The 576,716-nt window shown below is 43.8% G+C and overlaps 5 protein-coding genes and 2 pseudogenes across 31 annotated transcripts; 2 read left to right on the top strand and 5 right to left on the bottom strand.

Moving 5' to 3' along the window:
• Positions 1–1,067: 1,067 nt before the first annotated feature.
• Positions 1,068–11,167, top strand: LOC117307519 (pyruvate dehydrogenase E1 component subunit alpha, somatic form, mitochondrial-like). Its single transcript, XM_033849340.2, has 10 exons — positions 1,068–1,179; positions 1,751–1,924; positions 2,717–2,843; positions 3,544–3,635; positions 4,466–4,558; positions 5,374–5,529; positions 5,787–5,858; positions 8,126–8,193; positions 9,344–9,452; positions 9,977–11,167. Exons 2-10 carry the CDS (start codon positions 1,832–1,834, stop codon positions 10,139–10,141), a joined length of 975 nt encoding a protein of 324 aa, XP_033705231.2. The 5' UTR covers positions 1,068–1,179; positions 1,751–1,831; the 3' UTR covers positions 10,142–11,167.
• A 13,817-nt stretch (positions 11,168–24,984) lies between these two features.
• PDHA1 (pyruvate dehydrogenase E1 subunit alpha 1) lies at positions 24,985–50,831 on the top strand. 2 transcript variants are annotated; one of them, XM_033849044.2, is made up of 11 exons: positions 24,985–25,045; positions 40,829–40,888; positions 41,461–41,634; positions 42,428–42,554; positions 43,254–43,345; positions 44,176–44,268; positions 45,084–45,239; positions 45,497–45,568; positions 47,835–47,902; positions 49,054–49,162; positions 49,671–50,831. In XM_033849044.2, exons 1-11 carry the CDS (start codon positions 25,037–25,039, stop codon positions 49,833–49,835), a joined length of 1,125 nt encoding a protein of 374 aa, XP_033704935.1. In that variant the 5' UTR covers positions 24,985–25,036; the 3' UTR covers positions 49,836–50,831. The 2 variants fall into 2 exon arrangements, with proteins under 2 accessions (XP_033704935.1, XP_033704934.1); XM_033849043.2 differs by lacking the exon at positions 24,985–25,045 and adding an exon at positions 28,693–28,852.
• Positions 50,629–77,095, bottom strand: LOC117310110 (mitogen-activated protein kinase kinase kinase 15-like). Of its 16 annotated transcripts, XM_073799211.1 has the most exons (15): positions 77,078–77,095; positions 74,968–75,098; positions 74,647–74,752; positions 62,804–62,960; positions 59,165–59,348; positions 58,333–58,495; positions 57,726–57,900; positions 56,779–56,964; positions 56,039–56,144; positions 54,871–55,095; positions 53,655–53,873; positions 53,066–53,178; positions 52,055–52,164; positions 51,897–51,973; positions 50,629–51,017 (listed from the first exon to the last, which is right to left on the bottom strand). In XM_073799211.1, exons 3-10 carry the CDS (start codon positions 74,664–74,666, stop codon positions 54,908–54,910), a joined length of 1,179 nt encoding a protein of 392 aa, XP_073655312.1. In that variant the 5' UTR covers positions 74,667–74,752; positions 74,968–75,098; positions 77,078–77,095; the 3' UTR covers positions 50,629–51,017; positions 51,897–51,973; positions 52,055–52,164; positions 53,066–53,178; positions 53,655–53,873; positions 54,871–54,907. The 16 variants fall into 16 exon arrangements, with proteins under 16 accessions (XP_073655312.1, XP_073655306.1, XP_073655310.1 ...); XM_073799205.1 differs by adding an exon at positions 54,511–54,620 and having other exon boundaries at positions 50,629–52,164; positions 53,655–53,876; XM_073799209.1 differs by having other exon boundaries at positions 51,897–52,164.
• Positions 77,096–97,141: 20,046 nt separating this feature from the next.
• Positions 97,142–197,865, bottom strand: LOC101315670 (mitogen-activated protein kinase kinase kinase 15). 4 transcript variants are annotated; one of them, XM_073799220.1, is made up of 10 exons: positions 197,333–197,865; positions 188,204–188,260; positions 166,341–166,480; positions 164,064–164,087; positions 148,294–148,487; positions 147,156–147,287; positions 144,634–144,802; positions 143,760–143,908; positions 142,534–142,640; positions 97,142–97,249 (listed from the first exon to the last, which is right to left on the bottom strand). In XM_073799220.1, coding segments are annotated over exons 1-6 (756 nt in total). In that variant the 5' UTR covers positions 197,673–197,865; the 3' UTR covers positions 97,142–97,249; positions 142,534–142,640; positions 143,760–143,908; positions 144,634–144,802; positions 147,156–147,286. The 4 variants fall into 4 exon arrangements, with proteins under 4 accessions (XP_073655321.1, XP_073655320.1, XP_073655322.1 ...); XM_073799219.1 differs by lacking the exon at positions 143,760–143,908 and adding an exon at positions 101,801–101,960; XM_073799221.1 differs by lacking the exons at positions 97,142–97,249; positions 143,760–143,908; positions 164,064–164,087.
• A 21,508-nt stretch (positions 197,866–219,373) lies between these two features.
• On the bottom strand, positions 219,374–563,084 carry SH3KBP1 (SH3 domain containing kinase binding protein 1). Of its 8 annotated transcripts, none has more exons than XM_019927681.3 (18): positions 562,951–563,084; positions 514,568–514,725; positions 426,645–426,768; positions 383,057–383,160; positions 370,735–370,864; positions 358,504–358,709; positions 324,103–324,178; positions 309,657–309,751; positions 289,286–289,393; positions 275,330–275,381; positions 272,522–272,602; positions 269,812–269,971; positions 253,611–253,696; positions 232,088–232,197; positions 228,501–228,629; positions 224,026–224,294; positions 220,950–221,013; positions 219,374–219,758 (listed from the first exon to the last, which is right to left on the bottom strand). In XM_019927681.3, the coding sequence occupies exons 1-18, from the start codon at positions 562,952–562,954 to the stop codon at positions 219,717–219,719; spliced, it is 1,998 nt and encodes a 665-aa protein (XP_019783240.2). In that variant the 5' UTR covers positions 562,955–563,084; the 3' UTR covers positions 219,374–219,716. The 8 variants fall into 8 exon arrangements, with proteins under 8 accessions (XP_019783240.2, XP_073655299.1, XP_073655296.1 ...); XM_073799198.1 differs by lacking the exon at positions 562,951–563,084 and adding an exon at positions 362,443–362,517 and having other exon boundaries at positions 514,568–514,698; XM_073799195.1 differs by lacking the exon at positions 514,568–514,725 and having other exon boundaries at positions 562,951–563,072.
• LOC101328201 (broad substrate specificity ATP-binding cassette transporter ABCG2 pseudogene) lies at positions 292,924–296,212 on the bottom strand (annotated as a pseudogene).
• On the bottom strand, positions 492,385–512,686 carry LOC109548717 (emerin pseudogene; annotated as a pseudogene).
• Positions 563,085–576,716: the final 13,632 nt, after the last annotated feature.

Genomic DNA, 576,716 nt, shown 5'->3' with positions numbered 1-576,716 from the left:
CTTTTCGTTCTTTTTTCTTTAGTCTGTTCCGCAGCCGTGAATTCCACCATTCTGTCTTCCAGGTCACTTATCCGTTCTTCTGCCTCAGTTATTCTGCTATTGATTCTTTCTAGTGTTGTCTTCATTTCAGTTATTGTATTGTTTATCTCTGTTTGTTTGTTCTGTAATACTTCTAGGTCTTTGTTAAACACTTCTTGCATCTTCTCTATGTTCGCCTGCATTCTTTTCCCGAGGTCCTGGATCATCTTCACTATCATTATTCTGAATTCTTTTTCTGGAAGGTTGCCTATCTCCACTTCATGTAGTTGTTTTTCTGGGGTTTTATGTTGTTTCTTCATCTGGCATATAGCCCTCTGCCTTTTCATCTTGTCTTTCTTTCTGTGGATGTGGTTTTTGTTCCACAGGCTGCAGGATTGTAGTTGTTCTTGCTTCTGCTGTCTGACCTCTCGAGAAGCATTTATTATTTCAAAAAAAAAAAAAAAAAAGGAAGGGAGTTGTAGAGAACATCTTCCTTCTGGTGCTCTTCGAATCATAAAACATCCCTCAAATCTTTTGTTTTTTTTAAGTCAGGGAATGCTAAGTATCTTTTCTTTTGTCTTGTACATTTCTCACTAAGGTGTCTATCTCATGCTTTGTGTAGTTTAAAATATTTTTCTTATAGTACCGTTTCATAGAGAAGTGATTTGCCTGAAATAGGAGTTGAATCATAGTTTTATTTGAAGAACTATTCTGAAAGTAAAGCATTAGCTTGCTCAACGTATGTGGTTATGACTAAGAATAGCATAAACATACCCCACAGATTATCTGGTCTCTTCGATTTGGCCATTAACTTCATTACATTTTCACTGTAATTTCTTTGAAAACAAAGTGACTATATAGACGGGTTTCTGCAGTTTGCCTTTCGATGGGGGTACCATCATGTTTCTTTGGCCAAAGCATGGATTCCTTTTGGAGGACAAGATCCCAACACAGTGAACAGAATGGAAGATAAGCCCATGAATGTGTTAGGGCTCTTAGAGTTCTAGGACTGCATCCTGATAACTGATTAATAAGAATAATAACTCAAAATAACCGACAATAAAAAGCACTGATATACTTGTATATTTTGATCTTTCAAAGGCAAGCAGAGTGCTGGTGGCATCCCGTAATTTTGCAAATGATGCTACATTTGAAATTAAGGTAAGAGGTGTTTTGCTTCGTGTTAAATTTTTTTCCACAGGTACACTTTGATATATAGTTTTACCTCTGCAGTACAGCATTTTGATATTCATGTTTTTCACCATTTTATTCCAAATGTTCTAGAATCGAAGATTCAGAGAAGTTAGCAAAAATTAGAATTTACTCCTTTTATGTAGCAGGTTTTTGGTAGTTTGGAGCAGGAGAGCAAGCTAAAAAGATTGAAGACCTACTCTAAGACTTGAAATGTGGTTTGGTAACATGTTTGAATAAGAAGATTCTTAGAATGCTTGTTTGAAAGTTTGTCTTTCAACCTGTAACTCAGTTGACTTCTAGGGGTTTTCAGTGAAAGTCGTCTTAGAAAGACTTCCTTTCTCCAAGACCCCATCTCATTGCACAGTCAGTTTTATGAAGGAATCAGAAGCAATATGCAGCATTTCTGATGTGCTCGCCTGCTGGTTTCAAGTTCAGTATTTGCTGGTTTTCGATTTAAATATTTCGAGTTAGATCTTAGAGTGGGTTGGCAGTGTTTACATTGTAGTGACTGAGAGATAACTGTCTGATTCCATTTCAGAAATGTGATCTTCACCGGCTGGAAGAGGGCCCTCCTGTCACTACGGTGCTCACCAGGGAGGATGGGCTCAAATACTACAGGATGATGCAGACTGTTCGTCGAATGGAGTTAAAAGCAGATCAGCTATATAAACAGAAAATTATTCGTGGTTTCTGTCACTTGTGTGATGGTCAGGTGGGTGGTAGTTTTGTAGTAAAACTGTGTTACTTAGGAATTGAAGTATGGTGTGTGTTTATCAGCTTTTACCCTGCTTTATCTGTCTGAAGGATTTGAGGCTGGTATTTTAGAATAAACATGAGAATGCTGAGACCTGCTAGGAAGCTTATGCTAAAGAATTGACTCATGTATCATATTGCTGACTTCCTGTGCCTTTATAGCATTATGATCACCTGTACTGAGTATACTTTTGGGGGACGGGTTTTCGTTTTGTTTTTTGTTTTGTAGGTTTAGGCCAAGGTTTGTGAAATCAAATGCCTACCAGGGACCAGTTAGGTAGAATACATGAGTGAAGGCTGCCAGCTGTATGAAGTATCGAGAAAGGTGACAGGGACTAGTGGTGAAGTGGAACAGACGGGGCCCACCCGCAGGGGTAGTCATAACTGGCTGGTAGTCCAGCCAGTTGGTGCCATGTGGAAATACGGGGCTAATGCTTCCTGTTGCTGATGTCTTCGAGAGAAGACAGACGTCTCTATTTTCATGTGAAATTCCCCAATATTTTAATGTTCACATTTGATTCAGAATTTTTTCACATCACCATACAGGCTTAAAAGAAATGTATCTATGCATTGCCAGTTTATGGCTCTGGCTTGGGCCTTACCTCTACTCTGTTTCTGGTGTAAAGTAGAGGTACTTGCTGTTATTAATGAAGAGTTCTACTGGGCCAAATATTTCATAATAGTGTAGGAAACCTTTTAACTAGAAATGGTGTACTGTACTGACTCATTGCCACTTCTTCCTTGAATGCAGGAAGCTTGTTGTGTGGGCCTGGAGGCCGGCATAAACCCCACAGACCATCTGATCACAGCATATCGGGCTCACGGCTTTACGTTTACTCGTGGGCTTTCTGTCCGAGCAATTCTCGCAGAGCTTACAGGTTTGCTATTAATTTACAAAAAGGGGAAATTAAGTTTTCAGATCTCCTATTAAGATGCTAACCGTTTATAAGTTACATTGAAACCTTTTTGAGGGTTAAAAAAAAAAAAGCTGAAACCAAAAAAACCTCTCCCTTTTGGTGCTCTGGTACCTCTATTGTGCTTTTGAGTAAACTGACCATTTTTTGAGGTTGTCTGGCCTCTCAGGTAAAGGTCAGCTCTATAAAATCAGAATAGTGTTTATCACTCAAGCATGCCAATAGAAATCTAGCAAAGAAAGTAAATTGAGTATAAGTATTTCATTGGGTAGAAATTCATTGGGTAGAATCTTCTCAACAGTCCCTTTGTCCCCCTTGACTCTTATGCGAGTGTAGGAGAAATCAGATGTTTGTCACTGGCCAAAAAAAAAAAAAAAAAAAAAGTCTAGGGGACCACACTAACATCTGAAGAAAACTCAGTGATTAGAGAGCTGAAAAAGTTGGAAAGGTCAAGGACATGGGACTGGCCTGACCTTCATTATAAAAGGGCCAGGAGACAAGGAGGACTTGTCTAGGTATTTGCATAGAGGGACAGGTGCTTATGTAGTTGAATCGGTTTCTGAGTTCTAATGGTTGAGCCTCTACGTAAATACTCTGGGTGTGTTTTTGTTTGTTTTATATATTTGGTTTTTGATGTGTCATGTTTGTGTGGTGCCACTTCTAGGACGAAGAGGAGGTTGTGCTAAAGGAAAAGGAGGATCGATGCATATGTACGCCAAGAACTTCTACGGGGGCAATGGCATCGTGGGAGCTCAGGTAGTAGAGGACTAGCATTGTATGATTTTCTGGATTTGGCCCTGGCCCACATCTGTGCAATATTCTGTACCCCAGACAACTTCCCTCTGAAGTACTTCAGTACTTGGGGGGCACGGTGTGCTTTAAATGACCTCTTGCGTCATACCCTATCATTTAATAAATAGATTTGTACAGTGATTTAAAATGTTTCCTTTTAGGTACTTGTTATGTTTTATAAGTAAGCAAGAGCCTCTAGCAGTAGAACTATACCTTTGCCGTTTAATTGATATTTAATTGCTTTGTCACATCCTCTTGGCCACACCTCTCTCCCTGCTGTAGACAGTGCTGGCACTGGTACCAGACCAGGAGAAGCAGGTGGTCAGGATCTTAAGGGCCTAGTTTGAATCTAAAGCCAGCTTCTGTGGTTATGCCGTCCTCCTTGTTCTCATCAGTTAGTAAATAATGGACAAGGAACAGCAGAAGATCGTATCTAGATTGTTCGGTTTACTTTCTAATATATTACGGTTCTAGCATCTGGGTTTTTTGGTTTGTTTTTGGTATTTTTTTTAATCCTTGGTTTCTTTTTCTTTTTTTGGCTTTTCAGGATTAGCAGTTGAATCTCTGAATGCATAAATGTTATTGCTAAATGGTTGACATAGAATACGATAGTAGTTATTCGTGTTACTTTGCTAGTTTGTTTATAATATTGGGGGTAGGGTAAGCAGAGACAGGGTTGGGGTAGGGACAGTGTCATTTCTATCTCACATTCTGGTCAGGAGTTAACATTCAGAGCATTAACTTCTTCCCTCACGGATTTCTGTGGTTCCTTTCTTGGTTGTCCTTAATATTAGGTGCCCCTGGGAGCTGGGATTGCTCTGGCCTGTAAGTATAACGGAAAAGATGAAATCTGTTTGACTTTGTATGGTGATGGCGCTGCTAATCAGGTGAGTATGTGTCTCTTAACATTGCAATAATGATTACAGTGTTATGTCCAAAGTGTTGAATATTCATAGTTCAGTTTGTGGTGAAGTAGTATATTGCTTACTAGTTGAAATGGCCGTTTATCTGGCAAGCTAGAATTTGGTTTTGTGGCCACATTAGAGATTTACATCCTGGCATTGTTTCACAAGCGCTTTATATAGGTGTACTCCTAAGAGTACGCTCACCTTTGCTCTACCTCAGTGCTCCACAGACTCTGTGGGGAAGGACTGATTTACATTTTAATCCTTGGCAAACCAGTTCTTAAACCAGTACCGTAATGTACAGACTCATTCCCCTGAATGCCAAGGCGCTGTCAGACTCCTCTCGCTCTTCTGTCGTGGTCTGAGTAATCACCGGTCCGTGGCTGACACCCTGCCAGGCCCTGCTCTGGATGCCGATTCTCAGACACCGGTTCACTCTGGTCATCCAGAGGGTCTCATAGAATTTATAATGAAGCACACAACTAGGCAGCCGTAGTACATTCTTACATGTCCATCTTTTCCCGTTGTATTCTCCGCTGCTGCCTTGGCCCTACAGAAGCAAGTAGTAGTACTTGGTTTGTCACTTCCTTAGCGGCAAAAGAGGTGATGGTTTGCTGCGCTGTGCCCCGCTCCCCCCCAAGCGCACACACTCCTTTGCTTCAGAAGCTTAGTTGTGGGTGAGGCGTTTCATCCTATGGAAGCTTTCTCTGCTGGGTAGAGCAGCAGCTGTTGTGGATGATGAAGTCTAGAGAAAAACAGCAAAATGAAACCACTTGAACTTTTATACATACTTCCAGGGTCAGATATTCGAAGCTTACAATATGGCGGCTTTGTGGAAATTGCCTTGTATTTTCATCTGTGAGAATAACCGCTATGGGATGGGAACATCTGTGGAGAGAGCAGCAGCCAGCACTGATTACTACAAGAGAGGCGACTTCATTCCTGGGCTGAGGGTAAGGACACCTGTTGTAGAGCTGGAGCTACACCCTCAGGGCCTGCGGGGCCCAGGTACTCTGTCAAGTGCCCTTGAAGATCTCAGAGAGATCAAAGAGTTCTGTTTTCTTAGTGGATGAACAGGTCATGTAAGATGAAAATGGTTTTAGGCAGTTGGATTTATGCTCTGCCCCTTTCCTTTTTATTTTTAAAATTTTATTGAAGTATAGTTGATTTACAATGTTGTGTTTATTTAATCTTTCCCATTTATTAATAGGTAGATGGAATGGATATCCTGTGTGTCCGGGAGGCCACAAGGTTTGCAGCTGCCTATTGTAGAGCTGGAAAGGTAAGATTTTTCTTGTAGGCCTCTAGGCTAGAGATTTCTAATGACATTTATCTGTCTTAAAGTTAAAAGAATGCCCCCTGTGTCTATTGTAGCAATGTAGGAGTAGCTGCTAATTGAGGTGTAAAAGATAGAAGCTGGGTCCAGTTAAGCGAATCGGGTCCCTTCATATAAATAACATGGTCTTGATAGCTCACGTCTTGGGAAACATTCCATGTTTGCCCCATTTGGGGTAAATCTTTCCTTGCAGTGCTCCCTCAGCATTCTGCCTCTGTCTTCATTGTGACAATCTGTTTTGCCTTTTGGTTTGGTTAATTATGTGCTTCTAACTCTTCCACCCCCCTGCCCCCCGCCATCAATCATAAGCCCCTTGAGTGAACAGACTGGGGACTCCTGCAGTGCCCTGCACAGAACTTTGCTTATGTAAAATAGGCATCCAGTATAAGTTTGTCTTTTGTAAATCAAATAATACGTTTAAATTATGTAGTCTTAGTCTTGCTGTTTCAGTCCTAAGAACCTTGACCCTTCCAGTTATAGCAGCGGAGGGAGAAGGGAACAGTGAGATTGGCCTAAAAAGAGGCTTACATGCCATCTGAGCTGGTGGAAAGATGTTCTTCTCCCTAAATCAGTGTTTCACAGCCCAGAAAGCAGGCCCCTGAGGTTTACCCTTCAGTGACTTCCCTCACGTACGTGTTTGGGCAGTAGTGCAAATAAGATTGGGCTGGCAGTGATGAAAATGGAAGAGAGGGTGAAGAGGGGAGGGAGCTGTAGAACGGTTGAACAAGAAAAAAATGAGATGACTGAGATGGCAGGTTGGTGGCAGTGGGCTCACTGGTCTGTATCAGGACTCTGAGACTAGGGGTCCACGCCCTGGGTGGTGGGTATCATCATCCCCCCTCCCAGTTCCTGAAAGAATATGTGGCATCCAACAGTATGTGGAAACAGGATCAGTAGTTTGTAGTGTGTTGACTTTCTCAGCCTGACCAAAGCCTGATCTTGGAATTAGGGGAGGGTCTGGAAAAACCCCTTTATCACCATCCCCTTAGCCTAACCAGCCGTGCTTCCAAATGGCTACGGGATGATTAACAATCAATAGGTGACAGTTATTGAGAGATGATAGGTCAGGCAATGTGCTAAGCACTTAGGTATTACCTTTTTTAATCGGCGCACCTCTGAGCTGGGTTAATTACTGTTTTGTAGATGAAGAAACTGAGGTATGTAGCTACTATAGAGTACAGCCAGAACTGGAACCCAAGCACTTGGATTCCATCTCCCGCCCTCTTTTAACTACTACACCAAACTGCCCAAGGATCCTAGATCCACCCCATCCCCTCTGTTCAAAGTTGTTTTCTAAAAGGGGGCTGGTGTAGCATGAGCAAGCTACCTCGTGGTAGCCGGGCTCTCCCAGTCGCAGGATCAGCACCTGCCAACTTTCTGTTACACAGTAGCTAGATCTCTGTGAAGCAGGACTGGTTGCTGTCCCCTACGAAACACTGCATGAAGTGGGTGTGACGTAGAAAGTCACCTATCCAGCCTCTCTTCATGTGTGCTGGGAAGTGGAGAAGGACGAGAGGACTAGAGGTTTGCTTTTCATCTTACGTTGTTAAGGTTTATGTTAGTGTTTTTCTCTAGCCTTGATCAGAATGCTTATAGATGATTTCCCCTGTGACTGGGGGGGAGGGGGGTGGGCAGAAAGACTAGCATATTAACCGTGAAGATAAATGCCATCCCCGCTTTCTGATAGGCTTTTCTTAATTAAATCTATCCTGTGCTTAAAGAATTATATATCAAATGCAATTCTGGTGAAATAGAACCCATTGACATTACATAAAGAATTGTCTGCCTTTTTGATTCAAAATATGCTGCGGGGGGGTGGCTTTTATTAATAAGTTCCTGTTAAAAATAAGGAGGATGGGGCTTCCCTGGTGGCACAGTGGTTGAGAGTCCACTTGCCGGTGCAGGGGACGCAGGTTCGTGCCCCGGTCCGGGAGGATCCCACATGCCGCGGAGCGGCTGGGCCTGTGAGCCATGGCCGCTGAGCCTGTGCTCTGCAACGGGATGAGGCCACAGCAGTGAGAGGCCCGAGTACCGCAAAAAAAAAAAAAAAAAAAAAAATGAGAATGAAACATGCAATAAATAGGTAATAGAAATGAGAATCAACTAAGAAGAAATTCTTAACTCAGATCTGATGAAGGTATTTGATCCTGAAAGGACGTACATTTGAGGCTGTGGCCATTGTTTCACCTTACCTCCACTGGGTTCTGTTTTAGGGGCCCATACTGATGGAGCTGCAGACTTACCGTTACCATGGGCACAGCATGAGTGATCCTGGAGTCAGGTATGGTCATGGGAAAACTGAGTGTGGTGTCCGAAGTGGATGGGCTTTGAATGGTGCTACTTAGATGAAAAAGCAAAGCATTTCAGTGTGTGTTTGCTTTTGAAGCCAGACACCAGTTGGCTTCATGCATTGATTTAGTAGTTAGTCTGAGCCTGAAAGCCGTGCCTTCCAATAAATTGGTTCCAATATAGAAAGCATTCTGAAAATTCCTCTAGTGTGTACATGCTAGTTAGCATGAGCACCAATAAGAAAACAATTGCAGAGAGGAATTGTTGCATAAAACAGGACTGATGGTAGAGTAGGATACTTGGGGGCATTTACCTTTTGTAGGCATTACCCCAGATTCTCATGGCGTATTCCTCTTCTGGCTGGAATGGAGCAAGACCAAGTAGCACGTGGGATATTCCATATGTTGAAATAAATCAGTCAAAAAAAAAGGAGTTTTGTCACCTGGCAACTCTGGCATGTAATGCTGCAGTCCCGGAGTGTGGCATAATTAAGAGTAGATTTAGTCAAAGTAAGCCGTAATAAGTCTTTGAGCATAGAATGAAGGCCTAAGGGAAAATGTTATGAAGAGCAGCTTACATGGAAGAAAGCACTTGGTGTAATTCTGTTCTTAAAAAAATGGTAGAGTCTTTCTTTGCTTTTAGTGTTATTTCAAGTGCTGTAGGACAAGGGTCAGTTGTACAATCAAGAATCGGAAAACCTCCTCTCCAAATTCTTGCCAGCCACACTGCTCTGTGGTCTTAAGGGAGGAAAGGCAAGGCACATTTTTTTTGTGCTTAGCCTTCTGCTGCCTCAAAGGTTATAGCTATCACCACAGAAAACCATCTCCCCTGCCTCCACCACTACCTTCACGCCCGACCTCTAGATCAAGTAGCAAATAGAAACTTGGCGCCTGTTGTCAGAATGCCAGAGAAGCCAGGTGAATTGCCATTGTAGAGTTTTCTATAAAGACAGAGCAGCTCTTCCTTACAGAATATTAGGATGAGTTCTTGTATTTTGCAAGTATATAATTCTGCCCTTCTTACGGTGACGTGAGTACTGATGTGCTCCTTCGTCTCAGAAACAGACTGCTGTGTTTCCCAGACTGTCTCTGCTGTGCCGGCACTGTTCTTATCTACTTGTAACTCTGTTTCCCTCCCTCTAGTTACCGTACACGAGAAGAAATTCAGGAAGTTAGAAGTAAGAGTGACCCTATCATGCTTCTCAAGGATAGGATGGTGAACAGCAATCTGGCCAGTGTTGAAGAACTAAAGGTACAGTGACTCTTGATGGTTTAAAAGTAAGTCTGCCTTTGAAGGTTGACTCTCCTTTTTGAGCAGTTTTTCTCTACACAAGAAGCTGCCACTCGGTAAACTAGGTAAGTAAGTGGGAAAGTACATATTGTATTCGGTTGGCCAAAAATTTTCCGAGCCATGTTGTGGGAAAACCCCGATGTTGTGGGAAAACCCCGAAGAACTTTTTGGCCAATGCAATATTTTTCACAGGACATTAACCTCCTCCACCATCCGTTCTTCTTTCCTAAAAATATACTGTAGATTTTTAATTCATAAATGTTCCCTCGCCAGGGTATATGTCTTAATGTTGGTATCTGTCCTCCAGAATCCCCCTTCGTGGATTGTTGTGTCATGGTTAACCTAACATTTTCAATAATAATAGGTATACTGCCAGTACTAGTAGAGAGTTAACAACTAGCAAGAGGTTCCCAGTAGAACAAGTTGGTACCTAAGCTGCTGTCTATTCAAAACATCTCTTGAACTGTAATCTGATTGATTTTTAGGAAATTGATGTTGACGTGAGAAAAGAAATTGAGGATGCTGCCCAGTTTGCTACAGCTGACCCTGAACCACCTTTGGAAGAACTCGGCTATCACATCTACTGCAGCGATCCGCCTTTTGAAGTCCGGGGTGCAAACCAGTGGATCAAGTTTAAGTCCATCAGTTAATGCAAGATGGTACACCTTTAGTTGGGTATTCAGCAGCAACTGTAAGGAATGCTTTGGGTTCTCTACTTTGTTAAGGAGGAAAAAACCCATAGAAAGAAAGTGTAGATTTAGTTAGATAGATAGATAGATAGTGTAATTGCATGTGGTTTGTACAGTGTTGCATTAAAAGATACAACGTCTTTTAATGTTATATCTTAAGGATAGTATGGATCTTATTATAAAGATTATTTTAGTTATATAGGTCTAAAATAGGTAATAAGAGTTTGCTTAACCCTCCTTCAAATTACTTCCTTAAAATAGTTCTATTTGGTTTAGTTGTATACTCGTTTAACAAATACTTTTTTAGTTACTAAAAGGAGAAACAATTCCTTATATGCCTGTCCAACTCTGCCACCTTTTTGTGGGGCGATCATTGTCCTGTCCCTCCCAGTGCCCAGCAGCTTACCTGGTGTACCCTAACGTGCACACATGCCCCCATTTGTGTGCATGTCGGTGCTGAAGCCTGTTCACACTGAACCATCATTTCTCCTTAATAAAACACAGTATTTATTATAACCAGGCAGGGGTGGAAGGACAATTCGATTTTTAAATAAGACTACTTCATTTTAAAGGCCAAATAAGTTAGTTTTCTCCATTTATACATTAAGTATAAATATGAAGCTATTTTCTTAATAGTTTTCTATTTACAGTCATATCAAACATTAAATACAAGGCATTAAATACAAGGCATATTCTTATCAATTTTATCTTTTTTGAATTTTAAGTGCAATTCCAGTTAATAGTAATGTATGGAATGTGTGATCTAAAACAGTGATTCCCAGCCTTTTTGTTATTTTAAACACCTGTTGTTTCACCTTTCCAGCAGATATTTTTCCATTGAAGTAAATTAAAATTCATTTTTAAGGATTCCCTAATACTCTGGGATGTCAAGACCAGGTTTTACAATCATTGTTTTCACAATACATACAAGTTCTACTCACCTTGAAAACATGTTGATAAATAAAAGGTTAAAAATTTTTTCCATCATTCTTTAAAACTTCAAGTTCTTAAATTGTTCATTGAACAAGCGGTGTTTTCCTTGCGTAAGTGCAGCAGAATTCGTGTGTATGTTGTCAGCTCTTTGCTCCCTGTGTCCCCTGGCTTAGCTGATTGATTAAGCCTCATCTTGGGTTGCCGGGGCCCCCTGAGCCTGTCTTCTGTACTGGGAGACTGCAGTCCAGAGCCTGCAGAGGAGACCACCACTACGAAACAAACAGGAGTCGTCTTTAGAGAGTCGTAAGAGAAGACAACTTCAAAGCAACACAGCAGAATACTTCTTTAGGAGCCCTTATGGCAAAAGCTATAGTATATCCTTCCAGACTTGTCTAGATTTGTTGTCTAGTCTTAAAAATGCAGTCCCTAACTTGAAAACTTACTTAACTAAAACAGGAATATGTTCTCTTCACATATGGAGGTGACACTTGTGCCTTAGCAGGAGTGGGACATGGCCTGAGAGGTACTGTACAGGAGTGCTGCTGCATCTGTGCAGAGCAGACTATTTAAGATGACGTGGGGATGAGAAGGCAGGGTGCAAGTTAAAGAAAGAAGGCTTTGGGTGTAGTAGCCCACTAGCATCTCATGTCTCGCTTCACTCCACTCCCAGCCAGGCCTGTCTCTTGACTTTTTCTACTGGGCCTTTAGCTTCTGCCCCCTCTCAGCTTTTCCCCAACTTTAACCTTGAAAAACTCCAGAGTTTGGAGTGAGGTTGGTAGTTTTTTTCCTGACTGAGCTATAGAAAAGGGAGTTAATGAAGGGGGGAAAGTTACGTTACCACCACTTTGTTTTCTACTGCTTTACTTAAAAGCCTAATTACAGGGGCTTCCCTGGTGACACAGTGGTTGAGAGTCCGCCTGCTGATGCGGGGGACACAGGTTCGTGCCCTGGTCCGGGAAGATCCCACATGCCGCGGAGCAGCTGGGCCCGTGAGCCACAACTACTGAGCCTGCGTGTCTAGAGCCTGAGCTCCACAACAAGAGAGGCCGCGATAGTGAGAGGCCCACGCACCGCGATGAAGAGTGGCCCCCGCTTGCCACAACTAGAGAAAGCCCTCACACGGAAACAAAGACCCAACACAGCCAAAAATAAATAAATTTATGAAAAAAGAAAAAGAAGTCAGATGGGACAGAAGATTTGTTCTGGGTTAGAAATAGCCTTAGCGCTGTGGCACTGAAAGTCCTGACGGTGACGGTGACGGCTGCATGAGCCGGTTTGGATGGGGTGAGGGGAGCTCAGAGAGGAGGAAGCCGTCATTAAGGCCTGAAAGAGTTGGCGGGAGGGCAGGAAGGCAAATATGGCCACATTTCCTGAGGCCGCTCTGGATTTCTGTGTCTGATCAGCAGTTTGGAAGGCCCTTACCTCTTCCTCCCATGGCTGCTGATCCGGCACAGACTTGGGGCAAAGCAGGAAGTGCTCTCAGGAGGGTGAATCCTGAGGGGACCCTAACAGGAAGCTTTCCCAAGCTCCTCTGGGTGAATAACGCCAACACTTAATTCAAAAACCAACTTCCAGAGCATTTACATGACTGAAATAGTTTCGACAGCTATTGAAAACTCAATCAAAACCATTTTGATAGACTGTTAGCCTATTTAAAAATAAAGTTTTCTCACTGAATTTTATCCAAGTAATCTTTGCTGATTTTTCTTCTCTTTTAATTCACTAACTTAAAAAAAACTCTCACCCTTGGAAGGCATTAAAATGAACATCATTTCTGTCATTTCTGTCTCAATTACATTTTCTTCTACATTTCACTCTACCTGTCCAACTGCAGGATGAAGAAGCCCTGGGAATAGAGCTCAAAGAATCTAGATTTTTATTCTATTTATGTTTTCTTCCCTCCTTGTTCCCTGGCCTCTCAGTTTGATTCAGTCTTTCATTTAATAAATATTTATTGAATTCCTATTACGCACCAGCTACTGTAGGAGAGGCTGGAAAGGTAGAAAAGTTAGATATTTGGTCTCTGCCCTTGAGGACCTACTAACGGTGGGAAGAAGGTACAAACAAGTAATTAAAAAGCAAAAAACAAGCACTATAATTAAGATATGCCCAAAGCACTTGAAAAGATATGTACTAAATTTTTATTTACACTTTAATTTACTAAGTAAATAAATCCTATGTTTATTGTCACCTATGTCATAATCTTGTTTGCTTAAAAGACAAAAGAATTCCGTTCACCGGAAAGCCAATTTTATCTATTTGTTGTGTTAGAGTGCCATCTAGTGGAAAATTTCTGAAATTACAACGCCAGCTCTTTTTTTCTATTTCTTATGTTAGAGTGCCATCGTGTGGAGATTTTATGTAATTGCAGAATGAATTTTTATTTTTATGTTACAGCGCTACCCAGTGGTTTTATCATGTATTTGCAGAGGATATACTTTTCTTATTACTCAGTTAAGAGTGTCAGCACGTAGAGTTTTTATGTAATTGCACACAGATATGTTCTTCTTATTATTCTGGTGAGAATGTCACTGGGTGGAATTTTCCTGCGGTTGCAGATAAATTTTTCATATTTCTCAGGTAAGAGTGCCACCGAGTGGAATTATCGTGCAATTGCAGAACATGTTTTTCTTACTGCAGGTATCTTCCGCTTTCTGAAAGTTATTCTTACACCACTTTGCTTTTATGAAAGACCTACATTAGTACATAATTTTCAGTAAGCAAAAGAAACCTGAAGAGGATTTTGGCTTTTACCCACACACACAAAAAAGGCATTACTGACTGTACTAATGTTGGTCTTTTGTTAAAGTGGCATAACTCTAACTTTTAGAAAGTGGGGATTGTCTTTGCTTTTCCCCATTTCTGCTTACAAAATGTTTCATAGGAACTTTACCTTCAGATAGCGGGGTGAACCTGTAATAGGGAAAAAAAAGAAATACGTGTTCTGCACTTACATGATAATTCCACCAGGTGGCACCCCAGAACGCCATCTGGTGGAAATACCATGTAATTGCAAAACAGTTTTATTGCTGAAGTTAGGGTGCCGCCCAGTAGAATTTTCCTGCAATTGCAGAACAGATACGTTTTCAATTTCTCATGTTAAAGTGTTATCTGGCAGGATTATCCAGCAGCTGCAGGAAAAAAAAAGCTTTTATATTCTTGTGAAAGAGTGCCACCTAGTGGAATTTGTTCTTTGTTACAAAGTAGGGCAGTGGTCCTCCAACTTGGCATCCGAATCACCTGGAGAACTTTTTAAAACAAAAATTTCATGTCCCCATGCTCAGAGTTTCTTATTCAGGAGGTTTGGGATAGGGTGTGGGGATTTGCATTTCTAACAAGTTTCCCAGTTTATGTTGATGCTATTTATCTGGGACTGCACTTTGAGAACCACTGAAATACCCACTCCTTAAATGTTAGTTTCACACATAACTGGGATTTTTTTTTCCTGTATAATTTCTAGAATTGTTTCAGTTCTGAAGATCTGTAGGGATTGGAAACCTTTGCTCTCCTGAGTCTTTCCAAAGAACTCAGGATACCTGTTGACTAAATCTACCAGTTGCTTTTGATACCAGTTTTTGCAAACTTATCTAAGCCACTTTACAATGTGGGATGAATTCTGTCTGTTTTCTGTATACCCCAATCCTAATAGAATAGGCTCTCCCTACATATCTGTTGGATGAATGAATGAATTTAGGCCTTCAGCATTGCCAGGTTGTTAGGATAAATGTGGCAGCTTCCCACAAGTGAAGTAGGAAGACGGTTTGTCAATTTCCTTCTCCACAACTTCACTATTATATTACAATGAAAGAAGCTGCAGACAGAAATCTGTCAAAATCATTTATTCATATGCAGGCACAAATCCTGCCCTACAGCCTGTTCCTAGAAGCAGGCAAGGGCCTGCTCTGGTTTTTTTTTTGTTTTTTTTTTTTGCTGTACGCGGGCCTCTCACTGCTGTGGCCTCTCTCATCGCGGAGCACAGGCTCCGGACGCGCAGGCTCAGTGGCCATGGCTCACGGGCCCAGCCGTTCCGCGGCATGTGGGATCCTCCCGGACCGGGGCACGAACCCGTGTCCCCTGCATCGGCAGGTGGACTCCCAACCACTGCGCCACCAGGGAAGCCCCCTGCTCTGTTTTTTAGGCACTATAACAAGCTCCTTCCTGACGTGTTGATCCATGGCAGAGCCAATGAGACAACAGAGTCTCCGTAAGAGGCGAACACAGGACCGCTAGTCCAAAGGTGTTAGCCCTCTGGCTTTTCAGACGCTTATCCTCTGTTCATGCAAGGGGTGGGTTCCTCATCATTTTAGCTAATCACATGTTTTGAACACCACTCATTTCACCAATTAAAAAGTATTCCTTACACTTTTTAGGTGAATTATTAAGCTCTGGTGCAGATGGAGATAGGATATTTGCAGGTCCTCTAAAACATGGAATCCTTATCAGGGTCCTTCGAATGTTAATCACCTAACCTGCAGCGTGGCTCCCTGATTAGGGTGATTCACAGGTTAACTGACTGCCCCTCTGGTAGAGGAGACTAAAGTTAATTTACAGACACACTTATAGCACTTCATTTATGCAGAATTCTGTGAAAGTAAATTGCAGACAGTATAAATCCAGGAAACCTGAGGTTTTCTTCATGCATGTATTCACTTGCTCTTTATTAAAAGTCTAACATGTGGGATTTTAGGCTAAAAGTCAGGAATTCTGAGTTCTGGTCTCAGCTCTGCCACCAACTAGCTGTGTGATCTCAGACAAATTACTTAACCTCTCTGGGCTTTAGTTTGTTCATTTGCGAACAAGAAACCTGAACTAGCCATTACTAAAGCTACCTCCAGCTCTAAAATGTCATGATTCCATTCTTTCAGAAAATGCTAGGACGCATTTGCAATTCCAGTTACCCTCCAGCCTTGCTTGGCCTCCGTGAGGATGAAACCCTGATATCCCAAAGCATCCATTGTATGTAATGAATTAACTTCTCTCTTATACTCCTAGAATAGGAGTTATGTACTCTCTCTGGCAGAATGGAGAAGATAGTCACTCCCATCATGTTCTGTGTTCTGTGGTCCAGATGAGGAACCTGGGGTGAGAATGACTTGCAAAGTCCTCTAAAGGTCATCCAGCACAGAACACCCAATGGGGTGCCACAGATGAGCTACAGGGATGCCAAGATACCAATCTGCTTGCCTTCAGTGGAGGCTGGAAGTCCCGTGGAGGCCCAGGTTGGTGTAAGAGCCGCCTGGCCCATTGATTCCACCGAGCTGCATAAGCAGCACTGTTTTCTCCCTGTGGTGCGACATGAAAAGTGTGGTAATCACGCCTCTGTCGTACAGTGCTCGGAAATGTGCAGTTTAGGCCACGGGAATCATGGTCCTGACCCTTAATGATGCCCGGCGGAGATATAAAACAGAGGTTGCCAAGCTGCTGAGGGGGAGGGCGGGCAAGTCAAGGGGACCTCTCCTCGCTCACTGGGGTGCCGTGTTCCCAATCTTTTCTCACTGTAGCAGACATCTGTCCTGTTTCTGTACAAAACTTGGTGGCTCAACACAGCAAACCTTTATTACTTCCCAGTTTCTGTGGCTTAGGAATCCAGAAGCAGCTGAGCCGGGGGTTTGGGGCTCAGGGTCTCTGGTGAGACTGTGGGCTGGGCTGCAGTCATCTGAGACGGGAGGAGCCGTTCCCAGCTCCCTGGCTTGGCTGCGGGCTCCACGTGGGCCTCCCCACAGGGCTGCTCGCCTGCGGCAGCCGGCTTCTCCCAGAGCCACTGTGACCCAACAGACGGGAAAAAGCCTAGTGCCTTTATGACCCAGTCTCAGCAGTGACAGACCACGGCTTCCGCTGTGTGCTGACGGTCATACAGACCAACCCTGGGCCAGTATGCGGGAGCAGGGCTCGAGAGTGTGGCTGCCAGAAGGCTACGCCACTGGGCCAGCCTGGGGGCCACCGCACCTGCCTCTGCAGACTCGGGTGCTGCAGCCGCCAGGGGAGCCACGTGCGCATCACGGTTGAGAAGCACGTCCTGCCCACTAGGCGTATACCATCCTCTTGCGGGGAGGGAAATCTTGTTGCCCGCTGCTTTCTCCAATTCCTCTCACTTGCCCCTCTTTCAATATTCTTCTCTCCAGAGAAGTCACCACATTCTCCCCTTTCCAGCCAGACCTCCCAACCCAGGCGCCCCTGTCCCTCACTTCTCTCTCTTCCTTTTTTTAATCTTCCCTCCACTTTCTTTTTCTTTCTCTTTCTCTCTTGTTTATTCATTTTCCAGAAAGCCCAGGAGGATTTAATTTTCGAAATGATTACCAGGAAGGAGCCCAAGAGAAATGATGAAAACAAAAGTACTGTGGCCCTTTGAGACTCGCGTTCTTCTCTCTGAAAATACACTCTTCTTTTAGAGCAGAGGCCTCAAAGCAGCCCAGACGAGCAAATAGCTTTTCCCAGTGAAATATTTTATTTAAGGCATGGAGGCTCATTTGGGGGAAATGCTGAGATGCGGGAAACTTGCGTCGCCGTGGCGAGTAAGCACAGCTGATTACGTTCCCCGCCCGCCTCCAGGAAAGGATTCACAGGCACCCTTCTATGAGGTAGTCCCCCACTGCGCTCTGTTGCCTTTAGAAAAGTGCAAAATTCCTTTAAATCCAGGCACTCTGGAAAATTCGCAAAGCTGAGACTGATAAATACTGCTCAGGCACAGGATTGAAAGCAGAGTTTGAGCTGCTCCCCTATCAAGCCGCATCAGCATCACCTGGGAGCTCTTAGGAGAGGCAAAGTCGGCCCGGCCCAGGAGACCCGGATGTGAAACCCGGGGGGCGGGACTACCAAGTCCATTGCAAGGAGCCCGCGAGGGAGTTTGGCGCGCGCTAAATTGGTAGAAGCACTGGTTTGAGAAAAGCATGGGACCCTGCCATTAATGGAGGGGAAAAGCGGGGAGACACCAGCAGGTAAGACATAAAAAATAATGGGATGTGACATGCTTAAATTTTCTAGGTATGAAAAGATACATGGGGCTGGCGTTCCCTTGCCTCGGACCGCCCCCCCCCGCCCCCGCTTTCCGCTCCATCCCCCCTGCTCAGGCACCAGCACAGTAACGGGAACCAGTCCAGGTTGAGCCTGGGGGGTTGGGGGAGGAAGGGGTTATTTCGTTACCACATTTTGGAGCCAACAAGCTTTTAAACCAGAGAGCCGCTGGCTGTGAAGCAATGCTCGAGTGCGCCACTAGGGGTCGCCAGCAAGTTGCCTATTACAGCCCAATGCCAGCTGCTTTTTTTTTTTAGTAGATCTTTATTGGAGTATAATTGCTTCACAATACTGTGTTTCTGTTGTACACCAAAGTGAATCAGCCATATGCATACATATGTCCCCATATCCCCTCCCTCTTGAGCCTCCCTCCCACCCTCCCTATCCCACCCCTCTAGGTCTTCGCAAAGCACCGAGCTGATCTCCCTGTGCTATGCGGCTGCTTCCCACTGGCTATTTTACATTCCGTAGTGTATATATGTTGATGCTACTCTCACTTCGCCCCAGCTTCCCCCTACCACCCCGTGTCCTCAAGTCCATTCTCTATGTCTGCATCTTTATTCCTGCCCTGCAACTAGGTTCATCAGTACCATTTTTTAAAATTTAGATTCCATATATATGCGTTAGCATATCGTATTTGTTTTTCTCTTTCTGACTTACTTCACTCTGTATGACAGACTCTAGGTCCATCCACCTCACTACAAATAACTCAATTTCGTTTCTTTTTATGGCTAATATTGCCTTGTATATATGTGCATCTTCTTTATCCATTCATCTGTTGATGGACACTTAGGTTGCTTCCGTGTCCTGACTATTGTAAATAGTGCTGCAGTGAACATTGTGGTACATGACTCTTTTTGAATTATGGTTTTCTCAGGATATATCTCAGGGGTTGCTGGGTCGTATGGTAGTTCTATTTTTAGTTTTTTAAGGAATCTCCATACTGTTCCCCATAGTGGCTGTATCAATTTACATTCCCACCAACAGTGCAAAAGGGTTCCCTTTTCTCCACACCCTCTCCAGCACTTATTGTTTGTAGATTTTTTGATGATGACCATTCTGACCGGTGTGAGGTGATGCCTCCTTGTAGTTTTGATTTGCATTTCTCTAATAATTGGTGATGCTGAGCATCTTTTCATGTGCCTCTTGGCCACCTGTTCGTCTTCCTTGGTGAAATGTCTACTTAGGTCTTCCGCCCATTTTTTAACTGGATTGTTTGCTTTTTTGATATTGAGCTCCGTGAGCTGTTTGTATATTTTGGAGATTAATCCTTTGTCTGTTGTTTCATTTGCAAATATTTTCTCCTATTCTGAGGGTTGTCTTTTGGTCTTGTTTATGGTTTCCTTTGCTGTGCAAAGGCAAAGGGAAGCCCTCTATGAGTTTTTTTATAGTGTTTGGTCTTACATTTAAGTGTGTAATCCATTTGGAGTTTACCTTTGTGTATGATGTTAGGTAACGTTCTAATTTCATTCTTTTACAATGCCAGCTTTTTATAACAAATAGTTTTAAACACACTCTTTAAAATCCTGAAATGCAATTCATAGATAATAATAGTACCTAACTACACACATAATTTTTAGACTTTTTAAAAGACTATAATATAACGCAGAAATAAAAGCAAAGTAATGTGTTACAAACTAAGATGTATGCTTGGACGACTACATTAGAGCCACAGTGAAGTGGTTGGATGCTTGCACCTGAACGTAGAATCACTGTGACTGTGGCAGCTGCGGGTGTAGACTGAAGTGGGGTGTTAAATCACTCACTTGAATACCAGTAGCAGCATTGCCACTGGCGATACGAGTTTTCTGTAGTTGTAAACAAGTCTTGAAAAACCTGGAACAAAACAAATTATTGACACAGTCTTTCCTCGGTTTACTTACTAAATATCTATGTATTACTGGAAGATTCATTCAAAAGCTGTTTTTTATTTCTCTGTAGAATGGAGGTAGGATCTAGGTCCAGATATTATATACAGGTTTTAGATGCAGGATTTCACCTACATAAATGTCCAGAGGAACGTTTGAAAGTCATGTGAGAAATAGAAAATGTTTCCATCGCACAGGGTGTCGGGAATCTAGGTTCAAGGGTATTCCCCCCCATCATTGTGACAACAGACCCCCAGCCGCGGAAGTGTCCATTGTAAGCCATAGGGAACAGCTCGGCTCCCATTGAGAATCACTTTGAAGGGAGGAGCAAAGGCAAGAGAGGAGAGACTAAGGAAGGCACATCTAGGCTCAGGATGGGCCAAGGACCATAGCCATGTGGTAGATGCAGCGACCTGGGGGCCCACTTGGGCAAGGGTGCGCAGTGCTCTGTTGGCAGTGTGCCAGGGAAACGGCATTCACTTTTTGTCCAAGTCTCACTTTTTAGCCCCTCTGCCACCACCCTTGGAGTCAACAAAATATTTAAACGTCTGGAAATCCTTTTTAAAAATAGATATAATGTTCTCTTTGGGCCCCAGGGGGATTCCTGAAAATGGATTTAACGCTTCCTAAGGGGCAAAGAGTATTATGAATCACATCCCTGAAATGTTTGCATATTGTTGGACCCAGCAATTTCACCTCGAGGAATTTGTCCTAAAAGAAATAATAATAACTTGGATGAGGTGATAGCTACAAATATACTCAAGCATAGTTTATGATTGTAAAAATGGAAAGCCATCTAATTGTGCAACAATGACGGATTAGTGGAATAAATTATAGCTACAGTGGAATATTAGGAATTAAAAATCAGGTTGTTAAAAATACTTACCCGTGGGCAGGGGTTACAAACTATTAGGTACCTTCTGACCTCATTCCTATAAATTTTTTAAATGTGTAAATGTGTAGCAAAAGTATATTGCTTGGGGGTGATATACTGACACTAACAGCACTTTGTGTGGCCTTGTATGGTTGTAGAATATTTTTATTTTTTTTGTTTTTGATTTATCTGTAGTTTCCAGAATTTCTACATGGAACACCTTTCTTTTGTAATAAGAAAAATGCTAGTTATAAAATGATGAGAAACTACTTTAAGAAAGAATCCTATTATAGCTATTTGGTAAAGTCCCTAATTGCCCCTCCCTTGTGTGTGGTAAATCCCGATTTTCGTTTCTTAAAGGTTGGCAAGTTTCTTAAGATTGGCAAGCTTTATCGATGGTTAAGCCAGTTGTGCAGACAGTTGGTGAGGCCTGGTGGATTTTTTTAAAATTAATTTTTATTATTGGAGTATAGTTGATTTACAGTGTTGGGTTCGTTTCTGCTGTACAGCATAGTGAATCAGTTATACATATATCCACTCGTTTTTTAGATTATTTTCCCATATAGGCCATTACAGAGTATTGAGTAGTTCTGTGCTGTACAGTAGGTTCTTAATAGTTATCTATTTTATATATGGTAGCGTGTGTATGTCGATCTCAGTCTCCCAATTTATCCCCCCCTTCCCCCCTTGATAACCATAAGTTTGTTTTCTACATCTGTGACTCTATTTCTGTTTTGTAAATAGGTTCATTTGTACCATGGTTTTAGATTCCACATATAGGCGATATCATATGCTATTTGTCTTTCTCTGTCTGACTTACTTCACTCAGTATGACACTCTCTAGGTCCATCCATGTGGCTGCAAATGGCATTATTTCGTTCTTTTTTTTTTTTTTTTTTTTGCGGTACGCAGGCCTCTCACTGCTGTGGCCTCTCCCGTTGCGGAGCACAGGCTCCAGGCGCACAGCCCCAGCGGCCATGGCTCCCGGGCCCAGCCGCTCCGCGGCACGTGGGATCTTCCCGGACCGGGGCACGAACCCGTGTCCCCTGCGTCGGCAGGCGGACTCTCAACCACTGTGCCACCAGGGAAGCCTCGTGGCCTCTCCCTTTTTTATGGTTGAGAAATATTCCATTGTGTATATGTACCACATCTTCTTTATCCATTCTTCTGTCGATGGACATTTAGGTTGCTTCCGTGTCCTGGCTATTGTAAATTGTACTACAGTGAACATAGGGGTGCATGTATCTTTTCGAATTATGGTTTTCTCTGGGTATATGCCCTAGAGTGGGATTGCTGGATCATATGGTAGTGCTAGTTTTAGTTTTTTAAGGAACCTCCGTACTGTTCTCCATAGTGGCTGCACCAATTTACATTCCCACCAACAGTGTAGCAGGGTACCCTTTTCTCCACACCCTCTCCACCATTTATTGTTTGTAGATTTTTTAATGATGGCCATTCTGACCGGTGTGAGGTGATACCTCATTGTAGTTTTGATTTGCATTTCTCTAATAATAAGTGGTGTTGAGCATCTTTCCATGTGCCCGTTGGCCATCTGTATGTCTTCTTTGGAGAAGTGTCTGTTTACATGTTCTACCCATTTTTTTTTTTTAAGATTTTTTTGATGAGGACCATTTTTAAAGTCTTAATTCAGTTTGTTACAATATTGCTTCTGTTTTATGTTTTTGTTTTTTTGGCTGCAAGGCATGTGGGATCTTAGCTCCCTGACCAGGCATCAGACCCCTCACCCCCTGCATTGGAGGCGAAGTCTTAACCACTGGACCGCCAGGGAAGTCCCCCGCCCACTTTTTGTTTCGGTTGTTTGTTTTTTTTTTTAAATTTGAGGTGCATGAGCTGTTTGTATTTTGGAGATTAATCCCTTGTCAGTTGCTTCATTTGCAAATATTTTCTCCCATTCTGTGGGTTGTTTTTTCATTTTGTTTATGGTTTCCTTTGCTGTACAAAAGCTTTTAAGTTTAATTAGATCTCATTTGAGGCCTGGTGGATTTTCATGAGTGGAGAACCTGACCCAGAAAGAAGCTTTGAGCTGCAGGATGAGTTCAGAGGCCGCTGAGCACCCCGATCACACCTGCCGTTGGACATCTGCCTTTGTTTTGCCGCGTTGTTCAATTAATGACCTTTGGCTAAGTACTACACTGACAGAGGTTCTTTCTGTTTATGTAGTAGCTCTTGTTGGTGGCCCTAAACAGTAGTTAACTATTGACTATAAAGATAGCAGTCACCTCTTAAACCTGCTGAGTACCCAACCAAATTCTAGTAATAGTGCTTGTTATGGGTCAGGCACTGTTGCGAGTGCTTGACAAATACGAATAAGCTTCATAACAGCCCAATGAGATGAATATTGTCATTCCGTTCTTTTTAAAGATGAGCATGTCCAGGCACTGAGAGATTAGGCAACTTGCCCCAGGTCACACAGCTAGTAAGTGGTTGAGTCAGGATTTGAGACCAGATAGATTCCAGAGTCCAGATGCTATGCTGCCTCTCCACAAGCCTGTTATTAGGTTTCCAAAGGCTGCTTCCGTTTGGTATCAGCCACAGAAAATGACTGACAATAACTTAAGGCCACAGTAATCAGCCACGGTCTGCATGATGGGAGAACAAGGCCAGACTTAGAAGAATGTGCCCTGTGATGCAGTCTGTGGTTTAGTGAAAGCCAACCCAGGGCGACGCAACCACAGATGGAAGAAAAGGTTTGCCCTGCTCTTGTCAGGCCATGCAGAATAGATCAAAGGCAGCACCACAGTTGAACTGCAGATCTGGTGGTCCCAGCATTTCATGCTGAAATTCTCTTCACCTTGAGCACACCCACATTTCAGTAGGGAAGAGTTGAGAATCCTTTTTTTTTTTTTTTTTTTTTTTACATTTCTACATTGGCTATTAGAACGAAATGATCATACCTACCATTATTCACACATCTTACCATGTTTCAGGAAACCCATGCTTCCAAGAAAACACTCTGGCGCCTCTTTTAATGAATTTCCCTTGGGGTCCTGTCATGGGTAGGTACATCTTATCTTCCATATGTACAAAATGCAAAGCTAAAGTTAAAATCCTTCTTTGGCTTCTCACTGTTCTTAGGACAAATGTCTAAATCCTCAGTGAGCCTAAAACGAGCAGGATGATCTACTGTCAATCTTGTTTCCATTTCTCAAAAGCACCTTTGACCTGGGAGTGCGCCGGGCATGCCCTCTTCCTGCCTCAGCTCAGCTGGTTACTCAGTGCAGCTCGGTTAGCAGATCACATCTGAAAGGCTTTTCCTCAGCCTTTCCCGATCACCCCCAGTCCTCCATAACACTCTTTATAATGCAGATGTGCACTATGTGTGTAATTTATCCATTCAATATCCATCCCCTTCTCCCCCAGACCCTAAGTCCATGACAGCCATCATGTCCCTGTCACCTACAACTCCAGTGTCTGCTTTACAGGTGTTCAATATGTATTGTGAACTGAACGAGTATTCATAAATGTTTGCAATTGCCTGACATAAGCAAGCCCTTCTGTAGCTTCTATGCCCTGTAGCAAATACCAAAAGGTGAAACGTGGATTTTCTTAAAACAGCTAGAGAGAATTGTTCGACATGTAATCCCTGATGTCTGGCATCTATACTGCTCTTTTTGTAAGGAGTAGAGGGAAGAGTCCAAGGAACCCCTGTTCAGGCACCACCAGGTTAAACAATTATCAGCTCATGGGCCATCTTGTTTCCGCCAGTGTGGCCACCACTGTCACTGGTTTATTTTAAAGCTACTCCCAAGCATCATATCATCTCGACTGTAAAAACTTGAGTGTGTATCTGTGACTCTTTATAAAATTACTTTAATAACATTTGCATGCCTAAGCAATTCTTTAATATCATTACATCCAGTCAGTGTTGAAATTGTCCAAGCTGTCTGATAATAAGCTGTTTTTTTCCAGTTGCTTTTTCTGGAATGCATCCGGGATCCACAGGTTGCATTTGGCTGATAAGTCTCTAAGTCTCGTAACATGTGACAATTCCTGCATCCACTTATTTTTTCTTTTATCTTGCCATTTAAAGACACTAGGCCATCTCTTCCGTAATACTTCTTGCCTTTTTTGATTTTACAGATTCCATCCTGTAAGCTGGTAGGAAGCCTGAAGGCTTGATGGGATTCCAGTGTGATAGGAGGCAAGAACATGCCTCAGGTGAGGAGGCACCTGAGCGTCTCTTGGGGCAGGAGCGTGGGCTGCTGGTTGACCAGATGTTCTCAATTTGATCCTACTTTATAAAGTTCCCCAATGGCTAGATCCATCATCTCCTTGAGGGTTGCAAGATGGGGATATTAAAACTCTAGGATTCCTTCTTAATTGGTGAAAACTTTTCTATAAAGAACTTTCCGGGGGTGGGGGTGGGGGTGGGGAAGGATGGGGAGAAGGGATAGTCGGGGAGTTTGGGATTGACATGCACACACTGCTGTATTTAAAATGGATAACCAGTGGACCTACTATATAGCACAGGGGACGCTGCTCAATGTTATGTGGCAGGCTGGATGGGAGGGGAGTTTGGGGGAGAATGGATACATGCATATGTATGGCCGAGTCCCTTTGCTGTGCATCTGAACCTATCACAACATTGTTAATCGGCTATACTCCAATATAAACTAAAAAGTTAAAAAACAAACTTTCCCCTATCAGCTATTGGTTTACCTTGAAATTCAGTCTGTATAGGAGAGGGAGGATAAATCCTCAATTCTTTCCCTTTACCAGTTTTCAGAGTAATTACTATTGGGTGGCTCTTCGCTTCTAGGTCTTTCCAGTGGAGAGAGTTAGGATGTATATTTTTTAAGGGGAAAATAGTCATGAGTTTATACTGTTATTTCCAATTCAAAATCAGTACCACTAAGCTTCTTTTGCTTTCATTTTATTTTTGTGTCTCTTTTGTCTCATGTTGAAAATCTTGGTTCCTAATGACGTCAACATAATTATATATTCATTTTATCGGGGTGTGTGTGTGTGTGTGTGTGTGTGTGTGTGTGTGGTCTCCAATAACAATGACACTGATAACTGAAAACAATTTAAGCCTTTTTTGGGCAGTTCTTTTTTGCTGGCTTTATTACTGTGTTGTTCAGGTCATTCCCTGGGGGGTTAGGTCCACAACTTCGTATGGTTAAATTCATTTGTTGCATTTTGTCTCCATTTGTATTCCATTTTGTGTTATGGTTATGGAAAACATTTCTGTGGCTCGGAAGTCAGAAGAACCCCTAGCCATAATCCTTCCAACAGGGAATTCCCTGGTGGTCTAGCGGTTAGGACTCTGCGCTTTCACTGCTGAGGGCCTGGATTCGATCCCTGTTCAGGGAACTAAGATTCCACAAGCCACGCAGCACGGCCAAAAAAATAAAAAAATAATCCTTCCCACAGCATGGAGCCTAGCACATCAAAAACACTCAAATATTCATTGACTTTTATGACCTGTATATATGATTTTTCTAAGTCATCCACTGGGGCGATGGCTCCCACCAAGAAAGCCCAAGGCATGGTAAGGACCATGGTTTGCTCTAAAGTTCAGCTTGATTGAGAGTTTTTAGGGTGCTTTGTAAAGGAAAGGTCAAAAGGCATATTTCAAGATCCCTAATCTAAATCCTCCGGCTTCACCCAGAGAAGCCGGTCATAAACTGGCCAGGCCGGAGTGCTGGAGAGAGGAGTCCCTCATCTCGTTTTACCCAAGCTCTGAAACCCTCCTCTCTTCTTTTCCTTCTTTTTTTTTTTTACATTATTATAGAGACTGTCAAAGTTTATTTTCCTTTAAGAAATGAAATGGATCTTTTTTTATTGAGGTATAATTGACATATTATATTAGTTATAGGTGTACAACATAATGATTCAATATTTGTAGATATTGTGAAATTATCACAATAAGTCTAGTTAACATCCACGACTATACATAATTACACATTTTTTGTCGTGATAACAACTTTTTAAGAGATCTATTCTCTTAGCAACTTTCACATATGCTCTATATTACATCCCCATGACATTTATTTTATAATGAGGAAAAAATTAATCAATAGTCAACCTAAGAAAGAAATGGAAAATTTCATTTGAGCCAACCTGAGGATTATAATCTGGGAGACAGCCTCTCAGAGAGCTCAGAACTGTTCTGAAGAGGTTAGGGGGCAGGGAGGCCAGTATGTCTGTGATTTTAGAGAAGGGGTATGTGCAGTCAAACACACATCTTGGTAGAAGGTTACTGATGTTCATGAGGGAAGAGAGGTCTTAGTTAATGGTTTTAGTGCTTTTCCAAGCATGGGAAGATGCAAGAAACTGGGTTCATAAAATTTTCTCCTGAAAATATCTAACTACCTGAGGGCCAGTTCTGCCAGTTTTCCCAGAGCACAAAAATGCCTCATCTTGTTCTTCACCATGAATTCCTTTTAGGGTATATTTTAGGTCAGTGACTGCAGCGGCTCACAACTTGATTCTTGTAGAACTGGATGGTGGGCAACATTCTTTATTTTACAAACCCTTCCCTTTCGGTCTTAATTTAGACCAAGGTTTGGGAGGCATTTCATGACCAATTTGGCCCACAACACTAGGAATGCTCATTCCCAGGTAAGGCCAGGATTTCATTGATAGGACTCTCCATGTGCTGTTAGTGGATTAGGCCCTGTTGACAGTAGCCCAAAGCCTCTGGACCGCCTGTCTTACTGGTCTGTTATGGTTCAGGAAACGGTTCCCTCTTGTTGCTTCTTCCCATAGCTAGAGTTACGCTATTACCATCATTGATCTTAAGAGAACTATATATCAATATTTGGTGAATCATTTCAAGTCACTTAGTCATTGTTATTTTTATCACAGGCTCAGTCACACATCTGGTAATGCAAGAAACAATCATTTTGTAAAATAGGCAGGATATAAACAATATAGCTAGTGACATTAATAAGGTTATATGTAAGTATTTAAGCTAAGAACTTCCATTAGCTGTGGCCCCGTATCTCCCCAGGTCATGTGATCTGGTCTGTTCTGTACCCGTCGCTATCTTTAAGGGAAATGGTACATTGGCATTGTACATAAAATTCACCAAAGATGTATGCACATCCAAGGTGAGTGGTGGGTCATCGTGATCCCTTACAGGATTGAGAAAGGAATGTTATCTTCAAAGGGGTTACATGGCTGGCGCTAGAAAAAGAACAATTCATGTTGGTGGTTGAGCAGGTATTTCTGCCATTAGGGAGTTCAGGTTAATGCATAAATGCAGATGCACAATGCACACGAGAGGGGAGGCAGGAGGCCCAAACGGGCAGAGTAAAAACAGTTTGTTTAAATTTTTCTTGTCTTGCCTTAAAATATGAATTTTATTTCATCAAATCCTAGCTCACAGCAGATAGGGAAGACTTACAACTGTCACATGATCTCTAAAAGAAAAGTTAGCGGCAGAACCATTTATAGAAACCAGGTGTTCTGTCTTTCGGCCTCCCCCAGGGATATTAATCTTCACCATCTTGTGTATTGAGCAAAGGCTTCAAAGTTGCGGCACCGGCAGGGCTGGACGCTCAGTAGGATTGGCCTTGCACGATCGTGCGTGGCTCAGCTGGGGTGCAAAATCCAAGCAGGTTCTTTTCCCGCGGGGCCTGGAGGTGTGGCCTCACTTTCCCACGCAGGCACCCTCAGGTCTCCGGCGCCTCACCTGCCGGCTGCTTGCTGACGGAAAGATCCCTCAGCCTCGCCCTCTGGCTCTGACACCCAATGGGCGGCCGCGGGCCTCAGGTGGGCGGGGCACGCCCTGGGAGCCGTTCTGGTTGGCCCGCGGCCCGGCGAGGCGCGTGACGTTTCCGTCGCGCCGTGCTGGCGTGAAGTGGTAGCGTCCGCTCCGAGAACCTGAAGGAGACTTGGAGGCACCTGGGCCGCGCTGCTTGGGCCGTTGGGAGTCGCCGCTGCCGCCACTGCCCGCACTCCATGAGGAAGATGCTCGCCGCCGTCTCCCGCGTGTTGTTGGGCGTCGCCCAGAAGCCGGTGAGGTGGCGTGAGCGACCCGGGGTGGGGCGCGAGTGGGCCCGAGGCCGGAGGACGCCAGAGGGCAGGACGAGCGGGCTGAGTGGGCCGGGCGGGCCGGGCCTTGTGGAGCCGCGGGCCTTTGTCCTGCGTCCACGTCGTGCGCTCCGCTCCTGGCCGCGAGGGGAGCGGTGGCTCGGCCCTCGGGCGCCGACTGAGGGAGGGGGAGCTTTACAAGGTCCGTGTGGAGGTCAGGCGCGGCTCCCGGTGCCGGCCTGGTCGGTGCGCTCTGGAAGGGCCCGTTCGTTTACCTCAGAGAAGGGGACTTTGGGATTCCTCGAGTCTCGAGTTGACCGCCTCTTCCCAGCCCACTCATTTTAAATCTTCCTCTTGACCGGGAACCCGGAGACAGAGTGGCTCCATTCACACTTCAGTTTCACCAGTTACTAGCCCTGTGACCTTGAGTAAGAGGTTTTTGTTTTTTCTTCAAAATCCCCGTGCTCAGTTTGCTCATCTCTAACATGGAGATGAGAGTACTTACCCGTGGGGTTGTTTTTTTTTTTTTTTTTTTAAATGAGGATGAGGGACGGTGAGGCTTAAACGAGTGACAAATATGTAAACCTTTCCCGGTAGCGCGTGGTACATAGTAGGTGCTACCTGTGTTAAACATTGTTATTATCATTTAGGATCTCTGTTGCCTTATTGATTCTCTGTATGGAAGTTCTGTCCATTGATGTGAGTGGGGTGTTAAAGGCTCCTACCAGTACTGTATTCCGGTCAATTTCTCCTTTTATGTCTGTTAGTATTTGTTTTATGTATTTGGGTGCTCCTATATTAGGTTCATATATGTTGACGGGTGTAAAATCATTATATAGTGTTCTTTATCTTTCTTTATGCTATTTGTTTTAAAGTCTATTTTGTCTGATATGAGTATTGCAACCCCTGCTTTCTTGTCATTTCCGTTTGCATTCCCTCACTTTCAATCTTTGTGTGTCCTTTGCCCTAAAGTGGGTGTCTTGTAGGCAGCATATTTTAGGCTCTTGGTTTTTTTTTAATCCAGTCTGCCACTCTGTGTCTTTTGATTGGAGCATTACTGACATTTAAGGTAATTATTGATACGTATGTATTCATTGCCATTTTAAACCTTGTTTTCCAGTTTATTCTATGTTTCCTCTTTGTTCCTTTCTTTTTGTGGTTTGAGGATTTCCTTTTATTTTATGCTTGTGTTTTCTTTCTGGTTTTTGTGAATCTATTGTATGTTTTTGACTTGCAGTTGCCCTGTTTTTCAAATATGTGAACCCCTTCCTGTATCTGTTTGCTTTAGACTGGTAGTCATATAGGCTCAAATGCATTCTAAAAAAACAAATGCACATTTTGTCACTCTCCTTCCCCACATCTTATGATTTTGATGTCTTTTTTTTTTTTTTTTTTTTTGCGGTACGCGGGCCTCTCACTGCTGTGGCCTCTCCCGTTGCGGAGCACAGGCTCCGGACGCGCAGGCTCAGCGGCCATGGCTCACGGGCCCAGCCGCTCCGCGGCATGTGGGATCTTCCCGGACCGGGGCACGAACCCGTGTCCCCTGCATCGGCAGGCGGACTCTCAACCACTGCGCCACCAGGGAAGCCCCCCTCCCCTTTTTTTTTTTTTTTTCCCCCATACGTGGGCCCCTCACTGTTGTGGCCTCTCCCGCTGCGGAGCACAGGCTCCGGACGCGCAGGCTCAGCGGCCATGGCTCACGGGCCTAGCCGCTCCGCGGCATGTGGGATCTTCCCGGACCGGGGCACGAACCCGCGTCCCCTGCATCGGCAGGCGGACTCTCAACCACTGCGCCACCAGGGAAGCCCTTGATGTCCTTTTGATTACATCTTCATGTTTATCCTTCTGCTGTTCCTTGTGTTTATCATCACTTTCACAAATAGGTTTTTTTGTTTTTGTTTTGATCTGTATAGTGGCTAATTTAAGTGATTTACTTTCCAGTTGTGACTCCCTCCTTCCTATATCTTCTTTTCTATATAGAGAAGAACTTGGAGTATTTCTTTTAGGGTAGGTTTAGTATTGCTGAATTCTTTTAGTTTTTGCGTGTCTGAGAAATTCTTTATTTCTTCTCCTATTCTAAATGATCATCTTGCTGGGTAGCGTATTCTAGGTTGCAGATGTTTCCCTTTCAAGGCTTGAATATATTTTGCCACTCCCTTCTGGCCTGCAGCATTTCTGTAGAGAAATCAGCCGATAGCCTTATGGGGATTCCCTTGTAACTAACACGTTGTTTTTCACTTGCTGCCTTTAAAATCCTCTCTTTAACTTTTATTATATTTTATTATAATTTTTATTATATTTTATTTTAATGAAATTTTATTATATTTAATGAAATTTTATTATAATGAAATGTCTTGGTGTAGGTCTGTTTGGTTCATCTTGTTGGGACCCTCTGTGCTTCCTGTATCTGGATATCTGATTCCTTCTTTAGGCTTGGGAAGTTTTCAGTCATAATTTCTTCAAGTACATTTTCAGTCCCCTTTTCTCTTTCTTCTCCTTCTGGAATCCCTATTATGTGTAGATTGGCACACTTTATATTATCCCATAGGTCTCTTATATTGCTTTCATTTTTTTTCACTTGCCTTTCTGTCTGCTGTTTTGATTGGGTAATTTCCACTCTTCGACTTTCGAGGTCACTTATTCTTTCTTCTGCATTATTCATTCTGCTATTCATTGCCTTTAGCTCAGCTTTCGTCTCAGCAAATGAAGTTTCTAATTTTTCTTGGCTCCTCTTTCTAGTTTCTAGTTTCTTTTTACAGTACTCTGCATTTCTGTCGATAGCCTTTCTTAAGTCCTTCAGTATTTTCATTATCTCCTTTTTGAACTTGGTATCTACTAGACTGAAACCCTAGTTTCATTGTTTGTTCCTTCAGGGGAATTTTCTTGGTCTTTTAACTGAGAGTAGTTCCTCTGCTTCTTCATTTTGCTTATATTTTTTTTACTCTCTGAATTTAGGAGAAACAGTTATCTACTGTAGTCTTGGAGGGCTACTTAAATGCAGGTGCCTCCCTGCGTAGTTTGTGTGGGTTGAATATTTTTTTGGCATGAGGGCTGTTTTTGGTTTGGATTCTTGCCGTCTCTTTCCTCTGCGTGTGCTGGTCGTTATCCCCTTGATAGGGGATGTGCAGGTGCGTGGCCCGCGTGTGCTCCCGGGGAGGGTGGGGGCAGTGGTGGGTGCCCAGTCACGGGACCCTTGGCAGCTGCAGTGGTCTGCATCCGCCTCTGGAGTCGGAGATGGCAGTGGCGGCTCGAGTCCGCCCCCCGGAGCTCGTGTAGGTGGTGCCCTGCTGCCTGAGAGTGCGCGCACGGAGAAAGAAGCTCCTATGGCGGTCCCACCTCTCTCTTCGTGCACCCCCCAACAATGGCCCCTTGCCTTTCTGAAGGGCCCAAGCTTCTTCCCGTATTCCCTCAGTTATAGTGCACCACACTCCAGCCCCCGCAGGCTGTCGTCTCCACGTAGCCAACTCCAGTCCTCTCCCTGGGTCTGACCTCCGAAGCCCAAACCTCAGCACCCAGCCCTTGCCCAGCCCAGTGGAGGAGCTTCTCAAGCTGGGGAGTGCAAGGTCGTGGTACCAACCGTCTGTGTAGGTCTCTCTCTGCTTTGCTTTCCGCAGACCAGTTGCTGCACGCTCCTCCGAGGTTCCGAAGCTCCACCTCTGTCCTGGGTGATATCTCCACCAGTGAGGGGACTTCTCAGGGTGTGGAAACGTTTTCTTTTTCACAGCTCCCTCCCAGGGGCGCAGGTCCCGTCCTGATTGCCTTCTCTCTTTTTTTTTCTTTTTTCTTTTGTCCTGCCCAGTTATGTGGAGATTTTCTTGCCCTCTTGGGTGTCTGAGGTCTTCTGGCAGAGCTCAGTAGATGTTCTGTGAGAACCCTTCCACACGTAGATGTATTTTTGGTGTATTGATACTTGTGGGAGAAGGTGAGCTCCACGTCCTACTCCTCCACCATCTTGATCCAAATCTCCCTCACACTTCTTTTTTTTTGTTTTGTTTTGTTTTATTTTTATTTATTTTATTTGTTTATTACTTTTGGCTGCGTTGGGTCTTCGTTGCTGCGCGTGGGCTTTCTCCAGTTGCAGCGAGCGGGGGCTACTCTTCGTTGTGGTGCGCGGGCTTCTCACTGCGGTGGCTTCTCTTGTTGCGGAGCACGGGCTCTAGGCGCACGGGCTTCAGTAGTTGTGGCACACGGGCTCAGTAGTTGTGGCTCGTGGGCTCTAGAGCACAGGCTCAGTAGTTGTGGCGCATGGGCTTAGTTTCCCGTGGCATGTGGGATCTTCCCGGGCCAGGGCTCGAACCCGTGTCCCCTGCACTGGCAGGCAGATTCCTAACCACTGTACCACCGGGGAAGCCCCGAAGCTCAGGTTCTTGATGTCTCATCGCAGAAAGAATTCAGTGAGAGACAAAGTGATAGGTAAGAAGTGGATTTATTTAGAGAGAAACAGACTCCACAGAGTGTGGGCCATCTCAGAAGGTGAGAAAGGCCCCCCCCCCCCCAACTTCTGATATGACTTTTAGCTTAACTTTCGCTTAATGTGGCTCCTTTCACCCATTGTATCAGTGAATCTTACTGTTTTTGAGATTCATAGTAATGAAATGGGAGAAAGTATCTAAGTAGCTTTCTGACAGTCAAAATCTTTGACCTTACCTTCTTGCTCTTTATTATGTAGAACTGTCATTGTTTCTTGTTAGGAATTTAGGATGGAGAAAGAGAATTTTTCCTTTTCTTGGTTACTGTTGCTTGACTGGTTTGGTCGTTAGTTTTCAGTCTCCAAAATGCAGTTTCTGTAGTTGTATCTGGAGATATATTTTTCAAGATAAGATATATATATTTCTAGCCCCCCAAAACCATTTAACTGTCAAAAATAACATATCCATTTCATGATTGCCGAACATAACGTTTTGTTTGTCACCTCATACTTCTCAACTTTTCTTCTTCCCAAATTTCTCAATTTTTTTCACTTATTCTTAGATGTATTGGACTCTCTCAATCTCTAACTTAACTGAAGCATTTGTCTCTAGCAGTTCAACTTTTTTTCTCCAGCAATGTCATGGTTTTTGTTGGCTTTATTGGATAATGGTATATTGATGGGTGAAGAGATCACTAGATAATAGCTTTCTGCCTGTTGGCTTGTACCCTTAGCAGATCAACCTTACCCCTTCTCACCAAGATCAAGACCATTGCTACAGGTTGGATGGTAAGGTAACACACTGTATGAACATATCAAAAGTACTTTTTGTGGGGTCTGAAGAATGCTCTTCAAGTCTGCATGAGAAGAAGTCATATTGGTTTACGTATGCGTGACGTGGCAGAATGTGGCTAAAGTAGTACAGTCCTCCTAACTGATTAAATGTTTGTGGTCTAACCTGGACCTTAGCCATCACACAGAGTACTATTGCTGTGAGCAGAGTGAAAAGGAAACATTTCTGGCAGCTCTTTACCCGCGCCCCTTCCCCCCACCAAACAGTGACAGCCACCTGAACATCAACAAGGGAGCACTGGGGATTTCCATGGCGGTTCAATGGTTAAGATTCTGCGCTTCCAATGCAGGGGGCGCAGGTTTGATCCCTGGTTGGGGAACTAAGATCCCACATGCTGTGCGGCGTGGCCAAAAAAAAAAAAAAAGGGAGCACTGGGATTCTTCGGCGGCCGTGCGGGTTTGAGGAGGCAGCTCGTGGGGGTGAGGTGCTTAAGGTGAGGTGACACAGACCTTGGAGCCAGATTTGCTGGGTTTGTACCCCAGCCCCAACAGTTAAGTGCTCTATGGTATGGGCAACTCAGGTAGCATGAATCTCATCAGCACCGAGAGAAAAGCTTCACTGAAAACTCATTGCAGGTCCCACCCCCTCAACTCAGATGGCAACAGTGCAGTCAGAGGCCTGCCCCTCTAAGCCTCAGAATAGGAATTCTGTAGCAATAGGAATTGAGGTTAAAACACAGATGCCACCAATCTGCACACCAAATGGCATGAGTCAATGACACCAGCTCCGAGATCTGTTTTGAGCCCAAGCAATGGTCCAAGTTGCACATAGGTCACCTTGCTTGATCTAACAACAGATCAACCTCAGAGGCATTTTTGTCAGAATTTCACCCACTGAAAAAACAGCTGGCTAATCTGGTTTTTTCCCAGTAATAAATGAGAAGCTTTTATTTTATTTTTTAAAAATTTTGAATTTTATTTATACAGCAGGTTCTTAATTAGTCATCAGTTTTATACACATCAGTGTATACCTGTGAATCCCAATCACCCAATTCATCACACCACCATCCCCACCCCACCGCGGCTTTCCCCCCTTGGTGTCCATACGTTTGTTCTCTACATCTGTGTCTCAACTTCTGCCCTGCAAACCGGTTCATCTGTACCATTTTTCTAGGTTCCACATAACATGTGTTAATGTACAATACTTGTTTTTCTCTTTCTGACTTACTTCACTCTGTATGACAGTCTCTAGATCCATCCACGTCTCAACAAATGACCCAATTTCATTCCTTTTTATGGCTGAGTAATACTCCGTTGTATATATGTATCACAACTTCTTTATCCATTCGTCTGTTGATGGGCATTTAGGTTGCTTCCATGACCTGGCTATTGTAAATAGTGCTGCAATGAACACTGGGGTGCATGTGTGTTTCAGAATTATGGTTTCCTCTGGGTATACGCCCAGTACTGGCATTGCTGGATCATATGGTAATTCTATTTTGAGTTTTTTTTTTTTGCGGTACGCGGGCCTCTCACTGTTGTGGCCTCTCCCGTTGCGGAGCACAGGCTCCGGACGCGCAGGCTCAGCGGCCATGGCTCACGGGCCCAGCCGCTCCGTGGCATGTGGGATCTTCCCAGACCAGGGCACGAACCTGCGTCCCCTGCATCGGCAGGCAGACTCTCAACCACTGCACCACCAGGGAAGCCCTATTTTTAGTTTTTTAAGGATCCTGCATACTTTTCTCCATAGTGGCTGTATCAATTTACATTCCCACCAACAGTGCAAGAGAGTTCCCTTTTCTCCACACCCTCTCCAGCATTTGTTGTTTGTAGATTTTCTGATGATGCCCATTCTAACTGGTGTGAGGTGATACCTCATTGTAGTTCTGATTTGCCTTTCTCTAATAATTAGTGAGGTTGAGCAGCTTTTCATGTGCTTCTTGGCCATGTGTATGTCTTCTTTGGAGAAATGTCTATTTAGGTTTTCTGTCCATTTTTGGGTTGGGTTGTTTGTTTCTTTAATATTGAGCTGCATGAGCTTTTTATATATTTTGGAGATTAATCCTTTGTTGATTCATTTGCAAATATTTTCTCCCATTCTGCGGGTTGTCTTTTCATCTTGTTTGTGGTTTCTTTTGCTGTGCAAAAGCTTTGAGGTTTCATTAGGTCCCATTTGTTTATTTTTGTTTTTATTTCCATTACTCTAGGAGGTGGATCAAAAACGATCTTGCTGTGATTTATGTCAGAGAGTGTTCTTCCTATGTTTTCCTCTAAGAGTTTTATAGTGTCCAGCCTTACATTTAGGTCTCTAATCCATTTTGAGTTTTTTTTTTGTGTATGGTGTTAGGGAGTGTTCTGATTTCATTCTTTTACATGTAGCAGTCCAGTTTTCCCAGCACCACTTATCGAAGAGACTATCTTTTCTCCATTGTATATCCTTGCCTCCTTTGTTGTAGATTAATTGACCATAGGTGTGTGGGTTTATCTCTGGGCTTTCTATCTTGTTCCATTGATCTCTGTTTCTGTTTTTGTGCCAGTACCATATTGTCTTGATTACTGTAGCTTTGTAGTATAGTCTGAAGTCAGGGAGTCTGATTCCGCCAGCTCCGTTTTTTTCCCTCAAGACTGCTTTGGCTATTTGGGGTCTTTAGTGTCTCCATACAAATTTTAAGATTTTTTGTTCTAGCCCTGTAAAAAATGCCATTGGTAATTTGATAGGGATTGCATTGAATCTGTAGATTGCTTTGGGTAGTATAGTCATTTTCACAATATTGATTCTTCCAATCCAAGAACATGGTATATCTCTCCATCTGTTGGTGTCATTTTTAATTTCTTTCATCAGTGTCTTATAATTTTCTGCATACAGGTCTTTTGTCTGCCTAGGTAGGTTTATTCTTAGGTATTTTCGTCCTTTTGTTGCAATGGTAAATGGGAGTGTTTCCTTAATTTCTCTTTCATATTTTTCATCATTAGTGTATAGGAATGCAAGAGATTGCTGTGCATTAATTTTGTATCCTGCTACTTTACCAGATTCATTGATTAGCTCTAGTAGTTTTCTGGTAGCATCTTTAGGATTCTCTATGTATAGTATCATGTCATCTGCAGACAGTGACAGTTTTACTTCTTCTTTTCCAATTTGTATTTGTTTTCTTTCTTTTTCTTTTCTGATTGCTGTGGCTAGGACTTCCAAAACTATGTGAATAATGGTGGTGAGAGTGGACATCCTTGTCTTGTTCCTGATCTTAGAGGAAATGCTTTCAGTTTTTCACCACTGAGAATGATGTTTGCTGTAGGTTTGTCATATATGGCCTTTATTATGTTGAGGTAGGTTCCCTCTATGCCTACTTTCTGGAGAGTTTTTTGTTTTTTTTTTTTTTGTTGTTGCTGTGTATGATCCTTTTAATGTGTTGTTGGATCCTATTTGCTAGTATTTTGTTGAGGATCTTTGCATCTATATTCATCAGTGATATTGGTCAGTAATTTTCTTTTTTTGTAGTATCCCTGTCTGGTTTTGGTATCAGGGTGATGGTGGCCTCATAGAATGAGTTTGGGAGTGTTCCTTCCTCGGCAATGCTTTCGAAGAGTTTGAGAAGGATGGGTGTTAGCTCTTCTCTGAATGTTTGATAGAATGCACCTGTAAAGCCATCTGGTCCTGGACTTTTGTTTGTTGGAAGATTTTTAATCACAGTTTCAATTTCATTACTTGTGATTGGTCTGTTCATATTTTCTATTCCTTCCTGGTTCAGTCTTGGAAGGTTATACCTTTCTAAGAATTTGTCCATTTCTTCCAGGTTGTCCATTTTATTGGCATAGAGTTGCTTGTAGTAGTCTCTTAGGATGCTTTGTATTTCTGCAGTGTCTGTTGTAACTTCTCCTTTTTCATTTCTAGTTTTATTGATTTGAGTCCTCTCCCTCTTTTTCTTGATGAGTCTGGCTAATGGTTTATCAGTGTTGTTTATCTTCTCAAAGAACCAGCTTTTAGTTTTATTGATCTTTGCAATTGTTTTCTTTGTTTCTATTTTATTTATTTCTGCTCTGATCTTTATGATTTCTTTCCTTCTGCTAACTTTGGGTTTTGTTTGTTCCTCTTTCTCTAGTTCCTATAGGTGTACGGTTAGATTGTTTATTTGAGATTTTTTCTTGTTTCTTGAGGTAGGCTTGTATAGCTATAAACTTCCCTTTTAGAAATGCTTTTGCTGCATCCCATAGGTTTTGGATCACCGTGTTTTTCATTGTCATTTGTCTCTAGGTATTTTTTGATTTCCTGTTTGATTTCTTCAGTGATCTCTTGGTTTTTTAGTAACGTCTTGTTTAGCCTCCATGTGTTTGTGTTTCTTACGTTTTTTTCCCTGGAATTCATTTCTAGTCTCATAGTGTTGTGGTCAGAAAAGATACTTGATATGATTTCAGTTTTCTTAAATCTGCTGAGGCTGGACTTGTGACCCAAGATGTGATCTGTCCTGGAGAATGTTCCTTGCGCACTTGAGAAGAAAGTGTAATCTGCTATTTTTGGATGGAATGTCCTATAAATATCAATTAAATCTATCTGGTGTATTGTGTCATTTAAAGCTGTTTCCTTATTTATTTTCATTTTGGATGATCTGTCCATTGGTGTGAGGTGTTAAAGTCCCCCACTGTTGTGTTCCTGTCGATTTCCTCTTTTATAGCTGTTAGCAGTTGCCTTATGTATTGAGGTGCTCCTATGTTGGGTGCATGTATATTTATAATTGTTATATATTTTTCTTGGATTGATCCCTTGATCATTATGTAGTGTCCTTCCTTGTCTCTTGTAATATTATTTTAAAGTCTATTTTGTCTGATATGAGAATTGCTACTCCAGCTTTCTTTTGGTTTCCATTTGCATGGAATATCTTTTTCCATCCTGTCACTTTCAGTCTGTATGTGTCCCTAGGTGTGAAGTGAGTCTCTTGTAGCCAGCACATATATGGGTCTTGTTTTTGTATCCATTCAGCAAGCCTGTGTCTCTTGGTGGGAGCATTTAATCCATTCATGTTTAAGGTAATTATGGATATGTATGTGCCTATGACCATTTTCTTAATTGTTTTGGGTTTGTTTTTGTAGGTCCTTTTCTTCCCGTGTGTTTCCCACTTAGAGAAGTTCCTTTAGCATGTGTTGTAGAGCTTTTTGGTGGTGCTGAATTCTCTTAGCTTTTGCTTGTCTGTAAAGCTTTTGATTTCTCCACCGAATCTGAATGAGATCCTTGCCGGGTAGAGTAATCTTGGTTGTAGGTTCTTCCCTTTCATCACTTTAAATACGTCATTGCACTCCTTCTGGCTTGTAGAGCTTCTGCTGAGAAATCAGCTGTTAACCTTACGGGAGTTCCCTTGTATGTTATTTGTTGTTTTTCCCTTGCTGCTTTCAGTAATTTTTCTTTGTCTTTAATTTTTGCCAATTTGATTAGTATGTGTCTCGGCGTGTTTCTCCTTGGTTTTATCCTGTATGGGACTGTCTGCGATTCCTGGACTTGGGTGGCTATTTCCTTTCCCATGTTAGGGAAGTTTTCAACTATAATCTCTTCAAATATTTTCTCTGGTTCTTTCTCTCTCTTCTCCTTCTGGGACCCTTATAATGTGAATGTTGTCATGTTTCATGTTGTCCCAGAGGTCTGTTAGGCTGTCTTCATTTCTTTTCGTTCTTTTTTCTTTAGTCTGTTCCGCAGCCGTGAATTCCACCATTCTGTCTTCCAGGTCACTTATCCGTTCTTCTGCCTCAGTTATTCTGCTATTGATTCTTTCTAGTGTTGTCTTCATTTCAGTTATTGTATTGTTTATCTCTGTTTGTTTGTTCTGTAATACTTCTAGGTCTTTGTTAAACACTTCTTGCATCTTCTCTATGTTCGCCTGCATTCTTTTCCCGAGGTCCTGGATCATCTTCACTATCATTATTCTGAATTCTTTTTCTGGAAGGTTGCCTATCTCCACTTCATGTAGTTGTTTTTCTGGGGTTTTATGTTGTTTCTTCATCTGGCATATAGCCCTCTGCCTTTTCATCTTGTCTTTCTTTCTGTGGATGTGGTTTTTGTTCCACAGGCTGCAGGATTGTAGTTGTTCTTGCTTCTGCTGTCTGACCTCTCGAGAAGCATTTATTATTTCAAAAAAAAAAAAAAAAAGGAAGGGAGTTGTAGAGAACATCTTCCTTCTGGTGCTCTTCGAATCATAAAACATCCCTCAAATCTTTTGTTTTTTTTAAGTCAGGGAATGCTAAGTATCTTTTCTTTTGTCTTGTACATTTCTCACTAAGGTGTCTATCTCATGCTTTGTGTAGTTTAAAATATTTTTCTTATAGTACCGTTTCATAGAGAAGTGATTTGCCTGAAATAGGAGTTGAATCATAGTTTTATTTGAAGAACTATTCTGAAAGTAAAGCATTAGCTTGCTCAACGTATGTGGTTATGACTAAGAATAGCATAAACATACCCCACAGATTATCTGGTCTCTTCGATTTGGCCATTAACTTCATTACATTTTCACTGTAATTTCTTTGAAAACAAAGTGACTATATAGACGGGTTTCTGCAGTTTGCCTTTCGATGGGGGTACCATGTTTCTTTGGCCAAAGCATGGATTCCTTTTGGAGGACAAGATCCCAACACAGTGAACAGAATGGAAGATAAGCCCATGAATGTGTTAGGGCTCTTAGAGTTCTAGGACTGCATCCTGATAACTGATTAATAAGAATAATAACTCAAAAATAACCGACAATAAAAAGCACTGATATACTTGTATATTTTGATCTTTCAAGGCAAGCAGAGTGCTGGTGGCATCCCGTAATTTTGCAAATGATGCTACATTTGAAATTAAGGTAAGAGGTGTTTTGCTTCGTGTTAAATTTTTTTCCACAGGTACACTTTGATATATAGTTTTACCTCTGCAGTACAGCATTTTGATATTCATGTTTTTCACCATTTTATTCCAAATGTTCTAGAATCGAAGATTCAGAGAAGTTAGCAAAAATTAGAATTTACTCCTTTTATGTAGCAGGTTTTTGGTAGTTTGGAGCAGGAGAGCAAGCTAAAAAGATTGAAGACCTACTCTAAGACTTGAAATGTGGTTTGGTAACATGTTTGAATAAGAAGATTCTTAGAATGCTTGTTTGAAAGTTTGTCTTTCAACCTGTAACTCAGTTGACTTCTAGGGGTTTTCAGTGAAAGTCGTCTTAGAAAGACTTCCTTTCTCCAAGACCCCATCTCATTGCACAGTCAGTTTTATGAAGGAATCAGAAGCAATATGCAGCATTTCTGATGTGCTCGCCTGCTGGTTTTCAAGTTCAGTATTTGCTGGTTTTCGATTTAAATATTTCGAGTTAGATCTTAGAGTGGGTTGGCAGTGTTTACATTGTAGTGACTGAGAGATAACTGTCTGATTCCATTTCAGAAATGTGATCTTCACCGGCTGGAAGAGGGCCCTCCTGTCACTACGGTGCTCACCAGGGAGGATGGGCTCAAATACTACAGGATGATGCAGACTGTTCGTCGAATGGAGTTAAAAGCAGATCAGCTATATAAACAGAAAATTATTCGTGGTTTCTGTCACTTGTGTGATGGTCAGGTGGGTGGTAGTTTTGTAGTAAAACTGTGTTACTTAGGAATTGAAGTATGGTGTGTGTTTATCAGCTTTTACCCTGCTTTATCTGTCTGAAGGATTTGAGGCTGGTATTTTAGAATAAACATGAGAATGCTGAGACCTGCTAGGAAGCTTATGCTAAAGAATTGACTCATGTATCATATTGCTGACTTCCTGTGCCTTTATAGCATTATGATCACCTGTACTGAGTATACTTTTGGGGGACGGGTTTTCGTTTTGTTTTTTGTTTTGTAGGTTTAGGCCAAGGTTTGTGAAATCAAATGCCTACCAGGGACCAGTTAGGTAGAATACATGAGTGAAGGCTGCCAGCTGTATGAAGTATCGAGAAAGGTGACAGGGACTAGTGGTGAAGTGGAACAGACGGGGCCCACCCGCAGGGGTAGTCATAACTGGCTGGTAGTCCAGCCAGTTGGTGCCATGTGGAAATACGGGGCTAATGCTTCCTGTTGCTGATGTCTTCGAGAGAAGACAGACGTCTCTATTTTCATGTGAAATTCCCCAATATTTTAATGTTCACATTTGATTCAGAATTTTTTCACATCACCATACAGGCTTAAAAGAAACGTATCTATGCATTGCCAGTTTATGGCTCTGGCTTGGGCCTTACCCTCTACTCTGTTTCTGGTGTAAAGTAGAGGTACTTGCTGTTATTAATGAAGAGTTCTACTGGGCCAAATATTTCATAATAGTGTAGGAAACCTTTTAACTAGAAATGGTGTACTGTACTGACTCATTGCCACTTCTTCCTTGAATGCAGGAAGCTTGTTGTGTGGGCCTGGAGGCCGGCATAAACCCCACAGACCATCTGATCACAGCATATCGGGCTCACGGCTTTACGTTTACTCGTGGGCTTTCTGTCCGAGCAATTCTCGCAGAGCTTACAGGTTTGCTATTAATTTACAAAAAGGGGAAACTAAGTTTTCAGATCTCCTATTAAGATGCTAACCGTTTATAAGTTAACATTGAAACCTTTTTGAGGGTTAAAAAAAAAAAGCTGAAACCAAAAAAACCTCTCCCTTTTGGTGCTCTGGTACCTCTATTGTGCTTTTGAGTAAACTGACCATTTTTTGAGGTTGTCTGGCCTCTCAGGTAAAGGTCAGCTCTATAAAATCAGAATAGTGTTTATCACTCAAGCATGCCAATAGAAATCTAGCAAAGAAAGTAAATTGAGTATAAGTATTTCATTGGGTAGAAATTCATTGGGTAGAATCTTCTCAACAGTCCCTTTGTCCCCCTTGACTCTTATGCGAGTGTAGGAGAAATCAGATGTTTGTCACTGGCCAAAAAAAAAAAAAAAAAAAAGTCTAGGGGACCACACTAACATCTGAAGAAAACTCAGTGATTAGAGAGCTGAAAAAGTTGGAAAGGTCAAGGACATGGGACTGGCCTGACCTTCATTATAAAAGGGCCAGGAGACAAGGAGGACTTGTCTAGGTATTTGCATAGAGGGACAGGTGCTTATGTAGTTGAATCGGTTTCTGAGTTCTAATGGTTGAGCCTCTACGTAAATACTCTGGGTGTGTTTTTGTTTGTTTTATATATTTGGTTTTTGATGTGTCATGTTTGTGTGGTGCCACTTCTAGGACGAAGAGGAGGTTGTGCTAAAGGAAAAGGAGGATCGATGCATATGTACGCCAAGAACTTCTACGGGGGCAATGGCATCGTGGGAGCTCAGGTAGTAGAGGACTAGCATTGTATGATTTTCTGGATTTGGCCCTGGCCCACATCTGTGCAATATTCTGTACCCCAGACAACTTCCCTCTGAAGTACTTCAGTACTTGGGGGGCACGGTGTGCTTTAAATGACCTCTTGCGTCATACCCTATCATTTAATAAATAGATTTGTACAGTGATTTAAAATGTTTCCTTTTAGGTACTTGTTATGTTTTATAAGTAAGCAAGAGCCTCTAGCAGTAGAACTATACCTTTGCCGTTTAATTGATATTTAATTGCTTTGTCACATCCTCTTGGCCACACCTCTCTCCCTGCTGTAGACAGTGCTGGCACTGGTACCAGACCAGGAGAAGCAGGTGGTCAGGATCTTAAGGGCCTAGTTTGAATCTAAAGCCAGCTTCTGTGGTTATGCCGTCCTCCTTGTTCTCATCAGTTAGTAAATAATGGACAAGGAACAGCAGAAGATCGTATCTAGATTGTTCGGTTTACTTTCTAATATATTACGGTTCTAGCATCTGGGTTTTTTGGTTTGTTTTTGGTATTTTTTTTAATCCTTGGTTTCTTTTTCTTTTTTTGGCTTTTCAGGATTAGCAGTTGAATCTCTGAATGCATAAATGTTATTGCTAAATGGTTGACATAGAATACGATAGTAGTTATTCGTGTTACTTTGCTAGTTTGTTTATAATATTGGGGGTAGGGTAAGCAGAGACAGGGTTGGGGTAGGGACAGTGTCATTTCTATCTCACATTCTGGTCAGGAGTTAACATTCAGAGCATTAACTTCTTCCCTCACGGATTTCTGTGGTTCCTTTCTTGGTTGTCCTTAATATTAGGTGCCCCTGGGAGCTGGGATTGCTCTGGCCTGTAAGTATAACGGAAAAGATGAAATCTGTTTGACTTTGTATGGTGATGGCGCTGCTAATCAGGTGAGTATGTGTCTCTTAACATTGCAATAATGATTACAGTGTTATGTCCAAAGTGTTGAATATTCATAGTTCAGTTTGTGGTGAAGTAGTATATTGCTTACTAGTTGAAATGGCCGTTTATCTGGCAAGCTAGAATTTGGTTTTGTGGCCACATTAGAGATTTACATCCTGGCATTGTTTCACAAGCGCTTTATATAGGTGTACTCCTAAGAGTACGCTCACCTTTGCTCTACCTCAGTGCTCCACAGACTCTGTGGGGAAGGACTGATTTACATTTTAATCCTTGGCAAACCAGTTCTTAAACCAGTACCGTAATGTACAGACTCATTCCCCTGAATGCCAAGGCGCTGTCAGACTCCTCTCGCTCTTCTGTCGTGGTCTGAGTAATCACCGGTCCGTGGCTGACACCCTGCCAGGCCCTGCTCTGGATGCCGATTCTCAGACACCGGTTCACTCTGGTCATCCAGAGGGTCTCATAGAATTTATAATGAAGCACACAACTAGGCAGCCGTAGTACATTCTTACATGTCCATCTTTTCCCGTTGTATTCTCCGCTGCTGCCTTGGCCCTACAGAAGCAAGTAGTAGTACTTGGTTTGTCACTTCCTTAGCGGCAAAAGAGGTGATGGTTTGCTGCGCTGTGCCCCGCTCCCCCCCAAGCGCACACACTCCTTTGCTTCAGAAGCTTAGTTGTGGGTGAGGCGTTTCATCCTATGGAAGCTTTCTCTGCTGGGTAGAGCAGCAGCTGTTGTGGATGATGAAGTCTAGAGAAAAACAGCAAAATGAAACCACTTGAACTTTTATACATACTTCCAGGGTCAGATATTCGAAGCTTACAATATGGCGGCTTTGTGGAAATTGCCTTGTATTTTCATCTGTGAGAATAACCGCTATGGGATGGGAACATCTGTGGAGAGAGCAGCAGCCAGCACTGATTACTACAAGAGAGGCGACTTCATTCCTGGGCTGAGGGTAAGGACACCTGTTGTAGAGCTGGAGCTACACCCTCAGGGCCTGCGGGGCCCAGGTACTCTGTCAAGTGCCCTTGAAGATCTCAGAGAGATCAAAGAGTTCTGTTTTCTTAGTGGATGAACAGGTCATGTAAGATGAAAATGGTTTTAGGCAGTTGGATTTATGCTCTGCCCCTTTCCTTTTTATTTTTAAAATTTTATTGAAGTATAGTTGATTTACAATGTTGTGTTTATTTAATCTTTCCCATTTATTAATAGGTAGATGGAATGGATATCCTGTGTGTCCGGGAGGCCACAAGGTTTGCAGCTGCCTATTGTAGAGCTGGAAAGGTAAGATTTTTCTTGTAGGCCTCTAGGCTAGAGATTTCTAATGACATTTATCTGTCTTAAAGTTAAAAGAATGCCCCCTGTGTCTATTGTAGCAATGTAGGAGTAGCTGCTAATTGAGGTGTAAAAGATAGAAGCTGGGTCCAGTTAAGCGAATCGGGTCCCTTCATATAAATAACATGGTCTTGATAGCTCACGTCTTGGGAAACATTCCATGTTTGCCCCATTTGGGGTAAATCTTTCCTTGCAGTGCTCCCTCAGCATTCTGCCTCTGTCTTCATTGTGACAATCTGTTTTGCCTTTTGGTTTGGTTAATTATGTGCTTCTAACTCTTCCACCCCCCTGCCCCCCGCCATCAATCATAAGCCCCTTGAGTGAACAGACTGGGGACTCCTGCAGTGCCCTGCACAGAACTTTGCTTATGTAAAATAGGCATCCAGTATAAGTTTGTCTTTTGTAAATCAAATAATACGTTTAAATTATGTAGTCTTAGTCTTGCTGTTTCAGTCCTAAGAACCTTGACCCTTCCAGTTATAGCAGCGGAGGGAGAAGGGAACAGTGAGATTGGCCTAAAAAGAGGCTTACATGCCATCTGAGCTGGTGGAAAGATGTTCTTCTCCCTAAATCAGTGTTTCACAGCCCAGAAAGCAGGCCCCTGAGGTTTACCCTTCAGTGACTTCCCTCACGTACGTGTTTGGGCAGTAGTGCAAATAAGATTGGGCTGGCAGTGATGAAAATGGAAGAGAGGGTGAAGAGGGGAGGGAGCTGTAGAACGGTTGAACCGAACAAGAAAAAGATGACTGAGATGGCAGGTTGGTGGCAGTGGGCTCACTGGTCTGTATCAGGACTCTGAGACTAGGGGTCCACGCCCTGGGTGGTGGGTATCATCATCCCCCCCTCTCCCAGTTCCTGAAAGAATATGTGGCATCCAACAGTATGTGGAAACAGGATCAGTAGTTTGTAGTGTGTTGACTTTCTCAGCCTGACCAAAGCCTGATCTTGGAATTAGGGGAGGGTCTGGAAAAACCCCTTTATCACCATCCCCTTAGCCTAACCAGCCGTGCTTCCAAATGGCTACGGGATGATTAACAATCAATAGGTGACAGTTATTGAGAGATGATAGGTCAGGCAATGTGCTAAGCACTTAGGTATTACCTTTTTTAATCGGCGCACCTCTGAGCTGGGTTAATTACTGTTTTGTAGATGAAGAAACTGAGGTATGTAGCTACTATAGAGTACAGCCAGAACTGGAACCCAAGCACTTGGATTCCATCTCCCGCCCTCTTTTAACTACTACACCAAACTGCCCAAGGATCCTAGATCCACCCCATCCCCTCTGTTCAAAGTTGTTTTCTAAAAGGGGGCTGGCGTAGCATGAGCAAGCTACCTCGTGGTAGCCGGGCTCTCCCAGTCGCAGGATCAGCACCTACCAACTTTCTGTTACACAGTAGCTAGATCTCTGTGAAGCAGGATTGGTTGCTGTCCCCTACGAAACACTGCATGAAGTGGGTGTGACGTAGAAAGTCACCTATCCAGCCTCTCTTCATGTGTGCTGGGAAGTGGAGAAGGACGAGAGGACTAGAGGTTTGCTTTTCATCTTACGTTGTTAAGGTTTATGTTAGTGTTTTTCTCTAGCCTTGATCAGAATGCTTATAGATGATTTCCCCTGTGACTGGGGGGGAGGGGGGTGGGCAGAAAGACTAGCATATTAACCGTGAAGATAAATGCCATCCCCGCTTTCTGATAGGCTTTTCTTAATTAAATCTATGCTGTGCTTAAAGAATTATATATCAAATGCAATTCTGGTGAAATAGAACCCATTGACATTACATAAAGAATTGTCTGCCTTTTTGATTCAAAATATGCTGCGGGGGGGTGGCTTTTATTAATAAGTTCCTGTTAAAAATAAGGAGGATGGGGCTTCCCTGGTGGCACAGTGGTTGAGAGTCCACTTGCCGGTGCAGGGGACGCAGGTTCGTGCCCCGGTCCGGGAGGATCCCACATGCCGCGGAGCAGCTGGGCCTGTGAGCCATGGCCGCTGAGCCTGTGCTCTGCAACGGGATGAGGCCACAGCAGTGAGAGGCCCGAGTACCGCAAAAAAAAAAAAAAAAAAATGAGAATGAAACATGCAATAAATAGGTAATAGAAATGAGAATCAACTAAGAAGAAATTCTTAACTCAGATCTGATGAAGGTATTTGATCCTGAAAGGACGTACATTTGAGGCTGTGGCCATTGTTTCACCTTACCTCCACTGGGTTCTGTTTTAGGGGCCCATACTGATGGAGCTGCAGACTTACCGTTACCATGGGCACAGCATGAGTGATCCTGGAGTCAGGTATGGTCATGGGAAAACTGAGTGTGGTGTCCGAAGTGGATGGGCTTTGAATGGTGCTACTTAGATGAAAAAGCAAAGCATTTCAGTGTGTGTTTGCTTTTGAAGCCAGACACCAGTTGGCTTCATGCATTGATTTAGTAGTTAGACTGAGCCTGAAAGGTGTGCCTTCCAATAAATTGGTTCCAATATAGAAAGCATTCTGAAAATTCCTCTAGTGTGTACATGCTAGTTAGCATGAGCACCAATAAGAAAACAATTGCAGAGAGGAATTGTTGCATAAAACAGGACTGATGGTAGAGTAGGATACTTGGGGGCATTTACCTTTTGTAGGCATTACCCCAGATTCTCATGGCGTATTCCTCTTCTGGCTGGAATGGAGCAAGACCAAGTAGCACGTGGGGTATTCCATATGTTGAAATAAATCAGTCAAAAAAAAAGGAGTTTTGTCACCTGGCAACTCTGGCATGTAATGCTGCAGTCCCGGAGTGTGGCATAATTAAGAGTAGATTTAGTCAAAGTAAGCCGTAATAAGTCTTTGAGTATAGAATGAAGGCCTAAGGGAAAATGTTATGAAGAGCAGCTTACATGGAAGAAAGCACTTGGTGTAATTCTGTTCTTAAAAAAATGGTAGAGCCTTTCTTTGCTTTTAGTGTTATTTCAAGTGCTGTAGGACAAGGGTCAGTTGTACAGTCAAGAATCGGAAAACCTCCTCTCCAAGTTCTTGCCAGCCACACTGCTCTGTGGTCTTAAGGGAGGAAAGGCAAGGCACATTTTTTTTTGTGCTTAGCCTTCTGCTGCCTCAAAGGTTATAGCTATCACCACAGAAAACCATCTCCCCTGCCTCCACCACTACCTTCACGCCCGACCTCTAGATCAAGTAGCAAATAGAAACTTGGCGCCTGTTGTCAGAATGCCAGAGAAGCCAGGTGAATTGCCATTGTAGAGTTTTCTATAAAGACAGAGCAGCTCTTCCTTACAGAATATTAGGATGAGTTCTTGTATTTTGCAAGTATATAATTCTGCCCTTCTTACGGTGACGTGAGTACTGATGTGCTCCTTCGTCTCAGAAACAGACTGCTGTGTTTCCCAGACTGTCTCTGCTGTGCCGGCACTGTTCTTATCTACTTGTAACTCTGTTTCCCTCCCTCTAGTTACCGTACACGAGAAGAAATTCAGGAAGTTAGAAGTAAGAGTGACCCTATCATGCTTCTCAAGGATAGGATGGTGAACAGCAATCTGGCCAGTGTTGAAGAACTAAAGGTACAGGGACTCTTGATGGTTTAAAAGTAAGTCTGCCTTTGAAGGTTGGCTCTCCTTTTTGAGCAGTTTTTCTCTACACAAGAAGCTGCCACTCGGTAAACTAGGTAAGTAAGTGGGAAAGTACATATTGTATTCGGTTGGCCAAAAATTTTCCGAGCCATGTTGTGGGAAAACCCCGATGTAGAACTTTTTGGCCAACGCAATATTTTTCACAGGACATTAACCTCCTCCACCATCCGTTCTGCTTTCCTAAAAATATACTGTAGATTTTTAATTCATAAATGTTCCCTCGCCAGGGTATATGTCTTAATGTTGGTATCTGTCCTCCAGAATCCCCCTTCGTGGATCGTTGTGTCATGGTTAAACTAACATTTTCAATAATAATAGGTATACTGCCAGTACTAGTAGAGAGTTAACAACTAGCAAGAGGTTCCCAGTAGAACAAGTTGGTACCTAAGCTGCTGTCTATTCAAAACATCTCTTGAACTGTAATCTGATTGATTTTTAGGAAATTGATGTTGACGTGAGAAAAGAAATTGAGGATGCTGCCCAGTTTGCTACAGCTGACCCTGAACCACCTTTGGAAGAACTCGGCTATCACATCTACTGCAGCGATCCGCCTTTTGAAGTCCGGGGTGCAAACCAGTGGATCAAGTTTAAGTCCATCAGTTAATGCAAGATGGTACACCTTCAGTTGGGTATTCAGCAGCAACTGTAAGGAATGCTTTGGGTTCTCTACTTTGTTAAGGAGGAAAAAACCCATAGAAAGAAAGTGTAGATTTAGATAGATAGATAGATAGATAGATAGTGTAATTGCATGTGGTTTGTACAGTGTTGCATTAAAAGATACAACGTCTTTTAATGTTATATCTTAAGGATAGTATGGATCTTATTATAAAGGTTATTTTAGTTATATAGGTCTAAAATAGGTAATAAGAGTTTGCTTAACCCTCCTTCAAATTACTTCCTTAAAATAGTTCTATTTGGTTTAGTTGTATACTCGTTTAACAAATACTTTTTTAGTTACTAAAAGGAGAAACAATTCCTTATATGCCTGTCCAACTCTGCCACCTTTTTGTGGGGCGATCATTGTCCTGTCCCTCCCAGTGCCCAGCAGCTTACCTGGTGTACCCTAACGTGCACACACGCCCCCATTTGTGTGCATGTCGGTGCTGAAGCCTGTTCACACTGAACCATCATTTCTCCTTAATAAAACACAGTATTTATTATAACCAGGCAGGGGTGGAAGGACAATTCGATTTTTAAATAAGACTACTTCATTTTAAAGGCCAAATAAGTTAGTTTTCTCCATTTCATTAAGTATAAATATGAAGCTATTTTCTTAATAGTTTTCTATTTACAGTCATATCAAACATTAAATACAAGGCATATTCTTATCAATTTTAAGTGCAATTCCAGTTAATAGTAATGTATGGAATGTGTGATCTGAAACAGTGATTCCCAGCCTTTTTGTTATTTTAAACACCTGTTGTTTCACCTTTCCAGCAGATATTTTTCCATTGAAGTAAATTAAAATTCATTTTTAAGGATTCCCTAATACTCTGGGATGTCAAGACCAGGTTTTACAATCACTGTTTTCACAATACATACAAGTTCTACTCACCTTGAAAACATGTTGATAAATAAAAGGTAAAAATTTTTTCCATCATTCTTTAAAACTTCAAGTTCTTAAATTGTTCATTGAACAAGCGGTGTTTTCCTTGCGTAAGTGCAGCAGAATTCGTGTGTATGTTGTCCGCTCTTTGATTAAGCCTCATCTTGGGTTGCCGGGGCCCCCTGAGCCTGTCTTCTGTACTGGGAGACTGCAGTCCAGAGCCTGCAGAGGAGACCACCACTACGAAACAAACAGGAGTCGTCTTTAGAGAGTCGTAAGAGAAGACAACTTCAAAGCAACACAGCAGAATACTTCTTTAGGAGCCCTTATGGCAAAAGCTATAGTATATCCTTCCAGACTTGTCTAGATTTGTTGTCTAGTCTTAAAAATGCAGTCCCTAACTTGAAAACTTACTTAACTAAAACAGGAATATGTTCTCTTCACATATGGAGGTGACACTTGTGCCTTAGCAGGAGTGGGACATGGCCTGAGAGGTACTGTACAGGAGTGCTGCTGCATCTGTGCAGAGCAGACTATTTAAGATGACGTGGGGATGAGAAGGCAGGGTGCAAGTTAAAGAAAGAAGGCTTTGGGTGTAGTAGCCCACTAGCATCTCATGTCTTGCTTCACTCCACTCCCAGCCAGGCCTGTCTCTTGACTTTTTCTACTGGGCCTTTAGCTTCTGCCCCCTCTCAGCTTTTCCCCAACTTTAACCTTGAAAAACTCCAGAGTTTGGAGTGAGGTTGGTAGTGTTTTTCCTGACTGAGCCATAGAAAAGGGAGTTAACGTTAATGAAGGGGGGAAAGTTACATTACCAGCACTTTGTTTTCTACTGCTTTACTTAAAAGCCTAATTACAGGGGCTTCCCTGGTGGCACAGTGGTTGAGAGTCCGCCTGCTGATGCGGGGGACAGGGGTTCGTGCCCCGCTCCGGGAAGATCCCACATGCCGCGGAGCGGCTGGGCCCGTGAGCCATGGCCGCTGAGCCTGCGCGTCCGGAGCCTGTGCTCCGCAACGGGAGAGGCCACAGCAGTGAGAGGCCAGCGTACCGCAAAAAAAAGCCTAATTACACCAAAAAAGTCATTTTCTGTTCCACGAAGTGTTTTGAGGCTATTCTTACCGTAGTGTAAGGTACCTTAGGTCTTCCTTAGTGATATAATTAAGAATATCAGAAAGTGTATAACCTTCTTCAAGAATCTGAAACAAAGATCAAATACATTAAGAGCTAAGCAGCTCTGTAATGATAGCACAGGAATGGTTTGTTGGTTGTAAGTTTACCTTTTCAATTGTTTTCGTATCCGCTCCTTGCAGTTGCAACCAGTCGACAAGCTCTTCTTCTGTTCTCTGCCCATAAGACCGAGGAGGGGAGGCTGAGTTCTCTGTAATCTCTGTAAGGATTAGAAAGTTATGTTGTATACTGATGTGTAACAGCAAAATTCTTCAAGTAACAAGTTGGATCAAATAAACTATTATTCCAGAATGTGATGTGAAAAGGAAATGGATTAAACCTGGCTCAGCTGCTCTGCTACACACTGTGCAACAGTCCATAGTCCTTGGAGTCACTTTCCAGAGATTAAAAATGTTCCTTACCTGTGATACTTCAAACTAATTATCTCCTACTTTAAATGTGTATTCCCATCTTTAAAATGCCTTTTCTAAGAAATCATATCCGTAACTGCACTGGAATTCAAATGAGGAAATAGGTTTTAATACTGAGATTTTTGGCCTCACAGCTTATCCATTCCCCACTCCATATCCATTCCCCACTCCAAGAGGCACCTGTAGCCCTTTTGGGCACCAAATGCATAAGGCTGGTTGACTGAGGTATAATTTATGCCGTAAACCACCCTTTTTAGGTATGCAGTGCTAAGAACTTTGACAAGCAGAGTCACATAGCCACCACCACAATCAAGGTAGAGATATTTCTATCACGCCAGAACGTTCTCGTGGCCTTTTATCATCAATTCCACCCCCCCACCCAGTTCTATTTTCTGTCCCTGTAGTTTTGCCTTTAATAGAATTTCCTATAAACGTTCTACATTTACGGAATCATAATATGTAGCCTTTTGAATCTGGCTTCTCTCACTTGCATAATGCATTTGCGATTCATCTGCTTTTGAATGTACTGATAGTTCCTTTTTATTATTGACCAGTATTCCGGAATCTTACTGGAGTACTTACTGGTCTGATCGAGAATAACCTCAACTGTTTCAAGGCTGACTAGAGTACTAGCCAGATTTTGAATGGTCTCACACACACATAAGTCAGAGCAAGTGGAAAATCACTCACCATTAGATTTGAATTGTAACTACAGGTGATACAATTCTTGAGTTTTCTGTTCTAGGGTTTGCCGTAGAAGATTCTGGTACTCTCTCTCTTTTTGAACTAGGTGTTCCAAAAGTCTGGTTTAAAAAAAAAAAAGCCATCCTCCAGAGAGAGCGTAATACCATTCAATTCAATTCAAACATTTGTTGAACAATTCAGAGGTTTAAAAAAAATAAAAAAGGCACAATCCCATCGGTCAGTCTAGTTTCTTCAAAGTTGTGTGATCAGGTTTCAGCCTGTACATGAGCACCTTTCTTGTGCTCCCTCCCCTTGTAAACAAAGACCAACGCTCAGGGCGTGGGTATATTTTGCCTCAGAATATGTATCATGAACCAAAAGATAACCTGATGGTGATCAGTAGAACTCAGCCAACTTGTCTCCCTAAGTCAGGTCAAGTCGCTGAAACTAGTGGTCAGGCCCTTCCCTCCTCACCAGAGAGTAAGCCAAGGAGATAGAAGCCCTGCTGCTGTTGGAACAGCTAGGGGGAAGTAGGAACTGCAGGAAAGACTCTTGCTGCTTGGAAGGTGAGAGGGACACTACTGCGAACACTTACCCAAGACTGCGCTAAACGCTTCACGGGGCTTGGTCTCACAGTCACTACTCAGGACAGATGTGTTACCCTCGTCAGCATCACTCAGGGCCAAAGGTGCCTTCCTGCTGTGCCCAGCAACAGCTAAGGCATCTCCATCCTACAAGGGCAGGCGTGTCTGTAGGAGCTGTGTGTCTGTCAGCCATTCGCAGTCAGGTGCTGGCTGCTGTCTCATTACTAATTCTACTGAGATGGAAGATAACAATATTGACCCTGGAAAGGAATAACCTTTGAACCCATATATAACATTTTATGAATCTGGTGATTATAAACCTTACCAGAAACACATTTTAAAGAAGGGCTAAGTACTACTATCAACTTTCACATTTGTCATTTTTTCAAAACTTAAAAAGAGTTTTGCCACCACTACCAGTTAATTAAAACTGGGCCTTTCTAAAAAGAAATGATTAGATCTGCCTAAAATTAAACTTCAGAGATCCCTAGGGGTGTGTACAACTTTTCTTCCGAAATAGGTATGCCTGACACTGTTTGTCCCCGTTAAATTTTAGCATTCCCAATGACCACTGGGCAACAAGGCATCATTTGGAACCAGTACCAACTAGTTTGCTAAGCCCACTGATGACGTGGTTCCCCAGCGCAAATGGGAATCTTTTTGTTCATTTAACAAATACGTTTTGAACACCTATGTGCCTGGAAATAAACAAAAGGGCCCAACTCTTGTGGGAACCTCACGGCAGTGCCAGGGTCCGCTGTCGGGGAAGGTGGTTCACTAATGCCTGCCTAGGGATCATGACAAAACACAAGGGAGAGATTCAAAGAGGACAGGGCAGACTTCCTTGGGGTCAGGGTTATGGGATACCTGTCCATCAACGCAGTGCTAACTGACCCCCAACTCAGCTACTTCGGCAGGGGCAGGCCGCAGATGTCCCCCCGAGTTGCTGGACCCACACACCATGTCAGGGAACCCACCTCGGTAAAGAGACAGAGAAAACTCTGAGGTGCTGCTGCCTTTAGTACGGCTTGTGGCAAGGCACTCTACGTCTCTGACTCCTAGCATTAAAAAAAAAAGGGGGGGCATCCTTCTAGTCCCCCAGTTGAAGCTGAGAATATCTCCTTGCGCAGTTCCTTGGGGGGTAAAGATGCTTTTCTGAGACCTGGGTGAGGCACTCGACCACTGAGTTGACGGGCTAGTCCAGGTCATTGTCCCACCCCTGCCCACCTGTTGGTCTCCTGCCTGAGCTTGCTCAGCTGGAGGCTCAGATGCTGCTGGTGGAGCTGCTGGGGCTGGGCCTCCTGGGCAACTGCTGAAACGGGCTTGCTCCACCCACACGCCACCTGCGCCTCGCTCCCGCGTGGGTCTGCCGGGGCATAGTCTCTTCTGCCTCATCCGTGTCCTTATCCACCCCTTTGGTCCCTGAGCCAGCCTCAAAGTGGGCTTGGAGCTCTGTGGAATCACGGAAGAAAAGGACCACGGTTCAACAAGGCCAGGGCTTGGTGTAGCTTATGTCCCGGGCCAGCAAACGTGGCTGTTCAGAGGCCGGCCAGGCCAATGCGATGCTCCATCAGGGGACTGCTGACTTTATAAAATGGAGGGGAGACTATTTCACTTAGCTCTGCAGTGAAAAGATGGTCCCCACCACTTCACAGATAAGGAAACAGACTTCAAGGTGTTTAGTTAGCCAAGGGCAGTTTTAAAAAGGGACAAGCGGGCTTCCACCCAGGCCTGTGTTTTTACTACAAACACTTTCCTGCTTGGACTGGGGAATAATGAAGTCCTGGGGTTTAACAAGCCACTCCCAGAAGCTGAGCGTGGGCAGAGTGCATTCAGGGGAGCAGGCAGAGGACAGGGAGGGAGCAAAGTAATGAGAGGAAGGGGCAGTGTTAACCGAAGCGCCACATAGCCTCCCTTCCTAGGAAGAAGGCACCGCGGAAGGAGAATCAACTTGGGTATTAAGCTGCTCTAACATTTCAAAAATAGAGCCTATAAAAAGCCAAAGATTTCTGTAGCTGCCACATGATGATTCTGAGAGAGGAGACTGAGCCGTTAAATCGTCAACCAACTAGGAGGCGTTGCTGAGCACACAAGATGACGCACTGTAGGAGCCAGGCCGTCAGGCTCAGTGCTCCTTTGAGATCCTGAGTTTAGTCTACCTGCGGTGCGTGCTCCTCAGTTATGCCTAGGGGCATGTAAAAATACATCACCAGGAGATGTTCTCAGAATCACAGAATCTCGGCCCTAAAGGGGTCTGTGACATCATTTACTTAATTGCAGAGACGTACATAGCCAAGATGGGAAAGGGAAAGCAACGATTGGTGAGTACAGAGGACCTGTCTGACCTTTTCCATAGCCACCTGAAGTTGACCTTGACCAAAAAGAGGGCCCTTACCTGGGATGAGGATGGTGACTGCAGCCTGCACCGCTCGACGGATGATGTTGTCCATCGCAAACATCCAGTGGGGCCTAATTAAGTGGTTCCTCAAAATTTTATTTACCTACAAATCACAAAAATCCAGATTTCTGGTCCATTGTACTTTTAAGAAATAGTTCTTACTAATTCGAATTTGCTTCTACTCTGAGATAAAGGGTTAACCGTGCTGCCCTGAGTTTCTGCCTGATTTATGTTTCTTCTGGACTGAGTCTTCCTTTAAGCTGACCCCAAGTCACACGGGGGTCTAGGGGACAGGTACAGAGATCGGAGCTACTGCACGGGCCTCTTCATTGTTTATTCAACGAACATTTATGAAGCATCTATGAAACCTCAGGCTCTGTGTTGGGGACTTGAGACACAAAGCTAAGCCAGACACGACCTTGGGCCTGGAGCAACTCACACCTGTTCGGGCAGACACACAAGCTTAAACCCCACACCTACCCAGCTGGCAGACGCCACTCGTTCCCAAATCCTATACTCCTGCTCTCCGTGGCCATAATGCAATCAGACCAGTCACTTGTATACACATATTCAGTGTTTAGAAAACTGCTGACACTCGGGATTCAGGCGTAAACAGGTGAGAAGAGATGGAGACTACGGGAGATGATGGTAATCGAACTCCATGGTCTTGGCTGTGAGCCACTTCAGTGGGCTTCCTACCTTCTGGCATGTTCTCTAGGGCCAAATGGAGCACTTACAGCATCCTGAAATCCAAAGAGTACCAGATGAATCTGATTGATGGACGAGCTGTCAAAGTCCAGGTCCACCTTTAGCTTTGATATCGTGGATGCCATCACCCTGTGGTCTGGGCAGCGGATGAAGTCTCTCAGGATCGCAATTATTTGCTTGATGTGGCCGACTGAGAGATGCAACTCTTCCGAACTCTGATCACCAACCCCCAACCCAAAAAAATCAGTCACTGAGTAATTCAGAGAGGGGGAGGGAAAATCCAAGAAGTACTTTGGGCAACTAGATTAACCAGACTGTCCATTTGCTAATGGAACTGGGGATTTTCCAGGCGAGACACGGGCTCTGGTCCTGGAATTTCCTCCATATCCTTCCTGTTAGAGGGTTATGTGGCCCCCTTCTCCTCTCTGGCCCGCAAACAACAGAACTAAGCCCCTCAAGGAATGGTCTGCCATCCTGTTTAACCCCTTGTAAACCACCCTCCACCCCCAACAGGCCTTGTCACAAGGCACAGTTCATAGGGGGCAGTGGCCTCTTGCTAGAAGGACCTTTTCCCATCCAAAATGAGTTAAAACTCAAACATTTCCATCCGTAACCTTTCTTCCTAAAGCGGCTGTTCTCCCAGCTTCTGAGGGCAACTGGTGCAGCTGGGGGTTAACTGGGCTTTGTGCTGTCATTTGGCTTGTTTTCCACCAGGAGGCAGCACTGCCCCATCAGTGCCTGGTTTCACTGCAGTGTTCCGCAAACGCAAAATCAGGCTTCAATGGAGTCTTTTTTTTTTTTTGTATTTTCTTTTGTTTTGTTGGAAAAGGGAAGGACGTTGGGAAATACTTAGGGTGGTTCTTGTAACTGTGCAAATGTTCTAGGGTAGCAGGAACACCAGTCCCATTTGGACCTCTTCTGGGACCTGGCCTTGGGCGGAGGGCGTGGGATTGCAGCTCCCGCACTCGGCCTGTACCTGGGCCACGCACTCCTGCAGGTTGGAAGCCACCTGGTTCTGCTCCTCCCAGAGGATTCTGTAGAGGATGGCACGGCGCTCGCTGTCCTTGCGCAGCAGGAAGAGGCCCAGGTCGCTGTCCTCCAGGGACGAGGCTGCGCTCCGGTCCTCTGAGGCCGAGCTCTCATCAGGAACACTGCGGACAAACGCAGGCGACAATCCCCCGCCTCCCAGGGACACCGTGGGGGAGGGGCTGAGAGGTGGCTCCGCCGCAGCCCCACCCTCAGGAAGATGCACCAGTGTTAGGGGCGAGGGGAAAGATGGGGAAAGGAGGGAGGGGGAAGGAGGGGGTAAGAGGGAGAGAATAAGGGGTGACAGGGGAGGAGGAGGAAACAGGAGGGAAGGGGAAGGGGAAGCGACGAGGGGGAGGGGAAGAAGAGGAGAGGGGGAGGGGAGGAAGAGGAGGGGGGAGGGGAAGGGACAGAGAGTGACCTCACTGCCCTCCTCTCTCTGTCAGTGGCCGCCCCGGCTGCCCTGCTGATCGTGCAGAAAGGAAGCAAAAGCCCTTCGCGGCCATCTGGTTTACACCTGGGAGGGACTCTGTCCTCCGAGTGGGGGGTGGCCGTACCTGAGCAGGTGGCTGAGCCGATGCGTGGGCGTCTGGGACTTCTGGAAGAACACGTCGGGCTGGGCATCGGAGTGTGGGGAGACCGAGCCATGCTCACTGCTGCTGCTGCCGCCCATCAGCTCTCCCGCCAGGGGCAGGGGCAGCGTGGCGCCCCTGGGACCCTCTGTGCGGGGCAGCCGGGGGTGGGGACAGTGAGCCCCAGGCAGCCCCTTGGGCCACGTGACGCACCCAGGGGCCTAAGCCCGCGCTGCTCTAACTGGGGGTGCAAGCGATCACCCAGGGATCCTGGGGAGATGGAGGTTCTGCTTCAGCAGGTCCGGGATGGGCCCGAGACTCCGCATTTCTAACCAGCCCTTCGGACACGCTGAGACAGCGAGTCGCTCTCTGGGTGCAAGATGCTGAGGCACCCTGTCCCAGCTCCCGCCCCATCCACACCGGGACCACTCGTATATCACTGCCCGGTAGGACCTACTGCCCCAGAAGGTGTTGCTTGCTTCGGTGGCCTGCAGGACAGACACCCTTTAACCAAGGTCGGGAGCAGCACAGGGTGACAGGCCAGGCTCCAAAGATGAAGCGCCAGGTTCTGCACCTGGGGAAGACACAAAACCCCAGCCAGGGTACCTCCCACCTCCCTCCCTGGCACAATCCCAAAGGAAAGGCTTTAACGGAGCATTGGGTATGTGAGGTTCATCGCTGTCACCTATGGGGCTCCCTGTGTCTCCGCGTCCCACACCTAATGCACCAGCCCCACCGCTCTTCACAAACACGGGCACCATGTGGGAAGCTCAGCGCTCGGCAGAGCCGTCACCTCTGCCATCCCAGCAGGCCTCACCTGCCGGCTTAAAAGCAATTCGGTTCTTCTGGCCCTTGTTCACCTGCCTTAAGAAACCCTCTTGGAGCAGTCCAGCAGCAGTGACACGTTTGTGGGGGTCAGGCTCAAAACAGGATAAAACGAAGGCTCTAGCTTCCGCTGAAAGGGTTTCTGGAATCTCAGGGTGAATCTTACACACGCCCACCTGCAATGAAGGCAGAGGTGACCGATGAGACAGTGTGGTCTCGGGCAAATCCAGGTGTACATACCTTCCACACAAAGCTCCTGTATCTGCCATCCTAGGAGGGGCTGATGATGGATTCCAACAATGGCCTCCATGACTGCTATCCATGTCCTAGCCCCGGCTGGCCTCTGGGGACTTTGCTTTGCCCAGTAGATTGTGGGGGAAGTGATACTGGTGGGGGGTTCAGAGCCTAGGCCTTAAGAGGCCTTGGGGCTTCTGCTCTAGTCCTCTCGGAGCTCTGAGATCACTACGCAGGGAGGACGCCCAGGATGAAAGGCCACGTGTGAGAGGCCCTCTGAGAGCATCGCGCCCTGGCCTCTCAGTCTCTACGCCTTCACAGCCCAAACCTCCAACTTCCAGCTGTAAACCACAGGCAGAGCAAACCTGGAGGCTGGTAACTCAGGGCCCAAGCCCTCATTCCCACGGGGTGCAACTGGCTGAGGGAGGCGGCGCTGCCCTTTCCTGTTCAGGCTCCTGCTGCAATTTCTGCTTCAGCTCCACTGCTGGCTAGCTCATCATCGTCCTGCCGCAGGCTCTCTGTCCCTGCGCCCTGTGGGGGAAGAGTTTGGGCTGAGTCGTCACATCTCACTGTGACACGGGAATGCTTCCACGAGTCCGGCTCATCCATCCTGCGTGACCGTTCCCATCAGGGACGGCTCTCCATTCATCTGAGGAGTTGTCATCTTTAAAGTTCACGGTCTTCTCCTCATCGTCTCCAAGCCCACCCAATGAGCCAGGAGTGGAAGCCATTCTGTCCTCCAGATGCACCCCATTCCCAGCTCCTCGGCAACCATGGGGCTGGCGCGGCCTCCCCTGCCCGCTCAGTGAGACCGGGGCGCTGCCGAGAGCAAACCGCCAGCCTCCGACTTCACAGCCTGAAGTCCCTGCACCAGGGGCGCACCAACCGCTTCTCACACGCTGCTCCTCATGGGCAGGATGGAGAGTTTGGCATTGAGGGGAGGGGGAAATGGGGCATTACTATCCACTGGGCACACATGGCACTTAGATGAATAATTTCTAGCGATCTGCTGTACAGTGCTGGACCTTGACTCAAAAATACTGTTAAGAGGGTAAATCTCATGTTGTGTTCTTACCACAATAACACAACATTTTCAAAAAACGAGTTTTGGATTTTGAGAACACTAAACACTGGATAGAATTCAACCCGCAAGATGTGAAATGCAGGGCACATTCCAGCTGGCACCCCTCGCCTGAGGGGTGGGGATCTAAGGGCACTAGGGGGGTCCAGAGACAAAAACTCAGGACAAGAACTCAGAGAGGAAGGGAGTAGCTTCTCCCCAGGCTCTCAAGAAGAAAAGTGCAAACATGGGCACTACGGTTTTTTTTGTTTTTTTTAAAAATAAATTTATTTATTTTTGGCTGTGTTGGGTCTTCGTTGCTGTGCGTGGCTTTCTCTAGTTGCAGCGAGCGGGGGCTACTCTTCGTTGTGGTGCGCGGGCTTCTCACTGCGGTGGCTTCTCTTGTTGCAGAGCACGGGTTCTAGGCACGCGGGCCTCAGTAGTTGTGGTTCGCGGGCTCTAGAGCACAGGCTCAGTAGTTGTGGCACGCGGGCTTCAGTAGTTGTGGCACGTGGGCTCTAGAGAGCAGGCTCAGTGGTTGTGGCGCACGGGCTTAGTTGCTCCGCGGCATGTGGGATCCTCCCGGACCAGGACTCGAACCCATGTCCCTTGCATTGGCAGGCAGATTCTTAACCATTGCGCCACCAGGGAAGCCCACCAGCTGCTATTTATTCCGAGGCCTGTAACTGAAGCTGCAGGAAGATCTTTGCCAGCCCCAGGTGGCTCCATCCTGGACAGGCATGGAAAGGCTGGAAGGTCACTGCTGCCTGCCAGCCGCGGTGTTCAGGGTCTTGTTGGGATTGCAGGTGCCAGGAGACACTCGTCAACTTGAGATCTTGGCTTTAGGGCTATCTCACAGCTGCTGGGAGGGTGGGAAGCTCAGAGAACCTTCTGCTGGGGCTGGGCTGAGGAGTGCACCAAGGCATCAGAGCACAGGGCGTTCAGAACCCGCTGAGCAGGCTGCACCCAGCTCATGGGCAGAGCCCTGCACTCGGGCCTTTGAGTTCCTTCTGCCGAAGAGACTGAGCCAGAGGGCCTGGCAAGGATGCAGGCGGGGAGGCTGTGGGGCTGACAGGCCTGGGAGGCCACCAGGCTTGGTAGAGAAGCAGGAAGAAAGGCCTCTGGAATCACGTTCCATCAGGCTGCTTCCATGTACTGTGACCTTGTCATCCGTAAGCAGTGGCCACTTAGCCTTCTGGGACCCTGCTCTCTTCCTTCTTATCTTTGGGGCAAACAAAAGTGCTCCGCGGAAGGTCAGTGCTGGTAACGACCTCTGAAGGCTACAGCTGCTCTTCAACTTCTCCAAGCGTCCACGGAGCCAGAAGCCGCAGACCTGACCTCGGATACACTGGCTGTCCTCGCATCAGCTTCCCTTGGGCTCGCAAGCAACCACGTCCCTTCCCAAGGGAGCATGTCCAGTGTAAAGCCCCACCCATAGGGCCAGTCAGTACCACGTGGGCCTCAACACACGGGTCACCCTTCCTGTCAGCTCTGGGAAGGCTTTTAGAAGGACAAAGGAGACAGCATCTGATACCCAAAGATCCTCCTCTCCAAATCTAGACAGAAAGCTGTCCTCCAAAGACACACCCAACGCGGCCCTTGAGCCTTACCCAGTGTAAGAGCGCGTACAGATTAACTAAGAAGCTTAACTCCCTCAGTTGGAAAGAAAGAGATACCCCCCACCTTTCTTAGAGCATTCACTTTAGAAAACCTGTCATTCTAAGTTCTGTGTCTCTCTTCGAGATATATGTAAACCTTTTTAAAAGCCAAATAAGCCTCTTGCCAGAAATACCTTTCTCAAGGACCTGGGAGCCATCTCTTTGGAATGCCACCACCGAGGAAGGTAGCGCTCCAATTTCCAGGTTTCTGTGGGAAAGCAGGAGCCTAACTTCAGTGGAGCCTTTTGCTCCAGAACTACGTCCCGTCCTAAAGGTTTGAGAAGTTGATCTTTCCTTTGGGTAAAGCCAATTAGCTAACACAAGTGGTCACTCTAGTTGTCAGGGGAACCTCGGGTGAACTCCTGTGACCAGTGGTGCTGTCTAGTCCTTGCACCTGAGGACTAGTCAGCATTTCTCTTCAGAACACGGATGTAAAGGGCTGCATCTGCTTGGCTAGAGGAAAGGCTGAGTTCCGCTTTCCAGTCTCTTAGCGCTCCACTCTCTTGTGCCTGTGACGCACATCACATTCTGATTTTATGCTTATTCAAAAACAAAACAAAACAAAACAACCTGTATGCTTTCTCTTCCACCTTTGTGGAGAGGTTTCTGGATTGGGAGATTTTTGATTTGAATTCTCTCTCTCCAACACCAGCAACCTAAACCATCCAACATATCTTACTTTGAACATGGCTGCCTGCGGTTCACCGAGCTCATGGAACGGAGGCCTGCTGGTGGCCATCTCAATGACGGTGCAGCCCAGGGCCCAGATATCAGCCGGGGCACCATACCCACGAGGTCCTCGATCAATAATCTCGGCGCCATGTACTGCAGAGTGCCTATTGGGAAAAAATACAACAAAGATGGTGGGTACCATATTGTTTAAAAACTAAGTGGACCATTAGTAAACGAGTGTGTGAACTTTAACTCTCGTATTAATGACACACGGGGGCCGGTCTCATGCGTAAATGATGTCACTGCATCTCTTCTTTGACCAGACACATGCAAATGCCTTTCTTTAACACTAGTCAACGTTGACAGAGGATCACTCAGCCCCTCGAAGGATAAATGGGCCCAATCTAATTCAATCAACACATATTAGTGCATGGCAGATACAGGAGGACCAGAATGTAAGAAATGTGGTGCCTGACCTTTAGACACTGCCCAGTGGAGGAGACGTGGTGACGAGGAGGGTGGCGACAAGGAGGGTGGTGACGAGGAGGGTGGCGACAAGGAGGGTGGTGACGAGGAGGGTGGTGACGAGGAGGGTGGCGACAAGGAGGGTGGTGACGAGGAGGGTGGTGACGAGGAGGGTGGCAGTGGTGATGGTGAATGTAGGAAGTGCTCTAACAGGTATACCCAGAAGGCGCTGAGAACATGGATGGAAAAGTGCTTGATTCTGCCTGGTTTGAGTCAGGGGAAGCTCTAGCTGTGTCAATTTGGGTCTCTGAGAAATAATACCAAGTCAGAATTAGACATACAAGAGATTTACTGTGAGAAGGGGTATGACGGATAAAGGGGGAGGGAGCAGGCTGGGCAGGGGGAGCTGTCAGACTGCAGTGCAGGTCTGACCCCTGCGAAAGGAGCGGGAAGGAAGCATCTTGATGGCAGAGCACCTCTGAGACAGCTTTGGCCAGGCCACCGGGGAGGCCCTGACCCAAAGCTGCCCACTGGAAGAGCGCCACACTGTTTCTAGTACCCTCACCATGCTCGGTCATTGGCCAGGAGCAGGCAGGGCAAAGCATGACCTTGCCATGAACATGGTGGCCAATCCAAACGGGTGGTGGCTGGGCCGCCAGTGAAGTAGACTCCCGCCATGAGGCTCGAAGAGGTGGACAAAGGAACAGGAGAACTTCTGGGCAAGGTGAAGAGCTCGAGCCAAAGCCCGTGGGCGTGAAGTATAGAGTGGACCCAGGAGCGCTGTGTGTTCTGAAGGTTCTGGCTTTGGACTTTCTCCTGTGGATCACGAGCCACCAGGGGCTGCCACAGGGAAGGTGGTGATCAGGGAGGGGAAGGGGTTGCTGAAGAGATGGGGCAGGGAGGTCAATCAAGGGCGCTAAGAGTAAAATCTTTGGTTTCCCTTGAAACTAATCCTGAGGCAAGAGGCAAGGGGAATGTGGAAGCAACAGCAGCAGATGCTACGTGCTGGCAAAGAGGTTTATAATAAACAGCGAACTCAGAAATGATACTGGCCATGGTGTGAACAGAGAACACTGAGGCACAGAAAAATTCCAGTCTCTGCCTCAAGATCACAAAACCAAAGTAGGTTTCCTGAGTCTTGATCAATGCAAATAAAGGGCTCATTGGTTAAAATAAGCTTGGAGATGCTACCTACTACATCCTCCTCCTCTTGAACATCCAATGTCTTAGCAGCTTGTTTCTTTCCCATGAGCATTTTAAAGGCTCTAGGACAGCTCCGACCAATAGGATGTTCTGCAATAATGGAAATGTTCTATTCTGTGCAGTTCAGTATGGTAGCCACTAGCCACGTAGCACTGCTGGGCTCTTGAAATGTGGCCGGTGACACTGAAGAAATGAATTTAAATTAAAAAATTTTTAAATTTTATTTCATTCTTCCTAATTTAAAGTTAAATATACATTAGGTTGTATCAGTGAGTGCAAGAAATCAGCAGGGCAAAAATGATGGCTTTGGTCTCCCGAGCTGAAAGCCTGGTGGGCAAGTGTTCGGTTGGCTGCAGGGTTGGGCGAGATGGAGGCTCGTAGCACTTGTTGCAGTGTCAGGAAATCTCAGAGCCCCAGGAAGGGAACTTTCAGTGACACCACATCCCCTACAGGCTCCTACTACAGTGAACAACAGAGAGAGAGGCCTTGGCAGGGAATGTGCCTTCTAACTAACCCATAATTCATTAACTTAGGAAAGACGTGACGCTGTGCTGTTTATTAGGCTGTTATCTCTCAGCTCTGCTATGCTGGGTCTGGGACTGTGCAAACCACATTTCTGCCTTGTCTGCTGCTCCCTGGTGGGTTGGGAGGGGTTGGAGGGAGAGAGCATGCCTGTGCACAAGCGACAGGAAGGAGAGGTTGGTTAGCAAGCGTCACTTTGGACCCTCAGGTGGTTCCAGTAGCAGCGCTTGGCTCATTCCCAGCTTTTTTGTCCCCCCCCCCCCACTTCCAGAACCGGCCCCCTCAGAGTTACGTGCTCCAGCCCAGTGGCATCCCCCACTGAAAGGTTTGAATCCCACCCTCCCCTTTGCTCCCTCAGGCCCTAGGGATGTAGGCTGCTTTCTGATAACTCAGTCCCAGGAAACAGTTCTTTCAACTAAATTCTCTCTGTAAAAATAACTGGGGTGATTTCAATTTTCCTGCCTGGATCCTAATATAATCTCTAAAAGTTAATGCTTAAAAGAGAAAATAAACTTAGAAAATTATGCAGCAGTAGAAAATAGCACTAAACCAAACTGCAATGGCTTATTGACCCTGACTGAATAACTGTCCTTAGTACAACTGTTTCACAATTGGAGGATTAGTCTGCTTAATGCTAAATTTGGAGATTTTCTTTATATGGAACCATAGTGAACATCACTCTTTCTAAAGGTAGGGACTTAGCAATGACATCCATATTAGTTATTTACTGCTATATAATAAATCACCCCAAAGAAAAATGGAGCTGGATGAATCAGGCTCCCTGACTTGAGACTATACTACAAAGCTACAGTAATCAAGACAGTATGGTACTGGCACAAAAACAGAAACATAGATCAAGGGAACAGGATAGAAAGCCCAGAGATAAACCCACGCACCTATGGTCAACTAATCTATGACAAAGGAGGCGAGGAAATACAATGGAGAAAAGACAGTCTCTTCAATAAGTGGTGCTGGGAAAACTGGACAGCTACATGTAAAAGAATGAAATTAGAACACTCCCTAACACCATCCACCAAAAAAAACTCAAAACGTATTAAAGACTTAAATGCAAGGTCAGACACAATAAAACTCTTAGAGGAAAGCATAGGCAGAACACTCTTTGACATAAATCGCAACAAGATCTTTTTTGACCCATATCGTAATGAAAATAAAAACAAAAATAAACAAATGGGGTCTAACTAAACTTAAAAGCTTTTGCACAACAAAGGAAACCATAAACAAAACAAAAAGACAACCCTCAGAATGGGAGAAAATATTTGCAGATGAAGCGACCAACAAGGGATTAATCTCCAAAATATACAAACAGCTCATGCAGCTCAATATCAAAAAAACAAACAACCCAATCAAAAAATGGGCATAAGATCTAAATTGACATTTCTCCAAAGAAGACACACAAATGGCCAACAAACACATGAAAAGATGCTCAACATCACTAATCATTAGAGAAATGCAAATCAAAACTACAATGAGGTATAACCTCACACCGGTCAGAATGGCCATCATCAAGAAGTCTACAAACAATAAATGCTGGAGAGGGTGTGGAGAAAAGGGAACCCTTTTGCACTGTTGGTAGGAATGTACATTGGTATAGCCACTATAGAGAACAGTATGGAGATTCCTTAAAAAACTAACAATAGAACTACCGTATGACCTAGCAATCCCACTCCAGGGCATATACCCAGAGAAAACCATAATTCGAAAAGATACATGCACCCCAATGTTCACTGCAGCACTATTTACAATAGCCAGGACATGGAAGTAACCTAAATGTCCATCAACAGAGGAATGGATAAAGAATATTTGGTACATATATACAATGGAATATTACTCAGCCATAAAAAAGAACAAAATAATGCCATTTGCAGCAACATGATGGGCATAGAGATTGTCATACTGAGTAAAGTTAAGCCAGACAGAGAAAGACAAATATCATATGATATTGCTTATATGCAGAGTTTAAAATAAGGGTACAAATGAACCAAAACAGAAGTAGAGTCACAGATGTAGAAAACAAACTTATGGTTGCCAGGGGATAAGGGGGAGAGGAATAAATTGGGAGATTGGGATCGACATATACACGCTACAATATATAAAACAGATAACTAATAAGGACCTACTGTACAGCACAGGGAACTCTATTCAGTACTCTGTAATGGCCTATATGGGAAAAGAATCTAAAAAAAGAGTGGATATATGTATAACTGATTCACTTTGCTGTACAGGTGGAACTAACACAACATTGTAAATAAACTATACTCCAATAAAAAAAAAAGTAACTTATTGCATGCTAGGAAAAAAAGAAATTACCCCAAACGTTAGCAGTTTAAAACAACAGTTATGATCTCACACAGTTTCTAATGATTGGAATGTAGGGCTGGTTATGTAACAGCTGGGCCGGGTAGATCTGGCCCAGGGTCTTTCATCAGACTGCAGCCAAGGTGTTGGCTGGGGCTGCAGTCATCTGAAGGCTAGACTGGGGCTGGAGGATTCACTTCCAAGCTCACAGGGGTGTTGGGAAGAGCCTTTGTTTTCTCGCCACATGGGATCCTCCATAAGGCTGCTTAAAATACGGCTTCCCCCAGAGTGTGTAATCCAAGAGAAAGCACGAGGAAAGCCACACTGCCTTTTCTGACCTAGCCTCCAGGTCACACACCACCACTCTGTCCTCATCTATTCATTAGAAGCAAGTCACTAAGTCCGGGCAGTGTTCAACGGGAAGGGAATACAAACAAGGCTGTGAATACCAGGAGGTGAGGGTCACTGGGGGCCATCTTGGAGGCTTCTGGCCACAACATGTGACTTTCAATTGGCACTCAATGGCTTACAAAGCAGCTCCACGTAGCACTGTCCATCTGACTCTCACAACTCCATAAGCACGGGCAGAAGAGGTATGATGTACTGTTGCTCCCATTTTACATATGGGGAAACCAAGGCTCAGAGAAGCTAGGGAATTCATTCAAGCTAAAGCCCAGGTCTTCTGTCTTCAAAGTTGGAGCTACACACCATGACATCCCTGATCTAAGTAATGGATCCAGGAGAAGCACAACTGAAGAAAAAGCTGCCTGATTAAGAGCAGCTGATGCAAGAACTTCCAAAGCCATAATGTGACTTCTTTCCATGTAACTTTCTTTCCGTATTAGGCCCAGGGCAGTAATAGCGAACTGGGTGCTCCATTTTATTTACTACTGTATTCATAGGGAAACCATCCAGTCACAGCAAGCAGCCAACGATGAGAGACAGATCCCCACAACTATTTCCAAGAGTCAAGGGGCCAACCCGGGGCAGCGTGCACGTTGTGGGTGTACATCAGCTGTACCAAAGACTGGCTTCTGTGGAGAAAACCAAGTGAAGATGCCATGGAGGTGGGGGAGCAAATGAATGGAGAGATCCTGGAAATGTTGCTCGCCTTAAATCTGGCTCTCTTAGGGGTTTCCTATGGTCCCTCAGGTATCTACACGGGTGCAGTGGTGCAGAGTTCAGGACAAGGTGATCAGGAGACCCACAGGCGTCAACCCAGTCCCCTTGGGACATGAAATCCATTGGGGGCTCCTGGACAACGGCCCAAGAAGGATTTTCAAATTATCAGCAAAGAAAAGACATGACACGGGACGATAATTTAGGAGTTTCGACTGAGGGGCCAAGATATGATCTGGATACCAAGACAAGGGGTGAGAGAGGGACCACAGACGCATGTTTCTACGGCGGTCTCAGATAACTGGTTACACAAGCCGTGGGCCCCCAGCCCAGGGGCCTCCCACCCAGATCAAGGGTTAAAAGGGGTGAGAGAGCAGAGCCTGCGCTGGGAGGTGTACCCTCTCTCATTACAGGTGTTGGGGAGGAGCTGTCCCCAGAAGCGTGTGGGCCCATGGCGACTCAAGCAACTCAACATCCACCCAGGATAACTGCACTTTTGAAAGGAGGCCACACATGTTTGCACCTTCTACAGTCCCCTTGAGACAGTGTTAGAGCCCAAAGTTTCCACATTTAATAAAGTAGCAAAAAGAGAAGTAAGGTGCAGCTTTCCATGCCCCCGGGGTCACCCCAGTTGTCCTGCCCAAGGGATGGGTCTGGAGGGAGGGGCCACCACTTCCTCCCAACCCAGAGCCTGTGAGGGCTCCTCACTGGGCCCACTCAGAGCTCCATATGTATGTGTCCCCTGCAAAGAAGCTGCACAGAGGACTGGTTCCCATGGGAGCAAAAGCAGCTGACAGCAGCAGAGTGGGGACCATATGGTCTGGGAATATCACCGCACCCTCTTGACAGCGGGTAAAAAAGGGACACCAGATGCAAAACCCGTTGCAGAAATATTGCTTTAGGCTCTTGTTTGTTTTTTGGGTTTTTTTGGCCATGCGGCTTGCGGGATCTTAGTTCTCCAACCAGGGATTGAACCCGGGCCCTTGGCAGTGAAAGTGCAGAGTCCTAACCACTGGACCACCAGAGAGTTCCCTGCTTTAGGGTCAGTCTGCCTGCCCGTCTGTCTATCTATCTATTTATTTATTTTTGGCTGGGTTGGGTCTTTGTTGCTGCGTCCGGGCTTTCTCTAGTTGCGGCGAGAGGGGGGAATACTCTTCGTTGAGGTGTGCGGGCTTCTCACTGCGGTGGCTTCTCTTGGTGCAGAGCACGGGCTCCAGGTGCGCGGGCTTCAGTAGTTGTGGCACGCGGGCTCAGTAGTTGTGGCTCACGGGCTCTAGAGCGCAGGCTCAGTAGTTGTGGCGCACGGGCTTAGTTGCTCTGCGGCATGTAGGATCTTCCCAGACCAGGGCTCGAACCCGTGTCCCCTGCATTGGCAGGCGGATTCTTAACCAGTACGCCACAGGGTCTTTTTTAAAAGGAATCCTGCCCAAAGACAGCCTTCCAGGCCTGGTTCCCTCAGTAGAAAAAGATGGAGGGGTAGTTATAATGTGCAGGGTAAGAGACCAGGGTGAGGAAGCAAGGTGTAGTCAGCCAAAGGAGAGGCCCCTGTCCCGGACACGGGAGTTATATTCAGAGGGGTCCGGCAGCAAAGAGTTAATAGCAACCATCGGCCAGACCCAGAGCACAGGAAGCCAGCTTAGAACAGTGCTAGTCAGGTGACAACTTTCTGCCCCTCTCCTCTCCTGTCCACATCTGGTGAGGAGGGAAAGAGGTGAGGGAGGGAGCAAAGACCGACACCCCGACCAGTGGGGACGGGGAGAGGAGTCCACCCTTTAAATGAGGACGAGCGTGTGGATGAGTACAGGCAGAGCCCGGAGATACTGCAGGTTCGGTTCTAGACCACCATAATAAAGCGAATATGGCAATAAAATGAGTCTGGAGTTTTCCGGTTTCCTAGTGCATGTAAAAGTTATGTTCACACTATACTGTGGTCTATTAAGTGTGCAGTAGCATTATACCTAAAAAAACAACATACAGACCTAAATTAAATAATACTTTATTTCTAGGGACTTCCCTGGTGGCGCAGTGGATAAGCCTCTGTGTTCCCAATGCAGGGGGCCTGGGTTCGATCCCTAGTCAGGGAACTAGATCCCACGTGCATGCCGCAACTAAGAATTCACATGCCACAACTAAGGAGTCTGCGCGCCACAACGAAGGAGCTGGCAAGCCACAACTGAGCTGATGAGCTGCAACTAAGGAGCCCGTGAGCCGCAATGAGGGAGCCCGCCTGCCACAACTAAGAGCCAGTACAACTAAATAAATAATACTTTATTGCTAAAAAGATGCTCACCATCATCTAACAATGCAGGATTGCCACAAACCAATTTGTAAAAAAAAAAAAAAAAAAGCACTATCTGCGAAGCGCAACAAAGCAAAGCGCAATTAAACAAGGCACGCCTGTATATCTGCCGGAACCCTTTCAATGACTGGATTCAGACTTCGTTTGCTTCTCAAAGTGCCATTAAGACTTTCCCTTTGTTTCTCCAAAGACGACATACAGATGGCCAACAAACACATGAAAAGATGCTCAACATCACTAATCATTAGAGAAATGCAAATCAAAACTACAGTGAGGTATCACCTCACACCGGTCAGAATGGCCATCATCAAAAAATCTACAAACAATAAATGCTGGAGAGGGTGTGGAGAAAAGGGAACCCTTTTCACTGTTGGTAGGAATGTAAATTGATACAGCCACTATGGAGAACAGTATGGAGGTTCCTTAAAAAACTAAAACTAGAACTACCATATGACCCAGCAATTCCACTACTAGGCATATACCCAGAGAAAACCATAATTCAAAAAGACACATGCACCCCAATGTTCATTGCAGCACTATTTACGGTAGCCAGGTCATGGAAGCAACCTAAATGTCCACTGACGGAGGAATGGATAAAGATTTGGTACATATATACAATGCAATATTACTCAGCCAGAAGAAGGAACAAAACTGTGCCACTTGCAGAGACATGGATGGAGCTAGAGACTGTCATACAGAGTGAAGTAAGTCAGAAAGAGAAAAACAAATATCGTATATTAAAGCATATATGAGGAATCTGAAAAAATTGGTATAGACAATCTTATTTACAAAGCAGAAATAGAGACACAGACACAGAGAACAAACGTAATGATACCAAGGGGGAAAGGGGCGGGGTGGGATGAATTAGGAGATTGGGATTGACATATATACACTATTGATACTATGTATAAAATAGATAACTAATGAGAATCTACTGTATAGCACAGGGAACTCGATTCAGTTCTCTGTGGTGACCTAAATGAGAAGGAAATCCGAAAAAGCGGGATATATGTATATATATATAGCTGATTCACTTTGCTGTACAGTACAAACGAATGCAACATTGTAAAGCAACTATAATCCAATAAAAATTTTAAAAAAAGAAATAGGGATTGATAAAATTAAAAAAAAATTCCCTTTGTTATCTAAGTGTGGCTGGAAGAGTCACGGGAAAGGACCATTGCCCTGAGCAGGCGTGGGAGACAAAAATAAAAATCAAAATTACACCTTTTGAGTCTGACAGGCTCAACATGTTAGTTATGCACATAAACTCGATTCTCTCAAAGGCTCCTGCCAGCTTGAATGACCAGTGCAAATTAGTATTTAGTTCACTAATGCAGACTTCAGTTGCACTTGCTATGAGCCAGGTACTGGTTAAAGCACTTCATCAATATTAACTAGTTTAATCCACATAAAAACCCTCTGAAGTGGGTATTATGAGCATCTCTGTTTTATATACTTATGAAGAAACGGAGACGCAGCGAGCTTAAGTGATATGCCCAAGGCCACACGGCTAGCAAGTGGTTGAGCCAGAATTTGAACCAAAGCTGTTCACAGCCACAGATCAGAACAGAGTTCCTGTCCCGAGTTCCATTCCTGGGTATCTACCGGAGAGGGATGGAAACATATCTCCACACAGAAGCTTGTATGTGAATGTTCACGGCGTTATCATTCACTATAGTCAAAAAGGGGAAACAATCCAAATGACCATTAACTGGTAGATGGATAAACAAAATGTGGTCTACCCATACAATGGAATACTATTCAGCCAGAAAAGGAATGAAGTACCGATATACACTATATATAGCACAGGTGAACCTCGGAAAGACTATGTGAAGTGTGGGAAGCTGGATACAAGGGACCACACATTGTATCATTCCGTTTATAAGAAATCTCCAGAGCAGGAATATCTATACAGACAGTGGGTCGCTGGTTGCCTGGGGCTGGGGGTGGGCATGGGGTTGACTGCAAGGTGGCACCTTTTGGGGGTGACAGAAATGTTCAAAAATTGGATTGTGGCGAGAGCTGCACAACTTGGAAAATTGACCAGATACCATTGAAATGTGCACTTTAAATGGGTACATGTTACGATATGTGAGTTAAACCTCAATAAAGCTGTTGCAAAACCAAAAGCAAAGGGGGCTGACCCTGGCCGTAATGGCCCTTCCTCCTGTTCTAGCTGGTTTCCACCTATGGTGAAAAGCCTTCAGAGGAACACAGGAGGGGAGGACTTCGGGCCAGGAAGTTGTCTGAAGCCTTTGTCTGTCCTTCCAGGCTCCAAAAGCCTCCGGGCATTTGCGTGGAAACGCCCCACTGTGTCCACCCGCACCCAGTCGGAGTGTGGCACCAGCAGCTGAGATTTCTTTACAGAACCGCTCTGTTTTGCAAAGAGTAATTATATGCAGGGGAATTTCCTACCCCAAATGACACCCCTTCTTTATTATCCCCCAAACACCCCTGCATTATTTTGCAATGCAAAATTCATGCCTCCTCAAGCCAATTACTTGGGAAAATGTGATACGCAATGATGAATTATACATGCGTTTTCTTTATGATTTTTTTTTCTCCTTGGGGATGGTAATTATGAGATAAATTGTTGGGGGTTTTATGTCTTGAAATAACTCCTTACCATATCAGAGCCCCTCTTGCTACATATTGCTAAGCTAATTGGTGGCTTCCAAAGAGAAGGACAGAAGTCATTTTTAATTAGGCTAGTAAAAAAATATGCCAGTCATACATACACACTCACCGACACACACATGTTGAGATATATATATTTATATCAGAAACAATGAATGAACATTCAATACACTCTTGGGGAGATCCCGGTGGGGTCCTTGGTGTAATAGTTCCCCATTTTGAGGTGCATGTACCTCCTCTGGTGTTACAACTGAGAAGTCATTTCTGATGCATCAAAGTTCTCTTTAGATAGAGAACGAGTCTCTACTGTGGGTGTCCAGTGGCTGACATAACAACTGTCTTGTTGAAGAAAAGTCTTTCAAAGCTGAGACATTATTCACCAAAAGTAAAGGCAAGTCTGTCCACTCTCTAGTTTGGTGTTATAGGGATAGAAAACAATCATCTGTCTTTTATAACTTACATCGGAGCTATAATATGATAAGCGCTGTTTCATAATTCCATCAGGCAAGATCTTTGTGATGCTTTCATTACACCCTAGGGGGAGCACAAACCTTTACTTAATCAAAATCAGTACTTCTCTCCGAGGATCAAAGTTTCTGTTTTGCTTTTAAATGGGAATTACAAAAAGCCATAGGGGGCTTCTGAGCATAATTCTACTCGTTGGTGGTGTACATGGAAAGCTAGCTGGCAATTTTATTCCACTCTCTGAATCCAGTCCCTCTCAACACATAAATGATTCCATCACTGACACATGGAAAAGAAAATTCAATTGCTCAAACCCACTTAGAATACCAAACCCATCTTAGAACACCCTAAAAGAATCAGCCTCTCTTGGAAACATAATCATATTAAAGCACGAGGTACCAGAACGCCCTAAAGTAACAGGCTATTTTTATAAAAGACCAATAAAATGTTCTAATAAGTTGCCTGAGGGATACTGTTATTCAGAATTACCCACGATTCTGAATAATGTGCTACTAACTTAGAAGAGATGCTGCCACTTTGCTGACTGGTTAGAAACCCTCGGAAAACCTCAAGCAGAGCACAACACCTACTCGACCTTGGAAGACAAGGAAGAAAGTAAGGCAATCTCGTTGCCACAAATAGCTAAGTGCATCATTATGACAGAGTTCAAACACTTTGAAGTTGGGGACAATACACCGTCCACTTCAACTACCAGTTGTCCAGCGTGCACACAGGTGCTTGGTGAGTAACTTCCAAAGGACTGCAGTTGCAGCAAGCCTAACCCCAGGACGGCGACCCCACGCCAAGCTCTGTCTGCTTACCGGCAAAAGTTTCTGTACATGGATTCACTCCTGCAAGACGTTTAGAGGTGCCGAAATCGGAGATTTTCACCACTCCGCTATAGGTATTCACCAGAACGTTATCACCCTTCAGAAAAGGAAGAACATCAAATGCTTAAAGAAAGATTTAAACAAATTAATGTAAAATAGACTTGGACCTTAAGAAATGGTCATGTGTCTCTAGGAAGACTAGACTCTGCTCAATCCTCTCCCCTCCGTGAGCCCGTCCACCTGCAGACACTCCAGCAGCTCATGTGATCTGAGATGCAAAGTAAAATCTCATTGGCTCAGACAAGCAAGTACCTTTACGTCTCTGTGCACAATCTGGCTTTCGCGGAGATACTTGAGGCCTTCCAGGATTTGCTTGGTGTAGAACTTGATGGTGGGCTCCTTCATCAGCCCCCATTTTGATCGCAAAAGAGCCGAAAGGCTTCCTGGAAATGGACACAGTAAAAAAAAAAAAAAAAAAAAAACTCATCAGGGCGATGAAGAGTCAATTATAAGGGTTCAGGGAAATAAAGTGAAGTGACGTTTCTAACCTAATGTAAGCACTCGCGCCCACATCACTGTATCTGGGCTAAATGCAGCATCCTTCCTCCCTCTCTGTTGCCTGTTTCCCAGATGCGCAAGCAGCGTAGTCAGAGAAGGGACGGGGCGTGAACCAGCACATCAGCCTGACCAGAGATGCAGGGTGGAAAGGAACCCCTTGTGACCCCCGAAACTCAGCCAGGCCACCTTCGGGCTCAGCTCTGTTCAGCTGCACAGAATCAGGAAGAGAGCGCAACAGTGCTCTCTGAACTCTGAAGGGCTGGCCTGACACTGCACGTGCGGCACAAGCGCCTCAGCCATTGGGCTTGGGTCAAAGCCACGCTTTCTACCTCACCCTGAAATCAGAGGTGGACGGGAACAGAGTGAGGGGCCCTTAAGGGAGACAGGGACCCGAATCGGAGGAGGTTGCGGCTCTCTGTCCTCACTGTGAGAAGCTCCTAATGCCAGGTCCCAGGGTCAGGACGGTCTTAACACCCACCCCGCCCCGACCCCAATTATACTATTAAACATTGAACTTTGGGGCCAGAGAAAATCTCCCTTCACTGCCTTCTGACCCTGTGTTTCAGAGATTATTGTCCAGGCCCTCAGCATCAGCTAGTCGCCCTTACACAGGACCCTGCTATGCCTCAGTTTCCCCATCTGTAAAAGGGGAGGTGCACATCTATCTCCAGCTCTGTGGTCATCCTCAAGACCTCACGTCTAACACAAATCAGTATTTTCTGCTAGACTATGAGCAGTCTGAGGGAAGAAGACACTGTACGTCATCATAAATGTAACCCTCAAAATCTAGCGCATTGCCTGACTCTTAAGACATATAGTTAGGTTTTTAATGTAATGGCAGGCTCTTAGTAACTATGAGTTGAAAGAATGAATGAATACAGATTTCTAACTTAAGTTTTTATATTTGCATTCAGATTACTATTAATTTTATCATTATTTTCTTAAAATGAGCACTTACTGAGTTCTTGCTCTCTGCCTGGCACCGTTTTGAGAGCTTTACAAACATTATCTCACCCCATCCAATAAGCCACTGAGATAGTGTCATTATGACTCCAATAATTATTACTATTCCAACTATGACAGTATTTATTAATAATCTAATTTTAAAATTCATTTATTCAGTCAGAAAACTGAGGTCACACAGCTTGCAGATGGAGGGACCAGCTCAAACTAGATGGCTGGGGTCTTCCCTAGTGGCACAGTGGTTAAAGACTCTGCGCTCCCAATGCAGGGGGCCCGGGTTTGATCTCTGGTCGGGGAACTAGATCCCACATGCATGCCTCAACTAAGAGTACGCATGCCACAACTAAGGAGCCTGCCTGCCGCAACTAAGACCCAGCACAGCCAAATAAATAAATATTAAAAACAAACAAACAAACAAACAAACACCAAACTAGATGGCTGGCTCCAGACCTGAGGAACTCCCACCCTCACACTCTACTGTCTGCCTTTGGGGATCTTGTGGATAAAGCACTGGTGTTCAATTTCACTGTCAACGTGTTATTTTGCAATGTCATTTAAAAACACCTCCGTTTCCTCTTCTCCAAAGCATATTTCAACTCCTAAACTGTGAAGGCCTCAAGGCCAGAGACTATGCTTTATTCATTTCTATGTCTCTAGTGCTCGGCCCAGCAGCTGGCACTCAGTAGATCCTCAATGAATATTTGATGATTGAATTACCAGACCAGGAATAGACTGTTTATGTGACACTGGAAAATCTGTATCCAACTCCTCTGGGAAACAAATAGTCTCCCACACCTCAAATGTCTGTCATTTTTTAACGGCAGGATGAATAACGATGCTCATATTATATTTTCATCAGTGATTTTCAGGGTATGAGACCAGAAGACCAGTGACTACTCACCCCCAGGCACCTGCTCCATAAATATCTTAATGTAGCCGCCCTCGAAACAGAGCCCAGCTACTGAACAATATTGCGGTGCTTGAGGTTCTTGTGCAGGGCGATCTCCTCATGCAGAGGCTGAGAGTAACTGGTGAGAAAAACAAAGCCAGTGTCACCTGCCAAATCCCTGGAGCTTGGGGTCCATACAGCGCACCTCACCAGTACCTGCCCTGCTGCTGGCCATCCCTTCTTTGTGGGAATGTTCTCTCCCCCGGCTCCCATGAGACTATTCAGCTTCCCATCTGTACAACAGGGGATAATAATACGAAGCACTCAGGGCTGCCGGGGGCCAAAGTGTGTCAAGTTTCTCAGGCACCCAGTGGAGTGCCTGGTGTGTGGCAAGTACCCAGTGAATGGCTGCTGCTGTTACTATGGTTATCGATAGGGCTTGAACTCTCCAACCACCCTTTGTCTCTCTCAACAGCCTCTCTTCCTCTGCTCCCCCATGAAGGGAGCTGTTCCAGAAGGTTCTGTCCTCAGCTGCCTTCTAGTCTCATTCCGCAGACTCATTCCAGACTACAGCAACAGCCACCTAATGGACCTCCCAGCCTCAGCCTCTGGCCTCTTCAGCCTATTCTCCCCTGGCCACCCTATTTCCCCTTCCTAAAACACACACCCCATCACATCACTTCCCATCCTAAAGTCCACATAAAGACCACATTGTTTAACATGGCACACAAGGACTTTCAAACTCAGGTCATACTACATCTTGAAAAATGTTTGCCTCATCTCAAGAGCCCCCCCCCCCGCCCTACATCCTACAGTCGAGTCACAACAGACAATTTTTTCTTCTCTCAGTACACTCTGTGCTTAACAGCTCTGCTTCCCCTCAGCATAGAATGCTCTGGCCTCCTTTTCTGCCAGACGAACTCCTACTCATCCCTCAAAGGCCGGCTCAAAGATGATTTATTTTCTCAAACTTGCCACAACTCAACCAAGAAGAGCAATTCATTCCACTCCTATGCTCTACAAACACTCTGTGAACCTCTGTATTATGGCACCTGTCACTTTGCTCTACCAAACTGGGCACACCCTAACATTAGGACAGTATCCTACTCCCCTTTCAGTCTCCAGTGCCAGCCCAGAATCTGGCACAGAGAAGGTACCCAATATCCTAACTTCAGCCTGTAAATTTAGGGAATGGGACAAAACAGTCTCTAAGGTCCCTTCCAGCTCTAAAATCCCAGGAACGACCATGAGCAGTGAAGAGCTGGAACGACTAACACAACCGATTGAAGGAGGTGGTTCAAGCCAGCAATTTTCCCCCAATAAACAACTGCAACGCCTTATCCATCATGAGAATAAGAGACAGAATACTGGAAGAGGAACTCAAGAGACTGGATCCCAGCCTTGTTTCTTGATGTCCTCGGAGAAGTCATTTAACCTTCTTAGCCTTGGAAGAAGTTGGATGAGTTCATTTCAGACCCTGCTTTATAATTCAAATATCATAACACACAATCCCATTAAAAATGAATAGATGAACAAGTGAACGAATGAATGACAAAGGGTCTTACAGCTGCTAGAAATCACTTGTAATCCATCCTTAATAATTCACTGACCACCTGGATGGAGGGCCATTTGCACACAGCCATCAGTGTCCAGCACTGAAGGCAACGCTGCAGATGTGGTCTGAGCACGCCGGTGGAGCACAGAGCTATTATTTCTTATACTGTGGCCATTACTGTACATGTAGCTTCTCTACAAAAACACTTGACAGTCAACACGTTCTTGTTTAGAATTAGGAGGGGCATGAATTCAAAAAGGAATAAACCTTTAGTTAGACTCTTAAAAAGTGTAGGAGAAATAAATTGGCAGTACTTGTGGTTTAAAAAAACAATAGTCCAAAATCTATGGGTGAGGTTGAAGGGTAGGGTATTAATAAAATAGTCTGTATAGCAAAAAACTAAAATTTTTCCTTATCACATTTAATTTTCTGTAACGATACATCTGAATAAGTAATAGCCATTTCAAATTGTTACAATGTGAATTAAAACACTGAGTCATATTTTTAAATATTTGCAAACAAACACCTATGTAAAAATGTAAAACTTTATTTCCTCCTGACGGGTGGAAATAAAACTACAGTCTTCTTTTAAAACGTGACTCTGCAATCCACATGCCTCTAAGTGAAGTTGTTCCATTTTCTCCATCTATTTATAATATGCAGAGCACAAAAGCAGATCACCCTTATTAGAAGAGAATTACAATTTTTTTGATGACATAATGCTTTCATTATGCACCATCAGTGGTGGGCACGGGAGTTGGGGTATGGAGGTGGCAACTGTAGAAGGTGGAAGGCCCGCCCTGACTTGCCTGCTGTCTCTCTCTGGAATTTCTTTGATGGCTCTTCGCACTTGACTGCTCAGATCTCTGCGGGCATACACGATCCCATATGTGCCCTTCCCCAGCACCACTCTCTCACCATTCGCATCGTGGTCATACTCATACTAAGGAAAAGCAACAAGATAAAAAAGCACAGAGCTTGTGGTGGAGAAACCCCATAAAAGCCCAAACATTGTCCTGCAATTTTTAAAAAATTTATGAATAACATTATTTGAGTACCAGGCAGGTCACATTTCTTGGGTTATATACTTTTCATTAAATAATTGCTTTTAAGGGGTAGAGTTGTCAGTTACTCATATAGTCATAACATGATTTTATGAAATAGAATGCAAGAAATTTACAAATACGGCTCATATGTAACTTAGCGGGCTCACCTTTTGGAGAAATCCCCTCACTTTGATGCTGCAATTTAAAACTGCTTCTAAGCATGTCAAGTACCCCAAATAGGTGCCCTCTTACATGATCCCTTATCAACTCGCCAGGAAAGCAACCACCTTCTACAGCCCAGAAAAGAACTGAAGGTAAATAAAACTAAAATTGTCTTAATAGAAAGTACACATGCTGCCCCACTCCTGCTTTTAGAGGTACAGACCTAGCATTAAACACATACTGCAAAGTTCCCCCAATCTTATCATCAAAAATTGTACAGCTGCATTCCAGTTGGTTCTTCTCAATGATTAAAAGAAATGTAACTCTAGACTGAGCAATATTTATTTAAAGCAGAGGCAGCAAGGGATTCTTTCTGTTATTTTCTATGCCCCCTATACCTGCTTACAGAAGTGCACAGAACGCGTGTGCATGTGGACGTGTCCCTTCCCATCCACTTCTAGGGATGCTCACGACAATTAAGGTTACTAGTGGGTCTCATCACTGTCTGATTTAACCAGACATCCGCCTGCTTCATAACAGGCTTTTATCTCCCACCTTCAAAGTGCATCACTCAGTTCGTTTCTACAACAAACTTTGATTCTAAGCTAAGAATTCGAGTACCTGACTCAATTATTAAAATGAATCCCTTTGATATTTTCTGTAAGAAATCTCAAAGAATTAATTTCAGCCCACTTGAAAGTATAGCAAAATCTCACTAAATTACAAGGACCTGAATTAGTGGCAAGTCATAATAACTGTGCAAGATTTAAACACGTGCGTAGTGGTGTAGTCATCTGTGGACTACCACTGTGCTGTCCAAAAGAGCTTACGATGACCCTTTCTTAATATTAAGAAATTAATATTAATTTCTTCATATTACCATATTTAATGTATTAAATGCAAGTAGATATAACTAAAGTCATTTTAGGCATAAATGAAAAAGTCTGCTTCTATTTGCCCAACTCTTTCTCTTGTAGTTTCACAAACGTTATTAATTAGCATAGAAAAAGCTTTTCCATCAGTTGTACACAAAAGGGAATTCTAGTCTAGTCCATGTCAAATTTTTCTTACACATTCTGGTTGATAGGATGCCAAAGTAATGAGATTTTTCTATAGAGATGCATTAAATTTAATCTCTGACAGTCATGAATAGTGATGGCTAGCTCGTTCATTAATGAGTATTTTAAAATATACACATAAAGAACTTTCACACAAAAAATGGGACATTTTCTTAAAGCATCAAAGACACAATAAATAACTTTTTCCATGTTCTAGGTCTTCTGTGACTCACCTCTAAGGTATCCCCATCGGTCTCTCCCTCCAGCTCCACTGTACTGCCCACTCCATTGGCTGTCATCTCTTTGACCAAAGAGCAAAACCTAGAACACCAAATGTCACAAAGATGCCGCTGATTATGATCACTCCTATTCCTTTCCTCTAACTTGGCCTTACTACATTAAACTGTGATTAAATAAACCAAGCTTTTACAAGTTATGGAACAATCACTCCACTCCTTGATTTGACATGGTAGTGTACTGGTTATCTAATCTAGTTCAAATACCCATATGATACTTGAATCCCCTCTATACAATATCATCACCAACTGGCTGGCTAATTGATGCGTGAACACCCCCAGTGACAGAGAACTCATTACCTCACAAGGCAGCTCATTCTTTGGCGAACTCAATGACAAATGCTTCACTTATATTGAACTAAGACTTCTTTTATGTGGGTCTCATCCATAGACTGCTTAGAATTAGTCCCTTTCTACATAACTGCCCATTAGAAATGTACATAATTTTATTATATCCCTATAAGTCTTTCCTTCTTGTTCCCTCAACGCTTCCCCCAGGACTTGTTTGTGAGTCACTTCACTACCTTGTAATTCTTCAAAGGTGTCCCTGTATTATTCTTCAAGTCTGGTCCCGGGACCAGCGTTCCAGGGGTGATTTAATTAGTGCTAAGGATAGCGGGATCATCACCTCCCAAGTTGCCAGCACGCTAGCTCTTAGTGAGAAATAAGGTCTTGTATAAGGGGAGAGGTGAGAAGGAAATGTGTAAGACGGCCTCATCGTTCTGTTGACATAGACTAAGCTTAATATCAACTATAACCCATAAATATTTCTCACAAATGCTGCTGGGACACATCAGCCACTCCCTAGACTTGTGTAGTTATTTATTTGCATACAAATGACTTGACTCAGAAGATTTGTATTCAGTGTTCTCTCTTAAGGTGGCAGGGAAGAATACTGCATACTTTAAGATAATTTCCAAAAAACACTAGGATGTTCTTTTCTCTAACCCATCCCACCTCTGCTTCTTCTAATTTTTGAAAGCTGGGACATGCAACAGTCAAGCGTCTTAGGAGACATGTGGTATGGATGCAACAGAATAACTAAAATTTAAAAGACAGTATCAATTGTTGTTCAGAATGCGGAGCAACTGGAACTCTCATATGTTGCTGTTGGAAGTGTAAATTGATACAACTACTTTAGTATCAACCAAAGCTGAATAGAAACCTATCCCACAACCTACTAACTCCATTCCTAGGTACATACAGTGCAGAAATCAATGCATACGTTCACCAAAAGGCATGCACAAGAGGGTTCATAGCAGTTTTATTCATAATGGCCCCAAACTGGAAACAATCCAAATGTTTGATACAACAGATAAATTGTCATATACATTCACACAATGGAACACTACACAGCGAAAAAAAGCATGAACTAATACAACACGGCTGAATCTCATAGATATTATTTTAAGAGAAACAAGTGAGAAATAAAAGAGTACATACTTGATGAGTCTATTTATTTGAAGTTTAAGAACAGGCAAAACTAACCACTGGTGATAGAAATCAAAATAGTTACATTAGGAGCGGGTTGAACGACTGGGAAGGGGCACAAGGCACCTTCTGGGGTGCTGATATACTTAACACACTCATCTGTATATTACACCTCAATTAAAAACTTATTTAAATGTATGGCAAGAAAAGGCACTGAGGACGGAATGAGAGTCAGAAGGTAAACTCTGTAGTAAAGGGATGTTCTGCTTCATATCTGGCAGCATTTCCCAACTCTAAAATTGAAGATTGTGGCCCAAGGGTGCCCTGGTCTGATATTTAGTCTCATTTCTAAATACGTTGTGATAATGATTGTCTGAGACGCACTGAATTAAACTGTTCTCAAATTACATGATACAAACTCTCTCAACAAACTACGAATAAAGGAATCTTCCTCGACCTGATAAAGGTTATCTATGAAAAACCTACCAGTAACATCATGCTTAATGGTGTAAAACTAGACGCTTTCCTCCTAAGATCAGGAACAAGACAAGGATGTCTGCTCTCGCCACTTCTACTCAACATTATACTGCAGTCTAGTCAGGACAATTAGGCAAGAAAAAGAAAGAAAGACATCCAGTTTGGAAAGGAAGAACTACACCTATCTCTATCTGCAGATGACATGATCTTGTATACAGAACATCCTAAGGAATTCAGTAAAAACTGTTAGAACTAATAAATGAGTGCCAGTTTGCAGGATCAATATACAAAAATCGAGTGTATTTCTACACACCAGCAATGAACAATCTGAAAATGAAATTAAGAAAACAACTCCACTTAGAATAGCAACCAAAAGAATAAAACACATACATATTTAACAAAAAAGTATAAGACTTGTACATTGAAACTCCAAAAATTGTTGAAAGACATTAAAGAAGACCTAAACAAATAGAAAGATATGTTCATGGGACGGAAGACTTAACATGGTTAGGATGGCAAAGCCTCTCAAATTGATCTGCAAATACAAAGCAATCCCTGCCAAAACCCTAGCGGGCTTTTTTGAAGAAACTGACTAGCTGATCCTAAGATTCACGTGGACATGGAAGCACCTGCAATAGTCAAAACAATTATGAAAAACAAGAACCCAGTCGGAAGACTCACATTTCCTGATTTGACAGCTTAGTACAATACTACAGTTATCAAGAAAATGTGGTAATAGCATAAAGGATGGACATAGCGATCAATGGAATAGAAGTGAAAGTCCAGAAATAAATGCTTACATTTATGGTCAACTGATTTTCTAAAAAAGTGCCACGACCATTCAATGGGAGAAGAAATAGTCTTTTCAACAAATGGTGCTGAGACAACCACATATCCACATGCAGAAGAATGAAGTTGGACCCCCTACCTCAGACCATTAAAAAAAAACAAAACTCAAAATGGATCAGAGACCTAAATATAAGAGCTAAAACTATAAAACTTTGAAGAAAATAACACCAGCGAAAATCTTGGGTTAGGCAAAGCCTTCTTAGATATGACATCAAAAGCATAAGTGAGGGCTTCCCTGGTGGCGCAGTGGTTGAGAGTCCGCCTGCCGATGCAGGGGACACGGGTTCGTGCCCCGGTCTGGGAAGATCCCACATGCCGCGGAGCGGCTGGGCCCGTGAGCCATGGCTGCTGAGCCTGCGCGTCCGGAGCCCGTGCTCCTCAATGGGAGAGGCAACAACAGTGAGAGGCCCACGTACCGCAAAAAAAAAAAAAAAAAAAAAAGCACAAGTGACAAAAGGAAAAACAGATAAACTGGACTGCCACAAAATTTAAAACTTCTGTACTGTAAATGATACCATCAACACAGTAAAAAGATAACCCATAGAATGGGAGGAAGCACTTGCAAATCACACATCTGACAAGGGCCTTGTATCCAAAATATATAAAGAACTCTTAAAACTTATTAACAAAAATACCAATGACCCAATTAAAAATGGGCAAAGTTCGGAGAAACTTGGCAAACATCACTTTTGCCAGGTAAGCCAAGTTAATATCACCATTAATGAGACAAAGATATTGTACGTCTCCCAATGTGATGTACTGAGGACAGGGCATCACTTCTATGGTACTCCTACCCTAAATGCATAACATTAATATAATCATGAGGGAACAGCAAACCAACCCAAATTGAAGGATTATACAAGATAAACTGCCTGTACTCTTTAAAAGCATTAAGTCAAGAAAGACAAAGACTGATGAAGAAATGTTCCAGATAAAAGGGGGCTATACAGACGTGATGGCTAAATGTTAGTATGTAATCCTGGTTTAGATCATGAACCAGAGGAAAAATATCTTTTGTTTCACTGTAAAGGACATTAGTGGGACAATAAGTAAAATTTGGCTAAGGTTTGTAAATTATAGAACCATATCAATCTTAGTTTCCTGATCAGATAACGGTACTGTGATTACATAAGTGAATGTTCTTGTATTTAGGGAAACACGTACTGAAATACCGAGAGGTAATGTAGCATTATGTCTACAACTTACTCTTCAACAGTTCAGAACAAAATAGTCATCTGCATATAGAGAGAATGTAAAACAAATGTGGTAAATGGTTAACAGTAGGGAGTTCTGAGTGAACTTTCTTGTAGGTGTGAATATTTTCCAAAATAAAAAGTTAAAAAAAATGTTTTAATTGGGCAAAGGATTTGAGTAGATAGTTCTCCAAAGAAGATATATAAATGGCCAATAAGATCATGAAAAGATCCTCAGTATCTTTAGTCATTAGGGAAATGCAAAACACAACCACAATGAGATTCCACCTAACACCCACTAGGATGACTACAATCAAAAGGACGGACAGGGCTTCCCTGGTGGCGCAGTGGTTGAGAGTCCGCCTGCCGATGCAGGGGACATGGGTTCGTGCCCTGGTCTGGGAAGCTCCCACATGCCGCGGAGCGGCTGGGCCCGTGAGCCATGGCCGCTGAGCCTGCGCGTCCGGAAGCCTGTGCTCCGCAACGGGAGAGGCCACAACAGTGAGAGGCCCGCGTACGGCAAAAAAAAAAAAAAAAAAAAAGGACGGACGGTAACAAGTATTGCGAGGACGTGGAGAAACTGGAACCCTCATACATGGCTGATGGGAATGTAAATTGGGAAAACACTCTGGCCGTTCCTCAAAGTTAAATAAAGAATTATCATAAGACCCAGTTATTTGGCTCCAAGAGAAATTAAAACATAAGTTCATACAAAAACTTGCATGTGAATGTTTATGGCAGCATTATTCACAATAGCCAGAAAGTGAAAACAAACCAAGTGCCTTTCAAATGATGGACAAATCAAATATATCCATACAATGGAATACTATTCAGCCACAAAAAGGAATGAAATTCTGATACATGTTACAACATGGATGACACTTGAAAACATTATGATAAATGGAGGAAACGAGTCACAAAAGACCATATATTGTATGATTCTCTATATATGAAATGTCAAGAATAGGCAAATTCGTAAAGACAGAGAGTAGATTCAGTGGTTGCAGAGGACTGGGATTGCGGGGGTGGGGTTAGGTTGAGAGAAAATGGGGAGTGACTGTTAACGGATACTGTGTTTCTTTTGGGAGTGATGAAAATAATCTAAAATTACATTGTGGTGATGGCTGCAAAACTGTGACTATACTAAAAACAAAAAGATTGAATTCTATACTTTAAAATGAGCAAATTGCATGACATGTGAGTTATATCTCAATAAACCTGGAAAAATTTTCCATAAGTTAAAACTTCAGGAAACGCAGTATAGCAATTAAATATTTTTCACAACAAAGACCCTTTAAAAGTGATTCACCATAATTAGACTGAATGTACCTGAATCAGATTAAAACTCACCTACTGCACTGGTCTTCAGTGGAAAAGTAGATTTGAAAGTCATCAGAATTATCATGGATGTAAAGAAAACAACACCGTTCATCAAACTTGGATATGCTGCAAAATTTCAAAACATAAGAATGCCTATTATATATAAATTTGGATATCAATTTAATTTTTTTGAGAAAAATCTAGGAACAGCTTTTCTTCCATCTTACAAATTTGAAAGTTTCATTAATGTTTTAACAAATACCCCCCGCCCACCAAAGTGACTTCTATTTCTCTATGAAATTTAAATAGGAGGGGCATTTATCTTGCTGATGTTTGAGTTTGTATTCATCAACAGACTTTAATATGTATCAAGAACTTACTATATATTCAATGTTAAGCAAAGTGTATGGGCAGCAGGAATGGGAATAAAATATGGTTTCTGTCTTCAAGAGTTTATAAGGTCATTAAAAAGGTATTTGTGAAATAATTGATTGTGATATCAAAGGAATTTCTAGACTTGAAAAATATTAGGACACAGTATTTGTGGCCACACAAGGGAAGTGGAAATAAACATGGCATTTTAGCTCAAGAAAGGCCTTTAAATGTTATCTGATCCATCCCCACCAAAGGCCTGGATCTGACTCTACAGCTCCTTGAACAGGCAATATTCAGTTTGCCTGGAATATCCAGTGACAGAAAATCATCAGATTCCATCTCCTGATGGATTTCACTGCTGCAAAGTTCTTTACCTGCACTGTGCCAAAGCCTATGCAATGGCCCTCATTTTGCCAGGTACCACTATGCAAAAGGCTAGATTCTATGATTAGCCCTTCAAACAAAGGAAGCCTCTTTATCTTGCCCTTTCTAAGTCGTCTCTTCCTGAGATTACAGCTTCTTTGACCATTCCTTACATGTTATGGATTACATGACAAATTACGAGTTGAAACAGCAGAAGTACAGGGTGATTTAAAATGAATTAAAACTAGCTTATACATGAGTAACTTTTCAAAACCAATCTTTAAAGGAACTACCACAGTTAGTTGGATAGCCTTGGGAATGTTCAACACATGCTCTTCATGTCACATTGGTTCCAGGGTCTGATTCACCCCAGGCCCTTTGCACATCCCTGTTGATGACTAAAATGGCAGCAAGAGGTATCTCTATGAGAAGGTACAAACAGAAGGTTCTTGACTACATGTTACCATACAACTTAGTTTCTGGGTAGTACATGTTTGAAAATGTTTAACACCTTTTGAATTATATTTTCTGAGCAGTATTATTCAAATATGCTACTCCGTTCTTAAATGATTTCTCTCCCTTTAAAAGTGATGTAAACATTACTCCAATTTAAACACTGATGTGTCTAGGAAAGGATCATGCTGCATCTGGGGGTAACAGGGATTCATTCATTGGCCTGTGGTCTGAGAATCAGAGAAAAGACATGGAGTTCTAGTCCAAGCCCTTAATATGATGGAAACCATGAAGATACTGAGACCTGGAGAGGTTGAATGATTTGCTCAAGGTCAAACAGCAAAAGAGGGATTAGAACTCATATCTGCTCCAGAGTTCCTCCCACCCTTGGGTGTGCTGGCAGGGTCGGACTCAGAGAGCAGCCACACAATTCAGGCCCAAATGGTCAGCGCTCCTGAACCAAATAGCAAGTGGCAGACCTCTCCTGGGAATACACCACCTTACTCACCTGCCAATGCCCTCGGCTCCATTACTCTGCCCAGGAGATCCCAGCCAAGTATCATTACCAAGTAACTCCCAGCTTCAGTTCTGGGGGTCCCTGAGCACCTGAACATCATTGGCTCAAAGAAGAAACACTTTCTCTTTCTACACACATAACTTCTTGTTTTAAAAAAGTTTGACGGGGCTTCCCTGGAGGCGCAGTGGTTGAGAGTCCGCCTGCCGATGCAGGGGTCACGGGTTCGTGCCCCGGTCCGGGAAGCTCCCACATGCCGCGGAGCGGCTGGGCCCGTGAGCCATGGCCGCTGGGCTTGTGCGTCCGGAGCCTGTGCTCCGAAACGGGAGAGGCCACAACAGTGAGAGGCCCGCGTACAGCAAAAAAAAAAAAAAAAAAAAAAAAAAAAAAAAGTTTGAGACAAGAGAGTTTCGTCTGTTGGATACAAAAACAGCTACTCTGCTATAACAAGCCGAAAAGCCTTACTAGCAGCACATGATGAACAAGCTCGGGCAGGGCAACAAGAGAGAAAATAGTCTGTTTTGGATTCTGTTAAAAATGAGAACACCACGTATTATAAATAAGTACAAACAAAGTGATAAAAACAACATCATTATTTGTATTAAAACAATAATTACATCTTCTCTTATGTTCTTACCTTATTCCTCTAATGGAAGAGGCTGTAAAATTCCATTCATGAATTTGTTTCTGCAGGTATCAAGGACAAAAGTCAGTGGTTTGATGTTTTCCATGCAAAGAATCATTTTTGCTTTCATTCTATGGTCAATCGCTTCTGCTATTTTTTACTTTCAATAGAATTTAGCAGTTAAAGCAAGATATTTCGCATAACTTGGAACACCAGAAACATTTTCTAACCTACTGTAAAAATTCATTTGTATCTCTTATCCAGTTTAGAACAAATGATCTAAATATGAAATAGAAACAACAGGCATACAGTACATACACAGTGAGCAGCCTTTCATCTTCTGTCAACGTATCAGGAAAACTCTAAGATGAGTTTGGGAACAGCCCACCCAACTTGAATGACCCACAAAAATGTTTGGAGAGGCAAGAATGTGGCAGACACCAGTCAGTGTTCACCAATCTTCATTTCTTTTTCTCCCTGGGCACATAACTAGACTACATTTCCCAGCCTCCCGTGCAGTTAGGTGGGGTCATTCGATGGAGTTCTGACCAATGGGATGTGAACAAGAGTGATGTGCTCCACCTGTGGGCTTGGCTCATTAGAAACCTCCACAGCAATCCTCTCCTCTACATTCTCTTTCCCCATCCACTACCAGATGGAATGCGGACCCTGCCAACCTGGACATGACATGAGACATAGATGAACTTTTATCATCATAGATAAACTGATATTTGGGGGTTGTTTGTTTTAGCGTCTAGTCTACCATGACTAATACAAAGACTAACTGGGATTTCAATCTGTACAAGATGCACTTAAAAAATACATATATAACTCTGTCCTCTCCCTCCACCACCATCCCTTGCCCTTAAACTATGAACAAAGCTAAGCCTCACAAGGAGTGTCTGAATTCCCAGTTTTAGAAGAGCCATAGGCTACAATACCAATACATTACAACAACAGAGAATAATTTTAAATAAGCAAATACATTAGGTTAGCCTGAGGAATGCCATAAATGACCAGCTAAGCCTCCCAGAGAAGTGTGAGAGCCAAATAACTGAGCGTATGGCTCAGAACAGCCACAAGCGATCGGGTGACAAGTTTCCTGCCATCCTGGAGCAATGACAACAGGCACAGTTGGGAGGATCGTTCCCAATGGGAGAGGATCCATCCAGACATGTTGATGAAACACCTATTATGCACTAGGCAACATACCAGCAGGGACATGGCAGAGAATGACAAAACCCCTGCCCTCATGGGGCTTACAATCGAGTGAGGGAAGATAGGTAATAAATCAAATAGTAAGTGAAGAGCATGGTGGAGGGTGAAAAGTGCTATGAACACAAATAACACAGCAAAGAGCATTAGGTGGGGCAGGAAGTCATGAGTTTTCAAGCAGAAAGCTAAAGGGGGTGAGGGAGTGAGCCATGCAGATAGCTGGGGGACCAGTTCCAGGCAGAGGAAACAGCAAGTGCAAAGGCCCTGAGGCAGCAGTGTGCTTTGCATGTTTGGGGACCAGCAAGGAGGGGAGTGAGATGGGAGTGGAGTGAGTGAAGGGGGAGTGGGAGAGAAGGTTAGGGAGATCATGCAGGCCTTTGGAGGCCATCATCAGGACTTTAAGCCTCCCCTCTGTGTGAGAATCACTGAGAGCTGTGAAAGATGAAAGTGGATGAAAACATGAAAGCTATCACATCAGACCCATCTTTATAGAAAGACTGAGTATATTTCAGAGGAGGGATGTGTTCCAAGTCACTGAAAGAGGGTAGTGGTGGAGAACAGGAGTCTGCTTTGGATTCAGGTACAGAAATATCAATGAGGGCAGATTCGAGAGAGCCTGAAAGAGGCTGTATGTATATAGAAAGCTCAACCACACAAGTTTTCAAGTAGGTTTACTCTAGGGTACCTTTAGGGAACTTCTCGATTTGGGAGGAAGCTTTACTGGTTAAGAAGTAAACCACACGGAGGGACTTCCCTGGCAGTCCAGTGGTTAAGACTCTGCACTTCCACTGCAGGGGGCACGGGTTTGATCCTTGGTTAGGGAACTAAGATCCTACATGCTGTGTGGTGAGGCCAAAAAAATTAATAAAATTAAATCTAAAAAAATTTTTTAAAAAAGAAGTAAACCACACGGAGCTCCCCTCCGCTTTCCCTTTACATCATAATCAATAGGCATTGGGTGGGGGGTTCCTGCTTCATAGGTCCTACAGATATACAAATATAGAAGTTGTGCATGGGCTTGCAGAGAAGCTGGGGAGACACTTTGGAAAACGGATAAATAAGCGATAGGATGTACTTTGCACATGATGCAGACAAGTGGGTAGCGAACAGACATTCAATGGAAGGACAGAAGGCGGGAAAGGGTGGTTAGAGATACCTCTGCAAAAGTTAGGACTTGGGTAATTGGAAGAACGAATTCCAGGGAGGGAGAAGGATGAGAACAGAAGTGCAGACGTGAACTCCTGCAGGGCCAGCTCAGGGGACTGTGAGATGACAGATGAAGGTCTGGCTGGGGCTGAGGGTCGGGGAGCAAGAGGAGAAGGAGGGAGGAGAAGGAGGACAGGGTTATATTGGGGCTCGATACTTAATAAAAGACTTTGAGTTTTATCTGCAAAGTCACAGGATCCAATAATGATTGGGGAATATCAAGAGGGCCACTACAAGTGTTTTTTAAATCATTACTAAACTTTTAAGCTGAAATTCGGCATGCATTCAGAAAAGGCTACAGTGATCATCTCAATCAATTTCCACAAAATGAAAAGCCACTGTAACCAGCATCTAAACCAAGAGACAGAACGTTAGCAGCAGCCCAGAAGATTCGCTCAGATCCCCTGTTCCCAGCCACTCCTGTCGACCCAAAGGCAACTGCTATTCTGACGTGTCCCACTGTGGAGAGTGTTGCCTGTTCTGGAATATTATACAAATGGAACCGCGAAGTCTGTGCTCTCCTGTGTCTGCAAGGGGAGTTTTTCATGAGCTATCTGGTGGTGTCCGGGCGGGTCAATCAGGAAAGCTGTGACTGTTCTCCTCCTGTCCCGAGCCTCCTGTAAGGCAGCATTCTAATCTTTCCTGAGAGGGGATATTTCACCAAATCACGGTGAGGAAACAGATTCAAGATTTTAGCTTTCCACAGTGCCAGAAGCCCCCAGTAACAGTGCATTGGAAGCAGAGCCGGGGTGGGCTCTGGAGAAATGGGCCGGGAAGTCAGAGGGAGGGGACTCCTTCAGGATCCCCTAGGTGCTGACTCAGCCTCTGCCCTCCTACCCCCAGGATGCAGACTTTCAGGGAGGGGGGATTTTTGTGTTAAAAACATAGACTTTTTTTTTTGGTTGTTGTTAAAAGCATAGACTTTTTGTGTGAGATGTTCCAGTCGCTAATATAAGCATAAAAGGCACCTCCCAAAGAGCTTTCCAAAACCAGCAGCCCTACCCGTATGGATAGCAATGGTGGCCACAGTGCACCTGTTGGTGACTTTGGGGCCCACGAGAAGCTGAGGGAGAAACACTGCATTTGCGCCTGCTCTGTGCAGCCTCTCCGCATCGCTGTGCTGGGCGAGCTCGCACCAGCTTGGGAGGCCAGTTGTGCACATCTCTTCCTAACCCTGTGCTCGGTGACCTGATGTTGCTTGCGTGAAACTGGCCATGACGGGAGTATTTACACCACAGAAATCAGTAAACGCTACATATCGGCCCTCTGCTCCCATATCCCCTGGAGAGCTGGTGGTTAAACACTGACCAGCGTACGTTTCTGAATCCCCGGCTGATGAAGCAGACCTTAATCTAATGTTACAGCGGCGCTGTCTGCAGGTGAACGTGTGCCTGTGTGATTGCTTCCCACCACCACAGCACACCGGGAAGAACTGCAAGTCTGTGCAGAGAAGTTATCATTTCACTCCAGGCTAATCTGCTTGCTTCCACAACCTGCAGAATTTTTAAAATGTAAATGAAGGCAAAAGCAAAGCCTTCCTCTCAAAGAAAAAAAGGCAATTTATATTTCTCTCAGACACTTGCTCTGACAACTACCAAGCACTGTGCAAAACATTTCCTCAGTCAAGGAAAACTAGCATTTGCTGCTTATAGAGTTCTTTCTATTTCTTATTACAGACTACATACACAAAGTAACACATTTACAACTAGTGAGATACTATATGTACCGATGGAAATTCCCATTAAAGACCTGCAACCATTATAGATTTGTAGAATTCCATGAGAACAAAACCATTTTGCTCTAAAAGTATGAAGAGTCACTTTAGTAGGATTAGTTTCTTCCACAACTACTTGTCAAAATATGAGGTGTTCACACCAGTCAGAATGGCCATCATCAAAAAATCTAGAAACAATAAATGCTGGAGAGGGTGTGGAGAAAAGGGAACACTCTTGCACTGCTGGTGGGAATGTGAATTGATACAGCCACTATGGAGAACAGTATGGAGGTTCCTTTAAAAACTAAAACTAGAACTACCATACGACCCAGCAATCCCACTACTGGGCATATACCCTGAGAAAACCATAATTCAAAAAAACACATGCACCCCAATGTTCACTGCAGCACTATTTACGATAGCCAGGACATGGAAGCAACCTAAATGTCCATCAACAGAGTAATAGATAAAGAAGATTTGGTACATATATACAATGGAATATTACTCAGCCGTAAAATGAACAAAATAATGCCATTTGCAGCAACATGGATGGACCTAGAGGTTGTCATACTGAGTGAAGTAAGTCAGACACAGAAAGACAAATATATGATATCGCTTACATGTGGAATCTAAAAAAAAAAAGAAAAAGGCTACAAATGAACTTATCTACAAAACAGAAATAGAGTTACAGATGTAAAAAATAAACTTATGGTTACTGGGGGGTAACGGGGGGAGGGATACATTGGGAGATTGGGATTGACACATACCCACTACTATATATAAAATGGATAACTAATAAGGACCTACTATATAGCACAGGGAACTCTACTCAATACTTTATAATGGCCTATATGGGAAAAGAATCTAAAAAAGAGTGGATATATGTATAACAGATTCACTTTGCTGTACACCTGAAACTAACACAACATTGTAAACCAACTATACCCCAATAAAAATTAAAAAACAATGGGGCTTCCCTGGTGGCACAGTGGTTGAGAGTCTGCCTGCCAATGCAGGGAACACGGGTTCGAGCCCTGGTCTGGGAAGATCCCACATGCCGCGGAGCAACTGGGCCCTTGAGCCACAACTACTGAGCCTGCGCGTCTGGAGCCTGTGCTCCGCAACAAGAGAGGCCGAGATAGTGAGAGGCCCGCGCACCGCGATGAGGAGTGGCCCCCACTCACCGCAACTAGAGAAAGCCCTTGCGCAGAAACGAAGAACCAACACAGCGAAAAAAAAAAAAAAATAAATTTTTAAAAATAAAGAAATATGAAAAAATTGAGATGACATAGATCAATTTAAAAAAAATTAAAAATGAGGTGTTTCGTTACATCTATCAATGGAATAGTGAGGTTACAGAATAGAATTTTGAAAATTCTCTTGCATCACAGTGGCATCAATGACACAAAAAATGTAAGCAAGGTTGGCCTCTACTACAAGAATCCCAACACTGAGGACAGGGTGCTTCATGGCAGTGGTACCTGGAGGGGGGAACATAAGTAGGGCTTTGGGGGGTGGGGGCCTGCTAATGTTCCCTTCCCTGGGTTGCACTGGTTACTTACGTTGTGTTCACTTGATACAAAATCCATCAAACTGTACATTTATGAGTTATGCACTTTTCTGTGTTACACTTAAAAGGTTAAAAAAGAAACCAAAGAGGCAAATTTAATAGAAGATACATGCATTCTTCAAATGAGATATATCTGTATGAACACCATGTATGTATCTTATTCTAGCTTCTTCTCTTTTGCTCAAATATTTAAAGCACACAGTGCAGGAAAAATATCCCAGCACATTACGGCAGCTCATCTTCACTAATGGCTATTGACTCTCTTATCAATGAGGAGAAGGTTGCTTCGCTGTTAAATATTAGACAAGGTTACTGGCTTACATTTGTGTTATAGACTTAATGTTTGTGTCTCCACAAATTCATATGTTGGAGCCCTAACCCCCAGTGTGATGGTATTTGGAGATGGTGGCCTTTGACAGGTGATTAGGTCACCAGGGTGGAGCCCTCGTGATGGGATTAGTACCCTATATAAGAAGAGACAGGAGAGAGTTCTCTATCTCTTTCTATTATGTGAGAAGAGGGCAAGAAGACCACCATCTGCAAACCAGGAAGAGGGTTCTCACCAGAACCTGACCATGCAGGCACCCTGATCTCAGACTTTCCAGCCTCCAGGACTGTGAGAAATAAATTTCTGTTGTTTGAGCCAGGGGTCCCCAAACCCTGGGCTGCAGACCAGTACCCGTCTGCGGACCAGTACCAGTCTGCGGCCTGTTAGGAATCCAGCTGCACAGCAGGAGATGAGCCGAGAGTGGGCGAGTGGGCGGGCGGGTGGGTGAGCGACCGAAGCTTCATCTGCTGCTCCCCATCGCTCACATTACCGCCTGAATCATCCCCCCCGCCCCCCAGGTCTGTGGAAAAACTGTCTTCCACAAAACCGGTCCCTGGTGCCAAAAAGGTTGGGGACCGCTGGTTTAAGCCACGCAGTCTGTGGTATTCTGTTACAGCAGCTCAAGCAGACTAAGGCAACTGGAAATATCATTCATGACTATATATTTTTCATATGTACCTTTATTGAAGTATAACTGATATAGAAAGAACTGCACCTATTTAATGTGCATCATTTGATGAGTTTGGACATACGCCAGCACTTGTGATACCATCACCACAATCAAGGTACTAGATATATCCAGCACCTTCCAAAGTGTCCTTGTGTCCCTTGGGTTTTGTTTTTATTTGTGTGTGTGGTAAGAACAAATATGGTATTTACCCTCTTAACAAATGTGAAGTGCAAAATCCCATATTGGTAACTATAGGCACTGTGCTGTACAGTAGCTCTCTATGACCTATTTATCTAGCATAACTGAAACGTTATACCCATCGAACAATGGAAAGTTGTTGTATCATGACTATTTCTGATAAAGATTTTCCAGTATGATTCTGAGCCTCTCCTTATTCTCTGATGTTGTATTTTATTTTTGAAGATATTGCTTATTTTTACCTGATTAAGACATAATTGCTCACACTCGTTTCCAGGGGGAAAAAAATCCTTCTTTGCCAAGTTGATGGCCGAACTCTCCCCACACTCCATGAAAACACAGACATAGCAAATAGAGCTAATGTACTTGTCAAAGGTGCTACCTATTTTTATTACTACAAAATATTTTATTAAAGAAAAAATCTGATGAAGTACTTTAGACAAATACAGATGAAAATATAGCTGTTACCACAAAACGGGAGGCCCGGCCCAGCAATTGCGTAATATCTTTAATGGGCAATGAAAATGTTTCCACTCCTATATTGCTGGTGTGAGTATAAATTAGAATGGTACGAATTTGACAGTAGCTATCGAATTTTAAACATATGTAGTCTTGAAGCCAGCAGGTCCAATTCTGGGACTCTTTGCTCCTGAAACATCTACACGCGCGTGGTATGGTGTAACCACCAGGATGTGCACTGGCGTGTTTACCATCAGCTAGAATGCAAAACTGCAACCTAAATGTGCATTAGCAGGACAGTGGTAAAATAAATTATGGCTCATCCATACCCAGAAATGCACCACCATGATATGGGAATACAGGGAACATCGCATTTTAAAAATCCGGTGGGTCAGTGTGTGCTACGTGAAAAACTGTCCACGATGTATGGATCGTTTACAAAGAGTAAGTTGCAAAATAACAAATCTCACCATATGATCTCACGTTAATGAAAATGCTTCTTCCCCCTATACATAAGTATATTATATATATATAATGGATACATGTATACACACATTATACATATATAACTGAGCTTAGAGAAAGGTATAGATGGACATCCATCAAATCACTGGTGATGGGAATACATACCAAGTTTGGGGGATTTGGAGGGACTTGCACTTTATTCCTTATCCACCTTCCTTCATGGTTTAACTCATTTTTTTCCACAAGTTTATATTCATTCGTATATAAATACATACATATACACACACGTATATATACACATATGTATATACACACATAGCTATACATATAATACAAATATATATATTTGGAAAACCCTGCTTCCTTTCCTCCATCTGTGATTACACTCTCTCATATAGTCCTGTAACTCAGAAGTTAGGCATGGGTGCCTGTTCTTTCAAGTACTACAATATAGTTGACTCTCCTACTTCAAAACTGAATTTTTCATTAAATAATACAGAATAAAGAGAGAGCTGTTTATGATTGTTTTCTTACCATTTCCATGGGTGAGACGTGCCACAGAGAAACTGTCCTCTCCTCAGCTTCACTGTTTATAGAGACATACGAAGGCTGGAAGACTTTGGTTGGTTCCATCACCAGAACCTAAAAGAACAGATTTCTGTAATGCGTGGGAACATGCAACATAGGTTATCTTGCCCAGTGAGGACGTGGGAAGCTCTGGACTCCGCAGATCCTCTACGTGTACCTACTATGCAGCAACCCTGCTCTAGGACCGGTGGATACGGCGGCCCACAATCCCTTCCCTATGGGAGGTCTATGCTCTGATGGGGCAGATAGTATAACTAACAGATAAGGATATGCAGTAAGGTAATATACAGACCTCTGAAGAAAATAAGGCAGAATAATGGTGAGGAAGGGGTGGGGGACACTTCTTTAGACAGAGGGGCCAAGAAAGGCTTGCCTGAGGACGTCACAGAGAAGAAAGAGGAAGGCTACACTTTTTGAGAGAAATTAGGAAGTAAACTTGAGGATCCACAGGTAGGTACCCAAGTCTGCAAAAAATGCAAGAGGATGAAGAGTGAGGTGACAGTCCATCAGTCATATTTTATTTTGCTGGGGGAGAGGGAGGGAAGGAAGGAAGGAGAGAAGGACGGAGAGATGAAGAGGAACGGGGTGAAAAAGGGGGAGAGAGAGAGAGGGAGAATGAATTTCCAAAGCAAATAAAGCAACATGTTTATTGCTAAGCTGGGTAGAGATAACATGAGGGTCTGTTCCATTATTTTTTTTGTACCTTTCAGTAGGTTTGAAATATTTCATAATTCACAGAAGATTTAAAAACTTATTGCCCAGGCACAAAATCATTATCATAATCGTTTCAAACAACATAATCTTTTATTCGATGTTTCATGAAATTCTGAACACTGAATGTTCACAAAATCTTATGACATAAACACGAAACACAATTATCTGAAGTTCAGCTTCTGGGATGCTTAGATGTCTTACTCATGACTCCTTATAAGATGATCATAAAATTGAAACAAAAACTCAATGAAAAGCTAAAAGCGATTTTGCTTTTCAATGACGTTTTAAAAAGTAATTAGTGGCATTGGAGGCAAACCAAAGCTCAACAGGAAACAGCTGTGAATTCGAAAATTTTACTATTAGTGTTGCATTGTTGTGGAACCAAGTTTCTCCTTCTCAGCAGTATGCACATTTTGGGGCTGGATAATTTTGTGTTGGGGGCAGGAGACTGTCCTGTGCATTGTGGGAGGTTTAGTGGCATCCTTGGCCTCCACCCCACTAGATGCCAGTAGCAACACCTTTCCCACAGTTGTGACAACCAAAATGTCTCCAGACGTTGCCAAACGGCCTCTGGGGGACAAAAATCACTCCTAGTTGAGAACCACTATTTTAGAGGATATAGCCAGCTTTTTCTAGTGAGTTGATCGCTCGCTGGCTGATTCTACGTAAGACTGATGGATCTCTTAACATTTTCAATTACTCTAAGGGTTTCTTCCTTTCAGAGTATTCAATAATTAGATAGTACCAACCCCAGTTTCTTTTTTTTTAATCTTAAAAAAATGGATTTAGCATCTCTTACTGGAAATCTGAGTCCATTAGTAACTTCATTTGTTGCCTCAAAAATTATATCTAACCAGAAGTTCAGCCGTTCTTGCCTGGGTGAATGTTCAATAATGGGTTTCTTGAAGCGCTGAATTAATAACAAGTTCTGAACCAATGATCACAGGTACCTGGAAAAATCATGAGCACCAATAAATTAATTCCCAAAGAAACGGAATTCAATTCTACTTCCTTTAAAAGAAGGTTCCCAAAAGCCTTATTTCTTAAATTCATAGTGTGTAGCAAGTGCTTCTTAATAATTTGGCAGCCACATACTTAATTAAAAGAAACCCAAAGGGGGCAAAATAAGCTTGTCCAACAAACATACAACAAGGCTTTTACGAACATTGGGCTAAACCTCAGTTTTGGTACATTGTGTTCAAAGAGGCTGGCAAGCATTTGCTATCTTAATTAACAAGAGCAAGTGGTTTGAAGTTCAAAGCAACTGCAAAATGAAAAAATTTCAAACTCAGTGTCTTCTTTTCTAACTACCCTTTTTATTTTGAGGTAATTATAGATTTACATAGTTATAAGAAACAATACAGAGAGATCCCACGTGCCCTTGGTTTATCGCAATGGTAACATTATGTAAAATTCTAGAATAATATCACAATCAGGATACTGACATTGATACAGTCAAGAGAGAAAATACTTCCATCCACAAGGATCCCTCAGGTTTCCCTTCTATAGCTACACCAACTTCCTTCGCATCCCCATCCCCTCTTTGACCTCTGGCAATCACTAATATTAAACTCAATGTACTTTCTGTTTAAAAAAATTAGATCTGACCTGGTAGATTTTGAATTTATAAGGTCTTCAATCTCACCACACCTTTACTATCTTTAGGCAAACTGAACTCTTTGAAAACACAGTTGCCAGGCAGTGGTGGTCACATCCTCTCTGGTAGTGAATGGGGTTGGTGGGGAGGTGTTTCTGCTGATAGTATCAGAGTATTATTTTGCCCTTTGAGGATAAGGTCTGGAGCTATCCTGGGAAGGCAGATCAGCTAGGCTCTGACTGACTTGCTTGGGTACTGTGTAGTAAAGGATTAATTCAGCAGGACTGGGTTGCCCAAGTATACATTCCAAAGAAAGGTCTGGCCCTTGAGTGGCTTCTGAGAGATCACTTCTAAGCCCTTGGGATATCCTGCCTGATAAGAGTCTCTGTCTACCTGGGGCCTTGCGCCAGGCCAGCTAGTTTACGCTAACAGTATGATTCATGGTGGGGACCCTGGGCCATGCTGTATCAGTGTGATCTCCAGAGAGGCTGGGGACTCAGTGACTAAGGTCGGCTACATGGGTGCTTCATGCCTACATAATTGACCCCCAATAAAAACCCTGGACACCAAGGCTTGGTGAGCTTCCCTGGGTGACAATAATTTGCACATGTTGTCATATATCATTGCTGGGAGAATTAAGCACTGTCCATGACTCCACTGGGAGAGGACAACTGGAAGCTTATGCCTGGTCTCTCCTGAGTTCTGCCCTATGTGCCTTTTGCCTTTGCTGCTTTTAATCTATATACTCTCACTGCAATAAACCATAACCATGAGTAGAACAGCTTTTCTGAGTTCTGTGAGTTCTTCTAGCAAATCGTGAACCTCAGGGTGGTCTTGAACCCACAACAATAGGTACCAACACTGTAAGTCACTCCAGGTTCTGATGTAATAGGAATGTATTCAAGCCTCAGGTCTCCTCTCCAGAGTCAGCTCTGTCTGGCTCAGATGCAACAATGCACCTTAAAATTAGAATTCTGCAAACAGCAGCCACTCCAGGAGGGCTGGAAGCTCAGCCTGCCTCTGTGTTCTCTCAGCCTCAGAAAACTTTCAAGAGGTTAATAGGGTTTTGGGGTCAAATTTATGTCCTCCAGATGGGAAAGAAATACAATCAAACTAGATAGGAATGCTGAGATGCCTACCCCTGAGAGTCCAGATTGGCCCACTGAGCTGAGAAATAGAAGGGGACAGACGAATACGGATCGTTAAAAGTAAAAAATCTTAAATTATGTAAGTAATCCAGATGCATTTTATACAAATCAGAAAATAAGGGTTAAAAAAGCAGGTTACAAACTTCTTAATCTGCTACCTCCCTGAGACAGCCACTGTCAATATGTTGGAGCAAATCCATGACTCATCATTTTTTCATTATACAAATATCTACTGAGAATCTATTACGAAACTATAGCAATCAATAATATAACCACAACTCTAATGGAGCTTAACGTCTATTGGGAAGTCAGCTATTGCCCAACCCTCCCAGACCCTCCTCTGAGTCACATATGAAACAGAGGTTTTTAATTAAAATGAGTCCATATAAAGCAGTAGCTCTCAAAGTGTGGTCCCCAGACTAAGGTCAGCTTGTAATTTCTAAATGCAAATTCTCAGGCCCCACCCTAGACCCTTTGAACCAGAAATCTGAAGGGTTAGGCCCAGCAATCTGTGTTTTAATCAACACAGGTGGTTCTGATAATGTCCAAGTCCGAGCACTGATATAGAAAAATATACCCTGCCTCTGGCTTTTCTTATTCAATGATAAACCATGAACACATTTCCATGTCTCCAAGTATTCCTTCTTGTACATTTTAATGGCTGTATAATGTGCTAACCTAGGGCCACTGCTGGGCCACCATTTTCTCGACCATATCTATAATTGGTGTTTCAGTTCCAGTTTTCATTTGTGATGAAAATCATTTTCTTGGTGTACTTTTAGCTTTACTATCTGCTTTCTCACAAATGCACAATATGTACTGATACCCAAGAACGTTCTGCTCTTGAGGACCTATGTGGTCTGAAAAGATTAATAGGGCTGAGAGTTTTGCCTTGGAGACAGCACGTAGGGATACATTGTGTGTGTGGGTGTCTGCCTGTCTGTCTTTCCCTCCCGTCACATAAAACCAAGCAAGGCCTCAAGAGTTGCTCTTTCTGCCCTAACTTTGCTTTAATGAAGAAGTCAGAAGGAAAAACGTAGCAATCGTTATTATTTTTGGCATTCACACCTTTTCCTCCTGGGGGAAACCTTTCAGAACAAGATCAGATATTGACATGGGTGATGAAAACACATAGACCTGACTCACCAGACTGGAGGTTTCAGTTTGAACAACCTCTCTGCTGCCTGGACAGCTTTCCCAACATCACTGGCCAACATGCTGACGTTGAAGATATGACCCACATCCCAGTAATCGTTCATTTTCTCCCAGCTCCCTTTTCTTCCCAACAACCTGTTCAGCCGGACACCTTAAGAATTGGAATTTTAGATAAAGTTATGAAAAGTCTTCCTAGTTTCCACCATATTATGGAAGCCTTTAGAGGAGAAAATGGGCATTTTACTTGGGCTACTGCCTCAGGTGTGCTATCATACAGTAACTGTTCCTTTTGAAATATAATGTTGGTCATTTGGACATAATTTTCAATGCTGAACTTGTGTTACCAAAGCATATCAACATCTGCAGTCATAAACAGCTTTACCTATCTTCCTAAGCTCCATGGAAGTTTCAAATTGCTGTCCAGCAACTATCAGCAAAACTGCAAGGTTGATTCCTGAATAAAGAGATGGCTGGAGCTCAAACCCTTTGCAATACTTGTAATTACAGAACCATCAAATTCCTATTATATCATTTTATTATGGTAGAGGGAAAAAGTGCAAATACTAGCACAAACCAACCTTCTCATGAAAATTTGTACTACTCTAATTTATTGTTTCACAGCTCTCCTCCAGCCGCCCACGTTTACTAACAGCCACATGTAGCAGTCAGATAGCTTCTTAAAAATGTCATAATAGGGACTTCCCTGGTGGTCTAGTGGGTAAGACTCCACGCTCCCAATGCAGGGGGCCCGGGTGTGATCCCTGGTTGGGGAACTAGATCCCGCATGCTGCAACTAAGAAGCCCGCATCCCGCAACTAAAGATCTGGCGTGCCGCAACGAAGATACAGCACAGCCAAAATAAATAAATACATACATAAATATTTTTTAAAATGTCATAACAGCAACACAGAAACTAACACTACAGAGTCTTAAAATCTTTCTTCAGAGGGTTTAGAGTTTTAAAATAAAAGCCATGATCATCGTATAAAGTAAGGGAACTATATTAAAGGGTACAAAAGAAATTTAAAACCTATTATAATTCTACTCCCAAAAGTAGAACACAATTTGATGTCCACATATCATTTTTAAAGTTATACTCCATTTGCACATTGAGCATTTTTTATTTCATGGAAATCACAACAGGTATAGGCTTTTTCTCTGCAGGCAGTCTGTTTGCTTATATCATGAAATGGAATTATTTTTTCATGTATGAAGCAGTACTGCCAAGATCCTGGATTGCAAAGAGCAGTGGCATATAAAGTGAGAGAAGGGGGCTTCCCTGGTGGCGCAATGGTTAAGAATCCACCAGCCAATACAGAGGACACAGGTTCGAGCCCTGGTCTGGGAAGATCCCACATGCCACAAAGCAACTAAGCCCGTGCACCACAACTACTGAGCCTGTGCTCTAGAGGCCGTGAGCCACAACTACTGAAGCCCGCGCACCACAACTACTGAAGCCCACGTGCCTAGAACCCATTCTCTGCAACAAGAGAAGCCACCGCAATGAGAAGCCCGCGCACCGCAACGAAGAGTAGCCCCCGCTTGCCACAACTAGAGAAAGCCCGTGTGCAACGAAGACCCAATGCAGCCAAAAATAAAATAAAATAAATAAATTTATTAAAAAAATAATAAAGTGAGAGAAGGGGCAGGGATCTATTACATTAGGATAAAAAACAAGATCCAAAACTGTGAATACCATTTTTATACCAAAAGGTTAACCATGCCATTTTTTAATTCTCTTATTTATTCTTTTTTCTACGCATAAAAATTTTCTTTCTCTTCCATGAGTGAGTATGAACATCATGATCAGGAAAAAAAGAATTTGATCAATGAAGTAATGATGTAAAAATTTCTTTTTGTACACCAGGCCTGATTTTATCAGTCGTGTGACAACGGGAGGATCAAACACCAACAAAACATAAAATTGTGGAAGGGAGAACTTATCAGTTAAATCTGACCATAAATCATAAACGCAATTAAAATCTGATTTTATGAGCTTTGGGGCATGATACAAGTACCCTCAGAGGGACTAGAGGATATCAAGAAAGTCACTCCAACCCTAGTCAACAGAATTCCAATAAAATTGAAACCTCTCCCCCACTCCCCCGGGTATATCTTGGGGATTTTAAATTCCATATCCTACTGTATTTGATTTTTCTTTTACTATGAAAAGTTATCTGGGAAGAGGGCAGAGAGGGTGACTTCTCTGTGCTTCTTATTCACAAATGAAACAGGCCCAGCTTGGGGACAGACAAGTCTTGAACTCAGAGTCGGGACTGCAGTCGCAGGTTTGTGTCTGACCAGCCCCGCGACCTTGAACCAGCCCCTGCCTCTCTGAGCTGCATGTTGCACATCTCTGAGAGCAAGGTGACCCTCACGGTCTCACCGGAGCCATCATGCCCTGACCAGAAGACTCCGCTTTATCTGCTCCTGTATCCACTGCCACGACCTTCTCAAGTGCATGCAAAAGGCTCCTCTGACTTCCTTGAAGGAGCCACTGGCAGTAATTTCCTGACCTGGAGGTTCAATTCTTGGCCACGACGCTGGGAACACAGCTTCCTATTTTGGCTGTACCAAACTTTAATTTCCCTTCCTTTCCCTTCCCTTCAACACCCTGAGTGATTTCTCTTGAGCATACAGTGCACGGGTGCTACTGGGGATTAACTAAGAGTAAAACAAGGTCCCCGCCCTCTAAGAACCTATACCATGATGGAAGTGATAATATCTACACACAATTAGTGAAAATACTCATTTTTCACGAGTGTGGTAACCTAAAACCACACAAACCCAAGTCTAGAGGGACTCACAGAAGACAGAGAGGCTTGAGATGTGGCATGAAGATGGACAGAATTGTAACAATAGTGATTTAGAAAGGGAACCCCAGGCACAGAAAATGGCAGGAGAAGAGATGGGAGTTTGGGGAGCTCCTAAGGAACTTCAGTTTACTTGGACATATATCAGATAGTGGGAAACAGGGCTAGGGGCAGGTTGGAGAAAGTCTGCAAAGCGCCTAGAATGGGGATCTAAGAGTTTGAAGTTTTATTTAATAAGGAGTGGAGAGCCATTTTGGATCTTAGAGCTTTAGGAGGAGTAAGCTGTTAATCTATGAAGGACAGATTTTAGAGACACCAAGCAGAGAGCCTACTTGGGATACCGTTAGAACATTCCTGGCAAGAGACTAAAAAAAAAAAAAAATGGCGCCGATTTGGGGTGGTGGTGATGGGAAAGGATGGGTAGGGAGTGAGGGAAGGCTCACAGAAGGACTGGAATTGGGAACTGACTGTATGTGGAGATAAGTGAGTGAAAGTTATCAAACATTAACCAAAAGTGTATGCTTAGAAGGCTAAAGAATGGTTGTAAGAAAGCAAGACAATGGAAGCCATCCCTTGTGGAGAAGAGGAAACGACTTCAGCCTTAGACATGTTGAGTCTTAAATACCAGCACCATCTTGAGGTAGAACAGGTGGGCAAAGAGAGGGGTGATGTGGGGCCAAAGCTTAGGATAGAGGGTGGACTGGAGATCAACTAAAGGTTCCAAGGTGTGGGAGTGACTGGGATCACCAGGGGAAAGTAGAGATGGAGAGAAGAGGGAAGAGGACAAAGTCCAACGTGTATGGAAGGAAAACAAAGACGAGGCGGGAGAGGGGGAGAGGAAGCAGTTAGAATTAAATGAGAATTAAATGAAATGAATTAAATGCAGCAGCGATACCACGAGTTCTGGTGATGGAGAGGGATGGTGTAGGCTGCTGGCTCTACCTTTACAATATATCCAGGTTCTGACACCTCATCATTTTCATCACTACTACCTGGTTCAAGTCCCCATCAGCTCTTCTCTGAATTTCTGCAGTAGTCTCCTACCTGTTCCCTGCTTCTGCCCTCACCCATGTGATAGATTATTTAATAACCACAAAGCCCTCCCATCCCACTATGCACACACATTTGCCATGTCTCCCACCTACAGGCTGGAGTCTATTTCTCCACCCCTTTGAATCTGGGCTGACCATGTGATTCGCTCTGACCAAGAACATGTGGCAGAACTGACCCTGTGTGAGTTCCTGAGCCTTCAGAGGCTTTCTGGCTTCCACATCCACTCTCTGAGAATGCTTCCCACCAGGCAAGAAAGCTGGTCTACCAGGATTAGAACTACCCGTTAGAGAATGGAGGCTCACCACCAACAGCCAGCACCAGCTGTCAAGTGTGTATGAGGCCATTTTAGACCTTCCAGCCCTGCTGATTCTCCAGATGACTACAACTTTAGGAGTGAGCACAGCACTTACGGAGTGGAACCACCAGAGGAACTGCCTGGGCAATCCACAGAATCATGAGAGATCATAAATCATTGTTTTAAGCCACTAAGTTTTGGAGATGCTTGGGGTTTTTTTTTTTTTTTTTGGTTTGTTTTTTTGGCCAAGCTGTGTGGCTTGCAGGATCTTAGTTACCCGACCAGGGACTGAACCCGGGGCTTTGGTAGTGAGAGTGCACTCTGTGAAAGGCTGGTGCTTTAGCAGGAAAAAGATCTAAATTATATTTCATTTTTCATATTTAAATGAAAGAACTGCTTAAGATCCACACCAGTAAGTCTCATTCAGTCATACTCTGTCCTACCTGATCCTTCCTCTTTAAATTAGACCTAGACTGTAGATAAAAGCATATGCAGACCAATGTATTTGGAAAGACAGAAAAAAAATAATATGGCAGCCTCCTGTCATTGGATGGGAGAGTAAGGATTTCAGAAGCTAAGCCTGAATCATGAGGATGAGACAGTTTGACACAAGGTTCTTTTGGAAAAGCGGCAGGTCCCCAAATTCAGAAAGACAAGATGAATTTAGAAATGTATCCTGGCATTTCTTGACCTGAAATGCCTTGTCATCTTCAAACGGGGAAGGACTCTAGTAATTCCTGTTATACCCATCGGAATACAAAATTATTTATATATTCATAAATCACAGTCTTCTTTATTATTTCATTATATGGTAAAATTTTCATTTTATGTACAGGAAATGGATTCCTTAGACAGTTGTTAAAAGAATTTTTTGCCACAAAATAACTTGAGTTTGCGGCTGTGAAATATTAACAGTGTTCCTGTGAAGGTTTGGAAGCACAGGTCCATCAGAAGTGAGGACTGATTAAATCAACTATGGCTAATGATATTCAATATTCATATTATAATATAAAATATTAAACATTATAAAAAGAAATGAAACAACATCTATGTAATACTGCTGTGGAGAGATCTCCAGAATATCCTGTTAAGACAAGAAAGCAAGACGTTGAAAACTGTGCACAGAATGCTACCTTTTTATTAAGAAAAGGGGGGGATGTGAATAAACATATGCATCTGCTTTCATTCTTTCAAAATGGAAGATAAAACAAAAGGTAACAAAAATGGCTACTGATAGGTGGAGGGAAAAAACATGATGAAGGGGACAGGGACAGATAGAGGTTACACTTCTTGGAATTTGAAACTATTGATACATAAGATTTTTACATAATTATAAAAGAAAATGAAATAATTTTTAAAATGTTGCCTAAAGACACTGTTTGCCAATGAACATACCGTCTGAATTTGCAGCTGGGGCAAAACAAAACAAATGAACCTGTGCATCCGGTTGATGGCTTTACCCACAAAAGAGAGAAACTAATTTATCACATGGCTTAAAAACACAGCAATTCGACTGTATTTTCCTAAGAGGATATAACCTAAGGAAAAAAATATAAATGCAAAGAAATCTTAAAGTTTCCAGTAATCATACTGTTAGTGATAATACTAATACTGGTATTTTGAAAATGCTATATATTTACAGTATAGAATACAACAAACAATGATGTTAACTTAATATCATGAGGAACCAGATTTTTCAGCATAAGAGATACAAATACAAAATCACAGAAGTAAAAATCCTGTAGTCCTCAATTTGAATTGGGACATCAGTATGAATTCATGAGGTGGTTTCCCCAGCACTGTCTACCAAAAAGGCCAACTCAGTAGCAATGACAACCTCCAAGCCCTGACTGGGGTCTGTAAACATTATCTCTCACTAAAGAAACCAGGACTCCTTGAAAGAATCATTGATTCCAGATATGTCTAAGATGATCCTGGTACATCTTAACACACAAAGAAGCAAAGAAGCTACTAAACTCATATCAAAGACTCAGGAGCCAACCGGAATCAGTTTTTGGCCAAAGACGGGACAATTTGAGCGTTAAGAAGAACAATAACTATAAAGCATTGAAACACATCAACTATCACTAAAATTATGAGTTCATAATGATCTTATAAAACCTCACTGGTCACTCTTGGAGGATGCTAACAAATGAATTCATTGTTTTTGAAAACTGATCAAGGCAAAATTAAGCATATAGCTTCCTTTTCCCATACAAACTGTACACCAGGGTAACCAAGTCACTGATGAGTGAAAATTTCTCTTTATAAAGTATTTGTGCTAATAACTCAGGAATTAATTATAAAATTCAAATATCACTATTTTACAACCCCTAATGAAATAACGGATCTAGGCAATGATCGCAAGGGCCACTAACATCACAAAAAGAGAAAAAACAGATAAAGTATACAATCAACTATTAAGTATTCTTTAAAAACAAATCAAACCGATCTAAATAGATATTTCTCCAAAGACATATGGATGGCCAAAAAGCACAGGAAAAGATGCTCAACATCACTAATTATTAGAGAAATGCGAATCAAAACTACAATGAGGTATCACCTCACACGTGTCAGAATGGCCATCATCAAGAAGTCTACAAACAAATGCTGGAGAGGGTGTGGAGAAAAGGGAACCCTCTTACACTGTTGGTGGGAATGTAAATTGGTATAGCCACTATGGAGAACAGTATGCAGGTTCCTTAAAAAACTAAAAATAGAGTTATCCTATGATCCTGCAATCCCACTCCTGGGCATATATCCGGAGAAAGCCGTAATTCAAAAAGATACATGCACCCCAATGTTCATTGCAGCACTATTTACAATAGCCAAGATGTGGAAGCAACCTAAATGTCCACTGACAGAGGAATGGATAAAGAAGATGTGGTACATATATATGATGGAATATTACTCAGCCAGAAAAAGAAATAATGCCATTTGCAGCAACATGGATGGACCTAGAGATTATCATACTAAGTGAAATAAGTCGGACAGAGAAAGACAAATATATGATATCGCTCATATGTGGAATATAATTTTAAAAAATGATACAAACGAACTTATTTACAAAACAGAAGCAGACTTACAGATCTTGAAATCAACCTTATGGTTACCAAAGGGGAAACATGGGGCAGGGAGGGATAAATAAGCATTTGGGATTAACAAACACACACTACTATATATAAGATACATAACCAACAAGGACTACTGTATAGCACAGGGAACTCTGCTCAATATTCTGTAGTAACCTATATGGGAAAAGAATCTGAAAAAGAATGGATATATGTATAACTGAATCACTTTGCTGTACACCTGAAACTAACACAATATTGTAAATCAACTATACTCCAATATAAAATAAAAATTAAATTAAAAAAATCAAACCAGAATCTGAAATAAGCCTCCAGATTTAACTACCAACTTACGGGGATTGGTGGCGGGGGGAGGGATTTACTAAATTACACCACAGGGATATGATCAGCAAAATCCAGAGATTTGGAAATTCTACAGGACAAATGGCTTCCCTAACAAATAAATTATAAGGAAAAGAAAAAATAAGAGAAGGAGAAAAGTTGATATGACTTAAGAGTCATATCAACCAAACACAATGTGTAGACTTTGCCTGGATAATGTCAAACCAAGCCACTGTTAAGAAAAAAAAGAGAGAGAGAGAGACAGACACACACACACACACAATTTGGAAAATCTGAACACTGATATTAAGGAATTATTGTCAATTTTTAGGAATGATAACATAATCATGATTATGGTTTTGTGTGTGTGTGTGTGTGTGTTTTTTTTTTACGGCACGCGGGCCTCTCACCGCTGCGGCCTCTCCCGTTGCGGAGCACAGGCTCCGGACGCGCAGGCCCAGCGGCCATGGCTCACGGGCCCAGCCGCTCCGCGGCATGTGGGATCCTCCCGGACCAGGGCACGAACCCGCATCCCCCGCATCGGCAGGTGGACTTCCAACCACTGCGCCACCAGGGAAGCCCATGATTATGTTTTACAAAAGTCCTTAACCTTTAGGGACACATACCGAAATATCTAGAGTTGAAATGGCATGTCTTTGTTTCATAATTAACCCAGTGTTGCAGTAGAGGGAGTGGGTGCGAGTGAGCGGGAAACAAAACTGGCTTGTGATGATAATTACTGAAGTGGATATGGGATAAACGGGGGTTTGTTATATTATTCCTTACTTTTGAATGTATTTGAAATTTATATAATAAAAAAAAGAAAAGGTACTCATCCTGACTCAACAATTCTACTTCTGGAATCTATAATATAGAAATAATTATACACACACACACACACACACTCTCTCTCTCTCTCTCTCTCTCAAGAATTTTTGAACAAATGTTTATCATGGCATTGTTCAGAACTGAAAAACTGGAGACGATCCAAATGTCCATTAACGTAAGAGTGGTAAAATATATTTTGTAACAACCGAACTATGGAATATCATGCAACCCTTGCAAAGAGGCAAATCTTTTTTTTTTTTTTTTTCTAGGTCTTGAAACAGTTTAAAGAGGCAAATCTGTATGAAATTATATAGAAGAACGTCCATAATAGTTCATGGGAAAAATAATTGAACTAAATGAATAGCATGATCCCACCCTTTGCAGTAAACTCTATTTACATATCAGTTTATGTGCAGAGACAAAAGTCTGGAAGGATACACATTAAGTTGTTCAAAAAATCATTGTTGAGATTTGTACAAGGTGTTCTTGTGTTTATTTTACTAATAACTAGTCTAATAAAGGGATTATTCTTTTTAATTTCTTGGCAATTGTACAACAGGCTCTTTTTTGCTTTCTGTCCTGAGGACCTGTACCTGAAAAGACTACTACGTCATCCAAGAAGACAGATTAGTACCTGAAACAGCCTTTCTCAACTGGGGTCCTGCTAGAGAATCAAGCCCTAGAGAAAACTGATTATTTGAGTGACTATTTTCTCCATTCTCCCAAGGATGGTACACAGCTAGCCCCATTAAGGATGAATAAGAGAGCTCATTCAATTGATACAATGAAGGCCTTAGGGCATTAGGGCTTAATTCTCTTGCAGAACCCAACCTGGGCTGAGAAGGGCTAATCCAGACACTCGGCATCCTTCTGGAAGCCTGCAATAATTAAGCCTCTATTTCAACTCAGACTTTTTCTATTTTCTACCTTGGTCTTGTTCTAATACATTGGATCCTTCCTCTCTTTGGCCACAGAATCCAACTTTACGAGCCTACGAACAACACCTGTTGATAAACAGCTCACCCATGATGTTCTTTAATTTTTAAAAGTCAACAGCTACCAACTCAGCTCAAATTTACTAAAGCATTTAAATAATTTCTAGAGTCTGTGGCGAGAAAATGAAGAAGATTAAAACTTTAATGAGGTACAAAATTTCTATACCTGTTATGAGCCAACTTTTGAGGTGCGAAATATTCAGAATTCTGAAAAGATGTACTTAACTCTTTTAAATGCTTAATTATTGATCTGAGTTCAGGTTTGTTTGATTTTCTTTAGACCAATTACATCAAGATTTCCCCTGAATTTTTTCATTAACTTGAAACTTACCCTTGTTACTCAAAATAAAAGGTCTTTTGAGGATAAACAAAACAAAAAATCAAACATTTGCAAAGAGTGAAAAGCAAAGGATTTTCAGCTTAATAGCCACTTTGAGACAGGTGCTAAATAGCTAATCCCTTTAGTGGTTAATAATCAGTTTTCAGATCTGCTTATAATTTTCAGATCCCAAAGTATCCAAGAACAAGCCTATAGATAAATACTCCTGTGTGTAATTACTCCAGCCACATCCGTTTCTGATAATAAGGGCATTTCACAATTTAAGAGAGGAAGTTAACTAAGACAGTGGGGTCTCAACCTTGCCTGCGTATTAGAATGACCTGGGGAGCTTTAAAAACCTTGGTGTCCAGGCTGTACCTCAGACCAATTAAATTAATCTCCAGAGATGGGATTCAGGCATCAGTGTCTAATCCTGGACATTCTGATTCAGTAGGTCTGCATCATTGCTAAAACCACTGATCAATTCTCAGCCCTTCTCTTCTCTGACCTAGCAACAGCATTCGACAGTTGAGCACTCCATCCTCCTTGGACCACCTCCTTTATTCAGCTTGCAGGATACCATACTTTCCTGGTTTTCCTTCTACTTCAGTCTAATTTCCTGGTTCCTAGCCACCCCTCTGATCTTTCAACACTGGAGTGTCCCCAGACACAAGGCTTGGACTTTTCCTCTTCATGAGAAACTACATCAGATCCCTTGGTAATATCATCCAGTATCATGATTTTTCAAACCATCTATATTCTGATGACACCCGCATTTCTATCTGCAGCCTAGAGTGCTCCCCTAAACTCCAGACTTACATATCCACTGCCTTCTTGGCATCTCGCTTGCATGTCTAATACCTCGAACTTAACATGTCCAAAATGAAACTCTTGACTGTCCTGTCAAACCTATTCTTCTCACAGTCTTTTCCATCTTATTAATAATGGCCAATCCATTCTTCCCATTATTCATGCCAAAAACTTTGGAGTCATGCTTCATTCCTCTAACACCCTTTGTTCAATCAACAAAACCTGTTGGCTTTTATTTTAAACCATATCCAAAACTGGCCTATTCCTCATGAAATCCACAAGGACCACCCTGGTCCAAGTCACCACCATTTTCTGCGTCCACCCTTGCCCTTCTATAATCTATTTTCAACACAGCAGTCCAAGTGATCCTGCTAAACTCTAAGTCAGATCATGTCTCTCAAAACTCTCCACACAAATCATATATGTGATAAGAGGTTAACATCCCAAATATATAAAGAACCCATACAACTCAACAGCAAGAAAAAAGAACCTCAAAATCTGATTTAAAAATGGGCGGAGGATCTAACAAACATTTTTCCAAAGAAGGCATGCAGATAGCTAACAGGTACATGAAAAGATGCTCAACATCATTAGTCATCAGGGAAATACAAAAACAATGTGATATTACCTCACACCTGTTAGAATGCCTATCATCAAAAAGACAAGAGACAACAAGTATTAATGAGGATATGGAGAAGAGGGAAATCTTGTGTACTGTTGGTGGGAATATAAATTGGTACAGCCATTATGGAAAACAGTATGGAGGTTCCCCCAAAATTAAAAATAGAACTACCCTATGATCCAACAATTCCACTTCTGGGCATTTATCCAAAGGAAACAAAAATACTAATTCAAAAAGATATCCACACCCCCATGTTCATTGCAGCATTATTTACAATAGCCAAGACATGGAAAAACCTAAGTGTCCATAGATAGATAAATTGGATAAAGAAAATGCAGTGTGTGTGTGTGTGTGTGTGTGTACACACACACACACATGTTCACAATGAACTATTATTCAGCTATAAAAAAGAAAGGAATCTTGTCATTTGCAACAACATGGATGGACCTTGAGGGCATTATGCTAAGTGAAGTAAGCCGGATAGAATAGAGAAAGGAAAATACTGTATAATCTCACTTATATGTGGAAGCTGAAAACAAAAACAAAACTGAATTCACAGGTATAAAGAAAAGACTGGTGTGCCAGAGGGAGGGGGTGGGAGGTGGGCAAAATGGGTGAAGTGGGTCAAGAGTACAAACTTCCAATTATAAAATAAATAAGTCTTGGGGACGAAATGTACAGCATGATGATTATAATTAATAATACTGTATTTGTACATTTGCAAATTGTTGAGAGATCGTAAAAGTTCTCATGAGAAAAAATTTTTTCAACTATGTGAGGTAATGTATGCTAACTAGAATTACAATATATACATATACTGAATCATTATGCTGGACACCTGAAACTAATATTAAATATTATATGCCAATTACACCTCAAAAAAAAATCCCTCCAGTGGCTTCCATCTCAGAGCAAATGCCAGTTCTCTTATAATGCACTACAAGGTTCAAGGTTCTATAAGATACGGTTTCCAGTTATTTCTCCAACCTCATCTCTTCTTTTTTTTTTTTTTTTTTTTTTTGCGGTACGCGGGCCTCTCACTGCTGTGGTCTCTCCCGTTGCGGAGCACAGGCTCCGGACGCGCAGGCTCAGCGGCCATGGCTCACGGGCCCAGCCGCTCCGTGGCATGTGGGATCTTCCCGGACCGGGGAACGAACCCGTGCCCCCTGCATCGGCAGGCAGACCCTCAACTACTGCGCCACCAGGGAAGCCCCCAACCTCATCTCTTAACATCCACCCCTCTCCCCGCACCATCAGCTACTCTGCTCCAGCTGCACAAGCCGCTCTGATGTTTCACGTGCTGATCCCTCTACCTGGAATGCTCTTCCCCCACGTTTACATGGTATGTTCCTTCATCTCTTTTTGATCTTTTCTCCAAGTTACTCTCTAGTAAGTGAGGTCATTTCTGAGCATTCAACTTATAATCGCAATCTCCCTGTCCCACTAGCCTTCCTTATCACCCTAACCCGTTTTAATAATTTTACTTATTTTTAAATTATCTCTCCGCATTTGAGAATATAAGCTCTAAGATGGAAGGATTTTGTTGTCTGGTCTGTTTTCTGCTGTGCCCCAGTGCTTAGAACTGGATCTGCTCAAAAAAAAGAAGTCTATTAAATGAATGACAAACTGAACAGGACTAAATGTACTGACATGGAAAGATCTCCAAGCACTGATTGCTAAGTGAACAAAGAAAATAACAAAACATATCCTGTATGGTCTTGTATTTGAAAAACCCTGCAGTATGACATAGTTTAATAGTACGTAAACGCATACATAATTGTCTGAAAGGACATACACCAAACTGACAAGAGAGGTTACTTCTGGAATATGAGTGGGATCAGAGATTAGAGTTACAAGGCACAACTACTTCAAATGTCTTTTTCTTCAATTTTTCACGAGAATATATAAACATATTCATATATTATTTACACAATAAAATGCACAGAGTAAAAACAGAATACTGGACTGGGAATCATATAAAGCTAGATTCTGGTTTTCACACAGGTACTACCCATCTGAATTCGGAGCAAGTTACTTGCCCTTTCTGTGCCCCAGTTCTTAACTTGGAAAGTATGTTTGACTTTGCTTACCTCACAAGGTTACTGTGAGCTACAGGTCTGCCAGAGCACTGATTTGTCACTAACCATCCTGTCTGTCTATCCATCTTTTCTATACTGTGTGTCTATGAGAGAAAGTTCATAGGGTGGGAGAGAGAGTTCCAAAAAAAACCTTTCTTCTAAGCCAGCCCTAAGAATTAACAAGCAAAAGGTCTCATTAGGCCAGTGTCCTTCCTAAAACAAACTGTTTCTTAGGTTGCCCATCAAAAACCTTTTAAGAGACTTCCGCTTCCGATTAGGATGAAGAAGAATGTGAAAGGCCTTCAACTCCTTTGGTAACAATAAAAATCCAGACAATACAAAAATTATACTGAATGGAAGGAAGAACTTCCTTGATTAAATGAATTCTAGAGAAAAATGGTGAGCAGAGAGCCGCGATAGTTTCCATATTTGGGTGCCTTGTCTAGGTACTAATGAATGGAAGAGAGAGCCTTTCATAGAGAAACTTCACAAGGACAAGGAGAAAACCAGCCAAGCTTTGAACAATATTATGGGTTGATGGGACGGAATGGGATCTGGAAGGGTCCTCAAGCAAACACAGATCACTTAGTATAATAATTCTCTTGCCTCACACCCACCCCCTGAATTTTGCCAAGGAAACCACAGTGAAGGAAAGGCTCAGAAGTAGAAGGATACAACACAAATTGTCACAGAACTCAGATTTGGGGCCCTGCGAAAACTGAACCTAAAGATTTCAGAAATATCAGCAAAAACCTCCTCTGCTCAAATATTGACAGGATCAAAAAGGCAGCAGAGGGGCAAGAGGTTGGGGTTTGGGCTAATCACAAGTAAACTAAGTCTAACTAAAAGGAGGGCCCAGGAGGATCTTCAAGACTGCGGAGGAGTAAGACGTGGAGATCACCTTCCTCCCCACAAATACTCAGAAACACATCGACATGTGGAACAACTCCTACAGAACACCTACTGAACGCTGGCGGAAGACCTCAGACCTCCCAAAAGGCAAGAAACTCCCCACGTACCTGGGTAGGGCAAAAGAAAAACGAATAAACAGAGACAGAAGAATAGGGCCGGTACCTGCACCAGTGGGAGGGAGCTGTGAAGGAGGAAAAGTTTCCACACACTAGGAAGCCCCTTCGCGGGCAGAGACTGCGGGTGGCGGAGTGGGGGAGCTTCGGTGCCGCGGAGGACTGCACAGCAACAGGGGTGCGGAGGGCAAAGCAGGGAGATTCCGGCACAGAGCGTCGGTGCCGACCAGCACTCACCAGCCCGAGAGGCTTGTCTGCTCACCCGCCGGGGCGGGCGGGGGCTGGGAGCTGAGGCTCGGGCTTCGGTCGGAGCGCAGGGAGAGGACTGGGGTAGGCGGCGAGAACACAGCCTGCAGGGGGTTAGTGCGCCACGGCTGGCCGGGAGGGAGTCCGGGAAAAAGTCTGGAGCTGCCGAAGAGGCCAGAGACTTTTTCTTGCCTCTTTGTTTCCTGGTGCGTGAGGAGAGGGGATTCAGAGCGCCGCTTAAAGGAGCTCCAGAGACGGGCGCGAGCCACGGCTGCCAGCACGGACCCCAGAGACGGGCTTGAGACGCTAAGGCTGCTGCTGCCGCCACCAAGAAGCCTGTGTGCGAGCACAGGTCGCTCTCCACACCTCCCCTCCCGGGAGCCTGTGCAGCCCGCCACTGCCAGGGTCCCATGATCCAGGGACAACTTCCCTGGGAGAACGCACGGCGCGCCTCAGGCTGGTGCAACGTCACGTCGGCCTCTGCCGCCGCAGGCTCGCCCCGCATCCGTACCCCTCCCTCCCCCCAGCCTGAGTGAGCCAGAGCCCCCGAATCCACTGCTGCTTTAACGCCGTCCTGTTTGAGCGAAGAACAGACGCCCTCAGGCGACCTACACGCAGAGGCGGGTCCAAATCCAAAGCTGAACCCCGGGAGCTGTGAGAACAAAGAAGAGAAAGGGAAATCTCCCCCAGCAGCCTCAGAAGCAGCGGATTAAAGCTCCACAATCAACTTGATGTACCTGCATCTGTGGAATACCTGAATAGACAACGAATCATCCCAAACTGAGGAGGTGGACTTTGGGAGCAACGATATATATATATTTTTCCCTTTTTCTCTTTTTGTGAGTGTGTATGTGTATGATTCTGTGTGTGATTTTGTCTGTATAGCTTTGCTTTTACCATCTGTCCTAGGGTTCTGTCTTTTTTTTCACTTAAAAATTTTTTTCTTAATAATTATTTTTTATTTTAATAACTTTATTTTATCTTCTTCTTTCTTCCTTTTTTTTCTCCCTTTAATTCTGAGCCGTGTGGAGGACAGGCTCTTGGTGCTCCAGACAAGTGTCAGGGCTGTGCCACTGAGGTGGGAGAGCTGAGTTCAGGACACTGGTCCACAAGAGACCTCCCAGCTCCATGTAATATCAAACGGTGAAAATCTCCCAGAGATTTCCATCTAAACACCAAGACCCAGCTTCACACAACGAACAGCAAGCTACAGTGCTGGACACCCTATGCCAAACAACTAGCAAGACAGGAACACAACCCCATCCATTAGCAGAGAGGCTGCCTAAAATCATAATAAGGCCACAGACACCCCAAAACACACCACCAGATGTGGACCTGCCCAGCAGAAAGACAAGATCCAGCCTCATCCACCAGAACACAGGCACTAGTCCCCTCCACCACGAAGCCTACACAACCCACTGAACCAACCTTAGCCACTGGGGACAGTCACCAAAAACAATGGGAACTATGAACCTGCAGACTGCGAAAAGGAGACCCCAAACACAGCAGTGAAGCAAAATGAGAAGACAGAGAAACACACAGCAGATGAAGGAGCAACGCAAAAATCCAGCAGACCTAACAAATGAAGAGGAAATAGGCAGTCTACCTGAAAAAGAAATCAGAATAATGAGTGTAAAGATGATCCAAAATCTTGGAAACAGAATGGAGAAAATACAAGAAACGTTTAACAAGGATCTAGAAAAATGAAAAAGCAAACAAACAGTGATGAACAACACAATAAATGAAATTAAAAATTCTCTAGAAGGGATCAATAGTAGAATAACTGAGGCAGAAGAACGGATAAGTGACCTTGTAGATAAAATAGTGGAAATAACTACTGCAGAGCAGAATAAAGAAAAAAGAATGAAAAGAACTGAGGACAGTCTCAGAGACCTCTGGGACAACATTAAACGCACCAACATTCGAATTATAGGGGTCCCAGAAGAAGAAGAGAAAAAGAAAGGGACTGAGAAAATATTTGAAGAGATTATAGTTGAAAACTTCCCTAATACGGGAAAGGAAATAGTTAATCAAGTCCAGGAAGCACAGAGTCCCATAGAAGATAAATCCAAGGAGAAACATGCCAAGACACATATTAATCAAACTATCAAAAATTAAATACAAAGAAAAAATATTAAAAGCAGCAAGGGAAAATCAACAACACATAAGGGAATCCCCATAAGATTAACAGCTGATCTTTCAGCAGAAACTCTGCAAGCCAGAAGGAGTGGCAGGACATATTTAAAGTGATGAAGGAGAAAAACCTGCAACCAAGATTACTCTACCCAGCAATGATCTCATTCAGATTTGATGGAGAAATTAAAACCTTTACAGACAAGCAAAAGCTGAGAGAGTTCAGCACCACCAAACCAGCTTTACAACTAATGCTAAAGGATCTTCTCTAGGCAAGAAACACAAGAGAAGGAAAAGACCTACAACAACATACCCAAAACAATTAAGGAAATGGGAATAGGAACATACATATCAATAATTACTGTAAATGTAAATGGATTAAATGCCCCAACCAAAAGACATAGATTGGCTGAATGGATACAAAAACAAGACCCATATTTATGCTGTCTACAAGAGACCCACTTCAAACCCCAAAGTTAGCAGAAGTAAAGAAATCATAAAGATCAGATCAGAAATAAATGAAAAACAAATGAAGGAAATGATAGCAAAGATTAATAAAACTAAAAGCTGGTTCTTTGAGACGATAAACAAAATTGATAAACCATTAGCCAGACTTATCAAAAAAAAGGGGAAGACTCAAATCAACAGAATTAGAAATGAAAAAGGAGAAGTAACAACTGACACTGTAGAAATACAAAGGATCATGAGAGATTACTACAAGCAGCTATACGCCAATAAAATGGACAACCTGGAAGAAATGGACAAATTCTTAGAAATGCGCAATGTTCCAAGGCTGAACCAGGAATAAATAGAAAATATGAACAGACCAATCACAAGCACTGAAATTGAAACTGTGGTTAAAAATCTTCCAACAAACAAAAGCCCAGGACCTGACGGCTTCACAGGCGAATTCTATGAAACATTTAGAGAAGAGCTAACACCTATCCTTCTCAAACTCTTTTAGAATACAGCAGAGGGAGGAACACTCCCAAACTCATTCTACCAGGCCACCATCACTCTGATACCAAAACCAGACAAAGATGTCACAAACAAAGAAAACTACAGGCCAATATCACTGATGAACATAGATGCAAAAATCCTCAACAAAATACTAGCAAACAGAACCCAACAGCACATTAAAAGGATCATACACTATGATCAAGTGGGGTTTATCCCAGAAATGCAAGGATTCTTCAACATATGCAAATCAAACAATGTGATACACCATATTAACAAACTGAAGGAGAAAAACCATATGATCATCTCAATAGATGCAGAGAAAGCTTTTGACAAAATTCAGCACCCATTTATGATAAAAACCCTTCAGAAAGTAGGCACAGAGGGAACTTTCCTCAACATAATAAAGGCCATATATGACAAACCCATCGTCCTCAATGGTGAAAAACTGAAACCATTTCCACTAACATCAGGAACAAGACAAGGTTACCCACTCTCACCAGTATTATTCAACATAGTTTTGCAAGTTTTAGCCACAGCAATCAGAGAAGAAAAAGAAATAAAAGGAATTCAAATTGGAAAAGAAGAAGTAAAGCTGTCACTGTTTGCAGATGACACGATACTACACATAGAGAATCCTAAAAATGCTACTAGAAAACTACTAGAGCTAATCAATGAATTTGGTAAAGTAGCAGGATACAAAGTTAATGCACAGAAATCTCTGGCATTCCTACACACTAATGATGAGAAATCTGAAAGTGAAATTAAGAAAACACTCCCATTTACCACTGCAACAAAAAGAATAAAGTATCTAGGAATAAACTTACCTAAGGAGACAAAAGACCTGTATGCAGAAAATTATGACACTGATGAAAGAAATTAAAGATGATACAAATAGATGGAGAGATATACCATGTTCTTGGATTGGAAGAATCAACACTGTGAAAATGACTCTACTACCCAAAACAATCTACAGATTCAATGCAATCCCTGTCAAACTACCAATGGCATTTTTCACAGAACTAGAACAAAAAAAATTCACAATTTGTATGGAAACACAAAAGACCCTGAATAGCCAAAGCAATCTTGAGAAAGAAAAACAGAGCTGGAGGAATCTGGCTCCCTGACTTCAGACTATACTACAGAGCTACAGTAATGAAGACAGCATGATACTGGCACAGAAACAGAAATATACATCAATGGAACAGGATAGAAAGCCCAGAGATAAACCCACGCACATATGGTCACCTTACCTTTGATAAAGGAGGCAAGAATATACAATGGAGAAAAGACAGCCTCTTCAATAAGTGGTGCTGGGAAAACTGGACAGCTACATGTAAAAGAATGAAATCAGAACACTCCCTAACACCATGCACAAAAGTAAACTCAAAATGGATTAAAGACCTAAATGTAAGGCCAGACACCATCAAACTCTTAGAGGAAAACATAGGCAGAACACTATGACATAAATCACAGCAAGATCCTTTTGACCCACCTCCTAGAGAAATGGAAATAAAACCAAAAATAAACAAATGGGCCCTAATGAAACTTGAAAGCTTTTACACAGCAAAGGAAACCATAAACAAGACCAAAAGACAACCCTCAGAATGGGAGAAAATATTTGCAAATGAAGCAACTGACAAAGGATTAATCTCCAAAATTTACAAGCAGCTCATGGAGCTCAATATCAAAAAAACAACCCAATCCAAAAATGGGCAGAAGACCTAAATAGACATTTCTCCAAAGAAGATATACAGCTCTCCTACAGACACATGAAAGAATGCTCAACATCATTAATCATTAGAGAAATGCAAATCAAAACAACAATGAGATATCCTCTCACACTGGTCAGAATGGCCATCATCAAAAAAATCTACAAACAATAAATGCTGGAGAGGGTGTGGAGAAAAGGGAACCCTCTTGCACTGTTGGTGGGAATGTAAATTGATATAGTCACCATGGAGACCAGTATGGAGGTTCCTTAAGAAACTAAAAATAGAACTACCATACGACCCAGCAATCCCACTACTGGGCATATACCCTGAGAAAACCATAATTCAAAAAGAGTCATGTACCACAATGTTCATTGCAGCTCTATTTACAATAGTCAGGACATGGAAGCAACCTAAATGTCCATCAACAGATGAATGGATAAAGAAGATGTGGCACATATATACAATGGAATATTACTCAGCCATAAAAGGGAATGAAACTGGGTTATTTGTAGTGAGGTGGATGGACCTAGAGTCTGTCCTACAGAGTGAAGTAAGTCAGAAAGAGAAAAACAAATACCGTATGCTAACACATATATATGGAACCTAAGGAAAAAAATGGTCATGAAGAACTTAGGGGCAAGACGGGAATAAAGACGCAGACCTACTAGAGAATGGACTTGAGCATATGGGGAGAGGGAAGGGTAAGCTGGGACAAAGTGAGTGGCATGGACATATATACACTACCAAACGTAAAATAGCTAGCTAGTGGGAAGCAGCCGCATAGCACAGGGAGGTCAGCTTGGTCTTTGTGACCACCTAGAGGGGTGGGATAGGGAGGGTAGGAGGGAGGGAGGCACAAGAGGGAAGAGATATGGGGACATATGATATATGTATAACTGATTCACTTTTTTATAAAGCAGAAACTAACACACCATTGTAAAGCAATTATACTCCAATAAAGATGTTTAAAAAAAAGAAAAAAGGAGGGTCCATTCCCAACCCAGCTATCCTTTAGCAGAAATATGAAAAAAATCAGTCATACATGCTCATTACCATACCTAAGAAAGGGCTCAGATATTCAGGATAACAAACAAAACAAATTGAAATTATACTTCAGTCTCCACTGTTCTTGGAGATAAAATGTCCAGAATACAGTAAAATTTTGAGATATGCATAGAGGCAAGAAAATGTGGCCCATGATCAACATAAAACAAGCAGAAGAACCAGATTCAGAAATGACTATTACTGAATTTAGCAGACAAGAACTTTAAAACTATTGTAAATATACTGTTTCTATAAATATAATGTATGTTTATGTGTATTTTGTAAGAGAAATGCAAACTCTCAAAAAACAAATGAAGTCCTAGAACTGAAAAATTCAAAAATACAAAAAAAAATCACTGAGTGGGCATAACATCAGATTTGGACACTACAAAAGAAGGGATCAGTGAACTGAAATACAGGACAATCGAAATTATCCAAATGGGGCTGGTTGGTGAGGCAAAGTGACTAAGAAAGGGCAAAAGAGAACTTCTGGAGATAAACCATTCTATATCTTGATTGTGGTGGTGTAACTTGGGTATATCTATTTGGCCAAAGTCATAAAATTGCGCACTTCAAATGGGTGCATTTTATTGTATGCATCAATAAGTTATACCTTAATAAAGATGACTTAAAAATACATAGAGGGGCTTCCCTGGTGGCACAGTGGTTGAGAGTCCACATGCCAACGCAGGGGTGACGGGTTCGAATACTGGGCTGGGAAGATCCCACATGCCGCGGAGCAACTAAGCCCGCGTGCCACAACTACTGAGCCTGAGCTCTAGAGCCCATGAGCCACAACTACTGAAGCCCGTGTGCCTAGAGCCTGTGTTCCACAACAAGAGAAGCCACTGCAATGAGAAGCCCGCAAAGTCTGCGCACTGCAGAGAAGAGTGGCCCCCCCACTCGCTGCAATTAGAGACAGCAAAGATGCAGCAACAAAGACCCAGTGCAGCCAAAAATAAATAAATAAAATAAATTTATATAAAAAATACATAGAAACTGAGTAGTGTTTCTGAAAGTTGTGTCCTGCAGGCCAATCACTGGTCTGTTTGCCCTGAGATACACTCCTCTTTACCCTGCTCTGCTCTCCATCACAGGGGTGCTGACTCCTCTAGGCTGCTTCCCAGGCTCCCAAGTCAGCTGATTACCAGCAATGAGCAGCCAGTAGGAGGCACTGGTGGATGAGTAGCTGGAGGAAGGGAGGAAGCCGGGGCACTTTCTCCCTCTTCTTGTGTTCTGTATGGTGGTTTTAGCAACCAGCTGCATCTCTTCTTTACACCTAGCTCCCAGCATGCTGACTCACAATAGTTCCAGGTGATCCTGGTCCCTGGGTTCTGGTAAAATCACCTCTCTCCTGTGTCCCTCCAGCCAAGGGACAGATGGTAGCTGCTTCCTGCTGATGCTAATTTCTGAGCCACCTCAGTTCCCTGTTTGCCTTCACAGCTCTTCCATCACTTGTGTAACCAGTTTCCTGTATTATGTTTCCTCTATTTTAAATACTTAGAGTAGTTTCTGTTTCCTGATTGGATATTGACAGATACACACTTGCTGCAAGAAAGCAGATGCCCTACTCCAGCCAGATGCCTCATATTTACATAAGGAGAAGGAACGGTTAGAGGCAATCTGTGTTTTAGTGTGAGCAACGCCCAGAGCCAGAGAAACATATGAACCAGAAGGGTTGTTTTCATGCCCTACAAATAGGACCTAGTTATGTATCAGGGCAGAATCACTATTAAATCATCCCACCCTTGCTCCCACCATCCCAACCTTTCTCAGTTTCCTGGGACCACAAAATGGTATCTGTGAAGATTACTCTCCATAGTGTGGGCTGGCAGGCCCTGATGTGGAGCTGGGCATTTCTCAGGCTGGCTTTCCCATTCTCACAAAGGCAACAGGAGCCGAAGAGTGTTCCTGCCCGAACTTTGGTTCTGCTCTCTGATACGCTCCCAGGGATCTCCACACAGATGGAGCCAGTTAAACTCTATTCCTAATTTGCAAGTTGTAGTAGAGACGAGGATGTGTTCACTGAACCCCATCTACATTTTTCCCCCCGGGCACTCAGCCAGAGCCATTTCCCAACTTCCTTTGCAGGTAGGTTGGGCCATGAGACTGGATTTTGGTCAATGAAATGTGCTAAGGAGTAACAAACATCACTTCCTGACCAGACTCATACAAATCTCCCTGGTACAGTCAAAAAGTGGAAACAACCCAAATGTCCATCAACTGATGAATGAATAAATAAAATGTGGTCCATCGGGACAATGGAATATTATTCAGCCATAAAAAAGGAAGAAGTACTGACACATGCTACAACATGGATGAACCTTGAAAACATTTTGCTAAGTGAAAGAAGCCAGTCACAGAAGATCACATATTATATGAAGTGTCCAAAATAGGCAAATTCAGAGGCAGAAAATAGATGAGTGGTTTCCTAGGGCTAAGGAGTGAGGTGGGGGAACAGGGAGCAACTGCTAATGGATTGCCAAAATAGATTAGGGGCTTTTTAGGGCTGGGGAGAGAGGTTAGTGGAAAATGGGGGGGAGGGGTGGCTGGTAATAGGTTCACGGTTTTGGGGGCAGGGATGATGGAAATGCTCTAAAATTGATTATTGTGATGCTTATACAACTTTGAGAATATATTAAAAACCACTGATTTGTACACTTTAAATGGGTGAATTGTATGGTATGTGAATTATATCTCAATAAAGCTGTTACAAAACACACAAAACACCCCTGGCAATTCACCACGCTCTCTCTTGTCGTTTGTCTGAAAGGAGATCTCAGGAACTAAGAGAGGGAAGAACGTGAAGATGCAAAGAGACTAGATTATCAAGCAATCACCTCAAGAAGAGACTGCCCAACGAGGATACACCCACCTTGGAATGCTGCGTAAGTGGAAAAAAACCAACTTTATGTTAAGTCGCTGAAACTGTGACGCCATTTGTTATAGCAGTTACCCTACCCTGACTAATACCAAGTCAACAACACTAAGAAGGCACGGGTTTCCTCAGTGAGAAAGATCAACTCCCCACTGACTCTGCATCCAAACTTGCTTGACAGACACCTGGGATCCCCCACTACGAAGACTTCCATCACCACTGACCCTGACCTAGAGTATGCAGCCCTACAGTTTTCTGAATTCCCTGCTTTGGGCCCTGCCTTACTTCAGTGGTTATCTTTGAATGGTGGTATTACCAGTAATTGTGTTTTTATATTTATCTGTATACACTGAATATGTATGATTTAGTTGTCTTTGTTTTTACGCATACAGAGAAAAAATACAGTAGATCTGCTTTCTACTACCAAACCCTTAACTGTAGCACCCAGGTACTCATTATATGGCTCTCCTCCAACTATATGCCACAGCTGTGATCATTTAGCCATTTATTCTTTCATCCACTCAATAAAACTTACTGAGCACCTACTATGTGGTATGGGGTAGACAATGGCCTAGTATACCATGGCCCCTGCTCCCCTCTGGCTCACAATCTAGGGGGAGGGAATGGTAAATATTAAACATGTAAACACAGATAAGTGAGTGCTACGAAGGAAAAGAGCAAGTGCTGTGAGAATGAATAATAGCACCGTTTTTAGATGTGGTATTCTTTGCAATATCAACCTCTGTCAGAAAGGGACATTTAAACTAGGCCTTGAAGTGCCATTTGGGACAACGTGGATAGACCTAGAGGGTATTATGATAAGTAAAAGAAGTCAGAGAAAGACAAATCCTGTATGATTTCACTTGTATGTGGAATCTAAGAAAACAAATCAACAAACATAACCAAACAGATAGAGACTCACAGATACAGAGAACAAACAGGTGGTTTCCAGCGGGGAGGGGACGAGTGAACTAGGTGAGGGAGATTAAGAGGTACAAACTTCCAGTTCCAAAATAAACGAGTCATGGGGATGAAATGTACAGCATGGGGAAGAGTCAATAACTCTGTAATATCTTTGTACGGTGACAGATGGTAACTAGATTTATCATGCTGACCATTTTGTAACATAGAGAAATACTGAATCACTATGTTGTGCACCTGAAACTAACAGTGTTGTAGGGTCAGTTATACTTCAATTTAAAAAACATGTAGACACGGTGGAAACGCATCAAAATGCTAATGGAGGTTATCTCTGGGGGCTGGGGATTATGGGTGATTGCTATTCTTTATGCTTTTATGCATTTCTAGTTGTCTGCAATGCACATGTATTGCCTGTAAAAGTAGAAAGAAGACAATAAATGTAAAAAATAAATAAAAGATAAAGGTCAATAAGCAAACAAACAAGACGCTGAAGAATACACAGACTCAGTTAGGTAACAATGAGCATTCCAGACCGAGGAAACAGCTTGTGCAAACACGCACAGGGGAGAACAGTGTGCTGCTCTTAAGAGCGGAAGGCAGGTGAGGATGGCTCTAGGGCAGTGAACTAGGAGGTGCAGGACGGGAGGCAAGGCAGGGCCAGGCCTCCCCGTCAAGGGACTTCTACCCAGCAGAACTGAGAAGTCAGTCACTAAGTTCCACGTGTTACTCCAAATGACTTTCCAGATCCTAGCTCTTCCCAAGAAGCCTTCCCCAAATACCATCACTGAAGATGACACAACACTGGGGGCTGGGATTCTCTGCTGGGAAATAGAAGGGAAATTAACATTTATCCAGCATCTCCTATGTCCCAGGAACTGTGATAAGTTTTTTTTTACTTATGATATTCTTATTTAATTCTTAAACCATCTCATTAATTCCCATTAACCTCATTTCTTCCACAGTGGTTCAGTCCATGGTTTTGTGGGCTGTAAACAGCAGAATCGTTTTGAAATATTTCTCAAACCACTCCAAAGTTAAATGCTCTCTAGACAACCAACTCCTAGTCAGCTAAGAGCTATGGGCAACATATATACAATGGAATATTACTCAGCCAAAACAAAGAAAACAGAAACAGACTCAGATTTCGAAAACAAAATGCAGGGGGAGGGATAAATTAGGAGTTTGCGATTAACACACACACACTACTATATATAAAATAGATAACCAATAGGGACCTACTGTATAGGACAGACAGGGAATTCTACTCAATATTCTGTGATAACCTATATAAGAATCTGAAAAAGAATGAATATATGTATATGTATAACTGAATCACTTTGCTGTACACCTGAAACTAATACGACATCGTAAATCAACTATACTCCAATACCACTTTGAAAAAAGAGCTATGGGCAACTTTTTGGCTAAATTACGAGTAGTTTTTCTTATTTACTTTAAATAGCCATAATTTCTACAGACTAAGCCAGTAAGTCACCTCACATCTGCTATGTTGACTCCTCTGCAATCTTCCCCCACTCCAGGAGTTATGATGTGATGATCTGATATATGTATGCATTGTGAAATGATTACCACAAGTTAGTTAACACATCCATCATCTCACATGGTTACTTTTTTGTGTGGTGGGAACACTTAAGATCTACTCTCTTAGCAAATTTCAAGTATACAATACAGTATTACCAACTGTATAGTCACCATGCCGTACATTACTTTCCCAGAACTCATTCATCTTATAACTAAAGTTTGTACCCTTTGACCAACATCTCCCCATTTTTCCCTATCCACCAGCCCCTGGCAATCCCCATTCTACAATCTGGTTCTATAAGCTTGAAAATTTTAGATTCTGCATATAAATGAGATCATACAATATTTGTCTTCCTTTGTCTGGCTTATTTTACTTGGCATAATGTCCTCCAGGTACATCCATGGTTTTGCAAATGGCAGGATTTCCTTCTTTTTTACAGCTGAATAATATTTCATTGCATACACACACACACACACACACACCACATTTTCTTTAGCCATCTGTTGACCGACACTTTGGTTGTCTCCATACCTTGGCTATTGTGAATAATGCTGCAATGAACAGGGGAGTGCAGATATCTCTTCGAGATACTGATTTCATTTCCTTTGGATATATACCCAGAAGTGGGGTTGCTGGACCATATGGTAGTTCTATTTTTAATTTTTTGAAAAACCTCCACACTGTTTTTCATAATGGCTGAACCAATTTACATTCCCACCAACAGTGTACAAGTGTTCCCCTTTCTCCACACTCTCACCAACACTTACCTGTGAGTTCTTTATATATTTTGAATATGAACTGCTTATCAGGTATCTGATTTGCAAATATTTTCTCCCACTCAGTAGGCTGCCTTTTCATTTTGTTGATGGTTCTTTTGCTGTACAGAAGCATTTGAATCTGATGTAGTCCCAACTGTTTATTTTGCTTTTATTGTTTATGTTGCTTTTGTTGCCTGTGCTTTTGATGTCACAGCCAAAAAAAATCAGTGTCGAGGACAATGTCAATGAGTTTTTCCCTATGTTTTCTTCTAGAAGTTTTATGGTTTAACGTCTTAGATATAAATCTATAATCTATTTCAAGTTAATTTTTGCATATGGTATAAGATAGGATCCAATTTTATTCTTTTGCATGTGAATATCCAGTTTTGCCAACACCATTTATTGAAAAGACTATCTTTTCTCCGTTATGTATTCCTGGTGCCTTGTCAAAGATTAGTTGACTGTGTGTGTGTGGACTTATCTCTGGGCTCTCTATTCTTTCCACTGGTCTATGTGTCTGTATCATTTTGCCAGTATCATATCGTTTTGATTACTATAGCTTTGTAATACATATAGTTTGAAATCAGGAAGTATGATACAGCTTTGTTCTTCTTTCTCAAGATTGCTTTGGCTATTTGGGGGTCTTGTGAGGTTCTACACGAATTTTAGGATTTTTTTTCCTATTTCTGTGGAAAATGCACAGAATTTTGATAGACATTCTGTAATCTTTTTATATCACACTAGGTAACCTCCCCATTTGAATTAAGAAGTAAAAGGAGGGGATAAATGAAGAAGGAACCGAACTTTTATTAACAGCCATCTAGCTGCCAGGGGCTGTGCAGGCCACCTGCATGTGGTGTATCTCATTTAATCCACACCATAGGGATCTCCAACCTGGTTTACAGATGAGCAAACTCAGGCTTAAGGAGTTTAATTACCTTGTCAACATCATATTGCTGGTAAGTGATTCAAACATCAAAGCATATGCTCTGTTCACAACCAGAATGACTCCCTATAAAGCAGTGGTCTCACGCAAGGCTGATTGTGTCCCTAGGGGACACCTGGCCATGTCTGTAGACACTTCTGGTTGTCACAACTTGGGGGTCGGGTTGCTACTGGCGCCTAGGGCGGAAAGACTGGGAGGTTGCTAAACTTCCTACAATACATAAGATGGAGAATTACGCAGCTCCAGTTGGCACTAGTGCAAAGTTGAAAAACCTGTTATAATCAACTCTGAATTTTACTAAACACTATTCTTTTTTCTACAAATATTGTTTCTACTCAAACAAACCCTGTCTCATTCAAAATCATCACCTCAGAGGACCATTACTCATCCCAGCGATGTTCTCGTGCTAACAGCACTTTTATCAACATTGCTTTATGAAACTTCTTCCTGTAAACTATCTTCCTTGGCGGCACATCTCTGTACTTTCCTGGTAGTTTTGATATGTGGAAATGGTCAAAAGTTTTCTCTTAAACTTGGTAAAAATACGGGTAACCAAGCTACACAGTAATAGTCACAGCCTCAGCCACAGCCAGACACCTGCTTCCTGCCAGGATTACTCCCTGGAAAGCTTACTGCAAGGTAGGTGTTAGTATCCCATTTCACGTATGAGGAAGGTATGGCTTCAGGAGATTTAGTGGCTTGGCCATGGCCATAAGACTTAAGTATAGGAGCTGGAATTCAAACCCAAGTCTGTTTGCCTTCAAAGCCCACAGTAATGATACTGATTTCCCATATACCGTGTTAGCTGACTCTTAAAGCAATCCCGAAAGGAAAAAATCCCCCCCAATGATACAATGATATTCTGAATAATGGCAGCATTGTCCAAGGCAGAGCACTGCAGCATGATTAATATGGAGAGAACAAGTTCACCTGTCTGTATAAGTTCAAGTATGTAATACATACACACGTGACTACATTTTGAAATCACACGTTAACTTGAGTCACGCCTAACGAGCTCTCTCCTTTAGCACAAAGCCCTTCCACTGACAAACAACTAAGTCAGTAAATGAAGGAAGGACAAAAGAAAGGGAACTGAAGTAGGAATTTGGCAGAAAAGGTAGATAACATAGGCTCAAAGAGGCCAGCGGGGAGGAAGGAGGACAGATGTAAGTTCTTTGGATAAATATGTTTCAAAAGGAAAATATGTATTATTGGCCAGGCCACTGCTCAGAAGATAATAAGATGGTCCACTTCTCAAAAAAAAAAAGCAACTGGTCTTTTGGTATAAAAAGTGTTTATTATGAAAGTGGCTTCAATATTCAGCTACTGTCTGATGCTCTCAACATACATGAAAAAGTAGGACATACAACAGTATGGCCCTACAATTCCAAGAGGCCCATGGCGTATTTTAGTTGCCCATTGGGCAAACAAAATATAAGCTAAAGCTTTCTGGGAAGAGTTTCACTGATTATGCCATGATATGATTAAATTAGTGTATGTAGAGCACTGTGCTAAAATTGGGGAGCTCTGGTCCCAGAGCTCTTATTGACCAGCTATTTTATTTTGGGCCTTTGCCTTTCTTTCTTCCCCCTCTCTAAAATAAAGGATTTAGACTACATCAGGAGTCCCCAACCCCCAGGCCGTGGACCAGTGCCGGTCCTTGGCCTGGTAGGAACCGGGCCACACAGCAGGAGGTGAGCGGTGGACGAGTGACTGGAGTTTCATCTGCCGCTCCCCACCGCTCACATTACCGCCTGAACCGCCACCCTTCCCCACCGCCTCCCTGGTTCATTGAAAAACTGTCTTCCATGAAACCGGTCCCTGGTGCCAAAAAGGGTGAGGACCGCTGGACTACATGATTCCTTGTAAATTCACAGATTTTGTGCTTCTCCTCACTGCCAGGAAAACAATCACCACAAATATGTATCCTTCTTTTGCAACATGGTTTTAGGTAGCTGAAGGCAAATAAACTATAAAAGTAGGGCTATGTAAACCAGACAAAGTATCACATTATACTGCTTCTATGTGGAATCTAAAAAAATGATACAAATCAACTTATTTACAAAACACAAATAGACCCACAGACACAGAAAACAAATTTATGGTTACCACAGGGAAAAGGTGGGGAGGGATAAATTAGGAGTTTGGGATTAACAGATACACAGTACTATATATAAATTAGATAAACAACAAGGACCTACTGAATAGCACAGGGAACTATACTCAATATTTTATCATAACCCATAATGGAAAAGAATCTGAAAAAGAATATATATATGGATATACATATACATATATACATGTATATACACATAGATATGTGTGTGTATATATACATATATATGTATGTAAAATCACTATGCTGTACACCTGAAACTGACACAACATTGTAAACCAACTATACTTCAATTAAAAAAAATAGAAAAAAAGTAGGGTGATGTCATCATTTTCCTACTCTTTACAAACATGTAATAAAAAATGGCTATTTAGATAAATATATGGCGAGATCACACAGTGAATATAAACAAAAGAAACCAAAACAAAAGGAGGCTGGTGGTTACTGCAGAGACAACAAGCTCTCACCGTCCCTCCACCTGAGCAATGACCTGGCTGGGCACCCCAGAGGCCAAGGATGAGCTGACTGCTGTAGGTTCTGTAACAAGCCTGCAGACCCTTTGGTGTGGGCTGGATTCAGTAACTTTCATCTAATATTCCCCCCCCACACACGTTTCCAGGGCCCACAGAGTATCTTCCTCTCTCCATCACTCCCCTTAACTCACTTACAGAGAGACACATCATATTCCAATAAATGTGTCACACATTCAGTTTCCCTTCCATTGCTGAGTAATTCAATGAGTTCAATTTTGCCAGGGCTGGCAGTCTGGACCCAAAGATGCAGGGAGTAGAATATGAGTACACTCCTGCTTTGAGACAGGTGAGTTTTGTTATTTTTAAACCCAGGACTTTGATTCTGTTATTCTTCTTCCAGGCCATGCCTCTGCCTGCTGCCTGGATCCCTGGTCAGGATCTTCTGGCTGCATTAGCATATCTAATAAAATCCTGTCTGTAAAAGTAACAGCAACTAAAAACTGTTCATAAAGGTTCCATGCCATTGGGAGGCAAGCAATTTAACAGCTCAGTGGAAACTTGAAGTAGCTTTGAATGGGCTTCTAAGGCAGTGAAAGGGAACCTACCAGGAAAAGATGCCGACTCAAGGCAGCTTTCCTAATACAGGGAGCCCTTGCCTAATACAGGAAGGGTCAAATCATTCATTACTGTCAACTTTTAGTAACACTGATGGCCATCATTTGTTCCACTTCCTAAGAGTTAATGGTCAACTGTAATGCAGGAAAATTCATTATTTGCCCATCACTATATTCCCTTTACAGAATCACGGTATCTCCATAAACTTTCTCAAAACTGCACCTAATGTGAAATCCTGTGACTCTGCTGACAGCTGGCCAAATTATACCTAAAGCAAAGATGTGAAATTCAGGATCAGATTCCATGTATAAGTGAAGCAAATATTTCAATTCTACTGAAAATCCCTCGTTGGTTGGAGAAAATGAGGTTCTTGGCACTGAGGAGGCCAACTTCAATATACATATTTGTGGTGACTGTTCTCCTGGCAGTGAAGAGAAGGACTGTCTAATAGGGAGCCAGCAGACTAGAAGGAAAACACCCATCATCAGAAAGGTGTCTATCTGGCAAGCAATCCCAGCCATTCTGCTTCCAAATGGGAAACATGTACCCTCTAGGAATCACTTCATCCTGCCACACCCGGTTCTCTTAGATACTGATTTTCCATTTCAAAATATGTTTTATTCTTTCATTACTTTGAGTGGATGGTAATCAGATAATTTTGTTCTGCTTGACAACCATTATCTCTGCTTGGTCCGGGAAAAGACTTGGTGATGAGCACTTTAAAAAGCCCTCTTAGTTTTAATTTAATGAACCATTTTTTAAAATAGCACTTAAAGTGTGCCAGGCATTCTTCCAGAAACTTCACCAGTGATAAGTCATTAATCCTTGTTAAGTCAAGGACCGACCAAGTATAACTTAAGTATAAATAAAAGCAGAACCCACTACTCTGGGGGAAGAGAGTTACAAAACTTTTTTTTTTCAGGCTTAAGGAAGATGCCCTTCCGAATGTTCCCTGCCTTGAGATGCTGAGTTTAAAGACTGCTGGGGAGAGAGAAAGCACATTTTCATAGAGACCATGAACCCCTCCGCCAAAAAGAATCCAAATCCCGAGTACCACTATTTGCCAGTATCTAGTACAGCAGGACACAAGCACGTGCTACGTACCCAACAGAAATGTGTCCGTATGTGTGCAAACATCATGCACAAGAATGCTCACAGCAGGACTGTTCTTAGTATCCCCAAACTGGAAACAACCTACAGGTCTATCAGCAGTAAAATGGATAAATCACTTGTGGCATATCCACACAATGAAATATTCCACAGCAAGGAGAAAGAATGAACTAGTGACACATCCAACAGCACGGACGAATCTCACAAACACAATGCTGAGTGAAGGAAGCCAGACACAAAACAGTACGTACTGTGTGATTGCATTTATACGAAGTTGAAGGACAGGAAAAACTCATCTATGGAGACAGAGGTTACAATATATGAATAACGGCTGCCTATGGAGGGGTGGGGACTACCTGCAGAGGGGCACAAAGGTACTTTCTGGGGGGGGTTGGAAATGTTGTATATTTTGATAGGGGTGTTGTTTACATGTGTAGATCTATTAAAACTCATCAATTTGTATAAAGATCTACGCATTTCACTGTCTGTGCATTTTACACACTTCAATACAAAAGAGAGATGTAACCTCATATGCATCACAAGAAACCCGAAGCCATGGGCTTCTGTGTTGCTGCTGCCGGGCAGGTGCTGCCAGTGGCAGGTCCACAATCTATAGCTTAACCCAGCTGCTGAAGCAAAGAAAAGCCTCTGAGAAATCAGACCCAAAAGTCCTCTAACTCGGGTTACCATCGACCCTCACTATATTCATTCCCTGAGGAAGATGTTGGCCATGGAAGGTTGATAAGAAGGTGCCGGAACTCTTTGGTTCTCAAGCCGTGTTTGAATATCCTCCCAGAGTTTTTTGCCATGTGATTCAAATATGACCAATTCCTAGCCCCAGCAGAGGACAGGCCCAGTGGGAAGTGTATTTGGGCGTGGTTCTCACCATGTTCCCCTAATGCCACCCCTCCTCCTGTATCTTACTGGGGAGGAAGAGTGACTGTAGGACTAAGACATTTAGGCAGCTCAGATTTTGTGAAATTGGATGTGTCAGACTCCTAGTTATCCTCCAAGTCCATAGTAGCCGAGTTTGAACGGGCACATGGCCACCCAGCTAGCGACTACATTTCCCAGCTTCCCTTACAGCTAGATAGGGATCATGTGACTATGTTCTCACCAATACAATGTCAGTGGAAGTGGCATGTGCCAATTCTACTTGCTTTAAAGGAAACTGCTTGCCCTGGGCTTCTACTCCTTACTCCTTTCATTAGGCTGGAACACAGAGTAGCAGTGACCTAGCTTCAACTGGAAGAGGACAACACTCCTGGGAATGAAAGAGCTACAAAATGGTCAGAAGCTAGGTCCCTGAACAACTCCTGGGGCAGTACTATGCCACTAGCCTGGCCCACTCACCTCTAGACTGCTATGTAAAAGAGAAATTTCAATCTGATTTACATCACTGCATCTGGGGGCTCTTTACTACAGCATCTTAGCTGACACCCCTAGCAATAAGCTTTTGAGGTTCATGGTCTCCAGGCAGGAATTTCCAAGTCTCACATACCCTACCTGGCCCAGTAATTTGTACTCCAAAGTTCAGATTATACTAGTACATAAAGACAGCACCCTCTTTCCCCATCACACAACGTTAATCCTATTGTTAAACCTGCCCCCACCCACCCAGCCTACAAGACACTCTCAGCTCCTTACTTGTGTACACAAGGTCCTTTCAAGACACGGTCCCACCCTCCACACTCTGCTCACTGCAGACATTTACTTCACCTACATCTCATGTTCTGGATGTTCCCAGAAGGCAAAATGCACATGAAGAACTATCTGCTTACACTTCTGGCCAAGTGGAACGGCCTTTGCACCACTCCCATCCCACATTCTATCCCGCCCATGAGGCAATTTTTTACTAAATCATAAAAACCCAGCCCCAGGGCTCCCCTGGTGGCACAGTGGTTAAGAGTCCTCCTGCCTATGCAGGGGACACGGGTTCGATCCCTGGCCCGGGAAGATCCCACATGCCATGGAGCAACTAAGCTCGTGCGCCACAACTACTGAGCCTGTGCGCCTAGAGCCCGCAAGCCACAACTACTGAAGCCCGTGTGCCCAGAGCCTGTGCTCTGCAACAGGAGAAGCCACTGCAATAAGAAGCCCATGCACCACAATGAAGAGTGGCCCCCGTTCACCACAACGAGAGAAGGCCCACACACAGCAACGAAGAGCCAGTACAGCCAAAAATTTTAAAAACCAAATAAATTAATTAATTAAAAAAAAACCAAGCCAGCCCCACCCAGGTGTCCGCTCCTCTGATGAGATGGGGCTGGGAGATGCTCTCCTCAGCTCCTTGCCTGGGTGGGCAAGTCAGGCTCTAGGGCCAACAGAAATCCTCGTTTAAGGGTCCCACCGAGTCCCCCGGTCAGAGTGCGGCAGCTGAGCAGAGCGGCTGCTTGGGACTACTGCTCGGGCGCTGCAGAAAGCCTTCTTGGAATGTGACATGTTATCACTTTGGGACCGTTAGCTAGCTGCTCCTGACGTGGCCACATGAAGGCTCAGACTGTCCTAGTCTCTGAACTGAAGAGAACCAACACTGTTAGCATATCTCTCATCACCATGAATGCAAGGTATTTCAATGAAGAGTATCAGGAGGACATCTACAAATCCCAGACCAGCATGTGCAAGCTCTGAGGAATGCTGGAATAACCCAATGTATGTGGGTGACCGTTGGAGACAGCTGAGACAGAGCTACAAAAGGGCAGTGGCTGACACCCAACTCACAGCCCACGTTCTCCAGCCGTGTGGCTGACAGGGTCTTGGTGCTTCGGCCGGCTGTCAGGCCTGAGCTTCTGAGGTGGGAGAGCCGAATTCAGGACATTGGTCCACCAGAGACCTCCCGGCCCCATCTAATATCAATCAGAAAGAGCTCTCACCAACTTCCCCATCTCAACCCTAAGACCCAGCTCCACTCAATGACCAGGGAGCTACAGTGCTGGACACCCCATGCCAAACAACTAGCAAGATAGGAACACAACCCCACTGATTAGCAGAGAGGCTGCCTAAAATCACAGTAAGTTCACAGACACCCCAAAACACACCACCAGACGTGGTCCTGCCCACCAGAAAGACAAGATCCAACCTCATCCACCAGAACACAGGCACCAGTCCCCTCCACCAGGAAGCCTACACAACCCACTGAACCTACCTTACGCACTGGGGGCAGACATCAAAAACAAGGGTAACTACGAACCTGCAGCCTGCAAAACGGAGACCCCAAACACAGTAAGTTAAGCAAAACGAGAAGACAGAGAAATACACAGCAGATGAAGGAGCAAGGCAAAAACCCACCAGACCTAACAAATGAAGAGGAAATAGGCAGTCTACCTGAAAAAGAATTCAGAATAATGATAGTAAAGATGATCCAAAATCTTGGAAATAGAATGGAGAAAATACAAGAAACGTTTAACAAGGATCTAGAAGAACTAAAGAGCACACAGTGATGAACAACACAATAAATGAAATTAAAAATTCTCTAGAAGGGATCAACAGCAGAATAACTGAGGCAGAAGAATGGATAAGTGACCTGGAAGATAAAATAGTGGAAAAAACTACTGCAGAGCAGAATAAAGAGAAAAGAATGAAAAGAATTGAGGACAGTCTCAGAGACCTCTGGGACAACATGAAACTCACCAACATTTGAATTACAGGGGTCCCAGAAGAAGAAAAGAAAAAGAAAGGGTCTGAGAAAATATTTGAGGAGATTATACTTGAATACTTCCCTAATACGGGAAAGGAAACAGTCAATCAAGTCCAGGAAGCACAGAGTCCCATACAGTATAAATCCAAGGAGAAACTCGCCAAGACACATTAATCAACTATAAAAAATTAAATACAGGACTTCCCTGGTGGTGCAGTGGTTAAGAATCTGCCTGCCAATGCAGGGGACACGGGTTCGAGCCCTGGTCCGGGAAGATCCCACATGCCGCAGAGCAACTAACCCCCATGTGCCACAACTACTGAGCCTGTGCTCTAGACCCTGCAAGCCAAAACTACTGAGCCAGTGTGCTGCAACTACTGAAGCCCGCGTGCCTAGAGCCCGTGCTCCACAACAAGAGAAGCCACAACAATGAGAAGCCCGCGCACAGCAACGAAGTGTAGCCCCTGCTTGGCGCAACTAGAGAAAGCCTGCATGCAGCAATGAAGACCCAACGCAGCCAAAAATAAATTTTAAATAATAATAATTAAATAAAAAGAAAAAATATTAAAAGCAGCAACAAAAAGCAACAAATAACATACAGGGGAATCCCCATAATGTTAACAGCTGATCTTTCAACAGAAACTCTGCAAGCCAGAAGGGAGTGACAGAACATTCTTAAAGTGATGAAAGGGAAAAACCTACAACCAAGATAACTCTACCCAGCAAGGATCTCATTCAGATTTGACAGAGAAATTAAAACCTTTACAGACAAGCGAAAGTTTAGAGAATTCATCCCCACTAAACCAGCTTTACAACAAATGCTAAAGGAAGTTCTCTAGGCAGGAAACACAAGAGAAGGAAAAGACCTACAATAACAAACCCAAAACAATTAAGAAAATGGTCATAGGAACATATCGACAATTACCTTAAATGTAAAAGGATTAAATGCTCTAACCAAAAGACACAGACTGGCTGAATGGATACAAAAACAAGACCCATATATGTGCTGTCTACAAGAGACCCACTTCAGACCTAGGGACACATACAGACTGAAAGTGAGGGGATGGAAAAAGATATTCCATGCAAATGAAAATCAAAAGAAAGCTGGAGTAGCAATTCTCATATCAGACAAAACAGACTTTAAAGACTACTACAAGAGACAAAGAAGGACACTACATAATGATCAAGGGATCAATCCAAGAAGAAGATATAACAATTGTAAATATTGATGCACCCAACATAGGAGCACCTCAATACTTAAGGCAAATGCTAACAGCCATAAAAGTGGAAATCGACAGGAACACAGTAATAGTAGGGGACTCTAACACCCCACTTCCACCAATGGACAGATCATCCAAAATGAAAATAAATAAGGAAACACAAGCTTTAAATGATACATTAAACAAGATGGACTTAATTGATATTTATAGGACATTCCATCCAAAAACAACAGAATACACTTTCTTCTCAACTACTCATGGAACATTCTCCAGGACAGACCATATCCTGGGTCACAAATCAAGCCTTGGTAAATTTAAGAAAATTGAAATCATATCAAGTATCTTTTCCAACCACAATGCTGTAAGACTAGATATCAACTACAGGAAAAAAAGTGTAAAAAAACACAAACATATGGAGGCTAAAAACTACGCTACTAAATGAACAAGAGATCACTGAAGAAATCAAAAAGGAAATCAAAAAATGCCTAGAAACAAATGACAATGAAAACACGATGACCCAAAACCTATGGGAGGCAGCAAAAGCAATTCTAAGAGGGAAGTTTATAGCAATACAATCCTACCTTAAGAAACAAGAAACATCTCAAATAAACAAGTAACCTTACACCTAAAAAAAACAGAGAAAGAAGAACAAAAGAAACACAAAGTTAGCAGAAGGAAAGAAATCATAAAGATTAGATCAGAAATAAATGAAAAACAAATGAAGGAAACGATGGCAAAGATCAATAAAATTAAAAGCTGGTTCTTTGAGAAAATAAACAAAATTAATAAACCATTAGCCAGACTCATCAAGAAAAAAAGGGAGAAAACTCAAATCAATAGAATTAGAAATGAAAAAGGAGAAGTAACAACTGACACTGCAAAAATACAAAGGATCATGAGAGATTACTACAAGCAACTATATGCCAATAAAATGGACTACCTGGAAAAAATGGACAAACTCTTAGAAAAGCACAACCTTCCGAGACTGAACCAGGAAGAATCAGAAAATACGAACAGACCAATCAGAAGCATTGAAATTGAAACTGTGATTAAAAACCTTCCAACAAACAAAACCCCAGGATCCGATGGCTTCAAAGGCGAATTCTATGAAACATTTAGAGAAGAGCTAACACCTATCCTTCTCAAAGTCTTCCAAAATATAGCAGAGGGAGGAACACTGCCAAACTCATTCTACGAGGCCACCATCACCCTCATACCAAAACCAGACAATGATGTCACAAAAAATGAAAACTACAGGCCAATATCACTGAGGAACATAGATGCAAATATCCTCAACAAAATACTAGCGAACAGAATCCAACAGCACATTAAAAGGATCATACACCATGATTAAGTGGGTTTTACCCCAGGAATGCAAGGATTCTTCAATAAACGCAAATCCATCAATGTGATAAACCATGTTAACAAACTGAAGGAGAAAAACCGTATGATCATCTCAATAGATGCAGAGAAAGCTTTTGACAAAATTCAACACCCACATATGATAAAACCCTCCAGAAAGCAGGCATAGAGGGAACTTACCTCAACATAATAAAGGCCATATATGACAAACCCACAGCCAACATCGTTCTCAATGGTGAAAAACTGAAACCATTTCCACTGAGATCAGGAACAAGACAAGGTTGCCCACTCTCACCACTATTATTCAACATAGTTTTGGAAGTTTTGGCCACAGCAATCAGAGAAGAAAAAGAAATAAAAGGAATCCAAATTGGAAAAGAAGAAGTAAAACTGTCACTGTTTGCAGATGACCTGATATGATACACAGAGAATCCTAAAGATGCTACCAGAAAACGACTAGAGCTAATCAATGAATTTGGTAGACTAGCAGGATAAAAAATTAATGCACAGAAATCTCTTGCATTCTATACACTAATGATGAAAAATCTGAAAGAGAAATTAAGGCAACACTCCCATTTACCATTGCAAAAAATAAAATACCTAGGAATAAACGTACCTAAGGAGACAAAAGACCTGTGGGGAGAAAATTATAAGAAACTGATGAAAGAAATTAAAGATGATACAAATAGATGGAGAGATATACCATGTTCTTGGATTGGAATTACCAACATTGTGAAAATGACTTCACTACCCAAAGCAATCTACAGATTCAATGCAATCCCTATCAAACTACCAATGGCATTTTTCACAGAACTAGAACAAAAAATTTCACAATTTGTATGGAAACACAAAAGACCCCGAATAGTCAAAGCAATCTTGAGAAGGAAAAATGGAGCTGGAGGAACCAGGCTCCTGGACTTCAGACTATACTACAAAGCTACAGTAATCAAGACAGTATGATACTGGCACAGAAACAGAAATACAGATCCACGGAACAGGACAGAAAGCCCAGAGATAAACCCACGCACATATGGTCACCTTATCTTTGACAAAGGAGGCAAGAATATACAAAGGAGAAAAGACAGCCTCTTCAATAAGTGGTGTTGGGAAAACTGGACAGCTACATGTAAAAGACTGAAATTAGAACACTTACTAACACCATCCACAAAAATAAATTCAAAACGGATTAAAGGCCTAAATGTAAGACCGGACACTATAAAACTCTTAGAGGAAAACATAGGCAGAACACTCTATGACATAAATCACAGCTAGATCCTTTTCGACCCACCTCCTAGAGAAAGGGAAATAAAAACAAAAATAAACACATGGGACCTAATGAAACTTCAAAGCTTTCTGCACAGCAAAGGGAACCATAAACAAGACGAAAAGACAACCCTCAGAATGGGAGAAAATATTTGCAAATGAAGCAACTGACAAAGGATTAATCTCCAAAATATACAAGCAGCACATGCAGCTCAATATCAAAAAAATAAACCACCCAATCCCCAAATGGGCAGAAGACCTAAATAGACATTTCTCCAGAGAAGATATACAGATTGCCAACAAACACATGAAAGGATGTTCAACATCACTAATCATTAGAGAAATGCTAATCAAAACTACAATGAGGTATCACCTCACACCAGTCAGAATGGCCATTATCAAAACGTCTACAAACAATAAATGCTGGAGAGAGTGTGGAGAAAAGGCAACCCTCTTGCACTGTTGGTGGGATGTAAACTGATACAGCCACTATGGAGAACAGTATGGAGGTTCGTTAAAAAACAAAAAATAGAACTACCATATGACCCAGCAATCCCACTACTGGGCCTTTACCCTGAGAAAACCATAATTCAAAAAGAGTCATGTACCACTATGTTCATTGCAGCACTATTTACAATAGGCAGGACATGGAAGCAACCTAAGTGTCCACTGACTGATGAATGGATAAAGAAGATGTGGCACATATATACAATGGAATATTACTCAGCCATAAAAGGAAACGAAATTGAGTTATTTGTAGTGAGGTGGATGGACCTAGAATCTGTCCTACAGAGTGAAGTAAGTCAGAAAGAGAAAAACAAATACCGTATGCTAACACATATATATGGAATCTAAAAAAAATGGTTCTGAAGAACCTAGGAGCAGGACACGAATAAAGACGCAGACGTGGAGACTGGACTTGAGGACACGGGGAGGGGGAAGGGTAAGCTGGGACAAGGTGAGAGAGTGGCATGAAGTTATATACACTACCAAATGTAGAATGCATGGCTGGTGGGAAGCAGCTGCATAGCACAGGGAGATCAGCTAGGTGCTTTGTGACCACCTAGAGGGATGGGATAGGGTGGGTGGGAGGGAGACGCAAGAGGGAGGAGATATGGGGATATGTGTGTAACTATGGCTGATTCACTTTGTTATACAGCAGAAGCTCACGCACCACTGTAGAGCAATTATACTCCAATAAAGATGTTGGGGGAAAAAAACCCAGCCCCAAAGACCCCAGAGAAGCTTCTTTAAAACCCCAAAGCAAAATGCCTTCCTCCCTCTATTATGCTTTGATATTCATTAAGATATTTATCATTCTGAGCTGTATGGATTTAGTTACATGTCTGATCTCAGAGCTAGAATATATGTTCCAAAGAGAAAGTCCCTGAAGGTTAAGATCATGCCTTGTCCATTTTCTTAACTTTAGCACTCAGCTCATGATCTGGCTCATACTCAATGAGGGCTGAATGAAAGAAGGAGACAATTTAACAGCTGGCATATTTCAAAACTCTATACGCACATTATCACTCTTACCTATTCAGTGCAAATGCATAGTGGAACTTAATGTTATGCTGGTCAGCCAAATCACACGTCGGCAGCATTTCCAGTGTTTCTACCAGCTTCACCATTGCATCATAGTCCTGTTGGCAAGAGGTCTCAAGGTGAGAAAGGCAGGAAACACAGCTCTTTGCAGGTTTTTCTGAACAGTTACGAACATGAGACCGCCTCAGCATTTAAATACAAGCCTTTCCCTACAGGCAACATTTAGTGACGTTAAAGCCCTTAAAAGAATAGCAGTGAGATTAAAAACAACAAGGTGGATGAGAGAGAAGACAGAGAAAGAATCCCTGCTATCAGAGGTCACAAAAGGACCGAGGAAAGGAAGTTAGATTCAAAGACGATAAAACAAAACAAATGAGCCCAGCAGCCAGGAAAAGCTACCACGTTTTGAGTGGAGGAGAGTTAACACCAGCAGGGCTGTGGGTTAAAATGAACGGGACATAAACATGTACGAAATCTTACAGTTATTTGCCATGCAAAGGGGGGGAACACCCCAATCCTTCCTATTTTGTCAGAAACAATCACATTCATCTAAACCAGAATTTCTCAACCTTGGCACTACTGACATTTGGGGGCTGGATCATTCTTTATGGTGGGGGCTCTGCTGTGTATCGTGGGATGTTAAGTGGCATCTATGGCCTTGACCCACTAGATGCCAGGAGCACTTCCCCCTCCCTCCTCGAGTTGTGACAACCAAGTATGTCTCCAGATACTGCCACATGTCCCCCGCTTGAGAACCACAGCTCTAAACTGCGATAATTACCCAGGGAGAAATTGCTACTGTGTTTGTCTGAGCTGTGTCCCCTCTGAGCAGTGCCATCTGCTACCATTTCAGTCGGGCTTACAATCGTTCCGGGCCAACTCGCTGACAGCCAGCCACAGTTAGCAGATGAGGACTTCCCACTGAAATCTCACGTCTGTTTTGTGGCTTTACACCTCAGCGCTGCTACCCAGGGATAGGGAAGGCAGAGTATTGCAAGAAGCTTCTAGCTCACCCTTGAGCCCAAGAGTCCCACCAACGGAAGGTTATAAAGAGGAGAGATGCGTGAAAGCAAGGGCAGAAGGAAGCCAGCAACTCAACAGAAGAAAAACTTCAAAAAAGGTCATTCCCATTCTCTTGTTCCATGGGGCATAATTTAACCATCATAATTCCTAATAGCATCTGCTATTAAAATCAATTAGATGCATCTGTTTATCACCAGGGGCACGAGTTCCTTAAGTGGTTGACTCTGTTCTTGGTTCAGGTTGTAAATGGAAGCCTCTCTCGTTCAGATTTGAAGACCCGTGGCCAACAACCTCCAATATGGCTTTGTAGAGTTCTGCAGATTACGTACATCGCCCTGTGTTCCTCCAAAGGAAAGGAAGGCAAGACATCCTTAGAAATGGCTCCACAGCATTAAACTTGGAGGGAGGAAACGACTGATTTCCTCCATGGTACCATATTCTACAAACCCTGTCTCAAGAACTCTCCAGAAGCCTCTGTCACCTGTCTTAGAAAAAACCCCGGCATTCCCTGGGTCCTGGACTTGCCTCTCCTACTCCTGCTGTCCCTTCCACTAATAGGTAGTGGTAAACAAAGAATGAAGTGACAAAGGCCTAAAGGAAGTAGCAGAGGAGTTAAGAGCAAAGAGGACAGAGCCGGTTGCCTCAGTTTGAACCTTGACTTTGCCAACTGCTGTGTGACCTTAGGCAAGTTACTTAACTTCTCTGTACTTCATGTTCCTCATTTGTAAAATGGAGATAATCCAAGTGTATACCCCATAGGCTTATGAAGAGAATTAAGTGAATTAGGACTTGCAAAGGGCTTGGAACAACGCCTAACACAAAGTGCATATAAACTGTTCAGTTCTAATTCCTTTTATTAAGCAGTACTGTTTCTGAGATCTTGCTGGAGTGGCCTTCTTCAATATTTCCACCACAACAGATATGCGAGGTGACCTATGACCTAGCCACATCCCTATTTTGTCTGTAAAACAGTTACCTAACCATACACCTAGTGTAAGAGTACTTCATATGAGAAATTCCTCATGTCAAGGAAGAAGTGTGATAGCCTCAGACAAGCGTATTTCATACCTGGATATCACGATAGGACAGCAGTAAATTAATGACGATGTCTGAGGTCAGAACCTCGGTATTGTCCCTGCGGAGCTTGATGCGAGCCAGCTCCTTAGCCAGTGCGTCACCCCGGTATTTCTCTCTGGCTCTCCGGATGTCATTTAACAAGGTTTCTTTGTAATAAGCACTGGAGAGGAAAACAAGAAAACCTCCAGTCGCATCGATGTGCATCCAGGACTGTGCTGCCCTTAGCAGCTCAAACAAACTTGGTTCTCGTTGACAGGACTTAGGCTAACACATGGGGGTCTCGCCCAGACCTCAGACTCCCTGCATCCCCAAACAGGAGACACGTCCTACTTGTGAGTGACATTCTGCAAAAACTCACCACTAAACAGTAACAAAGAAATATCAGTTCATTATGACCTTGAAAATATTTTCAAACTTGACCCCATATGTATCTGGATGACCCACAGGACTTGCTACCCACCCCAGCCCATCCCCCTCTCTCTGGTATTTTCAAACACAAAAAAGACAAGAAAGTACCTTACTTGAATAGTAATTTCCCCCACGATTAAGAGATTTTTCACAAAGCTGAACAAAACTCCAAAGCCACGAAACAGAGTAAAATGAGAACTTCTTTAAAATGTATCTATCAGGTGTCCCCAGCTAGTAATCACAAAGCTTTTTGCAGCTGGTCGAGAGCCAGAACCTGGATGTGTCCACGAGCAATCCAAGAAGCCGTGCCTGGACGCTTACGAGCAACCTCGGCCTTTTACCCCCTACTCCCCTTGTCATTTTTGACAGCCAGAGTCTTTTCTGTAAGCAAATATAAGATGTAAAACTTCCTTCATGTGGGTGTCTAGATAATAATAGGGATGTATGACAACATTTCGAGCAGTTTAATTCCACACTGGAATGTCTCACCATAGCCCCTCAAAGAACCAATGCTAGTATCTGGTATTTGGTTTAAAATCTTTAAAAATGACCGAATTTGGTATACAGAGGCCAACTTACAATGACCATAGATTGACTTAAATATGTTGTCTACACTCCAAGTAATTTTTTTTTATGGAGACTGGGCATTGCCAAGCTGTAATACTGTCAACCCATTAAGCAGCTGAAATGTTTTAACTGGAGACAGTAAAATTAGGCTGTTTATTAAAAAGAATAGGTTCAGTAAGTAACACTCTTCAGAGAATGAAAAACAACACCTAACAAATGTCACTTTTAATAGTTATAAAACTATGTCAAAAAAAGTGTTTACCGTACACAGCCTGGTCCAATGCTTATAATAAGATCTCAATGAACATTTCAGGAATTAAGTGATGTCCCACAGAAAGTGCTCTGATAAAATTATCAGTGCATTGCTTTAATTTTTATTTCCTTATTTGTCTATTGCTTGTTACCCCAATGATAAGCAAATTAGCAGATTCTACTAATGTTTAAAATTCTATGATTAATCAAATGAGTCAGTAAGTTGGGTGACAGCCATTGTCCATTTGCTGGACTATAAAGCCATCAAAGCTGTTAAAGTATTATTAGTTCAGCCTGACAAGTAAAAATTTATACTTTAGTTTAGACTTGTTTTCAAGGGTAATTCTGAAAAATAGTTTTAATAAACTAAGAAACCTAATAAGAATGGTAACTTGTAAGTAAATGAACAAAACACTGAATTAAGTATGGCTTGGAGACATCATATATGTAATAAATTTGCAGCCATTTCTGCCTCTGGTAACCAGGGAAGATGCTGCTCATCAATGTGGACTTAGAAATGGCTTCAGGGACTTCCCTGGTGGTGCAGTGGTTAATAATCTGCCTGCCAATGCAGGGGACACGGGTTCGAGCCCTGGTCTTGGAAGATCCCACATGCCACGGATCAACTAAGCCTGCCCACCACAACTACTGAGCCCTCACACCACAACTACTGAAGCCCGCGTGCCTAGAGCCCATGCTCCACAACAAGAGAAGCCACTGCAATGAGAAGCCCGCACACTGCAATGAAAAGTAGCCCCCGCTCGCCGCGACAAGAGAAAGCCCGTGCACAGCAACAAAGACCCAATGCAGCCAAAAATAAATAACTAAATTAATTAATTTTTAAAAAGATTAAAAAAAAAAGAAATAGTTTCAAACCCCTTTTCCTCACAGGGCTCTGGGTAGCCTTCATCAATCTATCAAAGTTGGCATTTGAGCTGAAAATTTATCTGCCATCCCTGTTACAGATGTTTTAAACCATAAGCACCATTTACCCTCTCACTAACCCTTGCCAGGTATCTGGTAGTTCAAGGAGTGGAATCAACTAAAAGGTATTTCAAGTTCTCTGAAATTAAACCAAATCAAAAGAGTTGTTTTCCTCCTGAAACATACACGAAGTGAATGAGAAACAAACTTGAATAGCCTTCTTGCAAAGACCTTGCTCACCTAGGAGACTCAAGCTAGCCTACTTCCTTGTCAGACCTGAAAAGATGATACTGAGAGAGTTCTCTCCCTGAGCTTCACTAAAATGTTCACTGTGCAATAAGACAATAGTTACCAATAGTTACCAAGGGGGGACTGAAAGAGGCTTTCCAGGGATGTGCTGCAAAAGGTCTCCCATTTGCTTTCTATGTTGGCATGTGGTCACATATGTCTGGGTTTCCAGTCTTCTTTTCCCGTTACAATCTGTAGCAGAAACTCTGTGTCCAGAGGAGAGGTGACAGGATAGAAAAAGAGAACAGACTGTTAACAAGTGTGCACCTCACACCAACCCTACAGCAGTAACGTTCCACAGTTTGGGGAGCCACAATGCAAGCCACAGGGACGTGTGGTCCCTTACATTTCAAGTCAGTCCTGCCAGTGCTTCGGATTTTCATTTGTTTTGGAAGGACAAATCCTTCTTGAGATGTAACTTTCAGGAATAAATCCTTTAAATTGGCCACAGGCAAGAAAAAAAACCCCAAAACTGGATCCTTTGGTTAAGTAGAATAATTTTTCTGCCTTCACGTTTTAGAACAGGGATGTTTTAAGGACTGGTTTCTTGAGCACTGAGGCTCAAAGAGGTGAGCTAACTGTTCCAAGGCTACACTGTGAAGAATCGCCTGGGCTAGGATTCAAACCCAAACCTGTCAACTCTTGAATCACTACTCCACACTTTCTCCGACATAAATCTACCAAGAACACGTCACAGGACACGCTGAGGTCAGGATGGCTTCAGCTTGACTCAGTACATCCCTCCCCACTTTTACAGCACAAGGACTTATGGTTGGAATGACTTTGCTGACGCATTTTAACAACCTTAACAGCTGATGGGTAGTAGGGAGGAAATCACGTTCAGAAATGACCTTGAAACACAGAATCTCAGAGCTGAAAGAGCATGAAAGAAAATCAGTGACTTAAGTTCCTTATTTTCTAGATGAGAAAACAGCTACAGAAAAGTTATTTGTCAAGGTCACACTGGGAGTTGGAGCCAAACACAAGCTCAACCCTGACCTCATCTCCAGTTTTATTCTCTTTCGGTTACACCTCAACGGCCCAACTTAGTGAGACAGTAAGGAACACTGGATTCAGGGATGACTTCAAAATAATTGGTCGGGGTTCCCCACTCTCTGGGCACTAAGGTCTCTTGAAGTTACATCACCTCCATGGACGTGAAAGGAAAATTTTGGCAAAGCTCCCAGCGTTTTGACGGTTGATGGGAATTACCATGAGGTCACATGGATGTCCTTGAGGAGGCTAGTAAACCTGTCCACCAGGGGCACACACAGCGGACCCAGGATGGTGTCCCAGTTGGGCTGCATGTACTCCGAGGCACGTCTCTGGGCGTCACTCTCGCAGCAAAAATAATCAGCGCATGGTGTCATGATGTACGGGATGAAATAATAATTTCCACTAGATGCCTGGGAAAAAGAAACAAAAATGTTTCACGAAATAATTGATGCAGAAGCACAGCTGTGGACTTGGGCAGGTGGAACCTTGGTGGGACAGGAAAGGAGAAAATGTCTGACGATGAACGACTTGCACAATATGACTACGAATCTATCATATGCAAAACAGGAAACCACTCAATTTCACAAGCTCTAACACGTGGACATACGACAAAAATTTGGTTTCAAATGCTGAACTGATCTGTATATGTTTCTGAACTTCATCAGCAAAGATTTTAGGGTTTTAAGTCTCAGAAATTACATCATTTCATTACATCTCCCCCCAAATCAGAGGGAACTTCAGCCCAATGATAACCAAGGATTACAATGTAAAGGCTTATTTTCTTTCTTTCAGCATAGGTGGAAAAGCCTTGTTATTTGATAATTTAACCACAGGTGAACTATTTATAAACTTCGTTGAGTAAAAACTGTTTTGCTGGAAGCAGATATTACTAAATATGATTAGTCTCAGAGATGTTTTGAAAAAAGAGGATCTGTTTAAAAATTTTTATATTGTCAAACAATACTCAAGTAAAACAGTATGTTTTTTCTATGGAATAATCATGCTTCATAGTCAAATTGTAATCCTTTGTAAAGCATAAACACCACCTTTAAATAGCATTAAGCCCATGCTCAGTTTTTAGCAGATTTGGTGGACTAAAATATGTTTTTATATGACATTCTTCTATCATAGTCAATATTTTGTCTATACTGTCATAAAAAGCAACTAGGTTAAAATTTCAGACTCTCTAATTCCTTTATCTTCACTAAGTTTTAAAGAACTTACACAGTGCCAGAAATAATTCATCTGACTTCTTCCCTTTAATTTTTTCAACTAAGGGAGTTACCTAGGAATTTTGGCATAATGCAGACATAACCTTGGGAAGTACACTTTCACCAAGAATGAGAAGTCAAAGAAGCAACACAGTTTCATCTAAATTAAAAAGAAATTCGTTCATCACAGAGACAACTGTCAGAATGCTACAACCTCAGATCAAACAGAAGTCTTGGGAAAACTTTCCACATTGGGGAACTAGCTTGGAACAAATATGTGACAGACATTTTAAAGTTTTCCTTTTGAATAAGATTTGCTTACACAAGGACAGGTGGCATTCTTATTTCTATCTAAATTCAAAATACAAATAATTGTCCTGCAATTATCTCCCTCTTTTGTACCTTCTAGAGCATCTGTAGTCCTGTCACGACATGTCTTTAGGCCCTAAAATAATTCGTTAAGCAAAAATGACTAGTGATGCCCCACTCAACCATATTTGAGACGGTCAGCAAACTTTTTCTGTTAAAGGCCAGATGGTAAATATTTCTGGTTTTGTGGGCCATATAATTTCTACTGCAACTACTCGACTCTGCTGTTACAGCATGAAAGCAGCTGCAGACAACATGTAAACACGAGCATGGCTGTGTCCCAATAAAACTTTTATTTATGGGCACAAATTTGAATTTCATATTTTCATATGTCCTGAAGTATTCATCTTCTGATTTTTTCCAAGCACTTAAAACTGTAAAAGCCAATGTGAGCTCACAGGTCATCCCAAAACAGGTGGTGGGCCAACCCTTGTCTAACACTAAGCTTCCTGATGTTTCATGATTCCTGATAATAGGTTTGATGAGAGTACTTACCCTGCTACAAAACAGCAGCTGGATGCTGTCCCCGTGGACACTAAATATTGGGGTTAAACACCTCAAACTACAAATGTCAGTCTGTTACAAAGAGAAGTAGCAAAATTTTTGGTGTGTTGGTGATAAGTGGGGAATGGGAGGAACAAAGACCCTTCCCCCTCTAGTAATATCTTCAAATTCTCAAAGACAGGTTCAAATTGCCCAGCAAAGTAAGGTTTTGGTAGGTTAGAGACGAATTTCTCCATCATCTATAACAAGAAAGCCATGTTGCTAAAGTTAATTAAATTAAATGCCATTTATACACTCAGAAGTTAAATTGCTTGTTCTTCTACCTGAAATTGGTCGAGTTACGGTAAAAGATTTCCTAGTTCAGACTAAGAGGGAGAAAAGAGCTGTGTGAATCAGTGAAGTCCAGAAGGTAAAAAAAAAAAAAAAAAAATCCTTGAAGAAATAGAGTTTGCTATTTTCAAAAAGTTAGAGCTAGGGGGCTTCCCTGGTGGCGCAGTGGTTGGGAGTCCGCCTGCTGATGCAGGGGACACGGGTTCGTGCCCCAGTCCGGGAGGATCCCACATGCCGCGGAGCAGCTGGGCCCGTGGGCCATGGCCGCTGGGCCTGCGCGTCCGGAGCCTGTGCTCCGTGATGGGAGAGGCCACAGCAGTGAGAGGCCCGCGTACCGCAAAAAAAAAAAAAAAAAAAAAAAAAAAAAGATAAAAAAAGTTAGAGCTAGCCTCAGGTGTGTTGAGCTCCTCAGATCCCCTCCCCAGAAAAACAAACATAACTGGTAACACATATTTTTTAAAAACCATTTAAAGTCTCTATAAGTTGCCTTAAGAACATACAGCAAATGGAGAAACGTTTACTCGAGAAAATCGAGTAAATCTTGATAAGAAGACTGAGACTCTAGTATTTGAGCTATAACCTGCTCTTCCCCTACCCTCGAGCCCAGAGTAACAATTCTACTCTGGATGGGTATAGCCAAGAAGATGGGACCCCCTCCCACCCTCAGCTTCAAGTCTCGGGTGGCAGTTTCCCCCTGGGAAGGCTAGGCCACCAGCATCCTCATTCACCACAGCCCTGTCCTGTAGAAGCTCTATCCCAGGCAAGCATGGCCAAGAGGACCAGGGCTCCATTTCTCCACCGCGTTCCCACTTGTATGGCAGAAGCTCTGTCTTAGGTGAAACAGGCCAAGAATACTGGGCCCTGATCATCTATGTCCCAGCTCACATAGGGTAAAGGTTCCATGCCAAGAGAGGCAAGCTGAGAAGATCAGGGACTGCTACCCTTGCCCAGCACCCCACTCATAGCAGGGTATCACTCTGAGAGGGGCAGGCTGCTACTCCCCGCTCCCCAGCTCTGGAGCAGTGGTGCAGAGGCTCTGCCTAGGGTAGAGGCATGCTGTAAGAACAGAGAGCTTTGCAGCTCTCCCTAAGGGGACTGACTTTATGTGAAACATAGCATGGAGAAGTTCAAACCTACAGGCACTGTCAAAGACAATGGAGATTTTTATGGCAAGAAATTAAGAGGAGGCTGGTAGCTCCATGATAGCAATGGGTGAAAGGTAGACAAGCTAGAAGTTTAACAAAGAGAAACAGGGGAAGAGAGAGTTATGAAAGGCTTCCTGCGGTCAGAGTGAATCTTAAAGACCAGCTTTAAAAACTACCCCTGCAAAGAAGCCCAATGTTAATGATATTAGACTGTGGAACATTTATGTCTCCGGTGATTGGCAAAAACAATAAAGCAGTCAGCTAACAATTAGGGGAGACTAACAACTGGATGTAATATCAATAGAGGAAGATCAGTCAGAAACTTAACAGGGAAACTGGGGAAAGATATAGTCAAAGAGAGCCCAGCTATAACCACTGTCATCCCCAGGTGGGGATAGGAGGGTGAGGGTAGCTGTGTGCATGTTCAAGGCTGCACCTTCTGAAGAGTGACATCAGAGGCTGCACACTGGAGGAAATAGGCTTCACTGAACTAGTCCAGCAAAGTCACTGAACAAATAAACCAGCAAACAGGAACAAGTTCCAGAGGCAGGAGGGAGAAAAGTCAGTATCCAGAGTTGCTACATTATCTAAAATGTCTAGTTTTCAGCAACAAAAAATACAAAACATGCAAAGAAACAGGACAGTGTGATCTGTATACAGGAGAAACAGCAGGCACCAAGTAACTGCCTTTGAAAGGACCCCCTGGGTCCTTTTGGACTTTGGAGACAAAGACTTGAAAACTGCTATCATAGATATGTTCAAAGAACTAAGGGAAACCACACTTAACAAATTAAAGGTATAACTACCATGCATCATCAAATACAGAATATCAATGAAGAATCAGGAATTACCAAAGAAGAAGCAAATGGAAATTCTGGACTTAAAAAGCATAATAACCAAAATTAAAAATCCACTGAAGGGGCCCCCAACAGGAAATTTAAGTGGAAGAAACAATCAGTAAACTTGTAGACAGATCAATAGGGATTATGCAAACTGAAGAACAGAGAGAAAAAAGAATGAAGAAAAGTGAACAGAGCCTCAAAGAAATGTGGGACACCATCAAGTGCACCAACAAACACAACTCACAATGGGAGTCCTGAAAGGAGAGGAAAGCAGCAGAAAAATACTGAAAGAAATCATTGCTGAAAACTTCACAAATTTGATTAAATGAATCTACATATCCAAGAAGTTAAATAAATTCCAAGTAGGATAAACTCAAAGAGATCCACACCCAGATACACTGTAGTCAAAATTGTGAAAGACAAAGTCTTGAAAACAGCAAGAGAAACAAGTGTCTTACCGTGTACAAGGGCAATCCAATAAAAAACATCTGACTTTTCATCAGAAACAGTGAACGCTAGAAGGCAGTAGGACGACATATTCAAAGTGATGAGAGAAAAAAAAGTGAACTAAAAATCTTATATCTAGCAAAACTATCTTTTAAAAATGAAGACGAGGGACTTCCCTGGCGGTCCAGTGGTTAAGACTCCGCACTCCCACTGCAAGGGGCACGGGTTTGATCCCTGGTTGGGGAAATAAGATCCTGCACGCCGTGCGGCGCACCCTTAAAAAAAAATCAATCTAAAAATAAAGGTGACTCTAACGTCACTCAAAGTATACAAAGTCTCTAGAGAAAATTTCAACACCCTAATAAAGGATCTGAAAGAAAATCTGAGGGGAAATAAAGACATTTTCAGGTAAACAAAAACTGAGATAATTTGTTCCTAGCAGACCTGTCTTACAAAAAATATTAAAGGAAGCTATTCAGGCTGAAAGCAAGTGACACCAGACAGTAATTTTAATTCACATGATAAAAACAAAGTATGCAGTATAGTTAGTTATACAGGTAATTGTAAGAGACAACATAGTTGCTAATTTCTTCTTTCTTAACTGGTTTGAAAGACAATTGCATAAGATGATGTATATAATCATATGTTGGGGCCTGTAACATATAGATATGTAATATATTTGACACTTAGAAGTACAAAAGATGTAGGTGGAAACAAAGCTGTATTGGAATAAGGAAATAGCACCATTTGGTAACTTGAATCCACAGAAACAAATGAAAAGAATCAGAAATGGTAAACAAACAGGTTAGTGTAACTATAAGTACTTATTTTCCTTTCTTCTCTCAGCTTTGTTAAAAGATATTATACAGAGTAATAATTCTAACAAAAATACATACAAAGACTACAGCTAAATAAACCTGAGTATCCATAAGAAGTAGGTAAGTTGAAGGTGCAGGAATCCAACCTATTTGGATAGAATTGTTACAGGTTTTAAAACTATTTCCAAAACAAATATTTCTGCTGAAATCTTGACAGTCTTCCTTTAGCAAACCTATTCTACCCAAATAGCACAAAAGTTACCTTTGCCCCAGTCCTGCTCTAATCCTCAATAATGAGGTGTGAAAAAATAAGATTTTGACAAATATATGCTCTGTGCTGTCACAGGTTATGGCTCAAGTGGGCAGAGCAGCAGTGGTGGAGGCTGGTGAAAGCCTGCCCACAGCTGGAGCGGATCTGATCCTCTGAGCAAACATTTAGTCTCAGTTTGAGAAAATAAGGAGAAAGAAAGGGAACGCATGAACTCTAAAAACAACTGAACAAGTTTAACGAACAGGACTGAGGAGACAGCAGGTATCTGGAGCCTTGGGAAAGTAAAAATACTTCCTTTGAGAAAATCTTTCATAAAGTGTATATAGAAGTTTAAGAAATTTTACAGAAGGAAATTGGGGCTCATGATTACATTTTAAAAAGCAATTCATAAACTTCCAAATGAAAGCACAGGCTCTTGAGTGCAGTACTTTTGTTCTTACAAAGAATAGGCCCAGACACCTTCAAATGATGGAACACATTCAGACTTTTGTTGGTGGGGGAGACGCAATATTAAAAAGAAAAACATTGATTAGCATAACACATGCTCAATAGCAAACCAGGCTTGGATATTTGTAATTGTTACATTTATAAATGGAAACATCTAAGAATCCAGCTCATTAAAACAAATTTAACAAAGGCAGCTCAGTTTCCTACATAAAGGGGCATTAGAACCAGTATGCTAGGCACATAACTATGTAAACCCTTATTCCAAACACCCTTCAAGTATTTCCAAAAGGATGATTCTGATACAGTAAGCGAAGTCAGAGAGCAGAGTAAAAGCCACTGGTCTCTGACACTATGAGGGTAGGGAGTAGAGGAACCTGTCCTCTGAAGTTTTTAGTTCTAAACTTAGCAACTGAGATTTCCCAAACTACTACCATCTACAAATATCACCACAATGAACAGTTCATCCCGTAGCAGCACTAGGTTAAATAATAGGTATCTTTAAAAAAGCTCTCATTACAAAAGTATGGTTATAAAAATGCCTAATAGACCAACTGGTGAATAATGTACTTCATCATTCTATCATTTAACTTTGTTTTGAAATTTTTCTTACTATACACTGAGATGAACACCTTTGCATATGGTATAGGTGCATATTTACACTGTGGTCTTTTCCTAAGAATAGCTTCCCAGGAGTGAGACGACTAGAGCAAGTTTAAGGTTCCTGATATGTGTGGCCAAGTTGCTGCCAAAAAGGATGGAGCAGCTTATACTCCCACTGGTAGTACACGAAGGCACTTCAATTTCACCACTGTCTCAGGAGAGCTGGGTAGTGGGGTTTTTTTTTTCACATTTGCTAAGTTAGGTAAAAAAGAAGTAACTTATGATTATTGAAATAGGAAGTCAGTATCATATCAGCTCAAGCGTAGCAAGATAGTGGACAATTTGTATAGCCAAAGATTGAATCCCAACTCTGCTCCATACTAGATGATGACCTTGGAAAATGTACTTATCCACCTAAACTTCAGTTTTCTCATGTTTAAAATGAAGACAATAATACTGTCAATTTCTTTAAGTGATAGAGGCTTAAAGACGGTCATGGCACATAGTGGACATCCAATAAAAGTACTAGCTATGTTAGATAGTTCTAGACCAGACCAGACCGGGAATTCTGAACCCGGAGCCCATTAATTCTTGGGGGTCTGTGAACTTGAATGAGAAAAAAAAATTCCACCTCTGTCATCATTTGCCTTTAATTAAAATGCAACACAGTCTTCGATCAGGAATGTAGGTAACCCATTCTTGTTTTAGCAGGACATGGGACTTTGTTACTAATAGAAGTCACAGAATTTTTCATGTCATATTACAGTTCCTACAGAGATCTCAAAATAACTTTTATACTTATCACTACTCCAAAATTATGACAGTTTTTAGACTTGCTGCTTCATTTTATTATTTGAGACATCAGTAAAGGAGGACATAGATTACAATATACAACTTTAAAAATATTTTTGATAACCATATTTCAGTATAAATATAGTCATACTGAAATATAGTTGGTCTCCTTTGTATTTATTTAAGCACTTTAAGATACATTCTGAGAAGGGGTCCATAGGCTCCTCCAGACTGACAAAGGAGTCCCAGGCCCCCAAAATTTAAAAAACCCTGTTCTGGACTCCAAGCAGATGTTTCACATAGAACAGCCTACCTGTAGCCCTAAAACATCAGAGATTCTTCAGTGGGCTTCATATACGAACATTTCCATGATAATAGTGTGAGACCCATCCATAAACAACTGTCTGGATTCTCCAGGACAGCCCAGGAGAGCAGAGCATGTTGGGGTCCCAACCTAATTGCCCATCAGGTTCAACCATGGCCACTAAACAAGAACACATGGGACGCACCCCCCAGCAGGCTCCTCTGCAGGCACCCTGTGCAGGAAGGCCAGCGGCCCAGGAAGGCCAGCACAGAAACACAAGTGAAGGGGCCTCATTACACCAGCACTTAGTTTTGTTTATGGCTAGCAGCAGCTCACATAGTTGGTCAAAAACAGCACAAGTTTTATAAATTAATTCTTTGGAGCAAATAAAATGTGTACGAATTTATCCCAACCAACTCATGATGAGACTTTCAGCTTGACCTTCCAGGGAACATTTTAAAAGTAATGATACAAACATTTAATCAGTCAACAAATGGCTTACTCAAAAGAAGGGGGAAAAATCTAAGGCAGATGGAAGGTGGTTTAATACTACCCATGAGGTAAGCTGATTTCTGAGCACTTATGGAAGAATGCATACCTTGATTGCTGGCAGATTCAAGCTTTGGAGCTTAAATCTTGTAATACAAATGGACTGCAAATCCTTAGTGAAAACTAGAATTTAAACAGCATAGAAAATTGTTCCCAAGAAAACTTAGGGAGCAAATGCGCAAACCTAAGACAATTAAAAAATTATTTAACGTAACCATGTCTGACAAAGTCAATTTATTAAGGAAGAAAATCTAGGTCAGGTATCACTCTAAAACAAAATGATTACAAGGTACAATTCTTTGTCTAGTCAGTTAAAGGAGAATTTTTAAAAATCAGCATGCTTGCATATCAGGGAAATGCATTTTTTTTAAGATCAATGCAAATAGCATTCTACATTGTTATCTTTCTATACTGGCCTGGTCATAAGAGGAACAAATGCATATACAGAAGCTGAGTAACAATTTCAGTTGGATAATCAGACTACTGTGCCACTGAAAGGTGAATGAAGATACCCCTGCTGGAAACATACCATGTAGCACCAACTGAGCTATTCCAAGAGTCCACCTGCTTTGTTCAAATAACAGAATAGCTATCATAAAGTCAGAGAATTATTTCAGAGCTGGCACAAATCACAGTAATCACCTTATTAATAACCATCTCATTTTATAAGGGAGGAAACCGATTCCCAGCAAGGTTAACCAACTGGCCCACAGATGACCACAGAGCCAGGCAAATCTCATGTCCTCCCCCTCCCTTCCTAGACTTCTTGTCACTGTCATTCCAGCTTAATTCTGAAATATCCTTAAATAGACACGGACATGACATACAAAACAAAATGCCCAACACCAACAGATGAGTGAATGGAGAAGTTTATGGTATGTGAATTACGTCTTAAAGAAAATAAATGGGTATCATGGGACACTAAAGACTTATTCAGTTAGTAGGCAGAATTAAATATTTCTATCTCAGTTCTGACATTGGCCCTGTGAAATGTGACATTACTCCTGTGATATTCAAGAGGTACAGAGAAAGTTTTATGGTTCACACCTCCAGAGTACTCCAACTTATTTATTTATTCAGAGTACTCCAATTTAAAAGAGAACACAGACCACAGGCATGAAGGGGAAAAAAAGACAAAAGACTTGAACAGAGAACTTAAGATGAGGTAGAAATAAAAAACAGCTATACAAATGAAATAAATATTCAAAGGGCAGAAATTTTTACATAAATCACATTCAGTGCGTAAAATAAAATTCTCCATCTACTATGAGAGCTAGCCTTCTTGTTTGAAATTGAGTCTTCATAATAAAAGTGGTAGAAATTCTGATTCTGAATTCAGAAAACCCAAAGGATATGGAAAGTAGAAAAGAAATTTAATTGCCTTTTTACCAAAGTGTCCCTAAGCAATCGACATCATCCTTGGTAATTCTGGATCCCAAGCCAAAAAAACCTGAAGAACTGAGGAAGGCAAGAGGGAAGGACCAGGAGAAATTCTGTTATTCTAAACTTGAGGCCTCAGTGTGCTTGTAAGCCAGGTAAAAGACTTCCAGTATTGTAGACAATACCCCCAATACTGCCAATGTCTGTTTCTCAAAGAATTTTCACTTCACTGGGATCATAGAGGTAACTATTTTGATGGGAACAATGAGCTTCTTTCAAATCTCACTGGCTTTCCAGAGGAAAAAATAATCACCTAGTCCAGAGGTCAAGAACCAGATTAGTTTTTTAATAAGGTGTTTTTTAGTAACATGATCCTAGCTTGGAAATTTAACTCTGCTTTTAAAAAACCATCTCTGATCTCTAGCTTTAGGACATGACAAATGAAAGTAAGGTCTAGTTTACTTTGAACAATTTCTTCTAGAAGTATTGGGTGGAAAACCTCGTCTTCTGCTAGTAATTTTCCTGGGGAACAAGAAAGGTTTATGTTCCCATGCTTCCTCTCTGGTGAGGCTACGCACAGCTTCCAAATAATTTCCCACCAATTCAAAGGAAAAAATTATTTCTGTGCATCTCAGCTTTCGAGGTACATGCTTAGTCTTGGGGTATATATGATTTACATATTTCTCAAGTAAAATGGTTATAAGCTGGTGGACACTCAGGCGTACACCCACATCCCCCCTTCAAGGAAGGACGTGCTGCCCCAGCTACCAGGAGCATTGCAGCTCTCACCCCTGCTGTCAGCCCCTTCTGGAACTGCCTCAGCTGCAGAGAGCACTTCACTCAATGTCACTCTCCTTCCAGTGAGGGATGGATACAGGAGAATAAAAGCTTGGCCATCCCATCCCAACTCAGAACTACTCCAAAAGGTCATTCCAGCTCAGAGCTCCCCAGGGGGGATCAGCCAAGGCTGCCACTGAGCCTGCATCCCAGATGGATTTCTCTCTCTTCCCAGTCCTGCTTCCTGCTCTCCTCTCCCTCAGAGGTGATCCCAAGGGCACTCCTCAATAAATCTGTTCACTAAACTAAGTCTCAGAGTCTACTTCCTGGAGGGAATCAACCTGCAAAATATAACGTAACTTTGAAAGTATGGTTATATTTACAAAGGAAAATTAAAACAAACAAAGAATACCTGTGGACTATGTACAATAATAACAAACTACCAGGAAGTTCCAAGGTTTAATAGATAAAGTAGTCTCTTGGGGTTGGCTACATTTTCACTCGTTTTCATAAAGGCTATATTTTCACTCTTGTTTTTGATTGTTCATCATATAAATATGTTTTCTGAAGTGATAAAATGCTGATAGGGTCTATCTTTGTTATCTCTAAAGCAGTAGAAGATAGCCTAAGAATGAAAATGGATGAAAATAATATACGAAGTCATTTTTATGGATCTCTGATCAAAAACTGAATTACATTTTAACTCAAATACTGAATTACAAAGCAAAATATGATGTGTTAAAGATTTCTGTGAAAGGTATTTCTTTTTAAAGTTTTTTAAAAAATATTTACTTATTAATTTATTTATTTTGGTTGTGCTGGGTCTTAGTTGCAGCAGGTGGGCTCCTTAGTTGCAACACATGGACTCCTTAGTTGCGGTATGTGAACTCTTAGTTGCAGCATGCATGTGGGATCTAGTTCCCTGACCAGGGATCGAACCTGGGCCCCCTGAATTGGGAGCGTGGAATCTTAACCACTGCGCCACGAGGGAAGTCCCGAAAGGTATTTTTTAAAAACAAATCTTGAAAAGGAAATTAAGAAAACAGTTTCATTTACAAGAATATCCAAAAGAATAAAATATCCAGGAATAAATTTAACTGAGAAGGTAAAAGACTTGTACACAGAAAGCTATAAAACACTGCTGAAAGAAATTAAAGGGGACCTAAATAAATGGAAAGACACCCTGTGTTTTTGGATTGGAAGACTTAATATTGTTAAGTCTTAAAGTGATAAACAGATACAACGCAATCCCTATCAAAATTCCAATGGCCTGTTTTGTAGAAATGGAAAAGTTGATTCTCAAATTCATATGGAACTGCAAGTGGCCCCAGATGGCCAAAACTGTGTTGAAAAAGAAGAACAAAGTTGGGGGAATCAGATTTCCTAATTTCAAAATGTACTATAAAGGTACAGTAGTCAAAACAGCGTGGTACTGGCATAAAGGTAAACATACAAGTCAATGGAATAGAATTTCAAGTCCAGAAACAAACCCTTACATTTATGATCAGTTGGTTCTGACAAAGGTGCCAAGAAAATTCAATGGGGAAGGAATAGTCTTTTTTTTTTTTTTTGTGGTATGCGGGCCTCTCACTGCTGTGGCCTCTCCCGTTGCAGAGCACAGGCTCTGGACGCGCAGGTTCAGCGGCCATGGCTCACGGGCCCAGCCGCTCCGCAGCATGTGGGATCTTCCCAGGCCGGGGCACCAACCCATGCCCCCTGCATCGGCAGGCAGACTCTCAACCACTGCACCACCAGGGAAGCCCAGGAATAGTCTTTTTAAGAAATGGTGCTGGGACACCTGGATAGCCACATGCAAAAGAAAGAAGCTGGACCCCTACCTCACACCAGACACAAAAATTACCTCAAAATGGGTCAGAGAAATAAATGTAAGAGCCAAAACTATAGAACTTTAAAAGGAAACATAAGAGTAAATTCTTCATGACCTTGGGTTAGGCTAAGAGTTCTTAAATACAACACCAAAAGCATGAGCCATAAAAGAAGTAATTGATAAAGTCTCTGATAAGAGCCTTGCTTCCAGAATACACAAAGAACTCTACAGCTCCACAGTAAGACTAAAAAATCCAACTAAAAATAAGCAAAAGACTTGAATAGACATTTCACCAAAAAAAGACTAAGAATGGCTAATACGCACATGAGAAGATGCTCAACATCATTACCCACTAGGGAAATACAAAACGACAATAGGATACCACTCCATACTCACTAAAATTGATATAATAAAAAGACAGACAATACCAAGTATTGATGATGATGTGAAGAAGCCAGACCTCTCATTGCTGATGGAAATGTAAAACGGTACAGCCACCTTGAACATTATTTTCATAGTTTCTTACAAAGTCAAACATATATTTACTATATGATCCAGCAATTCCATTCCTAGGTATCTACCCAAGAGGAATGAAGACATATTTGCAACACAAAGACTTGTACTTGAATGTTTATAGCAACATTATGAATAATAACCAAAAAGTGGAGACAATCCAAATGTCCATCAACTGGGGAATATATAAATACAACGTGTAATATCCATACACTAGAGTACTTTTCAGCAATAAAAAAGAACTACTGATACTTGCTACATCATGGGTGAACCTCACAAACATCATGCTAAGTGAAAGAAAGTAGATGCAAAAGACCACATTATTGTATCCTTCCATTTCTATGAAAAGTCCTGAAAAGGTAAATCTATAACACATAAAGCAAATTAGTGGTTTCTTGGGGCTGGGATGGGAACAGGCATTGTCTGGAAACAAGTATATTTTGGGGTGATGAAAATGCTCTAAAACTGGGTTGTAGTGATGGCTGCACAACTCTTAAAAATCACTGACTTGTGTGTACACAGGTGCATTTTACGGTATGTCAATTATACCTAAATAAAGAGTTTAAAAAACCCCCCTGGAACACGAGGCTATGAGCATCAGCTGAAAAAGAGGTGAGCACAAAAGGTGATACTGCATTGCCGAAGAAGAGAAGGGCCGAGAAGGGCTGCAGGTCTGGTCCAGCCCAAAGCCTAGAGATTGGCTTCCCATACTTTACATCCCTGCAAAGCAACTGCTCCTAGAAATGGCAGCAAATGTAGCTATCTGTGATGGCTACTTTTGTGTGTCAACTTGACCGGCCACAGGGTGCCCAGATTAAACATTATTTCTGGGTGTGTCTGGGAGGGTGCCTCTGAATGAGATTAGCATCTGGGTCAGTGGGCTCAGTCAAGTAGACCGCCCTCCCCACTGTGGGTGGGCACCACCCAACCCACCGAGGCCTGACCAGGACACAAGCCAGAGGAAGGAGGAATTTGCCCTCTTTCTCTTGCCTAACTGCTTGATCTGGGACACCTCATCTCATCTTCTCTGATCTATCTACACCATTGGCTCCCCTGGTTCTCAGGCCTTTGGACTTAAACCGAATTACACCACTGGCTTTCCTGGGTCTGCAGCCTGTGGATGGTAGACTGTTGGGCTTCTCAGCCTCCATAATTACATGAGGTAATTCCTCATAATAAATATCTCTATCTCCCTCTTTCTATATCTCCAATTGGCTCTGTTTCTCTAGAGCAGGGGTCCCCAACCCCTGGGCCGCGGACCGGTACCAGTCCATGGCCTGTTAGGAACCAGGCAGCCACGCAGGTGAGCGGCAGGCAAGCGAGTGAAGCTTCGTCTGCCGCTCCCCACCGCTCCCCATCGCTCGCATTACTGCCTGAACCATTACTCACATTACCACCTGAACCACCACCCCTGCCCCGGTCTGTGGAAAAACTGTCTTCCACGAAACCGGTCCCTGGTGCCAAAAAGGTTGGGGAACTGCTACTCTATAGAACCCTGGCTAATACACTATCCCTCTACCAAATGAAGCCGAGTTCCATTCATTTTACTGCCGAGGGCACTGAGGACTGGGGTGGGGGATGGAATGACTGCCTGAAGTTACTAAGAGACAGAGCCGGGACTACACCCTGTGCCTCTCAGCCTCAGGCCCAATCTCCTTTGACTGGATTCCTGTCTCCAAGAAGGAGGTAATTTAAGAAATCAAGATCTAGAAAGAACAGGAAAGAGCCCATAAGTGGGCAGTATTAGCATGTAAATGGGACAAAATGAAGTGACAAATCTTCCCATTTCTTTTCCCAAGAAAACCACCTTGATGCCTTATTTTCAGGTCTGCTTATTAAACCCACACTCCAGTGGTAATGACATAAACTGTATTTGTTTTCTTCCTAGAATTTCATCCTCGGGCTTGAGGGAGGAGAGTCAAGGCTTCCACCTCCAACAGGGAGCCCTGCCTGGGTCCTGGAGAAGCCTGGACCCCCGCGGCTGCAGGATGGGACCTTCTGTGGAGGAGGGGCGTCACGCCACGCTCCGGCTCCCCTGCGGAGGGCGCCTTTGGGAGACCTCTACCTCCTGGGCCCTTTTCTCCCTCTCCCTCTGGGAACTCCAACTGGAAAGAGGCAAGAGGCTCTGCCCTTCTAGAAGGGTCAGTGGCTGAGGGCCAAAGGAAAGGGAAGAAAGAACTGTCCTTAGTCTAGGTCACAATTTCTCGGAGGATGGGCAGTTTTTTTTGGGGGGGGGCATTCAAAGGTACAGGATAACCGTGGCACTATTTCCAAGGACATGATCTTATTTGAATGTTTTTAGGGTGGGGGAGGGTTTCATAATACAAGTCAAACCAAAACGGTGTTATCACTATGTCACTGCAGGAACTTTTAAGTCAAATCAGGAGACTCAAGAACATAAATGGAAAGAAGTGGAATTCCATCCGCTTCTTTTCAGCTCGTGGCAGGGAACTCTGGGCTAGGCTCCAAACTTAACTCCGGTATAAGTTCATGTCTCTTTGTTGTGAGGAAAACTTTGGTGGGAAGTATGGAGGCACTGGCTCCAGCAGAAAGAACCCTGGTGGTCCATAGGAACACCGACCCAGCTCAGAAGACAGCCGGGTGGTTGCAGGCTCAAAGTCCTAGTGTGTAACGAAGAAAAAGTACACCTGCCTGACCTTGCCCTCTGCCCTGCACCCTGGGCAGCTGAGTGGGGTTGATCCAGCTGGCAGCTTGAGGGGTAGGGGTTTCTAGGTGCCCCCCTTAGAAACACAACCAACAGGTACAATTAGACATCACTTGGCTATCTGTGGGATTTTCAGGCAAGCATTTTATATGCTTACATTCACAAAGTTAAAGATCTGAAAATACAATACTTACTGTGTTTTTTTGAGTTACTATATCCTGAAAAGAAAAGATAGGATCAATATAGCTTTTTTCCAAAACAGTTAATTTCCATAAGCACTAGTAAGCACTCTGTCCCCATGCCATCAACTGGCACCCATTTTAGAGCAAGAGTTAATCATTGGAAACCTCCCCCTGTAAAAAGCTTCAAAAAGAATGGGTCTCTAAGAAATGTAAAATTCATGTTCTAAGGAAAATTTATCATGATTGGTTAGCTTTGGAATTCCTGGGGGACATATATGGTTATAAGGATTTTCCCATAGCAATGGCAATGCTTCTGTCCAAAGATATTTTGAGATTCAAGTTCAGGGCTCTGAATGCCCTGCACCTCGCCTTCTCAGTGACAGCAGTGAAGCGCATGGGCAGCCCATGGTAACGTTGGGCCTGGAGCCATTTCTTGAGTCATCAGTGTGAAGGCTGCAGGCCACACCCCGCCCAAGTCAGTCTTCCTACAGAAGGGGTGTTGCTGATAGGATTCCTGACACCTCACTATAGGTATTATGTTTATATATATTCACTATAGGAATTTTCAAACTCAAACTCAATGACAACAATTTTAGTCGGTTAACTTAGCATAATGGTTATGCAGCCCTTGACTGTATCATTTATGCGCTGCAAGCCATTTGCTGAAAAAGGAAAACATAATTAAACAGCTGTCCCCGTAAAATGTGTTTTACGTGTTCTGAGATTTCTATTTTCTGACAAGTGCAGATCGCTTCTTCTGGTGTCAGATATAACTGAGTACCCATTTCTGTTTTAGGAAGTATTCTTCCATATCATTAAAAATTAAAACTTATCTAGGTCATGGGACTTTCCAGAGGAGTTCACTAACACACAAATGAGAAAAGAAATTTATTGAATTGGGAAAAAATACATTCTAGTTTCATGTTTCTCATCAAAATACAGCTTAATAATCTACCCTTTCACATCTTCTAATTCTAAATATTTCTAAGCATAACCACTTTAGTGAATATCAGTAAAAGAAAAAAATCTAAATATCTAAAGTAATTTAGATTGGTTTATAGCCTTTTGGGAAACTATTTTACAACGTAAAGTATAATAGCAAAACAGTTTCTTCTTCCACTGTCACACGAATGACTCTTAAAATACAGCACTGTGCTAGGATGAGAGAGGACACACCTATATAAGGTGTATGTGATATATTAACACATAAAGGTTACACATCTGAGATAGGTAGTATTTCTACCAGGAAATAATCCCCAATTGTTACAGAACCCAGAAACATCTGGTTAATATCAGACCTTGAGAAACACAAACAAAAACGTCCAATTTGCCATCACAAAATTGTGTCATCTATATACTAGTGACTTTTAATGCTAAGGCAGCTGAACATTTAGAAATGACGTCCATGAAAGCTAACTCTGAACCACTGGTTCTCACCTCTGGCTGCACATTTGGGAGGTTAAAAAAAATCCCCTAGAGATTGTGACATAATTGATCTTGGTGTGGCCTGGGTACTGGGATATTTACAAACCCCCCAAATGATTCTAAAGTGCAGTCAAGGTTGAGTAACACTGCTGTAAACAAACTAATCTTTTATTCCTGAAATGATTTAACATAGACCAGGATTTCCTGACTAATGTTAAGATATTAAGCAATATTAATATTAGCTAAATTTTGTAACAACTCACATCTGACCTTCACATTTTACAAACATGAGCATTTTAAAAAGTACTGTTATCCAAAAAAGCTCGTATCAAATTTGCAAAATACATTTAAAAATTCTCAATAAGTACTGAGCTGTGTATGAACACACAAGTTTTCAGTTTTGCTTGGCTTTAAACTGGGGAGAAAAAATGACAGATTAAATACTGATTACATTTGTGCTAAACGTTTCTACCCATGTTGGTAACTGTTAAGCATCTTCCTATTATTATCCAAGTTGAGATTTTTTTTTTTAATGTGCAGATTTGGATCAAATTGCCCAATAGAGGATTCAAAGTGCTGTGTTTGCTTCAACAGAAACTAACAGGAGTTTTTGCCTTCACCTCCCCACTGAGCTTAGAAATATTCAAGTTGCCTGCAAACGCACATCTCTAGCACATACGCTCACACAGAAGCCAGGAAGTCACCTGTGTGAGCTAGAACCTGGGGGTGGGAAGGAAGGAACTGCACGAGCAAATCTTTCTTGTTTTTCTCCAACCTCCTCTGCTACAGGTACATTTCAAATGAACACACAATACTGCTTTCCCAAAACAAAGTATTCAGGAGAAGGTGAACAATACTCTTTACCTTCAATGAAAGAGCAGTGTCAGCATCGGTGTGGTGGTACAGGATCACATTATTGGCCATGTCAAAGCTTTCACGGACTCCAAGATGGTAGAAGAGGGAAGGCTGTCCGGAGACATCGCTCATGTCCACCACGGCAACATCTTAGATGAACAAGGAGGGGACAAGGTCGGGGGAGAGAGAGGTCATCTACTTAATCTACTTTGTGATGATCGCCAACGGGGAGCTGCTGCAATTTGTATTTCTATCATCAGCCTTTCAGGTAAAGCAGAAGTAAGGAATGATTTGATTAAAATTACCCCCACGAACTGCAGAAGAAAAGCTGAACAGGAATAAAAACTAAAAACCAAAAAACTCTTCCTTCTTCAAAGTGCTGAGAACCTACTCTCACTTAAAAATTGCTGGTGGATTTGTTTTAAATGTTATTTTTATTAGGAAATTTAACTTATCCAAAGAATGTATTTAGCTTATATATAAAGTATTAAGTATAATGAAATAAAAAACCATGCACCCACCATGCAGCCCAAGACACAAAGCGCTATCTGTACTGTCAGAGCTCCATACGCCTCCTCGTAATCATATCTCTCCCTCCTGCCCAGAGAACACCTCCATCCTGATCTCTGCATTTATCAGTTCCCTGCATATATCTGTATATGCATATTATATATTATTATAATTATGAATTCCTAAACAGCATATTGTTTAGTTTTGTATGTCTCTGAACTTTATATAAATAGTATCATACTATATATATTCTCTGACTTGCTGGGTTTTGGTGTGAAACAACCAACTTGTATGTCTAGCTCTAAGTTCATGCATTTTCACTTCAGCACATGACTTCTTCTTTTCCTATTTCAAACTGTTGTAATGAACATTCCCACACCACGCTCCTGGTTCATATGTCACCATCAACTGGACGGCACAGATCACATGCCCGTGGAGTTGTGTCCTAGAGAGACTTTAATCAAAGAGGGGTGGGATAGGGAGGGTGGGAGGGAGGGAGACGCAAGAGGGAAGAGATATGCGAACATATGGATATGTATAACTGAGTCATTTTGTTATAAAGCAGAAACTAACACACCATTGTAAAGCAATTATACTCCAATGAAGATGTAAAAAACAAAACAAAACAGAGGGGCAACACAGAACATCAATAAAGAACAAACTTAAATTTGCCTAGTAGCATTGGACACCATTTCAAGTCTAGTTATTTTCAAGAGAGTATCAGAGCTCCAAGTTTGACTGGACTTTGTCCACGATGTACAGCAGAAATTTGGGGAAATAGTGCCCAAACTTATGCTTGTGCTGCTCTGACCTCACAGGAAGTTACTGAAAATCCCAATGAAACAGAACAGAGGTGAGGTGAATAGGGACGTGAAGACACAAAAAGGCAGAGAGATGCTACCTCGGCACCAGGCACCACTGGGAGACCTGAGACCGAGCCCTGGCAAGTCCTGGGTGGGCCTTTTTATTCCCTAATTTATGGGTTGTCTGCTCCACGCCAGGCACTGTGCTTGGTGCCAGGGACAGAAGTGTGAACAAGGCATAATCCCTTTCCTCAAAACCATGCTTGATACAATGGAGGCGACGGGAAGGAAGCAGTGCTTAGAATCAGGGTAAGGAAAGCTAAGATGAGGGGAACAGTGACAGAGGCACCCCTGGGGGGGGCACCGAACCCACACTCGGCTGGAGGGCAGTCAGGGAAGGCTGAAAGCATGTGACCTGTCTGGAGCCTGAGCTGAGGGTCCATGTGAGGCAGGAAAACTGGGGAGAGGATGGGCAGATGGAAAGGGAGGGAAAAAGCATTGTAGGAAGAGAAGGCAGCAAGTGCAAGCCAGCGGTCAGGGGCGTGTACATGTTGGGGCCACTGCAAATCATTTCACAGGACCAGGACACCTAAGAAGATGAACCTGGAAGGGTTAGTAGGTGCCAGACAGGTGAAGGCGTCTGAAGGCCATGTTAGGGGGGCTGGACACTAGCTTGAGACAATGGGAAACCTATGGAAGGGTGTGGGGTTTCTTTTGGTTTTTTTATTTTCATTATGGAAAATTACAAACATATATGTAAAAGTAAACAGAATAGTATAATGGAACCCCTGTAGCCTCCACTTCCCTCAACAATTATCAACTCAGCCAGCCTTGTTTCATCTCTACTGCCAACCACACCATCCCCTTCAATATAATTTTGAGACAAATCCCCGGTATCCTATAATTTCATCTCCAAATACTTCAGTATGTTTCGTTAAAAGAACTCAAAGAAAAAAAAAAACAAATAACCATAGCATCAATGTCTCATCATTATTTAAAAAAAAATAATCATGAAGGGCTTAAACAGCAGACTATCATATCCAAATTCACCCTTTAGAGGTTATTGCTCAAGAAAGGACAAATGTATATACTGAGAAAATGCTTTTTACAACCCAGCCTGGTAAATTTATCTCAAATGGATACCTGGTCCCCGGAGACATCTGCTCAGCTTCGAAACCACACTGCAGCTGAATAAATGAGACTTTCTGCCCACATGAGTTTTCCCTGGACTCTATTACCTTCTCAAATGAAAAAGAATGTGTTTCCTACTGATGTTATTAGGAAATGGCAACACAGATGCTAATTCCAAGGCCGTGGGGACTTCTATAATTAGTTAACAAAGGACAGGAAGCAAATGGAGGAAGACAAAGGAGAGTGCTGGGAAGGGGCAGAGCAGGGATGAAGGACCACAGCCCCCAATCATACAGACCATTTTCACAGGAAACCTGCAACTTGGTGGAGTAGCTTGTAGCCAAGTAGATTAAATTTTAATCTGGTGACATGAGTTCCTGCTTTCCTCTGCCCTCGCAATGTTCTGTGCTGAGACCTGTACGCTTGCCTCACCACGTCCGCTAAGGAGCCCCTCCGTGGCTCCACCAAGGGTCGGGATGGAGATTTTTCTTGGTGCCTCATTAAAACAGGACAGACTGAAGCAAGATGGCTACTGAGTGACTCAGGGGGAAATGCTGGACGCGTGCTGGATTCCAGCCCTGAGGAGGACAGCACAGGACTTTATCACGCTACCTCAGAAAGGAAATCCTATTCAAAAGGCATGGGTGGGCAAAGCTTTGGCACAGTGACCTGCTACGGAAAAAAGGGCAGAAACAAAGACATGTTTGCTGGAAAATGGGCAAGATAGTTTCACGTCATCTTACTTAATCTTTGCAACGACACTCTGAGTACTCCCCAATCCCGGAGCGCGCAAGGGCCGCTGTGCCTGCACGCCCAGACCAGGGGGATGATGGCCAGCACACGCTGAGGGAAGAGGCAGCAAGCATCCAAGCTAGTAACAGCCACTCAGTTCCGGAAAGAGGGTGGAGGAGCCCGACTTGAGCTCGTCTTCTCTCACAACAACACCAAAACCACAAGTAACTGCTGAACAACCATTGACAAAAAAGACTGGAAGCTACCAAAAAAGACTTTTTACACTCAAAGACAAAAAAGAAGCCACAGTGAGATGGTAGGAGGGCGCTTTCGGAAAATAATCAAATCCCATACCCACCAGATGGACAACCCACAAACTGGAAGATAATTATATCGCAGAGGTCCTCCCATAAGAGTGAGAGTCCTGAGCCTCTGAGTGAGGTCTCAGAGACCTCTGGGACAACACTAAATGCACCAACATTTGCATCATAGGTGTCCCAGAAGGAATAGAGAGAAAGGGCCTGAGAAAATATATGAAGAGATTATAGCCGAAAACTTCCCTAACATGAGAAAGAAAACATTCAACTTAAGTCCAGGAAGTGGAGAGAGTCCCATACAAGACAAACCAAGGAGGAACACACCGACACACACATTAATCAAACTGACAAAAATTAAAGACAAAGAAAAAATATTAAAAGCAAGAAGGGAAAAGTGGGCTTCCCTGGTGGCGCAGTGGTTGAGAGTCCGCCTGCCGATGCAGGGGACATAGGTTCGTGCCCTGGTCTGGGAAGATCCCACATGCCATGGAGCGGCTGGGCCCATGAGCCATGCCCGCATACAGCAAAAAAAAAAAAAAAAAAAAAAAAAAAAAAAGAAGGAAAAAGTGACAAGTAACATACAAGGGAATCCCCATAAGGGTATCAGCTGATTTTTCAGCAGAAACTCTGCAGGCCAGAAGGGAATGGCACGATATATTTAAAGTGATGAAAGGGAAGAACCTACAACCAAGAATATTCTACCCAGCAAGGCTCTCATTCAGATTCAACGGAGAAATCAAAAGTTTTACAGACAAGCAAAAGCTAAGAGAATTCAGCACCACCAAACTAGCTTTACAACAAATCCTAAAGGAACTTCTCTAGGTGGAAAAAAAAGGCCAAAACGAGAATCAAGAAAATTACAAATGGGGCTTCCCTGGTGGCACAGTGGTTGAGAGTTCACCTGCCGATGCAGGGGACGCGGGTTCGCGCCCCGGTCCGGGAGGATCCCGCGTGCAGTGGAGCGGCTGGGCCTGTGAGCCATGGCTGCTGGGCCTGTGACTCCGGAGCCTGTGCTCTGCAACGGGAGAGGCCACGACAGTGAGAGGCCTGCATACCGCAAAAAAAAAAAAAAAAAAAGAAAATTACAAATGGTAAAGCTCACCAATAAAGGCAAACATAAAGTAAAGGTAGGAAATCATCCCCACACAAATATGATATCAAAACCAGCAATCATAAGAAGAGGAGAGTACAAATGCAGGATATTGGAAGTGCACTTGAAATTAAGAGACCAGCAACTTAAAACGATCTTGTACATATACACACTGCTATATCAAAACCTCATGGGAGGGACTTCCCTGGTGGTCCAGTTGGTAAGACTCCACACTCCCAATGCAGGGGGCCAGGCCTTGATCCCTGGTCGGGGAACTAGATCCCACAGGCATGATGCAACGAAGAGTCCACATACCGCAACTAAAGACCCTGCATGCCACAAATAAGACCTGGTGCGGCCTAAATAAATAAATATTAAAAAAAATAAACCTCGTGGGAACCACAAACCAAAAATCTACAATAGGTACACGTACAAAAAAAAAGCAATCAAAACACAACACTAAAGACAGACATCAAATCACAAGAGAACAAAAGATGAAGGGAAGAAAAAAAAGACCTTGAAAAACAAATCCAAAACAATGAACAAAATGGCAGTAAGAACATTCCTATTGATAATTACCTTAACCATAAATGGATTAAATGCTCCAACCAAAAGACACAGACTGGCTGAATGGATACAAAAACAAGACCCGTATATATGCTGTCTACAAGAGATCCACTTCAGATCTAGGGACACATACAGACTGAAACTGAGGGGACGGAAAAAGGTATTCCATGCAAATGGAAATCAAAAGAAAGCTGGAGTAGCAATACTCATATCAGATGAAATAGACTTTAAAATAAAGAATGCTACAAGAGACAAAGAAAGATGCTAAACAATGATCAAGGGATCAATCCAGGAAGATAACAACTGTAAATATATATGCACCCAACACAGGAGTACCTCAGTATGTAAGGCAAATGCTAACAGCCATAAAGGAGAAACCAACAGTAACACAATGGTGGGGGACTTTAACACCTCACTTTCATCAATGGACAGATCATCCAGACAGAAAATCAACAAGGAAGCACAGGCCTTAAATGATATGTTAGACCAGATGGATTTAATTGATATTTATAGAGCATTCCATCCAAAAGCAGGAGTATACACTTTTTTCTCAAGTACACATGGAATATTCTCCAGGACAGATCACATGCTGGGCCACAAATCAAGCCTCAGTAAATTTAAGGAAACAGAAATCATATCAAGTATCTTTTCCGAGCACAATGCTTTGAAATTAGAAATCAATTACAGGACAAAAACTGTAAAAATACAACACATGGAGCCTAAACAATAAGCCACTAAACAACCAATGGATCACTGAACAAAGAGGAATTCGAAAACTACCTAGAGACAAATGACAACGAGAACACAACAGTCCAAAACCTATGGGATGCAGCAAAAGCAGTTCTAAGAGGGAAGTTTACAGCGATACAAGCCTACCTTAGGAAACAAGAAAAATCTCAAATAAACGACCTAACCTTACACATAAAGCAACTAAAGAAAGAAGAAAAAACAAAACCCAAAGTTAGTAGAAGGAAAGAAATCATAAAGATCAGAGCAGAAGTAAATGAAATAGAGATGAAGAATACAATAGAAAAGATCAATGAAACTAAAATCTGGTTCTTTGAGAAGACAAACAAAATTGACAAACCTTTAGCCAGACTCATCAAGAAAAAAAGAGAACTCAAATCAATAAAATTAGAAATGAAAAAGGAGAAGTTACAACTGACACCACAGAAATACAAAGGATCATAAGAGACTACTACAAACAACTATATGCCAATAAAATGGGTAACCTAGAAGAAACTGACAAATTCCTAGAAAGATACAACCTTCCAAGACTGAACCAGGAAGAAATAGAAAATATGAACAGACCAATCACAAGTACTGAAATTTAAACAGTGATTTAAAAGCTTCCAAAAGGGACTTCCCTGGTGGTCCAGTGGTATAGAATCCTCCTTCCAATGCAGGGCACGGGGATTTGATCCCTGGTCGGGGAACTAAGATCCCACATGCCGCAGGGCTACTAAGCCTGGGCACCACAACTACTGAGCTAGCGCGCCTCAACAACACACCCCACGTGCTGCAAACTACAACAGCCCACGCGCCCTGCAGCCGGCGTGCCGCAACGAGAGAGAAAACCTGCACTCCACAACTAGAGAGAAGCCCGCACGCCACAATGAAGAGCACACGCCACAACGAAAGATCCCGTATGCCTCAACTAAGACCCGATGCAGCCAAAAATAATAAGAAAATAAAACAAACAAAAAAAATAAAAGCTTCCAACAAACAAAAGTCCAAGACCAGATGGCATCACAGGTGAATTCTATCAAACATTTAGAGAAGAGTTAACAGCTATCCTTGCGAAACTCTTCCAAAAAACTGCAGAGAAAGAAACTCTGCTCATTCTATGAGGCAAACATCACCTGGATACCAAAACCAGACAAAGATACCACAAGAAAAAAAAAATTACAGGCCAATATCACTGATGAACACAGATGCAGAAATACTCAACAAAATACTACCAAACCAAATCCAACAATACATTAAAAGGATCATACACTATGACCAAGTGGGATTAATCCCAGGGATGCAAGGATTCCTCAATATCCTCAAATCAATCAGTGTGATACACCACATTAACAAACTGAAGAATATACGGCTTCAAGATGGCAGAAGAGTAAGACGCGGAGATCACTGTCCTCCCCACAAATACATCAGAAATACATCTATGTGTGGAACAACTCCTACAGAACACCTACTGAACACTGGCAGAAGACCTCAGACCTCCCAAAAGGCAAGAAACTCCCCACGTACCTGGGTAGGGCAAAAGAAAAAAGAAAAAACAGAGAAAAAAGAATAGGGATGGGACCTGCACCAGTGGGAGGGAGCTGTGAAGGGGGAAAGGTTTCCACACACTAGGAAGGCCCTTCGTGGGTGGTAACTGTGGGTGGCGGAGGGGTAAGCTTTGGAGCCACGGAGGAGAGCACAGCAACAGGGGTGCGGAGGGCAAAACAGGGAGATTCCCGCACAGAGGATCGGTGCCGACCGGCACTCACCAGCCCTGCTCACCCGCTGGGGCGGGCAGGGAGCTGAGCCTCGGGCTTCGGAGGTCGGATCCCAGGGAGAGGACTGGGGTTGGCGGCGTGAACACATCCTGAAGGGGGCTAGTGCGCCACAGCTAGCCGGGAGGGAGTCCGGGAAAAAGTCTGGAGCTGCCAAAGAGGCAAGAGACTTTTTCTTGCCTCTTTGTTTCCTGGTGCGCGAGGAGAGGGGATTCAGAGCGCAGCTTAAAGGAGCGCCAGAGACGGGCGCGAGCCGCAGCTATGAGCACCGACCCCAGAGACGGGCATGAGACGCTAAGGCTGCTGCTGCCGCCACCAAGAAGCCTGTGTGCGAGCACAGGTCGCTCTCCACACCTCCCCTCCCGGGAGCCTGTGCAGCCCGCCACTGCCAGGGTCCCGTGATCCAGGGACAACTCCCCCGGGAGAACGCACAGCACACCTCAGGCTGGTGCAACATCACGCCGGCCTCTGCCGCCACAGGCTCGCCCCGCACTACGAGCCCCTCCCTCCCACCGGCCTGAGTGAGCCAGAGCCCCCAAAGCAGCTGCCCCGTTAACCCCATCCTGTCGGAACAAAGAACAGATGCCCTCAGGTGACCTACATGCAGAGGCGGGGCCAAACCCAAAGCTGAACCCCAGGCGCTGTGCAAACAAAGGAGAGAAAGGGAAATCTCTCCCAGCAGCCTCAGGAGCAGCGGATTAAATCTCCACAATCAACTTGATGTACCTGCATCTGTGGAATACCTGAATAGACAACGAATCATCCCAAATTGAGGAGGTGGACTTTGGGAACAACGATATATATATATTTTTCCCTTTTTCTCTTTTTGTGAGTGTGTATATGTATGCTTCTGTGTGTGATTTTGTCTGTATAGCTTTGCTTTTACCATTTGTCCTAGGGTTCTGTCGGTCCATTTTTGTTTGTTTGTTTTTTAGTACAGTTTTTAGCACTTGTTATCATTGGTGGATTTGTTTTTTGGTTTGGTTGCTCTCTTCTTTTTTAATTACCTAAAATTTTTTTTTACTAATTATTTTTTATTTTAATAACTTTATTTTATTTTACTTTATCTTCTTCTTTCGTTCTTTCATTTTTTTCCTCCCTTTTATTCTGAGCTGTGTGGAGAAGAGGCTCTTGGTGCTCCAGCAAGGTGTCAAGGGCTGTGCCTCTGAGGTGGGAGAGCCAAGTTCAGGACACTGGTCCACAAAAGACCTCCCAGCTCCACGTAATATCAAATGGTGAAAATCTCTGAGAGATCTCCGTCTCAACGCCAACACCCAGATTCACTCAACGAACAGCAAGCTACAGTGCTGGACACCCTATGCCAAACAACTAGCAAGACAGGAACACAGCCCCATCCATTACCAGAGAGGCTGCCTAAAATCATAATAAGGCCACAGGCACCCCAAAACACAACACCAGATGTGGACCTGCCCACCAGAAAGACAAGATCCAACCTCATCCACCAGAACACAGGCACTAGTCCCCTCCACCAGGAAGCCTACACAACCCACTGAACCAACCTTAGCCACTGGGGGCAGACACCAAAAACAACGGGAACTACGAACCTGCAGCCTGCGAAAAGGAGACCCCAAACACAGTAAGATAAAAAATTGAGAAGACAGAAACACACAGCAGATGAAGGAGCAATGCAAAAACCCACCAGACCTAACAAATGAAGAGGAAGTAGGCAGTGTACCTGAAGAAGAATTCAGAATAATGACCGTAAAGATGATCCAAAATCTTGGAAATAGAATGGAGAAAATACAAGAAACGTTTAACAAGGACCTAGAAGAACTAAAGAGCAAACAAACAGTGATGAACAACACAATAAATGAAATGAAAAATACTCTAGATGGGATCAATAGAAGAATAACTGAGGCAGAAGAACGGATAAGTGACCTGGAAGATAAAATAGTGGAAATAACTACTGCAGAGAAGAATAAAGAAAAAAGAATGAAAAGAATTGAGGACAGTCTCAGAGACGTCTGGGACAACATTAAACACACCAAAATTCGAATTATAGGGCTCCCAGAAGAAGAGAAAAAGAAAGGGACTGAGAAAATATTTGAAGAGATTATAGTTGAAAACTTCCCTAATATGGGAAAGGAAATAGTTTATCATAGTCCAGGAAGCACAGAGAGTCCCATACAAGATAAATCCAAGAAGAAACACGCCAAGACACATATTAATCAAACTATCAAAAATTACATACAAAGAAAAAATATTAAAAGCAGCAAGGGAAAAACAACAAATAACACACAAGGGAATCCCCATAAGATTAACAGCTGATCTTTCAGCAGAAACTCTGCAAGCCTGAAGGGAGTGGCAGGACATATTTAAAGTGATGAAGGAGAAAAACCTACAACCAAGATTACTCTACCCAGCAAGGATCTCATTCACATTTGACCTTAACAGACAAGCAAAAGCTAAGAGAATTCAGCACCACCAAACCGGCTTTACAACAAATGCTAAAGGAACATCTCTAGGCAGGAAACACAAGAGAAGGAAAAGACCTACAATAACAAACCCAAAACAATTAAGAAAAATGGAATAGGAACATACATTATCAATAATTACCTTAAATGTAAATGGATTAAATGCTCCAACCAAAAGACACAGATTGGCTGAATGGATACAAAAACAAGACCCATGTATATGCTATCTACAAGAGACCCACTTCAGACCTAGGGACACATACAGACTGAAAGTGAGGGGATGGAAAAAGATATTCCATGCAAATGGAAACCAAAAGAAAGCTGGAGTAGCAATTCTCATATCAGACAAAATAGACTTTAAAACAAAGACTATTACAAGAGACAAGGATGGACATTACATAATGATTAAGGGATCAATCCAAGAAGAAGATATAACAATTGTAAATTTTGATGCACCCAACATAGGAGCACCTCAATACATAAGGCAAATGCTAACAGCCATAAAAGGGGATACTGACAGGAACACAAACACAGTAATGGACTTTAACACCCCACTTTCACCAACGGACAGACCATCCAAAATGGAAATAAATAAGGAAACACAAGATTTAAATGATACATTAAACAAGATGGACTTAATTGATATTTATAGGACATTCCATCCAAAACAACAGAATACACAGTCTTCAAAAGTGCTCATGAAACAGTCTCCACGACAGATCATATTGTGGGTCAGAAAATCAAGCCTTGGTAAATTTAAGAAAATTGAAATTGTATCAAGTATGTTTTCGGACCACAACGCTATGAGACTAGATATCAATTACAGGAAAAGATCTGTAAAATATACAAACACATGGAGGCTAAACAATACACTACTGAATAACCAAGAGATCACTGAAGAAATCAAAGAGGACATCAAAAAATACCTAGAAATGACAATGAAAACACAACGACCCAAAACCTATGGGATGCAGCAAAAGCAGTTCTAAGAAGGAAGTTTATAGCAATACAATCCTACCTTAAGAAACAGGTAACATCTCAAATAAACAACCTAACCTTACACCTAAAGCAATTAGAGAAAGAAGAACAAAAAACCCCCAAAGTTAGCAGAAGGAAAGAAATCATAAAGATCAGATCAGAAATAAACGAAAAAGAAATGAAGGAAACGATAGCAAAGATCAGTAAAACTAAAAGCTGGTTCTTTGAGAAGATAAACAAAATTGATAAACCATTAGCCAGACTTATCAAAAAAAAGGGAGAAGACTCAAATCAACAGAATTAGAAATGAAAAAGGAGAAGTAACAACTGACACTGCAGAAATACAAAGGATCATGAGAGATTACTACAAGCAACTATGTGCCAATGAAATGGACAACCTGGAAGAAATGGACAAATTCTTAGAAATGAACAAACTTCCGAGACTGAACCAGGAAGAAATAGAAAATATGAACAGACCAAACACAACCACTGAAATTGAAACTGTGATTAAAAATCTTCCAACAAACAAAAGCCTAGGACCAGATGGCTTCGCAGGCAAATTCTATCAAACATTTATAGAAGAGCTAACATCTATCCTTCTCAAACTCTTCCAAAATGTAGCAGAGGGAGGAACACTCCCAGACTCCTTCTATGAGGCCACCGTCACCCTCATACCAAAACCAAAGATGTCACAAAGAAAGAAAACTACAGGCCAATATCACCGATGAACATAGATGCAAAAATCCTCCACAAAATACTAGCAAACAGAATCCAACAGCACATTAAAAGGATCATACACCATGATCAAGTGGAGTTTATCACAGGGATGCAAGGATTCTTCAATATATGCAAATCAATCAATGTGATACACCATATTAACAAATTGAAGGAGAAAAACCATATGATCATCTCAAAAGGTGCAGAGAAAGCTTTTGACGAAATTCAACACCCATTTATGATAAAACCCTCCAGAAAGTAGGCATAGAGGGAACTTACCTCAATATAATAAAGGCCATATATGACAAACCCACAGCCAACATCGTCCTCAATGGTGAAAAACTGAAAGCATTTCCACTACGATCAGGAACAAGACAAGGTTGCCCACTCTCACCACTATTATTCAACATAGTTTTGGAAGTTCCAGCCACAGCAATCAGAGAAGAAAAAGAAATAAAAGGAATCCAAATCGGAAAAGAAAAAGTAAAGCTGTCACTGCAGATGACATGATACTATACATAGAGAATCCTAAAGATGCTACCAGAAAACTACTAGAGCTAATCAATGAATTTGGTAAAGTAGCAGGATACAAAATTAACGCACAGAAATCTCTGGCATTCCTATATACTAATGATGAAAAATCTGAAAGTGAAATCAAGAAAACACTCCCATTTACCATTGCAACAAAAAGAATAAAATATCTAGGTATAAACCTACCTAAGGAGACAAAAGACCTGTATGCAGAAAATTATAAGACACCGATGAAAGAAATTAAAGATGATACCAACAGATGGAGAGATATACCATGTTCTTGGATTGGAAGAATCAACATTGTGAAAATGACTCTACTACCCAAAGCAATCTACAAATTCAATGCAATCCTTATCAAACTACCAATGGCATTTTTCACAGAACTAGAACAAAAAGTTTCACGATTTGTATGGAAACACAAAAGACCTCAAATAGCCAAAGCAATCTTGAGAAAGAAAAACGGAGCTGGAGGAATCATGCTCCCTGACTTCTGACTACGAAGCTACATTAATCAAGACAGTACGGTACTGGCACAAAAACAGAAATATAGATCAATGGAACAGGATAGAAAGCCCAGAGATAAACCCACGCACCTATGGTCAACTAATGTACGACAAACGAGTCAGGAACATACAATGGAGAAAAGACAATCTCTTCAATAAGTGGTGCTGGGAAAACTGGACAGCTACATGTAAAGCCATGAAATTAGAACATACTCTAACACCATCCACAAAAATAAACAAAATGGATCAAAGACCTAAATGTACGGCTAGACACAATAAAACTCTTAGAGGAAAACAGAGGCAGAACACTCTCTGACATAAATCTAAGCAGTATGTTTTTTGAACCACCTCCTAGAGTACAGAAAATAAAAACAAAAATAAACAAATGGGACCGAATTAAACTTAAAGGCTTCTGTACAGCAAAGGAAACCATATTCAAAATGAAAAGACAACCCACAGAATGGGAGAAAATATCTGCAAACAAAGCGACAGACAAGGGATTAATCTCCACAATATACAAACAGCTCATGCAGCTCTATGTCAAAAAAAAAAAACCAATCAGAAAATGGGCAGAAGATCTAAATAGACATTTCTCCAAAGAAGATATACAGATGGCCAAAAACCACGTGACAAGATGCTCAACATCACTAATTTTCAGAGAAATGCAAATCAAAATTACAAAGAGATATATCACCTCAGACTGGTCAGAGTGGCCATCATCAAAAGGTCTACAAACAATAAATGCTGGAGAGGGTGTGGAGAAAAGGGAACCCTCCTACATTGTTGGTAGGAATGTAAACTGGTAAAACCACTATGGAGAAGAGTATGGAGATTCCTTAAAAACCTAAAAATAGAACTACCATATGATCCAGCAATCCCACTCCTGGGCATATATCCGGAGAAAACCATAATTCAAAAAGATACACACACCCTAATGTTCACTGCAGCACTATTTACAATGGTCAAGACATGGAAGCAACCTAAATGTCCACTGACAGACGAATGGATAAAGAAGATGTGGTAGTGGGCTCCCCTGGTGGCACAATGGTTAAGAATCCACCTGCCAATGCAGGGGACACAGGTTTGAGCCTTGGTCCTGGAAGATCCCACATGCCGCAGAGCAACTAAGCCCGTGCACCACAACTACTGAGCCTGCACTCTAGAGCCCGTGTGCCACAACTACTGAAGCCCTCGTGCCTAGAGTCCGTGCTCCTCAACAAGAGAAGCCACCACAATGAGAAGCCTGCGCACCTCAACAAAGAGTAGGCCCTGCTCGTTGCAACTAGAGAAAGCCCTTGCACAGCAACGAAGACCCAATGCAGCCAAAAATTAAAAAGATGTGGTACATATATACAATGGAATGTTACCGTGCCATGAAAAATAATGAAATAATGCCATTTGCAGCAACATGGATGGACCTAGAGATCATCATACTAAGTGAGGAAAGAGAAAGGCAAACAGCATATGGTATCACTCATATGTGGAATCTAATTTTTAAAAATGATACAAATGAACTTTTTTACAAAACAGAAACAGACTCACAGATCTTGAAATCAAACTTACGGTTACAAAAGGGGAAACGTGGGGGAAATGATTAATTAAGAGATTGGGATTAACATATACACGCTACTATATCTATAAAACAGATAACCAACAAGGACATACTGTATAGCACAGGAAACTCTACTCAATATTCTGTGATAACTGATGTGAGAAAAGAATCTGAAAAAGAATTGATATATGTATATGTATAACTGAATCACTTTGCTGTACACCTAAAATTAACACAACATTGTAAATCAACTATACTTCAATAAAATTTTTTAAAAAACAGGACAGATTGATATTGCCACTCAAAAAAAAATTCCAAGTAACTCACGTTCAATTGTAAAAACACCTCAAACCCAAAGTTGACCTTTTTGTCCGACATGTGTCACTCGGGCCAACTGACTGAGTTTGCTTGCAGAATTTCTACCACAATATTTGACCAGCTTACTTTTAGAACTTTTAAGACACTAAGTTAGTAGATTATAAATGATAAATATGATAAAATGTCAGATTGGAATTTTTATTATATATGCAGAATTGAGGGTTTTTTTCCCCTAAAGGGACTATAAATTTCCTAAAAGCTTTAATCATCACAGCAGTCACTTGCTCTGCCATTTACAAAACACTTCCATAGACATCTTGGTTGAATTTTAGAACCACCCTTTGAGGCAGGCAGCATCGGTAACTGGCTCTACTTTGCAGGTGGGGAAATGAAGCAGAGAGTAACAGATTCGCCCAAGGTCACACAGCTAGGGCATGGCAGAGTCCTGTGCTGCCCAGGGCCCAGATGACACTTACTACTTATTGGACTCACTTTCTGAAATTGAGCCACCAAGGGGAGGGAAGGGCAAAACAGTTTATTTATCAATCTTAGGCAAACAGATCACAGAAAAAAAGGAAGAGGTCAAATTCAGATTTTCATTGACAAATGCACCCTGTGCTCTAATTACCTTCTAGTTCCCTCTGACGTAGGCCAGTCTCAGGGGAAAAGCCTGCATAAACTAAACCATCCTCCGTGACCGTGGACCCCACATACACCCTCTACCTATCTTGGCTGGACAAACCTTAAGAAGCGATACGCCATCAGGGACTGCAAAAAGCCAAGGTTCAAATCTATTCTTAGCAGGAAAGTATCTGAATTTAAAAGCAAAGTGTCCTTCAAACAAACAATTTAAGAATAAATTATAATGATCTCACTACATGTTTATATAAAACAAGAAAGACGGATGATGTATAGGACTTTAGTTCATTAAAAACTTTTGAACATTATTTTATTGAAATGTCTTAAAAGGAGTAAGTAAAACTTACTAAGTTTTACTTAGTAAGTAAAGTAAACTTTTACTTAGTAAGTAAGTAAACTTTCTACTGTGGTTTAAAAGTATCTGATTTCCGGGCTTCCCTGGTGGCGCAGTGGTTGGGAGTCCACCTGCCGATGCAGGGGACACGGGTCTGTGCCCCGGTCCGGGAAGATCCCACATGCCGCGGAGCGGCTGGGCCCGTGAGCCATGGCCGCTGAGCCGGCGCGCCGGAGCCTGTGCTCCGCAACGGGAGAGGCCACAACAGTGAGAGGCCCGCGTACCGCAAAAAAAAAAAAAAGAAAAAAAGAAGTATCTGATTTCCAAAGCAAAGCATTCGTCAGTGAAACGATATGATGGCAAATGACTTACCATATAGTAATCCTGAGACTGTACTGGCTCATGCCGGTCCTTAAATATATTCCAGGTTATCTGTAAGCCTATCTTGCTCCCAGCGGAAAATAAGAAATAATGAATATAAGTAAGGTTGGCTGTGCCTAAATGAAAACAACTAGATTTTAGAACAATTTTCCTGCTACAGATATTGTAAAAAAAAAAAAAAAATCTGATTGGATTTATGGCAACACTGGCCATCTAAAAGCCACCTAAAAACAACAGAGCCCAGATTTACTGGACAGGAGGGACCTCTAGTAACTCCTACCAGAATTTAGATCTTACTTCATCCACTGCTGCTCAATTCCAACATACTTGAGGGCAGGTCAATGGAAAGAATCTGTGAAGTGGAGGAGACAGCCTACGAATTCAGCGTCAGGAAGTCAACAAATCCTTACCAAGTGCCACGTGGGATGGGTACTAGTTGCTTGGAGTATTAAGTTTCAACTGGCAGTGGGGTTGGGGGAGAGTGGGGACGTCAGTAAACTATATCCTGTCCCCCATATTTTGCTTTCTAGTATCTTTTTTTGGTAAGAATGACCTAAAAATAAATCATTTTTATACTTTATAAGTACGATTGAGATATGTCCATTTACCAGTTTTTTCAAAAGAAAGATGCCATATATAAGCAAACTATGTTTACTCACAGAGGTGAATGGATTCACTGGGCTTAATTTCAGACCACTCACAGTAAAGTATCTGTGATATAAAGTATAGCATAATTTAAGCCACGTATATGTTGCTCTTCCACTAACAAGAGAAGAAAACTGTGTAGCATTATGCTGCAAACTGGGGTGCATTCATCACTTCAAACGGCAACAGTGTCGCCATCATCATCCGTGATGCCACACTTCACAGTTTCGCCTCCGGGCTCCCTGGGAGCCTCTGACTATACTACCTCATACTTTCACCTTCGGCAGCTTCCTTCCACTCTTTTATAAAGGGATCTGCTTTGACATGACTCTCTTTGGCAAACTTTTTGCGACATATTTCTTAAAGGCTTTTCTAAGCAGCAGCTAATGACCTCCTCTTCCAAAAGTTCTGTGTCATACATCACCTTCAAGATGTGGGCAGCTTTAAGAAGGAGAACTTGATGTACTGCTACTGCACGCTGTGATGAGGGTAATGCTGAGCTTTCCTGTTTATACTGGCAAAATTGTAGGAAATTTCTTAATTTGTTCTCTTAATCGTCTCATTAAAATGACCACCAGTCAACACAAGAGGACCCTTGGCTTTTACATCTACTTCAACGATACCCTCTTTCTTTTTAACAGAATCAACTGCACCTTCAAGGTCATCACTAGGTGCCGGGCCTTTTGCTGAGTTTTCACCCATTCTGCGCTCTAAGCTTCCCAAGTGGTGTGCATCCCCACAGCCTGTGGAGGGCAACTGAGTTCATTTGGTGGTGGTGATGGTGGTGACTCGTTGCTAGATATGGGGCCATTTTTCTTTCTCTTTAAGCCTTCTAATTTCCTTTTTTCCCCCCATGTACCCATTTCCTTTTTCTTAGGTGGTTCTTGGAGAATGAATATGCAGCCCTTATGATCTGCATCAAGCATGCCTCACTAGCCACAGGCTTTACAAAAATTACTTAGCAAGAACAAGTATTTTGGATGCAAGGTTTTCATTCTCAGGACAGAGAACACGTTTTTTAATGAACCCACCCACCAAGTCTTGAAACTTTAGCCTTGTGAGATCCAACGACAATCCAATGGTCATTCTAAACATCAAAATGGTCTTTGCTCCCAGCTCACAACCAATTGTGAGGGATACACTGGAGGCCAATCAAGCACCTTTATCATGTCAACCATCTCCTTTTGTTCCATTTATTCTATTTCTTTTGCCCCCCAACCTTAACAGTCACACAGAGTATCAGGTATGGACAGAACTGGTCTGATACAATGCAGCTGGCATTGAGGCTATTTTTGCTTACTGGTAAGCTTGGTAAGATGCAGAGATATTTTATTATATTCTGGTTACTACTGCTGCGTGAAAAAATCACCTCAAAATTTAATGGTACAAGTTTGAGTTCTGGTTCCAAGTTAAGATGGAATAAATACATCCCACCCTGTCTTCTCCATGAATGCAGCTATAAAAACTAGACAGAGTGGATGGAATAGCTATTTTAGGAGTGTGAAAAGTAAGTGGTAGCAAGCAGCCTGGAGAAGACGACTAGATTTCAGAGAACCACCAAATCGACAGCCAGTTCCACACTTTCCCCCAGTCTCCCCCAGCCTGGCCTAAAGGCAGCCTGAAACCCAGAACTGGGCGTTAGGTGCGGACACAGACAGCATCAGGAGAAACCCTCTAGAAAAAGGCAGGAAAGGGGCCTCCTAATGCTCAGAGAGAGTGAGGGAATTCTCTACGTCTTCCTCTTCCTTGTCCTCTTGTACCCCCAGGGCCCCTGCAATCCCGCAGTGGTGACAGCAGAGACAGTCAGTGGCAGAGCGGGCCCACAGATGCCTGGAACTCCGAGAGGGCAATCTGTTGCTCTAGTTGAAGGAGCTGTGGTCCCAAGGGTGGTAGCGGTGAATCTCCATTGCTTTTTTTTTTCTCCTTCTGAATGCCTGGCCTCAGACATGGGCCCAGTTGTGGGAAGTGTGAGGCCGAATGGAATAACTGGCCACAGGACTGAAAAGGCAGCCCCAGTTAACCAGAGAAATCACAAAGCTGAACAGCACTAAAAGGGCTTTGAAGTCAGAACTGACACCACAACTGAAACGGACCTTGGCAACTTGAAACAACTAGGCCGACTGCCTGCTAAAGCAAAAATATCAACAGACTCCACAGGATATAAACAAGGGCCAGAATCTCATAAAATAATATTCAAAACGCTCAGGATAGGCTCCTCAATTACTTGGCATTCAAAGACGCAGGAAAATGTCAACTCACATGAGAAAAGACAATGGGCAGACTCCAATGACAAGATGATCCAGACATGAGAATTATCTGACAATGACTTTAAAGCAGTTATTATAAAAAGTCTCCAAGAAGTGAGGGTAAACACTCCTGAAAAGAATGGAAAAAATAGAAAGTCTTAACAACTAAAGAGCCAAATGAAACTTTTAGGAACGAAAATTTTAATAAGCAAAAGAAAAAACTCACTAGAGGGGCTCACAAGAAGAATGGAGATGATAGAGGGTCAGTGAAATTAAAGACGGTTCAATGGAAATGATCCAGTCTGAACAACAGAAAAAAGACAAAGGGTTTAGGCCCCAATGCAGAAAGATCTCCTAGGGACTTCCCTGGTGGCACAGTGGTTAGGAATCCGCCTGCCAATGCAGGGGACACGGGTTTGAGCCCAGGTCCGGGAAGATCCCACATGCCACGGAGCAACTAAGCCCGTGCACCACAACTACTGAGCCTGTGCTCTAGAGCCCGTGCTCCGCAAATGAGAGAAGCCACCGCAATGAGAGGCCCATGCACTGCAACGAAGGGTAGCCCCCGCTCGCCGCAACTAGAGAAAGCCGGCACACAGCAATGAATACCCAATGCAGCCAAAAATAAATAAATAAATTTATTTACATAAAAAAGAAAGATCTCCTAGAAATCAAGACCCTCTCCCAAAGACCCATAAACCAATAGGAAAAAAGGGGGGAGGGTTATAGATAGATAGCGCTAAGAAAAAAAGGGAAATATGGTCAACTTCGCTCAGAGTAAGAGAAATACAAACTAAAACTAATTGAGATATCATCCCTCAACCATCAGGTTAACAAGAGTCTAAAATATTGGCAACCTATTTTATTACTGAGGCTGTAAAGAAAGATAATGGTATAACCCACAGATAGGAATCTGACACTGTTTACCAAAATTACAGGTGCATTTATTCTTTAATTCACAAATACCACTTTGGGCTACCTAATCACAAATACACCCATACATGTATTAAATGGCCCATGTATGAAGTTATTCATCGCAGCTTAGTAGCAAAAAACTATACATCCAGGTGTCCCGTAAAAAAGGTATTGGTAGAATAAACAATGATACATCCACCCAATGAAGTACTACTCAGCTATAAAGAAGAATAAGGAAGATTCCCACATTCTGATTTGGAAAGGTGTCCTGGCTAAACTGTATTTGGTCTGGTACCTTTTAAGTAAGAAAGGGAGAATAAGAATGCCAGACAGTACATATTTTCGGCTCTGTGGGCCACACAGTCTCCACCATTGTAGCCCCAAAGTGGCCACAGGAGAATGGATGCGTTCCAATAAAACTTTAGTTACAAGATAAAGGCAGCCAGCTTACAGGTTGTAGCTTGCTGACAACGGACATAAAGAAACACTGAAAGGATGAATAAGAAACTAAAAAAACTTAGAGGAAACAGCACAGATGGGATAAAAACAGACAAATTGGACTTCAAAATTAAAAACTCATGCGTTAAAGAACAGCATCAAGAAAGTTAAAAGATAAATCACCGAACGGGAGAAAATATTTGCAAATCGTATATCTGACAAGGGATTATGTCTCCAGATTATATAAAGGATTCTTACAGCTCAACAAGATGTCAAATAGCCCAACTGAAAAAAAGGACAAAGGATTTGAAAAGACATTTCTGCAAAGATATACAAATGGTCAATAAACACATGAAAAGACATTCAACATCCTTAGTCATCAAGGAAATTCAAATCAAAACCAAAATGAGATAACACTTCAAACCTACTAGGATGACTATAATTTAAAAAAGAAAGACAGAAAATAACAAGTGTTGGTGAGGATGTGGTGAAATTGGAACGCTCACACATTGCTGATGGGAATGTAAAATGGTGCAGCTGCTTTGGAAAATTTTTCTGGAAAGGAGTTCCTCAAAAGGTTAAATATAAGGTGGATGCAACCCAAGTGTCCATCAATGGATGAATGGATAAACAAAATGTGGTCTATCCATACAGCAGAGTATTATTCAGCCTTAAAAAGGAAGGAAATTCTGACACATGCTACAACATGGATGAACTTTGAGGACATTATGCTAAATGAAAAAAGCCAGCCACACACACACCCAGAACACTGTACGATTCCACTTACAAAACGTACCTAGAGTAGTCAAACTCAGAGACAGAAAGTAGAATGGTGGTTACTGGTAGCTGGGGGAAGGGCAGAGTGGGGAATCGCGGTTTAATGGGTACAGAGTTCTCGTTTTGTAAGATGAAAGAGTTCTGGAGACTGGTTACACAACAATATGAATGTACCACACTACTGAAAGGCACACTTAGAAACAGTTAAGATGGTAAATTTTATGATGTGTTTCTTTATCACAATAAAAAACTTGTAAGAGAACATTAGAGTTACCATATGACCCAGAAATCCCACTGCTAGGTGTATACCCGAGAGAAATGCAAACACAAGTCCACACAAAAACTTGTAGCATTATTCACAACAGCCCAAACTGAAAATAACCCCATCAACGGAAGGATGGAAAAATACAATGTGGTGTATCCATACAACAAAATACTATTCAGCAATAAAAAAGTAATGAAGTACTGATACATGCCACAACATGGATGAATCTTGAAAACACATTAAGTGAAAGAAGACAGTCACAACGAACCAGCATTACACGATTCCATTTATATTGAATAAACAAATCTCTAGAGACAGATAGTTGTTACTCCTGGCCAGGCTGGCAAACAGAAGCGATCATACTCTGAGGTGCTGTCGGCATTCACTTGTCTTTTTTGATCCACGTGCTGGGTTACATGGTGTGTACAGTTTGTGAAAAGTCACAGAGCAGTACACAAGACTGTACCCTTTCCTGTATATATGCTATACCTCAATTAGAAGGAAAAATCAAGAGCTCATCACAAAGCGGGGTTTTGTGCCTTCTCACCTCCTTTCTGCAGCACAGGACCAGGAATGGAGTTAGCATGGATCTCCAACCTCAAAACTTAGGGGAAAAAAAATTTTTTTTAACCAACTGCAGAACTATAACTCGACCCTACAACAGGATGATCGTCCAAAGGATGTGAGCCCCCAGTCTTTACTATTTCACAGAGCACATTTCCTTCCATACTGAGGTTCTGGTGTGTTTATTGCTGGGAGCAAAAGGAAGGCAAAGACATGGGGGACTGACATTTACTGAGCACTTACTAAGTTCAGGGCACTTGCTTGAATCTCTACCTAAAGGTTTGTTAAATGGGGGTCAGAGATGTTAAGTAAGTTATCCAGGGTCACACAGCCTATAAATGACAGGGCAGAAATTAAAACCTGATCCGTAAAGCCAATGTCCTTTCCCCTCTGCCACTCGTATTGCTGGGCGCAGTGGGATACAACGATGGAACACATGTTGGTAAAGTTTCATCACGGATCTGTTTTGTCAGTTTTTACTCCAGAAGGCAGAAAGGCAATTTGCCTAAAGGACAACCTGCATTTCATACACGTTCCTGGATGGTGAGATGAAAGAGAGGCAGCCATGGTCCTGCCAGCTAGACTCCAAGTCCTGGGAGTACTCATCCAGGGGCAAGACCCATCTCCCGGATGTTTAAAGCAAGGTGTCAGGCTTGGTTTATCCAAAGTCACCTGTGTCAAACTGAATTTGAGATGAATCACAGCCCTCAATGTAAAAGCTAAAACTATAAAGCTTTCAGAAGAACACGTAGAAGAGGAGCCTCAAAACCACAACCTGGACGTAGGCAAAGATTTCTTAGACAGGACACAGAAGGCAAACTTAACAGGAAAAGAGCCTAAATTAGATTTAATCAAAGTTAAAATTTTCTGCTCATCAAATGTCACAAGTAGATGAATAAGCAAGCCACAGTCTGGGAGCAAATGTTCACAAAATATACTTCCGACAAAGCACTTGAATCCGGAATACATAAAGAACTCTTCTAATTCAATACTAAGATGACAACCCAACTAAACGGGTAAATGGCTTGAACAGACATCTCACAAAGGAAGGTGTCTGCATGGCTAAACAGCACATGAAAAGGTGCTCAACATCACTGATCATCAGGGAAAGGTGACTTAAAACCATAATGAGAAACCACCACACCCCCCAACTAGCAGGGCCAAAATAGAAAAGCTCAGTAATACAAAGTGCTGGTGAGGGTACGAAGCCACGGGAACTCTTGGTGCACCGGTGCTAGGAATATAAAATGGTACCACTTTGAAAAAAAGTTTGGAAGTTTCTTTAATAGTTTAACATACACCTACCCTTTGATCCAGCCATTCCACTCCGAGGTATTTACCCGAGAGGAATAAAAAACATTTGCCATTAAAAAGACCTACAGACAAATGTTCACAGTAGCTTGATTTATAATAGCCCCAAACTGGGAACAACCCAAACGTCCTTCAACAGGAGAATAGCTAAACCAACTGTGATATATTCACGCAATGGAATAGTACTTGGCATTAAAAAGGAACAAGCTACTGGTAACAGCAACAGTACGGATGAATCTCAAAAAAGTCACGCTGAGTGAAGGAAGCCCGACACTGAAGAGTACACACTGCCTGAGTCCATTTACACAAAACTCTAGAAAAGGCGAATCTAATCTAAGCATGAGAGTCATCGCCCGGGGCCAGGAATGGGAGTGGAAAGGGGAACGAGTGGGAGGGGACATAAGGCAACTTTCTGGGCAGATGGAAACCATATTGTGATAGGATTTGCTTACCTAGGTTTAGCCGTTTCTCAAGGTTGTACAACTAAGATTTGTGCATTTCAATGCATATACATTTTTATACTAACAATGTTGAAACGTATAATCAAGTACGGGGTGGGGAGAGGTCAAGAAGAAATAAAGATGGCAGAATATTAATAATTGTTGAAGCTGCGTAATGCACATGCTTGAAATTTTCCATAATAAAAAAATTGAAGAAAAAAATCATTTACATCGAATGCTCCCGCTCTCCCCCTGCCCCTCCGTGTCCAGTTCTGCCTGGCCGCTGGGCTGCCCTCCCGCAGCCCCAGCTCCTGAGTGAACTCTGCTTCCTGCCAAGGTCTGCCGCTTGACTCCTTTCTGCTCTACAACTCCCCACCGCCAACCAAGCCCCTATAACCGCCAGGCATTTTTGGCAAGCCCTGTCACACCCAATAGCTCAAAACCTGTTCAAGGGACTGGGAAACAACAAGCTTTCCAGCTTGCTTTTCAAGAGTTCAGTCCTCTCCCGCCTACACTGTCTGACCAGGATTTAAACAGCACCTATCTCAAAGCCTGATACTTAGAAGGCTTTAAAAGATAGTTTATGGCTTGTATTCCAAAAATACGTCTGTAAGTTGACAACTGGGAACTGAACATGCATTTTCCTGCATAACAAATAATATACAGCCAGTAATGCAGTGGTCCAGTCCACAAGTATCTATCTACCCACTGTATGCACTCAAGGCTCCAACAGCAATGCCTCAATTCAATGCTACAGGTGCAATGCTTCTCTCATCAGTCAGTTCACATGACTAAAAGTTGAGGAAAGTTCCAGGCTCAATGCTGAGTCAGTAGCAGTAAAAGTGGTTCAAAAGGAAGGAGGCTCCGGGAAGGGCCCCTCTGAGCAAGCCAGAAGCCACGTGCAGCAGAGGACAGCTGAGGTCCGGCCAGCGGCTCGTGTGCACGGGTCCCTGGGTGTACAGTCATTGTTGCCTGAGCCGGCTGGTGGGGAGAGAGGAAAAGTGGGAGAAGGCTTCTGACTTACAGCCCCATCTTTAATCTCCTATTGCACTTGCTTGAAATAAAATCACATTTATATTATAGAAAATAAACATTATAGAACATGTGGACAAACAACAAGAACCAGTCTGCCCAGCACACAATCCAAACCACTGTTTCCATTCCAGTGTGGCCGGTGTGAGCTCTTCTAGTCTCTTCTATTAGATATGTACCACCCAGAAATGTGTCGTTACGATGTACCTTATTTTTTAATAAAATCACAATCGCACTATGCCTGGCCACCATTTTCACCTTGGTTTCTATAGGAAACCACATTCTGATTTCCTTTTGAGAGTGCCCAACAAACTTTGCTTCATCTCGACAGGAGAAACCAAGTGTCATCTGTGTCCACTGAGAGTTATTCTAAAAAGGAGCTGGATACATATTCCTAGGAAACACTCAAAGTGTAGCAAAGAAAAGTGCATCTGGTTCCCTGCCATTGAAGAGTTCACTGTCTGGCAGAAGATCAACCATTAAATCAATAATTATTTAATCGCAATTGTGTTACTTGCTAGGAAAGAAAACCACAGTGTGTGTACAACTGACGGGGGGCGGGAGAAGTTCGTGAAGGCTTCTGTGAAGACCTGAGATGTGAAGGCTGAAGGAGCTTTGGGCAGAGGAGGACTGCCAGGTGGTGGAGGGTGCCAGGATACGGTGGCTTCTAAGCAGATGACATGGACTGGAATGCACCGAGATTGGCCCAACCTTGAAAGACCAGTTACAAAGCTGCTGACAGTAAGCTGGGTGAGAGAAGCCAATGCTTGGACCAAGATGGTGGCAGGCATTTCTAGCAGAATGCACAGCACGCTATATTAGTCAGGATGAGCTAGGCTGTGCTGACACATCAGACAAATCCCCCAAATTTCAGGGGCTTCACTGCCATCTTGAACACACAACCTTCAAGTTTGCCATGACAGAGGCAAACTTCCCTGGTAGAGAGAAGGGAAGCAGGTTTGAAAACCATTTGGAAGCAACAGGCTGGATTTGGCCATGAGGGACAGGGTGGAGTCAAGAATGACTCCTAGGTTTCTGACTTGAACTGCTAAATCGATGATTTCACTCATCAAAGTTTACTTACATAAGGGAAGGCAACGTCTAATATTGCCCTTACATTCTGCTGGAACTATTCATAGATTTGGCCAGTCTCCTGACCATGTATAGGTGGCACACCAAACGTGCATTCTACGACCACCACAGCCATGTGTCCACAGGACTGTCTTCCTTGGAACTTCGTGCATTTTCCAGAATGGTGAGGAAAGGGTATGCACCAAATTATTAGAAGTCTTAAGACACCTTTAAGTCGCTCTCGCTCTCTCTTTTCTTTTCTAATATTTATTTATTTATTGGGCTGTGCCAGGTCTTAGCTGCAGCATGCGGAACCTTTTCAGTTGCAGCATGCGGGATCTAGTTCCCTGACCAGGGACTGAACCCGGGCCCCCTGCATTCGGAGTGTGGATTCTTAGCCACTGGACCACCGGGGAAGACCCTACGTCTCTTTCTTAAGCAGGAGCCAATGCACCTGTGGATTAAGCCCATTAAACTCAGCTGAGAGATACATTCAGGCATTTCTAGCAGAACGCACAGCAAGCTATATTAGTCAGGATGAGCTACGCGATGCTGCCAGATCAGACAAATCCCCCAAATTCCAGGGGCTTAACTGCCATCTTGAACACACAACCTTCAAGTTTGCCATGACAGAGGCAAAGAGAGATGGAGGCGGCGTATCATCTAACTCTCAGTCGCTTTCAAAGTGACACTTGTTGATGCTGCTCACATTTCATTGGCCAGCACTCGTCAAAAGAACCCCAGCTAACTGCAAAGGAGATTAGGCAATGTGGAAGACTCTACGGAAGCCTGGTGGGCACGCTCTATGCCACATAACGCATCAAGCGAACGAAGAATCCATGAATAACATCATAGAAGGTGAAGCGAGACACAACCCACATGAAGGGCAGAGAATGGAACTAGAGCTGGCCTTATTTTAAACCATTATATATCCTTTTTTGTTGCAAAAATCCCAATCTTACTGTTGGCTAAAAACTAACAGAATCACTCCAGTGTCATTTAATACAAAAGGAAAAAATCACCTAGCCTCCAAAACCAGTGAAACCAGGGAAGAAGCTAGAATGTCTCCTCCCATGGCTGGTATGAACCTGATGGCCCAAGCATTTCCATTCCATTTTCTTGGCCCACAGCAGCATAGTGAGGGGCCCCACGATTGGCATATATTTTTACCAGTGACAGTCCATTACATGAGATGACACATGACCTGACTTTCTCTTGGAAAGGCATGCCCTAGGAGACAACTTTCTAGCAGTTGGGCTATATTTTCATAACCCAAGTTGCACTCTCTTACCACTATAAAAACCACCCCCAGGGCTTCCCTGGTGGTGCAGTGGTTGAGAGTCCGCCTGCCGATGTAGGGGACACGGGTTCGTGCCCCGGTCCGGGAAGTTCCCACATGCCGCGGAGCGGCTGGGCCCGTGAGCCATGGCCGCTGAGCCTGCGCGTCCGGAGCCTGTGCTCCGCAACGGGAGAGGCCACAACAGCGAGAGGCCCGCGTAACGCAAAAAAAGAAAAGAAAAGAAAAAAAAAACCACCCCCAAGTCTTAGGAGCCTGACTAAATAAAAGCTTCTCTCTTGCTTATGCAAAATCCAAAGTGGATGATCCTGGTCCTACAGCTATCCTCAGAAGAGTGGTTCAGGGATCCAGGTACCTTCCATCATGTGCTACTGCCGTCTTCCACAGCCAGCCTCCAAGGGCCCCACGGAGACCACAGAAAGGGATGAGAGAGTACGGGAAGATCTACAGATATGCCAGCGCCTTGGCCCAAAGTGACAGACATGACTAATACTCACATTTCATTGGCCAGAACTAGTTATATGGCCCACACAGACTCAAAGGGTGCTGGAAAATGTAGTCCCTGCTTCCCAGCAACAAGTAGGAGAATCAACCTCCTGACCACCTAGCTACCTCTGCCACTTTGTATCCTCCAAATGACTCTTGCCAGAAAAGGGGAATCATCAGGACACAGCAAAGTCAAGTAACTAACCTGGAGACTGATGTCTTGGTCTTTTAATCAATGTTCAGGAAATGCAAGGATTTCCTGTTGCAGGTGGCAATACCTCCCAACGTTTAAAATCACTGTGAACATAGCTGAAGAAAAAAATCAGAAGCAGGGCCCCCGAGTCAGGAAAGTAGCATGTATGTGAGGCTCAGAGAGGAGGGAGGGCAGGCAGAGTCAGGCACATCAGGTATGGGAAGCTCACCTGAGTCCCAGGTCCTGATCAAAGGGGCCGTTCTTGTCACTGGAGCAGTTAATAGCTAACTCAATAACCACAATAATGTATTCAACTACAGCATCCTGAGAGAACAGTTTCTGTGGTCAAGATGTTTGGAAAAGCATGAGACAGAGTTACCCAGGTTTCCTTCCTGTAGGATGTCCGAGTTTTCCATACATTCACAAGCACTGAGAACCTCCAGGAGGGAGACACAGCACGCACCCGAGGAAGCTGCTCTGTGCAAACACACCCAACACACACAGTACATTAGCTAAAGTCGTGACTATGAATTCTGTTCAAGTAGAGAAATGGGCACCTCAACAAAAGGCGCCAAGGCATATTCAGAAAAGGCGGTTTCTTCTAAAAAACAAAAAAAGAGAGACATGTTTTGTTCTCCAAATCCTAGAAGTAACCGAGTGATGGACCCTCACTTGCTGAATTTGATAGCTTTACTGAATTTGAGACTCTCATCTTTGAGGATGGATGCTGGATGTTAAAAACAAACAAACAAAAAACCCAAAAGAAACAAACAAAAAACCAGGTCCTTCTATGGGCCAAAGGCACACAGAGATGAGCGCCACCTCTGCTAAAAGTAAAAAGAACGTCCCTCAAAAAATTAAACATAGAATTACCGTTTGACACAGTAATTCCACGTCCCGGTATACACCCAAAAATGTGAAAGCAGAGACTTGAACAGAAATTTATCCACCATGGTCATTACAGCATTATTCACCATAGCCTAAGACATCACGCTAAGTGAAATAAGTCAGTCACAGAAAGACAAATACTGTATGATTCCACTCATATGAGGCATCAAGAGGAGTCAAATTCACAGAGACAGAGGGTAGGACAGTGGGTAGCAGGGGCTGGGGGAGTGAGGAGTGGCAAGTTATTAAGGAGTACAGAGATTCTGTTTGGGATGATGAAAAAGTTCTGGAAATGGAGAGTGGGGATGACTGCATAGCAGTGCGACTGTACTTAATGACTCTGAAATCCACACTTAAAAATGGTTTCAACGGCAAATTTTATATTACGTACACTTTACCATAATTTTTTTTAAAAAAAAAGCCAATGAGCTGCTCGTCAGCCCTCATGGCTTACGGCGGTTTTCTTTCACAACAGCGCCCACGTGCCCCCTTGCATGGGTTGATAGCTCTCCTGCAGCCCATCAAATCACCCAGGCACTGGTGACACATAACCTCCTATTCAGACCCACAAAGGACCACATAAAACTGCACAAGGAGATGGAAAACACGATCCAACCCAGCCTTGACTCATTATGACAACAGGAAATGGGAAGTGCTTAAATTTCACATCTATGATCCCCCCCCCCCCCCCGGCCCGAAACACACCTGGGACAGTTCAACAGTTCTTGGAGAGCAAGGTTGTAGAACTTCTACAAAAAAGCCAAAGTGACAGATTTATATCTTTTTGGTGGAGACACCAAAAAGCTGTGAATGGCAGAGATCAGGAAGCCGGGGTGGGGGCTGTTTAAATCCGTGAACCGACTTCTTGGAGTTTCGTATATTGTTTGTCAAACCTATGAAAAGAACTTACTGGTTATGATGATGTACTGAAAAACGATTTATTCAAGACCAGGCTGAGGCCAACCAAAGGAGGTACATACTGCAGCTGAAAATTCTAGGCAATGAGGACCCAGAACGAAGGCTTGTTTTACACACACACACACACACACACACACACACACAGAGAAGCAAAGCCACTGCACGCCAATTTTCAGAGTCGGCACCAGCAGGCAGGAGGTTACAGCTGTGCCTAATGGCCAAATGGACATTTAACCATTCAGAGAAGAGTCTGTTCAAACTCCATTTTCAGCAGAGAATGAACAGAAGTCGAGAAAACCGAGTGGTTCCAGGTGAAATGGGCTCCTGAACAACTTTTCTAAAAAAGATGTTGCGCTGAAGAGTCTACTCTGAGTGGTCAGAAACATCCAGGGAGTGTTTTCAGAGGCCCAGCAGCCACTTGTTTAAACAAGCTTGTTAAACAGCTTCCAGCTGGGGAGGATTTGCTCTGCAGAAAACAGATCCCGGCAAAGAATGGATGGTAATAAAGCTAGCTTACCATCTCATCAGCACGGTGTGGCCGCCGCCATTTACCTTCTCACAAGCTTTTGGGGTTAGGGCAGGCATGTTACTCCTGTTTGACCAGTGGAGAAACCAAGGCACAGGGTCTCCCAGGTGAACTACTGTCCCACAATGCTTGTGAATATCACCCAAGTGCCAGAGGCTTGTCACATAGCTTCCAAAGGTTCGGTAAGGAAAACAGCCAAGCAACAATCCGTTCCACACCTGGAGGAACTCGTGCCAATCAAAAGTACTGATTTAAGGCTGGGTTCTTCTGGCACACTTATTACAGTGAGCTGAGTGTCCCGTTCCGGCAACGGAGGAGATCCTGAAGCCGGGAATGTTTGTGCACTACAGGATAAAATATATCTGTCACACTGGTAGTAGAGCACAGCCCCACTGTCAATCTGTGTTAAGTGTGCAAAAGAACACCGGGGCATTTCTAAGAGACGCCCCCTCCCCCCGTCCCCCATTGTAATAGACCATTACCCACCCTTGACTGCAAAATGGAATCATGTGGGAAGCATTCGACAATCCTGAGGCCTCAGATTCTGATATCATTGGTCTGGGATACAGTCTGGGCATTACGAGTTTGAAAAGCTCCCACAGGTGATTCTAACGTGTAGCCAGGGTTGGGACCCACAGGAGTGAGAAACTAACATGAATAACTAGTGGAGGGCGGGGAACTCAGCCTCGACTGGGTTACAGGCTGTTTCTTGGATCATCTGATGTTTAAGAAAACTGAATAAAGAACTATGAAAGCCAGGGGCCTCTGTTTTCTTACCTGTAAAGGGTACAAGGCTACCTACTCTGCCCTCCCCAAAAGGTGGGGCGGTCCTGTCGAAAAGAGTCAGCTGGTGCTAGGATGGGGAGGAAGAGATGGTGCTTCGGTGGCGTGGGCGAAGATAAGGAAAACTGGGAGGAATGGGGTGGGGGCGAAAGGGGACACCGCCTCACCTGCGTCGTAGAAGGCGTCGAGCATGGCTGTCTCCCCAAAGTCGAGCTCCCCGAAGGGCACGAAGGTGAGGTGGGCGCCCTCGGCCTCGCAGGCCCGCAGCAAGCACCGCCGCGCCCCCGCCTCGCGGCCGCCGGCCGCGCCACCCTGGGGGCTCTCGCTGCGCACGTACACGGCCCGCAGAGCCCGCCGCGGCCCGCCCCCGCCCTCGGCCGCCCCCTCGGGCTCCAGCGGCCACGCCGGCCCCGCCGCGCCCTCGTCCCCCGGCGGCAGCGGGCACTGTGCGGACTCGGCCGCCACCCCGAGCTCCCCAGCCGGAGGAGCCCCGCCGCCGCTCTCCATGTGGCGTCCCTGCGCGCCCTTCCTTGTCCCACCTCCGCGCGAGTGGCCGGCGGCTGTGGCACCTGCTCCTGCGACGCGGGAAGAGAGCTGGGGAAGCCAGCGCCCGCCGGTGGCCCCGGGACGGGCAGGCGACGGCGGGACCCCTCGGCTACATGCAGAAGCTCCAGCCCCGCAGCCCCCGAGCGCCCTTTGAAGGCTCGGGAGGGAGGGGCGGGGTCTTCGGACGTCAGGGCGAGCGGAGGGCGGGGGGAGGCCCGGGAAGGGCGGCGGGGCAGGAGCCCGCCGGGCGCCCCCTGCCGCCTCCCCCGGGCAGCGCCCTAAGAAGGGCGGATTCACGAATTTCAGGGTTTTGCTGTTGTTGCCGTCCCTCCAGCCTTAGGAGTCCCATTTTTTTCCCTCAAAACAATTTGAGGCTTTTCAAGCAGAGTAAAAGCTCTTTCAAAGCGCCAGCTGGATGTAAATCTTCAATTCCAAACTAAACACAGATGTAGTGTTAACCCAGAATCGAGATAAGATGCTTATTTAAAATACCTCTGAGTTTGTACTCCTTGTCCCCAGTTGCCAAGAGCATGGCCCTCCTGAGCTCATGCCCTGGAGACCCGCTTGTCCTGACTTTCACTGTGACCTTGACAAAAGCACCGTGATGCACCAGCATCAAATTTTGTTGGCCTGGAAAATACACTCCAAGTAGCCTGCCTGCCAGATCTAAGAAATGCTGTGAACCCAAAGGGCTCTTTACTCTGGATCTTACCCACCTCACGATTTTAGGCCCAAGTATTAAAAAGTAGTATTACCACTGCAGGTAGTACTTGTATTTATTTAAAAGGTAGGATGCACTGGATGTTGTCGCAAGGTTTTGGGGTTTTGGTGGTTTTTTTTTTTTTTTTTTTTTTGCGGTACGCGGGCCTCTCACTGTTGTGGCCTCTCCCGTTGCGGAGCACAGGCTCCGGACGCGCAGGCTGAGCGGCCGTGGCTCACGGGCCCAGCTGCTCCGCGGCATGTGGGACCTCCCCGGACCGTGGCATGAACCCGTGTCCCCTGCTTCGGCAGGCGGACTCTCAACCACTGCGCCGCCAAAGAAGCCCGTTTTCATTTTTAATGATAGTTTTATTGAGATATAACTCACAAACCATCCAATTAACCCATTTAAATAGTTGTTAGTTTATCCGTGGAGTTGAGCAGCCATCATCATACTGTTTTAGAACATTTTCATCACCCCCAGAAAACCCCAGTACCCATCAACAACAGTCTCTCTCCACCTCCCACAACACCCCTCAGCCCCAGGCAACCACCAATCTACTTACTGTCTCTATAGATTTGGCTGTTCTGGACATTTCCTATAAATGGAATCATACAATGTGTGGATAGAGGTTTTCATTTGTTCTGGGTGTATACCTAGGAATGGGATTTCTGGGTCATGTGGCAACTTTATGTTTAAGCTTTGGAGAAGCTACCACTGCTTTCCAATGTAGCTCCACCATTTTCTATTTCCACCAGCAGTGTACAAGCATACCAACTTCTCCACACTCTCACCAACACTTGTTATTGTCTTTTTGATTATAGCCATCCTAGTGGGAGTGAAGTGATAGCTCACTGGGATTTTGATTTGCGTTTCTCTTAAAGACTAATGACGTTGAGCATTTTGTCGTGCGCTTATCCTCTATTTGCATAATTTCTTTGGAGAAAAGTCCATTCAGACCCTTTACCCTTTTAAAAACAGGGTATTTGTCTTTTTATTATTGAATTGCAAAAGGTCTTTATATATTACAGATACAAGGCCCTTATCAGATATGCGATTTGCAAATACTTTCTCCTCTTCTGTGGGCTGTCTTTTTACTTTCTTAATGGTGTCCTTTGCAGCATATCACAATCCATTTTGACACAAGCAGGATAGGACTTACCTTATAAAACAAAAATTTGCCTTCTCTTCATGTTTCAGCAATAATATAGTCCATCCCTCTACCTCACCCCCAAAAGAAAGCAGAAACTGCCAGCATAAATCTTTGGAGAAATTCTAATTCCTGTCCTGGTAGAAATTAGCAATTTCAGAAGTGATATCAATGTGCAACCTCTTTTGTAGCCAATGAATGGAAAATGGGCTCTGAGGAAATCTGAAAAAACACACAGGCCAGAATTAGGAAGAGGGAATCTAGAGAAAACTTCCAACACTTCTAAGATTTTTTTTAAACGTACGATGCTATAAAAGGACACATTTTCTTTGTAACCTTGTAATGCATAATAATAGTAATTTTCCTAATATGGCTGTTCATCTGAGATTATTTCAATGACTGGCACAGCCTTCAGAAGGGCAGAGATGCCCACTTCACAATTGCTTGCCAATGTCTTGCTGTTGCCCGCACTTCAATCTTCCTATGTTTCTTCCAGCTCTCACTAGGCCCTACTGACTAAGTGAGACTCATAGGAGGTGTGAATTCTGGCTTGAATAATATCTTTCTTTAAACACAACCCCTGCCGAGTAAAGAACCTGGCTAGCAGGTGCCTTCCTTGCAGTTGGCATGCACAGCCCACCTTCTCATTGTTTCTAGTAATTCGCACACCTGAAACATGTCCCAGTCCCTTCTCCCAATGTCCTTCCTACCTCCCCTGCCTCAGCCCCACTGATGAGAAAATTGCAAAATGCTGGATTAGTCTTTTCCTTGTAGTTGAACAATTGTTTGTTCTTACCTCCGCCTTGCCCCTTACTAAGTGCACATCCTGGAAAACACTTTGCCCCAGTGCAGAGATGTCATTTGGACTGGCACATGGAATTGAAGAATAGAGTAGAGGCACTGTAGCTAAAGGGTAAGATTAAATCTAGGTGTTCTTCTCATTTCCTCCATTTTATTTTAGGTTGGTTATTCATACCAGTTGTGGTCCCACTAGTTAGTTCTTTGACTCACACTGTAAACACTGTAAATATTTTAGTTACCACTTGAGTGGCAATTTCATTACTTTTTTCCTAAGAAAATACAGTGTACCCAAGGGCCAAGCAAATAGTGACAAAAGGGAAACAACGAGGTTGCACAATAGTATATGTATTTGGAAAAACTCTAACATATGTCGTAATTCAACAAGGATTTCTTGAGCATCTATTGTGTGTCAGGCACTGTCCTTGGTGCAGAGGTTATCATAGTGAACAAGACAGCCAAAGTCCCTGCCATTATGTTATAAGTAGATAGACAGATATACCTGTGTATAAATGCTATAAATATTGTATGGACATAGATATTATAATCTGCCATAAAGTACAAGAAAAACAAACAGGGTGGATAAAACTCATAAGAAGCATTAAGCATAGATTATATGTAAAATACTAGTTTATGAAATATAGGTGAAACTCATAGCATGTTTTTTTAAAAAAATTATTTATTTTTGGCTGCATTGGGTCTTCGTTGCCGCACGCGGGCTTTCTCTAGTTGCGTTGAGTGGGGGCTACTCTTTGTTGTGGTGCGTGGGCTTCTCAATGCGATGGCTTCTCTTGTTGCAGAGCACGGGCTCTAGGTGCGTGGGCTTCAGTAGTTGTGGTGCACGGGTTCAGTAGTTTTGGCGGGCTCTAGAGCGCAGGCTCAGTAGTTGCGGCGCACGGGCTTAGTTGCTCCGCGGCATGTGGATCTTCCCGGACCAGGGCTCAAGCCCGTGTCCCCTGCATTGGCAGGCGGATTCTTAACCACTGCACCACCAGGGAAGTCCCCATAGCATGTTTTAATTATACACCATGAGTGAGCAAGTAGATTGTGAGAAAAAGGTGGACTTCATAAGATTTAGTTAAAACAATAAGTTATTTCCCTCTACGACATGTTGCAGATGGAATATATGATGGAACAAACAAGACTATCACTTACAAATAGATACGAATGGAAAGACCAAGTCATTAGGTATGAGCATGCAATCTCTGAACTCACAGTTATGTCACCCCTAAATCAACCACCCATTCTGGTCTCACATTTGCCCTCTATCTTCTTGAAGGTATAGAATAGAGTTATAATAACTGTTTTAATATCCTTGTTTATGAATACTATTATCTGTTTTATTACTGGATCTTTTCCTATTGGTTGACTTTTCTCCTCATTGTGGGTCATTTTTTTCCTGCTTCTTTGCATGCCTGGTAATTTTTTATTAGATGCCACACACTGTGAATTTTACCTTAATGAGTACTGTGTATTTTTGTATTCCTATAAATATTCTTGAGCTTTGTTCTGGGACACAGTTATTTGGAAATAGTTTGAGCCTTCTGAGGCCTCCTTTTAAGCTTTGTTTTAAATGGGATCAGAGCAGCCTTTAGGCTAGGGGTAATTAATCCCTACTACTGAGGCAATGCCTCTCTGAATATTCTACCCAGTGTCTTGGGATTTATGATGTTTTCCATTCTGGCCAGTGGAAACAGAAACTATCTGGGCCCTGTGGGACCTCCAAGGATTGTTCCCTCTAATCCGTTCAGGTAGTTCTTTCCCCAGCCTTGAGTATTTTCTTTACACACAGGTGCTGGTCCGTACTCTACTGAAGATTCCCGATCTACACACCTCTGGAACTCTGTGCAGCCTTCTCCTCCCCAGTACTCACACCGTGGCCTCGTTGGCATTCCAGCTCCATAAGCTCAACTTCGAATGATAACTGGGCTCCCCTCGGCTTCCCTTTCTCTGTTCTATGGCCTGGAAACTCTCTCCGGCCCGTAAACTGGGAAATTGCAGGGCTCTATTTGTTTCCCCTTTCTCTGAGATCTCTGTCCTGTGTTGCGCTCCTTATATGATTTTTGCAACTTTTTCTGGAAAAGTCTAAAATTCTTTTAAGATGAGAAGACTTAAAAGTTTCAACATTAAAAAGAAAAGCATTTCTCCCTTCTCCACTCTAGGCCCGCTCCAGGCTGCCCACTTGCAGCAGGAAAAGGAGGAGCGGTGTTGGCTTCTCCCCTCTTCCGCCATGCCGGCCACCTCTCCAAGATGCGGGTGTGTAGGGAGAGGAGCTAAGGCAACCCCACTTATGGGCTGCTCATGCTGGGACCATACCCGGTCCAGGGGAAATGCATACCCTTCACGGCACACTTGTCTTCCATGTCCTGACAACTTCTTGGGAACATACGTAGCAGGCCATCTTTGAGTCCTTTCCCTAGGCTCATGGTGAGTAGTAGGCAACTCTCCAACACCTCCATTGGCAGAGAGGAACTCACCAGCACACCAATCTCTCTCCAAAACACTCTTCTAATTTCCAACTCTCTTTTCTGGGAATGCCCAGCCTCACTGTGAAAATGACTATTTTGTTTCTGGTACGAGACCTTCCAGAGCGCTCTTTTCTATCTGCCATCAACTTTCTGCTGCCAGTAACATTCCAGATGATACCTGCTTCATCAGCCTAGGGCCTGGAGTGAAGATGATGATAACATGAACCAAAGCCCCCACTTGACTTAAAATGGACATTGAAGAAGAACTTGAAAGAGATAAGGGTGTTAGCCATGCAGATATGTACAGGAAGAGCATTGCAGGCAGAGGCAAGGGCCAGTGCAAAGGCCCTAAGGCATCCTAGCATGCTCAAGCAACAGCAAGGCCAGAATCTCTAGATATTTAGAATCCCATCATCTCATTTTTTAAACATAACTAGTTTCTAGAAAGTTCTTCCATATATTTAAATGAAATCTTCTCTTATAACTACCACCCATTTATTCTTTTTTTAAAATTTTATTTATTTAATTAATTAATTTTATTTTTGGCTGATTTGTGTCTTCGTTGCTGCACATGGGCTTTCTCTAGTTGTGGCGAGCGGGGGCTACTCTTCGTTGTGGTGCGCGGGCTTCTCATTGCGGTGGCTTCTCTTCTTGCGCAGCACGGGCTCTAGGCGCGCAAGATTCAGTAGCTGTGGCACATGGGCTCAGTAGTTGTGGCTCACAGGCTCTAGAGCGCAGGCTCAGTAGTTGTGGCGCATGGGCCCGGCCGCTCAGTGGCATGTGGGATCTTCCCGGACCAGGGCTCAAACCTGTGTCCCCTGCATTGGTAGGTGGATTCTTAACCACTGCATCACCAGGCAAGCCCCCACCCATTTATTCTAATTTAATTCTCCTTCCACATGGCAGCTTTCCAAGTACTGCCCTCAGGTTTCTCCCACCTCCCACACCCTTCGATCATTTCTCCATGACACAATATCCAGGCTACTCACCACCTTGATGATTCTCCTCAGGAAGAGTCCCTATTTGTCTCTATTGCTGTTCTGTGCGTACAAAAGACTTTTTTAAAATTAAACTTTATTTTGAGATGATTGTAGAAATCATACAGAGATCTGGTGTACCCTTTAATCAGTTTGCCCCAATGGTAACATCTTGCCAAACTGTAGTACGCTATCAAGGATACTGATATCAAGATATCAGGATGTTGACATTAAGACAGTCAACATACAGAACAGTTTCATCACCACAAGGATCCCTCCTGCTGCCCTTTGACTGTCACACCCATCTCCCTTCTCACCCCTCATCCCTAACTGCTGGCAACCACTAATCTGATCTCCATTTCTATAATTTTGTCATTTCAAGAATGTTATATAAATGGAACCATAGAATATGTAACCTTTAAGGATTGTCTTTTTTCACCCAGCACAATTCCTCTGGGATTCATCCAAACTGTTGCATCAGTAACGCTTTCCAGTCATTGCTGAGCACTATTCCATGGCATAGATGCATGGCAGCTTCTTTGATCATGCACCCATTGAAGGACACCTGGGTTGTTTCCAGTCCTGGGTTATTATGAATAAAGCTGCGATGAACATTCATGTACAGGTTTCTGTGTGAACGTAAGTTTTCATTTCTCTGGGATAAATGCCCAGGAGTGCAAATTCTAGGTCATATGGTAGTTGCCTGTTTAATTTTTTAAGAAACTGCCACATTGTTTTCCAGAGTGGCTGCACCGTTTTACACTCCCACCAGCAATGTACAAGTGATCCAGTTTCTCCACATCCTTACTAGTATTTGGTGTTGTCACTGTAAAAAATTTTAGCCATTTTGATAAGTGTGTAGTAATATCTCACTGTGGTTTTAATTTGCATTTTTCCAACGGATAATGATGTTTAACATCTTTTCATGTGCTTTCCTGCCATTTGTTTATCTTCTTTGGTGAACATTTGTTCATATCTTGTGCCCATTTTCTAACTGAAATGTTTGGTTTTTTACTGTTGAGTTTTGAGTGTTTTCTATATATTCTAGATAGCAATTCTTTGTCAGATATGGGGGTTGCAAATATTTCTCTCCCAGTGTGTAGCTTGTCTTGTTATCCTCTTTAATAGACAGAGCAAAAGCTTTTAATCTTTTTAAAAAATTCTTTTCCATTATGGTTTATTACAGGATACTGAGTATAATTCCCTGTGCTATACAATAGGACCTTGTTGTTTATCCACACTATATATAATAGTTTGGATCTGCTAGTCCCAAACTCCCAATCCAATCCTCTCTCTCCCCACCTCCCCCTTGGCAACCACAAGCCTGTTCTCTACGTCTGTGAGTCTGTTTCTGTTTCGTAGATAAAAGCTTTTAATCTTGATGAGGCCCAATTTATCAGTTTTTCCATTTATGGATGGTGCTTTTGATTTCAAGTTAAAGAACTCTTTCCCTAGACCTAGGGCTCAAAGATTTTCTCCTCTTTTTTTCTAAAAGTTTCATAGTTTTACATTTAAAATCCATTTTGACTCCCTCACCCTGCGTTCTTCTAAAAGGTGCTCGTCCTTCCTGTGTTTACGCCTCTCCAAACCAGACTCCCTAGAGCCCTCAAGCGCTCTCCATATGACTAGGCTTCAAATTACTTATGCACAATATCCAACTCGGCGTGTATCAAGAATGATTCATCATAGCCCTGTTAAGTAGGCTGCCCCAAACCTGATCCGTATCTGCAGGTTGAATCAGACTGGAAGCAAGAATACCTTGGCGTTCCCACTTGAATCACCAGAAAATATTAGAGACTGGGACTTATACCATTGGCACTCCTGAGGCCTTTGGACTCAGACTGGAACGACACCACTGGCTTCCTGAGTCTCCAGCTCCCAGGCCACAGATTGTTGAACTTCTCAGTATCCATAATCAGCCGTGTGGCTGACAGGGTCTTGGTGCTCTGGCCTGCTGTCAGGCCTGAGCCGCTGAGGTGGGACAGCTGAGTTCAGGACACTGGACCACCAGAGACCTCCCGGCCTCACGTAATATCAGTTGGCAAGAGCTCTCCCAGAGATCTCCGTCTCAACGCTAAGACCCAGCTCCACTCAACGGCCAGCAAGCTCCGGTGATGGACGCCACATGCCAAACAAGTAGCAAGACAGGAACACAACCCCACCCATTAGCAAAGAGGCTGCCTAAAATCATACTAAGTTCACAGAAACCCCAAAACACACCACCGGACACGGCCCTGCCCACCAGAAAGACAAGATCCAGCCCCACCACCCATCAGAACACAGTCACCAGTGCCCTCCACCAGGAAACCTACACAAGCCACTGAACCAACCTCACCCACTGGGAGCAGACACCAAAAACAACGGGAACTATGAACATGTAGCCTGCGAAAGGGAGACCTCAAACACAGTAAGTTAAGTTAAAAAAAATGAGAAGACAGAGAAATACACAGCAGATGAAGGAGCAAGGTAAAAACCCACCAGGCCAAACAAATGAAGAGGAAATAGGCAGTCTACCAGAGAAAGAATTCAGAGCAATGATAGTAAAGATGATCGAAAATCTTGGAAATAGAATGGAGAAAATACAAGAAACGTTTAACAAGGAAATAGAAGAACTAAAGACTAAGCAAACAATGATGAACAACACAATAAATGAAATGAAAAATTCTCTAGAAGGGATCAATAGCAGAACAACTGAGGCAGAAGGATGGATAAGTGACCTGGAAGATAAAATAGTAGAAATAACTACTGCAGAGCAGAATAAACAAAAAAGAATGAAAAGAACTGAGGACAGTCTCAGAGACCTCAGGGACAACATTAAATGCACCAACATTCGAATTATAGGGGTCCCAGAAGAAGAAGACAAAAAGAAAGGGTCTGAGAAAATATTTGAAGAGACAATAGTCGAAAATTTCCCTAACATGGGAAAGGAAACAGTCAATCAAGTCCAGGAAGCACAGCGAGTCCCATACAGGATAAATCCAAGGAGAAACACGCCAAAACACATATTATATAAAACTATCAATAATTAAATACAAAGAAAAAATATTAAAAGCAGAAAGGGAAAAGCAACAAATGACATACAAGGGAATCTCTATAAGGTTAAAAGTTGATCTTTCAGTGGAAACTGTGCAAGCCAGAAGGGAGTGGCAGGACATTTAAAGTGATGAAAAGGAAAAACCTACAACCAAGATTACTCTACCCAGCAAGGATGTCATTCAGATTCGATGGAGAAATTAAAACCTTTACAGACAAGGAAAGTTAAGAGAATTCAGCACCACCAAACCGGCTTTACAACAAATGCTAAAGGAACTTCTCTAGGCAGGAAACACAAGAGAAGGAAAAGACCTACAGTAACAAACCCAAAACAATTAAGAAAATGGGAATAGGAACATACATATCGACAATTACCTTAAATGTAAATGGATTAAATGCTCTAACCAAAAGACACAGACTGGCTGAATGGATACAAAAACAAGACCCGTATATATGCTGTCTACAAGAGACCCACTTCAGACCTGGGGACACATACAGACTGAAAGTGAGGGGATGGAAAAAGATATTCCATGCAAATGAAAATCAAAAGAAAGCTGGAGTAGCATTTCTCATATCAGACAAAACAGACTTTAAAATAAAGACTATTACAAGAGACAAAGAAGGACTCTACATAATGATCAAGGGATCAATCCAAGAAGAAGATATAAGAATTGTAAATATTGATGCACCCAACATAGGAGCACCTCAATACATAAGGTAAAAGCTAACAGCCATAAAAGGGGAAATCAACAGTAACACAATAATAGTAGGGGACTTTAAAACCCCACTTGCACCAATGGACAGATCACCCAAAATGAAAATAAATAAGGAAACACAAGCTTTAAATCACACATTAAACAAGATGGACTTTAACTGATATTTATAGGACATTCCATCCAAAAACAACAGAATACACTTTCTTCTCAAGTGCTCATGGAACATTCTCCAGGATAGACCATATCTTGGGTAACAAATCAAGCCTTGGTAAATTTAAGAAAACTGAAATTGTATGAAGTATCTTTTCCGACCACAGTGCTATGAGACTAGATATCAGTTACGGGGAAAAAAACTGTAAAAGATACGAACACATGGAGGCTAAACAATATGCTACTAAATAACCAAGAGATCACTGAAGGAGTCAAAGAGGAAATCAAAAAATGCTTAGAAACAAATGACAATGAAAACATGATGACCCAAAACCTATGGGAGTCAGCAAAAGCAGTTCTAAGAGGGAAGTTTATAGCAATACAATCCTACCACAAGATACTAGAAACATCTCAAATAAACAACCTAAACTTACACCTAAAGCAAATAGAGAAAGAAGAACAAAATAACCCGAAAGTTAGCAGAAGGAAAGAAATCATAAAAATCAGAACAGAAATAAATGAAAAAGATATGAAGGAAATGATAGCAAGGATCAATAAAACTAGAAGCTGGTTCTTTGAGAAGATAAACAAAGTTGATAAACCATTAGCCAGACTCATGAAGAAAAAAAGGGTGGATACTCAAATCAACAGAATAAGAACTGAAAAAGGAGAAATAACAACTGACACTGCAGAAATACAAAGGATCATGAGAGATTACTACAAGCAACTATATGCCAATAAAATGGACTACCTGGAAGAAATGGACAAATTCGTAGAAAAGCACAACCTTCGGAGACTGAACCAGGAAGAAATAGAAAAATATAAACAGACCAATCACAAGCACTGAAATTGAAACTGGGATTTAAAATCTTCCAACATACAAGAGCCCAGGACCCGATGGCTTCACAGGCGAATTCTATGAACCATTTAGAGAAAAGCTAACACCTACCCTTCTCAAACTCTTTCAAAATATAGCAGAGGGAGGAACACTTCCAAACTCATTCTACGAGGCCACCATCACCCTGATACCAAAACCAGACAAAGATGTCACAAAGAAAGAAAACTACAGGCCAATATCACTGATGAACATAGATGCAAAAATTCTCAACAAAATACTAGCAAACAGAATCCAACTGCACATTAAAAGGATCACACACCATGATCAAGTGGGGTTTATCCCAGGAATGCAAGGATTCTTCAATATACGCAAATCAATCAACGTGATACACCATATTAACAAATTGAAGGAGAAAAACCATATGATCATCTGAATAGATGCAGAAAAAGCTTTTGAGAAAATTCAACACCCATTTATGAAAAACACCCTCCAGAAAGTCGGCATAGAGGGAACTTACCTCAACATAATAAAGGCCATATATGACAAACCCACAGCCAACATCATTCTCAATGGTGAAAAACTGAAACCATTTCCACTAAGATCAGGAACAAGACAAGGTTGCCCACTCTCATCACTATTATTCAACACAGTTTTGGAAGTTTTGGCCACAGCAATCAGAGAAGAAGAAGAAATAAAAGGAATCCAAATTGGAAAAGAATTAAAACTGTCACTGTTTGCCGATGACATGATACTATACATAGAGAATCCTAAAGATGCTACCAGAAAACTACTAGAGCTAATCAATGAATTTGGTAATGTAGCAGGATACAAAATTAATGCACAGAAATCTCTTGCATTCCTATACATTAATGATGAAAAATATGAAAGAGAAATTAAGGAAACACTCCCCATTTATCACCGCAACAAAAAGAATAAAATATCTAGGAATAAACCTACCTAAGGAGACAAAAGACCTGTATGCAGAAAACTATAAGACACTGATGAAAGAAATTAAAGATGATACAAACAGATGGAGATATATAGCATGTTCTTGGATTGGAAGAATCAACATTGTGAAAATGACTATACTACCCAAAGCAATCTACAGATTCAATGGAATCCCTATCAAACTACCAATGGCATTTTTCACAGAACTAGAACAAAAAATATCACAATTTGTATGGAAACACAAAAGACCCCGAATAGCCAAAGCAATCTTGAGAAAGAAAAAAGGAGCTGGAGGAATCAGGCTCCCTGATTTCAGGCTATACTACAAAACTACGGTAATCAAGACAGTATGGTACTGGCACAAAGACAGAAATATAGATCAATGGAACGGGATAGAAAGCCCAGAGATAAACCCATGCACATATGGTCACCTTATCTTTGATAAAGGAGGCAAGAATATACAATGGAGAAAAGACAGCCTTTTCAATAAGTGGTGCTGGGAAAACTGGACAGCTACATGTAAAAGAACGAAATTAGAACACTTCCTAACACCATCCACAAAAGTAAACTCAAAATGGATTAAAGACTTAAATGTAAGGCCAAACACCATCAAACTCTTAGAGGAAAACATAGGCAGAACACTCTATGACATAAATCACAGCAAGATCCTTTTTGACCCACCTCCTAGAGAAATGGAAATAAAAACAAAAAATAAACAAATGGGACCTAATGAAACTTCAAAGCTTTTGCGCAGCAAAGGAAACCATAAACAAGATGAAAAGAGAAAAGACAACCCTCAGAATGGGAGAAAATAGTTGCAAACGAATCAACTGACAAAGGATTAACCTGCAAAATATACAAGCAGCTCATGCAGCTCAATATCAAAAAAACAAACAGCCCAATCCAAAAATGGGCAGAAGACCTAAATAGACATTTCTCCAAAAAAGACATACAGATGGCGAAGAAGCACATGAAAAGCTGCTCAACATCACTAATTATTAGAGAAATGCAAATCAAAACTACAATGAGCTATCACCTCACACCAGTTAGATTGGGCATCATCAGAAAATCTACAAACAACAACTGCTGGAGAGCGTGTGGAGAAAGGGGAACCCTCTTGCACTGTTGGTGGGAATGTACATTGATACAGCCATTATGGAGACCAGTATGGAGGTTCCTTAAAAAAGTAAAAATAGAACTACCATACGACACAGCAATCCCACCTCTGGGCATATACCCTGAGAAAACCATAATTCAAAAAGAGTCAAGTACCGCAATGTTCACTGCAGCACTATTTACCATAGCCAGGACATGGAAGCAACAAAAGTGTCCATCAACAGATGAATGGATAAAGAAGATGTGGCACATATATACAATGGAATATTACTCAGCCATAAAAAGAAACAAAACTGAGTTATTTGTAGTGAGGTGGATGGACCTAGAGTCTGTCATACAGAGTGAAGTAAGTCAGAAAGAGAAAAACAAATACAGTATTCTAACACATATATATGGAATCTAAAAAAAAAAAAAAAGGTTCTGAAGAACCTAGGGGCAGGACAGGAATAAAGACTCACATGTAGAGAATGGACCTGAGGACACAGGGAGGGGGAAGGGTAAGCTGGGGCAAAGTGAGAGAGTGGCATGGGCATATATACACTACCAAATGTAAAACAGCTAGCTAGTGGGAAGCAGCCGCATAGCACAGGGAGATCAGCTAGGTGCTTTGTGACCACCTAGAAGGGTGGGATAGGGAGGTTGGGAGGGAGACACAAGAGGGAGGGGATATGGGGATATCTGTATATGCATAGCTGATTCACTTTGTTATACAGCAGAAACTAACACACCATTGTAAAGCAATTATACTCCAATAAAGATGTTAAAAAAAAAAAAGATCCACAGGGGGGAAAAAAAACTTTAAATATTTGATAGAATTCTCCAGTGAAACCATTTTGAACTGGAGATTTCTTTTTCAGAGCTTCAGAATTACAAGTTCATTTTTTCCAAAGGTTATAGGATTGTTACAATTGTCTATTTTATTTTGGTTGAGTTTTGTTTGTGTTTTTTGAGAAATTGGTCCATTTCTTCTAATATGTTGAATTTATGATCATAAACTTGTTCCTAGTATTCCCTTATTATCCTTTGAATGGCTACAGGATCTGTAATGATGTTCCCTGTTGCATTCTTGATTTGGTGATTTGTGCCTTCTCTATTTATCTCTGTCAGTCCTGCTATTTATTTAAGTAAATATAAATATTTAAGTCTGCTGATTAACCAAAGACATTCTTCATTTCTGTTATTGTGTTTCTGACTTCCAGCCACTTGAATCTTTCTTATAGTTTCTGTCTCTGCTGAAGTTACCTATCTGATCTTGCATGTTGTCTACTTTTTTCTTTAGAGCCTTTAACATAGTGATCATAATTATTCTAAATTCATTCTCTGATACTTCCAATAGCTGTGTCATATCTGTGTCTGGTTCCGATGATTGCTTTGTCTCTTCAGACTGAATTTTCTTGCCTTTTGGAATGTCTTGTAATTTTTTGTTGAAAGCCAGACATTTTGTATAAGGCAGCAGATACTGTGGTACTATTGAGGTTTGTTGTCTCTATGGACATCAGAGACACAGAATTCCTCTAGTGATCTTTTTTGGTCCCCTCTCTTGGTTTTGGGGCTTCCCTTTGTGCTGTTCCCAAGACTGTCTACCTCTTGCAGCTCTCCCTGCTGTAACCCACTGTTGTTATTCCTGGAGATTTGCTAGTGTGCTAGTGGGGCATGGTGGAGAGGTGTCTCTAATATGCTAAGCCTCAGTTTCATCAAAAGTGCTTCTGTCCCTCCTCCAGGGATAAAGTTTTCCTTCTCTTTCCCCAGATGCAGTGGGTATCCAACGGCATTCTCAACCAACAGCCTTGAGGCCCTTTTCCCTGAAGATTAAATCTTTTTAGGTGAGATGGGAATTGAGGCTGAGTGGAATTGATTCCTCCAACTGCAACGGCATTTCACCGGTGTCCACCGGTGTCCGTAGACCATGTCCACCCCCTGTAGGATAAAGCCTTTTTCTCCTTAAGGGATAAGGATCTGACTGGAATTCTCAGTGATTCCTGAGCCAGCACTTCCAGCCTGCACCATGAATTTTCTCTGGATTTTCCCTGATCCTCCCTGTAAGAGCCAGGAGGGGTTCTTAGAGGAAATGTCTGCAAAAAGGTTTAACCCCTCTCCCCAGGAGCATCATACTCTCAAGCTAGTCCACACTAAGCCTCAAGCAATTTGCTAATTCTTCTAGGTTTATATTCTTTTCCATTTCCATAGTATCTGATGGCTTCTGTCCCTGGTAAGCAAATGCTCAGGTCCTGTGTCTCAAAAAAAGTGCCTGTCTCTCTCCAGAGTTTGAAATGGCTGTTTGCTCTGAAAACTCAGTTCTCTTTTACTTTCCGGTCTGTCCAGCTTTTTTCTTGTTGTAAGCACGGGAAGGACATCCTGCAGCTCTCTGTGTCTCTGAGCTGAAACTGGAAGCCCTAATCAACCATATTTAACCTACAAATGTCAATTCCATATGGTTTAACCTAACAGACCATGGCATAGTTTCTGGACAGTGCACCTTGTTTTGCTGCAGCCAAAGTCTAACTAGAGATTTCCGGAAAAGATTGCTATGGGTTATTCTACACACAATTCATCGAGAGTGAGATGATCCCCCCATGACAGTGGTCCTCAAACTTGAGCATGCATAAGAATCATCAGGAGGACTTCTTAAAACACAGATCGCTGGGTCCTTCTCCAGAGTTTCTAAATCAGAAGGTCTAGGTCAGGGCCCAAGAATTTCCATTTCTACCACTTCCCGGTTGGTGATGCTACTACTGCTCTTTTGGGGATCACACCCCAAGAACCCTATGGCATGTCTCAGAGGCTCAGGGCTCATCTACATGTCCTACTTATTCATCACTTTGAGGGCAAATGGTCAGCTCTGAGGGGCTGTCATCTGACTTCAGAGAAGTGTCAGGAGTAAAGGATCAGGAACATGCTCACCCTTGAATTCATTCTTTCTCCAGAGTGAAGCTAAGTAAAAAATAATGTTTTACGTCTTAAAACAGAGGTAGCCACGGTTTTCTAATAGTCGATGAAAGGCTTAGAGTTAATGGTGTACAGACCATGTGAATTTGTTCTAAGATCCATGGTGATGTAAGCACACTCCTTTGGGTCCAGGTGTTGGCTAAGACTCAGGTACAAGTAAAGCGCCTCAAGGCTTTCTTCATAACTGTTTTCTTATGTCATGAATCCCCAAGAATGCTACAGTTTTGTGCTTAGAGTTTTAGTAAAGGTAAAACTACACTGCTCAAATTTATAGAATAAATTCCATTTGGCATCAGTCACAATTACCAGTTCATCTATTCAGTCAATAAACATGTATCAAGTGCTTAGTATGCACCTGGCAATGTTTTAGGTGCTGGGGACATAGCGGTGAAGAAAATAAAGTCACTATCTCATGGCGGCTTCATTCTAGGGAGAGGAGACAGAAAACAGACAGGTAAGTAGGTGGTGTGTGTGTGTGTGTGTGTGTGTGTAAGTGAATGAAACAGAATGAAACAGACTCTCCTATGGGACAGTCTGAGGGAAGATGGAGGCTAACGTTGCTCTTGTATTTAGTGGGTTAGGGATGGCCTCTGTGATGAGGTGACATTTGAGCAGTGACTAGCCAGAAGGAAGAGACCCAGACTTGATACCCATGGAGGTTTAGGCAACTACAACTTCAGTGGCGGATGGGCGGTTAGTCACTTTTTTATACTAACGTTAATTCAATTATGTTTATCATCAGGCAAAAACTATTCTTGCTAAAAATATCAGGTAACTCACACTCGACTTCTCGGAATTGTCTTAAGGATAAATTGGAAATGTGGACATAGATTTATGCCCAAAGATGCTCATCATAGCTTTATAAAATAAAAAAGTTGGAATTTACCAAGAATGCCCTTCTTTCCCTGACCTCCCCACACTCAAGGCTCCCTTGGGCACTTCTGCTCTGCAGTTCCAAAGCCCCTGGACTTCCCTCTGTGGTCATGCTTTCTTCCTGTGGAAGACTTGCCTGCTTACCTGTCTATTTTCTCCCGTTTGAGCTCCCTGAGGACAGGGTCTACGCTGCATTCAGCACCCATCACGGGGTCCGGCACATCGTTAAGCACTCAATACGTGTTCCAGAAAAGACTGGTTAAATGCTCTCTGGCATATCTAGAGACAGAGTATTATGCAGCCATTACAAATCATGTTTTTGAAAAAAAGCAATGCCAAAGAAATGATGATACCAAGTATAAAAACCAGACTATAAAACTATAGACACAGAATGACCTCCATTACGAGACTCCAAAATTATTAAAGGCTGCATCTGAATGACATTCGGACAATTACTGCCTTTCTATTTTTTTAAATTCAAAGCATTTCACATCTCTTTTTATTCTCTAAATTAATCTCACTGCCCAGACCATGCAGACATATTGGCCAGGAACTGCCCCCGCCCAACCACAAGAAGGCCAGAGGGTACAATCCTACCAGGTCCCTGTGGTGGACATGTGGAAATATTAATCTGCCTTTGTCTTTATCATTTTTATTTTCCACTTTGGGTATAATAATAGCTTCATAATCAGAAAAAAAGTAAGTTAGTTAAAAATACTCAAGGTGCCTGACTGGGTTCTACATTTGAACCTACAGTCATCACTCTGGTCCTTTAAACCTTAGACGATTCGTTGGTAGGATTCTTGTCAACAGGACCCTCCTTGGCATGTGTTGTCCTCCATTACCTTGAAGCTTCTCGTGCTCTGCTTGGCCTCCCCGTTTTGTCTTCCTCATCACCCCCTGCCAGATTCTCAGCACTAGATGTGTCCCTTTAAAACTGGGGCATTTATCTTTCCGGGCCTGAAGTTCCCTCTGAGACTTCTCTGTCTCTCTTCATTCCAGATTCACTTCCTCCAAGGAGACTGCCCTGATTGAGAACAAATAAGAATGTTTCACGAGAGCCTCCTGGGGCCAAGGCAGGGGGGCAGGTGGGTATTTCATACAAGGGTCCCAGTTCATCTACCTCCTGTCAGCATTCAACAGCAGAGCTTCAGCCCCAGGCAAGTTCCTGGTCCTCTCAGATTAGGCCCCAAACTAAGAAACCCTCATGAAGCTTGAAGAGAATCCTCTCCCTTTCTCCTAAGACATCTCTGTTTTTCTCCTGGGGAATAACCTTGGAAATGCTATTGACTTCTTTGTGGTTTTTCTTTTTAGCTTTAAAAATTGGTTTGAAAACCCTTTAAAACTTAAAAAAAAAATTAACAAATAATGAAGTTTTGCATTTCCAGGGCGCATTCTCATCAAAGCGCTCAAAGTTTGCCAACAAATCTTGGTTTCTTGGAGCACTGGTCATATTCTATAGGAGTGAGAGAGAAGGGAAGCATTCACGACTTAAATGACATTGTTTATCTGTATAATTTAATTAAACGTGTTGCCATTTAAAGAGAACTGCCCCATGAAGCTGGTTCTCCAGGAACTCAACTCTTCTTTTTTAGTCAGTTTTTTTTCCCATCTATTTTTTCCTTAGAAAATTCTAGCTACAACCTACTAGGTTACCTTGTTCTATTGTTTGGTTCAAATATTTTTATCACCTAATGCTCCAACAAGAAAAAAAGAATAGCCCATTTTACTGTGAAACCTGGATTCACAAATACGATTAGCACACACTTTCATTTATGGCAAGAGGCTGCCCTCACAGGCACTCCAATTTGGGGTCACTTAAAAAGGCATGAAATAAAACTACCTCTTAGGAATCTTCATCTGCTTCGTGGATTCTCCTTGGCTTCACGGGCTGCCTTCTGCTCCACGTGTTGGGAAACCCTAGGGACAGAACTAGGAATGACAGCAAAGGTTCATCGCCTTAAGAGACATGACCCCTCTCTGTCCTTACACCAGTGACAAACATTTATTTCTGGCCGGGAAAGTGTTTTCTCTGCCTAGGTCATTGTGTTTCCTCATTAGAGCCAGTTTTGGGAACAGCGTCTTCTTCCCCTGGCTTGGGTCAAAAGCGCCAAGCCTTCCCTCTGTTGGACACTGCGATCAGCCACGCTGAGCACCTATCACCCGCACACGCGTTGCTTTGTTACAGTTTGTACAAAACCAAAGAGAAAAGCTTTTTACCAAACCCTCTTGGTGCTAAAACATCTTGACATTAATTTGTGCTAAAATAACTAGAGGACTAAAACCTAATCTACTACAAAAAAAGAGACCATGATGACCTCAGGTTACAATACAAAGACCTTTGTGGGACGTGGGGATTATTTTTATACAGACCATGGCAACTGTAAGCAGTAAATTATACTCCCTGTGGTTTTCCCATCAAGGAGCTGGTTACGAAAGGAAAGAAAAGCCTGCCATTAGTAACCAAAGACACACATGTGATGATAGATACAGGCTGTCTTTATGGGAGAAACAAATCATGTGCTTGAGTATACTGTCTAGACGGCTGTGGATGAATAAAAATGGCTTTACACAATTATTTGGATAATAATTTAATGATCTTTACACTAAAAAAGAATTTAGACCTAACTAGAATTTTCTGCGTAAATATGAATGTAAAAGTGAACAACTTAAAAATGGAATTCACAGCTACAGATTTTACTGGATTATTTCTCTTCACTTGGGAAAGATGGGAAGGGGGGCACTATATTCCATTTCTTCTGAAGACATTAAGACACTTCTCTGAGAGTAACCGAATTGTGGAAAATGGAGGAAAATGACTTTACTTCCAAGATATCATTCCTCTTGGACCATGACAACTTTGGACAAAAATATTTCCACAAAACTTCATTTTAATCATCTTCTTTACAAAGCACAATACTTAAGACTTTTCTAAATACAACTTTAGAAAATGAAGCAAAAAAATAATCTCCACAGATGCTGGTCGAGTCCATGCTGAAAGCAAAAGAATTTTTTCAAAAGTGATACTTGCAAGCTGTTCAATATTCTTCACAGGCCCATTTTGTAAAGAGTGAAGATGGTGGCTGTTCGGGCAGTGGCTCATCCAGTTCCATGACTGTAGAGTCCTCTTGCTGGCTAGCCCACAGGGCAGTAATGAAGCTGGATACGCCAACTTCTCCTTCTAGAATTGCTCCTCTCTCTCCTGATACAAAGAAAGCCAATGGCTCTATTTTTCAGGTCGCCAGGGCCCCACGAGGGCACTCCAACCTCTCAATTTAATTTATTCACAATCTTTCTCTGTATACACATTATATAAAACTATACCGTTAGGGATTTTCATGATGAGTGAATGAGAAATCCAAATGTCAAAGAATCCAATCCTCATTCTTATATTTGGTGGTGGGAACTCTCTAAAGCCTTCAAGTTTAACGTAGAAATGCCTAGAACAGTCAAGGGGTATAGGAATGTTTTATGTTGCCCTTGGAAACTTGGCGCTCCTGGCCCCAAGCAAACTGAGGGCAAGGCTGCTGGAAAGGCAGTATGTCCAGATATGAGAGTGAAGGGTGTGAGGCTTCTTTCTTTACACACTCCCTTCCCTTAAATTTGCCATCATCCTGGAACCGTACCTGGAGGACCAGGATGTCCAGGGCTCTGGAAATACTCGGAGGGAAATAGCAGCCTCCGGCAACAAGGTTGAACAAGTAGGTAAGAGGAAGGCAGCGGAAGGGAGAGAGGCAGAGACATTCATTTGTAATACTTTCGACGATCAAGAACGTGTGATGATTTTTTTTTTTGCATCACTCCTTCAGTGTTATCAATTCTCATTCTTTGTGGTTGTACAAATCTACTCATATTTAGTAGTTTCGCTCTAAAACTCGGGGAATGGACAAAGCAGCTTTTTAGAAACACATAAAACACCTTCAGGGGCCATGAAGGGACCATCCCCCCGACCCCCCAATCCCCAAACTATCTTGCAATACAGTATGCTCCCCTTATTTTCTGCTAAGGATGAGAAAACAGTTACATTAGTCTAAAGCTGAACTCTTCATTGGCTACAAAGATACAGCGGACAAGCAAACACCAGTTTCCTCGGGTCGGAAAAAGCAATTCCGTGAATGCAAGAGAGATCCAATGGCTACGCTTCAACAAGCGCCTCCCCCCTTTCTCTTGGACCTGAGGAAGGGGTTACAAGAGAGCAAGGCAAATGAGATCATGTGAGTACACCTTCAACAACAGCACACGTGGATAGCCTAGTGCAGGAAATAATACAACTCCCCCCCACCTTTGTTTTCATTTGCATTTTACTTTTATTTATTTTTGCTTTAATAATGCATATTCCGTTCACTCAAAAGGTGCAAAGGACAGGAAGCAGGGGTTTAACTTGGCTGATGAAAAATCAAGCAGGGGTGACATTTCTAGTTCATGAACAACCTAAAACTAGGAGAACTTAAAAGTCACAGCTGGTACCAAAGAGCACGCCCAACTTCACAGCTGTCTCCTCTTAGGACCTTTGGTTAGGCGAGAGAAGCTTTGAAGACAGTGGCCTCTAGTAGACTTTGATAAGTGACTAAAAAAAATAAATGCGTGTGTGTGTTTTTTAAATCATGGTAGCTGCATCACAAAAGCTCCAATCAAGAGGGTGGTAAGAAGAAGGCACAGATCATTGCAAATACCAGATTTTCTCTTTCTCTTTTTGTAAATATACCATCATATATAAGCTAAAATTTATCTTAGGGTGGTGGGGTTTGCTGGCAGGAGGAGGGACAGGTTGGACCTAAAATTGCATATGTAATAGACTCCTTGAGGGGGACACAGAGCGAGGCAGCTTTCCGCCTAAAGCAAAAGAATGGGATGCTCGCTCTGGACTATGTGTGATACAAACACTGGGGGAATCTGTGGCAAAACACGATTAAAAAAATCATAAAATTATAAAGCTTGTAAACGAAGACTCTAAAATTACATTTTATTAATGGAAAATATCATCAAAATAGTACCACTATGGACTAAACTGCCTGAGTTTTCGTTTCACGTGAGATCTCATAGTAAAAAAGCCTTTAGCACAATTTTCTCTGTTTAAGTCACAACCAGTGCCAGACCCAGGACTATACCATGGGGAAGAGTCTCCTCTTGGATGGAATTTGTGTTGTGCTATCAAGACTTTTGTGCTGATCTTTCAAACAGGGACATGTTGAGGCAATTTTTCATCTTTTGGCACAAGGTTATTTTGGCTGGGGCGGAAAATTTGAGTCTTGGACTTGGGATGAATAATGCGACATTTCATTTATCAAGTATTCATTTTGATTGAAGAGCTTTCTTTATGTCATTAACTTCCATCTATAAAGGAAAAACAAGAGCCGAACAAAATCACAATGAATTGGCTGGTTGGATAAAAGCTGAAAGATAAGCTGGTTATAAAAGCTGATAAGCTGGTTGGATAAAAGCTGAAAGATAAGCTGGCTGGTTGATTGAGAGCAAATAATCAACCTGACAATTTGAAAGGGGAAATGGGTGAAATGACATCTGAATGAAGAGTTGATCATGATGCCAGAAATTGACATAAACCTAAAGAACAGGCACACCAACTCGAAGTGCTAGGAAAGGGGGGATGTTTGAATTCCCAGGCTACCAGTATCCAAAATTTGTCAAAAGCAATGATACAACAGTAATTTCAGTTCCTTGGCCAGAGGGTGGAGCAGCGTGTCCTGACACACTGACCACTTGGCAGGTCTGGAAGGCAGCTGTGGTTGGGCCCAAGGGGGTGTCTATCAGCACCCGCAAAGTGATGACAAGCAGTTACCTATCCTTTAAGCACCATGGATCCCAGTCACCACCAAGGGCACCAACTGCATGAGAGCTGAAAGCCTACCATTCCCAACTCCTATACACTCTCTACCCTTTGGTAAAGGCTGAGTTAGATCAGAGGGAGGCTAGAGAGAGGGTGACACAGCTCTGATGCCCTGCAGGACTGACACGGCTGTCAGGGAGAAGTAAAGAGATAAGGAGCAAGTGCCAAGTGTGGCCGGCTGTGGTCCTTGGGGTCCCAATAGCGGCATGACAGAAGCGCCAATGGGGTCTCCCTGGCACCATATGCCCTCTGGCAGTTACGACAATGAGGCCTCTGAAAACTGAGGGGAACTTTTCACAGAGGAGATGTTTCAGATAAATTCCAAATGAGAAACCCAACTTGGGGCACGTTTGCTAATGCCTCCCTTCCCCAAGACTTCCTGGATCCCAGGAGAGGATGTGAAGGGGGGCTATATAGTTCTAAGAAAATTCTCACAGGAAGCGCATCGAAATTGGTAGAGAAGTAACTATCATTTCTTTTCTTTTTTTTTTAACATCTTTATTGGAGTATAATTGCTTTACAATGATGTGTTAGTTTCTGCTTTAAAACAAAGTGAGTCAGCTATACATATACATATAGCCCCATATCTCCTCCCTCAATTATTTTCAAAATAAAGCCCGGACTCTGCTCCCACCCCCAAATGAGCCTCTCACGGGGCAACAGGACCCCAAGGGACCCACCTGCAACCGAAGCCGGATTTTCTTCTCTTCATCCAACTCTGACAGTAACTGCTTAATCTCTCGTCTGGAAAGCAAATGACAAAGTTAAACAAAAGCCCAGACTTCCCCGACAAGAGATATGAAGTCTCTTATCATTACAAAATCCATCTGATCCTTTTACAAAGAAAGTGTGGACAGAACATTACATTATATTTTCTTTGCACGGCTATTGCTTAAAGCCTGTTGCAGATGGAAAGGCCTTTATTTCTGGGCTCCCCAAATATGTAGCCATCAAATAGTAGGTCTGAAATGACCTTTGAAATCCCTTAGTGCAAGTTTCTCCTAAAAGAAGATGGGGAAACTGAGGCCCAGAGAGGTGGCCTGACTTGCCCAATGACGACACTCCAGGTATCCAGGCTCATATTCGGTCATCTTCCCTCTAACTAGTCCTTTATTATAGAATCACTGGTCTTTACATGGACTTACATAATAATATTCATTGCAGACATTTTTACCACTCCATATATATTTCTTTTATTTTCACAGAGTTTTACATTACTGAAAGGTTACTGGTACGTTTTCAGAGATTCTCACAAAATCGTGCAAATAGTAACACCCGAAAACTTGGAGGTAAAAGAACTGAACTAACGATATGGTAATCATGTCATAGAGAAAGTAGACACGAGTTAGAACACACAGCCCAGTGCCCTTCCCAACAGTAAACAGTGAAGTAGAACAAAACTAATCATCTTGCAAACTCAGGCTCTACACTTAGGACACTGCAACCATCCTAACTCTGGTCAGAGAGCTGTACTCCATTTTAGGGTATCAGACACTCCATTTTACGCACACGTTTTTATAAACTGGACTGGAAAATCAAAACACAAACACCGCAGAACCAGCACAAGAAACAAGGTCGATGTTATGTAGCATTTGCTCACTTCAGATGAGCACCACGATGGTCCCTGCACTTGGGTCAGTGTCCCAGCACTGCTGTCAACACGTTGGGTTCTCTGATATTAACCACCTGTGCTGCGTTCCTGCATTTATTCAAGCACACGCTATGCTCCAGCAGTCCAGGTTGGGGAGTTAGCTGGGGAGGGAGGTGCGAAGATAGTCGCTAAGTCTTGAACTAGTAAAAAAGGGTACGTCTACGAGGAGGGAGGAAGATGGGGGAGTTGATGGAGAAGAGCCAGGACAGAAGCAGGGAGGTGAGAACTGCATGTTTGGGGATGACGGGAATCAGCACAGACTTGAGCCAAAGGCTGAAAGGAAAGTGACGTCAAGAGCTAAGGTGGAAGACTGGGGGGGACCCAGTGCTCCTGGGCGTGAGGGCCAAGCTGAGGAAGGCTGTGAAGGGCAGGCCTTGGAGAGGGGCCACTGTGATGTCTGATTCAAGAAGATGTTGGCTGGGGAAGGACAAGTGCAGCCATCCATGCCCGGGTTCACAGTGGAGAGAGGAACAAAGGGGTGGAGTGGCCCCAAGGCACTGGCGATTCTGCACTCCAGACTCAGGCACAGGCCATTTCAGAAAAGTTCCGGGCACTTTTCAGAGCGAGGGCCCCAAGGGACGAAGCCCTGGATCCAGGAGTGTCTGACCCGTCTTGTTCAGAAGGCTGAGAACCAGTGCTCTGGGATGTACTGGTGCTGTCGGGTCACTGTCCAGGCAGGGGACACCTGTCGCCTGGACACGGATGGGGCCTTTGGGTATGCAAAGCTATACTGTGCCGGGTCAGATACGAGTTGGGGACTTGGAAGAGTTAGGGGCAGCCTGGCTGGCCCCTCAAGACCCGCTCTAGTCCCATCCTGTGGTTCTGCATATTTATCTGATGAGCCCCTTCCAGGCAGGGGGTGAGTCCAAGAGGCCCCCAATTCATATGACACCTCCAGCCTGAGTGGAACAGAAGCGAATAGAGCCATAGTACTCAAAGTGAGTTCCATGGAAGCCTTGTCCTAGAATGGTCTAGGGAAAAAATGGACTCCGTGATTAAGTACGTTTGGGAAACACTGCATACGTTATCCTCCATCTTCCCATGCACAGTGAAGGCTCTGAGCAGTCCTTCGGAGAAGAAAGTAACTTTGTTTAACCCAATTATTCCCCAAAGTACACAAAACACTTCAGGGCCCTCCAGCTGCAGGCATCCTCCCGAAGGTGTGACTGCGGGTCTGTGGCCCCATTGCCCGCCACTGCCCCGGGCTCCTCCCGATCCGGGCGGCCAGGCACCAGGAGTGCACTGACCTGCCGGGCCGCTCCATGCGCCTGTGAACCTGCCCGTGCTGTGCCCTCTGCTGGGGTGCTCTGCTCTTGGCAATGCTAGGTCGGCTTTCGAAATCCTACTCAGGAAACACCTCGAGATGCCTCCCCCGTTCCCTCCAGAAAGAGCCAACGGATCCCTAAACTCTCTGCGCCTCCGTTTATTCAGATAAGTGCCTCCTGACTTCTAATCCTTTTGCCATTATTTTTGAACTGCACACAGCATCCTGGGTGATATGCGTGTGGTATTTATTTTGGCTTGCAGGTCCCTCTCCCCATCTAAGCGCCCCCTGAGGATCAGAGATGCGGAGTGCGTGTGTGCAGGCACGCACAGAGGCCGCTCGAGTCTCCTGGTAAGAACATCTTGATGAGTGTCAAGCCTCAGGTTTAAAGAGTCCCTGCATCTTTTGCATACATTGTACCCCTAAACGCAAGCCAATTCCTTCATGGGGCAGCTAACTGAAGGAATTGCCATTTTTCTGGTGCTAGAAGAAAAGCTGGCTGTTGGGATTATTAAGAAGTGGTGTATGCACCACTGCCGTGGTGTCTTCTGGGGATTTGAAGATCTTTCTTTTTCGCAGCCTGCTGAGCACGTCCCTTGTAGCTGACTCCTCCCCCTATGCCCCGGCGCCAGCCCGTGTGCAGCTGGGCCAGTTTACACGTGGAGCTGAGCTCAGTGAAGCTCCTCGGGTTCACACCCCCACTCCCAGCCCTGCTGCCACCATCCCCAGGGAGGCGGCCCACCCTCAGGGACAGGCTGGGCCCCAAGGTGGCAGAACCAGGCCCTGAGCCGGTGGAAAGCAACCCCCGGAGGCAGTTACAGAAGGGGCCGCAGACACTCACTTCTGCTGGTCCTTCATGGTCTCGACGATGCCCCTCAGCTCCCGGACCTGTGTCCTCAGCTCCTCCACGGCCGCCTGGCTGCTGGCTGGAGGCTCCATCTTTGGTTTTCCTTCCGCGCCGAACAGAGACGGGGAGTTGGCTCTGTGTCCAACTGCTCCCAGAGAGGACGACAGGGGAGAGGATGCTGCTGAGGACAGAGGCGCCGGCCCGCCACTGCCCGCAGCCATGGTCCCCGGCTTGGGCGGCAGCGAGGCTTTGTTGTCGGACACCTGTGATGAGTGAGGACAGAGAGGATTCAGGCTAGGGATTCGTGTGCTGCACCTCCCCGTCCTGTTTACTAAAACCCGCTATCTACATCCCCGTCCCCGCAGCCCTCCGTATACTCCACTCACTCGCTCATTCCTTCATCCACAAGCCCCCAGGGCCTACTTGGTGCAGGCATCCCCTTATGAACTTTAAATTTGACCACCTTTCTGAACAGGTAGTTCCTGACTGGTTTAATGTACACATCCAGAGGCCCATGTACCCGCTAGGCTCTGCAAACCCTGAAGTGAGCAAAACATTTTCTTGGCCCTCAAGGAGCTTAGAACCCAGTGAGGTGCAGACAGACAGACCAACCAACACACTGTAGATGAGGGGGGAGCGTGCACGCAGGGTGGGAGGCACACAGCGCCGCAGAAGTATATACAGAATATATATACAGAATATACACAAGGGACCAAGCATCCCAGAGGGAGGGCATCAGGCAGGAGCCCACAGCCTCATCCTGGAGGAGGAGGTCAGAGAAGAGTAAGTGGGGGGCGGGGGGGCGGGGGAAGTTCTAGAGGAGGGAGCGTGCTAGCAGAGGCCTGGAGACCCGAGAGTGAACTGCATTCACGGGAAGCCAGAATATCAGGGGGGCAAGAGAGATGTAGGGCGCACACAGGGGGCTTGTGGAAAGGGTTAAAAAGATCGCCTGCTGAGCTCAAGATCACTGTGGCTGCAGAAGGGCTGAAGGTCTGGTGGGTCTGGAGGTCTAGACAATTGCTAGGAGACTCATACGGTGAAAGCTAAAAATGGTGAGGGTTTGACTCAGGCGGCGGCCAAGAGGATAGAGAGAAGACAGCTTTGAGAGATGCGGCAATGGCAGGCTCATCCAACCAAGAGACGCAGTCCCTGCCCTCCCAGAGCAGGCACCCCAAGGCCAGGAGGATGTGGTCCTGGACAGGCCGTAGTGGGTGAGGAGGAAGTACGGATCAAGGGCCATGGGTGGGGATGGAGGAAGGAGGCGTTAGAGTTGACCGTTTCATGGGAGGAAGAACAGACTGAAGGCCCAAACAGTGATCTCAGTTTTGGACACACGGAATTTTAGGAGCCTGAGGGATGGCCAAGGGGGAAGGCCAATGGGTAGAGCCGATGACTGAAAAAGTGAGCTGGGCCAGAGAAATCACCAGAGGCAGTGCAAGCCATGGGGGTGGATGACGAAGAATGAGAAGAGGCACAATGACGGACCCTGCGGACGCCCCAAGTTGAAGAGGTGGAGGGAGAGGGGAGAGCCCTTGGGGACTGGGACGAAGTGCTGAGAGGGGATGGAGCCAGACCAGGAGGGGGCCTGGGTCATGGAAGTCTCCTGGAGGAGTTTCCAGAGGATGCTGAGATGAGAATTAGGGGGGAGTCCATTTGGTGGAGCCAAGGGAGACTGAAATCTGATCAAGGCAGGTGAGCGCCTGCACGGGACATGAGGGGCGTGGCCTGCAAGTTTAGAACTCTCTTTCCAAACACTCGGCTGAGGAAAGAAGATGGGAGAAAGGGAGAGGGTGTTCGTGGAGAAGCCTCAGGAGGAGGCAGGATCAAGGAAGGGTTTTGTTTGCTTTCAAAGATGGGGGAGACCCTGAGCTGGGAGGTGTCTTGAGGGTAAGAGCCAAGTCTGAAGACGGAGGAGGCAGGCAGGGGAGGCCTGATGGAGAAGTGCCCTGAGGGGGCCTGGAGGGCACGGGGAACACGACGGTCATGGGTCGGGGGAACAGGGGCACAAAGCAGGCCTAGGGGAGGCGGCAGCTGCAAGGGAAGGTGAGATCACAGGTGGGGTGCGGCGGATGGGGGCAGGTAGTAGACGGGACATTGGGGGGTGAAGCGGGGGAGGGGAGGGAGCTGAGGCTGCCGGCGCCCAGGCCGGGAGCCAAGACGAGGCTGGGTTGGCACAGTGAGGAGGCAGAGTCTGGATTCAGGCTGTGCTACAGGGAGAAACTGGGCAGAGTCAGCCAGAAGCAGATGGGCCATCATTCCCAGCCTTGCTGCTCGCCTTTTCTCTGCCAACTTATCATTGAGGAAAATCACTTTCTGCTGCCAGGGAGAGCGATCCACCATCCTGTGCTTATTGTTAGCAGGAGTCATAGTCAGAGGGGCGAGGGACTGACATTTACGGAGCTCTGGTTACATGCCGGACGCGGGCTGGACAACTGAAATGAGGATTAGTTGGCACACAGCTTGACGGAGCAGGAAACTGAGGCTTAGGGATGTGGCTGAGAAATTCCCCAAGTCTCACAGCTCATAAGCAGCAGAACTGAGATTCAATTCCCTCCCCATCAGCTGGACCCTCAGGCCTGGTACAGTGACCGTGGCTGCCTGAGTCTGAAGATTCGTGCTCTCCTGACCTGATTTCCTTCGCTTCTTTTCTATTCCTGGGTTCATACTTTTCCCCATTTCCCACCTTGCATTATCACGCACCTCCCTCAGCCCACCGATGTGCTCACACTGACTGACTTCCAGGCACTTTTTCAATCAACGCTTCTTTTTGCATTTCCTACGTGACTCGCTCTCCCGTCCCATTTCAGCTAACAAGCACTCGTTATAAGCCCTCACAGAGTATAGGCCACCAAATGCCCTGATCAAATTAGTTCAGGTGGAATTTCTAGAAGCAATAAACAAGACATGACAACTCCAGGCAAGTGAAATAGGCTAATGGGATAGAACAGTGCAACACAGCAACGTGATGAGCCACTGCCCACCAGTAGATGTCACTATAGAGACACCCTAGGGACGTCGGAGAGGCTGCAACTATAGGCATTCCTATGGTCACCAGAAAAAACGGATCTAAATCCAATTTCTGTAAATGGAAGCCTTTTATAAAGGAAGACTGCTTCAGTTTTGTGAATAATTACAATCGATCTGTTTTATAGGATCATATTTTTGCTGACTGTATCAGATTTTTAAGAAAAGCTATACATATAAATTCTTAAATCTATCAGAAGAAAATTCCACATCACCTTTGATTTCTTTGTGTTAATTCGTGCTTCGAGTGCTTTAAAAATGACTTCCATTTTCTGCTTTTAGACAGAAGGCAGCTGCTAATGTTTACAGAAAATAAGTCCAATTGATTGGGTTCTCTTAGCATGAGAAAATGGAATTTTAAAATCTTACTTCACAATCAAAGGACGAACAGAACTTGTACAGGGTACCCTTCAGAAGCCACATGCAGTTGGTAAACAATGTGTTCTTTGTTCCTCACAAGTCAGTAATAAAAGAGCTATACCATCCCCTGGGCGTGCAATGAAATTAATGTTTTTAAACATTTTAAACATTAAAATGACTATAGATTTATCCTAATAAACGAATCCAAATGAGCTTTTCTTTAAGAAATCCCATTAGTTATTCAAATTCATGAACTGCCAACCATAATTTGTGACACCACCAGTTTTGAACATAAAAGTCACAATCTGTGGGCAGAGGGCACAGCATTTAATATATTTAATGTAGTCTTTCTAGACACCTCTAGGTTTTTAAAGTTGTTTTGGTTCTTGTGATGGTGATGGTGGTGGTGGTGGTGGTGGTGGTGGTGTGCGAGGGCATTGTGTGTGTGTGTGTGTGTGTGTGTGTGTGTGTGTATGTATGGTTGATGGTATGACGAGGAGATCAAACCACAAGAGAAAACATGGGTTTCTGCCCAGTTTTGGAGACTGTCACATTCCTTAGGGATTTTGATTACCAAAGTCACTGTCACCCAAGAATGACAAAAACTTGTGTTGCCTGTTGCAACGGACTGAATGTTTGTGTCCTTCCAAAATTCATATGAAAATCCTAACCCCCGCTGTGACGGTATTGGGAGATAGAACCTTTGGAAGGTGATTAGGTCATGAGGGTGGAGCTCTCATGAACGGGGTTAGTGCCCTTCTAAAAGGGACCCCAGAGAGCTCTCTCACTCTATTTCCTCCATGTGAGGACACAATGAGAAGTTGGCAGTCTACAACCCTGAAGAGATCCCTCATCAGAACCTGACCATGCTGGCACCCTGGTCTTGGGCGTCCAGCCGCCAGAAATGTGAGAAATAAATTTCTATTGTTTATAAGTCACCCAATCTATGGCACTTTGTTTTAGCAGCCCCACATGACTAAGACATCTGTTTATCCTTGTTTGGTTTATAACTCATCATCAGAGCATACACGTAAAGGCAGGGATCCCGTGCTGTCAGGACACCCTCGCCATGGCTGGCCACTCACTTGGGATATGGTAACAGTCTTTGAAGTTTTCTTTGATGCGTCCACTCCTCTGTGTGCAAGCGAAACGTGTTCTTCTTTATCTTCTTCAGGACTTGGGGAGTCAAAGATATCAGGGCTTGAAAGGGAAGACTGGATAAAGCCAAAAGAAAATGCTCTTGTCAGAATTACACCTTAGCTGACATAGCTTTTGTTAACATAATGCAGTGTGCCTTTCAAAGCACTGACACTTCTATTTTGTTTGTCTCCTCATTATAACCACGGGGCAGAAAGTGTGCTATTATCTGTGTGCTAGAGAGAGTGGCAGAACTGAGACTAAGATTTCCTAGACCAGGGATCTTTCTTTCTATGGGATCTCTCCACTGATGCCCGTTGGTCATTTCATCCATGTGAGCATCTGTCATCCATCTTTTCCTGCTCAGAGCCTCTCTCTTTTTTTGTAAACATTTGCTGCCGTGTGCCAAGCACTCAGCTTGGTACTGAACTTAACAGTGACATGCCAGACATGGTCCCTGCTCTCACAGGGTTGACAGTCCAGTGGGGAAGGACACACAGGTGGAGAGGAAGCTGCCTCTAACCTGCCTCTCCTCCATTCCCTCCGGATCCTTTTCCAGAACCACCAGGTCTATTGCATAGTGAAGTGTCTAAAAGGACTTGTCTGAGAGGAAACCATTTCCGGGGGCAAAGGATCACTACCCCTGCGGATCAGTGACCAGCGTTTCTGCAGCCCCAGAGAACAGCCCTGCCTGCCAGCACAGCAAGCTCACGTCTAATTTGGTGCCTGCGGCTAAAACGCTGCCCTCATTGCTGTGGACAATCATTATCCTTTTGGATTCCATCTTTGCTAAGGTGTACTTACAGAATGGCAGCATCTCTTGGTAAAAGATGGGGATAACACTCCTACTCTTTCTGCCTCGCTGTGAAGATCAAAAGCTGGATGAATGTAAACCAATTCACTGGAATCACTTGGTCAAAAATGATTACTGTACTAGAATTTCCCTATTTTAGGACAAAGCAGAGGAAAATAAGAGTTCCTGTGGCAAGGAATCTTTTTAAACGAAGAATCTTCCAGAGATATCTTTAGGTGAGTTCATATTCAGCCTTACCTCTATGCCTTCTATCCCTGTGGTGGGAAAATAATCATATTTAGAGTCACTGCTTGGCACCATTATAGAAAAAAATCACAGTTACAAATACTGTTTGTTTCCTTCTGTTTACTTACTAAGCAATACATGTAGGGAATTTTAAAGCAATGTTTTAAAATGAAAAGGTCTTGTTTGTTAATCTTCATTTAATCTGAAAATCCAATTACCTAGAATAACACCCGCCTCCAACCAAGCTTTCTTTTAATCTAAGCTTAATTACCTTACAATGCCTGTATCCTTTCATTTTGAGATTTTATTCCAAAGGCAGTTTCCTCCTACATAACCTATGATTCATGAGCTGCCAATCAAAGCTTGCTCTTTGAATCTGATAAACATAAACAGCTCAAACTAGGTTGAGAGGCCCCAGGATGGGGAGTCATGACTAATGTATTTCCTCGATCATTCCCTCCAATGGCCTTTTAGGAATATGTCCACATCCACCGATCCCATTTTGCTATGAAAAACCTACAGGTGCTAACAGGAAGAAGAGTAAACATGAATTCAATGTACATATCCATATGGGGATGGATAGGAATGAAGGGAAGCGAGTACAGTAATTATACTTCTTTAAAGCACAAATGTATCCTGCTGTTTTAAGTCCACGAGTAAAATTGTTCCATATCAAATGTCAAACTTTGAGCCACCATTGCCATAAGCTTCCTGTGGTCAAGAACCATGTACCTCATTCCCAGTTGCAGCCTTGGTACCTGGCACAGAGCTTAGCCTATAGGAGATGCCCATCAGTGTTTGTTGAATGAGTGAATGAATCAATGTGTAATCTAAAAGTGCAGAGAAGATGAGATGCCTTTACCAGGTCTCCCCCAAATATATACAAACTCTCAGACACGGGATGTAGGGACCAAGGGTGGGATGGGGGGTGGTAATTCAAATTTCTCTGTATTTAATTCTGATGCCTCAAGGCCCTCTAGATCTTGAAAAGTTAGGAAGGATTTGGAGGGGAAACAAAAATGATGAAGGATTTATAGAGAAGATATGGGAGGTAGGATTAAAAATTTAAATACAGAGATACTAAGAAGCAATTAAATAGGCTGTGTGTTTACGAGGGTGGGGAGAGGTGAGAGGGAAAGGGGAAAGAAGGTGGTATTGACACAGTACTCTATATAAGAGTGAAAAAGTAAGCCACTGTTTCAAGTCTTTCTCCCCCAAAGATGGTAATACACAGATATGTTTCCTACAAAGAGGAAAAATAGGATGACTCAAACCACACTTCCAGACCCAGTGGATATGAGAGAAGACGTTCAAAGGAAGTGGCATTCTTTTTCTTCTAAATGATGATCCCTTAGGTAGAGTTAGTAAAAAGTGTCCTGGGAAACCTGAAAAAGGTTAATTCCCTGGCATCTGGGTGAAGGTCCAAAGGCCTTAGTCCTGCATTCCCAGCAAGGACAAGGCAATCTGATATATAGAGATAAATAGATAGACAGACAGAGATATACACACACACATACACTGCTTGCAGAAGCACCAAGATTTTTCTACAGTGACATTCACTTCTGTGTTTATGATGAATGGAAACAACATAGATGTACAGTGACGGCGCACTGGCTAGATAAACGCTCATATATTCCCAGGCTAGAACTCCAGGCAGCCATTCACTGTGACGTGACGGAAGGATGTGTAATGACAGGGGAAAGGTGTACAGTGTAAGGGGGAAATGCAACTTCTAAAGCCACGTGTTCTGTGTGATCCCATTTTTGAAGAAATAAAAGATATACAGCAAGAGGTTAACAGTTCTTAGCTTGGGGGAGCAGGATTACTTACTTCTATTACTTGCTTTTTTATGCATTTCTTGCTTCAAATGTGGTACAATAAATGTGTTACAGGTTTTCTAATAAAAAACAAAGTTGTTCAAAATGACCCAAACAAAAACTTCCATGGGTTATCCGGAGCGTTCTGACTGTTGTCTCCTGCACGACCAGGTGCCTCGTATGTTTAAAACCCATCTCCTAAAGGTCTGTGCGGGGTTCCGTGGAGGAATGCCAAGGACGGGGCTTTGGGAGAAAAAGCCTGGGCCACTGCCAAGTGCTGTAGAGCGGCAGATCCCTTTCTTTTGCTTTTTTTTTTTTTTTTTAAGTAAAGTTCTCTTTTGTTCACAGACCAAACCAGCCTTGCTCTCCTTTCCCACCAGAAAACATGCCATTTTGTTCTTACCAATTTCATTTTGGGTTCAAACAAGAATCCGTCTGGAAGGAGAGAGAAGGAAAGTGGGACTAGGGGTTCCCCACCTCGCTGGCAGATACACAGAGAACAAAAAGAAAGAATCACTGCTTGATTCCAGAAGACTCTCAAATCACTTCTGGTCAGCAGCGCATCTCATGACCGCCCTCTCCCAGCGTGTCCTCGAATCAGCTGCTTGCAGAACAGTTCGTAGCTAGAGTCCCTGATCTTTCCTGCCTTCCAGCTGTCGGCAAGCGAGGAGGCACTTACGGACGTCAGGGACTGGGACGGAGGCCTCCTCCCCGTGGCTTTCGGTCTGCTTGTGGTTGGGTGACTGAGTTTCTCAGTAGATGACACCACGGAATCAAACCCTTCTAGGTCTAAAACAAAAGTAAAACAGATTTTTTAAAGAGCATCAACAGGAGTAAGGGAAGGTTCTTATGCCATAAGCACCTCTTTTCCTTAATAATCATCCTTTAGGTCTGGATTACGCTTCATCATTTATGAAGGCTGTTTACATCCTTTGGTTATCCCATCAACGTGATTCAAACTGAATGAAAGAAATCACCTCCTCCTCGGTCTAACAAGCTATTATGGAGGAAAGAGAAACGTGATTCTTCTTTCCCCCTTCAACAGCTATATTCATAAATCTTTAAAAGCTACAGAAAGATGAGTAAAGGAGGAATCCTCTTTCTTCCACAAATCCAAGTCCATTTTGGCAGATAAAACATTCTTGCAGTCACAATAACTGAGATAACTGTAAGCAGTTATCTCAAGGTACAATATCCTTGCGCAAGTGAATGCTGGTCGTTGGTTCCAGAAGACAAGAGAGGGCAGCCTCCTTCTCTGGCTGTACCGCAATACTCTGACCATCACCCTACCATTAGATTCTTAACCCCCTGGAGATGGAGAGCAAGCTTCTGTTTCTCCAGATGACCCACAGAGCCCCGGACCATTCTGTTTCCAGAAGCATTGCTCAATGGAGACAATATCTTCTTCAGTCATCAGTCTGCTCACTCACTCACTCACTCCATTATGACTGAGCAACTACTCTGTGCCGCACACAGAGCTAGATACTAAGGCTACCCCAGTGCGCATGGCAGAAACGGGCCTGTCCTCAGAGAGCTCCCACCTCTGTGACTGACAGATGAACGGAGCCTCTTTCAGCCAGATCATCACTGCACCTGGCATGTGTCCAGGAGGAAGGCCTTTGTCTTCACTTGGCCACCTCCTTCAACGAACGATCAGGCCAAGGGAGTCACCTGGTCCTACAGAGTCCTGGGGATTTACAAACCAAGTGTAGATCTGTGTATCATGCACAGAGGGATGGCTGGCAGATAGGCGCAGACCCTGAGACTCATTACTGCTGGTGAATGGGGACACGCCATCTCTTCCTGACAGGGAGACTGCTTCATTCGCCATGCCAGGCGCTGCCTTCCCAAACCATTCCCATTCTCCCTCCTAACAGAGCCCCGGTTTTCTTTCAGGACAATGTGCCCAGCAGAGGCACGTCTGGTCTAAGCCAATGATGGCAATCCTGTTCCTCTTTGCCTGTGACTGGTTTAGAGGTAGCCATGTAGCCCAATTTGGATCACTGAGAAATAAAAGGAAGTCTACTGAGAGCCACTGGGAAAGAGATTTCCTCTCTGTCTAGAGAGAGGCAAGTGAGGCGAAGGTCATTTGCGTTGCTGCTTCCTCTTCCCTCCTGCTTGGGAAGCTGTTGTGTAAGAATAGGATGCCTGGAGCTGTGGATAGGTTTAGTGTCCTTATAAGAGGAGAAAGAGACTAGTGCCCCCTCACCTCCTCCACCATTGAGGACACAGTAAGAAGACAGTGCCTGTGAACCCGGAAGAGGGCCCTCAACAGACACAGCATCTGCTGGTGCCTTGAACTTGGCCTTCACAGCCTCCAGGACTGTAGGAAATACATGTCTGCTGTTTGAGTTCTCTTATGACAGAACTGGCAGACTAAGACAGGCATGAATCCTGAGCTAGGTTGTCTGGGTTCAACTCCCAGCTCCACCACTAGCCGCCACCTGTGTATCTGGCCTGTTTCTAGTCTCTTCCTGTTACTTCTTGCGGCAGTAGTTTTCAGCCTTTTTCCTGCCATTGTGCGAATGCCTAACACATGAGATGGATGCTCTTGGAGATCTTGAGGACAGCCGAGCAAAACAAATGGAAAGAGCTTGGGTGACTGACCGCCCCAATGAGCCACTCACCCACCCTGAATGACCAAGTGACCAGGTTTCTCACCGTGTGAAATGAATAGCCCCCTGTTATTTCAGCTAATTTTAGTCAGATATTCTTTATTTGCAACTGAAAACATCTTAAACTGCCATAATTGCAAACATGCTGGCTCAGGACAGAAAAGATAAAAATGATGTTCTTCTTCCCTCCTTATTTTGGGGAGAGCTCTTTTGTTGAGGGTTACCATAGACGGTCTGGCCGTGTGACAGCTTTATTCAATTAATGAACACTCAGGTGTTGTCTGCAAACTACTTCCTTTAGTGGAAATATGCAAAACCAAGCACAAGTCACTGGTCAGGACAAACCATTACATTACACCTGGGATTATATTACATGACTTTATTTCCGCACCTGGTGAATGAATAATTACTCAACATGAACTCATTGTATCAGGGCAAAGCAACTGTAACCAAAGGTTAACTCTCTGAAGAGACAGCACAAGAGAAGTATCAGTGGTGCTCTGAGGCCAAGGAGCCAGTCAGCACCCAACGCCAGAGCGAGGCTCCTGAAAAGGGCCCCGTCTGGCCAGCCAGTTCAGAGAGGCTCGGGGCAGGCCTCTCTAGAGCCCGTTCACTGGCCTGACCCTCTCAGGAGCCTTCCCTTTAAGAGAATCTTATTTTCCTAAAAGATTCCCCTTGAGACCCCACCCCAGGACTCGCCTCCACCAATTCCACGTTGTTTGAAATTGAAATTACCAATTACACACTTGGATTGATGCCAAAAGCCATTATCTGACATTAATGTCCCCCCAATTAATTTTTTTAAATCGACTTTTCTCTGATTACAAAAGTAATACGTGCACAATGCATACTTTTTAAAAGCCATAAAATGGTAACAACAAAACAAAGTCAACTATAATCTTGCCACCCCGAGGCGAGTACTATTACTGTTTTGGTATATTTCCCTTCAGGCTTTTTTCTATATAGACAGCCTGGTTCACATGCTATGTAGTATTTCCTTCTGCTTATTTCACTAAACATTATATGCCATGAGGCTGCAAATCCTTCATCAGTATTTTGATTGTTGTAGAATCTTCTATTGCATTGCAATTCATGATTTAGTGAATCAATCCCCTATCGTTGGGTAAGTGTTTTCAAATCATTCCCCCTCTCTCTGTTGTTCTTTTTTAATTTTAATTAAGGAAAAGGGCTGCACAAATATCCTTGCATGCACTCTGCATCCGTGAGTTTAGCGGGTTCCCCAGCGGGGCCCTGGAAGTAGGGAATAAGACCCAGGGCAGGGAGGTCTGCTGGTGGGGAGGTGGGTGTGAGGGGGGTGGAGGACACGAAGCACACGGGGCTGGGGAGGGGGTGTGCCAGTGCTGAGGGCCTTGGCTGGGCGCTGCGACCGACCACCTAGGTCATGGCTCCATCCTGGAAACAGAAGCCAGCTCAGGAGGCAAAACCGGAGCAGGCTGAAGTGATGAAAGAACAATTAAAAGCCTGCTGGCTCCGGTTCTCCACCTTGGCTGCAGAGTGGAGCCATCTGGACAATTAAAAAAAAAAGGCTCCTGCCTGGACCCCACCCTGGGACTGACTGGATTAGTCTGGGGCGCCGTCTAGGGCAGGGCAGGCTCTCCGTCTCCCCAGGTTTATTAGTTTGTTAGTAGCAGCCACATGCAGGAGCGCTGCTCCAGAAGAGGCTGGGGGTGGGGAGGGACAAGCCAGGACTTGATCACGCGGAGGAGAGGAGAGGGCGCTGGGGCCGAGGGCCATCGGGTGAGCGGCAGATGTCCCAGGGCCGGCCCGGTGAGGCATCGGCAGCAAGGCTCCTCACAGGGTGAGTCCCCTGCCGACCTGGTGTGTGAGCAACAGAGGCGATCAAGTGGCAACCAAAGGCTTGGGTGACCACTGGTGACGAGTCAGAAACACAGCGGCTGGAGAGAGAAGGAGGCACTCGAGGGGGCCGAGCATGCAGAGCGGGGTGGGGGAGGGGAGCGGCTGGGATGGCCGCAGGCCCCCCTTAAGATGAACTCAGCACATCCCCTGGTGTGCAGCGACAGACAAGGTCACAGCCAGGAGACTTCTGCTGGACTCCATCTGGGCTCCCTCCCCACCCTCCTGGGCCCCCTGAAATAGTGAAGTCCCAGGGGGAGCTGAGGGTTTGACAACGTGTGAGAGAGGGGTCTCTCCTAAATCACACTTTCGAAATGACTCAGAGGTGGCCTGGTGTCTGTGTGACGCACTTAGACTGTGAGCCCCAGGAGGGCAGGGACCCATCTCTGCGCTCTCATAGCCTAGCGCCTTCCTGGGGCAAACATGCTTGACATTCTGTGAATGTAGGAACAAATGAACACACCCACGAATGGACCAACTCTGAAGAAAGAACTCTGATTGCAGGCGTGCAGTTTACAGAGGTGGCTGCTAGCGGGCAGTGAGGCAGCAGCTTCGGGGTGGAAGGCAGCCTTCTATGCCAGGGCTGCAGAGGAAGCCTGGCCGGCCCAGTTCGTTTCACTGGCTGAGGTCTGCACTAAAAAGTCCTGCACATGCTGAAGCCTGGCCGCACTCAGCAAGCACACTCAGCCGGAGTCTCCACAACAGATGGCCCAGAGGACTGCCTCGTCTCTGTCACTCAAGAGTAAGAGGAGAGGGACTTCCCTGGTGGCGCGGTGGCTGGGAATCCGCCTGCCAGTGCAGGGGACACGGGTTCGAGCCTTGGCCCGGGAGGATCCCACGTGCCCGTGCGCTGCGGCTGCTGAGCCTGCGCTCTAGAGCCCGTGAGCCACAACTACTGAGCCCGCGTATCACAACTACTGAAGCCCTCACGCCTAGAGCCCGTGCTCTGTGGCGCGAGAGGCCACTGCAGTGGGAGGCCTGCGCAAGGCAGCGAGGAGTGGCCCCCCGGCTCGCTGCAACTAGAGAAAGCCCGCGCGCAGCAACGAAGACCCAACACAGCCATGAATGAATGAATGAATGAATGAATAAGTATGTAAGTAAATAAATAAAAGAGTAAGAAGAGGGCCAAGTCCTGCAGGGGAGCCGCACTCTTAACCTCCTCATGCAGACTCAGCTACACTGAACTTTCTACATTTGAGCTCATAAAAAACACTTTTGGGAAACAACAAACAAAACCAAAGTGCCAGAAAGAAAAAGACGCACCAAGGATGAGGTCACTTGATGAAACGGGAACCTCAGACCTTGAACTTCGACTCACTTCTGCTTTCTGACAGCGAAGGGGGAAACTCTTCAGCACTGTAACGCAAATTTTCAATGGCACAGAGCATGCTCTCATGACTGTGGTCGCAGTAGCTGAGATTAACAGAATTTCCATGACTAACCCGTTGTGGTGCAAAGAAAATGTCCCAATTTTCATGGTAGTTTTGAAATGAATCAGGCTGAAACTTGATATGAGCTTTCTCGCCTGGCTAGGAATTTTTCCCCTTAATAAAAAATGGTTTTAATGCCCATAAGCCAATCCAAAACTCTGAACTGGCAAATGCCGGGTATTTTTTAAAAGTTAGTTTCATACGGATGAGAAGCCCTTGGCTCTTCTGACACTTGGAAAATGAACCCTCTGCAGACATACAGGGATAATTCATGTTGGACACAGAGTCGGCTTGGAAAGGCCTTTGACTCTTCATGGCACACAGTTGCCCATTTTCCATGAATTTAAGTCACAGCCTATTTAGTTCAATTAGAAAATGTGGGCCCATTTTCCATCAATGGGAGGGATGGTACCAGTGACCACAGGTGACCTAAAACACATCCACTGAAAACCCGGACGAGAAACAGTCAAAAGTCTGAGACGGGCCAGCTGTCACCAAAGGAACTGCTTGTGAGCTCCTAAATGGCTCTGTTTATTTATTGTAGCTTGCTGCCCTGGGCTTGAGAACGAGTCCTAGAATGGAAGTTTCCTACATTTGAAGCCTGGCATTGTCGCTCCCTCCCAATATCTCTGGAAACCACCTCATCTCCTGCATGTCTCTGTCAAGGATCCTTAAGTCTGCTGGAACTTCGTGCTTGGAACCGCTGTAATGGATTTCTCAGTCCAAGTCCTGTACCACTCCACAGGCTGGCTACCACCAGAGAGAGATGTGTAAAGTGCAGATCTGAGTACGTCCCTTCACTGCTTCAAGTCCTTCCTGGGTGCCAACGAAATCCCAGTGCCTTAGCATGGCCAACACACCTCTGCCCCTTGGGTGACTTCCTCTTCTCCCCTCCCCCTCCTTTCCTCCCTTCCCCTGGAGACATCAAGGCTTGGCTTGGCAACTAAGACCTCTTCCAAGAATGCAGACTGCACCCTAAAACTGACCTGAGCACTCCCTAGACACTCACACCAATCTCTGCATTTAGCACCCTGAACTAACAGTCCTTGCCGACCTATCTGTCTCCCTTACCCGCCAGGGAAGAAGCCGCGGTTCTTATCTCTGTTTTTCCCAGGCCCAGCATCATACCTGGCTTGCAGTGAGTGTTCAAGAAATGATTATTGAATAAATGCACAAACAACCTTTCTGGGCTTCAGTTTTCCCACCAGAAAAAAAGGAGAGAGTTATCTGAGCTATCAGCTTTGCAGGGTTATTCTTTTGTAAATGAGAGATTATGTGAAAACCCTTTCAAATCACACAGGTAGAATTTTGTTTTCAGACACCATTGATGCAGTTGTGGGATTTGGGAGCAGAGATTTAAGAGCAAGTCTAACTCTTAAAAAAAAATAACCCGTGAACAAAATTTTTCTTTTAAGATTTAAGATGAGAAAACCCTAAACCCACAGGGCCACAGGTACTTCCTCTACAATGAAGAAGCATCTCAAGGTAGTCTGGAAAGGAGAAAATCTCACCCTGCATGTAAATCCTTTGACTAGTGTGGAAAATCTGTGCAGACTACAAAGACGGGCCCATTATTAGGGGTCAGTGAACACCTGTGTTAGCTGAGTCACCAACTGAAAAATTCTCATTCGAGCAATGATTAGATTCTGCAGGAAAATATGCCCTCCAAAATGTGTATGGATACAGCAGATTTGCTGCTGTGTTTTCATTTATCAACCAGGTGTGAAGTTTTCAAGACACAAGCTGCTGGGAGTAAACAAGTTTGGGCTACCGTTCAGCCACCCAACTCCTCCACCCTTCACACGTGCGTGCTCATTCAATCCTCACAAAAACCCAGGCCGCGCAGGCCACTCTATGCCATAGAGGGAGAGATGGAAGCTCAGAGGTTAGACAACGTGAACAAGGCCACAATCAGAAAGTGGCAGGGCCCACACTCAGATTCACGCTGGTGGAATTCCTCCCACTACAGAGCACTGGACAGACAGCAGGAACATTTGACTTTCCTTCTTAGCCAACTGATAGTGAATTCTGAGAACTGTTTCTACATCAAGAACAAGAAAAGATGCCAGGAAATGTAGAGTGTGTGTGTGTATGTGTGTGTGTGTGTGTGTGTGTGAAGAAACCACTCTATGTTCTGATAACAAGCTGCCTTTGTTCTATTTTACCAAAATGTGTTTTTAAAAGGACCAAAAAGGGGGCTGGCTTCCTTAAAGAAATCTCTGGCAAGAAATGCAAGGTGTTAGGCAAGTAAAGGAGGAATGTTTGGCGATTCAGTACAAAGCAATTTTTACATGGAAACTTGTAGCTCAAGAATAAGAGAGGGAGATGGAGTTTATTTACTCATTCACTTAATCAAACATTTATTAAATATCTACTGTGTGCCAGGCATAGTGAAAGTTCTGAGAATAAAAGTACCATCACTTTATATCAGCACTATCCATTAAAACTTGCTGTGAAAGATCCTTTTTGACCCAATTCCTAGAGAAATGGAAATGAAAAAATAAATAAACAAATGGGACCTAATGAAACTTCAAAGCTTTTGCATAGCAAAGGAAGCCATAAACAAGACGAAAAGACAACCCTCAGAATGGGAGAAAATATTTGCAAATGAAGCAACTGACAAAGGATTAATCTCCAAAATTTACAAGCAACTCATGCAGCTCAATATCAAAAAAAAACAAACAACCCAATCCAAAAATGGGCAGAAGACCTAAACAGACATTACTCCAAAGAAGATATACAGATTGCCAGCAAACACATGAAAGGATGCTCAACATCACTAATCATTAGAGAAATGCAAATCAAAACTACAATGAGGTATCACCTCACACCAGTCAGAATGGCCATCATCAAAAAATCTACAAACAATAAATGCTGGAGAGGGTATGGAGAAAAGGGAGCCCTCTTGCACTGTTGCTGGGAATGTAAACTGATACAGCCACTATGGAGACCAGTAGGGAGGTTCCTTAAAAAACTAAAAATAGAACTACCATATGACCCAGCAATCCCACTACTGGGCATATACCCTGAGAAAACCATAATTCAAAAAGAGTCAAGTACCACAGTGTTCATTGCAGGACTATTTACAATAGCCAGGACATGGAAGCAACCTAAGTGTCCATCAACAGATGAATGGATAAAGAAGATGTGGCACATATATACAATGGAATATCACTCAGCCATAAAAAGAGATGGAATTGAGTTATTTGTAATGAGGTGGATGGACCTAGAGTCTGTCATACAGAGTGAAGTAAGTCAGAAAGAGAAAAACAAATACAGTATTCTAACACATATATATGGAATCTAAAAAAAAAAAAAGGTTCTGAAGAAACTAGGGGCAGGACAGGAATAAAGACGCAGATGTAGAGAATGGACTTGAGGACACAGGGAGAGGGAAGGGTAAGTTGGGATGAAGTGAGAGAGTGGCACGGACATACATACACTACCAAATGTAAAACCAGTAGCTAGTGGGAAGCAGCCGCATAGCACAGGGAGATCAGCTCGGTGCTTTGTGACCGCCTAGAGGGGTGGGATAGGGAGGGTGGGAGGGAGACGCAAAAGGGAGGAGATATGGGGATATATGTGTATGCATAGCTGATTCACTTTGTTATACAGTGAAAACTAATACAACCTTGTAAAGCAATTATACTCCAATAAAGATGTTAAAAAAAAAACTTGCTGTGATGATGGAACCGGCTATATCTGTATTATCCAATATGGTACCACTGGCCCCATGTGGCTACTGAGCACACGGAATACAGCTAAGTGTGATGATTTCAATTAAATTAAATTTAAATAGCCACATGGGGCTAGTGGCAATGAAGATCTCTAACGTGATCCTACATCACACTATTTCTTCTCATATATGCGCAGTTGCTTCATTCAGTCCATATTTCCTAAGTGCGTCCTATGAGCCAGGCTCTGGGCTAGGCATGGAGGGGGATGCAGGGGTGAACAAAACAGCCATGGTCCCCGCCTCACGGAGCTCAGAGCCCCGAGAGGGACCAAATTTTACAGACATAATTACAAATTCTGCTAGCTACTATGAGAGACAGGTAAAAGATGAAATTAGCAATGATAGCATGGTGACCTAATTTAGATCAGCGGAAGGGGTCTGGGAAGGGGTTGGGGCGCACCTTACTGAAGTCTAGCGCTGAGAAGTGAAGTTTCACGTGCATCTATAGCAAACAGTGTTAAGGGGGGCAAAGTAACATTTCACTTTTGCATTCTTTTTTTTTCTTCTGATATTGGCTACTAATTTTTTTGACAACATCTTTATTGGAGTATAAAGGTTCTTCAGAACCTTTTTTTTTTTTAGATTCCATATATATGTGTTAGCGTATGGTATTTTTCTCTTTCTGACTTAACTTCACTCTGTATGACAGACTCTAGGTCCACCCACCTCACTACAATTAACTCAATTTCATTTCTTTCTATGGCTGAGTAATATTCCATTGTATATATGTGCCACATCTTCTTTATCCATTTGTCTGTCGATGGACACTTAGGTTGCTTCCATGTCCTGGCTATTGTAAATAGAGCTGCAATGAACATTGTGGTCCACGACTCTTTGAATTACGGTTTTCTCAGGGTATATGCCCAGTAGTCGGATTGCTGGATCATATGGTAATTCTATTTTTAGTTTTTTGAGGAACCTCCCTACTGTTCTCCATAGTGGCTGTATCAGTTTACGTTCCCACCAACAGTGCAAGAGGGCTCCCTTTTCTCCACACCCTGTCCAGCATTCACTGCTCGTAGATTTTTTGATGTTGGCCATTCTGACTGGTGTGAGGTGATACCTCATTGTAGTTTTGATTTGCATTTCTCTAATGATTAGTGATGTTGAGCATCCTTTCATAAACATTGCTCACCACAGGCCCAAATTTGCTATTGAAAATGATTTAGTAAATAAATAATGTATTTATTAGAAATCAGACTTACGCTGTCATTCACAGGAATGTAAATAGGCACAGCCTTTTTTTAATGCCGTTTAACCCACGGCAATGTTTGTGTACGCATAGAATGACATATTTATGAGGCCAGTGGTGTTCGAACTGTTTACCAGCGTACCTCCTAAAATAAATTTAAAAAACTATGTACTCCCCCCAACAGGTTAAGTTGACATCTAAAATTTTACACAAGTTTTAGTCACAAAGGATATAATTTCTGCTATATTCTAAATATTGATATTTTAAAATATAGCTATTGCTGTCTTGAGTATATTCAATGTAAATTTGAATACCACAGCAATTTAATGACCGCCACCATCCACTTTTTTTTTTTTTGCTGTACGTGGGCCTCTCACCGTTGTGGCCTCTCCCGTTGCGGAGCACAGGCTACGGACGCGCAGGCTCAGCGGCCATGGCCCACGGGCCCAGCCGCTCCACGGCATGTGGGATCCTCCCGGACCAGGGCACGAACCCGCGTCCCCTGCATCGGCAGGCGGACTCTCAACCACTGCGCCACCAGGGAAGCCCCACCAGGGAAGCCCCACCATCCACTTTTAAAAAATCATTAATAAGCTTTTCTCTAACAGTTGGAAATTCTGAATCATTCCTTTCCCTCTCTGAATTCATATTTCCATCATACTTCCACCACTGAATTTTATTCTAACGCAATGTTTTATGCTTTTGTTAACTTTGTCCATTGTTAATTTTTCCATCTTTTTCTGCTATAAGAACATGTATATAAATTGAGAATTATAACTTTTTCATTTCCTGAAATCGTAAGGCTCTAGGTGTAAAAATTACTTTTTTCTGGATTGAGTTATCCTTACAATTATTATTACTATGCAAATGATCAAAACATATGTATACACATACTACTCATTTTGATAAGGAATTTAATAGCATAACAAAGTAGAATTTTATTGGGCTTCTCCCACAATCACTTCATTTGTATCTGTATGACTCTTATCACCAGAATGACACGGTTTGGTATCGATTCTATTCCTATTTTTCATTTTATAGATGTAAGTGCCAAGAAACTTTGTTAACACAAAAATAAGTAGATAGGAATGGAAAGAATTTTCTTATCACAATGTCACTTAATTCCGTGAAGTCCTTCCAAGTTACATACCAAAAATCAGACAGTGGTCTAGCATCATCAAGAACTATTTTTAACTATCTATCGATGGACAACTCAGTGGGTGCCTCCTTCAGTTTTGATGGAAGCAAATAATTAGAAACCAACGACTTGTAAAAGGAGTTTTTGTCCAGTCAACAGAGTCTTTCAGTTTCTCAAGTCTAACACCAATCTCAGAATTGTCTCTGAGTTTGCACCAGGGGTTTTTATACCCCTGGAGCGGGCAAGAGATTGGCTGTGCCATGTGAGGTGGGAAAGGGGAGTGAGAAGGGAAAAGCAGCATGGCACCGGGGCTCTCAGGAGATGAGTTTGAAGAAAGAGCACATAAGAAGATGAGGCACTGTCCGTGGCCTGAGAAGTCTCCATGGTCCCCCAAGGTGCATGTCATCCTATTTGCAGATCACTGTCCTAGGGTGGTCTTTGCAGCATTGCTCCTAGTGAATTGGTTACAGTAGAGTCATGCAATGGAATATCATGTAGCCTTTAAAAGTATAAGGTTGACCTACGTGACTTATATGGAAAGATGTCAAACATACATTATTTAGTACAAAAGAACAAGTGTGGACTAGAACTGTATTGTATTAACATGATCACATTTTAAAAACATCCAACCATCCATCCATCCATCCATCCAGTCACAGAAAGACTTCTAAAGGTGTGTACGACAAATTAACAGTGATTACCTCAGGGAGAGGCTGGGATACCTGGGGACTTTCACTGCCTAACGTCCTGAGTTCTTTCATTTTTTGAAAGTGAGCACCTTTTCCCTTTGTAATTGGGGGGTGGGGAGCAGCTCTTTAATATAAAAAGCCAACTGAGCAAATCATATGAAACGATATCCGATACAGCTGTCAAAATCTCAGCTGATTTATGTTATGTGTTCAAGAACTTTCCTATTTTCCAAGAACAGTAGTCACGGCAAGAATGTAGGTTGATACTTGGTTCTTCTCTCTATCTGAACTGCAGCTGTACCAACTGCAACTCAGAAAGCGCCTGTTTTGTCTCAGCCACGTCACACCATGTCTATATTTTACAACAATCCTCTGAGGTAGGTGGGCATTAGTAACTAACCCTGTCATAAAGAAGAGGAAAAAGGAGCTGAGACTCACTCAACCTGGACTGCGGAGCTACGAATTCAAATCTGAAGCCACCCGAAGCACTAGTATGCATTCACGACAAAGTTATCCCCAATGCATACATAAAGTGCCAAGAAAAAGAAGGTCAACATTGCGAGTCTCTCAGTAAGTCAAATGTGTTCAATTTTTAAATTGGAGATTATATCCTTTCTACCAGGCGATGGCATTTGTTTTTTAAAATGTGCTTCGTTAGTAAAATAAAAACCAGCAGGCCCTCAAATTAGGCTTTTTTTGGGGGGGGGATTGGGGGTAAGTGAGCCTGGGAAATTCCAAAGATCAGGCACCACCCCGGGAGAAAGGACTCCCGCCTGGGGAGGCGGAGAGTGCTACCACAGGGCATCGGGAAGCTAAAGAAAGATTCTCTGGCTTGAAATCAGGCCTCCCTGTTCACTGACACCTCATCTTAGCTTGTCACCACCAGATCCAGTTCCCTTCTAATGGGGCCCCCAACCTCACTCTGCAAGTGCTCAGCACTTTTCTCTTTTAATGAACCAAAGGCAGTGGGAAGCAGCGTGGGCTGAGGTTCCCAGACCATGCCCTAGCGAGAGTCCATGGCTACAAGGAGTCTGATAACTCAACTTTCCTCCTTAATAAAGGGGAGTTTGTCTACAACGCTTTTAGTATGACAAAGGGGTACTTGAGCATCGTTTTCTGGCAGGTTGTGTATCCCTCTGGATATTTACAAGTCAAAGAGAAGCCATAACAGGGCTCTGCCAATCCCTGAATCCACAGCCAGTGGGTGGAGGGGGCATCGCAGGCCAAGTAAATGCCACGTGCAACCTGAGAGCTGACTGTCACCTGTTCCCTTCTTGCTTCCACATTCATTCCCACCTCAGAGGCCTCAGTGGGGCCCACTGCGGATGTAACACGGGATACTACGTACGCCTCTTTGCTGTGTATAGACTACTTTGAATCCACTAGGTGTCCCTCTGCATATGTATCCTTAAAGCTGAAAATGGTCTCAGAGTGTAGCAAAAGCAGAGGTGTTTAAGCAGCTGGGCTGAACGAAGAATGCCACGGCCCTGACCACAGAGAGGGAGGCGACCAAAGTACCAGAGGAGGGCACACCACCCCTGCACACAGGTGAGCTTCTGGGGCTGGCCACAAGTCCACACAGCTAGTGGGCACTGCGACCCTCTCCAAGCCAAGAGCCATCTGAAGGACGCTTGCTGCACACCCAAATGCCCCCCCCCCCCAATCTCACCAGTCACTCACTCTTGCTCAGGGCAGGCTGATGGCTGTGGGTGGCTTGGGCAGGATGACACTGTTCGCTCTCTGTGTTTTAGAATAATTCACACCCCCAGATACATCACTTCCAGGAGGTTATGCAACACTTACGATCGTCACCCCCACTTGGATCTGCTTAACCTCCACCTGTGTTTGTACAGTTGGCATGAAACTTTTCTCACTGGCACTTTGAATGTTTATTGTTTTTGTGCTTATCGGATGGGATGGGGTAAAAGTAGTTTGTGGAACCCATGAAAAGTAAGCATGAACCTAATCCATGCGACAGACTGCCAAAGGCCAGGATTGCCCTGCCGGGGGCCAAGCAGGCAGAGGTGAGCACCTCAGTTTTGGTCTGGACCGATGTTTCTAACTGTGTAGATGTGTCAGTGGAACCCTGACACAGCAGACTCTCGGAAGTGCTGAGAAGGACAAGGGCTTGCCATCAACCCATCTTCTCTAAGACGGTGAGGTGATTTGGAAACCAATGCCGGTGGCCAGATTGGCCTCATTTACTCAGCACAAACCTAGAATCTTAGGCGAGAGGTCGGGAACCAGGGGAAGGGGCACTGGACGGGGAGGCCCAGGCGGAGAACCTCTTCTGAGCCAAGGCTAAGTCCTGAAGGGCGGGGAGGAAACCAAAACCGGTCAGAGGGACTGACTAGGTTCAAGACCCAGCAATCACAAGCTCAACCTGTTTCACTTCCTTGGTATAAAGCGTTTGACCCTAAGCACAATCTCTTTTGCCTTCTATCACCACGCTTGAGAAATGCATAGTGCTTCTCAAATCATCCTGATACAAACTGAAGTTTGGTCATGACTGGTGTCCCTGAATAGGAGCCAGAGCCCCACACATGCACACCCCACAGCCTCATGTGCAGAGTCGATGGTGACATAGCAGGGACCACATCTTCCTCTCCTCTGCACGGGTAATGCCAGCCACCTTCCTGATCCCAAAGACCATGTCTGAAGGTCACTGGTAAAGGGACACTGTCTGTAACAGTGAGCTGTGGCTCTCAAATGAAAGCTCTCACGTCAGAGCAACTAACCCCAAGAGAGCCGAGAGGTGCGGCTTGTTCACACACATGCTCAGCCAGCAGCCCTTCTGGAACACTCCAAATGTCACCCATGGTGTTCTTTAAGACAGGCAGGACACAGTATATGTTGTCCTATTAAACCCGAGAAATTGCTCAATGACCTGAAATGCTACAAGGCCCAATAACTGGCTCTCTAGTTCCAAAAGGGGAAAGTTAAAATATAAAAATGGGGACAGAAAAACCAACAGCCCAAAGCCTGGGATCTAACTCTTCCCCGAAATCTGTCCAAGAAATCCCAAGAAATGGTTTCTTATGGCATAAGGCAGAAATTTCAAATAAGTTAAAATTTTAATCACTTGTTTATAGAGGTTTGGTGTCATATTGACAAAAATTTTGTGTTACTGGTCACTATTAAATTGCTTTATACTATATACAGGCTTAAGCTTTACCACACAGATTTCTAATTTAGCACTGATTAAATTTCATGTTTGTTGTTGTCCTTTCATTTAACATCCACTTAAACACTGGGTATTAAATCTTGGCAGAGTATCTAATCCCAAACATAACACCCTTTCTGTATGAAAACCAGATGCAAATTATATCATTTTTTTCTAGGGCAAGGAGAAAGAGGATGAGCGTTCTCTCAAAGGTCGTGGCAACTTCCTTGGTCCGTGCTTAGGTGAATAACTTAAATATATTTACTTTTTTGTATATAAACTCACAAGTTTCCAAGAGCTCTGAAACCATTTTCACACTCCATTTTATAGAGATTCTCAGGAAATTAGATGGGCCATCCCAGGACCATAAGGCTGCACTCAACTGAGGGGACACTGTCCCTATCCCAGCTGTTCCTAACTCACCACTGGATTCTTGGCACTGACTGGGCTTTCTCAACTTCGGTGCTATTGACAGTGGCATCGGATCAGTCTTTGCTGCAGGGGCTGCCCTGTGTACTGTAAAATGTTTAACAGCATTTCTGGTCTCCACCCACTAGATGTCAGTAGCATCCCCACTCCCACCTCCACCCCCAATTTGGGACAATCAAAAATGTCTCCAGGCATTGCCAAATGTCCCCTGGGGAGACTGGTTGAGAACCACTGATATAGACCAACCTCATATACTGGAAAATTTGGGCTCCACGGGTCAGGGGGAACTAGGTTCAAATCCAACTCTGTGATTTACCAGTTGGTTAACCTTGCCCAAACTACCTGACTTTCTTCATTCCCTGTCCAGTCCCTGTAAAACAAGAGACATTACACCTCCCTCACAGGGATGGTGATGATGAGAAATATATAAAATATACCAAACGTCTAGTAGGCACCCAGTGACTATTAGTTCCTTCTTTCCTTTTGCTTGCTCGCTCCCACTGCTATGATTTCACCACTATAACCTCAGGACAACAGTAGAGGGAGATGAAGAGAGAGAGCGTATGCTCTTCATTGCACTGGAGGAATGATTCTAACACTAGGACGGAATACCCACAGTTATGTTACTCAGAAGAAACTATCACAAATTGTACCTCAAAGAGGAATCAAAGATTATAAAGGCCTGTTCTACCCCCAAATATTCTTAGAAATGCACTCCTAAGTCTTCCAGACGCTTTGTGATTATGCTATCACCACAGCTGTGACGATACGTATCAATGCCCAGGTGGGCCCCAATTTAAGAAAACTGTGTAAAACAATACACTTATTTAACACCTCGAAGGAACTTACTTGTATTACAAAATGATTCCACTACAAGCTTTTAGAGAGCTTCCTTAACACACCTAAAACATAATCCTATTTATAAAAGGTTGGTTTATAGACAACTCAGAAACACTAACACAGTGGCTATTAAACAGATATACAAAGCTGTTTTATAAAGTGAGGCCTCAAAGTGAATGCTCAGAAAATTTCAGTTAGCTCTCTTTTCTTTTCAGTAGCTTTACTGAAGTATAATTTAGATACCATAAAGTTCATCCATTTTAAGAGTACAACTTAATAATTTTTAGTATTTACAGAGCGTGCAACCATCAGCACAGCCCAGCTTCAGAAGCTCTCCAGCACCCCAGCCACAAGCAATTAGCTCTTAATAGCATTCCCAGGGCACAGGCAGGGAAGTGCTTTTACATTTCCTGGTCTGAATGAACCACAGGCCGAGGCATCGGTGAGAGATCCGAGAACAAGCTGAAGTTTGCCTTCAAAGCTTCCAAACCAGTTCCACATCCTAAGACCATAGACTGTAAAGCTGGTAATACTTGGCCCCAAACTGACTGGCATGTGAAGTGTGGGTCTGTGGGGTCAGTTGAAAAGATAGAGGGGAAATCAGCTTCCTCAAGTGAACAGGGGTGGTGTCCATGTAAAGAGACGGAAGTGGGAAAGGTATGATGAGATTTGAATAGAATGGAAAACAAGAGTCAAAACAAAGAAGGCAAGCAACTTAGGAGGAATGAGAAGGGCTTTTTTTTGAAGTCAATTAGTCGAAACTAGATGGCTCAGTTCCCAGGCTGCTTCGCACCTGGAGGCCTGTTGCTATGTGCTTTAGTGTGAAAGGAACAGAAAATCTCCGTAGCATTGAAGTGTAACAGTAAATCCCACCATGCCATGGGAACTACAATATGCACATAATAAAAGTAAATGTTACGGCACTTGACTCTGCGGCCTCTAATCTCCCATTCAATCGGAACAGAGGTTCTTCCGTCAGCAAGAGAAAACCAGACAATTTAATTTTCATTTCTATTCATGTGCAGGCCTGTGTTGGAGCTCATCCATGCTTCCTATTATGTTACTTGAAATATGGCCGCATAGTTTGATACAAACAGTATCTCAAACTGACATCAACAAGTTAGCTTTGGACCAACTGATTTCATTCTAAATTATCTCGGGCTGACAGATGCTGGTAGCTGCCCACACGAGATCTGAAAAAGCCATGCTCCCTAATTTAATATGATAATAATTTAAAATTATAGCTTTATTAAGAGGAAACACAGATTTATTTATAGCTAACAACGATGATTTCCAATGGCTTTCAAGGCTGTATTCTGTTATTCGCAGCGGCCCGCATTTGGACAGCTTCAATTGTCTGAAACACTAACAAGACATTCTGGTACAAATAATTTCCTTCTTGATTCAAAACAATGAACAAATGCTACAAAAGCAGATATACAAAAGCAGCCCTGAAGAGAGCCAGCCCCTTGGCAATGTCCTAATCTTGACCGACCCATCTGCAAAGAACATGTCTGCATCTGGACCTAAGACACTTTGCTTAAAATCCTCTCCTCCGTTGGCCCCTGTGATGTTGCAAGAGCCCACTTTTCCCTTAGATGAGGGCTTTGCACAAGGTTTAGTCTTCAGTTCTAGGTCCTTCTTTCTCTTTTTTCATGGTAAGGATTTTATTTATCTTCTTGACTTTATCTCTTTTAAGCAAACAACAACGTTAATAATAAGCACCTCTGTCTTTTGGCAGCTCATCAACAGATTTTACGTAATTCTGGAAGGCAAGGTGAGGAAGCTTAGAGAGACGTTAGAACTCTTTATAGAGAACAAAGCTGAAGCTCAGAGAGCTGGTGTAAGTTACAGAAGGTCACCCAGCCAGGAAGCAGCAGAATCAACAGCACTCAAACCCAGGTCTGCAGACGCCAAGCTCTGCCCGCCGCTCTGGCCTCAGGCTCCACCTTCAAGTCCTCGTCCAGCACTGACATGGGACATCCACCCAAATCTCAGTGTCAACATGCGTAAATTCATCACGTTTCCCCCCAAACCAGTTCCTCCTCCGGATATGCTTATTTCTACCCAAGTCATTTCCCCCCACCAATCAGTCACCCAACCCTAAAACCTCAGAGCTAACAAATCATTCTCTCCTCCTCCCAAATCCCATCTGTTCCCGAGGACCAGCGCTCATTCTCTCGCATTGCTGCTTGCGCAGCTACCCCTTCTTTCACAAGCCTCTTCTGAGCAGCTCCACTCTGGCTCCCTCTCACTACCTCTCAGGCGAACTATCAAATAACCTGGCTCCCTGTCACCCACCTTCCCTTCATCTGATTGGTCCCACAAAGCTCCATCGCTTATTATCTGAATTTTTAGACCCGACCATGTCACTTCAGTGTCAACCATCAAGAGCTCCCACTGCCTGCAGAAAAAATTACAAATCCATCCCTCTCAAACTCAATCCAGCCCCGACTTCCATTTCCGGGTCAGCACCACCCCTCCACGTCAGCGCAAGCTCTCTGCCGCAGCCAGGCCAACCTATGCTCAGGTATCAGCCCTCTCCCTGTGATTTCCCTGCCTCTGCCTCTACCGAAGCGAATCCAACTTCCAGATCCAGGTAAGTCTGTCCCCCTTCAGGGAGCCTACCCTGACATCCTAGGCACCAAGGAGCAGCCCCAACTCTGATCAGTCTTACTTTCTACCACTCCGTCAGCATTTAGACAGACCGTCAGTGTTACACTTTCCATTTGCCGTCTTAGGGGCCGCAACAGACCCAAAGCCCCTGGAAAGCAGGGCCTGTGTATGAGTAGTATAACCTTGCACTTGAGCAGTAGGTACTCAAGGATTTAGTGCTTGCTTACAAGGCTGCCAAGCATCACTTCTGGCAATGCAAATAATACATACACTAAATTATTAGCTTCAGGAATTATAGTCTCCTGGGATTAATGTCTTCTTGGCAAAATGAGAGTGAGCCACACCTCAGCATCTCTTTCTGGGCGCCCAGATACATACACAGTACGAAGAGCTTCCATAGGCTAACCCTCCCCCATCAACGTCCCCAACGTTTCCCAACCAGCTTGTCAGTGTTTTCGTGACAGCCACCTCAGCCATCTCCAGACCCAAAGAAAACAAGGCTCAGAGGCCAACGCTCTTGACAAGCAAGGCACGGCCCTGTGCGTCCTGGCGGCGGGTGATACCTCCCTTCCTGTGGCGGGCCCCGTGTGACCCTCACTGTCACTTCGCCAACGGGCCAGCCTGCCATAAAATGGGGCCCAAATGTTGAACCACAGCAGTAAAACCAGAACTTAATCAGGCTCATTCTGGTGCTTCCTTCTCATTCACGGCCAACCGCTGCTCTGCTCTCCTCTGCCCTTTAACCAAGTCCAAAGCTACAGCAGGCTAGTGTTTCTATTATTGCATCAGCCCAAGCCGTCAGAAGCTCCTGGTCACGCTTCTTGACTGCGCTTCTCAAAGGCTAAGCGAGGATGTAAAACAGTTTCTGGAACCAGGGCAAACACTTTTGGTATTTACGGTCATGACATATCCTACTCCCAAGCTGTCATAAGATCAGACCAGACACTGCAGGTCAGCAGTTGCAAAGATGCAACTCTATTAGCAGGTTCAGAAGAAAACTGCACCCAAGAAAGAGTAACCCCAGGTGATGAGAATGCTCATGTTGGGCGCCCTAGTGAGCATTCTCTTACAAGGCCTGCCAGCTGTCGGACGTTTGTTTCTAAATTGAGCGGCCAATGCAAATCATGCTGGAACCTTCCATGACAAATCAATCCTTGATAGTGGCTGCCAGAGGTTAGGGAAGAGGAGTGGGGAGGGGCGTGTGGTTAGTGGTTATAAAACGGCAACATGATGGATCCTAGCAGTGAGGGAAATGTTCTGTATCTTGACTGCGGTGGTGGATACACAACCCTACACGTGACCAAACTGCAGAGAACTAAATACACATAAGTACCACTACAACTGAGGAGTCTGGTGGGGTGTATCAATGTCAATATCCTGCTTGTGACCTTGCACTATAGTTCATAAGATGCTACTGCTGGAAGAAACCGGGCAAAGGGTATGTGATTCTCTCTGCACTGTTTCTTACAACTGCATGTGAATCTCTAATTATTTCAAAATAAAAAAATGTAACTTATGAAAGGCCAAGTCCAAAATGTATCCCTCTCTGTCATGTAGAATATGAGAGTGCTAACTTCTGACCATGACAGGTACAAACAAAAGATGTAAAGCTGAAAGAAATGTGGTCCCTGAATCTGGATTTCTTAAAAGGGCTGTCACCCCGTCACACCAACAGAGGCCTCAACCAGCACGCACTTGACCGCACTCCACCCACGCACATCCCCCCAAAGCCCTCTGCCTGTTTACCCACGGACTCGAGCTACCTTCCCATCTGTCACATGGTGGTATCTTGACCTCAGGAAAACTCACTCACGTTCTGAACTAAGTGGCAATTACCGCATCAAAGCTCATTTTTAACTCAAAGTCAAAACACTTAGTGCTGTGTCTACAGTGAATTCCGCCATGCTGCATGTCCACCCATTCACCTTTTTAGACTAAATACATAAATTGCTGGAAAATATGAATATAAAGTGCTAATCCCCACTTCTCCAAAAGGTCTGTTCATCATTTTTTTTTTTTTTTTTTGCGGTATGGGGGCCTCTCACTGCTGTGGCCTCTCCCGTTGCGGAGCACAGGCTCCGGACGCGCAGGCTCAGCGGCCATGGCTCCCGGGCCCAGCCGCTCCGCGGCATGTGGGATCTTCCCGGACCGGGACACGAACCCGTGTCCCCTGCATCGGCAGGCGGACTCTCAACCACTGTGCCACCAGGGAAGCCCCAACATTTCTTTTCATTAGACCTTGCGAGGAATTTTTCCTAAGGCCGGGGAGAGTAAAAATCCCAGGCGTTCTGTTTTAACGTGGAAACCACCATTACTTCCCATCTTTACGAGACTGCAATATCTAAAACCAACTGAGGGTTGTTAGCCTTGCATTTAAATGGTTGTGTTCGTTCTCATCAGGCTGGTGGAAGGGGCAAATCAAGCTCTGTGGTTCTTTTAAAGTTTTGCAAAGAGAAGCGAGAATGCTCTCCTTACTCACCGATGTCATTGCTGCGGTCCGAGAGGTCCTTGTCCAGGATGCCGGAGATCGAACTGCCCGCCAAGTCGATCTTTGGACCGTCACCCCTACATTAAAGACACAAGTCCGGGCATTTAATAATTGGCGTGTGTCCTTGTCATTTCGTCAGCTTTCTCGCTGCACACAAGTTAAGGAGTACGCTGCATGGGGGATGGGTCACACTGTCGCCTCTGGGGCTGACCAGCGGGGGCTGACAAGCTGTCCAGCCACATGGGCCGTGGTGCAAACCGGCCGACAGACTGGAGGCCCTCCCCTCCCACACACATTTTCAGAGACGGCTATTTTAATAACGACTGTTCAGCAATGCACCTTCAACCACAAACCCTCCTGTTGGTCCACAGGGTGCGACGTAGGGCCCGCTCCTGCCCCATGGCCAAATAAGCACCAGCAAACGATACCCAGGAGCTTCCCTTTTAAGGAGCCAGGAATTTAGCCAATGTTGCTTGTCAAAGGTCGGCTACTTTTAACCTTGAGAAAAAGGGTTTCTGGCCTGGAGCGGAGGCACCACCCAGGCTGTTGACAGGCACAAGGTGTCAAGTTGAGATCTGGCAGCCTGAAAGCTGGCGCTGGGGCATGGGCCTATAAAATCAGACAGCTGTTGGGTGGGTGGCCCTGTGCCCATCAGGACACGAGAGACTTCCCTCTCTATCTGGGCTAGGAGCAGCCCTTTGGGATGATGGGGACAGGCCTCCAACACGATGAGAGAAGCAGCCACTCATGCATGGGCAGAAGGTTCCTCCAAATCCCTCCAAACGGGCAGCTCTGGGGACCCTTTCAGGCGGATGAGCCCTGAACAAGATTATCCAAGGTCTGTGATGGCAAGTGAAATAGGAAAAGATCCTTGCCCTTAAAATGAGAGGTTCTTGTCCACGAAATGAGAGGGAGAAGCCAAGTAGTTGTTCCCGGGAAAGCAACAGAAATAGTCCATCTCACAGCCCCCCGTGCTCACCAGGCAGCCGAACTACACAACGAGTAACAGATTTATTCCAGGTGCGTATTGTCAAATACCCACCATGCTGGGGGTGATGAGTGGGCCAAGCCAGGTCGTACCTACTCCGGAGGGTCTCGTGGTCTAAATGGGAGACAGACAGCCCCGGGCCCACATGGCACAGGCTGGGTAAGATATAGGCACATCCAGGTCTTAAGGGAATCAAGAACTGGGTCAAGACAGAGATCTGCGGGGCGCACTGGGAGCACACAGAGGAGGCGGCATCACAGTTGGGCCTTGGAGGAAAAGGGACAGAGGACCTATCAGTAAGAGGCATGACGGAGCAAGGACCCAAGGGTAGCTGGGAGTGCCCAGTGTGGCCGGGCTAAAGTCTGAGATCCTCAGAGAGCAGTGAGAGGAGAAAGGTTGGCAAAGGTCAGACGGTGCTGGGCTGAGTCCCTCGGGGTTTAGTTTGTCCTGGAGGCAATGGGGACAGAGGAAAGCAGAAGCTGGCGACCTGTAAACCTGGAGGTAAGGGGCAGACTTCTGGATTCCCCACCCAAGAAGGGGTGATGGGGGTGGCATTCAGCGAGACATGCGTATCCTTGTGACAGTGGAGAAGGCCCAGTAGACAGAGGTCAGCTTCCCTCAGCTCCCAAGTGAACAAGACTGGCTCTTAACCTCAAGCACCCTCGGCCAGAAGACAAGCAGAGGTGAGAACTCCAGGGAACCAGGGCTGGGCCCAATGGCTTCGTCTCCACCAAGAGAAAGTACGGCTCTAAGACTGTGCATGTGCCTTAGGAGACTGCCTCACCTCAACCTCCCAAGGCTGTGGGACCCCCGGGCCAAATTTCTGTAGCAGACCCCCTCTCCACCCCACCGGCTACCGAAGCTCAGGCCCCACGGGGCACACTCCCTTGGACAGACAGCGAGCCAACAGGAATGGCAGGATTAAGGATGTTTATTTCAAAACTTTATTGGCAGGGCCCGAGCATCTGCTAATTTGAATGTAAACTTCTGAATGAAATGTTTTAGAAATGTGGTACTATTAGTAAGAAAGCATTTTCTTTTTTTTTTTTTATTCTTTAAATTTTTGGCTGCACTGGGTCTTCGTTGCTGCATGCGGGCTTTCTCTAATTGCGGCGAGCGGGGGCTACTCTTCGTTGCGATGTGAGGGCTTCTCTCATTGTGGAGCACGGGCTCTAGGCATGTGGGCTTCAGTAGTTGTGGCTCGTGGGCTCAGTAGTTGTGGCTCGCGGGCTCCAGAGCGCAGGCTCAGTAGTTGTGCCGCACGGGCTTAGTTGCTCCGCGGCATGTGGGATCATCCCGGACCAGGGCTCGAACCCGTGTCCCCTGCATTGCCAGGCAGATTCTTAACCACTGTGTCACCAGGGAAGCCCAGCATTTTCATTTTTAAAAGTTCTTGAGGGCTCCTAATCTTATTACTTGGTATCTACAGAGCCTGAAAGATTTGGTGCTGTCATCTTCCCAACTCACAGACCGAACTCAAGTTATACTCACAGCCAGACAGCTCTGTCCTTTTGGAAACACATCAAGGATTAAAATTTACGAAAACACATGTTCTGTCCAGGGAGAGAGGTCACTCAGGCAAGGAAAGTCCAGTTAATTCCACTGACCTTTTTTTTTGGCCAAAGGTGAGGATGGTTGGAGGTGACACCCTAGTGGGCAGCTGGGGAGAACGTCATGGGGGCAGGGGTTGGAGGTGTGGATGGGGAGATTTGCATGTCAGTGAACCATGTGTATCTCAGAACAACTCGGCTGCTTCTGAACATGTGGCTTATTCGTGCATTTTAGTAACTGTGGATCTTGGAGCTACCATTTCCCTCTTTGGTTTGATACCTGGAAGCTTCTAGTCCAATGTGAGCCTCTCTCTCGAGGGGGGCCGTAGAGAACTCTATGCCCATTGTGGTGCTTATCCGATCTTGGGCTGTATTACTTTTCTGCCCTTATTTCCCCTTTACTGTCACTCTTAACTATTTTATTCTTTTATATGCATTTTTGAAAGTTACCTCCAAGCCCTTGGGGAACAGGGCAGGGTAAAAAGAAGTAATTTTTAAGAACAGGGTGTATATCAATAGCATTTAAAACGTTCATCGGGTCTTCGCTAAAGAGATAGTCTGAAATACCCAATGGGTTTTGCGGATCAAGATGTTTATCACAGCATTATTTGTAATAAAGAAAAACTGAAAAGAACTGGAGTCTCTCATAAATAGGGGAACAGTTGAATAACCTATGATACATGATGGACTTTTATACAGCCATTAAAATGATACATATAAACAGTTAATGACAACAGGGACAGATGCTTATGTTACAATGTCAAGGCGACAAATACAAGTTAAAAATGACATACACCTCACTGCACATGCACCCACATGCCCTTCTGATATATTAGGAAGAGGGGTTTTTTTTTTAGGCTAGAAGAACATGTTTTTATAGTGGTTATTCCTGGGGAGTCTGATGGGTGATTTCTAGCACCAGCCCAGCACCTGGTACACGTCAGGAGCTCAAAAATACGTGTAGAATTAATGAACATTTGCCTTTTTTTCTGAAATGGGAATGCATTATGTATTTATAATAACTGCATTATTCCCTAAAGACATAAAGTTGTATGACATTCAGTATGATCACACCTATGTAAAATCAATGAAAAACAAACCAAAATATACATAGGAAAAAGATGGGCAAGAAACAGCCCAGTATGTTAATAGCAGTTGTCTCTGGGATAAGCCTATAGGTAAATTTTTCATTCCTTTTAAAGTTCACTCTTTTTTAAAAAAACTTCACTTTTTTTTTTTTTTTTTGGCTGTACGCGGGCCTCTCACCGTTGTGGCCTCTCCCGTTGCGGAGCACAGGCTCCGGACGCGCAGGCTCAGCGGCCATGGCTCACGGGCCCAGCCGCTCCGCGGCATGTGGGATCTTCCCGGACCGAGGCACAAACCCGTGTCCCCTGCATCGGCAGGCGGACTCTCAACCACTGCGCCACCAGGGAAGCCCTAAAAACTTCACTTTTTTTTTTTTTTTTTTTTTTTTTTTTTTTTGCAGTACGCGGGCCTCTCACTGTTGTGGCCTCTCCCGTTGCGGAGCACAGGCTCCAGACGCGCAGGCTCAGCGGCCATGGCTCACGGGCCCAGCCGCTCCGCGGCATGTGGGATCTTCCCGGACCGGGGCACGAACCCGTGTCCCCTGCATCGGCAGGCGGACTCTCAACCACTGCGCCACCAGGGAAGCCCAAAACTTCACTTTTAATAACAGAGATTTGTACAATTCAGGCAGCTTATGTTCGCTCTCCTTTCTCCCCAACAGTATCATCCAGGTAAAAGATGAGATTGCCTGGCCCCTACCTACAAACTCTCCTTTAAGGATCTCCCCCACCACAGGTGCCTCTGTGATCCCCTGTGACCACACCTGGAACTCACCTGGGAACCATTTGGGGGGGGTGGAGTTACAAATCCTACACTGAGAGGTCCAGGTCATGAGGGATCCCCCCACCCGAAGAAATAGGAAATAGCAGCTGTGAGTGACCGCTCCCCAGATTCTGAAGCGCCAGCCATATTCTGAAAGGAAGGAGGTTGGGATCCTCCCGTCTCTCTGAATAAGTCCTGATCCCTCATGCCAAGAGCAGACACAGGCTTTCGGCTGAAATTATCTTCTACACAGGGCCAGAAACAAGCCTATTTTGAAAACACAGTAGGTGTAGTTTAAAAAAGGTTCTGATCCTTCCAAGTAGGGAAGCTGCAGCTGGTGTTTTGACAGTGTTCAGACTGTGGGTGTGGAAGCATTTTACAATGTCTATTTGTAAATGCCTTTCACTGTATTTATAGACGTTTACAACAAAGCTAATGAATGTCAGTTCCGAAAAATAGCAGAAGTTCTGAAATTCTTCAAAGCACACGTTTGGAGCGGGTGACACCCAATGAGGCTGCAGCCCTCGATGGTCCCTGTTCTCCTCCAGTCTGCCCAACACATGGGTACCATTTTGGCAAAAAGGATGTTACTAAATTCAACAAAAGAGGAAAAAGCTCATACTTTTGTAGTTTACTAGCTCCTGCGAGGGCTTTTTTTTTTTTTTATGGTGAGTTTCTATGCCCACAGCTGTTAAATAAAGGTATTGTTAAATAAAGATATTGGAACATGGTTGTCCTCACTCACCTCTGATTGTTAAATCAAAATAATGGTATTTTCTTGTATTTCTTCAGCAGGTTTGGTTATGGATATTTAAAACACGTGACTTGGATAGGCAACTAGCAACTAAGAGTCTCCTTGCTTCTCTGGCCAGGGACCCTAAATCGCAGGGAACAGGTTGACCAGCCCAAGGACACCCAGCAGCAATAAGTGGAACCGACAATCCCACAGAAGTAACAGCAGCACCTACGCTTTACTGACTGCCTGCCACAAGCCAGGCACTAGGATAAGCTCCTTCCGTGTATGATTCAATCGCCCCAACTGCGCCTTGAAGTAGCTACTCTGCATGGCACCCAGAGCCCCCTTCTGTGAAGGGCTGGTCGCCCCCGCCGGTGGAAATGCTGTTGGCCCCTCCAGGGACTACCTCAGCTGCAGAGAGCCTCCTTGGCCTTTCCAGCGTGGCCCACATTTCACGGTATAAAAGTCTCAGCCATCTCAGCCCAACATAAGACAACTCGGAGGGGCCATTTTAGCCCCAAAGCCCCCATGGACTTGGCCGAGGCTCTGGGGAGCCGGCGTCACAACTTTTCTCCCTCTGCCCAAAGCGGCTTCCTTCTCCCTCCCCACAGGCACTGAACCCTACACAGGTCTCGCATACTAAAATTTGCTTCCTGGAGAAGCCCACCTGTGCGGCCCTTCTTTTCATTATATAGATCAGGAAACTCAGGCTCAGTGACATGAAGTCACTTGCTGACAAAAGGTCATAAAACTAGTTGAACGGTGGGATTCTGGATTTGAACCTACTAACTCTGCCTCCGGAGCCCAAGCTCTTGACCGCTTCTCAAAGCTGCTTCACTCAGCCTCTTGGTCCTGGAGATGCTGAGTCATCGAGGATGCCAGACAGCCTGTGTCACTGCAGCTCACTGCCAGCTGGGTAAATCGCCTTTGCTCCCCGAGTTAAAAAGTGCTACTAATAAACAAAAATCCCATACCCGACCCACCCAGGGGGGCCTGCTCCTTCCACTCAGACCTGAGACGTGAGATGGGGCATGTGAACAGCTGGAAATGTGGAAGATGCGCCATGTGCATCCCTTGAGAACATGAGCTCAGCCAGTGGCATGCCCCAATTTAGCCCAAGTTGGGACAGTTAAGCCAAGACATGTGGCCTGGAAAAGATGCTGAAGTGCACAGGAAGCCGAGGCAAGCAAACAAGTGAATAAATAAATGAACAGCAGCACTGACAGCAGCAACTAAAAACCACCAAAAAGACCCCACATGCTTCTGGAGGTGAGTGGGGGGGTGAAGGGAAAAAGAGTGGACTGATTCCTAGCAAGCAGAAGATCCCAAGTCCAGATGATGAATCTTTTCTGCAGTCTCCGCTCCCTGCCCTCAGAAGGATCTATTACCATAATGTAAATGTCTGGGTTTTAAGTGCCTAAAAATTGTTATGGGCACAAAAAAAAAAAGGTTGGGAAAGAAAGGAAAGGAAAAAGAAATAGAAAAGCCCCATCCCCTGTACTCAGAAAACCACTGAGGTGCCCCCTTTGCATCCTCCATTTTTCCCCAGCTTTCATCCCACCAGGGAGTTATCTACTCATAGGGACGATGACAGATGGCAGATGTGAAGTTTCTAGAGATACCCTCTCTTCTCTCTTGCTCCAACCCCTTGCTCCTGGTCCAATCATGTGCTGAGGATGCGAGGTCAATGGAGATGAACGCTCCCTCCCTGCTTTCCTGGCTGCCCGCTCACAACATCTCAGACTTAGGCTCTGACTATTAAAACTGGGTATTTGTTTTTCTCTTTCTGACTTAACTCTGTATAACAGACTCTAGGTCCACCCACCTCACTACAAATAACTCAATTCCGTCTCTTTCTATGGCTGAGTAATATTCCATTGTATACATGTGCCACATCTGCTTATCCATTCCTCTGTCGATGGATACCGTCTGCTAACACATATACATGGAATCTAAAAAAAAAAGGTTCTGAAGAACCTGGGGCAGGACGGGAATAAAGACTCACATGTAGAGAATGGACTTGAGGACATGGGGAGGGGCAAGGGTAAGCTGGGACGAAGTGACAGAGTGGCATGGACATATATACGCTACCAAATGTAAAACAGATAGCTAGTGGGAAGCAGCCACATAGCACAGGGAGATCAGCTCGGTGCTTTGTGACCACCTAGAGGGGTGGGATAGGGAGGGAGGGAGGGAGGGAGACGCAAGAGGGAGGGGATGTGGGGATATCTGTATACATATAGCTGATTCACTTTGTGATACAGCAGCAACTAACACAACAATGTAAAGCAATTATACTCCAATAAAGATGTTAAAAAAAAACAACTGGGTAAAGATTACCTGGCTCAGGCCCCCATTTTATTACAGACGAGGGTCCTGGGCTCTAAGGCTGGGAGTTATGAGCCCAAGGCCACACAGCTAATTGGTAGCAAAGCTAAAACTGGATGGAAGCTTCTTGACGCCCAGCCCTGCATTTGCCCACCACGCTTGGGGCGGTAATAATCAAAATGCACATGTTTGATGCTTCTGGAGATTTTTCTCTTGCAAATAAGCAACATTAAGAGGGCTCCGCCCATCTGTGGAGGGAGCAGAGATGAAGCCAGTCCTTCAGAAGTGTTCTGTGAGGGGCCATTACTGCCCGGGGAGGTTGAATCCTTCCTTCAGGAAAGGACAAAATTGCAGCAGCAATGAGCCCCGTTTCCTTTGCTCATCAGCGGGAGGGCAGGAGCAGCCTCGCTCCCCTTTCCCAGAAATGTGGATCTGAAGGCTCTGCTGCTCCCGTGGAGCCCCTACACACTCACCCCACGGCCTAAAATGTCCCAGGAATCACAGGCATTTTTTGACTACAAACTTCCCGTCTAAATGTGGGGCAGCCTGAGCGAGGCCAGGGGCGCAGGAAGCGGGAACCGGAGTGGTTTTCCTGGCAGCTCTCCCCTTGCACTGTGTCCTTGTTTGGATGAGCACAAACAGGCTGGGCTATTTATGGTTGGTGAAGACACATTGGAAGGTGATGGGGCATTGCCCACTCAGTTCCCCTCCAAATTTCTGTTCTCTATGCAGACTCTGCAAGTGTGGGTGGCAACAGGCCTCCGTCTAGAGCCCATCCAAGGGCACAAGCCCCAAGCCCTTAAGGCCGAAGGACGATGACACCCGCAGCTCCCATCGGCAAACCCACAGCTGGGCCTCTCAGAGGGGCAAGGGGCTTTAGATGCTTGGAGGAGGGGATCTCATCAGCGCACAACTCTGAGAAAAGTTTGTGGGGTGTCACCTGGAGGAAGAGTGTTCAAAAAAATAGCCCATGGGAAAAGCGTTATATGAACCAATTAGTACCTGTGCCCGTGTGGGGCGTTAATATCCCCTACTGATTCCTTGCCTGCCTCTGGCCGTCACTGGCAGGAAAATCAATGTGGCTCAGACTGAGCTGAGGCTAAGCCCATCACTACTGTTGTTGGATCTTGCTGCAGGGAATAAAATTTATTCTAGGTGAGGATGGAAAGACGTATGGAGAGAAAGTTATACATACAAATGAAATGAGGCCGGCAAATAAGGTAGACATTTCTACAATGTGACAAGGTATTTTCCCCTGTGGGATTCCTATGCTCCATAAACCACCCACCCTCCCTCAGTGCCCAGCCTTCCCTGACGCTCTTGCGGCTCTGCTTCCACTCCCTAGAGACCTCTCGATGTGCGGTCTGAGGGCGTCCGTGTTTCCTCGCTCCCTCGGGGCTGCTGAGCATGGCCTGTTTGTCACCATGTGGCAACTCCTCTCCCTACAAGGTCACCCACTGAGCTCTCTCAAGGGAGGAAAAAAGACTGGTTGAGGGCCTCACAAGGGCCAGGAGAACTAGGTGCCCTGGGAGTGGCAACGGAAACTGAGACACAGAGAGGTGTGTACCTTGCCTGAAGCTACAGGGTAAGGAAGCAGAGGGGTGGGCTTTCCACACTGGTGGGCCTGGCTCTGAAGCCCAGTAAGCAGTGGGTGGGCAGGAGGCATGTCTTGCCTGGTTACTGTAGTTACTACCACCCAGAAGAGGGCCTAGCCAAATGGACGCACTTGATGAATTTCTGAAGTAACGAACGACACCACGCACAGCACACACACAAACACGCACGCACACACACACAGAGCACACACATACACACTGGATCCATATCTAGCACCCAATTTCCACCTTTCCCCCATGGCCGAGTTTATCACAAGACAAGTCTACACGTGCTTGGTAGCCCACCTGTTCTTTCTTCAACTCAACCCTGAGTCTCTCTCTTACCCCCAACTATTGTATAGAAACCACTTGACTGGGATCATCAAGGGCCAGCTAGTGACCAAAGCCCCTTCAGTCTCCCCGGCTATCACTTTGGTGGAGGTTCTCATAGCAGGCTTGGCTAACCAGCGGCGGCAGCAGCCCCGGGAGCTTGCTAGAAACGCAAATTCTCAGGCCTGAACCCAGACCTCCTGAATCAGAAACTTGGAGAGCAGCGATCTGTGTTTTAACAAGACCGCAGGTGATGCCAACGTACACTCAAGCGTGAGACCCACTGGCCGGTAGCTGCTCCACCCTCCCTTCTCGTGGCTTCCACGGCCTTGCAGTCCACTCACCCTTTTCCACAGCTCCTCGTCCTTCCTCCGCCCTGTAAGTAATGGTTTTCCCCGCTGTTGCCTGTACTCTCTCCTCTTCTCTGTAATCTCCTGGAGTGATTATAGCCATTCCATGAGTGTAACTACCATCTGTGAGCCAATGACACCCACCTCTGTAATTTCTAGCCAAGGTCTCTCTCCTGAACTCTCCAAAGACATGTCTTGGTCCTGACTTGTAGAAAAGAAGGGAAACACTCAAACACCACATGCCACATCCCTAGGAATCTTTGAAAAGACATTTAGAATACTTGAGCAATCCAAACTCAAAATGATGGGCTGACCACCCAGGTACACATTCTATCTGCCTGCTTAGGGAACATTTGTGCGCACTCTACCTATCTTTCTTTCCCTTTTTTTTAAAATTAAATGATTGATTAGCTTAGAGCTAATAAGAGCAAAGGTCTTTTTTAGTGCGTTCTTTTGGTGGGCATGGGGACCACACACCTCACAGAACCACCAGGACCTAGAAGTTTACTTTCTGCTAATTTGTATCCTGAGGGGCTTGAAGCAGCTGGGATGCCTATGTAAATCTAAAGAAAAATTAACTTCCGTGTGGGTAAGTTGGTCTCCAGAGAGACATCTGCCCTTCCCTAAGCACTTAGTTGATATTTGGCATATAAATGTTTACTTAATCTTTGCCTCAAGCTAAAATGTCTCAGGGCTCGTCACTAATCTCCCAGTGTTTCCCTGGTATCCAGGGCTCCCTCTTCATTACAAGGAAAAAATGTGCAATTCCACTGTTGCTCTCCCTGGATCCGTGTTCCAGTTCTCTCCATATAGCCTTCAGCCTTTCATGGGAAATGTACCTGGTGTGTTTAAGATTTAAAGCAATAGGCCATCTGCAAGTGGCACAGGTCTGGGAAGCCACTAGGCCTCCTGCCCTCAGCCTGGTGTCCAAGACCCAATTGCCCACCTTCTCACTGAGATTCCTCCTCTGACACAGGCTTCCACATCTGAAGTCAGTGGACAGTGCCCTCTGCGATGCTTGAGCCACAGTAAGCAACTCCATCCATCTGGAACCTCTTGACTTAATGACCTGCTACCGCCCTGACTATTGAAACTTTCTTATCATTGACTGTCATCAACTCCCAGAACACCCCGACATCCACCTGGGAGGACACTGGCTTCGAGAACATCAGCCTCACCTCATTTCAGCTCTTGCCATCTTCCTGAGCCTATGAGAGCCATGTGGGCAATCCATCCCCTCCCTCCCCTGGTCCCTTCAGCCCTTACGACCTTCATTCATCCTCAGTCACCCACATTCAGGGCGCCTCCCTCTGTGGATATGTCCATCTTCAGACCCACTCTGCCTCTGAAATTGTGGGCACCAACCTCCCCTTCCTGACCAGCATCTCCAGTACTTCTGGCCATCGACTTTCCCCACTTCCTGCTTCCACTCCATCCCTGCTCAGCTCACCTCCTCTTACTTCTTTTAGCTTCACTTCCTTCCTCTCAGTCCCAGAGCCCCTGACTATCACTCAAGCGCTGCCTCCACCAGCCCCGCCCCTATCACTCAAGCGCTGCCTCCACCAGCCCCGCCCCATCACTCAAGCCCTGCCTCCACCAGCCCGCCCCTATCACTCAAGCCCCGCCTCTACCAGCCCCACCCCTATCACTCAAGCCCCGCCTCCACCAGCCCCGCCCCTATCACTCAGGCCCCGCCTCCACCAGCCCCGCCCCTATCACTCAGGCCCCACCTCCACCAGCCCCGCCCTATCACTCAAGCCCCGCCTCCACCAGCCCCGCCCCATCACTCAGGCCCCGCCTCCACCAGCCCCGCCCCTGACTACTACTCAAGCCCCGCCTTCACCAGCCCCACCCTATCACACACGCCCCGCCACTATCACGCAAGCCTCGCCTCCACCAGCCCCGCTCTATCACTCAAGCCCCGCCTCCACCAGTCCCGCCCTATCACTCAGGCCCCGCCCCTATCACTCAAGCCCCGCCTCCACCAGCCACGCCCCTATCACTCAGGCCCCGCCTCCACCAGCCCTGCCCCTATCACTCAAGCCCCGCCTCCACCAGCCCTGCCCCATCACTCAGGCCCTGCCTCCACCAGCCCCGCCCTATCACTCAAGCCCCGCCTCCACCAGCCCCGCCCCTATCATTCAGGCCCCGCCTCCACCAGCCCTGCCCCATCACTCAAGCCCCGCCTCCACCAGCCCCGCCCGTCCCCGCCCTGCCAGTTGCCTGCCCCTCCACTCAGAGCGCTGGCTGCTCTGTACTGCAGCGGACAACAGGCACGGCTCCCTGGCAACTTGGGCCAAAGGTCCTGCTCCCACTTGCCCGCTCTTTGGGAAGGAAATGAGATTATTTACAACTTGGGTGTCCATGTTTGGGAAGATTAACAAACCTGTTCTGGTCTCTTCAGCCTGCTTCTACCTCTTTCCCCATCGGGTTTATTTTCTTTTGAAGGCACACACCTGCTCTGCCCCTCAGGTTTCTGGCTCGCTGCCTCCAGCTGCATGCAAACTGCTAGGGCTGAGGACAGCCTGCTTCTTTCCAGCTTTTCCTTGGATTTTTTTTTCTTTTGGACCCTTCTCCCAAGTTTCAGGGCCTCTTCTCATGGGGGTTTCTGACCCCATCTTTATTAAATCGATAATGCACATTATGAGATATATAACGTCACATGTCAGTGTGTGTGTATACAACACACACACACACAAAAGTTTAGGTATATTCTGTCATTTGAAATATCTTTATGATCAAATATCAAAACAAGTGAGTAGGCGCTATACTTTTGAGACTCCACTTTCTCAAGCGTGAAGATAGAGGTAGACAGAATGCTCTTTGTACCACGACTACCTTAGTTATATGGTGGGCTGGACGAGACCAGCAGACACTGTCTTTATGCTGTGAGATAATGACTGATGCATCCCCAAAGCACAGACTTTCAAACAAAGGCACTTATGACCTAGGGGAATCTCCTAACATCATTCAATTTTTAAATCAACTCTGGTACTAAATTTTTTTGGAAAAAGTCTCTTTCTTTCTGTTAAATTTCTACCTACATTTACTATCTGGAAGTAAGTATGTTAACGGCATGCTGCTACTTGCTCAGATGGACACAAAATCGCGCAGGTGTCCTAGTTCCTTTCGACATGATTCCTGAAGACCAGAATCTATAATGGCCGAGCCCCACCGTTACTAAGATCCAGAACAGTGCCTGGTATACAGTAATCCCTCAATCCATTTCTGTTAAGTAAATGCATCTAAAAATGACTCCCCTTTTCCTAAACTTAGGTATTCCTTTTTCTAAAAGATGCTAGTCCCTGTTTAAATAGAAAGAAACTGATCTCTTCTGGAAGCCACATTTGGCAGCGAGCTTTCTGGCTGGTGAGAGGAAGCTTGAGCCCAGACATTGCAGCTGGAGTGGCAATGCCTCATGCCTCATTCCCAGTAAGAGCAGCAAACGGTGACCGTGTGTCCATGTGTTCAAACATCTGTCTATCCATCCGCCCATCTACCCATCCAGTCAGGTAAATCCTGGCGAGGATTTGGGTTTGCACAGCAGACAATACCCCTTCTTGGAGGACTACCGACACAAAACTGTTTGACTGTTAACATTCCTACCTGAACTACCTTGGCGGAACAAAACAAGTTCATAAACCAGTATACAGGTTGGTTGTCCGATGTAACTGCTTAGCAAAAAATATGAAGTGCATGAGATACTGAGAAACAGCAAGCGCTTCTTCGATCTTCTTAAATTTTTTTATGTTGAAATCCATGGCACACTAGGTGACTTAGAACATAAGATGCACATGCTACAGAGCTTGCACAGGGGCTGGGAAGGATGACAGGAGAGCAAAAGTGAACAAAATGTAAGCACTGGCACCTCCCCCCTTCTTAGGAACCATGGCATTCAACAAGTGTATTAAATGAGCCACTACCATATGCTCAACCCCGTAAACCATGTGGAGATGACAAAACACACTCTTGATCTGCTTTAAATCTGGTAAAGGAGTCCGGGGGTGTGAGCATCCCAAGTGGCACAGCGTGGGGCCCCGCACCAGGCTAAACACGGGGTGTCAGGCATTTGGAGGAGAGAGCAATCGTGAGAGATAAGGGAAGGCTTCCAGAAGAGGGGCGTGCTAACTGGGCACTTAAGTCAGGGAGCACTAACGGATGCCTGAGAGGCAGCCAGGGAAGGAGGGTGGCACTGTCAAAAACCTGAGATTCTCACAGCGTGGATGTGGACCGGCAGCATCGATTCCCAGACCTGCCGGATCAACGACCGTGGGGGTGGGACCCCGCAATGTGTTTGACCATGATCTCCAGGTGACGCCGATGCACGCTCAAGTTTAAGAACCACCAAGTTAGAGCAGGCACCATCCTCCCTTCAACTGGCTGTGCAAGCGGGCAGAGAAGGTACCGGCTCCTCAAATGCTCCCAGCCTTGCCCAGGGATTGGCAGGAAGGAAGCGTGGGGCTTGCCTCTCACTCCCTCCTTTCTGCAAACCAGTGCCCTGGGAGCTTGGGAGGTCGGGGACTGCCCACCCTCTCCCAGGCCGCTCAGATGCCACACACAATGTAAAGAACAGTTACGCTTCCCACTGCTTCCGTACAAACCCCTCTCACGCATCTTCCTCGGTGGCTCATTCTGATCCACAGCTGGATCGTGGGAGGGCTGGAGGTGGGGAAGAGCTCAGCAGAGGCGGGAGGAAAATGGGGCTTCTGTGAGCCCAGAGGGTCGGAGGTTATCATTCATTCCCCGCTCCCGTGCAGGTCTAATCGATGGCTCGCAAGGCCTGCACCTATCTCCTAACGAGACGGTTGAGAGCAGCCTTTGAAGGCGCAGAAGCCATTGGAACCGCACTTCGCTTCGGATCGGATCATTAGAGCAGCAGGAATATTCTGGAAATCGTTACTGACTTCATCGAAATGCCTGTGGTCCCTGGAAGACTATAAGAATTTGGCAGAGTGTGGCTTCTGCCCTCCTTTCACCCACCACAAAGCGATGTACGACCCCTGCTGCTCCCTCCTCCATGTTTGTGCAGCTTGTGTTCTCTTTGGAAGCACTTAGGTTTACATAAACTTTTCCTTCTGAGGTGCGAGCTCTGGGCCGACCACGCTACTGAAGTGGCCCTTGCTAAGGTCATTGGGGCTGGCAAGCGGCCTCATCGTGCAGATGTCCGTCAGCAGAAGAGGACACAACACGTAGGGGCCTGACCCACTCAACAGTGGCCCTGGTCCCGTTAGTTTCCCCTGGGGTCATCATAGGGGAGCAGTTGTTTGATTGGATCTGGGGGGACACCTGCCGAATGACACAAGTGAGCCAGCCGCTCCTCCAATGGGCTCACATACCTGAGAAAATTTTGTGTTATGTGTATTTTACCACGATTTAAAATTTTTTCTAAAATGTACATGAGCTATTTTTGTTTCACTCCAGTATACCCAGTTTGATACACAATCATAAATAAGACAGTGAAAGTAAAGTTGATTTACAGGCCCGAGGCTACATACTCGGAAATTATATCCTTCCATCCTTTTACATGCATTCCATGATCCTCCACAATGTACAGACAGGGAAGGTGAGGAGAGAGGCGCAGCGACCTGCTGGGGCTCCCACTCCTACTATGACGTGAGCCTGGAAGCCTGCCTGACTCTAGCGCGAGGACACTGAAGCCCCATAAGATTCTCACCATGCAAACTTAGCTCAGAAGAACAAAAATTTGGTGAGTGACTGTGTGTTGACAGGTCCATGTAAAGACCTCTAGGCCACCAACTTGCTCCAGTATATTACATCAACACGTATAATATGCATGTAATGGTAGAAAGTTCCAGCAATGAACTTGTGGAGAGAACGTGACACTTCCTTGTCCTTTGTGGTGGGCATCTCAGGTCTGGAAGGCACAATGTCCAACTCTGATTCCGTATCACTAACCCAGGTGTCCGGCCAGCCAGTGAACAAATTTGAGTTTTGCCAGGCCCGTCTCAGAACTCGTGCCTGAACGAAGCATGCCCCTTGCCTTTGAGGGTCTCATAGTTCGTGGACATGGACACTAAGACAACATTTGCCAGACTGGGTCCTGGGTCCCACAATAGGGCTGCACAGGCAAGAGCAGAGGGAGCCTGGGAGTGTGGAGGGGGCCACCCCAGAGCAGGGAGAGGGCCAGGAGATGGAGCTGCCAGTGAGACGCACGCACCCAAGCCAGCAGGACATTCGGAGTGAAGGCGGGCACGCCACCCGCACTTCCGGTCGGAAGGGCAGCTGGCCTTGCTCTAAGGAAGCACAGGGGGAAATCCCCACGCGTGAGCAGGGCCTAGATGCCAGGACCTGGATTCTCATCTCTAATCCTGAAACCCACGCTGCGGCCCCCAGCCTCACACCCGCTTCTGCCTGAGCATGGGAGCAAGGACCCAAGTGGCTGGAGTCCAGCGTCCTGCGGCTGCCCTGCCCCCGCCCCCACCCCAGCGTCAAGAGCGGAGCAGTACCTGGTATGGGTCAGGGGACCCGCTGGTCGCTCCGGCCTCCTCGGGGGCAGCGCACCTGGTCTGCTGAGAGAATTGGTCTTGGGTGGCCGCGGCTTTTTGGGCGGTATGGCAGGAACAGAAGGCTTCTGTAAATCCAGTTTTGGCTCTCTCTCTGGTCTTTCTTTAAGTCATTGTTTAAAGAAGCATAAAGAAGACAGATAGAACTAGTGTAAGTGACAGTACTGAAGACTGCCTGTTTTCTGCTTAAAAAAATCACTGACGCTGTTTGCCAAGGTCAGGATAGAAGGCGAAGAGCATCATCTATTCTTGGTCAAGTTAGAAAAAGACCTATGGGCCCTTCCGGCCATTGCCCACCCTTGGAAAACTCCTACTCATACTTCATGGGGCCTACTCACATTTAGCCTGGCTGAAATGTGACACGGTCATGTTCCCTTCTCAATGGCTGGACCCACCCTCAGAGGCAGACTTTCCTACTCCCTCTCCTGAGCTGCGAAGGACAGCCCCTTATAAACGGGCTCCACTTGAGTACTCTCTGGGTGTCTGCATGCTTGCCATGGCCTGCAGGCAGTCAGCCCCCACGGGCAGGGCCCACGTCTGGCCATCTCTCTAGAACCCGCACGGTGCCTGGCACTGAGCAGGTGCTCGGTAAATGGCTGATGGGTTTGGTCAATGACCCGCGGGACCTGTTGGGTGTGCAGAGGAAAGAGGCCTGGCGTCTCCCAGGTCAGCCTGTGTAAAGCACCAGGAGCCAGCAATTAGTTCTGGATTCTTCCTGTGCACAGTTTCACCTTGGAAGGTAGACTGGGACTGCACAGGTATTTGGTTTCTGAGGGTTTTGGGTGTCGGAGCTATTAGAATGAAGTTAAAGCCAGATCTGGTGCCAAACTGGGCAGTGCTTGGCGGCAGCTTCATGTTTTATGTCCCCATGTTTCTCTGTAAAGGTAGAGCTTCAGGGAGCTGCCCACTGGAGGACAGGCAGCATCCCTGTGCTCACTTGGAAGCTGGAACTGTGAACACGTTTTACTTGCAAACACAAACTCACGTCGTTTGGGTGACCAGGCAGATTGGCAAAGCTTTAAAAAGCCCATCAGGTATTGTACAGACATCACTGCTCATCCCCACAATATTTCAATAAGGGAACCTGCTCCATCCAGGAATGCTGGGAACGCTTTTACTGGTCCGCAGGGACCAGAGGAGGCACCAGAGGAGGAAGGGCTCCGCTAAAATACAAAGGAGGGGGGATTCCTCCTGCCTCCTGGGATGGACGGGAGCTCCAGCAGCCTGCAGAACGAATGGGAGAGAGGGTTCGTGCCCACCTACTAGGGAGGCCAAGCCTCAAGGTGGGGCTGGTTTGCTGTCTTCCCTGCTGCTTCTGACCAGGGCTTCTGTCTCCTGACCCACTGCGGCACAGAACAAGGCATCACGGGAGGGGAAGGAAGCAGAAGTGTGTGGCCACTTGGCCAACCAACTAGGGCGGTTGTTCACACGTAAGCCGAGTACATATGCTAGTCACCATGGAACAGAGCAGGCAGTGTCCTCATCACAGAGCCTGGCTACGAGCCCAAAACCAGCCATGTGTCTTCCGTGAGGACAGAGGCGGTGTTTGGTTATGTCACAACACGCTCACTTTTGTCAAAGAACTATGTGTATGGTACACACTCAATAGCTATTTTTTCATTGATCTGTGACGCAGACCTGGCCTTCACAATGAGCTTCCACAACTCAAGTTTTAACTGTTCACTGTGAAAGAAAGAGGTGTAACTTCCTAAGAACTCGCAATGTTGGCAAAACTTCTGGCAGGCTGATATAAAATATTAAATTTCACAATAAAATTTCATGAGGCCACCCAGGAGCATCTCCAAATAATTACATTCATTAATTCAGCATTTCTCTTGTGACTTACAAATAACTGCTTTTTAAAATGGAATTTGCTCTGCCTCCTGTTCATAATAATAACGTAACGCTTTCCCCGTAAAAATGTGTGATCAATCAAATCTTAGACACCTAATAAAATGAGTCCTTCCACAGCATGCAGATTTCTTTGGGAGGGACACGCAGACCATAGGAGTCAAACACATTCATAAAACTGTGTGATACAGGTTACGGTACTTCCCTGAAAATGACATTTTTGACCCCGTTAAGGGGACTGTGGGCACTGGGCTGCTTCTCCCAGTTTTGCCATGCCACCCCCTCCCTCAACATTCCTGACCGAGGACATGTGTCTGCAATATAGTAGCCAGCGTCAAAGGCCCAGCAGTGACTGACAGCTTTCATTGGTCTGGATGGGAATTTCTCTAAGCCACACCCACCCATCGGCAGTTAATGAGCACCTGGGGCACTAGGCTGGCTGGGAACCGTGGCCGGTACAGCGGGGCCCTCTAGGAACTTACAGTCGGCATGCGGGCTTCAGGATGCCGCTGGTGTGGGGAGGGCGGTGATGGCAGGAAGACTGGGATGGAAGAGCCCCAATGTGTTAAGTGACTAGGCTGGTTGTTTTTCATTTGATGAGAAATGCCAGCCCAAAGAAGCACCATATAACCCTCTCTCCTATTTCTTTAGAAACAGGAAATTTAAAAGCAATCAAAACAAAACCATAATCACCATATTCCCAAGAAAAAGCACATTCTGTGGGGAATAGGGACCTAGCCCTGTGACAGACAGCTCTGTCTCTTGCCGTTCTAGAAGTGCCAACGAAGACCTGATCTCATACCTTTTTCTTCTGTTCTATTTGGAAGCGTTTCTGGCCTTTCAGGAGGTATCTTTTTAATTTCATGTTTTCTTTCAGTGGTACCTGGCGGGGAAAGGATGGCAACGATTAGGAAATGTTTCCCCCATCCATTTATTAGATGCACTAGCGTTTTAAATATTTATCAGGTACAGCAGAGTCAATAGGTTTTTTTCTTTCCTAAGCTGAGTGCTGGTGTTATCTGGCAAACACAAGCTGCTTAGAAACGGAGCAGAAGCCATTTCTGGCATATGTCATTAAGTTTGCCTGCCTATGCATCCTTCATTTACAAGAACACCACTAATATTTATTGATATTTAAATCTGACTTCCTTATGCATCAAAGTAGTCACAGGAGACCACTTGGTGTAGGTGGGGAATGTATATAAATAAATAAGCAAATCCACGGGCATAAGAAGATTGCTGTTTTATGCCACCAAATTTGGAGTGGTTTGTTATGCAGCAATAGTAACTAGAACGTGTATTTTTCTTAAATTGAAGTTTAGTTGACTTACAATATTATATTAGTTTCAGGTGTACAACACAGTGGTTCAATATTTTTATACATTACACACCATACAAAGTTATTAAAATATTATTGACTATGGGCTTCCCTGGTGGCTCAGTGGTTGAGAGTCTGCCTGCCGATGCAGGGGACATGGGTTCGTGCCCCGGTCTGCGAAGATCCCACATGCCGTGGAGTGGCTGGGCCCGTGAGCCATGGCCGCTGAGCCTGCGCATCCGGAGCCTGTGCTCCGCAACGGGAGAGGCCACAACAGTGAGAGGCCCGTGTACCGCAAAAAAACAAACAAACAAACAAAAAATTTATATATATATATATATATATATATATATAATTGACTATATTCCCCATGCTGTACAATACATCCCTGTGACTTATTTATTTTATAACTGGTAGTTTGTTACCTCTTAAACACATTTTTAAGTGGAGGGATGTACAGAGAAGATACGGTGGTTCTCCCTAGGTCCTTTGCATCTGAATCCCTCAGGTATTACATTTTCCCAAATGTGCCAATTCACCCTTCCTCTTTACACGCCTGGACCACAGCTGCTTCCCGCACCAGGGAACTTCATCAGTGTCAGCGGCCTCAGGTCCGTAAGAGTACTTGGAAAATAGCTAAAGCATGAAACACATCACAAGTACTCCTCTGATTTATGGACTTGGTTGAGTGCTTGACAAACTCCTTATATGACCAACCCTATGGATGTGTGCTTGGTACTAAAATCTCAATTACACAGCATCAGAAGCCAAAAGAACTGAAAATAAAACCCACTGAACACACACTTTACCTTAACTCTTTAATGACTCACTACAAGTTAAACACTGTATCTGATTTCTATCAATTCTGTATCTGATTTTTTTCGTCAAATAACCAAACACAAGGAAAATAGGAATATCTACCTCCCCATTACAAAGCAGTTCCCAAGATTATACAGCAGGATAAACGAGCAGTAGTAGTAATCTAGCAAGATTAAATGCCATCATGCTTTGCCCCTAGAGATCCAGCACAACCTATTCAAATTGTCTTAAAAGGATAAGAATTTGCCTACCATGCTACACTCTGGTCTCCTAACGCTAAAGAAGAATTTCAGTACCATTCCTAGAGACACAGGAGGAACTGACGGTCCTACTACCATGAAGAATCCAACCCTAGTTACATTCTAGGCCACCTGAGCCTGGGACCACTCAACTCACCTCCTTGGTCTCTAACCTGTCACCAAGGCTTCTATGGAAAAGGATCTTCAGAAAAAAAGCAAATCAATAGTCTGTTTTAATTTCAGCAAAATAAAATATTTATCCAGCCAGAACCACTAGGTGGCAAAATTAAACTACTCAACACAAACAAGGATGGGGGCTGAGCGGGAGATGTAATCAACATCCCATTTGAGGGCTTAATCTCTGTAATTCTCAACTATGCTGAAGGGACTGGGAAAGGAATGTGAGGTCAAGCTGATTTTTTCCCCCCAACTTGGTGGGCCAAAAGAACGGGAAAAAATCACTCCTAATAAATCTGTTGAATAAACCAACCTGGAAATGTATTCATACTTTAAATGCTACAGAAATATCATAACTATGCATGTGTAGAATTAAAAATACCCCTACTCTTCTTCAGTTTTAGTTGTTAATTTTTTAAAATGCCACTTAACTAGTTATTCACGGAGGAGTTTCTCCCTAAAATTTGTTTTAACAATGATAAAGAGGAGTTCTATTGGGAACTAGGAATGCTCATCTTTATGTATGAGACGCCAGTGTACAATGAATGAGTTACCAAGTGTCCAACGACATCAAGTCTTCCTATAGTATTCAACCTTAACATCTGAGCCACACAGAAAAAGTGAATTAATTGGATTCTTTTCTAGAATAGAAAAGCATCATGAGGGAGGGAAAGTATTGCTAGAAAAACATTTTTTGTTGCTTGGGGCAAGTGAAGTAAGTACAAATTTTGGTTAACCACCCGGGACAGAAATTGAAAATTCAGCACTGCTATACATGCCCAGTGAAGCTGTGACCCACGGGAAGCAGCTCTCCCCGGGCTGACCCTCGATGGGCAGGCACAGGCAAAGCAACCAGTTCCTCTCTCCACAAAAGGGGTTTATTAAAGAAATAAAAATAAAAACAAAGCAAACAAAACTGGTTTATTCCGAAACAAAGTCTTTCTGGTCATTCTCTTTGGGAGGCCGTATCAGGGATACATTTTAATGATATGTTTCTTTGTTAGGGAAAACAGTAAGAGAAAGACAGTGTGTTGACGGGAAGTGAAAGGTATATTACCTGCCCCTTGCTTGATGACGGGAGCCGATGGAGGAGGTGGCTTCTTGGGTCTCTGAAAAATTAATCAAAATGATACCACATGAGATTGTTGGCAGGCCTGGCCTCTCACATAAGGACCACAGACAGTGTTTTCTAGATGTAGTTTGGACAGTCCAGAGAAGCTCTCCAAAAAAATTGAGCAATTCTCTCTCCAGGGATGTCAGGTTTTGGCACCTTTAAACAGGCACTAAAATAAATTCAGTCTGCAAAACAAAGCTCTGATGGACAAATGAAATACCATTTCCCCCTTTCTAAATTTGTAACAGCCTTCTGGAAAAGCGCGGCTCAGCAAAAATGGCCTGAAACCAGCAAGCACAATGGTACTCCTACGCTGAAACCGCATTTGCAATTAAGATTTAATCTGCTGAATAACCAAGCGATTCAGAAAGAGTCACTGGGATGGCTCTAAATTAGATCCGCTCTGGATGTGGGACCTGCAACGAAATGCAGGCTGAGGGGCCCCTGTGGCTGGGTAGGGTTCTAAGCTTTCTTCCCCTTTTCACCCCAAGGCTGGTAGGCCATTTGTGAGGTTCCCCCACAGACCAGTCATACCCTGGAAACTGGAATGGAGTTTCTTTGCATATCAGCCACTATTTGTTTTTCTCTCACACCCTATCATTCTGGAGGGAATGAGGCAGCAATGCAATCAATGGCATCTCCTTGCTCACCCAGGATTCGCTGTAGGTGGGAGACAGGCTGGACTTGGCAAATGTCCTAGGGCCGAGAGTCCAGCCAGGGCACAGTTCTTGGGCACCATTCTTGCACAGGGGAAAAGGGGACCGGAGGCAAGGAGAGAAACATCTCATCATCAACATCATTAAGGAAAGTTGGAAATGGGGAGGGTTTGAGCATATGATCCATGTTGCTGCTGACACCTGTCCTGACCCTCTCTGGGTATCGTATACTTGTGACTTTAAAAAAGCTCCATGGACTCTCTTCTGCATGCTGAAAAAGTACTGATGTGACCAGCAAAACACCCGACCATCCTCAGCCCGGCCCACCAGTGCCTCCCGGTGCCTGATGCAGCACCAGGACACAGGAAGAAATGGTTTTAAGTAAAACCCACAGAATACGAGACCCACAGAGAACTGTCTCAGGGAGCATCACAGCACGTAGGCTCTGGACTTGACATTTCGACTCTGCTCTTTACTAGTTGGGTGATTTGGCCAAGTGACCCCAAGTAAGAGTATAATATGGTGGGCAAGAGGCGGGGCTTCAGAATGTGGCTGCCATTACACATCCTGGCTCAGTTTTTAGCCGTGGACCCTGGGCAAGTGACCTCACCTAGATGAAATTTCTCATCTGTAAAACAATAATATTACTTCCCTCTTAGGAGGAGGCGGTTTCACAGAGGGAGTCAGTAAGCACTGCCTTGCCCAATCCTCGTGACAACTCTATAAGGAGTGATATTATTATGCCCATTTTGCAGATGAAATAATTGAGGCTTCAAGAGATGAAGTCATTTCCCCAAGTCACCAGGCTAGTAAACGGGGCAGGGGGCCAAGAGTCCAGTCCAGGGCTATCTGCCCCACAGGAATGCTCTTAACCACTGTGAAGGGGCCATCCTGCCAGAGGGCATCCACAAGACAAACCATCTCACGGCCATAAACCACACAGAGTTTACAAAAGCACAAGAAACTGTAGTATGTCAACATTAAGGGGAAAAAAAAAGGGTATTGAATTGCAGCTACAGTATGAGCTCAACCATGTTACAATATATTCAGAAAGGGAAAAAGACTGGAAAGAAAGAAATTTATAGGGCTGATCTCTTGTAGAATTATGAGTGCATATGTGTTTCCTTCTTAATATTTTTCTGTACTGTCTCTATGCATCCAAACTTCATTAAAAAAAAAAAGAAAGAAGGACGCTCCAAGGGCCACCTCCGCATGGGTACAGGCCCTCCACCCAGAGCTTACGACTCTTCCCCTGTTGCCAGCCCCTTCCAGCTGTCTACCCTGACTCCTTTTTCCTTCCTCTCTTCTCTGTCTTTGTAGAAATTAGACTGGGGGCAGATCTGTGTTTACCTAATGAAGTTGAAACTCTGCCAATTAACCTTCCTTTACCTCTGGATCAGAGTAATTTCTTATGCAGGAAACTGCCAACACCCCGTGGCCTAATTCTTCCCAGCTCAGCCCCAGCAATGCCCACCCCCTGGACGGCTTCCTCACTCTCAGTTGTTGGAACATTTTTCTAACCAATTTCACATGAGCCTCCTCTTACTGAGGCCGTTCCCCCAGCGACCTTGCCTCAAACCACAGGGCCTCAAATAAAAAAAGACAACTACAAGTCATCATATTTTCCAAGATTACTGTGCAAAGAAAAAAAAACCCTTAGTGTTGTGTCAGATTTGGCATGTAATACACGAAATGCAACAGGGCAGGGCGGAGGGGCACCGAGAGAGGGGACGGGAAGTATTGTGCTCCCCAACAGCGTGTGGAGAGCGTGGTCATGCCAAGTGCCTGCCCGGAGGGCGGAGGAAGCAGGCAGGGGTGTGAGGCTGTGTCGGGAGCCCTAGCAGCTGCGGAGGCAGGTGGGGCAGTTTGGAAAGGAAGCAGCAGTTTGTGAGCTGCCTGGCTAGCATTCACCAGGCCTGATCAACGCTGGCCAGGTGCCTGCTTTGCTTAGTAGCAGAGGAGGTTTACAAGTTGTCCTGCTTGTTTTTTTTTTTTTCCTTGACTGACTTTGGCCCTGATTCCATCAAACTTAGCCTTCCTGCCTCCTTAGATGAGAAATGATGCCACATTTTTCAAAGCAGTGTCTTTTAAGGTAATTTGGAACAAAAACCAGGGTCAGGGTTCCCTGTAGCTCTAGACCACTCCACAAATGATTAATAAAGTATTCACATGAGCTGACAATGATCTTTTTTCTTTTCTTTTTCTTTTTCATTTTTTTGGTCGTGCCTCGCAGCTCACGGGATCTTACTTCCCCAACCAGGAATCGAACCTGGGCCCCGGCAGTGAGAGCACCGAGTTCTAACCATTGCACCACCAGGGAATTCCCCTGATTTTTTTTTTCTTTTAATGCCACAGGAAGACAGAGCAGTGAGAACTGAGAAGGCAGAGTGGGTAAATCGGTAGCAAAAATGTGGCAGTAGAAAATTCATTACGGGAGTTCATGATTCTCAAACAAAAAGACATGAGCACATCACGCGATTGATTTTCCAGGTTAAGCAGTAGGTCAAGGCTTTCTCTGTTGAATTTACCAGCATTAACTCGCTCCTGCAGGTGCGCAGACAGAAACATCCTTTCAACTCAGTCAAGTATTTTAAGTCATGAATCTGTTTTAACATCTTTATTGGACTATAATTGCTTTACAATGGTGTGTTAGTTTCTGCTTTATAACAAAGTGAATCAGCTATACGTATATATACGTATATCCCCATATCTTTCCCTCTTGCGTCTCCCTCCCACCCTCCCTATCCCACCCCTCTAGGTGGTCACAAAGCACCGAGCTGATCTCCCTGTGCTATGCGGCTGCTTCCCACTAGCTATCTACCTTACGTTTGGTAGTGTATATATGTCCACGCCGCTCTCTCACTTCGTCACAGCTCACCCTTCCCCCTCCCCGTGTCCTCAAGTCCATTCTCTAGTAGGTCTGTGTCTTTATTCCCGTCTTACCCCTAGGTTCTTCATGACCTTTTTTTCTTTCTTTAGATTCCATATATATGTGTTAGCATACGGTATTTGTGTTTCTCTTTCTGACTCACTTCGCTCTGTGTGACAGACTCTAGGTCCATGCACCTCATTACAAATAACTCAATTTCGTTTCTTTTTATAAGTCATGAATTTTTTAGAGGCACTTGTTCTATTTATTCTCCTCCCTCCACAGTGAAAATAAAACACTCCAGCTCCAGGCCCAGGTGGCGTCATCCTGCTCAACTGGCAGGTCGGTGCTAAGAACAGAGGACGTCAGAGCTCTGAGTGATCAGAGGGTCCCCTTTAGCTGAGAAAACTGAGGCCTAGAGGGGCCATGTTAACAGCTAGGTGGGAGCTAAAATGGCCCCAGAACTCACATCGCTCAGTGTTCAGACTGGCAAAACATGAAAATGTTCTTAAGAAAGTCAATGGGCGAACGTTTTCTGATTTCTGGGAGAGCAGAATGCCTTCCATGGTCTTCACACGTGCAGGGCACACAGGCCTGGGTGCACGTGCGTGTGCATTTCCCTGCGTGTAGATCTGTTGGCTTGGACACAGAAGCAAACACCATCCTTCAAAGGATATAAGGACTAGATTTCCTTTCTTACCGTTACTACCGGGAAGGAAATAGATCTGAATGTTCTGGAGTGAAGACAGCAGGAAGGCAAGTTTTGCTTCCTGCTAAAGGATTTCATAACTGATTCTGCCCTTTGTTTGGCAACTCTGGCCAGCCCCAAGCGAAGGAGCACGTCAGCTGGCTCAACTGTCCTCCCTGGCAGGAGTTAGGATTTGCCACTTGGCCTCTCAAGCCAGTTTGCCTTCAGAGCTCTGGGCCCAGACATGTGACTTGTTGAAAATAACCAGAGGAGCAGACTCCTCATGGCTGGGTACCGTTCAGGGGGCTTTGTGAGAGGAACATGGTAAGGTTCTGGAAGCAATTTTCAGCTTGATTTTGAGTCTTGGGAAGCCCTCCTCCAGGCATCTAGCTAAGTTCTCTGGAGGTGTCTCTGTGTGAGGCCGGACAGGGGACACAAACGGACAGTTCCTGACCAGGGTACCCCTCATGGCTCTAGAAACACATAGGGGCCTCCACTCTGCCCTTTTCTCTCCTGTCCCTGGTGGATTGGCAGCACGTTTGAAGAGTGCGTCTGGGGCTATGCCCCTCTGCACCCTAGAGTCCCCAGCACAGGAGATCACCAGGGGCTACCACAAAACCTGCTCTTGGCAGGGTCTCTCTCTCTTCCTCTCCTTGGCCTCCGGGCTGGTGGCCTACATGCATGGTCTCCCTCTTGGCTGGACCCATCTAGACTGCCGGCCTGTCGGGCGGTCACCCAGGCTTTGGTGTTCGGTTTCTCTCTAAGATGCTCTCTCAGTTCACTCCCTTGGCTTACCTCTTCATGCCATCTACCCCACCCTGAAAGTGGTGCCTTGACTCCATGCCCAGACCTCACACGCGGATGGATGGATCTGGGCCCCCCTTTGTCTGGGAAGACAAATCTGACAAGGGACCTGGCTTCTTTCTGCCCCTCCCTCTACTCTTGCTCCTCTTTCATACTATCACAGGAGCGAGCAGCTAGTAAGAGGGGAGGGACAGAGGGAGAGGAAGGTACACCTTGTCACCAAACGACCAAAGGACAAGGGATTCCTGAGTGCCAACCATATACCAAGCATGCTGCTAAGGACTGAATATTTGTCCACTGAATGGACACAAAATTCTTATGTTGAAACCTAACCCCCAATGTGGTGGTGTTTGGAGATGGGGCCTTTGGGAAGAGATTAGGTCATGAGGGTGGAGCTCTCATGAATGAGATTACTGCCCTTATAAAGTAGACCCCAGAGAGTTCCCTCACCACGAGGACACAGCAAGAAGACAGCTATCGATGAACCAGGAAGTGAGCCCTCACTAGACGCCAAATCTTGGACTTCCTAGCCTCCAAAAGTGTGAGAAATTTCTGTGGTTTATAAGGCATCTGGTCTATGGAATTCTGTTACACCAGCCTGAACGAAGACACACACTGTTAGACCCTATGAAGGAGAAGCTTGGGACGCAGGTCTGCCTTCAAAGAGATTACGGTTCAGATGGCATGATGAGAGAGAATCACTTCAGGCAAGAGTATATTGAATGAGGTGCTCAGTTGGGAGAGTAAAGGCTATAAGTACCAACAGAGAAGGGAGAAGGAGTGCCATCCAGGCCCTGTCAGGGAAACTCAGCTGGGGCTCTGTCATTAGGCCATACTTGGGCAATATCAACACCTTGACAATCCCCATCTCTGCAGGTGAAATTACCCAGAAAATTAAATGTACAGACAAATAATGTCAAAGGTGAGTTTTATTCATAATGTTGCTTATTATAAGCACAAATTTGTTCCTTTTTAGAACACTAAAAACAGGAAAATAATTCATTGGGCATCTTCAAAAATGAGAAGAAGAGTGGTTCTCAAAAGGCTGAAGGACGTGACTAGGAATAAAGAAAATTTTGGCCGAGGACAGTGCTATAACTGGGTTGTCAGATGACGGAGACTAAGGTAAGGGGCCTCCTTAGAACTTAGTAAAGAGAATGTGGTCTGAGTTAAACCAGCAAAATTCACCTACAGTGGATTAGCCATTACGGGAATCAAGCAAGCGACATCCTTTCCTAGGCAAAGAGGTAACTTACCTCAACGTAATAAAGGCCATATGTGACAAACCCAGAGCCAACATCATTCTCAATGGTGAAAAACTGAAACCATTTCCACTGAGATCAGGAACAAGACCAGGTTGCCCACTCTCACCCCTATTATTCAACATAGTTTTGGATGTCTTAGCCACAGCAATCAGAGAAGAAAAAGAAATGAAAGGAATCCAAATCGGAAAACAGGTAAAACTGTCACTGTTTGCAGATGACATGATACTATACATAGAGAATCCTAAAGATGCTACCAGAAAACTACTAGAGCTAATCAAGGAATTTGGTAATGTAGCAGGATACAAAATTAATGCACAGCAATCTCTTGCATTCCTATACATTAATGATGAAAAATCTGAAAGAGAAATTAAGGAAATACTCCCATTTACCACTGCAACAAAAAGAATAAAATACCTAGGAGTACCTACCTAAGGAGACAAAAGACCTGTATGCAGAAAACTATAAGACACTGATGAAAGAAATTAGAGATGATACAAACAGATGGAGAGATATACCATGTTCTTGGATTGGAAGAATCAACATTGTGAAAATCACTCTACTACCCAAAGCAATCTACAGATTCAGTGCAATCCCTATCAAACTACCAATAACATTTTCCACAGAACTAGAACAAAAAATATCACAATTTGTATGGAAACACAAAAGACCCCGAATAGCGAAAGCAATCTTGAGAAAGAAAAAAGGAGCTGGAGGAATCAGGCCCCCAGACTTCAGACTATACTGCAAAGCTTCAGTAATCAAGACAGTATGGTACTGGCACAAAAACAGAAATATAGATCAGTGGAATAGGATAGAAAGCCAGGAGATAAACCCACACACATATGGTCACCGTATCTTTGATAAAGGAGGCAAGAATATACAATGGAGAAAAGACAGCCTCTTCAATAAGTGGTACTTGGAAAACTGGACAGCTACATGTAAAAGAATGAAATTAGAACACTCCCTAACACCATACACAAAAACAAACTCAAAGTGGATTAAAGACCTAAATGTAAGGCCAGACACTATAAAACTCTTAGAGGAAAACATGGGCAGAACACTCTATGACAAATGTCACAGCAAGATCCTTTTTGACCCACCTCCTAGAGAAAGGGAAATAAAAATAAACAAATGGGACCTAATGAAACTTAAAAGCTTTTGCATAGCAAAGGAAACCATAAATAAGACGAAAAGACAACCCTCAGAATGGGAGAAAATATTTGCAAACGAAGCAAATGACAAAGGATTAATCTCCAAAATTTACAAGCAGCTCATGCAGCTCAATATCAAAAAAACAAACAACCCAATCCAAAAATGGGCAGAATACCTAAACAGACATTTCTCCAAAGAAGATATACAGATTGCCAACAAACACATGAACGGATGCTCAACATCACTAATCATTAGAGAAATGCAAATCAAAACTACAATGAGGTATCACCTCACACTGGTCAGAATGGCCATCATCAAAAAATCTACAAACAATAAATGCTGGAGAGGGTGTGGAGAAAAGGGAGCCCTCTTGCACTGTTGGTGGGAATGTAAATTGATACAGCCACTATGGAGAAAAGTATGGAGGTTCCTTAAAAAACTAAAAATAGAGCTACCATACAACGCAGCAATCCCACTACTGGGCATATACCCTGAGAAAACCATAATTCAAAAAGAGTCATGTACCACAATGCAGCTCTATTTACAATAGCCAGGACGTGGAAGCAACCTAAGTGTCCATCGACAGATGAATGGATAAAGAAGATGTGGCACATATATACAATGGAATATTACTCAGCCATAAAAAGAGACAGAATTGAGTTATTTGTAGTGAGGTGGATGGACCTAGAGTCTGTCATACAGAGTGAAGTAAGTCAGAAAGAGAAAAACAAATACAGCATTCTAACACATATATATGTAATGTAAAAAAAAAAAAAAGGTTCTGAAGAACCTAGGGGCAGGACAGGAATAAAGACTCACATGTAGAGAATGGACTTGAGGACATGGGGAGGGGGAAGGGTAAGCTGGGACGAAGTGAGAGAGTGGCATGGACGTATATACACTACCAAATGTAAAACAGAGAGCTAGTGGGAAGCAGCCGCATAGCACAGGGAGATCAGCTCGGTGCTTTGTGACCACCTAGAGGGGTGGGATAGGGAGGGAGGGAGGGAGACGCAAGAGGGAGGAGATATGGGGATATATGTATAATATAGCTGATTCACTTTGTGATACAGCAGAAACTAACATACCATTGTAAAGCAATTACACTCCAATAAAGATGTTAAAAAAAGCAAACGTATTAAAAAATAAAATAAACCATGATAAATGTCAAAAAAAAAAAAGATACATCCTTTCCTATAAAAGTTTGGAACGTACAAAACTCCCGCCGAACGATCTTAAGGTTGGCACTCAACTGTAATGGAGAATGTGGGAAATCTATTTGATTGAACCGTGATATGTCTGGAGATGGACAATGGATGGCAAGGGGCTGATCAGCCATGAAAAGAGAGAAAAATGGAGAGTTGCCGAGGTCACAGGTGCGGGGCTCTTGCCAGCATCCTCTGCGCTTAGTGAACTCAAGATACAGTTCCCTTGGCTCACTCTTCCCCCTGGTGCCTGACGGGGCCTCAAGTTGGACATGCAAGACCCTTCGTGAAAATAACTAGCTCCTCTTCTTTTCATTCCTTGCTCTCCCGGAAATCACCAAGTAAATGTGGTTTCCTATAGAATCTGGCTTTTAAGGAATCAGGCTGAGAGGGAGCAAATGCCCAGGGCAGGCAGACCTATGTGCTTCCGATGGGCTGACATTTCAGTTCCTGTTGCGATTAGTAAGCTGCCAGTCTGCTCCCCGGGTAAGTCTCTGTGAGTTTGCAAATGTGAGCCTGCATCACAGTTACAGGCATCCTTAGAAGTCTTTGAGGGCAGGGTTCTGTATCCCTGAGGCCGAGAGGCAGACCCTCCACTGTAGAGCATTCACTGGGGAAACGCCTCTGGGAATCTCAGCAATGCCCTGGTTTTCAACATGGCACAAGCTCACAAGAGCCCCTCAAATCAGTGCATGCAAGAACAGTACCATTTTCTGGTGATTTGAACACTTTCTTTTAAAAGAAGTGGATCCTGAGACTTTCTTAAAACACTATCTTTCAGAAACATCATCTTTCAGGATACCTGTTCTATTTTTTTTTTTTTTTAATGACAGGAAGATGTTGTTTCTGCAGTTCAGAGAGTCCAAGTTCCCTGCTTTCCTTCAGTCCTGACAACAGAGCATGCAGGTCGCTTCATCAGAGCTCTCAGAATATTCAATCTTTCCATTCTAATATTCAATTTTACTGTCGAGGCTCAAAATAAACAGGCAGCCACTGAATCTAGGTTCTCACATAAATAGCTTATATAATTGCTCTAAAATCTGCACCAAGAGATCGACTGGTGCTCTCTGGGAATATCTTGGGGAAAAGCCCCAAAGTCTTTACTACCCCGGTGAGAGAGAATGTGCTGAGCACCCTCTGAAAGAAAGACCTCGAGGAGTTCCAAAAGGCCCCGTAGTAACCACCTGAATCTGCACCGGAGCAGAGAATACACCTGCTTCGTCAGAATGCTTCGGTGATGCCTACTGATTCAAGAGGTCTGCCGTTGAATAATGCTGTTTGCTCCAGTCTACCCTAATCATCACACATCGTCCTCTTTTCTGGATGAATGACTGCAACCCCAGCTACTGGCAAGATAAGATGACATCTGCTGACACTGATGGCAGAATAATGTTTCAGACTCTGTCATTCACATAGTGCATTTGTGTTAATGATTCTAATCATCTTTACACAGTCAACTCAGCACACAACAGCCCTGTCTCCAGTCATGGTGTCACGAACTCACCAACACTCCAGGTGCAGTTCTAAAGGCTGGTGTAACAACCAATGCAAAGCTGGTTGGCGGGTTTTATAGGCCAGAGGGGACGAAAAGGATATAATACTTTGAATCTGCTAAAAGCTAAACGTCACATTATACAATTGCTTCTCAGCTGTAGGTATTACTTTGTCTGACAGGTATAACTACTGTTTCCCTAAAACTGAGTTTTCTGCTTCTTAGGAACAAGGTTAAAAGACCTATCAAAGAGATGGTGGTTGCTTGTCTGGGGTGGGAAAGATGCCCACGGGCCCCAAAGAGCATGCATGCCTCTGAGCAAACCAAGACGAGTCCGCTCATCACTGACAACATCACTCTCTTAGCAGGAGTCCTCCTGTAATACCTTATGTAACAGAGCAGAGCTTCTAGAAAAGTATGCCATGGAGTCTCTCTCACTTGAGTGAATTTATTGCCCCCTGAAATATGGCTGGGGACTAGAAGGCAGGGCGCTACAACGTAGGCAACCACAGGCTTTGCCCATTTGTGGAAAGAATTATCCAGATTTACCTCAGCCTTCAAAATCATACTACTTCCATCAGGACCAAGGAGGCGGCAAATGTCTGGCAGGAGGGCGAGCTTCTTAAGATGCCTTGGCTGAAGGGAGAGGCATCACCATGAAGGTCTTGGTATCCAAATGCTTTGGATGTGAACACCTTTTCCCAGGCTCGCAAAGATGAGGGAGAAGGGTGAAGCGGGTAGTCTGGGTGGCCCCCTGCTGCCCAACACTAAGCCCACAAGGACAGCGACCATGTGTGTCCTCTTCACTTCCCATCAACCAGCACAGCAGCCAGCCCAAAGAAGGGACCCAACAGATACAAAGTGAATGAATGAATAAACATAAAACATCACTGTCAGGCAGCAGATCTTCCCCCTCCCAAATATGCAAAATGACGTGAAGGTTATGCCATCCTGGGCTTGCTTGTCTCTGCAAATATATATTATAAGGCACTAGATTTCTTTTTAAAGGCTATTCATCAAAGTTCTTAGATGCATCTGGATCCCCAGGGAAGCTCACCAAGGTAACTCCGTGCTGATCTGATGAACTACAGTCAGATTTCTATCATTACTGAATGTTTTAGCTGGAGCCTTCCAGCTAAAACTTGTGCTAATAGTCATTATTACAAAGACCAGAATAGTTAACACGTATGGGGCGTTTGCAAAGGACCAGGCGCTGTGCTAAGGAATTCATATGCATCATCTCAGTCAATCTTCTCAACAGTTTAACAAGGTAGGTATGATTATTCTTGCAATTTTACAGATGAGGACACAGTCGTTACTCAGTATTTGTGGGAGATTGCTTCCAGTACCCCCCGCAGACAGCAAATTCCACAGAAGTTCAAGTCCCTCATATAAAATGGGCAAGTATTTGCATATAACCTATGCACATCCTCCCCTATACTTTAAGTCATCTCTAGATTACTTACAATATCTAATACAAAGTCAATGCTATATAAATGGTTGCAAATACAATGTAAATGCTATGTTAATAGTTGTCATTGCACAGCAAATTCAAGAAATTCAAGTTTTACTTTCACGAACTTCCTGAAATATATTTTTTAGTATTTTTGACTCAAGGTTGACTGAATCCACAGATGCAGAACCCGCAGATACCGAGGGCTGAGTGTACTGAGGAAACATTCAATGAGTTGACCTTGAACAGAACAGCTAAGTGACAGGGCCAGGATTCAAGTCCAAGTCTATTCAATGCCGCGGCCTAGAGTCACAACCACCACACTCCATAAATGTTTGCCAAACCTCATTCCTGTGTCTTACTGTTTTAAACATTTACTATATAGTCATTACTAAGTGCTAGCATCTGTTTTTCTCGAGGATGAATTCTGTCAGCTGATAACCCACCACGGCAATCATTATCAACAAAAATGGGTCAAATGATTTTGCTTGGTGGAACATGTCTTTACTGAATGGTGAGCCCTTCTCTGTTCTGTGGATTTATTCTCCTCCGAAAATATGGCTGGAAACTAGAAGGTGGGGTTGTCATCACTTAGACAGATACCTGTATCTACGCTAGAGCTTCCCAAACTGTAATGTGTAAACAGATCACCTGAGGATCTTGATAAAATGCAGGTTCTGAGGCACCAGGTCTAGGGTGGGGTCAGAGCATTTCTAACAAGCTTCAGGTGATGCTGATAAAGTGTGGCCCACGGACCAGCAGTAAGTCTCAATGATCTAGAAAACACTGGGAAGCAGAATATAGATTCTCTGAACCTCAAACTTAATTCCTAGAGAGAATAACAGATGTGGAACAGAGCATCCTTCAGCTAAACAATACAAGAAAGAAAGCTATCAAAAAGCCTAAAAGGTGTGGCCCTTGGCTTCAAACCAACCTACAGGCCATAATCTTGGTGGGAACCTACACCATCTGGCTCCTTGAACAATCATATGCATTCATCTAAGCAGTGCATACACCATCAATGCTGTTTAGTATCCTTGGCAACCAATCCACCAGTACTGTAGTTACCTTTCCCGAACCTCAGCTCCATGGGAATGGTGATGGGTCAAGGTTCATGGTCCAGTAATAGAGCCCCCATGGGCAGGAACAGAATGCAGGCTGGGAAAGGTGGGCAGAAGTCACATGAAAGCCTGACCAAAGAGCCCTGAGGTGTAGAACTGGCTGGAAAAGACCAAACTGCTGCCCCCTTAGAATGTAAAGTGCTTCTAACTTTTCAACATTTTTTGTTACATTGTCATCAGAGAAACAACACGCCTGGAGTGAGGCGAACAAAGATGGACTGGCTCATTTAAACCACAGCGTTGTAAAATGGGTTCCCACAAAGAAAGAAAGCACAGATCAGAGGTGTGTATACATACACACACACACACACACACACGGGCATGCATGTGTATTCATGTCCACATACACACACACCACACACACACACAGCACACACAGTTAGGAAGCTTAGTAGGCCTCACCCTGTATCCTCAGCTTAACAACGTGCTTTTCAGCCACTTCCACAATATTGGCCGCTTTACCCCCAGGGACATGCTATGCAGGATGCAGGCCATCCACTTACTAATGGAGCACCTAATGGTTCTTGCTGTCTATTTGGGTGCTTAGACATTCCAGGTACTGCACCAAGTGCTTTACCCACATTGCCTTGTTTAGTCACACGACAACCCTTAGAATAAGGCGCACTGATGAGGAAACTGGGGCTTGTGGAAGTTAACGGACTTGTTCACACATATCAGGTATGGAGCAGCCGAGGGCTCAGAACCCGGGTCCATCAAACTAAAATGCTGGGGTTTCCCTGGGGGCGCGGTGGTTAAGAATCCACCTGCCAATGCAGGGGACACGGGTTCAAGCCCTGGTCCGGGAAGATCCCACATGCTGTGGAGCAACTAAGCCCGTGCGCCACAACTACTGAGCCTGCGCTCTAGAGCCCACGAGCCACAACTACTGAGCCCACATGCCTAGAGCCTGAGCTCCGCAACAAGAGAAGCCACCTCAGGGAGAAGCCCGCGCACCGCAATGAAGAGTAGCCCCCGCTCACCGCAACTAGAGAAAGCCCGCGTGCAGCAACGAAGACCCAACGCAGCCAAAAATAAATAAAATAAAATAAATTGATTAAGAAAAAAAAAACAAAGAAACTAAAATGCCAGGGCTCTTCAACAATAAACTTCCCCACCCCACATCCCCAGCCCCGTCATGGAAGCCACAATTCTGACAGCAGGCAGAGCACTGAGATCCAAGCCACAGAGACTTACATTCCCCTCCTTTTCAAAGTCCGGAGGAAGTAACTTCACGAAGTTGTCGGGGAACACTCCGCGTCTGCCATTGAGCTCTCCTTCCCACCAGCCTACGTCGATGCAGTCCTAGGAAACAGGAGAGCAGAGTGAGAAATGGGGTAAGCACCCTACAGGGAGCTCTGACACCCTTTCTAGAGAGATCGAGGAGCTTTCCTTGAGGCTGCTATCAACGGTTTCTAAGACTAAATCAGCACAAACCCCAAAGTCGGATGGGAGAACAAAAGCTTAAGTGCGCTAGAGCTGTCCGCTGGGATTCAAAACCCAGTGTTGCCTGTAGATGCCTTAAGATCAATAAGATCTTCTGTTTTTCCCTTAAGGATAGGAGGATATGTATTTTCTTCATTTTAATTTTCCTGAAATAAAATTATTTCATTAACTGAAAACGTGGGTTAGAAAACATCACACGCACAAATGTTCTCTCTGATTAGCCTGTCACAAAGCTTGTCGAAATTAAGGAGGGCTTTGCGACAGGCAGGCAAGGGCAAGAAAACTCACAGTGTATGCAAGCTCATTAATGTACCCTCTCCTTTCCGTGCTGATGGGGCACAGCTGTCATCATGAAGAGCCCTTCCCCCCCACCTTACAGAACTTAATGTTTGCTCACTAAATGAATGAATAAATCTCTTCATTCTTCCAGATCAAAACTGCTTCCCTTTGAATAATCCCTATTCTGTTCACTCACTTGTCAAACGTTTATTGAGCACCTACTCTGTGCCAAGTGCTAGGGAGAGAGTGAGAGCTCAGCCTTTGCAAGCTTCTATGCTGAGCCTAATGGCCTCGTGGCTCTCCCAGGCACTCACCCTCACGCCACAGAACCACCTCTATTTTTCCCCATCCCCAACTGCTTGGAAGTTTGATTTGCTCTAGTCTGATAATATATCTCGCATTTGTCCTCTGGGTCCGACTCCACTTCTCCCACCCCAATCCAAGACCCATCTGTCCTGCTGTAAACCTCCTCACTTGGGCATTTCTTCCTTCCCAGTGTATGTACAGCACACACACCACTGTCAAGTACAGGTCCTTGAGTAAAAACCCAATTCTCAGACTGCGGTCAACAATTTCCAGCTAAAGCCTGAAATGAGCGAAGGCTTTCCAAAAAATGCTAGTAACACAGAGGACTTTGAAAATAAATGCTCAGGAAAGTGAGGAATTCCTGCTCAGGGCCCACGGAGACGCACTCATGGCCCTCCACAATACCGGTGGGGCTGGGGAAGGGGTGACGAGGCCTCAAGCGGCAGATGTGCAGCTGGCCTAGGCCCTGGGGATAAGCCTCTGGAGGCCCTGGCTTACGTGACTCACTATGTGCCCTGCTAGAGCATCCATTCCAGCAAAAAGAGAAACGCACCTGGATTGTTCACCATTATACCCCCAGCCCAATGCACAATATAATAAATATTTCTGGAATCAAAGAAGACTCTTTCTAACCCTGAGCTCTGTGATCTCCCACAGCCCAAGACTAGGATTACTGCAGGACAAGATAGCCTCCATCTACCCCAGCCTGTGAGGATTCTATGGAAGTTAACACAGGGCCACCTCAGGTGAGAAGTAAATGCTCAGCATCATCTTCTACCCCAGTGGTATCTGTTATAAGGATAGACTGACCTGAGTCCTTAATCACACTATAAATTCTAGTCGCAACCAACACCAAGAGACAAAGACACCTGAAGCATCAAGTTCAGATGCACTCAGGACAAATCAAGGTTCAGGAGACGTACAATATGAAAGAATGCTTATCTTTCCTGGAAAGTGCCAATGAGGAGCCCAGGCACGTATCTGTTCCTGCCCACGTCACGTCACGCCCTAAACAATCTAGCGGTAGTCCCTAAGAAGGGACTCATGAACATGGGTGGTGGTGGCAGAATCTGACGACTTCTGACGTTCTTCCATCCCTGAGAAACTGTTATGGCATCAACGATATCAGAAAAACTTATGAAGGAGGAGGGGGTGGAATTTCTTTACTCCTAATCCTTGGAAATTAAGTCTTTCGATCCAGAGCCTCTGTTTCTGAGGAAATTCCTGGCATAATTTTTTTTCCTCTTCTTTTTCTGGACAAGTCCCTCTCATCTTCAAAGCCCAACTTGAAACTCATCTTTAGGAAAGTGACTATAATGGAAGCTTTACCTTTTCTCTGACACTCAGAACTGTGTTAATTTGCATTTCACGATATCCCATTCAACAAACAACTATTATATGTAAAGTATATTTAAATTCATTCTGTAGGCACCAAACATTAAACATGCAAAAGAACATGATCCCTAATTCCAGGGAGCTTAGAGATTTGTGTGAAACACACACACGCACACATGCACACACATAACATACAAGGTCCTTTTTTTATAACAGGTATCAACCATGAGATCTAGTACCAAAGAGGAGAGAATCATTAACAGCTTTTCAAATAATCTTAAATCTTTTCATGTGTGAAGGGTTTGCTTATGTGAGGAGTGGACTTTTCTCCACATTCATTTCAGATCATCTGATACAGAATTATGTCCATAAAAGGCACTCAAATATTGTTTAGTGCTATATTTCTTTTGAAGGCTTTCTTTCAAACTTTCTAAATGGTTCAAGGCTATGCTTCCCATTAGCCTTAAGCAATCAGCAACCCAAGAACCACTGTAATGAAGCCTCCTGCTTCATATGTGAGAAAAACAGCAAAGAAAATTTTAATAAACAAAACAAAACAAAACAAGCATATGCAGAATAACTTCAGAACTTACGCACGCCTACAGGGGAAAACAGTGCGTGTGACATTACCTTTATTATACCTCCCATCAGTGGTGAGTAGCTCGAATGGCTCATCTATGTTCTGCTTTTTAAGGAAAACATGAACAGTGCTAATCATTGTGTGATTCAAGGTAAGAGAGGGAAAGCATGAAGATAGAACACAGTATGTCTAATTGTTCTGACTGGTATAAGAACAAATACAAAGCTCACGGATGAGATAAGTATGTTGAAGAAAGAAAACTGACAGCGTGACAGAATACTAAGAAAAGTGAAAGGGAGTCTGCTGCAGGACAGAAAATGGCCACAGGGTCAAGATGCCTGGAGTGGGACAGAGATTTAGAGAACTGAGACTTCTTTTCCCCTAGCAATAGAAGCTAATTTAAGGGAAGCAGGAAGAATTCTGACAGCAAAATGAGAAATGAAAATAAGTCATCTTCAACAAACCAGACAAAAGAACTAGGCTTTTGGCGGCAGAGATGAAGAGAGAATTGTTTGTATGAGGGCTCTGCTTCGAGAAGTGTGAAAGAACAGCAAATGCAATTTATTTAATGAGGACCTAAAACATGCAGGATAGGAGAGGAATTCAGCAGGAAAAAGAAAATCATCATGTCCTTATGGGGCTCCCAAGCTCAGAGCCTAATGGGAGAGGCAGACACAATGAATCAACATGGCACCGAAACACCGGCAGGAGTCCTAGGCTGGATTAACAGCAAGTGGGACCAAGAGAAACCAGGCAGCCTGAAAGGAGAGAACGAGGGCAAGAATCAAGGTAATGAGAAAGGTCAAGGGTGGGATCACCAAGTGTGAAGGAAGGGAAGAGGGAGAGTGGGAAGCTGGGGTCATAGAAGAGAACATTCAAGAACTGGCACTTAGAGTGAAGGCAATGTTTGGCTCCCAGGAGATTCCAACCAACCTCTACTGAAGAGTGATGTGAGGGGTGAGGCAAGATGGCAACCATGAGTGACGGTGGCGGGGGGGAGAATGGACAGTCAATGATTTGTGAGGCCAGAACATCATCAGGATGGAGTTAATGTCCCCAAGGAGGATGGCAGGAGGTGGGTGAAGGCAGGAGAATGAGGCAGTAGGTGACCACTAAGGAGAGACGCAGTGTTGGCAAAATACTGGAAGATTTTAGGGTGACCATATAATTTATTTCCAAACCTGGGACACTACTAATAATTATACCACAGGCACAACCCACGATGGTTATGCCAAGATCTACCCTAGTGGATTTTGAGATTCCAATAAGGATGAGGAAAGGGCAGCGTTTGCAGGTGAGGGGATGACCTTTAAATGAGGCAGGAGTTTGCAGTGGGAAAGAGTTAAAGATCAGCATGTAGATGGAAGTTTCCAGAACAATGATGATTAGAAATAAGATCTATTCACATGTAAGCAGAGGAAAGTAGACCTCGGCCCTTATCAAGAGTCAAAGAGTATGGAAAGAATTATACTTCTGACATAGAATGCTCACTCTTCTATGATTAAGTCCTCAAAATGGTTTCTCTATGCCTCATCGCCAGGCAGATATTAGCGTAAAATATATTTTTCCTTGTAAAATACAAATAATGTTTTTCCTTTTAAGGAATGAATAAACAGAGCCTTAGGTGTGCTGTACTCCAGTTCTGCACTAGCTTGGGTTAGCCAAGATATCTCAGAGAGAGGAGAAGGAGAGCGAACTTGGGCCATCTGATACTTAAGTGGTCCACTAGTGATAAAAACTCTGGGTCTCAGTTCCTTGATACACAGGAGATGTTTGAGGTGTAAAGAGTAACACAACTGCTGCTGGTTTGTCGTCATTACTGTGATTCTAGGGGCTGGTCCCAGAGACCTTGAGGGATAATGAGGCCAGGAAAGTGTCTTAATTAAGCACACATGCATCTGTCATGCGACTCAGCACCATCTTCCGGTGAAACCCCCTGGCAGCAGCTCACACACTTGGAGGGCTCAGGGGAGGGATGTGAAGCCCCCAGGGTGTGTCTGAGGAGGGAAGCCCGGCCCAGACCTCAGTGTCAGGCCTTAGTTTGCTCCATCCTGCCACAGAGGCCCTGGGGAACGTGGCGGAAGCACTCCACCAGTGCACACAGCTCTCGCACTGGGGGTCAGCTGAGAGCCGCTCCCTGTCATCCAACCTGGCGGCAGGGAGTCACCTGTGAGCTCTGCTGTGTCTGCCTCTCGTCTAGGCACTTTAAATCTTTAGAAAAGACAAACTTGCCACTTGCCTTGTAAATTGCAAACCCAGCTGCAACCTCATTTGGGGCTCCATTTCGTCAAGAGTGCAAAGCAACATCTTAGACCAGTGCTTCTCGAAGCTGGCTGCACAGTTAGAATCACTTCTGGCTTTTTTTTTTTTTTTTTTTTTTTTTTTTTTTACTGAAATCAAGATGCTCCCTTTTTAAGGTGGGGTAAATCATGTAAATTAAAGAGAAATTTAGGAAAAATGTTTAAGGAATAATAATTTCAGGTAGGCAACTGTAAGGAAGGTAACAATCATGCGTGCCAAGGCTACGTGATTCCTCCACAGGCCCCAAGGTGAGAAAGTGACGCCCTCGTTTTCCAGAAATTCTTTGCCAGTACATATTGCATAGCTATAGGTACTGTTTGTTGTTACACTGAGTCCTGGGCAGAAGTTTTGTCCCAGAAATTCATTATGCTGCAAAGCCGCAAAGCCATATCGAGGAATGCTAAAGTACTGAAGCCACGAGAGCCAAGGCACAACGGTTCTGAGATTTACCAACAGCCCTGAAAATATCATCATAAACACAAAAGAGATGGTCATGAGAAGCGTTGCTATGGATACCACGCTCTGACTTGCTGCTATGGCCAGCGCCATTGAACGGGCTGAATAAGCCACCATCATCACGGTAAACATCATGATGAAGAAGGCCTCCACCTGTGGTTTCAATCCTAACAGGGAGTATGTTATACTAGCAAATATAATACTTGGTAACATGGGGAGTAAATCAGATAACAGTTTTCCAAAGAAGTAAGATGACACTCTGTAGTATCCACTGATATATTCATGTATGAAGAGCTTCTTCTCGACCACCAGGAGCTCCACGGCCGACACACTGCTGAAACACTGGTTGGTGGTCAGGAAGAAGCGCACCCCGGCTCTGTTCTGCATTCCTGTAGGATCATTTTTTAGATGGTAGAAAATGGCACCTATAACCAGTCCCAGGATGACTGTTACAATTATCTGAACTATAGAAACCTGGAGATCACCCAGTAAGTTTTTGAATGAACGCCTGGAAATCCATCTGAGCTGATGACAGAAGGAGGTGGCATAGGTGATCTCCTTGTAGACTGAAATATTCTTCTTCTGACCCCCTGAGAGTTGATCTAACTCAACTTTTGTCTCCTTGAAGAAGGAGGAGTTGGCATAAAACTCAGTTAATTTTCCTATGAGCGGAGTATCTTTCTTGGAAGGCTCTTCAGTCTCCCTGGCTTCACCATCTGTGTCTTCTCTGTTTAACACCACAGCACAGGAGTCTCCATTAATGACGTCCAGGAAGAAGTCTGCAGGGTTATTATAGAGCTCACAGTGGTAACCAGTGGATGGGAAGTAACCCAAGGCCTCCTGAGCAGGCCCGTGGAACATTAATCTTTCTGAGGCCAACAAGGTAAGGCTATCAAAGAACTTGAAGATGGAATAACGAGGCTGATGAATGGAGAAAATGACTGTCTGTCCTTATTTAGACATTCTCTTCAGAAGCAAAAGGACAGCATTTGCTGTGCTTGAATCTAAGCCAGTTGTGGGCTCATCCAGGAACAAGATGGATGAATCAGTAATAAGCTCCATTGCAATACTAGTCCTGTTTCTTTCTCCTGCAGACACACCACGGGAGATCAGGTGAAAATGACAATTCGGATTCACTAGGTCTGGGGCTGGTCAGAGATTCAGCATTTCTAACAGGTTCCCAGGTGATGTCAATGCTACTGGACCACACTTTGAGTAGAAAGGTTCTCAAAAATGGTAAGCTCCTTGAAAACAAAGGATCTTTTATTTATATCTCTGTATCCACCAAATACCTAGCACAGTGCCTGGAAAATATTGATTATGAATACACGTTGGCTGAATGGATGAATCGATGGATGGCCCAATCTGCCCCCACAATACTAATCTACTTCCCACAATTTCCAAACATCCGAAGTGACGTCAAGTTGAATGAGGAAGAGGCAGGTCTAGATTAGCTATATAAGAAAGCTTCATCTATTCAATCAGGCTTACCGGTTGGTCTGTACTGAATATTTGTTCATATTTGTGGTAACAACTTAAAAAGTACCTTGAAAAGGTAGGTCACATTTTCTAAGACATCATAAGTGCCCTGTTCGAGTTTGGACAGGAACGTATAGCTCAGAAATCGCCACAGCAAACCCCCAAATGATGGGTTCACCACCTGGTCCTCTTGAAAAAGAAAAGCACTCTGCTTGGTCACTTCCCCTGGTGGTCAGCTGTCCCCACACTCCCTAGTACCGATTTCCCAGAAATCATCCAGCATGGTTGTTTTCACGACCTTCTCTGATGACTGAAATATCACTAGAGGAGAAAGTGAGTGTTATTTGACCTCGGTATGGCTGTCAAGTGAGCCTCTGAGTGCCCCGAGGCGGGTCTCACACCCTCAACATCCCACGAACAGTATGAAAAGTGCTGTTTAATATTTACTAATAAACACCTTCTGCATGGAGCTTCAGGGGGACTGTTGAGAGGCAGCTCCATGGAAGCCGAAGCCCATGAGCACTCAGTTCTACCGCTGCTCGTTAACACCTCCCGAAGAGATGCGATCATTCTGCATGGCTGGGATTTCTGCTCAGAATTTCCAGCATCCCATAAGGCAGTTACTCTAGCAGGCTCGTCAACATCACAGTTTATGAGGTAACAGGAGAAAAAGAGAACCACGGTCTATCTCAGGGTAGAAGAAATGCCTGGCAGACCACGGTTAATGAGGGAAGCCGAGGAGACCGTCCCAGGGACAAGCCCACTCAAGAAGATGTCACATTCCAAATATCAACATCTGGGATAGGTGAGGTTTAGGCAGTCATTCACTGTTTTGTGATACTGGGAAGTCATGACCTCAAAGAGATTGTCTACTTGTAAAAAAAATCCTGACTTTTTATTGGGCAACAACTTACAGGCTTTGCTATACTAACTGCTGACTTTTTCATTTTACATATTGTATAACTGGTAACAAAAAAACTGGATGAGTAACACACAAAAAGCCGTAATCAAGCTTCCTTTTAGTTATGTCGATATTGATTAAAGCATGTCGTGATGCCTGAACACTGTATTCAGAAATGACCACATGCCTTTTACAAGCTACCCATACCATACCTCAGAGTTTCCTGCTTCTTCGTACATCTGGTAACGTGTGACTGCATGTTCTCAACAGCCATGCACTGCACGCTACGTTGTTGAAGGACTGAATTTTGTTGTTTTCCTTGCAAGAGTGTGGAGTTTCCTTACGGTGGGCATGTTACTTGCAGGTCAGCTTGACCTGTCAAGGCTTGGTTTTGCGCTTCATTTAGGGTGGGTCTAGGGTAGCGCTATTCCTATGGCTAACTTTTCTGAGTTGTCAATTGGATGCCAAGTGTGTTCAACAAAGTTTTTCCATTCTGCTTGGCCAGAACTCCAACATCTCCTATCACTGGTGACCTCTGGGATATCCACTCAGCTCACAGCCCACCCACACACCCTCCTCCCCCAACTTACTTTCGGCCAGGTCTTGTGGAGTCTTGCCTTACTGATGCACAGCCTTGTGCTGTGGCCAAAGACTCAAGGGACCCTTATAGATAGACTTTTGGAGCTCTTTCTTTGCACAGCTCGTGCTCCTCTGCAATTCCCTGCCCTGAAAATTCCATCCACCTCGGCAGCCGTGAGTTATAGTCTCCGTTGATTCAATCCAATGAGTCTTCTGCTCTCTGTTTAGGCTCCAGTGCCCTGTGCTGCAATGTAGAAAGTGCCCCCAGGCAAAAAGCCAGGGTTGACAGGGAACTCACTTTATGCTTCCCTTCTCTCAAGGATCACATCCCTGTGCTGTGCATTGTCCAATGCCTCAAAACAGCTGGTTCATGTATTTTGTCCAATTTTAAAGTTGTCTATGGCAGGAGGTTAAATCTAATGCTCTTTACTCCATCATGGCTGCAACCAGAAGTTATATTCTCACCTTAAAAGACTGTTTCTTTAATTAGACTGAATTTATTTTATTCTATTCTAGATAGAATAGAACTTTAAGCTCTATCTTTAAAAGTCTGAGCTATTTCAAGGTCTAATTCCCAAAAGAGGTCCTAGAGAAAGAATTTCTGAAATGAAGACACATACAAGGGATTTTAATTATCCTGGAGTTTCCTTTGCTAGTCATATACACTCTTCTCTAACAAGGAAGGCGGAATATTCCCTAAGGAAAAGCAGAGTTACCGTTAAACATCTTTATATGGAAAAGTTAAATACAATGCAGTAAGGTAGTGCCACCCAACCTTTTCCAGATAATGGCACCCCTATAAAATGATAATATTTTGATGACATGCTGCTGGAGGCCTGATGTTGTTGGACATCATCAACTGGGAGGGGGTGGGGGTTCTTCCACCCACCTAAGGCCCTTAGGAGAGTTGAGGGGATCACTGTCACCCAGGAGAGTTGAGGGGATCACTGTCCTATGCTCCTAGAACCCACTCAGAGCACAGGGGTTAGGAAATGCTACAGAAGTAACGTTTGAGTCCAGATGTCACTAAGAAATGAGAAAAAAGTTGAAACCCAATCTCAGTCCCCCGAAAGAGAACAGAGCTTTCACAGGCATCTTGAGAGGCAGGCAGACAGGAATCAGGGAGGCCTGAGGGGACTTTAATAGGAGACAACCCAGAGCGGAAGCCCCAAAGGCCTCCGGGCTCATAGACTGTTTCCCTCTTAGAAAAAGATGTTTCTATCCGGAGCCTCTTCAGAGAACAGCACCCAACAGATGCTGCCATATTGGCCCAACTCCAGGGTCATCATTCACACTGGGCATGTCCTGGAGTTGTGGGACATGGCCGTACGGTTTGTCACAATGTGTATGTAAGAACTGCTTACTGATTTCGTTATTTCATTTGCAGCTTATACAGTCCTAAGTCTTAGGAAATGTTTATGCTTTTAGCCTTTTTTTTTTCCTAATAGTAGAATGAAAGACTTTCTACCCCCTTAAATTCTACTTCAAAAATCAGTAATCATGTGAAAAGGAGATGTTTGCAGGGAGGGCCTTTCCTGGGTACTTATAATCTGGCTTTAAGAATGACCAGAGACATTAGGGCAGGTGGACAAGTCAAACACCAAATGCAAATCATCAAGTTGGCACTTCTGCACTTTTTTGTCCATTTGAATATAATCAAGCATGCGAAATTATGTAACAATATGTTTTCATAGAAACTTCTCATTTTCTACTTGTTACGTCATTTACACTGCAAGGACCACTTAATGCTAAATATTAGAAGCTGTTTCTAATGGCGCCTTCAGCTCATCCAAAGCTTATGGCTAATGGCATAATTTACCTCTCAAGGCTGTCCATCCTACAACTGAGATTTCATTTTCATTTATGTTTAGGGAAATATATTGATTCTGCATCCAAATACATGCCTTTCTTCCATTAAAAGGATAGTAGATATAATACAAAATCATTTTGCTTCATTACAAACACAGTAGCATTGATAAAGCATCTTTCATTATGTTTTAAGAGCTGTTCTTAGCTCCTGCACCACCTCTAAGAGATACAAAGAAGGCTGTTAGGGTGAGGGCGGAGGAATCTTCATTTCCCAAATAAGCATCAGGAAGGAATAAAAAGTGAAGGGCATAGCCATGATCATTATGAAGGTCAAGAACATCCAAGCCAGCTGCAGCAGCTATTGGTGAATTCTTGCCTTCCATCTCCCTTTCTTACGAGACAAATCTACATTTCTTTTAAGTCTTTCTTTTAGGAAAGCTTATTCCTTGGCATGAACATTTGTTTGGAGTCTTTTTCTCTATACACAGCAAATTTAGCTTCTAGGCCTGTGCAGTGAGTGAAAAAATATAATTCCCAGGTCAAATCTCAGTTCTCAGGCAGCTCATCTAAGTCCAGGCCTGACTAGTGGAATATGGCTGCACTCGTTCGCCACCCTGGGGAGAAAGTGGCACAGGGGTACAGAGGTGGGGTGCAGGGGACGGCTCTGCTATGGGAGATTCATGGTCTTGTCTTACAAAGTATATTCCCAGGAAGACTCAGAACAAAACCAAGGTCCTTGAAATTCATGCAATTACGTATCAAGCAATTATTTACTAAACACTGGGGCTCAGATGACCTTGTAAGAAAAAGAGACGAACCAACAAACAACATTCTCTCAATAGTATCTTTGCAGAGCAAAGTTTTTAATTTTGCCAGAGTCCACTGCAGCAGTTCTCTCTTTCATGGATTGTATAACAACTCTCTTCTCCTATGTTTTCATAGTAACTTTTTTTTTTTGCGGTACGCGGGCCTCTCACTGTTGTGGCCTCTCCCGTGGCGGAGCACCGGCTCCGGATGCGCAGGCTCAGTGGCCATGTGGGATCTTCCCGGACCGGGGCACGAACCCATGTCCCCTGTATCGGCAGGCAGACTCTCAACCACTGCGCCACCAGGGAAGCCCTGTTTTCATAAATAACTTTTTAATGTCTTATCTTCTCTATGCAGATCTGTGGTCCATTTTCAGTTAATTTTTGCATAATGTGTTAGATTAGGTTAGGGCTTTTTTTTTTTTTTTTTTTTGTCTAGGTATGTTCAATTGTACCAGCACCATTTCTTGAAAAGATTATCCTTTCTTTCTTAAATCTTCTTTGCACCTCTGTTGAAAATTAATTGCCTATATTTTCATGGGTCTGTTTCTAGACATTCTATTTCAAGGGCTAGCAAACTACATCCCATGGGTTAAATCTGGCCTGCTACCTATTTTTGTACAGACCTCAAGCTAAGAATAGTTTTTACATTTTCAAATGGTTTTTAAAAATCAAAAGAATAGTATTTCAAAGAATATGAAAATTACAGGAAATTCAAATTTAAGTGTCCATAAATAAAGCTTTATTGGAACTCAGCCACACCCATTCATTTACACCTATGACTGCTTTTGTATAGTTGAGATAGATACTGTATAGTCCATAAAATATAAAATATTTTCTCTCTGACCCTTTCCAGAGAAAGTTTGTGAAGCCCTGGTCTAGGATATGAGGATCCTTATCCACGCCAAATCTCGGGGGTTCTCTGAATGCCGCTATAAAGAAAATACTGTAAGGACAGAAGCTTTAAATAGAAACTCTGAAAGCCCTGAGGAAGGCAGAAAAGGAATGCATTTAATAGCCAGCTACCCTTTCGAACTAGGACTAAAATATAAAAGCCTTAAGTAAAACTATTCTTAAAAGGATGAATTTTACTGCACCATGTAGTTAACTATAAAATGGGGAAATTTTAAGTCTAAAAGGTATTTACTTTTAATGATATTTTCTTAAATATCTCTATGAGTCATAAACTGAGAAAAAACATTTGTAATGTGAAAGATGACAGGTTAATGTCATGAATATAAAGTATTTTTATAAAAATCAATTGGAAAATGACACATAACATTTTCAACCTGAGTAATCATTTAAAAAAATGCAAATGCCTATCAGATTAGCAGAGATTAGAAAGAATGATAATATCCAGGCATGACAAGGATAGGGAAACATTCTCATAGGCTCCTGGGGGGAGACTAAATTGGCACAATCTTTCAGAACATCACTTAAATGCCTTTAAAAGGCACTGAGGCATCAATACATTTAGCAATTGATCATCAGGAAATAATAACAACTGCTGACATTTATACAGAACTTACTAGGAGCCAGGCATTCCAAGTGCTTTATCTCCTTTAACTCACTTAATCTTTACAACACCAGGAGGTAGGTACTGTTATCATCCCCATTTCACAGATGTGGAAACAAACTAAGGCACAGAGAGAATGAGCAGCCCGCCCAAGGTTACACAAGTAGCAGAAAGTGGCAGAAATAATTACGTTCATGAAGATCTACAAACAAGGTGATGACTACATGCAACATGGTGTAAAATAGGGAAAAACCAGAAACAAGCCAAATATAAAAGAGGATCGTGGTACTCCATACATTGGGATGCTAAGGAACCATTTAACCGTGCTGCCAAAGATAGGCAAGATATATTGGGGGCAAAGGGGGTAAACAAAAGAGTGTATATGATATGACCTTATTTTTATTTTTAACTGTAATTGTGTGTGTGTGTCTCTGTGTGTGTATAAAGTCTGGGAGAACACAGCTCAAATATTAAGAGAGGTATCTGACGGTGACGCAGTCACAGGTGATTCTGACTTTCCTTCGTATTTATCTGTTTTGTTCTCATTCTCTAAGAGTAAGTTTTACTTACTTAATTTTAAAGTATTACTTAAAAGTGCATCCCATGCCATCTCAGAAAAGTATATTTTAATAAAATGCAAATGTGAATGTAAGACCTTTGAGATACTTTAAGAAGACAGGGGCTACACAACTACTGAATATAATAAATTACTTTCATCCTAAGAAAAGTTAAAATAAATAATACAGGGGCATTTCAGGGAAACTACTGACCTTAATTTCAGGAGAGTTCAATATACCAAGAGAGAACTCCCAGTCAATGGGCATTTGTCTTTTCTTCTTCCGATCATAACTTATCACAGCAATAGCTGTAATTTTTAATTTCTAAAGCACTTTCAGCGACAACGTCTCACTTAATCCTCACAACAGCCCTCTCAGAGTAATACAAATAGAAAGAGTGAAGAGAGAAAACAGAAAGTGTTTCTCTAAATCCTTAAGACACCTGCAGAGTTTTCTGTGTGTTGCAGGAGAAAAACATCCCAGGATGCTGTAGCAAGGATTACTAATGTCCTGCTACTAAAGCACAGCACTTGGGAGAGAGATTACAATTAGGCTGAACGAACACAGGGTCCCTTTAGACAGTTTTATATAATTTGAGGAGGCATGTAAAGTTGAGAATCTGCATCAACTGCGAACTCATCTGTCTATGAGAAATCTACAATCATCAAAATTTCTGGGTGGCACTGTTTTGACTGTCTACTGGTAAACTAAAGCGAAGTGTTCTCCCACCGCCAAGTCCTACTTTCACCAACCTCATCTAATTTAAAAACTGTGTCTATGTGATGGTAAACACGCTCAGGAGGAAGAGTTTGGGTTTTTTGTGTTTTTTAAAAAGATTTTTTGATGTGGACCATTTTTAAAGTCTTTACTGAATTTGTTACAATAGTGCTTCTGTTTTCTGTTTTGGTTTTTTGGCCCCGAAGGCATGTGGGATCTTAGCTCCCTGACCAGGGATGGAACCCACAACCCCTGCATTGGAAGGTGGAGTCTTAACCACTGGACCACCAGGGAAGTCCCAGGAGAAAGAGTTTTGATCAAATGTGTTTCTGGTGTCAGGAATCTTCCCATCGGTCCTGGTGTCCAGGTTACTTTAAAGAGGAAGACAAAACAGCAACAAACTGTATTCCTTGGGATTTCTAATGCTCTGAGGAGGAGATATATTGTGACTGCTGTCCCCAGTAGGGACATATGCAGTCTAACAAGACGGGCTATACTGCAAGAAATACATCCTATGACATAAATGACTCATCTGCTGAACGCTGACATTTTTCAAATGTGTGTAAACCCAGATGATCCCAGACCTACACTTAACTTCTTCATTCACTCATAAAACATGTCCTTCTAATGGCTCTGTCAGTGTGTCATCACTTTCAGGGTGACACCTGCTAATTTACTCCTCATCCCTGAAACCACATTTAATCCTACACTTTAGCTCTGCTAAAAGCTTCAGCAGTTGAGAGAGAAAGGGTCAAGGCCAGCAATCTACACAGTTGATCGGCTTTCTTATACCAAGCTGAGAACCCTTCATGAGATTTCTAAAGCCACTTTCCTGTGGGGAGAGAAGCAAGGAAGTCTGGAAACATTTTTCTCATGAAGAAATGTTTCAATTAATAAATTAATGGGAGGGAGGCAGGACGGGAAAATAAACATTAGAACAAACAAAAGAACATATCATCACAGAATGACTTAGGAAGGAGCTAGGGATGCCTTTTCTTTCTTTCTGTCCTTTCCCCCCTCCCCCTCCCCCGCCTCTCTCCCTCTCCCCCCACCCCTCTTTCAATGGTGACAGCAAGCAGAAAACTAACCTGGGTCCGGAAGAACAGAGGAAAGCAAAGTAGGCTGTGGGCGTGGGAAGAAAGAAGTGGGAGAGGAGGGCTTTAGGCCCAAAAAGAAGCAACGTTAGCCCTGAGCTGAGCTCGTCATGTCCTCTGCACTACCAATCCATTTCTGTAGATGTGACAATGGAATCAGAAAGTCCTGCATGCTCCTGACCCTACGAGGTCAGAGACATGGACACAAAAATGTCGGAAACAGATGGATGGGGGAATGGCGTGGTAATACTGTTTTCCTAATAAAATAATGATAATGTCATTAATTTAAAAAGAAAATTGCACAGGCACCTGCCCTAGATATACCTGGTAACAGAGCGTGAGTCAATAAGTAGACAAGAGTCACCTCGGGGAGTGACTGAGCCGCACCTACCGCAAACATCCACAGCCCCACAGGAAACAGAGCAATCCCGCCCTGCCAGCTCCCACGTTCAGGGTCAGGAGACCCTGCCCTGGCTCGGCCACTGATTACTGTGAGGCCCTTGGGAAAGTCACTTCCGTGCTCTGGGCCTCTTCCTCCTTTGCCATCTGGACAGAACACCATGGTCCCGCCTAGCTCCCAGGGCTGCTGTGAGCATGCATGAAAAGGCGGGGTGCTGAGGGGTCCCGGACTCTTGCTGCCAGTTGCCCAGAAGGGTCCTGCGCTGGGAAGCTCTGGTCCTGCAGGAGCTATTACTATTTTTTGTTCATGATTCAGATTTTTTTTTAAGTTTATTTTATTTAATTTATTTATTTTTGGCTGCGTTGGGTCTTTGTTGTGGTGCGCGGGCTTCTCATTGCAGTAGCTTCTCTTGTTGCAGAGCGCGGGCTCTAGGCGCGCGGGCTCAGTAGTTGTGGCTCGCGGGCTCAGTAGTTGTGGCTTGCGGGCTCTAGAGCACAGGCTCAGTAGTTGTGGCGCATGGGCTTAGTTGCTCCGCGGCATGTGGGATCTTCCGGCACCAGGGCTCGAACCCGTGTCCCCTCCACTGGCAGGCGGATTCTTAACCACTGCGCCACCAGGGAAGCCCGGAGCTATTACTATTAAGTTAAATGCTCAACCACTGTCTGGGAAAGGAGGGAGGAAAACACGTTGAGGGAGAGCTGGAGGAAGCTGGTGAGTTAGAATCAGTCCTAACTCTGCCCTCACAGCAGCAGGTCTAGCTCAGACATTTGGGGTCCCTGGTTTGATACATCCCTAAGAAAAGGCGAAATTCCTAGTTGGTATTTTTTCGTAGTGGTGACCGTCTACCTTTAGCTACTCCACTGGGTTCCCTCTTTCTTGAGAGGCGCATATATCGGTTTTCTCCCCCGAACATCAATGCTGTCCCCTTCTCCTTCCTTCCGACTCCACCACACCGTGACTTTAGTCAATAACATTACCTTTCTCTGTGTTTACCTTGATGTTGTCAAATAGACTTTATAACCATGAAGAAAGGGGGTTTCTGTTTGCTTTGTAACGGGTCAAAGACACAGCCACTCAGGGGAGCCTTCTGATAAGAAATACCCGAAGATCTTTGTTTACAGAGGGGTCACGTGAGAAGCCCTTCCTCCTAGGTTACCGGGGGCTGGGAGGAAAGGGCCGTTGCTCTGAGGCCAGGAGGCTGTTGGCCAAGGGCAGGGACATCGTCCCTCTGCACAGCTGGGCTCGCTCTGCCCCAAGCGGCAGTGGTCAGGGCAAGGCGCATGCTTCACAGTAGAGCCTCGCCTGACCCCTTCTCCAGGGAGCTTCTCAGGTTGGAAACGAGACCCAGAGGCTTCTGAACCCTTTCAACCACGCTCTGAGCACAAATCAGGAAGGCAGGGATGGGGGTGGCAGGAACACAGACGAAGGAGCTATTTTAATTTTTTTAAGGAGCTATTTTTGAGTGACTGGAAATAAAAGCTAAACACAGGTGTGTTCTGCACCCGTGGACATGTTCCCAAATCCACAAGAATTCTATTTTATAAATAAACTAAAAAAGAAACCATTCGGGTTGCCACATTTCATCCTAGTTTCCAGGGACACACACAAATAGTTCGGGCCTTTGTGCATTATTTCAGGAACCGAGGAGGGCGTATAGGCACCCACTAAAGGTGTATGACTCATTTTCTAGAAAGCTATATGAAGTGACAATCTAGGGCTAACAATGAGGGCAACGTCTGCCCTATGACTCCTGCCACAGCTCACAGAAGCAGGGCAAAGGGAAACCACCTTAAATGATTATAAAATGAAACCACCACCAGAATTTGGGGGTAAATCAAGAACATCTACAGGAAAAGCCATCAAATTTAGAGAAGAGCTATTTCATCTCAACTCATAATACAATAAAGAGGCATATCAAAGTGCATATTAAACAAATTGTGGCGAAACTATTCACTCTGCAATAGGAAAAGCACACGGTCATCTAAATGAACTTCTGGGCGATACCTAAACTCAGAGCAAGAGTAAGACTTTTCTATAAAGCAGGGTTTGACAGACTCAGATTCCATCCTTCCCACCCTCAGCAGGCAAAATATTTATGGCATGTTTTCTTTCCAAATTCTTGCTGAAATCTCACCCATTGTGAATTCTTACCCACTGCAAATTCTTACCTATTTTAGGTATATATATTTTTTACCACTGTTACCTACTTGATATCACAGCATTCCAGCCCCAGCTATAGACTGGGCCCAGCCACAAGAGCCCCTGCATTCCCATTTCTGAGGTCAGAGAAAGAGCGGAGATGAACTGACAATTCCTAGGATTACAGGTACCAGTGATGGACCCCTCCCTGCGAGAGGCACTTATACACAGCATCTTAGTACATCCTCACGGCTGCCCTGTGAGGTCGGCTTTAGGGTCTGTGGCCAGACCACGTGGCCGGATATCTAGCCCAATCTTACAATGAAGGAGAGAAAGTTACCAAAGTCCTTCGCTGGAACAGAGAGGTTACACGAGCAGAGGCTGTTATGGGATGATAAAAGGCAGGGGCTAGGGCGATAGGGATGCAGCAGGTGGAAACTGGAGCTGGAGAAAGCATCCCTCCATTGGTCAGCCCAGGGCTCTCCTGTGGAGCATGCTCTGTGGAAGGTGCTGGAGAAAGGAGGAGGGATGAGGCCCTGGAGGTGCAGACCAGGGCCTGGCTCTGCCAGGGACAGAAGTGGCAGGGAGGCAGGAAGGCAGGATCCTCGGGGGCTGGCGCTGCTGGGCTTGGGGGTGGGGGCAGGGTGAGACCAGGAGGAGCAAGTGCCAAGATGAGCCACCCGGGCGCTCTGGCCCGAGCAGCACAATTAGTGTGCGAGCCAGGACAAGGGACCAAGGGGACAGGGAGGGTGCCAAGTGCTCGCTTTGCAAGTGTAATTGTGATATCTGTAAGCTGCTTCACAGGTCCAGACTGCTTCTAAACACATTCAGCTGTGGAACTGGGGAAATCAGATGCAACCCTCAGGACACTCCTGAAAGCAGCCTTCCACCTCCGCCCCGTTCCTTTCTCCCTACTGTGTAGATAGGACCGGGAGAGAGTCCCTCTCTGACTAAATAAGCTCTTCAAGAAACTTCAATTCCTTTTATTGGACTGGATGTCAGCCTGGCAGGGAGGAATGACATCATCAGAATGAACGTGTTCTCATCGTATATAATCAAATGACAAGGACTGGAATATAAGATGTTAAGGTAGAAATACATGTGTTCAGACAAGAGACCATCCGTGGTGGGCTTTTCTTTCCCCCAAACCTTAGTAAATGTTATTGTACATCCGGTTTTCAACTGAAAAGAGGGTGCTCCCCCAAACAAAAACAGGAAAATGAGCCCTCCCCATTACAAAGAGTGGCAGCTGTTTAATCCTCTGGTCACTATATCATCACGGGGAAAAGTGCTCTACCCCTTCCCCTGTGGTAGTGGAACCAAGTCTCTGTGCCAGTTATCAGAGTATTTTTATCATGCTTCACAGCCATTTCATGTATTTGGTTAAGGGTCTGATTTAAAATAGGAAATGCACCGTGCCTAGGAAAGCATCCCGAAGGAGGCCCGCCCGCAGGACAAGGGGAAGGGTGGCAAAGAAAGAACCGCTTTGCATCCTCAGCTGAAAAGCACGAGAAGGGCAGCGTTTCCCCTCCTCTGATTTCCTCCGGCCACATTCAACACCTACAGAGATGTACTGAAATAAGTTCATGGGAGAATATTTTACAGGTGAAAAGATGGATGAGTTCTGGGGCCATCAGCAAAGCAGGGAATAGTGTACTAGTCCAGAAAGTCACCCTAGCATTGTCCAGCACACCACTTTCGATGGAGAGGGTGAGAGCGCCAAGCTTTCTCCCTAAAATAATCCGACCTTTGGCAATCTCCTTAACCTCTGGGGTCACGCATTCCCTGGCATCTATGGCTCAGGCTCTGAAAACACACAACCTCCATAGCCATTTCTTAAAGGTAACTGTCCTTGATTATAAGGTCATAAAGGGAAATCCTACCAATCACTTATGGACACACTCGGGGCCGGGGAATGGGGGATGGGCAACACCATGGTCCCTTGCCTCTCAGTAACGGCCAGAGACAACAGGACCCAGGGCCTGCTTCCCACCCTAAGCCCCTGTTCTCTTTCCCCTTTCCCTGCACCCTCCACCCTGTCAATGCTGTCCAGCCCCGCATGAACACAGGCAGCCACGTGATCCTCCAGTCACGCCCGTGCTAAGGGAATTCCACATTGCTTGCCGTTTACCTGGATACAAGACTAAAAGCACCTTATACATCCTAAAGACTGCTCAGCTTTTTGTCGTAGTCAACCATCACAAAAACCCTATACTTCAGAGAAAAGGCCATATATTCCAGGAATTACTTAAACCATGGATCTTTCAACCACCCACTTGGTGAGTACCATTGCATGCAAGCATACACAGTACATGGTCCAGGCCCTGTTAAGCTGCATCACTTCATACAGACGTAGCCTAAAATCACTGCCTGTAGTGATAATAAAATCATCCGAGCTTCTCAGCCCCAGCAAGACGGGCAAGTTTCTCTCAGGCATGCTACCTGTCTTTGATCTGTACAGTAAACATTCTTTAAGCCTTTTCTGCCTGTGATGTACGACCTCGCCTTTTGGAAGCGCCTCCTTGGATACCTCATGGCACAGAGCTTTGCAGCCAGGGCTGCTGTGGAGGGCGGGCTCTCTGACCAAGCAGGCCGCCTTCCGCCTTCCGGGTTAGCCCTTCTGGGACAGGGCCATGCAAATCTGCAGCTGGCTCCAAGGCAAACGGAATCTACTGGAGTTTCAAGTTCATTCATTCACCTGGCTACATTTGCCTTAGCCTGATTGAGAGGAAAGATGTAAGATTCTTCCTTGGGAATGCAGGATCATGAAAATTAACTGCTTCAAGGGTTAAAATATAAGCGCGTACTATCCAGTCAACACCTCAAAGCGGTTCATAGTTTAGAAGGCAGGAGGGAACCTTTGTTTACCTTATTGATGAGAGTGACTATATCTCCTTCTTTGATTGTCAATTCATCGTCGTTCTGTGCCTCATATGGAAATATTACTTTGCAGTAATCCTTGGCTGTAAGAAGAAAAGAAAACACAACCCTTAAAATGCTTTATCTAATGAGCTGGCCCAGGAGGATATGTTACATTAACTTCAGAGAAAAGCACGCTTAACAGAAAGAACACAACTACCGCGTAAAGAAAGCAGGGTCACCCTCGGAAAACTACCCAAGATTGCTCATTTTTGGTTCATGCATATTTATTCTCATTTTTCCCTCAAAAATCACATGACATCATGAAAGCAAATGACTGCTTTGCTTCTCTCAGGCAGAACAGCAAAATAGGTTTCCTTGGTCTCAGAAAATAAATGTGTATTTTTGAATACTCTTTATTTTACATACCATTTTTTAAAAAGATATTTGCCATGTATTTCTTCTTTAGGTCTTTTTTAAAAAAATTAATTTATTTATTTTTATATTTATTTTTGGCTGTGTTGGGTCTTCGTTTCTGTGTGAGGGCTTCTCTAGTTGTGGCAAGTGGGGGCCACTCTTCATTGCGGTGCACGGGCCTCTCACCATCGCGGCCTCCCTTGTTGCGGAGCACAGGCTCCAGACGTGCAGGCTCCGTAGTTGTGGCTCATGGGCCCAGCCGCTCCGTGGCATTTACATACCATTTTATATATTCTTCAGGTGAATGCATAAGTAGACATAATCTACAAAGAGCAAAAAGCTTAAGTTTTGCCCTGTCTTCTTCCACACATCACTGAATCAGAAACAGGGTATCTGTATGTTACAAAGCTGACACGGCACTCAAAACAATGAGAAAGGCTCCATTACGGTCCATCTTAAGAGACAGATGTCAATGGAATTGTATGTGAACATGTGTCAACCACAAATGGCCAACAAATACTGACCAAATGCTCTTCGCACGCGTGTCAGGGGGGCGAACTTTTCAAATATGTCCCATGGTCTCTCTGTGGGAACCTGCCTACTCAGGAACCTACGACTGTTCATCAGCAAGGAAATGCACCAGCTTTCACCAAAGAGAGAAAAACACTAAGGCCACTCAAAATCCATTCAAATATGCCCTGAATTATATGCTTTTGAAAGGCTACCTGATATTAAAACCTTCTCTATGTACACAAAAGCACCTGTTTAGAAGACACTGAAAACATTGGTAAGGTATTTGGGAAACTAAGACTTAGAGAACAGGTTTAATGACACAGGACAGAAGGTGGAAAGAAAAATTCAAGAGAATTAGTATCTACCTGGACAGGTATTTATTAGTCTGCATCAAAGTCAACAACCCTAATGGCTTTGAACGGCGTTAAATATTGCCCAACGATTAGGCCGTTCCTGCAGACAGATTACAGCCTAGAGCTATATACATAAGTATCAATTACAGTGTTCCTAGAATAATTTTTATCACTAAAATGTGGGATTCTTTTTATTATGGTTAATGTCACATCAATCAAAGAGAGTGATATATAAAATCAATGCAATAAAAAGTCTATAACACAGACACACTGTGGTCTAGCGTTGGGATATGACAGAGAATAGGGAGGGGAGGAGAGACGAAAGGGGAGAGGGAAAGAGAGGGACTTACTTTGTTTACAGATGCTTTTGCTTTCTGTCCAATGGCTTGAAGATATCAGTTACACCCCCTATCCTAGTGCTGGAAACCTTCTGTCTTAGGTACTCTGGGAAGCTGATGCCTTTTGCTCCTTAACTCATGCTAAGAGGCACTAGTTCTAAATCCCATCAATACCAATCCGCCCATATATTCCTAAGCCCACATAGTTCCATCCCTCTTAAATTCGTTACAGCAAACCTCCCAAACTCTGAATTGGCCCAAATGTTCTAAAGGGAGGGAAAAAGTTAAGCATCTTTAAATTGGATAATGACAGCTCCTTACCAATTTTCCTACTGACTGTGCTAGTGAAATATGACTACCCAACCTCAAAACTTACAGCAACACTGAAATAAATACAGTATTATTGAAGAACTGCCCTGCAGAGTCCTGGCTTTAAGAATAATTTGTTGGATCAAAATCATGGAAACGTTTTACACAGAAGATAAGACATCCATGGCCAACAAAGAAGAGGAACAAGTCATGTTTTTATTCCTTTCCATCAAAAAAAGTCAATTACATAGAGAATGGACTTGAGGACACGGGGAGGGGGAAGGGTAAGCTGGGACAAAGTCAGAGAGTGGCATGGACATATATACACTACCAAATGTAAAACCGATAGCTAGTGGGAAGCAGCCGCACAGCACAGGGAGATCAGCTCGGTGCTTTGTGACCACCTAGAGGGGTGGGATAGGGAGGGTGGGAGGGAGGGAGATGCAAGAGGGAAGAGATATGGGGACATATGTATATATATAACTGATTCACTTTGTTATGAAGCAGAAACTAACACACCATTGTAAAGCAAAATTATACTCCAATAAAGATGTTTAAAAAAAAAGTCAATTAAGTGTGGTAGACATTGTTGGTTAACTTCCCGGCCACCATTCCCCATTCCCCTCCCAGTTCATAGAATCCTAATTTGCTCAGCCATTATACTCAGGAATAGGGAACACTCCCACAGCCCTAGGGATGAGTCAAGTACATCTAGGCAAATAATAATTTTTATAATCATTTAAAAAATTGAAGTATAGTTAATTTACAATGTTGTGGTAGTTTCAGGTAGACAGCAAAGTGATTCAGGTACACACACACACACACACACACACACACACACACACGCACATTCTTTTTCAGATTCTTTTCCCATATAGGTTATTACAAGATATTGAACATAGTTCCCTGTGCTATACAGTAGGCCCTTGTTGGTTATCTATGTTATATGTAGTAGGGTGTATATGTTAATCCCAAACTCCCAATTTATCTCCCCCACCCCCACCATCCCCTTTCAGAACCATAAGTTTGTTTTCTATGTCTGTGAGTCTATTTCTGTTTTGTAAATAAGTTCATTTGTACCATTTTTTTAGATTCCACATATAAGTGATATCATATGATATTTGTCTTTGTCTCACTTACTTCACTTAATATGACAATCTCTAGGTCCATCCATGTTGCTGCAAATGGCATTATTTCATTTCTTTAATGGCTGAGTAATATTCCCTGGTATGTACGCGCCACATCTTCTTTATCCATTCCTCTGTCGATGGGCATTTAGGCTGCTTCCGTGTCTTGGCTGTTGTAAACAGTGCTGCTATGAACATTGGGGCACACGTATCTTTTCAAATTAAGAGTTTTCTTCGATATATGCCCAAGAGTGAGATTGCAGGATCATACGGTAACTCTATTTTTAGTGTTTTAAGGAGCCCCCATACTGTTCTCCATAGTGGCTGTACCAATTTACATTCCCACCAACAGTGTAGGAGGGTTCCCTTTTCTGCACACCCTCTCCAGCATTTGTTATTTGTAGGCTTTTTAATGATGGCCATTCTGACTGGTGTGAGGTGATACCTCATTGTAGTTTTGATTTGCATTTCTCTAATAATTAGTGATATTGAGCATCTTTTCGTGTGCCTGTTGGCCATCTGTATGTCTTCTTCGGAGAAATGGCAAATTTACGTCTTCTTAGGCAAATAATATTAATTTCTCTCCCCTTTGTTGGTGATTGGTTGAGGCGTGAGCATGTGATCCACTTCCAGCCAATGAGACGTGAGAGGAAATGTGCTGGGGGGGCAGTTAGATTTTGTTCCCAGAAAAAAAAAAGATACATGAGGAAAATAGTTGCCCCTGCCTTTTTGCTTTTAACACTGTTTCATCCTTGTTGGAAGATAGTACACAGTTTGGTGCTGTTGCAGCCACATTTCACCCATGAAAGGAAAGCCAAAAAAAATCAAAGGGGAGGTGACCCTAAGCCCTGACATTGTTGAGATGTCTGTTGAATTAACCAACTTCAGGGCACCTGTCTCTGGATCTCCTGTTATCTGACTTAATATAACTCTATTGCTTACCATTACTTTGTGGTCAGGTAGGTATTTATCACTCAAAGCCGTCCCTCACATGAAGGTTCCCTAACATGAAGGGACTCAGTAGAAGAAAGAGGACACTTCCAGTAACCTCCTCTGAAACACTCCACTATAATCTGCCTCCCCCACCAAATCTTCTTGCCATGTATCTTTGTCATTCCCTTTTCCCCCAACTCTTCCCTTGCTACCTTAAGACCTGGCCTCCTAGTAGGAGGTTCGTAAATGACTATGGAATTGACTTGTAACCGACATAGAAAACATTTACAAGAAAGTACTAACATGCCTTTAAAATGTTTCACAGGGCCATTTTGTTTTATGCCCACAGTTTTCCTATAAGCTAAAGGAGGGTAGGTGTCCCTCTGTCTTTTTAAAAAAACAGCTTTAATGATGTATGATTTATATACTATAAAATTCACATATTTTAGTTGTACAGTTTGAAGAGTTTTAATACATTTATATAGTTGTGTGGCCATCACCATAACCCAGTGTTAGAACACTTCCACCATGTAGCTCTGCTGTTTTATATGTGAGGCCTTAGACACAAAACTACCAATTTTAGATAAAAGGAGGAGATAAAGGTGCCAGTGGCTACCATCAACTACCTCTCTCTGCAAAGCAGGTTCCCATGCCATACCTCGCCCCTCTTCGTTTCCCCAGAACCTGACATAGCTTCCACTCAATGTTTCTTGATCATCCTCTAGCAACACCTAAAAAGTAGAGGAAAATCTGTGGGAGAGCAAAGTAGGAAGAGAAGATTCTGGGCTAGAAGTCAGGAGAGTCAAGACTGGGTTTGGTCCCCCCGATCTTTCCCAAGCACACAACCTGAGGCAATCACACCGTAGCTCTGGACCTCATGTCCTCACGTGTAAAAGTGAGGCCGGCCAAGGAGCGCCAAGAGGAGAGTTTGGTTAACTTTAGCAGGACACTTTCAGCAAATTTAAACTTATTCCAGAGCTCCAGTATAAAACAACTAAAAACAGAGCTGTCTGGTTAAATCAGAGAGTGGGGCTGGTCCATCTCCCACCCAGGTCCCCAGAAACATCCCAGTGAAATGCTGGAGGCGTCAAGGAGCACACTGGGCTATACCTTCGTCCTCGCCGGCTCTGACAGTTCAGAGCTCTAGTCATGAGCACCGTAACTCAGAACACTCCTGACCAAATATGGCAACCCTTTGCCTCACATGTTAAGTTATTAAGATACATTTGAAAATAAGAATTTGTTTTTACTTCTGAGGCATTCGGGCCCTAATTCAGCAGTATTGGAAAATAAGAACATTATGTTGGTTTGGATGTTCCAATGGTTTTAAGATACTCAAAAAAATTCAAATGCAAAAAACTTTATCAACTCTGAAAATACGATTTTAACTTTATAGTATATGGAACGAAGATGTTCCCCATTTTAATTCAAATATTTATTGAGTCACCACCATGAAAAAGATATTGTCAGTTCCTGGGCCTGTGATATACAGGTCAGTCCAACCACGCCCTCCCACCCTCGCACGGAAGTGACAACCTAATGCCTGGAGAAAGGCAAGGGGAGAAGAACGACAGTAAGAAAAGACAAGTACACGAATAAGCATCAACTCACTATGACTGAATATTGTCATGGTGTTTCAGAGAAAGGCAAGATTGCATGCAGGAGAGAGATCACAAAAGAGGAGGCATTTGATATGTCTTGAAAGAAGAGTATAATTCCAAATCCTTTTTGAACGTGCGAAGATTATAAATTTTAAATGAATAGCAGACAGAGGTAGAGAGGAAAGGACTGAAGCTAATTTTTGGAGGCAGTCATTTTCCATCTATTCATCAATTAGATGGATTTAATTAGTCCAAGATCAAACAGGAATGAATACACACAGACACACAAAGAAATAAAGGCACAATTTATCCAGTAATTAAGATGATTTTGCCTCTATTTTTTCTTTAGAAAGATTTAAAAATACTAATAAATTAGCGTAAGACTGAAACCTTAAGTCAGTTCTTAAGCTTTTTTGTCTTAGAGTCCCTTAAGAATCTGATAAAAAAGCAATGACTCTGTCTTTCCAGAAAAAGGAAAACAAAAACATAGACACGTTCAAAGGTGCAGAGAAAATGTGGTGTACAAAATCAGATTCAGAACCCTGAATCTCTTGCCCAGTTCCCAATCAAGAGACCCTTACTAAATGATGACTGGCATTCAAATTTTAAGATACACCAAGAAGTCCAGTCATGATTCACACCACCTCCAAAAAAAAACACAAAAAAACAAAAAACCCATTATGTCAATCTCTAAATTTCTAGAAATTTACATGAGATTAAAAACAGATTGTTCACAGAATTGAAATCACATGACCACATCCGAAGACACCCTTCAGCTGGCTCTATAATCTACTCATACAACAAACAAACAAACTTAAGCAAATACCCTCACCTTAAAAAAAAAAAAGCAGAAGAAACAGAATAAACATATCAGCAAAGAGAACATATAAACACACACCAAGAAAATAACATTAAATTTAGAACAATTCTCTGGGCTCAATTTAGGACATGAAGATCAAAACCCCATGTGTCACAAAGTCTGGTAGGAAGCCTTCCAGAGCTTTCAGCAGGGATGGAAAGTACCAGGTCATGCCTGGAATTGACAATTTTCTTTTCCTTTGGGACACCAGAACAAACACATCAAGCTCAGTGGTGTCTACTTTCACCAACATCAAAATCTGAAAATTCTTTCATGAAACTGACAAATATTATCAGAGACACTACTGGTTCATAAGCCCTTATCCAGAAGCCCTGGGGACAGAATTTTTCAGATTTTAGAAAGGAAATACATTGCACATGCCATATAATATGTAACATCCCCAGCTGGAGTCTGGGGCTGCACCCAACCATCAAATACATTAAAATTTTGCAGCAAATGGATGATTCGTCACCCCGAGTGGGATAAATAAAGACTATACCTAAATGCGCATTAGTCCAGGACAAGTTTTCTCACCCAAGGAGTGATAAAACCTTTTGGTTTTCGGGAGCTTTTTGTATTTTGGAATTGCAGTAAGGGTGTTGACATCTATCATGTTCTGGGGAAAAGAGAATAAGTTAAATAAGACTAGTTATCTGGTTCCCAGGGAGCTTATAATCAAGGAGAGGAAATAAGGCATGTATACACAGAGCTCTGGACAAGGCAGCAGTGAGGAGAGAATGAGAGTGATGTGTTTGCCTTAAAGCCTCAGAGATTCCGAAATGGGGAAACTACTTCCCAAAGGAGAGACTCAGGGTCCCTTCTGGGAAGAGCAAAACGGCACTGGCCCCTGCCTGGACAATGTTCTAGGACTTTGACCAGAGGAGGAAGAGGAGGGGTGTTTCTCAACCATTCCCGATGACAAGAATGATGTAGGGCACCTGTTTCTTCTATGCCTTCCCAGATCCCTTCCCTAGGGATTCTGAGGTGGGACCAGGAACCCAGCAGCTCAACCAGCACCACGTCCCCCAACCCCGGGTGATTCTCATCAGCAGGGATGCTTAAGAAACACGAGTCTAGGTTAGTGGTCCTCATGCTTGAGTGGGCATTGGCATCAGGTGGAGGACGTGTACAAACAGAAACCCCAGGGTTTCCGATTCCATAGGGCTGGAGCAGGGCCTGGGGATTTGCATCTCTAACAAGTCCCCAGGGGATGCTGACGCTGCTGGTCTGGGGACCACACTGATCTAGCCATGGGTATTAGCAAAATGTCAATGCCAGGAAGGAGCAAAACAACCGTGGGGACCTGGAGGGTGGGCCAGCGTGGCGGCAGTGCCGAGGCTGTCTGTGCCGTATGAGAGATTTAAGTGAGAAATGCAGTTCTGCGTCAGTCTGAGGATCCAGGGCTCGTGGGGAGGGGTGAGATGAATACATTTGTGCAATAAATATTAACTAAGTGTCCAGTGTGCGCCCGGCAGCAGAGATATAGGAGTGCCCTCCTGGGGCGTACGACAGTCTACACCAGTGGTTCGCAGCTGCTGTGACTTGGCTTCCCAGGAGACACTGGCAATGCCTGGAGACATTTATGGTTGTCACAACCAGGGGGGAGGCAGTAATAAGTATAATTGACATCTAGTGGGTAGAGGCCAGGGAGCTGCTAAACATCCTACAATGGACACAGGACAGCACCCCAACAAAGAATGATCTGGTCCAAATGTTAACAGGGCCAATGTGGAGAAAGCCTGGTCTCTACCTAAACTCAGACAGGGAAACAAAACACAATGCATTCGTCACTACATTGTCAACTCCGGTCTTCACAAAACGCCTTCCTCCACAAGAAAGCTGACTGTGACCCCTCTGGTCTTGGATGTTGCTGGGAATATGACTTTCAAATTACTTCACAGCTACGAGTTATGCCACTTTCTATTCTCTCACTTTAAAAAGAGAAAACAATCTTTTTTTGAAGAAATCAAAATCTGAGAAGCAAGGGAAGCTTTCCTGTTCTCTAGTATGGAGTAGATCATGGCTCGTCTCAATGGCACCTTCTCCTGCTCAGATGGGGAGAAGCGCTGAGTCTTTGGAAGGAAGGAAATCCACCAGGATAGCAGAAAGGGAGCTCACTTTTTTCCTGCAAGCGGGCTGTATTTGAAATCCAGGTCATCTGCAGCATGGGTAGGCTGGGCACCCTCGCAGAAGGACCCCTCACTCTGAATCCAGACAGCAAGGTCTGTGCTGGGGGCACTCGATGAAAGGTGCATCCTAGGGACAGTGGGGACCTGAGACACCGAGCCTGAGGGCTTTAGTACATAACAGGTGCGGGAGGCGCTAAAGGGCTGGGTAGGAAACATGTTTCATATTGGATGTGCCCAAATTCCCAGGTCTGAGGGTGAGTGAGCTTTGGAGAAGATAAGTGAGCAAAAAACACCTATCCTGGCAAAATAGATTAAAAGAGTTCCTAGGTAAGGCTGATAAAAATCCCAACATAAGGGAGTTGACCCTTTTTTCTCCTATTCAAACATGTGGTGACAAAGCAAAAATTAGCTCAGACTGAGAAAGTAAAAATCTGCAAATGCGGATACAAACGCAGATAGAGCCAGCTGCAGAATGAACCGGAAATAGCATTTCTCCCAAGCACACACACTACAGCTGGAAAGGGTCCTAACAACCCTTCTCTGAGCCACGACTGCTTTCTTACTCTCTGAGAAAGTCTGTCCTCTAAGACCACAGACTATCAGAAACTTTGCTTTTTTATACTGTATTAGTGAGAATGAAATGTTTCACCCTTGGCTGAAAGAAACAAGTCACTGTGACACAGAGAAGCCTTGAATCCCCACACAAGTGCAGGGCCTCATGTAAGGGGTTCTGGACACAGCCCTGCACGTCTATCTTAACTTGGTGGTGGTCCAGCTCACAGAGAGGCCTGATGTGGCCCGACTCACACAGCCCTGTTTTGCTTGGGGCCTATCAAAACACTGCTGCTTCGTTTACATTTCACTCACTTCCATTTCTCCTCCAAATCTGTAACTGCTCAGTTTTCTTTTGTTTGGTGCGATGCTCCACAGGTCCTCCTGGGCAGTCTCCTCGTTGCAATGAGCCCATAAACTTGACTTTGTCAGACTAGCCTAGTTTGTCCCTGGCGCTCTTGGGCTGACTGGCCTGGGACAGTGGCTACGAAGAACAAGGGTCTGTCAAGCCCCACAGAGCAACCACTGGCGACCCTCCAGAAATCCGGAATAAGCTCGAGGGTCAACAAATGTGTTCTTTTCTTCCCGGTGACTGTGAACTTGGGAAAGGAGACCCGTGGCTTCTACACTGCTTTTACAAGACTCTGTTAGATAGACAGCCTGGTAAATTGAAACCATTTCTAATTCTCCATCTGCCCAACCACCACTGTTGCCAGTGCCCACTGAGTCCATGGCACTTTTCCGGACTGGATGGTGGGGATGTCAGGTAGAAGACACAGCCCCCTCCACGAGGGATCAATGATAGCCACAAGGCACTATGTGTCACCATCACAGGGGACAGCTCCTAAGAAGCAAGTCAAGGGACAAAGTGATCAGAAAGGTGGTACAAGTGTCTGGTGATAATGTGAGGGGAGGTTAAACAGAGAAAGTTTAGCCTTTGCCCCCCAGCCATCATTTATTCAGAAGCCTGACCTGCCTTTGTACACATTCTGTCAAGGACTATTTTTTCCCCAACCCACCTGCTCAACTGGTCCTCTGAATCTCTAAGACTGAACTGTTTGTTCAAGAAGATGCTAAATAATCATTTCTCTGGGCTATTTCTCTATCCCACCGAGGCCACAAATCATCTGCATCAACTGTAGTAAGAAAGAGGGGAACTCCAGATGTGGGGAGCTGGAAATACCTCAGAGCACTTCATTTATGAATATTTAAACAGTTTTCCTCTTGTTATGAAAATTACGGCAATCTGCTCCTCCGCCCACATTTCCGATGAATTTCAGTATCATAAAAGCTTCATTGGGGGAGGGGAGATGATGTTAGTTGTTTAAATAAATCCTGATCAGCTGAGTTTCACTTTCCCTCAGAAGATATCAATCCACATGAACATTTTTTGAATCATCATAACTTACTCGTGACGTGAGCTTGTATTTGAGCGCACTGAGGAGACAGCTATGTGGGAAGGGGCTTCTCTCCTCTGTACCTCTGGGCAAGTTTCGTTACGGGTGTGACTTCCATCCAGAAGGAAGGAGGCTGTGTTGTTCCCAAGCTCCGAGTCATTTCTAAAAGTGGGTCAGCACTCTCTGTCCTTCCACCTGAACTTGGGTGTTGCATCAAAATCCAGAAGCAGTGAAAGGTTCCAAACGGAAGGGGCTTTCTAGTGAAATAGGGTGCCTCGTGGAAATCGTGGGAGAACCATTATCCCAGAATTTGCTCTTTACAGTGAAAGCCAGAGAGTGTGTGAGGCGTGAGATTAAACTGCAGCAATTCTTACTCTGGGTCCACGAAAACACATCTGTCAATAAATATCTCTCAAGTCTTCACTGACAGTGATAATTCTTCCCGACCTACCACCCGCTTACACACATATTTATATCCATGGCATCCTTGCCAAATGACATCTTCTCATATTCCTAACTCAGTCGTTCGCATCTTCCTTTTGTCTCTCCCATCGGCTGTTCAATTCTTTGAATGCAGAAAGCTTTCACTCTGAATTGTAAAGCTTTCGGAATTAAATCAGAGAGTGAAGATGCTGGGAGAAACCTGAGGGCTTCACTCTAGTACAACCCTCTGACTTCACAGACAAGGCAGACCACGAAGAGCACAAGGCCAGAGAAATAAAATTATTTGCCCGAGGTCACACAGCTAGCTAATAAGAGAGCTAGTCCTGGAATCTGTGCTTCCTAACTCTTAGCCAAAACACACCACCCAGCCCTGTAAAACCTCTCTTTATTAACAACTCATCCCCACTCTGTGATGCATCTAGAGATGGACGCAGTTAATAGATACTTGTAGGAGTGAAAAAGGCTTGGGCTAGACTCAGGATCCTCCCACATGCTCAAGGGAGCTGAGCATGATGAACTGTGTTAAAATCCAGGCCCAGGAAGCCCATCTTAGATCCCAGAATTACTTTCAAACTATGCTGTCCAATATGGTGGCCCCCTAGGCACATGGGGCTATTGGGCACTCAAAATGTGGCGAGGCCAAGTTGAGATGTGGCATATGTGGAAAATACACGCTGAGTTGTGAAGACTCATATGAAAAGAGAATGAAAATATCTCATTTAATAATTTTATATGGGTTACATGTTGAAGGGATAATATTTTCGATATACTGAGTTAAATAAAATATATTTAAATTAAGTTCACCTGTTTCCTTTTTTTTTTTAAACCTGTTTCTTTTCTGGCTACCAGAAAGTGTAAAATCTTGTATGTGGTTCACATAGTATTTCTACTGGCCAGCTCTGCTCTAAAACACCTTCCATCCACACCACCTAATCCTGCCAAAAAAGACTCGAGTCTCCTGCCTGCAGACATTACAGAGGGTTAAAAAAATATATCACGGATGTGCGCTTATCCTAAGGTCAGTTCTTGAGGCCAGAGGATTGATTAGTCACCTAAGCATGCCCTGCAGACTGTCCTGTTTTGTGCCACAACCTTACAAGTGACACTCAGGTACCCCCTGCTTAGTCTCCCCCAAAAGCAACTCACCGGTCACCCAAGGTACTATTTACTCTGCAGAGAGAGGAACAATCTATAGGGAATTTCTCTTTCACTTCTCTTGAAACTCTTTTCCATTAAAAAAATTTCTCTGTTTCTCAGATTATTATTTCCGCAAACAAGAGTGAGGTTGGTGAAGGCCACTGGTTGTCACATGTCACGAGGACAGCCTGTCCCAGGGACTCCATTCCAGTTACCTTGGAGGTTGATGTGTCTTTCCCTTCTCCCGCCCACCCCCCACTCCACCCATCCCAGCAAACTTGCCTAATAACCTGGATCATTTATAAACCTGTCAACAGCCAGAACTACAAAATGAGTAGTTCAATGGAAGGAAGGATAGGCTACTGTCCAACAACAGGAAATGTTATCAGAAGTGGTTTAACTGTGAATTCTTGAAAAAAAAATTTCAGGCCGCTTCAAGAATCTTGAAGGTTTTACTGTCTAAAGGTAGTTAAACGTTTAAGCATGCAAAACCTACAACCCGCGTGAATAACTGCGGGGCCAGTTTGGCTTTGGGAACATCTAGAAGCTCAGAACCCTTCCTGAAGGGTGGGCCCTCAACCAGGAGCACCAAAGCACCTGGGAATTTGTTAGCAAAGCAAAATTTCAGGCCCCACCCCAGACCTGCTGACTCCGAAATTCTGGAGGTGAGGCCCAGCTCCCCAGGTGATTCTGGGACACACTCGAGTTTGAGAACTGCTGGATCAGAGCCTTAGACTAGTGCGCTTCCCCCCCGTTAGCCACAGTCTGACTGTACCATTAACAGACTGAAGGCATGCAAACCTCATCCGAACCTGAAACATTAAGACAGAGCTCTAGCGGCTGCATCTATAACATCCATGAACGTATTTATCTAAACCACCATTTTGGGCTTGGCAAGTCCCATAAATTCATTTTTTAATGCCTAAGGCAGTATCCCTTATTTGCTCTCAAAACTACCTGTTTTGCACTGCAAAAGGAGTTCCTGGTATATTTTTCTGCAACAAAAAGAATAAATCTATGCTTGCTCTTATATTAGTCATAATTACATATGTACAATATATCTTCTCTCAACCTTTGGCTTTCCAAACTAGATTAGTAGTCTGTCCACATTATCCTCACAAGGAAATCTGAAGCTGGAAAAAAAAAGGTTAAAATCCCTAGAAGGAACTGAAGCACTTATTTATGACTAGAGCATGTTCAGAACGTTCCAATTATTGGAAGAATGACTAAAGGAATTGGAGAGTTGCCAGATTTAGCAAATACAAACACAGGATGCCCCGTTACATCTGAATTTCAGATAAACAGCCAATATTGTATGGGACATACTAAAAACAAAAAAAAATTATTCATTGTTTATCTGAAATTCAAATGTAAGTGGGCATTCTGTATTATCTGGCTACTCTCGAATGGGGAATACTGACCTGTGGGAAGCTTTGGGGGAGACAACTGTCCTCAAATACTTAAAGGACTATTAGGAGAACAATGGGCTAATATCAATATAGACCCAGAGACTAGAACCCATGGGTAAAAATTACAGGAAGAGCATATCCGGCTCAACAGAAGAAAGACATTTGTAACTATAGGAATTCAAGTAGAGATGTGCTGAGGAGAGTAGCAGGAAAGTCATCATTTGGGAGTGTCTGTTGAGTGGTTAGGCTAAAAGATAAAGCCTCTTTGATTTGAAGGCCTATGAATCCCTAAACTGCTTGAGTTGCCATCGTCTAGAATCCTCCTGCCTCGTGAACTACGCAAACTGCTCTGGGTATACACAGATAAGCCCTGGCTCTGCAACGTGGGTGAGAAACAAATGGCAAGAAAGCATCCTGGACCTCCTTGGTGGTGCAGTGGTTAAGAACCCACCTGCCAATGTAGGAGACACGGGTTCGAGCCCTGGACTGGGAAAATCCCACATGCCATGGAGCAACGAAGCCCATGCGCCACAACTACTGAGCCTGCGCTCTAGAGCCCGTGAGCCACAACTACTGAAGCCTGTGCACATAGAGCCCGTGCTCCACAACAAGAGAAGCCACTGCAATGAGAAGCCCACGCACCGCAATGAAGAGTAGCCCCCGCTCGCCGCAACTAAAGAAAGCCCACGCGCAGCAACGCAGCCACAAATAAATAAATAAACAAATAAATTTATTTTTTAAAAAAAGCATCTTGTTCCATCGAGGAACTTGTGCCCATCCTACTGGTAGAGCCTAATGAAACACATTTGTGTGCACTTTTTCCCCATGTGCTTTAAAAAAGCCATTAAGATTATGTAAGGATTTTTCAAAAGCGTTTCAATGATTATAAAATCCTTCACTGCTTTCAAACATAAAACAGATACACAAGGAAACTCACCCTTTGTCCTGCTGTCCATTTCTGTTTTTGACGAGTCTGGAGTTGCTGCAGTCGGAGGTAACTTCTTGCCAATAGTCTGAGGGGAAAAAAGATGATCTTTACTCATCAATATGATTCTCTCCATCAAGCAAAGGAATAAAAAAGATCAAGATCATGATGACGAAATGCTCACAACTGGTCCTAAAAGCCTCATACTTAAGTTTTGGTATTGCTCTCTGTATTGGCTGCCATTCTTCCATTAGGCCTGGACCTCAGTGACAGATAGGTGGGAAAACCAAGTTAAAAAGGCTTTATCCTTGTAGGCACTCCATATCTCTTATTCCCATTCTTCCTTGGTTCTTTTTTTTTTTTTTTTGCAGTACGTGGGCCTCTCACCGTAGTGGCCTCTCCCGTCGCGGAGCACAGGCTCTGGACGCGCAGGCTCAGCGGCCATGGCTTACGGGCCCAGCAGCTCCGTGGCATGTGGGATCTTCCCGGACCGCGGCAAGAACCCATGTCCCCTGCATCGGCAGGCGGACTCTCAACCACTGCGCCACCAGGGAAGCCCTCTTCCTTGGTTCTTATTAGAAGGTTGATTACTTTCAGCACAGAAAACAGGGACATTTCCCCTCAGTTTATGAGAAGCTGACTCAATCTATGGCCCAGAGGAGGTGTTCAAAGTGTCTGCAGCTTGGAAGGAAGGGCAGGAAGAGGGAAGGCACAAAAAGACAGAAAGAAGGAAGGGATGGAAGGATAGAAGGCCACGACAGACAGATGATGGGCAGGTTGAAGGACAGGCAGAAGTCAGAGTGTCCAGGGCAACTGTGCCTAGTCATGTTTCCTTCTAGCCATCTAAAAGCCAACTAGCTCCAAAGGTGGAACAAGCAGGGCCAGCAGCTCCCTTCCTTCCCACCAGCCTTTCAACCCTCCAGGGCTTTGAAAAAGGCCAATGCTGCAGACCCGAGGCAGCTATTTAGTAGTTAAAAACAAAAAAAGAGTCTGTTTTGAGTTCATTTTCTTCCTTTCATTCAGAACTAATTCTATTATCATCCATTATTTATGAACCATCCACAGAAAAGACTGGATATTGTCTCTAACTAAAGATATTCCCCCAAACACAGGCAACTCAGCGGCTCAAAGCAACAAAAATGAAAAACGAGACGAGCAGCAAAATGATGGTTCCAAAGGTGAGGTCTGTCCCCCCTCCTGTCCTTGGACATCACGTTTGTGTGACGGTGATTAACGTCCGAGGAAAACGTCGACTGACACCAGGGAAACAGCTCTCAGAACCAAGCAGCTGCGTGAATCTCCCCAACAATGAGGAGTTTCCCCAGTGAGAATTTCGGCCACTGGGAAAACCAAACATATCTCCTCCTTGAACACATGAAGGGGAATGAACTACGTAATTGACATACTGGCACGGTGGAATTTTTCTTCAAATACGACTGATTCACCACAGTTTTTAATTTGAAGAAGTTCTTCATGCTTCAAATGTTGAAACTAACATTAAATATGAATAAATCACAGAAAGAGTGTAAGATAAATCTAATCCTCAGCCCTTAGTGAATTTTTAAAAACATTTGTGACAGAAAGCCTTTACATTTTCCACGGTGACATTTTTATTTAGTGCTGCAGGGCTTTCTATGTTGGATAAAAAATGAAACCCAAGATACTATGCCGTTCCTCAACCGCCACTAAATACTCAAGCTAATAACACTGTGATTCCGAGGAAACATCAAGGAGGAAAAAAGCTTGTTGTTATTTGGCCATAAGGTCACATTTGATGAAAAACTGTTCTTAGAATCATCTTGAAAAATCAGGAATTGACAGTAAAAACAGATGCACTCAGTGTCATTCGCATTCCTGCTCACACTTCCAACAGCATCTCCATCACTCTCTTTGTTTTCCCCTTTTGTGGACCAGAATAAACCATCGCTGCTGTTAACACATTAGGAAGAAGAAAACAAAAGTGATTCATCCTTTAGTTATTGCTGACAGTAGAGAGAGGAAAATACAGCGGTAAGAACTATGTCCAATCCTGACTTTGCTTCCATTCCTGAAAAAGAAATCACACATCCGATGGTTTGGGCCTTAAGCCAGATGCCTTCCTTTAGAGAAACTTTCACAGGTTGTATATTGTTACGACACCCCCTTACTTGGTAACAAAAGGAAGTGTTGCCCTCCATCTCTGATGTCCTGGTTTACCAGTGCGTCCAAGCTAACAGACATCAAGAAAGGCCACCAACTAAATATACTTACTTCTGAGCAGAAAGACATAAGAAAGCAAAGCTTACTCTATTATTTTTTTTCTTGCTATTTGAGAAAACACAGCACACTGGTCTCTGCGTGGATCCCAGCATCGGGGGGTGGGGGTGAAGCTGATATTGCACTCTTCTTCTGGGGATGCTAGACCTTAACTCCCTCCTTCTTCCTCATGGGCCTTGAGGAAGGTCTAGAGTAAGGCCAGTTCCTCCCTTCTCAGCCTGGTCTTCCAGGTGTCCCAGAGATGAGAGCTGTTCAGGTGTCTCTCTCTTCTCTAGGACCCAGACCTAGAGAAGTATGGTTCCCAGACCTGGAGAAGTATGGTTCCCAGACCTGCGGCACTAGCCTCACCTGGGAACTTTGTTAGGAAGTCAAATTCCCAGGCCCCGCCCCAGCCTTTCTCAATCGGAAAGTCTGGGGATGGTGCCCAGCAGCTTCTGTCTGAACACACCCTCCAGGGGATTCTGGTGTACGTTCAAGTTTGAGAACCACCAACCTAGATGTAGGAGGGATTCCATTAGCATTAACCAAATCCCTTTTCTGGGATTAACAACTCGGGCGCCTATTCTCATACCTGGACAAATTATAAAACATCTTTTTCACTCTTCTTCCTCTCTTCTCTACCTCCTTCCACTAAATGCCTTCCCCCTTCTCTATTCTCACTGGCATAAGAACTTGTCATTGCTACTGAATGAGTCGGTTCAGAGAGGCAATGAAGTTTAGTAGAGCAGACAATGTGACAATATCACTGAGGGAGGAGGGGGGCAGAGGTGGCCATGAGACCCTTCACCAAAGGAGTACTGAAAGGATGAATGCATGGATGGATGGATGGACAGATGGATGAATGGATGGTAAGACCGCTTTGAACCAAAAGTGGAAGACTGTATCTAGCCTCTCTGGGCTCAGACTACCGTGAAGGCCAAGTGGGCAGATCCCCATGATGGGGTCGACCTTCAGGGACAGCCAAGCCCTGCGGCTCCTCTGTGGCGCTCCCCTTTACTGGCATTTGGGGCGGGACATTTCTTCACTGGAGAAGACTCTCACACACTAAAGGACAGTTAGCAACACTTTCTCCTGCTCACTAACAGCCTGTAGTGCTCCTTGTTTACTGCATCCACCCCAAACACCCCACCCCTTTCCAAACACCCCATTTGAGAAGCTCTATCCCTTGCCCTTCCTCTAAATATAAGAACAAAGACAAAGGTAGTGAATTACTGCGTTCTCACCAGGCTTCCAGCTTCCTGTACCTCTGAAAACATGTTTGATCCATTGGGCTAAATGTGAACAGAAACCCCAGCTTTTAAAGGGCATTCATCATGAGAGCAATGCCAAGTTCCAGTACACACACAGGTCCCACATAGCTGAAGGTCAGCCACAGTGCAGGCCTGCGTGGACGGACAAATTGGGGAATCACATCCATGCATCTCTCATCCACCTTGCAGGCAGTAAAGAAGGATGCTAGGCTTGCAGAGGCTATGGAAGAGCATTCGGGATCTCCACTTGTGGCTTCCTTGGCAGAGCTCAGAGTTCCTGCCTTCCTGGGTGTCACAAAGAAGGTGTTATCCAGGACAAGCACGAGCCACACACTTAGGGGCTGTGTTGATCCTGCTCAGGACACAGCTCTTTCAGCTCCTAAGAGATCTGCAAACAGGCCCATTTTACGACATGCCTTCGATGGAGGGACTCTTGGGCTCTGCTCCATAGCTCAGCCCAACATGTCCTCTTCTACTCCATGCTGTGGCTAAAGACTTCCCAGGACCCACATCCGCGACACTCTGCTCTGATTGCCCCCCAACTCAGAGGCTGCTGCTTGATCTGGGAGTGCATGTACATATGGACCTGAAATGTATGAAATGTATGTATGAAATCTATGGAGCTGAAAGCTCTACAGACTATTACTATCAACCCACTTCAACACACAGTAATCACCAAGTTGGTGTCAATTTTTGTCTCTCCTGTCACACCCTAATCTCCATTTAAAACCTGATTTTTAAAAATTAATAATTCAAAAAGTTCTTCCCTTTGAATATGTAATACCAGAAGTCCCTCTGCTGTTAGCTCTCTTGACAAAAGTACTAAGTAAAGTTTTGGGGGGTTTTGTGTACAGTAGGGGCATCATATATACTCCTAGCTCTGTAAGATCTGATAACACAGCCTCAGGACAGATAACACACATATGATTTCAGTTAGTAGAGCTAGTCATTTCTTTTCTTTTCTGTGCCAAAATGAAGAAACTAATGCTTGTAGGAAAGACAATCACTGGATTGGACTCCAGTGGAATCCAGTTCCCTAATGACTAATATATCTGTTTCTCTTCGCAACTGCTGGAGTGTGAGACCAGGATCCTGCTCAAACCAAGTGCAAAATCACTCCTCTGACTTTATTCTAATTCAGATGCAAGCTCCTTTGAGTGTAAAAAAGTTTCCAGTCATAGGACAATGCTAAGGAGAACAAAGTTTACGTCCTATCTCTGAAAGTCTCTTCTCCAATAATACTACAGAAAACTCTGAAATCACAAAGGCAACCAGGTTCGCTGCGTAGGGGGAGGAGTGAGAGAGCTCCTTGCATCCTAGCAGTTGGTGAAGCCCCCCTGTTGGTAGACCAGGCTTTCTGATGCCTATTCTAGAAGAGGGTGATCTTCTGAGAAGCTATACGGAAACATCACTCGAGTGCTTACACAAAGCCAAACACAAGACATGACTTTTCAAAAAGCTGGTAAAATACAAGATAAAGGACGGCTCTTTGAAGGCACGAGGCACGACTTTGACTACATTTGGTATCTGACAGTACCTTCCTTTTCTGTTCAGTACAGCTTTGGTAAATACCCGTTCGATGTGAGACAGCGAAGCAGATGGAAAGGCAAGAGGACGCTGAACATCACTGCACACACTGAAACAGCAATTTGCTGGGTTCTCCAGAGTGGTGTTTTTTTTTTTTTTGCGGTACGCGGGCCTCTCACTGTTGCGGCCTCTCCCGTTGCGGAGCACAGGCTCTGGACGCGCAGGCTCAGCGGCCATGGCTCACGGGCCCAGCCGCTCCGCGGCATGTGGGATCCTCCCAGACCGGGGTATGAACCCGTGTCCCCTGCATCGGCAGGCGGACTCTCAACCACTGCGCCACCAGGGAAGCCCCAGAGTGGTGTTTTGAGGGGTGCCCAGCCATTCAGCATGGTTATCCCAAATCCCAGTCAATATACAGGAAACAGAGAGATACAGGCTACGGGAGAGAGCGATGAGAAGAGAAACAAAACAGTAACTGTATATGACCATATCCACAACCTTTCAGCTTTCCTTTTCCACCACAAATCAGAGAGCTATACAAACTGCTATTAAAACTCACTGTCAACTTTTTATATTTATCCTTACATGCTCCTTTCATGAACATCTATGACTGATGGTATTAGGAGAAGTCTGCTTGGTGCTCAGCAGGGAGCGGTACGAGCAGGGCAGAAGCCCCTTATGTAGCCAGCTCCTGTCTGAGCCAGAAGAGAACTAGTACAAAAGAGTGTCCATACAATGGAGTGCCTGCGCACTTCTAAAGGAAGGCTTTTCTACTCGCTGGGAAATTTACATTAGCAATTGTCAATTCACCCGCCTTTGGTTGGCCCAGCCTAAACGACTTGCTATCGACAGAAGATATGTCAGAGTAAAATACAACTCCAAATTCTAAAAATCAAATGCATGGTCCAGTGAAAGAAAAAATATATTTGGAGCTCCATTCTACGGACAGAGGTATTACCTCTGCAATACCTCACATACCACTGTGTTAATTCTGACGTCTCCAAAGGGGCAGGCTTCATATAAGTAAGTCTCCTCTAAACTTGGCTATAAGAAAAGCTAAAATGTAAAAAGCTGTCTTCTGATTATTAAGTTGGGCTTAAGACTTACAGTTATTCATATAATGTTTATTTCCCTGGTTGTCTTGAAATGTTAGTGATAATTCAAGTTACATTAAACCTCCTTGCCCAACCAGAGTTAAAGACCTTGTCAGATTCACAGCTGCTTTAGAAGTATTTGTTAGCTGTATTCCACTTAGAAGTTTAACGGCTTTTCTCCTCCTTTCTCTTCAGAAACGGTGCACTCCTTGAGGGAGGGACCTAGATGTTAATTATTCTCTTATCTCCACAAAGTGAAGGGTTAGGAAGTGTTTGTTGAGTGGAGCCAGGAATTTGGGGGCACCATCCCCTCACCCTTTGCCCTACCATGAGCATCCTACCACATCACAACATGTAAATGAAGGGAGCTGTCCTCCTTGACAAACCAGACTCCTCTTGGAGCCCCACTGTTTGTCACTGTCATGTATCAGCTCTTCCAGGCTGATCTCTGGTGACAGCACATTGTCCAGGATGTCTTCCTAGACCTCTATGGCCCCTGCCTTACTCCCCTGTTCTCATGCACATGACCCCGACCTCCGATTAATTATTGGTTGCCATAAAGAAGAATCCAATCTCAGCCATGTTTCTGGTGGACTTTTGTCTGCCTATGATGTCCAAATACTCTTCGTAGCCTGATCCCTCACATTTTCTCAGGTTCCTATTATGATCAAAGGGCCCTCACTTGGAGGGTATATTATCATCCAGGTATGTGTGTGTACACACACACACACACACACACACACACACACACACACTCCCAAGATGTTCCACCAACCAACCAACTAAATACCAAAACACCTAATGCCACAATCTGGTAAATTTGGGAAACACAAGATGCTTGGTCTAATCCTTGCATAATAGCATATTAAAGGCTCTGAGAAGTCCTGCAGTTACAGATTAATTTTATCCTTAACATTTTCTCATTGTTTTCTAAACTTATCCGCACACAGAAGTCCTACTTCTTATGATACCTATGGACACATCACGAGAACGAGCAGTCCTCAGAAGAGGTGGGTGAAGGTCACCACTTCTGCTTCCTAAATTCTCTTGGCTCGTCCTCTCTGGCTCCTAGACTAACAACGTGGAACCCACCCTTGACTACTCTCTTACTGCACCTTCCCATATCAAACCCACCACCCAGTCCCCGCTTTCAGTTTCATCCCCTCCTCTTTGACCCCAGCCTGTGGGCTTTGTAACTAACACAGGAACTATTTCCACAGTTTTCTAGACGAGGATCCTATTCTCCAATTCAAGCCACTTCATTAGCTCTCCTGTAGACGCAACTTTTAATCACCCTCCACCACCACCCCTTACCATATCTATTTCAAAACACTCAGAATATATACTGCTTCTCAATGGCTATTCATGTAATTCCCAAAGCCCTGAAGACATTCGAGGGTTTACTTCTGATAGCTGCAACTTGGCAGCTCTCTCAATGGCTGGCATCTTTCTCTTGTGCTCTTAAGATGAGTAGCCAACTTTGACTATAAGACACCTATTTCCATCTTAGATGCTTCCATTAGATCTTCTAGGGTTTACTCTTTCTATCTGTCCAATAGATACTTCAGTATCTATCATTTTACTGAACATGTATATATGAAGTCTGTTTTATATTTGTATATTAAACACACATGCACACTCTCTCTCTCTGACACATGTGCCTCAGTAGAAAGATGTACCTAAGAATTTGAGCCAATTTCTAGAATTTACCATGCACTTTAACTTCTGCCAGGATCTGATCATTTGGTTTATTTGTTTGCTTTTTGAATACCTCAGGAGACCATGTCCTAGAAAGCTGGAAAGAACCACCCAACACATGCACTCACAGGAGGAATAGGATTTTCTCTGTCAAAGCAAAATAACTTTTTGAAGGTGTAGTAGGGGCTTCCGCTTGTGCTGGGGAAATGCAGTGCTGAAGGAGGAGTCAAAACCTACTTAAGTGCTCAATGAGGTGGAGGATGTACATTCAGACCACATTAAAATCATAGGAGGCAGCTCTCCAAACATCTGACAGTACATGAAAATGCTGTTTCTATTTTCCCCCACTGTTCCCAAGAGAGGAGCCTGCATGCTATTTTGTTGTCGGATCATCTTATTCACAGAGGATAAACAAGCCAGAGTAAATTTCCATTTCATATAGTACTTCGGCAAAACACAGTTCGCCAGTACGCTTTCAAAAGGCTATTTTCTGCTATTATGACAGATAAAAGGAAATCTCAAGCCTTTCTTCTACCAGAGGATTAGTTTTATCTTTTGATTAATAATGCTTTCCTTTTAGATGCATTTGGAGAATTTAAGAAGAGCGTGGGTAAGAAAGAGAGAAGGATGGTATGGGAGCAGGGAATATCACGGGGCCAGTTTGAGTTCTGTTCATCCAGTGCTTTAACATGAAACTGGCTGTACATACACGGACCAAGTCCTAATTTTCTAATAAAGTAGTGGTATGAATTCAATTAACATACAAAGATCCTTTCCAGCTCTACAATATTTTGAGTTACTCAGTCCCAACACAGTCCAGGCTATCCCCCTTACCTGGGATGGTACCTTCTCCTGCAGTATATTTGAATCCTGTCTCACCTTTAAGGGGCAACTAAAGTCCAGCTAGCTAAATGTTTTCTACTGACATGCAGCCCACATTTGATCATGACATTTTTCTGTGTATGAGATACTTGAGGGCAAAACCACGTTTATTCAGTTTTCCTTTCTGCATTTAAAGTGAAGGCTTGCCTCAACCACTCTTCCTCCGTCCCTCCCTCCCTTCCTTCTTCCATTCCCTTCCTTCCTTCCTTCCTTCCTTCCTTTCTTTCACTCACTCACTCACTCACTCATTCATTTATTCAGCATTCTTTTCTAGAACTACCATGAGCCATGATCTATGCTGGAAGCTGCATATACAAAGATGAGATGGGCGGAGTCCTGGATCTCAAATAAGTTCAAAATTTAGCTGTGGAGACAGATTAATTAACAAAGCATCACAGTCCAAGGGATAAACACTACAATAAAAGTGTGCATAGAAAAGAGAAAAGGAGCCATTAACAAGTCTACATGGGGAAAGAAGCCTCACAGCAATGATGCAGCTTGAGTTAACTTCTGAAGAATTAGTAGGAATTTGCCAGGTAGAAAATGGTAGAGAGAGTATTCGAGCTAAAGAAAAGCAGGAGTGAAGGTGAGAATGTAAGCAGGGAATGGGGGCTTCGCAGCACAGAACGGGGACAATGGAAGGGGGGATCCTGTAGGTGGGGTGAAAGGAGGAAGAGCTGCTCGGGCCAGGAGGCCAGCAAGGTAAATGGAAGCCAATGTTACCGTTTGTGCTTTATCTTAAAGGCAACTGGTAGTTAGCAGAGGTGTGGCATGATCACATGTGACTTTAAGACCAATGATCCGGTGGCATTGGGAGGAATGAAGAAGAAAGGAAAGGGCATGTGAAAGTCAAGGAGATAATTAATTAGGAGGTTGATGCAATGATCCAACTGAGGCAGTGAAACTAAGGATGCGGAAGAGAGGCTGGAGAAACACGCAGACTGCCAACCTGTCCATATTCCACAATCACGACAGGGATAAATCAGTGACTGTGAATTGGTGTGAATATAGATGGAAAAATACCCAAACTCTGTTATGTTCTTGAGTCAACATATATGTATTCTACAGAGGTATTGAGTGCCAATGGTGTACAAAGAACATTAAGTTCAGACCCTGACCAGAGACGGAAAAGAGCTCAACAGGCTCAGGGAAGCATCATGGAAAATCTATCCTAATGACAAGAATCACAGTGGATGTGTTTCTCAGGTCGCTGATGCTGGTGTGGTGACATTAGTGACAAAATAGTAGGCCTGTGATAGTGTTGAACAGTTACCTTACTGTTAAAACACTAATCAATCTACCATTTGAAAACAAAAACATTTTTTTAAAACAGAGGCACATAAGAAGCTCTGGACATGTACGAAAAAGCATCTTTCTAATCTGACAAATTTCAAGTAAACAGTTTAGTCAAATATGTCTCCAAAAATGTCTTAAGCTAGAGACAAAAATGGGAAATTTCTTTTCCCCAAAAGAAATTTCCAGAGAAGCTTTTCTCTCCTTCAGAGTAAGGAAAGGAAATGAAACAGTTTCAAACTGTTTGAAAAGAGGTGATACTTGGAGCAATGCTTTGTTGCTTGGTTTTCAAGTAAAATTGCTACTTAAAAGGCTAGGGCATACAATGGACTATTATCCAGCCTTAAAAAAGAAGGAAATTCGGACACATGGTATATAGCATGGATGAACCCTGAGGACATTACACTAAGTGAAATAAGTCAGTCACAAAAGGGCAATACTATATGATTCCTCCCATATGAGACACCCAGAGTAGTAGAAATCACAGAGACACAAAGGAGAATAGTGACTGTCAGGGGCTGGGGCAGGAGGAATGGGAAGTTGTTGGGTACAGAGTTCCCGTTTTACAAGATGAGAGGAGTTCTAGAGACAGATGGTGGTGATGGTTGCGTAACAACGTGAGCGTATTTAATGTCACTGAATTGTACACTGAACAATGGTTAAAATGGTAAATTTTATGTTATGTATATCTTACCACAATTTTTAAAAAGGCTTAGGGTATACTCCTCTTTCCCTACAAGCCTCTCTTTATGTAGGAATATTGACTAAAATGGCAAAAAATTGCTCACGAGGCTCTGATATCCTGCTATTTAATATTCAACACAAAATAATCAGGGGGTGCAGACAGCATGTAATGAGGTGAGTTAGAGAACAAACCCATCTTTGTCCAGAAACTCACCTCAGTCTTACTGGGAAACACTCCTTACACTTCTAGGAAAGATAACCTACTGATCCCATAAAGACAATCTCTAAATCTGGCTGATGCTAAAGAGCTCTGGCTTTAATCCTGTATGACTCATTCTTTACTTTCATCAACTGTTCCACAGACTCCCAAAGAATAACACTTATTCCTTTTTTGAATCATCCGGACTCCCCAGCTTTATAGAAGAATGGAAGAGAAAACAGCATCAAAGGTTAAAGACTCAATGATATTATCTTTATATTTTATTTTTATTAGAAAGAACAAGTTTACATCACGCACTTCTGCAAAACAGGGACTTCCAAAGTACACTCAGAGGTCAGGTACACATTACTTACATCTTCTAGACCTCCAGAGGAATACTTAGAAAGATGACCCCAAGGTGCTCCAACAATGGAGATTCTCAAAAAGAGATCAAATTGAACTCAGGGTACTTCAATGACTAGTTACTAAGACATTTAACAATGAGGGGTGAACCCAAATTGTGTGCCTTCCATAAAAATATCCTAGATGCCAACTGCTGGAATTCTCTCTCACCGCCCCCTCCCGCTCCGAACTTGCTTTGAATCTCGAGAACAGCACTCACCACCCTCTGCCTTGTGATTATGGCTACTTACGTATGTGTCTGTTTCACTGACGGGGACTTTAAACGCTGCAGGAGGGCAAGGGCAGTGTCTTGGTAATCTCTGTATTCTTTGATGTGCCTTGCACACTAGAGGTACTAAATATTCATAATTTACTGCAGTCAACAATAAGTTCAACATTCAACCAAAACATTTACATTTATGGGGAACGTACTGTGTGCAATGCATTTTCTAGGCACGAGTGATATAACAATGGAACAAATCAACCTGTTTCCTCTTTCACGACAGCATCTGGTGGTAAGAGGGAATTAGTATTGAGTAGGAATTCCCCTCTAAGATCAGACTTAGCAGCTATGTGATCCTGGGCAAGTTACTTAACCTCTCTAGACCTCAGTTTCCTTGCCTGAAATGGAGATAATAGGTACCTCATAGATTTTGCTTGGAAGATTAAATGGAAAAAATGTATATAAAGTGCTTAACCATTACTACTGTTATTGAATTTTACCGAATAAAAACAATCATCATAATGCCTCTTTATGAATCTAGTTACAAAGAATGACTGTTTCAATTACAACATCTTTTAAAAACAGCAGGTTAACTGTCACTCCTTTGCTTGGGGACTGGAGAGCATGAAGCAACTTTTACAAGACAGTCGCACAGCAGAGACGGGCTCAGAGGAAAGTGATAATTCTGAAAAAAGATCAAGGAAGAAAAGCAAGAGCCATCGCCATATAGTCGCTGCTCAGGAGGCAAGGCAGACAAAACAAAGTAAAGAGGAGAAACGACAAGGCCCAGAGCCGACAACCCACAGAGCTTTCAGGTCAATAAAGCTTCGGTTAAGGTGGCGCCCAACAGTGAGTGGCCGGAAGACCGTTCCAGAAGCCCCTCAAGTAGGAGCCCATGCCGACTGCTTCTGGCCGCGTCCAAACTGTTATCTACTGTTAACGACGGAAAAACAACAAGGCGTGTGTCTGGGGAAAACGGCCCGTTGTCAGAGAACAGAAAGCCTTTTACTGAGCATTTTGATACTCAGGAGCAAACGCACCACCACAGAAAATCACCCCACGCCATCTCTTACAAAGCTTGGCATCCATTCAACAATGGATGAAAAACTCCTAAATTGCTCGGCCAGATACTCCTCCCAGGCGGTTCAGGAATCGGGGCCAAATGAGACCATAAACTCACGTGATACAGATTTCTAAAGCCACTAGTGGAAATTACTGACAGACACTTAGACGTGAAAAGCTGGATTCACGGGCCTCTACCTGGAACGGGCCAAGACTTCCTGCCAAACGCTGCTCTTAAAGGCTTCTTTCAACACCAGCAAGGAAGGGACAACTGGAATTCTGTTCGGATCCTATAGGTAGTACATTAACTTCAACAAACCTTGACGAATGCTTACTGCTACACAGCCCACAAAGCGAAACGGTTTTCCCACGTTATTTTTACCTTTACGTTTTCAAGAAAGTGCCGTGTTCTCGGCTATAATATTGGAGATTTAAACGTAGTGTTGACAGGAGTCAATGCAACCACCAGATTCCAGATCTCCCAGATCCTCTAGGTATCTAGAGCCTCAAAACGGAACATTCCACAGCCTTCTAAAGAAATGCCTACTGAAAGTTTGTAATGACATGGGAAATTATATATAATGCTGAGTGGAAAAAAATACACAATTATGTGTGCGAAAAAAAATTATGCATGTGGTATGATCTCAACCGGTTAAAAATGTATGGCAAAAGGAGTGAAAGTAAATATGAAACAATGTCAACAGTGTAGGCCCCGGGGTGATTCAATTATAGTGCTTTTTACTTTCTTTTATATTTTTCAACTTTCCAGTGTTTCTACAAACCAGTGATTACTTTTACAAGCAAAGTTTTAAGAAAATAGCACACACTAACATAGGTGGAAAGGATGGCCCACCTCTTCACATTATTAATGCCTTTCTTCAGGTCTGACTTGATTTGCAACACCTCCTAACTAGAAATCACATGCAGCTTCCATTCGCGTGTCATTATATTTCCTTTTCCAAGTCATTAGTAAGGATGTTAAGAACATCAGATGTAAAATGAGTCATGATGGTAACTCACAAGATACCACCCATATATATAGAGCATCCCCGGTCATTTACCATCACACTTTACTTACAGTTATTCATCAGTTCACATCCTCAGTGATTAAGTGGATGATATAAAGTCATTTTCAATTAATGTTGTTCCAAAGAAAGTATTGAGTCATTTTATCAAATGTTTTCAAAGTCAAAAATATATATTTCCTGCTCTTCTAATTAAACCCATGAATTCCTATTCATACATGTGAAGGGGACTGAAAAAAGAGTTGAATTTACTTTGTAATTGTTTTTATGGGAGCCCTCATTTCCCAGTATTTGAAGAAGTACTGGTTTAAGAGGTGTGACCTATCTGTGCAGGGTCCACAGCTTAACTGTTCTCAGTTTTCTACCAGTTCTCTAGTTCTTCGTAAGCAAAAACTCGTTTAAACACAAACCAAAGAAATTTATTACAGTTTCTCAAATGTGAGAAAAACCAAGTGTGATGAGAACCAGGCCCCCCAAATTGTGAGCCCACTTAATGTGAACATACTTTCAAAAATCAAGCCTGACATTTTTTTTTCTCATCCCCTTTGTGATGTGGGTTTTTTTTTTAACATCTTATTGGAGTATAATTGCTTTACAATGGTGTGTTAGTTTCTGCTTTATAACAAAGTGAATCAGTTATACATATACATATATTCCCATATCTCTTCCCTCTTGCGTCTCCTTTTTTTAAAATGGGATTCAAAGGCTTCCCTGGTGGCACAGTGGTTAAGGATCCGCCTGCCAATGTAGGGGACACGGGTTTGAGCCCAGGTCCGGGAATATCCCACATGCCGCAGAGCAACTAAGCCTGCTCTCCACAACTACTGAGCCTGCGCTCTAGAGCCCACTCACCACAACTACTGAGCCCGTGTGTCACAACTACTGAAGCCCACGCACCTAAAACCCGTGTTCTGTAACAAGAGAAGCCACCGCAGTGAGAAGCCTGTGCACCGCAACGAGGAGTGGCCCTCGCTCACCGCAACTAAGAGAAAGCCCGCAACAGCAACAAAAACCCAACACAGACATACATACATACATAAATAAATAAATAAATAAATAAATAAATAAAATTTAAAAAAAAATTTTTAATGGGATTCAAGTTTGGGGTGTGGACAGATTGAATAAGTGCACTTTTAAGAGGAACCTTTTTGTAGAATAACTTCTGGTCCGTTGGAGCAAAAATTCAGTTCAGTCTGTGCTTGGCTGCCAGTTATATTCATTCATTCATTTATTCTAACTTTAGTTTCATAGCAAGTGTCTGGAGGAAAAAGAGTTCTCTTAAGGCTATAAATTATCTTTACGATGCCTGATGAGTTTTAGGCAAAGCACATCTTCACCGTATGAACAAATGGTATGTCTTTCACTACTCACTTGGCATGATCTCTCTTTCCTGTACTGAAGTATTCCCCCATTCTCTTTGTCTTTCTCTGTAACATATACAAAGACTCCAAACCACACAAAATAGAGGGGAAGAAAACCCTCATTTAAAAAACAAAACACGGGCTTCCCTGGTGGTGCAGTGGTTGAGAGTCCGCCTGCCGATGCAGCGGACGTGGGTTCGTGCCCCGGTCCGGGAAGATCCCACATGCCGCTGAGCGGCTGGGCCCGTGGGCCCATGGCCACTGAGACTGTGCGTCCGGAGCCTGTGCTCCGCAACGGGGGAGGCCACAACAGTGAGAGGCCCGCGTACCACAAAAAAAACAAAACAAAACAACAACAACAAAAATCACGAAATCACCTATTTTTTGGCACTTTTTGTGGTTATATGCTATTTTCTAAAGGCATATTTTGGTTTTTTATGGGGGCGTGGGGAAGACAATATGCACAGGAAATATCCCAATTGATGCATTTTCTGGTCTTGAGAAATTCCTTGCCCTTTTCTATTACAATGGAGAACGTTCATTTCAGTGCTCTCCACGTTTGAGTTCCTGAGAGCAGCAATTCCTCTTCGTGCCTTCCACAAAGATGCGCTATAGACTCAGCACAGGGAAAACAATACAGATTCACGGAAGATGGTGACGAAGGAGGACAGAGACCAGTGATGGTACTTCTGGAGTTTATAACCCATTCCCTACTCCTGAGTTATTATACTTAATCTATTTCAGACAGGTGGGTTTCAGATGGCCATCTACAGGGGCTTTCAGGGAAAGATTTCCACACCCTTCCCATCACAGGACAAGGAAGAATTTATCAGTGCTCACTACTGGCTACTTCTCCCTTATTCCCAGGCTGGCACCATGTCTCAAATTAAAGGGGGCTCCCCTTTTTTCAGCCATCAATGGGACCAGAGAACGGTCAATGGGACCATCACCCCCAACATAATTCTTCATCTCCTCCTCAACTCTGTTTAGCCTTCTCTCTTTGCCACGGTGACCATCACTGTTCCACACTCCCGACCAATTACCTGAGTTCTAGTTTCTTGACCATCTTCATTCATTGCCTCTGTCATCGCCTCTTAGAGTACCCCTGCCTCTTTCTAGTCATTCAGTTTCATGACAAGACGATCAACCCATGTTAGATCTTCGTTTCACACAGAATTTCTAGACTAATGTCAGGGTTGGGCTACCCACGAACATACTGCTCTCTGGCCCCATAAAACCACTTTTAGTACTTGGAAACTATGATGCCTTCCTGACCTGGCTATATCTCTTTTGGTTTCTCAAGACCTTTTGTCATCTCTTATCTGGACTGCTTTTCTCCTCTCCTGCCTAACGACCTATGACTGAAGGCTCTAGCCAGAAAAACCTGGAGTTGTTTGAGCTCTTGGGCAATGAATACAAAAATTACACCAAAATGTCAGAGATGCTATAACCCTTGACTGTAAGCACAGTAAGGTCACCCATCAATTACACTCTGCTCACCGCTATACTGCAAATCGACAATGTGACATGCATCGCTTAGGCAGATTACTTCCACGCATGGGCATAGAGTTACCAGCTTTGTAATGTTTCAGCCTCTTCTGAGTCAAAAATAGCAGTATCTGTATTCACGTCACTTGAAAAAACAGGATTCTAAATTATGAACAAGTCTACTTTCTCTGCTTCTAACAACACCTGAATGCAGAGGGGATACTGGGGTTTGAAGCAAAAGAAACTAAATCTAAAATTGAGACATATAAGACAGAAAACGTGTCCAGCTCTCCCAATGCAGTAACTGCTAAGCACTGTACCAAGAGGACGAATCTGGACAACTCTAGGATCTTAAAGTCTTGACATTTTACATCACTACTTCTCTTATTATCAGTTTTGTTAATTGTCAAGAAAAGGTACCCAAGAAGTTTCAGAAAAGCTGCCTCTAGTGAAGGAAAAAATGAGAAACGCAACTAAGAAGTCAAAATAAAAAGAACAGACTGAGCAGATGCTACCAAAACAAATGGAGCAAAACATATTAAAATCACTGGTAGGTGAAAATGCTTAGCAAGTGAAAGAAGAAAAAGAAAATGAGGCAGTAAATCCATCTTTACCACTTCTAACTTCTTCATCTTAAATGAGCAAAACAGAAATATAGCTTCTGCATGATAGAGACTCCAAGTATCTGCCTTCAATTTTCCAAACATTGCCTATTTTATTCCTAAAAGTTCAAGGATGAGTTTAATTGGGGTGACACTCCTGACTCACAGGCCATCTGTGAAATGGCTTAACGATAGCCTTTTGATGAAGAAGTGGCTTGTAAGGCAATTCTGGAAAACTCTTAATTTGTAAACTGTTCATTTTATAGCCCAAGTTGAGAGAGAGAGAAATCTCTATTAGAGGTGTCGGTAGGGGTTATTGTACTTATGCTTCCAGGTGTTTCTAGAGCATTTATGGGTATACATTTATTTAGGATCTGGCCTCCAACATCAAGAGCCTGAGCTGAGAATAAGGCTGTCATGTCATAATTTTTAAATGGCCTCAGATGCCACAGAAAAATACAAAACAGGTTGCTGACTAACTGAACGATCTCTGTGATCTAAATTCTTTCAACGGAAGCAAAGACAGATCACCATGCAAAGTAAGCTGGATAGCTTGTTTTAAAGTTGCCAGCTTTCATAGAGCATTAAACTTAATCCATCCCATTGTTCTAGTTGCATAGAACATCATTTTACAACCAGTGAGAATCTCTGAGAGAAAAAGACAAGCTAGGTGCTGAAGCATGATGATTTTAACGGCCCCACAGAAAATTTTAAACCCTTAAATTTCAGGAGTCAAAAGCATCTGCAAACTCTAGGATTATAAATATTATGAAATAATTGTTAATACATGAACAAAAGAGGGCCACAATGAAATACGTACAGATACCTCAGCCCACCCCACTGAAGAACGTCAACTGAAGCAAATGAACATGTTGGCAAACAATGTACAAAAAGAAGGACTTTCATTTCCTGTCCCCAAGGAATTCCAGAGCAGAAGTGAGGAGAGCAAATCAATCATAAAACTGGCTTTCCCCACAACGTAAGATGAAACGAGTACTATCATTTAGAATTAAAATAGCGCAAAAGAGAAATTCACCTTTTCTCAAAACAATGGTTTTGAATCCATTCTCCATAAACCTGTGAGGGGCTAAGTGAGACGCCGCAGTCCTGTCACCCTTAAACCTCTGAAGCCAAGCAACACCAAGGCTCTCCGCTCATCTTTTCTCCAGGAGCTGCAGGAACAGGGGGAACTAGTCCTTCCTTGAAACAATTTGCAATCTCTTGGGGTCGTGTAACTGATCTGCTAGTTCATGGGGGTTCTCAGACAGAAGACCTCTTCCTCAACTCCTCATTCTAAGATGGGAAGAATAATATCCTTTCCTATTAGTGATAGGCAACACGAACACACGTTAAACACCAATTCCAACCACAATGAGACACCACTTCACACCCATTAGGATGGCTATTATTAAAAAAAGAAAAAAGGGACTTCCCTGGTGGCCCAGTGGCTAAGACTCCATGCTCCCAGTGCAGGGGTCCCGGGTTTGATCCCTGGTCAGGGAACTAGATCCCACATCACAACTAAGAGTTCGCATGCCACAGCTAAAGAACCCACACACGGCAACGAAGATCCCACGTGCCGCAACTAAGACCTGGCTCAGGCAAATAAATAAATAAATAAATAATTAAAACCCCCCCCAAAACAGAAAATCTCAAGTGTTGGCAAGCATGTGGAGAAATTGGAACTCTTGTGCATTGCTGGGGGGAATGTAAAATGGTGCAGCCTCTGTGGAAAACAGTGTGGCGGTTCCCCCCAAAATTAAAGAGAATTACCAGATGACCCAGTGATTCCACTCCTGGGGGTATACCCCAAAAAACTGAAAGCAGGTGTTGGTATGCCAGTGTTCATCGTAGCATTATTCACAGTAGTCAAAAGGTGGAAACAACCTAAATGTCTATCAATGGAGGGATGATTTTAAAAATTGTGATATATCCATACAATGGAGTGCTATTCAGCCTTTAAAAGGAAGGAAATTGTGACACATGCCACAACATGGATGAGCCTTGAGGACATTATGCTAAATGAAATAAACCACAAAAGGACAAATATTTTATGACCCTACTCTCATGAGTATTCAAATTTGGAGAGACAGAAAGTACAATGGTAATTGCTAAGGGGAGGGGGAACTGGGAGTTAGTATTTAATGAGTACAAAGTTTCAGTTTGGGAAGACGGAAAAGTTTTGGAGATGGATGGTGATGATGGCTGTATAACGATGAGAATGTATTTAATGCCACTGAACTGTACATTGAAAAAGGAATAAAATGGTATCATATTATATATATTTTACCACAATAAAAAGATTCTATATTTCTACAAGAGTAGACAGAAAGCTTTTATGGGGATTTCCACTGGGAAGTAAAGCTGAGTGTGGGACTGAGAAAGCCTTAGCTTTGTTCTGCTGGAATCTTTTATCATATACTTGGGTTAGTTTCATTAAAAACAAAACCAACCAGAATTAAGTCAGCTTATAACCTGGAAGCTCCTAATTTGAAAATTCAGCCAGAGGAAATAATCAGGGAAGGTACAATAATGTATATATAAGAATTTATTTATTTATTTTTTTTGCGGTACGCGGTCCTCTCACTGTCGTGACCTCTCCCGTTGCGGAGCACAGGCTCCGGACGCGCAGGCTCAGCGGCCATGGCTCACGGGCCCAGCCGCTCCGCGGCATATGGGATCTTCCCAGACCGGGGCACGAACCCACGTCCCCTGCAACGGCAGGCGGACTCTCAACCACTGCGCCACCAGGGAAGCCCCAAGAATGTTGTTTTTAATAGTAAAATTGTGGAAGCAACATAAATAGTTACCACACAGGGACTGGTTCAATAAATGGTGGTGCATCTTGACAATGAATGATCATACACCTCTCTGACAGAAAAGGGGGACCCATAATATGTTAAGTTTTAAAAACAGGTGACATTGAACATGACCTCATTATTGTATGAGGAGTGAGGTGTGTACTGCATGCACATTCAGGCTCAGATAAAAGTCTGGAAGGATACACAGAAAATGTTGACTACGATTATTCCTGGATCAGGACAGGAATAAAGACGCAGATGCAGAGAATGGACTTGAGGACACAGGGAGGGGGAAAGGTAAGCTGGGACAAAGTGAGAGAGTGGCATGGACATATATACACTACCAAATGTAAAATAGCTAGCTAGTGGGAAGCAGCCGCATAGCACAGGGAGATCAGCTCGGTGCTTTGTGACCACCTAGAGGGGTGGGATAGGGAGGGTGGGAGGGAGGGAGACGCAAGAGGGAGGGGATATGGGGATATATGTATACATATGGCTGATTCACTTTGTTATACAGCAGAAACTGACACACCACTGTAAAGCAATTATACTCCAATAAAGATGTTAAAAAAAAGGGCAATTTCTATTTATTTCTTCATATTCTTTAACTTTGAGTTTTTATTATTATAATAATTTTTGCAAAGAGCTCCTGTAGTCAGAAGTAACAGAGTTATTTCCACTTTGAGAAACAAACAAGCAAAGGGTTTGGGGGGCACTCAGCAGTACAACGTGTAGTTTATAGGTCACTAACTTTAAGGGTTGCAGGGGCCACCCTTCCTGCCCCATTTCCAGGCCCTAGTCTGATGGAGCCAGAGAGGCCATTACCAAGACTCCCACGTTTCACAAGTTACACTCCATCAAGCCTTCACTCATTTCCCAAATGAAGAGTCACCATCTGAATTTTGCATATAAGGACCTAGTTCTGTGTTTTACTTTTCAGAACTCAGGTCAGTGACACCCAGCAATAATAACAATCAGCAAGTTTCAGATATCTTTCAATAGGAAAATTCTCTCAAGCCACTTCAGAGGAATATATCTTTATTTTAGCCAACTGCTCCCTTCTAGGCAAGCAACAGACACCATTCAAAAAACTTTCAAGAAGTCCTCCTACTCTTAAAATAATGTGTTTAAACAATGTGTTTCCTTTCTGTCATGCTATTTTCCTTTTTTTGAAAATCTGAAAATATTATAAGTTAAAGGCAACAGAAAAAGACATAGATATATTTTACAGATACCATCAACTCTCCCCTTAAAATTTTTTTTGCAACAAGAAACAGGAATGTGGAAGACATATGACGCATTGTAAGCTTTACTTACCCTGTGGTTTATTTAGGGAATTTTATTTTGTGTTTGGAAAATGACAGACTTCTGCTTTTAGGTAGACAAATATGAACAACTCACAGAGAGAAAGCAGAGCACCTATTACTAGCAAGCTTTTAGAGAATCAAATAATTTAGTGTCTCTATTTTACTCTGTATATGAGCAAACGAATATAAATGTCCAGGACTGCAAAATTAGCCAAATATCTTTAACTCAATAAAAAAGCACTTCAACAGCACCCAGAAATCACTACTCACAGCTTCTCCACTCGCAAGGAAAACTCCAACGTCCATGCCCCCCAAGAGTGAAATGCCCCACAGCTGGCGCGCTCTGCATGGACGTGTTCTCTCCTAAGCTAACCTGAAGAGCAAGCTGGATTTGTTTACTGCACAAACATCTGTAATTGCTAAACATCTCAGTGACATGGGGTAACAGTTACTGCTTGTGCAAACTGCCCATCCAAATTACTCTCTGCAGTATGAGCACATGAAAACCCAAGACACAGAGAAATTGGAAACATCTGTAAAAATTAATGGCCGAATTAACCAAAGTGGGGGGCTGGTTAAAACAGCTAAATAGTTCCAGCGCAACATTTGACTTGAGAAAATAATCCTCCACGTTATAGGTTGCTCCTTAGCCTATCCACAGCCCCCCTCTGTGGGGGGTCCCCGCTGGTAACCCCTTCATTGTAACCTACCAATGCAAACCCATCACAAATCTTGTTAACAGAACAGTATAGATAAGATACAAGTTAAGAGAATTTATTCCATCTCTAAAAGAAAAAAAAAAGAAGAAAAAAGAAAAAGAAATACCTCTTCTCCCATCATGCAGGCAGCCTCCTCTCTTCAGTTTGAAAAGGTCCCAGAACTACTCTGGAAGCCTCCCACTTCCTTCCAACAGCCAAAGGCATGGAGCCTGAAGGACCCAGCCTAACCCTGAGTCATACTTGGGACCAAATGAGCAACGGGCAGAACAAAGCTCGCATTTGTTTATGGCTCAGGAAGCCAGGGCCGATTCATGGCTTGGGTGGCTTCGAGAAAAGTCTTCCTTCCTCGCCTACGTCGCCACAGGAATCTAGGCTGCCTCCTCGGACCCACAGGTGTGACCGCTCGCACAAGGAACACACTCAAGGAACGTTTATTTGGCAGGACCCAGCAAGCACTTCTGGTTAAAAACGTCAGAGAGAAAATAAAAAGCCCCCTATCTTTCAATAGATACTGTGATGGGAAGCAAGAGATGTCTAAAATATGGTTTGTATACGAAAAGCCCATCGTGAAAGTGCCTGTATTTTAAAGAAATAAAATCAGTTGTACCACACAAAAATTACTCACTAAAAAAAGAAAAAAACTGAAGAAGGAAAAGCAGCCATGCCTTTATAGAAACACTTCTCCTAGGAAAAAAACAGCAAGATTGCTGCCAGCCATGTCATCGGTAGTAACCTAACAGATCGGAATAAAGTGTTTGAATAGCAATCTTGCTTTTCACCCACGTGAGATACCATTTTAATTACCATTGTAATGAATTCAGAGTCCAGTGGTTAAGAGTTCAAAACTCTATACGCAGGGTGTCTGAGATCAAAATCCCAGCTGGCCCACTTCCTAGTTGAGTGAGCTTAAGCAACTTATTTGGACTCTGTTCACCTCAGTTTCCTTATCTAGAAAATGGGGATAATAGCACCAAGATACAGGGTTGTCTGGAAGATTAAATAAGTAATATATGTAAAGTGTTTATAAAAGTGCTTGGCACACAGGAAGCAGCCTATGAGCTACTATTACAAATTCAGGACCACTTCACAAAGCAGGATGCCACGTCAACAGTATCCTCACCTTACCACAGTTCTCATGTACAGAGACTCTGATAACCGGTTTTAGTTATTAACTATGGTTAGTTTTTAAATTAAGCTAATTTAAAAACCATTTATTCAATACTTATTAGCCACCTGCAGCGTGTAAGGGGCTTTGAATAAGATGCTGTCCCAGTCCTCAAGAAATTTGCAATCTGCTTGGATAAATAACACATAGATCTGTTTATGTGTCACACAAGAAAACAAATGTGGGAAATGTCACTTGGCTGAAAATGGCAAGTGTGATCCAAGTGCCAGAGAATTAGCATTTTGAATTTAGAGGACAGATAAGAAATCACCTTATCAAAACCTAATTAGGATGGGAGGGATGAGACAATCATCTGTGCAGAAGAATTCCAAACAACGACCATAGATACTCTGCCCTAAAGGAGGTGAGCTTAACTCCCCACTCCTTAAGAGTGAGGCGTGTATAGTGACTTCTTCCCAAAGAGTTGATGTAGAAGAGGGGAAAAAACAGACCAGCTTTACAGTGGAGAGACCTCAGCCAGGTGACCAAGGTCAACATCAACAGTGAGAAGTCATGTTCAGACCATGTACCCTTGATCTGATGGGATGAGAACGGCACTTTACCTCTGTGGTTCCCCCCAAACCCATCACTTCAGTCTTAATCATGAGAAAAACATCAGACCAATGTCAGCTTAAGGACATCCTACAAAACTCCTCAAAATCGCCAAGGTTATCAAAAACATGGCAAGTCTGAGAAACTGTCACAGCCAAGAGAAGCCTAGGGAGACAGGGCGAGCAAATGTACTGTGGTCTCCTGGATGGGATCCTGGATAAGAAAAAGGACTTTAGGTAAAAACTAAGGACATCTGAGTAAAGGATGGATCTTGGTTAATAATCGTGTAAGCAATATTGGCTAATTGTGACAAATGTACCATATTCATGTAAGATATTAACAACAGAGGAGACTGGCTGTGGGGTATGTGGGAACTCTGTATTATTTTCACAACTTTTCTATAAATCTAAAACTATTCTAAAATTAAAAGTTTATTAGAAAACAAATTAGGAAGATGAGCCTGCTGAATGTATATATACATAAATAAATATACCTTATGTGATTTATAGACACACATGATGATGTTCATGAGTGTGTATAAATATATATGTATTTAACAATGCCCTCCCAGCTTAATTTTTTTAATCTCTTTATCCTTAGCCTAGCTATGAACACAGATAGTTGAATGCTGACTCCTGGCTTTTTGCTTTCCATAATACACAAAAGAGTTTTCTTTGAAAGGAAACTTGGCTCTTCTGTCAGTTCTGCTGCCAACCCAGGCTACGGCGGCCCAACTCAAAGAGTGTGCATGAGGTGGGCCCATCTGCCCCTTTCCAAGAGCTACTAGCTACAAGAGCTCCAAGCCAATTAGTCATCAACCACAGAGCCCCGGGACTGGCAACTCTCCCAGCTACTTCCTCTCCCATCTCTAGTCCACACTGCCTGGCACCTCCCCAGTTCTCTCTCTAAAGTGCCAATCTGATCATGACACTGCCCGTTGGAACCCCTCCACCAACGTGCCAGCCCACCCAGAAGTGCAGCTAGTGAGTGGGCTGGCAGAGACCTAAGGGAAGAGGGTCAGGCTCCCCTCCAACTCCCTGCCCCCAAGTCCCCTGCAGCCCAGCCAAACCCAGTCCTCGTCCATCACCACACTCTCCCCTTGCCCATGTGCATACTGCCAGTACCATGAATCCCCAGTTATCTTTTAACACTTTGCTCAAATAACACTTTCCTTGAAAAGTTCTCCCTGATAAGCCATCCCCTCCTTCTAGACCTCCAGGAAAAGTGAGCAGCTCCTTCCTCCCTATCCTCCTTGATGCTTTGGACAGAGCTCTGCTGGTCCTTTCCCCCTGCATCATAATCACTTTTAATACGTACCCACTTCTCTCCCATGTAGGGACAATCTGAAGCGCTAAGTGAGAGGTCTGTATGTGACAGCTGATCCAAGGTGTGATGTGGGAGTGGAGGTGTTAACTCCATTCCAATTAACTACACCAGACCCCCCGCAAACAAATAACCTGCCAGGCGAAAAATGTGCACACATTATGCTAATACAGCCTCCAAACATGCTACCTAGCTAATCCCTTTCCAAATGGATTGCCGTTCCTTAGCTCATTTATCTAGAGATTCCAGAGCTGCCACTGCTGGTCCATAAAATACATTCAATAAAGCTTCAGTGAATGAAGGAACGAGCCAATTAATGAACAAATGGAAGAGGAAATCTATAGCCAGACTACAAGCAGACCCCAAACAGAATGAGTCTTCCTTTATGATTGTGATTGGATTAGGACAAAACATATTTATGCATCCAGTCACAAAATATTTATTGAAGGCCAACTATAGTTTTTAATGATTTCCAAGGAACTGTAAATACAATGGTGACTAACAAAGACAAGCTCAAAAATCATGGCACTTACTTTCTTTTTTTTTTCTTTAAGACTTTATTTTTAGAGCAGTCTTAGGTTCACAGAAAAAGAAAAAGAAGGTACAGAGATTTCCCAGATACCCTGTGCCTCCTTGCATGCTCAGCCTCCCCCGCTGTCAACATAAGAGTGGCACGGGGCTTCCCTGGTGGTGCAGTGGTTGAGAGTCCGCCCGCCGATGCAGGGGACACGGGTTCGTGCCCCGGTCCGGGAGGATCCCACATGCCGCGGAGCGGGTGGGCCCGTGAGCCGTGGCCGCTGAGCCTGCGCGTCCGGAGCCTGTGCTCCACAACGGGAGAGGCCACGACAGTGTGAGGCCCGCGTACCACCAAAAAAAAAAAAAAAAAGAATGGTACGTTTGCTACAGCTGATGAACCTACATTGACTCCTTATCACCCACGGTCTGTAATTTACCTTAGGGTTCACTCTTACGTTGTACACTGTATGAGTTTGGATAAATGTATAATGATATGTATCTATCATTATGGTATCATACAGAATACACACAGAGTATTTTCACTGCCCTAAAATCCTCTGCATGGCACTTGCTCCCCAATGGCCAATACTGAAGACTTGGTGATGTCAAACAAACAGCCACCACAGACGGAGCAAAATTCATTTCTCCTTCTCTGAGTTTTAAAATTTCCATAATAAAAAGTTAAAGAAATGATCCCGGAGACTGCACTGCTATTTATAGGCACTCCTTCTGTTCTCATAACCAGAAGGGCAACAGTAATAACTACTAACGTTAATCTAGTGATTATTCTACACGAGGCACTTTTACCCATTTTTTGAGTTACTTAATCCTCCTAACAACCATATGGGCCAGGTTCTCTTGTTATTCTGATTCTACAGATGGGAAATCTAAAGCATTGAGTGCTTAAGTAATTTGTCCCAGGAAGAGGCAGAGTTGGGATGTGAACCTGGGCAGTCTATCCAGCATGCTTAATAACTATATTCCTAAAAACACAATTTTAAGGCCTCCTGGGAATGTGATTCTTGGTGACCATCTGGCTGCAATTAAACATTTCATAGAATATACACTATGCTGCTGGAACTTCCCTGGTGGCGCAGTGGTTAAGAATCTGCCTGCCAATGCAGGGGACACGGGTTCGAGCCCTGGTCCGGGAAGATCCCACATGCCGCGGAGCAACTAAGCCCGTGTGCCATAACTACTGAGCCTGCGCCCTAGAGCCCACGAGCCACAACTACTGAGCCCGTGTGCAGCAACTACTGAAGCCCACGCACCTAGAGCCCGTGCTCTGCAACAAGAGAAGCCACCGCAGTGAGAAGCCCGCGCACTGCGACGAAGAGTAGCCCCGCTCGCTGCAGCTACAGGAAGCCCCCGCGCAGCAACGAAGACCCAACACAGCCAAAAATAAATAAATAAATAAATTGATTTTAAAAAGAAAAAGAAAACAGGGCTTCCCTGGTGGCGCAGTGGTTGAGAGTCTGCCTGCCGATGCAGGGGACATGGGTTCGTGCCCTGGTCCGGGAAGATCCCACATGCCGCGGAGCGGCTGGGCCCGTGAGCCACGGCCGCTGGGCCTGCGCGTCCGGAGCCAGTGCTCCGCAACGGGAGAGGCCACAACAGTGAGAGGCCCGCATACCACAAAAAAATAAAATAAAATAAAATACACTATGCTGATTGTTTTAGAAGGTATATATCAAACATACATAAAACAGTAAACAGTACCTAATAGGTCAAACAGTAACCCTGTATACTATTTCTGGTTCCCTTTTCCTACCACCGGCCCTCTCCTCACTTCTCCTAGATAAGGAAAGATAACACATAAACCCAAGTCTGAAAATCCCAGACACCTCATTCAGCCCAGGTGACCAGTGGGCATCTCAACACCACCTGCTCTTTAAAAATCACGGGTCTTTCAACTGCTCAAGAGATGTCACAAAATCTTATCTTTCAACCACTATGAGAGACATCCAATACTATAGGTCTCAGATAATCATGTCAAGGTTCGATCCAGTTGTGTTTCATTAGTCAAAGTATGTATCATTAGCTTCTGGGATTCCCCAGAGCTTATTTCTAGTCTTCAAAGGATTAGAGACATAATTCTCTCATTTTTAAGGAACTAAGATCATCACTTTCAATGTTTACATGTTTTAATTTTACATCAGTATACAGCTTGACGAATTTTTACTAGTATGGATAAAAAGACTGCCTGAGGTACATATGAAGATATTAGAATTTCTCTTGCTGCAATTTGGCTGATTAAAAAAATTGATTAGTAGCTCATTTATATATGATTTTAATTTGAATTCTCTGTTACAAGTAAAAGCTACAATGTTGATATCATAAAGGCATTAATTTGGATGACTGTGGTTCTATAACTGAGATTCAAGATGATGAGAGCTGAAAAAGCAACTGTCACAAACACAATGTCTAGTTGTGGAACATAGTAGAAAACAGAGAAAGAAAACAGAATCATTTCAAGAGACAGAGATCAGAAGTCACTAATGGAAATCAACTAAGACAGGAAGACCATGGAACTTCTTGAAGGATTTCTTTGTAGGGACTCCAATAGAGCAAACAACCAATCTGGAAAAATATCTTTTCCAATATGGCTGTTTGAAGAGCCCAGGCCAAAAAGACTGCTTTTCTCAATAATTAAGGGGGCCAAGATTAGCTGTGCCTAGGGCACTTAAGCACGGAATAAGCTGGCGCCCGAAAGCCAGGATTATTCTACATAAAGACATATTAGCTTAGGTAGGTCCTGGGACTCACCTGAGCATCTGGAATTTACCCACCCACGTGTAATACCTGACACTCCTTTCCCGGAGTATTTGGCCAGGAGTGATCATCTGAGTGACTCATGAAAAGGGAAGGAGTTCAGAAAAAGGGTGAGGCCAGGCTGGGATTGCAGGGAAGCAGCCTGATGAGGAAGTTCTCTCTCAGGTCCACAGCTGGGAGACAAGGTATAAGCCATATTCATGAGAATAAGGTCCTGTCTGGGTTGCCTTCTTACAGTCTCCCAACCCAATCTCTAGGTGGATGACTCCAATACCTACATCTACAGTTCTCTCCCCATCACCAGACTTATTTATCCAACTGCTTGCTGGATGCCTCCACCTGATGGTTCCACAAGGACCTCAAAATCCAGCTAGTCTAAGACTGAACCCATGACCTTCCTCCCCAGATATCTTTCTCCTCCAGTGTTCTCTAACCGATAAGGACCCAAGGCATCCTCTTCAAGTCTTTCCTCTCCTTTATCTCCCACATACTATCAAACTTCTTGATTCTATCTCTAAAATATTTCCCCCAAACATTTATGATAATAATTCAAAGCTGTTTGTCTTATCTTGATATTTCCTTCCATGTAAAAAAAAGGGAGACCAAATGGACACTCTCTGGACACACTTGGCCTCTGGGCAGAATTGAACACTCTTGGAACTCTCTATCTCCCTATTCACTTTCTCCTGGGAGAGTGAAATGACTTCTCTGATACGTGAATTTAGGAAAAATAAACTGGGCATGCTTAGCTCAGCTCTTCTCTTTCCTCCTCTTGGAAGTTGGCCTTCTCTGCTGTTCCCCAAGGAGCTGGCCCTTCTACCTCACATGGGTCTGCCCGAGTCCAGCATTGCTGAGACTGGGTGGGTGAGTCTGTCTAATTCTGGAGATCAACTGCTAAGCCCATTTGGCTCTCACACTAATCTATATCTTCCAACTTCGCCTTCATCAATAACAACACTGTAGTATAACATAGGTAGAGAAAGGTGTACAAATCATAAATATGTAACTTGAGAAATTTTTACAAAGTAAAATAAGACTTACATAAATAGATATACCATGCTCATAGATCGGAAAGGTGTCATTTCTCCCCCAAAAGTATCTATAGTTAACGTACTCCCATTCGAAATCCAGGAGGTTTTTTTGCGGGGGTGGGGGGAAGAAAGTAGGGATTGACAAGCTGATTCTAAAATTTATATGAAAATACAACAACACAGGAAATCTTGAAGAAGAGGAATAAAGACTGTGGACTTACACTACCAGATGTCAAGACCGACTACAAAGCTACAGTAATTAAGGTAGTACAGAATGACCACAGGGACAAACCAACCAACAGAACAGAGAGTCTGGAAATGGACCCACACATACACAAGCACTTAAATTATGACAAAGGTGACCTTTTTGATAAACAGGTGATCTGCAGAAAGGATGATCCTTCTGATAAACAGTGCTGAGTCAACTGGATATCCATACTGAAAAAGTGAACAAAAATAATATTTTGATTCTCCATCCACTGACTCATTAACTGGTTTAGAATCTACATTGAGGACGGGGATTTACTGGTAGAGCCAATACAAGTTTCTGTTAACTTCTCTCCTGAATTCTAGTTATCCTGTCTTCTGTAATCCACTCCTCCCACTGCAGCTAGGAATACTTTCTCTAAACCACCTATGTGATCATGTCACTCTCTCACTGAGAATTGCTCCCCATTGATGGCTCCCCATTGCCCTCAAAGTCAAGTCCAAACTCCTTAACAAGTCTCACCAGGCCCTTCCTGATGTGGGCCCTGCTTTCTTCTCCATTCTCATCTTTCCCCACTTCCTGCTGGAGCCCCGACACATGCTCTGTGCTATTTCCTTTTCCCTTCGAGGCATTTATACATGTTGCTCTTCCCACCTTGACAACTCTATGCTCCTTTGCTTGATGAATGTGTACTGGACCCATGGTTCTCAGCCTAAACATCACTTCCTGTAGGTCTAAAAACATCACTTCTTACAGGTCTAAACACCACTTCCTGTAGGAAGTAGGTACACACACATGAATACACACTCTCCAGCCTCCCTAACAACTCGCTACTTCCTGCCATGCCCAAGGGCTCCTACGGCACAGTACTGTGTTCTCAGCCTGGTCACGGCATTCCCCACACTATATTATTATTGCTTGTTTACTTTTCTGCAGCTCCCTGAGGGGCAGTGACCTGGTCTTGTTTACCACTGTATCCTCAGTGCCGAGCATATAGTGAGTACTGAACAAATACTAGCTGAAATGAGTTACATTTACAATTTCCAAGTATTTTCAGCTATGTAGCATTTTAAAAAAAGTCCTATGAGGTAGGATAGGCATAAAGAGTATTCCCATTTTACAGATGGTTCAATTGAGGCTAAGTGACTTTGTCAAGGTCAATCAGCTAGGACAATGGTACCATGCCCTTCTAAAATCTTATGATATTTAACTTGGTTCATCTTTAGCCACAACGTATTTTCCACTGTTTTGATATAACACATACGTACCTCTGGGCTTAGTTTAAATGGTACATTTTTCTCCAAGGTTCTTTTCTTTTTTCTTTAACCTTTGTCAAGGGAAGTTTCCAACATATACAAAAATAGAGTACAGTGTACTGAACCCCATGTATGCACCACATAGTTTCAACAATTATCAACTCATGACCAACCTGGTTTCCTCTGTGCCCCACCTACTCTTCCACCTTCCAAATTACTGGAAGCAAAATCCCAGACGTTAAATCATTTCACCTATAAATCTTTCAGTTAAATGGTACATTAAACACATCATTCACAGGCATATCAGGTTGGTAGCATTAAAAAGACTCATAAATGGGGTCCTTCCTTAGAGCTCAGTAAGAGAAGCAAGAATACTAATTATTTCCTTGTTGGTCGGGGGAGTGTTACAGATACACCAGTATCTCTCCTGGTGTATAACCATCAGCATTCAACCACTCTGGGTAGGGCGATATGGATTAAAGCACAGGGAAAGTAAGCACAAAAGTTTCAACTGACTCAGAAAAGTGGGTCTCAAAACTTCGCAAACTTGAACGGAAAGTACACTAGGATGCTTGCAGCTGTTAATAATGATCATAGACCTTTTTTCCCTCATGCGAGTTATCAAACCAGTCATGTGAACAGGTCAACTGCCCCAGCCTGAGTGGAAGACCTGCTTCGGCTTCACCTAACACAGATGCCGCCACATGAGATCCAGTTTGTGCTTCTGCAAAATCGCAACAGCGAGCTCAACTCTCATAGGAAACTTCCTTCCTTAAACATAAATCTTAGACACAAAACCATCTCAAAAGCGATGAGAACCAGGTTGTACACAAGTAAAACATTATCACACTCATCAGCTCCCATGCCAGGTTGTGCAATAGCATAATGGATCCATAAATCTATGTAACTATCCATGGCGCCAACAACAGGGGGTGGAGAGAGTTTTGAATCCTCTTAGATGCTATAAAAATTGTCCGCAGCCAGTAAAGCAGGCTGGGAAGCTTAAGTTTTCCCCAGAGGCTTCACAATGAGAAGCAGGTTAAGGGAGCTGCCAGCACATGGTTTCATTCTGCAAACAAATCATGAATCAAGATGCATACACATGCCGTACATAAATATATTACTCTGATGAAGTTAACATTTCTTGTCTCTAAGACCAATGCAATAAATCTTCTGTTTCACAGAGGTGCAGTGAACCGTACAACTACTATATTTCCAACTATATAACTGTTATCCCCCCCGGTTCCCTCATTTTATAGATGTCTGTAATCTCTAAAGTGTTATATTAATATAGTTTGAATATCATTCCTTTAACTAACACTTACTGAGCACCTACTATATGCCACACACTGTTCTAAGCACATAGCATACATCAGTGAACAAAACAAAGAATAAACATAATAAAAAATAAACACGTTAGAAGGGGGCACATACTAGGGCAAACAAAAAATGCAGTGCAAGTAAGCAGGATGGGCCAAGGGGGCAGGTTTCAGAATGAGCAGGCGTCAGGGAGGAGAGGCAGGCAGCCACAGCGGGCAGGTGGAAACAGAGTGTCCAGGCAGAGGACACCACCGTGGCAAAGGCCCCCAAGTGGGAGCGTGCGTGGCATGTTTGAGGAGGAGCGAGGGGGCCAGGATGGAGCAAGCAGGGAGAGAACAGCGAGGGAGGAGGTCCAAGCGGCAATGGGAGTCAGGTCATCCCAGCTCCTGGGACTCAGGGTGGATTTTCACTTTGGTTCACAGGGAAGCCTCTACAGGTGTGCGAGCGGAGGAGTGGCATGACCTGACTTCGGGTTTCAAAGGATCACCCTCCTGGCTTTGGTACTGACACTAGACCGTAGGAGGAAGGGGAGAAGCAAGAAGACCAATTAGGAGGCCACTGCAGCGATGGCGAGAGCAGGGGGAGAGCAGAGGTGATGAGCCATGGCAGGTGCTGGGCACACTTAGGAGGCTGCGCTGATGGGGTTGCCTGATGGATCAGCCATGGGATGTAAGAGAAAGAGGGGAGTCAGGGACAACCCCAGGGCTTTTCTTCTGAGTCATGGGAGGGGGAGTGGTCCTGCCTTCACCTGAGATGGGGAAGGCTGTGGGCAGAGTGGTTTCCGGGGGACGAGGATGAGTTCAGGTCTGGACAAGCTGCTAAGAATTTAGGACCTCCGAGTGGAGATGTTCAAGACGGCAGTTGGACACGTGGCTGTGGAGCTCAGAGGAGAAGTGTGCTGAGGTACAAACTTGGGAGTATTATATTTGTCGCTGATATTTCTATTAGTAACAACCCAATTTATTATTAGCGGTTAAGACAATTATTAATAGCAATAATGAAACTTATACACACACAACGTCCTTTTACACAGAGAAGAATAAGACTGAGAATCATAAAACGAACAAAAGGAATAAACTGTTTGCTGACTGAGTCAATGGTCATGTTCATTTCAACCACTTGAATAAAATGAAGAAAAACTGTATTCATCGTTCCTTTCTAAGATGGGAACTTGCTCTTTTGTAAACATTTATGGGACTCTGAGAGTGACCATGTGAAGCAGAAATGAACTCACAAGCTGGGACAGTAACTAGATAGTTTTCAGATCTTGAGAAATAGCAAATCGACTAGAGAAGCTTCCACAAAAGAAGAGTTTAAGTGAAACAGTCCTTCCTTTTTAAGTATCTGCCCTCTCTGCCTTATTCATCTCTAAGGGTGTTAAGGGTCCAAAAAGTTTCCTTTCCCGATTCTGTTTCTAATGCATGATGACACTGGGCAAGGTTGCTGCTGGATGGCGGGAGGGAGGTGGGTGGAAGTTCTACAGCTGCAGAAGATGATGCAACTTTCAAAAATTCATCTGACAGAGAAATGAAAAACATTTAAAAGCCGTCGATAAACCTGCAGTAGAGATTCTGCCCATGCCCCATCCCCCATCCCCCAAGCCTGCTGGCACAAACGTCAAAGCAAAAATTTCAGCACTAAATCAAATTAACAAACATTCTTTAAGCACAGCACGAGTGTAGCTTATTACAATCTGGAAAACTCCACAGTATTTATCAAATCCTAAGCAAGGCTATGATGCTTAAAAGTGTACCACAGTAGACGTCACTGACAGCCACAAGCACAATGGCTCTGGGTGTGTTGCTCTGGCAACCGTGTACTCAGCAGCAACACGCTGTCCGCCTCTCGCCAACCCAGAACCAGGGGCAGGAGAAAACAGCCAGCTTCCTGATGGTAACAACTCAGGGATTCACAGCGAGGGCCATCTCTGTCACTCACACATGCAGGAGACTTCCTTTCAGTAGTATGAAATCATTTCCACCAAATACCTTGAGGAAAAAAAAACACAACCCCTCTCTCTACTGCAGAACCAGTCAACACACCCAAGCACAAATCACAAGAGAAACCTACCAGGATAGAAGAGAGGTTGAAAAGTACCAAGGTTATGTGTTTAGCTGGGTCCAGGCAGGAGTGGCTTTTCTGAGGAGGAAATACAGAAGGGCCGGTCTATTTGAAAAGTCATCCTGAGAAACGTTCCATCGAGAGATCAGTAAGAAAAGCAACAGCAAACTAGAGCATGAGCCTTTCGAGGAAAGCTGTTCCTATATAGAAGGAGAGCTGCACACGAGGACAATGAAACCTCAGAAGAGGCATAGGAAGCCGTAGATGCCAAGCCCTACAAGGTACTTTTGGATACACAACATCACGTTGAAATAAAACAGAAACTGTCGAACATACCTTTTCCACAGGCAGAAAGTCATTTTCTACTTCAATCGACCTTGGTCTTAGCTTTATTGGCTTGTCTTTGAAAATATCTCCAAAGCCCACTCCCTTAACTTTCTTCGGCTGGATTGCGGCCGTTGCGACTGTCCCGTTGGCACCCTCGGATTTGGTACTGCTCGAGTCACCCCCATCACTCTCGGAGCCTGTGGTTTCCCTTAAACCTGTCAAGAGCGGGGACGGGGAAAGAAAGAGCTCAGAAATCAGCCATAGCCCTGAAGCACTTCATAGCCAGCCAGGAACCACTGCTACAAGTGTCACTGGGTATGGGATAACTTGCACTGCGGTTTTTCGTTTAGCGTGTGAATATGTTGCATGGGGGCGGCTCTGAGTTTTGTTCCATCTCCCCACCCCCAGCTTTTTTTTTTTTAACATCTTTATTGGAGTATAATTGCTTTACAATGGTGTGTTAGTTTCTGCTGTATAACAAAGTGAATCTGCTATACATATACCTAGATCCCCATATCTCCTCCCTCTTGTGTCTCCCTCCCACCCTCTGTGCCCAGCTTTTAATTTTAAGAAGTGAATCAAAACTTTTCAGGAAATCTAATTTCAAAGCAGATCTCTTCGTAAATGTGACATTTCACCTCTTTTCAGCCAGAGCCTGGTTCTCAGCCAAATTTGTTTTGCTGCAGTCTGTGCAATAACAACTCTTCCCGCCCCCTCCTCGCCTCCCCACCTAGTCAGTACCACATACTGTACCTCCCATTTCTATGACTCACGTCAGTTAGCAATTAGCAATGAAAGTAACATTTCCTAAAGGGAAACTGTAAAGCTAAAAGCCATTTAAACAAATCAGCAATTAAAGAAACCACACAAAATTATGACTGCCAAAGAATTAAATCTCTTTGGATGGCTTCACAAGGAATAAATGCACGCAGACATGTTTCTCGAGGAAAGCATTAAACCAAGCTTGACATTGAAACACTTTCACTGGCAAGATGATTATATTTGTTAAAGAGGGAAAGGAAGCTGCCCTCCAGGAGGCCAGAATCCCCCAAGCCTACAGTTCTTCCTCCCTCCTCTGACACCAACGTCTCCCCAGAGCTGAACTCCTTTCCAAAGAAGAACACTGGGGACATGACACCTTTCCTTTGACCTCTGGTGGCATGAGTTGGAAGTCATCAAATAGATATCAGCAAGACAACACGGACACTTACCTCCCCAGATTCTTTTTTTCCCCAGGCTCTGCCCACAATCATGTTCCTAAAAGGAAGAGCCTGTTTCTAGTTAATTTCTGGGTGTACATTCTTACTTTGATGGTCAGTACATTAGTCATGCCATCAAAGGGCAGGATTAAAAGGATATCTTATGGAAAGTGCCATTAAGCCTGTCTCTAAAAGCCTCTAGATGTGTAGAATAGCTCCTGAACGTTGACTATGTGTCTCCTGACGACAATGATGCCCTTGGGATGAAAGTATACCATCAAATTTTGTTCTCTATTAGCCACACTGTGCATTATCTTCCTACATGTAAGGTGGCCTCTTAGTACATAAGAATGATACATCAAATAATTGCTCACATAAAATGTCACAAAATGTTGAAGTCATTCAAATAAAGAAGTCTCAGTGCAGGAAGAAACTGTTAAATGGAAACAGAAAAATATAGAAAGGTCATTATAAATTGCTAACAAGTTTCAAAATCAAATCCTTTAAACAATGGCTGTGTTTGTCGTTGCTGCTGTTTTCAATAAAATGGTATTTGTAAGCCAAAAAGGAGGGGGTGGGGAGGAAGATGCCTGGTGTACATTTTAATTAACTAAAGAACAGCATTTATGAGCAAGAACAGAGGGCAGAACAATGAGGAACAGCCCACGACAAGGGGGTCGGCTCCAGTTTACAGGACTGGATGCGAGTGTGCAAACATGGAGAACCTCCCTGGATTAGCTATCCATTCGTGTGTTTATCTGTTCATTGTTTTTGGAAATACCCCTGCTGGAGATATAATTTTGGAGTCTAAATATTGTGTCATTTCCCCTTTAACATGTTCTCATTTTGCCGTATGGATTTTTTCTGTGTGATAAATGGCTTGTATATTCTTTTCTGGTTTGGAAAGAAGCATTTGAGGGCGGAATAAAGAAATGGTTAGTGAAGAGAAAACATCACTGCTCCCCTTCCCCGCCACCACCACCACCACCACCAGCACCACAAGCAGAAGGCAGCAGGGCAAATGGATTTGGGCAAGTCTGTTTTAGTTCTTCAAAGAGAAGAATTTGAAGGATTCTTTTATCATACCTCATTAGCTAGAAACACAATATTTTCAACCACTGCCATCCTGATTTCACTGAGCTTCTGGTTTTAGGGATTTGCCACCTTCCGGGCTCATCTTAATAACATCATATTAATCACTGTGAGAAATACTCTTTATGTTACACAGGGAAAGGTTGCACGGTCATTCAACCACACAAGCATGGGCTGGGAAGGAAACACATGGCAGATTTTTCTTCTGGATATTCTGGTAGGTTGCTTCTATCACTCTTAAGTACTATGAAATTAAATGTCTGAATATCTGGGTTGACAAAATAACTCAAAATCTAGTTCCTTCCCTTCAGAGGAAAAGAAAGGTGGCTTTTCATTTTTTGGTGCTGTATCTTTTAGCCACTGGTGCTCATAACACACACTATTATGTAAACTATCCCTGTGTCATGCTCGGAATGCCAGGTGACACTCGAGGGCAGTGCAACCCAAAGTGAGGTCTGTGGACTGGAGCCAAGATCATGAAGGGCTCGTTCCCGGTACACAGAGAGACAAGCACAGAAAGTGTCCGTGTCTGGAAATGCTTATAGCAGTGTGCGCTGGTGCTACTTCCGGACGTGCGGCCAACAGACGCGTCTGGGTGAACAGGGCACAGACCAACATCTGTCTGCCTGCTCCTGCTGGGAGGGGCGGGTGGTGCAGCGCATGCGCAGTGAAGGCAAGCCAGCAGTACCCGATGTCTGTCCGCAGGGGAATGGAAATAAAAATACACTTCACTGCAGACAGTTTGAGACGTGTGGCTCCGGTGTTCACGCGTGAACCTTCTCCTTCATCACTGCGTGTACGTCTCTATGTACACATGTGTGTACGTGCACACTAAGGTGGATGCTTTTCCTTCGCAGTGAAAAAAGAACAAAGCTTCCTCAAGTTTGCTTTGGCCGCTCACATAACTGGCCAAATTACACAAAAGTCATTGCCAGTAATTTCCTTAATATTCCAGGCCGTGAGCCATTTTTGTTTATTTTCAAGTTTACACTCACACGTGTAGTGCTTACTGTGTGGCAGGACTGTTCTACGAACTTCACGAGATTCATTCATTAACCTCATTCATCTCCTTCCCCTCAACTTTTGGCAGCTTTCTTTCACAGCACAAAAGGCTACACACTGGTCCTGCCAAAAGAAGTCTGCCGTGTGGTGATTGGCTGAATGCGCAAAGCAAAATACCATTTCTGGCACGGACTTTTCTTACCAAAATCTTACTTCTTTGAACCCCGCAATGAGGAAATGACTTATTGGTTTCCAATGACCCACTCAGTAAAAGCAATAACCACGAGAGGCTGACATCTCCACAGGAAGCCACCTTACACCACCCCAGAGGCGCAGAGATACTGGTACAAACACATATGCCATGACCAATGTTACTGATCCTTTCTCTGCACGCATGGTTCATGCACGCATGTCACACACATGACAGAGGCACAAAGCAAACAAGACAGCGCCAGGGGCTGGTGATGGGAATGCTCCCGCAGCACACACCAAGGAGACGGCACTTATCGCAGGCAAATAAGTCCATGTCCTTGGATCAGAAATTCACAGACACTTGGCAGAAGCATGAGCAGCTCAGGAAAGTGCAGCTGCATCAAAAAACACAAGAACCCAGATCTTATCTTTACAATTGCCTCCTGCTGTTAAGGTCACTCACTGTAATAGCGTCTGTGGCCCTCCGTCTTTCCCGGTGCAGCTCGGTACAGAATTGTCCCTTCAAAGGTAGTCTTTCCTGACAGTGAATGAGAGAAGAGAAGGGGAGAGAAAAACAAGAGAGAGGGAAGGGGAGCAAATGATGGCAAAAGAAGGAAGAGGGAGAGTCTTTAACTGAACTTGTCTTCAATGAATCCACTGCAAGAGCTTCATCCACAAAATTAATTAGAAACCATTAGGCAGAATTTAAGAATGTTACAGAATGAGCCCAAAGTCCCCATGCAACCATGATGGCAATGAGCACTGGCATTAGGGCTCACCTCTGCAAATGCCTGGCATGTGGATTATGCCCAATTTAAACCTGGAAGCCACTTCAACATTATACCTCAAGAGTAGGAAAACCTCAACCAGAGGAAATCCAATCAATCGGATTCCTTAGTTAACTCATTCTTCTCTTTGGAGAGTGTGACCCGAACATACTATAGATTTTGGTCCATTAGCCTTTATCTTCTACCCCTAGAGCCCAGTATGATACAAACTGATACTCATGACCCCAAGAGTCTAAACAAGGCACAAAATCCCTTTTAAAAGATTTTTCGTTCTTAGTATCTTGAAGCAAGAAAGTGTATAAGTATTCTAGAGGGGGGTTTTCACCAATGAGGTTTGAAACCAATCGTGGCTTCCATGTCAATGTAAGGGGTTTTCTGCTTAGCAGCAAAGACACCAGAAAACCCTATTTCCTGAAACATCTTAATTGAGGTTTTGCCATATCAGTCATGAGACTGTACTTAAGCATGAGGACATAGGACTCACCCAGTGTCAAATGCAAATTATCTTCTTTTCTGTTGTTACAAGTAGAGGTTATCAATAGCATAAGACTGGACACATGGCTAAAGCCCAAATCTCTCTGGAACCACGAGTAAGTACATAGACTACACACACTCTGCCCCAGTTTGAGGGTGAACACACACACACACACACACACACACACACACACACACACCCTACAGAGAGTACCATCAGCAGGTAAAATGGTTTGGTAAAGACAAGCTCAATTAATATATGCATTACTCTAAGTTATGCAAAAAATAGGTCCTATTACGGCTGTGAGCTGAATATCGAACTGGAGGCCAGTTACATAGCTCCCTCATAATAAGTCTGAGGGATGAAAAGGTAGGCTACATTTACAGAGAGACAGAGAGTGGAACTGAGTGAGAGAGAGCAACTTGTCTAACTTTTTAGAAACATTCTTCAGGAAAATGGGAAATTCCACTAGGGACCATCGTGTAAACTTCTGGGCCATGTCACTCCTAATAACACGAAAGGGATTGTAAATGATCAGATCAACAAATTAAATGGAATCAGGTATTGCCAATTTCTGTGTCCTGCAGACATGGTGGTATACCACCGCTTTGAAATCTGCCCTTTTTGACAGATGTGCTCTGTCCAGTTAAAGCAAAAACTTAGATATTCAAATCACTGGCTACATAAGGATAATCCAAAGAAACAAGTGTTTCACATGTTCTCCTTAGACTTGTAGCTCTTGAGGACTTTGATGGCAAAGTGGAGCACGTAACAGTGGCTAGTTTTTATTTGGGTGAATTTTTATTCTGCCTAACTTCCATCACTAAGGTAACATTACTCCCAAGGAATACAGCTGTTTTGTGAGCCAGGCCCCCCAGAACTGAATGGCAGCAGTCCTTTTCATGTCAGAAAAAAGGAAGAAAAAGGAATCAGTATTTCAATAAAGTTCCTCCAAGTACAAGAGAACCTCCCTTTCTTCTTCCCCAGGATCAAGTCTGAGCATCGCTGAGGTAGACATGGCCCTGCTGTCTCTGAAAGGCCAAGCATTTCTGCAAAATACCCACCCCCCGCCCCGTCCACTGGCAGCAAGAGGACTGGAAATGGAGCCTGGGCTGGGGCTGAGTGAGGACACACACGTTCCATCTAGAGAACAGACGAGATGGGCAACTGGAAAGTCCATGAATATGAGTGCTGTTTATTTTTTGGGGGGGGGGGGAGGAATATTCTACTGTCACTATTAAATATTAGTACTTGAAGGCAGCAAACACTGTAAAAGGGAAGCATTTTAAAATTTCAACACAAAATCATATGCTTATGCTAGCATCTAATTTTGCCTGAAACGCTATTTCATCAATTTGCTAATTGCTCTTCACTGCCAACAGAACCTCATACACAAAACAAATAACATTTAATATTAAAAAGTATAGAGACACCAAAGCGTGGGTGGGGGGTGCCAGCCTGGCTTTAGCTCTTATAGGCAAGGGGCACAAGCAATCCATTTCTTACAGCTAATGAAATAAAATGTTTCCATATCATGGGAGTGGTTTGCCCTAAGTTTTAAAAGGCCATCTCCATCTTTGCCTTCACTTGACGAGTCACTAAAGTATCTGAACCTAAAATTCAAACATAAGGAATTAGGAAAATAAAGTCAATTCAAACTTAAATATCATGGTTATTAATGGTTATAGAAAGAAAATGCAAACCTTCTCCCTCTGAAAACTATGGGAAATAGCTTAAAATGTTTCTGCAGCTAAAAGATGTTTTTCTTTGAAACAAGAAAACAGGAATACTTTTTAGTTTTACAAGAATTATTTTATAATCTAAGAAATTAAATAATATAAAAAAGATGTTGGAAACAGGAAAGTCACATTTATATCTTAAATGTGAAGCAAAGTATGTATGAAATTGAAACTGGGTAGTAGTCATATCTGGATTTCTTTGCCTCTACATCCAAATAAATCTTATAGATCAAGATATTTTCTGATTATAATTCAATGCAATAATATCAATATAATTTGTAATTAGTTCTATTTCACACCATGTAGTCAATACTCGCATGTGCAAAATTATAACTGAAAAAGTAATTAATTCATCATAATCTGTGATCATAAGAAGAAATAAGTTAAACTGTACTCAGATTTGAAATTTGTCAGATGCTCCGTGAAAGGGTAAACTACAAGCCGTAATGGGAGCAATACCAAAGTATGTGCAAATTATATGCAGGAAGGCCTGCATGTAATGTTGGCTTCATCACTCAGAAGCGAGGCCACACCCAGGACTTCATCTCACTGGGCTTTAGTGTTCTCATCTGACACCAGGCTAGATGAGCTCTCAATTCCTTTCCATCCCTAACGTAAGATCCTGCCCGCACAATTATTGCAAACCCTTGGATGTTTTGTTTTTTAAAAACCTAATTTACTCAACATTTTTTTTCACTATTGATCTGCTACATGGGAGCCCATTTCACTCTTTTTTAAAAAAATTCCCTGTTTGGGTACCATTTTGCAAGCCCTAATGAGTGCATAGATCTGGGTGATAATCATCAGTGGCTGCTAATATTCAAAACCAAAGATAGCCAGACATATGAGCCTCCAGATAGACTATCCATCACCACCTATGAAGCAGTTCTGTCCCCCCACCCCAAAAAATCTCTCTCTCAAACCTGAATTTAACCAAGGCCCTGGATCCAATTATCAATTTATAGGAATATAGAGTAAACGACACAGCAGAGATGAAATCAGCAAAAGGCAGGCTGTGGGAAAGTAACGCACAAAGGACCTCAGTTTCTTCAGCAAAAAGTAGCAACGAAAAAAGGCAACATGGAAGAAGAATCTAGAGATTCAGAGAGAGTTGAGACATATCAACCAATCACAGGGTATGTACCTTCTTTGGGTGCAGATTCAAACTAACAAATTGCATTAAAAAATAGAAGACTATTAGGGGAAAGTGAACACTGACCATATAGGTAATTACTTTGAGGAATTGCAATTATTATTATTATTATTACAATTCGGAGTGATAACAGTATTTAAGATACTCTTTTATTGACACATATTGAAATATTTATGGATGAAATTATAGGATATCTGGGGTTTGCTTCAAAATAATATAGGGGAGGATTGTGTAGTGGTATAATTACAATGAATTGGCCACAGGTTGCTAACTGCTGAAGCTGTGTAACAGGTACACAGGGGTTCATCATACTATTCTCTCGATTTGCGTACGTTAGAAAATTTCTATAATAAAAAGTTGACAAAAATCTTTTTGAAAAAGCACCTTTAAAGTTCCATAAATGCTGTGAAAGGTAAAGATGCTTTCACATTTAAATATACAGCAAAAAGTTTCTGCCACTACCTGACAATGAATTTTCTTGTTTGAGATAAAATGTCTAAATCAACATATCAACCAACAGAACTGCTGTAACTCTTTCCTTGATAGATTAGATTACCCTGAACAAAGATCTAAAGTTTAGAGATTTTCATAACCAACTACCACATATAAAAATACATCAGGGTAAAAGAAAAGCAAGTTCAAGCAATTTATACCTTTCATTCAAAGCTAAAAATGCCTCCTCAGACTAAGAAGGATTCAGCAAGCATTTACTGAACACCTACCATGTGTCAAGCTGTCGTGGCACACTTCCTTATAAATAAAATGCAATGTTTCTTCAATTGCATTCATCCATTGGTTAACAAAACTCAAATGAATAAGTATCCTCAAAAACCTTCTGGAAGTAGCAATGTGAAGTCTACAAATATCAAAGAAGTGTGTGCACAGAGGTAGGTGTGTGTGTGTATAACAAAGAGATGTATGAGGATACACTGTACACAAAGTTTTCTTCATATGTACCAGGATACAGATTTTATCTGTCTTAAAAAAAAAACCTCCCCCAATGTCTACTAGCATTTAAATTGAGAGGATTTTTATATGATGTCACTAGGATCTCTAAAAATTACCAAAATGGTGTAAACGTTAGGAGTTTGACTTACTCCCAGATCCATGTATTTTTTTAACATTAATTAATTAATTTAATTTATTTATTTTTGACTGCAGCGGGTCTTCGTTGCTGCGCGTGGGCATTGTCTAGTTGCGGCGAGCAGGGACTACTCTTCGTTGTGGTGCGCGGGCTTCTCATTGCGGTGGCTTCTCTTGTTGCAGAGCACGGGCTCTAGGCACATGGGCTTCAGTAGTTGTGGCACGCGGGGTGTGTAGTTGTGGCTCGCAGGCTCTAGAGCACAGGCTCAGTAGTTGTGGTGCACAAGCTTAGTTTCTCCACGGCATGTGGGATCAGGGCTCGAACCCGTGTCCCCTGCATTGGCAGGCGGATTCTTAACCACTGCGCCACCAAGGAAGCCCCATAGCCATGTATTAATTAAGCACCCTCTGTGAAAACTGTAATCTATGAAGGGTATTAAGTGGGCTGGTCTAACAAAGACCTTTATTAACTATAGTTCGGCTCATGCCAGAGTAAAAACCTAGATATCTTTTGTGCACTAACTACATTTGTCTTTCTCAGTTCTATGATAAAAGTAAATACGCATTTACTATAGTTATACTAGATGTTATCCCTGGGGGAAACTGCATGAAGGGTTCATGGGACCGCCCTGTACATTGTTTGTTTGTTTTTTTTTTTGGTTTTGTTTTGTTTTTTGGCAACTTTCTGTGACCCTATAATTATTTCAAAACAAAAACGTGTTTCTTTTGTAAAGTAAAGTACACTGAAACTACTAACACCATTCTCTGGGGATAGGGAATGAGCAGATTCGCTCTAAAACCAAAGGTTCCTCGTAGACAAATCCTAACAGTATACATAATTTCTGCATGTGATCTGATCTAATTATATATATTTTACCATCAGAGTGTAAACAGTTACTGAACAGCCTGTGAGAACACTGAGAGATGGTATTTCTCTTTCAGGGGATTATTTCAATTTAGCAAGCCCTAGGGACATTATAATCACATCTGCTTTCCTATGAAGCCCTTTGTGACCACCGCTGTCCCTACATCCCCATGGGACCGGCCTCTCTCTGCCTGTGTATCCCACTTTTCCTCAGATACCCGGCTAGCAGAGCACGTGTGGTGCTTTCCTGAACTGTCGCTGACTTGTGCACCCCCTTTCCACAGTGCGAACTGACTGAAGACAGGGACCCTATCTGATTTGTCTCTGTATATCTTCAGTACCTTGTACAGCATCTTAGTAACAACAGGGGCCAAGTAAACGCTGAATGAATGAAGAATAGAAAAAAGAAGGAAAGCAGGAAGGATGGATGGATATGGACAGACAGGTAGAAAGATCAATAGATGGGCCCTCTTCTCCTTAATTGCACATACAGGAAGATTACAAAAGCCATGTACTTATTTCACAAGCATCCATCCTTGTTAGGAGAACATGCCTCTCCAGAGACCTCAGAAACCCCCTTGACAAGGGACAGTTCCTGTGGTAACTAAACATGGCTGCCGGAATTACTAGGCTCTCCTAGCTCTGAAATGGCAGGTTTTAATTGAATGAGCGTTGGGGACAGCAGTCTCCATGAGAGAAACAGCCCCTTCAGAGCATGTGACAGAAGGCGAAGTGATTGGGAAGACCATTCCACTCTGCCTCCTAACCTCCTGTCCCAGGAATTCCAGCACTGTGTGCTTTGAGCTAAGGGGTCAAGCAGGGTCAAATGTCCACATTATTGACTTGGAGTAAGAGGAGACAGTTTATTTCAACAGTTCCAAAAACACAAGAGGTATGACTTCTCTGAGCTCCAGCTCTGAAAGCATACCTAACATGGCAGGATAACAAGAGGTCAAGGTTCTCCCAAAGATGTGGTCCAATACCTCTCCAGATCTCCTTTTCTGCCTGAGTACAGGAATCCCAAAGTAATTTCCAAATGCAGAGACAACGCTTCAGTGAGCACAGTACTAACCAGTGTGCAAGCAGCCTCAACTTACTAGCTGGCTGTGTCCCAAGAATTCATCATGAGTAACAATGAAAGTGACCACTTAATAGAGGGTCTTCTATAGGTGAGGTGGTTTATATACATTATTGCTATTGGAACTCATAACACACTTCCACAGAAATAATGGTAAAATGACCCGATCTGGTCCTCCCTCCGAGAAAGCCCATTTAATCCACCATAACCCTAAGATATAGTATTCTTATTATGGGACCCAATTACCAGGTACAATACTACTCCAGTGTATGAAAGGAGACACTATGGCAGTTAGAATTCTAATGTGCAAGTTGGAAGCCATAGAAGTCCCACTATCATGGGGTCAAGGACACCTTCTCCCCTCCCGGCCACACCCACCAGTTGGCCCATGTTAGCAGAGAACCTCCTTGCCCCATACCAGAGAAGGCAGCAGGAGCTTCAAGATGCTTCCTCTGCCCCCAAATCACCTCCCGTCTTTCCTATCACAGACCCCAGGATGGAATGAGGTTCAGGGATGGGGAGCCCCAGACTTTGGAAACCACTGAGCCAATTGGCCAGCGCCACTGAACACCAAGTGAGGGAGGTGGCCTGAGCACGACTCCAGAAATGGCTTTACCTCCAAATTGGGGATTTGCCCAATCATGCTACTGGTTAAAGAGACACAACTAACTTGAAAATACCACTCAAGTCAGATTTTTCCAAATGGAAAAGAAAGCTGTTTAAGAATTATTTTGACAGGACTGAGCTGTCTTCTTGTTAGAAAGGAAAGTCTGCAGCCCCAGGTAGTGCCGAACCGCTAAGACACAGTCGAGCCTCTACGACATTCACACCCATGACCTTGGCTCAAGACGGCACAAGAGATACACAGACGTCCACGTAGGAAGTTGGGTTAGCGACTGGGAGAACAAAGTTTCCCGGTCCTGACCTTTTGCTCCATGAGCTGGAAAAGGCAGCAGAGAAGCTGGAGGGAGGAGAGCTTCAGGCCCTGGAGAGAGAAAGACCTGGAGTTCGTTCTCACCATCACAGACGGACACGCATGCTCACCCGAGGTGGGGCTGGGCCCTCAGCTGGCTTGGCAGACTTTCAAGGGAGCTGGCACACACGCGTCCTGAACATTGCCTTTCTTCCCACCAATGATTTGTGTGTGGGGTGTGTGTGTGGGGGGGGGTGTGTGTGCCATTTTCTCCAAGTTCCTCAAGAGATGCTGAGAAATATTAACAATCTCATTTGGTTCATTTTAAAAATAATTATCAACTTGCAGTGAGTGACATTTTAGAAGTATATGGAAGCACAGCAACATGGGCCATCCACGGGGGACTATGAAGGCCGACAGTCACCTATCCAGAGATGTTCACAGTGTGCATCTGCGCACTGGGGGGAAAGGGATGCACCTCACACCTTTACAATGATAAACCTACTAAACCACGGTGGGTTAAGGCAGCATAACCAAGAAAATATTCATGAGCTTCTGTCACAATCGCTTAGCACAGGCAGTGGAACCAAGGGGAGGCTGGAGCGGCACCCGTGGGTGCCCCCACCCCTGTCCTGCATGGTGGGAGGACTTCCTTCCTTACTTGACTTGGAGAGCTGCTCATCCTGGGAAATGCCGAGGTCGTCCGACTCCCCTGACAGCTCCTTGATGAAGTTGGAAGGAAACATTCCAGTCTTTCCATTGAGAACACCTTCCCACCATCCTTCTTCTACCTGCACAGATGTGAACAGAAGAACAGAGGCAGGGTTCAGGTTAGATGTGGTACTTGCCAGTTTTCTCTCCCATCTGTACAGTGCCGAGTGCACAGCCCACACAGGGAGAGCTGCAGGACCCAAAGCTTACAGGTTAACAGGGAATGAGAAAGCAGACTTCACAGGGTCTCGAGATTCAGACTCAGGAAGTGGGGTTTAACCTAGGGACCATAAACGCAAGTGGAAAAGAATTAACACTTCATTTCCACTAACATCCAACTGAAATTTGGCATTTCCTTTGATTAGGAATATACGTAACACACCAGAGTAATAGAAGGACCTGTGACGTGACACCAACCAAATCGTATTTTTACATCACATCGTAGATACTGTGGGTATTTCAAGATATCGTTTGCACTCTTTGCTACCTTTAAGTGGTGGTAGTTATCACACCTGCTGGGAGACCCTGTTATTTAATGTATTAATAAGGAATTATTTGTTATTTATAATAAAGAAGTGCACATAGATTAGTATACCAAAATTTGTTTTTAAAATAGCTTGATAGCTACTTTAATATAAATGGTTCCTTTTGTAACCTTATGTGTTTTATTTTATGCATATAAAACCATTATTTAAAAACTGAGAATGGCTTTCCCGGATTACCAAACCTAACTTGATAGCCTAACAAAAACAGTTAAGAATCTGTGGAATAAAAACTCAACCAGAAGGTAGAAGGACTCCCTGTAGCTTTCTTGAAGGTTCTAGATTACCCTGAGATGAACTGATATGGGATGAAGGGAGGTAGGGAGGGCAGCCAGACTGCAGTCATCTGGGTGGGGGAGTTGAAGGCGGCATCTGGGGAGGGGTGAGAATGAACAAGGCAGGTGCGGATTTGAGAATCTGTGAGGGATAAGCTGGTCTTCAGCAACCAATTAGCTGAGATGAGGGAAGTGTAAAAAAAAAAAGTCATCCCCAAACTTTGTGATGGAGCCACTAACAGAACAGCAGAAGTGAGAATAGTGAACTGGCTTCTCGGAGGAAAATAACAGGGCATTTTGAGAACAAGGAAGCACTTAGTTACCAGTATGGTGTAGTATAATAGAAAGAAACCTAGAAACTTTTTGGAATTTTTTTTGGCCATGTACATGTATTACTTCTTCAAATCAACAAATACAATTTAAAAGCTTAAATAATTAAAATGAAAAGAAAATTAGAGTCAAAAGCCCAGTTCAAATCGTATCTTGTGACTCGTCGAATGTCCTACTAACTCAACCCTGGCTTTCCCATCTGTACAGTGGGATAATTAGTACACTTGATCAGTGTTAGAAATAGATGTATTATGATTCTACACTAGGGGCTAGGGACACAGGACTGTACAGGACATACCCTTTTTTTCCCCCTCAAGAAGTGGACAATCTACCAAGGTAGAAAGGACACATGGTTTAAAGATGGTGGAAGGTGGGCATGACCAAAACCTAGCAATGCAAGGTAAATAGAAAAGAAAACACCATGCCTTAGCACAAACCAAATGTGTTACACAAAGTTGAGCTCGCCGAGATCTGGGATGCTAAGGGAAGGCTTGGAGAAAAAAAGGAATCAAAGTTAAGGTTGGCCTTGAAGAGCAGAAATGCCAGATATAAGTAGGGGAGGGTGTGTGAGAGACATTCAGGAGGTGCTGACACAGCCTCAGAATGGAGACAACCAGAATGGCATTTTAGAGCACGATTTGGGGAGCTCATGGGGGTACAGACTCACAGAGTGGCCATCATATCTGTGTGATCACAGAATCTTCGGGAAAGAATCCAGACAATGGCACCCGTGCATGACTATCCTTATTCAATACCAAATCACGGCATTTCACAACGTTTCTGTTGAAATCATTCCATGTGTCTATGTCAACTCAACCGTTACGTATTATCCTTTCAAGGAGCTTTTTATAGGATTAGAATGGTTAGGAAGATGCACCATAAGCCTGAATATAAACAGTCACAGGATTTGTAGCGTGGGGTCCTTTGTGCTTGTCTTGAATAAGGAACCATAAAATGACCTTCTTTCTCCCAGAAATCACAAGTCAGGAGGGAAAGACCAAGGGCTCGCACCACAAATGAGCAGTCCCTGGCGTAATCCCTGACAGCGCAGGGCGGCTGGGCCGATTCCATTTGATTCAGTTTGACAGTATCTAAAACGCTCCTGTTCCCAGTAATGAGTGGCTCCAGCCCGAGATCCCTGAAGGAAGTGCTCCTGATGTGTGGGATCGGCAGGCTGCCTGCTGGGAAAACAGGGGTGTCTTCACCTCGCCACGTCCCCACATGCCCGCATCCCTGTCACAGCACAGTCTGAGAGGAATGGCCAACAGGGAACCAGCAGACGTCTATCCTTAGCCTCACGGGGCGCAGAGGGGCAGACAATCAAACCACTGCTCATCGCCTGGGGGGTACACTTCCCATTACAGGCACCACGGAGCGGGCGGGCGTCTGCCCCCAGTAGCAGAGAGAGCTGTTCGGTGCTATTTCTTCCTAAAGACTGCTGCTCTGGTTGCAAGATTCAGGCTGGTGATATGAGACAAATGATCCCCAGCCCCACACTATCCCTCTTCAGCGAAATTCTAGTTCAACTTCCTGCATAAAGATGATGACACTGCAGCCCATAGTGATTACATTCACTCATGAATGGATGGATGGATGAATGAATGCATGGCAGGGAAATCAATTGGGGGAAATCCTCCATAGGGGCCTATGAAGCCCTGATTCCCCCACAAAAGGAATTTTCCTTCCTGTGAGGAGCAAAAGGGACCAGGAGACCCTGACTATATTGCACACTGTTCTTAATTAGGTAACACCACACTCAGGTCTGTGTGACCCTCCCGATTCCACCAATATTTAATGAGCACATATTCCACACTGCCCTAGGACTTCGGGACAGATTCACTGGTGAACAAAACAGATAAAGACCCCATCCTTGAAAAGCTTCTACAAGAGTGGAACATACAGAGTCTGCACACTACCTGCTTAGAAATCAAGTTGCTTATGTTTATGTTTCTATATTTAAAGAGAGAAATGCATCCCTTTGTAATAAAGTGAGGATTATGGATGTTACCAAGGGCTTATGATTTCTTTCCCAAGGAAAGCATTTAAAGGGGACAGACACCTACCTTCTCCCCACCAACACATACTCATCAACAGGCTTCTGCAGGCCTTGGCTCTAGGTTGAGAACAAACCCCTGTGTTCCTCAGAGAGCAACCCAGCCAGCTCTGGAGCCCATGGCTGTGTTCCAGGAGAGAACGCCACCTTCAGCCCAGAGCTGGGAGCACGGCAGCTTTACATGGTAGTGTTTGAGAAAGAAAGATGCAGTAAAACCACTTAAACAGTTTGTGTCTGTGTGCCCTGCAATTCTTAAGTCTTCACAATCACCAGCCTCTAAGTGGTTCAGGGCCCAAGGAAGTAGTTTCTAGTTCTTAGCCCTGTTGCAAGTTGGGGAAGAGGCTGGGTGAATTTCAACATCTCCACCTCCACCCAATCTTACAAACATTATCTACATCTGTAAGGCACTGAACAGGATGCCTGTGAATACAAAGATGACCTTGCTGTCTGGGGTACCTAACTACCCAGAACACAGGCACACCTATTTTATTGCACTTTGCTTCACAGTGCCTCACAGATGTTGCTTTTTTTTTTTTTTTTTAACAAATGGAAGGTGTGTGGCCGCCCTGCATCCATCAAGTCTATCGACGCCACTTTCCCAACAGCATTTGCTCGCTTCGTGTCTCTGTGTGACATTTTGGTAATTCTCAAATATTTCAAACTTTTCCATTATTATTTTATTTGTTACGCTGATCTGTGATCAATGATCTTTGATGTTACTACAATGACTTGAAAGCTCAGATGACAGTGAGCATTTTTTAGCAATTAAGTAATTTTTAGTGAAGATATGTACATTATTTTAGACATAATGCTATTGCACACTTAATAGACTACAGGACAGTGTAAATATAGCTTTTATACACACTAGGAGACCAAAAACGTTGTGTGACTCACTTTATGGCAATATTTGCTTTATTTCAGTGGTCTAGAACCCAGCCCGCAATATCTCTGAGATATGCCTGTAGTTCCTACTTTCCACTGTTGAAGTTTTACCTGTCAACTGTACCAGGAAGAGGAACAAGATTCATCAAGTCTAAAGTCTACTTCAGGGTACAAGCAGCAAGACAGAAAAATCCATTTAAGGGTTGCTATAGCTTTTTACATCCAATTGCCCTTTGTTACCCAAACCTCAGTCAGAAGCACACTGGAGAGGCGGGTGTGAGGGAGGAGGGAACATGGGGGAGGGAGAGGCACACAGGCAAATGGAGTCAGCTTCATTGTTTCAAGAGCTGTTTTACCATTCTTTCCAAAAAGAACAATGGACAAATCAAGCTCTAAGGAGAGGCCCACACCTCAACATCACTAAAATTTTCCTCAAAATTTATTCATACTTGGTAAGTTTTATGTTTCTGGGAATGTATCCATTTATTCTAGGTTGGCCAATTTGTTGGCATATAATTGTTCGTAATAGTCCCTTATGATCATCTATATTTCTGTGATATCAGTTGTAACCTCTCCTCTTTCATTTCTGATTTATTTATTTGAGTTCTCTCTCTCTTTTTTTCTGAGTGAGTCTAGCTAAAGAGTTGTCTGTTTTATCTTTCCAAAAAACCAGCTCTTGGTTTCACTGATCTTTTCTATTGTCTTTTTAGTCTCTATTTCATTTATTTCTGCTGATCTTTGTTATTTCCTTCCTTCTACTAACTTTGGGCTTAGTTTATGCTTTTTCTAGTTCCTTGAAGGCATTATGCTAAGTGAAATAAGTCAGACAGAGAAAGACAAATACTGTATGATCTCACTTATATGTGGAATCTTAAAAAAAAAAACAAAAACAAACACATAAGACACAGACTTATAGATATAGAGAACAGATTGGTGGTTGGCAGAAGCAGGGGGTGGGGAAGGTGAGCAAAATGGGTGAAGGGGGTCAAAACAAATTTCCAGTTATAAGATAAATAAATCCAGAGGATGTAATGTAAATAATTACCAATACTATACTGTATATTTGAAAGTTGCTAGGAGAGTAGATCTTAAACATTTTCATCACAAGAAAAAAAATTGTAACTATGTGTGGTAATGGATGTTAACTAAACTCACTGTAGTGATCATTTTGCAATGTATACATATATCAAATCATTTTGTTGTACACCTAAAAGGAATACAATGTTATATGTTAATTATCTCTCAATTTGAAAAATGTATTCAGAAATAGTTAAATGAGAATTTCAATACCAGTCCTTTTTCCTACCTGTGAGAGGTAGGGGAAAGCACTTTGGAAAATGTTTTAAACTAGAAAAATATCAAGATAGTTTTTTAAAGTTTTTAAAATTGAGATATAATTCATTTAAAGGTACAGATCTTAATGGTACAAGTCGAACAGTTTTGACAAATGCATACACTCGTGTAACTCATAGTTCTACCAGCATACAGAGCATTTCCATCATTCCAGAAAATTTCCTAGTGTTCCTCCCCCGTCAATCTACCTCCAAGCAACCGCTAATCTGATTTCTATCACCTATGATTGGTTTTGCCTCTTTTAGAACTTCATGTGAATGTGTTAAGACATAGTTTTACCTTTTGAATATTGCTGAAAAAAATACAATTTGTTTTCAGAAAACATCCTTTTCTACTTGTGGAATTACTGGGAGAAAATATTTTTGAGGGAACCACTTCCTGAAGTCATAAATACCTACATTATTTTCTATTTTTATTGGTTTAAATAACCATCCCTGTTGATCTGGGGACATGGAAAGCTAGTCATGCCAACTATAAACAAGTGTTACCTTGCTTCTAAATGCCTGAGCCAATATTTTCCCCCAATTCCTATGTCCTTCATTGTCTAATTACCTCTTCCAGGCAGGGCCAGAACATTCCATACACACAGGAAGTTGATTTTTATCCCCTCCCCTTATTCTTTTGAGAATAAGCCTATTCCACATGAGGGGGGTCCCTCAAAAGAGAAATCTGTAGGGTCATCCAGAGGGAAATGACTTAAGAAAATATATATACGATTTTATTTAGGACCTAAGCAAGCTCTGTCCAATGAGACAGAGCAACATCCACGATTTTCCTGACAGTGGCAAGGGTTTCTGGTAGGGCTCTTACAGACATTCTTCAGCAATGCTTGAAAGTCCTGTCCTTCAATACACCTATGGGCTAGTCTACAGGTCCCCAGATTCCTAATGACTCTAGGCTACCCTTACTACCATTCCAGCTTGAAAATATGAGCAAATAATAAATCAAGCCAGAAAGATAACCTTTCTGATGAATCAAGATCCTGAAGCTTTATCCTGTAACTATTCCCTGGTGAGTGAATTGTCTATGGGGACGCGTTCACCTTAGAACAGCCACACGTAAGGAAACTTTGAAGGGGGTGTTCCTTTAAAAGTTCAGTGTGCAGACGTAGAGAATGGACTTGAGGACACGGGGAGGGGGAAGGGGAAACTGGGATGAAGTGAGAGAGTAACATTAACATATATACGCGACCAAATGTAAAACAGATGCTAGTGGGAAGCTGCTGCATAGCACAGGGAGATCAGCTCAGGGCTTTGTGACCACGTAGAGGGGTGGGATAGGGAGGGTGGGATGGAGATGCAAGAGGGAGGGGATATGGGGATATATGTATATGTATAGCTGATTCACTTCGTTATACAGCAGAAACTAACACAACACTGCAAAGCAATTATACTCCAATAAAGATGTTAAAAAATAAAAGTTCAGTGTGGGCAGCAGTGTCATTTTTCCCTCCACCCCATCTGATTGCATCTGCCAGCTCCTGCTTCCTGTACTCCACACCTGCGCCCAAAGCTTCACAGGTCATCCCCAACCTCAGAGCAAAGCTGTACTAACGTCCTGCCCTCCTTCCTCGGGACTAGCCCAGCGCCTTACACAATACAGCTGTGCTTGCTGAATGAATCCAAATACTCCTCACCTTCCACATGTCCAGTTGAAATGTCACCTATTCTAGGAAGCATCTTCTTCCCTCTCACTGAGTACCTTTGTTTTCAAATTCCTCTCTCATTTGTCAACGCCATTATTTGCCACTCTAACAGTATCTCGGGTTATTAGTCACCTTCTTAGTTGAGTATATCTTACCCTCCCCGACTATACCAAGCATGTTTCAAAGCAGAGTTCTGTTCAATAAATCTTTGGATCTCTATAAGCACAGTTTCTCTTACCAAGTAAGCACTCAAATATTTGATAATTCCCATAGCTATGCCAATCTATTATAAATACATTTAAACTTGCAAAGATGTTACTTTTATGTGGTTGTCGCCTGTTTTGTATGCCAATGATTCTAATCTAATCATCGTTGCTTCTAAACGTGGCTTCCCCCTCCTTAATATGAACGTTCTACCATCTCTGTGCATTAGGGAATCAGAGATGTACACCCCAAAGTTATTTGGAAAAATAATTGTAGAGCAGCCTGGGCTCTTTAGATTATCAAATTACAATTTAAAAAATCTTACATTAATGTTATCTTTTTTTGAAAAAGGATACAAACCCTTCTAAAGCAAAGGGTGCCTTAATGGGTAAGAATTCAGGTATGCTTTGATCACCTTTTAATTAATCAGCTTTTAAAGGAACTTGACTTCCCCGTCAAGTTTTGGGCAAGCACAAAACAAAAAGGCCTCCTTTTGCACATGCGAGTTCTCAGAGTTCTGACACCAAAAATGAAATGAGGATAAATTGCCCGTCCACACACACAGAGGTTGTCTGATTGAGTTAAAAGTTCTGAAGAATTTCAAGGGCCTCTTTAACTCCTGCTGAGAGAACCAAATCTCTCTCCATGGCACAAGAAGTAAGATGCCTAAGTTTCTAGGAAATGCAAGTGACCTTTCTTTGCAAACGACAAGGCCAAGTTAAGCTCTAAGTCAGAAAGTGAAGCCTTCAGTATCTAGCCAGCCTGACTGGGGACCACTGGGAAATACCTCAAAAACTAACCACAAAGAACAAATAACAGCCAGAATCTCTGAACACCCCTTGGGCCACCACGAGGAGAGACTGGATGAGACCAAGGTCATCTAGCACAGGAGGAAATGCAGCGCCTTTCCCAGGCTCTAGACAACATAGATAGGAAAACGAAGAGGTTTCAAAGCACTTTAAAACAAAAACCAAACCCCAAAAATAGGCCAGCAAGCCAGTTTCAAAACTTCAGCGGCCCTCAAATGCCACTTCTCCTCGTAACCCTGTCCATGTGCCATCTCTGTTCTTATCATTAGAACTTCGCCTGCATTGATCAATCCTCCCCACGCTGGACAAAAATGTCACAAGTGTGTATTTACAATGATTTCCTTAAAAATGCCTACCGGGGATTTAGCCTGTTAGCTTTCCTTCTGGATTGGCAGCCCTGTCCCATTAAGTGCACAGTGACTTTTTTTTTCTCCCTGCAGACCAGCCAGGAGGCAGAAGTGTGGTGAGCGCTTCCTGAGCGACCTTCACTTTGCTCACCCCACTCATCCCTGGACCGCCCCACACTCTCCATTTCTCCTCTAGCCACGCTGCAGAGACCCATCCAAGCTGAGCTGCTAACTTCTGCCAGAAGGGCTGTTCACCCTACCAAGGGTCAGGGCCGTGTGCACCCAAACCTGTTTCCGTCCATTGCTCGTCCTGCTAGCACACCATTTGGTTAAAGAGTACAAAATATGTAGGTTTGAAGAGAAAAAGCTAGTGGTGAGAAGGAATAGGATAATAATTTGAAGGTTTAAAAAAAACGGTGCCAAAACAGGTATAGAAAAAGACAACTAAAAGAGATTAGGGGTGAGGGAGTGTAGAATTTTAGAAGAATTATTAACCCTGATTGTTTCACTTATGTTGTCCTCAATCCACTTTAAAGAAACCAGTGGGAATAGCAGAGGATGCATCACGGATGCAGAGAGGATAGAACTCAAACCAGCAAACCCATAGTTAAGGGAGATGCCCTGGCTCTACGAGGCTGTGTTGACAAATGGCAGACAAATACACATTTTTATATTTTAAGCTAAGATTACATGTTAAGATATATGTATATCATTTTTTAGGATTCTCTACTTCATTCAACTGTTCTAAAAAACCGGTCCATACATTCAAAACCTTCCTAGGAATTGTCTCTTGGGGTGGGAGGGAGTTTGGGCATTTGTGTGTGTATAGCTTTGGAATACTGCAGAATCAATCTATTAATTAATCAATAAAAATATATACACACACCTACACAATACAATACGTTATATTTTTATTGACCAATAGATTGATTCTATAGTATTGCAAAGCTATTACTATGGTCTTATCTCAACCTGCTCCTGTGGTTTAAGGGTTTTTGTTTATTTGGGATTTTCGTTTGGCATTTATATAACACCCATTATAAGAGAGAAGGGCAGATTTTATATTATACAGTGACAATGGCCCAGGATCTGCAATATGACAAGTAAATTTCAACAACAGGGAAATTAATTTTTGATGATATAATTTAAAAAATATGGATTAAAAGGTAAACCTTTATGTTTTGTTTTACTCAAATAGCATAGGCTACACAGTTAATTTTCCTTTTTCCTGCTTGAAGCAAGCCCAAATGAAGCCTGGCACAGAGCTGGCAGGGATGGAAAGGAGGCGGGGACCGTAGATGGTGGTGAAGCTCTTCTCCCAGGCAAGGAGAATAACAGCCCTGCAATCATTCCTCTCGTTTAGCGACCCTCGTTCGGTTTCCCTGGAGCCAACAGGCAGTTGAGAATGGGCACTATTTCCCAGAAATTTATTAATAATTTTCCTCACCTTAATTTGTATTTCTTAAAATATTATTACAACATTAAAGGAAAAATCATCTCTATGACAGAACCATTTTCAATTCTGGGTCCCTTTCCATTTTTGATCACATGCACAAAGATAGATTTCAGATGACTGTATCCTACTGTATGCAAATCTGTGGCTGATATATTCATTTATTTTGGAAAAAAAACTTTTCATACTTCCATTTATTCATATACTTATTCAATAAGCATTTATTAAAGTATATGTTAGGTTTCAGGCACTATTCCAGGTACTATGAATATAAAGATAGATAAAAACCAGATCCCTACTGTTGAAAAGCTCTCAGGTTAGTGGAATGTAACATAATTACAACGCACAGTATTGTAATAAATACAGATTTAAAGGCCTCTTTACCATATTAATGGCTTCATGTCTTCTAGCTGGATAATATGACTTAATTCACACAACTATTCCCTTTCTTGATGACTTTTCATTATCACAAGCATTGCTGCAATTAACATGTTTCACATATTTTTTTCTGTTGACCATTTCCATGGATAAATTCCTAGGAGTAAGATTACGGAGTCAAAGGGTATTAATTCAGATTTTTATAGCTATTGATGTGCTTGTTAAGTAGCTTCATACAAGGATCATAAAGATATACAAAGTCACCAGTTCTTCTAAGCATTGCCAAGTCTTACCACTAAATCTGTTTTAGGATTTTCAAAAGGAGGTACCCATTATTGTCTTAATTTGATTAATTAATAGCAGGGCAGAACATTTTCTCATGGTTAAGATTTTTATTTCCCCTTGTGGGATGTGTGTTTATAGCAGATCTATCTATACTTTATCATTATTATAGTAGCTTTCTAAAATATTTTCATATGTTACATATATAATAACTTTTCATCTTAATTTATTGCAAATTTTTTTCCTGTTTGTTGTCCTCTTTGTTTAGCTAAACTTTCTTCAAATCATACCAAAATTTTAACTCTCTTTTATTTTTAGTCACAACTGTTTATTTTTTCCTCTGGAATTTCTTCCATGGTGTCAGTCTCATGAACTGTGCCCTTCCACCATTGGCACAAATGTTCTACTCTGCTGTGCATTCATTTTTAACTCATTCAGCTTTCAACAAATGTCTCCTATGTGCCCTGCTTGGCACCAGGAATAAAAAAATGGTGAATGAATGACATACTAATACAAATTATCCAAAGCTGGGAAATAGGCAAAAGGGGCCACTGCATGTCCTCCCAGTATCACGCTGGGAGCCCCATTAACTGATCCTCTAGGGACAGGTATCTGCTTGACACACTATTTACTATTTATGAGATAGTTTACAACTCTGTTAGTGTAGATGTTAACCAGTAGAAAACCAAAAGCAAAACAAATGAGTCTTGTCAGATAACCATGAAAATAAACTTTGACCAGCAGAGATGCAAGAGATTCATCCCCTAGAAAAGATAACCTCAGAGGTTACAGTTTCACTGCCCTGCAGGACGCTGTGTAGTTGTGCATCTAACTTAGCAATCTTAATCAAGTTTTTTTCTCTTTCAGTCATTATGAATACTTTGCTCTTTCGCCGTTCTCTTTGAGCCAGCCTTACCAAGAATCTTGCAGGTGCCCTCATTAGTGAGTTACGTAAAGCTTTGATGCATGCTCACTTCATGTTTATATGAGAGTCAAGAAACCTGGCTGCCAGCATCAGCCCTGCCACTTCTACCCACATCATAGTTCATTTAACCCTTAACCTCCTCCTTGACTTCTGGCTTCCCTTTTTTGCGGGGCGGGGGGGGGGGGAATCGTGGGTTTCTGTAAGGTTGAATGGTATTCAGGAAACCAAAGCAATTGGAAAACTGTACTTCTATATACAGATACATGTGTCGAATCAGAATGAATGATCAGATGCTAAGTTCGAAGCCCAGGATCCCCCAGGCCTGAGGGAGTGGAGCCTGAAAAGCCCGTGCCAGTGTCTGGTGGGACACTTCACCAGCAGGGCTGGCTCTGAGCAGCCAGGACCACACAGGAACAAGGTTATGTAGTGCAGTGGAAAGAACAAGGGCCTCTAGCCAGGTGGACCTGGCTTCAACCCTCAGCCCTGCCTCTTCTAGGGTCTCTTGAGCCTCTTTCTTTTTCTACAAAATAAAGTGGTTACGATGAGTCAATGGGCCCATGCGTAAAGAACCTCGTCACTCCTGTCACATACTAGGTCTTCAATAAATGCCACTTCTTTTTCCTTCCCTGCTGGGTGGCAGGCCTCTCTGGAGGAATTTCCTCTGGAAGAGACTCAACCAGGTGATGTCCAAGGTCTCTTGAGTTCTAACGCCCCCCACAGCAAGGCCAACCAGCCAGGGGTGGGTTCTGACAGCCCATGTGAGCCCACCGCGCCCACCCGCCTGGCACACGTACCTCTCCTACCACCTCTATGATGTCGCCAACTTTCAGCTCAAGCTCATCATCGTTCTGGGGCAGGTAGCTGAACGCCACCTGGCACCGGCGCCTCCGTCGCTCGCCTGCATGGGAAAAGCAAAATATTCAGACACAGCTCTTGTCTCAAAATTAGATTTTAAAGAGAGGCGTCCTAGGCATGCAGGCAAATTAAGCTGACTTGCTTCACATATGCTCTCTGGGACATGGCTAGAGGCATGGCAGCTCTGGTCTCTGAGAGAGGCAGGAGAAAGCAGAGCAATGCTTCTTGGTCTTTTAAAAGCTGCTGGGTCCGAAAGGCATGGATATGAGAAACCGATCCATTGTGCAGAAGGCAAAACCCCACCCCTGAAGCGCTGGGGCACAGTGTTGCCTTAAACGGTTTTCCGTGGATAGGGCTTTGTATTTGCTGCTGGTGACTTTTAATGAAAGCTGATGTGATATGGTAGAGGAAAAAGAATGGTCTGCTTCTAATGCTAGCAGGGCAGAGGAAATTTTTCCCAAACGTGCAAAGGAAAAGATAAAGTATCCTGGCCTTCTTCTTACTAATCATCACCCTTTTAACATGCTGGAACTCAGGCTGATAAGCAAGGGCTGATTTACATTTCAGCTTCCTCTTGGTACCATTTCAAATGTCCCACAGGAGTTCAGCAAATCCACTTTTGTCCTCTTCCCTCTGTCCCAGGGGATCCATTAACAGGATCGCTGGCTGCTTACACAGAACCAACCCAGGCACATCAAGATAAAAACCAGGGCCACACTTCACTTGACTGAAGGACCCTCAAGGTCACAGCATCTCACTCACCCAGTGTGGCCCAACAGGGAGGTCCTGGCTTAGAGCAGTTCAAGTACAGATGCAACTGTCCACGCCACAGACATGCACTACGGGCGGAAAGAACATGCATATGGTGTGCGTGTGACGGGGCTCGGGGAGCGGCGGGGCAGAGACAGACAGACGGCAGTGGAGGCCAAAGCTGGGAAGAGGTGGATAAGACAGAGGAACCGAGACGAGCGGTGCTCAGAAGTCTGTCATTCAAGGCTGACCACTTCACCTCATCCCTTCCTGCCACCGCATGGCCTTGAAAACCAAAGGGATCAACGACTTCAAGGAAACGCATTTAGAAATGCTTACATTATTTTTGGATGCTGCCCACAGGGATTCTTTTCCTTTTCTAACCTTTCCCTGAGAAAGCAAGTCCCCGCAGGAGTGATCACAGGCCACACTGAGACCCCCATGCAGGGTGACATCATACAAAGGGGCAGGCCTTTGCTACATCTGACGTGCTCACTGATCAATATTTATCAAAAGCCAGTGGCCTAGTTCTCTCTGTTCCATCTTTTTTCTGCCTGAACCTCACTAAGAAAGAACAGAGTTGAACAGAGGGAAGAGGGCAGAAGTTCAGAATCAATATCTCGTCTAATCACATCTTTGGTGACAACGTGAATACGCTCTACCTCTTTGTGCGAAATCACGAGCTGGCTGGTCTCGATGAGAACAAATGCAGAGCTCTCAGGCCAGTTCCCAGGCGCTAACTGCAGCGGGCAGAGTAGGGCAGCCCAGGGCTCTTCCAGGGACAGAGGGCTCACCCCAAATAGCTCTTCCCAGGCGGGAAGTCAGGAAGAACGGTCTCCAGGGTAAAGAACTCCACCGCTATTCCCTGGCTTCCAACACAAAGGAAGGGAAATCAAGCCCTCTATCATAAAGGATACAGATTGCTCATTCTAGCCAAGAAAGCCTCGATGACGAGGTGATCTCCGCACCTGTCTCCCACCCCCTGTGACTCCCCTGCCCTCATACACACCTCTTAAGATGAAGCTGTATAAATCTTTAAGAGCTTTACTTGTTATATGTTACGTTCAAAACAAACTCTGCAGATACAATCTGAACACGAAACAAGTAAACATGACAAATGTCTGAAACTCGACACTCATAACCACAGAGGTCACCAAAGTCCTGACCAAAGTGACTTAAAAATAACATCTAAAGATCTACTGTTAGCTGAAGTCATAAAACTTAGTTAAATGTAAGTTCGTATCTTCACAGAACCCTCTGTAAAAAGTAGTATCTAACCCAACAGTACACAAAGGGTGAAGGAGAGGTGATATATCCTTCGAGAAAAGACTAACCCAGCAGAGTCAGGACCTAGAACAGAATAATATTTCTCTCGAACCAAATCTTTCCATCAGAATTCTATAACGCCCTGTCTGGAATCAGAAAGAACAGCACACTTACTAATCTCTCTCTGCCAGGCTAGTCAGTATCTCCCCTTTTATTTTATTATTATTATTTTTTTTTTGCGGTACGCGGGCCTCTCACTGTTGTGGCCTCTCCCGTTGCGGAGCACAGGCTCCGGACGCACAGGCTCAGCGGCCATGGCTCACGGGCCCAGCCACTCCGCGGCATGTGGGATCTTCCTGGACCGGGGCACAAACAAGTCAGTATTTCTTAACTACCTCTAAGGTTATTCAACTGGTGGCACAAAGACCTATAAAGCACACTGTCAACGTACAAGACCAAGAAAAGTGAGCCCGACAGGGAGGTATCCAGAGGTCACTGGTGGAAAAGGTCACCTGACATGATCCCAAGCTGAAACAATTATTCCCTCCGACACTGGGATAGTTTGTGATCTTTTCTAAAGCACACCTGACACCCATCACCCTAACTTATCTTGCCAAGCACATGAGTTAAAAAGAAAAGAGCCAGAATGAGCAAACATTTTACAAATGAGGCAAGTAGGGCTCAGTGACTTACCCGAGGTCACCAAGCTAGTAAGTGGCAGTATGTCATTGGCCTGAGTTCAGAGCTCTCACTCCAATGCTGGATGAACCAATTTAGTTCACACCTCATCCCAAGTTCTCTGCAATCTGTACTTAGCTGCTTCCCACAACACTGCATAACACAGCCTTAGGGCTTCTCCACGGCTTTCACATTACAGATAACTTCCAAACTCCTGCACTGCTGCTTTCCAGTCCTCCACTTCTGCAAATTACTGTTTCAATCTTGTTTGCCAGTTCCACCCAATGTAAGACCCAGTTCGGGGGGGATATTTGATGTTAGGAGACACTGCATTTCAGTGGCTTCTGTCCATCTTAAATTTAAGGGAATTTAAGGATGTCATTTGCCATTTTTTCCTTTCTTGGTATTTCACTGATGTTTACTAGTTGGTCTTGACCTTCCTTGAAGAGGTATGTAGACAACAATGTCATCTCCTTTCAGTAGCTGGTATAAACTGCAGGAAAAAAATGCATGACTTGCCCAAGGCTGTGGTTCAGAATCCTTTCGTTTAAGCTACCACCCTCACGCCCAGAGCCCCGTCCACATGAACTCAAGTTTTAACACATTTCATCGGGCTTTTTTCTGTTTGCCACTGTGTGTGTTTTTTAGGCAGGACCACTTAACTCCTTACACATAACTGAAAGAAGTAACGGACACGAATTTTATGGACATACAAGCAAATGTATATGGGCACATGCACATGGCTTACCAAAAAAAAGTATGACTGAGGCAGACTTCATAAGGCATACTTGACACGTCTCTCTACTGCCATATTGTATGACGGCCACAAAATACACATGCATGAACATGCATTCATAAAGAGGAACACAGGCAAACACAGGTGACAAGGCAGGCACCCTCAACTCCCTCATTAGATCTCATAACCACCTTCCATTCATGACCAGCTTTGTTTAATAAAATCGTAACAGCTAACATTTACTGAGCACCTACTGTGTGCCAGAGACTACTAAGGACTTTATATGTATTAGTGCATTTAATTCTCACATTGAACGTCAAGGGTAGATCTTGGACCCTCCCTTAAGACAAGGAGACGGAGGAGGCACAAAGAGACTGAGTATTTTACCAGAGGTCTTACAGCTAGAAAGTGCTAGAAGCGTCAGGGATTTCAAGTCAGGAGATGCAACTCCAGAGACTGCCTCCCCTGTCTGACTGTTCTTAAGAAGAATCCTCGGCTATGAGTCTTGAGACTACAGAAGGGACTAGCTGGGCTAACATGGGACATGGTTAAGTTGTGAAACCAGGAAGTGACAAACCACAAATCAGGAGCGTTTCCTTACAGCTGCTGGCAACTGGGGCCCATATTTTAATGAAATAAAGCTGGCTGGATGGGGAGGAAATGTCGTATATTCACATTCTCTAAAAATGAAATAGCAGAAACTGCAAAGGATGCCATGACCCAGCCTCAGAAACAGCACACACATCTGTATTTTAGAGCCTTCCGGGTCTTACAACATGTGAAAACTTTACTAGGTCAATTCATTCAATGACCACAAAAATATAACAATAGTGCAGTGCTTGAGAAAAACCTTTGGGTACACTGAAAAGTTTCAACACTCATACAGACTATTTTTTTTTTCATCCCACATCCTCCTTGACAGAACAAGAGTATAACTAAGAGGGTTGATATTTCCAAGAAACTCACTAAATTAATCAAATGGAGCCTCACCACATGCCTAGGAAACACAGCAGTATCCTGATGTCATTTTACAAAAGAGAAAACATTTATAAAATCAAAGAGGAACATCAGAAGAAGCCCCTAATTCTCAGGGTTACTTCTGGCATTTTTCTCCAGACATGGCCTGGGGTCCACCTGGGTCAGAATGCTGACCTGCAAGGCAGACCTACGGAACTGCACTCTCTGAGGTTGAGGCCAGGGGCCTGCATTTAAACCTGACTCTGCAAGTGACACTGCCCACAAAAATCTAAACCTCAACAATGAATCAGAGCCACTAATTACAGGTGAGAACAGGAAAATACCTTGTTGGGAACAAGTGGTCTCCCTTTGGAGGACACTAACCAGTGGTTCTCAATCTTGGCTGTACCCTGAAAGCACCTGGGGAGCTTTCATAAAACTCCCCATAATGTCCGAACAGCAGCCCCTAAGGAACAAGGTCTCCATAGAAAAATGGCTTCTTCCAGGGCTGGGGCAAAGAAAATACAAAGTGAGACTGGAATATGTGGTTATGACAAAATTAACGACGCACTCTAAGGCTTGAGGGGTAATTTGTAAAGGACAAAAGGCTCAGCTTGGTAGGGCTTCCACTGGCCAAATCTGGGACAACAACAGCATGTACTAAAGGATTTATTCATTTCAAAAAAAATTCATGAGCCCATAATGATACATTCACTAGGTAGCTAGGTTGAGAGCTAGCTAGATGGATGGATAAGATTAGATAGGTTTATGGGCCAAGACGGGAAAGCTCTTCTTTACAAAAGAATGTCAACTAATGCATGTAGAAATGATAGAAACACATAATCACCATTTTATAACCATCATGGCAACAACTGTTTCTGGCAAGAATCAATGGTTGCTAAAACCACTGGGTGAAATCCAGTTGGGGATTAGGATATTTAGAGAGTCTCAAAGTATCTCCCCACAGCTTATTCATTGATTACAAAAGGAAATGGTCCCCTGAGTATGGAGAAACCTGGCAGACACAGCCTCAAAGTTCATGTCATCAATGATGGGACAAATTAATATCGGGTGCCTCCTTATGTGATGCACTGAGAAGGGCTTAACATCACCTACAGAACGCTCCCGCCCAAAATGTTTAACTGAAATCTGACCGTGAAGAAACATGCAAATCCAGATCACGCAAATCCAAAATGAGGGACAGTTGAGAAAAACTGACCTGGTTTAAAAAAATCTTTTTAAAATCAATATCGCATAAGATTTTTTAAAGGTTAGGCGACTGTTCTAGATCTTAAACCAGTAAAGAGATTTAACAACTAAATATAATGCAATCCTTAACTGGATTCAGGGTTTCTTGTAAAGGTTATAAAGGACAATATTGGAAGAAATGGGGGAATTTGGATATGGACTAATACTAGATAATAGCATTATATTAATGTTACATTTCCTGAGTATGTTAATTCTATTGCAAAAAAAATTCTATTGCAGTTACATAGGAGAATGTCCTTGTTCTGAAGTATTTAGGGATGAAGTGTCTTGATATCTTTAATGTACTTTCAAGTTGTTTAAGGAAAAAACAAAAAGAATGTGTGTGTGTGTGTGTGTGTGTGTGTGTGTACACATACATACAGACACATATGTATACGCATATACATACAGCGAGAGAAAGAGAGAGAGAGAAAGCAAATGTGGCAAAATGTTAACAATGGGTGAATCTAGATGGGTGTCCATTGTACTATTGTTACAACTTTCCTGTACATTTGAAATTTTTCTAAATAAAATATTTAGGGGGAAAAGGAAAAAAAACAGATGCCTGGGCCCCACCCTAGATTCTCTGAAGTCACCGATCTGGGGTGCAGCCTGGGCATCTGAATTTTAGGAACTCCCCAGGTGATTCTAGCATAGAGCCAGGGTTGAGAGACATCTAGACAGGTCAGTTGCCAAAAAATAAATGGGACTCTTCCAGACCATGCTATACAGGCCCTATATTTGGCTTCTCCCCAAAGGGGGGAAAAAATCATACTTATTTGTCCATGTTATCCTAATACATAACCCAGGTGAATGTTGCTGTGCTGGGATTTTTATTTCACAGGCCTTTGCGACAGTTGTACTAAGCAGTCTCTAGCTCTGGAAATGTGTTCCTGGGGCCGGGGGATGGAAAAGATGGTAGTCTCTGCTATCATTAAGTAGCAAACACTGCCAGGGGTGCAGCAACCCCCCAGGTTACTGAGCAGCATTCCGGATTCTTGAAGAAGCTGTTTTTTGAGTCGGAAACATCAATTTATGCAAGGGGCCAGGTTTCCTATTTCAGGATGGAAAAACAATACAAAGCGAACTAAATAAAAGTGGAGAATCACCCATTTTACTCAGGATATCCAGTACATTCTGGGTGCACGGGAAGAGAAAGCTGAATCACTGACTTTGTGGACCCAGCATCATACCTTTTCCCGGAAAAATTCCCTTGCATCACCCTGTTTCCAATGTAATGTAACTCAGACGAAGAGGAGGCCACTTCAGAGGCTGATGGCATGCCAGGAAAAAAGGAACTCATGGTCTTTCCTTACAGACCTCTCTCGGCTGTGGCTGGACTGTTGCAGTGGAAATGTACAGTATTTAATTAACCAGCACTGTCTGGTCCCTGGAGACGCGCCTGCTCGATTCTCCAAGGGATGTGTATCATCAACATCTTTGCATGGCAGAAAACAGTAAATCCATTTGCCTTCTCCTTCAAAGGCAACGTTCATCTGAAAAGAGGTTACAGCTATGCCAGTGCTCATTTGTTCCCAAGTCCCACCAGAATACAGGAGGAAAATGTAGACCCAAGAGGGAACCATTTAGTAGGGCCTCTGAGTCACAGGGGACAGGGAGGGAGGTGGGTGAAGTCAAAAGTCACATAAGGAAAATCAACTGAATCTTGGAGATGAAGGAAATGAACATTGACTAGGTGTCTGCTATGTGCCAAGAACCGTGCTAGGCATGTCGTGTGCGTCCCCTCGAGTCCTCACACCAGCACTGTGAGGTTAGGGGTGCTGGCCCCATCTTGATGGATGGGCCCAGAAAGCCTGGATAACTTGTACGAGGCCCATGAGTAAAATAAGTTGTGGTCTGCAGCCCTCTTCTTCCACCAACCCAAGATAATACCAGGAAGACAGAGCGGGAGTGTGTTTCCGGGGGACTTTGGATACCAAACGAAGGATGAGGACTTAATTTTATGAGACCCTGCCCTGAGGAGGTTTCTGGGCAGAGAAGTGACAGGAAGATGTGAGGAGGACAGTGACCTAGGGAGAAGTGGCTGATGCGAAGGGGTATGCAGAACAGCTCGGGGGCGGGAGCCTAGAAGCAGGCAGAGGGCCCAACAGAGGACAGTGAAAGAGAAAGCCTGAAAAACATGGTGGGAGGAATGAGATACGCAGGGAAGGAAAGGCAGATACACAGTATCATCATCAGGCGATACTGGGGGCCAATGACCCTTCCTTACTTGTCTTTGATCCCAGTACCTAGCTCAGTGTCTGTTAGAGCAGACATGTGATCCATTCTTGCTAAATGGATGGATGAATGAACTAATGAGCACCTAGTCCACATTCTGTGGACTGTGAATCCCTGATTTTGTGAACACAAATTCCCAAAGGAGCACTGAAGAAGGACCAGAAGGGCGGAGGAAAAGAGTTAAAGCCTCAACTCGATGTTAAGCAGGGTGCCCATTAAAGGCCAATGCCAAAATGGTTAAGATGCTATATTCTATGTTATGTGCATTTCACCAATTAAAAAAAAAAGACAATGCCACCCTGACCTATTGCGGGGATGGGAAGATGGTGGCCCCCGTAGTCTTGCCACTGTGCTGAAGGTGTCTCGTTCTCCACTAACACTGTAGCCCGATGCATCGGTGATACTAAACAGTGCCTGAGATACTCCTAACTGCTCTCTTCTTCCAAATTTATGGTCCACTGTCAATTTTACGTAACAGTAGAGCAGGGCTAGATCCCAACAAGAAATGATGTATATTTGATTTTAAATTTAGTCCTCTTTAAGACAGAAAATACTTGTTTCAAGTAGGAAGAAATATATGTGTAAGCATGTTCAGGGCAGCATTTCTTCTAATAGCAAATGCATACACACACAGAGACCCACACAGGAAACATCCTGAAGGTCCACTGCGAAGGAATGGCTCCATGAATCATGGTTTATCCAGGCCATGGGCAACTCAGCAGCCAATTAAACCGGGCAAGCAGCTCTGTGTGTACTGATGTGTAAAAGGTGCCCATCGTACATTAAGTTAAAAGACCAAATCACATAATATGTATATGATCCCCACATTGCAAACGCATGCACGCTTGCGTGTGCACGCGCACACACACACACACACACACACACACACACACACACCACCTCCCTCCCTCCTTAGCTCCCACCAGGGACTCTTTTATTTACTCCTATTATCCAGAACCTATCAAGAGTATGCATTCAACAAATGCTTATTAATGAATAAATGGATTCATTCAACATTCAAGTGATATGTTAGGACCTAATACAATTAAATGAATGAGAGAAGGAGAGTGTGTGTGCACGAACACACTTGTGTAGGCACAGAAGATGGTATGGAAGGGCACACACACACATACACTCTCTGCCGTTGGGGCCCCTTCTCTGGGTTCCTCTAACAACCATTGCTTTTCTCTAGCACCGCCTGCATCCCACTGTATTTGAAATATCTCTGAGTGTCAGTGTATGTTTTTCTCCACTCCTTCAGCTCTGACACCTCTCAGCGCTTTCATGCACACCTTTTTCAACAAATGCAACTCATTTACCAACACCCACATGTGCCTCACGAGGGTTCTGAGGATGCTGTCTCATCACGAATGCCCACTCGCCATCAATCTGTGAGCCCAGGTGCCAGGTATCTAGAAACTGAGGGAGGGACGCAAACCCCTGATCTTCCTTCCCTCAGTCCTAGAAACTTCAGAGTCTAATGCCTTGTTTAAAGAAGCCACTGAAAGCAGTCTTAAAACCAGCCAATTAACACACGACCAAAAAAAAAAAAATCAAGTTTCTATTGCAAGCGAAATACAGAAAGGGGCCATCCATTTAACAAGCCGAGTTTCTGCTAAGAGGAGCTACACATGGATATTTTCAATGTTAACGTTGTCACCTGATATTTCCATAGAAGCCACATAATATAATATGGGCGCCAGGGGCACAAAGAACTCCTTCAAACACAATGGCCTCCACCTCAAACTGACTCATAAAACTGGTGTGAATTAGCTGTCTGAAAGGAAACACGAACTCTGATTTTCCGGCTCATGGACACGTGGTTCATAACGATAGCATTAAGGCACATAAAGAGAATCCTGGGCCTCACAACACCGAAAAGACAGATAACCCAGTGGCCCCAGCACTGCGACCACACCGTGCAGCCCACTTGAGCTCTCAACCTCAGTTTTTCTCATGTATAAGATTAGAATGATGAGGGCAGACCTACTTTACAGAAGGGCTTGCTGCCACCTGACTCCTGCCCTTTTTTCCACTTGTCTTTACATGAACGAATATGCTAAAAGGCAGCCTTGTTCATTATTTATACCAGTTCAACCAATTTTCTTTTTGCCAACCTTCCCTTCCCAATAGCGTGAGGTAAAGGAATCACACTGGAAAACAAACTCAGTGGCACCTCTAAACATCCTCCTGGTTTTCCCCTCTCCTTAGGCTGGTCCCAGGGTTTGGTTTGCTCTTTCAGCACAGTCCTTAATCCAAATGACCAGGCCCACAGCAGACCACACTGGGGGACACTTCTCCAAAGCATCCCTGGCTCGATTCCCCCAGCCCACGCCGCCATCTCTCTGGGGGAGGGAGTCTGCATGTTCAGAGGAGAAAATCTGATACAAAAGCACACTGCTTTTCTCTGCTCTAGCAAGGCTGATTTGGGCAAAATGCCCAAAAGAATTCAACATTATTTATAGAGTTTTGTTTGATCTCCTTTTAAATGCTCCATGCAGAGTCATTCAAGTGAAATAAGAATACAGAATTTCAAAGGGAAAACTGAAGGAAAATTCTAAATATAAGTGATTTGTTGAGCATAAACAAGATTTCTCCTTTCTGTCCAACACACTCCTTCTACCATCTCTATTTTTAAAGGCCTTCTCAAACTTTGTTGCTGACAAATGGACCTATGAGATCCCTAACTTTTACAGTGAAGCGGGAGGCAGAGGGAACAAGATGAGGGGAGAGTGAGTGATGGGTAGCACTCACGTGCACGTGCACATTAAGAACAGAAACAAAGGTCTAGGAAATCCCAGAAACCCTCATCTGGGGTCCACCTCTCTTGCCTAGAGAATTCTCAGGGGAAAATACCCACCATAAACAAATCTGGAGTATCCCAGTTCTCAAAATCAGTACCAAAAAATGGCCCTGGGAGATTTAGAGAATGACAGAAAATTCCACATATCTTTCTCTTTCGGAAGTAGGGGAAAGATCTTTATTGCAGGTAATCAAAATGTTTGCTAAATTCTGACTCATTTTTTTTTAACATCTTTATTGGGGTATGACTCATTTTTAATATAGTTTCCTTTCTCATCCCTATCAGAATAAAGAGGGGGGAAGTGTAAGTTTTTATAAATTTTCTTGATGCAAATGGGGGTTTGCATCCCAATTCCTTCTTCTGTATCTAAAAGCAGAGATTCTTAACTGAGGTTTGTGGATAGATTTCAGTGGGTCTCAACACAGATGGGAAGAAAATTACATCTTTATTGTCACTACCCTCTATGCGAAACCTGGTCTTTCTTTCCACTCTGCATATAGACAACAAGCCACACTGGGATTAGCAGCACCTGTGGATTTTATTTATTCCCTATTATGTGGAGAGATATTTTCAGTTCACATCATGGTCATTGCAGCTACCTTGAAATATCATTTACCCTCATCCCGACTTCAAAATTATGATCGCTTCTAGACTCACTGCTGGATCTTGCTATTTAATGCATGAGTAAAGGAATATGTATTGCTTAAGTTTTTGCAATATTTTTTTTTTTTTTTTTTTTTTTTTTGCGGTATGCAGGCGTCTCACTGTTGTGGCCTCTCCCGTTGCGGAGCACAGGCTCTGGACGCGCAGGCTCAGCGGCCATGGCTCATGGGCCCAGCCGCTCAGCGGCATGTGGGATCTTCCTGGACCGGGGCACGAACCCGTGTCCCCTGCATCGGCAGGCGGACTCTCAACCACTGCGCCACCAGGGAAGCCCAAGCTTTTGCAATATTTTGATACCTGTACTTCAGTATAACTGTATTCATCTGTAATCCTATGTATTTTATTTTATTCATTTACAAACTTTATTCTGAGAAGGGGTCCACAGGCTTCACCAGACTGGCAAACAGGTTCCCAAGCAATTTTTTAAAAAGTTAAGAACTTCTAATCCCTGCTCTCAAGATTATGGTTTGCAAGGAAACTCAAAGGTGCAAGGGGGAATTATACACACACACACACACACATATAAAATAAAGCAGTAAACATGACATTTGGACCCTGTCTGCCATAATGTTTCACAGGCTTTGGAGCAGCACATCATGACAGAAGAACCACATTGGGTGGGCTTCCCTGGTGGCGCAGTGGTTAAGAATCCGCCTGCCAATGCAGGGGACACAGGTTCGAGCCCTGGTCTAGGAAGATCCCACATGCCGTGGAGCAGCTAAGCCCATGTGCCACAACTACTGAGCCTGAGCTCTAGAGCCCATGAGCCACAACTACTGGAGCCCACGCGCCTAGAGCCTGTGCTCCGCAACAAGAGAAGCCACCGCAATGAGAAGCCCGTGCACTGCAACGAAGAGTAGCCCCCGCTCACCGCAACTAGAGAAAGCCCATGTGCAGCAACAAAGACCCAACGTGACCAAAAATAAAATAAATAATAAAAATAAATACATTAAAAAAAAGAAGAAGAACCACATTGGGCAACTTGACAGGTCCTGATCCACGAACAGCCGTGCGGCACAGTGTTCAGGAGGCTGCTGGCCAAGTGCCCTCTTATTACCCGGGTCAGTGGCTGGCGAGAGCCCTGCTCTGTCATCTGGCACCTTGGCTCAGCTGAGCTCAACGCCCATTGCTCCCTTCCACGAAGGCCAGCACAGCTAATTTGCAGACTGCCACCTGCCACCGCCTCAATGTCCCCCCTCCAACCAAGCCCTGCGTTTCTCTCCTTTTTCAAACCAGTAAAGTTATGGAAAGCATCACAAGGTCCCCCTGCCATCCCAGGATAAAGAGGTCACTTGGGCTTCCGTGCACCCACAGAGCTCCAGATACACCTCTTCCTCCCAGCCCGAGTCAGCTGCACTGTCTTCTCTGCGTGCATGTACCCAGTGCCGGCTGGGCAGTCAGTGCACGAATGTTCCATGAAGGGAGGGAAGTTTGTGCCAATGTTTATAACTGCACAGGATTTGCTTGGATGCGTTGCCTGGCTTCCACCGAGGTCCCATCTTTGTGGTATCACTGGAGGATGAAGGACCCTAAGGTCAGCAAGTCCAACTGAGACCAGAGGCATCTGACCAGTTCTTAAAAAAAAAAAAATTAAAATCCAGAAAAGAGCAATTCCACTTTTACAAAGCTATGCTCCAGATAACTTACATGAAATGTACAAAGATATATGCATAATGCTCAGTGCTACACTGTTCAGAAGAGTGAAAAACCAGAATCATCCTAAACGTCCTTCAGTTAGGGGACTGGTTAGTCAAGTCACGGTGTATCTACAGGTGGACTATTAAACAGTGGCACTGCTCTAAACGACCGTTATGCCAAGAGTTCCAAGATTCTCTTCAACCTAACATCACGAATTGCAATACACTATAAACAGCACGATGCTATCTGTATTTTTTTTAAAACACCAATATGCCTGTATCACTATGTGCTTAGATTAGGTCGTACCATGTGAAATTGACACTTCTGTGGTCAAATCTCTGCAATTTCTTATGGTTCATCGCAATAGACATGGGTGGAGATCTTCTGAGGAGTTGACCACGAGCCAGGTCTCCTCTGGGGAATATGAATGAGGAAAGGGATTTTAAGTTACTTTTTGACTTTTGTTACCATGACATTCCTTTACTAATTTTTCACACCGAGCATGTATTATTTTTATAATAAGTCTAACAAAGAAAACTTAGGGTGAATCTAAAATAAAATGTACAACTTAAATTTTAAGAAAAGAGCAGTGAGGTCTATACAACACTATAGCACAAAAGCTGCCTTACAGAGCAGGCAATTTTTTTTTTAACATCTTTATTGGAGTATAATTGCTTTACATTGTTGTGTTAGTTGCTGCTGTATCACAAAGTGAATCAGCTATATGTATACAGATATCCCCATATCCCCTCCCTCTTGCGTCTCCCTCCCTCCCACCCTCCCTATCCCACCCCTCTAGGTGGACACAAAGCACCGAGCTGATCTCCCTGTGCTATGTGGCTGCTTCCCACTAGCTATCTATTTTACATTTGGTAGTGTATATATGTCCATGCCACTCTCTCACTTCATCCCAGCTTACCCTTCCCACTCCCTGTGTCCTCAAGTCCATTCTCTACGTCAGAGCAGGTGATTTTGTTGCGATCAGAACAAAACCCGTTACTGTGGGCTTCCTCTAGGGGCTACAAAGAGTTTTGTTGCCAAGGACCCTCTGGAGGAGTGTCATTCAGAAAAGGATGGGTTTCTAGGCAAATGAGCAATGCAGATAAAGGGACTGGGCTACCTGTAAGCAAAGGTTTTTAAAGATAATTTTTTCCCCTAAACAAACAGTTTACTGATACACATAGTTATCTCTTTGTTCAAGGCAAATAAAGGTTTTTCTCCTTTATTGAAGCAAGTCCCACTTTCCTTGGAAATGCGGGAGAGTAGCAAAGGTACATTTTAAAAAATGGTATCTCACACTCGGACTTTTCATTTTCCACACCGATCTGCACCTTTCCTCTCCCCCTGGAGGGAACTGAGTGCCATGAAAAGTATAAATTTTGAAACTGTAAATCTAGAAGGTGTTAATCTAGAAATTTGGAGGCAATAAAATGAATGTAGATTCATTCGTGGAATAGAGAAAGGAAGAGCAGAGGGAGAGAAGTAGAGAGAAATAAGTGCACATGGATTCCTCCAACAATGCTGATTTTTGCCTGCACCGCTTGCCTCAGCACTTAAACATCTTTTTTTAAATAAATTTAATTATTTACTTATTTTTGGCTCTGTTGGGTCTTCGTTGCTGCGCGCGGGCTTTCTCTAGTGTGACGAGCAGGGGCTACTCTTCATTGCGGTGCGCAGGCTTCTCCTTGCGGTGGCTTCTCTTGCTGTGGAGCACGGGCTCTAGGCGCGTGGGCTTCAGTAGTTGTGGCTCGCGGGCTCAGTAGTTGTGGCGCACGGGCTTAGTTGCTCCGCGGCATGTGGGATCTTCCTGGACCAGGGCTCGAACCCGTGTCCCCTGCATTGGCAGGCGGATTCCTAACCACTGTGCCACCAGGGAAGCCCAGCACTTAAATATCTTTACGTCAACAGGCTTCATGATCAAGTTTTCTATATACTATACCTAAGTAAGTCTCCTTTTGCAAGACGAAACTTCCTGGAGGGCAGGAATTGAGTTTTCCTATCCGTCTACAGCAGGGCTTGGCAAACTTGTTCTGTAAAGGGCCAGAGGAAATATTTTCGGCTTTGCAGGCCACACAGTCTCTGTGGCAACCAATTAACTCTGTGGCTGTAGCACAAAAGCAGCCACAGACCGTATGTAAATGAAGGGGCATGGCCATGTGCCGATAAAACTGTATTTCCCAAAATAGGTAGCACCAGATGTGGCCCATGGGCTGGGATTTGCCAACCTCTGGTCTACAGAAAGGCGAGGTCAGGGTCCAAATCAGGGACCAGGGATGATTTTTCTTTTAAGGAAGAGCAAGAAACATTGCTAAGTTTGCACTGTCAGCTTAGAAGCAAGCCCCTCTCAGACGCCTTCCCTGACGACCTCTGAGGCAGGGCTAAGCGCCCCCATCACCACCATCATGGGACAGCACGGCACCCAGAGCACAATGCTCTCTTCACCCTGATCCCACTGCCCCCACTGCCCCTGCTGCCCGGGACTCTTGGATTCTCAAATCCTAGACTCCTGTGAGCAGCAGCTGAGCTGGCCGCCTTGTAGATTATGAGAGGTTAGCCCAGAGCCCAGCCCTGAACAAGCCTTTAGTAATAATCTCAAAAACAAAATGAAGTGTTGATGGGAAGAACTGAAGGCTGGCATGATGCTGCCAATGAAAATACAGAAGCAAGCAGAAGTGGGAGTCTGACAGGCAGGAGAATCTGAGGCTCAGCCACGTGGGGACAGCTGGGGATTCCACGGCAGACAACCGAACCCCGGGCTAGGTCCAGCCAGGGATGGGTGCAGGGATGGGTGGGCAGCCCTAAGCCAGGGTGGCACAGTGAGAGACAGAGATGGGTCTGCCCTGGGCATCTCAAAGAAGAGAAGCCCCTGTCCTCCCCCCACTAGGTATAACCAGGGACGCCCACTGCCCTATTTGCTGGCCACAACACAAAGCCAACTCAACGGGAAGCAGGGTGGAGGGACAAGAAACCTGGGCCCCAAGGAGTCTGCTCTGCCTCTGGACTTCCTGTTGTACAAGACAGACATTTCCTTACAACCTACGCCAGGTGAAACCAGGGTGTCTGTGACTTGCAGCCACGAGACCACTAACCAGCACAGGGTGGCTGAGAGTGGAGGTGAGGGTGAGGGAAGCAAGGAGGGAGGTCCGGCCCAGAGGTGAGGTTTGGGGGCTCGTGTGCTTTGTGGCAGTGGCTGAGCCCAGGAATTAGACAGAATCGAAGATGCCGAAGACAGAACCATAAAAATAGCTTACACTTGAGGAGTTGGCAAAATATAACAGAGAAAGAGGTAGAGCAGGGGTGAGAGGCGTAAAGACACAGAAGGCAAAACAAGTGCTTTCAGAAAGAGGCAGCAATCTAAGGTGCTGTGGAGTCAGGCAGGGCAGCATGGAGGAAGGAGTCTTAAAGACAGAGTACATTTCCCCACCCGATGTGACTTGTTTTAGAAAACAAAGTGAACTGGAGGTAGCAATGTGCCAGTTTGGAGCCCAGGCCTCAAGGGAACTTGCTCTGTTGCACCTCCACCACTGCCGTATTAATGTGCTCAAGCTAGCCTGCTGGAGCATGCAAGACACACAGAGCAGGGCTGAGGTGCCGAAGGCCTGCAGCTGAAGCCGAACCAAACGCTAGCGGCCCTCCAGACACACGAGGAAGCCCAGTCAAAACCGTAAAGACTACCCAGCTAGCTCCCAGTTGACCCCAGATTCAGAAGCCATAAACGCTTACTGTTGTTTGCCACTGAGGTTTTATGGTTATTTGTTATGCAGCATTACTGTGGCAAGAGATAACTGATACAACAATGCCTGGCACAGAACAGGTCCTCAAAAAATGTTTAAAATGCACACACTCAGAAGCCCTCCTGCAAGGCCATGAAGATGAGCCGGCTCTGCCTCTCTGCATCCCTTCTTGTCCTCCTGGGCACCCTGGCGGCTGGCACCCAGAGGGATGAAACCAGCACCCCTGCCCAAGCCCCGCAGCCCACCTTCTGCCCGGAGCCTCCCTACATGGGTCCCTGCAAGGCCCTGTTGTTCAGGTACTTCTACAACGCCAGCTCCAGGCTCTGCAAGACCTTTGCTTACGGCAGATGCAGAAGGAAGCAGAACAACTTCCTGGATAAGGAGGACTGCATCAGCACCTGCAATGGCTGCAACAGGCTCCAGGAGAGCTGGGCAACTGTGCTCCCCTGAGATGCTAAAGTCCTAGGAGGGCCCCCACAGGGCTGGGCTGTGGTTGCTTCTGAAAGATTTGAGCCTCCTCCTCTGCTCCCTTCTCAAACCTACCCTCCTCAGCAGAACCCTGCCTCTTTCCTCACTGCATCCTCACCTTCATCTCCCATGTCACCATCACTGCACTCCTCGGAGGGGGCAGGAATGGAATTTCTGACATCTAGTTCTGAGTGTCAGTGGTGGCAGAGGTCTTTTCACTAAAGAAGCCCCTTTCCCCACAGTGATGTTGCATATTATCTGTCAGTGGCTTCAACCTCTGGCCTTATATTTAATAAATTCATTTTCTAATTAAAAAAACACCACACACACACACACACACACACACACACACACACACACACACACACACTCAGGAAAGATAAAGGCTGCAAATACACTATCATTCTTCTATCCTGGTAAGTTAAGTGTCATTTCCCTTGACTGTTTCTCCATATTCATCCAGCCCCAAAGGGTAAAAGAAGTTTCTAGAAAGAGTTCTTTTTAGAAGTTTCTAGAAACACTAATTTTAAAGGCCAGGAAAAGGTTACTAATTTCCTACTTGTTTAGTATGTTTGTCTTTAGCTAACAAATGCAAGCGGAAAACAAAGCAGAAGGAAAGTTTTCCTGCCCCAGAATTCTATCACCCAAGTCATCCTTTACTCCTCAAAAAACACACAATTCAATTGAGGTAGGGTAACATATACGACATTTCAATGGTAATTATTAATTTTAAAAATTTCTTAGCTGATGGTAGGTAGAAGGGTGTTGAGTATTTGCCATATCATTCTTGATTCTTTTTTAAAATTGTGGTAAAACATACATAACATAAAATGTACCACTCTAATCACTGTTAAGGGTACAGTTCACTGGCATTCAGCACATTCACATTATTGTCCAACCATCACCACTAGTCATCTCCAGAGCTTCTTTCATCTTCCCAAACTAAAATTCCATATCCATTAAACAGAACTGCCCATCTCCCCACTCCCTCCAGCCACTGGTAACCACCACTCTACTTTCTGTCTCTATGAATTTGACTACTCTAGGGACCTCATTCAAGTGGGATCATACAGTATTTGTCCTTTTATGACTGGCTTCTTTTACTTAGCATAATGTTCTCAAGATTCATCCATGTTGTAGCACATATCAGAATTTCTTCCTTTTTAGGGCTGAATAATATTCCACTGCATGGATAGAGCACTTTTGTTTATCCATTCATCCATTGATAGACACTTGGGTTGCTCCCACCTTTTGCCTATAGTGAATAATGCTGCTACGAACATAGGTGTATAAATACCTGTTCAAGTCCCTTCTTGAGCTGATTTTACATATCTTTATTAAAACCTTATTTTGAAATATGAAACAGGCTAAAAGACCTACATCACTTAGCTAGCAGTCTTCACGCATCATCTAACCAAGTTGGGGGAATGGAATTGGTACCCACAGTTTGTAAGTTAACCCAATTTGCCATGGATGATTTTATCCTACACCTACTGATATAAAAATGGAGATAATAGAAAAAAGCCTTTTGGGGGAGGTAGGATTCTGAAACATGCTAATGTGAACGCAAAATGAATACACATCTCACCACCCATTCAACCCTGCACAATCAAGCTGAGTAAAGAACCTGCACTGCCGTACAGTGGGCAAGAACAAGTGGCTTACCAAAGGCAGAAACGCTGTTTTAAATTCATTACCCAATAAAACCACCATGGGGCTCTCTCAGCAAAGAACCAAAATCCTCTAAAGCTCTCCAGAAATTTCTGACAGGGCATGTGGGAACCTGATTCATCCAACAAACATTTGTTGGCCACAGGAGCTCGAATGGGCTGTGGGGAATATGTAGAATGGATCCCAATATTCCTTCCTGGGGACCCTGGATAGCGTTTGCAAAGAGAAGAGTGGGATCCTTTAGCTTTTTAACATTCCAAAGGGCTTAATAGCCAAAATGAGGGCACACAGGTTAAAATGTTTCACAGGACTATATATAAACGGTACCATGACCCTAATCTGAAGACCTAGTTATGTGCTAACGCAGATAAGGAAATTTGTCATCCAAAGAGTCAAAAACTTTTAGAAAGAGTCCCCAGACTTAAAAAATACTGAAAACTTCTCAATCAACCTTCCAATCTGCAGAGGAAGAAACTGATGCTTCAAAGGTGAAATGACCTTCCCAAGATTGCTAATGGCTGTGAGAGCTGTGAACTATCTGAATGTCTCATAAGTCCTCGAATGAAGGTCTCTGACTCATCCTGGGCAGAAGTATAAGGGAGAAAAAGGCACACAAATGGTTTTCCAGCCTCAGTGAACTCACAGTCAAGTTCTAAGCCCCCGAAAATGGATAGGATATTTGTCAACTGTTATCAAGTCTTGCTGGTTACCCAGGCCCCACCTGCCTCTGGCAATATGCAATCTAAAGGTTGAAAGGGAGGCCGTCCGAGAGTCGGTCTGGTTTGGTTTGGTTTGGTTTCAATACAAAGCTGACACTCCTCAGCTCTAATAAATGATCACTTTCCATTTTCCACTTCAACTTGGGCTTTTGATAGAATGAGTCCATACGTCAATATGAACAGATCGATACAGTTCATAATTTATGAAGATGTAGGCAGAGGGAGAGATTGATCCTGCGGAACCACCCAACTGAGGCTTGCCTCTCTTCCTCTCTTCCTTCTTGCTGCTTAGGTTGGTGATTTTTAAATTTATTAACACCTCCACCTGAGATGATCAGCAAGGAATGAGAAAAGTGAAATAGCATCCTACATAAGCCTTTCTAATAAACTGCAAAAGGGTGTCTGCGGGTCTAACGTGGATTTCAATGATCCATGTTATTCCAGTCAAGCCTCCACAAATGTAAATAAGAGCTGGTGACACACATTTAATATACGCAGATATATGCACACCCCAGGACCTAGTTCCAGAATGAGATGGAGCTTAAAGAGTAAGACATCACAGAGGGAGGATGCAGAGGGAGCCAGGGGGACAGGGAAGGAAGAAAGGAAAGAGAGAAGGCGGGAAGGAGGCTCTTAAGCACAACTGTGAATTGCACACAAATTCTGTGCAAGAAGGTCAGGGCTACAGAGCCCAAGCTTAGGAGGCAAGTGTGAAGTATGTTTTGTTTTTTGTTTGTTTGTTTGTTCGTTTTTTGTGGTACGTGGGCCTCTCACTGCTGTGGCCTCTCCCGTTGTGGAGCACAGGCTCCGGACGCGCAGGCTCAGCAGCCATGGCCCACGGGCCCAGCCGTTCCGCGTCATGTGGGATCTTCCCGGACCAGGGCACGAACCCACGTCCCCCGCATCGGCAGGCGGACTCTCAACCACTGCACCACCAGGGAAGCCGGTGAAGTATGTTTTGAAGTGTACATATAAGTACAAAATAGAATCAGAATTTCCATTCCTGGCTCATCTGGGTTTGCTAGTGTCAGACACATTGGCAACTTAGTTACTTTTTCTCTTCCTATATAACTTCAAGTGTCTTACTTTTTATCTTAATGATTTAGACAAAAGTAAATTACAAAGGAAGCTAATTTCTTCAAAAGAAACAAACTACTCCCAATGATATTATCAAAGAGCTGCTTTAAAGCTTTTTAAAAGTTAAACTTAAAATAACTGGTATCATTTTTTTCCCTAAACAACATTTTTTTAAAAAGAGAACTATTCACAACAGTTCTTGTGTGTGTGTGTGTGTGTGTGTGTGTGTGTGCGCGCGCGCGCGTGCGCGCACTTTACTCTGTCAAATACCAGGACCTAGAAAAAAGGGTTAAAAGAAATAAGGGGAAAACTCAATAACAAAACCTTGGGAAATCTGATTTTCCTTTGCAAGCAATGACAATACTGAAGAACCCATCCAAGGGGGAGTGGGGAAGAGGGCTCCCTGCTCCAAAGTTCCGGCATCTTCAGCGAGTCAACAAGAGGTGGTTACACAGACAGATTTTACTTAAACTGAAATCTGAAAACATGATACTAATCGCTGGTAATGCATAATAAATATGGGATTCCACACAAGCAAAATTAACACATAATCCAACCATCTCTTTTGATGAGTATCTTCACTTTCTCTCCCTAGCTCTGTCGATGGTGATGCTGAACACTCAAATATCAGAGGAAGGAGTCCAGAAAGGAGGGAAGAGTGGATACACTGTTGGACATAAAATAAACTGAACGCGATAGTCGCATTTAGAAAACCTTGGGGAAGGGTGTAAAATCAAACACAGATTAAAAGGATGACATAAAATCTAAACCTTCCCATACCCCGGATACATTTCATCTCATGTTATACTAGGAAACATGAAACATTTAGGAGCCTTCACACAAACACACTTACCCTTATAACTTAATTCTACTTTCAATCTTGTTACTCAAGATCTGGTTCAAATTTCCTCCTCTGGAAATGTATTTTGCTGTCTCACTCTCTACTAATGGCCCATTATCAGGCCCAGAGCTAAATGTAGTCCTTATTCTCATAATCCACTTTCCAAACCAGATACTTAGTAAGTCTCCTCTCTCCTCAGTACTCAGTCACCAAAGACAATTTCTCTGAATCACAGAATTTCAACAGTTTCTCCCTAAATATATAACTTAATAAGCATGTTCTCCCTCTGATAGTTTTCCTTCTGGTATTTTATTTTGCAAAAAGGTTGGGGTGTTTGCGAACTACATACAGTTGACCCTTGAACGACGTGTGGGTTAATCTGAGTATAATTTATAGTCGGTCTTCTATATCCGCGGATTTAATCCACATCCATGGATTTAACCAACCATGGACCATGTGGTACTGCAGTATTTACTGTTGAAAGATATGTGTATATTATGTGGACCGCACAGTTCAAACCCACGTTGTTCAAGGGTCAAGTGTGCTTTCATCCAATAATTAAAGTTGGTTCCAAGATGAATACAATGTGGCTTCTTCCTTCAAGGAGTTTACAATCTAGGAAAGAAAATCAAAATCTAAACACACACACACACACACACACACACACACACGGAAAAAGAAGACTATAAGTGTACTATAGAATGAAATGCAGTCAACAGTCACAAGTGCCCAAAAATAATCATTAAAGATCAGCCACTCACTAAGGCTTTTCTGACACTATTACTTGTATTACTGCATATATTTCTGTGAGATGAAGGCAGCAAGAGACCTTCGGTGTCTGCCTCTATTGGTGCCTTGGGAAAATCAGTTCTCACCTCTCCCCACCTCAGTTTCTTTATATTTAAAATGGACTGATAATGATGCTTCTCTCACCACCCTTCACAGGGTAATTCTCAGAAGTGAATGAGTCATTCAGTCTCTCTCTCTATGTAAACTGTAAAGCTCTATGAAAGCCAAGGAATTTTTAAATCAACTATACTCCAATAAAATTTTAAAAAATAAAATAAAATAAATAAAACTAATGAGAGGAAATCAAATAAATTAATCTTACTGAAAAAAAGAAGTCAAGGAATTTTTGTTTATAAAATGTCATTTCTGCGGGCTTCCCTGGTGGAGCAGTGGTTGAGAGTCCGCCTGCCGATGCAGGGGACACGGGTTTGTGCCCCGGTCCGGGAAGATCCCACATGCCGCGGAGCGGCTGGGCCCGTGAGCCATGGCCGCTGAGCCTGCGCATCTGGAGCCTGTGCTCCGCAACGGGAGAGGCCACAACAGTGAAAGGCCCACGTACAGCAAAAAAAAAAAAAAAAAAAAAGTCATTTGTTCTGTCCATCGACAGACGAATGGATAAAGAAGATGTGGTACATATATGCAATGGAATATTACTCAGTCATAAAAAGGAACGAAATCAGGTCATTCGTAGAGACAGGGATGGACCTAGACTGTCATACAGAGTGAATTAAGTCAGAAAGAGAAAAACAAATATCGTATATTAACGCATATATGTGGAACCCAGAAAAATGGTACAGATGAACCAGTTCGCAAGGCAGAGATAGAGACACGGATGTAGAGAACAAACGTATGGACACCAAGGGGGGGAAAGTGGGGGTGGTGGTGGGATAAATTGGGAGATTGGGATTGACATATATATACTAATGTATAAAATGGATAACTAATAAGAGCCTGCTGTGTAGCACTGGGAACTCCACTTCGCTGTACAGTAGAAACTAACACAACTTTGTAAAACAGCTACACCCCAATAGAAAAAAAAAAGAAAGAGAAAAATGTCATTTGTTCAAATATAGAATTTTTGTAATTTCTACTCATCCACCTTCTAATAAGTACTAGCAATTCTCCTATATCAAAAGGGAATATTTTTTTAATTAACAAGAGTATTCCGCAAATGGCTATTATGACAGAAATATTCCAAAGTTAAATTCTTCTGTGCATTGGCAATAAGAAAAAAGTATGAAGGGGAAACGATCCTATTTACAAAAGCCAACAATAACCACAATCTATATAGGAAAAGGATTATAAGGAGTAAGCAAGGCAGCACAAATTAAACCATAACGTGATTAAACAGTAATATCCTATATGTCAGTGAATCACTAGAATCAGCTGCTTAGAATTCAGAAGTAGATATATGTTTTAATGTGGTGATATATTGGCAAGAATTGGACCCCTGTGACATTTGGGGTAAAGGGGTGAGGGGAGAAAAGAGTTTCACTTATGCACCCGTACATAAAGACAATTTATATGACACAATACAAAACTTTTAAACAAAAAAAGTCAGGAAAATGTCAGTTCTTTCTAAACTGACATACTTTTATGCAATTCAAAACAAAATACCAATGGAATTTTTAACTTGATAACATGATTTCAGAATAAACAAGTGAGAGCAGCTAAAATATTTTTGAAAATGAAGAGTGATAACAGGAAGGACAAAAGCCATACCACAGAGAAGGAACCAAGATGGTGTAGTAGAAGGACTTGCACTCACTCCCTCTTGCGAGAACACCAGAATCACAACTAGCTGCTGGACAACCATTGACAGGAAGACACTGGAACTCACCAAAAAAGATACCCCACATCCAAAGACAAAGGAGAAGCCACAATGAGATGGTAGGAGGGGTGCTATCACAATAAAATCAAATCCCATAACTGCTGGGTGGGTGACTCACAGACTGGCGAACACTTATACCACAGAAGTCCACCTACTGGAGTGAAGGTTCTGAGCCCCACGTCAGGCTTCCCAACCTGGGGGTCCAGCGACAGGAGGAGGACTTCCTAGAGAATCAGACTTTCAAGCCTAGTGGGAATTTATTGCAGGACTTTGACAGGACTGGGGGAAACAGAGACTCCACTCGTGGAGGGCACACACAAAGTAGTGTGCGCATCGGGACCCAGGGAAAGGAGCAGTGACCCCGGGGGAGACTGAACCAGATCTACCTGCTAGTGTTGGACAGTCTCCTGCAGAGGTGGGGGGTGGCTCTATTTCACAGTGGGGACAAGGACACTGGCAGCAGAAGTTCTGGGAAGTACTCCTTGGCGTGAGCCCTCCCAGAGTCAGTCATTAACCCCACCAAAGAGCCCAGGTAGGCTACAGTGTTGGGTTGCCTCAGGCCAAACAACCAACAGGGAGGGAACCCAGCCCCACCCATCAACAGGGAAGCAGATTAGTTTTACTGAGCTCTGCCCACCAGAGCAACAGTCAGCTCTACCCACCACCAGTCCCTCCCATCAGGAAACTTCCACAAGCCTCTTAGATAGCCTCATCCGCCAGAGGGCAGACAGCAGAAGCAAGAAGAACTACAATCCTGCAGCCTATGGAACGAAAACCAAATTCACAGAAAGATAGACAAGATGAAAAGGCAGAGGACTATGTACCAGATGAAGGAACAAGACAAAACCCCAGAAAAACAACTAAATGAAGTGGAGATAGGCAACCTTCCAAAAAAGAATTCAGAATAGTGATAGTGAAGATGATCCAGGACCTCGGAAAAAGAATGGAGGCAAAGATCGAGAAGATGCAAGAAATGTTTAACAAAGACCTAGAAGAATTAAACAACAAACAAACAGAGATGAACAATACAATAACTGAAATGAAAACTACACTAGAAGGAATCAATAGCAGAATAACTGAGGCAGAAGAACAGATAAGTGACCTGGAAGACAGAATGGTGGAATTGACTGCTGCAGAACAGAATAAAGAAAAAAGAATGAAAAGAAATGAAGACAGCCTAATGTTGTCCTCTGGGACAACATTAAATGCAACAACATTCGCATTATAGGGATCCCAGAAGGAGAAGAGAGACAGAGAGGACCCGAGAAAATATTTGAAGAGATTATAGTCGAAAACTTCCCTAACATGGGAAAGGAAATAGCCACCCAAGTCCAGGAAGCGCAGAGAGTCCCATACAGGATAAACCCAAGGAGAAACACGCTGAGACACATAGTAATCAAACTGGCAAAAATTAAAGACAAAGAAAAATTATTGAAAGCAGCAAGGGAAAAACGACAAATAACATACAAGGGAACTCCCGTAAGGTTAACAAGCCAGAAGGGAGTGGCATGATATACATAAGTGATGAAAGGGAAGAACCTACAACCAAGATTACTCTAGCCTGCAAGGATCTCACTCAGATTCAATGGAGAAATCAAAAGCTTTACAGACAAGCAAAAGCTAAGAGAATTCAGCACCACCAAACAAGCTCTACAACAAATGCTAAAGGAACTTCTCTAAGTGGGAAACACAAGAGAAGAAAAGGACCTACAAAAACAAACCCAAAACAATTAAGAAAATGGTCATAGGAACATACATAGCCATAATTACCTTAAACATGAATGGATTAAATGCTCCAACCAAAAGACACAAGCTTGCTGAATGGATACAAAAACAAGACCCATGTATATGCTGTCTACAAGAGACCCATTTCAGACCTAGGGACATACACAGACTAAAAGTGAGGGGATGGAAAAAGACATTCCATGCAAATGGAAATCAAAAGGAAGCTGGAATAGCAATACTCATATCAGATAAAACAGACTTTAAAATAAAGAATGTTACAAGAGACAAGGACGGATACTACATAATGATCAAGGGATCAATCCAAGAAGAAGATATAACAATTATAAATATATATGCACCCAACATAGGGGCACCTCAATACATAAGGCAACTGCTAACAGCTATAAAAGAGGAAATCGAGAGTAACACAATGACAGTGGGGACTGTAACACCTCACTTTCACCAATGGACAGACCATCCAAAATGAAAACAAATAAGGAAACAGAAGCTTTAAATGACACAATACACCAGATAGATTTAATTGATATTTATAGGACATTCCATCCAAAAACAGCAGATTACATTTTCTTCTCAAGTGCGCACGGAACATTCTCCAGGATAGATCACATCTTGGGTCACAAGTCAAGCCTCAGTAAATTTGAGATAAATCATATCAAGTATCTTTTCTGACCACGACTCTATGAGATTAGGAATCAAGTACAGGGGAAAAAATGTAAAAAACACAAACACATGGAGGTGAAACAATACGTTACTAAATAATCAAGAGATCACTGAAGAAATCAAAGAGGAAATTAAAAAATACCTAGAGACAAATGACAATGAAAACACGATGATCCAAAACCTATGGGATGCAGCAAAAGCAGTTCTAAGAGGGAACTTTATAGCTATACAGGCCTACCTCACGAAACAAGAAAAATCTCAAGTAAACAATCTAACCTTACACCTAAAGGAACTAGAGAAAGAACACACAAAACCCAAAGTTAGCAGAAGGAAAGAAATCATAAAGATCAGAGCAGAAATAAATGAAATAGAAACAAAGAAAACAATAGCAAAGATCAATAAAACTAAAAGCTGGTTCTTTCAGAAGATAAAGAAAATTGATAAACCATTAGCCAGACTCATCAAGAAAAAGAGGGAGAGGACTCAAATCAATAAAATTAGAAATGAAAAAGAAGTTACAACAGACAGCACAGAAATACAAAGCATCCTAAGAGACTACTACAAGCAACTCTATGCCAATAAAATGGACAACCTGGAAGAAATGGACAAATTCTTAGAAAGGTATAACCTTCCAAGACTGAATCAGGAAGAAACAGAAAATATGTACAGACCAATCACAAGGAATGAAATGGAAACTGTGATTAAAAATCTTCCAACAGGGGCTTCCCTGGTGGCCCAGTGGTCGAGAGTCCGCCTGCCGATGCAGGGGACACGGGTTTGTGCCCCGGTCTGGGAGGATCCCACATGCCGCAGAGCGGCTGGGCCCGTGAGCCATGGCCGCTGAGCCTGCACATCTGGAGCCTGTGCTCCGCAACGGGAGAGGCCACAACAGTGAGAGGCCTGCGTACTGCAAAAAAAAAAAAAAAAATCTTCCAACAAACAAAAGTCCAGGACCAGATGGCTTCACAGGTGAATTCTATCAAACATTTAGAGAAGAGCTAACACCTATCCTTCTCAAACTCTTCCAAAAAACTGCAGAGGAAGGAACACTCCCAAACTCATTCTATGAGGCCACCAACACCCTGATACCAAAACCAGACAAAGATACTACAAAAAAAGAAAATTACAGACCAAATATCACTGATGAATATAGATGCAAAAATCCTCAATAAAATACTAGCAAACAGAATCCAACAATACGTTAAAAGGATCATACACCACGATCAAGTGGGATTTATCCCAGGGATGCAAGGATTCTTCAATATATGCGAATCAATCAATGTGATACACCATATTAACAAATTGAAGGAGAAAAACCATATGATCATCTCAATAGATGCAGAAAAAGCTTGTGACAAAATTCAACACCCATTTATGATACAAACTCTCCAGAAAGTGGGCAGAGAGGAAACCTACCTCAACATAATAAAGGCCATATACGACAATCCCACAGCAAACATCATTCTCAATGGTGAAAAACTGAAAGCATTCCCTCCAAGATCAGGAACAGGACAAGGATGTCCACTCTCACCACTATTATTCAACATTGTTTTGGAAGTCCTAGCCACGGCAATCAGAGAAGGAAAAGAAATAAAAGGAATACAAATTGGAAAAGAAGAAGTAAAACTGTCACTGTCTGCAGATGACATGATACTATACATAGAGAATCCTAAAGATGCCACCAGAAAACTACTCGAGCTAATCACTGAATTTGGTAAAGTTGCAGGATACAAAATTAATGCACAGAAATCTCTTGCATTCCTATACACTAATGATGAAAAATCTGAAAGAGAAATGATGGAAACACTCTCATTTACCATTGCAACAAACAGAATAAAATACCTAGGAATAAACCTACCTAGGGAGACAAAAGACCTGTATGCAGAAAACTATAAGACACTGATGAAAGAAATTAAAGATGATACCAACAGATGGAGAGATATACCATGTTCTTGGATTGGAAGAATCAATATTGTGAAAATGACTATACTACCCAAAGCAATCTACAGATTCAATGCAATCCCTATCAAATTACCAATGGCATTTTTTACAGTACTAGAACAAATCATCTTAAACTTTGTATGGAGACACAAAAGACTCCAAATAGCCAAAGCAGTCTTGAGGGAAAAAAACGGAGCTGGAGGAATCAGACTCCCTGACTTCAGACTACACTACAAAGCTACAGTAATCAAGACAATATGGTACTGGCACAAAAACAGAAACAGAGATCAATGGAACAAGATAGAAAGCCCAGAGATAAACCCACGCACCTATGGTCAACTCATCTACGACAAAGGAGGCAAGGATATACAATGGAGAAAAGACAGTCTCTTCAATTAGTGGTGCTGGGAAAACTGGACAGCTACATGTAAAAGAATGAAATTAGAACACTCCCTAACACCATACACAAAAATAAACTCAAAATGGCTTAGAGACCTAAATGTAAAACCAGACACTATAAAACTCTTAGGGGAAAACATAGGAAGAACACTCTTTGACATAAATCACAGCAAGATCTTTTTTGATCCACCTCCTAGAGTAATGGAAATAAAAACAAAAATAAACAAATGGGACCTAATGAAACTTCAAAGCTTTTGCACAGCCAAGGAAACCATAAACAGGACAAAAAGACAACCCTCCGAATGGGAGAAAATACTTGCAAACAAGTCAACGGACAAAGGATTAATCTCCAAAATATATAAACAGCTCACGCAGCTCAATATTAAAGAAACAAACAACCCAATCCAAAAATGGGCAGAAGACCTAAATAGACATTTCTCCAAAGAAGACATACAGATGGCCAAGAAGCAGATGAAAGGCTGCTCAACATCACTAATTATTAGAGAAATGCAAATCAAAACTATAATGAGCTATCACCTCACACCAGTTAGAATGGGCATCATCAGAAAATCTACAAACAACAAATGCTGGAGAGGGTGTGGAGAAAAGGGAACCCTCTTGCACTGTTGGTGGGAATGTACACTGATACAGCCACTATGGAGAAAAGTATGGAGGTTCCTTAAAAAACTAAAAATAGAATTACCATATGACCCAGCAATCCCACTACTGGGCACATACCCAGAGAAAACCATAATTCAAAAAGACACATGCACCCCAATGTTCATTGCAGCACTATTTACAATAGTCAGGTCATGGAAGCAACCTAAATGCCCATCGACAGACAAATGGATAAAGAAGTTGTGGTACATATATACAATGGAATATTACTCAGCCATAAAAAGGAACGAAATTGAGTCATCTGTTGAGACATGGATGAATCTAGAGACTGTCATACAGAGTGAAGTAAGTCAGAAAGAGGAAAACAAATATTGTATATTAATGCATGTATGTGGAACCTAGAAAAATGGTACAGATGAACCGGTTTGCAGGGCAGAAGTTGAGACACAGATGTAGAGAACAAACGTATGGACACCAAGGGGGGAAAACCGTGGTGGGGTGGGGATGGTGGTGTGCTGAATTGGGTGATTGGGATTGACATGTATACACTGATGTGTATAAAACTGATGACTATTAAGAACCTGCAGTATAAAAACAAACAAACAAACAGAAAAAAACAACTAATACTAAAATTTCTTTGGGTTATTTGTATGGAAATATGTTAATATAAATGTTTCAGGGGCTTCCCTGGTGGCGCAGTGGTTGGGAGTCAGCCTGCCGATGCAGGGGACACGGGTTCGTGCCCTGGTCCGGGAGGATCCCACATGCCACGGAGCGGCTGGGCCTGTGAGCCATGGCCGCTGAGCCTGCGCATCTGGAGCCTGTGCTCCGCAACAGGAGAGGCCACAACAGTGAGAGGCCTGCGTACCGCAAAAAAAAAAATTTGTTTCAGACATTATATGAAATTTCTAAAAATCTTATATGTTCTGGTATAATGTTATAAGTCATGATTCTAGTTATTACTTTAAAATGTATATCTCAGAAATAACTAAATTTCCTTGTCAATTGCATTATTATGAACTTTCATCAAATCTTTAACCGTGGTCATTTTTAGTCTTTTGTCATTTACAGACAGTTCTGGGTGTACTCTGATGCTTTTGCAAAAATGTTCCTATAAAAGGGTTTCATCTTCAAGGAATTCACGGAAAAGACTCTGACAAGTACAGGTTTCTGGTAACTGACTATACTGCTGAACTGAATGAATAAGCATTTTCAGAACTCTAATGGAAAACTGATGAAATTCATAAAAGTGCTAACAAAAGATCAAGATGAAAAAGAAAATTAATTACATGGTACTGAGTGAACTGATGAGGATGATTATAATTTTTGTGACTTTCTGTTTGAATAAATAAAAAAAATCCCACAAGGACTCAGAGGCAAAAAGTATACAAATCAATTCTCACTGCAAAGTAAAGGAGCTGTACAGTGCAGGATTACTGGACTGAATGTCAATATTATGACATAGTATGAGTGTGTTTCGTGTTTGGTAATTGCAATCATTGTTGCTTTTGTTGTGGTCTTCCAAAAAAAAAAAAAAGAATTGAAGGAGGGGAGGGAGGGTGTCTACTATTGCTCTACTCACCACTGTATCACACCACTTAACATAATGGTTAGCACAAACTGGTACTCAATAATATTTTTGAATTAATGAACAAATAAATAGATGAAGTTTGATTATCTAAAAAAAAAGCCGTACCATATATTAAAACATATTATAAAGCCACCATAGTTAACTATATTGATACAAGAATGGTTAGACAAATTAATGGTATAGAATTGAAAGTCCAAAAGAGTTTATATGATAAACGATGTATCAAAAATTAATGGGGGGCTGGATATTTAATAAATGGTCCTGGAAAAGTAGCTACTGCAAAATAAAAATCAATTTGCACACTAACCCCATACTATATATCAAAATTCCATATCAATTAAACATTGGAAGTAAAAAATGAAGCCAGTATAAAGGAGACAAAAAATTAGGTGAGAATTTATCCAGAGAAAATCTCCAAAGAAAACATCAATATACGAATCTGCATAACAATGTACTATTTCTGTACATCAAAAGCAATTGTAAATAAAATGAAAAGCCCACAAACTGGGAAGCACAATCTGCCGTGAATGACAAAGGAATAACACACTAATCAGTAAGAAAAATACCCAGACCTCAATGTAAGAGCCAAGAATACCAACGAACAACAGAGGGAAAAAAATGTTCAAGCACCCTATTAATCAAAGAAATTCCAGCTAAAAACACTAATAAGCACTCTCCCCACTTCTGGTGGTGCGGTAAGCCTTCAAGAAATCGATTTGATAACAACTTAAAGTTCCAGAAAATATATACATGCTTTTGTCCAGTGATTCCACATCTAAGAATCTTTGCTAAAGAAATCATCAGAGCTGCAGATAAAGATTTAGGAGCAAAAATGGCCAACGCAGAGTTACTGACAACGGCAAGAAAAACTGGAACCATAAATGGATTCTTTCCTTTCCAGCAAAGGCTGTCTATGAAGCACAGAACTTATAATATAAGAAGTTTGGCTTTTGATTTACAGGAAACTCTTTTTCTTTTTTTTCCTTGAGAAATGAATAACAGAATGCCACTGTCAGTTCTCTACCCTTCTCGAATCGATTACCTAATATTTAGGTCATCTCTAGCAAAACAGTGTCTTTTTGATCCTTCAGACTCACCATCTCCTAGGCAACTGATTGGATGAGGAAAAAATAAAGCTTCACTGAGAAATATATAATTTGTAAAGACTTGAATAAATGGAATGACACATCTTGTCCCTCAGCTGGGAGGGGGTAATGGCAGAGGACGGAAAAGAGAAAGAGATGGACAGACAGACAGGCACAACCAGATGCTGCATTTTAACACTAATTTGTGCGGTAATCTTTTTTCTTTTAAACTGCTTTACTGACATATAATTTATGTACCATAAAAGTCACCCATTTTAAGTGTACAATTCAATGGTTTTTATGTTCTTACAGAATTTTACGACCACGACAACAATCTAATTTTAGAACATTTCTGTCACCCCAAAAAGAAACCTTACGCCCATTAGCAGTCACTTTCCATCCCCACACCCAGCTCTGGGCAAACATTAATCTACTTTCCATCTCTAGGGATTTGTCTATTCTGGACATTCATATAAATGGAATCAAATAATATGAGATCTTTTGTATCTTCCTTCATTTAGCATAGTGTCTTCAAGGCCCGTCCATGTTGTAATATGTATCAGTACTTCATTCTTTTTTATCACCAAATAAGATTCCATTGTATGGATTAAACCACATTTTGTTCATCCATTCATCAGTTGATGGGCATCTGGGTAGTTTCCATTTTTTGGCTATTAGGGATAATGTTGCTATGAACATTTGTGTGCACGTTTATGTGTGGACATATGTTTTCATTCTTCTTGGGTGTGATATGCTGGGTCATATGGTAACTATACTTAAAACTTTGAGGAAATGCTACACTGTTTTCCAAAGCAGAGGTACCATTTTGCATTCCCACCAGCAGTGTATAAGTTATTCGTAGTATTCCCTCATATTTCTTTTAATTTCTCTAAGATAAATAGTGATGTCCCTTTTTTAGTTCCTCGTATTAGTAGTTTAAGTCTTCTCTCCTTTTTTCTTGATCAGTGTAGCTAAACTTTATCAGTTTCATTGACCATTTCAAAGAGCCAATTGAAACTTCTGGTTTCAGTGATTTTTTACACTGTTTTTCTATTCTCTATTTCATTTATTTCCACGCTGATCTTTATTATTTCCTTCTTTCTGCTTGCTTTGAGTTTAGTTTGCCCTTCTTTTTTCTAAGTTCTTAAGGTAAAAAGTTAGGCTATTGACAATCCCACTTCTAGTATATATCCAAAGGAAATTAAATCACTATTTCAAAGAGATACCTGCACCCTGATGTTCACTGCAGCATTATTCATGACAGAAACAACCTAAGTGTACATTGATGGAAGAATGGATTTTAAAAATATGATACAAACACACGCACGCACATGCACATACGTGCACACACACAGAGGAATAGTATTCAGCCGTAAAAAATAAGGACAACATGAATCAACCTTGAGGGCATTAGGCTAAGTGAAATAAATCACAGAAAGACAAATCTTACACGTTCTCACCACCACCACAACCAAAAAAAAAAAAAAAGTAATGATGTGAGGTAAAGGATGTGTTAAGTAACCTTATTATGATAATCATTTCACAATATATATGTATATCAAACCATTATGTTGTACACCTTAAAATTACACAGTGTTGTATGTCAATTGTATCTCAATAAAGCTGGAAAAAAAAGTTAGGCTATTGATCTGAGATCTGTTTTCTTTGTGAATATAGGCATTTGCAGCTATAAACTTCACTCAAAGCACTGCTTTAGCTGCATTCAATAAATTTTCATATGTTGTGTTTTCATTTTCACTCATTTCAAAGTATTTTATTTTTTTCTTTTCCTTTTTTTAAAAAGATTTACTTATTATTTATTTATTTTAGGCTGCGTCAGGTCTTAGCTGCGGCACGCAGGATCTTCGTTGAGGCATGCAGGATCTTTCACTGAGGCACGTGGGCTTCTCTCTAGTTGTGGCGTGCAGGTTTTCTCTTCTCTAGTTGTGGCGTGTGGGTTCCAGAGCGCGAGGGCTCTGTAGTTTTGCAGCACGCAGGCTCTAGCTGAGGCAGGTGAGCTCAGTAGTTGTGGCACGCGGGCTTAGCTGTCCCATGGCATGTGGGATCTTAGTTCCCTCACCAGGGATTGAACCTGCGTCCCCTGCATTGTAAGGCAGATTCTTTACTACTGGACCACCAGGGAAGTCCCTCGAAGTATTTTAAAATTTTCCTTGTGGACTCTTCTTTGACCCACTGGTTATTTACGAGTATGTTGTTTAATTTCTCACAAATATATTTGTGAATTTCCCAAATGTCCTTCTGTTGTTGATTTCTAATTTCATTCCACTGTGGCCGGAGAACATACTTTGCATGATTTTAATCCTTTTAAAATTACTGAGACTTCTTTTATAGCCTAGCATATAGTCTATCCTGGAGAATCCTCTGTGCACATCTGATCACTGGTTGCTTCATGGAAACAACACTTTATTCGTTTCCAGATATCAATAATTTCTTCCCAACACTCTGGGGCCTTACTAGCAGTTTATCATCTTTAATAACAACTACTACTATATTCAGGGAGTGACTCCCCACCCTACTTCAATCTATTACCACCCTCTGTCCCTAAATTTATTCTCTTTCCTAATTTTTATCCTCACAATTTCCCTAAGGAAATTAACAAGAGTAATCTCCTTATTTTACAGATTAGAAAACAGAGTATGAGAGTTGCCCAAAGTCCTACAGAAACTTTGGGGGTGTAGCAGAAGGGGGGTCTGGACTCTGCCTACAGCCATTTTTCCTGCAACAAGGCCCTGCTGCCACTGAGCTTATTCAGGTCTCCAGAGAAACACTAATGGAACAAGCAGTTTAGTCCTCTTCTAATGTGCTTCCCCCACCACATGCACACACACACACACCCAGGGGAAGCTTTAAGCTGTTCTTTCTTTCCCTTTCTCGGTGGGGACAAAAGGGTGGCCCACCTAGCACTGTAACTGGGCCTGCTGTCAGCTTGACAGTGGGTTAGGAAGATGGGCCATGAAATGTCCTCATTGTTCAGGGCATAACAGTCCCAGAGCTTCACAAGCACCAAAAGCCGCAAGTCCAAAGACTAAGCTGAGCCTGCAGGTGACATGGGGGGACCAGGCTGTGATGACAGACCAGGAGGACCAATCTGTGTAATTAAAAGAGAATAAGGAAACTTCAGAAGAAAAGGCCCCCTTTCCAGGGCTTTCTCCACAAGTGAGGACAGCTACTGTCCCAGTACAATACCTCTAATTAACTATTTTCAATTAACCTACCAGCTCTCTTCTGAGAACACTCCCCCCTCCTTGGAAAAGGAGAAGCTCATGTGGGCCTTAGCAAAGGTCAGTCCCCCAGACCACAGGCATGTCCTTTCAGGTCCCCTGGGCAGAGACTCCATGGGTCCCTGTATCAGGCCAAAGGCTGGGTCACTATCAGGGACCTCAGCCACATCAGGAATTCTATGATTCCAGAACTCTGAAACATCAGGCTACATGGCTTGTCCTCATAGTCCCACAGGTGGGTTCATCACCTGAACTCAAAATGGCCGCCTCTTTCATGAGGAAGGGGAGAGAATGAACAGAGCTCTTCTCCATGTCGAATCACGCTTTAATGGTATCAGGAAAAGCTAAGATTCCCTGCATTTCTATCAAAGCAGATGGAGAAGGAAATGGGAATGTTTTGACTATGGGGGACCACCATTCTGTCATCATTATAAAATCCGCCCCTGGGTTCCTAGGTTCTGTCCTGACTCAAGTCCCAGGTGGACCTGGCCTCGCAGTTCACTGGGTCCGCCCACTCAGCCCACTTTCCTTGCCAAAGCCCAGACCAGGGGGACACTCCTAGATACAAGGACCCCAAAAATGATCAAGGTAAAAAATCTCTTTCAGCTTGTCACTTGAAAAACTACCAAAAAAGACTGGCTCTCAAGTTTTAGATTTGGGGAATATTCTCGTAGCATCATCTAACTTGTTTTTTCACGGCCATGGGCTTGAGAAGCATCATCAGTCATTTCTTGCAGTGCCAGCACCACCACCTATGCTCACTCACTCTAACATTACCTGCGCAAGGTAGACTCTGAAGATGATTTTAGACATGCTTAGACAGCTCCTTGCTCTGCATTTTAAAGCCCAGCATACCCCAAAGCAGAGTCCTAACTAGTCTTCAGTGAAACGTGGTTCGGTGGTCAACGTGAAGCAGGTTTCCTTACATAGGACATCTGAGAGCCTGCGAGACGCTAGTTCATTTGTTAGTCTCTAAGAGGGTGCTTGTGCGTGCAGCTGTACCCAAAAGTTATTTGTCCAGACAGCCAACTTTCTCTCTCTCTTTATGTCCTTATCTCTCTCCTTCTCCCCCTTTTGTGGAATATTTTCTAGGGCTACAAGTCTGCACAACATGAGCTGGGAAATGCTGGCCAACATCCATTTGAGCTTGTTGCATCGTCTCCTCTCCAATAGATGGAAATATACAACAGCACCCTCTTTTATTACAACATGCCTTATACATGCAAACTTGGGCACACCAAGGTCCAACTCACAACTTGTGAAAATAAGCACTGCGTACAATGGTGCAATGTGGCTGAACCCAGAGCTATCCTTGGAGCCTGGTGTATTGCACAGAGCTTGTACAATTCCAGCATTCTGCATCATGTGAATCGTAAACTCCTCTATGACATGAGAAAACTTCAGTTATCCCCACTTATATGGACTCTCTGACTTTTAAAAGGTACCTAAGGCTTTATGCCAGCAATATAAAAACAAAATAAAAAATCAAGTCAGATTTACAAGTGGGTTATGCACTATGCACAGTGTTTAGAACTCCAAATCTTTTTCCCATAGAAACAAAGTCATAAGTGGTGATTAAGTTCCCAGACTAACCCATAATGCAGCTAAAACAAGGCACATCTGTAATGTCATCAAGTAAAAAAAATTTTAAACAATGAAATTAAAGAAGAAACAAACTTATTTATCAAGAACACTTATGCTCGGTGGTATACCCAGAGGGGGGCAGGGGGGCAGGGGGGCAGCCCGTGCCTACTAAGCAGGAAGGGGCATCCTGTAGAGAAGTGACAAACGATAATGAAGCCAGCAAGGCCAGTTGGCTCTTTATTTCACCACCTGCTGACAACTGGAAACAACATCAGTAATAAAATACTGCTCCTTTGACGAAAACTGGGTTCAACAAGAAGTGAAGAAGTAGTTAGGGGTACTTGGAGCTATTAAGGAGGAGACCATGGCTTACCAACGTGGATTTCAGTGTAATTCTTTATTGTGTCCAAATTAATATCTATAACTAGAGTCGTGCCTGTAGGAGTCTCTTTTTTTTTTTATGCTTATCAACAATGATCCTGGTCAGTTGGGGTAAAACAGATGGAACAAGGATGGAGAAACAGATTCTACGAGTTCAAGGAGCAAACGTTAGAAGAGAAAGGAAAGGAGCTAAAGAGAACATGTGTATAATGTGAGAGGCCGTAGGTCTGAGATGGAATTGCGTGGACTGAGAACACTAAATCAGAGGAACCAAAGGCATCCTGCTCAAGATTCTCCCCGGGAGAGAGAAAAGGTGGGGAGGAGGAGGAGTTTCCTAGGAGAGCCACCAGGTGGAGCCACCATCACAAAACCACTTCAGGGATGGTCCTCTGGGTGGACTTGGGTGGAAGTCTAAATCATTATTCCACGCAACACTCATGACTCCACTGTTAATGCCTTATCACTAAGACACAGAGATTAAAAGGAGATAAATATAATAGAAGAAAAATTCTAAAAACAATTTTGTCAATGACCCACACACTAAAAATTATAGAAAAAATATGAAAGCAACATCCCTCTAGAATGGCTTCTTTCCACCCATTTCACACCCACCCCTAAGCCCAACAGGCAGTACTACTCAGATAAGAAAATGGACAAGGGCAACATACTCTAACATCAACTACTGGTCCTAACACAGGCTCCTAATAAAACAGAAATGCAGCCAAGGATCATTTACTGTACAAGATCTTTATGGCCCCTTTACTCTCAAACTTTCAAGAATGAAGGCTCACGGGTGTAAAAAAAAAAACCCCCAAAACCATAAATGCACGTGCAGATACATTCACACAGGCATATGTATTATTGAATGACTATATATGATATTCATCCACGTTCACTGCCAGATGGCAGGCTTTATTTTTATCTTCCCATGCGAAAGAATAGCACAGGTGATAGCCAAGAGCTTCCACAGAATAGTAATGCCTTCTCTTAACTCTTACTCTTCTATCTGTGCATAAAAGCCAGCAATCTAGGTAAAAATGACAGATGATTTGGAAACTTGAAGAAAAATCTGACCCAACACACCACATTTTCCGATTCCTAGTTAACTCGAGGTAACTCACATTTGCTTCTCCAAAAAGAAATTTGGAAGGAAAAAAGTCTTGTCTCTAGAAACAAATCCCCAGATCTCACATCTACCTTAAACAACAAAGCACTAGAAAACCAAAGTGGTTGACATTTTCCATCCTTCACAGCCTATCAGGATCCATGCCACTGTCTCTGAGCCAATGCAAGAGTGCCATGGCAGCACGTGCACATTTACGGACACACGCACACACACACTCACTCACGTTCTGATGAGCAGGCCAATGGATACCTCAAGGATATTATTCCAAGTTGCTAAGTAAATGCTAAAGACAAGAAAGCTCGAACAAACGTTTCCCCTTCAGTACAGTCAAGGGAGGGAGGTCACTATGGCCGGATGTGTTTAGGGATTGAATGACAAGTGCTGAAACTATGAGAGAAAGAAAGATAAACAGTAGGTAAAATTCTTCTGACAGCTACAGGCAGCAGACCAAAATGGAGAGCCCTTCTGTGCGCAAACACTAGGCCCATATTATGTTGAGGGGCATGTATGTATCACCCATCAACACACAAAATGAATTCTGGAGAGTTTCTGCACTAACTTTTAAAGCAACAATGTGTCACCGGAGGCAGAGCAGCTGTTGGTCTCTCTGTCAAGGAAAACTTTTGAATTAAACCCGTCTGAAGGACTAAACACACGAGAAATGAGCCTCAAAGAGTCATGTTCTACAATCACAGTCATATCCACATACCAACTTAGAGAGCAACTCTCCCCCATCTCAACTTGAATCTTATCTCGTAGCGTCAGTGCTGTACCTGTTACAAATAATATCCTTTAAGCCATCAGATCTTTCAGCACTAATCTCCGGAAGGGGCAGTAAAATGCAAATGCGTAACAAACCTTAAATAAAGATGGCGAAAGCAGATTATCTTTCGGAAGGCAGATGCCAGAGTAGCAGAGCGACTTAAAAAGATGATTATAAAATACACTGTATATCAGGAGAGCATAACAACAACAATAATAATAGTAGCAAAGAATAATAAATGTGCAAAATACAATAGAGACTTACCAAACACTGAATTCATGATAAACTGGAAATAGAAACAAGGACATATAAAGCCAACCAGAAACACGCAGAGTGGCTTCACGTTCAGAATGACAGAAGTAAATAAGAGACATATCCCCACCTTGCCAGGAAAAAGATACAAGGAATGTGCAGCACTTTCTCAACATTTCCCAAGTGATACAATAGATTGGAACTGCTTAGAGGCAGGACCAGCTGGTGTTTTCTAGTTTTTCTATCTGCCCCAGCACCTAGCACAGGGCCAGGGCCATAGTAGGCACACAGTAAACATGTGTAATTGAATGTCTGTTAGTACCCACCCCAAAGTGAGTAAGGAACAATGTCCAAAATTATAGGCAGCAGGAGGGGTTCAGAGAGAGGCAGCTTCCCCATGAGGTCTGCTAACAGTGCAAAAACTGGGAAACTACAGCCCTGAAATAGAAGCTGATCCTCACACAGGCCAGCAGGGTATTGATTCCAGCCTGGACACTTAACCTATCACATGGATAAAGTTGATTGGGAAACCCTTATAAGGATGAAACCAAAAGATTTTTTTATTCCATTTTACTTCAAGTAGAAAAGAGTCCATATTCAAATGAACAAAATCCTCCTTGCTCATTTTTAAGGATATATTTATTGTATTTGCTGTTAACTGCTAAGTACCTATTCTGTTCAATTTTGGTTTGAAACGCGAGGTATGAATATCTTTAAAAAAATTCTTCCATATAGCAAAGTTCCATTTTAGAAGGGCCCATCACTCTCTTATATGGGTTCAATGATAGAAGAAACAAAAGAATAAATCATTCTCAGAAGGAAACAGACAACGTTTTTCTTTCTGGTTCATGAGAATGACTTCTGGCTCTAAGAAAAAATTTTAGATTTTCTGGCTGCAATTTGTCAACATTCTGGAGTCTGGGATAACTTTAGGATATACAACATCCATGCTGCAAGTTTAAATTTAAAAATGACCTCTTAAGCCTTGCGGAAAGCTTGTCTTAACCAGGAAGCTCCTTCACTGTGACTTGGGTAAAGCCCAGAGAAGTGGCCAAGGGTGAGAGCAGACATAACTGTCCTCAACAGTGCTAATGTCTGGAATATATAGCTGATGGCTGCCAAGCCAACTGGATGATCTTCTCCCTCTCTCTCTCTCTCTCTCTTTCTCTCAATTTCAGTCACATCTTTTTTCTCAAATAAAAAGCCTGTGGAGTCATTCCAGTACCTCCCTAAATCAACTCTGTAGAGATCTGCAAAGGTTAAAGCTGAAAACTGAAACTAATCGGTCCCCAAACTAATGTTTCCATGGTCCTGGCCTTTTCTCAAGGCTATGAATAGCCTCCTTCAAATGTAGAATATCTTTTGACCTTATGTAGGTGCCTGGGGAGGGCGAGCTCATCCCACACTGTGAGCTACTACAACCCATTCACCCCTGCTGCAAAGTGAGGCACGTCCCCAACGCAAAAATCGCTGGACACAATTGGGCAAACTTCTTCAGCTCAGTGTATCTCAAGTTCAGGACGCAATGAAATGGTTCAATTTCAGACTTTTCATAGAAATAGACTTCAATCTTTCTTTATTAAACCATTGCTAAGCCTGCATCAAATGATATGGCCCATATAAAGTGAACAGTCATCTCATCTTTGATAAAGATGAAGAAAAAGAACCTGTGTTAATTCTACCAAATTCACACAGGGTCCAAGGCTGAATCACAAGGTGGACTCATATACTATAAGAAAATCCCATGTTAGTGAATCAAATTAGCCTGTTACTAAACTCTGAAAGCAACTTCCCTCCATAACAACAGCAACAGACAAAAACATCCAAGAGATTTCTAGGGACAAAGCCTGATGGAAACAAAGGGAAGGAGGAGGCTTCGGTCATTTATGATAACTCATAAAACTTGAAAAATTAGTTGGACGGAAGTGTTTACAAGTGACTAGAATCGTCCCACAGATTTAGCCTCTGATCCTTGTTCTAAGGGGGAGAAAAAGTGGTTTTTCACTGATTTGGGGTGGGAAAAAAATGTAGCTTTTGAGCTCAGCACAATGAACTATTTATGTGGCCTGACAAGGCCAATCAATCCAGCCTGCTGTTTATTATAAGGAGCAGTAGGATATTGTTAGCTCTGGTGGGTGGGGGCGGGGCCAAAGACGGCACTGGCCCTGGTACACAATTCTTCCCTTCAACTGGAAATTTATGTGTGGCCCAGGTGACCCGGGGGTCAGTATGAAGCCTGGGCCAGAATGAAGATGGTTTGTTGTGTGTTTCACATTTACAGGACGCCCCCATGTGCTATGGTCTCAGAGCCACTGGCAGATTAGGACCTAAGAGTAAAAAGCTGGTCATAATCAGGCTGTCGGCCTAAGGTGGAGGCTTAGAAAGAAAACATTAAGTCAGTAAGCCGGTCCCTTTAATGCCATTTTCTGGTTACTGAAAAATTCTGTAGGGGACCTCAAAGGTCAGATTTTTCGTTGTAAAGAGACAATTATCTAAAAAGTTCGATTCCTTCATTGATTTAAAGCTCTCAGGTAATTTTGTCGAACTTACCTGGATAATCACCTTTATTCCTTAACTTAATTAATCCCTTATCTTGTTAAATTAATGAATTACCTTAATTCTCTTATTTGCTTTACAAAAACAAGGCTGGCCAGAGAGGCCTTGCCGCTGGTCTACGTGTATGCCATTCCTCGGCCCACTGACCCAAGGAGCATCAGGAGAAACGGGAGAGGCTCAGATCAGCAAGGGAACTCTAGCTCTCCAAGTCCAACGAGGGCAGGCCTCAGGAGTTCTGGAACCTATTTGCAAGAATGCAGGAGGTGCTCTGGGGGATGACTATAGTTTTAGAGCTAGGTAGGCCTAAAAATTCTTAACATGGGAAATCCCCTCCATTGGCAGGATGGGGTTTAAAAAAAAAAAAACAAGAAAGAAAATCCTATAGCTGCTAAACAGCGTGGGCCTCCAGCCAATATTTCATCTGAATAATTCAAAAAAGGAAATGTAACCCAGGGCAGCTGGAGGGGGTAGAGGAAGAAGCAGGAAGGAAGACAGACACAAAGCTGAAGTCTCAAGCACTATGATCAATGGACAGTTTATTGGACAAATTCTTCTGCAGCCTAAATTTGATGAAAGATTAGCTGTTCTTCCCCATGGTTATGTAAACTTGCCTTTTTTTTCCTTTTAATGGAACTCTTTGCTAATACATTTCCGGCTCCTGCTTTTGAACAGCTCTATGTTTCTCTTTAAGGAAGTAATAAGCCCCTGAAAAGCCTGCAGCTGAAAGCTAATCTACCTCGGGCGTGCTCAGTGTGCACCCGGCCTGGTCCATGGGGAGGATGGGCTCGGGAGAAACTGAGGCAATCCAGTTTCCATTTCAGTATAGAATTGAGTCGGGTTGTCTCTGCCATCTTATAGAATCTCTCCTACCATTTCACACAACAATGTCACAAAGGGCAGATAGGGGAGAAAACAAAACTCCAACAAGCTGATACCTGAAAAATCTGCCTTGAGGCCTCAGAAGGGGGAAACAAGATGGTGAAAGGTTTCCTGGTTAGACACATGGATGGATGAGCTATATCTCTGTAAATACTGCCTCCTAAACCGAGAGAGACAAGGCGGAGCCCAGCGGTTAGAGAGAGAAAGACCCTGCTAAAGCCTGCCCTTACATTAAAAAGAGAGCATGGCCAGACGTGCCCGGCTCAGCTGGCATCACAGTGTTCTCTGAAGTCACCCTTCAGCCAAAAAAAATAGATACGAAAGCGAAAGCTAAAGTCCTAGAAAAATCATCGTTTACAAATTTAGTCTACTTTCCCACTGTCAAGAAAATTTTTTTATTAGTTCCCTTTAGTATAGTTATTGGATCATTACTTGCCGTGTGTGTGAGTGTGTATGCACCCCAACTTTATACAAAAATCAAAAACAAAAGGGCAAACGCCATTCAATTTTCCAGCAATGCAAAATGTGATACAGTTCACCCAGAAGTTTCCAGTTTGGGTTTGTGTGGGGGGAGGGGCTCTTTCTTCTTTGCCATACCTCTCCTGTTGGTTCTTAGAATTGTTTCAGAAGACAGCAACGCATTTCCACTGGACACTTCGTGCATGGGCTTTTCTGGAGCTTTGCTGGAGAGAGGGTCTTTCTTCATCTCTTTCTTTATTTCCTGTGAGGACAGAGAAAAGGAAAACAAGATTGTAGTTTAACATTTTAGAATGTCTCTGACTATGTTAAGCTTCAGCTTTCTGGAAATGAACTATAGTGACCTCAACTCAGCATAACATTTTATTCTATTTTATTTTATTTTAACATCTTTATTGGAGTATAATTGCTTTACAATGGTGTGTTAGTTTCTGCTGTATAACAAAGTGAATCAGCTATACCTATACATATATCCCCATATCCCCTCCTTCTTGCGTCTCCCTCCCACCCTCCCTATCCCACCCCTCTAGGTGGTCACAAAGCACTGAGCCGATCTCCCTGTCAGCAAAACGTTTTTAAAACACCATTTCCTGTATGTTGTAGTTTGTTTTCCTTACATTTATTAGACAAGCACCTGGTCCTATAAAATGTAATAATGTCCAATACAATGCAACCTTCTGTGACTATGGTCACTCCAAGGGATCAAAAAGGCCACCATACAGCTCCAAATGATAGCCTGTTCTATTTTTTGAACAATGACAATCTTTGGCCAAGCAGAATCGCCCCTCAAAGGTCTTCTGGTTTCTATTCTTCCCAACAGGGGTTTAAAGAAGTATATTCCCAAATCACCATTGTGCTCACAATTATGCTAAACCCAAAAGAAGATGATTTCAGTTCATTTACAGTTACCAAGTTCCTCTGGCTTTTTAATCCCTCAGAGAGAAAACTATAAAAGATAATAAAATAAAATAAAGACGATCATTCTAAGCCAGGGGTCGGCAAAGTAAGCCCACCACATGTTTTTGTAAATAAGGTTTCATTATAACACAATCCCCTTCATTTCGTTTAGGTATTTCCTATGGCTGCTTTGATGCTACAACGGCAGAGTTGAGTAGTTGGAACAGACATCCAAGCGAAAACTACCTGGCCCTTTACAGAAAAAGTTTACACCAGGTGGTCTCTTATCAAAGCTCCATTAAGATCTGGATTTTTAAAACCTGATGCCTGATACAATTATTTCAAATTATTGATATTCGAATAATTTACATATTTTTTTCCAAAAGCATTAATAGCCGGAAATGATAGTAACTCACAAAGTGCGGATCTGGGCAGGGTGGGTTCTGGGCTTGTCTGCATCCATGATCACACTGACTTGGGAAAAAGAGAAAGCTAAGGGGCTAGAGCCAAAGCACGGCTGGGTGGCAGGAAGGACTCAAAGATGAGAGATGTGTTCTCTAGAAAGAGCCTGGGACAAGAATTGGACATGGGTCCTTCTATGAATGAACATGAAGATGGAAAATTTGGTGGGAGGCTACAATTTGGCCTGGGCAGAGGTGGAAAAAACAGAACAAAAGCTTGTCAAAACATAGCCACCGCCTGGCAGCTTCCTACACACCCGAGCGTTAGTTACCGTATCCAATTCCCCGATTGCTGGCTCTGTTCACAACAGCCTCGCCCTCTCTCCCTCATGAGGGCCTCACCGGAAACCAGCAACTGCGGTTGGTGCTCTGCTGGGTTGAGAGTTTCAGCTGGCGGCTCAGGCCAACCCAGCACAAAGCGGTGTGCATGCGTGTGTGTGTACACGCACTCCCACCTCAGCAGCCCCGGCACCTGCTAGAACAGCAGTTGCTGGGGGTTTCTGCAGCCTCACAGGCAGATGGCATCAGGGGACAATCTGCAAACATTGCCAGCCTGAGCCGCATGAAAGGATGCTTTCTTAGTGATGGCTGCCAGCCTGCTATGGCTCTAGAAGTAAACAAGGCACCACAGGGCCTCATTCCCCAATCGTTGCTTCTTTGGGGGTAGAGAAGTTGCTCAAACATCACTCTCCACTGTAGGGCGGGTATGACTGTGCAAACACAAATTTCCCACCTAGACACAACATAACGCAGTGATACAACATCCAATTTTGCCAAGGAGTAATTCAGAGAAATTCAGTGGGTTGCAGGTGACATGGTAAGCACTTGCTTAGCACTAACCACGATGCAGTTAGGCAGGGGTGAGGGGGTGCAGATGTTTGACAGACTACGGTAGTCACTGGAGAAGGCCTGAGAAGCTATGGTTGCCAAGAATGTTCACACCCAAGGCTTCAGAGCAGCAACCCGTGAGCTTTGAAGGACTGATCTCATCATGCAGGTGCTTAAGGGCTGAGAAACGAGCAACAGGAGAGAGGTTGCTTCATAAGTTTCAGATTCTGTTGTCCCTCCAATGATTGTTCCCATTTGCCAGATACGTAAGCCTCATGATGACCTAATTTCTTAAGTTGCTTGTTAGATTCAAGCAGGGAGGAGAAAACTTAAAATATGCCCTGCATTTTTCCAAAGACACCAATCAGACATGTAGGCATGGCGGTGCATCCTGGACTCTCCATCTGCCCAACACCCAGGTACACCAGGCTCAACGCAGTCCCACCCAAACCCAACATCGTCCCTCCAACCGGCCCCTTCTCTGGGAGAGACGGGAGCTATCTTGCTTGACAGCCCATCATCAACCCACTTACCCAGGCTGGAAAACTCAGCGTTAACCTTCGTATCTAACCAGCCACCCAGTTGGGCTCTATCTACTTCCTCAATCTGTTTCTCTCCTTCCTCCCAAGCTGCCTTAAAAACATGAATACCAGGCAAGGAACCTGAATAGATATTTCTCCAAAGAAAATAGACAAATGGCCAGTAAGCACACGCCAAGATGCTCAAATCATAATTCACTAGGGAAATGCAAATCAAAACCGCAACGATATACCCCTTCATTCCCACTAAGATGGCTAGGTTTTTGGGGGTTTTTTTTCTAAAGGAAAACAAGTGTTGATGAGGACGTGGGGAAACTGGAACCCTTGTACATTGCTGGTGGGAATGTAAAATGGTGCAGTCACTGTGGAAAACAGTATGATGGTTCCTCAAAAAGTTAAACACAGAATTACTGTATGACCCAGCAATTCCACTCCCAGGTATATACCCCAAAGAGTTGAAAGCAGGACCTAAACAGATACTTGTATGCCAACATTTACTGCAGCATTATTCACAGTAGCCAAAAAGTAGAAACAACCCAAGTGTCCATCAACAGACGAACAGATAAACAAGATGTGGTATATACATACAATAGAATATTGTTCAGCCTTAAAAAGGAATAAAATTTTGATAATGCTACAACATGAATGAACCTAGAAAACATCATGCTAAGTGAAATAAACCAGACACAAAAGGACAAATATTGTCTTATTCCACGTATATGAGGCACCTAGAATAGGCAAAATCATAGAAGCAGAAATTGACTAGAGGTTACCAGGGAGTAAGGGGATGGGGGGATGAGAGTTAATGTTTAATGGTTATGGAGTTTCTGTTTGGGGTGATGAAAAATTTTGGAAACAGACAGTGGTGACGGTTGCACAACATTGTGAATGTAATTAATGCCACTGAACTGTACTTTTAAATGGTTAAAATGGCAAATTTTATGTTATAGATATATTTTTACCACAGTAAAAAATACACATGAATACCAGCTTACATTTGAGAGCTTGCCATGTGCCAAAGCTTCCTCTAAGAGCTGCACCTGGATTGCAACTTTTAACCTGCATAACAGCCCTATTCACAGATGCACACGCCAAGTCACAGAGAGCTAAGGAAATCTGTCCGAGGTCAAACAAGTAGGTGCCAGAATTGGAACTCAACCTGTCTAGCTTCAGAGCTCATCTCTTAACCACTCTTCCCCCCAAGTCCTGCCTGCCTCCAGTCCCTCCCCTCCCCTCTCAACCTCCACACTGCCTCAAGGGACACTTTCCTAAAACAATTGTCTGCTCTTGTCACTTTCCTACTGAAACCCTCCAGTTACTTCCAAAAGACCACAGGGCAAGCTCTTTCCTTCAAAAAGTTTTCAAATTGCACAGCAAGCCACATGTCCCTGTGTACTCACTTCTGGCTCAAACTATCTGACATACATGCTGACCCCAGGGTACCAATTACCATGCAAATGCAAGGTAGGAGTGCATTTTTTGAACACCCTGATGTTCATAGACATCTGATGTCATGGACTCCTATTGGTAGGCTCCAAAAATAGGTGACGATGCCGGTAATGACACAACCTTACACTCGCAAGGCCTTATATAAATTAAAGTGCTTTAACAGATCTTTTTTCGCCTGCTCCTCACGATAACATTTTCATTTTGTTACTGAAAGAAATCCTGTTTTTTCTAGACTGATATATTTTTTCAGACAAGAATCATGAGACTCAGTCAGAGAGGATGCAAGACCATCCAAAGGCTACAAGGCTAGTAGGGGGCAGGGCAGGCCGTGGGATGCAGCTGCAGGCCTTCTAGGCAGAGCTCTCTTGCTTACACCTCACCTCCCAGGAAGAACTAGTGTCATGGCTATAGCAGGGACAGTCAAAATCACCCCACTGGTGGCTCCAGTGGAAAATTTCACTTTCCTCCACATCTAAAGAATCTGATTTATTGCTTTATCCATAAGCCCACAAGTACAAAGGCTGAAATCCTTGAAGACCCTTATCATCCACACAAAAAAGCTCTTTGCTGCAAAAGAGGGTGGACTTGGCAGTGCACTAACTCCTGCCTGCCTACAGCTGCCGGCATCCCTGTACCTGGAGCTCTCCGAGGTTCTGATCCAGGTCATGGGACTCTATAGACTTCCTGGGTATGAGCATTCCTTGCCCCCAACCCTCAGTCTCAGCTTTCTAACCACAAGGCCTAGACTTTTAACCATTTGTTAAGAACATGGATCCTACTATCTCACTGGTAGAGACTACACCCTGGACCAGAGCTGTGGGCCAAGGGGGCTTACAGAAGTTCATACCTGCCCACATATATAAATCAGCAATGATTCTACTTGCTTTAAAACACAACAGAATAGTCGGGGTATCAGCAAACCTCTTTAGGAGGTAAAGGAAACCCAGTTTATCTCAAAGCTAATGTCTTAACAATGGAAACTCGGCTTGTACAGTAAAACTGAGGCCATCAATAAACTATCGATGCTCCAATGACACTCAAGTTGTTGTTGCAAGGACCCCCCGAGGGAAAGGAGAGGAGAATTCACACCATTTCTGCTTCCCAAAGCAGAATGCTGATCAGAGTCTGAGATGGCTTACCCACATCTGGAGGCCAAGAAGCCCCAATAATGCCACTCTAGCAAAAATTCTCTGTGACACATTTAGCAGCCTGCAAACAGCAGCCTCACTGGGCAAAGGCATAATTTGTACACAACTGGAGCTCAACTAGCACCGTCTGTTTTCTGATAAGTGGAACTGCCTGGATGTGGCTGGTAGACAAGCCCAGTTAACTACCTCTTTGCCTCTCCCTCCCCCATCCATTACATAAGATACAGGTGCTAGAGGGTTGGCTCAGTTGAACCTTAACTTCTTTCAATTAACCAAAATACTACACAGTAAAACATCAGTGAAGGTCTGGTCGGGGGGCCCCTCCCTCCTCTCATCCTTTATGTTTTCTACCAACCTTGACACAAGTTAAGACAGAGGTATCACGGTGGATGGAAAGAACGCTGCTGTGAGTCAAAAAAACAGAACCAGTCCTGGCATCATCATTTATCAGGTGGGTGACCTTGCGGGCAATAGTGAAAGCCTCTAAGCAGCTCTTTGTCATCCCTAAAAGAAGCCTAATGCTAAATGGTTTGGCACCATCATAGAGGTGTCTTCAGGATTAAAGAGTGAATTGGAGAGTAGTATACAAATGGATTACTCATTATCATTATTAATGTCACCATTAAATAGTAAGTGCTACAAAAAAAAAAAGAGAGATCTACACCTAATAGCACAGATGAATGTTCACAGTCAGAATGCTGAGTGAAAGAAGCCACACCCAAGAGATCACATACTGTACAATTCCATTTATGTGAAGTTTAACAACAGGCAGAACTAATCAATGGTGAGCGATCTCAGAATAGCAGTTACCCTTGGGAAGGTACTGACTGGGAGGGGTACAAGACAACCTGCTGGGAGGATGGAAATGTTCTACAGTTTGGTCTGGGTGATGGTTTGCACAGGTGTACAAACACCTAAAAATTCATTGAGCTGTATTTCTAAGATCTCTGCGCTTCACTGTATGCTATTTCAATGTAAAAAGAACAACATAAATGAGTAAACCAGAAGAATACAGACTCTTTTCAATCAAAATGTGCTAATATTTCATCCTAGGAGGTCAAAAACCAGAAAAGCTAGTGCTTGGGTGTTTTAATATTCATCTCAGGGGGTGGAAAGCCTTCTGGGATCAATATTAAGCGGATAAATGGTCAGAACATGCCAGATGCACCCTACCAAGTAGGTGAACCAAGGGGCATCTCATCTAATTGACACAATCAGCTGAGTGGCTCGGCTCCCTCCAAGGCGCCCCTCCTCTCCACCTCAGCTGCTTTCCTCACATCTCACAATAATTCCTTGTCTCCTGCCACCAAGAATACAGGCACACAGAGCAGGCTGGTGCCACTAATACCAGGGGAGCTCGGTGATGCCCTGACCAGCAAGAAATGCTGGTCCCGGGCTTCCCTTGGCATTAGAGTGAGGCTGGGCAAGGTCCCCTAAAGCTCAGGGCTGATGCAGGGCAGGGAGAAGAGGCACCGTTTGTCAGCCTGCCCTCGCCTGCCCTCAAGCACGGTCTGTTTCTTTCTGAAGGGTAAGGTTTCCTTTAGAGCTAGATGTGGGTATGGGATCACTAGTACTAGTGCCCCCTACACTAGTTCATGGAAGATCTTTCTGCAAAATTACCACTGGCAGGAAATAAAAGGAAACAAACCCTTACCCCAAATCTACTGATCAAGAGAGTTTTGAATAGATACAGAAGCCTGGAAGAGCACAGCGCCAGCCCGCCCCCGTCACACACATGCATGATATCTTTCTGCCCGCTCTGCACACAAAGGGCAAGTTTAAGAAGCAGCCACCCCATGAACATTCCCTGCTCGCAGAGACTGTGCTTTCCCAGAATTTGGCTCCCTTCACAATAGGCTAGTCAGTCTCAAAACACCTGGGAAGACACGGCAAGTATCCAGAAAGTAATAGTAGACACCAAGGGAGCTTCAGCTCTACCTGTAAGACTCCATTTCTTTAAAAAAATACATCTCATTATCACAATTTTTTTTTTTTTTTTTGTGGTACGCGGGCCTCTCACTGTTGTGGCCTCTCCCGTTGCGGAGCACAGGCTCCGGACGCGCAGGCTCAGTGGCCATGGCTCACGGGCACAGCCGCTCCGCGGCATGCGGGATCTTCCCGGACCGGGGCATGAACCCGTGTCCCCTGCATCGGCAAGCGGACTCTCAACCACTGCGCCGCCAGGGAAGCCCCACAATATTTTTTGAAATACCCATGCCGCTGAACCACAAAATGCGCCAAGTTCATTAGAAACAATTGCAAAGAAAATGTATATAAAATATCTGAAGTAAATATGGCAAAATATGAGGATATGATAAAGCAGAGTGGTGAACACACTGGTATTTGTTATTCACTTTCTTTTTCCAATGCTTGAAATATTTCATAACTTCCCCTGAAAAGTACATAGTGAAACCACATTGATGTCTCATATCACAATGGCTTTCTTACATTTCCAAATTTCATTGCCACTTAGAAAAGTGCTCTGAAATATCATCATAAAGACACCTAAGATATTTTCAGCTCAAAACTAATTCTTTTAAAGTAACAGGATACCTATTGTTATGTCTCTATGTAAATCTTCAACTGCATTATCTACACTATTATATATTTGTAGTATTATCTCCCAAGAATCACCAATAGCACAAGCCCAGGCAAGAGGCTCTCGACCTGCAGGATGGGAATGAATGCTGCAAAGAGCTCAGCCAGTGCTAGATTCCGGACAAATATAAGACCGGCTACCTTCACGTTCCGAAGAGATGACATAGCTTCCTGATGTAAGACACAATTACCTGCATGACAGTCAATGCCTTTATATATGCCCATGCCCTGCTAAACAGCTAGATTACCACCATTGGATCAAAGGGTATCAATACTAACCAACTGTTTGTACATGCTTTAGTGAGCACTTAATAAATATTTGTCAAATGAATGGCCAATTTCACAGAGTGTTATGGGCAAGATAGCTATCTACAGGCAAGGGGGAGTATTTTCAGTTCAGCCCAAAGCTATGACAACATGGAAATCTGTATCATCCCTACAATGATACAACTGGTGCTCACTGGATCACAATCAACTTCTCACCTTAGAGGATACAGATCTGGCTTAAGAGTGGTAGGAAGAAGATAGAGTAAGAAAATTCAGGGCTTCCCTGGTGGCACAGTGGTTGAGAGTCCACCTGCTAATGCAGGGGACACGGGTTCGTGCCCCGGTCCGGGAAGATCCTACGTGTTGCAGGGCGGCTAGGCCCGTGAGCCATGGCCACTGAGCCTGCGCGTCCGGAGCCTGTGCTCTGCAATGGGAGAGGCCACAACAGTGAGAGGCCCGCGTACAGCAAAAAAAAAAAAAAGAAAAGAAAAGAAAAGAAAATTCACAGAGTGCCTCATTTATTTAAACAAGCAATACCATTTCTTTTTAGACTATGAATATTAGATATTCAAAATAAATTTACTCATTTAAAAAGTAAACCTTAATAACACTAGAAGAAAACATGAGAGAAAGATTTTTACAATCTCAGAGTGGGAAAGACTCTTTGACACTGACACAGAATCCAGAAGCCACAGAAGAAAGGGTTGATGAATTACAGAAAACTATAAATACAACACAGAAAGACAGACAAGAAAGACAAGAAAGACAAAAGTCTTTATCAAGAAAGACAAAAGTCAAAGCACGAGAATATTGCCTGTTATAAAGACAGACCTCTTTCCACAAAGTATCAGCAAAGAGATCAATAACCCAACAAAAAATAGCAAAGGACAATTCATAGAAAAAAATGACTCAAACACATGAAAAGATGCTTAACCATGCTCATAAGAGAAATGCAAATTACAGTGGGATTCATCTGACCATATCTGAGCAGTACTCACTACACAGAACAACCCTGAATCCTTTTGGCTATTTTCTTAAATGAAAATTGTAGCATTTGTACCTTCTGTGTTAGAATGTTTACACAGCACGTAGCACAATGCCTGGCATACAACTGGTACTCACACAGAGAATAAGTATGAGAGATACAGAGAACAGCAAGCACAAAACTCTCCAGAAGCTGACAGTCTACATAGGGAGGGATGTAAATAACTTGTTAATTACAAGATACCTTTTCTTCTTGATATTAAATATCATAAAGTTTCTCAATGGACCTCTCTGATACCCAGTGGATTTCTTAGCCCTACTGATATGCAAGATATAGTTTTTATCTGTCATATCGGCAACAATCAAAAAAATTGGTAATATAATGTTGGCAATGATGTAGAGAAAGATACCCACTTGTACTTTCCACTGAGAGTATAAACTGATGTATAAATTGGTACAACCTCTGTGGGAAGCAATGTGGCAATTATCTATCAAAATTTTAAATGCCTACACCTTTTGACTCAGTATTTCCACTTCTAGGAATTCAAACTGCAAATACACTTGCACATGTGCAAAGTGGCATATGTACAAGATTAATGGTTACAGCATTGCTTAACTTAGCAAAAGACTGAAAGAATGTAAACGTGTGTCAGTTAGAGAACTGGTTCCATGAATCCACACCATGCAACTCTCTCCAAGAATGAGGCTGGTCCATAAGTGCCAATAAGAATATACACTGAGACATGTTACTAGGTAAAAAGCCTAATAATGTATGCAAGCATTTGTGTGAGTTTGTATGCATGCCTCACTGTGTAATACAGAATAACAAACTGATAACTGAGGCCTTCAGAGGGGGAAACAGGGTGGCTGAGAGACAGGGAAAACATATTTTGTCCCTTTTAATTGGTACCATGTGCCTTTGTTAGCTAGACAAAATTTTAACTGACTTAAAAATTAATAATTAAAATGTGTTTAGTATTTCCCAATCATTAGACTATTGACTGCTACTTTTTCTGCAAACAAGAGATAAATTGACACTGCCCCCTAATATAATTTGATTATATCATTTCCACTGCTAATTTGAAAGATCCCAACATAACCAGTCACAGTGAGAGCAGTATATATGAACAGATACAAAGCTTTAAAGAAAGCTCTTCAGTCCACATATTTCATCAAGAAGGGGACACAGGAAAGTTAAGACGTGAGAGAAATCATGCCAGGCCCAATAATCAATTGTTTTTTCAATTATTTCATACAAAATTCAACATTATGGAAATATAATTATAATTAATGGCATGACAATAACCGATAAAGACAAATAAAATGCATATAAAGAGGCGATATTAAATCTTTCTTGTAGTTTTATCATGGGAAGAATACATTCTGCTTTGGTGCCCAGAGTTCAAGTTACAAGAGTTAAACAGTTTGGGATTGGTTAATTATACTCAAAAAGGTTAATTAAACAATGTCAAATTGAGCTCCCCAAGGAGTGGGCACTTTCTCCATCAATCTCTTCCAGAAAAAATTTTAAATGTTTCTGATAGCATCATACCTACTCCATGAAGCAGTACTATCTGAAACACATAAATTATCGGGTGTTTTGCTAGGTAAACAGCTCGCTCTTGAAGAAAAAAAGAAGAAGGGACATCCAAGGTCCAACAGCCATTTCTTCCATCTTTTTTTCCTGTCATCTTTTTAACAGCTTTGATGATGATTAAGAGCCTGTGCGTCTGTGGCCCTTTGCTGGATTCCCGGCCACAGCACTGACCACTGTATGAGTCCAAAAGTCTCTCTCTCAGCTACTTTGTAAGTGCCTCAGGGGTAAGAAATAGGTCTCACTCATCTTTCATCCCCAGACACTCACTAAATCTTGGCCAGCAGGCACTCAATCAATGTTAGCCATTATCATTAGCTCTATATTCTTTTAACCATTATTTGAGTACCTACTGTGTGTCAGATATAAGTGAAAACAGTACATGCATCTAGCTGAATGTTAATTTTTACAGTCACAACCACTTCTAAGACTAATAATTTAATGGAAAAATACAAGGCAATCTACCTGAGAAAGACTTCAGAGTAATATCGTAAAGATGATCAAAGAACTCGGGAGGAGAATGGATGCACGGAGCAAGAAATTAGAAGTTTTTAACAAAGAATTACAAAATATAAAGAAAAACCAAACAGAATTAAAGAGTACAAAAACTAAAATGAAAAATACACTAGAAGGAATCAATAGTAGATTAAATGAGGCAGAAGAACAGATCAGTGAGCTAGAAGAAAGAGTGGTGGAAATCACTGCTGGTGAACAGGAAATAGAAAAAAAGAATGAAAAGAATGAGGACAGTTTAAGAGACCTCTGAGACAATATCAAGCACACTAATATTCACATTATAGGGGTCCCAGAAGGGTAAGAGACAGAGAAAGGGCCTGAGAAAATATTTGAAGAGATAATAGCTGAAAACGTCCATAACCTGGAGAAGGAAACAGTCACCCAAGGCCAGGAAGCACAGAGTCCCATACAGGATTAACCCACCAAGGAATACACCACGACACATTGTAATCAAAATAACAAACATTAAAGATAAAGAGAGAATATTAAAAGCAACAAGGGAAAGCAACAAATAACATACAAGGGAACTCCCACAAGGCTATCAGCTGATTTTTCAGCAGAAATTCTGCAGACCAGAAGGAAGTGGCACAATATACTTAAAGTGATGAAAGAGAAAAACCTACAACCAAGAATACTCTACCCAGCAAGGCTCTCATTCAGATTCGATGGAGAAATCAAAAGCTTTACAGACAAGCAAAATCTAAAAGAATCCAGCACCACCAAACCAGCTTTACAACAAATGCTAAAGGAACTTCTCTAGGCAGAAAAGAAAAGGGTACAACTAGAAACAAGAAAATTACAAAATGGAAAAGTTCACTGGTAAAGGCAAACAAACAATAAAGGTAGGATATTATGCACACACAAAGCTAGTAGGCAGGTTAAAAGACAAAAGTAGTAAAATCATGTGTATCCACAATAAGCAGTTAAGGGATACACAGAACAATTACATGTCAAATATAAAATCAAAAATAGTAATCGTGAGGGGAGGAGAGTACAAATGCAGGGTATCTAAAAGGTCTCAGAAATTAAGAGATCAACAACTTAAAACTAGTGCATAAAAATATAGACTCCTATACAAAAACCTCATGGTAACTGCAAAACAAAAATCTATAATAGATGTGCACACAAAAAAGAAAGAGGAATCCAAATATAACAGTAAAGATAGTCATCAAGTCACAAGGGAAGAGAACAAAAAAAAAGAGGGGGGAAAAAGACCTACAAAAACAAATCCAAAACAATTAACAAAATGGCAATAGGAACATACATATCGATAATTACCTTAAAAGTAAATGGCCTAATTGCTCCAACCCAAAGACACAGACTGGCTGAATGGATACAAAAACAAGACCCATATATTTGCTGCCTACAAGAGACTCACTTCAGATCTAGAGACACATACAGACTGAAGTGACGGGATGGAAAAAGATATTGCATGCAAATAGAAGTCAAAAGAAAGCTGGAGTAGGAATACTTATATCAGACAAAACAGACTTTAAAATAAAGACTGTTACAAGAGACAAAGAAGGATGGTAGATAATGGTCCAGAGAGAAAATCAATAAGGAAACGCAGGCCTTAAATGACACATTAGACCATATGGACTTAATTCATATTTATAGAGTATTTCATCCTAAAGCAGCAGAATACACATTATTTTCAAGTGCACATGGAACATTCTCCAGGATAGATCACATGCTGGGCCACAAAGCAAGCCTTGGTAAATCTAAGAAAACTGAAATCATATCAGCAAAAAAAGCATGCTTTTATCAGCAAAACAGCACCTTTGCAGACCACAACGCTATGAGGCTAGAAATCAACTACAAGAAAAAAACTGCAAAAAACACAAACATGTGGAGGCTAAACAGTATGCTACTAAACAACCAATGGATCACTGAAGAAATCAAAGAGGGATTCAAAAAAATACGTAGAGACAAATGAAAATGAAAACACAATGATCCAAACTCTATGGGACACAGCAAAAGCAGTTCTAAGAGGGAAGTTTATAGCAAAACAAGCTTACCTCACAAACAACAAAAATCTCCAATAAACAACCTAACCTTATACCTAAAGCAACTAGAGAAAGAAGAACGAACAAAACCCAAAGTTAGTGGAAGGAAAGAAATCATAAAGATCAGAACAGAAATAAATGAAATAGAGAGTTTAAAAACAATAGAAAAGATCAATGAAACTAAAAGCTGGTTCTCTGAAAAGATAAACAAAATTGATAACCTTTAGCCAGACTCATCAAGAAAAAAAGATGGAAAGGGCACAAATAAATAAAATAAGAAATGAAAAAGAAATTACAACCAACGTCACAGAAATTCAAAGGATCATAAGAGACTACTTCGAGCAACTATATGCCAATAAAATGGATAACCTAGAAGAAATGGTCAAATTCTTGGAAAGGTATGATCTCCCAAGACTGAACCAGGAAGAAATAGAAAATATGAACAGACCAATTACCAGTACTGAAATTGAATCAGTAATTTTAAAACTCCCAACAAGCAAAAGTCCAGGACCAGATGGCTTCACCGGTGAATTCTACCAAACATTTAGAGAAGAGTTAAAATCTATCCTTCCTAAACTATTGCAAAAAATTGCAGAGGAAGGAACACTTCTCAACTCATTCTATGAAGCCACCATCACAGTGATACCAAAACCAGACAAAGATATCACACACACACAAAAAGAAAATTACAGGCCAATATCACTGATGAACACAGATGCAAAAATCCTCAACAAAGTACTAGCAAACTGACTCCAACAATACACGTAAAGGATCATACACCATGATCAAGTGGGATTTATTCCAGGGATGCAAGGATTTTTCAGTATCCACAAATCAATCTATGTGATATACCACATTAACAAACTGAAGAGCAAAAACCATATCATCTCAATAGATGCAGAAAAAGCTCTTGATAAAATTCAACATCCGCTTATGATTAAAAACTCTTCAGAAAGTGGGCATAGAGGGAACATACCTCAACATAATAAAGGCCACAAATGACAAACCTACAGCTAACATCATACTCAATGGTGAAAAGCTGAAAGCATTTCCTCTAAGATCAGGAACAAGATGCCCACTCTCACCACTTTTATGCAACATGGTTTTGGAAGTCCTAGCCACAGCAATCAGAGAAGAAAAAGAAATAAAAGGAATCCAAATTGGAAAAGAAGTAAAACTGTCACTGTTTGCAGATAACATGATGCTGTACATGGGAAATCCTAAAGACAGTACCAGAAAACTACTAGAGCTCATCAATGAATTCAGTAAAGTTTCCTGGAGTAATGGAAATAAAAACAAAAATAAACAAACGGGACTGAATTAAACTTAAAAGCTTTTGCACAGCAAAGGAAACTATAAACAAAACGAAAAGACAACCTATGGACAGGGAGAAAATATTTGCAGACAATGTTACCGACAAGGGATTAATTTCCAACATATACAAACAGATCATACACCTTAATATCAAAAAAGTAAACAACCCAATCTAAAAATGGGCAGAAGACCTAAATAGACATTTCTCCAAAGAAGACATACAGATGATCAACAGGCACATGAAAAGATTCTCAATAGGGACTTCCCTGGTGGCACAGTGGTTAAGAATCCGCTTGCCAATGCAGGGGACATAGGTTTGAGCCCTGGTCCGGGAAGATCCCACATTCCACGGAGCAACTAAGCCCGCACGCCACAACTACTGAGCCTGTGCTCTAGAGCCCGTGAACCACAACTACTGAAGCCCGTGTGCCTAGAGCCCGTGCTCTGCAACAAGAGGAGCCACCGCAATGAGAAGCCTGCGCACCACAAGGAAGAGTAGCGCCCGCTCGCTGCAACTAGAGAAAGCCTGCACAGCAATGAAGACCCAACGCAGCCAAAAATTAATTAATTAATTTAAAAAAAGATTCTCAATATCGCTAATTATTTGAGAAATGCAGATCAAAACTACAATGAGGTATCACCTCGCACCAGTCAGAATGGTCATCAGTAAAAAGTCTACAAATAACAAATGCCTGGAGAGGGTGTGGAGAAAAAGGAATCCTCCTATGCTCTTGGTGGTAATGTAAACTGGTGCAGCCACTATGGAGAACAGTATGGAGGTTCCTTAAAAAACTAAAAATAGAGTTACCATATGATTCTGCAATCCCACTCCTGGGCATATATCCAAAGAAAACTCTAATTCAAAAAGATACATGCACCCCAATGTTCGTAGCAGCACTGTTTACAATAGCCAAGACATGGAAGCAACCTAAATGTCCATCAACAGATGAATGGGTAAAGAAGATATGGTATATACGGTGTAAGATATACACCATCTCTTCTCTACCATATCTACAATATTCCATTGTGTGTGTGTGTGTGTGTGTGTGTGTACACACACACACACACACACACACACAATGGAATATTACTTACTCATAAAAAAGAATGAAATAATGCCATTAGCAGCACCATGGATGGACCTAGAGATTATCATATTAGTGAAGTGAGTCTTAAACATAAGACCTGATACCATAAAACTCCTAGAAGAAAATGTAGGGAAGAAAATCATCAATACTGGTCTTGGCAATAATTTGGGTACAAACAACTAAAGAAAAAAAATGGGACTACCGCTCAAAAGTTTCTGCAATGCAAAAGGAACAATTAACAAAATCAAAAGACAATCTACATAATGGGAGAAAAATTCTGCAAACCATATATTAGATAAGGGGTTAATCTCCAAAATATATGAAGAACTCAGTCAACTCAAAAAAAGAATCTGATTTTAAAATGGACAGAAGAACTAAACAGACATATCTCCAAAGAGGACAACAAAATGGCCAACAGACACATGAAAAGATGCTTAACATAGGGGAAATGCAAATCAAAACCACAATGAGATACCACCTCACACCTGTCAAAATGGCTATCATCAAGAAGACAAGGGACAACAGGTGCTGGCGAGGATGTGGTAAAAAGGGAACTCTCATACACTGTTGGTGAGAATCTAAAGTTGGTCCAACCACTATGGAAAACAATATGGAGGTTCCTCAAAAAATTAAAAATAGATCTACCATATGATTCAGCAATTCTACTTCTGGGCATATACCCAAAAGAAATGAAAACAGGATTTCAAGAGATATATTCACTCCCATGTTTATCACAGCATTATTCACAATAGCCAAGATTACAGAAACAACCAAAATGCCCATTAGTAGATGAATGGATAAAAACTATGTGGTGCATATACAATGGAATATTATTCTGCCACGAGAAAGGAAGCTATCCTGCCATTTGCAACAAGATGGATAGACCTTGAGCACGTGATGCTAAGCGAGATAAGTCAGACAAAGACAAATACTGTATGATATCACTTATATGTGGAATCTAAAAATTCAACAAGGTCCTAAAGCACAGGGAACTATATTCACTCTCCTGGGATAAACCATAACGGAAAAGAACATATAAAGAATGTACATATGCGTATAACTGAGTCATTTTGCTATACAGCAGGAATTAACATTATATTGTAAATTAACTATACTTCAATAAAAAATAAATTAAAAAAATAAAAAAGTTAAACTTATAAAAAACAGAGAGTAAAATGATGCTTGCCAGGGGATAGGGGGTAGTGATAAGAGTGACAGTGTTTAAGGGTACAAGTTTGTAATGAGAAGTAAATAAGCCATAGAGACCTAATCCATAGTATAATGAATACAGACAATAATACTGTACTATAATTATGTAATGTGAAAAATATCGCTACACTGGCCGCCATATTACAATACACAAATGTATCAAAGTAACACGTTGTACACCTTAAACTTACAGAATGTTACACACCAAATTTATTCAATTTTTAAAAGGGGAAGTGCTGGGTGAGGACTGATTACCGGGCAGTCCTCTAGCCAAGCCTGACAGTTACAGCACGCTCCGCCCACAAACCGTGTACATTCCTAATGCTTCCCTTCCCTTGCTCCAAAAGGTCAACTTCCATAAACTGCCATTTAAAAGAGGAGAGACAAGGAAAATGACCATAGAGTAAACTTCCAGAAGGGACTAGTGTGAGAGCCAACGATTTGAAAGCCACTCCCAAGTAAAGAAATCCTTGAATTTTTACCAACAAAAAAGCACCTGTTTACTGGTTGTTGAAAGATTGTTTACACACATTTCCATCCAGGATCACTCGATTGTCAAGAATACATTATTCCAAGCCTGTGACAAGACAATGTCATTTCTTGCTCATTTCCTGATTAAAGCTTTTAGACAGCTGGGCATTCTCATTTCTCAGAGCTGTAGGGAGCTATGCAAATTTCCATGCAGCAACTCCAAGATCATTAATCTAAGGAAAGCATGTGCCAACAGAATACCAGATTTTATGTTGTTTCAGTAAAGAGGAGGAGGGGCAGGTTAATCTAATTACCCTGTGTGTGGTCACCTGACTGTGGTTAACAAAAAGATCAAATGCTAAACTGTACAATCAGCAGAAAACTGCTAAGTAATGAGGCATTTCATATTACAAAAGGAGTGGGAAGAGGGGGGTGAAATTCTTACATTTCTTGGAAACAGATACTGTAGCAATAAAAATAATCATACCAAGCTTACAGGAATGATAGGTGGAGCATTTTAATTATCACAAGGAGTTAGAAGCATAACTACAAATCAGTCTCTCTCTCTCTCTCTCTCTCCCACCCCCCCCACACACGCACGCACACACGCACATGCACGCGCACATGTGCACATGGCACACACAGTCAGTAAGACTGGAAGATACTTCTAGCAAAGGATGGCTAACTAGGGCCGAAGTCATCAGCAATGAGAAACAGGCGGGCACTCATAATTAGACTCACTGTACAGCCATGACCACGCATTTGGCACTCAGGCCCCACTACTGATACTTCTCTTTCCATTAAGGAGCAGCTGGGCTTGGAAAGGTAGCGGCACTGGCTCAGGAAGCTGACACTTCAGCTCAAGTTCTGGCTCTGACACTGCCGAGGGCGTACTTTTGGTGCCTCACTTCTGTTAGCTGTCAAATGGGAGATTAAAATATTCTGAAGATCAAATGAGATCTTGTGGATAAAGGCACAGCCTCTGGGTCCCAAGGTTGCAGGCCCTGATTATCAGCAGGAGAGGGAACCCCACCCACCAACCTGTACAGGGCCAGGTACTGAGGGGTGATGAGTATTAAAAGGGAAAAACTTCCTAGTATAACAAATCCTAAGTGCGGCTGGTCTGGCAGAACTCTCAAAAATGTATTTCCGGGCTTCCCTGGTGGCGCAGTGGTTAAGAATCTGCCTGCCAATGCAGGGGACAGCGGTTTGATTCCTGGTCCAGGAAGATCCCACATGCCACGGAGCAACTAAGCCCATGTGCCACAGCTACTGAGCCTGTGCACCACAACTACTGAGCCTGTGCCCTAGAGCCTGCACGCTGCAACTACTGAGCCCACGTGCCACAACTACTGAAGCCCGCGTGCCTAAGCCCGTGCTCCTCAACAAGAGAAGCCAATGCAATGAGAAGCCCATGCACCGCAACGAAGAGTAGCCCCCGCTGGCAGCAATTAGAGAAAAGCCCACGCACAGCAACGAAGACCCAACACAGCCAAAAATAAATAAAATTAAAAAAAAAATTTTTTTAATGTACTTCCATGTGCTCTCTCTCAGAAAGCTATTAGGAAGTGTGTTCTACCAAATCAAGCGAGTAAAATGAGAGAGAGAAGGATCCACGACCCAGGGTAGGCAGTAATGAGGGAGAGGTGATGGGGACTTCCTGGCTGACCACCAGGCAGCAGCTTCAAGAGCGAGCAGTTCAACTGGAAGGCACTGGTACTTTTCCAGGCAGGGGAGGGGAGGAGGGGGGAGTAGAGGGATGGAGTGAGGCGGTGAGGGAGAGAGGAGAGACAGAGGGCGAGAGGGACTAAGAGGCATTTCATAGAACTGTTCCGTTCAAGGTATGAGAAGATTTGGATATCCTAGGACAACTCAACAAACAAACAAACAAAATTATTATCTCTAGGGAAAATGAAAAGTTATGTAGGGAAATTAATTACAGTATATTCATGCTTCAATAAATGTCACCATCGCTATAGTAATGAAAACATTAAATAGAGATTAAACCAAAACCTACGATATGAGCACATACAAGGAGGATGGCATATGGGGGTGGTGGTGAAAGAGCTAAATTCTTCAACTACCATCATACGTAACAGATAATGTCTTAAAACTGACAAAGCAAGAGATAGCAGCACTTGCCTATAATTTAGAAGTAGAGCAGCAAATACTAGAAACAACAGCTTGAACTGAAAAGTGATTGTCTGTTAAAAGTAAGACAAGGACATGAGAAGGGACAAGGAGCTGCTGTTTACTCAAATAGGAGTTTTAAAGCATATACACACACACATACACACACACGTATATATTATACACAAAGATTATACATATACATTATATATACCATATAACTTTGATTAAAAAGTTAACAATTTTAGAGGCATACATGCTTGTCTCCCCAAAATAAATCAAACAGTAAAAGAGGGTATAAAGCAAAAGGTAAAGGTACACCCATTCCCTCGAAAAATCTCATTCCTCCTCCCCTAGTTACCATTAATGAGTAGTGTGTGTGTGTGTGTGTGTGTGTGTGTGTGTGTGTGTGTGTCCCCAGGTGCATCCATACTTGTTTTTAACACAAATGGACTCATACAATATGCAGTGTTTCCTTTGTTGAAGCACCACAGAATCCAACTCTAGAGTATACCAGTATCAGAGCAGACGATCTGGCTGTGAGGGAAAGGAGATTACAGAACATGGAAGTCTGACCAATCAGAAACACCCAGATTAAAGGGCGCTAAATCAGAGCTGGGAGCAAGGGGAACCTGGGGAAATGAGAGGGTGGGAAATCAGAGGGCAGACACCTCCTTGGGGACATGCGGACACTGCCTCTGCCTTCCACTCCCCCAGATGGACGCATGGGGAGCCACGTGTTTGTCACCATACCATAAACAGAAGTACACCCACTGTCACCACTGGCTCTCTGGCACACTGATGGAGAAAAAGACTTGTGGCACATCAAACTTCGGCTGTTTCTGAGGTCTGGCAGAATCTCCACTGCCACGTATGCCATGGGGACTCAGGGGGTAGAGACTGGAGCATAAAATATACACCTCACGTCAATATATACCTCATCTGCTCCTGCCCTGAGGCCATCCCCCTTCTGCTAAGGTTCTGTATCTTTGGCTGGTTAAATGGATAACTTAGTTGAACCAGGGGCTGAAGACAGTCCTCCTTCCTCCAGGATATAACCCACATAAAACCATGCAGTTGTCTCCAGTCTTCAGCAATTACAAACAATACTACATCAAGCATCACTGTGTCTGTAACTTTGCACACGTACACAAGTGTAATTAGGGACAAATTCCCAAAAACTGAAAGCTCTGGGTCAAACATTTGGTGCATCCTTACTTTTAACAGATAAATTAAAACTGGCCTCCAAACACTTTGTCTCAATTACACTCCCAACAATAGCATGAAAGAGTGCTGGTTTCTCCATATTGGGTATCTTTAAACTTCTTAATGTTTGCCAGTGTGTTAAGAGAAAATGATATTTAATTTACATTTCTTTAATTAGTAAAAATAAGGTTGATCAGCTCTTCATATGCTTACCATCCATTTGACTTTCTTTTCCTGTGATCTCCTAGATTTAACTCTATGGCATCCAGGACACAGTAACAAGAATAGAAGGGCATGCAACATCACTTTTAAATCCTTTTGCCAAGGTTATTAAGTCCCAACTATGTGCCAGGCCCTTCATCATGCAGTGGGGTTCAAGATGGCCCCTGATCTCCAGGGCCTTACCACCTAGCAAGGCTGGAACCCCAAATGGAGTGGGCATGCACACCAGCTCTTAATCACCGGGTGACCTCAAACGAGGTACTAACCTCCCTGAACCGAATAGTCCTTGTACTATTTTCTTACCAACAAAGTGAATTTATTCTCTTAAAGTTCTGGAGGTCAAAAGTCGAGAAACTGTCTCACTGGGCTAAAATCGAAGTGCTGGCAGGGCCGAGTTCCTTCTGGAAGCTCTAGGGGAGATGGTTGCCGTGCCTTTCCTTTCCCAGCTTCTAGGGGTGGCCTGCATCCCTTGCCTTATAGCCCCTTCCTCCACCTTCAAGGCCAGCAGTGTAGAACTGTCAAAGCTCTTTCTTTCTGATCTCTGCTTCCATCGTCACAGACACTGATCCTCCCACTTCCCTCTGTTTTTTGAAATTTTAGTTGTGGTCAATTACACATAACAAAATTTACCACCTTAACCATTTCTAAGCGTACAGTTCAGCAGAGCTAAGTACGTTCACATGGTGTGCAACCAGTCTCCAGAATTTTTTCAACTTGCAAAACTGAAACTCTGTACCCACTAAACAACAACTCCCCACTCTACCCTCCCCCAGCTCCTGGTAACCACTGTTCTACTTTCTGTCTTTAGGAGTTTGACTACTTTAGATACCTCATATAAATAAAATCATACAGTATTTATCTTTTTGTGACGGGTTTACTTCACTTAGCAAAATGTCCTCAGGGTTCAACCACATTGTAGCACGTGTCTTCTTCTGAATAGTATTCTATTGTATGGATATACCACATTTTGTTTATTCATGTATCCATTGATGGACATTTGAGTTGCTTTCACCTTTTGGCTATTGTGAATAATGTTACTACGAACATGGGTATACAATATGTTTTTGAGACCCTGCTTTCGATAATTTTGGATGTATACCCAGAAGCAGAATTGCTGGATCATACGGTAATTCTATTTTTAATTTTTTGAGGAACCGCCATACTGTTTTCCATATTTACTGCACCATTTTACATTCCCACCGACAGTTCACAAGGGTTCCAATTTTTCCACATCCTCACTGGTTCTTGTTACTTTTTTGCATAGCAGTCATTCTAATGGGTGTGAGGTTTTGATATGCATTTCCCTAATGATTAGTGGTGTCAAGCATCTTTTCATATGCTTATTGACCAACTGTAAATCCTCTTTGGAAAAATGTCCATTTAGGCCCTTTGTCCATTTTTAATCAGCCTATTTGGGGGGGAGGGGGTTGCGGTTGCTGAGTTATAAGAGTTCTTTATTATTCTGGATATTAACCCCTTACCAGACATATGATTTGCAAATCTTTTCTCCCATTTCATTTTATTTTCACTCTGTTGATTGTGTTCTTTGATGCACAGATGTTTTTAATTTTTATATAGTTCAATTTATCTATTTTTATTTTTGGTGCCTTTATGCCTCCCTCTATAAGAACCCTGGTGATTTTAATCTCCCTATCTTAAGAGCCTTCACTTAATCATAGTTGCAAAGTCCCTTTCACCACATAAGTTAACATATTCACAGGTTCTGGGGATTAGAATGTAAATGTCTTCAGGGAGCCATTATTCAGCCTATCTCATCTTTTAAATGAGAATAATGGCAGTATATAACTCAAGGGTTGTTACGACAACTAAATAAAATAATACATGAACTGAGCTTAGAACAATGCCCAGTAAATGTTAGAGGTTATTATAAAACAATACAAAGTGCTACAGGAGAGTAAGGGTAGGGTAAGAATAGAAGCTGGGGCCATTCATTCTGCCTGGGGAGAATGAAATGCCTTCCCAAAAGGAATAACATACCAATTTGGTGATAAGAAATGAGTAGGATTTGGAGGGTCTGAAAAGGGAGGCCAAAAGGGAACATTCTGAACTTTCTTCCACATTCTTACACTGGCATTAACATCTCAGAAATCTTGTTTCTTTCCCAAGAAGCCACATCTGCTTTCAGACAGGAGCTACACGGTGATTGATATACATATATATGTATATGTATATATACTTTTTAATTTACTTATTTATTAGGAAACACAGCTGAATTTCTGAGTCTCTCTTTAATAAACAACTCACAAACTTTTTCCCAGCAAACTATTTTTAGAGTAGAAAGGGAGTTTTTTTAAAGGATCGGCAGCAGCTCATATTTATAAAATTTGTCCTTAAAGCTTAAAAATTGATCTAAAAATTTGGTGACAGCCCTGCCCCACCCTCATCCCTCAACACCAGAAAGGCAGGCACAGCATGCTTGAGACTCTGGGTTTTTAAAGCTAGCCTCTGCTTGGCAGCTCTTCTCCCTGGAATGTTCACAGTAAATAGCAGGTGGATGCAACAATGAAGGAAAATAATCTCTATTGCAGTTATTCTCGTTTCTCCTTTCATACATGCTGGGAAGCTGCAATAATTAACTGGCTGAGGTGTTGAACAATTTCTCAACTTGCCCTTGTCCTCTCATGATCAACCTTCTCCCTGCCCCCACCACTGATAAGAGAAACTTAGCTTCGGTTCCAGCAGAGCTTCGGTATTTCTTCCGTGGAGGTTAATTTGCTCTGAACGCAGGGCACACTGGGGAGCCCGACAAATGAGCCGTGTGGTTTTTGGTCACACGTAGGAGACGTGTTGATAACAATGCATCGCACTTTTATCAATTTTCCAATTGACTGCAATCAAACACGAAACACATAGACACATAAAACACACATGCCACATGGTTGCAATTTATGAGATTTTTACCCAGCCACAAACACAGATGCAGAGAACTGCAGGATTTATTATCCTCCTGAGCCATCTTGTTGTTCTCCGTCCATTTGGGCCAATCAGCTATAACCATGCCAGCTCAACAATAAAAGGCACCGCCAAAAGGTTCAATACATAAAGGGCATGCTGGTGACTCTGTTTTAAGGCTCCATGATATGTTGGAGGGGAAAAAGTGCACGGTAATACGTAGGGTTCAACCAAAATTAACAGCATCATTTTATAATCATACCCCCACCTTATAAGTGAGAGATCTGAACTCAATACATGTTGTCCATGACCCCAGTAATCACTCAGAGTGAGGCTAAAATCCATCCAACGTAACTGACTCAGCCCCATAACCAAATAGCATGTATCATGGGCATTCCCAGACGCACGGAACAATTTTGGCTAGCATCTGTCTTAGAGCTCAGACAATATGAGCAAAGAACTGTGTTCTCCTTGAAGGCAAAGAAACATACAAAGTACTTATTTGTGGTGTCTATGTTCGGAAGAAACAGAATATGCTGAATTTTCAACATGAAATAGATGTTCACAATAGGAAGATTAAAATGAAGCCAAAGTGTTCCAAGACTGATACCCAATTCTGCATTTTCTGATGAGTAATCCCATGGCCTGATTTATGAGTCAACACAGGAGTACAACATTAATTATTTCAGACACTTCCAACATCCACAAAAGCCTAGATGTGACTGCTGAAGCATTCGGGTTGAAATGTCAGAGAGAACTCAGCATTTTACATCTTGTTTTCCTGTCGGCCCAAGTTCAGTACAGAGTTTGTTAATTAGTAAGATCCATGTAAAGTTTCCTATCTCGAAAATAGATAAACCTCTTGGTAAGTAAAAAGAGGCTCTCCACTCTATTTATCATTTATTTTCATTGCAAATAATCACTGCATGTTTTTGCTCCCTTTCAAATCAATATTATTGATTTAGCATCACTTGGCAAACAAACAGAAGGAAACAAAAGTCTTAACTACTTTCTAGGCAAAAACACCCAAAGCCACGGTGCTATTTGTAAGGCTGACGTTACTCATGACATAAATGCCAAAATGCACATGGGGCACTTCACGTCTTTCTCAAGTAGAAGATGTTTAATACAGTGTATGCTTGTAATAAGTCAAAAGATTGAACTCTCACATTCCAGCGTGAGCATGGAGTAATAAAGATAAACGAAACCCCTAGGAAAGTCTCCAAACAAGGCAGCCATTGGCTTTAATCTTGTCTCTAATCGATATTATGAAGCATTTCTAAACGGCAGATAAGACATACAGTATCATATAATCAGAGATCAAAATCCAGAATGTTATCCTTTCCAAGTTCTTAGTTGAAGTCCAACTATGATAATAATCACAGCCCACAATCCTCCTCGCCCACTTAAAATGTAAACATACAGTATAGACCAAGGGTTATGACCCTGGGATTCATGGACAAACATCTAAATGTTAAAATGGGCAAAAGTTATGAATAACAGTTCACCAGAGAAGAACTACATATGGTCAACAGACATACGAAAATATCAACTTAGTAGTAGCCAGAGATGCAAATATCAAACAATGAGATACACTGCAGGAGACACTGAATTTGTAAGGGAGATTTTAACCAGGGAATGGGGAATGGAGCCTTCTCCTATGCTACTGGTGGCAGTCCAAGTTGGCACACTTTGGTGAAGACCAGTTGGCAACAGGGATCATATGTCTTGGGGAAAAAAACGAAGCAAAAACCACTCATGCTCTAAACCCAGTAACTCGACTTACAGGCACTCATCCAAGGGAAGTATTTGCAGATGTGCTCAAAGGTGGATTTAAAAGGATCACAATTTGCTCTTTATGAAAAAATTAGAGCAATCTAAAATATTAACAATTGGGACACAATGAGGTAGGGCTTTGTGTTTTCAAAGTCGACTACTGAGAGTAGCCGGGATGCCTAGGACCCCTCAAAGGCTATGGGGAGGGTAACCATGGACCGTGACCTTCAGAGGATCGGCCTGGGTTCCCCACCCCTGCCTCAATGGTACGGCTCTGCTTCCATCTGACTTGCCTTTGAAGAGAGGGTTCTGCAACTTCAAAAAGCTTGCAAAACATTACCAGTGTTGTAGAAAATGAAGTGATACTATGTTAAACTGAAAAATTGGTTATAGTGAAGACTTGGTATCCAGGTAAAATGACGTTATTTCTTTTAAGAGTGTATCTTTTTAGTGCACTATTTTTTATTTTTTTCCTTTGCTAAGCATTTGTTTTACTTTAGTTGTTTTATTTATTCTAAAAATATTAATAGTTTTGAAGACTTTTAAAAATTGGTTACAATTTTGTTATGTGTATTTTACCACAGTTAAAACCTTTTTTAAAAAATTGGCTACAAAACACCACCTACAGTATGATCCCATTTTTGTAGAAAAATAATACTTATCCATGTTTAAGACAAATGACTGGAAAGTGAGAAAGTGAACTCTCAACCATGGCTATCTCTAGAAGGAGGGATGAAGATTATTTTCATCTCACGTTCCTTTCTTCATTTTATAAATTTTAAATATGTACATTAAGGAAGAAAATACCTGTGTCGGTGGTAAAAAAAAAATTAAAGAAATTCGAAACACTGATTAAAGTGGAAGAGAAAAAGAGGGAAAAGTAGCTCAGGAAAGTTACTCAAATTATTTTTGATGACAGTGTCCTTTTTAACACTCAAGGTTATTACCGACATTAAGAGAGTCCCTTCTGCTTCCGAGAGCGATGTGAGGAGAAATCCATTGCTAGTGGTGAACTCAAATAGCTGAAGAGCAATCGTTCAATAAAGCGAGTTCCCAGTCACCTCTAACAGCTTTGGGAAGCTTTGGGACCATCAAGGCAGAAGCAAGGGGAAGAAAATGGAAGGAGAGAGGTCAAAGGAAAGATAGCAATCAGAAAACTCAGGCCAGAACAGCTCGGGGCCAGTTTTTAAATTTTCAAGGGGAAAATTCTAGACATAATAAGGGATATTTTCTCAGCTTCCTGAGTCACCACCCACACTCCCTCATTTCCTCTCCTTTGCAACACTGAACACTGAACATGAAAATTAATGGGAGCTGTAATAATGACTCCCAGGAGGAATAGTTTCTGCACAAGAGAAAGTCAAAGAAAGCATTCAGAATTCTGGGAATATCCCATGGAGATGGGTGAGGGTGAAAGCAATGCAAAATGAGAAGTGCGGGGTGGTTTGTCAGGGAAAGGGTGGGGCAGGGGGTGTGAGCTCCAAATTACACACAATCCCAAAACTTCCAGCTCTCTCCTCCTCCTCACCTTCCCCCCACCCCCATGACAGGTGCCACGTGACCATGAGGAAACCTGCTCACTGGGTGGGGCTTTGAGGCGCACCTATTTTTGTCTGCTTGTAGCATTTTTTGCACTGGTCAGAAACCAGATATGGCTTCGACTCAGCCCAGCTCACTCTGCCTGACAAGAGTTCCTGGAGCAGCCTATTTACTCCAGGAGAGAGAGAGACCCACACACAGACACACAGAGGCACAGACATACAGACAGACACAGACACACAGACAGTCACACACAGACATACAGAGAGATGGACACAGACACGTACAGATGGACACACACAGACACACATGGATAGACACAAACAGGCATAGACATACAGACACAGATGTGTACATAGAGAAATACAGACAGACAGACACACACAGACACACACACACACACACACACACACACACACACACAGATACACAGAGAGCAGAGACACCCAGAAGAAGACATCCTTCAGGCCCCAGAGGCGATCCATCATGAAGGTAACCTTAATAGCTGTGTTTCCTTCCTCTCTCCACCTCTAGCTTACCAAGCTGTCGCTCATTCTAGGGGCTCCTTTGTCCTAGATCACAACTCGCTCCTTGGAACTCTACCTCATTTCCAATTATTCAAATTGAGCAGAAAATGTATTTTTCTTTTCTCTAACTGTAAAGCCACAGGGTCAGGTGCATATCTGAGTCATCCACATTCACTCGTCTTCTTTTGCCTGCTGCTTTCACAGATGTCAGCTCCTATCTCTGAACTCAAATGCAAATTTCACCAAGCAATTTGCAGTCCTGTGTGCGCGCACACACACATCTATGCGAACCATCATCTTCAGAACAGCTAAGTGAACATCCAGGGAGGGTCTGGACCGGCGTTTCCTCCCCAGGCCCCAGCTGATGGCACTGCCATGTGAAAGGCATGTGGCTTTGGGGAGCGGCTTATGTCCTGAGAGCACCCTGTCACCCACTGCTACTCTTCTGTACAAAACAGAGTTAGCAGCTGTTCGTCAGCATTCGCAAAGGCTACACGACTTGAAGAGGCAGAATCCTCGGAAATCAGTCACTGTCGCTGAAGTCAAATGGGCCTCATGGATCAAAAAACATATCCCCATAGTCCTGACTGTAGGGTCTTTTTTTATTGTCTTTTTAACGGGTTTGACCCTGATGTTATCTTTTTCCCATTTTCTGCTATAAATAAAACTGCTTGATTTCCTAGTCTGTAGTGTGTGGTTTGGTTTTTATATCCTAACTTTTATAAACAACCATTTGAGCAAAGTGAAAAAAATTTTCAGCTTATATCCTTTTGGTAATCTTCAGAGATGCTAACTTGGTTAACTCTTAAACCTGAGGAAATTCTAGTTCATACTGTTTTCCCCAATAAACTGAGAAAATGTGTTAAAACCTCCAAAAACGAATCTTCAACTTTACATTTTAAAAGCTATCTTCTCAAATTCTAGAGAAATCCAGCAAGGTCCTGGCTAGAAAAAAGTAATAATTGCAGGGGCCATCCTACTTTGCAAAGCTAGACCTCAAAACACACCAGACCTGCCAAGAGGCCATCTGAGCGGTGCTCCAAGCCGGGCTTCTGAAGGAGGGGGCGGTGAGTAAAGCCGACAGCTGAACAGCTCTTCCCCCACTCCCCTCCCTGAAAGGCTGAAGCCAGTGCCCAGCCAGGCTCCCTCCGTTCCTGTCAGCCTTTACTTCCATGCCACTGGCAGAAGCTCCGCCGTATACCAGGAAAGGGGCAACATCACGGAACCAGAGAAGGGTTTCTTTTCCTTCACATTCGCTTGGCTTCTCAACGATTGAAATATTGGGTAGGCTTGATTTTCTTCCAATTCACTGCTTTTATTCAGCCTATAAGTCTTTTGGGGAAAGTTTCACCTCACATTTTCAACTACTGATTTAAACATCATGCCTCATTCAATGTTGCTCGTGAAATATTAGCACTGTATCTTAAACCGACATGCCTGCTTACTCGAAATCCTCATTACTGGGGGAAATTTAGTGTAATTAACTCCAAATAGAAGAATTAGCTGTATTAGTCAAGTGTTGGTTCTGGTCCATTAATAAACCACACAACAAATTAGTCCTTGGTCTGTTCAGAATACCTGGGCCCTTGATGGTGCCATTCTGTGTTTTAGGCACCTCTGCTCCACATTTATTCACCTTTTTCAGAGACTCACTCACCCCTATCTGTGCGTCTTAATGACCCAAAGGCACTGAAGATCCGGCTTAAATGGCCTTAAAGAAAATTACCTTCTCGCTTATAGCTAGGAAAGTATCTTAGCAGCTGTGTTTTCACTGAAACGGTTATAATATCAAAAGATTTGCAAGCTACCTCACATTTATTATCCCCCATCGATATTTAATAATTTCACTCTCAAGCACCGCAGCCTAATTTACCCCTTGCACACTGGCAATAGTAAGACGGTGTCCTCCTCCCACAGTGTCCTCACGGGGCTCAGCTGATATTTAGCAGCAACATGATTAACCCAAAGGATGAGACAGAGCGGGCCAAGAATTCACCCCCCCGAAAAGGACTGATTTAGCTGCTTCCATTCAGTTTAGAGAAAATGAAGACCTCAGAAGACACTTTCTTCAAAATGATCTAAAGTCAGAACTCTCAAAATACCACACACTTATAACCGGTCACACTTCCTCGGGGTGGGAGCTGGAATCCCCCTGCTGTTGGAGGGAGTCTGATACAGAAATGTTTTCTGACCTGGGCCTGCAGATCCCTGCTCAGGTGGTCTAGCAAGAAGATGCTGAGGGGCTTCCCTGGTAGCGCAGTGATTAAGAATCCACCTGCCAATTCAGGGGACACAGGTTCGATCCCTGGCCCAGGAAGATCCCACATGCCACGGAGCAACTAAGCCTGTACATCACAACTACTGAGCCTGCGCTCTAGAGCCCGCGAGCCACAACTACTGAGCCCATGAGCCACAACTACTGAAGCCTGCGCACCTAGAGCCCGTGTTCCGCAACAAGAGAAGCCACCACAATGAGAGGCCCGCACACCGCAACGAAGAGTAGCCCCAGCTCACCGCAACTAGAAAAAGCCCACGCACAGAAACGAAGACCCAACACAGCCAAAAATTAAAAAAAATTTAAAAAAAAGAAGAGGATGCTGGGGGAGTAGGGAAAACACCACCTCACAGACGCAACTCTGTGGAACACACACTCCCAGAAAGAATAAGGGTAGGCGGGGGCGGGGGGGGGGGGCGGCTGACGTGGCCACGAGGCAGTGAGGGCCATGGGGTGATGGACAATAGAGTTAAGTGTAAATCTAGCTTAACAGCCGGGCCCTTTGAGCCAATCCCTCCATTAGTTGTCACAGGAGCCCTTGCCATCCTAACTATTTTAATGTACCCCTGATTTATACCAAACTGCCAACCACCTGCCACCCAAACCTGTACTGAAACAGCACACGGCCACCACCAAGGCTGCAAAGGCCCATCAAGAGATGACTGATGCCCTCCATCTCCCCTAAGCCAGTAATTGTCCTCAAGCCTTTTGGGGTAAATGGAAAAGCTAAGCCCTCGAGGCCCCACAGCCCATTCCCTCCCCATTTGGCTAAGGGCCGTAGCTTCCACCACCAGCGGGCTGGGGCTGTGTGGGGAAAGAGCCTGCTGCCACCGGGGCCCTTCCAGGAGAAGCCGCCCTGCCCTAGCTGAGGCGAAAATCCTACGCTGGGGAGAGGAAGTCAAGAGAAAGAGCTGGGGCTGAAAGGTTGTAATGTTCAGCTCAGCCCCGCATGAAGGGAAATGCAAGGGTCCCGCGCCTGCTGGCTTTCTGGATCAAGTTCCCTCAAGGCCCTAAGGACCTGTGGCTCCTGTTCATATCCCCCGAGTCCCCTATTTCCCTAAATGACTCAGTAACCCCAGTCCAGCTACGTGAAGCAACTTGAATGAGCTGATGCTCCTTATACTCAGAAGGGCCTATCTAAAGCCTCACTCATTAGCCAAATTTCACCAACCCAGCGAGCAAGCACTCCCACAGCAAGGCGCTGCATCTGGACGTCTGGACGTGATTCTTGGCTGCAGGAGGCTTAAAAACCCAGGTCCTCCAGCGTCTTGTTTCACCAACTTGTAAGTGATCGCCGGGGAAGAAGGGAGGCCCCAAGCAGTGGCTCTAGAAGGGGAGTTCCAAACCAGCGGCATCCCCCGGGAACCTGTCAGAAATGCAGATTCTCTGGCCTCACCCCGGACCTCCTAAATCAGAAGTCACAGGGGTGGGGCCTATAGCAGTCTATGTTCCACCAAGCCGTCCCAGAGGTGCTGACACCCACGCTGGCGTGAGAACCACTGTCCAGAGGAATAAGAAGGTTGCCCGCACCGCAAGGTTACAGGAGGTCCAAGACCCTCCGAAGTGGTGAGCTGAATCTGAACTTGCAGGAATGAGCACTTTCATAGCGTGCTCCTCTCTACTCCCTACCTGCCAGGAAAAAAACTGGTTCTTGCCAGGAAATATTATAGCCACGGAAAGCTCAAAGCACATGGCAGTACAGAAAAGGAAACGGCAAAATTCTGACTCCCCCTCTTAGAAGCATCCAATTCCTCCTCAGTCTAATGACCCTGGCAAGAGGGCAGATAAGAGGCAGATATGCGAGGCCTAATCTCCTCACTTACTTCCCAAGGACCCAGGAACGAGGGAGAGCAGTAAATATTTAAGAGACTACGATCCTTGTGACAAGTGGGAAAACTGAATTGAAAGCCTAGTACATTCTGAGGAAGAGACCGTCACTCCCATGACCGTGACCTTCCATCCTGGAGGAGTAGTGAGCTATAGACTATACAGGCAGCAGGGGCTTCCAGGAGTGGCTCCTTGCAAGGGAAGAACTAACGAATGGAGGTTGTAAGGTTACGGAGGATAGGATTCTAACAAAAGAGAAAGTTAGTACACACAGGTCCAGTTTGTTGCCACTTTCTATTTCACCGCTGCTTAGTAACAACCTGTACTTCACCTTTCGGTGACATTTTCATTCACCCATCTCATTCAACAGTGAAGCTGAATTCAAGAAGATGGAGGTGAGAGTTAGCAAGATGCTCTAACATCAGACACTGGGGTCCAGATTTCCCATTATCTGCTTGGCTTGAGGTCCAGTTTCCAGGAAAATGGTGCATTAAATGACCAACTACACCGATCAGCATTTATACACACTTTCTAAATTTTAGCAGTATATCTATAATGATTGCCTTAGGACAAATTCCGAGAAATGGAATTACTGGCACAGTGGATGTGAAACTATACACAAAGATTTACATACAAAGATGACCACCGTAGTTTTATTTTCAGTGGCAAAAAAGATGGGAAACCTGATGTCTGCCCTGAAGCGGCTGGTTAAACAACTGTGGTATATTCTTACAATGGGACTAAAATGTTCTCAGAAGAGATTTAATGATTTTTGGGAAATTCTCCTAATACACTAAGGGAACAAAGGATCAATATAGTAAATACCATGTTTCAGGGCTTCTATAAATCTAAATGGCATAACAATCCCCTGGAGATCCTGTTAAAATGCAGATTCTGATTCAATAGGTCTAGGGTGGAGCCTGAGATTCTGCATTTCTAATGAGCTCCCAGGTGACGGGACTGTATTTCTCCACATTTTACAATCAGAAAAAATTGGGGCTTCCCTGGTGGCACAGTGGTTGAGAGTCCGCCTGCCGATGCAGGGGACACGGGTTCGTGCCCCGGTCCGGGAAGATCCCACATGCCGCGGAGCGGCTGGGCCCGTGAGCCATGGCCGCTGAGCCTGCGCGTCCGGAGCCAGTGCTCCGCAACGGGAGAGGCCACAGCAGTGAGAGGCCCGGGTGCCGCAAAAAAAAAAAAAAAAAAGTATTTTTTTAAGTTTTCAATGAAACATCCAGAAAAGGCTGATCTATAGAGACCGACAGTAGGCAGTGGGCCTGGGGGGTGGGAAAGAACTATAAATGGGCATGAACGGTCTCGTTGGGGTGGTGAAAATATTCTAAAGCATTTTATGGTGATGGTTGTACAGCTGTGTACGTTTACTAAAAATCACAGAAATGTATATTTTAAATGAGCGAATTATATATGTAAAATATGCCTCAAAAAATCATTTTTAAGTGTTTTTTTAAATGACCAGGCAGATTTTTTTAAATGATCACATAGCACTTCTAAAAAAACTGAAATTATTTATTATTTTAAAATAATAATAATTTGAGAGGAGAGTAAGTGGGGTGTTCATGTTTAATGGGTACAGAGTTTCAGTTTGGGAAGATGAAAAAGGTTTAGAGATGAATCATGGTGATGGCTGCTTAACAATGTTAATATATTTAATGCTACAGAACTGTACACCTAAAATGACTGAAATGGTAAACTTTGTATTATATACTATTTACCACAATAAAAATGATAATAATAATAAAATACCTAAACATGAACAGGAGCTGCTTTAAAGTATTGCCAAAGAAGTGTTTCTTTCTCTGCTTCCTTCTTGAGGCCCACAGTATGATTCCTGCAAGGGCCCCATCCTGGCTTGGTGCTCCCACTATAGTGGGTTGAATAGTGACTGCCCCCCAAAAGATATGTCTACATCCTCATTCCCAGAACCTGAAGATGTAAGTAAGTTAAGCATCTTGACTCACGACCCTTTTTCTCATTGCAAACCCCACTATTTTTTAAAGAATTTTTCTTTGAAAAGCATTCATTAGGATGATAGAATAACAGACCCCAGAACTCTGAACAACTCTCTGAAAATGGGGCATAAAATCAGATGAGTGTATTTTAGATGTCTATTCATATTCATTAACTCAAGTTTTGGGAAACAAATGGGCAAAAACTGTAAACACTAAAAAAAAAAATTCTCATCTAATTTTACAAATTTTACCACTTTTAAAGCTGGACATTTGTAACTAAAATAACTATATCCATATCCTTAACTTTCTATCCCAAGTACATCATGCAATCAATTCATTGGTTCCAATTTTCCATGGGTTACTTCCAAGACATTAGAGAACTCAACTTCCAAAAAAACCCTGCTGGCATTCAAAGACCAAAAGAATTACTAAATCTTCCTACTGGAAAATCCAGGCCACTGTTCCCCCAAATGGGCTTAAAATGAACATATATCAATTATCTGACGACCATCTGGTTGCCAGCAAGAGACTTTTGGAAACCAGGCTTAAAACAAAAATGCAGAAACCAGCACATAGTTCAGAAAATCAACAAGATTCAATACTCAAATCACATCTCCCTCCGTAGTTTTTTACCAGCTTTTTTTTTTTTTGGCGGTACAAGGGCCTCTCACTGTTGTGGCCTCTCCCGTCACGGAGCACAGGCTCCGGATGCGCAGGCTCAGCGGCCATGGCTCACAGGTCCAGCCGCTCCACGGCATGTGGGATCCTCCCGGACCGGGGCACGAACCCGTGTCCCCTGCATCGGCAGGCGGACTCTCAACCACTGCGCCACCAGGGAAGCCATTTACCAGCTTTTTGATCTCTGATTCTGGAAGCTTCATTTTCCTTAGTCGCTATTCCCTTGACTTCTTCTCATGGTAAAATTATAACTACAACTTACTCTGAGATTCTTTGAAAAGATGATGATGTGAAGAGTAGGTTTGTTTTCTATTCGTGTATGTCTAAGAAACGTGGTACACAATTAAGCTAAACTCAAAATAACTGTTTAGCTGGTGCCTTTTTGTTATTCGAAGAATGTTATCACCACACAAAGAGGAAATCTCAAATCCAAACTGTTATTTTAAGAAACACTCTATCCTGGGGTGGTTCTATTTGGAGGCGACTGCCTCTGGGGTATAATTCAAGGGGCACTGAAAACGTATCTACCCAAAAATCCCTGTCCCCCATCCCCACTCTCCAGTCTTCCAGAGTTTGAAGTTTTCAGCATGAGATTTAATAATGGACTCAAACAGTGCTAGAACCAAAAGGAGCCTTAGAATTCATCTGGTTCAACTCCCTAAATACATAGATATGGTTATGTGACTTGTCCAAAGTATGGTTCATTCTGTAACAAACATTTCGTGAGCACCCAACCAGCACCAAGCACAGCGCCAGGTACCAGGCAAAGGGAGATACCTCCCCACCCTCTGTCCCGCTCTCTCTAAATTCATAAGCTAGTCTAATGAGAGACAAAATTCAATACCAGAGCTTTAAGAAAAAAAGGTGCCCTCAGTCACAAGAGCAGAAGCGAAGGTTTGCTGGTCTTTGCAGGTCAAGTTTTTGGCATAAAAATTCTCCAACTGCTCAGGATTATTCTCTTAACTGGAAGATCATGGTGCTGTGGCATGAAATTATTATGAGCCACAAAACACTCTATTCTAAATGGGGGCATAAAGTAAACCCCAGAGTCCGTTGACAGATGAATGAATACACAAAAATGTGGTCTATCCCTACAATGAAATATTCTTCACTGTTAAAAACGAAGGAAATTCTGACACATGCTCCAGTACAGATCAACCCTGAGGACATTCTGCTAAGTGAAATAAGCCAGTTACAATAGTACAAATACAGCATGATTCTACTTATATGAGGTACCTAGTGTAGTTAGATTCAGAGAGACAGAAGGTAGAATGGTGGTTGCCAGGGGCTGGGGGGAGGAGGAACGGGGAGTTGTTTGTTCTTTAATGGCTAGAGTTTCAGTTCTGCCAGATGAAAGAGTTCTGGAGATCAGCTGCACAGCAATGTGAATACACTTGACACTACGGAACCATACCTTTAAAAATGATTAAGATGATAACTTTTATGTTATGTGTATTTTACCATAATTTTTAAAAACTGCACCTAAGGAGATGAGCCAAATTCAGTCAAAGACAATTTTTTCCACCTCAAGCATCCAATTTTCTCTGCATGTCTGGGGCCATGGTGGGATCCATGAGGTCTGAGTCATAATTCTAAATAAAACAATGAGAAAGGTGCTGCCTTCAAAAGAATCAAGGTCGGGGTGGAGGGGGAGAGTAAGGAGGAGGGAGAACCAATGAAATGAGATTGGCCAGCCACTGGTAATTGCTGGAACTGGACGATGGGTACAAAGAGGGTCATTATACTATTCCCTCTACTCTAGTGCACATGTGAAACATTTCTAGTGATAACCCATAAAAGTGAAAACCTGGTTAAGAGAATTTCCTTGTCTGAGCAAATGCAAGAGCTTATCCCTTAGATGTCTAGTGTAGCTGGTAATCTTCATTCATTCTGTCCCAGCAAGGCAAAGCCCCCGAGACATTGCAATCAATTTCAGAGTAGCAACAGTGTGAGCTAACACTGCTGCCAGCATGCGTAGCTTTCTTTTTACCCTTTTGAATAGGATACACTTATATCATTCAAATCTCCAAAATAAAACACACACACACGCACAGACACACACAATCTAGCTCCCACTACCCCAGTTACCACTACTGCTCCTAATTGTAATTAGTTTCTTGCATATCTTCCAGTTTCTTTAAGCAAATGTCATAGGTTAGTGTATGATTCATGCTCTCCCGAACCTTGCTTTTCTCACTTAACAATATATTTGGGAGGTCTTTCCATGTCAGTAAAAAGTGTTCTCATTCTTTTTTCTGGCTGTGGAGTATCCCATATAGTATGGAGATGTACTGTAATTTATTCTTCCCAAGTTGATGGGAAGCTTAGTTGTTCCCAATATTTCCCTATTATAAACCAGATCATACCTATGCTATGAACAAAATTAATCTTATTAGAACAAGGTCGCTCAATATACACTGGGACTATTATATACCTCCACGGTGCATTACTATTATTCTGGACTAGTAATTTTCCTCTTCTCCTCGGATCTTTACCTGTTCCAGATGTAGCCTAAGCTTAAGCTAAGCTTGTCCACAAGGCCTTTCCTGACCCTCTGGCCCACGGTGAGCACTCTTTCCTTCTTAATTTCTACACTACACATCCTCGTTCAACTTTGCGTGGATTGTTGTTTATTTTTTGAATGTTTGATGCAAATGAATTGTGTGGCGCTGGAGGCCATAACTATTATCTATACTACCTACTGTCTGCACAGCACCTAGCAAGGTTTTAGCAAATAGAGCATACTCAATAAACACAAACCGATTCACTGGAATCAGTAAATGCTTCCCTTACTCGTAATTTGTAGGTTTTCTAGACCTGAGAGGTCTTTCAGAGAAGGGTTCTAGCCAGTTTTGCTCTGTGAATTACTGTAAAATCATAATTAAGTTGTAATTCACTGCAAAAAAAAATTAAAATCCAACAGATTGAGTCCTCCTGGCATGCTCTGCACACAGAACAGGAAACATCATGACATTCGGGAGGTGCCCGACATCTCAATTCACAGGCACAAAATGATACTTAAATAGCATCTGTAGTGGTGACACAGCCAAGATATACAAGAAAGCTACAAGTAACATTTATGGGGGGTAGAGAGAAGCTCCCTCACACTTTTAGGGCAAAATATCGGCATAATTCTCAGTCACATTTCAATTTTACTCCACAATCTATTTCATTCATTCAATCAATCTATACTGAGAGTAGCTGCAGAAGAGCTCTTTGAGGAGGTGACTTCTGAGCTAAAACCTGCAAGACGAATGGAAGCTGTAGACCAGGCGAGGACACTTCTCCTGGGAAGCTGCCAGCTGCAGGCAGAGGGACACAGATGGCAAATTGGGTTCCAGTATCATTGCTGTTATGGCTTGAATTGTATCCTCCAGAAGACGTTTAAGGTCCTACTCTCCAATACCTGTGAATGTGACCTTATGTGGAAATAGGGTCTTTGCAGACAATCAAGTTAAGATGAGGTCATCTGAGTGGGCCTTGATCCACATGACTGACATCTTTACAAAAAGGAGAAATTTGGAAATGGAGATGCGCACGCAGAGAGAACGCCGTGCGAGGATGAGGGCAGAGATCAAGGTGACGCATCTACAAGTCAAGGAACATCAAAGCTCACCAGCAAACCCCCCAGGAGCTAGGAGAGAGGCCTGGAACAGAGTCTCCCTCAGAACTTCAGAAGCTAGGAGAGAGGCCTGGAACAGAGTCTCCCTCAGAACTTCAGAAGCTAGGACAGAGGCCTGGAACAGAGTCTCCCTCAGAACTTCAGAAGAAATCAACCCTGCCCACTCCACAATCTTGGACTTCCAGGCTCCAGAACTGTGAGACAATACATTTCTGTTGTTTAAGTACCCCTAGTTGGTGGTACTTTGTGACGGCAGCCTTAGCAAACTAATACAGTGGATATTAGGTACAGGAAATATTTATACCACACCCAAAGGTGCTTTCAATTAATTTCAGCAGCAGAATCCTTGTCCTAAATAAAATTGTACCTGGAACACCAGTATGTTAGGAGATTAAAAGGATGAAAAGGATTAATCAGAAGAAAATATTTCATTGCGTGTTATAAACCCATGAAGTACCCACTTCCTCTGATCCCAGGAGTTCTTTGCAACCCTGTTTGAAAAGCACTTAAAAGGAAAGTAAAAAAAAAAAGAAAGAAAGAAAGGAAAAAACCCCTCAAATCAGGCTGAAGCCAGAAAACCTAGGTGGGGGACAGGGTGGTGGTTTCTATCATTATACTATTAAATCACCGGCACCATTTATGAGTACCTGCTCTAAGCCAGGATTATGTCTGTCCCTCACATAGACTCTGAAAGGCAGGTATTGTGGTCTTCTCTTTAGTGATGGGGGAAGCAAAATTGGAGGAGCTGACTTGCTAAAAGCACCTATATTAATTTGCCAGGGCTGTCATAAAAAATACCACAGACTGGGGGGCTTAAACAACAGAATTGATTTCTCACAGTTCTGGAGACTAGAAGTCCAAAATCAAGGTGTCAGCAGGTTTGGTTTCATCAGAGGCCTCTCTCCTTGGCTTGCAGGCTGCCACCGTCTCACTGCGTCCTCACATGGTCTTTGCTTGGTGTACGCATCCCTGGTGTCTCTCCGTATCCTAGGCCCCTTCTCTTACAAGGACACCAGTTAGACTAGCCTCATATGAATTTGGGGGGATGTACAATTCAGCTCATAACAGCTCCTTAAGGAAAAAGTCACAGAGCCCACATTCCATCCCAGAACCATTTGGCTCCAAAGGCCATTTTCCTTGGATCACACTGTCTGCCTCTAAAAGGTTCTCTTTATTTGCTATAAAAGAAAATCTATTACTTGAACAATAAGAAAAATAAAGTTCTCTGGCTTGTTTCTTTTTTAAGACTCCCTGCTGAGGTGTAGGCCATGCCTCTGGAAGCTCCCCGGAGAACAGTGTCAGCAGGGCCCCGGGTGTAAGCCCTGGAGGGATGAGGAGAAGGCAGAGGAGAGCCCAAGGAGCCCCACTGGAGGCCAAACCTAAAAAGCCGTCAGCTTCCGCCTTCAGGGCAGGGGCCCCTGCCCCGAGTTCCTAGGTCATCTCCTAGCATTAGCTACAGCACTGGACAACGGCGTGCATATCAAGAGTTGCCCCCATTTCAGGCTCACTGACAGGAAAAGTCAGTTTCCTCAGCCCTGCTTTCCTCTCTGTATCTCAGCCTCGGGGTGGCTCACCCCAGGCTGACTCAAAAAATTCTGGCCAAGACTGCAGTGAGTGAACATTTGAAGTGCCCATCAGAAAGCCCCCCGACTTCTCAGAAAATACAGGCCCCTCACTGTTATCCAGGGCTGTGGCAGCTGCTGCGCCCGCCAGGGGTCATGGAACCACCTTCAAACACTGGCCAACCTCCGTGGCTTCAAATACAAAACCAATAAAATATGGCACCTTGCTGTGCCCTCCCTTGGGCAGGAAAGCAAGGCCCTTAAGAGTGAGGCAACAGAGACCTTAATGATCACCGTCCTGGGGCCCAAAGGGGGGCCGTCCAGGGATGGTCCTCTTTTACCAGAGACCCCATAAAATGAGGATTCTGAAGTGAGCACCCAACCCAAATACGTATATGCCAAACACTGTGCTAGGGCGATGAGGACTAGAAACCAAAGGGTGGTGAACATTTGATTAGGGAGACAAAGCTGGTCACAAATAAGATAATAAAACAACAAAAGGTCCAAAATGCAGCACTGACCGTAATTATCAGTTTTTTAAAAGGACAGTACAGGGCTTCCCTGGTGGCGCAGTGGTTGAGAGTCCGCCTGCCGATGCAGGGGACACGGGTTTGTGCCCCGGTCTGGGAAGATCCCACATGCCGCGGAGCGGCTGGGCCCATGAGCCATGGCCACTGAGCCTGCGCGTCCGGAGCCTGTGCTCCGCAACGGGAGAGGCCACAGCAGTGAGAGGCCCGCGTACCACAAAAAAAAAGGACAGTACAAAAAATTATCAATATGGAGTAGACAAAGACGGAAAAGGGAGAAACATCAGAAAAGACTTTACAGAAAACGTAAGGGGAGTGAAAATGGCTATGAAATGACTGTATCACATTAGAGTTACGTTTATTATATTGACATGTTACATTTAGTACATTGTACCAAATGCTAAATGACATGCTCTTCTATTTCAGAGACTCACTGAGAAGTAAATATTGCAACCTCTTTAGTAACAAAGGTCCATTTCTAACCACCTCAATTCTAATTGAGACACTCCGTCAAACATCACCAGAAAGTCACCTACCTGGGTATCATCTCCCAGCTTTACACATGTACTTCTTACTCCACGGTTGACAAAAGTAAAAGCCAGTTCCAGACCAATTCCAGGAGAAAGTCAGTAAATAAATCTCCCCCTTGGTTCCCCCAAGGCCAGGAGTCAATCCCTAGAATGGTCACTAGGGAGACTGTGGGCTCCTCCTAACCAATTATGGCCCTTCCCATAGATGAGGTTCAACCACAGGGTTTATTAATCCATAGTTTATGCCAGGCAGAAAAAAAAAATGCCTGCTGGAAGCAAGCCAGGATATATATGTATGTATGTATGTATGTATGTATGTATGTATGTGTGTGTGTGTGTATATATATATATATATATGTGTGTGTGTGTATATATATATATATATATATATATACACGATTGGTAGAAGGGCAATTAGCAGTATCTATGAAAATTCTAAGGACAGACTCTTAACCCAACAACTCCACTGCTAGACATTTATCCTTCAGGTGCACTCACATAAATAGGGTGCTTTGCTGCTGATGAAAAAGAAAGGCCTGAAAGAACCCCAAATAGGGCACCAACTGCACAGAATAAGGTGCAGACATAGAAGGAAACTTTAACTGAAAAAAGCCATTCGGATCAGACCTTGCATACTGTCTAGTTTGTGGGGTTTAAAAAAATTTTTTGTATGTTTTTATTGTTTGTAGTTGCATTAAAAATATCTAGGGAATTAAAAAAACAAGAGGGGAGTAAAGTAGGGAATATTTAAGCTCTTCTGTACTGCTTCAATGTTTTTACCACGAGGTTTTTTTTTTTCCATTTTAAACACGTATAAGAAAAATACTTGAGCAATGAGAATTCATGAGAACATAGCCCTAAATTAGTCTCAGAAGTGAACAGTATTAAAGGAAGACTCACTGATTGTCAATGGGCTGTAATTCCTACTCAGGAAGTAGCCTGAGTTAAGAGTGGTTTTCATGAGCAAGGCCTGAAACCTAAATGGTTTCTCATTAATCATCATTTAATCAGAAAACCAAAGAACTTTCCACACTCCATTCTGCAAGCTGAGTGCATAAACAGAATTTTATCAATGCACTTTCCATAATTTTAAGGGGCAAAAGTACGTAATATAATCAAAATACAATCCAGCACATTATGACCTGGATACTTGTTCATTAGATGCTAAAATTTCCTTATTTCTATAAGGAAAAAAAAGCTGTGAAAGGCTTAGATGCACACCATGAATCCTCAACAGAGCTCTGCATGTAAAAGCAAAAGCAAAAGTAGATACAAAACAAATGTACACAACAGGAGGCTGAGTGAATAAATTATACTGTAGCCATACAATGAAACGCTCTGCAGCTCTATATCATAGACATAGAAATGTATCTGCAGTGATTATAACAGCATTTGTGGCACAGCCCTATTTGAAAAATGATACACATATTTATACACTTGTGTTCAAAAAGGTTAGAAGGAGCGAAAGCATAATGTGAATTGTATCAATAGTTATCTCTGGGCAGTTGGATCACAGGAGATTTTGTATGTGCATATTTCAGCTGATCTCTATTCTAACTTTTCTATTACAAAACATTTTTAATTGTGTGATTTTTGACTTTAAAAAATGGTGGCTATCTTATCCTTCCTTGGGATAAGAACCCAATGTTCTTTTGTGGAAGCGAATTTCACGTGAAATGTGTTGCTTGTCCTCTTTTCTGCCCCTTTGTGGGGCTTTCAATAGTGTTTCTGATGCTTTAGAAACTAGAGAGAGAGGGAAATGACAGGTGTAACCAGGGGCAATTGTGTTGCAGGGGACATTTGACACTGCCTGAAGACGTTTTTCACTGTCACAACTGGGGGAGGAAAGGAGGTGTGTGTATTGGCATCTAGTGGGTAGAGGTCAGAGATGCTGCTAAACATCCTACAGTGCATGGGACAGCCCCACAATAGGCTTAAATAGCCGAAAATGTCAACAGTGTCGAGGTTGTGGAATCCTGTGTTGGGGTTAATGAATCTCCAGGTGACGTCCTAATGCTCCATAAGCAGCACCCTCGAGCTGTAAACTAGTATATGTAGGATGGATAAACAACTAGGTCCTACTGTACAGCACAGGGAACTATACTCAATATCCTGTGATAAACCATAATGGAAAAGAATATGAAAAGAAGAATGTCTATATGTGTATAAATGAGTCACTTTGCTGTACAGCAGAGATTGGCACACCATTGTAAATCAACTACACTTCAATTTTAAAAAAATAAAATTAAAAAAACCCCACAGCACCGTCGAATAGCTGCATAAGGCATGTCTGGCAGGGTAGAAAATGCTGATGGAGGCAGAATATCTGCGTCGAATCTGGGATCAGCTCCTTTTCTGGCTGTAAAACCTCAGGCAGGTGACCACGTCGGCCTGCTGACCTTGCATCCTCCTTCCGAAAATGGAAATACCACCACCCACACCACAGGGCCAAGAAGTTTCAACGCAATACAGTAGGAGAAAGGGTTTTGTAAATAATAAAGCACCAGGCATTTGTGAACAGTATTATCACTCCAGGCTACTCATCGTCTAGATTCAGCAATGAGCTCACACAGAGGATTTCAATGGGTCTTCGCCTAGCACATTCCTACTGCCCTTAGTCACACATCACGGCAGTGATTTTCACTAAAGACGGGGACTGGAAAACATCAAGAACGCTGTTTTAATACTACATGTTCCTTGACCTAAATTGTGAAGCAGTAGAACTTAGTGGTCAAATGACAAGACCTGAAGTTTCAGAGTGAAAGAATTTATCGGGACTTCCCCGGTGGCACAGTAGTTAAGAATCCACCTGCCAACGCAGGGGACACAGGTTCAAGCCCTGGTCCGGGAAGATCCCACATGCCGCGGAGCAACTAAGCCCGTGCGCCACAACTACTGAGCCTGCGCTCTAGAGCCCGCGAGCCACAACTACTGAGCCCGCGAGCCACAACTACTGAAGCCCGCGCACCTAGAGCCCGTGCTCCGCAACGAGAGAAGCCACCGCAATGAGAATCCCGCGCACCGCAACAAAGAGTAGCCCCTGCTCGCCTCAACTAGAGAAAGCCCGCATGCAGCAACGAAGACCCAATGCAGCCAAAAATAAATAATGTATATAAATAAAATAAATTTTTTTAAAAAGAATTTATCATCTGAACCAGGACATTTTGGAATGAAAAGGAGGTTATCGATGTCAATGCTAGGACAATAGGCAAACACCAGGACAGTCCCCTGGCAAACAGGGACATAAGCTCACTCTAAAGGTAAGGATATTCACAGTGTCTACGTCAAAGGCTTGTTCTGATGACTAGATCAGATCAAAGAGGCAAAGCACATAGTACACACTATTAAATGCTAGCTATGATTTTTTTTTTTCTTTCTCCCTCCATTCATCCAGCAAGTACTTACTGCCCTGGCATGACGCTCAGCTCCAAGAAAGGAACAGTAACTCATTCTTTTGTTTTTTTTTTTAATAAATTTATTTATTTATTTATTTTTGGCTGCATTGGGTGTCCGTTGCTGTGCGCGGGCTTTCTCTAGTTGCGGCGAGCGGGGGCTACTCTTCATTGTGGTGCGCGGACTTCTCATTGTGGTGGCTTCTCTTGTTGCAGAGCACAGGCTCTAGGCACGCGGGCTTCAGTAGTTGTGGCTTGCAGGCTCTAGAGCGCAGGCTCAGTAGTTGCGGTGCACAGGCTTAGCTGCTCCGCGGCATGTGGGATCTTCCTGGACCAGGGCTCGATCCCGTGTCCCCTGCATTGGCAGACAGGTTCTTAACCACTGCTCCACCAGGGAAGTCCCAATACAGCCGCTCCCTATCCCCAGCGGGGTGCCTCCTCTTGGGCCACAGTGTGTGTGTGTTACAGTCCCAGGACTTTTTTTGCACAAGCACAGTCACAACACATGCAGAATTAAGCACCAACCCACAGTGAGCACCACAGGTCAAGAGCTTATCTAGTCCACAATGACTAAAGGATTTTATTATTATCCCAAAGTCCCTGATTCAAGGAAGCTGCTGCAGTTTGACAAAATTTGCTATCACTGCATTTCACCAAGGGCGTTGATTACCCAAATTTTGTAACAGCATGTAATGTTTAAAACCCCAGTAAATGCTCTCTTTCATTTCTGCGGACATCCCATTACAACGAACTATGGACAATTTGTCCACCTAGACAGCCTTGCAGACACACATATTACGAAAGCTGAGTTACTCTAGCTTGCGTTTGTATTGAGATGCATTTATGTCTTTCGCCAAGAAATAAGCAGTTTGCTTCAGTGTGCTAAAACAATTTTCTCTAAAAGTCAATACCGGGGCTTCCCTGGTGGCGCAGTGGTTGGGAGTCCGCCCACCGATGCAGGGGACACGGGTTCGTGCCCCTGTCCGGGAAGATCCCACATGCTGTGGAGCGGCTAGGCCCGTGAGCCATGGCCACTGAGCCTGCGCGTCCGGAGCCAGTGCTCCGCAACGGGAGAGGCCACAGCAGTGAGAGGCCCGCGTACCGCAAAAAAAAAAAAAAAAAAAAAAAAGTCAATACCCACCATGAGAGGTAGAAGTCCCTTATTTCACACAAAAGTTCATTGGCTTCTAGGGGCCTGGGACTCTAATCACAAGTTCCCTTCCCTCCTTCCCATTCACACCCCTCCCCCAAATTTCAGTAAAATTGGTCTCAATTACTATCACCATAAATCCTCACACTTGAATGTTTCCATATCCAACCTCGGGGCCTGGCCCTTTCCCCCTCCTCCTCGTTGTTCATATTTTGCCAGGCCCATGCTCAGCCAGCCTCCTTTTCTGCCCATTTCTGACAGCCCTTACGGAAGCCTTGTTCCATTCCTTGGGTGGTTGTTAGATCTAAAGTACCAGTCAGGCCCCATCACTGGAAACACAAAACATCGATCTAAAAAGAGAAATTCTATCAAGTAAGCTAGATGTGCATAATTCAGAACAAATCGTGGGCATATCTGTTTCTGTTGTACTCCATGCCTGCCTGTCTTGATTCAAAGAAGCTTAATTAGCGGTGTGTGTTTTGATTTGATGGTTACACAGATATGTTCAGTTTGCAAAACTTCAACAAGCTTACTCTCATGTGCATTTTATATATGTATGTTATACTTCCACAGACATTTTAGAAAGTAGCTTACATCATGTAAAGCTCTATGTAAAGTAAGCATATATTACATCTCACCTACACTAGTGTTTGTCAAGCTGTTTCCAAAAGAGTTCCGGTTGCCATCAATTAGTGGGTCATGCAATCAATTTAGAAGGTCCATGTTATATTTAGTGTCATATCTCTTTAGGATACTTCTCTCTGTGATCGTTTTTCAGACCTTCCTTGTTTTTGATGACCCTGAAAGTTTTAAGGGGTAATGGTTATATATTTTGTATCACTTCCTCTTTTGGGATTTGTCTGATGTTTTCCCAGTGGTTAGATTGAGTTATGTATTTTGCGCAGAAGACTGCAGAGGTAAAGTGCCACAGTCAACACATCATGTCAAGGGTACATATTATCAACGTGGCATTGATATTGACTTCCATCACCTGACTGAGATAGTGGTTGTCAGGTTTCTCCACTATGAAGTTATTCTTGTCTCCTTTCTTCCATAATTTAAAAGGAAGTCATTATGCATAACCTACACTTAAGGAATGGGGATTTAGGCTCTCTCTCCTTGAGGTCAAAGTATCTACTTAAATTATTTGGAATTCTTTGGCAAGGGGTATTTGTTTATGTGCCCCATTTATTTACTTACTCAATCTTCTTTACATCAATATGGACTCATGGAATTTTACTTTATACTTTAGGCTTTAATCCAATACTAATTTATTTTGTTATTCAAAGTATTTCAGATTTGGCCACCGGGACCTCTTCAGGTGGCTAATTTGTCCCTTTGACATACCTCCATCAATGTAGATTTTTTAAAAATCACTTTCTGGCACTACAAGATGCTCTGTCTCATCTTGTATATTTCCTGCTTCAGCCCTGGAATCATTTTTCCAAGGAACCTTGGTTACTTTGCTAGAGAATGCTTTTAGAAACCTAAATCTGACTGCTAGGTGTGTTTTTTGCTACTGGATATTCACTTCTTCTAGGTCCTGTCAGCTGCTAGAACATGAAGCATGTTAGTACATGTGTGTACTAACCTGTATATATACATATATCTATAAATATTTCATATAGAAATCATCTGAATCTATTTTCAGCTAAACATGAGTTCAAATTAATGTCTTCAACTATAAATCATAACCACAAGAATCATTCTAGCCTATTCACTTCTATAACCTCCCGTCCAATCAGTGAGAAACTTGGCTCTCCCATCTGTCATTCATTTACTTAACTGTTAAATTCCAGTACACACGTATAACAGTATCAGAATTTCTAACCTGTACCCCCAGGGGAAACAGCGTCATCAACTAAAGTACAGCACTTACGTGCAATTTCTTTTGCCTTTACTCTTACAGATTCTACTCATTTCCAAAGTCATTTAGGGCCACGCCTTATCCCCCATCCGCTTCACTAAGATTGTTTTATGCAATTATAAAACAACTAGACTATCTTGTCACAGTATGCATTCCTTCCTAGGATCACCCAACTACTTAAATGATTTTTAAAATGTGCATACATTAATATTTACTCTTTGTTCTGCAAACTTCTCTGGGCTTTCACAAATGCATGTCATGTATCTAGCATCCAAGTATTATACAGAATATTTTGACCACCCTAAAAATTACCTGTGTTTCAGCTAGTCAACTCTCCTTCTATTCCCTAAACCCCTAGCAACCACTGATCTTTTTACTGCCTCTATAGTTGTGCCTTTTCCAGAATTTCCTATAATGTGGGGTCATACATTATTGTGCCTTTTCATACTGGCGTTTTCCACTTAGCAATATGTATGAAACATACATCCAGGCCTTTTCATAGCTCAGTAGCTAATTTCTTTTTATAGCTAAATAATATTACAATGAATGTAATACAGTTTGTTCATCTATTCACCTACTGAGGGGCATCTTGGATTTTTCCAGTTTCTGGCTATTATGAATAAAGTTACTATACATTCATGTACATGTTTTTGTGTCAACATAAGTTTTCAAATCATTTGGGGAAATATCTAGGGGCAGAAGTGCTAAGTCATATATATTTAGCTTTGTAAGAGTATGTTAACCTTTTGGGAAGCTGCCGAACTGCCTTCCAAAGTGGCTGTACCATTTTGCACTCCCATAAGCAATGAATGAAAATTATGGTTGCTCTGTAACCTCATAAGCAGAGGTGAAGTGTTGTTCAGCTATTTTATTTTTAATTGGGATATATGTATTCTTATATCTAAGTTTTAAGTGTTCTTTTTAATATTTTAGACATGAGTCCTTTATCAATGTGTTTTTGAAAATATCTTCTCCCGGCCTGTGGCTTGTATTATGTAGAGAACAAACATATGGAAACCAAGGGGGAAAGAGGGGGTGGGATGAATTGGGAGATTGGGATTGACATCTATACACTATTGACTCTATGTATAAAATAGATAATTAATGAGGACCTACTGTATAGCACAGGGAACTCTACTCAGTGCTCTGTGGTGACCTAAATGGGAAGGAAATCCAAAAATGAGGGGATATATGTATATGTATGGCTGATTCACTTTGCTGTATAGTAGAAACTAACACAGTAAACTAACACAGTAAAGCAACTATACTCCAAAAAATTTTTTTTAAAAAGGAGTGAAATAAAAACAGCTGAGTTCCAAAAAAAAAATTTATAAGGTCCTCACCAGCATTCTGTGTGTGTGTGAGGGGGCGGGTAAGAACACTTCACTTGAGCCTACCTTCTTAAAACTTAAGTGCACAACACAGTACTGCTGCACAGCAGAACTTTACAGCATATTCATCTTGCATAAATGGAACTTTATACCCACTGAATGGCAACTTCCCATTTCCCTCTCCCCCCCAGCCCCTGGCAACCAAGGTATGGAAACAACATCCACCCATTGATGGATGAATGGATAAAGAAACCATGGCATATATATACAATGAAATATTATTCAGCCTTTAAAAAGAAGGGAATCCTGCTATATGCTGACCAGCATTCTTTGAAAAGAACAGAGAATGAAAGAGTGCATCACACACAGTGAAGGCAACCACTGCTTCAGGAAGTGTTTTGCAGCTACATGTATGTGTACATATATGCACATGTGTACTGTATGTGTACATGTATGCTAAGTTGCCAGGTTGTTTTTTAAGGGCAAGACATAGTCAAAAAAAAGGCTTGGGGCTTCCCTGGTGGCGCAGTAGTTAAGAATCCGCCTGCCGGGGCTTCCCTGATGGCGCAATGGTTGAGAGTCTGCCTGCCAATGCAGGGGACATGGGTTCAAGCCCTGGTCTGGGAAGATCCCACATGCCGCGGAGCAGCTAGGCCCGTGAGCCACAACTACTGAGCCTGCGCTCCATAACAAGAGAGGCTGCGACAGTGAGAGGCCCGCGCACCGTGATGAACAGTGGCCCCCGCTCGCTGCAACTGGAGAAAGCCCTCACACAGAAATGAAGAACCAACACAGAAAAAATAAATAAATAAATACATTTAAAAGTCATCTTCTTAAAAAAAAAAGAATCCGCCTGCCAATGCAGGAGACACGGGTTCGAGCCCTGGTCCAGGAAGATCCCACGTGCTGCGGAGCAACTCAGCCCATGCGCCACAACTACTGAGCCTGCGCTCTAGAGCCCACGAGCCACAACTGCTGAGCCCGCGTGCCACAACTACTGAAGCCCACGCACCTAGAGCCCGTGCTCTGCAACAAGAGAAGCCACCACAACGAGCAGCCCAAGTACCGCAATGAAGAGTAGCCCCAGCTCGCTGCAACTAGAGAAAAGCCCACGGCACAGCAACGAAGACCCAATGTAGCCAAAAATAAATAAATAAATTTATATTAAAAAAAAAAAGCCTAAGAGGGAATTCCTTGGTGGTCCAGTGGTTAGGACTCCACGCTTCCATCGTCAAGGGCCCGGGTTCAATTCCTGGCCGAGTCACTAAGATCCCGCAAGCCGCGTAGTGAGGGAAAAAATAAAACAGCCTAAGGAACACTGAGTACACCAACAAATAATACGTGGATTTGGAAGCCAGAAAGACCTGGGTTCTGATTCTGGCTGCTTATGACCTATCTAACCTCTGTGAGCCTCCATCTCACCACCTCTAAAATGGGGGTAATACTATTTACTCCCCCGAGTTGGTGTTAAGGAATCAATGAGCTGGCAAACAGTCCACCAGAAAGCACTTAGACACCATCCCCACCCCTGCCGCCATTCACATGGTGCCCGGGGCTAGGTTCCGTACCTGTAGGAAGGACGTTTAAAGGAAATATACAAAGATGGGCAGTGTCAACGCCCAGCCCCCATCACAGGACCCCCTTCAAGCCTCTCAGGAGAACAAATCATCACCGTTTGAGAGCGGCAGGGTGGGGAAGCTATTGCCCAGCACACTGGCTGATAAATCATCCAGCTGTGGGTTGTGACCAGAGGGAAAAATCACTTTCCAAGATAAGAGTGTTTTCCCATTCTTCTTGGCAGGAGGTGGGGAAAGGCAGAAGGGGAGGAAGGCCTTGTTAAAGAAATACGCATTTGTTTTAAGCAAATCACTTTGAAGACAGGTGGTTTTCATTTTGAGAACAAAAGTGATGCTTAAAACAGTTAGAGGGTGACTCCTGATACCAGCCATGGGCTTGCCAGGAGAGGGAAACGGAGCCCTGGGGTCTGGGGTGCTCCCAAAGTGCCAGAGCAGTGACGGAGGCACATGGGGTGGGGAGGGTCTGGCACAGAAAAGAGGGAACTAACTTTATCAGCTTGCAGTCGCACACTACTTAAAAGGCATCCACTGTATCAGTCATCCAAAGCCTCTATTCGTTCAACAAATATTTGCTGAGCATCTACTATGTGTCTAGAACTGAGTTAGGCGCCGGGGATACAGTGGAATAAGACAGACAAGGCCTCTGCCCGCACCAGGGCTGAAATTCCAGTGAAGGAGACAGCAAGTGCCAAGTAAATCAATGAGGCAACAAGGGATTTACAGGCTGTGATGTAAGCGCCCTGCAAGAAATAGATGTGGTGATGTGACGGGAAGGGAGAAGGAAACTTAAGATGGAGGAAGTCCCTTTAGATAAGATGGCTCAGGAGGGCTTCTCTGAGTAACACTTGAAAGCAGAACAAGAGCGAGCCAAGCAAGAGCCAAAGAAAGGGTGCTCCCAGGAGAAAGCACCTCAAGTGCCTGGGCCCAGCAGCAAGAAGGGGCTCAGCAGGTGCTAGGGTGGCCAGGGCGGTGGTATGGTAGGAGGAAGTGGCCAAGTGGGAGGGTGACCGCAATGAGGCTGCAAAGATAGGCACGTGCCAGATCATATAAGGCACAGCCGGTGGTGGGCAAGAAGGTGGGTTCCAATGAAGAGCAACAGAGAGCTACTGAAGGTTGGTACATTGTGATACATGACTTTGATGTTGGTTAAGGAAAAAAAGGCACTCTTAAATCATTGCACACAAAACAAAATGTACAGATGATACAATGTCTCCAAAATCAAGGGTAAAAATTACCATTGTGTTACAGCTCATGAGTACAGTTATTAAGGAGTCTTGCCAGCTAGAGACAAACTGTTTTAGCCTAAATATGAGATGAAATACATGGAATTCAATGGGGGCAAAGGGGTGGGAGAACTTGTAACTGACAAGGGAACACTATTATTAGCAATTAACTCACAGGCAGCAAATATAAAGCACCCGGTAAAACTAATTAACAAGACAGGCTCTAGAAAATCCCCCTAAACAAGCAAACACACCTAATGGTGGGAAGGCAATTAGGAATTGACCCATGTGCATGGAGGTTGGCTGAATCCATGAACAGGATGACTGAAACAACTGGATGTAAAGTCACGGCGAAGTAGCTCTACACCTACTTCTGAATCAGAAATCAGATAAATTGCTGAGCAGTGTTCTTCGAGGTTTATCATTCCTTTTTCTTCTCCCTTGCGCCGGCTGAACATAGGTATTGATAACTTGGAAATTCAAAGCTGAAGCAGAAATGGCTCTTCTGAATGATCACTCTCCATCTAGGGCTCTTAGCACAGCCTCCCCAGTCCCCATGATCTCTAAGGCAAACAGATCTGTGAGACATGAGTGCAACACACTCACACCTTCTCCCCGAGACCTCCTTGTTCTGGGGAGTCATGTACCCATGAATAAAAGGGCAACCAGGCCAACTGCCCGGCCTCAAGATAAACCTATGACACCAACCAAGGGAACTCGACGGCCACAAAGGCTGCCCGCAAACAAGCTGGGGACAGCAACATGGGTGGCATTTCAGAGCCCAGCACACTGCTTGCACTGATGGTCTAATATCCCACTGAGGAAGGAGAAGGGGTAAAGGAGGGCAAAATACATCACTTAGGGAGTGCTGACCAAGTGCCAGGTGCTTTCACGCTCATCACTCCAAATAATACAGCAATCCCATGAAGTGCAGTGATCACAATTTTCAAGTGAGAAAAGTAAGACCAGGAGAGATTTTTGTTAGTGGCCCCAGGCTACAGTGAGCTGAGTGAGGATTTGAGCCTTGCCTGCCACCTGGGCTGGCATCGAGCAACAGGACAGTGACATGAAAAGCCCCCGATCTAACTTTCTGTCCTGCCTCCCTGTCATTCTCCTCTCCTGCCCCCTTATTCCTTCCCACCACAGGAAAGCTGGATTCCACACCTGGCTTCATCCCAGCCTCCCAACTCTGTCAGCTGCCTCAGAAATGTTACCTACTCCCAACCCTTGACAGGGACACTTCACCCGTGAAAGGGCCATCTGCAGGCGTGGGGACTCGGGGGTGGGCTTGGCTGACTGGGGTTGTCTCGTGTGCCGTGTCCCCTGGAAAAAACTCATTGACAGCGGTCAGGAGAAGGAAAGAGCCATCCCGCCAGATGACAGACCTGTTCCAAATCTTTATAGGTGCCGCTACCAAAGGGGCTCAGCCAAAAGCCACTTCTGTCACTGAGGAGGGCTTGGGGAAAGAAATTCCCTTCCTCCGCAAACAAGAAAACTGAAACACCTGGGTCCAAATGGAAAACGGTGTTGCTCACCATCTCGGAAGGACTGAGCCAGGACCAAATTCCCTATCGTGCCTCCCTCCCGGCCTACGAAGCAGTCGGGCAACAGGCTACAAAAGATGCAGACATAATAACAATCGAAACAGATGTATGGCCTACTTACAATCTCAGACGCATCGGCAGCACTCGGGGCTTTGGCTGCCGAAAGCTCCATACCGCGGAGCATGAAATGGTGAGAGCGGGCTGACTGTGTCTGAACTCTGGGCAGGAGTGTGTTCCGTGCTCGCCGAGAACTGCAAGTCCCTGTGATTCACTTGGCAGCAGAATTATTCTAAGCATCCTGTCCCGTACCCAGCCCACCCGCCCCTCCCGCTACATATTCACACTGGGTGGGTTTTTTTTTTTTCTCTCTCTGTGCTTATTTCTCTCACAAATCGAGTGAAATGCGTTTTTTTTCAAAATGAATCCAGTCTCTGGCACTTGAGAGTGTGGAACCTTTATGACCCCGGGGAGAAAGAGGAAAAAGAGCCACCTAATTAGGAAGAAGTTGTAACTAACATCAGAGAGGAGAGCTGGAGAACCACAAAGTCTGCAGTCACAGCAAAATGGAGATTATTCGAGACAGCTGAAACACTCCACCCAGCCTCCAGGAGGGGACATGCACGGGAAACAAAGGGCATATGGTGTTTGCTTTCTTCAACATCCGTTCTCACCATTAAGAGCTGCACCAGCAAACGCTCAGTACTTACATGAGGACAAACCTCACTCCAAAATAGACTTGAAAATATAGCTCATAATCAAATAAATGACTGTGCAAAGCAGAGGCCTACCTTGATTTTTCTACTACATATAAAGCAAAGTTTAATAAAGTCCAGATAACTGGCAGAATGTCTATTTGGCTTAGTGAAGTGTGAATTACACTTGAAAGAAAGTCAATTTTTGTTAATTCCAAGTTCATATAGTAACTCGAAAACTGACATATTCAGGACAGGATTTTATTTTTTTTTCCTCCAGGAGAGATTCCAACGGGCTAACTTAATAACTAGATAAGAATGATGTTCTATTATTTACTACTAGTGACATTTAAATATTTCTATCCTAAAGCAAACAGGTTTTTCTAAAGAGACTTAAATCATTAATATCCCACATAAGTTAATGTTACCACCATTCCCACTACTGCCCACACTATTACATCATCCAAAGGTAAACTTCAGAGCACTCCCTGACCAGACTGTGAGGAACTCCTGAACTGGTGAGATCTGAATTGATGACACTTTTCACAGAGACGTAAGGCTAGGGTCAGCTTCAAAAATGCTCAGGTACCATTACTCACAAGCCTACCCAGCAGAGTCCACTCTTGGTCACAGGTGCCCACCTATCCCCCATAGAGCCCATTCCCAGCTCCGGAGTGGCAGCCTAATTAATTGCAAACCAATTATTGGTTCAGGGTGGGCAACAGGAACTCAGCTCACCCAATCAGACTGCAGGAAAGGCCTCCTCCTACATACCAGCTATGAACAAGGAAGCAGAGGGCCCCGCTTCCCCGCCAAAGGATGCCATCCTACAACCAGAGAAACCAGCCCTTGGGTGAAACTACTGCCAGACCGATACCATGGTGGAGAGACAGCAAGAACACAGGTCTATGATATCACATTAAGCAGCTGATCACACTGCCCTCAGGGTCCACCCTACCTGTAGCCTCCCGATTACTGAGATAACAAATATCCATGTTTAATCCAGTCCCAGAGAGGTTTCTGTTACATGTGATCTAAAGCACCGCTGACAGGAACGGTCTGCGGAGCCAAGAGCAAGAGTTTGTAATTTGGCAAAAGAGACTCCTCTAAAGTTAATAAAACACTCACAGAAAACATTCCGCTTAATGTTAAAGAAAAGGGAGAAATTACAAAGATGAGTGGTTGCCTAGGGCTGGGCGTGGAAATGGGAGTGACTGCAAATGGGCACAAGGTTTCCTTTGGGGGTGATGGACAAGTTCAAAAATTAGATTGTGGTGATGGTTACACAACTCTGTAAATATACTAAAAACCACTGAATGGGACACTTCTAATGGGTAAATTTTACAGTATATAAATTAGATCTCAATAGAGCTGTTTAAAAAAAAAGGGGGGGACTTCGCTGGTGGCGCAGTGGTTAAGAATCCGCCTGCCAACGCAGGGGACACGGGTTCGAGCCCTGGTCCGGGAAGATCCCACGTGCTGCGGAGCAACTTAGCCCGTGCGCCACAACTACTGAGCCTGCGCTCTAGAGCCCACGAGCCACAACTACTGAAGCCCGCGCGCCTAGAGCCCGTGCTCCGCAACAAGAGAAGCCACCGCAATGAGAGGCCCACGCACCACAACGAAGAGTAGCCCCCGCTCGCCGCAACTAGAGAAAGCCCGCGTGCAGCAAAGAAGACCCAACGCAGCCAAAAATAAATATAATGAATAAATAAATTTATTTTAAAAAAAAGCTACATGGGAGCAGATGCTCATTCAGGAGAAGTCACAGGTTGAGGAGACTTTTCCTCCATCCACACCTGATGGCAGCACGCCCCTGCTTAAAATCCTTCCTTCAGTGCTTCCTGGCAGAATCCAAGTTCCTTACAAAGGGACGCAAGGTCCCTGTCACCTCCCGACCTCACTTTCCCCAGCTCCCATTTTACTCGCAGGCGAGGCTCACTTCCAGAAACTCATCAAATTGCTTCCCCTCTGCCTCTGCTCACACGGCACCTGCTTCCTAGCTCGCTCTAGCTGTCCTCTTCACTGATCTAGTCCTTCCTATCGTACCCCAGCTCTTAGGTCCTCTCCCTTTGGGTTCCCTGAGCAGACTGACTGCTTGTCACAATGGGTTGAAAAAGTATGTTTCTGGGTCTATCTCTCCCACCAGGCTAGACTCCAGGGCCTAGAACAGCACTCCAGACATGACAGACACTTGATGGACACCCACTGAACTGGTCTGAGCTTTCTCTTTGGGGAAGGACACCAGCTTCTCCTATAGGTCCCTTGTGTCATTGACATTGGGGGTGGGAGAGCCAGAGGTAGGTCCCGCATGTCCTGGCTCCCGCCCACACCCACTTTCCTAGAGCGACTTCAGGCTCAGCAAGGGACACAGGTGCCCACAACATGTACAAGCCACCCTGTAAGAAATCCCTGTCTCCGACCATGCTGAGCACTTCTGCTTCTTGGCTCAAACGCTCCCTGATGCAGAAGGTAATGGTGACAGTGCACAGCATCTCTCTCACTGTGTACAAGCTTTCAAGCAAAGGAAGGGCAGGAATGTCTGACTATTTTTTCTGATTATGGGGTGTCCTTATTTATTTTTAACCCTTAGACAAGGTAAGGAGCTGGGGTACCAAAAGTCACAAACGCAACAAGAATGGGAAACACTTGGTTTTAAAGCAAGACTACACATTTTAAAAGGGACCCAATAGATGCAGGAATGTTGGCAAGATCGTCTCCACCTGGTGTCTGATCTTCCTGCAGATCTCAGGGGAAAAGATTAATAGCAAAATTTAAGAAATGTTAAAAAGCCAGTTCCTGGAGAGTCTCAGTGTTCAAAAAAAAGAAAAAGTCACTCTGTGAAAGGAACAACCTGCAGAAACCCACCGTGGAGTTGGCGCTCCATCACAACAAAGATACGGCCCAGCCCTCCTGCTTGTCCCGGCTCTCGCTCTCGGAACACCACCACAAATGAAACTCCAACACAGGAGCGAGGAAAGAGCTGAAACAACACTTCAAATATTCACAACGGTGATTTCAACTCCTACCTCATAATCATGACTCCTCTTTCCCATATTTGGGTCCCAGCTTCCCTGGACACACTCCGGGAACCTTCACAGACATTATCTAATGCTGAGCAGGTCAGCAAACCAACCGTTAAGTACTCTCCTTTTTCTCTATGCTCCCTGATTTAAGCCAGCCTGGGCACAATCAAGAACTGGTCAATTCCCTTGGCGGGCCGGGGTGGGCGGGCTTTCTCAGGGAGTTTAGATCAAACAGGAAGCCCTTGGGACGTCAGATAGTTTGTCTTTAAACATCTCAATCTGATTCCAACAGTGAAGTTTTCAAAGCTGTCATTATCCCCCTTCTCCCCTACCAAAAGAAAAACAAAGGTGACAGATTTATTACCAAATCACTTCAGTAGCTTTTTTTTTCTCCCTAAATACCTGCCTAGCCTCAGCCCCTGTGACTCTAATCCAATCAGTTTGGTGTGTGGACTGGGAATCCATGGTGTTCAAACTCCCCCAGGTGATTCAGGGGATCAAGACAGCCCCAAAATAGAGGGCTGGGTGAAAAGGGTCAGTTACACCTTTGTTACTAAAAGAAGCATCAATCTCGGCCTTCCCCCATTCACCCAGCCTAGACCCCCTGAATCCGAATCTGCATTTTAACAAGATGGGAAAGGACGGATCTGGAAAGCTGGAAGGCACGATAGAGCTTGAGAAGCTCGGGCTATACCATCACCTGGCTTCACAGTCTCCTAGGCTGTGTTTTATTTGTTTCCCCTTCACAAGTGAGAGACGCAGCAGTGGGAGATCACCATCAGAATTCACATCCCACAGTTTGTCAGGATCTTACTGATGAACGACAAAAGGGCCAAATCCCGCTCCCTCCCTCCCACCCTCCCAGAAACTATTAGATTAAATGTAAAGGGAGTCAAAAGACTAGACACAGCCTGTTTTTTCAATAAAAGCAATACATTTTTCCATTTGTGCTGGCAGCGTCAACACTTACATTACTGCGCATGTTTAAAGCTACCAGCCACATTCGACTCCTACATGGGCACAGCAGCAGGACCTGCAAAGTCTTTGAATATTAAAGAGCTCTACGTGGACCCAAAGCACGCCAAGGTGAATAATTCTTAGGACTCATGAGAACTATTAATTGCATCCATTCTTAAAAATCAATATACTTCAAGAAACTTTTTAAAAATTCATAAGCTTATTTCTCTTGTTCAAATAACATCATAAGGCCTTCACAGGAAGTCGTGGTTCCAAGTGAATGTAGCTGCATATCAAAAAAAAAAAAATCTCTCAGTAGCCTAACACCCAGCTCAGCAAAGATTTCTAGCAGGTTCTTAGAACCTGACAGATTATGGTACCCGGTACCCCTCATGCTAATTAAGCTCTGCATTGTTGTTGTTGTTGTTTTAAAATTTATTTATTTATTTATTTTTGGCTGTGTTAGGTCTTCACTGCTGCGCGCGGGCTTCCTCTAGTTGTGGCGAGCGGAGGCTACTCTTCGTTGCGGTGCGTGGGCTTCTTAATGCCGTGGCTTCTCTTTGTTTCAGAGCACGGGCTCGAGGCACATGGGCTTCAGTAGTTGTAGCACGTGGGCTCAGTAGTTGTGGCTCGCGGGCTCTAGAGTGCAGGCTCAGTAGTTGTGGCACACGGGCTTAGTTGCTCCGCAGCTCATGGGATCTTCCCAGACCAGGGCTTGAACCCGTGTCCCCTGCATTGGCAGGCGGATTCTTAACCACTGCGCCACCAGGGAAGTCCAGTTGTTGTTGTTTTAATGTAGCCAAGGCCACCCAGACAATCCTGTACCCCTGTACCATAGTACAATCAGGAGTGAGAGAGCATGGACTCGAATTAAACCACCAACAGGTTCAAATTCAGCTCTGGCATTGAGTATTTGTTCTCCCCTGGGCAAGTTACTTAAACTCTCTGGTCCATGGGAAATGCTGTATAAGAGCAGACCTACTAGAGAAGGGACTTGAGGATATGGGGAGGGGGAAGGGTAAGCCGGGACGAAGCGAGAGTGGCATGGACATATATACACTACTAAATGTAAAAATAGATAGCTAGTGGGAAGCAGCCGCATAGCACAGGGAGATCAGCTCGGTGCTTTGTGACCACCTAGAGGGGTGGGATAGGGAGGGTGGGAGGGAGGGAGATGCAAGAGGGAACAGATATGGAAACATATGTATAACTGTTTCACTTTGTTATAAAGCAGAAACTAACACACCATTGTAAAGCAATTATACTCTAATAAAGATGTTAAAGAAAAAAAAAGAAATGTTGTATAGGAGTTTGCTGTTTTTCCCTCCCAGTATGTAGTACCATAAATGATACAGATAAGAGAACTATGTACACAGGAGGTGCTCAATTATTACTACTGGTTAGAGAACACTCCACCCAGATTGCATTTCCTTCAACGAATGTTTCATTACCCAACACGAGCAACCTTCTGGTTGTATCAAGAGAGGTGCTTGCGGGAAAGTCCTTTTTTCTTTCCTCTAATGGCAAAAAAAAAAAAAAAAAGAAAAGAAAGGAAGAAATCAATGAATATGTAAAGTTCTCCCCCTCAAATCGTGTACTTAATATGGTTTATTTATATTATGACATTTATTCTCAGTGGATAAGCATTATTATAGAAAAAATTATGAAAAGCATTCGAGCAGGTGAAAAATGCATTCTACAAAACAGCAGACTGGTACCAATGACATAACACTTATTGAGATCACAAATGCTGCTTTCCAGAACGTTCTGGGTAGGCAAATGCCAGACAATTGCCTTCACAGTATTAATACTACATAGTAATATATGTAGTAGTAAGAGAGCAGAGGGAATTGGGATGTTGAAACTGTTTAAGCCACCCATTTTCATCTGTTTTTAAGCACTCATAACAAATGAACAAATGATAGATCATTCAGTGTATTTATTAAATCCACTTCCCTGGGCAGTTTCACTAGCCAACACTTTAACGTAAACTGAGTTGCCCTAAGAATTAAACAGTAATGTTCCTTTATTTTTCCCCCCACCAGAGGCTCATTTTCAGAACACCCATCCTTCCAGTTAGTTCTTACGAGGCAATCATGAGAAGTCGGGCTACTGGTGTTCAGATACCAAGCCTGACCTATAATACAGCTGCAATCTCCATCAAGTCAGGTAACTGCTGTGGGCTTCAGTTTTCTATCTGTAATACAGGAATAATCACTACCTGGGGTGGGGTTGGGGTGAGGATTAGCTGAGTTAATGCACATTCCCTACAATTAGGAGAGGAGTAAGTAATACACCGTTACTGGATAAATAATAAGGCCTCTACTCACAACAGCAAATTCACATTCCTTTTCACTCTGTGCCAGGTCCTGAAGTGGTTATAAAAAAGGTAAAATAGGCTCTCCCCGTCCCTCAAAATGGGGCGGGGTAGGGGAGAGGAGTAATTACTGTCTGTGTTTAAAAAAGAGAAGAAGAATGAGAGCAGGAGGGAACCCACCCACTACTTCCTCCCTGGGTTTAGCCTTGACAGTGACTCAGCTGCAAGGGTCGCTCTCATCAGCAATATCTCCCTAGCGCTGTGACCTTCTAAAGCTGAGGGGAGCCAAGCTTGTTCATGCCTCAGGGCCTTTGCACTGGCTGTTCTCGACTTAGATGGCCCGAGTAATGACAGGAACCTCCTCATCACTCAGGTGTGAACTACAATGTCACCTCCCCCAAGAGGCCTTCTCTGATGACTCTGGCTGAAACAGCTCACACTCCACCGGTCAGTCACTCTATCCTTTCCCCCTCCTGTATTTCTTTGTTGCATGTTTCATGGTTTACAGTTTGTTTGGGTTTTTTTTTTTTTTGCTTGTCTGCAGTTAGGCTCTCTTTCCTCTGTTACAATGTACGCTCTCTAAGGGCACAGACCTTGTGAAGCACATTCCTAAAATGGCACCTGGCACACGAAGGGCATTCAGTGTACAGAGCTAGGTAATATATGTGTTTGATAGTTTCAACAGCTGTGTCATATCTGCGTCTGGTTCCGATGATTGCTTTGTCTCTTCAGACTGCATTTTCTTGCCTTCTGGCATGGCTTGTAATTTTTTGGTTAAAAGCCAGACATTTTGTATAGAGCAGTAACTACTGAGGTCAATGAGCCCTTAGTATGGGGATTTATGTTAATCTAGTCAACAGTTCAGCTATGTTGACGTGGGTTGTTCCTATGGACATCAGAAACTTCAAATTCCTCTAGTGATCTTCTTTTTTTTGGTCCCCCTCTTGGCTTTGGGGTTTCCCTTTGTACTGCTCCCCAGAGAGAGCCTGTCTCTAGCAGCTCTCCCTGCTATGATCCATTGTTGTTACTCCTGAAGGCTTGTTAGCATGCTGGGGGGGAGAATAGGTTCTCCTCAGTCTTTGGAGTGCACATGGGGCCGGGGCCTGTGTCTGGGAGGTGAGGGTTCCCCTTCACAACAGCTTCTGCCCCTCTTCCGGGGACAGAGCTCCGCCACCCCTTTTCCCCAGCTGCAGGGGGTGCTCTCCAGCGTTCTTAGTCCACAGCCTTGATGCCCTTCTCCATGCAGATTAAGACTTTTTTTTAGGTGAGGTGGGGGGCTGGGGCTGAGTGGAATTCCTTCCCCCAGCTGCAATGGCATTTCACCAGTGCCCTCAGACCATGTCCTTCCCCCTGCAGAATAAGCCTTTTGTTCCTTAAGGGACAAGGGTCTGAGTGGATTTCTCAGTGGCTCCTGAGCCAGTACCCCCAGCCCACACCGTGAGTTTTCTCTGGATTTTCCTCAGTCTCCCCTGTGAGAGCCAGGTGGGGCTCCTGGAGGGAAAGCCTGCAAAAGGGTGGGACCCCCTTCTACCCCAGTGCTGCCTCCAGGAGCTTCACACTCAGGTTAGCCCACACTCAGCCTCCGGCAATCTGTCAGAACTTCAGCTTCATCTTTCTACCTACTGCTATGGTGTCTGGTGGCTTCTGTCTCTAGTAAACAAAAGTCTTCTGTCTCAGAAAGTGCCCCCCTCTCTCTCCAGATTTTGAAATGGCCGTCTGCTCTGCGAACTCAGTTCTCTATTAATTTCTAGTCTGTCCAGATTTTTTCTTATAAGCGTGGGAGGGACGTTTTTGCAGCTCTCTACATCTCTGAGCTGAAACCAGAAGTCTCTTCACTGGTTTTTAAAGAATCAAAAGTAACTATGACAAAATGGTAACATTTGATAAAACTAGGTGGTGGGTAGGTAGATGTTGTTTATATTCTCGTGCCCTTCTATTATTTTAATAGTTCAGGGACATTTCAAGATCAAGGTGTGGGTGGCCACGGTGGAAAACACCACTATTGTATAAATAGACTGAGATATGTATACAACATTTGGTTCTTGTTCAACAATATATAGAAATCACCTGAATTTTAAAAAACAACCATCATTTTTGGCAACACTTCAGAAACTGTCATGAAAATACATAAATCACCCCAATACCATTAAAATTTAGTGTTACAGAACTAAAAGAAGAAACTAAAATAGAAAAATTAATGTCCTGAAAGAGAACAATTTGTGCATGTTTATAAATCAAAGTATATGACAATATTACATGTTAATTGGTTCACTGTCCTTTAAACTGATAGCCAACCATTATTATTCATATTCATGGGAATTTGAAGTTACTAATGCATGTGCCTGTGGAGCATAGGTCATTCCGCAAGCGCTGGATCCCAGGCTGCAGTATATCAGGCAACACGTGGGAAGCTAACATCGCAAACCTCGGACTGCCACACCTCCCCTTACCTGCATTCCTAATTTAATATAACCGTTAATCGCATATGAATGAAAGCAGCAATGGCTTGGTAAGATCCATCTCATGCAAAGAACTTTCCCTTTTACTTAAATAATTCACTACCTTAGATAATAGCAAGTAAATTATACGCTATGAAAAAGAATGAACCATTAATGACTCCAAAACTTCAGATTAATCTTAAGGATTGTACATTAAATTCAATTAAACTAGATGAATATTTAACACACTTCTTCTCTATACTTACGACCATTCTAGCCACTCTGGGGAAAAAGCGGGTAGACATGAATAACCTACCAATCTCTGCCATCACAACAGACCCCATGGTGGGTTACAGGGCTGAGAGGAGCCTGCGTGACCACGCAGTCTGGGAATGGCAAATGCCTGGCACAGGCCAAGAAGGGCCCTACGGTACGTTGCATTAGCAAAGAGGTTGACTTTTAATTAATTTTATGCTTTAGTATTCACTTGCACATGCCAATTAAAAGGAAAAAAAGGAAATACTATTTTAAGTAAGGTGGATACGTTTGGCTTTTATTGTAATGAATGAAGACAGGCCTAAGTTTGGCTGTAATGAGCCTTAAATGGGATGACTCCACCAATGATCAATCTATAGCTTTAATTACCATGTGTGGCTCTGTTAGATGTACCCCAGGTAGAACTGGAATCAGAGTGACCAGTTAGACAGCTAAATAACACACTTTCCCCTGCCTGAGAACCATCGCTTGTCAACTGTGCTATGTCGTTACCAGAGCTGTTTACACAACAGCTACATCCCTGCATTGCAACAGGCTCGAAATTAAATTGCACCTCCAGCTCGAGGGCTGGGGATGATGTTAGGCTGACAGTTGGCAGCACCCCAGACTGATGGTCACCTTAAAATACCTGTTAATGGGGCTTCCCTCGTGGCACAGTGGTTAAGAATCTGCCTGCCAATGCAGGGGACACGGGTTTGAGCCCTGCTCCGGGAAGATCCCACAGGCCCCGGAGCAACTAAGCTCGTGTGAGACAACTACTGAGCCTGTGCTCTAGAGCCCGCAAGCCACAACTACTGAGCCCGAGGGCCACAACTACTGAAGCCTGCACGCCTAGAGCCCGTGCTCCACAACAAGAGAAGCCCCCGCTCGCTGCAACTAGAGAAAAGCCCACAAGCAGCAACAAAGACCCAACGCAGCCAAAAATAAAGATAAATATTTTTTAAAAATACCTGTTAATGGAACCCATTCAAATTCAAGCTTTAATAAAGGGATGAGTTAAACTGAATTAAAAATATCAGAGGTCGGGGCTTCCCTGGGGGCGCAGAGGTTGAGAGTCCGCCTGCCGATGCAGGGGACATGGGTTCGTGCCCCGGTCAGGGAAGATCCCACATGCCTCGGAGCGGCTGGGCCCGTGAGCCATGGCCGCTGAGCCTGCGTGTCCGGAGCCTGTGCTCCGCAACGGGAGAGGCCACAACAGTGAGAGGCCCGCGTACAGCAATATATATATATATATATATATATATATATATCAGAGGTAAGAGAAAGGTATATGGATTTTTTTTTTTTTTTTTTTTTTTTGCTGTACTAGGGCCTCTCACTGTTGTGGCCTCTCCCGTTGCGGAGCACAGGCTCCGGACACGCAGGCTCAGCGGCCATGGCTCACGGGCCCAGCCGCTCCGAGGCATGTGGGATCTTCCCTGACCGGGGCACGAACCCGTGTCCCCTGCATCGGCAGGCGGACTCTCAACCTCTGCGCCCCCAGGGAAGCCCCGGTATATGGATTTTTAACCACCACTGACAGGAGAAGCTCACACTATAATTGCACGGATTATATGTACCAAAGAGATCATCTGTCATGTGACATTTTGAACCAAATAACAGAGTGTTCCCTGAAAAAAAATATCAATAAGCACAAAGAAGCAATTTCTCAACAGTTGAAACCACACAAACCTGACATGCTCCAGTTTCAAATGTGTTTCAAAATTCATATTATGTGCCACCAGAGCCTAGTGTCATAATTATTCATTTAACACAGAATAGCCGAAGCTACTTTCATATGGCAGATGTACTTTTTTTGTAGTCAGGTTGGCAATTATTCCAGTTTCAAGATTTGGAGAGAAAAAAGTTGTGCACACACTCACAATTTTGCCACTGAGAGGAATAGTTAAAGATTGAATACAAGGCAAGCTGTGAGCAGTTACAGAACGACAGCAATAAACCTGATTCCTTTTCTATTTGTGCCCATGAAGGCCTCAATAGTACAGTGTGACTACAGGTCTAGCAGTTATAACTTGATAATGATTATGGTGCTAAACACTCATGGTGAATCTTTTGCCCATAATCTGCCAACCTATTGATTTGAATGCCGTTTCTTTACTATGAATCGTATGTGGTCAGAAAACAAATCCTGAGTAACCTAAGCCTTCAGCAGCTGGCATCATGTTGCAGACAATGAGATGCTGTCCAAACACGCACGGCCTTGCTAAGAACATATTCACGTTTTAACACATCAATGCCAATTATAGTTATTACAGTCATGACTAAAATGCACATCTATGGTAAATCTTTTAAATACAATTTGAATTTATTTTTTTCTTCCATGATGTGCAAAAACCGGTCCTTTTTCATTGTAACCTGGCCCCCCACTGTACTGAAACTAGTTATCTCAGATCTTGACCATGGCCTTGTTTTACAGCCAGGAAAATTACAGCCCTGAGAGCTTCAGCACGGCCACCAATGAGCTGTCCTGCCTCCTTCGAAGAAAGGCTGGGTGTAAGAGGAGACAGCGGTCACAGTGTCCCCACACCACCTGGGAACGGAGCGGCGTCCCAGGTCTCTCGGGGGAGCGAGGTCCACGGCTCCTCGCTCTAGGCCTCCATCTGGGACCACCTGCCTCAAGAAAGCCGGGGCAGGATGTGGTTTGGCTCGGACAACCTCCTGGCTCACAAACGCAGGCCAGCCCGCTTTGTTTTCCACCCGGACACCCAGACACAGGATATCATCTCTTTGTCGGTTTTCTTGAGACAAACGTGGTGGTCCCAGAGGGAGGATGACAACAAATGAAACACTCCTTCCTTCATGACGAGCAAAACAGGCAGCGAAGGGCGAAAAGGGGCCAACGTCATGCACCTCATTCCACAAGGAGCTAAATACATCTGTGTGTGGCTTTCGTGTTAACGTATGCGGTGACCACATATTAAAGAGACATTCACATTTTCACCTTTACTCTCCCTGAAGCTCCCTCGAGAACTTCTTGTCTCATGTTCCTCAGTGGCAGAAAGATGATGAAATTTACCCCTGAGCCTGGGGGCAGGGGGAAACACATTATTTCAAAGCCCCTTGGGAGTTAAGAAACTAAAGTGAAATGAAACATCTCCTGGGCAGCCCTTGAGGTGTGCTGCCCACATGCCCCTTCAGGACAGACCTCCTGTCTTCAGCATCTGCCCCAGATCCTAGGCTGCTTTCAAGCTGAGGTCGCGCTCCCCCCCCGGCAGCCCCTGCCAATCACTGCCCTGGGGGGCAGGCAGGGAGTGTCAGCGCCTGGCCACTTCTGCCTGTTTCTGCCCATTTCTGGTCCTCCGTTGGGCAGCCTTGGCTCAGAAGCTCCCTGCCAGGCTGACTGGGACGAAGGGCATCGCAGACTGTGGCCCTCCCTGCACAGCTCCCCCACCCTTCCATCTTCCAGGGCTGCTACTTCCCCCACCACAAAGAAAACCTGCACCCCTACCTCCAGCTCAGCACCGCTGCCCACAGCATCCAACTGACAAACACCATCTCTGTATTTTTCCAGTCTCTCAGAGTGGTTGAATACTTCTATTAATAGCTAATATTTGTTAACTGATTAATAAGTATCAAACACTCCTGTGAGTTGCCCTACACATGTGATCTCATGCATCCTTCCAAGGACACTAACAAAGAGGTATACCATTGTGGCCTTCCCATTTTTCACAGGAGGAAATAAATGGATACCTGGGCATAGGGATTAAATAGGTTCCCCAAGGTCTTGGGGCTAATAAATGCAGACTCCGGCTTCTAGATCACTGGGCACAAACTGCTCCAGGTCAAAGCCCACTGAGTCCTGGGCACAGACCGCAGTAAGGACGTGCTGAATGTGGCTGACCTCACCAGGCTCACAGATCACAGCAGAAGAGGCTGAATGAAATGACTTAGTAGAAAGACAAGGGCACAACAACAGGCTCTCTTCCAGCACACAATGTATTGTGGGGAAGGGGGAAGATCAGCTTTTCAATATTACCCATGCTACAGACGTTTTTACATATATAAAGAAACCTTAAATGAAAATATGATTTTTAAAAGGTCATCATCGGGACTTCCCTGGTGGCGCAGTGGTTAAGAATCCGCCTGCCAATGCGGGGGACACGGGTTCAAGCCCTGGTCCAGGAAGATCCCTACATGCCGTGGAGCAACCAAGTCTGTGTGCTACAACTACTGAGCCTGTGCTCTAGAGCCTGCGAGCCACAACTACTGAGCCCGCGTGCCAGAACTACTGAAGCCCGTGCGCCTAGAGCCCGTGCTCCGCAACAAGAGAAGCCACCGCAATGAGAGGCCCACACACCACAACAAAGAGTAGCCCCCACTCGCTGAAACTAGAGAAAGCCCGCGTACAGCAAAAAAGACCCAATGCAGCCAAAATAAATAAACAATTTTTTTAAAAAGGTCATCATCAAATAAAAGTCAAATGGATGAGTTGAAAATCTAAAACGGAGAAGTTTAGTTATCATGCAACTTGTTCACATATGAAAACTTTTATTCTAAAAATTACCATTTTTATTTTAAACAACTACCAATGATTCCATTTCATGTTCTTCAATAAACTTTGGAAGATGGTATACATTCCTTAAGGGCTCCTTAAATAAAGATTTTATACAATGCATCAAATTTACTTTGTGCTATAAACTTGGAATGTTCTGCTCCCTGTTTTTGGAGACGCCAACTTTTTTTTCACCTCGAAATTTATCAGCCTGAAGAATTCGTACATTTGGCGGGCATGTGAACCTAACTTTTTTTTTCAATTCTAACTCTTACAATATGATTTAAGAGCTCCAGTACTACCGATCACATTTTTTAAAACCTTAGAGACATTCTGTACTTAAATGCATGAACATAATAGGAGAGTGTTATATTTTGCAGTTAAGCATAGTAGCAATTTTCATTTATATGCCCAAACCTGGACTCATTCTGGAAGGGTGGGGGGGAAAGCCCCTACCCTGAGCTCCCCTTATGCCAGGTGCTCATCATTATTAATAACAATATTCATAATGTGTAGCTGGACTTAACATACATTATTATTTATTCATCCTTGTGTTCCCAGAGCTCCCCAGTACCTGGCACGTGAGAAAATAACTGCAGCCCTTACAAAAACTCTACCAGGATCTGAGTACTGTCTCCTTTCACAGATGACGAAGCTGCTTCAGGAACTGCCCTGGCCGTCTAGTGGTTAAGACTCCTTGCTTCCACTGCAGGGGGCGTGGGTTCGATCCCTGGTTGGGAAACTAAGATCCTGCATGCCGCGCAGCACGGCCAAAAGAAAAATTATAAAAAAAAAAGAAGCAGCAGCTGCGTCAGAGGCAGAGGAACCATCCGAGGCTGCTCCACTGCTCGCCATGGGCAGCGATCTGGGCCCAGCCACCTCCCCCCACCCAGAACCCCCCTTGCCGTTCATGCCCCACGCTGGGAGCCACCTGCGGAGAGGGCCCGGGCCCAAGTGACCACTCTCTCCCCCTGACCTGAAGCACCTTCTCCTCCTACCTTCCAGAACATTCACTTGCCTGGCTCTTCTCCTCCCCTTCTGACCACTCCCTGTCAGTCTCAATTCTGGTTTCACTTTCAACACTGGAGGACCCAAGACTCCTCTCGCCTCTGACCACACTCTCGCCCCTGGTGATCTTGATCTTTGAAGGACCCCCAAATTCCTATCTCTAGCCTGGCCCTGCCCCTTGAAATCCAGACTCACCTCCTCAAACTGCTTGCCAGGGCTCAGTACAAAAACCTTAGGGTCACCCTTCTCTCCTCTCTCCCTCTCTCACAATACACATCCAGCCTTCTCAGCAAATCCTGGGGGCTCTAACTTCAGAAGTATCCAGAATCTGACCACTTCTCCACTGGTCTCCCCTGGATTCCTGCATTGGCCTCCAAACTGCCCTCCCTGATTCCACCCTTGCCCCTTGCAGTCTGTTCTCAACACTGCAGCCAGAAGGAACCAGTGAGAGCATCCCCGGCCAAATCACTCCACTGCTGCCGTGAAAACTTCCCATCTCACTCAGAGTCCCAGGGCTTACAGTGGCCCCGTGACCTCTAAGCCCATCCTCTGCTGCTCTTCCCTGGTTGTCTCCTCTCCAGCACAGTGGTCTCTGTTGTTTCTCCAATGCACCAGGGACTCTCCCTCCTCAGGGCCTTTGCATGTGCTATTTATTGCCTCTGCCTGAAGGGCTCTCCCACAGATCCCCACAGGGCTCCCCTGCTCACTTCCTCAACTCCTGACTTAAAGGTTACCTTTTCAGTGAGGCCTTTGCTGGCCTCCCTATCACAAACTGCAATCCCATTCCCAACATTCATATTCCCCCTCCCCTGCTTTTTTTCCCTCCAAATACTATATAACTTATTCATTATATGTAAGTCACACAAGAGCAAGGATTTTTGTCTGATTTGTTCAGTGTCTTCCCTGGTGCCTATAACACAGCAAACACAAAATAAACATTTGATAAATGAATGAAAGAAACTCAGAAAGCTTAAATAACTTGCCCAAGGTGGGAGAGCTCAGCTCTCAGCTCTCTGACCCCAAAACCTGTGCTCTGAGTCACCATCTGTGATAAAATAAAGATGCTTTCTTTTTTTTCTTTAAGTGAACGGTCTTTTTATTGCCTGTGGAAATGTCAGGGTGGCCTTTGGTTAATCTCCAATGAGGTGAATGAATAGGAGGCATGCAATGATGACACCCATGTTCTTCTCTCCAGGAGAAGGCTCTTGCCCTCCTAGGCCCTAAGGGTCACAGGCAAGTAGGGCCAGGAGGCTCCAGAGGAACACCTGTCCAGGCGCACCATGCTGCAGAGGCCCAGGCCTGCTGCCTCCCTGACAGCACAAGGCCGGGGAAGGCAGTGTTTGCTACACTGCCCCTGTCCCAGCACCCCCAAGCTAGAACATGCATAACCCCCCTCCCCCAGAAAACACTGCTAAGGCAGTCATGTAGAACTTCAAATATCAGCTGGCCCCAAGCCACAAAGCCAGAGCATTAGGGCTCCGCCCGGAAGGGGGCGCTATCCTAGGCCAGCAAGCAGCGATAGATAAGATACAATATTAGAGTAAATATCAGAACTTGAAGCAGGTCGCTCCAAAGTGGGAGCTCGTGATCCTCGCCCAGATCAGCCTCAGGGACCCACTCTTCTGCAGCCTCAGGGGCCCACTCTTCTGGCCGGATGGCACGGCGGTCCAGCCACGAAAGAGGAGATGAAGGCGAGGACACGGCAGAGGTGGAGGAGTAGCTGGGGTAACGGGACAGGCCCAGGGAGCTTCTGGAGATGTTGGAAGCTGGGCGGTAGTGTGCGATGCTCTGGTAGGCACTGTCCCGGCCATACACGGGGCGTTCCCTATCGTTGCCCTCCTCTTCAGAAGAGAAAAGACCGTCATCGCGACCCTGGTGCTGAAAGGTGTCAGCACCACGGAGCGAAGCCGAGGGCTGGCGGAAGCCCTCGGATGTGCCCGCAGACTCAGGCTCCCCGTAAGTCGTGGTGGTCAAGTAATTCTCCTCACAGTAGTCACGATTATAGCTCTTGCTCTGGTAAAGTAAGGCGTCCTCTCTCTTGGGCAGATCGTACACATCCGAGTCCACGGACGCTGAATCTAAGTCCGAGGACCGACGGGACAAAGAGGAGGACGATGAGCTAGAGCGCGAGAGCCTCCACCTCTGGGTCTCATACTCGAAGATTTTCTTTTCGTAGAACTTCCGATTGGAACCGACGATGGGCCCGTGTGGGATGTTGTACTGGCGCAGCAAGGCAGCCAGCTCGGTGTCTGACAGGGCCGCGTAGTCGTCCATGGCGGGCAGCGGGCGGCAGAGGCCTGGGGGTGGCCCGGGCCTGGTGTTACGGGCGGAGCTACGACTGCCTCAGAGCGCGACAGGAGCAGCGCGAGTGCCTCGGGAGCGGCTACGCCCGCCCGCGTCACGCCTGCGTCACAATCGCCCGCGTCACGCCTGCGTCACAATCGCGTCCAACCGCGGCCCCTGCGGGCCCCGCGCCCTGTCAGTAAAGATGCTTTATCACTGCACACTCAGATACCTACAGACCTGATAAAAACTCAAACCAAGTTACATAGCGAGGGGTCCATTAACCCAGCTCATTTGCTGCTTTCATTAACCTGATATTCTCTTGGAAGACTAGGGGGATTTAAAAAACAACAATTTAGAAAAAGTAACATACACCTGGGAGCTACCCCAATCACAAGAAGCTGAAGGATGAATGCACCTCAATCCCTGAGGAGAAGTAAACAAATCAGATCAAAATACATACTTTTCCATTTTAAATAAACTTTTAAAAATCTGAGAAATAAAGAAACCAAAACCCCTACTATTAACATTTTAGCATTTTTGCCCCCTATACACACTGTTTGGTAGTTTGTGTAACATGCTACATATACAATTATGTACCCTGCATTTTCACTCACAGCATACATATTTTCTATATTACTGCGTACATCCTTATAGCCCCCAAATTTAAGGCTATGTGGTATCTTGTCAGCAGGCAATGAACTCTAAGCTGGTAAAAAAACAAAGAACATAAGCATCAATTCAACATGGAAGCCTGAGACCGCTGCTCATCATGCCATCTTCAAATCGACTGCTAGCTCCACCACTGAACTTGACCCAGCTGCATTTCCCAGGGGCCAGGAGGATCAGTTCCTTTGGCAATCCTCGGGCCATATCGCTTCTGGAAGTCACAGCTTAAGACCACGGGTTATTTAAGTGGCCACTGCCACTACCGTGCAAAGAGTAAGGGCTAAGTTTCCAACGGTGCCAATAACCACAAGTGTGGGGAAACAAGCAACAAAGATAGCCACCCATTCAACAAATATGGAAAAGCACTGCTGTGCGCCAGGCACCGAGGACACAATGCTGCACAGAGGCCATAGGGAAGAGGGACATCGTCAAATAGCCACAAAAACAGATTTTAAATCCCAAGAGTGACAAGTGCTACTGAGGAGAGAAATATCGCACCACAAAGACTCACAGAAAACGGGTGTTTATAAGAGTCAGGAGGTTGAGGATGGTTTCCCAGGCAGAGAAAGCATTAATGGGGTGCAGGGAGGGGAGGTGGGAGACAAGGCCAGAAAGAAAGGTGGGGGTCGGCAGCCCATGGGCTGACCACGTTCAAGAGTTTAGTCTCCAGCTTAAACCAAGGGAAAGGCCAAGGAAGGATCTTTAAAGTATGTGCAGTGCCTGGGGAAAGGAATGTGATCAGATTTGTATTTCAGGATCATCACTGGAGCCTCAACGTGAGGCAAAAGCAGGACGGCCGTCAGAGCAGTCCCAGGATGAGCCTGCCCCAGGAGACGTGCCAGGCGGTGTCCTACACCCAGGCCCTTTCATCAACACTGTCTCCGAGGCCCTCCACCTCCTCTCGCCTGCACCCACTTCTTTCCTCCTCCACTCTTCTCTCCTCCCGTTCTGCTTCTCTCATTGGCTCTGCCGCTCTCCAGGCCAACCACAGACAGGTCAAATGGTGACACCTCCCTGTACCTGCACAGTGGGCGGGGCTCCCCTAAATCCCAGCCATGCCCAACACAACACAATGCAGATGACAGAATCTGACCACGGGAGAGATGACTGGAACACCCAGGACAGGCTGGAGAACTATGGCGTAAGGAAAAGAGGATGGGAAAGTGGTTGGTTGGTTGCTTTTATTTAAAGGTTTTTTTTAATGTGGACCATTTTTAAAGTCTTTATTGAATTTGTTACAATATTGCTTCCATTTTATGTTTTTTGGTTTTTTGGCCGCGAGGCATGTGGGATCTTAGCTCCCCAACCAGGGATGGAACCCTCACCCCCTGCATAGGAAGGCGAAGCCTTAACCACTGGACCACCAGGGAAGTCCCTGTTTGTTTGTTTTTAATTTAATGGAAAACAAGAACAAGAGTTAGGAATCCTAAAACATACCAATGCTGGGACTCACGAGCAGAGATACAGGTGGGTCTGGGGTACAGCCCGGATGTCGGGATTTTATAAAGCTCCTCAGTGGATGCTTAGGTACAACCAAAGGTGAAACCCAGTGGCATTATTTTTTTAACTTTTTATTTTGAAATAATTATTTACTCACAGGAACTTACAAAAATAGTGCACAGAGTCCCATGAACCCTTCACCCAGCTTCCTCCAGTGATGGTATCTTATATGATTAGAGTACAATAGCAAAAGGAAGAAACTGACATGGGTATAATACTGATAACTACACTATGCCTCTTACTCAGCTCTCATCAGTTTTTGCATGCCCTGATGCAAAAACTGTGTGTGTGTGTGTGTGTGTGTGTGTGTGTGTGTGTAACTCTATGCAATTTGATCCAACGTATAGATTTGCGTAACCACCATCACAATCAAGATACAGAACTGTTCCATCTCCACAAAGTAACTCCCTTGTGCTACCCTTTTATAGTTCCACCAGTCCTCTCCCCTCCCTGTCACTGTCCCACAGCAATCAGTAATCTGTTCTCCAACTCTGTAATTTTGTCATTTAGAAAATGTAATATAAATGGAATCATATAGTATATAACATTTGAGATTGGCTTTATTCTCAAAGCACAATGCCCTTGTGATTCATCCAAAAGTTGGTGCCTGTATTCATTCCTTTTTATTGCTGAGTAGTATTCCATTGAATGGATGGACTGGAGTGTGTTTTTTGTTTTTAACATCTTTATTGGAGTATAATTGCTTTACAATGTTGTGTTAGTTTCTGCTGTTTAACAATGGAGTGTGTTTAACCATTCACCCACTGAAGGACATTCAAATTGCTTCCAATTCGGGGCTATTATAAATAAAGCTGCCACGAACATTCCGGTACAGGTTTTTGTGCAGACATAAATTTTTATTTCTCTGGGATGCATGTCCAAGAATACAACTGCTGGGTCACGTGGCAAGTGCAAAGTTAGTTTTATAAGAAGCTGCTAGACTATCTTCCAGACTGGGTGAACCCTTTTACATTCCCACCAGCAGCGTCTGAGAGAACCAGTTTCTCTATACCCTTGCCAGCATTTGGCATTACTACTATTTTTTTGTTTCAGCCATTCTAGTGCTCATTCTAATAGATATTAGAATACATAGTACTATCTCATTGTGATTTTAATTTTCATTTCTCTAATGGCTAATGATGTTGAACATCTTTCCACGTGCTTATTTGCCATCTGTATATCCTCTTCAGTGAAATGGCTGTTCACATCTTTTAACCATTTTTAATCAGATTTTTTGACTGCTTACTATTGCATTTTGAGAGTCCTTGATTCATTCTGAATACAAGTCCTTTGTCAGACATGTGGTTAGCAAATATTTTCTCTGAGTCTGTAACCTGTCTTCTCATCCTCTTCACAGGGTTTTTCACAGAAGTTTTTAATTTCTTCTGACAGAAGAAATCTGACTGATTTTTTTTTCTTTAATGTCCTTTTGGTGTGATGTCTAAGAACTCTTCACCTAGGCCTAGGTCCTAAAGATTTTCTCTTGTGTTTAATTCTCAAACTTTTATAGTTTTATGTTTTACAATTAAATCTATGATCCATTTTGAGATAATTTTTATAAGGTATAAGGTTTAGGTAGAGGTTCAGTTTTGCCTCTGACTGTTCAACTGACCCAGTACCATTAGATGAAAAGACTCTTTGTTTTATTGGATTGCTCTTGTACCTTTGTCAAAGATCAGCTGGACCTATTTGTGTGGGTCTATTTCTGGGTTCTCTATTCTGTTCCATTGACCTCGGTGTCTATCCCTCCACCAATACCACACTGTCTTAATTACTTTAGCTATTAAAGTAAGTCATAAAATCGAATAGACGCCTTCTACTTTGTTCTTCTTTTTCAAACTTGTTTTACCTATTCTAATTCCTTTGATTTTCCATATAAATTGAAAAATAAGCTAGTCTACAAAAAAACACTTTACTGGGACTTTGACAGGAACTACAGTAAACCTATAGATTTGGGGAGAACGAACATCTTTACCTTGTTGACTTTTCCAATTCACGAACATGGTATCTGCCTATCCATTTATCTCGATCGCCTGTGAATACCTTCATCAACATTCTGTAGCTTCAGCACACACATCATGTCCATGTTTTGTTAGATTTATACCTAAGTATTTCAATTGTTTTAGGATTGATTATAAATGGTATTGTGCTTTTAATTTGTGTTTCCATGTGTTCATTTCTAGGACAGAGAAATAATTTTTGTGTGTGGACCTTGTATCCTGTGATCTTGCTGAATTTACTTATTAGTTCCAGGAGTTATTTTGTAGATTTTTGGGATTTCCTACATAGAGAATCATGTCATCTGCAAACAGGGACAGTTTTATTCTTCCTTTCCAATTCGTATGCCTTATATTTCTTTTCTCAGCATTGTGCTGACTAGGACCTCCAGTTCTGTGCTGAATAAGACTAGTGAGAACAGACATCCTTGCCTTGTTCCTGTTCCGGGGGCGGGGGAAGCATTCAGTCTTTCATCACTTTTAGCATGATGTTAACTGTAGATGCTCTTTATCGAGCTGGGGAAATTCCCCTATATTCCTACTTTGCTAAGAGTTTTTATCATGAATCGGTGTTGAATTTTGTCAAATGATTTTTTTGCATCAATTGATAGGATTATGTGATTATTTTTTCCTCCTGTAGTCTGGTGATATGGTGGATTACATTCATTGATTTTCAAACAATGAAGCAGCCTTCCATACCTAGAATAAACCTCACTTGGTCATAGTACATAATTCTTCTTATATGTTGCTGGATTTGTCTTCCTACTACTTTGCTGAGGATTTTTGTGTCTATGCTCTTGAGGGATATTGGTTTGTTGGGTTTTCATACTGTCTGTCTGGTTTTGGTATCAAGTTGTAATGGCCTCATAAAATGAACAAGAAGGCATTCTCTCTTGTATTTTCTGGAAGAGATTATGTAGAATTGGTGCCTGTTCTTTAAATGTTTAGTGGAACTCTCCAAAGAAACCTTCTAGTCTTGGAGATTTCTTTTTTGGAAGCTTTTAAATTATGAATTCAATTTCTTTAACAGTTATAGGACTACTGAGATTACCTATTTCATCTTGGATGAGTTTTGGTAGTTTGTGATATTCAAGAAATTGGTCCATATCATCTAAATTGTCAAATGTATGTGTATAGAATTCTTTGTGGTATTCTCTTACTGTCTTTTTAATAGCTGCAGGATCTGTAGTGATAACCCCTGTTTTATTCTTAATATTGCAATTTATATCTTCTTTTTTATCTTTTTCAGTCATCTTAAAGATTTAACCGGGCTTCCCTGGTGGCGCAGTGGTTGAGAGTCTGCCTGCCAGTGCAGGGGACACAGGTTCGAGCCCTGGTCCAGGAAGATCCCACATGCCGCGGAGCACCTGGGCCCGTGCGCCACAACTATGGAGCCTGCGCTCCACAACTACTGAGCCCGCATGCCACGGCTACTGGGGTCCGCGTGCCTAGAGCCCGTGCTCCACAACAGAGGCCACCGCAATGAGAGGCCCGTGCACTGCAGCGAAGAGTAGCCTCTGCTCGCCACAACTAGAGAAATCCCGCGTGCAGCAACGAAGACCCAACGCAGTCCCCCCAAAATAAATAAATAAATTTTAAAAAAAACAAAAAGATTTAACCATTTTACTGATCTTTTTAAAGAACCAGCTTTTTCACTGATTTTCTCTGTTGATTTTCTGTGTTCAACTTCAATGATTCCTGCTCTTATCTTCATTATTTCCTTTCTTCTGCTTGCTTTGGTGGGGGCAGGGGATCTTTTCTCTTTCTAGTTTCTTGAGGTAGGAACTTAGATTATTGATTTCAGATCTTTCCTCCATGCTGACTTAAATATTTAGTGCTATAAAATTTCCTCTCAGCACTACCTTAGCTGTGTCCCATAAACTTTAATATGCTGTGTTTTCATTTTCATTCACCTTGATGTATTTTTAAAAATTTGCTTTGAGACTTCCCCTTTGACTTATGAATTATTCAGAAGTGTGTTATTTGATTTCCAAGTGTTTGGAGATCTTCCTGTTATCTTTCTGTTGTCGGCTTCTAGTTTGATTACATTATGGTCAGAGAACATACTCTGTATTATTTCCACTCCTTTAGATAAATTGAGGTCAGTTTTATGACCCAGGGTATGGTCTAACTTGGTAAATGTTTCATGAGTACTTGAAAAAGATGTGTTTTAGGCTCTTTTTTGAGTGGAGTGTTCTATAAATATTAATTAGAACTGCTTGGTTGATAATGCTGTTCAGTTCTTCTATATCCTTGCTGATACCTTATTTAGTAGTTCTTTCAAATGCTGAGAGAGAGATGCTGAAGTTCCCAACTATTATTATTGTGGATGTGTCTGTCTTTCAGGTCTATCCGTTTTTGCTTCATGTACTTTGCAGCTCTGTTGTTTGGTTCATACATATTTAGGATTGTTGTGTTTTCTTAGTGTAATGACATTTTCATCATTGTGTAATGTCCCTCTTTGTCTCAGGTAATTTTCTTTGCTCTCTAGTCTACTTCATCTGATATTATACATAGCCATTCCTGCTTTTTTTAAAATTAATTTTTACATGGTATACCTTTTTCCACCCTTTTACTTTTAATGCACCTATAGCAATATATTTAAAGTGAGTTTCTTGTAAACAGCACATGGTTAAGTCACATTTTTTATCCATTCTGTTATCTCTATCAATTGGTATATTTAGACCATTTACACTTAAAGTAATTATTGATGTTAGGGCTTAGGTGTGCCATTGTATTATTTGTTTTCTCTTTGTTTCCTGTTTATCATTCCTCTTTCCCCTTTTTCTTGCCTTCCTGCGAGTTACTTGTACATTTATCTATAGACGTTTTGAGTATATCTCATTATATAGTTTTTTATTGGTTTTTAGTTTTTTAGTGGTTTGGGTTTTTTTTTTTCGGTTATTACAATATACATATGGAACTTACCAGAGACTACTGGTATCAATGCTTTCCCATTTCAAGTGAAGTGTAGAAACCTTACTTCCATTTGGGTCTTCGTTGCTGCACGCAGGCTTTCTCTAGCTGTGGCAAGCGGGGGCTACTCTTTGTTGCGGTGCATGGGCTTCTCACCGCGGTGGCTTCTCTTGTTGCGGAGCACAGGCTCTAGGCACATGGGCTTCAGTAGCTGCAGCAGGCAGGCTCAGTAGTTGTGGTACACGGGCTTAGTTGCTCCGCAGCATGTGGGATCTTCCCAGACCAGGGCTTGAACCCGTGTCCCCTGCATTGGCAGGTGGATTCTTAACCACTGTGTGACCAGGGAAGTCCCTCTCTCCCCACTTTTTAATATTCTTTTAAAAAAATATTTATTTATTTGGCTGCGCCAGGTCTTAATTATTTATTTGGCTGCACCAGGCCTTAGCTGCGGCAGGCTCCCAGTTGCGCCATCTAGTTCCCTGACCAGGGATCAAACCCGGGCCCTCTGCATTGGGAGCACAGAGTCTTAACCACTGGACCACCAGGGAAGTCCCCTCTCCCCACTTTTTAAACATAATTTTCTCATATAGTATCTCTACATATATTGACATCACACCAGATATTATACCTTATGCTTCAACCATTAAACATAATTTTAAAAGCTAATGAGGATAAAAACAGCCTATTAAACGTACTTCTATTTTTACCCATCCACTGTTTTTGTTTTGTTTTGTTTTGTTTTCTTTCTGGAGTTCCAGGCCTCCTCCTGTTATCATTTACTTTTCTGTTTAGAGAACTTTCTTTAGCCATTATTTAAGGGTGGGTCTGCTGTTGACAAATTTTCTTTGTTTTCCTTCGTCTGAGAGTGTTTTTATTTTCTCTTTATTCCTGAAGGATATTTTCACCAGATGTAGAACTCAGAGTGGAACGTTCTTTTTGTTCAGCACTTGAAAATGCTGTGCGCTTCCTTCTAGACTCCATGATTTCATATTAGAAATCCACTGTCATTCAAATCATTCTGCTGCTATGGGTAAAACATTGTTTCTCACTCTCTGTTTTTTCTTTGTCTAAAGACAAAGAAGTTTTGAGAAGTTTGATTATTATGTGTCTTGGCATAGATTTCTTTGGGTTTATCCTGTTTGGGTTTTGCTCAGCTTCTTGATTCTGATGGTTTATCCCTTTTGCCCAATTTGGAGAGTTTTCACCCATAATTTCTTCGAATGCTTTTTATTTCTATAGTCTTCTCTTCTCCTTCTGGGACTCCAGTGACACAAATGTTAGACCTAATGTTATTGTACCAAAGGTCTCTGAGGCTCTGTTCATTGTTTTTTTTAGACTAGTTTCCATCTGTTGTCTGGACAACAGATAGACAGGGTAAATTTTATTGATCTGTCTTCAACTTCATTGATTCTTTCCTCTGTCATCTCTATTATTAAGCTCATCCAGTGAACTTAATATGGTGATTTATTTTTCAGTTCTATAATTTCCATTTTTTTAATACCTCTAATTTTTGCTGAGATTTTCTAATTATTTGTTTGTTTCAATAGTGTTTGTAATTGCTCATTAAAGCATTTTTCTGATGGCTGCTTTTGTCAGACAGTTCCAACATCTGAGTCTTCCCAGTGTTGGTATCTGTTGATTGCCTTCTCATTTAAGTTCCAATTTTCCTGGTTCTTGGTATGACAGGTGATTTTTTTTTTTTACTGTATCCTGGGCATTTGAGCTATTATGTTATAAGACTCTGGATCCTATTTAAATTTAGCAGGCACTGACCCTATTTAGATTAAGCATATAGATCCTGGGCTACTTTTGTGGGCTGTGATGCCATGACAGTTTAGTTTCTAGAGCCCTTGCAAGGCTATTCTGGTCTTCTTCATTTGTGTTACCTAGAGGTCACTCTGAAAACTTGGGTGGCATTTCACACTGTAGTTTATTTTCTCAAACTTTTCGGCACATTAATTCTGGTCAGATTCATGTACGTGTTGGTCAGGATTTTGCTCAAGATTTCCTACATGGGTTTAATGAATCCCTTTCTCCAGCTCCCTCCTCCGCAACATCTTCCCCACTATCTAGTGGAGAGGGTGAGGGGGGCCACTTACTACTGCTGAGCCCAGGGCAGAGGGTGAGAGTCCAGACTTCCCATTTGGTCTCCACTGACAATATGCCAGTAGGGAAGGAGCAAACTGCCCCAGATACAGTTTGCTATCTGTATTTTAAGCCACACACAACCAGGCTGGACTCTTATCTAGAGGCTTGGGAGGACAATCCACTTCCAAGCTCACTCAGGTTGTTGGCAGAATCCAATTTTTGAAGCAGGAGGTCTGAGGTCTCCATTTCCTTGCTGGCTGCTAGCCAAGGTTTGCTCTCTGCTCCAATAAAGTTGCCTGTATGCCTTCTCACATGACCACTCCATCTTCAAAGCCACAAGTCCTCCTCACAGTTTCAACCTCTCTGACTTCCTCTTCTGCCACTAGGAAGAGAAATTTCTCTTCTTTTAATGGCTCACGTGCTATGATTAAGCCCCCCTGAATATCTCTCTTTTGTAAAGTCAACTGCACCATATAACATAACACAATTACTGGAATGATAGCTCATCACATTCACAGGTTCTGGGGATTCAAGGAGTGGAATCTTGGGGACCATTGCTAGAAATTCTGCCCACCTCACTACCACTGGGTAGAAGGCAGCGTTTAGTCCAGTGTCTAGTTAATGCAGAGTATCTGCAATCAGCATGTGTTAATTCTAATGGACTCACATAGAGCACTGTTTACATATTGGTGCGTTGTTTTTGTATTTGTGGTACACATTTGTTTTTACAATTTCTAGCATGATTATGTTTCCTTATATATTCATAAACATACTTTAGAAATAACATAATATTTTCAAATGTAAAACTACAGGTCACAGGCTACCAAGCCATGTGCTTGAGAAAAGATATTAAAGAGGATGACACTGCCCGTCAGTCCCATTGTACAAAAGGAGTGCCCAAGCTTCATCAAGCAGCAAGTCACATGAATTTTTAAAAATATTCCAAGGCCCCTACACCAACTCCTGCCCCTACTCCAAACTTCTGACGATGCAGTGTGCCTGGAGCAGGGCCAGACTGGAGACTCACTGGTTTAGGGTCCCCTGTGGGACAGCCACACTATACAAGTTTAAGTGTCCAGTAATGATCACAGCAACATCTTACATGGTTTAGATTTTGACCTGTTAGAAAGCTGGGGGTTGAAACACATGATTCCCAAGTCCCTTTCTAAGCTCAGATTCGATAATCCGGTCATTAAGAAAATAAAACTCCATTATGCATAATCAGCAAGATCAACTCGGTCAGGGGACCACTCTCCCTGAGTCACAAGACACCCCTCCACACAGACACACACACACACACACACACACACTCTCTTCCTGCATTGCAAGTGACAAAGCCTGAGGAATCAGCCAACTGGTGTGGCTTTTATTGGCAACACACTTGTCTTTAATTACTCCGAACCCTTCCTGGAGTACCTTTTTTTTTTTTTTTCGGTATGCAGCCCTCTCACTGCTGTGGCCTCTCCCGTTGCGGAGCACAGGCTCCAGAAGCGCAGGCTCAGCGGCCATGGCTCACCGGCCTAGCCGCTCCGCGGCATGTGGGATCTTCCCGGACCGGGGCACGAACCCGTGTCCACTGCATCAGCAGGTGGACTCTCAACCACTGCGCCACCAGGGAAGCCCGAGTACCATTTTTTATAACAGCATCTAACAGGCTCCAGTTGTTAATTTTAAGATTTTGTTCCCTAAAAGAAAACTATATATTGAAAGTTTAAAGAATAATTCGAGTTGGAATTGGTTGTTTGCAAGGACCCCACAGATGGGGAACAACTAGATAGTCACACAACTGGATTATTTACCACTCTAAGAAAAGACAACCAAGATCCTTCTGAAAAGCATACCCTAAACACCACAAAATAACAAGCCTCCTTACAAATGAGTAAAATGAAATATTTTCCCGAACTGACTTGCTTTCAGAATTCATAGGAAAAACAGCACCAGCCCATAAATCCAGGCAAAGATTGCTCTTTTGAGTTGAAATACCTGATTTCTGAAGAGAATCCTTTAAAATGCAGAAAACAAGTTCACAACCATGATTCTGAATATAGAATAGCAACCTGGAAATCTCTACTTGATGCCACTTGTAAAGTAACTTTTTAATTTTTTATTAACTCAAGACTAGCAGGGGCTTCCCTGGTGGCGCAGTAGTTAAGAATCCGCCTGCCAATGCAGGGGACACGAGTTTGAGCCCTGGTCCGGGAAGATCCTACATGCTACGGAGCAACTAAGCCCGCGTGCCACAAGTACTGAGTCTGCACTCTAGAGCTGGCGTGCCACAACTGCTGAGCCCATGCTCCACAAGAGAAGCCACCGCAATGAGAAGCCTGCGCACTGCAACGAAGAGTAGCCCCCGCTCGCCGCAACTAGAGAAAGCCCGTGTGTAGTAATGAAGACCTAACGCAGCCAAAAGTAAAAGTAAATAAAAGTTAAAAAAAAAAAAAAAAGACTAGCAGAGTAACTGAGAGACTTCTCTCCAAGTGGTACAAATGTGCAAAATATTGACAGGACACTTGGGGAAGGCAGGATGCAGCGGGTAATAATGGTGAGGGGCTTAACCCCATCAGGACAATTTGGACACCCAGATAATGCTGCCTGCTTGAGCTCAGGGTCTGGCGCCAGTCTGCTCAAGTTCCAAAGTTCTCTGCTCCTCATAGCTTGTAAGTCTTTTAACCTTAAGATGCCTCAGTTATCTCTTCTAAAACATGGGCGTGATAAAAAAAATGGTATCTATGCCATAGACGGGTGTAAAGGATTTAATGAGATAAAGCATGTGAAGGGCTTAGGCTCACTCCTGCCTGGCGTTAAGTGTTCAACAAATTTTAGTCCTTGTACACAGACAGACACGAGCAGATTATACATAATGCATACAAAGCCAGGCAGCCAGAATGTTGTCATTATTATTCCATAAAGTAACACAACAATCAGGGCCAAAAGATAACTGTAGGTTCACTTAGCGTGTTCCAACAGAGCTGTCTGATGAATCCAGTCAAAACCCTCACAAGTGGCATTTTAATCAGGACCATATTTGCAGAACAATGTCTAACATGTGCGCCCCAGAGTAAAGTGTGACCAAAGGCCAGGTCACAGGAGCTAACACTGTCCTCCTGTGGAAGAAGTTACATTCGTAATGATACCTTGTTCCTTTTCAGGCGTCTCATTTGTGCTCACAGCCTCTGGTGCCAGCACGTCGCAGCCCGGTAAACGCTCCCTGAGGAGTTCGGCTTGACCCCCACCCCCGAGCACATCACCACGAGAGTCGTGCGCAGGACGAGGCTGCGCACACTATGAAACACGCCTGGAAAACTCGCGCCGCCTTTCCAAGAGACACAAGTACCTTGAAGACAATATCCCATACACTTCACAAAATCAGTGGCCCTTGGGGTGAAAAAGCAAAGTGAAATGGGATCCAAGAGATCTACTTCAGGGTCTCTGAGTATAGAATAGCAACTTGGAAATCTCTCTGTTATGCCACTTGCTGAAGTAAATTTGTGATTCTTTCTGAAATCAAGACAAGCAAAGTAAGCGTGAGCTTTGTCTCAGACTGGTGCAAATAGGCAAAAGCCTCACCTTCCACCTCATCGATGAAAAATATGACCATTTTCACCAGCCACTTTACACAAATACAAAAAAGGCTCTGGATACGCCAGAGAGAGATCTAAAACACCTAGCAGATGAAAGCTGAGGCAATAGGAAACAGCTGAAAACTGTTACACTCAGCAGAAGACCTGCAACTACAAGTAAACACACCTCGGCCTTCGACAAAGGGGCCTGTGGCTGCGGCGCGTGCTAGTGTTATGCCCACAGAGCGACTTAAAGATCAACAAGCACATTCTTTTAACCCCTGCTGCAGTTTCCTGCTTTCTACTCAAGAGCCTGGGTCCCGCTGCCCCTCACCAAAGGTCGCCCCCCAAAGCAGGCAGACCCGTGCATGGCAGCCCAAGCCATGGGTTCAAGGCCTCTGCCTTTTGAAATTCCTTTGTCTGTCTGTGGATACATGTCAGGAGAACTCAGGAAAAGGCTGCTAATAAATCCTTTGCTGGACTCATGGCCACTGTTGTCTGCCTCTGAGGTAAGGTTCTGAAAGGGGGACACTGGTCAGTGAATCCAACATGGGGAAAATGAACCCCTGTGAAAGAGCCCACATCTGCCTCTCATTGGTGGCTGTCCTTCTGTTCTAGGTGGTAGTTTCAGGTCTCAGGAGGGCAGCCATTTTTTTTTTAAATGAATGACTTTGAGGATTTCATCCTAGTGACTCCTACTATTATATCCCATATTATGCTCTATTGTGGTCTATACAGAAAAAAAATACCCAAAACTTGGAAATGAAGCCAAAAATGATCATCGTGTGAACTTTTAACGTCATGCTGATCCATTTTCTAATAAGTGTGCCCCCCGCACCACGAAGGGTCATCTGATTCCCTCTGAAAACATAACCTGACTTAACCAACACTTTATTAGGACATTTTACAACTCTATAAAAGTCTGAGGATAACATGTAGAAAAACAATAAGGTACGCCATAGCCTCTTTTTCTTTTCTGGTAGAGATGATAACCCCAGAGGTTAAGACTTTACTGTCCTCTAAGACATGAACCCATTTTGATCTTCTTTGTCCTTTTTTTAAAAATTTTATTGAAGTATAGTTGAATTTACAATGTTGTTTTCATTTTGATCTTCTTTGAACATTCCTCTTTCCATGGACTTTTTAATCAGTTCCTCACATCCTCACTGAATCAGTTTTGTTATTATGCTAGTTCTCTCATTAGATGAGTTCAATAAAACTTTGACACATGCTCTCTACTGGCATGTTTTTAACAATCTAAGAATGAGCCTTTGATAGTTCATGGGCCCAACAATCAAATGATCCCTGGGACATTGAGTTCTGTGCTTAAGGACCCCTCAGCGGTCATACTCAAAAGGTCAACCATGCAAAGACCAGCACATTCAGGCACAAATGAGGCCCCAGCACAGGTGGGACACCCCTCCTCCACAGAGGCCACATATGTAAACAGAGAAAAACATATATGTTGAAAGTGAGGGAGGGCAGTAATTCCACTCCTACACGTATATACACAAGAGAAATGAGTGCCTGTCTCCATAAAATACCCAAACTGGAAACAACCCAAGTGTCCTTCCACAGGAGAGTAGATAAACAAATTACAGTTTATTCATAAAATGGGATACTATACAGCAAGAACAAAGCACTGCTATACACAACAACATTCTGTTGTGCAAAAGTAGCCATATATAAGAGAGCACATATTGTATGACTCCATTTACATGAAGCTCCAGTACAGGCAAAACTAACCTATGAGGACAGATTGCCTATGAGAGGGGGAATGACTGGGAAAAGGCATGATGGAACTTTCTAGAGGGATAGAAATAAAATTGATCTGGATGATGCTTACAGAGGCACACACTTACATTAAAAAAATTATCAAGCCATACAATTATGACTTCAACATTTTACTCTATGTAAATCGCACCTGAAAATGAATAAATTTTTTAAAGGAGGAGGGATAAAGAAAAATGTATTCTAAAAGAAGTGGATGAGAGAGAGGTATAGAGAAGAAAGGGAAGAAGGATTTTAAAAGATTCTTCTTCTACATGTACAGTAAATAAATTAAATAATAACTAACTAAATAAAAGAAAAAGAGGAACAAACCCAAAAAGCCACGGGGCCTGGTTAGGTACATTTACGGGTGCCAACAAATTTCAGCCCCAGAGCTGGCAAAGCCCAGGCATCTTCTTAACGATGGGATGGCCGGACTGCCTGGTATTTTTCCTTTGAGAAATTGAGACAACACAGAGTTGCGGGTGGGTACTGAATCCCCAAACTTTAGGGGATCAGGTTCATTTGGGACACTGTTTAAGGATCCGATAAATGAATCAAGAAAATGCTTAAGGTAAGCTCTCTGACAGCGGTAACACTGGCATAAAGGTACACAAATAAACAACGGGATGCCACAAGATTACCCAATTCAGTCTGGGGACAGATGATTCTTAAGCCAAATAAGGCATGTGTAAACCCACTTCCAAAACTGTGAACTTATGCCAATATGATTATTAGTACCTAAAGATGTATTTTCAGCTTCTAGAACTCTCTATGGCAGTGTTCTTTATTGTTAAACCCTACGGCCTCCACCTACTGGATTTTCAATAATAGGCCTAAAACATTCCCAGTGGGTGAAGACTTGAAGATAGACTCAGCCATCCGAAAGAAGAGAAGTTTCTTTTTCTGCCAAGTCTAACAGCCACAAGTGGTACAGCCCCAGCCGGTCCTGCCACATCCTTTCTGGCCCAGGTGGAACAAGCACCTCCCAAGCATGAGACTTCCCCGCCCTGGAGGTGCTCTAGCCGAGGTGAGACAAGTGTTAGGCAAGGGCAGGGGCTTCCAGGCCAGGGGAGAGGGTCCCTTCCTTCACCACAGGGACAGCGGCACACTCGGAAGGTGGCCGGCCACATGCTAAGTGATTTCCACGCACTGTCTCCTCTAATCCTCAGACTAGCCTGATGAGGCAGTCGGGCTCGGGAGGGGGAGAAACCCAGATGGCACACTCGAGTTAGGTAATCTGAGGTGGGATTAATAAAGAGGCTTTTACAAAGTAGGTGAGGTAGAGAGACGCTCCGGGGAGGCAGCTGAGGGCTAGAGACAAGGGAGCCCCAGGCCTGCCGGGATGAGGGGAAAGGAACGTATAGAAGAAAGGGACTTGATGGGAGCAGCCACCATCTGGCAGAGGGACACAGCCAGACCCAGGCAAGCCTAGAGCGGGGAGCCGGCGGGATAACCCCTGACCTTGCTGGCCTCCCCCTCCCTCCCGCCATCTCCCACCAGCCTCCCCTTGAGACAAAGCGCGTGGGCCACCGTGGGGCAGGATCCGCTGCCGTGGCCCACGCTGGCCCAGCCCAAGGCCGAGCGAATGGAGCGGGCTGGATAGAGGTCCTGGCGGTGAAGCACATCACCCCGCCCTGGTCACAGTGACGAGCTCCTGTTCCCCGGTGCTCCCGGGGCTCTTCCCGCGTTGCCCTCCCTGCCCTGGCCTCCACAAACGCTTATGGTGCCCCGGCCCTGAGCAAAGGCCAACCTCGAGGTTTCAGAGGCTGTGGATCTGTGGTTTGGAATAAGCCAACAGGACACATTAAAGGCTTCCAAAGCGGGGCCCACCTTCTAAACTGGAGTTGGAGTCCCTTCTCCTTCCCACGGTCCTCCCCTCTCACTCCTTCCTCCTTCATCTTCACTGAAAGCTTTGCCTCTTTTATCCAGAAAAGTCCCCCTTCCAACCCAGAATTTGGCTGAACTTCAAGGATGGTCCTTGTCCCCAAATTGGGGATTTTGTTTGGAAGGGCAAAAGGATTCACCCTCATTTACACATCAGTAGACTCAACCCAAGGGGACCCAGATGTGAGACTTTCCTCCTCTTAAAATGGGAGAGAGAGGGCTGCCAGGTTCAACTGTAGTCCAAGAAAAAATGTCTATCCTCCCACGACTGTTCACAGAAAGCAAGGTTTATCAGCATGTAACCCACAAAACTCTCCCCAGCTTTCTGCACACCAAGAAGAAAGGACAAGGAAAAAGTTAGCAGGATCCTCTGAGGCAAGATCCTGAAGAAAGATGAAACTGGCTTTCTATTTGTTCTAGACTGGGGGCGGGGTACCGGTAGAGGGCCCAGGGGGTGAAGCCTGGAGCATATCACTGTTCTTCCTCAACAACCCCCTTCCATAAAACCCTCCCACGTAGCCCACACGGCTCTTTAAGGGGGGCACCTGCTTCTCTGGGCCCAGCGTCCCCTACACCACCTGCCCCCTATGGCCCCAGGTCTCAGGCATGGTCTGGTGCCACCGGAACTACAGCAGGGGCCCCGGGGATTCCTGCACACAGCTCTCCCCACCAAGAACAGGCCCATCTGGCCCAGCGCTGGGCAGGAAGGATACAGTCCAGGGACTTTTTAGACCCACTTGGTATTTCCCTCTGGGATCAGCCTGCAGGTGATTTCCCGCCCCCCCCCCCTTTTTTAACCTAATTCCCACTATTATTTACAACTGTGTGGTATGAAATTTCTTAACACGACTGAGTTACATTTTTTGTAATTAACCCTTCTGCAAAGAGCATAATTTTCAAAACCTTACTGAAAAAACAGATTTTACTCAATGCTTCATGGCTATGAAGGGGAAAAAGAAAATAATACTGCTCCTATCAAGAAAGCAATATGATACAAAGCTAGAAACATGGCATAATTGGAATTCTGCATTTAGTTTGACTGCTTCTTGATTTAAGTGGTCAAAACTGAGTTTCACCTCCATTTTGAATGGAATGGTAAAGGGCAAGAGTCTTTGAAACTATCAAAGCATAAAAAAAGTCCACAAATAAAACAATTTGACAAGCTTGACATTTTTCCAGCATTTTCTAAGTGATACACAGTTTGGAAAGAGAATATTCCGGGCCTTAAGAAAGTGATTTCAAAACAAATATCCCCCGATATGAAGGGCAAAGCTATACGTGCTCCTCTTGACAGCATACAAGAGGTCAAGCTCTTAAAGAGTCCCATGAAATTCCTCCTCGAGTGCCGCCACAGCTTTGGGCAGTAGAACCCACACAGGAGACAGGAAAAGGGTTTCGCTTTGTACTCACTCTTACAAAGTTGTCAGGGAACAAACCTCTCCTGCCATTGATCTGTCCCTCCCACCAGCCTCCATCCTCCTTCCTGATGTTGGTGATGATCTCACCCACGGTGATCGTCAGCTCATCGTCGTGCTGGGCCTGGTAGTCAAACTCCACTATGGCCTCCACTGGAAGGAACAGGGACCAAACAAAAACAAGAACAAAACAAAACAGCACTTTAGATCAGATGTTGGAGAAGTCCAAAGCCCAGCAGCCCTGGAAGGCCAGGAAAGTCATATTCAAGGGGCTTCCCCTCTACCAATACTTAAAATAACAGGGCCACACATGGTTGCCCGACTTCGGTTAACCTGAGGCCTGTAGCACAGAAACCACAAAGTGCTGGTCTGCGGTCAGGCACAGGCAGAGTGGCCTACAGGTCTCAGGGCCAGCAGGGGCTTCAGAGGGGAAACCACACAATGACAGAAGGCCAACAACACTTGTGCACCACCCCGCCCCCAGACGGAGTCCAGCAACATTTCCCCAAGTGCAGAGGTGGCAGATAACTACAGGTGCAGGTTCGGCTCTCAGATGCCCTCTCCTTCACCAAGACTACGTGATGCTAACCTCTCTGGGCCTCAGTTGTGCAAAATGTGGGTGATGATCATTCCCACCCTACAGAGATAATGCCCGCCTCTCAGCAACAACTCGTGTGAACACAGCCGATAACAGAGGGCCCCGCCAGCCCAACCAACAACTCAGACCGCTCACATCTGCGGGCACAACTGCCTTCACAACAGATGGCTTCTTAGGCAGCAATACCATTTTAAACTGTTCTCCCAATCCACGGTGATTTTGTATACTTGGTAATAGGTGGAGGCAACAGATGAGGCAGACGGGTCTTCTGGTACCGATGCAAATTAGCAGAGCCAACCAATCCAGAGGCTGGTTAGTTTATCTATACATGGATTAAACAACTCATGTGTCTTTGGGCCTCGCCTCATGCCCACCTCAGTCAATCTCCTGTCCTTTTCGTTTTGTATTTGCAGCTTAATATGAATGAATGGATGGACAGACGGACGGATGGACAAAGGGAGAATGAATAAATACAAGGGTAGTGAAAATTAGGTGTAACCCCAAGCAGCGAATTAGCAACTTAGAAATTACAGTAAAAGAATGGAAGTGGAAAAGATAAGTGAGCTCTATAAAGAACACATACGCAAAAATGAACTCAAAATGGATCATACACCTGAATGTAAGAGCTAAAACTGCAACATTTTTGTAAGAAAGCATACGAGAAAATCTTAGTGATCTTGGGTTCGGCAAAGATTTCTCCAATGGGGCTTTGGTGGCACAGTGGTTAAGAATCTGCCTGCCAATGCAGGCGACACGGGTTTGAGCCCTGGTCTGGGAAGATCCCACATGCCACGGAGCAACTAAGCCCGTGCGCCACAACTACTGGGTCTGCACTCTAGAGCTCGCATACCACAACTACTGAGCCCACGTGCTGCAACTACTGAAGCCTGCGTGCCTAGAGCCCGCGCTCCGCAACAAGAGAAGCTGCCACAATGAGAAGCCCACGCACTGCAATGAAGAGTAGCCCCGGCTCACCGCAACCAGAGAAAGCCCGCATGCAGCAACGAAGACCCAACACAGCCAAACATAAAAAATAAATAAATGTATATATAAAAAAAGATTTCTCCAACGGGAGACAAAGAAAGCACAAGTGACTTTTACAAATTCAATATATTGGGGTAGGTTTTCCAGGAAGAAGGTTGGTAGGTGAGGGGCTCCTTGTCAAATGCACTTTGCATATCCATTAGGGATACACTCTCAAAGTGTTTCCAGATCAAACGACCCCGCCCACCCAGACTGGTGTGCTCACCTTGTCCACTTATAATGTCAGCTAACCCAGACAGTTCATAAGCAACTCAAAGCAGAATTTGCTTTCCGAGATTAGTTTTGCATTCCAAAATTAGCTGGCTGACTCTGCTGTCAGAAATCTGCCCAGGCTGAAGTTGAGTTGTGAACCATTTTCATCACTTATCAACAGAAAGGAGAAGCATAAGAGCATAAACAAGGCAACCTTTTCAGATTTCTCCTGGTTCCTGACAAGTACAAAGGCAGAAACACTCCAATTTTCTTGTATCATATTCTCACCCCAGCAGGTAAAATGAGTCATCATAACAATCAGAACCAGGTCGATTAAAAAGCAGCTTTCTTCAAATTACCTAGACATGGATCTATTGAAGCTTTGCTATCGGAATGGAGATTACAGTAACCACTGTTTATGTGCCAGACACTTTTCCTGCATTATCTCACTTAATCCTCACAGTATTATGATGCCCACCTTCCCAATTAAAGAACCTGAAGCTTAGCAAAGCAGTTAAGCTTATTTTCTGAGCCAGTGCCCTCCAAACTGGGATGCACTCACTTCAGGAATTAGTGAACAAGATGAAAAAAAAAAAAAGAAAACATCTATTCATTGTTTTCATTTTAAAAAGAGAAACATTCAACTTCTCTAACGCTCCAGTTGCAGAATGACACCAGCTCCTTCATCCAGCCTCTAGGTCAGGCAGTCAGGGGTGCTCGGAGGGCATGGAGCGGCCTGAGGGACAGCTGTGCCCCTAGACAAGGGCGGCTGCCAGGGCCAGCTTTCAGCTCCATGGGGCACCCTGCAGTTCTGGGAGGCCTCTTGGTAGAGCCTCTTTATGACTATTACCCCTTTTAACTAAAATCACCCTCACTAAATGGATGAGAGACTTGAGAAGATTTGGGTAAAGAAAGTAGGGGTTGTAGATAATACTCAACACACGACCAAGTCAACAAGAAAATGGTGGAGCTGCCACTTCAGCCCCTGGGTGGGAACTCTTTGTCAGCCATGTTGGGGGGTGAACACGAGGACAAGCCAATCAGCACAAAACACTCTGAGTTATCAAGATAATTTGTAATATGGGTTTTCTCCCACCCTTGATATAGGTGTTTAAGTTATCTAATTATAATATGGAACTATTGGGTTTAGCAAGATATTCAAAACTATGTACCTGAGCCATGAAGACAAATGTCCATTTTTCACCAATGTCTAAAACCACATAATAGTCAATCTTATGTTTTCCATAAGTTCATTAAACCTAATAATAAATATTTAGAAGCTTCTTTTGGGTTTTCTTAATCAACTAGTACAGCAATATATTACATGATCTATAAATAAATATATGTATGGAGATAGTCATTTTTTTAAATAACAGGTATTATTATTTTTTTAACAAGAAAAGGCTTGGAATACTGACCTAGGCTCCCCAAGGCTGCTCCTATCTTAGTACTTAGAGATGAAAGCTCATAGCTTTTCTGATGGGGACAGAAAATCACCCTAAGTGGAGTTGGGGGGAAGCAGCACATGGGGCCTGCCTGAAGGAGCCGGGGGAGGAATCTGGTCAAGGGTCCATCTCGGCGCTGAACTTAAACCCTGTGTACTTTGGGGAACTCAGAACCCCATCCACTTCCAGCACACAACCTTGCTTCTCCTTTCCTCAACAGCAAGTCTCATTTTCTGCATTCTACACGTGGGCTCTATCAAGGTAAAGCTGGACGAGGGCAAAGGAATCTGCTTCAAGAAGATAGGTCCTAAGAAATAAACAGCTGCTGCCTGTTGTTGAAAACTGGAGAGAAGCACATCCTGGGTTTGCTTCCGTCTCCCTCTTATGAGGAGTCCAAGAACACAGCTTAACTGATGGCTGCTAGAAGTAAGGCTGGGGATTAGGGACTGGGGACTCAGGGATATATAAAGCATAACTGCATAGTTTTCGAGTCTTCCCAATATACTATTGAGCTGGTCTTTCCTGATCTACCCTTCCTTTAAACTCCGGGACACTTCATCACATGCACGCAGCCTAGCTCCTTCCTGGCTCATCCAGCCCCCAAGCCTCCCTGGGCCCTGGTATCGAGGCAATTCCACACTGTGGTGGCTGCATGTGTGTCTCGCCCTCCCAGTGACCCTCTAAATGGCTTCTGGGTACAGATCTCCCTTAGTTCTGTCAGGGATGCCCTACGAGCATCCCTGACATACAGTAGGTACTCAACAAAGCCTTGAGAAGCTGACGGTTCAGCTTGCATTTGCATTTTATAATGGCAGATAGTTCTCTCTGCCCAACAAAGATGCTACTAAAATGCCAAGTGTCAATCACATTTTTGCAAATTGAGTCAGATCTTCAGTGCACTAAGGGAGCTTGCTATTTAAAGGATCCTGCAGTTAATTCTTTTGTAACATGAATAATCACTTCCTGCTTTACCTTTCCTGTCAAGAAGAATTTTTACATATCAGGTTTCTCTAAGAGAAGGAAACCTATGTATGGCTTTATTAAGAGCTCACAAAACATGAGACTATGTCTCTCCTACCCCTTCTAAGGGCTCTTCCTGTGTCCCTTGTAAGCCTTTGAAAGGTTTAGAACTTTGCTGTCCACTAAAGTGTCACCTGCCACACGTGGCTGTTGAATACTTGAAGTCTGGCTCGTCCAAATTGAGACATACTGTAAAATACACAGCAAGTTGCAAAGACTTATGAGGGAAACAAAAGAATGTAAAATATCTCATTAATTTTTAGATTGATTGTATGTTGAAATGATCCTATTTTAGATATGCTGGGTGAAATTCCTCAATTTCATTTCAAGCATTATTCAAATTAATTTCACTTGTTTCTTCTCCCTTTCTGAATGTGGCTACTAAAACATTCAAAATCACTTCTGCGGCCCGTATTACGTTTCTATTTTACAGAGATGCTTGAGGAGAATACTTGGCAGACAGGAGCTCTAGACCTCACACGGCACCAACACAGTCAAAATATTCACAAGGGCCCATGAGAAAGTGTGTGGCCCCAAAACCCATCTCCTTGCCTTCAGGAAGCTGCAGGTAGCTGCAGCAAGGATAAAACCCGACCTACAATTTTTTTAACAGTACCCTTTGGGAAACTACCTCTGGGCATGAGCACAAAATTAAAACATCAAGCTAAATAAAATATAACAGAGGTGTAATTAGGCCAACAGTAAACAAAATCCCATATTTAAAGACACCATAAATTACAAAACTTAAGGAAGTCTCCCTGTCAGAAAATACCACCCTCCAGCTGCCTGCCTCCACAAGTCGGCTCCAGCTACCATGGCTGCAAAAGCCAAAGCTACAGTTAACCCGAGGGCACAGAGAGATAGAGGCAGAGCCAGAGGAGATAAGAGATCTGCCTCGAAATGCAAAATGCTTCAACCTCCCCATCTCCGCCTTCAAACCTGCTGGGATGTCTCCTCCCCACAAAGATGAAATGGGTGGTTTTAACCGTGGTTGGCTAAGCCAGCTGCCAAGCAGCTTCTCACGGGGGCAAACTTCTTACAGTGGCGGTGGCGTTTCAGAGGCCCCGCTCTGTCTCTGTGACCGGCCCCTCCCCACCTCTGTGCACTGAACTTGATCTCTCCCGGGAGCTCACCACAATGCGTGAGCGTGAGCGTGAGCGTTCACTGCGGCTCATTCCAATCAGACTATGAGCTCTTGCTGGGAAAAGCCCTTCTCTTTTTCAGGATTCCACCTCCCTTGGCCAGCATCAAGTTTTATTCCAGCCCTCTGATTGAAGAGAGCAGATACAATCAAGAAGTAATTTTTCTTTTTTTCTTTCGGGGTAGATTTTTTTTTAAATTGGAGTATAGTTGCTTAACAATGTGGTGTTATTTTCTGCTGTACAGCAAAAAGTGAATCAGCTATACGGATACATGTAATTTTTCACCAAGAAAGATTTCACCAAAAAAGATCACAACTGCTGGTCATTAGAGATAGAAAGCACATGAGTTATCATCTTGTCAAACCCTTTTCTTAACTATACAGATGAGGAACTGAGGCCTGGAAGGTTCCATGACTGAGGCTCACAGAGCTAAATAATGGCAGCATCAAGACTAGGACTAAGCTCTCCCATCTTACAGTCCAGGTGAGACAAGGGAAAATCTAAAGCAAAAAGGAAGGAAAACTGACACCATGAGGTCCAGACTTCCACATCGTTGGCCTTTTGTCCTTCTTTCTTTCACCCATAGCATAGTTTGCAGGATACCCGGAAAAAATTACACCAGTCAGGAACCTATGTTCAAATCTACAGAAACAGAAAACAGATGAGTGGTTGCCTAGGGCTGGCGTGGGAACGGGGCCTGACTGCAAATGGCTACGAGATGTCTTTGGGGGCGACGGAAACGTTCTAAAATTAAATTCTGGTGAGAGTTTCACAATGCTATAAATTTATTAAAATCATTGAACTGTACACTTAAAACGGGCAGAATTTTATACCTCAATATAGCTTTTAAAAATACAGAGTTTGTGTAATGCATATTTTGGAATTTATGATTGTAAAGATTCATGCATCGAGGTGGCTGCCTGTGTCTGTGTCCCAGGGAGAAACCATTCCCCACTCGGGGAGGGGAAGCCGTTTGGGGGACTTTCCCCTCCCTGATGAGATACAGTCTGATGGGACTGTCCATCAACATGCCCTGCCCTCTACCAGCACAGGACTCAACCATGTCGCACAGCAGCAGCTGTGACAAAGACTGGAACCGGCTGTGGCAAATCCCCCAGCAGGGCCCCCAGATGAGGCAGTGATCCCCGGGGCTGCCTGGGTGCCATCTTTCCCAGACCTGATCCTCCAGCTTTTCCTTCCACCCTGTAAACCAGCCCGTAGCCTTCCAGTAAATCCTCTTCCCTATTTTAGTTAAAGGGGAGTTGGTTTCTGTTGCTTACGGCCAGAGAACCCTAATGGATACACTCAAGCATCAACTTTTTTTTTTTTTTTTAATTTTTTGGCCTTGCTGGCAGCATGTGGGATCTTAGTTCCCCGACCAGGGATCGAACCCATTCCCCCTGCAGTGGAAGCACGGCATCTTAACCACTGGACCACCAGGGAAGTCCAAGCATCGACTTTTTAAAAAACCAGACTCTTCCCAACACGAGTCTGCACGAAGCCCAGTTCTCACCACCTCATGCTTTCTCGGTAGTGTCAGGGCTAAGGGTTTGGGGACCTGAACTTCCCAGGTGAGGACCACAGGCGCTGCAGGGCTTTCAAGTCCAACAAAGCTGACCTTGACACCAGCCATGTTTTCCTTTGGTGTCTTCACAAACACACCACTAAGGGGCACCAGGCCAACAAGGGGTCATTCCTAAGGCCTGAAACTTAAAAACTGAGTGTTAGCTCCCCCGAGGAAGCCAGGCTCAGAACGCAGACCTCAGTGAACAAAGAGCCACTGGGCCTGAACTCTCTCCCTGGGTAGGAGGCAGCAAACCGTTGTCTATAGCGGGCCAGGAGCAGTTCCCAGAACTGGGCATCAGCAGGGAAGTGGGAAAGAGAGAAATCAAGACGAGAAAGGAGAAACCCAGCTGTGAGAGACAAACGAAGGCCCACCACCGGCTGCCACAGCCAGCACTAAGGCCACTCCTGTCACACTGCTTTCTAGAACAGCCCAAGGAACCCAGGCCTCCCAGCCCATCTCCCCCCCTCTTGTCATCTCTAAGTGTCTTTACAGAGGATGTGAGATAGAAGAGAAAGAGCACAGGCTTTGGAGCCTGGGAGGCCTGGGACTGAATTCCAGCTGAGACATTCACTAGCTGTGTGACATGAACCTGGATACCTTGCTTGAGTTCACTTCCTTTGTGCTTAAAATTGGGAGATGATCTATCCACTGGGTAGCTGCAAGGAGAAGGGACAATGCCTGTAACCTCCTGTACACAGAAGCTGCTCCACGAACGACAGCCACTAGTCCCACCGGCCCTTATCATGCTGTGCTGTGACGGTTTCCCTGTGCCCGTCCTCCCTGTCTGCCCCCTGGAATGGGAGCCCTTAAAGGGCATATCTGAGTGTCCCCATCCCTCGCCTGGCACAAAGTAGGTGCTCGGTAAATGTTGGTGACTGAGTACATGTCCGGAGAAAGTGTGACCCCCCAAAACAGAGCTTATCACTCAGCACAATGAAATGCAGTTGCCACTGGGAGCCTAGTTGTTTGGCTGGAAGGCTAGACAAGGTCCAAGATCGGGATGACCAGACAGCCACAGAACAAGTATGGCACACTGGGCCAAGCCTATTGAGTGCTACTGGGATCAGCCTCAACTCCATCCCCACCTCTGCCATGACCGGACCACTGCCCCTGACAGCAGAAGGGCACTGGATGAAAGCTGAGAACGGGATGCAGGGCCAGGGCTGGGCCAGGCCGCCCCGCTCCCTCAATGGGGAAGCGTTTCACAAAGCCGGGGGTTAAGTCCCTCACAGCCTGCTCTAGGAAGCCTACACTCACCAGGGCCTCACCCAAGGAGCTAAGAACAATGAGTTATTAAACACTTCCCGACTAAAATTAACCCTTGCACACCTCATGCACAGCTCTCTTAAGAGCATGCATTAGACAGACTGGATGAGGATAAGTTAGCCAGAAAAAGACTCTTCAAATGAAAAAGGAAACAGAGAAAGCGTGCAGACGGTTGTGCAGGTTAAAAAACAAAAGTGAAGGTCTTCCCTGGTGGCGCAGTGGTTGAGAGTCTGCCTGCCGATGCAGGGGACACGGGTTCGTGCCCCGGTCCGAGAAGATTCCACATGCCACGGAGCGGCTGGGCCCGTGAGCCATGGCTGCTGAGCCTGCGCGTCCGGAGCCTGTGCTCCGCAACGGGAGAGGCCACAACAGTGAGAAGCCCGCGTACCGCAAAAAAAAAAAAAAAAAAAAAAGTGAAGACTAAAGACAATTGATTAGAGTTAGATAACCCTGTACAAAGAAGGACTCTGCATAACAGTCATGGAGGGGAAAATAAACTGCCTCTTAGAAAACCAATTTTGTAAAAAGTCAGTTAAATCAAAATGGTTTAGCCACTTAAAGAAAACAGAACCTTTTTTTAAGCAAAAGAGAGAAAGCACATGAATGTTGCTTTCTATAAATATTTAACAGTTTTAAGTAATAAAATGGCTTGAGGATAAGTAGAGATGCTATTTTTTTCCCCTGACTTTATAATGATAGCCTGGTTCTCAGACTCAAAGGGTATCCAAAGATAGGTGCCTGATTCCAGAGTGATCCCCTATTTTCCCCAGTGAGAAGATCCAAAAGATTTGGGGCCAACCAAACTTTAAAAGAGAAGATGAAACAGTCAAATGTCTGCTTGTACTATGTATTAATTTAATTAGAGATTATGTAAAATAAAATACTCAGAAAGTATTGCTTTTGGGACTTCCCTGGTGGCGCAGTGGTTAAGAATCTGCCTGCCAATGCAGGGGACACAGGTTCAATCCCTGGTCCGGGAAGATCCCACATGCTGCAGAGCAACTAAGCCCGTGCGCCACAACTACTGAGCCTGTGCTCTAGAGCCTGCGAGCCACAACTACTGAGCCCAAGTGCCACAACTACTGAGCCCGTGCGCTACAACTACTGAAGCCAGGGGCCCTAGAGCCCACGTGCCACAACTATTGAGACCACATGCCACAACTACTGAAGCCGGAGCACTCTAGGGCCCCTGTACCGCAACTACTGAAGCCCGCGCACCTAGAGCCCGTGCTCCGCAACAAGAGAAGCCACGACAATGAGAAACCCATGCGCCGCAACTAGAGAAAGCCCGTGCGCAGCAACAAAGACCCAATGTAGCCCCCCCAAAAAAAACAGAAAATACTGCTTTTCCCCCAACACCCCCTCTTTTCAGGAACCAATTTTATTCAACAGACACTACATGGATTGTTGAAACACGATTATGGATAAGGTATCTAAAAGGTTTGCTTGAACTTCTTTATTAAAAATTAATTTATATTAATTTATAGAGCCCTATAGTGCAAGATCCTTTGTAAGAACTGTAAAAGAATACATGATGGGGCGGATGGGAAACCGGCTTCAGAGTTGGACACGTGTGAAAGAAAAAAGGCAAAAGCCTTTCCGTTGATTTCAGTGTAGCTAAGCTGAATCAGCTTTAAGAGGCAAGAATGTTTAGAAGAGTGGAGAACAAGGTCAAAAGGAGGGAAGTGAAGAGGATTCCAGAGAAAAACATGGTCAGTCTGCCCGGGGGTGGGGGGCGCGGGTTGGGGGCGAGGGCTGAGTCACCGCCTGGCCTTCTGTTAACAAGAAATGTACTGTCTGGTAAGGGAGAAAGTAGACAGAGAGGTGACAGGAAACCACAGCGAACCTTTGCTGCCGAGTTAGTGCCCCTCTTCAGGCTTCGTTTATACCCCAGGTATAATAATCCTGCTAAACTGTGAGCCCCTGGAAGGCAGAAGGGAAGTGTAAAGCTGAAGCAGTGGGTCTCCTAAAAGAAAAGTCGCACTGCCCAACATATCTTCCTCCTTCAGGTGCTGAGCTGACTGGCCCCATCACTCACTCAAGAAATGTTTGTTGTTGGGTGGGGAGAAATTTACCAGGGTATTTTGACAAGAAGCTGAGAATCCAAGAAGATGGGATCTGAGACAAAGGCACAGGGCTGAGAGCAGAACATAACAGCAAAGCAGCAGCTCTTCAAAGCAGTCTAGACTTCCAAACTGTCAGAAGCATAACTACTTTGAACTCCCCAACAGCCAAGTGGGAGATAACACCTAGAGCATTTGCAACACCATAATGTGTAGGTTATTTGGGCTGGCACATTTCATGGTTTCATACATGATGTTATACAGTAATTGTGAATCTTTCCACACTATAACCACCAACAGTTTCCAAGTCTTTTTGATTGGCATGTTTAATAGTAGGACAACAATTTGAATTGAAAGTTTTCAGTCAAGTATCCACTTCAAGAACATTCATAATCAACTAAATTATACTTTGTCACGATACCAGAAAACCACTTAGTAAGTATGCATCGTAGATTAACAAAAAATGGAAGTAAAGTTAAAACCCAACATTTTTCTTTCCTTTGAAGGTTATAATTTAAAGTTGGACAAACAGAAAAAAATACCTAAATAAACTGGACTGAGGCTTAAAATTTTGGAAACCTTTTCCAAAACTGAAACATGAGGTTAATAAAAATAAAGAAAACTAAAAGGATCAACATCCCCAAATCAATAGACCTCTAGGATGATCTGAGTAGATCAATGTGTATTTTTTTCAGAAATAATTACATTGTCTCTAAATATTATTTTTCATTTTTTAAAAAAAGCCAGGTAGCCTTGGAGAAATGGCTGATTCCAGGTCTGGGCAGGAAAGGTGACAAGCCTGAAATGTTTTGGCATACAAACACCTTGTCAAAAACAAGAAACATCTTGTCAAAGCAAGGAAGCCATCAAAGACTAACAGAGTCATGTCAAAAGGATTCAGAACTGAATGAGAAAAGGCTCCCACTTGCCGCAAATGGGACAATATGACTATCAGTAAGAATAACTGCAGTGGATTGAAACACATCAAATAGGTTCCATGTCTCAAACTGATACATGTTAATGTGAATCTATGTTGCAGAGTGATTTTTTTTTTTTAAATCAAGGCTAGGGAATCGACTCCCTGTTCTGAAAAGTGGTAAATTCAGGGAAAGAACCAAACGTTTATCCTGCTTTTTCCATATGAATTCAGGATAAACCGAATTGTTGATGAGAAGAAACTTCTCTTTACAGGAGTATTCTGGCCAGTAAGTGAAGAACGAATGAGAGAATTAGACAATCGACATTTCACAACATCTAATGTAATCAAGGACATGGGCAGTGGTCACTAACGGCTGCTAACATTACAAAAAGGGAGACAGCCAGGCTTCGAGAGCCTCATTAGGGAAGTACGCACCATTCCCATACCGCGCACTTGCCAACGAACCGAACCTAAGTCAGATCAACCTCTGGATTTACTGCCAGTTTATAGGGAGGACAGGGGTCCAGGAAGATGTTCAATGGCTCCTGAAAGTACAGTCAACCAAATCCAGACTGTAGGAGACTCCACAAGCAAACACGACTTAGTTTCTTCAACAGCAACAACAAAATTGCAAAGGAAAAAGAAAAGAAACGGGAGAACCTAGATTAAAAGAGACTCAGAGACGAGCAACCAATTAGAAAGTTCAGACCTTCCAAATCCAGATTCAAATAAATGCCTTTTGAAATATTTTAACTATGTGTAATAATTGGACATTTGAACTGGCTGCTTGATGATAAGGAAACATCGTTAGTTGCTGTAAGTATAAAAATGATACTGTAATTCTGGTTTTGAAAAGAGTCCTTATCTTTAAGAAATACATGCTGAGGTTTCACTGGTGGTGCACTGGTTGAGAGTCCGCCTGCTGATGCAGAGGACACGGGTTCGTGCCCCGGTCCGGGAAGATCCCACATGCCGTGGAACGGCTGGGTCTGTGAGCCATGGCTGCTGAGCCTGCGCGTCTGGAGCCTGTGCTCCGCAATGGGAGAGGCCATAACAGTGAGAGGCACGCGTACCACAAAAAAAAAAAAAAAAAAAAAAAAGAAATACATGCTGAAACACTTCTGGATTGTTAAAATGCTCTAAATGTGCAAGGAGAAGAATAACGTTCTACACTGAACCTAAAAGATGAAGAGAAAAATCTTAATGCTGGTGTAACCTGAGCTGGTGCAATCAGTAGTTTCACAAGTGATTCAGCTAACCATGTTATACACAGCAATGCACCTGAAAAGGAAGATGGGGTTTATAAAGGCAACAAGACATTAAAAGTGTGTGTGTGTGTGCATGTGTGCATGTGCGTGTGTGTGTGTGTACCTGAATTTGTTATTAAGGGCACTAAGCATCTACAGATATTTTTAAATAAACAAATGACCCAAAAGTATTTTTCCTTTTTAGTGCTACAGTTTATTCTCTGTGAATAATTATAAAATATACCTCCAGTAACCAAAACTGTGATTCTCTCCCTGCAAGGCATGCTTTGTAAGAGAAATCCTGAGGCACCTGGGATGTAAACTGTTTACTTTGGAGGGTGTACAATGCTTAATCCTAATTCCTTTGTTACGATATACTTTCAACTACTTAATACAATAAGCAACAAGCACCATCAAAAGTGTGTTTTAAGACTTGTGGTTGCCAAGGGGGAGGGGGTGAGGGAGAGGGATGCACTGGGAGTTTGGGGTTGGTAGATGCAAACTATTACATTTAGCATGGATAAGCAACAAGGTCCTACTGTGTAGCACAGGAAACTATATTCAATATCTTCTGATAAACCATAATGGAAAAGAATATTAAAAAAAGAATGTATATATGTGTATAACTGAGTCACTTTGCTATACAGCAGAGATTGCTACAACACTGTAAATCAACTATACTTCAATAAAAAAAATAATAAATTTTTTTAAAAGTGTGTTCACAGAAAACTGTAAGACACTGATGAAAGAAATTAAAGATGATACAAACAGATGGAGAGATATACCATGTTCTTGGATTGGAAGAATCAATATTGTGAAAATGACTATACTACCCAAAGCAATCTACAGATTCAATGCAATCCCTATCAAACTACCAATGGCATTTTTCACAGAACTAGAACAAAAATTTCACAATTTGTATGGAAACACAAAAGACCCCAAATAGCCAAAGCAATCTTGAGAAAGAAAAACAGAGCTGAAGGAATCAGGCTCCCTGACTTCAGACTATACTACAAAGCTACAGTAATCAAGACAGTATGGTACTGGTCACCTTATTTTTTGATAAAGGAGGCAAGAATATACAATGGAGAATACAGTCTCTTCAATAAGTGGTGCTGGGAAAACTGGACAGCTACATGTAAGAGAATGAAATTAGAACACTCCCTAATGCCAGACACAAAAATAAACTCAAAATGGATTAAAGACCTAAATGTAAGGTCAGACACTATAAAACTCTTAGAGGAAAACACAGGCAGAACACTCTGTGGCATACATCACAGCAAGATCCTTTTTGACCCACCTCCTAGAGAAATGGAAATAAAAACAAAAATAAACAAATGGGACCTAATGAAACTTAAAAGCTTTTGCACAGCAAAGGAAAACATAAACAAGACGAAAAGACACCCCTCAGAATGGGAGAAAATATTTGCAAATGAAGCAACTGACAAAGGATTAATCTCCAAAATATACAGGCAGCTCATGCAGCTCAATATCAAAAAAAAAAAAACCCAATCCAAAAATGGGCAGATCTAAATAGACATTTCTCCAAAGAAGATATAGATTGCCAACAAACATGTGAAAGAATGCTCAACATCACTAATCGTCAGAGAAATGCAAATCAAAACTACAATGAGGTATCACCTCACACCAGTCAGAATGGCCATCATCAAAAAATCTACAAACAATAAATGCTGGAGGGGGTGTAGAGAAAAGGGAACCTTCCTACACTGTTGGTGGGAATGTAAATTGATACAGCTACCATGGAGAACAGTATGGAGGTTCCTTAAAAATAGAACTACCATATGACCCAGCAATCCCACTACTGGACATATACCCTGAGAAAACCATGATTCAAAAAGAATCATGTACCACAATGGTCATTGCAGCACTATTTACAATAGCTGTAAGTATTAAATAATACTATTTCCAATAGGACATGGAAGCAACCTAAGTGTCCATCGACAGATGAATGGATAAAGATGTGTCACATATATATAATGGAATATTACTCAGCCATAAAAAGAAACGAAACTGGGTTATTTGTAGTGAGGTGGATGGACCTAGAGTCTGTCCTACAGAGTGAAGTAAGTCAGAAAGAGAAAAACAAATACCATATGCTAACACATATATATGGAATCTAAGAAAAAAAAATGGTCATGAAGAACCTAGGGGCAACATGGGAATAAAGACACAGACCTACTAGAGAATGGACTTGAGGATATGGGGAGGGGGAAGGGTAAGCTATGACAAAGTGAGAGAGTGGCATGGACATATATACACTACCAAATGTAAAATAGCTAGCTAGTGGGAAGCAGCCACATAGCGCAGGGAGATCAGCTCGGTGCTTGGTGACCACCTAGTGGGGTGGGATAGGGAGGGTGGAAGGGAGGGCGACGCAAGAGGGAAGAGATGGAAACATATGTATATGTATAACTGATTCACTTTGTTATAAAGGAGAAACTAACACACCATTGTAGAGCAATTATACTCTAATAAAGATGTTTAAAAAATAAAATAAATAAATTTTAAAAAATTTTTTAATAAAATAAAATGGCTACACAAAAAGTCACCAATTTTGATGTCTTTTTTTAAATGCACGCTGATATGACAGCTGTCACATACAACCTAAAAAACTGTTTCGAATGAAGTTAAAGACAACTAAGTGCTACTAGAGCCATGTTATGGAAAAAACTGAACAAACCTTTTGGCCAGCCCAATACGTACCACATTTTCTTTACCCATTCATCCATCGATGGACATGTAAGTCGTTTCCTTGGCTATTGTGAATAATGATGCAATGAACATTGGGGTGCAAATATCTCTTTGAGATAATGATTTCATTTCTTTCTGATACCTACCCAGCAGTAGGATCACTGGATTATATGATAATTCTATTTTTCACCTTTTGAGGAACCCCTCCCATACTGTTTTCCATAGTGGTTATACCAATTTACATTCTGATTTTGGGTTTCTTGAGTTGGTTTTGTATAAGGAAGGCTGTGGTTTTGGTTGTTTAGGTGTAAAAGTGATATCGTGATTATGGTTTTTGACAGAGTCCTCATCTTTAAGAAATGTGCTGAAACATGGCAGAAATGTGGTAGGTCACCTGCCTAGCCCTCGACGACTCACTCTCTCTGCGAGCTGGCCCTCGTCTGGCGGGAGCAGGCCTCAATAGGCATCTCTGCCTGTCCCTTGCTGGTACTACCCACGCCCCTGCTGGCCCTGGCCTCACCCAGCCCTACTGAATCAGAAGCTGCAGTGTAACGAGATCCCCAGGGGACTGACACACACAGTGTCATTTGAGAAGTGCTGGTCTATACCACATGAACTCCTTACCCAGGGGTCAGAATCACCTGTGCAGCCTCCCCCACCTCTGCTCTCAGCCTGCCTGGGCCACATCAGAATTGGGGGGGGGAGCACATCTAGTTTGAAGATGGTCCCTCAGGTGACTCCACACCTCCACCACTCTCCTAAATCCCTTTTTAGGAAGGAGGAACATAAGTCTACATTGAATGGCAGGGTCAGGGGATGCTGGCAGACCCTGGGCCTGATGATTTCTGAGGCATCTTTCATGGCTACGAGACTACAGGTCCGCAGAAGTACCAATAACAACACAGCAGCGAGCAGGATCATTAATGCCGGGCAGACCACCCTTCTTCAGCATTCATGGGGGGAAATTCACTTCATTCTCACTTCAAATGAAACAAACAAATCCAGACGCTCAACCAGTCCCTCTCCCTGAAAGAAATGGAATCCCAAGTCCTTATCACAGATCTAATCACACTGGATTGCCACCTGTGCCACCTCAGTGAAAGCTACAGGAGGGCAGAGAGCACAACTGCTGTGTTTGCCCCTACAGACCCAGTGCTGCCCTAACACCTGGCATATAGTAGGAATATAATAAATAATTGCTGAATGAAAATATATTCTTAATTTCGTGGTGCCAGTTGCCTTTATCCTCATCACATCATTTAACTATAACAACCACTCTGTGGAAGATTATATTTTCCAAGATGGCTGCAGCAGACTTTCCCATCCCTCATGCTCTTCTAGGATGTGACTCCAGCCATCAACAAGGGAAATCTCATCTCGCTCCCTGGGCCTATGAATTTGGGCAGGCTTGTGAGCACTTTGACCAGGAGAGTGCAGGGAAGTGATGCTGTGTGACTTCTGAGGCTGGGTGAAAGAAGGCTAATATGCAATTTCCAACCCACTTGCTGGAATACCCCAAAGACAGCCATGTTGTAAGAAAGCCCACTCACACTGAGGGTCTACACGTAGGCATTCACCACTGAGTTGCTGAATCATCCCAGCCCAGGCCAACATGGAAGTGTCAGAGGCTTCAGATGATTCCAGCTTTCCCGCTATCAAGTCACCCCGTCTTCAAGTCTTTCCAGCTGAGGCCTCAGACGCTGTGGAGCTAAGACAAGCCATCCCCACCATGCCTTGTCCAAATTCTTTTTTTTTTAATTTATTTATTTTAATTTTGGCTGCGTTGGGTCTTTGTTGCTATGCGTGGGCTTTTCTCTAGTTGCAGTGAGTGGGGGCTACTCTTCGTTGCAGTGCGCGGGCTTCTCATTGCGGTGGCTTCTCTTGTTGTGGAACACGGGCTCTAGGCACGTGGGCTTCAGTAGCTGTGGCTCGCGGGCTCTAGAAGTGCAGGCTCGGTAGTTGTGGCACACGGGCTTAGTTGCTCCGCGGCATGCGGGATCTTCCCGGACCAGGACTCAAACCCATGCCCCCTGCACTGGCAGGTGGATTCTTAACCACTGCGCCACCAGGGAAGTCCTGTCCAAATTCTTGACCCACAAAATCCATGAGAATAATAAAATGGCTGTTTGAAGGTGCTGAGTTTGGAATAATTTGTCACACAGCAGTAGTAACTGACACACACTCTATGACGTGTCTATTGTGGTTCCAAATTTATGAAGAATCTGGTTCCCAGAGAGATCAGATAACCTGTTCAAGGGTAGGGAGCTGATATCCAAGCTACAGCCAGTCTGAATTCAAAGCCTGTCTTCTTGCCCCTGTTCCTGCTCATATTTCTTCAGTCAGTGAAGATTTTCTGAGATGTAAGCTCCAGACACTGTGGCTGCACAGATAATAACATGAAGACACCAAAGGGCACACATGAATGCAGGTAGTATGCCCAAATGTGAAACCAGGCCAGATTAGGCCAGCCTGCCCACATAAATCCTTAGCTGACATTTTCCTGGACAGAACAGCTCTTTGATCCAGTACGTATTTATTGAGAGTCTGGAGGGAAAGGGGCACTGGGCTGGACAACATGAATATGAGTCAGGGACCCAACACAGGAAAGAAGTGAGGAAAGAAGGATGAAAAAAGAAGGAAGGCTATTTCCTTCTCTGACATTAGATAAAAGAGGATAAAGGGGGATACGTGTTCCAACAGCAATAATAAAGACATAAAGATGAAGGTACATGAGGAAGCTGACACCTTCCCTCACATAGGAATCAAGGTCATCTGTTGGTGACAGTCAGGTGTGAGAAAAGAATCTGAGGAGCTTGAGAAAACAGTCTGTAGAATAAGCTCAGTGCAAAATGCACATGGAATTTTCTTTTGCATAGTGTGTGTGTGTGTGTGTGTGTGTGTGTGTTAATTTACAGAAGAAAACAAAGGAGTGGATGAGAGGTCAATGGAAGCATTGGTGGGTGGCTGTGAGGACCCAGCAGAATGGGCAACAGCCCCTTGCCCCACCCCTGCCACCTCTCCAGAGCCCACGACAGGGCCAGAGACAAGCATGGCATGGGCGCCCTGGGGCTTGCCCAGGGAGGAGAGAAAGGATTCAGGGTTGAGCTTAGTGGCCTCCAGTTACTGATCTAGGGGGAGTGGGGGAGCTCGATGCCGACCAGCTGCCAAGATGGCAGGATACAGGCTGGGAGGGGGTGGTCACGGAGTAGGGGAGATGGTGGCAGCTGGAAAGGTTATGATAACCCACCAGCTGCATAGGGCTGGGGATCCAGAGGCTGAAAGCACACACCCTGTGAGGACGTGTGCAGGGAGTTTTACAGACCCAGACAAAATGGCAGACAGTACTGAAGCTCTAAAGGAAAGCAAGAGACAAGGAAGTAGCCAAGGATGGGTGTGTCCTCCTTCTTCCTTCTCCCCTCCCAACCTCTTCCATCTACACAACATTCCTTTCCAGAATTCCCGTCTCAAAAGACTCTCCAGAACATTGTCACCATGGAATGGGAGACGCCTGTCCATACAAGTCTCCTAGTGTTAGCGGCCTTTGGGGGATCTCAAGGTTAAACCTCTCTTAGAAATGACAGCTATTTCTCCAACACACCTAGAAGTAGCACAACATGAAACAAATAAGCCTCCATGAATGCTAACATCCCCTTGGGGTCAACCACATCACAGGTCTGAAATCAGTATCTATTGTGTAAGTGAATGTTGTCTTTGAAAGAAAGTACACGTTTGGGGAAACTCAAAGGCCACCACCACGTGGTACAGGTGTGACGCAGACAAGCCTCCAAGCCCAACCCCAACTGGACAGTACTGCTCCCTGTCACCCCACCCACTCTTCTCCAGAGGGCATGGTGTATATTCTCACCCACGAACCTTGCTTCTTATTCCTCGCATCCCAAAGCGCCCTGCATTTTCATGGCTTGAGGTCAACTTCAAGCCCCATCTTGGGACACCCACCACTATATTCTCAGACTTACTAACTACAGCTTTAACTACCTAAATCACTTCTAACTATCAGACACTGCCTTGAACATCTTTTGAAATACTGTCTTAGACTGGGGGGTTGGTAAGCTTTCTCTTGAAGAGTGAGATAGTAAATATTTTAGGCTTTGTGGGCCATATATGGTGTTCCAACTACTCAGCTGTGTCATTACAGCAAGAAAGCAGCCTTGAACAACACGGAAATGAACTGGCATGGCTGTGTTCCAATAAAACCCTATTTACAAAAATAATCAGCAGGCCAGACTTCACCTGTAGGTTATAGTTTGCCGACCCCTGTCTTAGACTGTTATTTTAATTCATCTCATAAATTGTATGTCGTGCCACCCCAAAACAGATTTAAGTTCCTATAAAGGAAGGGAGCCGGTATTAAATATTTTCATTTACACTTACCCCTACCTGGCAATAGTGCTACACACAGAAGGAACAGACACATTTTCTGAAATAGCCTTTGAGTATATGTTGAATGATGGGCCACATATCACAACTGGACTCATTTGGCATTTAAGTGTGTACACTGATGGCACAAGTATTCATTTCTAAGTACTAATTTAAACTGTGTGCCATAAAGTATTTTTTCTAACGGTCAGCTCTTATGTCCGATTTGTTTTTTCTAGTCGTTCCTACAGATGGCTTAATACCCTCATTCTACCAGTGACTTATCAAACTGGCACATTCCACGAGTTATTTGACATCAGAGGCAGGACTTCAGCAGGCTCTCCGCAGATGTCCACTTCGGCACTCAGAGTTCCCCCCATCATTCCATGGGAACATGGAGAGAGAAAGATTTGCACAGGTAAAAGGGAAGCTTTTGGGGAGGGGAGGAAAGGAGATGAAATCTATGGCCGCTGTTCCCCACAGAAGCAAACATGAAATAATTACGTGTAACCAAAATAAAATTAACTTCACAGTGGGTTAGTGACAGTTCCTGTCAGATGCTTCTAGCTTACTTCTAAATCAATAACTGAGAACAGAGAGAAAAGAAAGTAAACATCTTATGAAGAATTTCAAATACACAATCAACTACATTGCCCCCCTCAAAAAATCCTGCTTTTGAATATGTTAAGGTAGATCCCAGAGCTAAAAAATAATTATGCTCTTTCAGAATGAAACGATAAACAGGTCCCAGAAAGCCCGAGACTTCGCTTCTTGGCGAGAGTGACTTCACACCCATACAGTCCTCACTTCCTTTTATCACCTCAAACGAAGGCCAGAGCAGCACAGGCAACGCTCATCAGCTTAGTGAAAAGTTCATCCAATAACTGACTCAACTCCAAACTCTTCCTCCCTAGCCTTCACTGCCTCTTGAGAAGTCCAGGTGCATCGATGGCTGCTCGTTTCACCCTCCTTCCAAAGCCTTCTGACCTGGGGCATGGGGGGGTGTGTGTGTGGGGGGGTGGAGCACGGTGAAAGTGACAGTGCTATCCACGGGGCAAGGTGGGTTCTGGCCTTGATACAAGCTCAAGAGACCGCAGGATCCGCAAGCCCGGGAAGGGACCAGAGGTTTGGGAGCAGAGGGGAGATACAACCATACACACGGGTTCTTGGAAGATACCTGTGGCAGGAGCGGGACCCACGGGCAGAGGCTGCAGGTGGCAGAGAAAGCAGTTAGACGGCCAAGCAAGAAGGGGGATGAGGACCAGAGCTGAGGCTGGGGAATCTCTACAGACACAGGGTGCTTGATTAAGAGGCATTCCTGGGATTAAAAAAAAAAAAAAAAACTACACAAACAAGGACCTACTGTAGAGCACAGGGAACTATACTCAATTACTCAGTATTTTATAATAACCTATAAGGGAAAAGAATCTGAAAAAGAATATGAATATATACATACACACACACACACACATATGTATATATACATACATATATCTGAATCACTGTGCTGTATACCTGAAACTAACACCACATTGTAAATCAACTATACTTCATTTTTTTAAAAAAGGGAAAGGAAATGTTCATAATACTTTATTGCATTCAAGAGGAGCTTAAAAATCTATTTTAAAAAAAAGTCTACAGGGACTTCCACAGTGGCACAGTGGTTAAGAATCCGCCTGCCAATGCAGGGGACAAGGGTTCGAGCCCTGTCCAGGAAGATCCCACATGCTGCGGAGCAACTAAGCCCGTGCGCCACAACTACTGAGCCTGTGCTCTAGAGCCCGCGAGCTACAACTACTGAGCCCGTGAGCCACAACTACTGAAGCCCACGCACCTAGAACCCGTGCTCTGCAACAAGGGAAGCCACCACAATCAGAAGCCCACACACCACAACGAAGAGTAGCCCCCGCTCACCGCAACTAGAGAAAGCCCATGTGCAGCAATGAAGACCCAACGCAGCCAAAAATAAATAAATAAATTTTTTTAAAAAGTCTACAGAAACAAATGGCATTCTAAGAAATGTGAGTGAAAGTTAAAACAGTCCTATTTAAAGATAAAATGACATCTTTCCTACACACCAATACCAAACTTCCCGAATTCTACCTTTGCAACTGTAATAAATTCCTTTTAAAAAAGGGGTGGGGGAGGGAAGATGCTTCCTAGATAATCTGAAACAAAGAATCAAAGGCCAGAAAAATAAATCAGAGTCACAGAGCTAAAGGAAAATTATAAAGTTCAGACCTCGCTTCAAAAAAAAAAAGTCTCTAAAGAGGCAGACTTCACTCCAAAGCTTTTCTCATTCAAGATCAAAAGTTCTCAGTGATTTCTTAGGTATTCCATCATCACATCCTAACACATTCCACATAGGTTGTGGCAGGTCCCAAGAATTCATGCAATAAAGCAAAAATATATTGAATAATTATGATCGGAATAAATACAGTTCAAATGTGAAGAGCCAGGAAAAGTTAAGGTATCAGTAGGTATGATATATGACAACGTATAGAGACCTACCGCTTGGTCAAGCCAATTTGGCTTTGAGTTTCCTAAGAGCCAAATCAAAAAGGGAAACATGATCAATTACATGGTTTACAGTGTTCATGGGGTGGGGGTGGCAGACCCATAGAAAAAGGAAAACAAACTGGCACAAAGAACTTCACATGTGGGCCTTCATATAGCACTGTGTTTTCAAGCCAAGGGCAATCACAATAGGCTTTTTTTTTTTAATGGAACAGTACTGAATCAAAAATATCAGAGTACATTTCACGTAGCAGAAGTAAATGTTTTCTGTGAGATGAGTATTTCAATCGTAACTAAGGATGAGTGTGTGCACCAGGTTGCAATGTAAAATACATTTCTTACTGGGAGACATGGTCACAAAAATCTGAAAAAGAGCAAGAGGAGATAGTAAGTGGACTTAATTTCCAGCCCGGCCCACGCCTGTTCCCTCCTGCCTGGCTCCGGGTGGTAAGGAATGAACCGCCCCTACTGCACCGCATCATGGTCCTGACCCATCCTCCACCGGTCCTTCCCCTCGGCCTTTGACTCTGTCCAGTGGTCCTGCTTGGAACCTTCTAGACCTTCCCCCAGTGGCGGCACCTTTGGGCAAGTAGGACAGTCTGGCTCCCTCTCTCCTGCTGGCCCCTCAGCCTTCTGGCATCCATCTCTGAATACCCCTCCCTCTCACTGCCCCGCCCCACCCCAATCTCTCTTTCTTCTGTGGAAGCCTTCATCCCACAGGGCATGATGGGAGAAACAGAAGAGTAACTTTTCCTGCCAGCTCCAGCCTGTATCTTTCTCAGTTCCTCCACATTCCTTTTGAAAATGTGAACCAATTACTTATACACCCATGTTTATAGCAGCAGTATTCACAACACCCAAAGGTGGAAGCAAGTGTCCATGAACAGATGAATGGATGAGCAAAATGTAGTCTCTCCACACAAAGGAATGAAGTTCTGACATGTGCTACAACATGAATGACCCTTGAGGACATTAGGTAAGTGAAAGAAGCCAATGACAAATGGACAAATACTATATGATTCCACTTATATGAGGTACCTAGAACAGGCAAAATCACAGAGACAGAAAGTAGGAGAGAGGTTATCAGGGGCTGGGGGGAGGGGTAATGGAGAATAACTGCTTAATTAGTTTGTGTTTGGGATGATGAAAAAGTTCTGGAAATAGAGAATGGTGATGGTGTCACAACATCATGGATGTACTTGATGCCACTGGAGTGTATGGTTGAAATGGTAACCATTATGTCATAGATATTTTGCCACCATAAAAAAATACATGACCTCAGTCCAATCATGAGAAAATCCAATGTGAGGGACGTTCAACCAAAGTGTCAAGGTCATGAGAGACAAGGGAAGACTGAGGGACTGTCAACAGATCACAGGACACGAAGGAGAAATAACAACTGAGTGCAAGATGGGACCCTGAGTAGGATCCTAGAACCAAAAAAGGACATTAGTGGAAAACTGGTGAAATTAAATAAAATCCTTAGTAGGGAGTATTACACCAATGTTGATTTCCTGGTTCTGATACCAGTACTATGATCATGTTAAGAGGTTAACATTAGGGGAAGCTGAGTGAGGGATCTATGGAAACTCTCTATACTATTTTTGTATCTTTTCCTTAAGTCTAAAGGGAAATTAAAAGTAAAAAACAATTTTTTAAATCAATCTATCCTTTAAAAGAAATAAATAGTGTAACATACAGATGTACAGTCATTAATCCTTACCCTGGAGGTGGTCAGTTCCTATGTGAAGAACCCAAATCAGAAAAGAACACTCCAAGGATGGGGGGATGGGTGGGCAGCATTTGAAAGATTAAGCAGAGTCCATCTGCATGGGAGTTGGTCAATTAGCATAATGGAACCGAGCAATTATCTCCCTGTTCTCTGGATGGAGTGAAACATTGTGCTGGCATCTCCACCTTAGTAAGAACCACGTAGAATATTCTAAGAAGACCAGCAGTCCACCCAATTCACAGGGGAGGGAGCCAGGACTCCGTCAGGGCGCATGGTCGGCCATGAAAGGAGGGCCCTGTCCCCCCACAGGGGGCTGATGGAATCCTCCCACTGGAGCACCATCACATCTGCCTTGACTGTCTCTCGCTTGGCCAGAGAGCTCGAGCCTAAGGAACAGGAGGAAGGCTCTCCCCGTGCCTGCCTGCTAACAAGTGGCTGCGTGAGTGGCCCAAACTGGTCTGAGACTTGCTCTCCCTGTCACATACCTCCCAGTCGTGGGACTGTGGGAAAGAACGCACAAAGCTCCCATCAACTGTTTCCCAAAATAATCTGACAATTCTTCAAACGTCAAACCAGTTTAGGTCAGTTCACAACAGATCATTTCTTAGGATTCCTGAGAACACATTTGCCGCTCTGTGAGCATGCGCCAGGCCGGGTCTACACTCTCCAAAGCGGAGCCCTCCTGGGACGGGGTCTCGAGCTGGGCTGCTGCTCCCTCCAGAGAGCACCGTTCGGGCAGTGACAAGCCTCCCCTGGGCCACCAAGTGTCCACACCGAACCCCTCGGGCTTGTTGGGGCTGGAGTGTACTGGATGCCCAAAACGTGACCCAGGTCTCCAAGTTGACTCAACAGTGAAATCAATCGCAAAGCACACGACAAAAAAGCCTAAGCTTTTGTTTTCTTTGGGGCCAGATGTAATCAACCCCATCTTCTATTTTCTTCCTCCCAAGGGGCAAATTTGTCTGTCATTTCCTGTCCCCGTCCCCCTGCTTCCTCATTCCTCTCTTGCCGCTCTGCCCATGCTGTTCCCAGCCATCCCGAATCCCTGCTCTCCTTCAACGCCACCCCAGACCCCAGCAGCCCTGGGAGGGGAGCCCTCGGTGACAGACCCAGCTGGGATCATCAAAACTCCAGGAGGGGCCTACAAAGAAACAAGGTATCTGACAAACTTCACAGTCTGCCAGGCTGAAGGAAACCTTCTCAACTTCCTCAAATTCTGCAAAGATGGAAGCTGTCTCCCACGCAGACTGCCACCTAAACGACTGCCCCTTTGGCCCTACCTGACATGGAGATCAAGAAAAACAATGTCCCCAGTGTGGTCGGCAGAGCAGTGCCCACCCTCCCCCAGATGCTCACATCGTTATCCCCAGAACCTGTGAATACATGGCAAAGGGACATTAAAGTTGCAGATGGAATTAAGGTTGCCAATCAGCTGACCTTAAAATAGAGTCATTAGCCTGGATTAACCAGGTAGACCTAACGTAATCCTGAAGCTTCTTAGAAATCTAAGTTGGGGGCAAAGAAAGGGTGAGAGTGATGCAGTGTGAGAGGGACAGGACCCACTGCTGCAGGCTTTGAAGATGGAGGAAGGGGGCCATGAGCCAAGGAAGACGAGCAGCCTCTAGATGCTGGAAAAGGCAAGGGAATGACATTTTCCCTAGAGTTCCCAGAAAGGAGCTGGAAACACATTGATTTTAGTCCAGGGAGAGCCACATCAGACTCCTGACCTACAGAACAGTAAGACAATAAATTTGGGTAGTTTTAAGCCAGTGATTTTGTGGAAATTTATTATGGCAGCAATAGGAAATGAAGACAACTGGTTATCAAATGTCATAATAGTAGCTTGTTTCAGACCTAATGAATATGTGATTCTTACCTAAGTAAACCTGTCTATGCAAAGTCCACAGCACTTCTAGTTGCCTCTCTTGAAGGTCTGGCTCCATGCCACTGGCTGCCATTGGCCTCCATTCTCTTAGGCCTTCCCTCCAAAGAAACCAGTGCCCGGGGACGGCAAGCACACGTGGTTTCGTGTCACAGGGCAATTCTAAATAGAACAGTTTGCCTGTGCCATTTTTATGAGGTATCTACTTGACACAGATCTTTAAAAAGAAAACCCACTCAGAGTTATTTCTGTAACTGAAGGTGGGCAAGAATGGGGATAGTAAAATGAGATTATTACTTATGAAATGAGCAATGGAAGTTAAGCCTATTCTTACCTAACTTTGAATTCATCAATTCGCAACTAAGTATAGTGATGACAATTTCCATTTGAGACCACCCCAATCCCACAGTGTGTGGGTGTGAGTCTCACTGTGGTTCTCCGATGGCCTCGAAACTGGTGCATTCCAATCTGTTCCGGTTTTGGGTTTGACCAGTGCTATAAACTGAGCCAGATGTCACTCTTTTCGACCTATTTTTCCTGCAGCAAGTACCCTAAACGCAAGCGGAATTCTCCCAAATAGAGGATGGGGGTAAAGAAGGGGAGCCACATGGCGGTCAGCCTCTATCTTTCCATGGATTTGGATCCTCTTTCCAACTGGCTGGGAATGAAGGTTCAAACTCTAACAGCATCCAACTGACTACGGTCTTGCTCAGTGATTCTTCTTCCCCAGGCTTGAAAATAATTGGGGCTAACAAAGGCTGGCCTAAAAATAAAAAGGCATGCCTTCCAGTGCCAGAATAGTGAGGCCATTTAAGCTCTGTTTTTAGCAAGTCTCAGTTACCTGGGCAGCAGCATATGGCTCCTATAATTCTCCAACGCATGAAAGCATTAAGAGATTAAAGTGCCTGCCCAAAGTGGGCTGGGCCCCCAATGAGTGTTCACATGCTCGACCCCATCGGCTTCCACAGGGACTGGCCACCATGCTGCCATCTCGTCCCCATTAACCACGGTTAAACGATGAAGCCAAATGACAGGCATTTCCACTACCAAATTATGATACTGGAGACTTTATGTTTTTGACAGGAGGGCATTTTCTAAGCAATTACTCCGTAGAGAGGAAGAAAAGCATCCTGAAGCAAAACGCCGGGGACTGGGGTCGGGCTAACGAAAAAGTCCAGCAAGAGGAAAAGCAAAGAAAAACATCCCGCGGCTCAGGGCGCACAGGGGACTGGCGACACTTCCCTAAAACGCAGGATGAGAGCCCTGCAGAAACGAGCCCGCAGGCTCCCTTATCGCAGCTCTACTCTGCACAGCCCAGGGCACAGGCACGCACTTCATCATGTCCCCGGGCGGAAGTGTGGCAAGCCTGAATGCGGACCACAACTGAGAAAGATCAAGGAGAAGATTTCTTCTGTGGTGGGCCCAGGGCAAGGAACCTTGGAGGAGCCGTAAAGCAAGCCAGCCTGCCAGCTGCCCTAATGACAGAGCACGCCCCGCACCAGGAGCCACCACTGGTCTTCTCTTGACAAGTTCAGTGTGACACAAAAGTCGCTAATGGCTGATCAAGAGCCACAGGAAGATTCCTGTGTGTGCAGTCGAAGGGGTCTGGGCACAAGTGCTGCTGTGCTGGCAAAATTCTACGGAGACCACGTCACGGATCATTTTGATCCATTTCTTGAGGTCTTTCAAAAGACATATGCTTTCAAATGTGAATACACCTTACAAAACGACAGGCCAATGGCAGGGAAGACTCTGAGAGGCGTTGACTCTCTCCCTGGCTCCTGCCGACGTGTAGTGTGTGCAGGAGATGTGAATAAGCGATACCATTAAAGATGAATTTCCGGCCCAGTTTGGGGAAACGAGACTCTGGCTTGAGAGTCATACATCATCCGTTGTTTATACTCATTCAACAAATATTTTTTCTTTTGCTGCTCATTCTGGCTGAGACACCAGGCCAGGTGCAGGGGTGCCAGCGTGGAGGAGACGGCCATGGTCTTTACCTTGGCGCCGAAGGAACTGCAGTCTACGGAGCATGATTTCTGGGGTCCTTGTGGTCCCTGGTGGGGCTTCCTGAGCCAGCACGTACCCTGTGCCCTCTCCTCAAGCGGTGACCCTTCTTCTCCTGCACACCCGGAAGCATTCACATCCGAGTTAGGAGTGGGGAGGGAGGGAGGAAAGGGAAGGGGGATGATGTCTGGCTACAACAAATCGGATTTCCTTGTGTCTTCCAGCAGACCAAGTAACGCGAAGATAAATAAGATGTCTCATGATCTCTCCTCAAGAATAAATTACTCATCCCCAATTGGCGGTTTCTTCCCGTTCATAACTACAAACTCTGGGAAGTGAACTTATGACGGCAGCGTGCATGAATTATTCCAGCCCAGCGTGCTCTTCCCTTCCACCTCCTAAGCAAGAACTTGTCAGCTCCAGGCTGAGAGCCAAGATTTCCCAGGACAGGGCCTGGGACAACATGGACAGAAGGGACCACATAAAGACCTAGCAGAGCCCAAGGAGGGCAGGGAAGTGATGGGAAGGCGCCCAGGATGGCACTATTGGAGCCAGCAGACTAAGTATCACGGGGCCATGAGACTTGAAGACTTCGAAGTCATCACCACAGAAAGTTTTCCCTACCTTACATACCAAAATCGGCGCACAGAAATTTGGCAAATTATCGACTTAGCACACACACCCCACCCCACCCCCCCGTTATCAGAAGGAAGCAATCGATGGCAGAAAGAAAAACAAAGAAGATTCCTAAAACAAGCTGCCAGCTGAGGGGGGCTGAGCTAACACAGAAATCAGATGAGGCCCTGCTCCGCCCCCGCCCCTCCCCCCTACACCCCGACCTGCCCCCCACCTCCTCAACAAGCATGGGAACTTGCTTTCCCACAGCACTCCCCAAACTGGCCCTGGTTTTACTTCTCTATATCCCACCCTAAATGGATTGATTCAGAACTCTCCAGTCATGCTGTGCCTTTAAATATCTTTTCCTACCACAGAAGGTCCACCACCTCGGTGCTCTTGACAGGACAATCTATTTTAAAACAGCGGCTCCCAAGGCACATTCAGCCAAGAGCCAACACACACGGGTCAGCAGCCAATGCCAACAATGGTCTAAAGAAACTGCAGCAGACACTGGTGGTGTTTGGTGCTCAAATTAAATCTCAGGTGAGTGGGGAGAGCCTGGGATATTGGCAACTACTGGTATTTCTTACTCGTGGGCCAGGCACACACATGGTGGGCCCAAGGGTATCAGATGAAAACCAACATATCAACACTACTGGGTGTGATGGGACATTCAAAGGAGAGTGACCTGGGGTCCATCATTAAAGAGCACTTCCACCTAGAGGCTCACATAGTCCTGGTGACCTGCAAATTTTCAGCAACTCCCTCTGTAAGAATGATTCAGCCCCACCAAGTAGAGACAATCTGGTTGTAATTTCACGAAAGAATTCAAACTCTTGAGGTTAGGGGTGTTTGAAGGCCCACTCAATGGTCTCCTGAGGGCACCCAAGAGGGTAAGGAGATCTGGAAACAACGGCACGAGCCTGATTATCTCTACCAACTGGCTGTCAGTCCTCGCTTATGTCTGGGAGGCAAAAGGGCATGGTAGAGAACATGGCAAAGTGAACCCACATGCTCGCCATGTGAACAGAGCTGCCACCACTGCAGCCAAGCAGGAATGGCAACCCAAGCTTTCCACAAGACACGGCATTTCAGAGCAGCCAGGGATCTAAAATGTTATGTGAGGACTTCCCTGGTGGCGCAGTGGTTAAGAATCTGCCTGCCAATGCAGGGGACACGGGATCGAGCCCTGGTCCAGGAAGATCCCACATGCCGTGGAGCAGCTAAACCCATGCGCCACAACTACAGAGCCTGCGCTCTAGAGCCCGCGAGCCACAACTACTGAAGCCTGCGTACCACAACTACTGAAACCCGCGAGCCTAGAACCCATGCTCTGCAACAAGAGAAGCCACTGCAGTGAGAAGCACGCGCACCACAATGAAGAGTAGCCCCCGCTCACCGCAACTAGAGAAAGCCCGCGTGCAGCACCAAAGACCCAAGGCAGCCAAAAATAAATAAATAAATAAAATATTATGTGAAAGCTCAATCTGATTCTCAAACATGAGTGGTTCCAGATCTGTAAAACACCTCGGGCCACTTTGAGACAGCTGGTGTGGCTCTCACAGCCCCTAATGATCCTAAGATTATTTTCTACACTGAATTTCCACGACATTCCCCACAGCAAACACCCTTCCCACAACCTTGTTACTCACAAGCCCAGTGTTCTCAGCCCCCACTCTCAGTCCACACAACTGAGTCCAGCACACCATTTTTAGATGCTCTGAATTCACTGGAGAGATAAGTATTGATTTGTTTTTATGTTATTTCTACATTCTGACAGAAGAAGACTTTTATCATTTCAGATGATTCAAACTGGGCTATTTTCCGAAACTTCTGTGTATCTCTTAACAGTGATATAAAAATTTGCAGCCTTCCACCAAAGAGATAAATTCAGGGACTGGCAAATAGATCCCACCATAGTTCTCCTGGTTCCCCCTTCTCTCCATGCTGTCTTAGTCAGTTTGGGGTGCTAGAACAAGAATACCATAGACTAGGTGACTTAAACAAACATGTATTCCTTACAGTTCTGGAGGGTTACGCTTCAAGATCAGGGTGCCAGCATGTCAGGTTCTGATGAGAACCATCTTCCTGGTTCCCTCATATGGTGGGATGAGTAGGGGGAAGGAGGGGTGGGAGAGAGGTGGGTGGGGGAGGGAGAGGGAGAGAGGAAGCAAGCTCTCTCCTGTCTCTTCTTGAAAGGGCACTAATCCATTATGAGGGTTCCAGCCCCATGACCTAATAACCTTCCAAAAGCCCTACCTCCAAATACCATCATATTTGGGATTTAGGGTTTCAACATATGAATTTTATAGGAACAAAAACATTCAACATTCAGTTCATAGCACATGCCAAGAAAATCTGTGAGTGTATGTGTGTGTATGTTTTTGTCTCTGTCTGCTTCTCTCTGTATCTCTCTCTCTCTCTCTCTCTCTCTCTCTCACACACACACACACACACACACACACACACACACACACACAGACACACACACAGAAAGCAGATGAACACACAAGATGGAGGGTCAAAAGGTACCGGGAAGGTATTTGATCAGTGCACCTACTGTGTGCATAAAATGTATGATGAGGGGGTCTTTATACATGAGGGGGTTCTGGCAGTGTGCCAGTGTGGCCTTTTGTTGTTATATATGTGTAACTCATTTGAGCCCCTACTCTGTGCCAATAAATACACTCACCATTTATTTAATCCTAGTGATGCTTCTGGCTCTGTTAGCTTCTCTGAGGAAACTACAAGCAGAACAGCACTTGGAAATGGCCTTCAGGAAAGGAATGCGGCCAACGGAAGATGCACAGAGGACACTCACTCGTGACAAAGGATGTAGGCCTCAAAAATAGTTTGCGTTGGACTTCCCTGGTGGCAGAATGGTTAAGAATCCACCTGCCAATGCAGGGGACACAGGTTTGAGCCCTGGTCCGGGAAGATCCCACATGTCGCAGAGCAACCAAGCCCGTGCGCCACAACCACTGAGCCTGTGCTCTAGAGCCCATGAGTCATAACTACTGAGCCCACATGCTGCAACTACTGAAACCCACGCACTTAGAGCTCGTGCTCCACAACAAGAGAAGCCACCGCAATGAGAAGCCCGCGCACCGCAATGAAGACCCAACAGAGCAGTAAATAAATAAATAAATAAATAAATAAATGTATTTTTTTAAAAACAGTTTGCTTTTGTGATTATTTAGACATGTGAACCCCAAGAACCACAAAGTATGAGAAAACAAAGTCCCATCTTCAGCAAGTTCGCCAGCTCTGACAATTTAATACTTTTAAAATCTATCCACAGGCATGAGATGGGCAAAAACAGTCATATAATACAGCAGAGACTAATCATTATCTCCCAGTATCGCCCTCCTCCTTTTAGAAATGGAACGCTTCCCTCCCTCCATGGTAGATGTAATAATGCCTCCTCCCCCCGCCCCGCAATATGCCCACATTTTAATTCCCAGAACCTGTGAGTATGTGACCTAACCTGGCAAAAGGGACTATGCAGATGCGATTAAGTTGAGGATCTTGAGATGAGGAGATTATCCTGGATTACCTGGGTGAGCCCAGTGTAATCACAAGGGTCTTTAAAAGATGGAAGAGGGAGGCTGAAGAGCCAGAAAAGGAGACATGACGACAGAGGCAGGGACACCAAATGCTGGGCAGAATGGGAGCAGCAGAAATGTTTACACTCTGGGAACACACATTGTGAAAACCAATTAGGCATTCTCTTCTAAAGCTCACATCCTCTCTCCTTCAATGAATACAGCGTTCTCTCCTTCATTCATTAGTTTATTCGTCCACTCCTTTGTTGGGAACATGCTGGTACAACCACTTTGGAAATCCAGCAACTTGCAACCCAGCAAAATCACTCCTTGTCATACACCTTTCAAAAACGTATTTCACACGGGCACCTGGAGACATTGACCAGCATGGTGATAGGAAGGACGTCCATTCATAGTAGCAAAAATGGGAAACAATGCAAAAGTCCATCACCAGGAGAAAGGAAAACGATACAATGGCACATTCAAACAACGGAAGATCAGACAGGGAAAAGAAATGAAGTACAAAATGAGAGACAGCAAGTCACAAGTCTCTGTGTGGTGTGGATGCCAGTTATATAAAACTAAAACCAAGCAAAACCAGACAATATGTTTTTAGGAGATACATATGGAAATGATCAAACTATTTCTTAAAAAGAAGGAAAAGATGATTTTTTAAAAGGCTCCTGATACTTGTGTCCTCCAGAGAAGGCAGGAGGAGAGGACGGAGCCAGAGCACATGTTGAGGGATGGGTGCCTGAGTACGTATTTTATACTGATGCTACACGCTGTCCACAGGACATGTGGTCTGTGTGTATCAAATATCCTATCAGCTTTCAAAACCGGTTCTAATGCACAGCACCCCCGTGAAAAGGTCTCAGAGAGCACTGTGTGAAGGAAGGATTCTCACATTGGTTCGAATAGAGAAGAGACGAGACAACCAAGTGAACTCAAAGGACTGCACCACAGCATGTGTGCCTTGCCGCCTCGTCAGCAACAATGGCATCACTGAAGCATGTCATTGTGTCTCTTATTAGTGTTGATTTGAGCTTTATTGGGTTAATTTATCCTTAATTTGTGAATCTGTTACAGGTTTATACTTCCAAATGAGCTAAAAGCAAAAGGAGTCTGTATCTAGTTAAGTGCCTATTTTTCAAGAAGCATCATTATTGAAAAGTTTAAGGTAATTAAAAAAGAATGAAATTCTGGCACACGCTTCAACATGAATGAACCTTGAAGACACCACGCTAGGTGAAATAAGCCAGACACAAAAGCACAAACACTGTATGAGTCCACTTAAATGAGGTCCCTGGAGTCAAGCTCATAGAGACAGAAAGGAGAATGCTGGTTGCCAAGGGCTGGGGGGGAGAGGCAAACGGGGAGTTGCTGTTTAAGGGATACGGAGTCTCTGCTTTGCCAGATGGAAAGAGTTCTGTGGATGGTTGGTGGTGATGGCTGTACAACAATGTGAATGTACTTTATGCCACTGAACTGTCCACTTAAAAATGGTTAAGATGGTAAATTTTAGGTTCCATATATGTTACCACAATAAAAAAAAAAAGACTTCAGTGGTAAATTTTCTGTTATGTATATTTTACTGCAATTAAGTAAATAAATAAATAAAAGCTAATAAACATTTTTTAAAGTTCAAGGCAAAAGAGGGTTTCTTGGTAAATACTTCCCTGGTGAAGGGAACTTCAGCCTTACTCATTTGAGAAAGACTGTTCTCTTTGGTTTCTCTAGACCTGCAGTGAGGAGGGAGTTTCAGAGACACTGACTAACAACTGTTATCTCAGAGAGCTGTCTTCTAACTGGATGTGTGTTCCTCAAATGGATATCTTTCCTTCTTTGGGGAGAAACAAAACTTGTTCAAACGAACACCCTTTGGTTTAACTGCTTACTTCACCGTGTGGTTCATGAAATGATCACATCACAATCTCCCACGCGACTAGGGAAATGAAAGTTAGCAAAAATGTGTCATTGAGGGGAGCTTTAGATATCTCCAAGTCCCTCAGGTTATCGGATCTCACACCTAACAGGCGCTCAATAAAGACTTGTAGAATCTAACTGAATTCCAATATACGGCAGTACTGAATCAAGTGTCTTGTTTGTCCTTCCAGTGCAGGCCAGTTATGTTCATAATTTGAAACTGAAACAAAGGGAGAAAGGATACGGTACCCTTTAGCTACCAAGGTTTCCTAACACGTGTTATTATAAAGTTTAAAACTTTCACAGACACTTGGCCTTGAAAGGGCATCATGAATATTCAGCTCCTTTCTGGCCAGGTACACGAGCAGGCATTTGACATGCACATGGTGGTTGAGGAACGAATGCTTTACACAGTGCTGTGCATTAACAAAACTGATGCGTCAAGAAGGCAGGCTTAGAGATGGTTCTCCCAGCCTGGATCCTGGGGTTCTAGCCACCCTTATCTGATGCCCTTTGAAGCCAAAAGCCCAATTTTTTCAGGGGAGTGTATCACAATGACACAAAGCTAAGCTAGGAAATCACAGGATGGTTATCACAGCCACGACCTTTCCCTCGTCAGCATGGGAGTTGGACCCATATCCCAGCCAAACGTGAAGTCCCATTGAGGACACAGGGCCTTTGGGACGCAATTTTCCCTGTGGTTCTGGAAAACAAAATCCCTTTAAAATGCCAGTCTGGGTGTGAAGTGGAAGGAGGGAGGGAGGGAAGGGGGAAAGAAAGAGAAGAGAAGGAACCAAGTCCTTGAGGGTTTTACCTTTCACTGTGTATTCCCTATTCTCATGCCTGAGCACTGAACCAGGATTAATCATCTCAGAATGGCGTGATGAATACGAACGCATTGTGGAATAGGAAAGCCCCACCAGCAGTCTCCTTCAGAGATGTCTCCCTCTCTCCCCTCTCTCTCTGTCTCTGTCACTCACACACGCGCGCGCACGCACACACGCGCACACACACACACACACACACAGCACAGAAGGGATGATAAGCCATATGAGCGGAGTTTCTTGAACTAAAACTGAAAGCAAACACAGGAATGGCAAGTACCCTGCCAATGCACATGTAATGACTCTCATGGACTTACCATCATATTCATCAGCATGGGCCATTCCAGTCATTTGGAGGCTACGGAAACAAAGAATGGATGTGGAATGTCACCCTGTGTACAACCTGATTTCCTTAAAGGATAAAAAGGAAAATAGTGTCCACGCCATCCTTACTTATAATATCAAGATTATGGAAGCAACCTAAATACTCAAATGGTAGGGAAATGGTTACATAAGTTAAGATTCAGGAACTCACCTATTCACCTACTACAAACACTAGCTTTGGAGATGACTATGAAGTAAAAACAAACAAACAAACAAAAAAAACCAGGATGTACAATTATATATACTACATATATTAATATTATCCATATATTACATTATCTTCAAGTATATAGTAATAAGTCTAAAATAAAATGAAAGTGGTTGTACTGGGGGACTGTATGAGGGCTTGATTTAAATTCTCTTGCTTCCAGACTCCTTTGACTTTGTAGGGCTCTTAAGCATCAACATGGCCACCACCATGACCTCCCCTTAATACTCTGCCGTGTGGCTGGGACCAGAAGACATTATTTAAAGAGGATTTTACTGAGTCTAGAGGGTAACAGGAAGGGAAGAACTAGGCATACAGCAAAAAATAATAAATTTTCCCACTTCCTATTTTCTAAACTCTATTATAGAGTCACTATATATTTATAACAAAAATTTTTTTCAAGGTTAGAGAATATTGGAACTAGAATAAGACACACCCATCCTAGAATCTGCCCCTCCCCTCGGTCAGGGATGGAGCCCTCTATACCATCGTAGGAGAAGAGGTTATCCTTTAAGACAACCGCCCTCAATGGCAGGGGAGCTGGTCACCCGGTCCCTGAGGGGTGGGCAGAAGCCCTTCCCCACATCCTCATGTGGCCATCTTGACCTTAGACTGCACTGAATACACGAGCTTCACCCAGCTCCAGCAGCGCAAAGGAGGCGGTGCTATCAGCTGAAGATGCTGAGGCAGGGGCAGTACCATGTGGGCAGGGCTTAGAGGGAGAAATGGGAGGGCTGTGAGACAGGGGGGATTTCAGGAGAGAAAGGGTCTTGAGGGAGAGAGTGTAGGCAGAGGGGGGCAAGAGACCACAGAGAGGGAAGGGGGGTGTTCAAGGGAGAGAGCTGGGAGAGGGAGAGATGGGAGAGAGGAGAGAAGAGAGAGGGTTTGAGGGAAAGAAAGAGGGGGAGAGAGGGGGAGTTTGGGGACAGAGGGGGATGGGGAGGTGGAGGGGTGGGAAGACAGGGAGGAGAAAGAGGAGGAAGAGGAGGGACTTAGTAGGAAGGGGGAGGAGCAAGTGGGGGGGAGGAGCAAGTGGGGGGAGGAGCAAGTGGGGGGAGGAGCAAGTGGGGGGAGGAGCAAGTGGGGGGGAGGAGCAAGTGGGGGGAGGAGCAAGTGGGGGGAGGAGGAGGGACTTAGTAGGAAGTGGGAAGAGCAAGCAGGGGGTGAGGAGGGGAGAAGGTGTGGACAGAGGGACCTGGAAGAGAAGGGGGACAGACACGGGGATGGGAGAGGAGGGGTGGGGAGGAGGGGGGAGGGTGTGAGAAAGAGAGAGTGAAGGAGAGGGGGGAGGGGCAAAAACGGGGGGCCGAAGGGAAGTGGAGAGAGAAAGAGCAGGAGGGAGGGTCAGGCATGGGTGGGTGGGCAGTGAGGGGAGAGAGAAGGCTGGAGGGAAGAGAAAGTTGGGGAGAGATGGAAAGTGGGGGTACAGAGGTGTGGGGAGGGGTGGGGGAGGGGAGGGGACAGAGCAGAAAGAGAGAAGAGAGAAGGCGGGAGGGTGGAGAGAGGCGGACAGCGGACACAGCAGCCACAGTCCCCTGCCCCCTTCACCGACATCACCGGCTCCAGCGGTTAACTCACAGGCCAGGCGGTGGCTGTTTTTCACGTCTTCATCTTTTCCTCCATTTAAAAACCCACAGGCTCCCTAAAAGAGCCAGACAATGTCACAAATGCACCCTGCCCCCTGTCACAAATGCATCGACCCCTCCAAGTGCCCCCAAAGTCACATCCACACTTTTTTAAGTGCTGCCAACTCAAAAGGAAAAACCAAGATCAGTCACACGACTCAGGGTCTCAAAGGGTAAAAACAGCCGTGATTTGCTCGGAAGCATATCGGTGCCCAGCAAGGCCAGGAGCCGCCCCTCAGGGGAGCCTTGTGAGGGGGACTCCAAAGGTGGCCGGATCACCCTTGAAGGCACCACCTCACACCAACCGCCCCTTTGTCAAGAGAAAGCCAAGAAAAGGGGGCACAGGGCACCTTCAGGTATGCCGGCTTATGGCTTTCAAGCATCCGCATGTATAGCACCTGCCCCAGGAGTGGCCCCCAGACATCCCCATCCCCGAGGGACAGGGCTGCGTTCTGGTCAGGACTGTCCCAGCACCTAGCATTCACCTGGCACCGAGGAGGCCCTCCTTAAACACTGACACAGGACTGGAACCGGGCAGTCCCTTGCCTCACAGATGTGGGAGAACAGCAGCCGCTTGTGTGTCTCCAGGGGGCGACACCCTCCATGGGGCTCGGAGTCACCCTAATGGGAATCTGGAACTGGGATCGAATCAAGTAACTCTGAACAAGAGGTTGGAACTGTGGCACGTGCCCCGTGAGTGACTGCACAAAGAAAGGGGACAGTGGGCTTCCCTGGTGGTGCAGTGGTTGAGAGTCTGCCTGCCGATGCAGGGGACACGGGTTCGTGCCCGGGTCCGGGAAGATCCCACACGCCGTGGAGCGGCTGGGCTCGTGAGCCATGGCCGTTGAGCCTGCGCGTCCGGAGCCTGTGCTCCGCAACGGGAGAGACCACAACAGTGAGGGGCCCGTGTACCGCAAAAAAATAAAAAGAAAAAAAAAAGAAAGGGGACAGGGGCAGGGAGGAGAGATGGCAGAAGGGCACACCGGGCAGCTGGCCCATCCCTGGTTCTGGGACTCCTTGGGGCCTTTGGGCTGCATGAGAGGTCCCTGTGGCCCCAGAATAAGCCCCTTTTTCAGGTTAGCAGGCTCTGCTTGGCTTCCTCACTTGAAGAAAGTCCTTACTACACACACGACATCAAAGTGGGAAGACATCTCCTAACTCAGTTCAGAAGTGAGGTCGAGATCTGTAAGATCCAGGATCAAGTTTCTACCGGTTCAGCACCCAGCTCAGTTGAGATCAGGAGTGCACGGCAGAATTTCCTGGAGAACGCTTCCACAATCCACCTGTCTCCCCACCAAAGTCGGATGGGGAGAACCCAGGCACAGGGTTCCCATGCACATCCCCAGGGGAAAAGATCACCAGCTAGAAAGTCCTCCCATCGTCAATTAATCAAGAAGTGAAGTGGAGGGGGCGGGAGGATAACAGAAATACCTATCTGCTGGTATAGGCACCAAGTCTCCCTGGAAGAATTCACAGGAAATATCAACAGTATATGGGGAGAGTCACTGGATAGCCAGAGGACTGGGATGGGAAGGAGACTTTTTAGTGACCACTGTTCACCTTGTGAATTTTGAGTCATGTGGATGTATAACCTATTCTAAAAACTAACTCTAAAAAACAATTTAAACACTTCTCCGGCAAGCAGCTGCAGTGTCTCTGCCCAGCAAACATGAAACAGGGCAAACTGCAGCCCCTTTCAAATTGTTTCTTCAACTGGTGACACACCTACCTGCCTTCTCCCCTCTCGACCCCCCACCCACGCAAAGCTAATTACTTTCATTTCATTTCTTTCCCGACAAAGGTAGCAATTAAGCCAAAAAAAAAAAAAGTCACTGTCAATTAACAAACACGTTGCCCAACCTGCCTTAGGTACCACTGATGAGCTAATTGACAGACGTCTTTGGGTTTGCACCTCTGTGCTCCATCTAATATTTTATTGAGAACAAAGGGGCACTGAGAAATCACTGGTTAAATGGTGAAAACTGTCCCATTTTGTTCAAGTTGTCAAGAGGTTTTTGTGTGTGTGTGTGTGTTTTTAATAATCAAAATAGAAGAAAGGCAAAGCCCGTTTACAAAGTTATTCATGACCAGTGAATTTCGCCAAGTGAGCACGGAAACTACTCAAGCAGAAGGTAGCCAAAGGTAGCATCCAGAAGGGTCTGGCGCAGAAGATGCGGATCCACGGAGAAGCTGGCTGTGGGGCGGGGAAAAGCGAAGCCAGGGCAGACCTTCCCAGCTCTCATCCCAAACAAGGTTCAAGCACCTCCTTCTAGCCCCAGGCACAAAAATGAGAACTAGCTGGAATAATTAGAGAGGACACTAAACTAATTAAAGACTTTTCACACAGGGAGTGGGCGAGCGATGGATAAAACTGGTGCAGCCCCACAGGACCAGACCTAGAACTGGGCCCCAAGTCCTCCAAGTCTAGAAGAGTCCAGAAAAATCCGGCAAAAACACAAGGGCTGATGTTTGAACACTGACTGGTAGGAAGTTGAAGTTTAAAGAGCTGGTATTTTCAACTGTTTATACATGCTGCACTTGGGTGCTTAAGGACTTAGATTTGTTATGCAAAATGAGTAATTAATCAGTACTAAAATATTTATAGTATTTAATCCAAGACACTGAGGAAGAACCAGCAGCATGAATTGGATAGCACTTCATCTTGCCGCTCTGTCCCCTGAGTCTGGGGACAGACCAGACTCCTGCAGTGGCCCCACCACTTCCCAGGCCACTGGAAGGAAATAAGCTGAGGCCTTTACTGGGCTTTTCTTGCCAACTGAATACCATTCAGGAAGGACAAATATCCCAGGATTTTTTGTTGTTGTTGTTATCAGTGTTTTTTCCTGCTGAGCCTAACTGTAAGCATAGTTTACTAGTGAGGTAAGGTCCACGAGCTCCATTTGGCTTTGTTTAAGTGTCCCCTAATGTACAGGACTGCCTGTAAGATATTTACCCATAAAAGAATCATCAAGTTGAAAACCAAGCGCTCATCACCAACCAGTTGCCGGTGTACCTTTGCCAACTGAAGGAACAGAAGCAAAGAAATGTGGCACCCCATCAAGTCTCCACGTGTGGATTCCAGAGACCAGTTTGGCACCGCAGTCTTTTCTCCCACATTTGAAATATTCTTAATGGAGCCCAGTAACTGCCAAGGAAGTTGCCCAAGCAACTAACTCACAAGTGCTTCAGGATGTAGAAAGAAAATCAGAATTCCCCCACAGGATGAAAGGGATGGAACCAACGGAGCTGTGTGGAGGGACAGAGCAAAAATGAAGTACCGCCCCAGAGGAAACATCAGCGAAAACCATTAAAAAACAACAAAACCATACTTTCTCTTTTCCTGTATTCCTTTGAAATCTTAACTGGGATCCTTGGGCTTCTACCATGTGTTCCCCAAAATGGCTGAGTGGTCCAGGAACCCCTCCAGGGGACACAGATCCTAACCTTCCAGTTAGAAACTCACAGGGAGGGGTGATGAAAAAGTTTTCGAAATAGATAGTGGCGCTGGTTGCACAACACTGGGAATGTACGTCATGCCACTAAGCTGTGCACTTAAAAATGGTTAGAATGGAAAATTCTGTTATGTATGTTTTACCATAATTTTAAAAATGAATGTGGGGAAGATCCCACATGCAGCAGAGCAACTAAGCCCGTGCACCACAACTACTGAGCCTGCGCTCTAGAGCCCGCGAGCCACAACTGCTGAGCCCACATGCTGCAACTACTGAAGCCCGCCTAGAGCCCGTGCTCTGCAACAAAAGAAGCCACTGCAATGAGAAGCCCACACACCGCAATGAAGAGTAGCCCCCGCTCGCCACAACTAGAGAAAAGCCCGCGCGCAGCAACGAAGACCCAACGCGGCCAAAAATAAATAATTAAAAATAAAAATGAATGTGATATACAAAAAAAAACATTGAATTGCACACTTTAGATGGGTGAACTGTATGATATCTGAGTAATATCTCAATAAAGCTGTTTAAAAAAACTTACCAGGGAAACAGGCTGCAGAAAGCACCTCACTGGGGGGAAGCGGGAGCCTGATAATTATTGAGCACCTATACAGGTGGCTGGTTCTCTCATATTGAAAGGGAGCTGGGTTCTGCAGCTGGGGGCTCATGTCACTTTACCTCTCTGAGTCTCAGTTCCATCATCTGATGGTGTGGGCCATGACTGCCAAGGGCCCTACCAGCATTTCGGTTCCAGGGACCCAATGCGTGGGTGGCAAAAAGGACTCATCATCTGTCACCCAGCATATAAGCACATCCCACTAGGAAGGCAAAACATCAGGGGAGCCACACATGGAAGAAGCAAGTTCAACAACTTCACGACCCAGGTATGGACAGAAGGGGGTCAAGAGCTGTATTAAGACACTTTCTACTCAAAGGACAAAACGGTGATGGTGAAGAAGTGCCAAAGAGTCCTGCTCTCCAGCGACTTCTTGGTTCATTCATAAAACAAAGGCTGTGGCCACAGGGGAAAACCTTATGTTCCAGAGCAGCTGAGGATGAAGGAAGGAAACGATGCTTTGACCATCTGTGTAACGCCCAGAGCAGGCTTCCCCAGCACTCGGGGCCGGATAACCGTGGTGGGGCTACCTGTGCCTTGCAGGACGTGGAGCAGCGTCCCTGGCCTCTGCCCACCGGCTGCCAGTAGGCTGCCCCTTCCCCACCAGCTGCCACCTCCAGACACTGCCAAATGTCCCCCTGGGAGGGGGGAGCAGAACTGCCCCTGGTTCAGAATCACTTCCAGAGAGAATTTGCTATCTTAAACTTGTAGCTCTTTGTTGAAGCCATGTGACACATGTGGCACTACCCTTCTCACCCACTGAAGTGCAGGCCACCGTGAACTGTCAGCAAACAGACCTTGTCATCACGCTCTGCCTGGGGGATTTTACAGAAGTGCACACACACTCCTGGCAGCCAATAGCCTCAGAGAATTTCAAATAGCAACTGTACTTGGGTGAAAGGGTTATTCATTTATTCATTCATTCATTAACATATGGCACTTACCGTATGCCAGGCAATGAGCCAGGGCAGTGTAGTTGGGGACACCCAATCAGAGATGAACAGACTTAATACAAGATGAAGTGTTGTACAGAAACCTTTGGAACAGGCCTCAAAAGATGAATAAGGGGTGTGGTAGGCTGAATAATACTCACCCGCAAAATGTCCACATACTAGTCCCCAGAACCTGTGAATATGCTACCCTCCATGGCAAAAGGGACCTTGCAGATGTGACTAAGGGTCTTCAGATGGGGAGGGTGTCCTGGATTATCGGGTGGGCCCAGTATAATACAACAGTCCTTATAAAATGAAGGCAAGAGGGTCAGAGTAAGAGAGAAGGAGATGTGAGGACAGAAGCAGAGGCTAGAGTGATGAGGCCACAAGCCAAGGAACGCAGGCTGCCTTTAGAAGCTGGAAAAGGCAAGGAAATGATTTCTCCCCTGGAGCCTCCAGAAGGAAACTCATCCCTGCCAACACTTTGATACCATCCCAGTAAAACACATTTTAGATCTCTGACTCCCAGAAGTGTAAGATTATAAATTTATGTTGTTTTAAGCCACTGGGTTTGTAGTCATTTGTTAAAGCAGAAAGAGGAAACTAATACACGGACACTACAAGGCAGAGAAGAGAGTGAAATCTATTCCCCATCAAGAGAATGACATGGGAGAGGCTCAGAGGCCTGAACAAGCATGGAACAGAAGAAGGCAAGGGTGACTACTCAGCTTCATGAAACCTTTGCTAAGGCATTCAGGATGGAAAGCATCTGCAGAACAGTCAAGGCATGGGGTCAATTCCAGAAACATTTGGGACTTGACTGCCCTTTGGAAGGGGCTGAGATAGGGGCAGGGGGAAGGAAGAAGAGGCAAGGCAATGAGCAGAATACCGATGGAAATGACAGGAAAGGTGGTAATACCCGCAACGACATGGGGAATGAATGAGTCAGGATGGGTGTTATGGAGGAGAAATGCTGAGCTCAGTTTGCAGCAGGCTCTGTTTGAGATGTCTAGGACACACCTGGGGGAAGTTAGCTAGGTGGTCAAGAATAATAATGAACTCAACCAATCTTAATTTTAGGCTTACCATGAGCCAGGCACAGGGACACAATGACCAAACAAATGCAGCTCATGCCTTCCTTAAACGTGGAAGAGAGAGGCAGAAGAATCAGTATCAGAGTGATACACTGAGAGAGACGTGACTGGCCCATTGCTGGCCTGGGAGGTGGAAGGAAGCCATGAGCCAAGCAATGTGGGCAGACTCTAGAAACTGGAAAAAAAAAAACAGAAAAGGGGCTCTCCCCTAGGCCTCCAGAAGGAAGGCAGTCCTGCCAACATCTAGATTTTAGCCTGATGAAACCTTGCTGGACTCTGAACTCCAGAACTTCAAGATAATAAACCTGTGGTGTTTTAGGCACCAAGTTTGTGGTAATTTGTTACAGCAGCAATTGGAAGCTAATACAGGCAACCAGGTATAGAAAATCACAAACAAATATCAAAAACCCTCATAATGCTAATAATATATTTTTAATGCCCCTTGTAAAGATGACGGAAGGGAAAAAAGGGATGATGGGAAACACCTGTGTGATACTCCAAGTGACTAACACTGAGATGGGCCAGCTAGCGTCACTAATGCCCAGATGCTGGAGGTGGTTTGGCTTGGACTGGATTCATGGATGAATCAACACTGAACTGTTCTAGTAACTCCAGGAGAGGCTTGTTCTGAACTAGGAGCACATTTTTCTCCTTCTCTGAGGTCTTATGTCACTTATAACAGCATCTTATTTTATGACCAGAGTGCCCGTGTACCTGCGCCCTCTGGACCTCAGCTTTCTCATCTGCAAGGCAATGAGGTTCTACACTTGACCTTGACCACGCATCAGAACCCTCTGGAGGGCTCATGAATACACAGATTTCTGGGCTCCACCCTCAGAGTTGCCCACTCAGTGGGTAGAATTGGGGCCAGAGAACTGGTATCTCTAACAGGATCTGGGGAGGCTGAAGCAGCTGACCAGGGGACCACATTCTGAGAACCACAGCATTAGAGACCCTCCTTCTCTCACACTGAAAGGATTCCAGTACTTTGCTGCCCTGCACCTTTCCCATTAAGGGCCGTGCTGCTTCTTGGTTCTCAGCAGCTTGTTCTGTTCCTCTGGATCTACCCCGGGTAGAGCATGTGAGTTGTCCATTCTCTGAATGCTGAACAACAGTCCCCAGACTGGAGGTGGCCGATGTTTTGGAAGTCACCCCCGAATATACCTAGATGGCCACTCTCCCCACCCTACCACCTCCTACTCGCTGCCCCCACTCATCACGTACTTGACAAGACCACTCCGTAATCATGTCAAAACACGGACAAAGCAGGAACTTGTCCAAACCACCAAAGTCACCCCAACGTCCCTGGGTCCCGGCTCCTAGAAGAGACTGCTGCTTCTTCACCAATCCCAGCCTTTGTCTGGTCTTCCCCGCTTCTCGGGTAAGAAGATTAAGACGCCTGATCAGGACTCACCCCTGCTTCCTGACAGCATCCAATCCAGAGCGACACCCGGCTTCCTTAAACGCTCCCCAAAGCACCAGACACAGGCCCCACTGCTACGTGTGGTCCTTCCTGACCCCCTCTCGCTGTGATGCCCCACGGGTCCCCATGGTACACGGCTGTTCCACGGCAGGTGCTCCTGAGGGGGGGGGGGCGGGGAGATGGAGGGCAGTGATGGCTCCTAGCCAACTTGCACATTTCAACTCAAACACAGTCTCCTCAAAGACACTGTCCTTACCCCTCTGCAGCCTAAGTCAGATTCCCCCTCTCTAATCTCCTTTCAGGAGACCCACCTGGGCTTACACACATCGTTGTAAGTACTGCACTCAAGCCTACCTCTCCCACTAGACTAAGAAGCCCAAGCCAGCAGGTCTGTGTGTGCTGTGTGCCTGCCGCTGGCACAACACTGGGCACAAAGCAGGAGGTCAATAAATATTGGACGGATAGATGGATAAATGGATGAATACTGACCACTGTGTGCAACCGACTTCAAAACAATTACAGGGACTTCCCTGGTGGTACAGTGGTTAAGAATCCGCCTGCCAATGCAGGGGACATGGGTTCGAGCCCTGGTCCAGGAAGATCCCACATGCCACGGAGCAACTAAGCCTGTGCACCACAACTACTGAGCCTGCGCTCTAGAGCCCGCAAGCCACAACTACTGAGTCCGTGTGCCACAACTACTGAAGCCCACGCGCCTAGAGCCCATGCTCTGCAACAAGAGAAGCCACCACAATGAGAAGCCTGAGCACTGCAACGAAGAGTAGCCCCCGCTCGCTGCAACTAGAGAAAGCCCGCGTGCAGCAACGAAGACCCAACGCAGCCAAAAATAAATAAATAAATATATTTTTTAAAAAAACCCAACAATTACAAATACGAAGGTTAATCAGAGAATGTCAGTAACACAAGAAGAACTGAAGCCGTCTGAGAAGAAATAATCAAGGTCTGTGCAACCAGGAGGGTAGCAAGGCTTTGCCCCAGCCATGATGGATGGAAGGTAGTAAAGTAAAGGTCATGATTGATAAAGGTGGAGTCTTTTCTTCCATTTCTAACTGGAGCCTGTTTGTGGAGGCAAACGTTATACTCATTTTAGCTTTAGCTGATTTAGCATAAGGCAGCACCAATACGATACAGTGCTAACGACAGTCCAAACTTTGTTGTTACTCTGGAATTCTTTCAATGGAAATCCTTCGCTAGGTTTGCACATCCTCCACGACTCACAAATTTCACTGGTAATAATATTTGTGCAGCTGTAATTACAAGACCCTTTCCCTGCATCTGGCACTGAAGGCATCTCCCCACAAACTCAGATGGCACATTCTGACTGGGCTTTTGTAAGAGGCCATTTCACAGCTAACTGGCTTCATTTCAGTGTTAGAGATTTGATACTTTGCAGTTGTTTTTCAGATCAAAGACTATGTAATACAGCTTTACTGTGTTATCCATCAAGGGAAAAATCCTTATCAGACCCGGTAAGAATGGAAGTATATCAAATTGATAAACTGGACAAATCTTCTGAAAACCAAAGAGATACGGGAGACTGGGGAAGGGGGGTGTGCCTGTGTGTACACACACACCTGCTTCAGAAACAGCACTGTTAGGTGTCTCCACTGGAAGACATACAGAATAAATTGTTAAATACCTGTACTTCATCACAAATACACTGCTGAAGATGCTTAAGAAAACAGCACGTGATCTTTAGCCCCCAAACTACTACCAGCATCTCAAATCCCACTCTAAACATTTTAATGAACTAAATGACGGCATCCATTTTACTCTTAGCGCCTCAAAGTATTAACACCTGAAATAAATGAAAATCACTTTCGGCGCCCCCCCCCCCCCACACTTTGTAATGGTTACAGTAAAAAAAGACTAAGCCGCGCTTCCCTGGTGGCACAGTGGTTGAGGGTCCGCCTGCCTGCGCAGGTGACGCGGGTTCGTGCCCCGGTCTGGGAGGATCCCACGTGCCGCGGAGCGGCTGGGCCCGTGAGCCACGGCCGCTGAGCCTGCGCGTCCAGACCCTGTGCTCCGCAATGGGAGAGGCCACAACAGTGAGAGGCCCGCGTACCGCAAAAAAAAAAAAAAAAAAAAAAGATTAAGCCTGAAACGGCTATAAACTGCAGAAGCACTTTCTAATTTTCCTAGGAGGTTCTTGATAATGAAAACAGTTCAGACTTGAATGATAAACAGGTCTGTTTCTTCTTAAACAGAACTCCGTCCTCTCCCCCACTGAGATACAGAAAACAGAGTCCAGCCACGGGAGAAGACATTTGGATCTAACATCTTTTTTTGTGTGCAACCCTTTAGGTGACCCACCCAAAACGAAAGGTGATCAAAACAGCATTTTTGGCTACCTCAGGAGAAACCAATCTGTTGTGAAAGTAACGGGTGATGTTTAAAGTATATACTTCGTTAATGAACTAAATCATCTTATTAGGTGCCAAAGCAAAACAAGAGCGCCAAGCTAAGTGTTCTGCCTTCCATAGAGCAGGAGGGTTTCCTACCTCCTCATTCATTCATTCACTCATTCATTCATTGATTCAATAAATATCTATTTAGGGCCTGCTCTGCGCCAGGTACCAAAGAAAACAGTGCTGAGCAAAACAGTGCAACACAGCAATGTCCCCATGGTCATGGAGCTTACAGGAGACAGAAATGTTAAACTCAAATAAATATGTAATACTGCCAATTTTTTTTAAGGAGAAAGGGCAACAGAAAGGAACTGATTTAGACTGGGAGTGGTGCAGGGATCAGAGAAGGGCACTGAGAAAAAAGTGACATTGAAGTTGAGAGGCCGTCAGATCGTCACCACTTTGGAAAAGGAAAACGATTTATGGCAAATGACCACAAATGGGATTTGAACTTTGCCTGTCAACAACTGACAGGGTTAAACCTCCCCACTTCCAGTGCATCTGTCTTCACGAGCCTCCCAAGACTGCTGGCTGATCACTGTCTGACTCGCCTACCTAAAATCCTATGACCTGAACACAGAAAGGTCTCACTTCATTATGATTTATTATAATCTACAGTCTTCCTATGCTTGGCCTAGAAACACCCTAAAGTAATCTGCCAGAGGTATGAAAACAGATTGGCTGCCAGCAAGAATGTTACCTGGGTGAGCCAAACATTAGCCCTGGCACTCTCAAGCCCATTGCCCAATAAAGTGCCAGGTCCTCTGGGCAACGTGGCTCCAATACTCCTGGGTCTATACCAGATGGGACCCAGGGGGCCTCACAGTTAGTTGCCTACTTGGAACCGATCTTCGACCAGTAAATCAAGGACTAAATCACCGTTTCCAGTTCCCCAAGCCTGCAGACTTAGAGGATGTGGAAAGTGGCCTTTGAGCATCACCGAGCGGAGAGCCTGCCAGGCTGGAGGAATGCAGGCTGGCAGAGAGGGGATCAGGGCTGGGAGGAAGAGGGACGCTAAGGGAGGCGGGTCAGGCGCTCCGGACCCGAGGACCGCACGCCAGGCCGGGTACTGGGGCGTTTCCCGCCCCCCACCACGTCATCCCCCCGCAAAGGCACCCGGCCCCCGGCCGCCCCGAGACCCCGCGATTCCGGCTTCCCCTGCGGCGAGGCCAGGCGGACACATCAAGCCCTGCGCAGGGCCGGAGCCCACCAGCTCCTGGTACCTGCGTCCCCAACGCAGAGAAAGGCGCGCCGGGGGCGAAAAAATGGCCAAAACTCTCCCCGCCCACCCGAAAAGCCAACCACACCCCCCGCATCCCTCAGCCCCAGCCGCCCCGGGCCGGCCCCCGCGATCCTCCGCCCAAGCCCCCGCGGGGTTCCCGTCGGCGCCGCTCGGGCTCGGCAGGGACGCGGGCGCGAGTGGGAGTGAATGGGGGGTGCGCGACGCAGGCAGGGTGCCCACCGCGGTGTCACCCGCTGGGGCCCTGCTCCCGGGGCGCCCTCCTCGGCTCCGCGGTCCCGGGACAGGCGCGCCGCCCCCAGGCTGAGGTGGGCACCCGGGCGCCCCCCACTCACCCATTGGCGTCGAGCCGGGCCTGGCCGCCGAGGCAGCGTGAAAGTTAGCGGAGGCGGACGCGGGGGTCGGGGCGCCGGGACCCGGGCGCGGGAATCGGGGAACCGGGATGTGGGCGCAGGGATAGGGACGCGGCGGCGTCTGGGCCGGCTTCTTCCTTAGTAGCGACGGCCGCGGCGGCTCAGCGCCGCCCGCTGCTGCCTCTGCTGCTGCTGCCGCTGCTGGCCCGGGGCGACTCCTGCTGCTGCTGCATCGCGGCCCGCTGCGCCCGGCTGCGCCGGGTTTCCTGCTCCCCGCCAGTGGAAATTGCGAAAAAAAAAAAAAAAAGCGCCGCCCAGCCCAGCGCCCGGCAGCCGCGGCCGCGCCGCCCGCTCTCCCCTCCTCCTCACCGCCGCCGCCGCCGCGATGCTCCTGCGGCTCCGCCTGCCGGGGACGCGCGACCGCCGGGGCGGGGGCGGGGCCTTCGAGGGGCGGGGCCCTCAAGGGGCGGGGCCTTCAAGGGCGGGGCTGGCGCCCGGGGCGTCCCTGTGACTGCTGCGCTCCGGCGCCCCCCTTGCCGCCCAGTGGGGAGGGACCCAGCTCCGCGAGGCCGCCCCCCACCCTCGGCGGCTCGTCTAACGCCCCGGGAAATGCCGCGAGACTCCTCGAGACCAGAGGAGGGGAGGGAGAGGAGCGAGGGGAGCGAGCGGGGGAGGGCGCGTCCGAGTGTAGTGGCACGTGGGAAAGGAGGTGGAAGGAGCCGACCCCGAAGGTGCGATGTGAGGTGGAGGACAGGCTGGGGGAGGAGAAACCATGGGAAGGTGAGGGGTCGAACACCTGCTGAGTGTGCTAACAGGTAACCCCGGGGTGTCGAGGCAACCCAGAAGAAGGCTTCACAGAGGGGGCTGTTGGGAAGGAGAAGGGGTTCATCCCATGGAGGGAGAGAAACGCTATTTCCCTTCAGTGCAGCGTGGGTACGGCCGGCCAGGTGCGAGTTCGGCTTGTAGGAGGTGGTGGGATGGAGATGCAGAAAGAGAAATGAAGCCGGTGGGCTGCATCGCCCCACACCGACCTTCATAGGGACCCCTAACCCTGCACCCGAATGCCTGGGTCAGGTGGGGTTCATTGCTCAGCGATGTTCCCAGGCTCTCATGTTCCGAGGAATCCACTGAGGCAGTTCCTCCCCAACAGGCATCACTGTGCCATATTGACCCCCAGACCTGGGCTGGCTACCCTTGAGTGGGCACTAAAATGAAAACGGAATTCGTGGTAATTCACGGGTAACTCACAAGCTCCTTTTGGGGTCCATTCACTACCACACTTTTCACCATACTCCGACAGCCATCACATTCATTTACCGTCTCGTTATTTCCTTTTCCCTTTCCACCATCTGGTGGTAGGAAGAGATAGTGAAATAGATGGGAGACATTCAGGAAGAGAGAAAATAAAGACAATAAAGAAATTAAATTTTTTAAAGAAATTAAATTATTCGCCCCTGAAAAATGCAGGAGGCTGAAGGTTAGTGGATCCACAAGTGACAAATAAAAGCTGACCCCTTACCCAATATACGCTGTCTCCATGCCTCACCTATAATGTTGGGGCAACTCTTGTAAATTGGTTACATCCTGGGATTTCTGCAGAAAGGTGTACTTATAATTGTTTCATTAGCTTAAAAAAATACTCAAAGTCAGGGTCTTTACCAACAAGAGATCAGTAGCATCATCTTTCTAAATACTTTGTGTGTGTGTCAGAGCAATCTAAACAAGAGACTAATCAAGGGGCAGAAGACCCATCCAACACAGCTCCTGAGAAAGTGGTAGTGACATCACTGACAGACTCCTATGGAAGGGATCAAAGAACATGGAAATTAAGAATCTGAAGCGTTGAAGGCACAGATGAATACTCAGCTAGACTTGCTCCAGGCGCCATGGCACCTCGCTCATTACATGCCTTGCATATCAGGGCGATGAGACCTTGTGATATGATCTTAGAGCTGACAAACACTGAAACTCATAGAGCCTGGCTAAGGCCCACTGTTACTGGGACTTTTGTTCCTTGAACGCCACCCTAAAACAGCAAACTGGTGGCTGAACTCTGTAGGGCAAAAAAACAAAAACACATCAGTAGCGTGTCTTATGTCCTGTCTTAATCTGATTCACCTCTGTCCTACTTGGAGAAGACAATCTTCTTTACTTGTTCTCCCAGCTTCAGACCGGCAAAGACAGACGACCTGAACTTTTGTGTCTTGTTTTGGCTCTGGTCTATTTCAGAACATATGTTTTCCTTCTTGACCCAGAGTCCTGTGTCCCTACTCCTTGATCTGGGTATGCTTCCTACACGGACAAATTTGTCATTTTATCACAGAAGAAAAACTGACAGCGACAATATTTTTGAAAATTCCTGAGCTGTGCTCTCATTTTAATGCCTTAAGTAAACTAAGTTGTATCAGTTCTATCCATAACACTATAGACTTTTTTCATTTTGAATTGCTCTAAATTATAAAGATGGACATTCCTTCCCCTCCACCTCCCCCCACTTATTGTTTGGTTCTTCTGAATTATTCCTATTGTCCTTTCATTTCTCCTTTGAGAAACTTTTGCTGACTAGCACAGGAAAGTTAAAATCAAGATTCAAATCCAGCTGCTGGTAAGAGTAGATGTATAATTCCTCATCCTGCCTCCCTCTTACAAAAGTATCTTTTAACAGAATAATTAGTGCACTATTTCAAATTATGTGAATTCATCTCATGAATATGACTAGAGAAATACAATCGTATTTAATACCACATCTTTGTCCCACTGAACTCCCATTTCTACCAGAGTAAATGAGGCATTTGGGGGAATGGAGAGTAGCTGAACTGTCACACTTAAAAATGCCGTCACTTGAAAAGGCCCCACTGTGTCACTCAGTGGGGATAACATTTTGGGTGCAGTGGAAGGCATTGAGCCTCTGCCTGTGTAGCGCTCACAGCCTGTCACGCTCTCGCTCTTGGACTTGACATCTGTAATTTGCATGTGATGAATGATAATTTGCTTTGATAACCTTTAATATCATCTTTACATTAATATAAATTACATGCAGAGTGCTTTACAAAAGACAGTCATTATCTGGTGCTTCTGACGAGCTTTATGGAGAAATGTAGAAACCTCATGGTGCCAGAAAATAGGAAGTGATCAATAAAAATGACGGGGCAAGTCAAAAGGGCATCAAAAGAGCTCCCAAAGGCCAAAGCTGGAACAACCCAAGGAACAAAATAAATAACGATTTTATTGGATTATAACCCAAAGAATAAAAGTCCTGTCCCTATGGATATAAATAAATAATTGACTAAATAAGTAAATATGTCAGGGAGAGGGGCCAAGTCTTCCTTACTGAGGAATTCCAATTAATAAATAGAAAGAAATGAGGGAAAGAGAAAATCACCATTGAGAACACCACAGTAATGTTTAATGTGGACATGACGCCCCTCAAATTCTCAAATGGGTGGGTGCAAGTTTAAGGAGAAACCCTGCAGACAGCATGTTGAGCAAGCGGTCAAGGCTCCGTGCTCACAGTTTTGAGGCAGGCTTTTCCCGCCTTCCTTTGCATCATGCATACTGGGTTAAAGGTCACCTGCCCAGATCAAGCCACAGAGATAACTTCTCGCTCTATCCGGTTGACTCCGCTTGATAACCACTCATAGAATGACCCACTCATCGCCCATTTTATCTTTTTCATTGAATCCTTCGCAATACATCTAAGAAAACTGGTTTTACCAGCTCTACGGAGATAAAAACTAATCAACTCAGAGAAGCAGATTGTTTAAAAAACTAAACTATGATTATTTTTACAAAGTTTGTAGGAAAGGCTTGCTTTGTAAAGGAAAACACAAAGGAAGTAAGTAGGAGACGAAATGTGCTCTCCCACCAGACCATAAAACAGGAATAGGTGTTCTTGTTAACAAATCCAAAGAATGCCTGAGTAACTGACTTCAAAGTTGATCAGTCAGAGGAACTTGCATCTAAAACACACAACAAGAGCCCCAGTGTACAGACTAACTTGCCAAGAACATTTTCCATCCTTTTCACAACACTGCTTTGTCTAAGAAAATAGGAAATTGGGAGAACAGTCCTAGGAGATTAACAAACAGTATGGTTTCTACTATTTTCTACCTACTCTACCTGGCCTCCTTGCCCCCAAGATTACAAGGGGTCCTGTGCAAAGAAGGGCATTTTCACAATTAAAAAGTGAATCAAGTGATATTCCCAAAAAACTTCCAAAAGCATTGGACATTAATTTAAGATCATGTGTGTGAAATATGCATTGTAATAAATATACACAACTTTAAATAGAGTAATTGGCGTTTAACATCAGAATAAACCATCCCGACAGGCCAATTTTTTAAAATAGGAGCTAATCAACAATAGGGGGCTTTATGCCATCTGCAGCAACATGCATGGACCTAGATATTGTCATACTGAGTGACGTAAGTCTGACAGAGAAAAACAAATATATGCAGATTCTAAACAACAAATGATAACAAATGAACTTATTTACAAAACAGAAACAGACTCACAGACTTACAGAACGGACTTATGGTTACCAGAGGGGAAGGGTGGGGGGCAGGGAGGGAGGGATAAACTGGGAGTTTGGGATTGACATGTACACACTGCTATATTTAAAATAGATAACCAACAAGGACCTACTGTATAGCACAGGGAACTCTGCTCAATATTATGTAACAACCTAAATGGGAAAAGAATTTGAAAAAGAATAGATACATGTATATGTATAACTGAATCACTTTGCTCTACACCTGAAGCTAACACAACATGGTTAATCAACTATACTCCAATATAAAATAAAAAGTTAAAAAAAAAACCAATAGGGAGCTTTTGATCTTACCAGTAACGAAGATTTAAAAGTAGGGATTGCTCAGAGGCCCCATCACAGACTGGTGTTCTATTGGAGCCCCGACACTCCAGACAGAGGGAAGGACACGTGAGAATGCTCAGAGTCTGGGGAACAGATGATCTTGCAAGGCAGCTTGTGTGGAAAGGGCGGGAGTGTGGCCAAAAGTCTGATTGGAGGAGGTCTCTGCACCAGGCCCAGTGTGAACAAGACCCTGCCGGCCATGGGAGGAGCACAGGTTTCCAAGCCGACTGATTTCAGGAAGGTAACTGATCACCCCACAGAAGCGGGACTGGAGGAAGGAGAGCCTGAAAACAGGAGGCCATGGACAAGCCAGAGATATCAAAGGCAAGAAACGTGATGGCGTTGACATTGACTGCAAGGAGAGGTCACATTCTAGAGTTGTTTGTGAACCACATTTGACAGATCTGGTGAGGCAGTGGATTTGGAGAGAGGGTAGGGAACACAGATGGAGGATTTGAAAGAAAGATTTTGTAAGCTGGTTTGGAAGCTGAGTAGATGGAGAGATCAATCAAGTGGAAGAGGAAGTCATTGCGGGTGGGGAGGAGATACTGAGTTCAAATCTGAATCTTCTTAAGAGTGAATACAAAAGAGAATGAAGCAGTGATCCATGCTACAGCATGGATAATCCTTGAAAACCTGATGCTAATTGAAAGAAGCCAGATATAAAAGGACACATAATCATGTGATTCTGTTAACATGAAATGTCTAGAACAGGCAAATCTAAAGAGACAGAAAGATGATGAGGGGCTGGGGGAGACGATTGGGGGAATTGGGGAGTGACTGCTAATGGGTACAGAGTTTCCTTTGGGAGTAACAAAAACGTTTTAAAATTGATTGTGGTCATAGTTGTACAACTCTAGGAAGATACTAGAAAACTGTTAGATTATATACCTTAAAATAGGTGAATTGATAGTATGTGAACTATATCTCAACAAAGACTGTTATATATTTGAAAAGAGTGGGACCTCCCTGGCGGTCCAGTGGTTAAGACTCTGCTTCCACTGCAGGGGGCTCAGGTTTGATCCCTGGTCTGGGAACTAAGATCCCCGCATGTCACTTGGTGCGGCCTATAAGTAAATAAATAAATAAAATAAAAGAGTGATAATGGGGGCAGAGTTTCAGTTTGGGAAGATGAGAAAGTTCCAGAGATGGATGGAACAATGTGAATGTACACTACATTCACATTGTTCCACCTGAACTATGCACTTAAAGATGGTTGCAATGTTAAATTCTATGTTTATCTTACCACAATAAAAAAAAGAGAGAGTTACTGCATTTGTGGGGCCTGGTGGGGATGGTTTTCCCTGTGTTTTGCCCCCTCCATTAACAGCCCCACATTACTTCCCAAACAGGACATCAGTATTGCAATAACTGCTACCCCATCACCCTCAGTGTCACCTCTTCAGGATTCAAGAGAAACCACAGCCAGTGACCTGAGCTGAGGGTGATGAGCCACGGCCACACCCCAGCTTGTGAACACAGCCAACCCAGATGGGTCCTCAAGCCCCAGACATCACAGGACTTAATTGAAAAGCCTCTGAACCAGGCGCCCAGTTACAGGTGTACCTCGTTTTACTGCACTTTGCTTTATTGCACTTCACAGATACTGCATTTCTTACAAATTGAAGGTCTGTGGCAACCCTGCCTCGAGCAAGTCCATTTACCCCCTATTCCCAACAGCATTTGCTCACTTCATGTCTCTGTGTCATGTCTGTGTAATTCTCACAATATGTGAAACTTTTCCATTATTATTATATTTATTATGGTGATCTTTGATGTTACTAGGATTTGCTGGAGGCTGATGGTTAGCATTTTTTAGCAATAATGCGATAGCACACTTAATAGACTACGGTATAGTGTAAACGTAAGTCTTATATGCACTAGGAAACCAAAAAATGTCTGTGACTCATTTGATTGAGATATTTGCCTTATTGCTGTGGTCTGGAACCCAACCAGCAATATCTCTGAGGTCTGCCTGTAATAAGGTAGCGTGAAACCCTTTTCTGGCACAACTTCTTGTTATATAGAGCCAGTCAAATCAAGTTCCTCTCCTCAAAAATAATCACAGGCTAGCCGGAGGCAAAAGTGGGAAGTAAATCAAGTTCATCTTTGTTTGGCTTTTTGTCTGTTTGTTTGTTTCTACTTTTTTCACTTTTTTATTGAAGTATAGTTGGTTTACAATGTTGGGTTACTTTCAGGTATACAGCAAAGTGATTCACTTATATATACATATTTTTTCAGATTATTTTCCATTATAGATTATTGCAAGGTACTGAATATAGTTCTCTGTGCTATACAGTAGACCCTTGTCGTTTATCTATTTTATGTATAGTAGTTTGTATCTGTTAACCCCATACTCCTAATTTATCCCTCCCCCCCTTCCCTTCCCCTTTGGTTACCATAAGTTTGTTTTCTATATCTTTGAGTCTGTTTCTGTAAGTGGTGTTGGGAAGGCTGGACAGCCTCATGTAAATCAATGATATTAGAACACTCCCTCACACCATATACAAAAATAAACTCAAAATGGTTTAAAAACCTAAATTTAAGACATGACACCATAAAACTCCCAGAAGAGAACACAGGCAAAACATTCTCCGATGTAAATCGCAGCAATATTTTCTTAGATCAGTCTCCCAAGGCAAAAGAAATAAAAGCAAACATAAACAAATGGGACCTAATCAAACTTAAAAGCTTTCGCACAGCAAAGGAAACCATCAAGAAAACAAAAAGCCAACCAATGGAACGGGTGAAAATATTTGCAAATGATGCAAATTTCCAAAATATACAAACAGCTCACACAACTCAATATTGAAAAACACAACCCAATCAAAAAATGGGCAGAAGGGCTTCCCTGGTGGCGCAGTGGTTGAGAGTCCGCCTGCTGATGCAGGGGACACGGGTTTGTGCCCCGGTCCGGGAAGATCCCACATGCCATGGAGCGGCTGGATCTGTGAGCCATGGCCACTGAGCCTGCGCGTCCGGAGCCTGTGCTCCACAACGGGAGAGGCCACAGCAGGGAGAGGCCCGCGTGCCGCAAAAAAAAAAAAAAAAAAAAAAAAAAAAAAGGGCAGAAGACCTAAACAGACATTTCTCCAAAGAAGACATACAGACGGCACATGAAAAAAATAATCGCTAATTATTAGAGAAATGCAAATCAAAACCACAATGAGGTACCACCTCACATGGGTCAAATGGCCATCATCAACAAGTCCACAAATAATACATGCTGGAGAGGGTGTGGAGGGACTGCACTGTTAGTTGGAATGTAAATTGGTGCAGCCACTATGGAGAACAGCATGGAGGTTCCTCAAAACACTAAAGATAGAGCTACTGTATGATTCAGCAATCCCACTCCTGGGCATATATCCGGAAATGAAAACTCTAATTTGAAAAGACACATGCAGGACTTCCCTGGTGGCACAGTGGTTAAGAATCCGCCTGCCAATGCAGGGGACACGGGTTTGAGCCCTGATCCAGGAAGATCCCACATGCTGCAGAGCAACTAAGCCCGTGCGCCACAACTACAGAGCCTGTGCTCTAGAGCCCACGAGCCACAACTACTGAGCCCGTGTGCCACAACCACTGAAGCCTTCACACTTAGAGCCCGTGCTCCGCAACAAGAGAAGCCCCTGCTTACTGCAGCAACGAAGACCCAACGCAGCCTAAATAAATAAATTTATATAAATATAAATAAATAAATTTATTTTAAAAAAAGATACATGCACCCTAATGTTCACAGCAGCACTAGTTACAATAGCCAAGACATGGAAACAACCCAAGTGCCATCAACAGACAACTGGTTTAAGATGTGAAGAAAAAAATATATATATGTATTTATATATATATATATAAATAAAATGGAATGGAATACTACTCAGCCATAAAAAATGAAATAACGCCATTTGCAGCAACATGAATGGACCTAGAAATTATCATACCAAGTGAAGTAAGTCAGACAAAGACAAATATTATATCACTTATATGTAGAATCTAAAAAATAAGACAAATGAGTCTATGTACGTGTTTGTTTGGCTTTGAGTCCCCTGTTGAAGTTTTTTTCCCTGGGCTACAGGGGTTCTTAAAGTGTGGTCCCCAGAGCAGCAGCTGCTACAGCGGCACGTGGGAACTTAGCAATGCACACTGTGGACCCCTCCCCAGGCCTTTTGAATCTGGAACTCTGTGGGGGACCCAGTGATCCAAGTTTGAACCAGCCCTCTAGGGAATTATGATCCAGCTCAAGTGTGAGAACCTCGCTGGACCTCAGCTCCCTGGAGCCCAGATGACCTGTGTGGTCATCTGACAAACTGGTTGATCCTTGAAAAGGGTCTCAAGGGAGCTACCAGCGATACACACCTCTGAGCCGGGAAAACGGATTTGGTGTTTATTATCATTACAAAAGTAATAACTGGTCATTATTTTTTTAATTTTTTAAAATAAAACAAAGATATAGTGTAGAAGGTGAAAATCTTCCATAAGTTCACAATTATTGGTTATTACAGAGATAATTGATAATCACTATTAACTTCTGATGGAATATTCCTTCAGGCATTTTCTAAATGTGTAATGATACTAAGATATATGAAGATTTCCACACACTATAATTGTATTTTTTTTTTTAGTTTGTGACTCTCTTTGGTGCTCTAATGATAGAAAATGAGAACCTTGGGGAGGAAGGACTTTTGTCTTGGAGGATTCCCAAAACACCTTTTCCTTTTCTCATAAATTCGACTGTGAAATATTAAACCTGTCTGGAACAGAACTTTTTGAGAACATATTTCATAACCTTCTGGGAATAAATTAGAATTCCTGATAAAAATGCTTAAGGAATTCTCTGACGCTCTTTAATGAGGCAAAGCTCTTTTCGGGAAACTAGCTACCTCCCCAGCCGCCCACTCTCTCAGCTGACCTCAGGTCGTAAGTGTGGTGATCTTTAGCCTGACATTCTTCTCCCCCCTCACCCCCGCATGATCTAAGGACGATCATCTATCTAACCAGTCGCTTCCCAGAAAATGTCCTGAACAAAAGGGAATCTTTAAAGGAACATTGCCATGTGTTCATAATTAAATTTTTGGAGAAGTTTTATATATGCCTCAGTCTTTCCTAACTGTAAACAACACCAGTAGCCTATCAAGTAGAGACCAGACCTTTTCTCAGCGGCCAAATAAAGGAGTAAAAAGGTTGAACCTTACACAAAAACACAGCGTGTTACCTATCTTTTGAAAATCTACCTTAAGATAATCACTACCGTTTATGGAGAAGCAGGGAGCTCTGATACTCTTCTATCCTCGTTTACATTCTCATGACAACAGTGTAAGATGTTACTATCCCCATTTTACAAGTGAGGAGACTCAAGTTCAGAGAAGCTAAATGCCCCATGTCCCTCAGCAGGGAGGTCTGGCAATGTAAAGACAGCTGTGTCTGATCCCATTAGAAACTACAGAGTTGTCTGAAGTTGAACAAAGCAATCCAATTTTTTTTCATGGTTTAAAATTCCTATTCAGTGGCCTTAATATAAAATGTAAATGGATCCTTAAGAGTGTTTTGCTTGGTATGAAATTTGTATATATACAAAATGTTTATGACATAACACCAAGTGATAAAACACAGAATACATATCTTCACATACCCTATACTTAAAATTGCCTTTTAACTTAGAAAATACATTAAAAACTATGGCAGCAAATACTCCAAAATGTTAAAAGGCCATCTTGGAATCACGTGGCTGTATCTGGTCATTTTTCCTTCTATTTTCTGAACCAGCAGAGGATGTGGGTGCAGCCACTGGCCTGGGAATGAACGATTCAGGCTTTACCCGGGACTAACTGGCTCACGGTCTTGGGAGCTTTCTGAACCTTTCTGTGCCTCAGGTTCCTCACCTGGAAAATCGATTGGCCTGAGGCTATAATGGACTAATGCTTGCAAAGTGCTTAGCTAGTGTCTGGCACTATTCCAGATTTTCTTTAATGAGCATCATTTTAGTAACAAAAAAGGTTGTTTTTAAAGGTTGTTATACGATTTCATAGTTTTATTTATTTGAATATCTTAGAATAAATAATGACTATAATTGAACAAATAAACGTTCCAAGATTATTATTACAGGACCTTAAAGTGAGCATCTAATTTGACAATTTGTAGCAGTCTTAAGAAATAGGCGCTTCTGGTTCATCCAAGCACACTGGCTACATGTGTCACCATCTTTCCCTCTCAAATCCCAGGAAAATGATGATAAAGGAATAAAAAGGGACTCCACCCACAAGGACAAGGAGAACAGGAGAGGAAACAGCACAGGACTAGACATTTCAAGGCGCTGGTGGGGTTCAAACAGCAGCCTGGGAGGGGTATCAGGCTTAGCAGGAAGCTGCCAAATAGAGGTCTTCAGCGGACCCCGGGAAGCGAGCACTTTGGATGAGCAGAATTCAGGCGAGAGTGTCGCCGTCTGCACACTGAGTGGCTGGACGCTCGGTCCTCTCCTGACCCTGCCCCGCCAGACAGTAACCCCGACAGGATTCAGTTCCTGGAACCCTAGTGACCAAGCCTGGTGCTCCTCCCTGCCACGGGTGGGGAATGGGAGGCTCCTTCTCCAGAAAACCAAGGGGGCCGAGAGGAAAGATCCCCGGATGCAGACGTGCAAGAAAATGAAACCAAACACTAGTTCCCTGGAGGTTGTGGAAACCAGACACGTGGGCGGATGGGATTCACAGCGGCTTCCCGTTAAGCTTTTGAGAACACTTTGCCACTGTAAACTGGGGCGATTGGTGGGAGAATCTTCTCAGAGATTCTTGAGAATTGCCGCAGCATGCAATTCTGGAGCTTTGGGCCAAGGCGTTCAAGTGTCAGCTCTTCTGACCTTTTGGGCAGCAACTCTGACCTCTATGCTCACCACCCACTCCAGCTCTTCCAACCCCCAAGCAAGCCCCTAATACTACATTCGACTTTTTATACCTGAAACATGCAGAGTGGCTTCTGTTCTCCTGACAGACCCAGACTGATACAGGCTGTGAAGGAGGCCTTCCTCTTCCATCCTTGGTCCTCCTCCAGCCCACTCTGGGCACTGGAAGTATGGATGGCTTTGTGTCAAGTTCATCCAGTGGACGGCACTGGCAGGGATGAACGGCAGGAGGAGAGAGAAGTCAGGGCATATAGTCCCTTCACGCCCTCCCTTCTGTGTCACCGACCGGCTGTGTTCTTGTGCTGAAGACCACAGCTCCTGACCCCTGCCCTTCCGTGTGGAGACCCTCAGGGAGTTCCAAACATGACTCCCTCCTTCTGCCCTTTGGGCCACAGCATACTGATCTAATCTTTGCTCTTCCCCCTGAACCCTGCCCACATCTTCATAAATGATCCCTTATTAAACCTTTCTCCATGGCCCAGTTTAAGTGCAGCATCTGTTTCCTGCCAGGCCACAACTGACACACTGCTCCATCACCCCTCACCAGAGTCCCTGCCAGCCTCACAGGATGGCCAAAAGGTTTGTAGGTGTCTTGGTGTTCAATACCAACGGTCAAAGGTCACCAGACATTTGAGAAACATTTCCATGTGAAGGAAAGCAACAAATACATACCAAAAAAAGGAACTAAGGGAAAAAAACAAGTATACAGGGAACAAAAGAAGACTTCATCAAAAACCAAACACTAAAAGGTTGAAACAACCTAAGTCCCCATCAACAGATGAATGGATAAAGAAGATGCAGTATGTGTGTGTGTATACACACACACACACACACACACACACACACACACACACACAATGGAATACTATTCAGCCAGAATAAAGAATGAAATCTTGCCATTTGTGACAACATGGATGAGACCTTGAGGGTATTATGCTAAGTGAAATAAGTCAGACAGAGAAAGACAAATACACTATGATTTAACTGATATGTGGAATCTAAAAAAAGAAAGAAAAACAAAATAAGTGAACTAAACCTAAACCAAAACAAACACTCAGATACAGAAAACAGAGTAGTGGTTACCAGAGTGGGAGAGGGGGAGGGTGAAATGGGTAAAGGGGGTCAACTGTATGGTGATCCATGGAGCACGTTGTAGGGTATACACGAGTCGAAATACAATGTTGTACACAGGAAACTTACATAATGTTATAAACTAATGTTACCTCAATTAAAATGTTTTTAATAAAATAAAATAAATACTATATAAGGAGGAAAAAAACACTAAAAGATTCTCAAAATGTGAAGAGACGATATTGTATCCATGAAACAAGGACAGGACACAAATAAAAAATAGAGAGACAGAGAAAGAGGGAGATAAAGAGAGAAAGGGAGGGGGGAGGAGGGGGAAGAGGAGGCAAAGTTGTTGCAATCAAGAGGATGAGAAAGATCTTGGAATACAAAATATTATAGCCAAAATTTAAAAAGCTGAATAAAAGAGTTGTTATATAAAGTCAAGGAAATCTCCCAGGAGGTAAAATAAAAGACAGTGAAATAGAAAATAGAACAGAAGGGATAGGAAATATAGAGGATCATTCCAGAAGGTCAAATATCCAACTTATATGTAGTCCAGGAAACAAGTAAATAAATGGAAGGACTGAAATTATCAAATTAATAATACAAAAAAAAGTCCCTAAATTGAAGGCCAATCGTCTCCACATGGAACGGGCCCATCAGGTGTCCAAGACAATGAACAAAAAAAGATTCACACCAGGACATAGTCTCATGAAATTCAGCATACCAGTGATAAATCCTAAAATCTTCCGGAGAGAACAAGCAAGTTGCTTAACAAAGGGATTGGGGATCAGAATAGTATGAGACGTCTCAATCAGGTCTCTAGAAGTTGGGAGATAACAGAGCAATACCTTCCACATTCTGAGAGTTAATGACCCTCAACCTAGAATTCTACACTCAACCAAACCATCAATC

Source organism: Tursiops truncatus, chromosome X, assembly GCF_011762595.2.
Source record: "Tursiops truncatus isolate mTurTru1 chromosome X, mTurTru1.mat.Y, whole genome shotgun sequence".
Lineage (NCBI taxonomy): Eukaryota > Metazoa > Chordata > Mammalia > Artiodactyla > Delphinidae > Tursiops > Tursiops truncatus.
Note: the sequence above shows the minus strand (reverse complement) of the source record. Positions and strands in the feature narration are given on the sequence as shown.

What these genes read in the sequence shown, in the direction of transcription:
- SH3KBP1 (XM_019927681.3), bottom strand. An exon ending in TAGTCACTCTCATCAATAAG is followed by an intron (nt 289,394 to 309,656) that starts GTAAACAAAGGT and finishes CCTGTTTCCTAG; the next exon opens with GACTGCATCGACGTAGGCTG. An exon ending in ACTTTGAAAAGGAGGGGAAT is followed by an intron (nt 275,382 to 289,285) that starts GTAAGTCTCTGT and finishes TTAATTTTTCAG; the next exon opens with AGACCCAAGAAGCCACCTCC.
- PDHA1 (XM_033849043.2), top strand. Translation starts at nt 28,796, where the DNA reads ATGAGGAAGATGCTCGCCGCCGTCTCCCGCGTGTTGTTGGGCGTCGCC. An exon ending in TGGGCGTCGCCCAGAAGCCG is followed by an intron (nt 28,853 to 40,828) that starts GTGAGGTGGCGT and finishes TGATCTTTCAAG; the next exon opens with GCAAGCAGAGTGCTGGTGGC. An exon ending in ATGGCATCGTGGGAGCTCAG is followed by an intron (nt 43,346 to 44,175) that starts GTAGTAGAGGAC and finishes CCTTAATATTAG; the next exon opens with GTGCCCCTGGGAGCTGGGAT.
- LOC117307519 (XM_033849340.2), top strand. Translation starts at nt 1,832, where the DNA reads ATGATGCAGACTGTTCGTCGAATGGAGTTAAAAGCAGATCAGCTATAT. An exon ending in CCTATTGTAGAGCTGGAAAG is followed by an intron (nt 5,859 to 8,125) that starts GTAAGATTTTTC and finishes GTTCTGTTTTAG; the next exon opens with GGGCCCATACTGATGGAGCT. An exon ending in ATGAGTGATCCTGGAGTCAG is followed by an intron (nt 8,194 to 9,343) that starts GTATGGTCATGG and finishes CCCTCCCTCTAG; the next exon opens with TTACCGTACACGAGAAGAAA.
- LOC117310110 (XM_073799205.1), bottom strand. Translation starts at nt 74,666, where the DNA reads ATGTACAGAAACTTTTGCCG. An exon ending in CGGCTCAGCCACCTGCTCAG is followed by an intron (nt 57,901 to 58,332) that starts GTACGGCCACCC and finishes GTTTGTCCGCAG; the next exon opens with TGTTCCTGATGAGAGCTCGG. An exon ending in AGTCACCATCCTCATCCCAG is followed by an intron (nt 55,096 to 56,038) that starts GTAAGGGCCCTC and finishes GTGATTCCACAG; the next exon opens with AGCTCCAAGCCCACTTTGAG.
- LOC101315670 (XM_073799220.1), bottom strand. Translation starts at nt 197,672, where the DNA reads ATGGAGAGCGGCGGCGGGGCTCCTCCGGCTGGGGAGCTCGGGGTGGCG. An exon ending in CGACGCCTTCTACGACGCAG is followed by an intron (nt 188,261 to 197,332) that starts GTGAGGCGGTGT and finishes TTTTCCCCTAAG; the next exon opens with TTTTGAGGTTGGAGATCCAT. An exon ending in TCCTGTGCTGCAGAAAGGAG is followed by an intron (nt 166,481 to 188,203) that starts GTGAGAAGGCAC and finishes TGTTCATCTAAG; the next exon opens with ATGTTGCCGTGGTGGACATG.